This window comes from Heterocephalus glaber, unplaced genomic scaffold, assembly GCF_053883595.1.
Source record: "Heterocephalus glaber isolate CG9 unplaced genomic scaffold, H.glaber_assembly_v1.0 deba00001531, whole genome shotgun sequence".
NCBI classification, from domain to species: Eukaryota; Metazoa; Chordata; class Mammalia; order Rodentia; family Bathyergidae; genus Heterocephalus; species Heterocephalus glaber.
In genome coordinates, this window is record NW_028258329.1 from 17077646 (window position 1) to 17654361 (window position 576716).

At 44.3% G+C, this 576716-nt stretch overlaps 1 protein-coding gene and 2 long non-coding RNA genes across 13 annotated transcripts; 1 reads left to right on the plus strand and 2 right to left on the minus strand.

The window, feature by feature from the left end:
• Positions 1–496: 496 nt before the first annotated feature.
• LOC110350700 (uncharacterized) lies at positions 497–69288 on the minus strand. Its single transcript, XR_002397430.2, has 3 exons — positions 68723–69288; positions 19338–19449; positions 497–755 (listed from the first exon to the last, which is right to left on the minus strand). It is a non-coding gene; the product is annotated as an uncharacterized LOC110350700 (long non-coding RNA).
• A 1197-nt stretch (positions 69289–70485) lies between these two features.
• Positions 70486–451546, minus strand: Ntrk3 (neurotrophic receptor tyrosine kinase 3). Of its 10 annotated transcripts, none has more exons than XR_015441744.1 (19): positions 450529–451546; positions 385835–385909; positions 385121–385192; positions 349951–350019; positions 340339–340496; positions 339155–339297; positions 338594–338735; positions 337896–338192; positions 331671–331694; positions 330181–330245; positions 329274–329376; positions 241474–241662; positions 152420–152550; positions 144591–144763; positions 140520–140763; positions 115081–115155; positions 90441–90599; positions 86478–86856; positions 70486–85998 (listed from the first exon to the last, which is right to left on the minus strand). XR_015441744.1 is itself a non-coding variant. In XM_087188362.1 (19 exons), the coding sequence occupies exons 2-19, from the start codon at positions 450774–450776 to the stop codon at positions 86671–86673; spliced, it is 2553 nt and encodes an 850-aa protein (XP_087044488.1). In that variant the 5' UTR covers positions 450777–450791; positions 451031–451546; the 3' UTR covers positions 70486–86670. The 10 variants fall into 10 exon arrangements, 7 of the variants coding, with proteins under 7 accessions (XP_087044488.1, XP_087044489.1, XP_087044491.1 ...); XR_015441746.1 differs by having other exon boundaries at positions 70486–77077; positions 84855–86856; XR_015441745.1 differs by having other exon boundaries at positions 70486–77077; positions 84839–86856.
• LOC110350743 (uncharacterized) lies at positions 447598–450119 on the plus strand. Of its 2 annotated transcripts, none has more exons than XR_002397540.2 (3): positions 447598–448059; positions 449120–449398; positions 449632–450119. It is a non-coding gene; the product is annotated as an uncharacterized LOC110350743 (long non-coding RNA). The 2 variants fall into 2 exon arrangements; XR_002397539.2 differs by having other exon boundaries at positions 449120–449358.
• Positions 451547–576716: the final 125170 nt, after the last annotated feature.

The window sequence follows — 576716 nt, forward strand, 5'->3', positions numbered from 1 at the left end:
GTTCAGCTCACAGTCCAATACACAGTCACTCATCTGGAGACTGGTGGGTCAGGTCTGCAGTCTGATCCATGCAATAAAGCACTGAAATAACAGGGACACGTGACCTCACAGGAAGGATGACCCAAAGAAAACAAGCTCCTATTATTGTTTCTGTACTTGAGGGATCATTTGGTTCATTGCCTTTACATGGAGGTCCAGGGAGGCCTAAGGACCGGGACCCATTAGAGACATGCCAGAAGAAGATTCCAGATGCACCAGTGGTTTAGGGTGTGTAAGACAGCACAAGAAACCTCTTTTATGTCTTCTCTTCCCTGTGCCCTCTTAAGAGAATATATTACAATGCAGAGCCTAAAAGCTGCCAGTCTCTTTTAGCACAGCCTGTAATCCTATTATAAAGGATTATTCCATTGTCCTTAGCTATCAGATCTTGGTAAGAACTCATTTAGGTCAACCTTTTAGGAAATTTATACACACATAAAAATGTAAAATAAGCCATTAGCTTTATTTCTTAAAGAAAGCTGAGCTGGGTGGGCTGAACTGTGTACAGCCCTGTGTCTCTTTTATTTTCCCCTAAAAGCTCATGCAGATGCTGCCTCTGTGGCCCCTTCAGTTCCTCCACTGCAGCAGCAGATGCACAACACCATAACAGGAGTCGGAGCCTGGTAATTTCCACCAAAGGGCCTGAAATGTTAAATCCACTTCCATCACCTCGGCTGCCTGTGAGCCTCGTTCTGAAGTCCGTTAGTTGGTGCAAGCTGTAAGGCAGAGAGAGAAGAGAGGACAGATAGATTTGGTTGCTCAGTTAGGAGTCAAGAGTCCCCTCTTACTGAGTTTTCGAGCAGTCAGAGGCCCAGCCTATCCCATGCCTGGGTTGTCATTTGATGTCTTAAGCTTTACCTCACTCTCCCTGGTTCCTCATTCTGCTGTGCCCAATTCAGATAATGACATCACCAACCATCCTTATCCAAAACGAAAGCTTTAGAAGCAACATGTATTCCTTCATTCCAATTAGCCACAGATTATTAGTCTTTCTCATGTCCATTCAGGTTTTTCAACTTCTTCCAAATCCTCCTGCAGCTCCTGAAGTGGTTCCTGACGCTTCCTACCTCCTGGGGCTCACTGCCTTAAGTAGTCCCTTTACATAAGCCCTTAAGCATGAGCTGGACCATGTGATTTCTAACCGAAAGAATGGGAACCATTATCGGATATCTCTTTCATGATTAATTACAGAATACAGAGACTTCCATCTTACTCCCATTCCCTCTCTGGTTCTCTTCCGAAGAAAGGAGCTACAGGACAAAGCACTGAGAGTAGCCTCTAGTCAATAGCCAGCAGGGAACTGAGACCTCTATCTCACCATCCCACATCTCACAATGAGCCCAGTCCTGCCAATAGCTGCCAAAGCCCAATGAAGAGGGCTTACCACAGCTGAACCTCCAGGCCAGATGAAGTATTGCTGGTCACCACCTTCCCTGCCATTTGGGGGAAACTGAAGCAGAAGACCCAATGGAGTCTGCCTAGATTACTGACCATCACAAACTGGGATACTAGACATGATAGTTTAAACCACTAACTTGAGAGTAATTTTTATGCATCTATAAATAAGTAATGCACCTTCCATCCCATCCTCTGGTCCAGCCGTCATTGACCCTTTTGCAAAATTTCTAAGTAGCCACTTAACTGTTCCCATCGCCCCTCTGTCCCCAGCTCTACCTGTCATCTCCAATGTTGTCAAACGATCTTCCTAAAAGAGAGCAATGATTGTATTGTGATCAAAAGATGAACTTCTAAGTGACCAGCTCCTTTTACAAATGTATCAGTTTCAATTCTACCTTTTTTATATTGTATTTTTCTCAATTATATTTTGTTTCCAAGGGGAGAAAATGATTCTTCCTCTGTAAAATTAAAATTTTTTTAAAAATTGAACCTATGGAATCATTTACAAATATTATAATTTTTCAGCATTTGGAAACATAAAAAGATTGCCCTTCTTTGACTCTTTGAAGTTAGGTGTGGCCATTTGACTGGTTTGGGCCAATGAGACAGCAGTGGCACACATCATTTTTAGGTGGAAGTATTTGGTTGCTAGTGCACAATTCTCACTTTCTTACTCCTGACATAGCAATCACAGAAACATGTGCCACATAATGGAGCCTCAGACCTGGAAAAACTACCGAGACAAAGCCTATCCATGTTCCATGAGAGAAATAGAGCCTTGTATAAGTCACTTAAACTTGGGAGCTCTTTGTTACCATGGCACAACCTACCCTACAATAACTAACAAGTAGAGCCGGTGAATTAGCCCGACTTTTAATTTCATAGATGAAGAAGCTGAGAAGGGAAGTGCTTTGTCAGGAATACCCAGAAGGATACCCAGCCCCCAGCACTCTCCAGGACACTTGCCTGTACTCCTTTCACATCTAGAAGGTCCAAAGTTCCCTTTGATATCAGGGCCAGAAGAAAATATTCTTCCCACCAGGAAACACATCTGTCTAGCCCTATAGGCAGTCCAGTGCATATGGTCACCTGCTATGATCTAATCAGCAAGACAGGCCATCTCTTCCTCAGTTTTCTCACTGTGACTTTGCAGCTCCTTTGCCATGGAAACCGTAGGCATCTTCAAGGTAAAACAAAGGTGGGAAATAAGAAGCTAAAAACCTCTTGGGAGTTTACACAATGAGACAAGTAATTCCCAATAAGTTCCTAGAATTTGAGGTCTTTCTTCTTCTGTGTTCTCAAGACATAAAGTTGGTGAAAGAGAAGGATAGACATTTAGCCCAACTTCCTCCAAGCAAGACATGCTTACCGAGACTGGTTCCTAATATGCTTTGAAATTAGAAATTTCAGTGGTTTCAGTGGCCACTGGCAGGATTTCATGGGCTTCCAGCAGGGTGATTATATAGCCCAGATTACCCAGAACAGTACCAGTTACACCTGTTGCCCTGGAAGCACTATTAATAGCCTTCCCTTTCACTCTCAGATGTGTCCCAGTTTGGAAGATATATTATACAGTTACCCCAGCTTTGAGACTGCAGTCATGCCAAGTATCACTGCCCAATAAACTCTCCAAAGGCTCCTGGCTATTGGCTGGTAGAAAAAGGAGAATTTCCACCAACTCAGAACTATCAGAGAGAGTTAACTTCAAGCAGCCTCAAGACCATAGAGATACGGAGTTCTAGCCTCACCTCTGATACCGTCTGGCTGTGTGATTTTGAAAAAGTTGTTTTCCCTTCCTTGACTTGTGTGTCACACAAAAGAATGGAATTGTATTGAACAGTCTTTTGATTTCCTTCTAGTCTTTGATTCCATAAAACTATCTACTGGAGAAGCTTCCAACAATGGAAGAATCCACTCGGGCACTTATTTTTGAATGTAGATGGAATCCATCATGTAGCCTGTACACATATTAGTAATGTTTCTTTTCAAATCTATGTAGATGATGTTATGGTCAACAAAATGTAAAATAATTTTAAAACACTGCACAATTAATGTAGCTCTGTGTCATTAGGAATTTTCTCAATCAACAGAGTCAGAAGTACCACTACTATCAGGTTGGAAGATGGGAGCAGAAGGTAAAACAGAGAAAGGGATACTCATACTGGAACAGGTTTGGACTAAGGAGCTCTGGTAAGGAATCAGTAAAAATATACAAATTTTGGATCATCTTCGTATTTCCTTTTTTTTCCAGGGAAAAGTACCTGTCAGCCACACAAATGAGTCTGTGACCCAGACAAGATCCAAAACCATTGTTCTGGAAACATGAGAAAGTCAAAGATTTCAGAAGTTCTAGTAAGCTCCATCTCACCCCTGAAATAAAGGTGACTTTAGCTTTATTTCTTATACTACTACTATGTGACCAAGATTATGCTAAATGCTTTGCATATTTATCATAGTCCTCAAATGAGAAAATGTAGATACAAAGGAATTTGCTGACTTAGCCCACACCTGTTGCGTCACAGAGCAGGGCTAAACTCCAGTGCACATAACCGGTGCCTGTATTTTTTTTCTCCCTACACCAAGTTACCTCCTATCCCACCACCAGCTGAGAGCTGAAACCAAGTGGCTGCTCCAAACAATGTGACCTCCTGGAAAGACAGCAGCAGATTTGAGGAGACAGCATGGAGCAGAGGGGAAAGAACCAGTGCCATGTAAGATCTGAGCCCCAAAGAAGAAAGAATCCTCCTCCTCAGCCGTAGATAATGACCAGCAGGACATAACTCAATTGCTTTTTAGAGTTTATTAAAAAAAAAAACCAAATTAGAGAGATTCTTCATTTGAGTTCTAAAAACCACCCTTAATATTTTCAGCAACAAAATTAGCTGCTAAGCTAAATCCTTCTCCCATTTTTCACTTAAACTAGAATTAAAAAGATGTTTTTTATTACTTTTCTGTCTTAGCATCTTCTGCAGCAAGAACCACAAAATAAGCCACATATAAAATAAAGCTTTTGGGAAGGAAACAGGCCTCGCCTCTGTGTTTCCAAGGTGCAGGGCAGTGGGGATCAGAGATGAGTCTTTGGTCTCCTAGAGGAGTCTTGCACACATCAGCTATGTTTAGGGGTGAGGGGCCACTGGAAAGGGAATGGGCTGCAGGAGCTAAAAAATCCAATTATGATTCTCTACACTTCTACCAGTTTCTTTGCTTTCTCAGTTACCAGCTGAGAATGCTTTCCTACTGCTCTCACTTATTCCTGGGCCGCTGGAGAGCCATAGCAGACCTTGTGGCAGGGAGCTCCCCATCCATCCACCATCTAGTGTCCCAGCCTCCCCTCTCCAAGGAATTTCTCTGCCCACATTGTGCTCCTGCTCTCTCTCTCACTTGAAGTTTTGACCTGGTGACTTCAGACTCATCCTCCTGGGCCTATGGAAGCAGATAAGAAATTTCACTTAGAAAAAATAGCCTTCAAATTGCCTACCACCCCAATCTCGGCTCCATGGATTTGGGGACTGTGAGGGGCTGAATTTTACCCATCTTTTGAGCACCCATGGTTACCTTTGCTCTGGCATGTATTTGAATTCAAACAAGATAATGCCTTTCATCTTGTATCTTGCTTCATACTAAAAGATTCTGTTGGCCTTAAAATATTTATGTCAAGAGCCACTCTCGACACATGAAAATTTCGGCATCTTAGAGAACAGTTCCTTTTTCCTCATCTTTTGACAAATGATGCATGGCAGAGAGAGGAAGTGCTCACCAAATAGCCAAATGTTCCTCTGTGATTCCCGGGGAACTTGTGACCAGTGTGACAAGTGAAACAGGAACTAAAATGACATGGGACCCATCCGTGGGACCCTTCTGAGCCACTGCTATGAACAGCTGATATCTTTGTTCTCTCCTTTTTCTGCTAAAAAAATGACTGCATATTGCAGACACCCTAACCACCCATGGAAGCCATGAAAATATGAGTCACTAATTCAAGGATAGCTCTACACAGACATCCAAGCGTCATGCACTGGATAAGCAAGAAATAAACTTTTATTGTGCAAGTCTCTGGGGCTGTGGCTGCAGCACAGTCCATGCTAAGACACTAACAAATGCTGAGTGTAGCAAGGAGGGAATGCTTTTCTATATGCCAGCCCCAGCTGGCAGGCACAGGAGCGCACAGCTGCAGCAGCCCCTACAATAGCAGGAGTTTATTATGAACCTGCTCTCTCCAGCACTGTCATCAGAGTAGCTCTGCTCTGCCATCTCATTCTCTGCTCCAACATGCATGGTCCCAAGGCAGAGACAAGCTGATTAGCCCTATCAGAGCAATCAACTGTGGCATGACACAGGGTCATGGGCTATGGACACAGCCATGAGGGATCAATCCCTAAGTACCAGGGCTTTCCAAGAGGAAGGCAGACAAGCATGGGAGATGGGTAGCTGCCTCAAGCACTGTGGAAGTCAGGCCGCACAAATGGCTCCCTTGATGCATCCTGAAAGCCAATTGTGATTAAATATGAAAACAAAGTAAACCAGTGTTGATATTCCTGAGGGTGAGGGGAAGGAGGGTATGTGGGAGAGCGAGGAGAAAGAATGTGGGGTGAAGAAAGGATGCTCCAAAGAAAGGAAAAGGGACAAGAAGAAAGGCATAGTGGCTGGAGATAGAAGAGAAACCACTTGAAAGCCAAGAGGCGTATGCAGAATATCAGAGATCAAAACTAGAACACTGCAAAGAAGTGTTTTTCTGGGGTAGCTTTTAATATACCCCATCTTAGGTTCACTATACATAAGAACAAATAAGTGATTCTACATCTCTCTCTCACACACACACACACACACACACACAGATTGTAGCAACCTCATTCAGGAAGAGTTGGACACAACAAAGTCCCCAGCTCTGCGCCATCCTGGGTTGCTCCTAGAAGCTGCCTGTGCAATCTATAGCACCCAGATGACCTGCAGCTATGGTCTCCACAGACTGGCCTTCCTGCTATTCCCCTTCTCTACCTCCCGCTTGTCAATTGCTGGTATCTGAGAAACACATGAAACTCATGATCTTTCTGCCAAGGAGAATCCCCAATGTCCTATTCTCCCCAGATTTACAGTCATCAGGGAGTCAGGGTAGCCCTTGCTTCCTAGTTCCTGCAGGAAAATCACAGCCTCTCCTCAACATGGCCACTCCAAGTTCTCTCAGCTCTAAAGCACTCTGCTGGGACTCAGAGTCTCACATGGTGCCTCCATGCCAATTCCATCCACTCTTGACTTATACACATTTAACACAGGGTCCTAATCCAAGCCACTGGTTTCATGGGTGGCATGGGGAATATTTGTCTACATGGTTGCCTCCAATCCCCAGCTCAGCCAAACTAAACTTTCTTAATTGAAATTCTGAGGAGCCCAGCATGCATATGGAGGTGGAAGTGACCACAGAAGACTAAGGTCTCTGCAAAGCTCAGTATCACCAATCAGAAATGTCATTTGACCTGGTACATGACAAGTTGCATATCCTCCCCACAAAAGAAGGACTTGTTTCCTAGGATAAAGAAGAAAAGTGGAGTAGTACAATCAGAGGGACTCCAAGAGTCTCAGTAAATTCTAATTTTTTTCCATGCCCTACCCACATGGCTGCTCTCCCCTTTCCTATGAGCCACTATCTCTGTGAAATGAGACAAACAGACCATGTATAGTTCTGGTGGCAGGTAAAGATCTCTCTCTCTCAATCCATTCCAGTTGGTACAAGAGAACAAATAAGAGACAGAAGAGCTTACTTACTAGAAGTACTTAACAACCCCACTCCAAAAAAAAATAAATTTTCTTCTTGAAGCTTGGGGCGGGGGTAAAGATAAAGAAGGAAAGAGTCATATTCTTCAGGTAAGAGAAAAACTCTCCTGATTCATAATGACCTTTCAGTCTCTCTCTCTCTCTCTCTCTCTCTCTCTCTCTCTCTCTCACACACACACACACACACACACACACACTCATATACACATGTAGTGTACAATCAGGTGAATAATCAGGAAAAAAGACAAGCTGAATGCACTATAAAAATGTGAAGAGGCACTAAAGCCTTCCCTTTATTATAGTGAACAACTCTTTTAGTCCTTCAGAAAAGAGTAGCCCACACTGACCATTTTCCATATTAGTTGGCCTTCCCATTCCTGAAACAAAACACCTGACTTCTACGACTTAAGGAGGAGAGGTTTATTTGGCTCACAGTTTTAGAGGGATCAGTCCACTGTCGGTCAGCTGACTCCAAGGATGAAATGGCCTGGCCAAAGATATTGACAGAGGAAAGCTTCTCAACCCATGGCAGCCAGGAAGCAGAAAGCAAGAGCTATATCCTGTAAAGACATGGCCCAGTAACCCAACAAGGGCCTACTTGCTAATAGAACATTCAAGTATGAACTCATTGGTGGATTAATGAAGATATTTTAGATCTAAACCATAATACTCACCCTAACCTTCAAGTCCTGCAGAAGAAAGAGAGGTGAGGGGATCCACCAAGTCTGTTTCTTGGTGTCTAGCTTTTCTGGAAAGGAATCTGGACAAAAAAGTGGCTCTTGGATCTGATTCAGCCCTTACCTCCAGGGTGAACAGAAGGTCATCCCTCCACCCAAGGGTGAGATAGCATCTGCCATTAGCTGGAGCAGGACAGTCCCCAGGTAACAAGAAGAAGCTCAGAGCAGAGCCCTGCTCACATGTCCTCCACGTTCTGGATCTAGTCATAATGCTCTGAGATCTGTCACACCTAGTAAACCAATTTCAGTCACTTCTATATTGTTCTAATTTCACAGCATGACTTCTTTCTGAGCTTCTGAATAGTGCTCATGCTTATTTTTTTCCATACTGAAAAAGAAAAAGTTAAAAAGAAAGAGATATGCTAATGGCCTCAACGTGAGTAAAATCAATGGCTGAGAAAAGAAGTAGACACTGTTGTCGGGGTGTTTGCACCCAGAAGGACATGAAAGCAAATATTCTGGTCCTCCTAGAGCACATAGTCCTTCTTCATAACAACCTGTAACCTTTTGAGTTTTCCCTCAAGCTGATGTTAACTAAGTTCCCTGTCTAGCCTCTGAATGGTCTCTTTTTCACGGAGTAACAAGAGCATCTTTGCCATGGGTTAACACTTTATTTCCAAACAGCTTTGCTGGATTTTTTCGCCAAAATGTAAATGATGGGTGTCCAAAGCATTCGCTAAAATAATAAGCCATTTCCACTTAGCTCAACAGGTCTACAACAGGCTGAATAAGGACAGCTGGACTACGATCAGGATCAGCTTTAAGCCATGGGTCCTTGGATGTGATGGGAGACCCAAAACCAATTCAGGGGGTCAAGATGGGGATCTGGAATCCAGCTAGTTAGTGGTCCCCCATGTGCACCCCCTTTGGTTCCAGGCCCAACTGAGTGGTTCCCCCAGGTGTGGCTGAGCCTAGTAACTTCTGGAAGACACCGAACAGGTCTCCTGGTTCCTTGGCTAAGGGGAAGCCTGTCTACAAAACACATAATTCATTTGTGGTTAGATTCAAAGCCAGGGGTGGAGCCAGGATGCCTAGCCAGGGGATGTGGATGGCACTGGAAAGTGAGATGAGTCCTTACATAGCATGAGGCCAGGCCCCAGAGTAATCCTCAGGGTCCTGCCTCCTCCCTCCAGAGGTGAGTGCCGAAAGCTCCCTCCCACATGGCCCAGCAAGGGTCTGTTCCAAAAGCAATTTAATAGGCCAAAGTAATTGACTTTCTATTCTCTTCCTTGAGGGACTGTTTTAGTTTCATTCCATCGACCTTGAGTCATATGTCAGTATAACATTTAATTCAGTGAGGCAGGAACAATTAGCGGGGGCCCAAATTATGTTTCCCCACTGCCGTCCATCATACTGACCCAACTTTGAGGCCAGGAAAACTGCATCACAGGAGCTGTTAACAAGGGCCACACTCCATAGACTTAAATTACCTAAGGGAGACAGGCTCTGCAGCCACAGTTTTGGGTACTAACAGCTTTAATTGAGAACAGGCTACCTTTGTAAATGGACTGTTGGGGAGGAGATCATCTGAAAACAGGATCAGAAGTTCTAAGTAATTCTTGACCACTCTTCAGACACTGTTCTGAGTGCAGAGGTGGAATGAGAATCAATGACAAGAGATGCTAAACGTATTGTATACCTAAAATGTACCAGTAAAAGAATTTAAGCAAAAAAAAAAAAAATAGAGATGCTCTATCCATACTGGAGTGGAGAAAAGAAGACAGGAGGCAAGTGGTCATACTATGTGGCTGATTATAGTAGGCATCATTAGAGTCAAAAATAGATTATGGTGTCATGGTTAATGTGGTTTTGCAGGGAGGCCACCCGGGTTAGGGTTCAGATGGGTAGAGGTAGAATAGATCAGAGAGAAATACAAGTTGAAAGCAAGTTCCCAGGTGAACTGATAATCATAGTCTGGGAATCACACTTTGAGAACCACTATCTTTAAATGTACTTTGATTGCAAGTGACAGAAACTCACCACAAACTGACTTTATGAAGATAAGTTTGAGCAAGCCATTGGTTCACTGTGAGTGAGAATTTCAGAAGCAAGGAGTTAGCTCCACACAGCTAGTTCCAGGAACTTAACTCATGCCATCGGCACTTAGCCACTTTCTCTGGCTATTTCTTAGCTCACTTTTCCTCTTTTTGTTTCATCCCCAGTTGAGCTTTCTGTAACCAATGTCCCTAGCATTTTAAACAGTTAGTGGCACTATAACCACGAATTTCAACCCCAAAAGTGGGTTTTTTATGATCTGAGATAGTTCAAATGCCCATGTCTGGCCCAGTTGAAAAGACTGAATGTTCTAATCAGCCATGTGTAGATTGTGTACATCCTCTTGGATTCCCTGCACTAAAACTGGCTTCTGAGTGAGCATTTCCACAAAAAGTTATACATATACATATATATGTATATGTATATATATATATATATATATATATATATGTATGTATGTATGTATAAATTTGTGCAAGTGAAAAAAAACCAAGACACTACAGACAGATCCAATTTGGTCACAAAAGTGTCAAGCAAAGAAATTTGTCACTAACATGATCAACAAAACTTTCTAAAACCCCTATCTTCTACAAGGTACAATTGCAAGACAAGAGGCATTCAAAAAGATGACTCATTTAATGAATGATGGCAGAGGAGCTATACTGTGCCAGGGACTTTTTAAAGAGGGGCTATTTTAATGAATAAAGTAGATACAGATCTCTGTCACTAAGAAAGTTAAATACTAATGGTTATAAGAACAGTGATCACCACTACCACCTTCTATTGAGAACTTGCTAAGGATTTTGAGTTATTACTTTATACATACTTACAGAAACTGTTCAAAGAATATTTTCATGCTCTTTTTTCAAATGGAAAAACTGAGGATTAGCAGAGGTAAGAGTCATACTGTAATCTGAGATGAAACTCAAAGCATTATAATCCAAAGATCAGGTACATAAACCTGCTCTCTACTGCCTCCCTTGAGAGAATGAAGACCTGGGTGGGACAATGGAAGATACTGTGAAAAAAAGACAGAAGAGAACATTAAACCTAGAAAATATGTTATAAGATGAAGAAACGATGCAATCTTCAAAGACTGGGCCAATCAGGGAATTTCTCACATAGGAGGAAGAATGTACGCTGCCTAAGAAAAAAGAGCATTATTCAAAACAAGGGATAAGTGAGTAGAACACAGTCCCTGTAGGGAGTACTACAGGCACAAATACTGTGTAATGGTCCAGGGTAGGGAGGAACAGGAAGAGAGGCAGACTGGGGGTTTGCATGCATGATCAGGTCCTGGCATCAAGTTCAGCGTTTCTCTTATATGTTGAAGTTTCTAAATCAATTGCCCATCAGAATCACCTTGGAAAATTTTCTAAATGTGTAACTATTTAGGCCTTAATCACTTAGTCTCAGGCAGTGACAGTCAGATATGAGGCTGGGGTAAAGATACTTTAAATAAAGCTCTTCTGGGAATTCTGACCTCTGTCCAACTTTGGGAGCCACTACTGCAAAGAATGGGACTCAGTAAAGGTCTCAGCAGAAGGTTGACGTGATTGTGATATTGTTTCTCAAACTGCATTCCTGAGAACACTAAAGCCACAAAGTTCTAAGGTATTCCCATAAGAAAGATGGAATGTATCGCAAGGTATAACCTTGATACTGCAGGATACCAAATGACTTCTGCATCCTCAGGAGTCTTTTCCGTAAGGACTATTGTGAATCTCTAAGACGGAATATTTGCAGTGGTTTCCAACAGAAGTTCCCATCCCTTTTCTTTTTCCCAAGAATTTACTCTTGGGATTCATGTGCTGCAGAACATGCTTTGGAAAACATACTTTTAGGTTGATACATCTGATGATACAGAGGAGCTTGGGTCGAAGGTAGGAACTATAAAAGAAAGGACTCTGCATCCTGATTTTCCTTAGTCTGTTCCTATTGCCCTTACACCACAGGTTCAGTGTGTTCCCCCATAAGTCCTGCTCCCCTCTCCTTCACACACACAGAGGCACACAAACACATGCATGTTTTCTGAAGAAACAAAGATAAAGGGAACACTGTCAGCAACTTAATGATTCCCATGTTTTCTTGAAAACAATAGGTTGGTCCAGAATTCCCCTGGAGGTACTGCTCCTTTTGCTCTGCCAGCAATCCCAATTCCCTAAAGCTATGTTCTGCTGCCCACACAGTCTGATTCCTGGGGTCTTGTGTCTGGGTGGACTACCACCAGTCCCACCCAAAGGGACTGAGTTCTGCTAGCATTTCTACCCATGGATAAGAGGGCCAACATTTTTTATAATCCTGGAATATCTGTTAGAGAGGAGAAAGTGAGTCAGAGTGAGCACAGACACAAAGCCTGGCAATGCACAGAGATATGACACCAATGAGCAGAGGAAATAGCGTGAGATTTGAAACAGGCCGACATGGTGTTCCTGAGTCTCTCTTTACTGATTTGGAATAATATGTTCTTAGTGGAAATTTGATATACTAGTCATCATCTGGGAAATCATTTTTCTTTTTCTGAAAACAGTTTTCTGGATCTCATGTGAAATTTCCTGAATCAGTACCCCAGGAGAAGGATGTGTGTCAGGAGATTGAGCATATGCTGAAGGAGACCTCCAAGAACAGATACTGTCCCCAGGTTTCCCAGACTTACCTGATGCTAGGAGCCACCTAAGCACTTGATAAAAATTCTAGTATTCTGGCATCTCCCCACCAGAGATCTTGACTCTTTGGATCTGGGATAGGGCCTCAAATTCTGTATTTTTAACAGTCTCTCATGATTTTTATAATCACATGGAGTTTAGGAAACACATCTGTAAACTATTTTAAGGATGCTTAAATCTGGCTGCACGTTAAAATTACCTGGGGACTTAAAAAAATTTCCAGCACCCAGCCTCAGCAGAATAATCCCTGGAAATAAGATCCAGGCATTAGTACTTTTTTAAAGTTCCCCAGGTGATTCGAATGAGCTACTGGTCTACCCCATAAAATTAGACAGAGGCTTGCATGAGATCACAGAGATAAAATACTGAGGTTAGTGCCAGACACATTCTAAACTCACAACATGCATATGACTACTATTTCATGTAAAGTGACTAGTGTGAAAATGCATTTAATGGGTCTTACTTTTTGTAAGTCAAAAGCTTTGGGGTCTTCTTAATAATTTTTATATACAATAAGGTAGGGAGAAGATTATAACAAGCATCTATATATTCACCACTTAGGATGCTTAGTATAAAAGCTTTGTCATATTTGCTTTATAATGTTTAAATTAAAGAAATATTATTAATAAAATTAAGGTTTCTTGTGGCTTTTTCTCATCCCAGAGATAACTACCCTACTGAAATTTGCTTCTATCTTTTTAGTCCATTCTACAAATATTTCTATACACACATGCTTACCCATAAACCACATAAAGTATTGCTTTGTATGTTTTGTAAATGTACATGAGTCATATCATTTTTCAGATATCATATTAAACTTTCTTTTAAGCCAATAATGGGTGGAATTGATACATATTAAGGTGTATTTTAATGTATTATCATTACTGTTAAATCCAGCTTATGAATATACTTGGATGTATCCATTTTCCTCATTGTTGGAAATCATTTCCAATTGTAAACTATTGAAAACATTACTACAATAGAAGTCCTTTTACACATCTACCTGCTCATAAGAGTGAGAATTTCTATCCAGTATGTTTCAGAAGTAAATATTTAGGGTCGTAGGATATGTACACCTTTGTCTTCGCAAGTGCTGACAGATTGCTTTTAAAAGTATCTATAAAAAATGCTCTACTTCCCCTCAATAGTGTATGACAGATGCCATTTTCCCATTTCCTCATAACATTTTGTAGTATTAGATGCTTAGTAGAGAAAAACTCTGGATGACTCAAGTGAGAAGAGATTTACATAAACAAAATTGGGTGGCTTAAAGAGCCATCCACTTTTGAGAGACCAGTCTGATCATCACTCAGTCAGGTACAGTATCCAAAATCCAGTCTGGTGAGGACACCATTACTACAAGCTCTGCTCATTGCAGCAATATTAATACTTCTTAACCCCGAGGCCCCTAGCATGAACTTGCCACAGGGGACCTAGTGCTGTGGTCCTACCACTATCACTACCCCTTGGAAGAGTTACAGTCAGGAGCATCTGATTGGTGGGAGCCAAGTCACATGTGCATCTCTAGCTGCAAGGGAAGCTAGAAAGCCTAGAATCTAGAATTCGAGGGTCCCTAAAGGAAGCCTGGCTCCAAAATGAGGACATTGCCTACTCATAGGTTGCAGATTTAGGTAATGGATGGACAAGCCAGACAAGTATTCAGATGTATATGAAAAGCTTACTGCTGTTGGTTTAGTTCACATTACCTTATTATTATGAAGGTTAAAAATCTTTCTCATGTTTCTAATTGCCTATTTGGATCTTTTCTTTTAGAAATCATTTTTCATATACTTTGTCCATATTTCTCACTGAGTTATTTGTTATTCTGTGTTGATTTGTAGTTGTTTTCTGTATTTTGGATAATTATTTTTTGTCATATATATATATATATATACATATATATATAATATATTCTCCCATTATGTTGCTTGTATTTTTAATGTTTTTATGCCATATTTTCACATATAGAAGTTTTTAACTTTAATATTGTTAAATGTATTAATTAATGCCTTTAAGACTTGTATTTTGGGGTCCTGCTTAAGAATTTTTTTGTAAGGCAAGATTCAGGAGATATTCTCCCAAATTATCTCTAAAAGTTTTACTAAAGTTAATTTTCAGATTTAGGTCTTAACTCATCTGGAATTTATTTGTACTGTTGGGTATGGTAGAGATTTAAACTTATCTGCATATACATTTTTCCTCTACATGCAGCCATTTTATTTTTCTCCACTAATGTATAATGTTACCTCAGTCTGATACTATGGTACCATATTTGTTTTGTCAGCTTGTAAGACTTCAGTCATAGAAATGTGCTTCCAAATATGGTAGCCATGAGTCAAAAATGACTATTTAAATTTTAATTGATTAAAGTTAAATACTATCAAGAATTTTATATTTAAGCAATACAAGCCATATTCCCAAGTCCTCAGTGTCAGCAGTACTTACTGTATCAAACAGCTTAAAAATAGAACATTTCTGTCAGTATAGAAAATTCTACTGGTCCAATCTAGAATATTGATCACTTCGTTCAACTCTGGTTCTACTATAACTTACAATAATTACTACTAGATAGGGAAATCCTTCTTACAAACCCTCTATCTTTTTTCTTTCAAAATTGTCTTAACTAATCATAGGTGAAACGAAGGGGGAGAGGGAGGGGGAGGAAAGGGGTGATGGGAGAGTGAGTAAAATACATTATGAACATGTAAAAATCTACCAAAATGAAACTCACTAATCTGTATGACCAATATGCACTTAAAAAGTGAGAAAAAAAGAAAAAAAGTCAATTTGTACAATTCCATGATCCATCCTAGATGAATTTTGTTTAGCATCTTTCTGAATTCATATATTATTACCTGAGTTCACATCTTAATGATATTGTGCCTTCCCATTCATGACTATGGTGTATTTCTGGATTAACTCAGAATTTTATATCCTTTAATAAAGTTTTATCATTTTCTTCTATTTTCCCTGCCTGTCTGTTTCTCACTACCTTACAGTTCTAGTGGTTGTTGCGAAGTACATTATGTAATTGGTATAGAATCCTATTACTGTCTGTTGATCTAATAGTCATCACTTTTATTCCTATTCTAATTTTCCAGTCTATCCTCTTAAATATTTATATAATCACTCATATGTATGAAATTAATAAAAATGTTCTTTCTTTCTAACCTTTGTATCTCATTTCTGTTTTATGTCTTTTAGCATTGGCCAGATCCTTCAGGACGTATGAGACAGTAATAATAAGAAAAGAATACCCTGGAATTGTTTCTGAGGTTAATGAACTTACTTCTCAGTACCACTAGGAAATATATTTGAGGTACATATTTTCTGTCATGCTAAAGAGGATTGTTTTCTTTCTTAGTTTGCTATATGTTCATCACCAAAAGATTTTTAAATTTCTTAAAAGTTTTTAAAGCATCTTTTAAGTGATCAATAATATTTGAGATTAAGTATGATAACATTATGAGTTAAATAAATGGTTTCTATAGCCAAGCCAACTTTGGACTCTTGGAGAGCCTAAGCTTGGTTTTTTTTGTTGAATTTTTCTTTTCAAATTTATTAATGATTGTCTATCTTTTATTTTCCCTAGTATTGGGATTGATCCCAGAGCCTTCACACTGTGCTACAACCATCCCCAGACCTTTTTTCATTTTTATTTTTTTATTTTGAGACAAGGTCATGCTAAGACTAAGTTGTTCAGTCTGAGTTCAAACTACTGCTTGCCAGAGTGCTGTGATTAGAGACATACATACATCACCATGCCTGGCTATGTCTTTAGGACTTTTTCCATTCAGGTTCTTAAATGAGACTAGAGAATAATTTTCTTATACTATCTCTACTGGATTTTCATCATCTAAAAATTATTTGGGAAATTTCCTTCTGTTTTTCCCCCCAAAGAAATGCGTAGAAGATAAGGCGATCTATTCCTTGGTGATCTTTAGGCTGTGTCTAGTTCAGATTTTTCCTTGCAGGTAAAATTTTAAAAAATCAGATAGATTTCTTTAACAATTTTGGGGCTAATGAGTTAACCTCTTTGAACCTATTTTTTTCATTAATCGAGTGGGGATGATAATCATACAAACCATTTCATCACACTGTTGGGAGAACTAGGTATGCTAACATATGCAAGGTGTCCAGCTATCTGACACAAGATAAGCATGGAATAAGTGGTAGCAAGAATTAATGTGGCTCAGGGCTCCAGTCACCTGCATTTTCCCTCTGAGCCTTGTTTGTACATGAAACAGATGTCCTGGTAAAGCTTATGTGGAAGTGTGAGTAACTCAGTACTCTTGCAGTTTTCCCAGTTGACTAGATCCTGGAAAGGTTTTAATCTTCAAGAATTCATCAAGAGACATGCATGGTCTCTTCATTGTTTGAAGGGCTGTCATGGGAAAGAAGGAGAACAATGTTCCTGGATGGCTTCAGGGAGGCAGATTTCGCTCCACACGTCCTTCTGTGAAGTGAGCCAGTTCCCAAGGTTCTCTTTCCTTCCTTTCCAGGGTCCTTGGGGCCTTTTATTCTCCTCTTTCTTCTCCATAATCTCAATTATCTCCCTTCTCTGGGACTTTTCACCCTGACCCTGAAGCTGGCCACAGAGCACCACATAAGACCCTTGACTCTTCACTTTTTCCTTGCTGTAAAAGACAAAGCCGTGGATCCTTTCTGTTTTAGGAGTTTTACAGATGTCTTGCTTTAGAAACTCAACAAGAGAAGGAGGTATGGTCCTAAAATCTTCCAAAGTTTGTAAAGGTCTTGCCCTCTGCAGTGCATCTTAACTTTCTATGAAAGATGGTAACTAGTGGTCCTGTTCATTTACTGATAGCAACTTTTATCCTTAGGAATAAGTTTCATGAGACTTTTGCTCCTTTTTCCATGAAAAGCCTACCTCATAAGTCTGTCCACTGGGGCAGAGCAATAGGCTGTTCAGGGGAGTCATTTCTTCTCGAACCCTACAAGCTGGATCACCACTTGTCTCTGGCCCTCTGCACATTCTGTTCATTTTTTTCATGCTTCCCTGGCATGCTAAAGGGTCCTTCTTGCCAGTTCTCTTGAGACATGGCAGAGCAGCCAGCCAGCCATATGGAATGAGACTGGAAACTTTCCCAGGGTTAAAATAAAGGAAGATTGACTTGACTGCTCTTGTCCGTAAGCCTTATGACTCCACCCCAGTGCTCCAGACATCAGGGTGTATTAGAGTGGGAGAAAGTCTTTCCTGGAAACACACGGCAGCCATATACTGTCCATATAGCCTTGCATAGCCATATCTGCAAATAATTAAACATGAAATTTCTGCACTAAAGTTTATTCTTGACAGGAAAATGTTTGAGCCTGTGGGTGCTGAAGACTCAGCTCTGAATCTCTGTCAACATGTGCCTGTGACTGTCCTTGCTGGAATGTAGGATCCCAACAAAACTTCTTCCTAGAGAAGTGCAAATTGGACCCAGCCTTGGGTTTTAGGCTCTTTGCATTTCCAAAGATGGTTTGAGTTTGTCCTTGGACTCAGAATGGCTTTTTGGTTTCAGACTAAACTTGCTTTCAATTGTCAATCTCCATTCCTCACTGTCTAGGAATACTGTTTTCTAGATTATGTGAGTTTAACCCCAAAGGTCAGAAATGTCTGTCTTTTGACAAATCTACTTGGCCAACTCCCTCATGGGCATAGGGTCTATTTGCACAGGCAAATTAAGTCTTTCTCACAGAAGAGATGGGAAACATGTCTACAAAACTGCAGGTGGAAAAGATAGTCTTGTTCCCTCCAGGGTTAATTCTGAAGGAAGCATAAATCACCCAGCTCTGTGGTAAATGTGCTAAAGTTCTGGAAATCCCTAGATGGTCCTCTTATTTTAACTACATAGAACAATCTCAGTCATCCCTTGGGAGATGTAAGAACTCCATTAAATGACAATGAATGAAGCAGCTCTTAACATATGGTGTCTGGTGAATTTATCTGGAAAGATATGCACCCTCATTTGGAAAACACCTATCCACAATGGAAAGAAATAAAAATAAAGGGCCTCTTATAAAATTATTACCTTGTCATTTAAGTCAACAGCATCGATGCCATGATAGAAACCAGCAGTTGTGTCACATTGTTTTATCACTCTAATTACATCAAGAACACAGTAACTGTCTGGCAGAGATAAGATTAAGGGAAGCAGAGCCCTTCTGAAATTTCCAAATAGACAGCACCTGGATTTATGGACTAGTTTGTGCTTGGACATTAAGTTCAATTATTCTGCTTTAGCTCTGAACAGAAATATCAGCTGGTTGATCCCTTATCACCTTGGCCCCACCCCAACCTGCCCACAGGCTCTGATCTGCCCACAGGAGACAGGGTCTCCCTGTGGGGACAGAGGCTGACTGTTTTCCTTCCCTCCACTGCCTCTCCCTTCTCCTTCTCCATCTCCTTAGGCTGAACAGGAGAGAGCCCCAGGCTTCTTGCTGACTGAGAAGCTTGGGATCAACAGCTAACACCATCATAGAATGGCAGCAGTACAAGGACCTTTGGGATCATCTAATCCTGTCGCTTCACTCTACGGTGGGTGAAGGTGAATGAGGTTCAGAGTCTAAGTAGCTGCCCAGGGGCCCATAGCTGTAGCTGTAACCAGAAGCTAGATTTCCAGTCTCCTGGGAAAATGCAGAGTTCAGTTTTGCTTCTTATAATAAGCTTCCACTTCTCCTTGGGCTCATCTTTGGCCTTCATTCAGCCATCTTTGCCTTAGAATCTTACCTGATTTTAAAATCTTAGAACAACAAGTATGTAGGAAAGTACAGGTCTCAGGCTTCCATTTCCTCCTCCTCCTGGCTGTCTCCGCTCCTCTCTTCCTTTCCTTTTACTGTCTCTGAAATGGAGAATGGAAGGGTAGAGATAAGGGCTAATATGGCTCATTTTTTTTCATTATGAACTTGGAGAGACCAAAAAGAACTTAGGAACACTCCAGATTCCCACTATAGTTTTCTTCATTCTGTCTCCACAACTGAATCACTTGACTGGCTTTTAAAAGTTCAGATTTGTGGTCCCCCTGAGCCCACTATAATTAGAATAATGAGGATTGAGTTTATACATTTAGCCTGTTTCCAATGGGCCTCTTATGTGGCCAGCTCAGCACCAATTAATAGACCAAACTTTAGAAACTGTGGGTCTTGAAGTGAATAAAACAGTAGTTTGAAAGAAATACCAGATCTAGCTCAGGTACATCATTGTTTCCATGGAAAAATTATCAAATTCCTTGTGACTCAGTTAGCCAGTATGAAAAATGAGTCTTTTGTATCGATAAAACATAATATATATGTACATAATTACTGCATAATTCGTATACAATGCGCATTCCTGTGTAATTCCCATATATAATACATGTTCAACAGTTGGCAGCAATGGGCATCCAGAACACTCCAGGTCTTTAGGTTAATACCCACTGATGCCCAGTGCCCCAGGATTCCTCCTCCTGAAGAAGGCCCTCCCCTTTCTGATCCTATTTGTGTGGGTATTGGGCAGTAAGGGCCCACCTCCTTACTATGTCTGCTGTCAGTGAAAATCTGGAATCAATAGGATATTGATGCTTCTGACCTTGAAATCAGAATCTTTGTGAACTGTCAGTGAGGTACTTACAATTTCTCATTCTGTTTTATAAGCCCTTAAACTACTGCACACAAATACAACCCTGAATATCATTGCTAGATTCCATGCTGGTCTGGCCCTGGACCAGAGGTCGCCCAGCTGGGGTTTTGTTTATTTGGAAGACTGGGAAAATGGAAAAGAAAACTAGAAAGGATGAGAAAGCCTTGGTCCCAGCAGGAAAAGCACTACAGGAGCCTCTGTGTCCTCCAGGCAGCTTGGATCTCCTGCCCTCCATTTCCTTTCCCCACCAGCCATTCAGTGTATAATATGTACAAGGAGCCTCCATGGCTCATGATTCACTCCTTCTTAACTCACTGAAACTTGCCTCCCACATGTCACCAGTGACACTTTAGTCACAAATTCAACGGCTTTCCTATGAGTTCATGGATATAAATTTCTTTCCTAATCCTTGCAAGAAATGGCACAATTCCTTTTCTAAATTAGTTTAGCAAACCTTTATATAAAGCTTACAATGTGTCGGGTATATCTGAAGTACTTTTCAAATGTTAACTTACTCCACATCATGACCCTATAAGGTAGAGCAACTTTATGAAGACACCAAGGTTCAGAGAAATTAAGTAACTTACCTCTGGTTATATAGCTAGAAAAGTGGAAGAGGTGGAATTCAACCCTGGATATTAAATGTTATATTGACTATAAGAGTATAGCGAACTCTGAACTCTCATTTGACAAAATCAGGTAGACTAGCTAAGTAACAATTAAATTATTGGGCTCTCTTCCCTCCTTCTTTGGATCATAAAAGAATTCCTGGCCTTAGAAATGTCCAAGAAATTAAATCAGGCCCTAGTTTTTGTTCCTTCATAGTCACTGCCATCGTTCCCAGCGCTACATAAAGCCATTGTAAACAACACTCCTTTCCCACAGACCAGGAAGAGGGGCACTCCTGTTTTGAGCAGGCTTCAAAGAGGCCCTTTAGGACTCCTTGACTGACCACAGTGGAAGCCTTCTGTAGGCTTCAAGGCTACAATTGGCACGGAATCTGCACAGACATTTCAGAAGCACAGCCCATTCCTGGTGCTATCCATGAGCTGGATTCTGCCACTCACAAAATACTCTTCGTGTCCCTTCAGTCACAAAGAATAAAAGCCTCTCAAGGAGGATGATCACTTTTTCCCAGCTGGCCCAGTACTTTCCTGGTGTTAAGCCTAAAAGCCCTACATGTTAGTTTGGGGAAAATCAGGATAATTGATCACCTAAATGTCAAAAGTAGTTTTCAGTATTGTTCTCCTTTAATGTCCTTCAAATTATATAAGTAAAGATCAGGATTACTTAGTTACTTTTAGGTGGATAAGGCATGTTTCTTCAGATGTAACATCTTACAAAGACTGAGCTGTATGTGATCCAGAACTTTATTGGGGTCACAGCCCACACTGTCACTATCCATCATATGCTGCCCCATTTCAAATCTTGTCCACTCACCTCTCACCTCACACATGAATCCTTTCGAACATTCTGGTCTGAAATTATTGTCTCCCTTCTGAATTCTTCTGGAAAGTAGCACCCTTGCATTTTATTTGTCACTGAATCATGTACAGCCTTGTGAAATAACTTCTACAGATAAAATAAGCTAACATTTAGATCTCTTATTATTTTACCTTCTACTCTGTTCATATCTTACCTTGGGGGAAAACATTTCTTGATAGGAAGGTATTGTCATATTTGTATCTACCCCCAAGCCAGAAGGAATCTCACACATAGTAATTTCTGGGTCACATTGCATTGGTTGTTTTGTTTAGATTTGGCATCATTACCTGTGATTCTCAATAGGGAAGCAGTTTGAGGACAGTTGGTGTTGGACCACAGAATCATTTGGAGTACTTATTAAAATACAAATTCAGAGCCCTACCCTAGACCTCCCAAACATAAAGTCTGAGAGCTACTATGGTTGGAGTAGAATGATCCTGAGGTTTCAGCCTGACCTACCTGGATTTAATCTAAACTAACACTAATCAGCTGTGTGACTATCAATTCTTTAAGTGTTAGTCTTATCTGAGTGAAGATAAAAAAGTTCATAATATTGCTGTGAGGATGAATATTATAATATGGGTACAAAGATGAACACATGATTTGGAATATTCTAAGGAATTAATAAGTTTTTCTCCTATTCATATAACCCATGGCAAATTTCTCCTCAATACAAGGCAGCACTAAGTTCCCATATTGTTATATAATAAATGAGATCTAAGTAGTTTTCTTCTAGGATCACTATAGCCCACATAGGTTCCATGGCTGTTACTGACACGTCTTGCCAAAGAGAAATTTATAGTACAGCAGATATGTGTTTCTTTTGTTGGCCTTTCTCAACATCTGCCCTAAGGTATCATGGATACTTTAAAGAAAAATAAGTGGATTTGAAACTCATGGCTTACAGGAATCACCAAAATAGAAGGAATATATATTTCAAACACTGACCAATGGTATAGAGGAGACTATTCAGCTACTAGTATTTTGATTGTGGAAGAGGAAATTAAAAAAGAAGAATCTGATGCAGACTAGCATAATAGATCAATCAGTGAGCAATAAATAAAGGACTGACTGATGGAGAGGAGGAGAAAGAGGAAAAGCCAGAAGACAAAGATGGAAAAAGAGGTTGATCCAAGAATCAGAAAATAGACAAGTTTCACCAGAGGCCCACCATTCCATTGGTAATTGCGTGCAGATCCCAGGGAGCCAGATCTGTGAGGCCCAGATCAGTGCAGCTGCAGGTGGATCCCAGCCAGGGCCCCACCTCGACCACAGAGGCTCCTGCATACCTGCCCCAGCCAAAGTCCTGCCCAGAAAAGAGCTCCACAGGCACACAAGCTTCAGCCAGAGGCTCTCCATACCATTGGCTGCAGCCAAGGACCCACTCAGAAAAGGGCTACACAGTCGCACAAGAATACCCAGTGGCTCACCCCAATACCATTGATAAGTGCATGGAGACCCTAGCCAAAGCCTTTGCAGACAACAGGAACTGGGGTCCACAGCCCCCAGGCAAAGGGCCTCCCAGAAAACAGCTACATAGGGGCCTCTGTGAGAGGCACTCCTAGATACCATCCCAAGTGTGCACAGACACCAGCCAGAAACCCACCCAGACAACAGGTCAGGTCAGGGATCCTGAAGGCCACCACTCTGAACCCAGGAATTGGTGTGCTGGTGAGCAGCTGAGTAAAGACTGCACGGTGGCTTGCTGAGAATTCAAGACCACTGGGTGAGCAAAAAGTTGCCTCAACAAAGGTACAGTAGGCTGCATCTGTTGAAATGAGAAGACACATAAATAAGTCTCAAAACCAGACTTCCAGATCACCCAAGGAAACCCCAAAGGGCAACAACATGGAATAATCTGATATTCAACCACCTGGACTCCCTGAACTGGCAATGAAAGAGGAACTGGAAAAAATGAAATCAGAAATAATTTCTCAGATAACAGCAGAGATTGTGCCCATAGTATAAGATATGATTAATAAATCTAGAGAGGACACAGATAAAAAAATAGAGGAGCTGAGGAACATGATGGAATCCCAACAAAGGAAACAAATGGAATCCATAAAACAGATGCCAACAGATTTCCATGAGATTAAAAATTCCATTGAAAGTTTACACAGCAAAATGAGCCAATGCAAGGATAGAATTTCAGATATAGAAGATAAAATGGCAATTAGTGACCAGGAAAAGAAAAATTTCTTAAAAATAGTAAGGGGCCAGGAGAAATCAATCCAGCGGCTGCTAGACAATGCAAAGAAGAATAACATCAGACTAACTGGAGTCAATGAAGAAACAGGAGAGAGTGCAGATGACATAAAAAAAGCTGTTCGCAGAAGTAATGGTGGAAAACTTCCCAAACAGGGGAAAAGAACTTGACAGAGATAAGTGAGGCATATAGGACTCAAACTAGCCATGATTAAAAAAAAAACCTACACATAGGCATATAATAAAGATTCCAGAAACCCAACAGAAGAACAAAATTCTACAAGCAGTTAAACAAAAGAAACAAATCACATACAAAGGAAACTCCATCAGAATCACAGCAGACTTCTCAACACAAACCCACAAGACAAGAGGAGGATGGAGTGATGTATTTCAAGCCGTAAAGGAAAACACCCTCCAACCCAAATTGATGTACCCTGCAAAACTATCTTTCAAAATTGATGGAGAAATAAGATACTTTCATGACAAAGAGCACCTTAAGAACTTCATGAACAACAAACCAGCACTCCAAGAAATTTTAAACAATGTCCTGGGAAAAGACAATGAGGATCACAACCCCAGGAAGCCCTGAAGAATGAATCCATCAGGCATGACAAGAAATTAAATGCAAAGGGAGAGAATCCAACAAAAAGAAAAAGTCATGACAAGGATAAGCCAATACATATCAGTTATAACCATCAATGTTAATGGTCTGAATTCACCAATTAAAAGAAACAGACTGGCAGAATGGGTCAAGAAGCAAGATCCAACAATATGCTGCATACAAGCACCACACTTAATTCAAAAAGAAACTCATAGACTGAAAGTTAAAAGCTGGAAAACAATATTCCATGTGACAGGAATCTGAAAAAAAGCAGGAGTAGCTATCCTCTTTGCAGATCAAGTGCATTTCAAACCAACACTAATTAAGAGAGACAAAGAAGGACACTACATCCTTGTAAAGGGAACAATCCAAGAAGAAGAGATGACAATCATTTATAAATGTGCACCAAACACTGGCACACCCAACTATATAAAACAAATACAAATGGACATAAAAATCATATAAGCACTAATACAATAGTAATGGGGGACCTCAATATCCCACTGTCACAAACAGATAGATCAACTAGACAAAATATAAACAACAAAATACTAGAACTCAAACTCTTGAACACATGAATTTAACAGATGTTTACAGAGTGTTCCACCCCACAAAATCAGAATACACATTCTTTTCAACTACATATGGGTTATTCTCAAAATAGACCACATACTTGCTCATAGGACATGTTTAAGTAAGTGCAAAGGAATTGAAGTTATCCCCTGTATATTTTCAGAATATAGTAAGATGAAATTGGAGACAAATAGCAAAAGAAACTGGAAAAATTTCATAAACACCTGGAAATTGAACAACACACTTCTGAATAACCAATGGGTCACAGAGGAAATTAAAGAAGAAATCAGACAGTTCCTTCAATTAAATGACAATGACAATACAACATATTGGAATCTATGGGACACAATGAAAGCAGTCTTACAAGGGAAATTCATAGCAGTGAATATGCATATTAGGAAAACAGAGTTAGCTCTATTACATAACCTGATGCTGAACCTCAAGCTTCTAGAAGAAGAAGAGCAGGACAAACCCAAAGCTCATACAAGCGAGGAAATTATAAAGATCCAAGCAGAAATCAATTCAATGGAGACTAAGAGAATAATACAAAAGTCAATGAAGCCAAGATTTGGTTCTCCAAAGAATAAAGAAAGTTGACAAACCCTTAGCCAACCTCATCAAAGAAAAAGAAAGAAAAGGCCCAAATCCATGCAATTAGGAATGAAAAGGGTGAAATTACAATGGATCCAGTAGAAATCCAGAGGATCATCAATAGCTACTTTGAGAACCTATATGCAAATAAGATGGAAAATACAGAAGAAATACACAGATTCCTAGATACATGTGAATTACCAAAGTTGAATGAAGAAGACCTAAAAATTCTAAACGACCCAATATCAATCAATGAAATTGAAAATGTAATTTAAAAATTGCCAACTAAGAAATGTCTGGGTCCTGATGGCTTCACTGCTGAATTGTACAAGATATTTAGGGAGGAACTACTGCCACTACTGCTTAAACTCTTCAATGAAATTGAAAGGGAAACAATACTCCCATATTCATTCCTGAAAACATGCATCACCTCGATCCCCAAAGCAGAGAAAGACCCAACTGAAAAAGAGAATGATAGGCTAATCTCACTAATGAACATAGATGCAAAAATCCTTACTAAGATACTGGCAAATAGAATGCAGAAGATTATCAAAATCATACACCTTGACCAAGAGGGATTTATCCCAGGGATGCAGGGATGGTTCAACATATGGAAATCAATCAGTGTAATACACTGTATCAATAGAGCCAAGGACAAAAACCATATGATCATCTCAATAAATGCAGAAAAAACATTTGACAAAATCCAACACCCATTTATGATAAAAACCCTACAAAAAAATTGGAATAGACAGTCTCTACCTCAATCTGATAAAAGCCATCTATGAAAAACCAACAGCCAATATCATACTAAATGGTCAAAAACTGAAATCCTTCACACTGAAATCAGGAACGAGACAAGGATCTCCACTATCACCTCTCCTCTTCAATGTAGTTTTGGAAACATTAGCCACAGCAATTAGGCAAGAGAAAGAAATAAAAGGCATAAAGATAGGAAAGGAAGAAGTCAAATTGTCATTATTTGCAGATGACATGATACTCTATATAGAAGACCCTAAGAACTCCACCAAAAGTCTTCTAGGCTTAATAACCAAATTCAGTAAAGTAGCTGGATACAAGGTCAACACACAAAAATCAATAGCTTTTCTGTACACGAAAAACAGACTCACTGAGAGGGAAATGGGGCAATCAATTCTTTTCACAATAGCATCCAAAAACCTGAAATACCTAGGAATCAACCTAACAAAAGAAATCAAAGACCTCTACTCTGGAAACTATAGCGCTCTGCAAAAAGAGATTGAAGATGATATCATAAAATGGAAAGACATCCCTTGCTCCTGGGTAGGAAGAATCAACATAGTGAAAATGGTCATATTTCCAAAAATGCTATATAGATTCAATGCAATCCCAATTGAAATCCCAGCAGCATACTTCACAGACCTTGAGAAAACAATCCAAAAATTCATTTGGAACAAGAAGAGATGTAGAATAGCAAAAACAATAGTAGGCAATAAAGACAAGGTAGGGGGTATCACAATCCCCAAGTTGAAACTATAGTACAAAGCTACTATGATAAAAACAGCATGGCACTGGCAAAGAAACAGACCTGTGGACCAGTGGAACAGATTAGAATATGCAGAAACAACTCCAGACACACTCAGCCACCTTATCTTCAACAAAGGAGCCAAACACCCACATTGGAGGAAAGACAGCCTCTTTAATGAATGGTGCTGGAAAAATTGGGTTTCAACTTGACAAAGATTAAAACTAGACCTATGTCTCTCACCATGCACTAAACTAAAATAAAAATGGATGAAAGATCTAAGTATTAAAACAGAAACACTGAACTGGCTAAAACAGAGGTTAGGTAGACCTCTTGAAGACATCGGCATAGGAAATGATTTTGTGAACAAATCTTCAGTTCCCCATAAACTAGCACAAACAATCAACAAGTGGGATCTCTTCTTATTAAAAAGCTTCTGCACAGCAAGAGAAACCACCAACAGTGTGAAGAGACATCCCACAATGTGGGAAAAAATTTTCACCAACTGTCCCTAAGACAGAGGTCTACTATCTAGAGTATATAAACAACTTAAAAATATCAGACCTCCCAAATTTAAAGACCCAATTCAAAAATGGGCATCTGAAATGAATAGACATTTCTCAAAGAAGTAGAAATAGCAAATAAACATGAAAAAATGTTCAACATCACTGGTCATTTGAGAGATGCAAATGAAAACAACACTGAGATTCCACCTCAACCCTAGAAAGAATGGCTGCTCTCATGAAATCAACCAATAACAAATGCTGGGGGGGCTGTGGGGAAAGAGGAACCCTGCTCCACTGCTGGTGGGAGTGTAGACTGGTGCAACCACTGTGGAAATCAGTATGGAGATACCTCAAAGAACTAGTATTGGAAGGCACATTTGACCCCGCTATTCCCCTGCTGGATATCTTCCCCAAAGAATTAAAAAAAATCATACCACAGTGATATATGGGCACCCATGTTCATAGCAGCACAATTCATGATAGCTAAAACTTGGAAGCAACCCAATTGCCCATCAACTGGAAACTGGATAAAGAAAATGTGGTTTCTTTATAAAATGGAGTATTTTACTCAGCCATAAAGAACGAGAAACTAGACAGTAAATGGATGCACATTGAGGTGAAACTCTTAAGTGAAATAAATAGGACACACGTGTGAATACTGAATAGTTTCTCTAGTCTGAGAAACAAAGTGTAAATAAGGACTAAAAGGTATAATAGATAATGTGAAATAGGAAGAAAAGGGGCAAAAGTGAAGGGGAAGTGGGAGGCGTAGGAAAAAAGAAAGAAGGGAATGGAATTAATATGAGAAAAAGGAAAAATGGAAACAAGGTCTTTATAGATAGGGAGGGGTGGAGGGGTTGAAGGGAGGGCAGGGGAAGGGGAAAAAATATGAATCAAGATGGATTATGTAAAGGTGCAAATTTCCCATGATAAATTTCATTATATTGTATTCCTTAAACGTACCAATAAAATTAATTTTAAAAGTAAAAAAATTAAAAACCAAAAAAAAAGCATCAGAAAACAAAATCCTGGGTAAGGTTTTCCCTCTTGATGTGTTAAGCATGCCATCTGTCATTAACATCAAGTTACATTTTAAATGTATTTTACACTCTACATTATTTGCTCTATGTTAGCTATTAATGCATTTCCTAATCTATCCCATAGCATAGATATTTCTTAATCTTTTTACTGTATTATAAAACCTTTATTTAAAATCATTTCTTTCCATAACATACTTTGCTGTGCCCCTATTATTAACTCTTCTCATACTTTTATTAACACAGAAATCTAACTCCTCTGCTTAACAGGGAAATTTGGAAGGCATAGTTTCCTTCACGTTTGTGTCCCCAGCATCTATCACAGATTTTGGCGCATAGTAAATACTTGATATTATTATTATTTTATTGGATTTACTTGAGTAGAAAAAAAAAAGTCTGAACATTACAATGATTCCTTTAATGATCTCATTTGCTTTTGAGGATCTGATCAGTCACTACCTTCCGGAAGATGCCAGGTAAAGACCAAACAGAGACCAACAAAGCTCCCTAACTCTGTAAGTTCTTGGTGCCATTTTAGCTATGTGATGCAGGTACTCTATCTAGTACTTATGCTCTCAGGTTGAAAAGAAAATGGGATGATCTTTAGTGGCTGTAAGTTTCTAGGTCATCTCCCCAGTGGTTAATTTCCTGGACACTCTCAGGCATTATTTTAAATGTCACAGAAGTGAAATTGCTGTAGGTCCCAGAGAAAACCTTGGCCTCTTACTAATTTTGCAACATGGAAAAGTTTGGTAATATTTTTGACTCTCACTCATGTCCTGTGCCAAAAGAGGATCATACTCATACCTACTTAAGATGCCATGAGACTCAATCAGTGTAACGAATGTGAAGATTTCAGCAAAAAGCCCAGATCATAGTGTGTTTTCAATGACTTGAAGAAATCAAAAACTAGAGGACAGGAGAAGAGGAGGCCATGCTGGTTAGAAAGTTTGCCTGCAGCAGCTAACTGCACATCACCCTGCAGAGCTCTGGTGCATAACAAGTCTCAGTAAATGGTGCTACCCATTTCCTTGCTGTGGGAACTTGGTGGAGAGTTGCTGAATTGCTAAACATTGCTCTCCCAGTCAGTCAATGGCTGAATTGATGTGTGTTTGACTTGGAATTAAGTAGTTCTATTTCGGGCAGTTTTCTGAGTAAGCAAGTCTAGGCTCCGTTTGGTCTCACACAGCCTCTCAGTTCTTGGTTGATCTTTTGACCTTATTACATGAAACCTCCAGACCGAAGATTTCCACTGTGCTCTCTTTAAACCCCACTGAAAGCTTTTCTCTTTGACACTTTGGGTTATAAATTCAATAAAGGATGATGACATCATTCATTGCCAGGTGACCAGAAGATTCTCTGAACAGAAGTTACCGGCCCCTCCCTGGCTTCAAGAGGACTCTGGTGTCACAGAGTAGGGGGGCCATAATCAGGTAAAGGATTAGACGCTTGAAAAAGGTTCAGGGGAGACAATGCTGAAAGGAATGGACAACTTCTGAGGCTGGACACAGTCCATGCACATAATGCTTGGAATAGAGCCTAGAGATGAGAGTGACTGCGTTCTGCTCATGTGCCTGCTAAAGGAGAAGGTCCTGCCCACTCCCTGCCTGTCCACTTTCTTCTCTGCATTCAGCAAAAGTCATGGATTGAGCCTCAGGATACCCCAGTGATAAGACAGAATCCCCAAGCTCATGCAGATCTCTGTTCTGGCTGCCTATACACCACCATGCCACATTTCTCTCACTTCCTGTGGCCTCAGTCCTCTGCCCCGAGTAGAGACTTTTCAACTCATCCCCATCCCTTTCAAAACATCTTGCACGTTTGAAAGGATTTTCAACTAAGAAATAATACAAATAATTAATATATACTCCTTACATAAATTCCACAAATTCTCATTAACATATTGGTTTTATAATCCTCTCAATATCTGTTTTATATCTCTCTCTATATATATATATATATATATATTCTGAAACATTTGTGAGTAATTCGTACACTTGCAGCCCCACAGTGTCTATATTCTTCTGTATGTATTCCATAAAAACAGGAGAATTCTCTTATGTAACCACAGTACAATTCTCAAAACCAGCATGAAATTTAATGGAATATTATTACCTAATTCACAGATTTTGGTCAAATTTTGCCCATGGTTCCACTAGTGTTCTTTGCAACAAAAGAAAGAAATCCGATTCAGAATCCAACCTAGGGCTCCATATTGCTTTTATTGGTTATGCCTTTTCAGGCTGCTTTCATCTGAAGTAGTCTCTCAGCCTTTGTCCTGAATGACCTTCATATCCCTGAAGAGTACAAGCCAATTCTTATAAGAATAGCCTCCTCAAATTATGTGCATCTAATTACTCCTTATGACTTGGTTCAAGTTGTACATGTTTGGTAGAATCAGCCAGGAGCAACACTGTGTCCTCAGTATATCATAGCAGGAGAGATGTGATAACTATTTGTCTCAGCCGTGGTGACACTAACTTTGATCACTTGGTTGAAGTGGTGACTGCTTACTTTATCCATTGCAAACGTACTATTTTTCTTTTCTAATTTGTAATTGCTTTATGAAGAGGTACTCTGAGGCTATGCAGATGCCCTGTTTCTCATCAACATTTCCTTCATTAAATTTAGCATCCATTTATGAAAATTATTACTGTAGTTGTTGCCAAATGATAATTTTCTAATTTCATCATTCTCTTTTCATTTATTAGGTCCAATTCTACTGCAGGGAAGCGATTTCTCTTCTCTATCAATTATGTATATCTGTGTGTATTTACATATGTCCTTGTGTGCTTCCTACTGCTACCTTAACAAATTACCACAAACTTAGTGCTTTAACATAAATGGGTTATCTTATAATTCTGGAGGACAAAAATACAAGTGGATCATGCAGGGCTAAAATCCATCTGTCAGCAGGCTTTCATCCCTTCTGAAGACTCCAGGGGACAATCTATTCCTTCCCTTTTCTGACTCTTAGAGGCAGTTGGAGAATAATATTTAGAAATTTAAATCTGGGCAGTTTATGGGATCATTGCTGCCAGGTTCTATCTCAGACATAGCTAAAAAACATAAATGATAGATAAATCGATGATTGATAGAGACCCCTGTACTGATCTACTATCTATATCTTGATTGTCTAGCTCTATCTTATAGTGTATCTATATATTAGAAGCCATGATTTCATGTTAATTCTTCCAATTCTAACCTACCATAAGGTTTATTCTACCCTTCTCCATTTCTATATTTTTAACTCCTCTCTCTGACGTTGAGACATTGAGGACTCTAGCTCTCATTAGCCACAATATATTTTACATATTTCCTCAACTACAAGTACATTTAAAATAGTTTTGGGGATTGCTAGGCAGTCCCCTATGTAAACAGATCTACTAACTGCAGTTCAGTTTTTGTTTACAGTTCTTTATCTCTTTAGCCTGAGGGTATATAGTCAAATGACAATATTCAAAAGTTACTTGGGTTAATCCCCTGTTTCTGCATTGCGTGTCATTGTTGCCATGTTTTTTTCCCCTTGATATCATTTCTCCCAATAGGAATGGGGAGACACTTTGCATCTGTCAAGAGATGTTGATCAAAAGCTGCAAAACAGTCAGGAATCTTTCCTGTTGGAGTTAGTCTGTGTGATAGCTCCCTTGTAACAATTTCTACTTTGTTTTAAGTTGTTTTCTTTTCTCTGGGTCCCTTCAATCAAAATGAAAGTAATGTAAGAGCGGGAGGGTGACCTCTCAACATTCAAATCTTCACTAGAGCCTTCCAGATAAAACATAAATCTTTGTGGAATCAATGAAAACAGCCCTGTGGTTACAGAAAAGTGGCAAAGATGATTAAAGTGATGAGAAAAAGAAAACAGAAGCAAAATAGTCATGTTCCTTACAATTCTACCATTTTTTGGTTCCCAATAACAGCAATATTTTATTTATGTGTCTATAATCTTTAGGATCTTTATTTGAGCATAGAAAGGTGAGCATTCATGTTCCCATCTTATAAAACAGAAAACTGAAGTTCAAATAGATTTAAAGACCTGAGTGAAGTTTTGTGCTTAATATATGATAGGAACCAGAAAAGAAATTTCTTATGGTAAAAATGTCCTTTTAATTTAAAACATTTTATTCCAAAGGCACATATTTATAACAAATCAAAGGATTCCAAGAAGCATGGACAAAAGTTAATAGCCTTCCTTGACCTTCTCACAGGCCAACAATATTTTTTTTTTTTTGGTAACGGGGATCGAACTCAGGTCCTTGGGCTTGCGCAGCAGGTGGCGAAACCACTGAGCCAAATCCCCAGCAAATGCCAACAATATTAAATATGCAGTTTGTGTCCCGCTGTGCAAGTCTTGAGATTGGGAAACTGAGTCACAGACTCACTTCATGAAGTCAGTCTAAACCCTGCATGCACTGACTGTCTTCCAGACCTGAGGGAGTCAGACTATCAGGTTAGAGGAGGCTCTAGTACCTGGAGTCCTCAGTGCCCTTGGGCACTTGGGATGGCTTATGTGTCATTTTGAGTGGGCCAGGTGGCTGCCTCGATTAAATATTGTTTCTGTGGGTGTCTATGAGGGTGTTTTAGTAGGATTAGCATGTGAGTTGGTGGATTTACTAAAGCAGATTGCTCTCTCTGACATGGGTGGACAGCATCCAATCTTTTGAGGGTCTGAATAGAACAAAAAGGAAAGCGTAAGAGGGAGGAATTTGTCTTTCTTTTTTCTGTTTCTCAGCTTGAGCAGGGACATTCCGTTTAATCTTCTCCTTGTCTCTCTTCACATGCTTTGACGTGAGCTCAGATATTTGCCCCCTGTCTCTTACTAACATTAGAACCAGCCAGGACCCTGACCACCTTCCTTTATCCATGGGACAGATATCCGACAACCTATTCCCCCCTCTACTTAGAATGGGGGAAGTTTCATTAAGTCAGCATCACAGAAGAGCCTGGTGAATACATTCTCATGCAGTGTGGGCTTTATTAGATTATACAGGAAAAATCCACTACCGGTTTTTCAGCCAGCCTAACTATCTCCCAGAAGGCATATAAGTTCTAAAATTAATCATATCCTTTTCTTTCTCCCTTATTCCTATTTTACATTGTTACTCACCCTGGCAAGATGGTCAAAGGTTTAGTTCAGAGGTTTGCAACCTGGGGTCTCTAGACTTGTCAGGATCCATGAGGAGAATAGGGGAGGTCTTTGAGCTCTTTTCAGTATTTCCAAAGCTTGACAGAAATTGTATATTATCTGAGATAAGGCTGCATAGGCTAACTAAAATGTCAAGCACTCGGCTTCTGGGCTATATCCTATGAGTTCATTGTGTAGCTTTGGCTATCAGATGTTAATCTGAAATTGGAATTGGAGGGCATGTGTGTCTTTGATGAATAAAACAGAGAAACACTATTAGTTATACATGCTTGGTTGCTCATTAGACAAAATGTTTTAAGGCATGGGTTTATGTGGGGAAAAAATAAAAGGGGCCCTTGATAGCAAAGAACTCAGAATCCAGTTCCAGCAGCCATGAACTTAACCCACAAAGTACCCTTGCATTACTATTTCAGCCCTGCTTAGAGAGAGGTCTAAATGAAGTTGTCAACTGCAATAATTCCTTTCCTTGACATATATGTTGTAGAGGAAAGCTAGACATCTGCTTAGACAAACACTTTGCAAATTGAAGACCCTTTAGAAAAATTCTGAGGGAGCTATGGAAATAAGTTACCGCAAGAATGTGTGTGTGTGTGTGTGTGTGTGTGTGTGTGTAAGGGGAGTGCAGGTTAGTTGGAGAGAATCTAGATGCATGCATGTGTGGCTGTTAAATGCCAGTGGTTGTGGAGTGCATATGAGTGAGAATCTATCAGTGAGTGAGCTTATAGTTCTATATGTGTGACTAGGAAAAAAGTAGCCATGCAGTGTGTGTGGGGGGGGGGGGGTGTATGTGTTGATGGCTGAGGACTTGGGTGCGGATTTGGCAAGTGGCTGAGTGAGCATGTGAGGGAATATACGAGTGTACATTCTCATGTGAGGATAAGCAGGGAGTGAACTGGACCCTGGAGTATAAACTCTGCCCTAGGCATGTGCCAAGCGCAAATGCAATAGATCCAGTTTATGATTCCATAGATTCCAAACAAACAAAGAACTAAGTCAAGTTCACCTGAAAGCAAATCGCTTGCCTAAAAAGCCGGGTGCATCAGAGTCTGGGGGCTACTGGTCTTGCAGTCCTGCTCAGCTGCAAAGTTGGTTGCTTTCCACTGCCAACTTGGCAGTACTATATCAGGGAACAAGGGTCCCCGTGTGGGCCTTGGTGGCAAGAGAAAATTAATCCACTGGGACATTGGCCCAGCAGCTAGCAAGAACAGACACAAGGGGGTTTGGGTGCCCTTTTCATCACTGTGGGAAATAAAGTCAAAGGATGTCAGAACTCACTTTTGTATAGCACCCAGAAAGCACAGCTGAGTCTAACCTGCACAGGTCCCCTGGTGTTTCACAAGATACTTATTGGCTGGAATCTTGAGAGCCTGTGGTTCGGTTGGTGTGCATGTGTAAAGAGAAGAACACTGCATTTTCTTTTTTATGATGGATATCTAAATGGCCCTTGGCCTCTTCCGTGGTAGATGGCCCTGATCTCCTATCTGTACTCAGCCTTCCCTGTCTGCCTGACCCAGAGTTCAAAGACTTTCTCAAGAACATGGGGGTCCTTGTCCCAGGAGCTATGGAGTCACAACACAGCTCCCCTTCTCAGCCCAAGGAGGTTTGAAGTCTTCTGGCTATTGTTTTGTATTGCTCTTCCTTCCTCCCCTACTTAGATCCATCCCACATTTAGGGGATTTCTTTTGCCAGTGTTTCTTCATCCAATCAGTAGCTTCTCAGTACATAATCACAGAGCCCAGAATGCCAAGCAAAACATAGACAGAATATCCAAAGCCAGTGACTATGAGGGAGATGGGGGTGTTGATATGAAGCCATCAAGTCCTTGGAGAGTGGGACAAGAGAGGGTCACACCCCTTGAGATTGGTGCCTCAAACATTTCTCCCTTCCCTGTCTCCAGCCCACCTTCTGAGCCATTGGCACATCAACAGGGACTGCCTGCTCCCACACCCTGCTCGTTCTAATCCCTCCCCTACAGCCCCAGATAAGTCTACTCTCAAAAGCCCAGATCTGATCATCTCTCTGACCCAAAATCTTTTGTATGCAATAAAAACTCTAAAATGCTTTACTGACCTTTTAACTCTTGATCTTGCCTTTAAACTCTGTTATTGTTGTTGCTGTCACTGTTTCTAATTGCATTTACAATGTCCCTTTATGGACTGTCAAAACAAGTTCCTGCCTAAGGCTGCTGAGGATCAGCAAAGGAAAGAGGAAAGAGGAAATCGCCCAGAAGAGGGATGAATCCGTTGTCTCATTTTCTTCTAATATTTTAAAAATTGTGTTGCTAAATTTTTCATCGGTCTGAAATTTACCTTTATGTAAGATTTTTATTTCAAAACAGTCCATTGTCACCAGCTTACTGAAGCATGTATCCTTTTCCCATTGATTTAAAGATGTTAAATGTATCATACAAGAAATCTATACCATCTTCCAGGGCCTTTACTGTCTTACTCTGCTGATACACTTATTCATTCTAGTGGTTGGCACATTATAACCCACTAGTTGAATCTGACCCAACAGCTGGCCTGTGAGCTAAGAATGGTTTGCATTTTAAATTTTTTCTTTAAAAATGAAAAGAATATTTCATGATACATAAAAAAATCTGAAATTAAAGTGCTAGTATGTATAAATAAAATTTTACTAGAATACAGCCACTTTGCCTGGTTACATATTACGTGGGAACATTTCCTCTGTAGAATCAGAGACTTGCTACAGAAACCATGGGGCACACCAAGATGAAAATATTTATTATCTTTGCAGAAAAATAGTTTGCTCTTGCCTGATTTCATCCAAAACCAACACAGCACTGTTTAAATAAGTCTAGTTTTATAAATATTTTGAGACCTAAACCTGACGTAATTTGGAGGGCCCTCTTTAAAAAAAGGAACAACAAATTATATTAATTACAGTTAGAAAAGTTAAAATGTGAATACTTATTAAGACTGAGAAAATAATCAAAACTAACTACACATTTTAAAGAGTTTACAAATGCTACGCATATCCCCGAATCAATAAAAATAATATAACTCTATATTAATTAACTGATGCACCTCAGTAATGCTTTTTTCCCAGTTTTGGTCTTATAATTACTTTATCACCTTCTTCACATGGCAACAATTTTGTAGCATTTTCTTCAGTGAGAATAAAAAAATTATTGTTTTCTGTAGCACGGTTAGTTCAAATTTAGATTTTTATTATGAATAGCTTTAAAAAGGTCCAAAGGGGTAGGGGAAGTGGGGGGTAGGAGGGGAAAGGAAAGAAGGGAAAGGAAAAATTATGAGAAAATAAAAAAATGAAAACAAAGTCTTTGTAAATAGGGAAGGGTGGAGGGCACACAGGTAATGGGGAAAAAATAAGAACCAAGATACATCATGTACAGGTACAAGCACCCAATGATAAATGTAAATGTACTGTATACCTAAAATGTACCAATAAAAGAATTTAAGTGAAAAAAAAAGTTTCTTTCAGCACCACATCTAATTATTGGGAATGCCTGGCAAAGTTTCAAGATTTTGGCCAAATTTGGAAAAACTTCTAGCTAATTTCATTCATCTTTGAGTCTCTAAGATTTGAGAAAATTTCAAGTTTTCTTGTGCTGTGATGAAGCTGAAAGATTCTTTGGACTGACAACATTTGTAAAAGAGTTTCTCGTCAACATCATTGTTCTAGTGGCAAGTCATAGGTTTAAGTTATGTTTATTCATCACAATGTATTGTTTCAAATCAGTTATAAATGAGAATATTTTCCAGTGTGTTCCTATGCTTTACTTTTCTTCACTACTTCAATTGTCAAACAATGTATGAACTTATTTATTACTTCTATCTAAAACATAACTTTCTCTTGATAATTGTGATTTTTCATTTTAAAAATTTAATAAATTTTATAATTAACATTTTGTATTCATTTTCTTCTTAAAGTTTAATTTCTGTTATTTTTACAGTTCATCTTTATTGCTTTGATTTCCTGTTGTTTTGTAGATTTCTCTTCCTATTGTTTAATAGGTAAATTTAAAGATGATGAAAGAAGTTATCTTTGATATTTATGAAAATCAGGAGTCCGTAAATTTTAACTTTTATTGAATTGTTCCAAAACTTCTTGCAAATTGCAGTTTTAAAAGGCATCTTCAAGCTTTATCAATTTTACAAATAAAGTTTCCATCTTACTTAGTTGTTGGCTTCTTTCTTCAAAATGAACTTTAGAATCCTGCAAAATATCATTATAACTATGTTGCCAAGCTTTAGCAGTATATATTCGAGTTCTAGCAGAGGGAAAAGTGGAATAGATGTCGGGTGGTCACAATCACTTCCAGTGGTGAACATGGTTATTGCTAAGCCACCCCCTTGTAGCAAAAGCCTCCAGGAATGGCCACTGTATTCCTCCCCGCATTCTGAGACTGTCCCATTGCCTCTCCATCACCACCATTCAAAAGCTGAAGTGTGAGAGAAATCAGAATAGAAGGAGAAAGGTGACAGGGATTCTTATTTTGGCCATTTTTATGAAACTCACATGACCATGTCGGCAACAGGTGCCCCCCAGGGTCTTGGATGGGGACAGGACTGAGGAATCCTGAGGTTCCAGTTTCATCAGTTTCACAAGAAATCTAGCTTGACTAGAAGGACATATTTACATTTTCAAAGTTGCATTGGCTCTACATTTTCCCTTTTCTATTTATTTCCATAAAAGACCTTGTCGAATTCCATGGAAAACCTTGTTTGGGTTTTATTGAGATGGCATTGACATTATAGACAAATTTGGGGGGATTTTTTCATCCCTCCAACATCGTATCTTCCCATCAAGACTGAGTTCCATCTGCCAATCTTTCAGTCCTCTTTTAGTACTTTCAGTGAAGTTTTGCTTTTCTCATGATACACGTTTGACACTTATTCTCTAAGTTACCTATGTTTGTCTATTGATGTTGAATTATATTAACTAAATGCTCTTGCTGATACAGACATTTGCTGGTAGTCTAGGTAGAAGACTATATTATCTGAAGTAAAAAGGGTTTTTGTTTCTGCTTTTCCCATATTTAAAACCCTTTTGTATTTTTCTTGTCATACTTTGTTAAAATAGGGCCTTGAGTACACTGCTGATGTTTCCATCAGATACCTTGACCTCTTAAAAGAAATTGTTCTATATCCCTGGTTTTCTAATAGGCTTCTTCAGATTAATGGATTTTCTATTTGTTTGGGACAGGTATTGAATTAGAATAAATAGTTGATTTCACATGATTTAGGATAAGCAAATATTTTCTCTTTGTTCATTGTGATTTGCATAAATAATTTTTCCTAATATTTTTATCTTTTTATTCCTTTCTTAGAAAAGGTAGATTATTCTTTTAATACATGTTTGAAATAAATTTGATAATATATTATTGAATATGTTTGTGTCTATTTTTACAAACGAGACTGAGCCAGTTTTGTTTTGTTTTGTTTTCATGTATTATCCTTATTATATTTTGGCACTAGAATGAAATAGCATCTTTAATATACTGTCTGGCTTTTCTCATTTTTCTCAACTCTAGGAAAGTTAATGTAATACATGAATTATTTTTCATTCAAATGTTTGAAGAACAAATCTGCAAAGCTGTCTATGACATACATCATTTTTATAAATAAATCTCTATCTTTAATCTTCCTTCCATATTTACAGGTCTACTTGGGTTTCCTATTTCATAAGCCAATTGTGGTAACATATTTTCTTAAAAAATCATGAATTGCATTTGTATTTACCACACAATTAATACTCACTTGTAATTTTCAGTTCTTCAATAGCTTTTTTCCTTTCTCAATTCAAATATTTATTTGTATCATATCTCACCTTTTGTTAAGTAAACTGACCATGGATTTGTTATTTTATTGGTCATTTTAAAACAAGGATTTTGGTTTCATTAATCAAATTTACTTTTTCTGTTGCTTATCTTTTTGCTTATTAATGTACTGCTCCATAGGGGAAGGGCAGTCTTCAGCGACTTGATCCTTCTTTTCCTAACTTCTTGAATAAGAAACTTTGTTTATTAACAGTTGACCTTTCTTATTGACTAACAAATGCACTTGAAGCTATACCTTCTCCTCTGACATTTATTTGGCCACCATTTGCTGATTTTCTACATAATACATTTGTTATGGTTCATTTCTAGCCTTAACAAAACAAAGCAAAACTTTTTAAGCAATATGTAAGCCATGCAAGCCATAAGAAGAGACCTTGATAAATTTGACTACCTCAATATTAAAATAGTCTAAAGTTTAAGATCAAAAGGGAAAAACAGACATGAAAAAACAGTTCCTCCCCATACAAGAACAATTTAATATTCTTAATGTATTAATTAATCCATTGATAATTCCTACAAAGTAATCCAATATAATAGTAGGCAAATAATATGAAAGAAATTTCATAAAATATGTGCAGTAAACATAGAAGAAATATATTTCATGTCACAAATAATCAGTTACATGAAAATAAAACCATGGGATGAATCCCTTTCTTGCCAATAGACTACCAAAGGGGGGATCCTAAAAGAGTGTGTAAGAGTTACAGTCTCAAAGTCTGTACAAAGAAAATTCAACAGCCATTCATATACAATCTCTCAACAAACTAGAACTAGAAGGGAATTTCTTTGATCTGATGAAAGGTTATCTACAAAATAACCAATTGCTAGCATCAGTTAATGATGAAATAGTGACTACTTCTACCCTAAGATTAAGAATAAAGAAAAAAGGTATATTATGTCTAGTCAACATTGTATAGGATCCATTAGGCATTACTTTTAGGAAAATAAATAAAAATCATAAAAAGAAAAAATACGTTAAAGTGACTTTATTTGTACATAACATAATTGTTTACATTCAAAATTTCAAGGAATGTAGCACCACCTAGTAAAATTAAATGAATTTATTAGGATCACAGAATAAAAGGTAATATATAAAAATCAATTCCATTTTAACATTTTAATTGCAAAAATTAGAATGTTGCCATTAAAATTACAATTACAAATATAGTAAAGTATATCAAATAATTAGTAATAAATTTTATAGCTATAATCCATATGGACAACAAACCAGATCTTAACCTTTGCCTCATATCATACACAAATATTCAAGATTGGTCATAGGCACAAATACATAAGACAAAAATCAGTAAATTTTTGGAGAAAACTATAAGAGGCTTGAAGGTAAGCAGAAGTTTCTTATTTCACACATAAAAATAAACTGCCTAAGAATAACAAATTGGACTTCATATAAAAATTAAAACTTTGTTATCATAAGACACCATTTGAGAAATGCTTATGCAAGCTACATATTAGAAGGAAATATTCCCAAATGATATATTTGACTAAGGAGTCTTGTCTTGAACATAGAGAATTTCTTCAATAAATAATAATCAAAAGACAAACAACTCATTAAAACTAGTCAAAGGACTTGAATTGATCCTTTATAAAATAAGATATATATATATATATGACCAAAAAGCCAGATAAAAAAGTTATTAGATGTCAAAAAAACTATAAATAAAAACTATAATTAGATATCTGTACATATTTACCAGAACAGTTACAATTAAAAATGACCAACAACACCAAACACCAGCAGGATGGCAGAATAAATGGAACTCTCACACAATGTTATAGGGAACATAAAATGGCACATCTTTGGGAAAGGTCTGTTACAGTGTCCTATAAACATATATGTAGTTTATGAGCCAGGAATTCCAGTACTAGGTATTTATGTGAGAAATATGGAAATATAAGAATACAGCATACTTGAATACTTGTACAATAATAGTCACAGACCTTTATTTACACTGAACCCAAACTGGAACTAGCCAAAGTGTCCAACAATAGGAGAATGACTAAGCACAGGGAGACACATCCATGCACTGGAGTAACATTGGGCAAGAATCTCAAAAACATTGTTCTGAGTGACAGAAATCTTACACAGAAAGTCCATATTGTGAGATTTCATTGATATAAAATGAAGATGAAGGACAGGCAAAATGGTGTAAAAAGTAACAAATGTTGTTGCCACAGTAAGGACAACCAAGTCAGTACCTCTGGAAGGTAAGTGCAGTGCCTGGCCGGCAAGGGAGATTTCTGAGGTGCTGGCTATGTTCAGCATCTTTATAGGAATTCGAGTTATACAAAAGCACGAATTTGTCAAAACTCATGTACTCTCAAGATAAGAGCGTTCTGTTGCAGGTAAATTTGATTTTGAAGCAAAAATTACCATTAACAAATTTTGAAGGGGAGATCATGACACAAATGCTGCAATATTTATGGAAGTGAATACAAATAATGCACTTGATGTTGAAATGCACCAAAAATAAAACAGATCTATAGATGGATAAAAGGATGGAGAAGACAAAAACATGATAAAATAAATATAAAAACATTAATGGTAGAGGGATGAAGGATGTGTACTATGGGTGTTCTTCCAAAGTTGAAAGTCTTTCAACTTTTCTGTATGTTTGAAATTTTCATAAAATACTAGGGAGAAGAGGAAGTGCCCAACTCCTTTAACTTCCTAATCTTGAATCTCGGAGAAGCCCTAGTTCTATACCAACCTCCCCCAACAAATGAAGATTTAGAGCCATCTCCCCTCCAAAGCTGTTATAAATTCAGATATACCTTTTTCCTTCATAAAATTAGTAAGAATACAATGGGTTCTTCTAATATGTAAGCATTTGTTTACGCCTTCAAATTCATAAGAAGGATGGTAAGGAAAGCTGTTTTTTATTTAAAAAAAACATATTTGGAATTTGACAAATGCCTTTCTGTCAAGAATAAAGAAGAAGTTAGAGCCTGAAACATTATGTACTTTGACAGAACCAGTCAATTATAGTTTTCAGAAGTAATAACTTGTAGTCACTTTTTAAAGATCAGATGTATATGGAGAATTGGAGTTTACCTCTAATCCATCTATTAGTGCTCCCTACATGAGCAATCCACTTCGGGGAGATAAAAGTCTTTGTAAAATGATTCTCTGTGGTATGGGATCTGGAGATTCAGACAGGAGGGCTGCTGGTGGAAATCAGAATTAGTAGGGAAACACAGTGCTGAAAGAGGACCTGAGAGCCCATGTGGTTTATTTAGTTCAACAAAAAGTTGACTTCAGAGCTTCTCTAACTCAATCTTTAGTTGACATTGCTTTGGAGTCCATGTCCCCCGGATTCTCCTGTTCAGTTTCAGAGTTGAACATGTGACTCAGGTGGTTAAAGGAAACCCAGAAAATGTACAATTAGACAATGCTCCTCTACATGTGTTTGCTAAAATGTTTCATATTAAGAACTTACCAAATCAGAAAAAAAAAATTTGAGCAAGTTTTGTGCCAATTTTCTTGTTTCAAATACAATCGTGGGAGTCACAATTATGGTATGAGGGATTTCTATTTGTTAAATCTCTACTGTATGGGACATGCTATGTCACATGCTGTGCCTGCACTACCTATAAACCTCAAAACAAACTGTAAGTGCCAGTGTCCTGCACTGGGAAACTTGGGTTTAGTCTAGATTACCACCTCACATCATCTGGCTGGTAAAAAAGTTGGGGGGAAAGTATTTGAATCACATCTTCCTGTATCCCAAATCCAAGTTCTTCTCATTTCGTTCTCTCCATAGATTCTGTATTATTCCCAGCTGTCTGTTCACCCATCTGAAGACTAAGGATTAAAGTAGTATTTTAAAGTAGTACTTTAAAGTTTAAAGTAGTACTTCCAGCCAAGTAACTCACAGTTACAATACTGATAGACAAAACAGGCCAACCTCATGCCCAGGAAGCCAACCAATGACAGGCTCTCCTGGGGATTCTGGACAGAACTAAAGCCTCTTAACCTGGAAAACACACCTTTGCCCTTGAGGGCTAGGAAAATTGCTGATGAAAGTCCTTCCTGGATATAATACTATGCCCTTAAAGCAAACTTTTTCTTGTTGCCAAGACTCCTGCCAAGTTATGTGAACATTCTAAGCAACAGAGACCAGACTGGATGCTCCAGGGTTGGCTGAAGGACTCTAGGAACTGGGTAAACTAGTGTTATCTATAGACGTTCTCTGCCTGCCAGTTCATTTAAGTCAGCCATTCCTTGGAATGCAAGTCATACAATAGAACAAAGGAAAAAGTGATGTCACTGCTATATAGCTTAATGTATAGCATTCCCTTCCTACAGCAACTTAGGGAGCTCCTGAGAAATCCATCTAACCTACTTCCACTGAACCTGCTGGGTGACACTGTTGGCTAGTGTCATGGATTTGGCCCAGTAGTGCTGTTGACCTATAACGCCTCTCATGGAATTTAGCCAGGTGGAGCTGTTAACCTTCTATGCGCCCATGGGATATTTTTGCCAGGAAGTGCTTTTGGACCCATAAGTACTTCTTATGAATCCTCCCTCATTGGTAAGCTGCATTTAACCCTGTTAGCACCTGTTAGTTAACTTAATAAAACATATCTCTCACAAAAGCCATCTCCTAGTATTTTCTTCAACCTCTTGAAAACCTAATTCACTGCTCCAGCACACTTGGGCTCTTGACTGGACACTGAATATGATGGGCACATGCCAGGAGGTTCACACCAGTGAAGTGAATCACTCCACGAGGCAGCCCATCTCACTCAGCCTGCAGTTCTGTGGCTTAAATATGCATTGAGATGCAGGTCAGTCACACAGTCATCTACCAGGGGTGGGTATTACCCCATGTCAGTCAGTCATTGATTTGAGGATTTCCCAAGTCCTGCAATCTAACTTGTCCAAACTAACTACATTTTCTGAGTTCTCTTTCATCATTAAAACTCTACAGCATTAGAAGTTTTTTATTTTACTTTGAAATAAGGATCTTTAGAAATGGACTACTATAATTATTTTAACTAATATCTAAAATTTTTTTAAAAATCATATACTCAGAAATTGGAGAAGAAAGATGGTGGCAGCCAACTCATTCAATGGGGCAAATCCAGTTCCAAACTCAGTGCTCATTGGGTACATACTCCATGCCAGTCACTGGGATAGATGGTTCATCTGTCTAATTTTATTTAAACTTCAGAACAGCTCAGCAAGGCCAATATTATTATTTGCATTTCAGAGGATGGGTAATTAAAATTCAAAGAATTTAACTTGCCTCATTATTCTATGGAAGAATCCAGATTTCAAACATCTTTTACTTTGCTCTTTCCAATGTATTACAGAGCTGTGTTTAAATCTGCAACTGCTGGAAACTGGAAAGTCCTATTTGAAGGGTTCAGTTTACATGACTTACATAAGACAGGCGATTATAGAAGAAAAAACTGCTATGGCAGGGTTCATTAACCAAGGAAAATTTTGTGTCTCAAGGGACATTGGGGAACAACCAGAAATACTTTTTGTTGGCCTCATTGCACAGGTGCTACTGGCACCTAGTGAGTACAGACCAGGAATTAGGAATTCTCCTCAAAGTTCTATAATAACAATGTCTCTCCCAAAAGATAGGGAAGCATATGATCCCAAATGTTAAGAATGCCTAGGCTGAGAAACCCTAGAATTTAGTACAGAATGGTAAGAGATAAAAGGAAGGGCAGGGTAGAAAAACATATGAATTAATACAAAATTTTACTATAGCATGAGAAATGTTCTCTTTCCTTTTGATGCTATTTCTTATCAAGACCCCAAAAAACCAAGACTTAAAGTTTGAGAACAATCATATATCATTAGTGTTATGAAGCATCAGTGAACTAAAGCAGAAGCCATTTTGAATTTCAGGTCCTACAATCCAGGCTCTGTCTGGGGAAGAGAAGAGAGGCAGGATGTCAAAGCCAAAGTCTACCAGGGTTTTCTCAATCTGCAGGCTTTGTGGCCTGAGAGTAAACAAGGAGAGGTGACCATCATGGTGAAGATTGACTACCAGAGTTGCAGGTAGACATAAGCAGTAGTCTTCCAAATGTTTGAAGTTGGTGTTGTGATTGATAAAACATAAATTTGTTTGAAAATATTTCTGAGTATATTGTCAGTACTTGTCTTTTTAATCAACAAATTAAAGGACTAAATTGCTATAACGGGGAATGGCAGGGGAGATCACTGGCCATTGGCCTAAAATCCTTTCATAGACTTGTATAATTAAGGCAGAGCTTAAGATTTCGCTGGACCTGAAATGGAAACCACCAGTAGCCTTGTCAAAGCATTAGTTGTGTCAATTCTGTGGGAGAATGTGCAGTGCATTTTAGCTGGTGGAAAAATTTCCTGATTAATTGTGGTAATAAATTAGACTTTGGCATGATAACCAAAATCTGGACATTCTCAATGGGTGGCCTTCCATATCCCAAGAGGAATCCCATCCTCATTCACTAGGCTCAGTCCCTGACCTCAGTGAACATCTTTTCCCATAGAGAAGTGACCCTTCTGCCTATTTCCTGGCAGAAGCCTTCATTTTCTTGGAATAAATGCCCCTGCCTCTCACCTGTATGAAGCTGAGAATGTAACTTACAGGTAGAAGAAAAGAAAGCAAGTAGACTTGAGAATAATACCCTTCAGAGTAAATCTAATCTCCTTATTTTATAAAAAAACTGTAACTTAATAACCCCATGTAAAATGTTTTTGTAAATCATGACAATTATTGCTAACACGTAAGTGGTTTGGGAACTCACCGCCCACCCTGTGTGCTCTGACACTCAGACACTGATCAGAGTGAGTGTCTGCCTGGCACCTGTGTGGACACACCTGTGTGTCCCCTAGCACCTTGGGGACCTTGTGGAATAGTGCACAGCTCCAATCTGAAGTCAGCTGGACCTGGATCAAGTCCTCTGAGTCAGATGTGCCGGATGGTCTTCAACCTTAGAGCTTAACTGCTCTAAGCCTCAATTTCTCTCCTTTCTAAAATGGGGCCAATGGACATACTTATAGGTTTTTGTGGTGGTAGAAAGAAGCAGTGTGTATTTAAATCAGTGTCCTCCAGTCCTGTAGCATTCAAAAATCACCTTTTCCAGTAATACACAGAAAAGCTGTCCAGAGTTCACCTGCCAATCAGGCAGGGAAAGTCCGGGGCCATGGTCATTAGGTCCTGGGTTCCTGGCACCAAGGGAGCCACTGAGGAGTCACTGCAACTTCTTACACCATATTCATATTTCTCCTCCTATGGTGGCCTCCTGCTGGGTGACTTCACAGTCACCCTGGCCCAGGGCTCAAGCCTGTGCTACTTTCCTCCCACTGCCCTACTCTGCTGCAGTCTGCAGCAACCCCTTCTCCTTCATCCCTAAAGCTCAGCTGGCCCACGGCTCTGGGTACCCAGCAGAGTTTACCAAAGGTGGAAGCAGGGCTTTTCAGTCTTTGCACTGTTGACATTGGGGACTGAAGAATTGCTTGTCACAGAGCTCTCATGTACAATGTAGGATATTTAGCAGCACCTGGGCCTCTACCCTAGATCCAGTAGTACCTACAGCCCTCATCATGACAACCACAGAAGTCTCCAGCACTGCCATGGAAATAAGTCTATGGCATAAAGGAGAAATACAAGTGAACAGCACAGGGCTTCCTCTCTTCCCTCCCGTCAGCCTCTGAGTGTGTCTACTGATCTCATTTCTATTGTTCCTCTTTGTGACCCCCATGACCCATCACATGGCCCTCTAGCCTGTTGCTTTATTCTGCACAGTTATTTAACTCTTTCTAATCTCAGTGCACTCTTTCCTCAAGCTCATATTTCATGACAACCAACACAAAACAAAGGGCTTTCCTAAGAGGCTTTCTTTCTCCTTAATGAATCTTTGCACAATTGAGAGCAGCACATTGAGTCTTCTCCAGTTTAAAAATAGTACTCACTACCACCACCTACAATGTGGGCCACCAAGGACCGTGGTCAGCATGGAGAAGATACTCCATAGATGCTGGCTGTCATCATTGTGACTACTGTGACTGTCCCTAATAGCAATAATGCACATCCACTACCTTTCTCAGTACCCTACTGGATGCCCTTAGAGGAGGAACTTAGTTCTTCTTGGCTCTGGAATTGGTCTGTGACAGTTAGTTAGAAACAGACCTTCTCCTTCCACCTCTGTATCATGGAGAATCACAGGGAAGAATAGCTTTCAATAATTAAAAAAAAATGTCTTCTGCTTAATACAGAAAGTCACATGCTCAATAATTCCTGTCAAAGATGGGGGGGGTATAAAAGAAGAACGGGGGGTAGGGAGCCAGGCATTGGGAGGTTGGAATACAGGGAGGTTACGTGAGGGAGGCACACATTGGCAGTTACAGAAGGAAAAGGGATTAGAGCCCATTGTACCTTAAAGCAAGGCCTTTTCCCTCTTTTGCCCAAGCTCAGTGAAGGCAGCCAAGCACAGACGGCTGATGTTATGGTTTTGTTTTAAGGCCTCATTGTTCTTTCATTATAGTTTCCAGTTTCACGGGTTTAAGTGTCTCCCTTTGCCAATAACATTTCCCCTGACGCTTATGTCCTTTTCCATCTGACTTCTATTGATCGTTTCCTCCCTGTCCTTAAGTTGAAAAAGCCCCAGTAGCTGTGGACCCCATCCTGGACCGCAGCCTCAATTTCAGTCGTGTCTAAGCATGGCCCAGATGGACCGGACCAAGGTTCAGCCCCAGAACTGGCTCTTTGACATAAGGACCTTTGACGTCGCACCTGCCTAGGCACAGATCATCAAATGCCAGAGCTGAGGTGGGGCAAAGTAAGCATCTAATTCTACTTCCTCATTTACCAGGTGAGGGATAAGGATCAAGAGAGACAGTGAGAGAGAGGACTTTAACTCTCTGCTCTTTATTCCAGAACTGTTCTTGAGAGATGATTTGGCTGGATGCTCCAAGGGCCCCAGATAGTTTTTGGGATATTTAGGACCTTGTCCAGGCTGGAAGTTACTCCACTATGTCACCAATTCCAGCCAAGGCCTCTGGCCAACACAACTGCTAGCACCAAGGCACTTCAGGAAGATGTCAGAGTAGCTAGCTGTTTGCTAAGTGCCAGGATGCTACCTCACCTTACACCAAAGTTGTGTTTCTGGATAATTGTACATATTTCATTATTGCATATTGTATGTGCGCTGAATCCAAATTTCCTTCTAGTAAGTTTGCACTGAGGAGTACCATGGTGATAGCTCTTGTAGAGGAGAAATCCACAGCCAGCTCAGACAAGGGTTTGTCTTCTTCTTTTTAAATGAAATCTCATTTTCTCATTTACTTCTGTATAATTCCCAGGAAGCATTAATGTCTCTTCATTTCTGATTGGTCTTTAATTGATACTGGCTTTTAACACTTTGGCTTTATGGTTTTCTACTCTCTTTCCCTAAAAATAAGCAGTTTGTGATCTATTAGGACACATTTAAATACCCGAGAAGGGAGGCCAGTGAAGCTGGCTGTTATTAGGTGGCTGCCATTTAAACATAACACCAAGCAAATCCCTAGGTAAGCTGAAGACTCATTATGTTATAAAAATAATTGCCTTTTAATTGGCCTGTTATGGTAACTGGATTCTTTTCCTTTCTGTATCAGAGTTCCGGCGGGGGGGGGGGGGCGCTGTAGAATAAAAAGAACTGTCTTTAATTCAGTAATGCAGATTTGACACGCTAACATTTACTTGCTTTGTCATTTACAGTGATCACTTAGCCCCCCTCTATCTCAATATCTCCATCTGTAAGCAGAATTTCCCAGGCAGTCACAGGATCATCCAGCCATCCTCCCTGCTCTCCTCTTGTCTTTTCTTTCTCAGGAACATGTGACCAGGCTAGTGGAATCAAAGGCAGCCAAACTAAAGACAAAATGCTTCTAGTCCAACTTCTGCCCATTGCCAGTTAAAGTTTATTGACACTACTGTGTGACTCTTCACTGGCCTTCGGGGTCAGTCCCTGTGTCCCCTAGCGTGACTCTTTCTCCCTCTGAGTGGGTCGTGGCCATCAAGGCCAAAGCATCTGCTAACCCCACACAAGAGAGACAGCTTTAAGGTCCTAGCTCTTGCACATGCTGCAGCCATCACCTAGAGCATCTTCCCCTATTGCCACCCTCCAACCCTTTTGATGATTTTAAAACAGGGCTCAACACCAACACCACCTCTGCCATGTGAAACTTCCTCTAACCAATGCTCATTTATGGCAGAATCAGCCCCTTCCCCTTAGGCCTATGAACAGGGTCTGATCATTTGGCTCTAGAAAACTCTACCAAGCTTATCTATGGACACATCTGCCTTTTCAGGTTGTTGGTGAGATCTTTCTGGAGAAGGACCTTGACCTACTCAATATGCACCCCCACCCCAGCAGAGGGTAAATGCTCAGTGAAATTTGGCTGAGTAAAAAAATGAATAAATGAATGAATGATAAATGGATGTTAACCTGAGGTAGATGGCTAGCCAGGTGCACTGGGATGACTAGCAATCCCCCCAAATCCATGTCTACCCAAGACCTACGAATGTGATCGTTTTTAGAACTAAGGTCTTTATAGAACTAAGTTAAAATGAAATCATGTGGATTGGGGTGGGCCTTAATTAAGTGGAAGCATCTTTACAAGAAGAGGGAAATTTGAACACAGACACTACAGAAGGAAAATGGGCCATGAGAACACAGAGGTGGGGTTCATAGTTATGCTGTCATAAGCCAAGAAATGGCAAGGATTGCTGACAACCACTGGAGCCTAAAACATGCCAGGAAGGATTCTTTGGAGAAAGCACAACCCTCCTGACACCTTGACTTCAGACATTATCTTCAAAAGCTGGGAGACTAAAAGTCTGGTGTTTTAAGCCACTCAACTTCTTACAATTTGTTAGATGATCCTTACAAAACTATATAAGGGGTAAGGACATGTTGCTGCACTGTTGAGTAGAAGGTAATCTACAAAAGTTTCTCTTGATGTAGTAGATTTTTTATCACATCTTCTCTTTAGCATCCTTTCTCACTCGCTCTCTCACATTGCTTTGTCAATTTTTCATCAGTATAAATAACTCACAAAACCTTGCCACATCCGGCACACCATTCATCCCTTCCTACTCTCTCCTTAATCCCCAGTCTCTCAACAAATATTTGCAGAGCACAGATATATGTTGGCTTCTTTGAAAGGACATGTGGATATTGTAATGGTTAACCATGACTGTCAACTTGATTGACACCTAGGATATTAATAAAGCACACTTCTGGGTTTGTCTGTGCTGGCCATGGAGGCATGAAGTTGAGAACTATATCTGGTCCTTGGACCCTTTCTCTAGGGCCTCTGCACCTATTGCCTGCTTTCTGGATACCGGGATGTGAGCAGCTTTCCTCCACCACACACTTCTGCCATGATGTTTCTGCCCGGGAGCCAGATGACTATGGAGCAACCCCTCTGAAACTGTGAACCAAAATAGAGGTATCAGATACTTTCTCCCAGCAATGGGAAAGGTGACTGGTAGAGACATAAATAAGTTGACTTCCTCTGGAGAGTTTCTAGTTTAGAGAAAACACAATTTCATGAAATTCTCAAGACATTCTCTTGAGGTGTTTCAAATTGCCCCCCTTTAAAATTGAGAAACCTAATAGGAAGAAAAGGGGCAAAGGGGAAGGAAGTGGGAGGGGTAGGGGAAAGGATAGAAGGGAATGGGATTAATATGAGAAAATGGAAAAATAGGAACAAAATCTTTGTAAATAGGGAGGAATGGAGGGGTTGAAGGGAGGGCTGGGCAAGGGTGAAAAATAAGAACCAAGAGAGATTATGTAAAGGTGCAAATTTCCAATGGTGAACGTCATTATATTGTATACCTAAAATGTACCAATGATTAGAATGAATAATCGATAAGGCGAAATAGGAAGAAAAGGTCCAAAGGGGGAGGGGCAGGGGAAAGGAAAGAAGGGAAAGGAAAAAAGAAAAGAAATGGAAAAAATGGAAATAAAGTCTTTGTAAATAGGGAAGGGTGGAGGGGGTGAAGGGAGGGCTAGGAATGGGGAAAAAATAAGAACCAAGATGCATTATGTAAAGGTACAATTCCCAATGAGAAAAGTAAATGTGTTGTATACCTACAATGTACCAATAAAAGAATTTAAGAAAAAAATTGAGAACCCTAAAACTCCTGTGGGTCAGTTAACTTACTTAGGTCACACAGATAGTAAAAAGCACTGCTGCAACTGCCTAACAGCATCCTCCCCAGACTTTGCTCCCACCCCAGATGAGACAGAGCCAATGAGATGGGCCAAGGTTTACAAACAAGGCTCCTATTCCAAATTCCTCCATTCCTTCGACTCTGTCAAAGATTAGGAGACAACACATGAAATAACTCCCTGAGTCAAATTCTGACTTCCTCGCAGGTAATTTTGGGTATGTTTCTTAGTTTCCTTGTACCTTAAGTTTCCCATTTGGGAAATAACTATGTCATGGGGATGTCATGAAAATTATATGAGTTGTTGCACAGAAAGGTCTTCTCATGGAACATAGTCAGGATTCAATAACTGGCAGCTGTATCACTATGGCACTAGTCCTGTTCCATCATCCATACTAATTTTTGCCAACTCTGCCAATTCCTGTTCCCATGATTCTTATAGCCATATGCTCCATCCTGAGACCAACCAACATTTTTAGTTCTTACCTAACACCAAGCTTCAGAGATAATAGTTTGAACTGTGTGACATTGCCTATATAAAATTGTTTCTGAACTGCAAAACTGAGATTTTCATATAATATGCTCTCATAGATGGCATAGATGTCCTTAAGATGAAGAGACAAAGGTATCATGCTAGCCTTTTAGAAGGGATTTTAAAATAATCTAAATAGAGGTGGAAGTGTATTTTTTTGCAGCTTCCCTGAGAAGGAAGAATTGGGAGCCCCACAAACGTCCCTTCAGGAGGAAGTGGGCCCAGAGTCCACCTCTGTGACTGAGGTGTCATGACCAGGGATGATGACTGAGCCCTCTCCGCACCTCTGTGAGTGGCAGATTTCAGAGGAGATTCAGTCTAGAACATGGCAGTTGGTACTTTGGTCTCTAAGGGATGAGGAGGATTATTTCAAACTGTAAGAGAGAGACCCTCTTCTCAGAGCACCCAAGCTGCCCTTCAGCTTGGCTTTTGGGGGGGGTGGGGGGAAGCAGAGATCGGACTCAGGACCTTGCACTGACGAGGCAGGCACTGTGCCACGGAGCTAAATCCCCAGCCCCTGGACTTTTTAAAAGGGACCTTTAGAGTGACTTAGGGCAGGTGGGCAGGGCCGCCTTCTCAGGCTCCTAACTTGCTCCTTTAAAGCCCTACTCAGATCTATTCCTTCTGGAGAAAGCCCTGCCCGCCTCCCTTCCCTGTGTTCACACCTCATTAGCACCCTGCCAGCAAGAAAATCTATTTGAACAGCTCTTGCTGACACAGCAAGCCTCTTCCCTTCCAGCGAGGATTCTCTTTCAGTCCCTTTCTGATGGCTCAGCTGCATGGGGACCTGCCCAACTCACGTCATGAAGTCTGTCCTCTGACCTTGCTCTCCCCAAGGCCTGCCTGCTCCACTGTCTCCCCTGTCTGCCAGCCCCTGGGGAAGTAGGCAGCAGGCTCTCTCAGGATCAGGTGCATGTGGACCTAGCAATTGCACTTTCTTGGCTTTGGCCTTACACACAGATATAGAAGCACACCTCTTCCTCTGTGTGCTGCTGAAGGGCTCCAATGATGTCCATCCCATCAGCAAAAATACTCCCATTACTTTAACTGACTGGATTGTTAAGAGCTGCAGGAACATAATAAATATGGTCACAGAGGCATCATTGTCCACTGACTTTTTGACTTTCTTTCATGTGTTCTTCCAAATGTCTTCAACAATTCTAGCTGTGTTCTGATCTGGAAAGAAGTAGGACAGTAAAACTGGATGGGAATGACAAGTGTTCATCCAGATGGGAAATATCAACAATGATGACTCTTTCAAGTACTGGCTCTAACCAAAAAATGAAGCTCCACTGTAATCTTAGGAAAGCTAGAAGTTTGGGCATATTTGTACATCTGCTGGAGTTTCACCAAAAGGAAAGGATACAACTAGGGATACAAGTGCTTACTAAAGCATTCGCAGTTTTTGCTCCTATTTGGCCTCTCTTGGCAATGTTGAGCTGTGGTGGACTTCTGAATCTTCCCCAACCATAAGTTTTCCCTGAGTGAAATGCCAGTGTCTGCTCAAGGTTCAGGCATAGTATGACATGATTCTTCCCCTCACACAGCTGAGAATACCAGGCAGAGCACCTAACAGGTGGATCATGCATGGACATGGCATGAAAAAACAAGCCAAAACAATTAGGACTTTGTCCAATTATACCACACAGAAAGATGAAGTATATGGCAAAAGCAATCATGATGAAATGAAGTAAGGGGATACAATTGGATACAAATGAGCCAAATTCATGAGCAGCCAGAAGGATGAGTAAGCAGAGGAGACTGGAAGAAGAAAGGAGCAGATGCCTAGAGAGGCAGAGTGGTGCAGCAAGAAAGGGAGAAGAGAAAATGAAAGTAAAGAGTGGCAAGGTAAGGGAAGAGAAGAGGTACCAGGCAGCAGTGCTATGGGAAAGGAAATGGAAGATGAAGGAGTGAGAGAGAGCTACACATCCACAAAGAGAAGGAGAACTTAAAGCTGCCCCATCTATACTGATTCCTCAGCTCTTCATTCAGTTCCTATTACCATGCACTCTGACAAGTCCTCCTTTTGGAAGTCACTTGAACAGCCTCTAGACCTTGCAACCAGAAGGCACCCACTAAAGCAGGCTGCTATCAGAAGAACACATGCTGATGTGCAAATGGGGAATTAAGGAAGTCATCAGTCCTCTGGCAGGGTCATCTGAAATCCTCCGGGTCACCTGTGCTTCAGGATGCAGGCCTTTCCAGACTCTAGGAAGGGAATGTGCATGCTTAGACTAGATTTCCCACAACACCCTTGGCAGGGTCTGGGCCAGCACCTGTAATCAAACACATAAATAATCCAGCAATGAAGCACATGAATATTCACACTAAATGGATAACCTCATGTCACACAAGGTCAAGTTCTGAAGCCAAATGATTTCAGATCAGGTCAGGTTTTGCTGGCAATTAAGTTATGAAAAGTTTTCATTTTCTGGGCTCTTTGAATTTTGAAATTGCATATAAGGCACTATGGGCCTGTTCTATTTGCCAGGAAACTATCAAAAACTATCAAAATTACTGTCTGTGACTTTCTTTAAAACAAAAACAAGGAAGCCTCATTGACACTTGCTTGGGCCACGGAGGCGATGTCCACACAGGCAGCAGCCAGAGGGCCTTGGAGGTGGCCAGCACCCCTGACCCAGAGAGCACTGGGCCATGACCGGCACTGCTCACCCATGAGCACTCACCCACCTCACTCTCCTGCAGAGCACGGGTGCCCCGCACAAGACTCAACAAGTCCAGCCCCTGGAAAGCTGGCCAAGTCAGCCCTGTGCCAAAGGCCCTCATCAGTTCTGCCTCCTGGAGAACCTAGGCCCTCCTCCAGCTCCCTCACCCTCCCTGACTTCCAAGCCTTTTGTTTCTTCAGGTCTACTCACCTCACCGGTGTGCGGTATGCATTTCCTAAGAGGTTAGGGCCTCGCTGGGTGTGTAGCCCTTCCTTACCTGGCCCTGTCCTGAACTTCAGGAGAGAAAACAGAGGCCTTTCTGTTCTGTCCTGATAGGGGAGTGATGTTTGAGCTAGTGAGGTCTGCAAATTCACCTCAATTGTCCATCCTTATTGAGCACTTCTGCCCATGCAGCCCTGGCCCAGACAGTTTGGTGAGGACCAAATGCGACAGTTGCTGTCCCAAAGAAGGGGAGGGAAAGCCGCATAACGTCTTATGGTTTGCTGATGGCTGGATAATAAACATCCATTAACACATAGGACTCTGCAGACCCTCAGAGCAGCTGCATGGGATCATCTGATGTCACTGAGGCGGTGCATGGGGACTTGGCCAATGGAAGGGTTCTCCTTTCAGATCAGACGATGGAGGTAGAGGCACAACATCAAAACCAAAACCCAGAAATATCGCAGTATTTTCTCCTACTTCAAAAGTTCTCACAATTAAAACCTGAACCCGTAAGACTCCTACAAGAAAACATGCAACAAAGTTCCTTGACATTGGTCTCAGCAATGATTTTTTTGGATGGGACAGCAAAAGCATGGAGCACAAAGACAAAGATAAACAAGACTATATAAAATGGAAAAGCTTCTGCACAGCAAAGGAAACAATTAACAAAATGAAAAGGCAGCCTATGGATTGGGAGAAAATGTTTGTGAACCATGTATCTATCTGATAAGGGGTTAATATAAGAAATTCACACAACCCAATTTAACAAAAATCCTTATTTAAAAATTGGACTGAGGATTTGGCTCAGCAGTAGAACACTTGCCTAGAAAGTGTAAGGCATTGGATTTAATCCCAGGAATGAAAATAAATAAACAAAAAGGAGCAAAGGGCCTAAATAGATATTTCTTCAAAGAAGACATTTAAATGGCCAAATAGGTACATGAAAAGTAATCAACATCACTAATTATCGTGGAAATACAAATTAAAATCACAATGAGATATCACCTCACACCTGTTAATATGGATGTTATAAAAAAAAAGCAAGAGATAACAAGTGTTGGGGTGGAGACAAAGGAGCCCTTGCACACTGCTGGCAGGGATGGGTACGACCATTAAGGACAGTGACTATGAGGGAATGGCACCAGAAGGGCACTAGAGGCAGCACAGTGGCCCAGAGCCCAGTTTGCCAAAGGCAGCTCAACAGGTCAGAGCATGGAAGTCCAGAAGCAGCATGGACTTAGGCAGTGGAGGGAGTGGAAGAAACTCAGAGCAGCACAGCAGAGCCAGCGCATTCATCATCCAGCCTGGAACCCTGGCCAAGCTGAAGCCTGGAAGTGTCACTTTTCTTGGGCTCTCCACACAGCTTTGGCTGGAGGAATGCTGTAGACTGTGGGGGAATGGACAGAGTCCACAGTATTCCGGGTTGCACAGGGCAGGTGCAGCTCCCTCCTGGATGGCTCACAGCACTTGGGCCTAGAAACATTTACTGTGGGCAGCAGCAGGCAGGCCTCTGTCCCAGAGCAGGAAGCCAGGCTTTATCCAGAGAAAGAGGCAGGCCTCTGACCCTGAGCTGCTGCCCAATCTGCCAGAACCTGGGGCTCGAGCTCCACCCTTTAACCCTGTCATCCCACAGGCATTGCTACCTTCTGAGAGCTTTAGGGAGCTGCACCAAGAGGCACAGACACAGGAGCACAGCAGCTGGACCCACACAGAAGAGAGCAGATTGCAGAGACTGTGCAAGGTGCCAGCATTGCCCGCAAAGCAGCGCTTGGGTATCACCCTCCTATGCCTTCCCCAGGGGCTTTGATCCATGGCATTTACTTTATAAAGAATGTCTATGAAGTTAAGGCATTTGGAGAAAAACAAAGGTGGATTATAACACCTCCTGTGTGCCTGGTACATTTATACTCTGTGCATTTCATTTAATTGCCCCATTAACCCTGACAATAATCATTATCTTCACTTCACAAGTAAAACACTTGTAGCCAAAAGAGGCTATGAGGCTGCCCCATGTTCAGAAGACAGGGTTGCTTGAGTCACTCTCACTGAATGGAGCCTCCTTGGCTCAACGTCATGTATCTTACATGTACTGATGGAATTAAAAAGCAAATACAGGATACATTAAAGGAGGTCTACCCATATGGGAGAATATCATCAGCCATTAGAAGGAATGAAGTACTCACACTTGCTACACAAAGGGATGAACCTTGGAAGCATTAAGTGAATGAAGTCAGTCACACAGCAACACATTTCATAGGATTCTGTTTGGACAAAGGGAGGGAACTCTACAGACAGGTAAGTCAGGGGTAGCCAGGGACTGAAGCATGGAAATGGAGAATGATTTCCAATAGGCAGAGTCTCTGTTTCACACAGTGGTGAGCTTTAATGCTCTGAAATTGCATACTTTAAAATGTCTAAAATGACAAATGTGTATTTTACCACAAAAAAAAGCAAATATAAAATTATAACCCATGTTTGCCTCACTTGCTAGTTGGTGAGACTTGTCCCCATTGCAGAGGGGAGAAGTAATTCCAGGCAGCCAATGACTGTTCTTGATTCTGAGACCCCTGGTCTTGCTCAGATTTCTCCTCGAGGCCTAGAAAACCCTAACCTCAGGGAATGGACGGTGGTAAAAAGTACCTGTCTTTCTAAAACCCATCTACCCTTCATATGTACATTCAGATGTAGAGTATCCATGCATCCTATTTGAATTCATAAAAGTAAATACGTATTAGTGAAAATATAGGTGCACACAAAGCGAAATTTCATCCAGTCACACTAATTAGTATAATAAGAGCAGCTACATTTTTGAGTGGCCACTGTGTGCTAGACTTGATAAGAGATGCTTTTAATTATAAATATATTACAGTGATCCAGCAAGAGTGATATTATCATCCCCAATTTGCTGATGGGGAAAACAAGACTCTCAGGGGTTAAACAGTTGGTCTGAAGCTGCAGTTAGTAAGTAGTAAAGCCAGGATCCAAACTCTTTTTTCAATTCCCAAGTCCACGAATAACTGGTAGAAGAACTCTTTGAAATACAAAAGGTTCTAGATTATAGAATATCAATAAATCACAACTTTTTTGTTTTTTCCACATACATTAATTAAAGGGGGAATGAATAGATTGTTTCCTGATAGGGGCTCATACATATTAAGCATTATACTGCGTGTGTGTGTGTGTGTGTATGCATATATATATATATGCCTTTCCATTGAATGGCACTTGACAGCATTCATCATATCTTTTTTATCACACCTTGTAAAGCCACAAAAGAGGACTTCCAGAACTGCTTCAGAAAATGGCAAGGATTGTAGAATACATGTGTTTGAAGTGGGGGTGGGTGTATTTTAAGGGGAATTGATGGAAATGTGTCTTTTGCTGTAATACTTTTTTTTAAATTTAAACATTCACCATATGTTTGAGCTGATTGATAGCATAAATATTCACAACTGGAAATTATTTACACAGAGAAATGATTTTAATATCATTACAGTATGGAAAATCAACAATGCAAAATCAGTGGATTAGATTAGTGAGCTTTGATGACATGTAATCCAGGTAGTTTCATCTCTGTGCAGTTTCATTAAAGAATAGGGCTGGACTTTTCTTTGCACACACCCCTATCATCCTGTGAGCACCAGAGATCCCACTGCACTCATTTCCACTTTGGCTGTGTGTTGGAGGGTGATTTCACAGATCCTGGCACTCCCAGGTGGCCTTGTGCAGATGAGGTAATTTGAATGGACACAGCAGTCTTGCAGGCAGGGCCGGTCTTCACCTCTGGACCACACAGAGGCGATCAGCAGTCACTATTGATGAACAGCTCTCAAGGGACAGTGACCTGATGAACAGCTCCCCAGTCCAGGTGCCACAGTGCCCATCCAATTGGAGACTGGAGGAGACATTGACTAAGGCCAGGACTCCTCATGGCCTGACCGACCACGTCCTCTGGGAGGTCGGAGGATATCTGAGATAGAGCTGCCTGTAACTGCCCCCCCCATCTATTTTTGCTTCAGCCTATTGCTATATTGTGCCAAATCACCTCATAATCTTCCAGTTTGATCCTCAGGATCTTATGTTGAAAGCTGAAGTAAATTTTCTCTGTGGCTACCATTTGTGCCGATTCTTTTCAAAGTAAGAACAAAGCCTCCAATTCAATGGTTGCCAAAGTAGTGTGCGAAACGATTCATTTAGTGGGCTCAAACTTGGGATCCTCCTGCCTCAGAGCTTCCCAGACTGCTAGGATTACGGGTATGTGCTACCTTGTTTGGCTGCTTGTATAGTAGAGGAATTTCTGTTCTTGGTGATTGCAAAGGGTCAAAATAGGCAAAATATGGAAAATAAATGAAAAATAAAAGCTACGTGTTTCAAGGCACTATGTGCTGTCATTTATTTTTATACATATTGCATATACATATTATCTCTCTTACAGCAGAAATGAAGTACCATACTTCCTCCTAACATAGACTGAGTAATTATTTAGCAACATAAAAAGTGTTCCTTCTCCTCTGGCACTAATGGACTACATTGGTCCCATGATCTCTAACAGGAGAGTGCTAGGGCAACACAGAAATTTTTGCAAAATACCTGTTTTGCCGGTTTCACTTTGTTATTTTTTAAGCACAGTCTCCCCACTCCCCATTCAGTCCATGTCTCGGTGAAGGATATCACTTGAGTATAAATCCAATCTCAGGGTTTGTGGCTGTGGACGTACACAAACCTGTGTACAGCATTAGTGAATGTGAACCCTACGTGATAGGAAGACATGCCTAAGGTTCATGGGGTAACGTGTACAACACTTCATAGCTGGAGCTGCTGGCGGAAAATGCTCTGGCAATGCAGACCAGGGCTGAGAGCTCTGTGTGAACTGGGTGTGAACCCTGACCTCCAGTGTGAGCCTGAGAGGCTCGCTGGCTGACTTCCTCTCCCAGCCCCATCTTCACCTACATCACAGTAAGAGCTGGAAGCCTCTCATCTAGGAGAGAAGAATACAATTCTCTTAGTGTACAATCCATTTCATTCCCAGCTGTGGGATTAAATTTATTCTTTTCTGAAGTGTTGTCTGTGAATATAAATCATTTAAGTTTATATGTTTTTGTTGCTGTGGCAACTGTGTGGTTAATTTAATTCCAGTGTGTGTGTGTGTGTGTGTATGTATGTGTGTGTTTTAATTTCAAAGCCATGATAAAGAGCCAGAGCACTTAACTGGTGGGAGTCAGAACAGAGGCAGAAGAGGCAGGAGGAGGCAAAATTAACACAGCATTCTTCCACTGGCTAAGATCTCTGAACAATTCTGTCATTCTGACAGGCTAACCAACAACAGAGGGACGAGTTAGAATTTTTCTCTAAAATGAAGAGTTAATGAAAGACTGGCTGGGTTTCTTTGCAGAGCATCTAAATCTTGTGATCCACAGCTCTGCTACCTCTCCCAACCTACCTGGGTTATTCTCTCTGCCAAGGGGGCAGGAGCTTCATCTTTTCACATTAAAGGGTCACTAGAAGCTAGAAAACACCTGTCCAATAAAAGTTTCTTAGATGGATGGGTGGACGGGTGGATGAGAGGGTGAAAAAAGATGGCCATAAGCAATGAAAAAGAGAATTTTCTTTTGTTAAGAGACCGTCAAATGCTATACACTGTGCCAGGCATAACATTATAAACTCAAAGCAATCCTGATAAGCAGGTGTGATTGTTTCCTTTCTGTAGATGAGGAAGCTTCAAACTGAGATTTAGAGAGCTTATCTAGTGAATCTTAACTGTTCAAACTATAAAACTCCAAACCCCATACATATTCTACCTGCTCAAGTCAAAATAAATAGATGGTTGGGTGATGAGTGGGTGGCTGGATGGATGTGTAGATGGACTGACAGATGCTTTCTCATTTCTGGCTGCCTCAAAATTCTTTATGTATGCAATTTAATAACTTAGGGAGAAAATATCTATCTTTGTGTTGCCCTAAAAACAGAGTTTAATCTTTCAACATAAAACTCATCTCTTCCTAAACAAGAGGATAATTTTCTTTTACTACATCTTCTAATGGTATTTCCATCCCATTTGTTGTATTCTGTTCTTAAAATACATCCATTGGCCTGAATTAACTTTGATTTTCATATTTATTCTCTTATCTCTATTGCATTAAATTTCTTTTTCTTGTACACAGTGATTTCCTCAATTCCTCCTCTGTGTCAGTAATTTCATTTTCAACTATGCTGCTTATCATTTTCACTATTATTTATTTTCCCAAAAAGATACTCTTTCTCGTCCTCAATTTACTTGCTGAATTCCTGGGGTTCATTTTTTTCTCTCTTTTAATCTGCTGTTTAGAAAGCTCATTTGACTAAACTTTTATTATTTAAAATGATAAGTCCTATAGCAGCAATGACAAACATTTTAGAGACAAGTGCCCATAACCCAAAACCCACTTATTTATCACCAAGTGCCAATACTGCAATTAAACCTGAATACTGAGATTTTAGTTTAGAGAAAACATTTCATACATTAATATCTTTCATCTTAAAATACAAACAAATAACACACATGCCATAGGTTCACCACCTTTGTCCTATACCTTCTAAAAGCCCAAGCCCTCTCAGAAAAATTTCTTCTCCTTTCTTTTCTCTTCTAGACTTGGCTCTCTTATTTTGAAGTCCTGTTCATTTTGCCTATATACATATCAATTATTCATCCATTTCTTTTTATTTTATAATATTGGTTATATTATATCATATTATTTTGTATTTTATTATAGGGCCCCATGATTGCATCAGTGGCTTTATATGAAGAGGAAGAGAGATCCACATCAGCAAGCTTGCTTTTGTCTCAATATGTGATGTCTTCCACCTCTTTGGGACTCTGCAGAGTCTCTACCAACAAGAAGGTCCTCACCAGGTGCAGCTGCCTTATCTTCAACTTGCCAACCTCCAAAATTGTGAGTTGAATAAACACTTTATTCATAAATTATTCAGTCTGTGATATTTTGTTATAGCAACAGAAAACAAGGTAAAACAAATATATTCGTAATTACATCATTTTGCTAGCTCTTTCTTATCATGGACTACTAGGTCCAGATCCTCTATTGATTCTCACCCAGAAAGGGTAAAATCTCTTTGACATTTTGACCAGTTTAACTGAAACTTTAATTTCTCTGCAGGGGTTTGTGGGTTGAATGTATGTGCCACCAAGTTTTCTGAAGTCTGAGAAATCTGAGGAGGAGAAGCACTGCCCAGTGGGGACTGGGGTTATGGACTTGCTGGGTGCAAATGTTCCTTCACGGACTTTATGGCTGACATCCCAGCCATGAGCTGGACTTGCTCAAAATGTTCTTGGATCTGTCCCCAGACAGACTGGCGCCATGGGACCAAGAGAAAGCTAAGGAACTTTCTTGCCTTTCATGAGAGCTTCGCAAAGCAAGCAGGTCTTTTTTACTCCAGGATTTGCCCTTGGCTTTCTTGTGCTTCCTTGGGGCATTCTTCTGCACCTCTCTGCATTTGTTTAATTGACATTAATTCTCTAGGATCACTTCAAGGAGCAGAAGGGAAGAATGAAAACCATATCTAGTTCATCAGAGTGTTTAATGTTATAGCTACCACTTTTCGAAGATTATAGCATGAGGTTAAACTGTTTTGATTTTAGATTCTCTTTTTAGAGGGAGATGTTATACCTGTGTTTAATCCCACCATTTTTATACAGAAATCATCTCTTGGTCTATGACTCTTGGTTTAAGCCAAATCTTGGTTATGACTTGGTGTATGAGGAACCTAATGGTCTCAGGTTTGGAAGGTCTGCAGACCTAGTTGTGAACCCAGCTCCATCCCTGTGACAGCAGTTCTAGAGTGGGGCCAAAATCGACACTATCCAAAGACACTTTTTTATCCTGGGGAGTGGAGGGTGCTACTGGTATCTCATAGGTTGAAGCTAAGATTTCTGTAACATCTTTCTGTGGAAAAATGACAATGTGGTCCCAAATCACATGCTTACAGGATAGTTCCCCACAACAAATAATGATCCAGTTGAAGATGTCAAAACTGGCAATGTTGAGAAATCTTGCCTTCATAGCTAATGGACTTGGGCAATTCTTTTACTGTTTCTGAGCTTTAGTGACTTTGTATTTAAAAATCAGCATGATAACCCTTGTCCACAACAGATATTAGATGGCCAGGCCTTAATGTTAATAATAAGCAAAAATAATAATTTTCTGTATTATCATCAGCATTCTTGTGAGTAGTACAGCTGCAATTTCTTGAACAGATGTATAAGTGTAAGCAATTAATGCACCTATTCTAATCCCAAATTATTGCAGACAAAGTTAAATTCACTTTGGGAGCAGCATTGTCTTTCACTGACTCCTACTGTTTCATCTGCTTTGGTTTGTTGTTTGTTATTGCATTATTCCGTACTGTACTTTTTCTTCTTCTTTTCTAAATGAATCTTTGGGCCTTTATAGGAACAGCAGCAATCTTTTGCCTTTTTTCTTAATTGCAAGCATGGATTTTGCTTGCTCCTTTTTACATAACTGTCTCATGTTACCACATCCTCCAAACTCGGGGTGTCAGGTTCCAGCACCATGGGCAGAGAATTTGACCAGGGCTGTGTATCAGAGGAGCCCCGAATAATGATCCTGACCTTGATGTTACAAAATGAAAGCCTAAATTCTTTGCCTTGTCTTATTGGAGAGTAGCTACAATTCAAACATGCCCAGGGTTGGATGCACGCTCTCCATTCAGACAAAAGGACAGAAGACTAAAGTGTCATGCTTCTGTTTTAAGGCCAGTAAACTAGATGGTGTCCTATACAGTGATATGTACAACACAGGGCTTTTGACAGAGCTTCTATCCCTGACCCTTAAATGTATCACAAAAGGGGAATGGTAGCTCTGACCTTGGAGTGCCTTTCATTTCAAGTTCATCCAACCAGCCCAGACTCGCTCCCCAGAGCAGCCTTTCAAGAAAAGATCATATACACAATACACAAGTGTATATGCATCTATAAGTCCTTATGAGTTTCTAAAAGCTGAAAACCATTATGAAAATATCATGGACCTACATTCATATTTCACCTCTGCCATTTACTAGCTGGATGGCATTAGGCAAATTAATTAATCTCAATCAGACTCAATATTCTCATTTGTAAAGGGAGAGTAATAGAGTTCATCTAAGCAACCAGCAGATGAACCTAAAATGGTATCTTCCATCTTTCTCTGTCTCTTTATAACACTCAGATTAAGTTTTACTTTTATAAAATATATTCTGGTTTTGAAGCTCTGGGAGCTGTTATTATTCCTGGGTCTATTAGTGACTGCCAGTGACCTTCTTCTTGTGCGACAGTCAGCAACAAACATCTGTGACCACACTGGGAAAAACGGGGGAGAGATGGATTAAATTTGGTCAATGCTTGGGATCATATGGAAACGGGATTTTCTTTTATTGTTTGATTTAATGAATCTCAAAAGGGCTTGGCCTTGTGAGTCACAAATGAGTAAAACAATGGCAGTGCTGTCTATGGCCCGCTAGCCCACCTCCTCACAGAGAAAGCCTCCCACAGGGTATCCAAGCCTAACCAGGAGGCGTTGTATTGTTAGTAAGAGGAGTGGGCCATGGAAACTACTCTCAAGGAGTTGAGGAAGATGACAATGATAAAAAGATGATGACGAAGGAGGAGGAGGAGAACAATATTGTCAGTGATGATGATAGTGGTGGTGATGGTAAATTATTCCTACCATTTATCCAGGCTTATGAATTGCAAGACCCTGCACAAAACACTTCAGCAATGCATTCACATGACCCCATGCAGTATCAATAATGGATATAACTGTGTGCCTTTTGCATGTGGGAAAAATGAGATTCAGAGAAATCAAATCACTTGTCCAATGTCCCAAGGAAGACAATGAAAGAATAACAGCTATTTTCTTTCCTAGTTGTTTGGGGAACAAAGTGGTGCTGAAGAAATGTTTGCCTTTAATCACTCCTCAGAGGGTTTGCTAAGGAGAAACAAAATTTGCTTTGGAGTTAGACTGACATGGGCTTGAATTCTCTGTCCTTGTCTCATACTTGTTTTTGTCCTTTGGAAAGGAAAGTAATGAGACCTCCTCTCCAAGTCTAAACTTTCTCATGTAGAAAAGGAAAGAGCCATAACTCACAGGATGGTGGCTACCATGACTCCATGAGGGTTTATTGGGGTGCCTGCCTGGTGCACAGAATGTGCTTAGTAAATGTTGGTTTCCTTTTCAGTAACCCAGATGAGGGTTGAGAGCATGGAAAGTTCAGAGTCTGACCTTATCGGCTTTGCAGTACCTGTACTGCAGGAGGTTGGACAGAGCAAGTTGACCGAGATTGAAACTGAGAGGAGTCTTAACAGTTGTTAACAGTACTGGGAAAAAGAAAACACAAACACCATCATGGAAAGTGAAATTACCTCTGGAAAAATGTAAAATTTCTGTGAGAAATACTCAGCTATGAACCCAAACACAATCGCCATTGCTCTCAGAAAGATCTTCTGACATATCATTTTTGGATGCAAGATTCTATATTTGTAGAGCAAGAATAAACATTATCATAACTCTCTTGATATCTTTTGGCCAACCCTTGGCTTCTCCTGGTGTAGCATAAAGCACTTTTGGGCGTTTTAGAATAACATTCTCACTCTTACTCCTCTTATTATTCTCCCATGATGGAAATTTACACATGGTGATAGCATCACCTAAAGCTTAGTGATTCCAACTCTCCTCTCTCTGCATGAGCCTAAGGCCAACTCAGTGGTTGAATACAAGTGGTCATTTGGTTCACGTGTGGACTAGAAAAGGAAGAAGGATAATGACACAGTAGTCATCATCCAGGAAGGATGGGCATGCCATTCCCTGCCCTTCCAGACCCCTTTTACATGGCCAAATACCATTTTGGCTCTGAGTTAGACTTTACCTCTTATTTCCAATAGTTTAGAGTCATAAACAATATCTATCATAGGTGACTGCATTTCTGACATGTAAATATGAAGCCCAAAATAAATCATTAAAGTCTTCTGAATATGGGGATATCAGGGCCCTCTCTTTACCCTCACAGGTACAACCAAGGCCTCAGACCTCAGCTCATCCCAAATAGGACAGAGTCCCTGATGAGCATGCCATCAATAAATACCAGACCAGATGCCATGAAATTCCAATCAGAAGAATTTATAATGTGAAGTCAGGTATTATATAGTGAGAAATAAATAAACAGAAATTGTCAAACTCCTGGCAGCTGGGTCCAGCACCAGAGGCAGTAAATGAACTAACTCCATAAATCATATTTATGAACAGCCCCATTGTGCATAACTCTGCCATTGGAACTTTCCATTATATCTCTGAAGACAGGGGCTCCTTGTATCTCATGGAGATGCTGAATGAGCAGGGTCAGCAGTGACCTACAGGTGTCAGGCCAGCACTGAGACATCACCTTTGTCTCTCTAGGTCAATGTGTGCAGAAGGGCTTAGGGGGAGTGTTCTGGCCTCCCATTTGGAGAAATTCAGGAAAGAGCCAAGGTTCCAAGGGAATTCTGATAAGGTGAATCTCAATACCTTAGCACTTATTATAAGTAGCCCAAGGCCCAGTAAATGAGAACTTGGCTCTGTTTAGGGGAAGCCAAACAACTGTTCTCCTCTTCTCTATTATGAACAGAAATTCTCTCTTGCTTTTTCTCCTTCAACATAATCTTTTGTTCACCAAGAGACCCAAAACATGGTACAGGGAAGGGATGGGATGGAGAGGAGCACTCTTAAAACACTTTACGTCTCCAAGCTCTAGCACATTGTTTTACATCCATCCTAACAGTGCTCCTTAATTGATTACATGAGTGAATGAATGAATACCCTAAAATACAGACATCTTCTGAATTGCCTTAAGGAATGCAGTTTAAGATGAATGAAAATACTTTTTAAGGCTAAAACTTCCATTGTGGTCTATAGTAGGAGGTAGAAAGTAATGATTAAGACCACATATATTAAATTCAACTGTTGGGTTCAAATCATTGCTCTATCTCAATTAACCAAGCAGGCAACTAAACCTCTGAGTCATGATTAATTAGCACATTCATACAATGGCAGTATTATTAGTAACTGACTACATTAAAAGAATTTAACTCATACACATACAGTAGGTAGCAGAAAGCTTGGCAAACAACAATCTTGGACTTAAGTAGGGATACTGATTATCGTGTGCTGACACCTTCCCCCTTCTGTAGCCTCTTCCTTTATAACTTAGTGTTTATCAGGTAAGACTACTTGAGCTTGAATGAAAGGGGAGTGTGAAAGTTCTCAAAATTCTGAGGAGCAAAGGGCTATGGCTAAGACCATCATAGAGACTAACTGAGCTAGTCTAAGGGCTATGCTTTCTCCTGAGACCTGTGACATGGCAAGAACATGCAGTCAAAAGATGGCCCTATGTTACCAACTCTCCATGGCTATTCAGCCTTCCCTAGTAAGACTGAGACTTCTGTATAGCTTCGTAAAGATGCTGCCTCTCCCCCACTTAACTCCTTTAAAGTCATTCCCTGGCTCTTGCAGCTCAACAGTAAGTAGCAAGCAGGGCAATAATTAGACCCTCTGCTGTGCGTTCCACTGGTGATTTGAATAATTCAGAACACTAGGGGTGAGGGAAGTTAAAATAGAACTTCTCCCTGTGAAATAACCTAGTAACCTTGAGTATATCAACAAGAACAAAAAACAGAACATGGCCTAGGGAAAAGGGCTCCCCTAGGCTTTTTTATACTAAAGGAACATGTCCTAAGAGGACTAAGGGGTATTTCTGGGAACTCACTCCTGTACCTGTTCAAGATCCATGCCAAGAATGACTCCCATGCTGGACATCAACTTTCAGATTGACTTGGGACTCCATTCTGTGTCTCATGATTTTATGAGTGCCTTCCTGGCACTCTCATAGCCCCCATGTTTAGTCTTAGGAATGGGCAATTGTTATTTCTAAATTATCTCCATTATCACTGTTTCTTTGTGGTACCAGAGGAATCTGACGTTTTGAGACCATGTTGTCATAATAAGATAATTTTATCAACCATAGCTTCCAGCATTGGAATTCACTTCCATTTGAAAGGTTACCTCTGTTTTTATTTACTTGGGAAACATGACTACAGGCAAGCATTAAATAAAATTATCAATCAAGGACCTCCCAGACTTAGTTCTTAGTCCTTGGATTGTGATTTCAAACTAAATGATAAATAGTGAGTCCTGAGGGCATGATGGCATCCAAAAGTGACCATGCAAGCCCTCATATTGTCCTCGGCCTTTGTGTGGAGCAGGAAGGATTCCTGAGGGAAGACTGAGTCGAGAGTACCAGGTATTTGGCTTCTCATGGCACTTTTGTCATGTGCCATCACTATACTAATTATGGAAAGGTCAAGTCTTTTCATGCCTGCAGAGGGCATTCAAATTCCTACCTTGAGAAACACCTGCTTTTCGCCTTCAAGTAGCCCAGTTCTGTTCTAGGTGCTGTCACAAGAAGCCACTCTTGCAAAAGTAGCCACATGCTGGAGAGAAGAGATGTTCTTCTTTGGAGCTGAGTGTTTCTAGGTGTGGGGATCAAGGGACAACTAAATGGCAGCACTTTGGTGTATGAATAACCCAAGCATTGGAGAATGAGTAATCTGGTGGGCAACTCCACAAGTGTCCACTAAATGTGCCCTGTGGACTTATCACTATTCAGAGAAATATCTTTTGCCTGGACAATCTTGCCCAAGTTCTTCTTGCCCATCAAAAGGAGTTGTGTCCTGATGACTTATGTCCTAGGCTAATAAGGGTTCTATTTGTGCCTTGTGATTTATATGAATATGTGACAAGAACTAGTTGAAAAGCATGATGGGACAACTGAAATACAAAAATTTCTATTCCTCAGGTATGCCAGTATCTTTCACAGGTACATAACATTTGAAAATGGTATTTGGGTTTTTCCCACTCAGATCAGAAGGAATTAACCTATACTAATACACAGCTTATGTATATTATGATTAGTATGATTAGTATACAAATATTATGTATATATGTTTAGTACATTATGATATGTATAGTAATCATACAGCTTTCAAAAGTGGTGCAGACAGATGTCTAGGGATGAAGACAATTTGATATATGGAGATGAGGAAGGTATTTCTGTTGCTATCAGAAAGTGAAATGTGGTGCTTCAACTTGATTTTCAGGAGTGATCTTTGAAGGGAGATGTGCTTAAAGAAAAGTAGCAAATTTACCATGAAGTACAACCAAGAAGCTGGTCTAAAAAAGAGGTAGAGAATGACAGGGTTCTTATAGTTCTTTGATCTCTTTTAATACTGTGTGATACTATGTAGTAAGCCATGAAAACGGCTCCCCAGAAACCCAGTGAGGATTTGGCAATGTTTAGAGATATGTTTGATCATAACAATCTGGGAAAGGGGAAAACTGCTGATGCAGGTAAGAAAAATACATTTATTAAAATATTGTATGATGTAGAGGACAATTGCACCCCAAAATGAATTATCTCATCCAAAATGTGCACAGCGCCATTATGGAGAAACCCCATCTGCCAACTTTCTGCTTCTCTGTTAAACTCTTGGGAGTGGAATTATTTTCTTGCCTTCCCTGCCTCTCCCCTTCACTCTTCCCCCAATCCTATCAATATTTTTTAAAAGAAATTAAGGAAAATAAGCCTTTAATATTATTAAAGGAAGCACATTGTTTGAAGTAAAGAAGAAAGAATAACATAGAGAAAGGGAGGGAAATTCAAAAGAAGAGAGGGAATGAGCTTTAAAGTAAGTATGCTAAGGAGTCGTAAAATCTTTGGAGTAAAAGGATATCTGGAACATATCTTGTCCTATCCTGTGAACTGTCTTAAATGATTGTTAACTGGGAGGCTGAATACAATATATATGTGAAAACAGGGCATCTTCATGACCTAGAGCTGGAGGAATTCCATTCATTTCCTGGACCCTGCCCCAAATAATATATGTAAGTATTTTTTGAAACACTCATCACAGCCCAGTATTCAACTTATGGACTATCTTTAAAAATCACACAAGCTTCTTTTACCCTCAGTAAAGCAGAGTCCCAGTGCTCAAGATGACATTAGATCCCATGATCTTTCCACACTTTTGGAACTGCCCAATTTCAATCCACCTTTAAATGTGACACATTTCCCTATCATGCAATAAATCCAAATAAACCAAGGACATTGTTGTTTTATACTTTATTTGAGAACAGACCCTACATAAACTATGTCAGGAGGATACAGATCTACACACAATTTCATCAATCAATAAATGGAGTAGTTAACATAACAGTAACAATATGATACTATGAGAAAGACAGACACATGACCAAGGCATATTTATAATTCTCACATATGATTATATTTATATTGGAGATGAATATATACATATATACATGTACATGTGCATATACATACATATGTCCATACATACACACACATATATACATATATATGTATAAAATGTCTCTAAACAAAAACCAAGAAAAGAGTTTGCCTTCTTGCAGTAATTAACCATTTGAAAGTGAAGAATGGTTGGTTTTCATTAGTGTCATGGTGTTAAATCTCGGCCCCCACATTGAACTTCAACACCCATAGATTCTGATGGAGACACATGTTTGCCCTGGGATGGAAGTGTGAGGGTGAAGAATGGCCAGATGGTGTGGGGTCGAGAGTGGAGGGCATGCACAATGAGAAAAATGACCTTTGGTGACACCATTAAATCATCCTTTTGTATTAAACATAAATTATTAATACAGTTTAAAAAAATAATTTTCTGTTTTCTTTTGAGGTTGAGGAGGAAGGGTGGGATGGGGAGTAGAGAAAGGATAGCACTTGCCTTTTCAATGCATCCTAATATCAACTGGGAACACACCCCCTCCACCCTGGAGCCTTACTAAGTTACAATTTTTTTCTTTTTATCTCTTTCTTTCCTTTTCTTTTTTTTTCTTGCATAAGGACACCTTTTCTTAAAAGTTTTACTTATGCCCTCTCACTAGACTGATTCTCTAAGACTTGTCATGATGCAAATGAAGTTAGCATAGCCAATGGATTAATTTTTCTTAAAATAACAGAAAGAATGAAAAGATACATCAAGGAAAAGAAACTATTAGTTAAACCAAGTTTTACTAAAACCAGTCACCTATATTAACAACTTTAGGATCCAAATCATGGGCAAAAAATCACGATAAACACTTTGCAGTGACCTGGGGGAAAATCAAACAAGTATCATGAAGAAATATTTTTGTATAGACTAGAACACAGAAATAATCATTTGAGCTTAAATAAATGACATAAGATCTACTTAAACATGTTTCAACTCTGCTTCTGTCAAAGTCTTCACTAATTAATGATGACTTGGCAATGCAATATCCATTGTTCAGTTTTAACAATATCCATTTTTAATGCCACACTGTGTTATTTTTCTTAAACTCTGCAAGGAGATTAGATTGGCCCTAGAACAAGTGTACACATAGAGCATGTGGCCCATATGCCAAATGCACCATTGTTCAGCAGTTGCCATAATCCAGCTAACCTGTCAGATAGCCAATATATTTATACAGACACTGGGAAATACGTAAACACATGGTATCAGACAAGACAGAATCACTTTACAGATATTTAGTAGAGAAAGCTTAGGGATAGGGGATGAAAATCAGTTACAACAGCACCCAAACTTCATTTGCAAAATTCCTATCTGAGAACATAATATCCTACTAATGCACTGAAGTAGGTACCAGCTGATTTTCCAGATATTGAAAGTTTGCTGCACAACATCAGCCTAAAGATAAAGGGACATGTAATGTCCAGTAGGAAACAAATAAGTGTATATCATTTACACGGCAATAAATCCTTCATTTCCCTTGAAATAAGATATGTAAAGTAGCACTTAGTTTAATACAAGTTTTGTTCTGCTTTAGACCTAGCTGTAAAAAGCCATTCATGCAAAAAATTACCTCCAGTTTTAGCTGAATATTTAAAGGACACTTCTCCTGAAAACAAGTCCCTTACACTTAGGAAAGGGAAAAAAATCCCACTTAAGACAGCCAGTGCTGGCTGAGAGTGGAAAATACAAGACTTTGGTGTTTGTTGGGCATTTGCCTTAAGAACCCAGAAGTAGCACTGAGCTTACCTCTGAAAAGAGGGCTAGAAATACCCTTGAAGATTTTAGGAATTTTCCAGAAAAAGTACTGACAACCTTTATAGGGTTTGATCCTCTGGCATATTCCCTCCTGAGGCTTCTATTGGCATCACCTGTACATCTAAAAATGCTTGCTCAGCTTTTCCTGCCTCATACTACCTTCCCAGTGGCCAGTAGATCATTTGTTCCAGTAACAGTGATTTTCAACTCCTTCTTCTCTGTTCTACAGAAAATAAAATCTTCTTATTTCTGCTGGTCTTTTCTGTCTATGTCCTTTCTAAATTAGGATTGTTCCATGATTTAAATATAAATCAAAGCTTTCATATTCTAAAGGATCCAGCAGAGAAACTTTAACCTTATTCACCCCAGTGAGACTCATGCCATGGCCCTTCCTGCATGGCAAGTGGAAGTATTGGAATGGGTTCATTTCCCTTAATCTATCCTTAAAAGAAATCCTTATGTTCCTCCTCTACTATCTGTTAAAAATTATGATAATTAGCAGTGAAGGGGAAGAGGAAGTGAGAGAAAGGATATTGTGGAGCATTGAGTCTTGGGTAGCCTAGAGGCAGAGAAAGTGGAACCTATCTAATATCTGTGAAGTAGGAGACAGTATTTAAGATGAAATCTGCAGTGGCTGTCTCGCCTTCTCACCATAGGACCCATCCTGACATGAATTGAAAGGATGCTTGCTGCCAACTAGTCAAGAAAAGACAGTGCTGCCATAGGATGTCTATGTATTATTCTGCTATATGAAAACTGGCCAATCACAAAGCAAAGTTGACAGCATGTACTTCTGCTACTCTCCTTGTCTCAGTGTACTCCATTACTCTGGCCTGGAGACTTATTTTCTGAGGAACTATTTTTATTCTGTAATTGTTGAAGGCAAAAACAGCTGCTGACCAACAGAAAAAATGGTGGATGTTGAGAGGCAAAGCAAGGTCCCTCCTTGAGTCTACAAAATGCCTAATAACAACATAGCTGGGACCTTATGTATCTTCCAAGTTCATTGATTCAACCACTGTGAATATTGGCTCACTCCATATGCCCACTACATCAGAGACTTGTACATTGTGGGGAATATGCAGAAATTTTAAAACAGAAAGTGATCTCCTATAAGGAATTTACAAGCCAAGTGTGTCTTATATAGATTTTTTCAGGGAGTACCTGTTCCAAAGTGTGCCTATTATCTGAGCATCTTTCCAGCTCTCTGAGCCAGGAGACCTGAGTAGGTCCAAACCCTACTATTTGTTAGTGGTCAAGAAAATAACAGAAACAGCTAACTCGGGCTGGGGGAGCAAAAAGCTGTTGTAGGTTTGGTAATGAATAAAAGATGCAAGCACCTAATCTTAAAACTTCTTACAAGTTGAGGCTCAGTGGATAGGAAGTAAAGGAAAAACCTGTTCTTCCCTGTCTAGAAATGCAATCAGGATAGCAGGTCCTAGGGGAAGGGTGCTGTCCCTGGTTCTGAAAAACAGACACCCAGAAGTCATTGCAGAATTTGCACTCTGGGATAGGCACAGCTAGAAGCTCCGCCTATCAAACTGAAAAGTCTTTTAGCGGAGGCTGGCCTTAGGAGACAGTCCTTAAATCTTTTTCAAAAACTCTCTTTTTTCATACCATTTCAAACAAAAATAGCCCCAAAACTACACTAGTTTTTCTGTGGGACAGAATGCATTGCCAAAATACTGGCAGGGTAGTGCACTTCAACCTACTCCCCATTCAGGCCCTACAGGGTTATCCCCTAATATGAACCAATGACCCTGTGCCATTAGAATAGAAGCCTATAATACATGCAGAGGGGGTCTGCAGATGCTGCCTACTGACTTTTTTTGTGTGTGATACTAATTGCAGGTGGCAGATTAATTTGGCTTGCTATGACTGAATGTTTCTAAAGGAAATATTTGGATAAAACTTTACTTTGTACAGAAACATAGGACTCTGGGTTCCTCTGGTGCTCTAATTTTACTGCCACATTTCTAGAAACTGAGCAGAGTTTGTACTGTTATCAAGAGACAATCTAAACTCATAAACAAGTGTTTCCTATCTGCTTCCACACCCTCAGCCACACACATACACACACTCACACACACACACACACAATCTCAACAACTAAAACAATCTTGAAGGACGTGATTCCTCCCAGAACAGTACACCTCTTTGCTCAACAGAACAGCACTACTGTTTTCTCTCACATTCAATGTGAGAGTTTTCTTGCCCCAACTTGCTTTTCTTTCATTTTAACTTGACAATTCCCTCAAGCTAACCCGCTGTGGTCTATACACATAATCAAAAAAGGTCCTTGATGCTGTGGGGTATCAGAAAAATAACAGAAGTCATATAGAGTTGTCTTCAATTTTGATGGGTTAGGGGAGCCCTTGCTTTTAGACCTGAACTGTAAATAATCTTTTCTAGCCATGGAATGAAAATATCCCAGTGGCCTCACAAAAGGCTAAACTTTCAGACAGGGGAAAGAAATCAAACACTAAGATAGATTCTAGCTGTTCCTGCAACATAGAATTTCAATTTTTCCATATTTAGTGAGTTACTTCTCAAATGATTGTTCTGCGATATTCAACTACTAAGTTGTGTCTCTAGGAAGTTCTACAGTGAGACAACTTGGTGGAGGCACACTTTTCCAGTGCTATGAAGGGGCTCATCTCCTCAAAATTATCCAAATAAATTACAAAACATCACCCTGAACCAGCTTGCCTTCTCCAGTTTTACACCATAACTTGAAAAAAAATAACCCAATTTGGATTCTCATTTCAAAGAAAACGGATGCTTTCTGCCTGCTGGACAACTGTAAGAGAAAACTTACCCAGACCGAGGTCTAAAACAGAGGTGTTACTTTCCCATATAAGAACAAGATTGAGCACAAGGTAAAAAGAGAAAAGAGAAGCTGAGATATTCTGAATTTTAGTTAAGCATTTTTTAATTTCCCAGCATTTTCGATACTCACCTTTATTCTGATTTGCAGTGGTCAAAATCCTTTTAATAAATGCACAGCATCTCATCAAATATATCACACCTGATGATTACTTGGGAATTGAAAGGAAATAACATTTGAAAGATTTATCTTGCCAAGTAGTCACCACTGCAAGCTATTTAAAATAGTGGCTGGCATCATAAACTCCTGAGATTTTTTTTAGGGCTTAAATGACATCACTGCTGTCGCCTTGGTTATCTGGTCTCAGGATTTATTGTCAAGGGCTTCATTTTCAGCAAAACCAGTTCCTCAGTGGGATTTCCACTCACACCTTTTTAGTTGTCCTTGGGGCTATTAAAAGTGTTGTCTAGTGTTTGGTCTTTGCTAGATCACTTCTTTCTACCTTACAGTTATTTCCCCATGTTGAGATCATTGGCCCTAGAATGCTTCTAGATTGTTATTACTTCAGTTCTCCCTGCAAAATTAGCTCCACCACCCAATTTATTGAGGAAGCTTTGAACATTCTTATTTCACACCTACAAAAACTCATAAAAGCAATAGTGAGTGGTAAGAAATGACATGCAGCAAGATATGCCAATTCCCTAAAAAAATTTCAGGGTTCTAAGCCTGAAAGTAAAATCTACTAGCAGTTCCTTTTCAATGACAGTGCCAAATGGGTAAAACAGCCCTGTTTGCTTGTGTTTTCTAAGGCATTTTCCATTACTACATGCTCGATGGTAAGTCGAAGGAGAAAACACTAATGACAAAACATTTAGGAACCAGACTTCAGGATGAATTAAAAGAAAGTGCTCCTCCAAACATAGTGCAATTTAAAAGCAGCAGCTCTGAGCTCCCCACCCAACAAGACTGTGTGCAACATCCCTCCCAAAGAGTGGGTTCTACATACTTGGGGGACTGAACAGCCCACAAACACTTCAACCACTGTGGGCTCATCCAACAGGATGACATAACAACCCTCTGTGGCAGGCAGAGAGTTGTTAGCAGTGGACTTTGTTTTTGTTGGTTTGTTGGTTTGTTTTGTAGATTAAGAAAGAGAGGCAAAAAGATCATAATGCTTTTTCCAAGGTCGCTCAGCAAGACTCTGTCTCCTAGCCCTATTATCTCCACTCACCATTTTCAATCCATCTTGCTATTTCATCAAGGATAGTATTTAAAATAGATCCCTAAGTCTTTTCTAAAGCAATAAAAGTGAAAAAAAATTAAAATCTCATTGAAAATATTAGTAGGGATCAGGAAAAGAACCAATATTAAACTATCCCTAGAGGGTTGTTTTTTTAATGACTTTTTAAAATCAGGGTTTGGGTCAGACATGAGTAATTTGTTTTGAATAGCAAATGTGGATATTAGTATTTTTCAGAGGGACTGAAGGGAAAGGGCTGAAGCATCTATTGATACAAAATGATTTTGAGAACGGAAAGCCTAATCTCCTACCTCTTGGGTGAGTTCTTCTACCTCAGGCTTTCCTAGCATGTTAGGGTCAATTCTGTTCTTATAGTATAAACCTTTCTGATGCTATCACAATAAAGATTTAATTCAATAGAAAACAATCTCGGGTTGTATCCCACAACCAAGATATGAACACTCCTTCAAATATGCATGCCAGTATGATAGTCACTCCATGAAATAGAAAAATACTTGACTGAAGCTCTTAGTCGATAATGATGTAGTACGCCCACGATCGTAGGGATCTAGATAGAAATGAAAACCATGTTTAATATTTACCAATATATTTAACAGTCAGAAAACAAGAAAGAGCAATTAGATGAAAAACATATTTGTAGAAAAGCCTCCCCTTTCCTAACCAGAAGGATGAGATGACTTCAAATAGACAGAATGAGGCATTGTAATAGTCTTGTGGGTCCAGAGTCTCTTGTGCAAAAAAAAAGCCTCTGATGAAGTGCTAATGAGGAGCTAATCACTTGGTCCACAGAGCTGGAAAGAGACTGATGGGTGGGAGAACATACTTGTTTCCTTCAGCTGAAATCTAAGGCTAAATCCCAAGCATGGCTGATGTTCAGACTAGGGTAGAGGAAGATGAACAACTAGAGCTTTCTCTGGCTTCTCAGAGATAGGACTTGGCCTTTCAGGGGTGAGACAGACAGAAAGTATTCAGTTTGGAAAGCCTTCAAAAGAGAGCTAAAAGAGATATATTGAAGATGAAAATGACCAGAGTGTGGATGTTTGCAGACTTGCTTTAATGGAAACCTTGGTACTTCATTGGTAACTGATCTGAGCAGTGAACAAGAAATATATTTGGCTTTCCCCATCGCTGCAATCACAGAAGGGGAGCAAGCCTGTGACCAGCTGCCAGCTGCCCACTTCAAACAAAATCAGTCCTACATTGGCTCAGAGAATTGAGGTGACTTATGCAGTTACCCAGCCAAGGAACACCCCATGCAGCCTGCTGGCTTCTAGCTCAGCTCTCTTCCTTCACCCTGTGCTAGCCCTTTCACTTCACGGTGCAATCCTTTTGGAATGTTTGAGTTTTACACCTGACTATTTCAGCCCAAAGATAGAATCAATAACTTGCTTACATTAGTTCACATTTATATTTATACACACTTAATATTTATTACACAAGCACTATGTCTTTTTTTTAATGTCTTTTGCCCCACAAAATTAAATAAAAATTGAATCAAACGCTAGTTTAGTTTTTGTTTCTACAAAGCAAAGTAATCCTGCCTTTAAATATGAAGATTTTGAGAAAATCAGAATTTTCCTGCTCAAAAAAACCCCACCTACTTTGCAAACAATCCAAAGTGTAAAAGCCAAGGGCTGTGTGTTGATGATAAAAGTAGAGATATATCAAAGTTTCAGAAAGCAAATATGTGATTCACACTTATTTGCACACACAATATGCACACAGTGGTCAATGGAAGCAACCCAACTGGAACATCATGGTTTGTACACAGACAAAATTACTGAGGCATTTGTGTGCACATGAGTGTGCATATAACCAAGCATCGTGACATAAATAATAAAATGATGAGTGGAGTTTGAACTACATGAGCTCAAGCATCTAGAATAAAACACAGTTCTGATAATTGCTTTTAAACAAAGTCAACAGAGTGCCTTTGTATGACTGCAACATTACTCAGCCCAGAAATCTATTTCCCCTATCAATAAGCCAAACACAATGTCCTTGGCTGGAAACTTTCAATTCTCCTAAAGAAATATCTAAGAACATACAAGGAGATTCTTACTACTCATATTAAAGACAAGAGACAAAGTAGACAAAAACAGTTTTAAAGAGATCAAAATCCCAGCACTCTGGGAGGCTGAGGCAGGGGGATGGCAAGTTTAAACCCAGACTAGGTAATTTAGGAAATTAGTGAAATCCTGTCTCAAAATATACAAAAGGGATGGGATGTAGCTCAGTGGAAGGCTCTGGGCTCAAAGTCCAGTAGCACACACACACATAGACACACACAGTCAAAAACAGAGATTCAGAATCATAAAAATTGTAGGGTTGGGGTACAGTATTCTAACATCTTGAGGGAAGTTTCTACAAAGGCCTGTGATCATCTTGAACATTTCCACAGAGCCAGAGCCTGAAAGGAGGTGAAGCTAAGCTGAAAGCCTTTTCTCAAAACTTTCAATGTCAGTAATGGCCCAAGTTTGTAGAGAAGTTGTGATCTTAGCTTTAAGGTTCATGGGGCTGCTGCATCTCACTGTGGCATCACGCAGTGAGTGAGACAGGGCTCAGTCTGTTCCAGAGCTCACTGCGCCTTAAAGAGAGTTGACAAACTAGTGCTCTGAGGACAGCTCCATCGCAGGGCCTAGGGAAACACCTGTGCAGAGCACACACTTTCATCCATCAGAATTCACCCACCACACCTGGCTGCAGTCGTGACCTTGTTGCATCTGGACTTTGAAGCTCGGAAAGAGTAGGGGCTCCTGAGCAGGACTAACTGATTCAGGACACTAATTTTCCACAAACCATTTCATCCCTTTGTGTGGCATCATGATATGCTACAAAACTCCTTGTCATCAGCCTCATGGCTTCCATACCTTGATTTGCAGCCCCCTTAGGGAAACTCAGTAGGATGACAACCACTGTCACTCTGCCTGGCTCAACACTGTGGGCAGAGAAAGGCCAAAGCTCCCTTTCTTAGGGTGATACCCCAGCCATGGCTCCTCTACTCCTGGAGGCTAAACGTTCATGGACTATGAGAAGAGCAGGTGGGGAAGAGAGGCAGGTTGTGGAGAGCGGGCCATCAAGGGTTCCAGACGGAATTTACAGAGACACGCCACATGCATCTCAATGAGCTTTGCAGTAAAATTCACTGCACAGAGGTTAATCTAGATGTCAACATTGTCTGACAGCACTGAAATTACTCCTGGGCAGGGCTCCTTCAGAAGTCTTAATATAACAGTCAATTCCATCCTGCCTGCAGGAAATGAAAGTTTTCTGCTTTGTGTGTCGAATCATTCAGCGCCAATTTTCTCACTGTTTGAAGTCCAAACTGTTTGTGGTCATGGGATTCACCTCCTATTAAGACTAGCATGGAGTTTGAGAATCTGGATTGTCTGTCCTATGGAAGCAGGAAGATAAGAACCAAAAGAAAAAGGGAAATGAAAAAGAAATAAAAACTTCTCTGCTATAGACAGCAGAAATCAAATCACCTGGACCAGGTTTGTTTATCTACCCCAGAGGCAGGTTCAGAGGCATGAGGTAAATGTCAGGTAGTTTTTAAACAGAGACAGAACATAGACAGATCTTGGGGTGAGGAGTGGATACTGAGTAACTGAATGTGCCCTATCATTTAATATATTACGAAGTTCGGAGTTTTTAAAATGTAACCCCCACAAACTCTTTTGAAGTAAAAAAAAAAAAGACTGACTGGAAAGTTTATATTTCTCAGTGAGTTTGGGGAATGTTACATTGAAAAGGATGTCAGAGTATACACTAGACATCTGGGTTCCGTGTCTAGCTGTAGCCTTGCAAAAAAGATGTCTAAATTTCTGATCTGCTAAGGTGTGAAGAAACCAAATCTCATAATATACTAAAATCAAAAAGCAAAACTTTAGAGCCTGAGTGCTTCTTAGAAATAAATATTGAAGAGGATTTTCCTTGCCTATGTTGTCTTGCTATATCTATAAGGAACTTATCACTTTGTCTGCTAAAAGTACCTCTTGAAAGCTTGGACCATGGCACTGCACACAAAGCAATATATTCCTGTGTGATTAGGGACAATTCACAGAACTTACTATTTTCTTTTGAGAGACAGAGCTCACTTTGTTGATTTAAGACATTGTTCCCCACTGCAAATATCAAACCAGGCCTTACTTTAAACTTGGAACTTAGTAGTTTGCTAAAAAGGAAGAGAAATATGAACTTCATTACTTTGGTCTAGAATTCCTGTTAATTCCACTCAAGGAACTTCACCCTCCACAGATCTCACTAAGAGTATCTATGATGGCACATTGAAACTTGGGCCAGAGGCATTTCTTGTTTCAAAGTATAAATATTTTATAGGCAGCCAAAAAAAACTGTTTGGAGAGAATGCACCAGGCAAACAGAAACCCTGTAAGAAGCCAAGATTTAGACCCCTTCGGGTAGAGCAGCCCACGCCAAGAGCAAAAGTCCTAACACCCAATGCAGTGACAAATATTCAGCACATAGAATCAAGTCAGTAATGCCTTTCAGAAAGAGTGATCAAGCATCAACATAGCACATTCCATCTCTTCCATCCCTCCTGGGGATGGATACGTCTGCAGTGAGTGACTTCTATATCACCCCAATGGAAGGTGCAGTGGAAACAGTTCCTGTGTGGTGATGTATTAAACAAACAGGAGTAGTGATCTTCTGGTGCTCAGAATGTTATTGTCAAGACAATTTAATCCAGGGAGCACCAAATGATCAAACTTCACAAGATGACAGATTTCCCATCAGAACCATTCCAAACCTCTCTGAAGTCAGTCTCATCCACGGGAAACGTAAGGTGCAAAGGGAACCCCAAATTGGAATCAATTTGCTGACTCCAAGAAGGCCTTCTCTGAAGCCATTCCAACCAAATATGCTTATGCGTATACACGTACAATTTACATATGCCCGTATTTTCCTAGTAAGATACTTGCAATGACATTCAAGGCATCCCAAAACATTTTCCAGAGCCTGTATTAATATTTTACTAATTGTGTAGAAACTTAGAATTTGCCTTTAGAACCTATTGAGTATTGGCTGAAATGATTTATTTGGTATGAAAGAAGGTGGAGCTCAAAGACACAAAGACATAATGAGTGGCTACAGTACTTAAGGCCTAGGCTTCAGGTGCCAGTTTTTGCTCTAAGGCAAATACCACTGGGCATTCTAGAGGCTGGCTTCCAACTGAAGTGGACAGGAGACATGTCAGGAGCACTGGAAGGCAGCAATCTGGATTGCTGGCATATGGGCTCACTCAATAAGCATCTGTCCATGTGTCCATGCTCTAGATTCTGAGTAATGCATTGGGAAGACCCCAAATCTCATGACTGCTCATTGTAATAACTACACCTGGAAGTCAAAATCATACTACTACTTTTTTGGTTCAGAAAGGAGAGCAAAAAACCCATAGTCCATTCCTAAGTGCAGAGTGAGAGAGTGGGTAAAGACTCTGCAACTTTAAACAACCCTCCTTTCCAACATGTTAGTTCCTTACAATTAGCATTTTTTAAAACTCTGTTGGTTATTAACCCTGAGTTCTAGATGCCAGTGAGGGGTGGGCAACCCTGTTCCATATTTCAGAATAATTTCTGCCGACTTTGGGCATGTCAGAGCTGACTGGGAAATGATGACTAGTTCAAGAGGGTATGCTGGTGCAGGTAATCTCTCTTGAACAGTACAGATTTTGGGGCCCTGGCCTCTCTGCCTAGCTGCCTCCACCCATTGGTGGATTGGTATATCCCACAGACAGACAAGCCGCTGAACTTTCTTTTCTTGCCTTCAATAATCAATTACTTGCCATTGGTAACTTTTTTTATCCTATCCCTCCTTTCCTTTCAATTTATTTCTAACAAGTAAGCCTGGGGGGGAGGGGGGCGGAGAGCAGAAGGGGACAGAACATATCTTTTTGGAAAAAAAAAAAAGCTGAAATGGCCCCAAGGATATCCAGTTTAACCTCTTAAATGTCTCAGAAAGAAAATTGGATAATTTGAGAGATTAATTGATTTAGCCAAAGTTACCTGGGTAACTAAGAGAAAAGCTAGGAATTGTGATCTTTCTGATGTTTCCTGTACTCTCCTAATATAGCTGACTCTTTCACTTCTGAGATGAGTCTCATGCAGCCCCAGAAACTGGCAGACAGCTCCTCTGTTTCTGTTGGTTTCTATAGTATTTAGCACCAGAAATACTTGTGCTAGTGTATTCCACAAAGTAAGCATTGCCAGAGAAGAATGTCAATGTTCAACCTGAACCCAGAAAATCAAAGGACATTTTATCTGTCATAGGAAGCCTCTGTCCAAGCATAATTTGAGCATACCTGCTGAGTGGAGGAAGCATCAAGTCCTGTTGACTAAGGGAGGCTTAGTGTCCTCCAAGGTCCAATCAAAGTTCAGGGATAAAATTAGAGGGCAGCACTTGGGTCATGTTCAAAGCCAGAAAGTACAAGGAGGACCCTTGGCCATGGTACCTTGCTCCAAGGTGGACATCTGACAGCAGGTCACTTATGTTCAGTCTAGAATGGGACCAAGTGAGGACAGCATGGCCAGGGCATCACCCTCAGTTCCCTGGAATGTTCACACTTTGTCACATTGAGGTTGCTTCAAACAAAGCTGTCAGATTCCAAATTTGCCATCCATGCTCTTTTAGATTGTAAAACATTTTCGGCAAGGGGAGTGGGTAGAATACGCTGGAGCGGCCACATTGGCTGACCAGATATGATTTCAAGACTCATTTAAACACATTAGGCTCTTTAAAAATAAATACATAAATAAATAAATAAATCTTAGTGCTTTTCTTGTACGTAGAAAGACTAGGATGGAGAACGAAAACAAATGCTTTCTGTGGGTCTAGAGTAGTCTTGAACATTTCAGACTGTGACTTGTGAAGACATGGGTATAAAAGAGAAGAAGACTTTCCTATCAGAACTGATCCCAGCACAAACCTAGTGCACCCTCAGAGGCAACTGTCCTCACTCACGCAAGGCCTGAGGAAGGCTAGCCAGACATTGCAGAGTGATGCTGAGAAAACATCACACAGTATCTTGATGCTGTTAGAATGTAAGAATTCAAGCCAGGCGTGGTGGCACATGCCTGTAATCTCAGCACTCAGGAGGCTGAGGCAAGAGGATCCCCTCAAGTTCGAGGCCAGCCTGAGCTACATAGTGAGTTCAAGGCCAGCCTGAACTACATAGTAAGACCCTGTCTCAAACAAAAAAGAGTGAGAATTCAGAGTCAGAACAGGGCCAAAGATTAGCAAGGACATCCCTTATATCATAGATGGGAACCCAAGACAGTGAAGCAAGTCTTACTGGTCCTGTCTCAGTACAGGAGGAATAATATGCTCCACACACCCCAGGCCATCAAATAACTATTTAATTTCCATTGCCCTATTCTCTGCCTCCTTTATGCTCTAAATTTTTTTTCATTTTTTTATACCTGCCTTGGTTAACATGTATACACTACAGAGAGCAGCAAGAAAGTAGTTAGAAATAGGTCCTGTCTCTCTACCTTTCAACTCTACCACTCTCTCAAGGGCACTCTTCCATAGGTGGCTGTATATCTAGCACATAGCCAAGACATGACCCCAGTGGCAATGCACAGGGCTGTGGGACTAAGACAAGGGCAATCTGACAAGCTCAGTCTCCTTCAATGCTTCTTGTTTCCCAAGGAATTATGTTCTCTTATTTGTCTGTAAGGACTCAGTGCACTGACTTGTAACCCTCACACATTCTTCACTCCCAGTTGTCTGCTAGACTCCAATCCATTTCTTCTCCCCATTTTTCTCAGCCCATCAGTGACTATGAGGTTCTCCAAACACATAGTCAAGATCAAAGCCACATGGTGCATGTTGAAAGAGGATATGTGAGAAGGACAGCAAGACAGCACTGAAGGACCTCAGGCCCCCTCCAATCATTCCCTCCCTGAACATCTTTCCAGATCAAAACCAGACTGTGCCCTTCCATCCAGCAGTCACAACCCCAACACAGACCAAGGGCCTCAGGTGAAGCAAAGAGTAGAATAATAAGAGAAGTAATTGCTGTGGGATAACAAAGGGTTCTCTTGGGGTGGTCAATTCTTAAGCTTTCCCCCAAAGTCCTCAAAGGCTAAGTGTACAGCACAGTGAGAAGATCCACCCCCACCTCGCATTCACCCAGTTGTCTTCCCTGTCCAGCTGAGTAGCCTTGCTCACCCCTGAATCCCAACTGTGGCTAAAATCTGAGCGTAGCTCTTCTCTATCAGAATAAAAACATTCTGGGGTCTAAGTACAAAAAGCAAAATCACAAACACATAATTCAGTCCTAACTCACACAGGAATTCCCATACTTTAGCTGCTTTCAGCTGAACGGGATACCCAGGCTGCAGACAGTTCTCTAGCTGGCAGGAAAGGGAGCAAATCAGAGGCTTCCAGGAGGAATCAGTTAGGAAAAGGTCAGTTCACTAGTAGCTGTGTGCTTGGGTTGAAGTGGATGGGCCTGGTGCCCTGAGAGGGGTACATCTTCTCCTCTCCAGCAGGGGGGCTCTGTGCATTTCCTTGTCTTGTGTCAGAGTGGCCAGAGATCTGCTCTGTTGCTGTCCTTGGCAGCAGCAGGAAGGCAGACATTCCCCGGTGCTGCGGCACAGGGCGCTGGCCCTAGCCCAGATGTTTCATTCTCATTCCCTGGTCAGCGCTCAGTCCTCATTAAGATGCCAAGCCTTCGGCACTGGCCACTCATTGGACATCTCCCAGAGAAGCCTCAGCCCCTCCCCCAGCCCAGCCCACAAAGGCGATTTCTCAGTCCCTGCCTTTTCACAAGCTCATAGGCAGATGCATCAATCCTTCCAGGGGCTGGAAACGTGAGGAGAATGCCAAGGGGCCTGGTGAAGGGAGCAAGTACGTCGCTTCTTCCCCGCTGGCTCTCACCTAGGCCACTGCCTGCCTCCCAGAGGCCCACACTGCCTCATCCTCTCACCAATCCTGGATTCCTTCCCTGGCAGTGGGGTTCACTTAGGACTTAGTAGTAGCCTAGGAGGTAGGGCAAGGATATAGGGAAAGAAGGTAAGAAACAGGACCAGAGAGCATACCTAATAATGACCAATGACCAATTAAATCTTTTGCTATCCGGCTCCCAAAACCTGCTTTGTCTACTTTAGCAGACAACAGGAGGGAACCTATTTCCCACCCACCCCAAAGCTCCGGAAGGGCCTAAAAATGGAACATGGGGCCAAGGAGTCTTTCCAGTGAAGGAAAGACATGTGGCAGTGCCTTGTCAGGGTTCGGGTTTCAGCTATTTATTCTTCTGTGGTTCTTTAGTCCAGAAAGCAGTTCTTCAAGCTCAGAGGATAGACTAACAATGAATCTAGCAAGGATCGTGGGTGTGGTTTCCACTCAGGATGGATGCAGTCTGCTCTTGTCTGGGTTTTGTGGTGTTGCTTGTTCAGTGTCTACTGGTAGGCGCCATCAATGCTTCTCAAAAGCATCAAGCTATACCTGTAGAACAGACAAATCAGAAAATTGTCCGGAAGTGGAGACAAAGGAGAAGGGTGCAGAGGCAAAGGTCAGGGTAGCCTGGTGGTATTCTCAAGGACCCTGGTCTTCTGATGCCACTTCCAGGCCAAGCAAGGCCTAGCAAGCCTGCCAAGGCGCCTGGTAGCAGCACTCATGCGCAGCAGTGATTTTGCGCCACCCTAGCTCCTCCCATCCCAAAGCAAAGATTGTCTCTCTTCAAGGTCAAGATCTGCTAGGAAAATCCTAGAGCTGAAGTAGCACAGTCCACAGCTTAAGTCAAGGGAATTGTTCATATGCGTTAATAATATTCAAGATTTTCTGAATCTTTAAAGTCTTACGGTTTTCTAAATCAGCAGCTTCTCTCTGTATTAGAGAAGGTATTCTCTGTAGATATAGATAGATAGATGATAGATAGATAGATATATAAATATATATATATGTATATAGCCAAACTGCCTTACAAGGTTTTTGTCTTTCCTTTTTTTTTTTCTTTTTTCATTTTGTCAGTGTTGTATGTGTAGCAGGCACTTGAGTTTATATGAAGATGTTCGCTTCAGTCAAGGAAGGAAGAAAGGAGTTGTGAGGTGGTGAAGGGAGGTGTGAGGCAGGGAGAGAGGAGGCAACAGAGTATGAATTTTTGACCACCAGCCGCCACTAGCCAAGAATGTCCAGGTAGATTGGGGTGGCCTTCCCCAAAGCATGGAGGATTTTGTAGATCTCCTTGATGTTCAGCCGCTGCTGTGGTTCCCTCTGCCAGCAGCCCAGCATGACATCGTACACCTCTTTGGGGCAGACTCGGGGCCTCTCCAAGACACGACCTTGGGTAATGCACTCAATGACCTGAAACAGAGAGGAGAACAAGGAAGTTATAGTCAAAGGCCCGCGCTGGCCCCGTGGCTCCTGCCCAGCAGAAGGCAGCAAGTTCATCGACAGTGTCAGTGCGGAACGGAGTATCCCCAAGCACAGGTTGCAGGCAGTACCTATTTTCATGTGGGTCTGTGTAGTGGTTCTGGGGACAGGGATGGGCACAGGCTGGTAGAGTCCACAGCTGCTCTTTGAATACTACCTCTTGGGCCAAGCCTACATTGACAGTGCCTCCCAACATACCCTTTTCCCTTGTACTAAGTCGTTCATAGTCCTGAACTTCATCTGGGTTGACTGAGTTGCACTCCTTTTCCAGTTGCTTGTGGTGACTGACTTCTGACCTCTCCTTCCCATTTTTATGAGTCCGTGTGATTTTAAAACCCCCTTAAAGTAGCTCTGCCTGCTTTGGCCCAGGCCTACATATTTCCTGTTAGCTCCCACTCCTCAGCACGTTCCCCTCTCAGCCACAGCCTCTGTGTACACCACCAGGCTTGCTTCTGAGTGCAGGACCTTTCTCAGCAAGGCCCCTTTTTCCCTCTTCTTTGCACTGAACTATATATCTTGTTTCTTTAAAAGTCTTTTTTGGTTTTTTGTTTGTTTGCTTGCTTGTTTTATTTTGAGCTTTTATTTTGTATTGAGTTTTATAGTGTTTTGTGCTCAGTTCATTCCTGCTTTAGGCATTGGGAATTCTGTTCACTGGGAGGCTCCTGGGGATTGATATAATTTCATAATTTTGTTCTACATTCCTTTTTGATACTTCAGTATTATCTTGGTTCTTGTATTTACTTTGCCAGTCCTAGTACTGGCCATTTCTTCAGAAAGCTTTGTTTACTTTTATTAGGGGATGGTACTGGAAACATATCTGGCCCCTAATTGTGCTCATTGGATCTTGACTCTCACAACTGACAAGGCAAAGAAATATGTGTGTATTCTAACCACACACATACACCTAACTGTAAGTATTTTACGCGGAACAATCTGTGTATATATTAAACTAAACACAAATTTATACTGATGTCTCCTGTCAATGTGTTCTGATCAACAGTCTTTAATGCTAGGACTCACCTCTTGGCTTATCACTTTCTGCTAAGTTGCCTGTGCAAGTCAGTTAACCTCACAGGATCTCATCATCCTTATCGGTAAGATGGGAATCAAATATCTCACTTGGCCACCTCCTGGGAGTATCATAAGGACCACATGAAACCAAGAAAAGGAACTTTATGGTTCAATATACTAAAAGGCCGGTCAAAAGCAGGAGTAGAAACAAAACAAGTTAATGCATGGCAGACCACTTGAGGACCAATACTGTAATTTGCAATTTATTTCTATCTTGGGGGGTAGGGGTGGAAGGGAACACTGTGGATCAAACCCAGAACCTTATGTATGTTAGGCCAGTTCTTTGCCACTGAACTACACCTGCAGCCCAAGGCTGAAACCGATTATGTGAATTTTCAAGGTTTCATCTGTCATTTTTAGGTTTGTTTTAATCTCTGTCTCTATTGCTGTGTAACTTCAGGCAAATTACTTACCCAGAATTTCAGTTTCCCCACTGAAAATTGTTTGTGAAGATAAAAATAAACAGAATCAGCTCTAGTTCAGTAGCTGAACAAATGTCCCTCTTCCTTGTCCCCATTAGTCTCTATTTACTTGAGCAACGGAATTGCTTTTCTTTTCTCCTTTTGCCTGCGTGTGCTGCCCAACCCTGCCTTGTCCTGGGTATTGTTTCTTGTCACTCTGACCTGGAATGACCTATCAATCCACTGAGTGTCGGCACCCTCCTGGAGTCTGTGATGGCCCACTAGGCCCGTTTCTCTGCAGGGCTGCTAGGTCTCCAGCTACTTTTATTCCCCACTGGTATGACAGCCCAATTTTCACTCCTATTACTTTCACCTCCACAAAAAAGGGTCCAATTCAAGCTTCAGTAGTAGCTGCTGATGCTAAGATCAAAAGCATTCAGTAGCGTCTCTTCTAATGTGATACTATCCATGTTGTCAACTTCTACAGAGAAACCCACTATTAGTGACTGCCAGTACCTGGCTGCTGTGATGGGTGGAGTAGGGGAAATGGCTGGGGCCAGAAAGCCTGCCTTCAAGCCAGTGCCTCACCAGGCAGCCTTAGAAGAAACCCCAAACCTCCCGTTAGCTACTGTGAGGCAGCTCAGGTATCCAGGACAAGTTTTCTGCTAAGACCAATAATACCCTGACTCCAGAGCCTCTCTTTAGACTACCAAACTATACAGATGCTGTGCTCAGGCATATGTATGTGCATGTCTGTGTGCACATGTAGTAGCCATGTGGATACCTGTGCAGGCATGTTTCCCACCCTCCAGGAATGATAGTATTTTTAAAAACACCATCATGAATAGATTCTGAAACACTCTTTCTTTATCTTAAAAGGTTGTCAAAGTATTTTGTCTTACTTTAGGAAATGTGGTTAGACCCCATTGAGCTTGTGAATGATAAGAGATCACAGATTTAAAGAACAGCCTTCTTTTCAATGTTTGAAATTCACTAAATCGAGTGGTCAGGATATAGGAGAGCAGGGATAGACACAGCTTCTAAGGAGGACACTCTGCTGAATATTACAATAAGAGTGAAATACTGAAGAGCCTTTGTGTTTGTGTTTTACCAGAAAATAGAAAACCATAAAAAAATTGGAACTTTCTATAGGTCAGCTGAGGTGGGAGATTGACCCCCTTCCTGTCTGTGAACTATACTAATCCCCTGGGCAACATAGCCCTGATCCACCCATAATGGAGAAGCATCTGGATGAATTTGGAGGCAGGAAAGCCCTGGGACTAGACCCCAGGCTTTCTCTCTGCCCCAGAGATCTCACCTCTGATGCCCTGGCTCATCTACTCCAGGATCCCAAGCAACCTCCTTTCCTTTGTCCTGAATCTCAGTGGGTGTTTTTGTGAAAATTACTGACTTCCTATAGCTAAAGCACTCAGAAAAGTTCCTGGTGTTAAATGTTAACTACTATTAAAACTCATTTACTAGTATTTTATAGTTATTTTAAGTTAAAAATATAAAATATACTGTTTGTTATCATTAAGCTTACCATTTTGATTTATTTTATTCCTGGAAACTCATACATAACTCAATCAGTTATGTGAAATGGGCTTTCTCAATTCACCATCCTCTACATCCCCGGGCCTGCATGTCTAAAACCACTGGGAACCCAGATTATTTGGGCATACTAAAAAGTAGGTGTTTCCACAAGATGGCACAATTGAAAAACTCATAGTTGTTCTTTGTTTTCATTTTCTGTCTTAGTGAAACATTTGTGATTTTTAAATGTAGCAGAACAAGCAGAACCATGACTTGTGTCTCAATTTAGACATCTGATTTCATGGTCTTTTGACAATTATTTCACATTCCTTACAATCACAATTTTTTCCCCTGCAGAGAAACTTTCTCCTCCTGCTTATACCTATATTCACTCTGCTGGCTCCAAATCCCACCTCATATTTTTTACACTATGTCCAATTCCAGGACTGAGATCTCTCTTATCAACCTGCCTCCAAATCAGGATTCCTAGGCTCCCCCCACCTCGTTTACCTCTGTGTTTGAGAGCTGGAACCAGGGTTGCTTCCCATAGGTGAAGATTTCCCAAAGGATCACCCCGAAGCTCCACACGTCGCTCTCCGTGGTGAACTTTCGGTACATGATGCTTTCAGGGGGCATCCAGCGGATGGGGAGCATGGTGTGTCCTCCTACCTAAAGAGGGTCAAGAAAGAGGTGCACAGCATGACCAGATAGCCAGAATCAGTCCTGCCACTCTGCACTCTTCACACGTAGACACACTCTCTGTGCAGCAAATTCTGATAGCCACAACTTTATGCAACTTATAACTGAGAGTGAACAGAGACACAGACACCTGCATCTACTATACTAAGACAGCTAGAATAGCAATTACACGTAGCACCTGAGGGAAGACAGACTCCTCAACCTTGGGTGTAAAGAAAGATCACCAAGTGATCTGAAGTGAGAGAGAAGGCTGCAGAATCTGGTACTACCGTAGAATCTTAAAATATTCCTTGTGAGGGAGTCCAAAAGGAAATCGGGAGAATCACTGAATGACTCACCAAGTATCACACACACCAAGCCAGACTCATTGGCCAAGGTGAGGAAGACACAGTATACCTGGCAATCCTGATGTCTTAGAATGTAGGATGTCAAAAGAAGTAGATAGAGAAGCTCTAGGAGCATGGATAACCATGTGCTAATATCAGGTAGATAGGATAAGAACTCATGACAGTTTTTACTAAGAGCTCACAGGTCAATAGGGAGGCAGTCTTCAAAAATAACCCAAGAAAGACATCAGCCACTTTGGGTTTATCCATCTGAAAGCCAAGGGCAAGAGATAGTGACTGACAAGGGCAAACCACAGGGTATCCTTTCCTGAGGAAAACGTTAGGGAGAGCCTCATTGCCCAGCAGGCTAGAGGTATTAGCGTAAGTGGAAGAAAATTCACAGCATGTTTTAAAACTCAGGAACTAACTGCATCATTGCTAAATACAGCTTTGGAAATTGGATTTTTTTTGGCTGATACATGGAATTTGTTGGTACAAAAGTGCTTATCACTAATTAAAAAAGAGTTCTCTATAGGTGTTCTTATGAACTATTAATATGAATTTTTCATTTGCATGGTAGACAAGTTGGAGGAAAAATAATAATGAGCATTTTAGGAAGAATGAATTGGGAAGACTTGTTTCTAAAAAGGGAAATCATGTTTTCCTCATCTACTTGAAGTATTTTAGAAGATAACTGATAATAATGGGTTTGTAAAAAGTTATTTTGAACCTGAGATTTTTATAATCAGGTAAGTCTGTATCAAGAATAAAGACAACGAAGGTGTTTCTTTTGAACAAAGCAGAGACTCAGACATTTTACTACACACAGCCTTTCATAAAATAAGCAGAAATTAAGTGAGGAGGCATTCTAGAAAAACAGAGGAAAGGATCTAAAATATACTATGACTTGGAAGATTATAGACAATATAAAGCAAAATGTCACAAAATACCAGTTAAATGTAAATAATAATTGCAATTATTAATACGATACTAATAAGGGTTTCCTGTAAAATGGAGATGGCAAGTAAATAACAATAGTACCAATAATGCTAATAGCACTACAACTTCTATTGCTAACATTTATCTGAAATGAAGCTCCCAGATAATTTCAACAATTTCAAGAGCAGATATAGAAATAATTAAAAGCCTGATAAAGGCTTTATCACTAGAAAGTAGAGAAAGGAGCTTACAGATACTGATCAATTGTTGATTATAGCAATTTAAGTTTAAATATGCTTGCTAAAAGTTTAAAGCAGCTTGTAGAAGAACAAAAATAGTGAATTTATTCCTAACCAGTTTTAGGAAAATATAACTAAAAATCCTTAACCAGTACCAAGAAGACTGTAAAAAGAGAAAATAAGAATAGTTATAATAAGAAAATACAAAATGAAAAAGAAGTTTAAAGATATCATTGTAGACAGTAAATATAAATGGGTTATATTACCTGTTAAGAAAATTTTAGGAAAAAAAATAAGATTCACATTATTTTGAAAAGCCAAATCTAAGCAAAATTTCAAAAAAATATTGAAAATAAAAGGATATAATAATGAGGATATAAGGATAATAATAATAATTATATAAGGATATATAATGCAAGCAATGAAATAAAATATTATTGCCCTTGTATATGCATATACATGTATACGTTAGCATACAAGTACATATATGCATTTATGTGTACTTATGAATATACAGGTATCCATGGCCAGTTCTTTCATTGATTCCTATGCATTTTCTATTGTTTCACATGTGTATTTGAAAAAGAAATTCAGAAAGTCAAGAATGAAATAAAGTGGTTTGTGTCATTTTTATACTACATTTAATATATTTAAAGATGGAAAGTTCACCATTATGATAATCATGACATTTTACACTCAATTAGCATAGCAATACTATATAAAATAAATATAAAGAATATATAAACTTGGCATAGTAGCACATGCCTCTACTTCCAGTGCTCTGCGGGGCTGAGTGAGACTGAAAGGTCAAAAATTCACACTCAGGGCCAGGGATTTAGTTCAGTAGTTCTGCCGCCTCCCTCGAAAGCACAAGGTCCCTAGTTCTATCCTGGTGGACCAAAAAAAAAAGGAAAAAAAATTCACACCCAGCCTGGCAATTTAATGACTTAGGGAGACCTTGCCTCAAGATACAAAAATACAGAGGGCTGGGGATGTAGCTCACAGTGAAGGTCCTGGGTTTCATCCTCAGTACCCCAAAAAATTACACATATTAAATTATATATATAAATATAATCTTTGTATATATTCAAAGAAAAATAGAGGACTATACTATATGAAAAGTAAAAGACAAGTTACAAACAATATTAGATATATAAAATTATATATACATAATTATATATAATCTTTGTATATATTAAAAAATAGAGGACTATACTATACAGAAACTAAAAGACAAATTATGAATAAAAGGGAACTGGCAAAGCTATTACTATAATGGAAATCTAAACCACTTTTCACAAATTAAAGGGTCAAGATGATAATATAAATGAAAATACATTTTAAAAACAAAAATAATGAGTTTCAATAAATAAAAATATGTTGTGACTGTGTATGTCTATCAGACTGCTTAAAAAATTTTCAGGTAATAATTTTAAATTACATTTAAAAATTTATAAGGGCCAATCACATATTAAACCTCAAAGGAAATCTGAAATTTTAAGACAAAAATACATATAAAATAAAAATAAATATTTTTATATCAAAAAAATTAAAATAGAAATTAACAAGGAAAGGATAACATTTTTTTTTTTTTTTTTTTGGTACCGGGGATCAAACTCGGGTCCTCACGCTTGAGCAGCAGGTGGTGAAATCACTGAGCTAAATCCCTGGCCCAGGATAACATTTTAATAAGTTCACTTTTGGCAATTGAAAAACTATTTAGTAAAGAAAACAAAAATAAATTTTAAATTATTTATTATAATGCTAATCAAAATCCTATTCATTGTATAATAGGAATTTAGCTAAAATAATTCTTGGAAAAACTATATGAGCACTTAAGTAATTATATTCAAAATAGTTAAAATATAACTAAGCTCAATAAAGTTTCAAAAATAAGTTAGTAGAGACCTAAAAATAAATTCAAAGAAAGGAAGAAGAAAAACAAAATAAAATAAATAGATAGTTTGGAATGGAACAAAATAAAGCAAAACAAACAACCAAAAGAGACAAAAAGCAAACATAATCTGTACAATCAATTGCTAGTTCTTTCAAAAGTTTTATGACAAGTACCCATGACAAGGTTAATGAGGGATGTAGAGGAGAGAAATATAAAATGCTAAGAATAATTAAACAATAGTTTGAAAATTTAGAGGCAATGATTGATTTACTAGAAAATAGTAATGAAAAGTAGAAAAACAATATAAAAACAATTAAAATTCCAGCACAAATAATCCATACATTAGAAATACAAGGTCCAGATGGTTTTAAGGATGAGTTCTACCAAAATTTCCTATCCTTTTTATATTTTTGCAAAACAAAAACAATATGGAAACTTTCTCAAACCACTCTCTTTGGCTTGAGTATCTCTGACAACAAATCAGTCACTTTAACATATAGCCTTAATATATAAATACAGAGAGTAAGAACAAGTCAACAATGTATCGCAAGAATCCCATGTTATAATTCAATAAGATTTATAATATAAATTCAAGAAGGCCTCACCCTTAGGAAATCTGTGTTTACATTTACTAAATTAAGATGAAAGAAGAAAAAAATCCTTTCAAAAATGCCTAAACTTTCCAATACTCTTTTCTGATTAAAAGCCCTAATCCATTAGTAATAGAAGGTAACATTTTTCACTCGATATGCTACATATCATAATAACTGGTAAAACATTAGAAATATAGAGGGCTTCTTCTGCCACTGATTTTATGAAACACTATCTAAAAGATCCTAGCCTCAGTGGTTCCACCACATGCCTCACAAGGGCAAGGTCCCGAGTTCGATCCCCTGTACAAAAAAAAAAAAAAAAAAGATCCTAGACAGTGCAATAAAATAAGAACTTAAAAATGAGATAGAAAATATTGAAAAGGAAACAATTAACTAAAAAGCAAGTAAATTTGTTATCTTAGGAAGTTACCCAGCTGTAAGAGGGACACATAATAGCCAAAATATTCTCATACCAGTGGCAATGACTTCAGAATACAATGAGAAATAACATTGTTTGTACAATAGTAATAAAAACATTTAAAATACCTAGATATAAACCTTAACAGAAAACTGTCTAAATAAAAGTGCTGAAAAACATAAAATCAAAATAAATGGAAAGTTTTATTATTTCTGTGAATAAGAAAAATATCATAAACCTCTCACTCCTCCCTCAAATTAATCTAAAAGTTCAGTAAATGCAACCCCCAATGGAATGGTATATGAAAATTGACAAGATGAATCCAAAATTCATCTAAGGTAGTAAATATTCAATAAAAAATCTTGTTGAAATAGAACAATGATGGAGATTTACTCTATCAGCCAAACATTTTATCAAACTACATAATGAACACACTGTGTTTTGGTATAGGGATAGACAAATTTATTAATGAAACAAACTGGAGAGTCTAAAGGTTGACCCAGGTATAATTATTGAAGTTTAATAATATGAAATGATGGGTTAGTAATTAAAGTGTTGGGACAATGAACTATTCATTAAAAAATACACTTAGATACCTACCTCACACCATATACAAAAATCATTTCCAGATGGATTAAAGAGCTAAACATAAAAAACAAAACAATAATAATATTAGAAGAAAACTTACAAAAATATATGTATAACCTTAGGAGTGGAAAGCCTTCCTACAAAGACATACATGTTCAAGAAGCCATAAAAGGGTAAGATTTAGAGATACTGCTTATAAAATTAAATACTTTTGTATGGCCAAAGAAAAAATAATCATAGTTAAAAGACAAATGACAGAAAATATCTGCAATATATGTAACAGGCAAAGAATTAAAATCTATATAATAAAAGTAGTTGTTCAAACTAATTAGAGAAAACAACTTAACAGAAAGACAAGTGAAGAAAGGTTAAGAGCAGATGACCCACAAAACAGATACCAATGGCCACAAACATGTGAAGAAATACCAAATAAAACAACAGAGACACATATTTGAATGTCATTTGAGAAAAACTGAAAAGGACACATGTTATCTGGTGCTTGAGAGGGTGATGAGGACTTATTCGCCCATGACACTGGTGAGATTGAGAGGTTTTTCTGAGGGTAGATTCTTTGTAAAATCTGTCTACACTAAAGATGCAAGTGGCTTCAAACCCAACAATTGCACGTGAAGGAGTCTGAGATAAATATTTGCTTATATATGCAAAAATATTTGGTTGAAGTCAGTTATTTCATTGTTTCTAAGGGCAAAGATGTGTTTGTTCATCATTAAAAGTGTATGCAAGAAATAAAGTAAAGCTGTGTGCACAGATATGTAAACATGTCTAGGGTATACTAAAGTGTAAGTCATTGAAAACATATTTTATTGTTCTCATTCATTTAAAAAGGGGTATGTGGATACATCAGCATCTCCTTTAAGCTGTGTCACAGCCTACATGAAAGCCTAAAAGATTTACTACGTGGTCCTTTGTGGAGAAAGTTTGATACACTCTGAATCAGACTCAAAGGAATACAAAGATTGGAAGACATATTTTTTGGTTTTTTTGGGTTTGGGGGGGTTTTTTTGGTACCGGGGATCGAACTCGGGTCCTTGTGCTTGCAAGGCAGGCGGCGAAACCACTGAGCTAAATCCCCGGCCCTGGAAGACATATTTTGTTTAATTAACAGAGATATTTTGTTTTAGCATTATCAAAATACCAATAATTCTTCAATTCCAATTATCATTCAATGTTAACATTTCTCCTACGTTCTTAAGTGCTTTAAGAAAGTTTGATCCAAAATAAATCTACGTATTGCAGTTAGAAATGTTTCTTAGGTCTCAATCTATAGGATTCCCCCTGCCCCACGTTCTTTTTGAGCCATTTGTTTCACAGAAACGTGAATGTTCTAGTTCAATTCATTATATCCCCATGGGTCATTTCACATGGACTTCAGTCTACTGCATTTTCTATAATCAATAATATTTGATTATACTGGTCAGTTCCTAATCAGCTCCAAGTTCTGCAACACAGCAAGGGCAAAGTAGATCTTTCTTTCTGTTTGGGGATTTTGAGACTAAGCAGTGGATTCAGTCTGATCACTCATCATGAAACTTCCTTTCATCTAACAATTTTAGCTGTCGCTGATGATCATTACCCAGGTCCATCCATTATTTCTTTAGTGGTTGCAAAAGGGTGACATTCTAATAATAGCAGTCCCTCTGCATATATTAGCTGGAAATCTTTTATAGATAAAAATGTTCCTTCATCAGTTACTGATAACAGCTTATATAGACAGGCAAAATGAATGCTTGATTCTTTCCCTTTATTTACTAGTTCTTAGAGTAATGAATTCATTCCCTACCATTCACCATAGGTGACCAATGAGAACACCAAAGCTTTTGTTTCTGAAAAACATCATCAACACTTGCTCCTTTTTAACACATATAAGTGTTTTGTTCTACTGTAGCTCTTATTTTTGATGCCTGGTGCCCCATCTTTGGTTAATGATAAACTCTTGAAAGATAGTACCTATATCTTCTCACATAACCTCAATAGTCTTCAGTAGCATCCTTGCTTTCTGATGTGAAAGAATATTCTAGGATCATCTTGTACATTTCCTGCCCCAGTCTTGGATCCAAAGATCTCTGGATCCTTTTGATGGACAGCAGAATTCAGAGATCACCATATGGAACCTAGACGTGCTTATTGCTACTGGAGTAAGCATGATTTCTAGATCTTCATAGCAGGAAATTTATAGCTAGGAAAAACTTCTTCTTAAGATAAAATACATGAATTCGTGTAGGTTTTTCTAAATTCAAAGTTAGGATTACAGAGCTTTCACTTAACTTTTTTGACTTTTATATTTCTACTTTTGTCTCATGCTGAAAATATTGATTCCTATGATGCTACCTAGCTTTTTCCCCCTGCAGTGCTGGGGATTGAAGGGAGGATCTCATTCATACTAGGCAATGCTCTACCACTGACCCACACCTCCAGCTCTCAGCTTTATTTCAGTCATTTGAAATTTTCTTTCTGTATAAGGAAGCACCAACTTAATTAGTCGGTTTTTTTCTTAAATTCTTTTATAGGTACATTTTAGTTATACAATACGTTTACATTTTATCATTGGGTGCTTGTACCTGTACATAATATATCCTGGTTCTTATTTTTTCCCCATTATCTGTGCGCCCTTCACCCCCTCCACTCTTCCCTATTCACATAGACTTTGTTCCCATTTTTTTCTTTTCTCATAATTTTTCCTTTCCCTTCTTTCCTTTCCCCTTCCCCTCCCAGTTCCCCTACCCCTTTGGAACCTTTCTTCCTATTACAAATTATCAATTATTCATTTTAATTGTTTTAATCCTTATTTACACTTTCAGTTTCTCACACCAGGGAAACTATTCGGCATACATGTGTAGTCTTTTTTTCCACTTTCCTTTTTATTTTTAGGAATTGTTTTGTTTTTTACTTTCTGTTTGATTTGATGATGCTTGTAAATCATGTAAGAATTGATATGATTTCAACGTGGAAAGAACAAAACAAGGTACTTTCAAGAAAAATATGATCTCATCCCTTCTCTCTCCATCCTATTCTCATCCTCCACCTACAGGAAACAATTTTGGTTTTTTTCTATTATTTTTCCACTGCTTTACAATTTTTATTTTATTTCATTTTGTTCCATTTTTTGTGGTAATCAGAACTAAAATCAGGACTTTTACATTGAGCTACATTTTGAGCCCTTCATTTTTTTATTTTGAGACAAGATTTCACTAAGTCACCAAACTTCACAGGCCTGGGATGGAACTTGTAATCTTTCTGCCTCAGCTTCCCAGAGTGCTGGACTTGTAGGTGTGTGCCATGAGGCCCAGGTTCTTCCACTACTTTTTATACAAGCAAGCAGAGATGCAGATTCACTTACCTGTTCTATGCTTTGCTTCCTCCACTGGTGTTTACTCATTCCTGGTAAAGGATATGATTGTGGATATAACAGTGCCATAGTTTACCCAATGAACCCCCATTAGTGGGCTCTTGGGTTGTTTCCAGTGCTTTGTTACTGTTGATAGGAAAGGGCACTTATTACATGTACCTCATGTTATTCTTATACTCCCTGACAAAGAAGACCCTGCTGTTTCATGGATGAGGCCTAGAATTCCCAACCCTTGAAACAGACAGGGATAGAACACAGAGCCCACTGAAGTGGTTTCCAACCCAGGTCTTCAGAACTTTGGGGATATCTGAGGTCTTCCAAGTATGTACTCAGGTGAGGATAGTCATGAGGGATATTGTGAATCACCAATTCTAGCATGGATTTGTTTTAGACGTGAACTTCAAAAGCCCTGTGGCCTAGCGATACTCTTACCCAATGTGATTGCTAATTGTGATGTGTCAACTTGACTTGAGTAGGAACTGCCTAGATTAGTAAATTCTGATGTGTCTGTGGATGTTTGGCCTGTAGGCCATAAACTGAAGGGAGATGACCCACCCAGGGTGTGAGTGGCACAAACCAATAAACTTGTAGACTGGTCAGACTAAAAAGAGAAAAAAAAAAGGAAAATTTCTCCTTTCTTCAGAGGAGCTCCAGTTTTCACCATTCTCTTTGGACTTTGGTCTTTAATTCCTTTGGTTTCTAATTCAGATTTCCAATGTAGACTCTTCACCCTTCTGTCACAGACTCACCATGGTAACCCTCCAGTGAGATTCCAGGCTTTCAACCTTCAACCTTCAACTGCTGCTGGACCCTCTAGCTCTCCAGCACACAGGCAGCCATTTTGGTTTCTTCCATCTCTGATCTAGCAGAAGGCCACCTCAACTCTTCTATTCTGACCTATAAGCCTACCTCATAGATCCCTTGTATAATCATACATGCATTTTATATTGAATCTATACCTCTAGAGAATCCTAATCAATACACCCAATTACTCCCTGAACCCACAACATACCACTCTCAGGAAGAAATAGAAATTTCTCACTTATACTAAACCTCAGGAATGAAAACTTACCGAGTACAAAGGAAAAACTATGAAATATTGTTATAGGCATTGAAAATGAATATCTCTAGTGACTGAGAAACAAATCCATTTGCAAGCTGAGTAGTCTCTAATGTTTTCAAACAAATGAAATTTGGGCAAAGAATTATCAGTTAAAATATTAAAAATGATTGTTAATAAGAGACCAATATGTGAATTTAGGCAAATAACCAGAGAGTTCAAAGAATTGCATCACATTTTAATAACAAGAGTCCCTTCTTTTCCTATCTATTTCTTTAATGTATACAACATTTCTTGTTTTTTGCATCTATGAAAATGAAAACAAGGACAGAGTTGTTCCTGAATCTTTCTAATCTTAAAGATAAATAACACTGCATCTATTAATGAATATGTAGAGTAACAGAAAATCATGGGATGTTTTTCCATCAAAATTTAACTTTTTATCTTTCATATTCATCAAAACTTTTGATATATAGAGATATTTTGATCAACTGCTTGCTTTTACGTACTAATATTGGTAATGATACTCAATTCTAAAACCCTTAACATTTACAAACTTACGGTCATTGGACATTAAAAATTAAATTTAAATCTTCGTGCATATTTTGGTCACAGTAGATTATGATAGAGTGGCCAGTAAAAGGCTTTCAAGCATAAAACTAAATTAAATAAGGATAAAATTCAATGGGGTAACTGGAATGAAAATATAAAATCATGACGAAAAAGGAGCCATGTAAAACTGACTGTTTAAGAACTTGTTCATGTGTTTAATAGATGCTGTACCAAATTGCTTTGGTATTTAAAGTTCATTAGATGCATTAAAGGAATGATGTATTTTCTTAATGCCAGTGTTTACAATATTCTGGAAATGGCATCACTTGCAACTATTTAAAATTGTGTTGAAGATTCTAGATGGCAACTTAAAATATGCAAGGGTCATATATGGTTTTTCAAAATGTTTTAGGGGCACAAAAGTTTGAAGGCCACTGGTGTGGAGACTCAGTGTACGAAAGAGAAAAGTTTCAAGTCACGTCTCTTGTCTTTCCCTAAGCCTGCATCCTACCCATCTTCAGGCCATCAGATGATAATGGGAATGAATGGGAAAATATGGAGCCAAGAGCAACATCTTCATTTCCACCCTCAAGTGCCTGCCTAAAACCCCAAATCCCACTTCTGTCTTTCCAATCCTTGGTATTTGCTCTCAGCCTTGCCCTTGAGGGCCAGAAGAAAGTGACACAGCAGGGTGGAGACAGTGGAATGGCCATGGCTCTCAGGCTCCAGTTCCCACTGGGACAAAATGCTCTGCCACCACCACCCTGCAGACCTCTCACTTCTCCACCCTCAACTGTCCTTTCTCTTCTAAGCTATCCTTTTCTGAGCAGGGAATTATCATCTTGCATGTTCCCACTGAGTGACTCTGACTTTGCTGCTAGAAGGAACCCACTGCCCTAGGTTAAAGAGAGATTCAGCTCAACTCTAGAAAATTCTCAGCCTCTCTATCTAATGACAGAGATATTGAGGCAGCTAGTGGAATCCAAAGAACACACAAAAGACTGTTTCCCTGCCAGAGATTTCAAGTATGTATCCTCACACAACTCTGATGACATATAAAAGAGACACAATAACCCCTATTCCACATAGAGATCCAGTAAAGGTGAGCAAACATGCATTCGGAAGTTGTACTAATTCTGAACCAGTGGAAGGAGTCAAGGGTCCTCTGTATTTACCAATCTTTATGGGTTGAGTCAGAACCTATGGAAGTAAATGAGAGGACAATGCACATCTCTGAGAAAGCAAATGTAAAAAGTTGTAAAAACTTTGCAACATGCGTTAATGCCAAGATGGTCTAATGGGGAAACTGTCATTTATGTACTATTATTTTTTTATTTATTCTATCTTAATGTTACATTAACATTGATTGCATGCTTAGCACAAAAAAGAAACTTCAAATGCATCAAGAGAGAAAATGAAAAGCTTAGTATATGCCCTCTTCATCCCTTGAAAGCTATTTCATACATGCCCCAGCAGGCTTTGCTTCTTGTCACCCTGCTCAGTCATGTCTGAGGGGAGCATCAGTCAGGGGTGGCAATCACCTAATATAATATTGTACTAGCTGCAGTCCCAGCAGCCACCACTACAGTCTTTCACCAAATAACAGTTTACCCTAAGGGTCACTCAGGCAGTGCATGTGTTTACATACTATCCCGAGGGTCACTCAGGCAGGTGTCATTTCAACCAGTCGATTCTTGTATCAAATAAACGTGATAAAATTGTCATTTTTATATTTTCTATTATATTATCTTATAAAAATTAATGAAAAAATATGCAATGTGTGGTCATCCTGTATTTAAATAATTGGACTGGTAAGTGGTTAAAATGGTTGCCATGCTTGCTTCAGAGAGTTTGAAGATTTCACATCCAGAGGATGCACATCAGTATTTGCTATTTATAGAGCACTATATGTACACACACCTATGTATCAGGAGAGAGGATGTTTGCATGAACACAGGTGTATGTCAACACATGTGCTTTGTGTGAATAGTTGCAGATACAGATACAGAACACAGGCCTGTCATGTCTTGATCACATGGGGTTGGTGAAACCTCCTTCGGACATTTCTAGAAATAAATGGCCTGTAGTAGGAAGAAGCATACTAGGTCCTCTTCCAAAGTGTTCTGTCTCATGAGATCCAACAAAAATAAATAATTGCACTCTGAACCCATTGATTAGCTTTGCTGACGGCCTACAAACTTTCCTTCCAAAATGAAGGAAATTAATCCTTTCCTGGAATTAGTCCTTCTAACTGCCTACCCTCTCCAATTGCTGGACTCTCTTAATAGTTCCCTCCACACCCACACATATATGGGAACCCTCCAGAGCCTTAGAAATAGTCCTTCAGAAACTTTCCCAAGTTCCTACCAACCCCTCTTTCCCTTCCTCTGCTCCTCTCCCTCCCATCTCTGTTTCACTACTCTGAGTTTTGCATGCTGTACTGTGAAACAGTTCTTCAACTTACTCTCTGGGCCCTATTTGTTCATTAAGTAGGCATTCTCTTTGCTGGCTGAACCTACATTCTCTTTAGATGCCACCCAGATTCCTGGCATGTCTTTGGGATACCAATTTGCCTGTAACCACACCCTGACCAACTCCCCAAATTCAAAAGGAGAGATGCACCATTACAGCCCCAGTTCCTAAGCACATAGGACTGGAAAGGACCTTGGAAATGACCTCATCCACCTCCAGACCCAGAAACCTTGACCAGAAGAGAGGTAGTATCTTGCCTAAGGTCACCAGGATAGTAAATAAAATGAAATTAAGTCCTAGGGTTTCATTCTTTTTTAATGTAAACTTACTGCTGGGGTATAGCATGTATACACAAAAATATGCAAATAAAAATACATAGATTGAGTGTTATGAAGATTAAAGTTTAGTTCTGTAGTTTCCTTTCTCCCACCTTTATGTACATGGACTTTGGGTCACCTTGTTTTCTCCAGGTTTTGTGGATGGATTCCTTGGGGATGCAAATATATGTCCATCTGTGGCTTTACCCAGCTATGGAAATTACCTGGTTTCCGTTGCAGGGAAACTCGGTGGGAAAGATTCAGATTCTTCTTACAGTGACATTGGACCTCTGATTTATCAAGTCAGAACTATTTGTCTTCCTCGTGCCTCTCCTCTTCCCAAGAGAGTGGAACAGACTATTACCTAGCTTCTTGTTGATATGAATTGAACATTTCAGCCCCAAGTCTAGTAGGTGCTTGGATTCTTTGGAGGGAAGGTGCAGAGAGAACCCAGAAAGACATCATTATAGCATTGCTCCCTCAGAGCAGGCTTTGTGACAGCTTACCCAAATGGCATCCGTTTAGCAGAATCTCAGAGAAATGACTGTCTCAGTCTGAGCCTCTAGCCTCAGAATTAGAAAACCCTTGGAGTCATCCAAAACTACAAGGAGTTAAGAGCCAAGCTGTTTAGCAGCATGAGCCTAGAAGGTAAATAAGCCCATTGTGATTCTTCCCAATTCTCTTACCTAGAGCTGCATCTGCCAAGAGCAAAGTTCTCAGACAGGAGCTCCAGGAACACACACCTTTTACAACTTTTCCTTTTGTTTTCCCCTTTCTAAATTCTGACTATCTATACGCTGGCATTCATTCAAAAACCTCATTGTCCTTTACTCCCCCTAAGCAATATAATTTTTATGGAGCAAATACTGCAAGTCCAAAAATGTACATTGAAGAATAAGTTGGATCTTACTTTCTTTTCTGAGTGCCTCAACTGGAGCCTCCTGGATGCACTAAAATCTTCTAGGGGAAACAAACTTTAGAGATGTTAAAAGAATTCAATTCACTGAACTAAGCTGGAGGCCTCAAGTTTGCTCTGATCCACAGATCACACTAAATTCATACTGATCTGCCCACATCTCAAGTGCTCATTATTATACACATGTATAAATTAAGGCAAGATAAATACTCCTAATGATGTTAGATTTTTAAAAGATTACCTAATATAGCCCAGGCACTAACAATTAGATTCCAGTTTAGATTCAAACTTATTTAGCCAAAATAAAGTAATCTCTTTAAAACAATATGAATTTTGCTCAACACTTAGTTGCCACACAAAATCTAAAAATTATGAGAACCCACATTGAAAATGTATAGATGAGGAACAAAGGAAATACCCTATAACTCAGCTAAAGCTATTCACCTGCCAAGCAACCTTCGAGAATCTATTTAACATCTAGAAGACTCAGCTTCCTTGTATATAAAATGGGGATAATAACACACTTACTAGAACACATATAGGAATAAAGTGAGATAGTAAATGAGACAGAGGCAATTTACAGGCATATAGCTATTGTTTTGAATCTGAATGGCCCTTGGATGATGCTGCTACTTTCTCAATGGTAAGGTTTACATTATTATAGAGCATTTCTCAGGTTTTTCCATGGACTTGGACATTCTGTCCAAAGACCTCTTACAATGATGAGGCATCTCTGATTCATGGATGAAAAACCAGTTTAAGGATGAAAGGTCAGACCGTCAATCTATGCAGAGCTCAAGCTAGAAGCAATCCATTGCCACATTCCAAGTATTTCTCTTTATGAGTTTTGTAAGTTGAGGATAATTCTACCTAAAATGACTGGGAGCAATTTTAAGGAACTGCCAGGATCTGTGTAGCTACCAGTCTGGATCCTTGGATCCAGGCTAATTAGAAAAGCTTGGCTAAAATGAATTGCAGAGAAGAGTGGCTGGTTAGAACATGCGATGCTTCTTTTGGCCTATGCTCAGTGACTATGTATCTTGTGAGTGAAGCCTCGTGGGCAGGAGAAAAAAGGAAGAAGATGATTTGACTTTAACAAAGTAAGCAATGAGGTGGAGTCTTTTTCTTCAAAAGGCAAACTTAGCCAGGAATTGACTCCACTAGTTCTTCTCAATGACAATAATAGTAATAATAATAATACCTCCCATGAACTGAACATCCTACCAGTCTGAAAACGATGGCGCTCCATCCTACTGTTATAGAATATTAGGAGCTTAAACAGACAGGAGATATACACCATAGGTGCTATGAGGGCAAGGGCTTTTCTAACAATTGGTAGAATACTTTCGCTCATAAGCCAGTGAGACCGCATCTCCAGGTAAGCCCAGGCTGAATGCCAACCCTCAAGCTTTGGTTGAGACACTAGGTGATCAGGCCTGATTCACTGAAGACTTTTTTCTAGCTCCAAGGTTCCAAAAGCCTAACACACTGTGCCCTCAAGGCATGGATCCTGGGACAAGTTTGCACAACCATTGCCGGGGCCTCAAATTACTGCCCTAAAAGCAGAAAGCACAGAAACCTCTGTTTGGTGTTCCTGGCCACATTTATCTCAGACAGAGTTTGTGAGGACTAATTGAGGAATGTGTACAAAGCATAGCCAACAACATGAAACCACCCTCAAAAGTGCTAAGATGTAGCATTACTTCCTACAATGTCAGGGACTCCTTGTATCCCTGGCTTGACACCCGTTGTCATTAGTAACTGCTTCTGGGGTTTTCCCCCTGTGATCATGTTGTCACATCTCTGGGAGTGTGATGTGAGTCCCATGTCTCTCATTCCTTACAAGCAGAAGTTTCTGGAGTTCATCTGGATTGAGAGGAAGCAGGCTGCTGCATTTTGGGGGCCAGTAGGGAGGAAAACTGAGGCAAGGCAAATTCAGCACTTTGCCCATACCACTTAGCACCACTGGGCAGGGGTAAGATCACCCATTAGAAGAATTAGTGGTTAGAGAAGCAGGACCCCAGGATGGCAAAAGAAGGTGGCCCACTCACAAACAGACTTTATAGTAGAGGTTGCATGCACTGTGATCCCAACTCTTAGCTGCATGACCTCAGGAAACATTTCATCTCTCTGAACCTCCATCTTCCCATCTAATAAACAGTAATTCGAATGTGTCTCCTAAAATGGCCATGGGAACTAAACAAATAATCCACAGGAAACCTGCCCAGTTCCTGGCTCTTGGTAAGCCTCAATATTCATTAGCAAGTAACTATTACTGTAATAATTGTAATATAGTTGGATTGGGAAGTAAATAGCCAGTGTCTGTGACTGTCACTCTTTCCGTGTAGGGCTGCCCTGTGGAAAGGTGAGCAGTCTTCTCTGGTTTTGTGCTGCTGCAATAAATGAACCAGACCCCACCCCTTTCTCTTCTCTCCATCATTGATTTTCCTCCTCCAGTTAGGGCTCGTCCTGCAGGTGGCACAGATCGGCCACAAAGACATGGTTGTCGCCAAAGGTGACATCTAGTCCTTCCAAATCACTCCAAATTAATCTTTCTATTTGGAAGGAGATTTAAGCCCTTGGGCCCCTCTTTTGTTTTATTAACTGCCAACTGAAAATGCCAGAAGTAGCTTGGAAAGAGGCACAAAGGGTGGGGGCACAGGAAACTCTTTGCATATTTTAATTACTTCAGTAAACAATACATACCACAACATAAACTACCATCTACGACTACATCCCCAGGCAAAGAAAGTTGGAGGCTCATCTAAGGAGATGACCTAGAGAATATGTAAGGCCTCTGTAGACTACAAGCTGCCTGATCCAGCTGTTCTGAGCTGGAGCTGAATTTCCAGGCCATCCACTGACTTGGCTGCCAGAGCAGCTCCGATGAGGACAAGAACAAGTGAACAAAATGGTACTTCCATAGACCCATAGCTTGCCTGGGAACTGAATGCACCTTCCCACTCAGTGGAAAGTGTGATGTTCATTGAGTCATGAAACAAGCCCTTTCCATTCTAAAGGAAGGATGCTTGGAGTGTGAGGGAGAGTTACAGATCACTTGCAGACCCATACCTGTGAAGCCGTGGATAAAGTTCTTCAGCTCCATCGAAAGATAAGGATTTGACTTAGAAAAAATAACAGGGTTAAATAACAGGGAGGCCTGAGGATGGGTGATAACAGCAGGTGAAGCACTCTGTGAACTACAAAGGGATTAAGAAACACAAGCATCCCAAGTTCTTAGTTAAGCTCTCCCCTGAGAATTTCCAGGGAAGTGGTACTGATAGAGACAGGGGACATCTCCAGCATCCTGGAAGGGAGGGAGCCAGAGAGAAGATCTACCATGGAGGGAAGCCATGGAATCGAGTCCAAACAGCACTGGATTAAGAGTCAGGTCGTCTGAGTTTCCATCTCAGTTGCATCAATGTATCACGCTGTGGTCCTGGCAGTCTGTACTTTTTGCTCTCAATGCTCACGTTTTCACTAATGATATAGTTGGGCCAAAGGACTGTTAAGATTTCACTCTGCTAAAAAAAGACACAAATTTGTCCAAAGCATAATTTTCTCATCTGACTCTATATGCCAAGAGCCCTGAACAAAAGCTCATCATGAGGGCCTTCTTAATACCTGCAGTGCCAGCAGCCTGAATTTCCAGAGGAGCATGTGTATGTGTGCACGTGCCTGTGTGTGTGTTCATTGTGGGCAGGCCAAAGAGAGCAAGGGCCAGGGCTCGGCACTCTGGGGTCTGAGGGTTACATCACACCACCTGCCTCCTCCCTAGGCACCAGCGTCCTCATCTATGAAATTGGTGATTGCAGGAAAAGGCTGAACTAGTTGACCTTTAAGTATCATCTGGTTCCAAAACATGAAGAGTCGATGAAGCAGAGCCGGGATAACCTCTGGATGCCCCTCCCAGCTCTGGGAGAAGGTTAGAGCTTTGGGCCCCACTGACTTCCTCACAGCCCCCTACTCTGCACCTGGGCCCAGGGTGCCTCTCTGCAGAGACGCGTGGGCTGAGGGCAGTGGCAGATGAAAAGCATGGTGCAGCCACACCTCCACACAGCATGTGGCTTCCCAGGCCTCCATCTGAGGCCTGCAGCTGTGGGCTGCACCTTCTCCCTTCATAAACAAGCCCTACCTCTTGGCTTCTCCTTTAAGGTCAAAAGTCTTTGCTCTGAAGATGCTCGGAGGATGAACACAGGAGAAAGTCTTACATGCTAAGCCAGCAAACAGTTGGATAGACTTTAGTTTGTTTTTTTTTTTTCAAAGACATTCCTACTCTTGCTATACACATTCATGTGTCCAAAAGCATATAAGTGGACTTCTTGTTTCCAGGCAACTGAGGTTAGGATGAAGTAACTTTCTCAGGGTCAACTAGTGGGCCCCCAAAAGGTGGAGCTAGTTAAGTATTGAGGTAGGTAATCCTCAAGAGTAAAGGCCCTCATCTTAATTTATCTACACCTCTAGCCTGCATTATAACAGAGGTAGGAAGAATTTAGCATTTCCAGAATGGAGCCAGAGGTGGAAGTCTTGCGTCAGTGAACAGGAATATAGAACAACAACTTACTGAGTGTTTATTATGCCAGGGTGTATGCTAAAGAGTTAAAATGCACTGCTTCATTCAATCTTCCCCAAATGCACTGACTCTGGAAGTTACTGTCATCATCAGCATTGCATTGAGGAAGAAAGAGAGGGAGGAATAAAAGAGGAAAGGAAAAAGATTAAGTAGCTTATTCCAAAAGGCTGAAGAGTAAAAGATCCAAATCTTATACCTAAATTATTCAGTTTCAAAAATCAATATTCTTATGCACCAACAAGTTGAAACTGCTATACATTTCCAAGTTAAAGAAGACTTACTAGGAAAAAAAATGTTTCAGGGTATATAAACTGATTGTTAGGGTGGCAAATTTTAGAAAATGGTATAGAAATTCTAGAACCTGATTTCTATAAAAACAGCCATAAAAGCTGAAAGGGGATTTTCATTCTGAAATATCTAAATCAGCACATGCAATTAAGTAAGATGGGAGCCCACATCAGACCAGAAAGCATTAAAAAAGATGACACCAGAATATGTCCTATATTCCTTGTAGACAGACTAGAAAAAGCAGCCAGCCATGGGCTTTGCTTCCTTGGTCATTTCCCTGCAGCTTTTCTCTGCATAATACGAAGCTCAGCTGTGGAGTGGTTCTGATGATCTTTCACTGGGTCAGCTGAGCTTGCAATGGCTGGTGCTCCCTGCTGAAAACAACTCTTCATTACTAACCACCTAGGTCCTGCGTAATGTGTTCAACTTTGAGAGCATTTATCATCATAACTTTCAAAATTTATTACCCTTGATTGTTTGGATATCCATTTTCCATTAATGTCTCTTTCTCTAATGTCATTGTCTTGGGAAGGAAAAGAAGGAGGCAGAAGGAGATGGAAGAATTATAGGAAAAAATGGAGATGAGAAGAAAGGAAGGAGAGGGGACGCAACATGTACAGAGCCTAGTGGCAGTCAGTATTTGGGTCTTAAAATGAATCAAACATCACAAATAAGTCTAAACCTGGACATTTTTATTATTATGACACCACAGTGCTTTTTTGCTTAAAGTAGCTTAGGTTATGTTTTCTGTCACAGATAAAAGAATTCTGATAAAACACTGGAAAATTAATCATTTAAATTGGTCTTTATTTTAGGGAATAAAGTGTCTACTAGAAATGAACATAAGAAGAGAGATATAGAGCTTCTAGAGGCCCAGAAAGAAATCGATCTGCCCAGGGAGGTCAGAATCGCAATGGACATTTTTCCCTCCCCTCCTGCATGGCAACACCCACATGCCAAGACTTCACCTGTCACAAAGCATCACGGGACACAGTTCACAGCATGTGGCTCTGATGCCAGCATCTGCATTGACAGTTCTCCTTGTATGGCTGCATCAGCCCTAGTGATATGCTTTTTCGCCCAGACACATTGGGCTGGAGACCACAGCAGACATTTACCTTCCATTAGGGCTAGCCACAGTGGCGGGAAGGGAGGGAGCAATAAAAACCTGAGGGATGAACTAATGCTCAAGAAAGGTAAACACCAGCCTGGAGACAGTGAAATTCGTATCATCCCTACCAGCATTTTCAGACAGGAGGTTGGCACACAATTCTTCCAAACATATGGATTTACCAGGAATCTTTGTCCCAAAACAAATGCTGAAGCAAATGGATTTGACCAACTTTGAAGATTAAAATGCAGATAAAGGAGTGTAGAATTCAATCCTAAGGCCAAGGCAACTTTCCTTGGGGCAGTCTTGACTGAAATAGGCAGAAGATTGCCTCCCCTCCTCTGTCATCTTCCCTATGGTTCCCTCTGCTCCTTCGTGTAAAGACCTGAATGCCAACCCAATCAAGGCAACCCTTATTGTTGTGATGAAAGGGCCTGCTCTGCTCCAAAACACTGTTCAGATCAGCAGAGAACAAAATACTAAGTGAGCTAGGAGCTCAAAGGTTAAATACCTTGTAATGAACAGAGTTCTTATCTTGGATAAATCTCTAGGTTAAACCCAAAGGAGTGGTCCTGGCCATACACAACTAATCTTGAATTTACAAAGACTTGAGATACCACATAAATTAAGAGGCATCTCATCCAGAAGAATGTATTAGTTTTCTCCAAAAGACCAATCTTAACTATCTCAAATCACAAGATTTGAGATAGCAATTTTGAAAAGCCGAACAACCCTATCCCATAATTTCAGAGCTGTGAACAATGTTGGTGTTTCACTCCATCAAAGTTTTAGAATGCTCTCTAGCTTAGAGACAACTTCATGGCACTCAGTCCAACCTCACAATATCAATGATAGCCAAAAACAACATTCACGTGGAGAAGGGCAAACAAAGCTTATTCCAAACATTCCTCATGTCTTTGCCATGCAGAGACAGGTATGTGTTTTCAGTTTCCTTTGAAAAACTGGATTTGCTTGGGTGGGGAGACACCATGCCCCACCATGCTCCCAGCTTACTGATATAAAGGAAGAGCCTATGATAAGATCTGGACTGAAGGACTGAAGGCTGCTGGACTGAAGCATACCTGTGACAATGTCCTATTAGACTTGTGTCTAAAGCTTGAGCATGGTCTTTCTAGCTGGAACTAAATCCTTCCTAGAATTAATCATCCCCTGTATGTGCTAGTGGCAGAGTTGGCCATAGGTAACCAGAAAAAGAAGGAACATTCTTGTCAGCTAGAAATATACCCAGACATTTCTAATTTTTACCCCTCTTCCCAACTGGGGCTCTACAGAGCATACAGATGCAGAATAGAGAAGCCAGCTGATGATAGGATGGCTTAGGATTTGAGGAGAAAAGAAAATTACTTCACTTGTTAGCTTTTATCAGGGAGAAGATTCAGAAAGAAAAGTCAGAGAGGCATGTCCCATGGAGGAAGACAATGAAAATTTGCTCCTTAGCCCTTGAGTATTACAGTGAAGGGAGAAACTAGGCAATAGTCCATAAACTAAAGAACAGTCTTTGATAAGGTACTCATAATCCAATAGTAAGAAGACCACAGTGAGGAGTATTCAAGTGCCACCAGGATCTTCCTGTGATGTTGGCATTGTGATGGTAAACAAAATCCTTGACAAATAACAGGGGTAATAACTTTTCTCTATCTATATGGCACTTATTGTGAAACTGAACAAGACACTGCCTTGATCTTCACTGAGACCTGGAATAAACATATGCTAGAAGCCCAAGGAAATAATAGCAATGCATGTGGGAAGATCCCCCTTTAGAAAAATGGGAAAATATTTACATCCCAAAATAATTTTTTACTTTGTTGTAGCAGGTCTGTCTTGTGCATCTAACTGGTGATTTCCTTGCTACTAACCTTCTTAGGACCCTGCCTTATGTATAAAACAAAATGTTACCTACTTTTTTCTGGGAAATATATGAAAGTGCACCACAAATAAATATAAAGTTACACAGTAATATTGATGTTAAATATAACCCTGATATCTGAGATGTGATCCAGAGACATCCTGCTTGCTTCTTGCTAATAGCATCCCAAGAATGGATGAGGTCAGTCAGTGGATTCCATTCATAAAGGTAGACAAGAATTTGGAATTATCTTCAAATTCACCTCTTCACTCAAAACCCTGTCAAAAATCCTTTGTCCAATCTCAGAACTTTGCATGCATTCACCCCACCCCCGTTATTGGGACACACATACCATGCAGTGGCCCTCCTTCCAGCTCTGCTTTAGACAGACACTACCACAGAAGACTTATTCTCATGCCCAAAAGATTTGCCATGCCCATCCCCATTCCCAGTGGCAATGACACTTTGAAGCGGCAGAAATCACTGTCTTCATGCACAGTCAGCAAAGACATGGACAATCACCCCAACATACCTTCTGCCCTTGATCCAGCCATGCAGATGAGCCCATACACAGGACCTCGGGGTAATGCTGGAAGTCCTACCTCTATTTTCCTTCCCCATGTCCTGCGAATCGCTGCTTAGGAACAGATGCTGAGACTAGCTCATAAAGGCAGGATTACCAACTTGAGTCAAACTGGATTTAAATCTTGCCTCCACTACCTTCTAGTTTTGTGTTTAAACATCAGTGCTCTCATCCTTAAAGTGGAAGTAGGATAACTTCTCCATGGTAACAGTGTAGATTAAATTAATTACACTACTCAAAGCCTCTAGCAAAGTGATAGGAGTGGTTGCTCGGGAAATATAAGAGGTCATCTCCACCCCCAAGGACACACCATCCTCAAGGATGAAAGAAGGAAGGACCTGAAGATATCCTGAATGGCCAGTGTGGGCCACAGATGGAGACACTTTGTACAAATGACTGAATCCAGCTTTGTTCACCTTCTGATGCCCACTCGGCATTACCAGTGGGACAGGAAACCATGCTAAACACCAAGCAGACAAAGTAAGCTCCCAATGCCTCAGGCCCCTAACTTTGCTTCTTGTTATGCTGAAGTTTATATTTCTTCATTTGGACTTGGACTTTTCAGATCTGATTTGCTTCAGAAAGTTTTAGCTGAGCCGCAAAACTCCTTGGAGAAATTAAGTGAACTAAATTATATCATCTTTTTGAAGCAACTCAGTTGCTTTGAACCCCTATCAAAAATGGCACACACACGTGACTGTGCACGCACACTCACACACACACCACCACCACCACAATCACCACTATCACTACTACTACCATCATCAGCCACCTATTTTTATTCCCTCGGCTTTATGTTTCTTCTAAAGACCTGTCACTTTCTAACTGACTATGTTTCTTAGTTTATCTTTATCTTCTATTTCCCTTATTAGAGGCACAGATTTTTACCTGTTTTACTCACAGTTGTATTCTTGGCATCTAGAATAGCTCGATACATAGAGAAGTGTCTGTATGTCCCAGTTTACCAGGGAAGGTCTAAATTTATGCCCTTAGTCCCCATTTAATTATTAATACCTTGCTTTTCTACTCTCAGAAATATCTAAGTTTAGACAATCACATGCACAAACAAATCATAAATTATTTGTTTAATTGAATTCACAAATTTGACCAATCTGATACATTAAATAAAACTTGTAAACTCTTGAAATTGAGAATTGGATTCTAATGTGGGTGAAATACACATACTTATTTTACAAACGTGAGAGGAGGTTAAGCTCTCATATGACCCTGCTTGCAAAATTCTCCCAAGGCTGGCAAACATGCCTGTTCTGATAGGGTCTAGCTATACAAAGCCCCCAGAACTCCTAAAGGGAAGCCATTATTAGGATCAGTGTCAAGATGAGAAGCCTGTGTAACTGCTGCCCTGAGAGAATCTGGGAGGCTATGCTTAATTTACCTCCCTAACTAAATCAGGAGAGAAATGAATGCAATTGTAAGAGCATCCCCAGGCACCTGCAGGATCAGGATAATATCTCATATTAAGAAGCTGAAGCTTCTCACTTCTAAATCAACTCAACAACAACCTCAGTGTTTGGAAACAGCCTCTGGCTGGTGGGAAAGCACCTTAAGATGACAAGTAGGACTTGGGCTGGAGTTTAAGGCCAGGAAGCTAAATTTTGTGGCTGTATTTTTCCAAGTGGATCATTCACAAAACACAAGGAGAAGAACCATAGGCAAAGCATGAAAGGAAACCATTCAATTCAGCTTTCAGAGCAAGGCAAGACAGATGGAACTTCAACTAATGCTGCAGTGTATCCACCACCTTGCCAGAAATTACCATAGAAATCAAAGTAGGGAGGGTAAAAATTTCCCCTCAAATGCTAGCAGATATGACTCAGTCCTATAGGCTAGTAAAAATTGTCCTCAGTTATTCAGAGGGAGACTTCCTGTCTTCAGACCTTCTGACCTATGTGTTAAGGATGATCTTAGCTCCTCAAAGGGAGGCACCCGAAGTACAGGCACAACTCAAGGACACACCTCTTGCAAGGCATGAAAGCAGCCAAACCACCATCCATGCAGTACCTCCAGCCTCCACAGACTCACAGGCCTGCCCACAAGCCCTGCAGCCCTTTGAGTTCTGGCGGCCATCCCCACTGTGCATTGGATTTTAGCAGGTCATGGCCCGCCACCCGACCATGCTACCTCCCCATGAGACATCCCAAGCACACCTATGACTTTGGCAGGAAACTTCCATTGAAATGAAATGATGTCCCCATCTTGGGAGGCAGAAAGTGGTTGGAGCAGCCCTCAGCCCATGGAAGTTCCTCTCCAAAGCCTGCAAGCTGTCAGTCAGTATGGGAACAGCTCTGCCCAGCCTTGGCCCCAGAAATGAAATCCAGACTCACTGTGGAAGTTGTCGGTGCTGCTAGCCTCTGCCGCTGCCATGACACGTTGACTGGGCCCTTCTGGCATAGCCCTTCCTGACAGTGAATGGGGCAGAGAGCAGGGAGAGGAGAGAGAAGAAAAGGGGTGAAGGGAGAGGAAGGATGTGACTGAGGATGGATGAAGGGAAGAAAAGGGAGTGGCATTTCTTTAACTGAAGGGGGTATCCCTCCTGAGCAGACCTCCAAACAGCTCTCCCACACTCTAGGCAAGAAAGTTGACAATGGCCTTCCACCCGCAAGTTCCTCACACAGGAGTCCACCCAAAAAGCCACTCACAGCCCAGCCAACACACAATTCTAGGCCACGACACCCAGCTCTCTTCTTGTGAGGGCCACCAAGAGTCAATGGGTTTCTCTCCAAGGGCTCAGCTCTCCTCCTGACAGGTAAGCTTCTCACTCTGGAAGGGAATGAGTTTTATATAGAATTTTCAACCTCTTACATCAAAGAAATGGTACTTTCTCTCAAACTCCTAACGGTGTTAGCAGAAAATCCTTGAGTTCACAGCTATTTTTAGAGCTTCCCAGATCCTATTATTATTTCTCCAATTTGGAGAGGAGGTGAGCTAGCTGAATATCACTGGCGTGGACTCTGAACCCTCCTCCTCCTCTACATCAACAGAGTTAAAGGCTGGTCTTCTGCATCCCACCCAGGAAAGCCTTCCCAAGAGGGCAATGGAGGGGCTGAACTAGACTGCCTTAGAGGGATGTCTCAAGGTAACTTAACAAGTGCCTCTCCTGTCAAGAGTTGTGTGTAAAGGACAAGTGACAGCCTCTGCTCTCAGTGGAGCCAGAGCAAGAGAAGCCATCCAGAAGGACTCAAGGAGGAGGCAGGCATCCAGGTACATAAACCCAAAAGTTGGGGCCAAGGAGAACTTCCATGAAGACAATGAAGTGGGGAATCCACGATGTCTCATGGTGGCGAGGGACAGACAGAGAGAAGGAGTAAAGAGGGAGAGGAAGAAAGGACATATGGCCATTTGTGAAAAGGTCTTATGGGTGAAATCACCCCCCAACTAAAAAACCTATTGTGTTGAAGTCCAACCCCTCTGGGACCTCAGCATGTGACTGTAAGTGGAGATAAGGCTTCGAGGGGTAACTAAGGTAACATGAAGTCATTATGAAAAGTCCTAATCTAATACCCCTGATGGCATTATGAGAAAAGAAAATTTGGACACATATTTACAGACGAAGGCCCACTTGAGGATACAGGGAGAAGTCAGGAATTTGCAGGTCAAAGAGACAGATCTCAGAAGGAAACAAATGTGCCTACACCTTGATTTTGGATTTGTGGCCTCCAAACTGTGAGCAAATAAGTTTCTAATGTTAAAGCACCCACTGTGCAGCACTTTGCTATGGCAGCCCCAGGAATGGACACAAGACCTCGGCAATGGGAAAAGTGAGAGTGGTATTGTAGAGCAAGAGGCAGACAGGCTAGGGTGGCCCTCAGGGGTTTCTTGTGGGAGAGGTGAGGAAGGAGTCTGGCAGAATGCGGAGAGCCCAGTGGGCCAGGTGAGAAATTTAGACTTTGAAGAGATGAGGATTCACTCAGGTCCCTTAAACAAGTAGTGGGTGGGATGTAGATGGAGGAGGAGGAGATGTGTAGCATGGCCCTGAGCTTGAAGATGCATGTGCTGATCCAGGTGTCGGAGCCACCAAGTTGTGTACTAGGGTAGTTCCTGCCAAAGTGCAAAGATCAAGTGACATGCAGGTGCTATGTCATAGCAGGTAGGTGAAGAAGAGATGGATTCAAAGAAGACTCCCTTTTGGGGGACTTTCCAAGAGAGTTTTCAACCGGCTGTTGAGAAGGGGAAAGCAAGAGGCAGCCATGGTGAGTTTATTTCGACCACTCCATGTTTCAGTCGCCAATAAACTCTCCAGGGGAGACTTACAGAGGGAGCAATCAAAGAGAGAAGAAGTAGAGACTGAAAATGTAAATTCAAGCAGCTTCTGCATCGAACCAAGAAGGGGTTATAACCATGGGAGTGTGTAAGGTTTGCAAAGTAGATGTCAGAAATAGCTGCACCAGAACATTAAATGAGAGGAAGGAGAGAAGCCAATGAAAGAGGTAAAGAGTGCCCAGGAAAGAGAATGCATTGCAAAGCAGGACAGCAGGACGTGACTGAGGTATTGAATAAAAATATTATGCAGTGTTGGCAGGGAGGCAGGTTGAGGGGGAGAAAGAAGTGGGTGCTACTAATGTCATTCAGCAGATAGTTCAGAAAGGATGAGCCTTGAGAACAGACATTTGAATTTGGGCATGGTGAGATAATTACTGACCCCCAAACTTCAGATTCAATGAAGTGGAAAGAGCAGAAGGTCAAAAATGAAGACAGAAGATAAAGCTACCTATTGTAATACTTGAAGAGACAAATGGAAATTGGAAAGGGCAGAAAGGTCAAAGGAAGATTTGTCTTTAATGTAAAAGAGATTGCATTTTTTTTTTTTGGTCAAAAAGAGGGAGCAAGCCTTTAAGAAAGACTTCAGAACAAGATAAACATAGTCATAGTGAGAGGTGGGCTGGATAGAGACGGACAGGTAACAGATGGCAAGGCACGAAGGAAGTGGGAAAGAATGCGGAAGTGTGAATGTGAAGATATGGAGAGAGTGGATTTGGCCTAATATTTCATAGTGTCATGGAAATATACACTTGACAGTTCTTCACACATGCATAATGAGTCCTTAAATTACTATACTGTATCTAAGCAATCTCTATTATACAGTCATCTCTTCAGATCAGAGTTGGAAGAAACTAAAACTATGAGGTAATCTACTACACCCTCATATCCAATGCATATGTCTCTATAGCATCTCTAATGTGTGGATTTTCTGGAAATGTGGGGATGGACAGTGGAGATGGGGGATCCACTATCATGCAGGGTGGTCTGCCACTTACACATAATAATGGTAATTGCCTATGACACTGTGCCTCACCATCATTGAGTCTGAAGTGTTCCCACACTTTTCTAATCATCCCACACCATGGGTAAGGGAACATATTGTAGAGTCCATCATCAAACCAAATTAATGGAGGACCAGCCCTCAGCATCTCTGTGCTAAAGCCTGGTTTGTGATTTCCGAGTGTCTTAAACTACAGTGCCCCTGTGCATCAACTCAGATCATGTTTGTCTCCTTGCTTGTTGCATTGAATGGACATTTATGGAATGCCCAGTATGTGCTAGCACAGTTTTAGATACAAAAAAATGTGTAATTGCTAAAGTTACACCTTTCAGAAATCACAAGCTACTGTGAACAAATATGCATTGGCAGATGTCCTTGAGAATATATTTGACAACATACACACATACACACACACCACACCACACACCAACCTGCTGCAACACATTTAGAGGCACTGTGGCAACACTCTTTGTCTCTGACCACCTCTTTCCTTGCTTCTAACATTCTTTCTTTGCCCTTACATTCAGTGAGTCTGTGTTGTATTCTCGGGAGTACACTTGGCTCACAACACTTACTGCTGCTTGCTCAGCTGTTACACTGGAGATGCCAAATTCCCTCAATTAAGGTCTCCTTGCCTGCTATGGTGGCCGCCCCTGACTCACCCCAACTGGTTCCCCCATTTTCCTTCAGTAGCCTTTTTACAAAGCCTTGTTGGAAAAAAAATAAATAAAAACCAAAAAATACCAAGATTGTATCATTATAGGTTCACTCTAAACTCTACCTAACCTCATGAAGAGCATACTATCCTGGTATGCTCTAAATTTTTATTCAAAAAGTTTTTGTTCACATCTCTCAAGAAAAACTTATCTATTACTAAAAATACCTAACCCAACTCTGCCTCTCATTTATTGTGGAATCTGAGGAAGACCAACCATCTCTCTGAGCCTCAGTTTACATGTCTGAGCCTAAGTTTACGTGCTTGTAAATAGGAATAATCATACCAGGCAGCTTTACAGAATTTTGATGGTCATCAGGGATGAGCACCATATCTGTAATATTCTTGTGTTGACTCTACCACTAACTAAGATGCATGAACTTGACAGTCATCTGCTTGCCTTCCCTCTCTCCCTCTTGCCCAAGCCCCTTCTTTCTTTCTCTTTTTAAGTGGATTTGACAAGATGAATTCCAAGCTCATTTCTAGCTATGATTTCACAAGTTTGCTATTGTAATTTATCCAAATTTTATAAGGCATCTATCAATGGCTTTCATAAAATACTTATGGGGAAAAAAGAGGTTAATCTACATAGGAAAACAATTCAGTTGGGTAGAGTCATAATAATGAAATAACTATTTCTTAAGAATTGGATCAACATCTGCCTGGGAGCAGAACTCTAGCCAAAAACTTAAGCTCTTGGAATGCTCAACTTTTCAAAAAATAAAAATATGCTTAAAGATAGTGTGGGTACATTGATAAAAGTTGGCACAGAGCTGCTGGCACTGAACTGCCGGGGAGATCTGTATCCAGACCACCAAAAACCTTAGTAAAGTAGAATAGGGAACAGAATCTACCCAGAAACAAGGCACTTTTACTGTACACAAGCTCTAAAAAGTTAGCAACTTCTTAAAACTGCTTATCTGAAGATAATTTATGCTACTAGGACACTCATGCCATCTGTGATCATGGGCAAATAAACCTAAATGAGCTCCAGTAATGCAAACGCATCCTCCCTGATGAAGTTCCATAAACACAGAACCATTTGATAAACTCCCACCCATGCTGTCCTAGAATCCCTCCATTTGAAAATATGCCTACAAGAGTCCAGTAGAATCCCTGGACAGACAGCACTAAGCAGGAAGGTATATGCCAGGACTGCAGCTAATTGGACTGGACGCCACCAGTCCCTTTTCCAAAATTCATGGCAGATACCACCAGTTGATCACATGCTTTTTCGTTACTCCCAGATGCAACCCGTCACTGGACTCAGGGCAACCACCACCAGTCTCTCAGAACTTCTTCCTGAGATGGACTTGCCTTCCAAGGGGCACATGATACTTGGTATCGGGGCAATTAGGTTTACAAGAGACAAAATGACTCATCTTTTAGGTGTGGGGCAATTCTGTGACATGGAAAGCATAGTGGACTATAATAATAAAGTGACTCCTGAGTATGGAAAAATAAATAAAATACAATTGATCTCTTGAATATCAGAATAAAATGAATGAAAATGTGGATGTATAGCCAAGGATGTCCAAAAGAGCTTCTAAGTTCTCAAGCTGAGAGGACCAAGCCAAATTGATATACATAAATAAAAAAAAAATACTGTATATCTTTCAGAAGGGGCACTGGCTGGTCATGGTGAACTGAAAAAGGATACTCCTGGAACTGGCTGATGGCAATGTTCATTGCCTCCTGCCTTTGGGCAGGGGAGAGAAGATTTCTGCAAAAAAACATGAAGCACTTCTGAATCTACTGGGAAGCTAAGAACTCTGTTGTCAGTCTTTCTTAAATAGATGCCATTGATTATTTGCATCTTCTAACTCCCTTATTCTGACTTCTTCTCACTATGATCACACTTTTCACATAGATTAGCACTAAAGTGAATGTTTTGGTCATGTAGTCTTTAAATAACTGTTCCTCTATGTGGATTACTAAATTCCTCTTTTGGTGCTAACTCCAGTCTAATGGGTGTTTAAATTGTTGTGAGACAGTCACTTGGTCCTCATCACTAATAACCAGATGTTTGGGTCATTTGTGGGAAATTAGATCCAGCTGCCTTTCCCTTAGATGACACCATTGCACTTTCCAGATGTGCCTACCCAGAGTCCCCACATTGTGACCACTGGTGCCTGCCTACTAGGGACCCTTGAGGATACATTTAAACATGCTTAGGCCAGGGGAGATGTTATTTCCTATCCATTACAAACATCTCAGTTAAGCACTTTCACAAAGCACTGAGTATGCAAAAAGCACTGTGCTAAAACTAGATTGGGTTCCTTTGCCTTCAAGATAACTTATGCTTTGGGGAGGTATTAGAGTTTCGATCTGGAATACAACCCAAAGTCTTATGTGTGAAAGGCTTGGTTCCTGGTTGATGGTACTACTGGGAAGTGGTGGAACCTGACAGGTCTCCCAAGTCAGACCCCTGCCCAAGCAGATCTGCTACCTGCATCCATAGGAGGACAGAAAAAACAAGAAGCCAGCAGCTGCCCTGCTGCTCTCAACACAGCCCTGCTTATCAGCCAGCCCCAGGCTCACCACCCATGGGACTTTAAAATTTTCCACCCTCTTGACCAGTATCCCCTTCCCTACCTAAAATGCCCCATATCAACCACGAGCACCTTCCTCTCAGTGCCAGCAGCCTTCTCACCCTTGGACCATCTGCACCCAGATGACAATAAACTCATCGCATGTTGCTTAGACTTTGCCTGCCTCTCTGGGCTCAATTGTGTCTCAGTCTGACCTTACAGAATATTTAGGAGATGAGGCCTAGTTAGAGGAAATAGGTTACTACTGATGTCCCATTGAAGGGTATATTTTGTGTTAGACCTCCCTTCTCTCTGCTTCCTCACTGTCATGGGGTGAGTAGCTTTCACCCACCACATACTTTCCGCCATTATGCTCAGCCTCATCACAGGCCCAGAAGTAATGGAGCCAAGTAACAATGGACTGAACCCTCTGAAACCATGAACAAAAATAAATTTTTCTTCCTTTAACTTGTTCTTCTCAAGTATTTTGTCACAGCAATGAAAAGTTGACTAACATAAGTATGGGACAGGCACATATTCCAATGACTCAAGGGCATGGAAAAATAAAGACCACAGAGTTGGAGATTGACCTGTTGGCTAAGGAAATGACCTATAAGAATGAAATGGGTCAGAAATCAAAGATTCAACCTGGCTGGAGAACATGACTCAATGGAAGAAAGAGATGGAGTACTGATAACCTTCACCACCATCATCAAGCAACTTGGGAATGCTGATGAACTCATTTTTTCCAGGGCGCTCATGGTGATTTTTTTTTTTATTGTCTGTCAGAGAAAAAGGAGGTTTATTTGCATATAGGAGATTTTTCAGAGCATTTATTTATTTAGAAGCACAGAATACAATCTGGGGTATTTCTCATGTTTCTTCTGTGCAAGTGAAGTTGATCTTCTGAAACAGAGATAAGATTTCTTAAATATGGTATTCTTAAAAATCAATTAAAGCCTATTGTTTTTGCTTTTGGCTAGATAATCAAAATTGACTGGTGTAAATATTTCAAACAACTAAGTTCAATAAGTATATTCAAGTTGGCTGCCTTTAAAGGTATTTAAAAAGACTGAATTAATTGGCTTAATTTTTAAGTACATGTTTGAATGACTACTTGGTTGCTAACATTTACACTTCATGCAGATTTAACTAAATTTTGCTAAAGCCCTTCTTTAGTTCTAGAAGTCTTTTTGTTATCTCATTGGGAGAGTGATACTGTTAACCCTATTTAGCAAATATGAGAACTGAGACGAAGGAGTTCCAGGGGCAAAGCTAGGAGATGGCAGAGCTGGTGTTTAAACCCTGATCTTGTGACCCTCCAATTTTATCCTAATTTCACTGCAATACTCTATTACTTCTCCAACTGTAGTAATCTTTTTTTAAAATTTTATTTTACTGGTACAGTTTACGTATACAGTATAATGACATTCATCATTGGAGATTTGCATCTTTGCATAATCTGTCTTGGTTCTTATTTTTCCCCCTTCCCCTGCCCTCCCTTCAACCCCTCCATCCCTCCCTATTTAAAAGATTTTGTTTCCATTTTTTCATTTTCTCATAATAATTCCATTCTCTTCTTTGCTTTCTTCTACCCCTCCCACTTCCCCTTCTCCTTTGCCCCTTTTCTTCACATTATCTATTGTACCATTTAATCCTTATTTACACTTTCAGTTTCTCACACTAGAGAAACTATCTGATATTTATGCATGTGTGTCCTGTTTATTTCACTTCAGAGTATCGGCTCAATGTGCATCCATTTAGCTTAATTTCTCATTTTTTATGGCTGAGTAGTACTCCATTTTATTTTTTTAAAAACACATTTTCTTTATTCAGTCTCCAGTTGATGGACATTTGGGCTGCTTCCAAGTTTTACCTATTACAAATTGTGCTGCTATGAACATGAGTACACATATACACATATATCACTGTGGTATGATTCTTTTAATTCTTTGGGGAAGATACCAAGCAGGGGAAAAGCTGAGTCAAATGGGACTTCCAGTCCTAGTTCTTTGAGGTATCTCCATACTGATTTCCACAGTGGTTGCATCAGTCTACACTCCCACCAGCAGTAGAGCAGGGTTCCTCTTTCCCCACAGCCCGGCCAGCATTTGTTATTGGTTGATTTCATGATAGCAGCCATTCTTTCTGGAGTGAGAAGGAATCTCAGTGTTGTTTTCATTTGCATCTCTCGAATGACCAGTGATGTTGAACATGTTTTCATGTTTGTTTGCTATTTCTATTTCTTTTTGTGAGAAATGTCTGTTCATTTCAGATGCCCATTTTCAGATTGGGTCTTTAAATTTGGGAGGTCTGATTTTTTTAAGTTCTTTATAGATTTGAGATAGTAGACCTTTGTCTGAGGAACAGCAGGTGAAGATTTTTTCCCACATTATGGGTTGTCTCTTCACACTGTTGGTGGTTTCTCTTGCTGTTCAGAAGCTTTTTAATGAGAAGAGATCCCACTTGTTTATTGTGCTAGTTCATGAGCAACTGAGGTTTTGTTGATAAAATCTTTTCCTACACCAATGTCTTCAAGAGTTCTACCTAACCTCTGTTCCAGGCGATTCAATGTTTCTATTTTAATATTTAGATCTTTAATCCATTTCAATTTTAGTTTAGTGCATGGTGAGAGATATAGGTCTGGTTTTAATCTTCAGCAAAGTGAAACCCAATTTTTCCAGCACCATTTATTAAAGAGGTTATCTTTCCTCCAGTGAGGGTGTTTGGCTCCTTTATCAAAGATGAGATGACTGAGTGTGTCTGGAGTGGTTTGGGCATTTTCTAACCTATTCCACTAGTCCTCAGGTCTGTTTATTTGCCAGTACCATGCTATTTTTATCACAGTAGCTTTGTAGTATAGTTTCAAGTTGGAGAATGTGATACCTCCTGCCATGTCTCTTTTACCTAGAATTGCTTTTGCAATTCTGGGTCTCTTCTTGTTCCAAATGCAATTCTGGGTCTCTTCTTGTTGGATTGTTTTCTCAAGGTCTGTGAAGTATGCTGCTGGGATTTCAATTGAGATTGCTTTGAATCTCTATAGCAGTTTTGGAAATATTGGCCATCTTCACTCTGTTGATCCTTCCTACCCCAGAGCAAGGGATGTCTTCTCATTTTCTGATATCATCTTCAATCTCTCTTTTCAGAGAAGTTTTCAGCTATAGTTTTCAGAGAAGAGGTCTTTGATTTCTTTTGTTAGGTTGATTCCTAGGTATTTCAGGTTTTTTGGATGCTATTGTGAAAGGAATTGTTTGCCCTATTTCTGTCTCAGTGAGTCTATTGTTCTTGCACAGGAAAGCTATTGATTTTTGTGTGCTGACCTTGTATCCAGCTGCTCTACAGAATTTGGTTATTAAGTCTAGAAGACTTTTGGTGGAGTTCTTGGGGCCTTCTATATAGAGGATCATGTCATCTGCAAATAATGACAATTTGACTTCATTTCCTATCTTTATTCATTTTATTTCTTTCTCTTATCTACTTGCCCTGGCTAATGTTTCCAAAACTATATTGAACAGGAGTGGTGATAGTGAACATCTTTGTCTTGTTCCTGATTTTAGTGTGAAGGATTTCAGCTTTTGACCATTTAGTATGATATTGGCTGTTGGTTTTTCATAGATGGCTTTTATCAGATTGAGACAGAGACCAACTATTCCAATTTTTGTGGGGTTTTATCATAAATGCGTGTTGGACTTTGTCAAATGCTTTTTCTGCCATCTATGGAGATGATTGTATAGTTTTTGTCCTTGGCTCTATTGATATAGTGTATTACATTGATTGATTTGCATATGTTGAACTATCCCTGCATCCCTGGGATGAATCCCACTTGGTCAGGGTAAATGACCTTCTTGATGATCTTCTGCACTCTGTTTTCCAGCATTTTATTAAGGATTTTTGCATCTATGATCATTAGTGAGATTGGCCTATAGTTCACTTTTTCAGTTGGGTCTTTCTCTGCTTTGGGGATCAAGATGATGCTTGTTTCCAGGAATGAATTTGGGAGTATTGCTTCCCTTTCAATTTCATTGAAGAGTTTAAACAGTAGTGGCAGTACTTCCTCCCTAAATGTCTTGTACAATTCAGCAGTGAAGCCATCAGGACCTGGGCTTTTCTTAGTTGGTAAGTTTTTAAATATGTTTTCAATTTCCTTGATTGATATTGGGTTGCATAGAATTTTTAGGTCTTCTTCATTCAACTTTGTTAATTCATATGTATCTAGGAATCTGTCCATTTCTTCTGTGTTTTCCATCTTATTGGTGTTTAGGTTCTGGAAGTAGGTATTGATGATCCTCTGGATTTCTGCTGGGTCTGTTGTAATTTCACACTTTTCATTCCTAATTGCATGGATTTGGGCCTTTTCTTTCCTTTTTCTGATAAGGCTGGCTAAGGGTTTGTCAGTTTTGTTGATTCTTTCGAAGAACCAACTCTTGGCTTCATTAATTTTTTTGTATCATTCTCTTAGTCTCCATTGAATTGATTTCTGCCCTGATCTTTATAATTTCCTCACTTGTATGAGCTTTGGGTTTGTCCTGCTCTTCTTTTTCTAGAAGCTTGAGGTTCAGCATCAGGTTGTTTAATTGGGCTCACTCTGTTTTCTTAATGTGTGTATTCGCTGCTATGAATTTCCCTCGTAAGACTGCTTTCATTGTGTCCCATAGATTCCGATATGTTGTATTGCCTTTGTCATTTAATTGTAGGAACTGTCTGATTTCTTTAATTTCCCCTGTGACCTATTGGCTATTCAGAAGTGTGTTGTTCAATTTCCATATGTTTATGTAATTTTTGCAGTTTCTTTTGCTACTGATCTCCAATTTCATCTCATATATTATGGTCTGATAATATACAGAGGATAACTTTAATTCCTTTGCACTTACTTAAACATGTTCTATGAGGGGGTATGTGGTCTATTTTGGAGATCAACCCATGTGCAGCTGAAAAGAATGTGTATTCTGATTTTGTGGGGTGGAACACTATGTAAATATCTGTTAACTTCATTTGTTCAAGAGTTCGATTGAGTTCTAGTATTTCATTACTTATTTTTTGTCTAGTTGATCTATTTGTGACAGTAAGGTATTGAGGTCCCCCACTACTATTGTATTAGTGCATATATGACTTTTCATGTCCGTTAGTATTTGTTTTATATAGTTGGGTGCACTAGTGTTTGGTGCATAGATATTTATGATTGTCATCTCTTCCTGTTGTTTGTTCCCTTTACAAGGATGTAGTTTCCTTCTTTGTCTCTCTTAATCAGTGTTGGTTTGAAATCCACTTGATCTGCAAAGAGGATAGCTACTCCTGCTTTTATTTGAGTTCCCATTGCATGGAGTATTGTTTTCCACCCTTTAACTTTCAATCTATGAGTTTCTTTTTGAATTAAGTGTGTTTCTTGGATGCAACATATTGTTGGATTTTGCTTCATGACGCATTCTGCCAGTCTATTTCTTTTGATTGGTGAATTGAGACCATTAACATTGATGGTTATAACTGATACATATTAACTTTTCATTGTCATGACTTTTTCTTTTTGTTGGATTCTCCACCTTTACATTTAATTTCTTGTTGCACCTGATGGATTCATTCTGCTGTGCTTCCTGGAGTTGTAATCCTCATTGTCTGTCCCTAGGGTATTATGTAAAATTTTTTGAAGTGCTAGTTTGGTATTCATGATGTTCCTAAGGTGCTCTTTGTCATGAAAATATCTTATTTCTCCATCAATTTTGAAAGATAGTTTTGCAGGGTACATAATCTGGGTTGAAGGCTGTTTTCCTTTAGGGCTTGAAATACATCACTCCAAGCTCTTCTTGCCTTGAGGATCTGCATTGAGAAGTCTGCTATGATTCTGATGGGCTTTCCTTTGTATGTGATTTGTTTCTTTTCTCTAACTGCTTGTAGAATTTTGTTCTTCTGTTGGGTTTCTGGAATCTTAACAATTATATGCCTGTGTGTAGATTTTTTTTTTTTGATCAAGGCTATTTGGAGTCCTACATGCCTCACTTATCTGTATGTCAAGTTCTTTTCCCCTGCTTGGGAAGTTTTCTGCCATTACTTCTGTGAACAGTTCTTTTATGTCATCTGCAGTCTCTCCTGTTTCTTCATTGGCTCCAATCAGTCTTATGTTATTCTTCTTTGCATCATCTAGCAGCTGCTGGATTGATTTCTTGTGGTCCCTTACAATTTTGAAGCAATTTTTCTTTTCCTGGTCACTAATTGCAATCTTATTTTCTATATCTGAAATTCTGTCCTCACATTGGCTCATTCCGCTGTGTAGACTTTCAGTGGAGTTTTTAATCTCCTGGGAATCTGTTTGTATCTTTTTTATGGATTCCATTTTTTCCTATGTTGGGTTTGCATTGTGTTTCTCAGCTCCTCTATTTTTTTTTTATCTGTGTCCTCTCTAGATTTATTAATCATGTCTTGCACTATGGACACAATCTCTGCTGTGATCCGAGAAATTATTCCTCATTTCATTTTTTCCAGATCCTCTTTTGTTGCTAGTTCTGGGAGTCCAGGTGGTTCAGTATTGGAGTGTTCCATCTCCTTTCCCTTTGGGGTTGCTTTACTTGATCTGGAAGTCTGGTTTTGAGACTTGTTTACGTGCCTTCTCATTTCAATAGGCAGGGGTGCTGTTGGCACCCATATGGCTCACCTCTCTGCACTGGGAGCAGTGGTATGGTTGGCCTGGAATCCCCTTCGTCTGTACTGGGAGCAGTGGAATGATGGCCTGGGGGCCCCTTCCTCTGGGCTCTCAAACTGTAGTAATCTGTTCCTCTCTTGTCTTGAGCTGCAGAAGCTAGATCTCAGGGTTGAAGGCAGAGCAGAAGCATGACACCATCATTCCTCATGAAAGAAGCCTTCATAGTGATTTTTTTGAGCATAGACTATGTTGGTATAATGGTGTGGCTGTTGGTGGTGCAGGCAGTAGTAAAACTAACTGCACCCAAGCCAGCAGCTTAAAAAGCTCTTGCATATCCTTTACCTCATATCATGCATAACAGTGTACAGTGTTGCAAGTGATAAGAGAAAGGAGGTAGGACTGGACTTAAACCAGGCTTGTCTCTATTCCCAAGGCTCTAGGGCACCTGATCCTCAAATCTTCCTCTGAGGTGACCAAAAGTAGCACACATTTAGGAGTTGTGGAGAGTGGGGCTGTAATTCTGAAGAGCTTTGTCTACTGTAGGATTCATGGTTCACAGTCATCAAAAGTTAGTTCCTACTGAAATCCACTAACCCACAATGGAAAAGCTCCTCCTTTGCTTTCTCTTTCTTCATGGGCTTCCAACAGACCAACTTGAATGTCTAAGCCAGTCCTGGAGGGAGAAGCAGATGGCTTTGTTTTGTATCTCCCTGAATTCTCTTAAATAAGCTCTTCTCCCCTTTAATTTTAGTATCCAGCACCAAAGACTCCTCATAGAAAATACTTTGGCATGTAACTCATTTAAAATTTCTTATACACAATTTCTACCTATTCACTTACATAGAATAATAATAACCATCCATTGAGTACCTAATAAGTACCAGGCAATTTGCATACATTATTTTATTTAATACACACAAAAGAAGAAATCATTCTCCCCACCCCTTTTTCAGATAAGGAATCTAAAGCTTAGGGAATTTAAGTAAATTTCCTAAGGTTGCATAGCTCTGAATTGAAACTCAGAGATTCAAGTGAATATCTGCCCAAGTTCAGAGTTGGTGGGTGCTCAGCCCCTCTTCTCTTAATCTACCCATCTTGACACTTCCAACTTTGTCCTGTGAGACTGGCTAAGTCTGGAAGAAAAACCAGGACTAAAAACTGTACTTAAAACTCTGAAATTCTGATGCTGTATTGACCTAGTCCTCTGCATTCTCCTCCTCCTCCTGTTTACTAACAGGCAAAACACAAATTCTTGGGCTGTGAGGATTATAAGAGAAATACAATTCCCTACTAGGAGGAAGTCAAGGGAACACAATGTTCTCTTTACATGCAAATGTCTTAATTACAGCTGATAAAGAAGATATTTGTATGGAAATTTATGTATTTTTATATGTTATATATTCAGTTTGTCTCAGAAAACAAAAGGCCTTTTGCACTTGAGAAAGGAAAATGGATGTTGTTAGGATCCATTCATCACTGCCCTCCACAGGAGTGGAGAGAGAAGCAGGACCACAACACCAGGCTCAGTGGCCTCCTGCAGTCTTCTCTCCTCTTCTCTCCTTAGAATGAACTCCAATAAAATGTGCCTCAAGTTCTGGAATTTTCTGGTGGGGCATCTGCTATGTCATTTCTTCCTGGTGTCAGTCCCCATGGAGATACTAGCATCCGTAATGACAGTGTCCATCCCACCCACATACCACCTTTACTGACAGAAGAAAGCAATCCAGTTTCAAAATTGCAGAAGATGAGATCCAGTTCATGAGACCATTGGAAACCACTCTCAGAAAGAGAATATTATTTTTTAGCAGTGCAAAGGAGAGACATGTTTTTCTTCCATTGATTCTCCAACAGTCAAGACAACCCATGAGTAAAATATCACCATTTGCCTCTGAAAAGCACAAGGCCATTTTGGTCATACCACTCTTTTATTTTTTTTTATTTTTCCTGAGTGTTATTGTGATAGCCAACCTGACTCCATTTCTGTAAAGTTGATTCTAGGTGGTCACCTCCCTCTTCCCACCTTGGGAGTCCCCTGAGTTAATGCATGACAGACCACTGCATCCTGCAGTCTGCAACTATATGTTATCTTTACACCTTCCCATTTGGTAGAGGAATCTGCAACTATATGCTATCTTCACAACCTTGTAGACAGGATACTCCTCACCTGTGTGATATTTTGTTTCAATTAAACTGTGTGAAACTTCCCCTGACCCACATTGACTTAGCAAAGTTCTGCTCCTGTGAAATTCTGCTTGCACTCCCCCTCTCCCTGAGCCCTCCCCAATTAGAAGAGTCACTTAAAAGAAGCCTGCAAGCTGCTTTCCCTCATTGAGAGTTTTTCCAGTGCAAGCTGCTCTCAAACACTCACAACAAAGGACTCGAATTTGGCTCAGAGTGATGGAGATTCTCTACAATCTCTCATGATTAAGTACAACATTATGATGTCTTTTTTTAAGTATAAATCATACTTATCTCCACTAAGGACATTGGATACAATAGAGTTACCTTATAGCAGGTAGGATTCTGATTAGACAAACCTCTTTCACACCTCTAAAGGAGTGTGAAAAATTAGGAAGCAAAAGATAAACCTCTCACTGACAATCATTTCCCTTTCCCACAGCTGGAAGGAAACCTGTGGAATCCCAGAAGCTCCAGAAAAAAGCAAGCAAAGCATCTGTCTAGGATGATTTTGATGCCATTCTGCCTGGGGCCATTTTGGTGAACTAGATAACATTTGAGACTCCTTCCTGCTGCATGTTTCTTAAAGTTGAATGATGTGGCATTTGCTCATCTGGTTCTAACACTTTGGAGACACAGAATAGACTGGGTGGCCTAAGAGGTGCATTTTTAAAAAATCCGTCCTGACCACAATTTCACTGTTACTCATTTTGAAGATTATGATCCAGAACTGCAAGAAACTCTGAGTCCCAGGCCTGCAGATCCCCTTTTTGACCTGCACTGATTCCAATGACTTCTTTTCCATCCTCTACCACTACCACTGTGGCACAGGATCTCACTGCCTCATGCCTTGGCCAGTGTAATCATCTGCTTTAACAGTATTTCCTTGGCTGTACATTGATTATGCAAAATGGGAGGATACTCCCTTCAGGGAGGCAAATGCCCCACATAAGTTCACCTCGTGGTTACAGCTCAGTTGCTCACACCTCAACTTCCTGGTCTTCACACTCTCTCTGTGTCTTCCTCACATCAGACTGCTGGAGTGTCCTGTGGCAGAAACCACCAGATCCTTCTCTGTATTCAGTTCTGCATTTAGAGAATGCTTGGGTTGTAAGTAGATGTCTGACTTCACCAGAGCATTGGAATAAAGCATAAAATGGTTGAGGAAGGATGGAAATAAAGGAGTGCAGAGATGGAAAAAAGAACTCAAATAATCCCCATCCCTGAAAAAGTAAAAAAAAAAAAATCCTGTCTATGTAATTCATTAGCCCGTCAGGCTAATTTTTGACCAGTTACCCTGAATATCTCAAAGCATAAGAAGGCACAGCAGAAAATTGAACTTCGGTCCATAAACTAGAACCAGACAATAATGAAAGAGCCTGATTCAAAACTGAACATTGTTTGCATTCTATGTACTTAATTAATTATATGTTTGCAGTACTGACAATTGAACTCATGCCTTTGCCCTGGCTATACCTCTAACCCCTTTACTTTTCATTTTTTAAATTTTGAGACAGGGTCTCACTGAGTTGCTAAGTTATCCAGGCTAGGCTCAAACTTGCAATCCTCCTGCCTTAGCCTCCCTGAGCACTGGAATTATAAGTGTCCACCATCACTTGTGGCTAGTTCTCTTATTTTATCAGAAGAAAAAAATGACCTGGGATATTGAATACCTATGGGCTGGGGTCAAAGAAATAGTTGAGACTTCTTGAGATAACTTTGGCTTTATTCTTGTATTTTGGTCATGTTTCTCTCCTGTCCTAAAGAAACTAAGCCTCCTATTTATCATTACACACAGAACTTAGTCCCATAGAAGAAAAACCTAAAAGAGACCACAGAACTGGAATCCAAACTCAAGATTCTATACATCAAAGTGATATTTCTAGTTCAAGCAATGTAGACACAGAGGAAGCATTGAGACCATGGTGTTCTAAGTCTTAGTCCTATCTCTGAACAGACTTTTACATTCCAAAATGTGTGATACTTTGTAGACAATTAGTATGCAAATCCACTGGATTTAATCAAGGAAACAAGGTTGTGATGCCTATAATTAGCATAAATCTATCCTACACATTTTCCTCTCTATTCCTCCCCTCTTGTGGCTTTGTGCAAAGTAATAGCTATTAACTTTTAAGTTGTTTTTCTAAATACACTCAAGATCTTCATGCCAAGGAATCCTGTCTGCCTGCAGGTCTACTCTGTACCCATGTCTCTTAAGTAGCACCATTCAACTTCTGTCAAAGCTGATGAAAAGGGCAAACAGGTTCTACAGGGACTGAGAATCTAAGGAGGCCCCATGCCTATCTCTACTCTCCTACTCTAAGTTTCACCAAGAAAAGTTAACTGCAGCTCAGTCTACATGTTGTCTAAACATAGCTATCCAAGACTGCGTGACTTTCAAGGATTCTTGTAAGAGTTTGGAGTTGCAAGTTCCTCACAAATCAGGGTTTCTCAGCAGCTCTGACCCTGGTGTTGTGGGAAGGCTTCTTTAGCCCACCTAACTCCATTCCAAAAATCTGAACTGGGAGCCCTGGGGCCACCTGCTTGTGCATGAAGGGTGTGATGGGATGGAGGGCATCAAAGGAGAGTGTGAAATGGGAAGCAGCAAGCCCTCATCCCTGCCTCATCCACACCTTAAATAAGAACTGGCTAAGTGTAATTCATTCCAGAGTAGTCCCTGGAACCATAAAAAGGACATTTGTGGAAAATTGACAAAATCCAAGCAGCCTGAGGTTTAATTAATAATGTCTTCCACTGTTAATTTTTTTAAATTTTTACAAACATTCCATGGTTGTATACAGCATCTACAGTAGGGAAAATTGAGTGAAGGGTGTGTAAAAATACTCTATATGCTTGCTTATCTTTACAACTTTGCTAAAAATCTAAAATTAATCCATAATAAGAATTTATTTTAAATAATGGAACAATCATGTTTTTAGGAATGGAATATAAATCTCTCCCCACTGTTCTCCTCCCTATAAATAAAAACAGTGTTAACAAATTCCTAGGGTATTTCCAAAATAGCAAAGGAACAATTGGGCCCAGTAACTGGGGCCTCGTCACTGGACAGCTATGAGAGACCTTCATTTTCTAATAGTCGGCACTACTTTTCCTTGCTTGGTACCTGGGTCTACTCTGGAGAACCTAATGATGGAATCTACAGGGACAAACCTGGCTAAGTCCCCTTCAAAGAGGGTCAGCATCCCTCAGAGCCTGCTATGTCCTGCTGCCTGGCTTTTCTCAACCAGTTCAGGCAGGTTGCAGGTCTTCTTGCTCCTGGCCTCTGGGAAAGGAACTGTGATTGTGAGGCTGGCTGGCTGGCTGGCTGGCAGCCATTTGTCCAGGTGGAGATGAACCTGAACAGAGTTGTGAGGGGCCCGTCCTTTTTGCATTAATTCGGGTTTCCAGCTAGAGGGACATGGACTGGAGTAACATCTAATTCAGGGAGCTCTCCAGCCTTCATCCCATCTTCTGGGAGGACTATGTCTGATTCACCCAAGCCACAGCTGAGAGCATAACTCCCTCCCCTTTCTGAGGAAAATCTGCTCTCTACAGAGGGCAGAAATGTGCAGCAGAAACTCCACCTCTCTCCACAGGGGAAAGTCTGCAATATTCCCAGGCTGTTGTGCTGGGCTGGAAAGCCAGTGTAAGGAAGGGCATGAGGCTGCATGGTAAGGCCACCATCAGCAATGGTCCTATTGTGATTCGAGCACACATTGTAATTATCACCTGAATGCCTTCTCTGCTTCAGTGGGCCCAGAACTCTCAGTCTATATGGGGAGGATGGCTGTCAGTTACTGGGTGAGCCTCCTGAAACCTCAACAAACAGCGTGATGACACCATGTGTTCCTGAAAGTCATAGCTTAAATTTCCATCACTAGCTTTTACACAAAAAAGCAAATAGCAAGTCATTTCATAGACCATGGATCTCTTCAACACGCTTCTGACCACGTGACCTCCAGCCTAGGACAAAGAGTAACTAGTCAAGACTGGGAGGAGAACCAGTTTTTCAGCTTCAGTGGCTCAGTAATCAGCCAACATTCCTGCTGGTCATGAAACTGGAAGTCACCTTAGTAACTCTCTGGTTAACTCTTAATTCTGCTCCAACCCCGGGTCCTTATGAATCAAAGAGAGGCCTTTCACCCTCCCCAGCCCAGCTGGTACAGTTTTTGGGCCTCTGCCTTGATCTCTCAGGGAAACTGGTTTCTGGTAAGTCTATGGGCCATAAACATGTTTGGAGTCTCAGTCTTTTCAACAAGTGAAAGTTGAATAAATTACCCTACCCAATATTACTCATATAATTTTAAGAAGGAGGAGAGTTTCTGAATCCTATGTTCTGACCCTACCAGGGGAGAACTCCAGATTTTTGTCATTGATCTAACCCTGCTCTACACAGTACTGAGAGACTTTAATTAGAATATGCAGCACGTTCTGATTCCTCCTTAAATATCATGGATCTAGAGTACAAGCTGCTCTGACTTGTATTTCTTCTCTGTTTTCTCCTAGGTATATTTTCTTACCTATTAACTTAGACTCTTTTCAATGTAGAATACTCCTCCTTTCCCCACGTAGTCACTAGGTTGTCTCCTTGCCTGTTCTACTTTCAAAGAGGACAGATCTAAGTGCCTTGGTGGCTGGTGGGGCCAAGCTCCCCCAGAGCTTACAAATGCCATGTGACACCAAGAGGTTGCAAGCGGAAGAGCAAAGGGACCTCTCAGGATGGCCATCCCTACATTTAGGAGCAGCTACAGAAAGTACAGGGGTCTTATCTTCTCTTTCCTAATAAATCCAATGAGATGTGCTCTTGGACTGGGATGTTGGAAGAGAAAGTGATGTTTCTTCACCTTTACAGTGGTAGAGACTGTCAGCTGCCCAGTATGATCTATGCTCTTCTATGTGGGACACAGGGACACTCCATTTCTCAGCCTCCTTTATAAATAGTGGGGCCATATGACTGGGGTCTTGCTATGAGGAAAAGTGACGAATGTCACCTCCAAGCCGGGCCTATTAACAATATCCCACATACATTCCTCATGCTCCTTTCCCCTTCCAGCTGGCTAGAATGGACCTGATGCCTAGGACGATGGAGGATACCACATAAATAAAAGAGTAGATGCCATTAGAGTTCACCTGCTCATACTGCTATGTGACCTAGAAAGGAGTATTTGTGTTGGACCCATTATGTATTTTTGCATCTTTTTGTTATAGCAGTTGGCCTACCTTAACTAAAACCCTCAGGGAAGCCTTGTTCAGGATGCCCATCTTGGCTCTGAAAAAGACATTTGTATATCAGCTCCAATAGTAGTAACAGTGATTAGTATTTATGGAGCATTTATCATATTAAGAGCTTTAAATGTATTAACTTATAATCTTTATAGCAAAAGCATGTGACAGGAGCTGTTAACCCCATTTTATAGTGGGAGGCACAGACACGGTAAGTTACTTGCCCAAAGTCATTCAATAGGAATTATAGGAGCAGAAATTCAAATCCAGGCAATGTGGATCCAAGTTGCCTGCCATCTTGACCACTGTTGAGCATGATGATACCTACAAAATCAAGTATTCTACCAGCCAGATAGGCCTGTTCTAAATTATTCCCACACCTGAAGGATTACTATTACCATCCTTTCCAGAACCTGCTAGATTCTCCAGCTTAGAACCTAGAGCTATGACACCGACTTCCAGGTCTGCCTTATGGCCCTACACATGTGTTTCCCTGGATTTGGACATGCCTTCCCTCTTTACCTCCTGGATACTTGGCTCCATCTCCTTTAGACCTTCTGTGGACATCCCTGACTCATACCACACTCTCTGTCTCCTCTGGACACTCCCCTCAGGTACTCCCTCTGCTTCCTTAGACAAGACTCGCACCTGCAGCCGGCTACTGAATCCCCTCATCTTCTCCCAAGGCTCAGGTCTCTTTTGTGGTATCTGATCACCTCCCCTCTCTCCTCTTGGTCTGGCCTGCTGACTTCCTGTGTTACTCCAAATTCATATCCTGACTTCAGTCACTGATATTTTTCTTGGATGTCTACCCAAGTGCCAAGCACTGTGCTAAGCACACAGGACAGAAGGGCTAACAGAAAAATTAACTGCTGGCACTGTGGATCTGTACGGTCACAGTGCCCATCCCCTCTAATCTCATTCCTCCAAGATCTCAGTATATCGCCTCCCCCTCCATTAGAACATCTGAAGACATTTTTTTATTCTGAATTCCAACATCCTTCCCCTCAGGAAAGATGACTTTTCTTTATTCTAGATCTGATCACCAAGTCTCTTGGTGTTCGTTGATGTTCTGAAGAAGGTTTAACAGTACCCAGAACTCACCCTCATAGAGCCCAATTTAAAAGGAAATCTTAGAAGCACAGAGTTAGAGATCCACAGGAAGAAGAGGTGTCTGCCATTGGGGACCTTCTTAAGAAGAGAGGATAAATTGCTCTGGGGCTTTGATTTAGTGATGTTTGTTTTCTCTATCTAAATGTGTAACAGGAAATTTGGCAGTTCACCTTTGTAAATCATTTGCATGCCACTTATGCATGAGCCAGATGGTGCCTCTTTCTTTCAAGAAATGAAAAATAAAAAAGGAAGACTAAAAGGAGCGATTTATCTCTATCTTTATTCCTGCCCTCCATGTGCATACACACACACACACACACACACACACACACCCCTATCTGAATTTTCTGTATTAGGCATGAGAAGGCAAATCCTTAGGCCTAGGAATCAACAGTAGCAGAGAGGTGCAAAGTGTTCCCTGGGTATCAGCCTGCAGAGAGAATCCTTCACAGTGTTTTCTCCATCTGATAAAAACCACTGGGTTTCTCAGGGCCTCAGCCAGTGTATACTAAGCAAAGTCTTGCATAAATCAATCAAATAGGAGCTTAGATCTAAGACTCAAGAGTGAGACCATATAAACACTGACCAGAAAAAGAAGCAAGTACTGATGACCTAGTATTTCTATGTAAGTCAAAACCTGGGAAAGAAAATTATCCTGAGTTGCTCAACTTAAAGACTTACTCCTTTGGGCCAGCTGTGTGTTCTAGTGTATTTTCACAGTGATCAGGAGGTCCCTTTTTCTGACCCAGGAATTGGGTCTGGAAATAAGATGAATCCCTTAGTGCTGTTTGTCTTGGGTTGGTAAAAAGCAGAGAGGAAGATAATAAAACCCATAGCTTATCCTGTAAGTAGTTATTACCAACTTTTTATGCAAATTAATTTGCTTAACATCAATAAAACTCTGTTGAGTAAATATTTTTGTCCTCATTTTTAAAATAATAATATTGAATAGAGGTTAGGGAAATGGCATAGAGGTCACAGGTCAGCTAATAATGATCAAGCATCAGGAAGTGAATGCAGGTGAAATTATGCCCACATCCAAGAATTCCCTTGTCTTCCCAATGTCTTCCAATATGGACAAGAATACTTCAGGGTACATAATTGTGAGCACAAGAAATTTACAGAAGAGTGGGAAAGGGGGAGTTGCATCCACATTAGGACATTATGAGGAATTGAACATAGAGATATGATATAAGCTGCTCTTTTCAGTTTATATTTATATGTGAAGGAGAATATGTTATACATCAGCAGCAGAATACTCAAAATGCTGAGATTTTACTGCAATTGTTATCCTTTCTTTCCTCATCCTTGGAGTCCGAGGCATACATTTTGAAGCCAGTTGGCCTCACCTAACAACCTGGCTTATAACTCACGATGAAAGAATTGAAGGTACCTGGAGTGTAGAAATCCTCCATTTTCTTTACCTTCCTTCAGTCAGCTCTGGTAGCTACACAATTTAGATGGGTTTACTCCTTGATTCTCTCCCAGAAATAAAGAGCAGCGGCTTACAGCTACTAAAGGCAGGGTAAAAATGTATCATTTGGACTTCTCTTTCCCTTCACTTGGCTTTTCTCTTTAAACCAGGACTAAGGACCATTAAATGCAAGTCAAGAAATCAGTTTCAAGGCTCAGTTTGCACATTCAGGTCAGACATGGTTTCCCAAGGCCCTGGTGAAGCTGGTAGAGATCACTTTGGCATAATTAAATATCTCCCTAGCACAGACAAAAAGAAAGCAAAACCAAAAAACAGTGAGCCGATCTTTACTTTCATCAATGCCACCCTAAATATGAGCTCAGTCAGGCAAACCAGCAAACCCCATTACACAGAGTGGAGAGGCAATCAAATGGTGCTGGCTCCAGCTCGCCTCTAGGAAATCTATGACCCATGGACCCCCTTAGTAACCACACCAATGCCTCTCTTGGAAATAACTGGAAATATGCTCTAGATGCTAAAGAAAGACTCCACTTTGATTAATTCCTGGAAGGTCTGCACTGGACATCAGTCTGTGGCTCCTGCCACACTGTGCTCCCTGTTCTTGGCTAGAGAAGCTGCCCACTCTGCTGTGGACATCCCACTCTCTTCACCTTTGCTCTGCTTTGCCTCATGTATACTCATGACAGTGTATCATTTGCCATCTTTTCACTGTACCATAAACAAACCACTCTGTAGCTGTAAAAGGCATTTCTCAAACATTCTCTTTTTCCCTGGCCCACTGATAAAATGAAATTCCTTGAATGATCAGTTTTAATGCCTGAATGAACTTGTTTAGGCAGAGCCATCAGGATCGTGCAGATAACCTGCTCTGCCTACCTATGCCAATCCCCAGTTCCTAGCCTCCTGTCCCCCAAGCTCAGCTGAATAAGACAAATACATCTGGACTCTTTGGATCACATATAATCATTAATTCCCTATGAATAAAATCGGACAATTGGCTGCCATTTCCCTTACTACAGACTGAATATCTGTGTTTCCCCCCAAATTCAAACGTTAAACCTGACTGCCATACTGAGGGTAGAGGGTAGGGCATGGAGGGTGACTTGATCATGAAGGTGGAGTTTTCATGAACAGCATTAGTGTCCTTTTAAAAGAAGCATCAGAGAGACCCTTTGTGCTTTCTTCTGTGAGGACACAGTGAGAAGAACACCGCATAAGAACTAGGAAGCAGGCCCTCACTAGACACAGAAGCTGTCAGAGTCTTGATCTTGGACTTTTAGGCTCCAGAACAGTGAGAAATAAAATTTAAAATTTTTGTTGTAAGCATCCCAGCTTAGGGAATTTTGTTATGGTAGCCCAAATAGACTACACTACCCCTCTACCTTTAAAATACTCCTTCCCCAGTTGATATCCCCAAAGTAAATCTTCCATCTTGTAAATGGAACCTTTTGGGCACTAGAGACAGGTTTCATGGGAGACAGTTTTTCTATAGACCCAAGGGTGAGGTGGAGGTGGAGTTGAGAAGACATCATTTCAGACTGATTTGAAGGAGCACATAGCCGATATCCCTCACATGTACAGTTCACAGTAGGGTTCATGCTCCTATGAGAATCTAATGCCCTGCTGATCTGACAGGAGGCGGAGCTCAGGCAGTGGTGTAAGCAAAGGGGAACAGCTGCAAATACAGATGAAGCTTTGCTTGCTCAACTGCTACTCTCTTCCTGCTATGTTGCCCCCTTCCTGACAGGCCACAGTCCAGTACTGGTCCATGGCCTGGGGCTTGGGGACCCCTGTTTTAGAAGCATCTGCCTCCACATCAGTTTGCAGACATTATCTCATCTCTGGGTCTCAAGTTGCACCCACATTTTCCCTTTCTGGGAAAAGTGGCATTTGTGACCACTCACTCTTTCCCTGGCAAGAACAACAGTCAAAGCCACTTAGTGATCCATGGGAAGTTTCCAGAGACTAAGGGAAAACTGATCCTGGGAGCAAAATAAGATCCTATTAATATGAAGCAGACAACCATCTGAAGGAAAACTGAATATGATAGTTCCCCTCACAATCAGAAATTTTTTTCTAAGATCTAACCTATACTGTCTCCAAAGCTAGAAACTTATAAAATGCTTTATTTACTCATCTTTCCAAAGACTTTAAGATTTTCTGTTCGGTAATGCATTCGCCATTTTTGCTAGTTTACTTTGGGCTCTACTTTTCATTAATATCTACCTTTACAAACAAGATTATCCTCACATTGTCACAAAATAATTCCAGAGAATAAAATGTGTTCTGGATGAGGTTGGATCAGGAACTAGGTAGGAAGATGTCAAAATACAGCACCATGTTGGACTTGTGTGGGTGTGTGTTGGGGCATATACATATAGATACACAAATCTGTTTGCATGAAAAATGAACACCAATGTAAGAACACAATGCATATGTTATTGCAATGTACAGATGCAGTCCAGTCAAATGTCCAAAGGAAAGGAGGGGTGGCTTGTTGAGACAATAATAAACAAGTGTGTCGAGATGCAGGTGCAGCCAAGGGATAACTGACGAGTCTGGGCAAGCATGAATATATGTATGCACCATAGTGACAGGGATAATGGACAAGGACAAATACATGTAAGCAAGCTGCTACCTCTGCCACTGAGTCCTGCAGCTGGGAAAGTCATCTTACCCGGTAGTAATCGGTGCTGTAGACATCTCTGGACATGCCAAAGTCTCCAATCTTCACCAGCAGGTTGGCTCCGACCAGGCAGTTCCTGGTGGCCAGGTCCCGGTGCACAAAGTGCTGGGAGGCCAGGTATACCATGCCCGAGGCGATCTGACTGGCAATGTGGAGCATTTGGGAGAGCCCTAGCTCGCCCTTGGCCTGGCGTGGCTGCCCATCCACAAGGATCATGGCATCTGGCCCATGGGCCCTGCGAGGAGATGGGGCAGAGAAAAGGAGCAGAGAGAATTCAGGAGATCAAGGAGAAAGGCTTTCTGGTTCCCAGTGCTCTTGGATGCCCCGTAGAAATGAATGAAATTCCTCTTTCCATGTTATGTATGGCCTATTTCTCTTTACCAAAAATTACATTGTGGGAGTGTGGGGAAAGGTGGAACTCTACAACCAGAATCCCAACTAAGATGACAGGAAACACACTCAAAAGGAACAGGGAATAAACTTATTCTTCTTTAATATTTTACTGCTACCTAGAGGTTTCCCAAGTTCTAGATATTTATTATAGAACAGTTAATAAAACAAAAACTAAGTCCCCCATAGCCCTTACTGTATGCCAAGCACTGTTTTGGTGTTTTTAAATATACCTATTTAATCTTTCCACCTCAATTTTGAAATAAAGAAGCTGAAGTACAAAATGACAAAACCACTTACCCAAAAATCCTCAAGGACCCAAAATGGCTACGGGGGTAATCAGGAGACAGAATTTAAAGTCACACCTGCAGTGTAAAGGTGAACTTCCAAAAGAAGCCTCAAGGAGGGTTTAAAGCTTATTCCCAGGCCCCACTCCCTAAGTTCTGATTGGGTAGGCAGAGCTCATCATTTGCTTTTTCCACCCCATCTCAGTGCTGATGCTGTGAAGGGGTGGTCCATATCCACAAAGTAAGCAGTAGGACACCCTGTGTCCATACTTCCAACCATCCCATCACATTTCTTAGGACTGGGTAACTTACAGCAGTAGCAGGAAAGGATGGAGGAGCCCCTTCTATCCAAAATCAAGGGCCAGATTTGTTATCCTAACACCCTGCCCTGTCATATCAGTCACTTTTAGTGTTCACTCTTTTCTCCAGAAAGCCCAATGAGCCATAACCACGCCCAGGGGCCTTATTTATGAAGTAGTGGGCTGAGGAGCCCTGGTACACACAGCCTGTTTTACTGCTTCTCCAATTTCCACTGAAAGGCACCATTAAATATGAGCACACTCATTTTATTATCTCCAGTGGGCTCTGCCTACTGCCCTATTGGAAGGAGAGCTGCTGCATCCACTAGCAAGGGAGGGGATCAGCAGACAAGACCCCTCCTGTCTACCAGGAGAGTTTGTTCAGCCTGCCCCCACACACTACCAGCTTGGAGAGCTAGGGGCAGGCAGGGCTGGCCTGGGGTCCCAGAGGCTGTGTTTAGAAAAGCAGCCAGGAAGCTAGGTCCCAGAAGGGCTAGTGTGACCTGTTGTTGAGAATTTCCTGCACTAGGGTGTTCTGGAGAAACTCTGCCTTGATTGGCAGAGCCTAGGAAGACAGATCAACAGCATCTACTAGAAATCTGGCCAGCAGATTATACAGCAAAAAAAGAAAAGTGTTCCAGGAAGACCACTGGGCCTTGATTTGGATAGACTTGTCCATGCTGTCTTTAGGAAAGGACTCCAAAGAGAGGTACAGAGGTCGTAAGAGTGTCAGGAAGTCCTTGCAGAACTGTGCTCATGCGCAAGCCTTTCTTGCGCTATCTGCCAGAGAATCAGGAGATACATTATCTGGTGCAGATATGGCTCTTCAACTTCTGTGTTCCTTTCTTGTTTGTTTTTTGTTTTGTTTTGTTTTTTGCTCCACTGTTTCTTTTTTCTTCTTTTCTACTTCTCCTACCTCTTGCATTTACTCTCACTTCTCATTCTTTCTCTCCTTTATATTCCTTTTCCTTTCTCTTCCTTTTATTGGGTGTGCCCATGGTATAGGGAAATACCAGGAGCTCTCTTCGCCCCTGCTGATAGTACTCTAGAATGCTGGCTCTATGGAGAGGGTGTGGTGGAAGTTGGGACATGTCCCTCTGACCTCAGGAATGGAATTATAGGGACAGGGAGATCCGAGTATTGAGAAAATATTTCCTGAATTAGAAGCTACTATGGTTCATAGTTCTCATAAAATAGCAATAATTGTATTATTAATACCTTTTGTGGTAGCTACCATTGTCTGAATACCTTCCTACATGCATTATACATGTATAGTCACTAAACATGGCAACAACTCTGTGAAGCAGTTACTAATAGCTGTTTTTCTTAAGAAAGAAAATGAAGGTTTTATAATGTGGCCTAGTTGTAACTAAGATGTAACAAATCCACTGGGATATGAACCCCAATCTGTTTTTTGTTAAGGTCTGAGCTCTCCAGGAAAGGAATCAATTTCCTTGTAAATGCAAGTTCCATGAGGTATAGAACATCTTACAGGTACTTTCAATTCCTCCAGGACCAAATTTTTCAAAATCCAGCTCATAAGCAGAGTTCCAAAGACTACTCTAGTCCATGACTTGGTATCAGTTCTTTCCATTCTCTCCTCAAAACCACAAATGGTCCACTTGAAAGGGATGGTCATTGGCTTTTAGCAACTAGTCTAGAGCCTTCCATAACTCATACTGGAAATCTCATTCTCAGTCATTGAATTCAATAGGATTCAATTAGTCTTGCAGCAGGGATCATACCCAAAGAGTCAAGGCTTGAGTGTTCAACCTGCTTCTTTGTTGTTTTTGTTGTTGTTGTTGATGATGATGATGATTTAATTAATTTTATTGGTACATTTTAGGTATACAATATAATGACATCCATCATTGGAAATTTGCACCTTTACATAATCTCTCTTGGTTCTTATTTTTTCCCCCTTCCCCTGCCTTCCCTTCAACACCTCCACCCCTCCCTATCTACAAAGACTTTGTTTCCATTTTTTTCTTTTTCTCATATTAATTCCATTCTCTTCTGTTTTTTCCCCTACCCCTCCCACTTCCCCCTCCTCTTTGCACCTCAACCTGCTTCTTGAAACCCTGGATTTCATAGTGCCTCAAGCACAACCACCCTGCATCTGGACACTCTTGGGGAGCAGCTGTAGCAGCTGTGGAAGGCTTCCACAAGGAAGTCCTAATTCTGCCCTAAGGATGAGAAGCTGTCTTCTCTGAAGAAAGTAGATCCACTCCTGAAACTCCATCCAGAACTTCTGACTGGGGTTCCAGTCTTTTAAAAGTTCTATCCTGAGCCTCTGAAAGTTCAGATAATCTTTCTCCAGGGTTGGAGACAACAAACCGATGCTCTCTAGAACACAGTTATCCATATAGAACATTTTAATAATGGAAATATCTAGACAACTCTTTGCTTAGTATGGGAGTCACTAGCCACATATGGCTACCCAGTCCTTGAAATATGGCTAGTGAGGCCAAGGAAACAAACTTCCAATTTTATTAAATTTTAATTAATGTAAATCTATGTTCAAATAACCATATGTGGCTACTGGATATATATACTGTGTTATACTGGATAACACAGTTGTAGAATTTACCCATGGAAGTCCTGCTCCTTTTTTTTCAACTATCTCTCCCTTCTGATAAGTTTGTAAGCTTGTACCTTACTGTTCATCACCAAAAAGTCTTTGGCAAGAAGATTACCAGGAAGGCTGCAAGCTACTAGCCTCACTTTGCAAGTGAGACATTTAAGGGACGAAGGGGACGCTATCTGCAACGCTGGAGAAGAATGGCCCTGGAATTTTGGAGTTGGAAGGCACAGGCTGGAGAGCTCTCAAGAGTCTCCCAGAACTCATTCCAGACCAAACTCTTCTCAGCCCACCTCAGAACCAGGAAGAAGGGTATAGGTTTCTTATTCTAAGGACAAAGGCCTGCATCCAGTTGCTACAGTGATGATAGATAAGAAAGGGTGCTTTGTGTATCTCATTCTCAAACTTGAGAGTACACAGGGAAATGTATGACTTCAGAGAAAACCCAGGGGCTAGGTGGACCTGGGGTTGAGGATGGAGGAGAAGGAAAGCATCCCTGGCTCACCTGAGGAACTTGTTCAGGTCTCCATGCTTCATGTACTCAAAGACCATGATGAGGGGGTCTCCATCACCACACACACCATAGAACTTGACAATGTGCTCATGTTGCAAGTTGGTAAGCAGCTCGGCCTCCCTCTGGAAATCCTTCCGGGCAGCCAGGGTGGGGTCCTTCAGGGCCTAAGAAAAACATGACATCAACTTTTAGCAACCAGAGGGCAGAAAGCTGTCTTCTCTCCTGGTGAAACCAGCCACCCATATGCTGCTGAGTTCCCAATAAATAAGATTTGGAACAAACTTAGAGACAGTGAAGCTAAAGCATATTGCAAGCCTCGCCCCTTCCTCCTTCACCATTTTGATTCTAGTAGAAAAAATTCACTTTCCGACACCCACATCACACACACACTGGCCAATAATTTCAAACTGTGCCCATCCCATTGCTCCAGAATCCTAACTCAAACTCTGTGCATCTCAGAGCCCCAGGTTTCCTCTGGAGTGAGTGTGAGTGAGAGGAGACAAAGGCAGGAATGGAAGGCCTGATAGAGCCTCTGCTCTAAGGTTTCCTTTAAAGAAATGGTCCCACTGCTAAACACCAGTAAACTCCAGTCTACACTGGTGTAAACACCAATGCTCCAATGGCTTTACCTTTGTAAATTAGCACACACCCATAGCCTACCAGAAATCAGGTAGGCAATGTAGCAAAGCCTCCTTGTCCTCTCAAGCCCTTGACTTTCAATGGTGAAGAAGTCAATACTTGCAGAGGAGAGTGAGGAACTTGGCTTCTAGAAGGCGTGGTGTTCTCCTACCGAAGGTTTAAGTGTACGAAGCACTGGGGTAAGTGGGGTACCGGTAGCTGTGATAATGGCAGTTAACAGATAGATGCACCAGGAATAGGTAGAGGACCACAAAGTTCCAGTGCAGGATGAGGCAGTGGGCATCTTGTGGCCACCAAGAGGTTACAACTCAGCCCTTTAGGAGTGGGAGACCCCATGTGAGGGAGAAGTGCAGACCAAGCTACTTCCTGGTCCAGGAAGAATAACACACCCAGGAAAAGTGTAAGCTCCCAATGTGGATTTTGAACAACCAGAGAGGGACATGGGACCGAAACTGAAGACTCTGAGTGCATCCGTAGGACTGTGGACAGGGCACCACCGTAGGGATGAGCAGTGCTGGCAAGAATGGACTATGATCTGTGCAGAGACTGGGGCTCTCTGCCCGGGAAGGAGCCTCTCACACAGCTTAGAGACCTCAGCAGGCACAAAACCAGACAATAAGCAAATGAGTGTAAAATTACACCAAAAAATTAACCACTGTCAGGTAGGGAAAAATCTAGACAATATGGAGATTGGTCTGCCTTTTCTCTGGTAGGCATGTGGCCTTTTCTGGTTATTGAGGCTGACTGACCTCCCTGTAGACCATGCAAGTGCTGGAAAGCCTCCCTAGCCCAAGAGGTTTCTCATCCTACTGCAGCTCCATGATCGAAATCTGCAGGCTCCTCTGGATTCCAGCCCTGCGATACTGTGAATCTAGGTGCATGAGACCTTAGTCACTGGCAAACACTACAGAGGGTGGACTTTTAGCACAGGAAGGGCTCTAGATGTTACCTACTCCTTCTTCTCTGTTCCTTTGTGGAGTTGGAGAAACTGAGGCCAGGCCTCTTTGGGAATCAGCCCACATTTACATACCTTAACTTACAGAAAGTCAGAGGAACTAAACGGGTGGTCCCCTGGTGAGCTTCACAGTGTGCCAAGGTCCTTCTGCTAGGGCCATCCAAGGGGCTATGCTCTCTTGGTCAGAGATCAAGCCCCACCCAAGTGTCAACCAGCAACGTCTTCCTTTGTTAAAATTTGGAAGGTTTCACCAAAAAGTGTTTAAATAAATGGTATGACCAGTGACAATAAAGTTGAATGTTATTCTAGCATAACTTTTCCATTTTATAGATAAGAAAACTAAGGCCCTTAAATGGGGAAGAGGCTTGCCAAAGACCACGCAACAATGCAACAGCTTGGGTAAGGAGCTGAGGATAATTTCCTGCCCAATATACCCACCTGAATTAATTTATCAGATGAACTAGTCACTAGACAGATCCCCCAGGGAATGATGGGGAGAGGAATGAAAAGATGTGGAAGTGTAGGGGAGAGGGTAGGGAAAAGGTGTCGATATGGGCTACCAGCAGAGCAACTGGGCCCAGCAAGGGGGCCAGGCCTGTAGGGTAGACAAAGGGGAGAATTAAAGTGGGAGCAAAATTTTACCAGCCCACTGGTGATTCCTATCAAACTGAATTCTACATACTCTCCACTTCAACTTGGGGAGGATACCTATGAATAAAGGAATAGCTGCTGTGTCCACCTACAATCAGCACAAAGACATGCAAGCCAGAGACTTGTGGTGAGAGACGGCCCTTCACAGTGACCCAGTTCCTAGCCACTCCCCTGAGCTACGTGGACTGGGGCATGGGTATAGGATGACTGAGAGTGATTTATTTATTTTCATGAAGAAGGAAGGAAAAAAAAAAAGCACCCAGCATGGGTGGGATGGGAAAATATAAAGATTTATGTGAACACTGGATTTATGAGAGGGAAAATTAGATCAAATTTGGGGCCAGCCAAATGGCCTCTCTCCATCTCTTTAAATCATTCTCTCCCACAGCCTGGGCAGCAGGGGCAGCCATGGGATATTTCCGTTCTCAGCTCTGGAGCAGCCTCAGCCAGTGTCCCCAGGCTGGCAACCTGCACTACAAGGCCAACTTGAGGTCCTTCTTTGAGAGATGGAGCACAAAGCAACTCTGTCTCTCTTGGTCTTCTGCACCCCTTCTCTGCCTGCACACCCAGTTTTCCACCTGGTGGGTTAGGCCTGAAGTTCTTATGTCACCGTCAAAATGCGGGGTGCAGCCAGTGGCGTTCCAAGCTGCAAGTGGCTGCCATCTCCAGGGATTGGCGCGATTAGGCCAGAGGTGACAGGAGAGTAATGAGAAGAATTGGGCCAAAGATTCTCTTGCCCCTCACAAGGGCAACCATCTGCAGCCAAAACTTTCTTCACTGCTGAGAAACTGCAAAGTGGGTCATCAGTCAGTGGCCTGGGACAGAATTGGTGTTCATCAGAGCCACCAACTGGTGGCGGAGGGACAGGGTCTTCCCAAGGAGTCTCTGAAGCCAGGGAAGCTCCTGAGCCGTATGTGTAAGCGAAGAGGAGAGCTGGAATTTGCCTTCCTTGTCTTCCTCTTTCCTGCAAAGCTTGAGGACATTTCCCTTCTGGTCTTTCCCTCCGGATGCCTCAGATCTCCGCACTTGCTCCAGGAAGCAGGCTGGACAGCAACAGCGCCACTGCTCAGCAGTCCAGCTGCTCCCAAGAAAGCTCAGCACTTCCTCCAGTCCAGCCCAAGGAGTCTGCTGCCTTCTGCTCTTTTCTCTTGTTGGGGGAAGATATCCCAAGAGCTGTTCAGCTTCAGATTTCATTACTGCCCTGAAACCCATTTCATTAAATACACAGACTGGTGCATGTTCCCAGGTGATCAAACTCCCAGAGATTCACACACACACAACCAGTCAAGCCCTTTCAATTATGAAAACCAATTTTCTTTTAGTTTCTCAAAAGCCACTGTCCCTTCCCCTCTGTGAGATCTGAAAACAAATCTACAGGAAGAAAGATGGATAGTTGTCACACAGAGAGGGCCCCTTTCTCATTTGTCCTCCTGGGTTTTAAAATTGGTCATTGACTTCCTATTTTTTTAAGGTAAAATCCAAACTCCTTAACACAGGCTAAATGTCTGGTCTCCATATCTCTTTTCATGCCTTTCCCCCTTATCCATTACATTTCAATCTCCCTAATGTTCCTGTCTTTTGCACACTCTAAGCTTTTATCTTTCTCAGGGCCTTTGCACTTGCTGTTCTTTTAGTCAGAAAAGCCCCCCTCAACTATACCTACAGGTGAGCAAGCACCATTCATTACCTCTGCAGAACATATGGACCAGCGGAAGAGACCCTGGCCACTGCCTGCTAGTTACATACCAGAGAGACACTTCTGCCCCAGACATGGGCTTACCAAGTGTTGGCTCTCATTGTCCCCAGATTCATTCATGACAGTTAAAGCTGTTAATGTAATCACTTGAAACGTTATAGAAACCAGTGGTATGTAAGTCAAGAGTGGGAAGTTTTTAGGGACCCTAGGATGAATGCTTTGGGAAGACCTGTTAAAGATCATTAAAACATTGCTAAGCACGGGAGAAAAAAACACATTAAAATTTGAGAAAATAGTAAAAATCTGAGATTCTGTCCTCAGATTGTTTTACAAATGTTTTAAGTTTCTGCTCCAATTTAAAGTAACCAACTAGCCCAGACATGGTGACGTATTCCTGTAATCCCAGCACTCTGGGGGTCTGAGGCAGGAAGATCACAAGTTTTAGCTTAGCCTAAGCAACTTAGGGACTTAATGAGACCCTATCTCAAAATGAAAAATAAAAAAAGGGCTGAAGATGTAGCTCAGTACAAAGACACTGGGTTCAATCCCCAGCAAACAAACAACAAAAATCTATAACTGGAAATCATAAGCACTACAAACAAAAACAAAACAACCCTCCAAAACCCAAAAGCTGAAATTCTAACTTATTGGAAGAAATGTAAGCTAAATCCAAGTGATTAAAATTGTCAATAACCAGAACGTGAATATCCTACAGATCAATACATTTGAGACAAATGAGCTCATAAAGATTTTTAAATAAGTAAACGCACCAAGGGAATGAAGAAATAATTACTTTTTAAAAATAAGAAAGTATGTAGTAAGAACAGGAAGAAATAAAATTAAGATAAAAATTATAGACCAATTAGATATCCTGGAAATAAACTATGCGGTCATCAAAGTCAAAACAAAAACCTCCATAGACAGAAAACACTCTAGGCCAAATAATACCACAAGAAGAACACTTGATAGAAAAGTGCTGAGGTTCACCCCAGACTGAACAAAGAAAGACAGAGAAGGAAAATACGAAAAGCAGCGAGGAAGGTCTCATTCCCTTACTTGGAAAGGAAGGGGTTCACCTGGGCTTGAGAATGTAAGGTATTGCTAGTTCAATGATTATTTAAAACTGACATCAGCAATTCAAAAAATTTCATTACAGGCAGTGCCCGACTTACAATGGTTCTACTTATAATTTTTCAACTTTACAATGGCTGGAAGGATGAGCATTGAGAAGATGCCTTACACTGAATTTTGATCTTGTCCTGGATTAGCAAATGCGACCAGGAACTCACTAGTGATCCAGAGGAGTAGCAGCAGAGAGCCACCATTCCCAGGCAGCCACACAATCACAGGCCAAACAGCAATGCTCTCAGTGCACCATGTGGCTAAGCTAGATGTTCAGTAGGTTAGGTGGATTCAGTGGATTTTTGACTTAAGAATCTTTCCAACAATAGATTTACCAGCACATAGCCCCATTGTAAGTCAAAGGGCATCTGTATTTTAATGTCATGCTCACACTACCCACATATACATAAATTATGCTCTGTTTTGTCCTGCTCCCCATTTCTTTCACAAGATATTCACTTTGGCTTCCCAGAAGGTCACAGTGCTTTAAAAAGAGAGCCTATGATTCTACTCCTTGGTTTCCACCATAGAGAGCATCTGCTGGGCAGAAATATTCCTGCAAATTGATTTAAAATCATAATTTTGAGAAAAATCTAATCTTGGATTATACTTTCAAGTGTTCTCCAGAAGTATCAAATATTGGGCAAGAAGAAGGGACCTGCAAAAAGAAGAAAGCTTTGAAAAGGACAGGGCGCAGAAAAGGTAACTTCTGCTGCTTTCTCTGGAGGTGGTAGGAACTTTCAGGGCTGCTCACTGGGCGGATTCAGTGTGTAGCAAATGGTATGAATTCCCAAAGTGCTCATCTCTTCAAAGTTCCCAAGCCCAAGGAGAGAAGGAAATCCTTTTCAAAGGATGCAAACAGAACAGATTTTTTGCATTACCCAGTCTGGGTAGCGCCACCAGTGCCAGACCACTGAGGGGAATGTTTACCGGGGTTTCGGCCATCATCTAATTTCCTGCTCAAATTGCAAAACTGGTTCACTTGCCAGTCCCCAGACGGATGCTGGAACACCCAGTAGATTCGTGTCATCCTACACATTAAAAGTGCAGGGATACAGCTGATTCTCAGTTTACAGACAAAATTAGAAACATTTCCACATCCCCAGTCCAAGCTGTTTAAAAACACCTTTGCTCCTCTGACTACCCCATGTCACTGGAGACACAAAGAACAAGCTCATTCATAGGATTGCATCAAGGGTAAGCACTGGCCCTTTATGGGGCAATACTCCAGCTTTTCTTTATTTTCTGAAGAAGAGTTCAGCAATCTACACTTGTTTCATAAAAAGTGCTATTGGAAAGCAGCTGATTTATTAGCTAATATTGTTTGTGCTTCTTCCCCACAATATGAACAAAATTGAGTAGTTGCAACAGACAGTGTATGATCCTCAAAACCTAGATATTTCTGGCCCTTTGGAGAAAAAGCTTGATGAGCCCTATGTTGCACAGTCAACTCAAGCTTAGCATGCTGTGTGTCATGGTCTAACCACTTTCAGTCCTATCACCATTAGTAATAATAATGATGATGATAACAACAAATAGCAGCTGCTCTTTCTTGAGCATTTTCTATGTCCCAGGCACTAAGAATTTTACAACCATTATGTAATTTAATCATCAGCATTCTAAGGAAGAGATATTATAATTCTTATTATACAGATTAGTAAACTGAAGCCCAAAGAGGGTAAATGCCCAAGGTCACACAGCTAACCATTGATGAAGCTGGGATTTGCACTCATGCTCTCTGATTCCCCTGCTAGGCCAGTGCCCTGCAAGTCTCTGCCTTCATCCACCGCATGACCCAAAAGCACAAAACTCTTTGTGACTACTCAACCCTGCCCATGTTGTGGGAAAGCAGCATAAGCAATACATTAACCAGCAAGGATGGTTGCTTTCCAACAAATATTTTACAAAAACAGATATAGATCGCTGACCTCTGTTCCAGAAAAGGAACAACTAAGTATTGCCTCATAAATGGGTAATAACTATCTTTGCTTCATGAAACTGCCTTCTCCATTCCTTCAGATGCCATGGTGCTAAGGATGAGACCCTTTTGAGGCCCAAGAGAGACTCCTCACAGGTGGCCCAGTGGCCAGCCCACATCCCAGAATAGCATGTAGATTCCAGGATGGGCTCAGAAGCCTTCCAGCTCCATCCAGGGACGTCACTTGTGTTCACAACTCCAGTAGAGACCTCTGGAGATGCACGGGGATCCCAGGAGGCCTCTTGTTTGTGTCAACCATGGTCAAAGAACTGTTTAGAACCAGTTTATAAGAGAAGCTCATCACTGCTAGACCAGAAGAGGAGGAGGCAATCAGCCGGAGCAAAGTCCTTTGCCTGGTGCCCTAGACAATTCAGCACTAAATTGATGCCCAGTGCCCTCAGGCAGCGGCTCCCAGGCCTCCCATCACCCAGCGCTGCCCCTGTGAACTGGTCAGATATTTTTCACAATGTGCAGAGATAAAACATCAGACAGAGCACTGTGGAGGGTGACCCAAGGCCTCCGGAGCAAAACCAGGGCTTTCACCAGCACTCTGCATTGCCCAGGCACAGATTTCCACAACCCCTGACCTCCAACACCAAAGGAAGTTGGTTTTGGTCCATTAGAAATTTCACTGACCTTGGAGCGAGTAAGGTGCCCTGCCTGAATCTGAGAAAGCTGATTTAGCACCATTTTCTTGGATGGAGAATGGGTGAGCTTCACCTCTGCATCCCAGACCTCAACCTTTCCTCTCCCTGGTGCCCACATGCTCCGGGATTTACCTTCACTGCCACGAGCATCTTGTCCTTGGTTGGGCTGAGGTTGTAACACTCAGCCAAGAAGACCTTTCCAAAGGCTCCTTCGCCCAGTTCTCGCTTCAGCACGATGTCCCTCCTCTTGATGTGCTGAACATCTGCAGGAGGAGCAGAAAGGAGGCAGAAGAGTCAGCCCTAGGTGCCTGCAAGGACAGTAGGGGACCTTGGGTGCTTGGAAGTCCATTGCAGAGAAAGCCAAGACAGCACGCAGTGAAAGCACGGAAACTGACTTCACTTTGTGGCTTCAGGGTCTGACCCAGAACCAAATCTCAGCTCTACCCGTGGCTAGCCCCTAACCTCACAAATCCACAGCTTCATCAGTGGGAAAACAATGTCGATAGTAGTTGATGCACATGACTCTGGTACAAATTAGCTAGAACTGTTAGTGATAGGCTACAGTAGTCCCCACACTTATGGTTGACGTGAATCCTAGGGATCTTGCTAATGTAATCTGCTAATTCACATTCTAATCCAGAGTGTCTAAAAGACTACCTTTCCAACAAATTTCCAGGCGATTTCAGTGTGCTCTTGGTAGCACTTCGAACAGCAAAGTTGCCAGGATGTAGCTGAGAAATGGATTTGAATCCCAACTCTATCCCCTTTCTAATTTCCTTTTAAATTTGGAAAGTTATACAACCTCAGAACCTCAATTTACTCATCTGTAAAATGGGAGAAGCAGCAGTCTCTCTCTCGCCCTCTCTCCCCCCCGCTTTCTCTCCCTCTCTTCTTGTCCTAATATAATGGCCATAGCAACCCCAACACAGCACTTGGTTTGTGATAGAAACTACTATTGGCAGCTAAACATTATTTCAGGGAAAACCTCTACTCAGCCAATACCTCCTCTTTCACTGAAAACGCAAATGGCAAGTTCAGAGACAGTCCCGGTGTGAGAGTCTGTGCAAAGAGAAGGGCTGCCGCTGCCTCCACTAATTTAGCAACCTAATTAAAGTCTATCTGGCAGGAGAAAGCAGAGCTGTGACCTCAGCCCCCCCACCCCTTTGGAAAGAATGCTACCAAGGAATCATACAAGCAGTGGGGACTGGTGATGAAAGGGGCAGCTAGAGATTACTCACTGACCTTTGCATTAATTGTTCAACAGGCAGAAACCCATTAAATACCTGTATGAATGTTATGAAGAGCTTTGCAGAGCCAGGAGAGAGGACTGTCTCAAATGACCTTGTTGGAGAACAAAAGCTGAAGGTGGAGGACCGTGATAGACTGACCCCATGGGTGGGCAGCCATATGACAGGGACCGAGGAGCATGGCTGGAAGGCTCTTGGTTAGTATCTTGGTGTATCTGGGGATTCTTTCCAAATAGACTGCAAAAAACGCTGCTTTTTCCTATCAGAGTTCTTGATACCCGCCCTCAGGTATCTGGATGATCTCCCCTACAAGGATTTGTGGGAGAACACATTGGCAGACCATTCTATTCTTCTCTTTCCTAGCAAGGAAGATCTGTAGACCAACAGCTGCTGGGGAAGCTCCTCACTGGCTCCAGGGCCCCAAAGAGGTTGCCACATACTGTGGAGCCATGCCCCGGTCTTTACAAGAAGGGGATTAAAAATAGGTTCCCTTCTTCACAGCCTCTGTCTCTGTTTCCCAGCCTCTAAAGCATGGGATTTGCTAGCCTTGAAGCAGAAAGCTAAAGAGTCTCCCACTGAGAGAAAATGGGAGGTCAGGACCTCTCCTGGGAGGCCATCTGCTCATCAGTGCTTGATCATTCCCAGGTGACTAGTGGTGACACACAGGTTCTTGCAAAGTGAGCATTCTGACAGAGCCTGGGAGTGGAGTTGGGGCTGCTGATTGCAGCTGTTTGGTCCCAAGCCCAACAGAGATCATGCTTCTCTGGCCTTCATAGGTGCTCTGGAGATGTCCCCACCAAAGCAAAGCAACATTATGCACTTTCCTTAGTCCCTAAGTCTAACTCTGGGCTGAGTGACCCCAGGAGTTTCCCTCAGAGCTTCTCACTCGCAGGCACCGTGAGTGTAAAGTGAGAAAGAAGGGAGCTCCATAAAAAGTGAGGCTGTTTTTCAACCACTATGCCTGAGTCAGAAGAACTGGAACCCTTCCTTCTCCTCTCCTTCCCCGGGCAGCAAGAATCATAGTCCCTGAATGATCCAGAGACAAGGGTGAGCACATCCAGGGAGAGATTTCCCAACCCTCCTTCCACATCTTGAGAGTTCTGAGCCTGGCAGCTGCTGCAGAGCCCTTGCAGCCGGTGGTGGAAGCTTGGGCAGCCATGGCTTTGAATGTAGCAGGGAACAGGTCACCACATTACAGGAAACAATGGGGAACTCTTGCTCTTCTTAAGTTCAGGAGAAAGGCTGGGCAGGAGCCTCCCATGGATCAAAGCATCCTCCCCAAATGTGCAAATGGATCTTTGTCAGAGACAAGGAATCTCCAGTGGCTCAGAATACAAACACCTTGGATCATACCAGCTGTCTGCAAGGGGAAGAGATTTTGAGATCAATCCCTGTGCTTGACCATGGGAGGGGTAGTGAGTTCTGAGAAAGGGCAGAAGAAAACAAGAGAAATATAAACAGACTCTATTCCACTCTGAGTTCTCAAGAAGAGAACTTATTCCTGGCCATGGAGACAAGAAGTGGCACAAGGTAACTAGGGACACTGTCAGAGAAAGGCTGACTTGGGGCCCAACACATACCGTACATCAACCATACATCACTTCCATGCAGACAACGCCCTATCGCCAGGAGACTCTAGACCCCAAGATACCATCTGAGCAGCTTCTTTCTCAACCTGCTTGGGAAGAGGTTGAACACAGGGGATTATTGATGTGTATCCACTCTTTTTGTTTGTCTGTTTTGGTACCAGGGATCTAACTCAGTACCTTGCGCTTGCGAGGCAGGCACAGCATCATTGAGCTGTATCCCAGCCACTACCACTCTTACAATGTATCCAAGATTGAGTCTCACAATGCCCTTCACTGCCAGTGTTTCTGTACGCCTTTCACACATGAGAAAATGAATGCAATGGGTAGCCTTCCAAATTAAAAAGGTTAAAAGTTAAAAGTGGCCAAGAAAGGACTCATTTTTTGTATGGCTCCAAAGCCTGTGTTCTTTCCTTCACTCCATCTTTCCTTGCTTTATGACCACCAAAATGGTCCTGTCCCCAGACGCTTAAGCCTCCACATTCTGCCTTCTCCACTCCTGGAAATTTTCTATTGTTCTGCTCATCCCAGAACCTTATTACAGCATCTTCCCAAGGGAAGGGCAGAGGCTCCCCACTGGAGGCCAAACTCTAGGGAGGAGGGTGTGGACCAGGCAGAGTGTGGGAGGAAGGGACTCTACTGGGCCCTGGGGAGTGGCTGGAGTAAACCATTTCATTTCTGACGTCCACATGTCTATTTGGGTCCCGGCTGTGTTTATTTTTAGCTTGCGCAAAGAAGCCTCTGGTGAAGCCATCTGACCTACATGCCAAAAAGTGATGGATTTTCCTAGGAGGAGAGGGCATCAATCTCCTTTTACTGCCTGGCTGGCTGGCCTGGCAGTCTGGGTCACAAGGCTCAGACATTGGGATGTTGGAAGGAGGGGAGGAGAGAGAAGAATCCATAGTCCAGGCCATGGGAAGACCCCTTAATCTCTAGCTAGGATGGGGAGAGGGCAGGGGGCTGGTGTGGAAAGGGGAGGGCCCTTTGGAAAATGAAAAGAGTTCCTGGAACTTTTTGCCTTAGCTCTTACAGAACTCCTTTTTGCACTAACTGGGTTCCACCAGAGGAAGCCACCTGTGTATCTTCCAGTTCCCACAGGACAACTGGTTCATCTGACTCAAATACAGAATGAAGATTTCTGCACTTCAGTTACTGCTCCAAGAATTCCTCCTCTGTAGTAGGACCGAGATAACTATTCCATATGTGTGGGATTCACTTCTGGGAGGTCTTCCAGGTCTGCAGCAAACTTGACCTGGAGCAGGATCGCTCATCCAGCACGGCCTCTGGGTATTCTGCACAAAAGACCTCCTCGCCCTACAGACCAGCAGGCAGGCTGAGGTTGTGCCTTCTCCTGCCTTGGTTTATCTGGGCTGCTACATTCTGGAGTGGACATGGAGGGCTGAAGAGATTTTCCTGCAGAAGCTTCTGTGGCCAGCATGGGAACTGGACACTTGACATAGCTGGATGCAGTGGCGGCCACTGTCAATTTCACCTCTCTGTTCTAGGAGAAAAGGAGGCAGGCAGGGCAAGCTTAAACTGCTCAGCCTTGTTGACTAAGGATGAACAGGGAACAAAAGCCCCACAAAACTTGTGGCATTGCTGAAAGTTTGAGGATTTGGGAGAAAATAGCTCTGTATTACATTCCTGACCCACCACTTTCTAATTGGGTCCTGTCATCTCCAAGTCCCCAGTTCCTCACCTGTAGAATGGGAGCAGAGATACTGGCTTGATAGAATTGCTAAAGGGACTGATTTAAAATTTCTAGTTTATAGAGAGGACAGGAAATATCCATAACACAGAAAACATTTAAGAGATGTGGTTCTTCCTTTTTCTGTTAGAATTTTCATTATATGAGTGCAACCTATTTGCAAAAAATAGTGGCTTGAAAAGAAACTTGAAGAAGGATGATGATTTTCTGCACAAATAAAATGGCCTGAGGTTGCTCAGGGGTGAGGAAGCCCTGACTCTGAGGTCACCAGCAGTCCGTCTGAAACTGCCACCACGAAGTCTAACCTCCACCTTCTTCAGAGTTCAAAATAGTTGCGGGAGGAGGTTGGTCAGACAGTAGAATGAAGACATCGCAAGGCAGAGACAGCCTCCTACTCAAGATTGATCAGTAGAGGAAAACCGGATTTTGCAGGATAAGAGGTTATGAATAATGGTGACCTGACTGCTGCATGGCAGGATGCAAACTCAGCCTCCCAGAGCTAGCTCCCTCAGTCAGAGCCAGAGGGCCTTAGCAGAGGTTCATTCACAGCCTTGGTGTCTTGGCTGGGTATTGTCCTGGGAGCCACTTGTGTGCAGCCCTGAGCTGGTCTATTCCAAAGGCACCAAGACAGACCCTTCTCCCTGCACAGCTCTAAGTCTGGGCCATACGTGGGTGCTCCCAGCCCATTTTAAAACCCAGTTCCAATTGATTCCCTGCCTCATCACAGAGACCTCTCAGATCTTTTCCTTATAGGTTCCACCCAACTCTGTGCTTGTCTCCTTCAGCTTGTCATTGTCCCTTGTGCCCTTATTAATAAGAAAAATAACTGCTATCGATTAAGCACTTACTCTGAACCAGCTGCCAGGGTGAGTACTGGACATGCACCAGCTCACTCATTCTTACAATGCTCAGGGACTCGTGTTGCCACCCCAGAGCAATAGATGGGGAAACTGAGGCTAAAGGTGATTATGCAATTTGTCCAAGACCCCCATCAGAGACTCTAAAGTCTAGTGCAGCTCAGTTCTGTTCAGAGGGGACACATTCCAAGACCTCAAATGGGTGCTTGTAGATACTACCAATCCCTATGTATCCTGTGATTTTTCCTGTGCATGTTGAACCTATGGTAAAGTTCAATTTATAAGTTAGGCACAGAAAGAGATTAACAGCAACAATAATAAAAAGGAAAAATTATAACCATGTATGAAAATAAAAGTTATGTGAATATGGTCTCTCTTGAGTCATAATGAATATTAATATTTTTGGACTGTGGTTGACTGTGGGGAACTGAAGCCATGCAAGAGAAAGCCATGAATAAAGGGGGATTAGCAAGTGAGCAGACTGTGTCACCTGGCCAACCTTCAGTCACTTGTTCCTCCTACTGAATGGAGAGCTTCTGCTCTCTGAACTGGCATCAGTATATATCGGAAACCAATGGCATCCATAAAGACGCAGTCACTTCACCATGGATCCTGTTCTTGCCACCTTCGTGGCTACCACCTGAGCTCCCTGGCAGCAGTCAGGATGCCATTTGGAGATGAAGATAGCAGCAAAAGGCAAAACTCTCAGACCCCAGTGCTCTACAGAAAAGCAGAGGGCAGCTGCATGCATGATGAAGGAGCGAGATTCTTGGCAGGAGGGGGGCAGAAGGAAGAGGGAGATGAAGGGAGGATCTCTGAGAAGCATGTGTTTTCTTTGCACTAACCAGACCCAAGGGTCTCAGGCTGCCAAAAAGGCTCAGAAGAAAACATTAATTCAATACCACACATTTAATTACACATGAAATGGAATGTCTTTAAATGGAAAAGAATAACATTCTCAGAGCTCCAACTGTGGGGTTTTGAAGTGGCAGGAGAGAGAAAGAGGGCCAGCTCCGAGTTTTGGAGGAGAAAGGACACCACAGAGAGGGCAGACCCCTGCCTTCACTAGTAGCAGCAGTTTCTGCCTTCTATCACACACTACTCTCAGCCTTTCTGCTCTGCTGCTGTAGCTCCCTCACTCCTGTGGGCAGCGAGGCAGTTTCCCCTACAGCTGTGGTAGGAGAGCATGGCCAGGTGGGCATGTCCCCTGGGTAGCTGCAGTTTCTCTGCTATGGTCTGCAACCAAGCCAGTCAGCTCTCCCCAAGGACAGAAGAGCATACTCTACAAAGTCATTCCTGGATGACTGGCACTCTCAGAACAAAAGAAGGTCTCTTGGGTTCCTGCCAAGGGCCTTTCTAGGAGAACACATTTCAAAGACTGGGGAGCCAACAACAGAGGGATCTATACAATTGTCCTTGAAAATCTAAAACTTTAGCTGACTAACCAAGGTGGGTGTATAACAATGGCATGGGAATGGATTTCAGGTCAAAGGAATGTAGTACTTTTGGTTCCTGTTGCTGCTCTGGGCTGAAGTTGGCTTATGATAGTTTGACTAAGAACCTGCTCTTCCTGCTGGTCAGCCCATGACCCATCCAAGGTCCCTTCTCATCTGGATGGGGGCTTCCTTCCCATATTCTTTCCAGACCTGAAAGTCTTTTCAAAGAGGCTCTGCAAGGTGCTGGAAGCTGCTCAAGTGAAAGAGCCAATGTCAAGTGATACTCAAGGTCATTGACTAGGGCTAGCATAGGGCCTAATACGTGCTCACTAAATATCTGATGAATGAATGAATAAATTAAAACTCCCTCTAAAGCACTGCTAGAGACTTTAACAAAGAGAACACTGCAGAAAAGGAGGAAGAAGGGAAGCTGGGGGGAGTAGTAAAAGAAAAGTAAAGATGAGTGAGAATGGGAAATGATCCAACAAGTCCCAAAGAGCACTCTTATTTATGTCCTGGCTTCAAGACTGGCCTAAACAATCAAGATCCTATTGAACCAGGACACTTGGAAGACCCACATCCTAACCCTCAGTCTCCGGCAGTTCAGACTTCTAAACGAAGTGTCTCTGTGGTCTGCGTCCAATGAAGTTGATCAACACCAGGTCCCACTCTGGGGCATGTGTGCACCCCAAGGCTCGAGGTAGTGGAGGAGGACACGGAGACATCATGTTCTCACCATGATGAATAAATAAATAAGACACCCTGCTGTTTCTGGAAGCAGTGAAGAAAGAGGATCAGAAGAGGACTGTCTGTTCTGGGGCAATTTCCAGCTCACGTTTCCTGACAGAAGAAGCTTAGCATATGAGGCTGAAGTTCAGATGTGTCCCTGCTCCCAGGTGCTAACCCCCTGGACTCCACTACCCTGAGCTCAGACATTGGCTGACACCACAGGTTCCTGCCATCGCCTCCTTCACCACACTGCACCTGCCCTTGCATACCCACTTCCTTAGTCACCATGTCACACTGGTCCTTCCCAAGGGAAAGGGACCTCTGGCTTTCATTAAGCAATGACTGCTGGAGCCAAGAGCAAAGAGCAAAGGAACTCCCCAAGGAAAGCCATCTGGAATTGAGAATTTAGGTGCTGAAAGATGGATCTCAGGCTCCAGCTGGGAATCTGTCCCTCCAACTTGCCCAGCTCCCTACTTCCTCCCCCTCTTCTGGCCTGGATGTTTTCTTTCCAACTTGATGGTGACAAACCCTCCCACAAATTGTGGAAGTCCATACACGGGCTTCATACCACACTGCAATCTGCCCAGGGGCTCTCTTGTTCTGGCAACTGTCCAGGAACCCTGCCTCAGCTGCTCACCCCAGCATCTAACACTGTCCCCCAAGTCCTTGTGGTGGTATCATGTTGTCACCAACAAACAGAACATTGGCAGTTCCAGGCTGCTCCTTCTAACTGTGGCACTTTGGGCCAAACATAAGTAGCTGGCCACCTGAAGCTGTGAGATGACACTCTACACAGGAAATTTGGAGTCAGGAAGCAAAAACACCTGTGAGAACCTCAAGGAGAACCACAGAAGGACAGACCAGAGGATGACAATCACCCATTTATGCACAGGACATGCCATCAGCCTTGACTTCTACTAACTAACTTAGATTCAATGGAATGGAGCCCCCTTCAGACAGGAAAGACAGAAAAGGATGTTGTGGGACTTGTGTAATCAGAGACAGCAATATATTTAAATACAAAACACCACATAAAAAATGAAAAAGAAAGGACAGAAGACCTATAAATAAATACCAGTATTAGAGCAAGGACAATGGGAAGAACATGACTTGGGCCAGAGACAAAACTGGGTTAAAATTTGCCTCTGATAACATATCCTAGGAAGTGGTCTTTGGTAATTTACTAAACCAATCTCAAACCCTGACATTTTCATGGGTGAAATTAAAAAAATATTCATCTTATCAAATCATCAAGAGGAACCAATGAGATTATCCATGTGCAGAGATGCATGTGAAGCATGTTGAATGAAATAACAGCTGTAAAGCTTCATGAAAGAAGATGCTGGTTCCTTCTTCCCACCTGCCCATGACTCAAACTTCCAATGATCCTCCTTGGTAACTTAACCTCACGGAGCCTCCATTTCCTCCCCAGGCAAGCAGAAATAACAACAATAATAACAAATGTGCCTAATGGATTCAGTTGAGGTACCTTTAAAGAACGGTAAGTGCTTAGAACAATGGTAGACACATGGTTGGTATCAACAGGCCTCACCCTATAGTATGAAAACCTTCAGGACAGTCACTAGTTGGATATTTGAGAACTCTGATAACACAGGCCAAATCTCCAGACTTCTTCTTCATAAATTCCCTGCATAAAGGCCTTAGGGTAGATATGACAGAGGAATAGGCTGAGCCCTCACTGTCTTCTTGGTGACTGGTGAGCTCATATCTGTGCCTCCGTACCCACTGATCTCCCCCATCCATGGAACCTTTCCCCTTCCACTGACAGACATCAACCCATTCCCCTAGGACAGCATGGCAAACCTTTTAGAGCTTTCAATGATACAAATAGCCCACCGTGGCACTTGTGCAGTAGGTTTGCCACCATTACTAGATCAGCTTTAATCCCATTTTCTACCTAAAATCTTCTGATCTTTTTTGTTCTTGAAAAGACCTTTTTCTCTCTTCATGTCTGTTCCTAATGTAAACTTTCATATCCAGGGATCATCTCTGTCCACTTTGCTGTCCCTTACATAAGCTCAACTCATGGGCTGCTCAGACAAACAAGCTCAGAATGTCCTTGCTGCTTAATTGAAGAGAGTTAATAACATCAGCAAAGACCAATATTCGATTTGTATATGATATAATTTGGTTATATTGGAGGCCTATGTTTCCAATTCATTTGTGGGCACAGGCCTAGTCCCTAAAGAGGCTACATTCACCCATTTTCAGAAAAATAGTTGGCCTAAAGAGGTCTGTTCACTCTTGTTCTTTCCCCCAGCAATAAAATTAATGATTGAGAAGTTTAGTTTAGCCATAAAGAATCCTAGCAAGTGAGTTAATCACCCAGTGAAGCCATCTTAGAGATTTTGGAAGGCTTTCTTTAGGAAGAACTGACTTTAGTTCTGCCTAAAACTGGAGAAGGTCAAACATCACAAGGAAAGTGACAGTGTTGCTCAGAAGGGAAAGGAGAGGAAGGGAAAGGAAGGGAAGGGAAGGGAAGTGAAAACAGGCACAGAGTCCATAGCAATTTAGAAACTAAGATGTCCATGTGGACACTTCAACCTCATCTTTCCTCCTCTTGGTGCAGTACTTAAAATCTAGATGCAGTTGTGACTTCCAAGGGCTTAAGTATGCCCTTTTGAAAGAGCTCTTTTCATCAGTCAGGGTGGGAGGTGTCCCCTCAGGCAGTTCTGGTCCCCTGAGGGAAGCGTCCATATTCCCACAGCTGTGCAGAGGGTTGTTGGTGATAGCCTCACCTACTAATCCCCACATCCTCTGCCCACCCCAGGGACAATAGCTCCTTCACTCTTCCCAGCTTGGCCCAGCTTCCACAGGCTTCCTTTTAGCCCCATCAGTACAAAGTGCTCTGTGCTGCCCCCACTGGCCCTGTCCATACCCTTTCATCTCCAGCTGAGTCTCCCTGCCCTTGCCCTTGGTGTTTGAATATCCCTTCTACCAGACTCCATGCGAAGGCTCTGAAGCCATCTCCATAAACACGGGGAACCTGGGGAGTCTATGGCTGGGTCCCTTCCAAAGGATGTGCTCCTACTCCCAGCTCCCACTCCAGAGCTAAGGCTTTTGCCAGCCCCCTTTACCTCCTCAGTCCCTCCTCCCTCCATGCCAAGCCTCCTGCACTGGTCTCCACTCTCCTCAGCCCAGCGTGTGATAGGAAACAAGGTCAGGGTTCAGAGCTTCTGGGCCCCTGCTGCAGGCCCTGGGCGTGGGCAGCCTGAGCTCAGAGCAGCCAGCAGATTCGTTCCGCACGGCCTCCACGATCCTGGATCTGCACTTCCCCCATCGAAGCCCACACACTCTGCCAGGTGTTTTCCCACCACATGCTCTGAGGAGATTTCCAAGAGTTCCCCCACACCAGATGTTAAACACACTGGCTGATGCTTTTCTCGGCTGGCTTCTGAGCCTCCCCTTACCCTACAATTCAATCAAAAAGACAAAGAAAAAGTCATAACTGGTAGAATACTGGATCTCCCACCTGCCTTCTGGAATCTCTCTGCCTGGCTTGGCATCTCAGATTAGGTCTAAGGAATTTCGCCAAATTTCAAGTTTGCTGCATCTCTGGCACTGGCTAAAGTTGCCAGCAAGCACTTACATGAATGGTGTTTTGGACCAGAAGGTAATTCCTTGTAGTTTTCTTGGCATTGGAAAAAAATGGAGTCACATAGAGAAGGTTGGGCTTTGAACAATGCCAACATCATGTTTTTCTTACCAGTCCTTTGGAAGATCCATAAATTGAAGGTCAAGAGGCCATCGAGACCAATGGTCAGTGGTAAATTGGAAGTAGGGAGAAGTTTTCATTGGACATCTCTAGACATTGGTTGTTGACAAATCGCCACCTCTTATCACTAGGCCTGGACACCCTTAAGTGGCTCAAGTACATTAAGGTGAGCTCTCCAAGGCATCAGACTGAGGAGTCTGTCTCAGACATGGGTCCTGAAAAGTCCAGTCTTTACTACTCTGTAAGTGAACCCCCTTCCTCCTCCTCACTAGCCTTGGGGGCATTTCCTCTGTCATTTTTCCAATGAGATTGCTGCTTAATGTGGTGACATCTACACAGCCTGTGTATTGTGGTCAACTTCACTATAGACTATTCCACTTTCTCTGCTCTTTCCAAGAAATTCTTCCTATGCCCCCTACCTACCTGCCTTCACCACTTCTCCATATGGGTTACTAGACTCCATGCTGGTCTCGTTGTTCTTGCTTTCTGCAAGTCCTCTGCTTCTACCTCTGCCTCTGCATGTGCATGTGTGTGCGTGTGCACATGCGTGTGTGTGTGAGTGTTTTCTTTTTCTGATATATCGTACATCTTTATTGCAGGCCCCCCAGGCAGAAACCAAAGCCCCCTTGAGTCTGCGCTATGCAAGGTCCAGGCAGCACCCATAGCTTGGGCTGCCAGTCCTCTCTACCAGCTCTCTAAAAGGCAGCCGTTGGCCACAGCTCCCTTTGCATGGTCCCCTTAGTCCCCCAGGTTCAACTAGAGACTATGTCAGATTCCCACACTGGCTCATTACCTTAAGAACTCACCCTTTCACACCATGTCTCTACTCTAGGATCTTACCCATTTCCCCATTCATTTTCAACACAAAAAAGACAGAAGCGGAAGTTATGACCTCCAGTTATGACCTCCTGCAAATGTGTCTTGTGTCACTTATGCATGGATCTCTTGTATACATTTTCTGTAGATTTTGGATCAACATATGTGAATCTCCAGTTACTCCAGGTCATGACTTAAGCAGGATGATTTAGGAAATATAAGTTATAAAATTAGGAAAGAATTAAATATTTGGATGGAAAATCAGTCATAGGAAGAAAAATGATACTGCAAAACAGCAAAATCACTTGATGGATGTGTGACTGAAATAAGGGGCTCCTATCTCATCACCCTCAAAAAGTAAAGTTGCTAGCAGGCTGGAGTTTGGGAAATGGAACTTAGTGCACAGTGCTCAAGGTTGCTGACTTCCAGACACGTAAAAGGTCATGTCATCACTTTACCTGGTGTGCTGTCTGCTCTGTTTTAGTTTAGTGAATGTTAGAAATAAACAGATTAATAAAACCACCTATAAGTTCATCCATCAGTTCCCTCACAGCTACAGTGATCTCGAAGGGTCTGGTTTTTTAATGTCTTTTCATTTATCATGTACATTCTTTGGCCATAAACTTCCCAGAGAGTAAAAGGGAGAAGTACGAACTGCTAAACAGTGTGGTTTTCTAGTCCTACTGGGGCAGAAAGAGCAGGGGCTGGAGAGGCACTTTTTACAGCATGGAGGTCAAAGGCCCCAACACTGGCTTTACACACTCCTAGCTCTGTCTAGCTGTGTGGCACTGGGCATTTTACTTAACCTCTCTGAGGTAACATTTTGTTTGGTAAGGGCAATCTACTGGTGACATTTGTCTGTGACCCTCTTAGGGCACTGCAGGCATTGAGTTTTAAGACTAAGATTTACTTTTATTCTCTCACACAGATTCTTCAATTTAGGCTGCCCTGGAAATGCCCACTTCCATTTGCACCCATGCATACAGAGGCAAGGCAGAGTCTAAGGTCCGCTCTCCTCTAGGAGCACATCTATGCCGCCTGCCAACCAGAATAGGGATTTGTCTTCAGAGCCTCTGTCTGTTGCTGCCATCAAATGAGAACCCTGATTGCCTTGGCTTGGGGAGGCTGTTGGTTACTGGCTGCACACCACAGAGGGTTGGGAGATCCAAGGATACAGCAAGGCTCAGGGAAGCTGGAGGGCAGCAGGCAACAGATGATAAGCTCCCAGCAGGGGAAAGCTGTGCCGAGTGACCTTGTCCAGCCCCTTTTACCTTGGCATATGAGCCCTTAGGAATGGCTGAATAGTATTTTGGCAAGTGTGTAGCCCTGTGTCTGGGACCCAGATAAGCAGGGCATGTAGCAAGCTGGAGAATGTCCACCCATACAAGGCCTCACCTTGCTCCAAACCTGCCTCACAGGCACAGCCATTAGCCCCAGCCCTGCCTCAGGAGTGGTGGTACCGAACACAAGAGGCCAATTCAATAAAACACATCAGTTTTGACAGTGATGAAAACTAGGGCACCATTTGGAGTTGCTGAAGGACCACATACTCAATTGATCCACAGTGTATTCGATAAAGGTGTGTGAGAGTTATAGTGTATGTCAGAGATGAGATACATGCAAGGGTCAGCAAGGGGAACAAACCCTCCTGGCCCTCCCACTGGTATAGAGGGGAGGACAGGCAGTCATGGAGCAATTCCAATGCATTGTGACAAGCTCATGATGGGTCAGGAGAGGACCCTGGGCATGTAGAAGACTTCTTGTCTACTCTCCCTGAGCCTCAGCTGCTTTGTGTGTAAATGTGAGAGTATATGTAACAACGATTTGCACACAACAGTCACATGGCAAGCATTCTAGTTTCATCATCCTCCAATAGCAGAAATAAAAACATACTGCACACCATCCCAGGTACATGTAAACTATGTTGCCATGTTTTCATGGAGGTGTGGGAGGTAGTTTAGAAGAGGGCTGTCCAGGAAAGCCCACCCTATTCTGCTCTCCACTCCCAGTTCTCCAGGAATGACTAGAAATTTCCCGTAGCAGGGGCACAGCAATGAGTTTTACTACCTCCTCAGTCAAGCAGCTTAGCTCCAGCCAACCCCATTGAACATGACCTATGGAAACAGACTGCGCAGGACCAAATTCAGCCTGCACTAATCATTCTGCTCTGAGATCTTGGGAAAAATGTTTCACTTTTCTAGTTTTCAATTTCCTTATCTCCAAATTGGTATAATAATGCTAGTGCCCATCTCATAGAACTGTTTTAAGGATAAATGTGTTAGCAGGTATAAATCACTTAGAAAAATACCAAGTAGGAAGCATTAAGTTTTGTTCATAATTATTGTTCCTGTTATCTTCATATCACTGTCAACAAGAAGCTCATCAATGTGATGGTCTCTGTCTCACAGAGCAGCAGCACTGGGGGCATTCTCCCTGGGTTGGGTTATACAATGTCATTAAAAGGCTGGGTTGACTCAAACCCAAGTCCCACTGCCACTGGCTGTGTTATCTCTGAGCTTCAATCCTCCCATCTGTAAGACAGACTAAGAAGAGTGCCTACACCAGGTATTGTAAGATGAAGTTATATCTGTAATGGAGGTAGCTGTACTAATAGATTAACCCAGAGGGATGCATGATGTTTACATCTAGTCTTAACTGCCTTCGTTTCTGTTCTTTAAGGAGGGGTGACATCCTTCAGATAAGTAGGAAATGAGTCTTATTACTGTTTCCTTTGTCTCTCAGAGACTAGGGAAGAGGATAGAACCTTCTCACTATTCTTCTACTAGGTCTTGGTGCTTCTGTTGAATTTGAACTGGAAGCAGATGGTCCAAGTTAGCAGAGAACATCAATGAATCTGCAAATGCAAGAGTCGCCTCACTGCTGAGTAAGAAAAGAATGAATTAAAAATTTTTTATGCAAAAAAGGTACAGTTTTCTTAGGAGATAAGTTGAAAGATAGATCAGCAACTGAAAATGTATTCTTTTAAGATCATGATACATAGTATATGTACATTGTTACTCTAATTATTTTATGAAATTTTATTTTTTCATAGAAGTGTTTTTATATTTTCCTTATTAATATCTACTTGTATTACATTAAAATAAAAAATAAAAGAATGAAATTGCTCTGGAAACTGAAGTGTGGTGACTGACTGGCTTTCCCTGGGGAGATAAGAGTGAAGAGAACTCAGAAGACTTGGAAGAGAGAAAAAAGAGCCCACATGGGATGATGTTTTGGTGAGGTGGCCAGAGGGCTTCTAAGAACAGAAACATCTAAGAGTCAACATTTGGTCCTTGGTGTGGTTGCAACATAAATTCCCTATGTAATATGAACACTAGAGCAAAAGCCATCCTGCACCCAAGCTATGCAGATGAGGGGTGTTTTGCACATAAAGCACTGCTCAAAAAGCATGTAGCTCTTACTAGAACAGAGATTCATGAAAGCAGTGATACATGGGGAATGCAGAGATACATGGGGAATGCAGAGTCAATTTGCACAAGAAGCCCCTCAATGAAAGCGGAGTCTCTGAAGGTTTCACAAGAAAAGCAAGACAACATCAGCCTATTCCAGCCCAGGGGATCCTTGGAGAGACAGGAGAAATGTGTGCAGAATGGAGCTCCAATACTTTCATCTGAAAGCTGCTCAGCTGTCATCTAGCTTGTAAAATCATCATTGCCCATGTCCCTACTTGGTATCTCTGCCTGGGTGTCTAATGATCCTTGATAAGTAACACAGACAAAAGAGAACTCATGCTTTTTTAGCCATGCACCTGACCTTGACATGGCTTCCCTGTGCAGTGAGTAGTGTTTCCATTCACTTAGTGTCTCAAGCACTAATCCAGGAGGTTTCCTTGAGGACTCCTTCTGAAAGTTTCCCCAAGCTCATCAATAAACCTTGTTGCCTCCACTGCCAATATTTCTCAGATCTGTCCACATCTGCAACAAATCAGCTGCTCCCATCCTTAGACCACCGTCCTATCCCAAGCCGTGAGGATGGACAATGGTCCCCTAGCACAGTTTCCATTCTTTTCCCTTCATCCCTGTCCCATTGCTTCCCCCATAACGAAACACAGTCATCCACCCAGGGTCCTGTTTTAAAAATAGTAAAGTAGGAATCTTAATGTCACTTTCTGTACTTCAAACCAGAGTTTAGAATAAAAGCCAAATTCATTTTATCATTGCATGCAGGATCCAATCCTTCTTGGTCCCCAACCTAATTTCCATCTTCTCCATGCTATCCCACCCCGATTGCCCTTTCTTCCTGTCTCAAATATTTCAAGCTCAGTACTGCTCTTGTCCCTGAACTCTTGCTCTCCAAACATTAAACCAAAAGGGGCACTTTAAGACACTGTGTTGATTCTTAAGCTCAGTGATACCATTATTGGATACTCCTGACTTATTTATCTGCGTGTCTGTCTGTCATCAGTCCTCCCAGTGGAACAGGACCTCCATGAGAGCCCTGGCTCTGAGACGTCTGACAGCGTTGTACCCCAGCAACTCCAACACTGCCTGGCTCACATGGTGCTCAACACATCTGAGTTGAATAGATGAATGATTGCCTTTGTGGGTTTCACCATTACTCCACAGGCTGGAAACATTGAGTGAGGGCTAGAGATCCAGCACCAGCCCAGATGGCTACAGCTTCAGCAGATCTGAATTCTGAGGCCAAGGCAGATGTGCTAGTTATTAAACCAGAGCAGTGCCCCGCAGGAGGGCAATCACAGCTCTGACTTAATATTGAGCTTAAGGCCACAGACGTTGAAACACAGATTCTACCAGCAAACACAAATGTTAAATGTACTGCAAGTCAAAACCTTAGGGTTTCCATCTCCCCTAAACATCACAATGGCTTCTCGTCCCAGGACCTGACACTCAAGCTGGACCTTGATCACATCATTAACTTATTATTAAAGTACTGGCACCAACAAAAAGGAACCATTTCATCAGCCAGAGACTTCTCAAACATATGGGCTCTGTGAACCTGTTCATGAGTAACAGCTGTGAGGGACCAGGCACAGGAACTCGGTCTCTGGGACACTTGGTGGACATCCTGGAATGGTCCCAGCATATTCTGCCAAGGCCATGGAGCTGAATTCTCAGCATGGTGAGAAAACAAGGATTTGGGAGACTACTTCCTGCATTTCCTCAAATGTTTACCAAAAAAAGCCAGAAGCAGACCCAAAATTAGGCTATGAAATCAGCAAAAATTAAGTGTACAGAGCAGGTGAATTCAGCCAAAACTCTCAGTAATGAAAATAGGTGTTTTGCCTCCCCTATGAAAGACTTTCTGTCCAACAATATTTTGTTTCGGTCCCCTGATCAAACAACTAATACAGGACTTTTTTCAGGAGGATCACAGCACAAGTCTCCGTGTAACCAACTCACTTCAGATGAGCTAAGGAAATAGAAAGCAATTCTCTCAATCCTCGCTCTCCTCAATTCTACCCCTGTCATTTTTATTTTCTGCTGTTGTCCCAGATGAGTTAACAGTTCTTCCTCCTCCCCATGGCTGAAAAGTGAATACCCAAACTTCTGTCTCCAGTTTTCTATCTACTTTTTGTATTCGCCCCCATCTAGTACTCATCCCTCTTCAATACTTTAAAACCATCTTTCCCACAATCTCACCTAAAAGATAAAGTTTAATGAAAGCATCCCTTGGCCTCATCTTCCCTGGATATTACTCTCCCTGATGCCCCTCATCACCAGACTCAAGCAGTCTGTGTGCTCCTGTTACCTGCCACTCTTCAGCTCCCCACTCATCCTTCAAGCAGTCACACTTGTTTTCACGGCTCTACTCCACAAACACATCTGTCACAAAATCACAGTGATCTCTTGATGCCCAAATCTGATTGCTTTTTCTTAGTCCTCATTCAGCACAAGTGAATCTCAAGTCCTTCCCAGTCTGGCCCAAGCTTATCTGATCTTTCCCATCACGAGCTACCTGACATATGACTGTGGGTGCTCACTTATCTTAGTACACATACGTATGGCCAGATTTCTGAAATTCCAGGTAGCCCAGAACATACAGGTACCTATCACAACATAGGATATGACTTCAGTGTGTGCAACTGTCTGTGAAGCAGGGATCATCTTTGTATCCTGTGTGTGACACTAATGCATAGCTATCTAGCACTTGGGATTAAGTGTAGATATTCATTAAATCATGTTATTAAAAGAAGAATTTGTACCCCTGATGCTTAAAGAACTTGTTGATGATATGGGTGAACTTATAGAGAATATAGATAGACTCTTTTCTGAGAGATCTTTAAAAGGAAAAAACATTTAATTAATGCCACAGTTAGTAACTTTAAAAATGAACAACTACTTATTGAGCACCCACTGTGCCAGGCATGGCAGCATTAGCACATTTGCAGATTGGCTCACCAGCTATAGCACTAGCTGGGGAGGGAGAAGGAAAAGTCAGGCAGGCAGGAAGCAAGCCAAGTCCGAAGTGGCTGCAGTGACAGAGCCGATTCCTTAGTGTGCGCTCTGCCCTGGGACAGGTCCTGCTTCCAGAGCCAAGGACAAGGCCAGATGGGCTAAGCAATGAATGGACACTGGTGTGTTGGTTGATAAGGGCAGCTAGACTCCCTTCAGCCTGGCCATTCAGTGGTGAATTCCTGCTCCAATCTGCTACAATTGCTTCTTTGCAACCCCACAGCAATGAAGGAGAAGGGTTTGCTCTCAGAGTTCTTTCCCATGCTGTATTTCCTTGATTCCCAGCTACTTTGACATCCAGAAAGATGCCAGAGAGCTTACATGGTGGGGCCTACGTGCCCAAGTAGGCTTTCAGAGCTGGCATCCATTGTGCCTTGGCCTGGCAGATAGAAAAGGCCAGCACCCGAGGATCTTGGAATACACATGACATCTTGGCAGCCACCTCTAACAGATGACCAACAAACAGCTTGCTGAGGCTGTAGGAAGTGACGCAAACCTAATAGCACCCTTGGTTTCAACTTTGATGCTCCTCCCAAATGCAGTCTTTCTCTCTTCCCTATTGCTACCAGGCTTTGATCCTTAATGTCACCTCCTTATCTTGTTTATCCCTCAACCTGCTTGGGCTTTCTACATCATCTTCTCTGCTGTCCAGGGAACTTTCCTTCTCCCAGGACCTCATCTCTAGCAAAAGCAAGTACAAGAACTCAGAGAGGGGAGGATGTATTTCTCCTGCATGGTCAGCTTCTGTCCCATCCATGCCCCTACCCCCTAGATAGACATAAAGATCCTGTTGGAAAAAGAGGAGGAGGTGTGTTGGAATTACAGCCTAGTGTTTCCTGTCATCGCTGAGAGCAACTAGTGAGAAAACATGGCTATCACTTGGCCTCAAATGCTGTAGACTTAGATAATCTCATGATTGATCTCACCGCCCCTTTATCTTTCCTGCTGCTATTTCCTTGAATTCACTCCAGCTTGGTCCTCCACCGCCCCAACCCCCCAATTCCAGCCCAAATCAATGGGCTGGCTGGAAAAGCACAGCTTGGAATCGTCTGTGGCCTTTCACAGAAGCTTCAGTCTCTACTGCCATGCTGCACCCAATACATTCCCAAGAGGTTGCCTGCTTAAAGGCCAGGGCAGGAGGTCCAGCACATGGGAATGACCTTGAGAAAGTCATAGCACCACTCTTGGTTAGCCATCTGTACAACATATAAGATTGGCGACTTCACTCAGAATCCCATTAAAATTTTTGGACCGTAGCTCAAAATTATCAGCATTAAAATGTGGTTGGACTCTACCCAGAGGGGCTTGTAAGGAATAGCACTTAGAAGTCACTTGAGAAAAGAAATGACCACTGCATTCACTAATGCTGCATCCTGGGTTCTGAAGCAATGTTTGTCAGAAGGAGATGGCTTTCCCTAAGTCAGCACTCTGTTATAAAGCAGTTAGGTGTCCACAGTAAGAATCTACTCGATACCTGGTTGAAGAATCCCTAAATATCCAGAGGTGACTGCAATGGGCTGCAAGGGAGCAGTGCAGTGACAGGCAGAACCTCTGGTGGGGCTGCTACTCAACCAATTCGCTCATTCAGCCTAGCTACCAAAAGTGTCCATATACCTGCACTGTGATTCATAAAAATTGAAAAATAAAATAAGTCAGTTTTGCAGACATAGGAGACTAGTGAAATAAAGATGGTATGTCCAAACAGTGCAAATCATACAGACATTAAAAATTATGCTATGAAGTTGGGTGTGGTGGCAAACACCTGTCATACCAGCATCCTGGGAGGCTGAGGAAGGAGGCCTGCAAGATCAAGCCAAGACTAGGCAACTTAACAAACTTAGAGAGACTTTGTCTCAAAAAGAAAAAAAAGGGATCTGGAGATATAGCTCAGTATCCAGTGCTGGAAAAAAATCAATCATGCTGGGACCCTCTGTTTATTGAGACTGTGGGGAACCTCATTCTCTATATTACTCTTGGGGTATACATTAATAAACCTTGTGTGGACTATATGTACAAAGCAGGTAAGTAGTTTATGGGAGTTATTTGGCTCTGTGCTGACATTACATTTATTTAAATTCAAACCGTTCAACGTCAATCTATCCTGGGCATTTATAAGAGCAAGAAATTAAATAAACTTGAATACCTAAATACAAGGAAGTAGTATGCATCCTGTGAAAGAAGAGAACATTCTCTAGGAGCTCCAAGAAACCAGAAAAGCAGCGTATTAAAAAACTCAAAATAGGGCCAGGGATTTAGCTCAGTGGTTTCACTGCCTGCTGTGCAAGCGCAAGGACCCGAGTTCGATGCCCGGTACCAAAAAAAACCAAAAAAACCCAAAAAACTCAAAATATTATGCAAGGTATAGCTTAATTTTTGCAAAACAGAGGGAAATATAATATATTAATATTTGTTTATCTTTAATTTGCTTAGATGTAATTCACAAGTGTACACAAGTATACTGGTTACCTGTATGGGAATGGTGGTGGCGGTAGGAAGTATCTGCAGGTGAGAGTCAGGTACAGGAAAGATCATGCTCATGCTTTATATATAATAATATTGGGACAAATAATATCAAGGAAAATGGTACTCCAATAAACTTTATATATATATATTGCATACATTATATATTTATATATACACATAAGCTTTATTCATTAAAGGGGCATAAAATTTATTTTGCATATATATTACATAAACATTATTGAGGTATTATTTACATTCCATAAAATTCACCCACTCTGCTGTTTAATTCAGAATTTTAACAAATCTACCGGGTGGTAAAATCATTAATGTAACCCAGCTTTAGAACATACTCATCACCCCAGTTAGAGCCATAGGTCCATTTCATCTCTGTCCCTATGCCCAGTCCTAGGCAACCCATAATCTAATTTCTAGCTGTACAGATTTGCCTCTTCCTGACATTCATATAAATAACATCAAAGTATAAATGAAGATCAAAATGTATAATAGACAATGTGAAATAGAAAGAAAAGGTCCAAAGGGGAAGGGGGAGGGAGAGAGGAAAGGAAAAAATATGAGAAAAGTAAAAAACAGAAATAAAGTATTTGTAAATATGGAGGGGTGGAGGGGTTGAAGGGAGGGCAGGGGAATGGGGAAAAAATAAGAACCAAGATACATCATGTAAAGGTGCAAGTCCCCAATGATGAATGTTATCATATTGTATACCTAAAATGTACCAATAAACTTAATGAATAAAAAAAAGAAGGACCTTTTGTGTCTGGTTTCTTATTGTATTTTTAAAGATTCATTCATGTTGCAGCACACTATTAGTAATTCATTCTCTTTCACTGTTGAGTAGTATTCTATCATATGTATATACCATATTTTTTTATTCACTAGCTTATAGTTATTGGGTTCTTCCATTCCTGTCTTTTATAAAAAAGCTGAACATTCATGTACAAGTCCTTGTGTGTTGTACTTTTTAAACCATGTGGTGAATATGTTACCTAGCAAAAATTTTTAATGTTGCAAAAGATCGGTTAAATGGCACATACAATCTTATGAAAAAAGAAATAGTACCATACTATTTGGGTGTGCACATGCACACAGGATTTTATTCTGTTAAATAATTAAATAAGTACATAAAAAAGATTAGAAAGCAGAAGACTAAAATGTTAACAGTGTTGTCTCTGAGTGATGGGATGATGGATAATTTATGTGTTTGTATGCTTTTCTGTATTTCACTGAAGTTTCTACTGTGAATATAAATTGCTTTTGTAATCAGAAAAAAGCACACCATTATTAGAAGAAAAAAAACATCTTTCCCATTCAATTTTTCCAGGGTCTTTACCTCTCTGTTACAGAAATATATCCTCACAATGGTCAAAAAATGGAAGGAGGGAAGGATGCAGCCCCCCTCACTTATGCATGGTGCTGGTTATGGCATCAAGAAAACTGCAGATCCCCAGTAAATACCAGTCAACTGTGGAGACCTTGAGATCAGTCTCCATAGCAACCTGACAAGGGCATGACACTGTATGTGCATGGAGATGGCCCAGCAGGCAGAACATGGGGCTCAGACTGCCACAGGTTGCCAGAGGACCATGGTATTTTGCTACATGGCAATGAGGTCAGGCTTCCCAAGGCTCAGAGACTGATAGCTCACCCCAAAATGGAACACGTAAAATCTTAACTGATCATATTGATCATGGGATTCCCCAATCTTCCATTTGTATTTATACATCTGCAAACAGATTTGGTATTTTAACAACATCATTTAGAAGCTAGTTATTTTTCTTCTATGCTTATAATTTCATCATATTGCCCCCTAATTATTCACCTATCTATACCGGACCCATCCCTTACATTTGAAGAACCTAGAACAAGTGGATAATTAGAAATCCATCTCTCACATATCTAAAGATTTGCAAGTTAAAAATCAATCTAACACACTACTAAATAAGATATACCCTATCCTCCTACCCCGGTCAAATATAACTTCAGAATAATCTACAGTAATACTTGAAGAGCTCAGGCTCCTTGGAGTTCTGAATCTTGTCATGTGGTACTAGCATTTTGGTCCCTAGTCTGCTACCCTTCTCTTTGATCCCACCTCCATCCCACAGCAAAAGGGGCCTCACATGCATATGTGTGCACATTCAGCTTGCAGCCCCATCTTCCCTTAACCACCCCCTCTCACACTCCACTACCACAAACAGTAGTCTCTTGGTGATCTCTAGGGCTTAGCAGTGTACCCTTCTGTATAGCAGCCCTCCCTTAGGAGGATGGACAACAAAGAGGTCTGTGTATGCACTGTGGGTACCTCAAGAGCTGTCTTGGTGAGATATTCTGGTTTAGGCAACTAAAACACTGGCCACAAGGGGAGTGGGGCACAGGCTCTTTCCATAACTCTTGGCTTCCTGGCAGCTGAAAGAGAATCCTGAAAGGTGGGCAGCTCCTCTTGCCCAGGACTAAGGGACACTGGTCTATATTCTCACTAAAATAGTTTTTCAACCTTAGTACTGTTCAGATTTTGGGATGGACAATTCCCACCACGGTGACAACCAAAAATGTCTCCACATATGTCTGCTAGGGGATGACTACCAGTTGTAAACCACGGCTCAGACTTTGAGGCTCTGGAAAGCAGCATGTGTAACTGCCTCACTTAATAGTAAAGAGCATAATACAGAGCAGATGCCCAGAAGGTGTTTGAAGGATGAATTAATGAACCAATATGCACTCATGACCTTGAAGGCATTCTTGAAAGACCCTATTCTCCTGCTGAAGATTGTGAAATGTTCATAACAAAGAGCTCATCAGAAAAAGCTCAGAGCAGTTCTTGCCATGGGGGTATAAATGATGTACAATAGGGGCTATGAGCACTGTCATGCACCCAGAACCCCATGATGAGACAGATCACTCTGCCTGGTAGTGCAATGCAGAGGTAAACTGAGAAGGCTTCTTAAGATACTGCACATGTCATAAGCCAATCTCTTTCTGCCAAATCTCCCTGGATTAGGCGCTCCTACATCCCTGGCTGGAACACTGTGAAGCCTCACATGTTCCTTAAACAAATCTAAATATGAGACACAATGAGGACTGCAAAATACATGGTGGGAGACCTCTCATAATACTCCTTCCTGCCATTCATTCTTCTGCTTTTATCAATGGGATTTTGCAAACTCCGTTCATGCTGAGTCTTCACAGTCAGGCAGTAATGCTGACCACATAAAGCCCATGTTCCTTCCCCAGGGCAAGCCAATAGCTATGGCTAAATTTCTTAACACTAGATGAAGTATTACACATTCCTAGCAACTAAGCACACATGGTTGCACCCAGTTTGATTTAAGCCAGCAATCCTGGGGCAGTCAGTGATACTTGCATGAAGAAATGGGCTTCTAACAGGCTCCTGCACTTGGATCATAGTACTCAACTGGAAGACTCTTGGGCACCAAAGGGATCCAGGTTTGATTTCAGATTCCACTTGTGCCTTGATTTCCTCTAGAGCATCAGGTGCGGAAATGTGATCCTGGGACCCCTGGTGGCCCCAAAAATTCAAAAGATGCACTTGTAGGACCGGAGATTTAGCTCAGTGGTGCCTACAGGTCTTGAGTTTGATCTCCAGTACAAAAAAAAAAAGATCCACTTGTAAAAGGGGACATATGTACTGTAGCATTCTTGTCCCTCACAGGCGTCATGCGTGGAGTTGTCCAAGGACTTCCTAGCATGGGATGCATCATCGCTCTGAGAGCTAAATGGACTCTGTGTGTACTTGGGTTTTTACATTTTTCTCAGTTTTAATTTCAAGACCAATAAACATAAATGGATAGAGCCCACAGAAACATAAGTTCTTTAGCACTTAATTACTTTTTTAAGAATGTAAAGGGATGTCAAGACTGAGAAGTTTGAGAATCCTTGCCCTAGATCAATGATGCTTGTCAAACTTCTACCTCATAGAAAGTAAGGAGTAGAGGAAAAACATTTGGAAGACCTTTCTGTGAGGTAGAGTAAGTTACTGACTGTAAAAATAAGTACATTTTCAGAGTTTTATAACAGGAGTGTCACGGTGACATTTTAACTGCAAAATGTTCACTAGGTTCTTCAAGGTGGGAAAAAACAGGGCTAAGAAAAAAGTGAAAGTATTGATATTTTCAGTGAAAGCAATATATCCTGATATAGCGTTGTTTGTATAGAGGTTTATCAATTATCTGATTTATACTTTGACTAGCCTCACCTCCCCACACTCAAACAGTCCAAAAGTTGGCTTCATTTGTTGGTGTGTCTGAGCATGTGAAAAATATGCAAAAATATTTTTAAGAGTGACCAAAAAAACATTCATATCACTTGTAAAGAGGAAAGAGAGAGCATCTGAACCTTGTACTTTTACTTTTTGCTGTAATTGGGGAGTTACCAGTGGATTTCAATTACCCATGCTATTAAATCGAGGTATGATTTTCAACAGCAAGCATTTTCTTTTTACATGTAAGCATCACTGACCAAAATAAATAGATGAAAGACCCCGTTCTCTCCAACTTCACCACCAGCTTTTCAATCACTCTTGATTTATCCTTTAAAATGTCTTCACCCTTCACATACTTATTGTCCCCACACCAGTACCAAGATGTTCTGAACACATATTATCCTTCATACCCTCAGCACACCCAGAAGAGTCACAGGACAGTTCTCTCCACTTTTCAGATAGAACAATGGGGAGATGAAGTTTATCTTCCCAAATCTACAGGGCCAATTGGTGTCCAAACCAAAACCAAGCTGCTTCCCACCCATACTGGAGCAGGGATCCTCTTCTTGCTGGAAGAAGCACGGGCTGAAAGCTGGAGGGGTAGGGTTGACAGAAGAACTGAGGATGTGCTAGAGACCCCTTAAGGAAAAGAGACTCCTGTGTTTTGCAACAATCACTTTCTAGAAATTGTCTTCCCCAGCCCATGTATCATATGATGTGGACTTTCTTAATTAAAATACTAGTGATAACAATAACAGACAATAACAATCAGATAACTCTTGGAGATGTCCATAGCATGTCAACAGGAGAAGTTTTACCAGTTCAAGCCTGAGGCAGCTAAATAATAGAACATAAGCCACTATCGTAAGCTTAGCCCCTTCTCTACAGACTGTTTCCATCTTCTATGCTATAAATAATTCAGAGCTCTCTTTCTTCTTAAATATCACCAAACCAAGTCAGAATCTTTATGTGAAGGGTTCTGCTGTGTCCCTCTCTCCCTCCTCCTCTCCCTCCCCTCCCAGCCTAGGCAACTCCCTAGAGAACGACCCCTCAAGCTTTAACATTTATTCTTTGACATTTCAGACTATTTGTTAGGCAGAGCTGCCTTCTTGAAATCAAAGTTGGAAAATCTCGCCAAGAACTCCCAGTTGGCCCTGTCCAACTGTGACAGAGAGGGTCTATTAACCCCCAAGCATCTGCCTCCTTTGTCATCCAGAGAAATCCACCGAACCCAATCCCAAAGGGTGGCCATCCCTTTCACTTTTTCTACCTGATATGACAACATATTCAGCAGAGAGAGAAGGACCCAGTAACCAAAAGATGTCCTCCACCAGGAGACAGTAGTGACCCATGGGGACATGGCATTTAGGGTATCTCTCCAAGTAGGGTATTTTACATGGGGATCAGCAAGCCTTTCACCAGCTATTCAACAAATGTGTAACAAGGAAAGGTAACTTACCCCAAGACATTTTGCTAGTGGTAGTGCTGAGACTGGGATCCAGGTCTTCATTTCTGTGTGCTACCAGTGGACGATATCACCTCCACCAGCTTACGGGGTGGCTGGGTTTAGTGCTGGAGTTGCAAGCTCTTATGTGAGGACTTACCATTTTCTTCTGAGATCTCACAGTGAAAATTTCTGCTCTTCACAGGAGCCACTACCCACCGGCACCCAGAATCTTTTTGACTCTTTGGGGAGGGCAGGAGCAAGGGACTAAGCCTACAACTAAGTAGAGATTCTGGGTGTGATTGTTGCTTGAGATATAAAAGTGAGTGCTGAGGGACACATCCTGCTTAGCTCTTCTTTGAAAGCTTCTGACCATGAAATAACCAGTGTTTCTTAAACTGTGTGTGCTGAGTCTATTAATAGGTGTTAAGTGAAGAGTGTTCCCTGTTCAATTAGATTGAGGAAGTAGTAGAATGAAAAAGAAATTTATTTATGGCAGGGCTTCACAGAGCCTTTCATATCTAATGCAAATTGTGAATCTGTAAGAGCCAGCTACCCAAAGCAACATTCTCAAAAGTTATGTGATGGATCCTTAGCATCTCATATACCAAAGGGAAAGAGGGCTGGAGTCAACAAAGAAGGAAACACTTGACCTTCATATCATTCATCTAATAACTGCTGTAAGAGAGAAAGATCTTTCTGCAACTTGGGGATTTCAAATTAAGAGAGAACCATATTGCCATAACTGAAGCTTTGGCCAGAAAACTGATCCATTTGTGAGTGATAACAGTTGGTCAAGTGACTGACTCAATAAAATTATTAAGATGGCAAAGTCACCATCCTGAAAAGGCACAGTGGGGTTATTCTGGTCTTTCAGGTTGCCCATGAGGCATCAGAGGCCCTGTGCACCAACTGCTTGTTGTGGTAGCAAAAAATGCCAAAATAATGGCCGTAAAGATGGAACAATTGTGTGAGTCATTTAAATATGGACTCAGAATTTAAATTCTCCCAGGAAGGACATTCTGAAAATATGCTCTGTATTGGTGGGGCCTCCCCTCTGCCCACTGATGGTGGGAAAGAACAAACTCAAGTTCTCATTGGCCAGTTCCATATCTGGCTCCCTTGGAAGCAAAAGCCCCAGATGCAGAGCTGTGGCCCTCACGTGGGAGCATCCTGGGTTCTAGCTAGGCCCTCTTGGCAAGGTTGAGTTTTCAGAGAAAGTATCCATGACAAAATTTGCTTTGCAACTTAATCTCATGTTCTCTCATTCTCTCTTAACTGCAAGAGAACACTGATGCTTTGATGTATTCATAGGCTGGACTTAGTAAGCATTGAGCCTATATTTTGGAATTTTCTTTCTCCCTAAGATTGTAGGACAACCCCAGGAGAGGCACTTATGTTGGTTGACCCAAGGAACACATGCACGAGGGCACAGAGCTTGGTCTTATTTGGATGTGGGAGAGCAGATCTTGGAGATGACCTGTCTGACCAATGCTGAGAAAGACTAGATGTGTGAGAGCTTCTTTTGTAGGTTCAGCCTGTCACCCAGGCTAAACCCTTTCAGCTTCAATCTCAAGGACACACCGTGTCATGTGCTGCTGCACCTTCAAGAACCTGGCTGTGAAGTAAGTGTTTCCTTAGGCCTGTGCAGCATGTAAGGACCATGTCACATCCCTCTAAGAGCACATGTGGCCCCTTTTCCTAGCCCCACTCCCTCTATTTCCCCAGGGGTCAGGATTCTGTGATTTTTGGCCAAAAGCCACTTCAAGCTTTTCAGAGTACAGAACATTATAACACAACACAAGGGCCCAAGCAGAAAGAAGCTAGTGTGAGCTTCAGAGTAAGAAAGCAGGTGGTACTTCAGAACTCTGCAAAAGAAGTATCACTGGGTCTTATCTAATAGCAGTGAAGTCACTTTACCATTTACCAGGCTAGGTCCTTGTCCTTCTCACTGTAGAATAAACTTGTGGACAAGGGCGAGGAGAGAATCTGTCTTTTTAAGAGAAATAGGCCACTTGCTCCAGCGAGGTCTCCAAAGGCAGAAACAGGCTCCATTGTGCTGCCATGGTAACAGCAGGCAAGAGCAGAAAGGGAGGGAAGAGAGTGGCAAAGACAGGCTGGTTGTGTGTCATTGTTGGCCACTGAGGCATCCAACATTACTTACCACAGTCAGACTTGGTGGTATTTTCCAAACTGATATGATGCTGGGTCCTTCAAACTGTGATGAAGCCACAAGTCAGGGATAGCAGTCCTGACTCCTTGCCCTTCAAACCCTCTTCATGCCTAAGAAGAGAGCTCTGACAACTCCTCCTCTAAACTCGTGACTTGACTTTTCTTTTGGCGGGGGGAACTGAGATGCCCAGTGCCCCCAGAAAAGCCAAACTCTGTTATTCTTATCTATGCTACATAAATCTCTCTGTACCCTTAGCCAAATCAAAGTAAAGCTCACCTACATTGGAGAGACCTCAAGGGGCTCCTTTTGGCAGAGAGTCTTAAGAAACATGGATCCTGAGAAGCCCAGAAGGAAGTACAACCACCCCGTTTTGTAGGCATGAAAATCCCACAAAAGCCCTCAGCCACATCTCCCTACAGCTCAGGCTATTCTTTTGAGAACTGGTGCCTGCTTTGCTACGTCAAAGAGTTCCAAGTTCCTTTAAAAATAAGACCCATCCAGACCTGGACTAGAGTCCTCCAACACAGAATCTGAGTTATCAGCTTCCTGGATGGCTCCGCAGAATCTGTGCTCCACAGAGATCCTCCTGCTTGTCTTGCTTCCTTTTCTTTCAAGAGCTAAGCAAAGGCTTCACCCCAAATATCTCCCTCATCCTCTCCATTCTCACTGTTCCTCACCCCAGAGCATTCAGAATATTGGGAGGTTGAGGGCAGTGGGAAAGGAAGATTGAACCTTCTCAAGAACCCACACAGGTGTTTTGTGATAGGAAAATGTCATACAGAGAGTCAAAAATGCAGAGATGTCTTTGACCTTGTCACCCATGCAGATACCTCCTCTCTGGATAATCCAAGCTCTAGGTGAAAGGGAAGTCAAGTCACCCCAACAACATTTCATCCACTGAGTTGGAAGAACTGAGACTAACATCCTACCCAAATGGACTTCAGAAAGCTGATGTAATTTCAGTACCTCCTCAAAGGGCAGATAAATGACCTCATCTTCTGCTACCACTTCTTCTACAACTTACTTGTGAGTTCAAGTGTGTTGAAGGAGGAGTATTATTTATCTCGGAAAATATATTGTCAGACCTGGGCTGAAGTTCTTCTGGGAGGTGAGAGGTGCAGATAGTAGTGAGAGTAGGTTTTCTAGGGCGAAATACAAAACCAAAGCTGTTTGAGGAAACTCTGGGCTGCAAGCACCTGTACCCACATTGACCAGTGTTAAATGAGTGGGGAAGGGGTGGATGGACAGAGCCAGGACAGGAAGGAGTAAAGCTCTAGACTTTTGCTGGACAATCCAGAATCTAGTCAGGCTCCCCACATACCCTCCTCAGCCCTCTGCTCTCATGCTGGAATTCTCCCTTAGTCTTTCCCAGAGAAGCTGCAGAGTGGCCAGTATCACCCGACTCTAGCCTCTCCCTCCCACACCCTCCCTGTCTCTCTCATTTCACTCTTGCTTTCAGAGTCATGCTGGTAACAATGTGCACATTTATCCTTGACCGCTGGACTCAGCAAACACTGAAGCACGAAGGCTCCAGCTCTTTGCCTAATCCCTGCCTGGCTTAGCTCAGAAAGCTACACAACAGTGAGCTCATCCTGCATTGATCAGCCTGCCCCTGTGCCTTCTCTGCAGCATCAAACCCTCCCTGGTTGCCTCACTATTGTGTCTGAGCTGCTAGGTACTTCGCTTAAGCCAGCCTTGACCTGGGGGAGCTGAGCTGTGTGGGCGAGGTGTCACAGCCCTCTTTGTGCTGCTGTGCTCACACTCATGGCTGAGGAGGTGGGGGTGAGCACGCGGCTGCTGAGAACTTGGCTGCAGAAAAGAATTCCCACATGAGAGGGGAGGGATGAGGAGGCCAGAGACCAGCTTGTTGCCTTCCAAATCGAACCTGCTTACCATCCATCTTTGCTTGGGTGAGAATCACATGGCTCAACTCTGGCATAACAGGAGGTCTCTGAGGTGTTGTGAAGAAAGGTTAAATGGGGGTGGGAGGTCAGGTGAGGATCATTTTCCTCCACCTTCCTGTCTGATATTGCTTATACTTGCCCAGACTGGGGAAGCCTAACCTATCATCCTCACTATCAGACTGTCTCAACCAACAAGTTCCCCACAAGGCCAAAGATGCCATCACTGTTAGAAAATCTCTCCTACTGCGAGCCAAGTGATCGGTTTTAGATCTAAGACCAACCACACCTCCAGGAATCCAGGATCACCAAGTGCTAGAATGAATGAGAAGAGAATACTATGGATGTTCTTTTCTAGAAAGTCTTTAAAACCATCCACTTCAGTGGTTCCAGAAGAAAGTATAACCTTGCCCAGAAGTCCCTGAAAGACTTCTCTTTTTGTCTGGGGGTGGAGGGTAGGGCTATGACTATGTAGTTCTGCAGGAGAAAGAGGGGCTGCTGTATGAAGCAGCAGAGTGACAAAGGCAGGGAGAGCCCAGGGTCCATCCTGGTGCTGCCAATCACAACTAGAAAAGCCCAACCTCATTACTGAATCTCTCGGGCCTCAGCTCTCTCATGGGTAGGATATGCCTTGCTCTGAGTAGATGTTTCCTATGTTAGGCATAGTACATTTCTAATGCTGATGTAGCAGGCCGATGTGGCTGAGCTGGCATCCTTCCTGGACTGAGTGACCTCACTTTCTTACCTGGAAACCTTTCAAAGACCCCATGCACCCATCTTTTCCTCTTGCTGGTGCTACATCAGAAAAATACTTCTTCCTCCACCTAGCTAATGCTGACCCTTTCTCCTGAGCTGGGGATGCTTTTCCCTCCCGTCTTCTCAGGGGCTATTTATTCTACCCAATAGCTATTCTTCCTTGCATCAGAAGACTCTATGCATTGGAACAAAATGAAGCTTAAAAACTCTCATATTAAAAATGAAAGTTTCCCCCCTTGAACCATGCATTTCCCCACCATTATCTCAAGGATAGTACCAACTCTCAGGCATCCATGTTCCAAACTTGACTACCTGGAGCCACTGAGAACAGAAAAATGCAGAGCTGGGACACATCCTACCCCCAGCCACTTTGGAGGCCAAAGGCAGCCATTTCCAAACTAGAAAGAGTATGAAGGTAAATTAAAAGGCACCAACCTAGCCTGATCAGTTCCCAGTTGGACTTCCCAGTGAGCTCACTCTTGTCTCATTTCTTCTTCACTTCCTGAGTGATCAAACCCACCTAGCATCCCCCCCACCAAGCCCTCCTGTTCCATATCTCCTGCATGAAGTATCCCTAAAGGAAGAGTGTAAGTTGCAGAGGTATTTCAACTTTTTGGCTGTGTCAGGGCTCAGGGCCCACGGTGGACAGAGGTGCCAGCTTTTCTAAGCCTTAGACTCTCAGTAGGATACCCCAGAGTATCTTCCCCCACTCTTGCAGCCCATGAAAGACCTATCATGACAACCGGAAACATGTGTGTGTGTGTGTGTGTGTATGTGTGTGTGTGAAATGTCTCTGAATGATGATGAGGTAGATCTGTAATCTCAGAGCCCCATCTTTCTCTAGGCAAGGTCACATTCCTAAGACCCACAGAAAAGATACAAAACATCCATCCCAGGTAGAACCCCACTGGCTTACTGATCCAGCATCCCAACTCCCAGATCCCTTTGCACATCAGCTCTAAAGAGAAGATGTCCACATGTCTTAGTGGTTCATATCACAGAAAAGTCCTCCAGGCACCAAGAGAGTGTAAATCTCACTGGCTGGCCCTAATCATGTCTCCAGGAGTCAGGAGTTGGGTTTGACTTTTTCTTCAGCCTCTCATGTTCTGTGACCCTGGGTGAACTCATTCAAATAAAGGAGCCTTTATTTCCTTCTCAATAAGATGAGGATGTACTTCACTGTATGAGCCTGACCTATCTGGAGGAGTCTCAATGAAAGCAACCAACGAATGGACTGTAAACACCTTTGTAGACAGAACTGTACTAAGAACTTCTTTAAAGGAATAATAATGAAGCAGGAAAGAAATATGGGGAGCCTGGAATTTCTTTATCTTTAATATTCTTTGAAAAAATTCCAAATAAGAGGTCTGATCCAGTCATTTCATTAGAAAATAAAGTGTTTATTAAGAAACTATACACTGAACACTCCTATAAGTCTCTGTGGAAACACAACGCCCCATTGTCATAGCACAAGGTGAGGAAAATGGCAGAATAAAAGATGCTGGGATGAATGGAGCCTGGGAGGCTGGAAATGAGGTAATGATTTACAATTATTAAAAAACATCATCCTCAAGCTTACTCCTTAAAGCCACACTCAGGAGGAGGCCTTCGACCAAGGGGCACTGGGCTGTGATAGGGAAGGGCCTGGTATGGGGCTATGGGGAGTAGGATGGGGAGCTGGGCAGAGCTAACACATACCTGGAGGCCCTGGAGAAAACCGGAACTCCCAGGTGATACTCTAAAAGCTCAGAGGCTTGGGAGGCCAACCCAGATATGAGTGAGAACTTGGAAAGCTTCCTGTTTTCAAATCCCATGGAGGCATCTGCAGAATCAGGCTGGGAACCTGACATGTAGAACCGCCATCCATAGGAGCCAGGGAGGAAACCCCTCAAATAGGATTCTTTTTTCCCGGGGAAATTTGCTAAAGTCTGGGATCTACTCTCAATTGCTGGGCAACACTGGCTATAACAACTGCAATTTTGTCCCAAGAACTGCCCGTGGGGTGCTACCTGTTATTCACCATTAAGTGATAGCTGAGGCTGCCTTTTCCCAACAGGAACTTCTGTGGGAATGCACAGAGCTGGGCTAAGCCAGAATCCTGTCTGGCCACAAATGTGCCCTTCCTATCAAGCAAGGGACAGCATCTCCCCTTTCTCTCCCCGATAGGTCCAGTTGAAAGTGGGGGAAACAGAGCCCCTCTTTGGGAGAGGGTGGCTGTGGAGTAAGGCATGAGTCAAAGCAAGCAAAGTAAACACGCAGATTGACCAGAGAACAGGATGACACTTCCACTGGTGCCATGAGAGGGGCTGGAGGAGACCAATTTTTACTTTTCTTCCCCTTCAGTTCATCTTGACCTTGAAATGGTGATTCCATTGGGTTCCAAAAGTTCTCAGAGTCAAGAATAAGTGGAAGTGGGAGAAGAGAGCCAATCCCAGGATCATGGACTAGCAGGAAGGGCCTTGTTCCCTGATTCCCTTGGTCCCTTGAGGTCCTAGTAGGATGGCCAATTCACGGGCAAGACCTCCTGCAGCCAAAGCTTGTCGGAACTGCAGCTCTAGGGGCCAAGCCGGAGCCTGGAGAAATGCTCTTTCCAAGGAACCGACTTGGGACCTCTAACATCGTACCACTGTGAGCCATTCCAGAGAGAAGAGGAAGGCGGGGCAAGTGTGTCCAAAAAAAAGGTAAATTTTCTCCACCAAAAAAACAAAAATGAAAACAAAGTGGTTTCCATTCTTTCCTCTGAGACCTATGCTGGTGCCAACGCTTGGGCCTGGCTCCCCCTCCTCTTACCACGCGGTCTCCACCTCTGCTTAGCTGCTTGCTCTCTGACTCTTCCCCACTGTAGCTTGCAGGGCGACGAGGTCACTAAGAGGACAGCACGGGATCCTAGGGAGAGCCAGGGAGACCCCACACTTCTGAGCACGGCTGGACTTCATCAGGCTTTCTTGTGGTGGTTGGGTTGTTTTGCAAAGCAAGAGAATGGCTAGTGTTTTTAAAAGATGGCTCCTGGTGCACAGGTTTGTAATTCTCTTTATTGGCTCTAAAGATGGTGGCAGGAGCTGCCTCGTAGGCTGGACATAAAAGGACCACAGTGATGATTGGAGGGAAGGGGCAACCCTGCCAGTGGTGGGTGGGGGGAATGCCCATCTTGGTGGTGTTAGATGGTGCAGGGGCACCAGTGGCTCATGCAGTTTCTACTTAGCATCCCCGGATCCAAAGAGAACAACGCCTAGAGCTTCCAACCTCTCAGAGGGCCCAGCCTACCAAGGTGACATCAAAACAAGGAGGCTTAAAAGGAGTTTTTAAAAGCCATGACGTCCTTTGCTGAAATAAACATTGACATCCTCAACATAGATGCCATGGTTAAGAGGCTTGGAATGTCCAGGAAGGCTTATTGGATTCAACATAATTTCTCTGAAACCTATAAAAAACAAAAAGAAAAAAAACAGAAAAACAGAAAAAAGCAAAATAAAGTAAAAACCAAAACCCCCAAAGAAGATCAAAACTAGGAGGGGAAACAGAGAGGGAGCTCAAAAGGGGAAAAGCTAGAAATATGAGTATAGATACAGATATTGGAAATAGCCAAATAAATTGCCAGCACAAGGGAGGGATCAGGGTGGCAGGTTTGGGGGTAACTTAAAATCAAGCATGGTCAGAGAGACTGGAAAGACCAGGTTTTGCCACAGCCTCCACTGAACTGATGAAAGGAAATAAGCGTAACATTTGGAGGCCTGGCCTTGGACTGCCATGGAGAAGGAGGAGTAGACCAGCGAAGGGGGTCTTGGTCTATCACCGTCTTTCTGGAGGAAGGAACCCCGATGAGTGGGTGGAGAAGGAGTGTGCACACTGGGTCACTAGAGGCTAGGGAGGAGAAACTATGCCCTCCCAGAACTCCTGGTCTCTAGGAACCCTAGCACAACATTTCCAAGAGCTGACATTTCATAGACCAGCTTAGGCCACACCAGGAGGTGGGTGCTGTACTTCCAAGCCTACAGGCTCTTTCGCATTGACCCCTTCACTTCCTGTCACTAGATCTGTGCAAGGTTTCAGAAATGGTGGCTGAGATCTCAGCCTTCCCACAGCTCCAAATCTTACAGGGGATGGAAATACCCTGGAGGAGTAGTGTTGGTGGTCACTGGGCCATGGGTTGCAGCAATCAAGCTTTCCATCACAGCTCGGTTTCTTTCTGGCCACACAGTCAGGTGTGGGTATTCTTAATCCAATCTCCAGAAAGAAATTGCTCAACTGACTCCTGATTTTAAAAAATGTCTCTAAAGAACGTGCATATCTGCATATGTGTGTCTAAGCATGTAGACATGTGACACACGGACATGTGAACACAGCAAGCCTGTCTTTTCATGAAGCTATGTGCAGGCTTGTTGGCCACAGGGCACTGGGAGACATATGAAAGGGAGACAGAAACAATTCATTTGCATTCAGACTTTTCCCTCCTCCTGCCCAGGACATAGTATGATAAAAGTGAGGTTCTAGTTTTGGGTGTTAGGATCCCTCCCTCTCCAGGGCCTGAGGTCAGCCTTGTAAAGATAGAAGGAACCTTCTTTGTCTATGACATCATATTTAGAGGAAAGCTGGGCTGACCCCAGACAGAGGCTCCCTGGGACCTGAATGGGGAGGGAAGGAAGGTCATGGGTCTGTGACAGCACTGTCTCTCTCCAGGCCACAGTCCCTCTCTGACTTCTCCTGTATCCTTTGCCTAGGCCCTATGAAGTTTCCTCCTTTGGAAGTAACTTAAGGGACTGGAGTCTTATTCCTACACTGGACACCTAGTCATATCCTGGTCTTCTGAGACATACGGAGATTTTGTGAATCTTGGGGTCTTAAGAATCAAAATTTGGTAGAGGGAGGGGTCCTTACTGCACATGAAGATGTCAAAGGAGATAACTCACCATGTGACCTTGGGTAAGACACATCCCCACTCTGGACCTCAGGCTCCTCATATATATAGTGAGTTGATGGGACTAGATGATCTCTATTGTCCTTCAAGTTTAATATCCCATGATTGTCTATATTTGAAAAGACCCCTGGCAGAAGAGGCAGACATGGGGGAATTAATGATCAGTATTGAGCCCCAAGTGCAAAATCATGGGGGAAATACTCTTCTTAAATGCACAATGCCAGAAACAGAAATCCAAGTCTTCCCAGCTCCTGTACCCACAATGCTTTGCCTACAGGGGCACCTGGTTTATTTTATATATGAAATTTAGATTCATCATCCTCTGAGTATCCTACAGTGGCATTGTAGAATGAGTACAACTTAGAGTCAGGGAAGAAAGATTTGCCATCACCACAAACTCTACACAATTTGGTAACATGCTTGTAATCATCCCTTTCTTGGGTCAGAACATCCCCAAATTGTGTCCATTATTGTCACTCTGGGTGCCATTCCTGGGGATGGAAGGAAGATTTTTATGACTTGGGAGATGATCTTGCTGGACTCTAGAACCTCCTTCTGGCTTCCTATCTCCCACAGAAGGAATTCAGCTGATTTCCAAAAGGGAAGTAATTATCACAAAGGATAATGATATCTTGAAATAGTTTTTGCTTTTGTGAGGGCATAAAACTTTGAACAACCAAACCTGTTGTTTCACTGCAGACATGGGGGCCACAACTCCAATGGAAGAGAGTCTAGCTTCTGAGAGGGAACTCTCCTTTGGAGACCCTGCAGCATCCAAGGGCCCGGGGAGGCTCCGTGTCAGATCTATTGAGGGCCAGGGCCAAGCTGGTCTAAATCTCTGCCAAGGTCCCTGAAGCTGCCTTCATGAACATGAGTCATTTCCCAGATGAGCCAGGATCTAAAGTTTGTTTTCTCTGGAACTCTTTCCCAGGTGGAGCCTTTCCAAGATTCTAAAAGCTGAAGCTTGATAGCAGGAGAGGCATCGCTCCAAAATGCTCCACCACCCCACCACCCCCTTCCTCAGAACAATCCCAGAGCAGGAAAGGAAAGGCATTTGTGGGCCAGGGGGAGACAGGAGTGACTAGGACCATGGTGAGCACTAGTGAAAGGGCAGATGTGTGGAGGGGAGGCCAAAGAGAGCCAAAAACACCTCCAGAGACGGCCTTGTCCGCTAGATGGCTCCTGGACTCCCACATGTAAACTTTTCCTCTGTCAAAACCTCTCCCCACAGTGGTCCAGCACAAAGGGACTTGTAGGACCTTTGTAATTCAAAACAGAGCCTAGTCTTCAGGGACTGTCCAAGTATATCCTTGCTGAGAGTAAGCCAGAGATTCTAGGATCATCTCGAGAAAAGGAGGGAAGTTATAAGAAAGAGACCAGGGGAGATAGGGCACTGTGCAACCATGAGATTGGATGAGAGGTTTTGCAGCCAATCGCATTGAGCCAATGGCAGCCTACATAATTAGGGGCAAGTCTTCTTTGTTCATTGCAGCAGGAAAGACCAGGTTCTAAGGCTGTGTTATGCAGAAAAGTCCCAGGATTTCAAACCTCTCTGATGCTGACAGTTATTCAGCACTCACCTCCTCTCTCTCACTGAGGCTTCCACCCTGCACTCCGATTTGGGGTTTCTAGAGCTCCCAGCTCTCTAGCACATGCCAGTGAGAAGAGTTTCCCTGCATCTTCTGATGACCTCCTCTCTCTGGCTAGATTCTCAAAGGCCTTTGCTTCTGACTTTCTTCTTTTTGTTCTTGGACATAACGGTTTTATTACCTAACTCCATTGAGTGATGTATGCTATTGCTTTGATAAAAGACCCAGTACCCATTTGTGCCGCCACCTGCCTAGCAAGTGCAAGGTCCCGAGGTCGATCCCCGGGACCAAAAAAAAGAAAAAAAAAAAAAAAGACCCAGTACCACATGGAACTCTCCTGCACTATTTTCAAACATCCCCTCTTTCAATGTATTTGTCATCTTAAAGTTGTTACGTCACAGTAATGCTTAGCACTTACATAGCACTGTATGTAAGAAAAGCACTTTAAACTCCAGAGTGAGCTGAAAAACACAGGCGTCCTGGCACTGAGGTCATGGGTGACTTATTAATAGGAAACCAGAGGCATGGAGCAATTCAGGCAAACGAGCACCTCTCCCTAGTCGTAGTATTATACCACAGCCTCTCCACATTTCCACAAGTGCTCAGAAGAGGTAAAATGTTAGTAAACCATTCTACAGACACAAAATTAAGAAGGAAGCCTCAACTAATCCCCACTATAACAATCCTACAATGAGACATATCACTGATTGCCCTGGCAGCCAAAGATCTGCATAAGTGAATGACACTGCCAAGCACTACCTACAGTTAATTCACTGTCCTCTAATATTGACAAATAATTGATCATATTAATTCCACTTTAACCAGTGAGAAAACTGATACAAAGAAATCCCCAGGGTATGTTATGGCAGGATCTGAATCTGAATCCAGCTCTTTATAACTCCAAAGTCCTTGTAATGAACTACTCTGCAGTATGACCCTATTTAATGAAAATCAATATCCAGAAAGAGGCGATGGCAGGGAGGTCAAGGCAGTGGTGGTGGGGACATTCTCCAGGGGAAAAGGAGCTAGGAGTCTGGTTCTTTCAGTAAGCCCCACACAGAGGGCTAGACTTTTCTTTCCTCGTGAACAGTTTCCCTAACTTGGGAGTCAAGTACTGCCACACCTTGTCACTCCTCTCATCCAGCACAGCCTGGCCCAGCTCTTTTCTTGAATCCCTCGCTTTTGGTACTCTCTGGCCTGTGACACCCATCACCCCTATGCAAAGTGTTTGCATAGTTTGGGAATGTCCGAGGAAGGAATCCCAAAGTATTCAGACATTAACTCTATTTTGACACTACTTTTGAGAGTTCAGCCTAGGAAGAACAAAACACAACCTCACAAACAAGAGATAGCAATGAGTCTGGAGAGAAGAGCCATTTTCACAAAATAGCTACCCCCATACAAAGGATGTATGATATCTAAAAACAACCCTGGGACGCCAAGCATGGTACCTTGAAGAGCTTTCTCCCCAGTACCCTTTCCTAGGCCACTACGTGAGCAGGGTGAACAGAAAAAAGTTCATGGTGATGAAGAAAAGCTCCTGCACATACAGATATATGGTTTCATTTCCTACATATGTGATGACCCCTTCAAAGATACGCAAAGGTGGTCACTAAGCATTCCCAAGGGTATCGAGAATGTGGCTATGATTTGTTTCATACTTTTGCCTCCTGGTGTGGCTATTGCTCCTCTGAATCTTTCTTTTCTTGCCATCAGATTCAATCAAAGCCTCATGGCACTAGCTCAAGTGGGTGAGACCCAAATTCTACAGCTACAAACCTAACCCATAGGCCATATATAGCCCTTGGATCTCAATCTCTATTTCTCTCTCTCTCTCTCCTCTCCCTCTCTTTCAGAACAATTTTTTTTCTTTTTTACTTAGTTGCCAACATTTAAAACATGGAAGATTCTACATTTAAAAATCTTCCCATATTTAGCTTTCCTTGAAAAACCAGGCATTCTGACAAGCTGAGCCAACATTTCTGCACAGTAATAATTGGTTGGAACAGAGGGTGACCACTCAACTTACACAAGGTGTGTTCCTCCAGTTTTCCATATTCCCCAATTCTCCCTATTATCCTCTGCTCTTACTTATCATATTTGCATGGTTTATCTTTGCCTTTGAATCTGAAACTTTATAATATGTATTAGGGTCTGGCTATACATTAAAGACCAAGGAATGCCATTCAGCAAGCCTCAACTACTTCTCCTGTAATATCAAAGTAATGCTCCTTCTGGTCATGATTAACAATTGTAATGAAGGGGCTAGAAATCTATCTCAGAAAGGAGAAGAGATAGTTCAAGAACTAAATCATGTTGGTTTTTTTGTTTTTTGTTTTTTGTTTTTTTTGGTACCGGGCATTGAACTCGGGACCTTGCACTTTCGAGGTAGGCGGAAGAACTACTGAGCTAAATCCCCAGCCCTAAATCACATTGTTAAGAAGGGTGTTGTTTATAGATATCAGGTTCCCAACAAGAAAACATACTGGAGACCACAGAGAATGCTGCCACTAGGAAAGAAAGTGGTACTTATATCACTTATATCATCAGCTGGCTGTGCCTTTCACATTGCCTAACATATGTAGGCTTTGACAAAAGGACAATGAATGTCAACCAGCAAGATTTTCTAATGCAACTATTATATTTCACGGAGTATAATTTGACAGCAAGTATTCCTGTATCCTTATAATAATGAACATATAACAGAAGGTTCTTTTGGATATTGGAATGTACATGGAACTGAGATGTTCCTGTTGTATACTTCAGGGATAAGAGTGTTGAGTGAGATTATGAACTTCAATGCAGGGCATCTCTTCCCCTAGAGTCACCTCAATACTGCTGGGAAAATGAGTGCTGAGATTGCCTGGGCTGAGTCTGGATCCAGCTGTGTAGAGAGGTTCAGATGGAGGGGGCTGAAGCCAAATGAACCCTGAATGAGAATAGGCCCATGGAATCAGGCCCACAGGAAGAGTGGGAGGGCATCCATGCATGGGTGAGATAAAAGGGCATCAAACACCAAGATCTCAGACTAAAGCCAACTGTTAACCCCTTGAGGAATCCAAAAGGCTCTCACAGCTTGTCCCTGAGGAATATTCCATGGACTGCACTCAAATGGGGACAGAAGTGCCAGGGGACTTCACCCTTGGCCTCACTAAGACTATCCCAACAGTAAGCGGATCGCCACTTAAAGGAGTGAATGTTAGTCCCAGAGAAAGTGAAACTACTTCTTAACACGGATGAAGTGACCTGACTCAACATGCTCCACCAGCCATAGAAAATACTAGTCATATGGTGAACCTCTTTACCATTCTCAAAATTCACTGTATAAAGGAAAATCTGCAATAGCTGAGCATCTCTGTTTTGCTCAGTCAAAAGGAGAGAGAACTTCAGGTATTATTAATCCACTTCATTCCTTTCCTCACACTTCAAGAAATCTTTGATGCTTACTATGGTTTTTTTTTCTCCTCTAGATTCTTTGTTTTTGGTACCAGGGTTCGAACTCAGGTCCTTGCACTTGAGCAGCAGGCGGTGAAACCACTGAGCTAAATCCCTGGCCATCCTCTATATTCTTTTCAGTCTTCTCAAATGTTTAAAATGTGAGAAAATTATAGAGACTATCAAAACTCTGTGCCCACCATCCAGCATTAACAATTTATAACATACTGATACCTTCATTTCAATATCTGAAGAAATAGTCCATTACAACAGACAAGAGTCCAGGAGAGTTTCCCACCAGGAATTTCCCCCTTTTTCCACCTCACCAGAGGCAACATCACTGCTCTGAAGAAGACAATTATCATTTCCAGGCATCTTGCAATAATTTTGCTACCTGTATTAATAAATATCCAGAACCAAAGTATAGTTATTAGTGTAAATCTAAACTTTTTTTTTAAAAAAAGGATTTATTCTAAATTTACCTCTTTTAATATATGTAATTTTTATTCAGTGATTTTAATTGATGGAGTCTATTGTGTGAATATACACTACTACAAATTATATTCCTGTCCTACCAACTGATTCTTGTCTATTTTTCACTATTCCAAAAAGGAAGTGGCAATAAATATTATACAAGTCTCTTTATGCACATGTGGGAGAGTTTCTCTAGAGCACTAGTTGGCAAACTTTTCCCATAAAGGGCTAGAAAGAAAATATTTTAAGCTTTGCAAACTACACAGGCTCTGTTGCAATTACTAAATTCTGCCAATATAGTTGGAGAGAAGTCATAGGCAACAAGTAAATAAATGATCATATTCCAGTAAAACTTCACTTATAAAAATTGGCCAGAGTCAGAGTGGCCCTTGGCTGGTAGGCCATAGTTTGCTGGCCTTTACTGTAGTGTCTGGTCACTCATACTGCAGGTGTGAGGGCCAGCAGCATCAGCAACTCCTGGGAGTCTGGTAGGAGCAAAGACCCTCAGATGTCACTGAATCAACATGTGCATTTTAACAAATTCTTTAGGTGATTCAAATGTACAGAACATTTGAGAAGTACAGCTTTAGAGGATATTTCTCTAATTTAGAATATATACACCCTATCTCTATTGCTAAATGTTTCCCCAAAGGGATGATATCAACTCATATTTCTATAATTACTAAATGGATGAACTTCTTATCCTGTATTGCCATATCTGGCATTATTAAACATTTTTCTTTCCAAACTGATGAGTGTTAGATGTTATTTCCTTGTAATTTTAACATGCATTTCCCTGATTATTACTGAGGTTGCACATCAACTTAACTGGGGTTTCCTATTCTGTGAGCTGCCTATTTATATCCTTTCCTCATTTTTGAAGAGAGAGAGAGAGAGAGAGTGTGTGTGTGGCGGGGGGGGGGTATCACTCTTTTCTTTATTATTTTGAGAGTGTGTTGCTTATTTTGTATGCAAAATTTCCATTGGCTACATGCATTATAATTTGTTCTGTAGTTCATTGTTTGTCTCTTAATTTTGTATATCATATGTATATAGATTTAAGTTAATATAATCAAATGCATTAATTTTTCTCTTTATTTTTAATCTGTTTAAAGAAATATTTGCCTTCTCAAAATCAAATATAGTTTCTTTTCTTTTAAAAATACATTTTGTAGGGCCAGGGATTTAGCTCAATGGTTCCGCCGCCTGCCCCGCAAATGCAAAGACCTAAGTTCCATCCCCAGTACCAAAAAAAACCTACATTTTGTAAAATCTCCTTTACAGAAGAATTCCAAATAATTTATGTAGAGATTCCTCATTAAAAGAGATGGAGCTTAACTCCCTCCTCTTGAGTGTGTATTGATATTGGATGACTTATGATATGTATCTCAAGGGGGAGGGTGTGTCCAGTAGAGAAACCTGGTAAACACTGTGTCAGCCAGGTGATCAGGGCTAACATCACAGTGATGTCACGTGATAAGTAGACATTATTGACATGATGTGGTAAGAATGGCACTTCGCCTCAACTCCCCAAAATCTATGATCCTAAGTAGCAAGTCTAAAGTGATAGATATTCTATGTGAAACCTAATGAGTGTTCCTCAACATTGCCAAGGACATTAAGAACAAGGAAAGTCTGAGCAACCATCACAGACCAAAGGAGGCTAAGGAGACATGATCATTATATGCAATGTGATATCCTGGAATACAGACAGGACATTTGGGGTGAAATTCATGAAATCAGAATATGTGTTGTATCTAGTTAACAGTAATGCAGCAGCACTGACTTCAAGTTAAATTTTCTAATGGTGTTTAGGAAATAAACTTGTTTTTTAGTAATTTTCCTGAGCTTCTTAACTAATTCTCATGGTTACTTTATAAATACCATTTGATGTTCTACATAGGGTGATCATATCCTTCACAATAAGGACCATGATCTCCATCTTTCCAATTCTTTTATTCCTCTTCTTGTCTTATTGCATTGGTGAGAATCGCTAGAATATTGTTGAATAAAAGTCATAATAACAAGCATCTTTATTAGATTATTTTTCATTCATATCATAATTTTGACTTATAATTTATTTTGAGTGGGAAAGGTTTTTTCCTTTTCTGCTCATTCATATAGTTTAACTTCCTGTTGTTGTTGTTGTTATTGCTGTTGTTGAAAATGATGATTGTTATTGTTGCCTCCAACCAGCCTCTTGGAACTTCAATTCTGAACTAAATCCTACACAGTTGGTTTGAACCCTCTGCAAACCAATACTGGGAATATAGGACAATAGTTTCCAGCTACTTGAGTGGCTTAACTAGGTTCACAGTTTTAAAGGCTGAATTTTATCCTCTCTTCCCAACTTCCTTAGGGTCACAGATTCCCATTAGCTATACTTCCAGAAAGGGGTTAGCAATATTATTGTTCAGAATCTTTTCTTCAGTGTATAAGCCCCTCCTCAGCCCGTGGCTTCAAACAGTGTCTCTAATTCTGATCCTCTGACAATGTGAAACACATAGTTTTGCAGATCCTTCCAGAGCTAAAGTCCCTGCCCTGACTTTTTGCCTCTTAGAGTTGGAGGCCCAGAATGAGAAAGGATATATATATATATATATATGCTCAGAATGAGCAACAATCTTTACCATTTCTCATCCATAAGATTATTTATCTTGCCTGGTGTGGTGGTATACCCCTGTAATCCCAGCACTCAGGAAGCTGAGGCAGGAGGATAGCTACAAATTTGAGAGCAGCATTGGCTACACGGTGAGTTCAAGGCCAGCCTACACTACAAAGCAAGATTCTGTCTCAAAAAAACAAAATAAGTTACTTATCTTGTTTTAAGGGCCAGATTTTTTTTTATATTTTATTTTTGCTATATAGTTGGAACAGAGGAGGTACACTAAAATGAGTTTAGTGTATCGTCTTAACTGAAACTTTCTTTCCATATTAGAGAAAAACTGCATTTTCTTTTCTTTTTTTTTTTTTTTTTTTTTGGTACCAGGAATCGAACTCAGGTCCTTGCACTTGCAAAGAACTGTGCATTTTCTTTGCTTGCAAAGCTAACCTTTTAAGCATGGTACTGAGGCTCAAACCCAGGGACACTCTATCACTGAGGTACACCCCAACATCTTCCTCCCTTTCTCTCTCTCTCTCTCCCCTTTCTTTCTTTCTCCTCCCTCTTTCACTTTCTTTCTTTTCATAAGATCTCACTAAGTTTCCTAGGTAGGACTTAAACCTGTGATTCTCCTGCCTCAGACTCTCTAAGTGTTAGGATTACAGGCATATACCACTATGTATCACTAAAGCTACATTTTCAACTGATGTTTTCAATCCTATCTCCAACTTCCTCCTTCAATTATTTCCTTAATTATTTCAGATGTTTTTCCAACATTTTCCAAAATGTTGTAATCTCCTTTGTACAGAAATCTATATGTGGTCACCTTTATTTTTTGTTATGCCCACACTACCAGTCTCTTACCTAATAAATGAAAAAAAATTTCCTCCATTTACCATACCATTCAATTTCACCTAATTTCCTTTAGGTACCAATATTTTTCAGGATTCAGTTACAACCCTAACTTCCACTGTCACATGCTTACCTCCCCATGATCCAAATTCTATTCTTGCCAAAGAAACAAATCTATTCAAGGTCACCAGTTATTACCCCATGACCAGATTTTTTCCATTCTTCAACTTGATCATCCCATAGAATGTGCCAACTTGACTACCCCATGTCCTCCATGACACTTAAAAATGTACCACTCCGGTCAGCTTCCTGTACTTCTGCTGCCCTTCTTTCTACTGGCTTCTCTTCTTCCACCAGCCTTTATGGTGGTTTCTCAAGAATCACTCTTTTGCCTCTCAATTCTGTTTGATTCTGAGACCAACAACAGTAGTAACAGTGAAAGCTTGCAAGAAATGCAGAATCTCAAGCTTCACTCCAAACCTAGTGAATAGGGAACTGCACTGAAGAGAATCCTCAGGTGAATCCTACATCCATTAAAGCATTAAAGTGTGGCAAGTGCTTCTCTAGCCATCTGCTCCTCTCTCTCTCCATCTCTCTGCACATGCAATCATTAATACCCATCCCCAGCAGGGTGGCTTCTAATCCCTTTATCGCCAGCCAAAAAATTTCCTCCAAATTTTATCCTCACAATTCCCGCTGGCTTCTTTCCATTTCCATTATTTGGCATCATAATCACAGAAACAACACTTCTAGAATCCCCTTCCCAAACAATCTCCCTTTCTGAAAGGCCAGTTCTTTAAAGTTGCTACCATGCTTATAATTACCGAGGCATGACCTCTTGAAGTCATCTTCATTTCTTGCCAATGTCTTCCTAATTCCCTACATCTAATCAAACAGCAGATTTCAAATATTCATTTTGTAATATCTAATGTACTCATCCTTTTATTTAGATCCCCACTTTGGCAAAGTGCGGCAGAAAGATCTGGAGTCAGATTGGCCTGGCTTTTCAATCCCTGTTCTATTGCCTACAAGTTGTGTGTGTGACCAGAAAACCTTAAGTAAATTACTTCTCTGTGCCTCCATTTCCCCTTCTGTGAAATGAGAATATAATCATCTCACAGATGCTTTTATGATTTAAAAAAAGCACACTCAGATCAACATATGAAAAGTGGTACATTATAACAAGTGTTGCTTATGCTGTCTCACTACTCACTCCTACCTTGGGGCCCATCTTCTCGATTCTACTCCTTAAGTTAATCCATCTGGCACATCACTATCAAGTCATATCATGAAAATATTGCCTTTATCAATTCACCATTCTGACCAGAAACCACCAGTGACTTTGAAGTGCCCTTGCATAATGGCTAAAAGGCTTAGGCTGCCTTCCCAGATTTTACGCCCTACTTCCACCCAACCACCCAGGATTAGTATCCTCTCCTCCCCTACTCACACTCTCTGGGTCAGCTAAACCCTAACCGGACCACACTTTACACTTCTCAGTGGCTGTCCTCATTCCCATGGGATTCCATTGTCCTAGTTGCTTATCTTCTAACTCCTCATTCTCATCTAGTTCTCAATCTTTAAATCACTCGCTCAAGTCCACTTTCTTTAAAAGTCACTTGTATGTGATATTTCTTCTTTGATTATCTGGAACCATTTTAAATACATACACTCCAATGAAATCTGTCATACATATATTTCTCATTTTCCAGTAAAATTATATCTAAAAGTAAACAAACTCTAAACACCAGTATCTATAAGCATTTATACCTGTCCAGACAATGGACTTCCTCATCTAACTTGGTCAACATCCCCACAAGGTGAGAAATGCTATGATCTCTAGTTGTGATGAGGCAACTGATGGGCAGAGATGCTTAGTAATTCATGGTAAGTCCCTCTGTTAATACGATACAGTGCTGGGATTTCAATCTAGACTTTTTCATTCCAGCTTTTATGCTCTTAACTCCTACATATATTGATGTCCAGGGCAAGAAGCAAATCCAAGAACTCCATTTCTCCTGTGATAGACCAGGAATTTAGAGAATAGACTTGTTTTTCAGAACCAACTGATCTGATTTGTATGTGTAGAAATTGTGTAACAATATGCCACGTTATTTTCAAATGCTACTATAGTGTCTTGGCATTTGCAAAGCATTTCTACTTACAAAGAATTGTAAATACTGATTTATGTTAACCTCAAAATAACTCTGTGAGGTATAGAAAGAAAAAAAGTCATTATCTTGATCTCAGTATCTCCTATTCCCAATTTGATCTCGTGACCCCCAGAGCCAAAGTCCTCCAGCCCCCTCTCATACTCCAGGATGCCTGACTTTTCTTGAGGTCACAGTCATACTGTTCAGGCTATGATAAGCAAAAGGCTAAGGCAAATAAAGTCCAAATCTCTAGCTGGTATTAATTTTAAGCAGATTATCTTAGGGTAGAGTATGGTTTAACAGAATTAGATCACTGGTACATTCTAAATTTATAGTCCTAAAATTAGATAAAACTAAAAGTTGCTTTTCTGGCTCTGCATTCCTATGACTAGCCACAGTGCTAAAGTTTTTGAAGACAATGAAGAAGGGAAAGATGGAGGAAAAGATAGTCCACAATATGTACATCTATCAAGAGGAACACCTACATAAAGCCATTCTTAGGGCCCTTTGCAATTTTGTGAAAACATACTTATGCACACAGACACAGTACTGAGTTTGCATGCTGCAGGTGTCCCCAAAGACCAGCATTAAGAGTGTCAGCTTATATTATCTATCTCCAAAGAGCTGATGTGACCTATGCTGTGCAGGTGGCAAAGCAGGAGCACTTCGCAGCAAGCAGCACAGCTGTAGGACAGAAAGTGCAGCCTCACGACCTTGCTTTCACTGTGCCTAAACCTCCAAATGACTGACACATGTTGAAGGCCTCCTCCACTCACTGCCACTGTGCATAGATCTGGAGAGAGGGAGAAGAATACTAAGATGAATGAGAAATACCTAGTGGCAAGAGGAGGCTAAAGGTGCCAAGAATGTGAAAGTTTCACCTTTCTAAGCTTACCTAATGGAAATTGTACAAATACCTGAATATCAACTTTCCAGAAGAAAAGAACAGGAAATTTATTGTCAATGATGGCCTGAAAACAAACAGTTACAACATGGGAGATACACAAGTGAATGTCAGGAGAGAGGTTCCTACCCAGAGCTGACAGAATTTAAATGGAGAGTTATCACATGACCACAGGTGGGAGGGAAAGAGGAGGTGGGAAAGTGGTCCCCAGGCAGACATGCATGACGGGAGGATTCTGATGGTGGGAGCAGCATGAACAAAGCCAAGTACTTCAGAATGTGACCTTATTTAGAAACAGGATCTATACCATTGATACAGTTAAAATGCAATCATAAGAGTAAACCCTAATCTAATGGCTGTGTCCTTATAAAAAAGAGGAAATCTGGGTACACACACACACATACACACATATGCACACACACACACATGCACACACAAGTACCGTCATGAAGGCAGAGATCTGAATACTGCATCCTCAAGCCAAGGGATGTCCAAGATTTCCAGAAAACAATAAGAACTTAAGAGGGAAACTTGGAATGGACTATTTTCTGGAGCCTCAAAGGGAGACAGCATGCATGGCCCTTCCAACACCTGGAGCTTGGATAGCTAGCTGCTGAGAACTATGGGATACTAACTTTCTTTTGTTCCAACCGATCCAGTTTGTGGTACTTAGTAGTTTATGGTACCTTAGAAAACTAAAACAGGGATTTATTTTTTTCCCTGAAAAGCAATATATAAGCTGCGATCAAGACATACAATGAATGTTTAATTTAAAAAAAAAATACAGTGAAAAGCACATTGTCATTATAATATCTCCCTAAAAATACTCTTCCTTGCTTCTCCAATTGTTCTTATATCACTTTTTGAAGCAGTTCTGGAAATCCTCTTTTGTGAGTGTCTTATGAGTTGTGATTAAAAAAAACCAAAAAAGCCCACAACGGTTAATGCTGGTACTGAGTGCCACTCAATGGAAAGGCAGGCTTGTTATAAACATTATGGCAGATTCTCATTCACCTTCTCACTGGATTTGCCACTGTGTGACTTATGGCTCTGCCCCAAAGTCAAAGTCAAAATGACCATGAAAGGTAAACATTTTGAGTTGATTCAGGACATCAAGGCAACCATGATAGCCCAACTAAAGCCACTCAGGTAAGAGCACTTCCAGAACTACCTCAGAAAGTGACAAAAAGGATATGTGATTCTGAAGAAAAGGAGATGGTTTTGAGGGGGATTCATGACAGTATGTTTTTACTGTAATAATTTTTAAAACTTTAAATATTCACCTTTTTTTCTATCTCACCTTGTATATAACTTGGTTGGAAAAAAGAGCAGGATAATGGATAAGTAGAAATCAGTCCATCAGAGAGATTAGGAACACAGTGTTGGGGAGTGCATATGGTCAATCTCATAAAACTAGGGCATCACTAGTCAAGTGGCAATGTTGGAACTGCACAGTGAAGAGAATTTAGAATCAGGGAAAGTAGATAGATGAAGACTGACAGACAAGTGGATAGGTGGATAAATGAAGATAGATAGGTGATGCATTAACAAGTATAGACCTGGATAGATTATCTAGATAACAGATTTAGATTAAATAATGTATCTGAAACTGATGCCAATGGATTTTCTCCTTCATGTTAAAAATCAATTTCCAAATGTTGAATGAAGTGTATTACCCACTTTCAAAATAAAGTTGCCTAAGTGTGGGAAAACAAAAGTCCTACAAATCCACAGGAATTACACAGTGTTTCCAGGGAACACTGAGAGCACTTACTCCCACAGATATACCAGCTGGCCCTCACCTACTCTATGCCTCAGGCAACAGGAACCTCAGTCTTAGTGAGGACCCCACAACCAAGGAAGGAAAAGCCAGAGTGTAATAAAAGGGAACTGATGTCGTCAAAGCAGTCTAGGGAGAGTGGTAGGGTATTCCCAGGAGTTAACTACAGTAGAATGAACAATGTCCCTAGAGGAGGATGTCATTGCCATGGGACTATAAGAAGAGACAAGATATTCCTCTAAAAAGAAAGTAAGGTATGGTAGTCAATTTGACAGGCTTTGAATATGCCCCAGAAATTGGTGAAGCACATTTCTGGGTGTGTCACAGAACAGTGGCCTTGGGGATCTTTGTCTCGCTCCACACCCCTTCCCCTCTGGCACTGTTCCCCTGCTCTGCTTTCTGGCTGCCATGAACTAAGCAGCTTTGCTGTGCCATGCCCTTCCACCATGAGGTTTCTGCCTTGGAGTCAATTGACCATGGACTGAGTCTCCTAAAACCATAAGCAAGTTAAACCTTTCCTCCTTTAAACTGTGGCTGTTGGGTATGGTGTCTCAGGGATGGGAAAACTGACTAATACAGAAGAAAAGTTTTTTTCATTGGAAAGAACCATGTGATGATCAAAAGATACACCCAGAGAAGTGAAAAGAGTTCCCACTAATAAATGAAGACTGTGAACTTGGGGAACATCATTAAGAACTTCAGGAGTTTGGGCAATAGGTGAGTCTTGAAGGTTCTGTAAGACAGTACAACCTGAGAGCAGATAAAAGCCAACAGAAGAAGACAACATGAAAGTAAAGCAGTGGCTGGACTGGTTAGGGTGGGGGCCAACAAGCTCTTGCTGTCAGCAGCCAGATCGTAACTATTTTAGGCTTTGTGGGCCATATGGTCTCTGTTGCAACTACTCCACTCTGCCATTGCAGCATGAGAGCAGCCATAGACAATGTGTAATGAATGAGCATGGCTGTGTTCCAGTAAACTTTATTTATGGACACTGAAATTTGAATTTCATATAATTTTCACATATTGTAAAAGATGATTCTTCTTTTGAATTCTTCCAACCATTTAAAAATGTAAACACCATTCTTAGCTCAAGAGCTGTACAAAAACAGGCAGCAAGCTGAATTGGACTTGCAGGCTATAGCTGGGGACATCTAGGTTGAATGGGGACCATACCAGGCTGGGTAAGAGATAAAATAGAGGTGGGATCACAGGTGAGACTAGATGATGGAAGCCAGATAAATACAAAGGTGGTGCTTATGCAAATTAGAAAGTCGATATATGATTAAATGTGAGAGGTAGAAAAGGGCAGAGGAAGTGAAGTCTGGGCCTCTCCATGACTCTCAATGTGACCAGTAAAAGGTCACAACAGTGGGGGCCCCCTAAAAAGAAGCAGGTAGTATGTTCACCTCAAATCCAGGAGAGCATTCCTGCCGTGCTTAAAGAAGTGTGCCAATACTTAAAACAGGAATCAGGAACCATACACCCTTGACTTTATTTCATCAGACCCAGGGCAAGACACTGGCTATTAAATGATGCTCTCTAAATGAGGCATGGCAGCACAGAGTGACTCCCAGCTCTGAGTATTGCAGTCTACTCTTCTCAGAGCAGAGCCACTATATATTTGATAAGATCCATGGAAGAACTGAGATTAATGTTAGGTCAATTTATTTTTATGTGGGGATGGATTCTTTAGGGACTTCTTCACCTCTATTATTTCCCTGCCCCCACCAAGTGCACTTGCTGCTTTGGGAGGCAGAAGATAAGACAGCACATTCAACGCATTAGTGGCCCTGTTTCCTCTTCTGTAAATGAGGATGACAGTACCTTTTTCATTAAGAAGCAAAGAGTGGAGTATAAGCTCTGTGATTCATATGGCCACACGGTTAAGGAGAATGAGCAAATTCTAAGTTTCACTTCCAGCTCTACCATCACCCAGATGTGGGTCACACAAGGAACATCCTCCTGAACTAGGTGTTCTGGCTATATAATGGGAATACTTATAGTTCCCTTGGAGTTCCCATACATGGACTACAGATATGTATATGCAGTGCACAGTGCCACACCTGACCACAATCAGTATGAATTACACTCCAACAGCAGATGTAGGCAGTGTGCAGCCATATATGACCTAAGAAGGACAAGGCAGTGAAATGACAATGAGGCATTGAACTATATGTTGTAGAATATCCTAAGTCCATAGAGTCTTTCAAATTCCCAGGCAATGATGGTGTGACTATAACTTAGGACTCCCTGTGACCCTTCTCTGATTGGTATTCCACTAAATTGACAGGCCCTGGGAGGTATCCACCTGTAAATATATGCATAAAAAGGACATACAGATATTTGAAGTTTACATTTTATGCGAATGCTTTTTGGTAGTCATATGTTGTCATTTCCAAAACCCACTCCTACTTATTGTCACAACAGACCACGTCACACATTGTATAGCCACCAAGATGTCAAGGAATCTGAATGTGTAAACTGATACTAGATTTTGCAAATAATCATGCTTTTATTGACTATAAAGGCTTACTCTTCCACAACTATCAAGTATGATATAGTTTTACCATTATACAGCACTTTCGATGGGTACATATTCTTTGATTGACAGAGGAAAGACAGGAAATTATAGTATAGCTCCTACATAAGAAGGCCAAGATGCATCATAGGAATTTAGATAAAAGTTGTACATTTTCTGGACACTAGTAGAGACCCCAAAACTCAGATCATACCAAGCACCAATGTTTGCAAGACATAGTAGAATGAAAACCAAATGATCGATTAGATGTCCCTGTAGAAGAGAGAAATCATTACCTCTCTAAACTTCAGTTTTTCAATCTGCAAAGTGGAAATAAAACTTTTGTATTTTCTCCCTTACAAAGACATTATGAGTTTTAAATAAGATAATGTAGGTATCATCTTCAAAAGTCAGTGCAGGATTTCTCTATTTTAGTGCTATTGACATTTTGGACTAAACAATTCTTAGCCAACACAGCCAAGGCTGTGCTACACACTGTAGGATATTTAGCAGTATCCCTGACTTCTACTCACTGCATGCCAATAGCACCTTCCACTTCACTGTGACAATCAAAAATGTCTACAGACACTGTCCCCTGGGGGGGCAGAACTGCCCTGGTCGAAAACTATTGATACAGTATGTTCTATAGCAATAGGGGATTTACACTTCAGGAATTGGGAGACTGAGACCCACTAATGCTAATTACAGTTCTGTCTTCAACTATAACATACCCTGATGTTGCACAAAGCCCATGGACTTTTAACAACATTTGAGAAAGTCACAGCTCCCTGCTATGGCTGGATGAACCACTGCTGTAGGTAATGTGACCAAGCTTGCGTTGGCTGCATGTGCTATGGGACAGTAGCCATGCAGATGCCTGCACAGTGGCTGTGTGTGCTGTGGCTTTAAGTGCCATAGCCATGGGACCTATGGTGACAAACAAACTGTACTAGACTTTTAGTGAGTTTTTTAGAACTATGTGAATTCATATTCTAAGGCATTTTTTAAAATCCATGTAAGCTCACTACCAATGACCCTTTATTATAACATATTAAGGGATTTAATTACTTTTAATCAGAGTTTTTCCTAGATGACCAGAAACAGTAACTAGAGAAACTTCAATAGCCATTATGCCACCAAGGGCAATGCAGATTCCATCGGAGCACTCGCCTGCACTGTAATCATGCTAATTAACAGCCCCAAAAGAGTCAAGATAAAAGTGTCAAATGAGATTTGTTCTGGATGTCAATGATTTACTGCCTCACATAATCAGGTTCCAATAAGTCTGGGAAGGAAAGCCCTGCTGGGGAAGGAGGGAGAGCATTGCTGCCTGCAAAGCTGGCCATCAGGGCCTCAGATGTGCTGTGCTGCAATGGAGGAAGGCAATTCCATCAGTCCTCAGCTTGCCACTTCCAGGCGATACATGGGTCTCCACAGAGTATGACACACATCTCATGCATATTGGTCAAAGCTTCTCTCCTCTACCTCTGAGCCACCCACTTTACAAAGTGAGTTTGGGCAGGAAGTTGCTGCCTTGTATCAAAAGGTATTTCAATGAACTTTCCTAGAAGTGCACTGTTGGATCGACTGCTCAGATGCTGCTGAGTTTAACACTGAGTCCTCTGTGAGATGCAGTGGGAGAAGGCTCTTTTGGGCCACAGCATTAGGAAAGGATATTCTTTCTCTAACCAGTGACCTGTAGCCTATGATGCTTATTGCTGTGCCTTGGCCGCTGGCATGCCCACCACTGTTCAATCTATAGACCCCCCATTAGCACCAGGCACTTAAAAGTCTAATCTTAACATAAATTTTATTTTATTTTTTTATATCTATTTTCCATATTTCTAAATAGTCTCATCCCCTTCATTCATCTTGTTGCATTGTCTGTGTAAACTTTTGCAAAGCACCTCAAACACTATGTGCATTGAGATAGTGTAACGTCCCTTCCTTCCCTTGTGTAAATTCCATTTCATGTGCACTGAGCACCACAAGTGCTGGGCCCTTCTGTGAAAAGGGGTGCCTCTAGGAACTCAGGATATTATGGAGTGGGAGAGTTCATTCCAAAGACTACATCTCTGAAGACTGGGCTAAGCTCCTGAAATTCTGAAATTACATGAGGAAGGAGACATGGGAACAGATAACAGAGGCTTGCTGGAGAATATAAATGACTCATCACAAAAGGAGGGAGAGAAAAAAGTTTGTACTGCATTATAATATGATTCCATAGAACTACACACTTTTATATCATGTTCTGTGAGATTTTACCCAAAAATATTGATTGGAATGTTGATTTAATCAGCTCCTGAACCCACTGACTTGGGTCATCTTTTCTACTGGGTTATTTTTCTGTTTAATTGAGTTGTAAGTGCTCTTTAAATATTCAGAAAGTGCAGAGCTCAGACTTCTCAGTGTACAGTGGTGATGTGTGGGGTACATATGCTTTCAGCTGCTCCCAGTGGAATAATTCAGGAGTACTGGGTGGAAGTCACAGGATTCAGATACAAGTAAGGGTTAACAGTCAGTGGAAGTGGACTGATATGTTATTCTAATTGTCAAAATACTAACCTGTGTCCATACTGGCTTGAATATCCAGACTCTCATCATTATCAAGCAAGTCCCTGGCTCCTCCTCTGAGGATTCCCACACCTAACAACAAGGAACTTATATAAGGGAAGGCCTAGGCATCTCTTCAAATGAGGCAGTGCCTATGCGGGGGTTTTTGTCTTACATTTTTAAGAGTTTTGAGATTAATCACATATGATAAAATTCATCCTTGTAAACTATAAACTGTTTTCGTTGTGTAATTATAATATATTTATAATATATTCACAAAGGTGTACAAGTATGGTATAACCTCTATGTAAATTTTGAACATTTTCAATTGTCATCATTCTCTCTCTCTCTCATAAACATAGCCCTCATTCTCACCTGCCTTACTCCTTTAACCCCTGGTAATAACCACTCTTCTTTTTGGGTTGGAGGCACGGTACCAGGGTCGAACTCTTATACTTATAAGGCATGCACGGGTGTCACTGAGCTAAATCACTGGCCCACACCACTCTTCTTCTTTCCAGTGTAATGCACAGGCCTATTCTGGACAAATGATATTAATAGGAACCTGAAATATATGGCTTTTTCATCTGGCTTCTTTCTCTTAGAATGTCTTCCAGGCTTATCCATGTTTCAATATCTATGCATGAATTATTCCTTTTTGTGGTTCAGTAATATTCCATCTATGGATATACCACAACTTTTGTCAATTTTTCAGTTGATAGATATTTGCGGTTTCCATTTTTAAGCTACTATGAATAATTCTGCTATGAATATTCATGTATGAAGCTTTGCATAAACATGCTTTCAATTCTCTTGACTATTATCTAGAAATAGAATTGGCAGATCATGTGAAAATTCTATGTTCAATCTTTTGAAGAAATGCCAACCTGACTGGGGATTTAGCTCAGTGGTTCCACTGCCTGCTTCGCAAGTGCAAGGTCCCGAGTTCAATCCCCGGTACCAAAAAAAATGAAATGCCAACCTGTTTTCAAAAGCAGCTGTACCACTATACATTCTTACCACAATATATGAAGATTTCAATTTTTTTTACATCCTTGCCAACATTCTACTGTCCAAATTTTTTTATGATACCCATTCTAGTGGGCAAAATGATAGCTCAATGTGTACCTCCATTCCCCTAATGATTACTTATGTTGAGCTTCTCTTCATGTGCCTATTGGCCATTTGTATATCTTGTTTGGAGAAACAGCTATTCAAATCATTTGCCCATTTTTTTCTATTGGATTATTTGACTTTTATTGAGTTGTAAATATTCTTTATATATCCTGGATGCTATTATCTATTAGACATAGGACTTGCAAGTATTTTCTCTCCTTCTATATGTTTTTTTTTTCACCTTCTTCACAGTATGCTTTTTTTTTTTTTTTTTTTGAGAAAGGGTCTCATATGCAGTTCAGGCTGGCCTTGAACTGTGTAGTCTAGGTTGGCCTCAAACTCACAGTGATCCTCCTGCCTGAGCCTCTTGAGTGTTGTCATTATAGGCATTCACCACCATGCCCAGCTCTTGAGGGTGTCTTTTGAAGCACAAAAGCTTTCCACTGAAGTCCAGTTTTTTGTCTCTTGTTGCTCATATTTTTATACCTGAGAAACCACTACCTAGTCCGAGTCTACAGAGATTTGCACCTAAACTTGCTTCCATGCATTTTATAGTTTTAATTTTTAAATTTAGATTGTGAATGAATTCTGAGTTAATTTTTGTGCACAGTGTGTGACAGGGATACAACTTCCTTCCTTTGTAGTGGGTATCTGGATGTCTGAGCACAATTTGTTGAAAAGACAATTCTATTGCTATTGAATTATCCTGGCAACCTTATTGAAAATCAATTGGCCATAAATGTATGTTTTATTTCTGGGCTTTCAATTCTATTCCATTAATCTATATGTTCATCCTATGGCAGCATTACATTGTCTTGATTATCGTAGCTTTGCAATGTTTTGAAATTGAAGATTTAAGTTCTCCAACTTTTTTCTCTTTTTACAAGATTGTAAGGCTATTTTGAATCCTATACTTTTCCATATAAATTTTAAGATTGGCCTGTCAATTTTTGCAAAAAAAAAAAAGGCACACTGGATTTTCAAAGAGATTGTGCTGGATCTATAGATCTATTTGAGGAGTATTTCCATCTGAACAATATAAAATCTGCCAATCCATATATATTTGCACCCACTGTTGAATGAAAATAGCATATTCATTCAATAACATTGATTCAGAAATAAAGAACAAAAGTATAAATATTTACACATTCATATAACAATGGTCCATGGAAGTTTATGAACTCCTTATCACTCAAAATATTCATGGACAAGGTTGATAATTTTGGCCAAGCATAGTGTAAAGGGATTTCCTCTCTATGAAGGATAGTGTTCCTTTCAAAGTGAAAATCTAGGAGTGAAGACTATTTTGAGTCTTCTCCATTGCTCAGGTGATAAAGCATTCTGGATCACATGGGAGAACTACACCACCATAAAATCTCAAAGGACAGACATAAGTTCAGTCAAGGATGGATAATGGAAGACCTTGTTCACAACACTTCCACCAGCAAACTCCCTCAAGGAAACGGTGAGCCTGAGATATCATCTGTGCACCTCAACTCTCATTCCTCATGATTGAGGCTGCTGAGAATTACAAAGAAAACAGGAGAGCCTTATTCCAATCAATATCCCCATCTAACATCAAACTAGAAATGGCCATTGAGGGGGTATTTATTTGGGAACTTGCTTTCATCCTCAGTATAGATTTTTGATCTTGGAGTAGAAAAGCAAAGCAATAAACAAATAGGTACACAATTTCACTGTTAACCTCACCTTGAAATGCAATGAAACCGTTTTTAAAAACAGAGTCAACAGAAAATCTGAGGAGCTGCGAAACAGTAGTCAAAATACCCCCTTGGAACATATGATTCTTCTGAATCAAAATGTTTAGGTCCTTAAAAACCAATAGAAAATGAAAACAAGCATGATTAACCAGGTGACTCCTGGCCTATCCCAACAACTAAGATATATTAAAAACAAAAAACAAAAGCAGAGTCACTCAGGCCAGGAGAAGGGGAAGGAAGTCTGGGGAGCTTGGCAAGCAAGCTCAAATCAGACATTCAGTGAGCTCTAAACACTCAAGTGGCATTTTGCAAAACCTACCAAGGCCAGAGAGAGAAAGACTTTAAATCTATCAAAGGCAGCATGCCAGCACATAAATCCTTGGTTCCACCCAATAATCACAGAGCAAAAGGTGTGCTTAGGGTTGAGAAGGAGGAGAGGGGGATAAAAATCATTGAATTATTTGACTTACTCTTCACTAAAGCAATCAAATGCTTACCACTCTGGTATCCTTTGAAACAAAGATATGTGCAGCACACATAGAATATTCTGGATCTAATTGACAACTAGGTAGGTGGAGATACACTGGGGGTTATAAAAGCAGTCACCATTTGGCTTTGAAGCAATGCTATGAACTTGTAGATCTGTTGACTAAAATATCCACATGCCTTTATGCAGAGCCAAGGCCCCAAAAGTGAACTGTAAAACTGGGCTTTGGAGCACCATAGAGAAAAACCTTAGCTGTTATGAGTTAAGGGATTATTACATACTAGTCAGTGTTCTGAGTACTTGACATGTTTGTTTCCTTTAAATCATACAATCCCATGAAGTCAGGAACATATTAGCCCAATTTTTAACTACTGAGAAACTATGGTACAGAGAGAGGTTAAGAAATTCACTTAGTATTGCACAGCTACTAAGAGACAGAGCTGACATTTGAACCCAAGAAGGATGCCTCCATAGCCATGCAATTAACTATTACAGTACTCCGCTCCTTGAGAAGCAAAAGAACTGTGGAATGAATTTTCAACCAGGGAATCACTCATTGCTAAGCCAATATAGTATATGGACGAATCAACACTTTCTCCATAAGGATAAGTCAAGCCTGATGAATATCCCTGAGGATGTAAATAGATGCAGAGATGTGAGGAATCAACTGCTGTGAATATATGAATGAATATATATATATATTTCCACTAGGATTCCACCCAATGACTAGGATTCCACCCAATGGCTATTTTTAAAGTGGAAGTTTCTCTGTCAATTGAGAACATGAGTGGCCATGGATGGGAAATTCATTGATCAGAGTCTCCTGAAAATCCTTTCCCAAGAAAGGTCAGTATCTCTTGCTTCAGGGCACACGCCCATATGAAAAGACAAATAGGACAAAGAGTATCTTTCCTAGCCTATGTGGCTTTTTTGGAGTAATTTTGCCTGTTGTGCCCCTGACTTAACTCCAAGCTCTCCCTCACCTGTCCTATCTCCCAGGACCTGTGTCATGTTCCACCTTGCCTGTCTGAACCCTCACTCTTCACCATCACAAGCTCCTTCCCTATTCACTGATACATCCATTTCCATGTACCTCCCAGCATCCTTAATCTCTAAGAGAGACTACATCAGAGTACCTAGACTTCAGATGATCCTATGCTCCTCCGGTACTATAAGATGAAAACAAAAGGGTCAGAGTACAGAAAGGTCCAAGGAGACATGTGCTTTGGGCAAACAAGAGAAGAATGGCCAGAAAAATGGGCAAATAAATGCTTATGTAGGTAAGAAAAGGAGTGTCTTAGTTACTTTTCTCATTGCTGAGACAAAATACCCAACACCCACAAGTTAAAGGAGCAAAGGTTTATTTCAGTTCATAGTTTGTAGAGGTTTCAGTCTATAGTCAGCTGTCTCCAAGGCAGGGTGGCATGGCAGAGGGACACTGCAGAGGAGAAACAGTCCACAGCAGGGCAGACAGAAAAGCAGCAAGCTGTGAAATAAGCTCCTTTTCCCTTTTATCCTATCCAGGCTACAAAACTATTGGTTGGTGATACCCACACCCAGATTAGGGTTTCTGTTTTCAATAAATCCATTTAGCCATACCCAGAACTATGCTAAACCAATTAGTGGACTAATCCACTACCATACACCTTTAATCCCAGCATCACACCCAAGATTCAGCCAGCTCTGAAAAGCCCCACCTATGAGTACATGAGGCTTTAGGGGGACATCTAGATACAAGCCATAACAAGGAGGACTTTTTTTTTATCAATAGAAAACCTAAACTATATACCTAGAAAAGAGACTTAGGTCAGATTGAAAAGTATTCATTAAGGCTATGGTTTCAATATATACCACTTTAACTGAAAATACCAACACACTGCCATCATTTTCAAAATTCACTGCCAAGCTACTAGCAAAAGAAGACATAGTTCAACACTAGTGAAAATTCGAGGCACATCTGAACCAAGAAGAGTGTATGCAATATAGCCTTCTACAGGGCAAGACAGATGTGAAAGGTCAAAGGAAAAAGCTGAGGGAAGAAAAAACATTTAGAAGAATTTAGCAAGTGAGTGGAGAGCAGCGTAAGAAGCCAGGCTTTAAAGGGCTGTTAGACTCAGCCTTGAAACCAGGGGTGAATGTGAATAGGATCAGAGTGTAGTGATAGGGGGAGGGTTGGCCCAAGGGCATACTGGTCTTACCACTGTGCCAGCAGAAGGGATAGACAGAGTTGCACAGCATTGGAGTATTCCATAGGTGAAATCATTTAATCTTCCCAATGCCTAGCAAAGTGGAATTATTCTTATCTTACAGATGAAAAAAATGAAACGCAGAGAGCTTAAGTAATTTGTGCAAAAATGCAGTGGTAGGACTGAGATTTAAACCTACACTTGCGTAACTTCAAAGGTTTCCACGAGTCCTTTTCTCTCTGATCTGTGCTCCTTGCTCACTGCCACCCATCCTCAGAGATACTCACAGTGCTCTTCCTGGATTGGTGTTTTCTGGATACACAGTGGTGCTGCCAGAGAAGGCTAAGTACAAGCTTCTATGCTTCCCTGAGGAAGAACCATGCACAAGCATGGCCCCAAGGCATTCAAGGCTTTTGATGACCCCAGAGAGAGACCCATGAAGTAACAACCTCACCACTTAGGAGGTCTGTGCCAAAGTCAAAGTTTTATGGGCACAAGATTTTCTTGGCAATTGCCTCAAATAGCCATCAGTGACTCCATCCATGGGTCTGGCAATGGGAATGCCCCTAAACTCTCAGGCTCATCTGCCCTTTTTTCATGCATTCCTTCACAAAATCATCTTGTTTTTCCTGTGTGATAACCAGCTTTGTCTGTAAAGTTCCATGAATTGATGGGTAACTTTAAACAATGGGCTGTCGCTAATGTTTCAACCTCAGAACCAACCTCTCTGGCATTTTCCAAATCCTGGGATAACTGACATCTAAGTATCCCACAACCTAGTGGCCTGACAACACTATAAAAAGATGCTGGGTGTGATTTTTTTCCTCTTATTGACATTAAGACTGGGACCCCTACCTTTTGTAACCTAACCACAAGGTGTGATCAAAATATATGGTGAATGTTTAGATTTTTTTTTTTTTTAAACTCGTTACAGTAAAAGACACATCAAATTACTCCCCTTAATCTCAAACACACTTATCTCATCATTCTTGCTAATTTCTGAAGCAGTTCTGGAAGTCTTTCCTGAGTGTCTTTACAGAGTGTAACCAAAAATATGGTAAATGCTATTACTGAGCACCATCCAAAGCTAAGACTCATAAAAATATGACGGTGTGTCTTCATCCACCTTATTCACCCAAACTAGCATCTTGAGACTTCTGTATCCTCCCCAATGTCAAAATGACCACAAAAGCTAAAGATCTTTAATTGATTCAGAACATTGAGGCAGCCAGGACAATGAAACTAAAGACTCTCACAGAAAAGACTTCCAGAACTCTTTCAGAAAGTGGCAAGAATAATGGGATAGGTGTGTTTGAAGCAGGGGGAGTATTTTGAGGGGGATTAATGGCAATGTGTCGTCTACTGCAATAATATTTTTAAATGTAAACATTTACCATATTTTTCAGTCATACTTCATACATGCTGATCTCCACAGCACTACATTCCTTTCAACTCAGATTTTTGGCCATGGATTTTTTTTTTTTTTTTTTGCTACCGGGGATCGAACTCGGGACGCTTGCAAAGCTGGTGGTGGAACCACTGAATTAAATCCCCAGCCCAATCATGAATATTTTTATCAAACTACCAGAGATAGGGTGATAAATTTGAAGAGCTATGTCTTCAAATAAATATGGTTAAATCCAAGGTTAATCAGAACATAGTATCCTTCTGCAGTAAGGGCCTCCATCCCTTCATTTGCTGATGTGCACTGAGGCTCCCTCAGATGCAGATAAGATACACAGCACTTCCCAAATTTTCTTACAAGAGACCCTTTTTTCAAGAGCTTTTCACAGGACTGGTGATCTTCAGAATACACCTAATTTGCACTATCTGAGGCTATCAAAATAGCCTCTGACCTTAACAAAGAAAGTAAAAATGTTCATTACCAAATCTGGCATTCCTGGGGTGGGTGGTAAAACAAGCATATTTCAGATATCCAAATTTCTTTTTCCATGACCTTTCATAACTATTGTAGGATTTTCTGTCCTTCCCTCTGACCCCTTCCAAAAATCACAAGTCAGGAAAGGGATTTAAATTACACAAGGAGGAACCTCTGCAGCTATTAATATCTTACACGTCTCAGGTGTCTTTCCAGGCCAAGTGCTTTTCAGATTAACCATGGCGTCAGCTTTGTTCCTGAAGCACCTGCTGCAATACTATGCCCCACCAGGAACCCATGGAAAGAGGATTGATAGAGATCATCACACACAACTGCGGGGCACATGAAAAGGGATTGCTGGTGGCAGTCTCAGCAGAGGCAGCTCTATCAGAGGCAGATGTCTTGCACAGGCACAAAGCACATGGGGCCTCAGGTGGCAATAAGGGATGAACCAAGAAGCTCTGCCCCACAGGATGGCCTCATTCTGGGACTTGGAAGGACCAGAAAGCATCTCCTTGCTGTGAAAAATAAGGCAGTATATCTGTAGTTTAAACAATGAGATATAGGGGAAAGCACAACATAAACATAAACACATACACACCCATGGAGAGAGACAAACAGCTGGACTGCTGCACACATACACAGGCTAAAACATATGTAGTCCATGGCAATCTCAAAACTGGATTCAGCATGCAGCACCACCTCAGCGACATAAAGTAGCACCACAGGTAATTTTCACATGGTTTTCTTCATACATGGACACTAGCTGAGGCCCATCTCAAGCCAGTCTGCTCAATGAGGAGAGAACATGTATGCTCATGTATGCCAATCAGCACCAAATGGGAGCAAATGAAGGACATGGAAGTCTCAGTATTGAAAAGGAAAGACTGGACATGAGGAGAAACGTGACCACCACCGGCCTCCAAAATGTGTACAGCATAACCCTATGGCCTGCCTCACACTGGCACATGCTTGAGGCACAATGCACATAAGAGCTTGGGTAATATTTATCATAAGTCTCCAACATAGAAATCTTGTCCCCACCATAAAGACAAGAAAACAGGACTAAAAACCCTAAAAAAACTAATCTAAACTGCCCAATTGGTAATTATCAGAGGGAACTAAACCTGATGCCAAAGGCTGTCCTGGTCACAACATTGCACTGTTGGCTGAGGGGCTCCAGGCACAAGAGTTAGAACCAAGGTGTGGGCCCCCAGTGGGGCTGATTCCTGTGTCAAGACAGGATGTCCTTCCCACGCCAAGACATGGAGCCAGCCTAACTGCCCCTCAGTAGATGAACAGGTAAATAAAATGTGGTATATATACACAATGGAGTATATCCAGCCATTAAGAAGAACAAAATGTTGTCATTTGTAGGAAAATGGATGGATCTGGAGATCATCCATTGTTGATCCAATTGTTGTTGTTGAATGAAATAAACTAGACTTAGAAAGACAAATATTGCACATTTTGCCTAATACGTGGAATCTTAAAAAGATGACAGAAAAATAAAAGAGAGACTATAATCAGACGGGTGAAAGAAATAAGAGGCTATAAGGGCTGGTCATAAGAGGATGGGTATGATCAAAATATATTATACACAGTGAATGAAACCCTCCAAAAATATTTGAAACTGGGAGAGAGAGTGGGACAAGAGGAGTGATGGAAGGGTGAAAATAATCAAAGTATGTTATACGCATGTATGAAACTGCCAAAAGGAAACCTATTCATTATAATATCCACTAAGAACCAATATGTACTAATAAAAAGATATGGAACAGAATAAATAAATAATAATTTTTAAAATAAAGAATAGACTGGCATTGCATGAACACCTACAAAGGATGTAAAGGAGACATATCCACAAGAACCTCTGGTATCTTCTTCAATCTCAAGCTTTTCTAACTTGGACTTGTTGAGACACAAGAGGCAGCTCGCCCTTGGCCAACCTGTTTTATCTTCTGCTTTCATTATATTTCCAGATATTGGAAATCCTACCATTGGAGATGTGCTTATTAGAATCAAGGCAAAGATCAGACGGAGGAATCTGAAGCCTGAGTGCTAATTCCTAGTCTTTCCCCCCACAAACCAGCTGTGTTTCTTAGGCGATCTACTTGATCTCTTTATGCCTCACTGACTTCATCTGTAAAATGGGTGGAATGAGTGAGATAGTTAAACTTACTTCTGCCCTATGATTTTGCATTTCTAGTGGTCCTTTGTTACCAGCCAAAGGTTCCTTTATGACTGCAGTGTCTCAGAATCAAGAGCAGAGATAACTTACCAAGATACGATCTAGGGGGGTGATTTGACCATATCACCCTTGAGATACAGAGCTCCAAGGGAATCAGAACATTTTCATACAGTAGAAAGAGGCTCCTATTCAGAAGGGGAAAGTCCCCTGAAAGAATAAAACTGAAATTAATTTAGGTTGGGCCTATCCAGAAAAAGAAAAGTGTTGCCCTGTGAGTAACAGAGAGGGGATAGATTTCCAGATCTGAGAGGAACTGAAGTGGTTTGGGAATAAATTCCATGTGTGCAGAGTTAGAAGCTAAACAAATGAGAAGGAAGTTAGAGTGCCTGGTTTTAACTCTATCGGTGCCACCAAGTCACTGATCTCTTGGAGCAAATGTCTTAACCACTCAGTTGAGGGCTTCTGACTCCTCATCTGTAAAGCAACAAGACTGGACACAGTGGAAGCTGCTGAACTCACTTTATACTGTAGGAACCATATAAGCTGTCAGGCCTCACATGCTAACCTGAAACAGGACCTCTGGGGTGGGCACTAAGGGACAATGATTTCTTAAAGATCTCAGGTGATCCCAAGGTGAATATCTGAGGACACATATTTGGCACCCATAGAACTAGGTGACTTTCAAGTGCTTCACATTTTAAATTCCGTGACTCCAGCAAGAGTCTGTTTCCCATGCTCAATCCAGTCTCCCAGCACTCAAGGAACTTGGTGGGGGCAAAGTGACAGTGAGGAATAGCCACCTGCAGTGAGTCTTCATATTAAGATGCTATAATCCCTTTGACCCATGCTCCATTAGTCATAAGGCCATATCAATTACTGAAATATTATCTTGACCACGGCCAGGAAATGGAATAGCAAGACCCACCTCCATGGGCATCACCTCCCATCATGAACCCCACTGGAAGGGTCCCTTTCCATTAGCAGCAGCTCAGGTGTCCTGGACATCACAGATAGGCCCTCTCCTGGGCCCAGTGAAGAAAGAAAGAAAGGATGGAGGAGAGGGATGTGGATTCTCACTGAAAACAGACACACTCCTGGTTTTGCTTTCTGTCTGCCTCTCGAGGCACTTTAGTTGAAAGAGGTTAGTTGCGTGGGAAGAGTGGTCATTGTCCACCAACTATTGAGCTTTTTCACTGAAAAAGCCTGGGAGAAACCCCACATTCAAGGATTTTAATTCTCCACATCGTTAAGAATATGACAATAACTTTGATGATGATAGTGATGATGACGGTATTAGCTAATTTTCAATTTATGGAGCTATTACTACATATGGAGCAGTTTGAATGCATTTCTTTAATTTCTTAATTTAAATGACAGAGAAAAAGAGAGGGAGAGAACCACAAACTGAAATGGCCACAAGACTGGGTAAGGTAAGCAGTGTAAATGAGTGGTAGGAGTCAGATGAAAGACTTTAAGAAATGAGAGGACTTTAGCAAAAGGGAGAGAGCATGCTCTGTCTAAGGAGGGCTGCAGCCTCTAGGTTGTAGCTGACAGTTGCCGCTCAAGAATACAAACCAGTGCTGCCAGCTCCCTCTGTTTAAAGAGGAACTGAAAATGCGGAGCTTTTATGTAAACTTTCCCAAGTTTTCCTTGTTAGCCACCAATTTTAAAAAGGAACCCTTGTACATTGCTGGTGGAAATATAAATTAGTATAGCCACTATGAAAATCTGTATGGAGGTTCCTCAAAATACTAAAAGCAGAGCTACCATTTGATCCAACTATACCTTGGTATATACCCAAAGGAATTAAAGTCAGTATACTATGGGGATGCCTGCATGGTCGTGTTTATTGTGGCTCAACTCACAATAGTCAAGGCATGGAACCAGCCCAGGGCGGGGGGATGTGGTATATATACACAATAGAGTATTATTTAGTCATAGGAAGAACAAAATTCTTTCCTTTTCAGGAAAATGGATGGATCTGGAAACCATCATGTTGAACGAAATGAGCCAGACTCAGATAAATATTGCATGTTCTTCCTAATACATGGATTCTCAAAAAGATGAGAAGAGTGTAAAAGGAAGATTATCATTAGAGGAAGGGAATAAGAGGGTAGAAGGGCAGTTAATGAGGGGATGAATATGAGCAAAACATATGCACTAAACCTCCCCACAAAGATGTGAAACTAGAGGGAACGGCAGGGCATGGGGAATGAGGCAGAGGGTGACAATGGCCTAAGTATTTTATGTGCATGTACAAATCTGACAAAATGACATCCATTAATCTGCATAACCAATTTTAAAAAGAAAAATTTAAAAAAATATATAGCAAGCTTTGCATAAGTCAAACAACACTCCACTGGGAGGGGCACGTGGCCCTGGGGCTCCTGAACTCAACTGAGAGCAACCTGCAAGATGCTGCTCTGCAGGGGAGAGGTTAACTGACTCACTTAAGGATTCACAGATCCTGGATTTGGGGCTGGAACTCAAATCCAGAATTTCCTACTAGGCCTTATGATATCGACCCCGCTCCTCCCCGCTTCCCAGTGTTGATACCAGCCACCTCTGCTCCTATCCTCAGAGCCTCCTCCAATCCAGCCAGGAAAGAACACACCATGGAATGACTCTCTTCCCAAACAATATTGTCGACTCCTTTGTTCTGAGATTCACCAAACCTATCCAAGAGAAAATACATGACGCCTAAAGTTGAAGAAACCTTTCCAGGTGTGGTCATGTACACCAATAATTTCAGCTACACGAGAGACTGAGTCAGGAGTATCACAAGTTCCAGAGCAGTCTGAACAACTTAGTAAGACCCCATCTCAGAAAATGAAAGGGTTGCCTAAGGCGTGTGAGGGCCTACATAGAATCTCTGGTACTGAAAGAAAAACAAAACAAAGAAATGAGTAACAACAGCAAAAAGTACAAGAAATCTTCCAAACGATAAGGCATAGGACTTAGCCCAAAATTTCCTTCAAAACTAGAAGGCAAAGGCTATGTGGCCCTCTTGTCCATTTCTTCTAATCTCAAGCCTGTTTCTTGTTACCAGTCCCCTCCTGTTCCTGACAATCTGGGAACTATCCTCACTCCTCTGATCCTGGGGCCAGCTCCTCACCTTTTCTCTTTGCAAATGCTCGGCCTTTGGCTGTCTTGCTCCTCTTCCATCTACTCTCCCTTTATCTCCCTAATGCAGGGACCAGCACAGGGCTTTGGATCAAACCTTTTGTTGGTCTCCATACTTTCTCATTCTGTGTTGATTCTTTCTCAAAGTTCTAACCTCAACAATGATTTAAGCTATGAAAAAGAAGCTATAGGAAAAGAAGAAAATAAATTGGTGTTCTTTCTCTAAAGCTTTTTAGTATTTTTTCCTAGAAAAAAGGACAAGAATGAGAATAAAACTATACTCGTTTTTGTAAATGATGAATAATATGTTGAAAATATTCATTTAGTATTAGCAGATTTTATTCATACAAGTAACAAACCTTTCGATGAGAATTTTATTTTAAAAGATACATATATTTTTGTCCACCTAAGGTCTAATAACAGAACTCACAAATGTAAAAATAAAATGTATTTTTGCCTCCAGTGCTATGGAATTTATGCACACCCTTACTCCTCACACATACAAATTATTAAAGAATTGTCACACTAAAATAACCTGGAAGCCAGCAGGTCTAACTGTGCTCAAGCAGGCACATCTGTGTGGGTCTGAATTACATACCTGACCCACACTGGCTTAATGGCAGGAACCTGAACCTAGCTGGCAGACCTCCAGCTCAAAGTTCTCATCATCACATGACAAGTTCACCCTTCCACTGTTCGGGAAGGGAGTAAAATCCACCCTGTTTTGGCAAATGTTCCTCTTTTGTTCTTTTCTAATCTGTAGCTTGCTGAAGGATGTTCCTAGTCTCCAGTACTGGCTTCAAATGGTTTGGAATGAGCAACTATGACACGCAGACCATTCTAACTGGCTCCTGCCCAGGGACCTTGTACTGCAGTACCCTACTCATCCACAACCACTGACTCTCCCCAGAACGCACCTCCATACCTTCCCTTACGCTGTCTCCTCTGCCTGGTCTGCATCTTATCTCATGCTGCCTGTCATCCCTGCCCATCAGTAAGTATTCATCAACAGAAAGAAGAGCCTCCGGTTTGCTTTTTAAAAAATCAAAATAGAGGGCTGGGGATTAGATCAGTGATAGAGCACTTACCTAGCATAAACAAGACCCCAGGTTTAATGTCAAGCACCAAAAAATAAACAAGAAAATCAAAATAGAATTTGAAACTGTTTAGCTGGGAGTATAATAAAGTGTGGACTTATTAATAATAAATCTATGAAGGACTTACAAAATATACATAGTTCATACCGAAAAGGAAGAGGTTAGGTACATCTAAATTCAATATATTAAGGGACATTTGCTGAATTCATTTATTTTCACATTTAGAAATCATAATGGAATTCTCACTAATCTGATATTTTCTGGTAAAATCATCCCTTTGACCTTGGCAGTGAGGTGAAGTTTGGGGATTGGGTCATAGTAGGTGGTTAACCCCGAGGAGAAGCCATGATTAAAGACACATATGCCCAGCAGCATGCACCATATCTGGCCACAAAGCCATATTAATTAGCATCCCATGACACTGGCCTCCACACAAGGAGACTTTTCCCACTACACAGTACTCCATGAGGAAGAAAGTGTGATTTACAGGTGAGGCCAAAGCAAACCTGCATGGCCAGGTACCCCAGGATGATCTGGTGGACCAAAGTGTTCTCTGACACTTGTGAATCCTTCTTTAGTATAACAAGGCAAACTGCAGGAATAGAACTAATAGCTACAAGTTGGTGATTGCTTCCTCAATGCATCCAGCTGTTCCAAGCCCCTCTAATACTCCTCCTGACACAATGAGGCTGGTCCTCCTATTCATCCCAGGGAGACTTGGACAGAAGATTCAGTAGCAAATCTTGGCTCCAGTGTTCAAGCCCACAGAGACAGCTCCATCTTTCCACCTCTACACCACCCACTGCCCACCCTCCCTCCAATATAGCAGGCTCCTGGGTGAACTATTCCAGCACTGCTAGGGGACTGTGGTTTTCACAAGGCTGCTAGCAGACTGTGGTTTTGATAAAAAAGGAAGCATATTAACACAACCTAAAATTCAAACCTTTACACTTCCATCCTTATTGTTCTAAAATAACATGGAGTGCTGGCATCTTTACTCTGTTCCTGACTCCTCCCTATACATTGCTTACAACCAGTTTCTCTCACTCACTGCTCTCAGGTCTCATACTTTGGCCAAATTCCCCATTCAGAGGGGCTCAGGAACAACACAGAAGTGACAGGTAGGGAAAGGATGAGAGGTGAGAGTGAAGGTTAGGGTCCCTCATTTATATTACTGTCATTAAATAATCACTTTTTACATATTCATATTTTAAAAAAACACAAGAAGATGACAAGTTTTCTTGGATCCCAACACACACTACAACATCTAGCGCTTAATAGGCGCTTCGTAAATGTTTACTGATTAGTAATTCTTAAAAATACTATCAATAATTGTACCAAAAAAACCTCTTGATCCATCAAATATTTTAGATCAAGGGGATTAATAAGCAGCCCTGATATCTTACATAGTGCTTTTCATACTCTGATTTCGATTAGAATCACCAGGAAGTCTTGCTAAAACAAAGACTTCTGAGCCCCACACCTAGTTTCAGATTCAGGGGTCCAGAGTGAATTCTCAGAATTAGTACTGTATTTCTAAGGAATACTTAGGGTGAAGTCGATCCTGTTGGTCTGGGGATCATACTTTCAGAACCATCTTAGAAGAACAATGTTCTTCTGAAATTCCACTGGTGAAAGATTGGAAGTCACTAACACCATTTTCTTTGGGCCAGAGCATAACCCCCCAAAAAAGGTATGCAATGAAAAAAGAAGTAAAAGAGGTATGCAATGAAAATGTGGTGACTTCCCTAGCATAGGGCTCTGCACACAGTGGGCACAAGCCAAGGCTGGTTGATGATCTGCCTGAGGCTAACAAGCCATAAGCTTAGTGATTCTGTATCAATCTATTTTCCAAGAAACAATGAAACAAGAAGAGTCCCATATTGCTGTTTGTCAACTGTAGATCATGTGAAGTCATTTGGAAGTTGAGGAGCAGAAAGGAATCCCCTCTGCGATCTGACTGCAGTACATAACCCCAAAACTTCATGGGAATCAAATAAATGCTTAGCCACAAGTTTGCTTCCTTTTTAATATCATTAAGAACTCAGACACTCTACTAAATGACCAAGTGAAAACAACATTTCAGATCTGCTCAAAGACTCCCTGTAGCAGCACCTGGCTTCAGAAAACCAGAGGAAATATTAAGGTACAGATGAGCACTGTTTCTCCCCAGGAAGTGAGAGGATTTCAGGGGTTGGAAGAGTGGCAGGCCCCTTGAAAGGTTACTAAAATAACAAAGAATCATTCCAAAGAGAAACAGTAATATTTGAGGTTCTTAATATTTGTAGAAGTGTTGGAACAAACCGTACTTGATAAGGATGCCTTCTAGGTTCAACTGCAGAACTCCCCAAAGACACTAAAACCAATTTCTGTAGCAATTACTGCACCTGAATTTGACAGTTCACATTTTGTCAGATGTTCCCAGACAAAACCAACTTCTCTCTGAGAAAGGAAAAGATTGCATTTCCACTTACAGATTCAGAAAAAGTGAGAAATATGAGACAACAGCCATCAGTCCTAGTCCCATTCCTTCCTCTAAATGCTTATGAGGGTTCATGTCATTAAACTATGTGTCTGGTCCTCAGTTTCCTCAACTATAGAACAAAGAGACAAGTCTCAATGGATCCCTTAGGTCTTTTTCAATTTAATTTTTTCTATGTTCCATAAAGAAGTTAAGTAAAACAGAATTAAAGAGCAGGAAAGGAAAATGTTGCTTTCAGCCAAGTCCTATTGCTGGGATAATTCTGGGTCCAAGATTTGAAGGTAAAAATATAAGTGAGGATCATATTGCAACTGCAACTGACTGGTGATAAAACCAAGCTCAGCTAGGACTTGATCTTGGGTTGCCACTTTTCCACATGGCAAAAATACAGACTGCTCAAGTGCTCAAGGGAGAAATGTTGCCAGATCCTGCCTTGCATATCTCTCCTGTAACACCCAGCGGGTCCTTTGCTGGAATGTGGTCTCAGATCATTCTTATCAGCTCACAGACTTTCACTTTTTCCCCTCAAAAGCAAAAGGCATTGGTCTATCTATGTTTAGAAATACGTACAACAAATCAAGAAATAAATTCCCATGTGGAGAGATAGAAATGCTAGTCTCAAAATCCAGGCAAAGTTCCATTTTTATAAGCCTATGAAGACAACATAAATAAATCAGAAGGAGTGGAACCTGCTGGCTGCAATTGCTGATTCTCTCTCATGTTCTAAATACTGTTCCTTGTGCTGAAAGGTATAGTCAGTGAGTGTTTCATCTTTCTCCTTGTTCAAAACTGTCTCTAAATTCAGACAGAAAAACTACTTCTTTTGACTTTTTTTATTACTATGTTGATAGCTTTTTACTTCTTAAGTCATTACCTCCTTCTGACACACCAATAAGAGTCACAAGTGTGGTAAACAGACTTAAAGTATTTAAGTGAAAAATCCTATGAATAAATTCATAATTCTTGTTCAACAAGCTATGCTATTTCACACATCGACAGGACCTCTTTCTCTGTCCCAGGGGTTCTCTGCCCCTCCAAGCCCTGCCCCATCTCTATCTTCAGCTACTTGCTATGGTGGCCTGGAAGGTCCCTCCTTTCCAACTCTGCCTGTCCAAATCCTCCACAGCTTTCTAACTCTGTGGAGCCTTCACTGAAGCCTCTGTTCTAATTTAAATAAGCCAGTGCTCTCTAAGCACACTCAGCTTTTTGGCTCCAGGTCTCTGTGACACACATCACATTATGCTGGTCTCACCAGGAACCATTTACAGGCCTGTCTCCCCAGCTGGAGAGTTTACTCCGTCATGCAGGAGGAGCTACTCTGTTTATCTCTCAGCCTCCCTGTGTTGATGCTGAAGCAATAGGAGCTGCTCCATAATTAGGAGCTCTGTGCAAAGTCACCCCTTGTGTTTACTTTGGTGTTAGCATCATGATAGACAACCAAAGAGTGTATCTTATCTGTTCACCATCTCTGCAGTGGCACCAACATGAATAGTGCCTGACCACACCATTACAAACAGCTGTGTTATTTTTAATGACATGAAGAAAAGACCTATGATATGTTGTTAAATGATGAATTCTGATTATAAAACCATACACAGAATATGATCTTATTTTGTACACACATGGCCACTTCCACATGTATCTAGGAACACAAAGGAAAAAGACTGGAAGATAACATGCCAAAATGTTCACAGCATAAATCACTGGGTGTGGTATGAAGGGTAATCCTTATTTTCTTCTCTGTACTTTTCTGAAATTCCTTAACTATTCATAATGAACATATATTGCTTCAAAAGCAGAGACAAATTTAGATGTCCTTTGTTTGTTTTCTTAAGTGCCATAGAAAGGCAAAGCAGAGTTGTGAGTTATAGATCACCATCCATAAAGGACGAACTACTAACCAGGGAATCCTAGTAGCATTAGGAATCTTAGGCGAAGCCCTTGTGATTCTAGTCGGGTTATATGGGGACAAGCCACGCATAGTTCTGCCTCAGGAACAGGAATTGAAACTTACACTATGTGCTATTCCTGAGTGGGTCATCCCCCTTTCCTACAAACTCTCTCCTGGACCGCATGAGTCGGAACTACTTGAGCGAATTTGCTGAGTCCAAAAGGGAGGAATGAGCTTAAGGGCAGATCCTGAAGGAGGCCAAGCTGCATAGCAACCTCTTCTCCCGCTGGGCCCAGCAGGGCACGCCCCCTCCCAAGGGCCTCTCACTCAATGCTGCTCACCACTCACATTCCAACAGTGTAAAATGACAGATACTTTTAATACAAGAGACCTGTCATTTATTTATTAGCTAGGGACAGGCTAGGCAGCCGGGAAGGATGCATTATAAATCAACTCTTTTCTCGGCCATTAAAAATTAATATGGCTTATAATGTAGAACGTCAGTAATTTCTTTATTAGAGTAGAGTGTAACTTTTTTTCTTTTCTTCTAGGTTTTGTTTTTACTTCCTCCCTTCCTGGAGAATGCTGTGTTTTCTAATGATCACTGGGTATAAATTGCCTCCAGGAAGGGGGATATAGCCTTTCAGACAGAGGTCAAAATGGAAGGGTGGAAGTTTGGGGAAGAAAATGATAACTGAACAATTTCCCTTTAGAAATACGGTATCACTGTATCCTCCCTTTGCTTCATGGAGACTCATTCTTTTGTTTCTGATCCACTCTGCATCAAAAGTGGAAGGCATTTTAAGTCTCCACTATACCAAAAGGAAAGAAACAGCAAGCAATCTAGGCATGTTGAGAGATCTCTCTGTATCATCTGCTGATGGCTACTCCTCCACAGAGGGGCTCTGATTGATTAGCTTTCCATTGTCTCAAAATTTCCCTGGATTTCAATAAAAGAAACACAGGGGCTGGAAAACAGGTGCTGAAGCCCAGCAGAGACCAGGTGCCCTTCAGATAGCCCCTCTAAACCTTGGATCCAAAGATGCAACAGACAAGAGGCTGCCAGAGCAGGCCAACAAGCTAAGTTTCCATGAAGGCTTCCCTTTCTTTCTTCTCCTGAGTGGCAGCTCCAGGAAAAGCGAAAGCTTGGCCTTAGGAAATGAGCAACTTCAGCCCTCCTCAATTTCAGAGGAAACAATAGGGAAAATCCAGAATTTCAATGTCTCCATCTCAGCTTAAAAATATTAAGGGAATTGCAGTAGTTGGTTCAGCCAAGTTGACCTTGTCAAGACCCCAGCCAAGAGCTGTGTGTGAAGGGAAGGAGACTATCCCAAACCTGGCCACACAGTCCCGCTCTGACACATTGTCCTGACTTTGGGAGGATCTCACGGAGAAGAACATCAAGGCTCCCGCACAAGTGACTGGTATTGATGTCTCTGTCAAATCAGCCACGATTGAGTTAGAGCTCCTAAGTAACAAATCCCCACAAATCCCCAAGCACATATTTAAAATCTATTTTCAGAATTACTCTGAGCATAATTCAGCCAATCAATGAGCCATTAGGAGTTTAGTCCCAACACTTCTTCATTACCAGTGGCATGAGGGCTGCCCGACTCAGCAGAATCCTGTGCAAAGAATTGTCACATCACCAGCAATTCTAGGCCAGGGGATAGGGGCTAATATCGTGCCTGGGGATAGATCCAGCCACAATCTGGGCAACAAATTAAGCTATATACAACAGGAACAGGATAAAAGGATGCTTGGCCAGGAAAGAGGACATCTTGGCTCCAAGGACTTTTGTTCTTCTCTTTCTGGGGTAGCTCCTGCATCACCTCTTCCTGTGCTCATCATGAGCTGGACCCTGCATCCTGGGCCTCTGAAGCTCCAGATGACCTGGGCTGGGAGTGAGGAGGGAACTGGCCCTGCAAGAGCCACAGAAGTGGTAGAGTGGGACTGCCTTCCCCTGCCTTGCTGTTGGACACCTTGGGTCACCTGAGCTAGCATCTCTCTGAAGAGCTTCAGTCTCCCAGAAGAGGTACAGGAGGAGGCAACTTGGGCAAGAGGCATGGGCAAGCTTGTGAACCCCTGAGTTTGACCCCTGGCTCTGCCTCTGACCAGGAGGTGCCTTTACGCAAGTTCCTTAGCTCTCGCAAGTCCCCACATAGAGAATTCCTACTCTGCAAAGTGGGGTCAGAAGACTTACACTAATCAGGAGGAGGGTGGTGAGATCTGCCATATCACTGTTTTGTCATTTCCCAGCTGTGAAACTACAGCAAGTCTTTTTTTTTTTTTTGGTACCAGGGATCAAACTCTGGTCCTTGAGCTTGCACAGCAGGCAGCAAAACCACTGAGCTAAATCCCCGGCCCTAAAGCAAGTCTTAATCATCGACCTACCTTAGTTTTCTCATCTCTAAAATGAGGAAAGCAGGAGTACCTGCCTCACAGGGTTTTTATGAAGATTAAATAATTTACTAATTTACTATATTTAAACTATCTTCAGTACCCAACACATGGCAAGCATGGTAAAGCATAAGGCTTTATTGCTATATTAATGTCTGGTCTTAAAGTCTAGACCCTAGCCCTAGACTTTTAGGTATTTAATAAGTGTGAATTTACTTCTCGTCACTATTCTCACTCTGATCCTCTCTTCGACATCCCCTTGCTCCCACTTACTCTCCAGAAACTACACGCAAAGGATAACACAGCTGCTGTCAGGAATACATACAACTTGCTCAACCAAGGTAACTGGGTCCAAGGAAAATCAAATGCAGAGATTTCTCTTTGCTTGGGCATACAAGCCCCGCCCTGAGAATTAGCACAATTTGCCAGACCAGAACACCAGTGACAACAACCACAAATTACCAGCTTGTTCCCCAAAAGGAGAGCTATGAGCAGTAAAATTTACACTGGATCAATGTTCTCATCTTTCTTCTACCTCCTGTACCTCAAGGCAGCTCCTGCTGACTCCAGAAAGTAAGGCTGAAAGATAGTGAGCATGTGGTTTGCTCGTGGAGAAGAACTGGGAGGGCACCCAGTACCCTTTCTAACAGTCATTTCTCCTTTTTTGCTAACAGAACCCTCATTCTGTGAAAGTGTTCACTTCCCTGCCCCTGGTCTATGTGTTTGGTTGCAAAACCTGGAGTTTTTGCAACAATATGGTGAGTTAGCCTGGTGGTAAACCAAAACAAAGTAGAGGCAAGACAATCACAAGAAAGCTGAGCTAGAGTCCTAACATACCTTACCAGGAGCCTTCTCTATTTGACCAGTTGAGTCTTGTGATTATCAATTTCCTTCTTGTTTAAGCCAAATGAGTCAGAATTGTCTAGTATATTCAGACAAAAAGACTTCAATTGACAAAATCTATGTCCAAAACAAGAGACACATACACAGATAGGAACAAGAGTCAAGCACACACACATTTGTATCTGAACACAACAGCAGATGGGTACTGAGCTCCACTATAGAGGGTACCACAGAGGTCAAGTATACGCGTGCTCAGCATGCTACACAAGGGTGTATGTGTCTGTATGTCTGTGTGTGTGTGTGTGTGTGTGTGTGTGTGCACGTGCACGCTGGGGGATCAGAGGAGATTTATTTCAATAAAATTAGCTGACAAAGGGGCAATAAAATAAAGACTCAAACAACACAAGTATCCCTCTGTGAACCACCCTGTACCCTCTAGTTGAGCCCACAGTGTTTCAGTTTCATTAGCCCACAAGGAAATTGGCATGGGCCCTCTGTTCATCTGTATCCATCATTTCCTGACAACCAACATATTGCAGTCATGACTCCTAGAAACTTCTCTGTGGCTGTGGATCTGGGTGATAAAATGCTATTTCTTAGAGTGGTGGAGAAGAAGTCACTAGAGGGAGAATTCTTATCTTAGAAAGAACTTTGAAAGCATACCTATTTGCTATCATCCAAACATAGCTTTTTGGTATCATCATTGGTTTCTCCCAGTGCCATATTTATATCAGAAACTACAATGATGAATGTAAAAATATTATTATCAAGGTGAGGACGACCACGTATGTGTCACTTAACTCAAGTTTAACAGAGTATTTTCAAGTCATTGTACCAGTTCTTCTCAAAAATACTGGCCAAGGTGATCACCTTTTCCCATCTCCAATGTAGTGAAGGCAGATGCCTTGCCCACAGCCATGCAGCAGTTGGTTTGGAGGCTGGGACCAATAGATCACTTTCTGTTCTAATGAGAAGACACCTGCTACAACTAAGGGTTCAGTTCACTCTCTTAGCTGCTGAACCTGCTCTAGCCCAATCCAAGTCAAGAGCTTTACATTCCCTCCTTGAAATAAAGCCAAGCTTTGACCTTCCATACAATGGTTTGGAAAATAGAAGCTTTGAGAAGCCAGGTGCATCTTAGATTACAAACTTTCCTTGGGAGCAGCTCCCTGAGATTCTAATCAAAAGTATCAGATGGTCCCAGAAATGAGGAATGCAGTGCAAATGTAGCTGTGACCAGCATCTCTGCATCTGGGGCTTTAGGGAGTGTTAGAAGCAACTGCAAGAGCTTCCAGGCAAGGAACAGCAGGCAACAATCTCTGATGTGCTGAATGAAGGGCATTTGGTGCTCTTCCAGAAATCCTAAAGAATGCCACACCCAATCCTGGGTGTTCCTCTGGAATGCAGCTACTTCCTGTACTTCTCAGGGCCAGGCCCATCTGGGCACCATCAAAGTAAGCTACTACATCTGCTGGGGAGGCAACAACAGAATCCTGAATACCAAGACATGCCAAAATGCCATGGACATTCCACTGAACATCTATGTCAGAGATGCTCACAGGTGAATCTCAAAATTGGGATCAGTGGCACAGTATGTTTGGGAAATAGTACAGAAACAAGGTCCTTCTTGGGAAATTACAATGGCTTTAGAACTCCAGGCTTGCAAAATCATGAAGTAAGAAATTTAATTAATTCAGGTTTTCTCAAAATTATTTGACCATGGAATATTTTCTTGGGGGAAAAATGCCTATTAGCATCCCTCAGTGCACAGTTCGGGAAAAATTAAGTTAAAGACAGCTCAGGAGAAGATGGAAGGTCAGCTGGACTCTTGGCTTCTTGGCCAAGAGGCGAGTGGAACATAGGTCTGTAGTTATCAAGCATCAGGAATGGAGGAGGAGGAAAATACCCTACCTGTCTGCCATAGGTCCCATCCTCCCACTGGGAGAATGACTTGCGCTCATTCATAGGACAGGGAGACATTGACCATTTTTCTTGGACAAGGACCCTGGAAAGGGGATAATAACAACCAGCCCTAACAGCACAACTAATGACAGGAGCCTCCTGCTGTCCTTAAGTTGTTCCCTTTTGCAGCTTTTTAACCTCTACCGCTAAAACAGGACTTCCTCTGTCTCATTCCATGGGAGACACAGGAAGTAACCTCCAGTGTCCTTCCCTCAGCCTGTATGCCTGACTCCTCCCTGTGTGAAGGGAGTGATTTATCTGAGGGGTGAGATGAGCAGAGGCCATCATCTGCCATCACCTTTTGGCTTTGTTATGGCTTAAATCCTCCACAGGTCTCATGTATGGAGAGGTGGGATTTTTTGGAAAGTGATTTTATCATGGGATGCTACATTCATCAGTGCATTTGATCTATTGATGAGTTCAGCAGCTGAATATGCTGCTAGGTTATGAGGCAAGGTCACTGAGGGTATGACCTGGAAGGGTATATTCTTGTCCCCTGCTCCTCCCTTCTCTCTCTGCTTCTTGGCTGCTGTGGGTTGAACACCTTTTCCTCCACCATGCCCTTCTACCATGGTGTTTCTGTCTTGGAGTCACCTGACCATGAACTAAAATTGTGAACCAAAATAAACCTCTCCTTTAAATTGTAGATGTCAGGTATTTCGTCCCAGCAACAGGAAAGCTAAGACAGGCTTAAAGTCTGAGCAGCCTCCTTCAGCCCAGCAATAAAGTCCATGTTTTGATTCCTACTTGAACCTAATGTGTGTCTCGGCTGGCTCAGAACTATCACCTTTTAAGGCCCTGGTACAGACTGGATGCCTGAAACCAAGAAGAAAAGACTGAACTTATCTCTGGGAAACCATGAGCTGGAGAGGATCTCTGGAGGAAAGTTAATCTTCCCACTCCTTGAAGACAAGACTGAAGCCAAAACGGGCCAGGAAGACAAGGAGTTTCTTTTGCTCTAGGGCTTGGGCAGGAAACAAAGAACCCACTTCATAAGCTACTCACCCTTCCTGCTGGATACCCACCTCAGCTCACACTCCACCCTGAAATGGCGTTACACCAGGCTGGCTGCGGGTCTTTTCATCCTTCACCTTTGACCACAAAGCATATCCTTATCCCCCCAAGTACGTTTTTTAGCCAATTACTGTGTATTTACAGTGAGTATAATTATACCTAATTACCTAATTAGCATGACTGCATGCAGCTTCTCACTCTGAGTATATGATTATGACAGTGAAGTACAGAACAGATGAGGTCCTGATAATCAACAAGAAAGCAGGTTGTCTTATCCTAGGGAGATGGGTGTGAGTCTGTCCCTTTGGACTAGTTGGTTACAGATCTAAAGTGTGTGCTTGGGAATGTCTAGAGTTTTGGATAACTTAGGAGAGAAATGACATTATTTGATTTTTTTTCTGGGATATGAAAATATGCGAAAATGTCAAGCTTGGACTGTGTCAACATCTGGGTCAGTGTCCAGCAGAGGTTAATCTCTAGGGACTGAGACCCTCAGGATAAGCTTGTGAGAATATCTGAGCTCAAACTTGTGGGACCAGGACTTGTTCCCTTAGCTCCTGAGACATTCCACTCTGGGATCACCCAGCCCTTCCTCAAAAGAAAAGAAACTGGGAATATATTAAGAGCAATCCTGTCCTCCAGAGACCTTGGACTTCCCAAACCTAGCATCACCGAATCCTTGGGGATCTGCTATTTATTCTAATTGGATCTGAAAATGTGATTGAAGAAAAATCAGAAGAGGCCCATCTCAACAATGTTCTATGAAATCCTGCCTGGAAAGCGGGATCTGGAGATACCAGTGCAAAAGTCTACAGCTAAATATCATCATTACCCACACAAGATTCAGCTTATGATTCCCCTAAAGGAGACTATCAAAATCCAACCACTGAATACAGGAGAAGACCCACCAGAATCCCCTATGCTCACACTGGTCCCCTTTCTCGCCTATGTCACATCTAGCCAAAGCAACCACCTCCAACAGCCACGGGGAGCAAACAGCAGCCTCAGCATGCCTGTCTTCCTTTCTCAGCTGTATGCCCTACTGAACTCCCAGACCAGCAGGGCAACCAGATCCCCTTTTTGCCATCAGGCCAGCCCACCCATCTGGGGATGGTGCTGGATAAAAACCTACAAGAGCTTACTCCGCAGGAGCAGTAGATGCTGCTGTTGCTGCTGCTACTGGTTCAAGGAGGGGCCTGTGCCGCCTAGACAAAAGAGCCCATTTTCCATATTTCATCTGCAAGTCCATTATGCTGAGCTAAGTGGCTGAGAATAAACACCCATCATTACCCTGCACTAAATGATGTTTGTTAGTATAGAAGGTGACAGAAATCTATATCATGCCGATGCACTATTAATACTGCATTACGCACACAGGCTCTGTGCTCCCCATCACAGCTGGGAAACTGGCCTCAGCGGCTCTTCTTCCAGCAAAGGCAAGCTCTATGACTAATTGGCCCAGAAGAGAAGCAGACGAGCCCCTCACTCATCCCTGATGAAGGGCCATTGGTACCAGCTCCAGGAGATAGCCCCCAAATCTAGCATTTCCAGCTCTCATTCTTCGTACAGAAATTCTTGCTTGCAAGATGATACCCTGGGGTGGGAGGGAATGGTTGCTGTAATGGAAGAGAGCGAGGCCAGGCTGAGAGTGATACAAACAGTTGCAATTTATTGAAGAAATACAGGAAAGGGTGGGCTCTACCCTCTAGCCCCAGAGGCTGGCATTTAATAAGTAATTAGTGCTTGTTGGCCCACTAAAGGAAAAACAGAGAGAAGACAGTTGGAGGGAAACAAGAAAGATAGGATTTGGCAAATGTCATGAGAGTGGGGAGCTAAGAAGACCCTGGGACAGAACTGAAGGTCAGCAGGGTAGGATTTTTGAGGGATCTAGGGAAGGAAACACAAAGGGGTGGCTACTCACGAGGCGCTGAAGGTTGGATGTACACCTGTCTTTGAAGATGTCAGCACTCACATGGGAAAACAGAGTCAGTGTGAGGGCCAGATGACTGTGACACATGGGTAAGAGGAGGCAGTAAAACCTCAGGGACAGCAAAGGGGAAAAGGATTTGGATGCCTGGCAAAAGAAGAGACAATGATGGACTGAGGTTGGCACCACAGAGAATCAAAGCAATGAGCTTCATCTGAACTGCTGTGAAGACACAAATACATGGGTCAGTAAATCAAAGGACCATGTGACCAATGACAAGCAGAAGTGGAGGATGCTCACTGCTGGTCTGTGTAAACACTAAGTAGGAATTACACAATCATCAGTTGCTGGCATAGGTCGGAGCAGAAAGGAGAAAGGCTTATATGGTTGCACACATGTGAACACACAAACATACACAGACCGTACAATTCAGAAAGTGTTCAAGAAGTGGGTGTGCACCCAGAAGAGCCAGGAGCCGACTGGGAGCAGCCACTCTAACATGACATGAAATGAACCTGGCTCGGTACAGATACGCTGGGAGGGGGCTCTGGCATTTTCTTTTACAAAGCTAACCATACTCTTAACATACGATCAAGCAATCACACACCTAGATAACTACACAAATGAATTGAAAACAAGTCCACACAAAAATCTGCACAAGAATGTTTATGCAACTTTATTCATAATTGCCAAAACCAGGAAGCAACCCAGCTGTCTATTACGGGTTGTATTTCCTTCAAAAAAGTAGGTATGTTAAAGCCTTATTCCCAGCACTTAGAATGCAAATTTACTAGGAAAAAGGGACACTGCAGAGGCCATTAACAAAGTCAAGAGAAGAACACAGTGGAGTAGGCTGGGCCCCTGATCCACTGTTCCTGGTGCTCTAAGAAGACAGCTGTGTGAGACAGAGGATGCGAGTGAGGCAGAAGTAAGCCAGGGCCATGCAAATATTGCTGCCACATCACTGGAGACCCAGAAGAAGCAAGCAGAGTTACCTGAAAGGTTTCAGAGGACCCTACCAACACGTTGGTTGCAGACTTACAGCCTCCAAGACTTTTCCTGTTGTTTGAACCTACCCTGTTTGTGACATATGGTTATGGAAGCCCCCAGAAAATGAGCGCAATGTTCTTCAACAGGTGAATGGATAAGAAATTGTGGCACATCCATATAATGCAGAATTATTCAGTAATAAAAGGGATAATCTACCAAGCCACAAAAAAACATGAAAGAATCAGTAAATATGTATTGTCACTGAAAGAACCCAATCCGAGAAGGCAATCTACTGCATAATGCCAACTATATGACCTGTGGAAAAGATAACACAAATTATGGAGACAAAAAATGTCAGTAGTTTCCAGGAGCTGAGAAGAGTAGGGTAATAGATAGGCGATCACAGAGTATTATTCCCCTAACTTCCCCTGAAGTTAGTCTGTGTGTTGCTGTATAACTTCCACCTGTCGCACACCAAAAGCAAACCCTACTGTAAACTCTGCACTTGAGTGCAGTAGTAACTTCTCAACAGCAGTCTGTCAGTTATAACATCTGTACCACACTAATGCAAGATTTAATAATAGGAAAAACTGCTGAGGGTGAGGAGTGAAAGGGAGTAGATGGGAACACTAATCCCTGCTCAGTTTTTCTGCAAACCTAAAACTGTTACAAGAAAGGGAAACAATGATGACACTGTAAACAGGTATTCCCTTGTCTGGACAACTATGTCCCTTAGGGCTTTGCTTCTGGGGACAGTGCAGAGAGAATGTAAGCCAGACCAAGGCTGACCCAGCCTGGTGACAATAGTGACCTTCAGGAAACATTAAGTGTGCTATATAGAAATCGCTCTTATCTCAGAAATGGGGAGAATAAGACTCCCACAACCCTAAAAGGCTATCCTTCTTCCTCCAAGGCCACCTCCCTGAGTTTGAAAGGTGAGGGTGAATGTGCAGGATCACTGGAATTCTAGACAGTATGATCTGCTGGGAAAGATGGGTTCTGGGTCAGCAGGTCTGGGTGTATAGCTCAGGCTCCATCTTAATAGCTATGATCTGGAACACCTCACTGAAGCTCACTGAGCCTCAGTTTCTTCATCAATCAAATGGGAGAAGAAGTTCCTCCCTCAGAGAGTCAGTTAAAGATCACATGAGAGGAAAAACAATACACACCAGCCCTGGGCTTAGGCCAGAGGGGCTATGGATGCAAATCAGACAGCTTTCCTTCTCTGTAAATCTCTAGAGAGCCTGGGCCTGGGACCATCCATGTTAATTAGCTTTCCATTACTATAACAAATATCTGAGATGATCAATTTATAAAGATAAAAGGTTTGTGTAAGCTCACAGTTTTGAAAAGTCCTAGGCCCATGATCAGGTGTGCATCTGTCGGGGCTGCTGGATGGCAGTGAGGAGAGGATATGGCAGAGTAAAATTGCTCACCCCATGGCCAGGGAAAAAAAGAGAGTGAGGAAGGGACCTAGGTCCCTCAGTACCCTTCAAGGACACAACCTCAATAACCTAAAGACCTTCCATTAGGTTCCACCTCCTAAACGCTCTACCACCTCCCCGTAGCACCACCCTGGGCCCAGGCATCTAAAACATGGGCCTTTGGGAACATTCAACAACCAACCAATAGTACCTCTTGACATGTGTTAGTTATCATCTTCTTTGATCCCCAGTCCCATGTTGTGCTTTCTGTAGAAAATAAATAATTATGACATATAAAGGCTACATCTAAGGAAAAGTGGAAAATCAAGTTTGGGAAACAGGACACATATTTGAGAAGTGGCAAGACGACCCAGGACTTGGCCCAAAGTCATTCAAGACAGCTACATGGCATTGACTTTGAGCCATGGATTATAAAGGAAGAAAAGGTCACCTTGGAATAGTGTGAGCCTAGGAGCAATTCACAAGAGGCTGGAAATGAGCCAGGGGTTAAAGGATGGAAAGGTATAGAAGGAATAAAATGGAGTCCAGTGTGGCCAGGAGGAGAAAGTGAAAAGGTATCAGATCAACACAGGAATTACACTAAAGTAGCAGCTGGAGGTTTGGGATTGGTGATCTGGAGAGAAGAGATAATGGCCAGTAAGTCATTAGCAGACAGGTGTGAGTTGAACACATAAGGCCCTGAGAGGTGACACAAGGGGCCAGGGAGCACCACTCCGGGCTCAAGGATCAGCTCTGGTTGATTGCAAGTCTGAGAGGGTAGTGACCACACGTGTCCCAGGTACTCATTGTTTCCCGAATCCAGGAGGCTTGACACAAACCCTCACAGTGAATATATAGAACAGATGGTGGCGGAAAGTCAGCCCAGCACAAGGGGCTTGGATGTTAAAGAAAAAAAGACTCAAAGGCACATAGTCCAGCTCTGCAGAGAGACCAAGGATGGTGTGGTCCTGGGAAGATGGAACCCGACAGAGGTGAAGCTATGGGTCAAGGAACTGCATGAGGTTAGTGTTGAGCAGAGGGGCACACAGGCAATGGACAGGCAGGAGGAGTAGCAGGATGACCGTGATGGGGAGAAGCAGGCAGGGAGAGGCTGAGCCTGGGAAGGTGGAGACACTCCTGGGGGACAAAAGCAGATACCAGTCTCTGAGGACAGAAGGAAGGAGGGCTGGAGGGGGGGAAACATTCAGCTCCCCAAGATGCCCTCTGCCTTCTCAATCAAGAGAACGGGTTTTTAGGAAGAAGTTTTGTTAAAGAGAGTCAAGGAGTCTTCTAAATGGCCTGAAGGGAAAGAGCCAATGCATGACTTTCAAGATAGGAGCAAGTAGTCCAGCCCAACCCATGAACCACATTTTTGCAGCCCAGAGCTGTCACAAATGTAACCAAAGGGCCCAGTGTTGTTACATACATCTTCTACTTGCTCCTGAGTAACCCACTGTGGTCCCTTGGGGGCTCATTCTCTAGGACCTAACCCAGTGTCCAGAACCCGCAGTTGTATAACAAGGAGAGCCGTTGCCACCTCCTGATGCCTTTTCTGGAATCAAAGGCATCACATAAATAATGAGGGAGAGGGCCTTACTAGGCTTAGGTTTGGGTGCATGTGACCAAGTAGTTACATCTTAATTTAGCTCCTTCAGAATCCCTGGAAAGGCTGAATAAATGCAAAACAAAGACAATGTCAAATGCAGAGTGTGTGTTGGAACACAGGTGTGGGGATGCAAGCATCTGATAAGGATTGTACCAGGTGAACTCTAAATACCCTTGCAGACTGGCAGGTGAAGGAAAATGCTATGAACCAGACTGAAGACAGAAAGTGAGAAGCAAAGAGAGAACCAGCATCCTAATCATGCTAGTCACCATTCATGATAAACAAACACACAAGTAAAGAAAGAGAAATGCTTTGTGCTTAATCTCCAGCTGAGGGGTCTCGGGAATTGATGTCTAAAGTCAGGTAGCTCCATATTCCTGAGATTCCTTTCCATGTGGCACATTTTAAAATGAGACAAGGAAGAGAATGAGATGGAAGAGCCTTGGAGCCTGCAAGGTGAGTATTTTTCCTCTCTGAATCCCGATTCTTGCCATTCTTCCAAAGGAGTGACCCCAGCCTTTGCGTGCAGTGCCTGCTCATCTATGTGCCAAGGCATGTGTGGCTTTAATTATACACGACAGTGTCTCATCACATATCCTCGAGTGGGTGAGTTCCCTGGAATGACGAAGCACTGACAAGTAGAGGCAAGGCCTGCTGCCATCTCCTCTCAGCTGGTAAATCCATGGAGGGCGCCTGAGTGCTCCATCCGCCCCGTCTATGTGAGTTCCCATGGCTAGCAAAGGGAGGACTGGCTGGATCCAGTCACAGTGCTCTTGTGCAGTGTGGCCATACCTCACACACTTTCTAAAAACAACCAGAGCAGCTGCTTTTTGCTAACAGGGCAAATGTTCTACTTCCCTAAAAAGGATACTTTGCCTAATATTAGAGGGTTGTGACAGCCAGAGTTGCTTCATGCTTCTTTTTTGATAGACAATGTTTTCTTGCCTCCTCCTTCAAGACTTGGTCAATCACCTGCTTCCCGTCCATCATCACTGGCCTCCTCCTGCTTACACAGGTATATCTGGATCCCTACACACTTCTAACCAGAGGATGCTAGAAGGGGGGCTCTGCCTGTGCCTGGTATCCTGGTGTGGTGACTTCTTAGCTCCGAACTGCATCCTGGCACCCAAGGACCCTTGCGGGGTCTCATGGTTCTCTGCACACCTCCCAAGTTACCATGGAAACACTGATTCTGGTGGCCCAAAGGAAACTAGAATGTGTCCAATTCATCCCATCCAGCAGCTGTGCTGAATCCTGGGATCAGGAGCTCCATGGGACACAAATATGGGCCATATTCTGTGACAGGAGCCAAGTATGACCACTAAAGGGAATACAGGTGATGCTCATTATGCACAGAATCCGACCCTGAGCATTTTTCTGCTCATTGAGGTGCATTTGCAATTCCAAAACCAATACTGAGGTGCTTTGGGGGTCACATGGGGAGCTGCATAGAACGCCAAGAAGCATGAGTAGCCCTGTGAGCACATTCCCAGTCCAGATGGACAAGGCAACACTCTATCATCTTTAAAAATATTTATTTTAATTGGCAAAGAAAAATTCTATATATTTATACTGCTTTGAAATTCTTGTTCCAGTTTACATGCTCTACACAAATACCCTTCTCAAGGTCTACTTAAGACCATGTTTTTCACATTGTTTCAGTGCTTTTTGTTAGTGATGTGGCTCTTTAAAATGGCTTCCAAGCACTGTCTATGCAATTCCATCTGGTGTCCCTAGCACCGGATGGCTGTGATGTGTCTCACAGAGGAGCAGGTGTTTGGGCAGTGCTGTCAGCCACTGAATTCAATGCTTATAAGTCCATGATACATACTCAATAAGTGTCTTGAAAGAGAAATTCACATACAATGTAAAACAAGATTATGTACTGATTGGTTGATAAAATTTGATCAGAGGCTCATAGGGATCTAACACTATTTCCCCTAGGAACAATGGTCCAGCATTCTTGAATTCATTGTTTGTAGTGACTTTAGAAAAGGACTATGCCAAACAATCAGACTCAACTCTGTATTTAATTCAGTAATGGTGAGATCTCTGTTCAAATACCAATGGCATCCTACAAAACTCTGCATTGACCTTAGACCAGGCTTGGACCCAGGCTACCACCATGGAAGGGATCTCCTCCCAGTCACACAAAGGCTAAGGCAGACAGGAGCCTGATCTGAGACAGTTCTCTCGCCAGAGTATAGCACCCTTTGCTGTTTCCCACTACTTATCTTTCTTCCTTACCCAGCCTTGGCCCAGTTCCCAGGTGTCCTTCCTCTGACACCAACAGGGAGCATCTGAGGGACACTAAGGCAGACTTGGGAGGACACCCAAAGTGGGAGGTAAATGATGACCTGATGCTGACTCAGGCCCAGCCCCTCCACTGTGACAACCTTCTCCCTTAAAAATTAGAGCCAAAGCAATGGAAGCAGAGGCTGACAGTGTAGTAAGGGCCCACTCTGCTACAGGATGAGCCAACAAGATTAGTGAGACAGAATGTGACCCATGTGCAGAGAGCTGAGCCTCTAGGATTAGCAAGAGCACTGCTCCCTAGTCCTATGCTAAAACTAAGATGGGAAGGGAACCTGTTTCTAGGCAGCCTGGGGCAGGAATGGGGACTCTCAGCCTCTCAGGACCCTGGCATTCCTGTCTGTAAGGCAAAGCCTTCACACCTAGCTGGTCACCAGGCCCCCTTCCAGCTCTCAAGCAGGCAGCAGCACTGCTGTTCTCCAAGGCCAAAATGAACTCTCTCTCTCTCTCTCTGAAGCAGTGAGTTGTTCCCTGGGGCAGGAGCAGTGGGAAGGGAAGGGCTGTGCATTGGAGAGTTGCTGGGCCCTGGGGACATGGCAAGGAGGAACCCTGCGGGATGCAGGGATGAGCCATGAGGCTACGGGATCTAAGAGGGAACCTAGCAGGGCTCAGCAGAAACACAGAGAGGGGCTGGAACCAAGAGGAGGTGAGAGATGAGGGGGTGAGAGATGAGGAGGAGACAGGTACCCTGTGCCTCTGGTCTGCCATGGGGAAGTGAGGGTTCCTTGCACTTGGCGTGAGATCCAGTTCTCACAGAGTGGGGCACTGGAGGGGCAGCTGGAGAGATGCTTCCATTCAAAAGGACCTAGCCCTTCATTCCCTCCCCTTCTCATGAAAGCCTGGGTAGAGGTGCTGGTGGTTCCAGGGGCTACTGTCTGGACAGACTCTCGTGTCCTAATTACCCAGGCCAGGTCTGCAGAGTAGACCAGCCTCCTCCATGTCTCCTACCTCACTGGGAGCACCTGTCCCTACCCAGGGTCCTGCTGATCACAGGTGAAGAAAGAGGGAACCAGACCAGACCCATGATCCTCCCTGCCACAGGGACTCTGCTCAAGGGCCCCTCCTTGCCCAGGCTGTCCTGAAAATTCTGAGATAAACAGGGAGAGTCTCTTAGAGAGTGGGAGGTTGGCAGGTGGCAGGTCACCCCAGAAGATTCCAGAACCCCAGCTACATGGTCTGTTGCCACACCACCCTTCCCTCCCTAAAAGGGACAAATTCTATCCTGCTACTTACATGTGTCTGGCTTGTGACAGTTGTGTCCCTGACGGAAGTACTGAGGGTTCTCGATGACTGGGATCCGCGTCATACCAATGACCACTGTGTCAGGCCCAGCATCAAGAGAGGAGGGCGTGGTAATGCCATGGTTGATGTGGTGCAGGGGGCTGGCTGAGTCCTCTTCACCGCTGATGACAGCCACAGGACCTGCAGACACCACCAGAAAACATGTCATCCTGGGGAGGTCCTGCCCCACACCCAGTCAACTCCCAGCCCTGCCCACAGACCCTGTTTTCCCCACCATGTTTGCCATAAGAGCAAAGACCAATATAAGCACAATCCCCTGCTGGTTTAAATCCTAAATTCAGTGAACTCTTCCCATCAAATTTTCTTTCTTCAAATTACCTACCCCTTAACCATGGAAATACCCCCAAAGCAAAAGTGACTCAAAATGACCATGTTATAAATTATTTTCACTTCCTCTGATATCCAAAGTCATTCAAAATAATAAGAATTTTAGAGCAGGGTATGGTGGCCCACACTGGTAATTCCAGCATTTGGGAGGCTGAGGCAGAAGGACCATAAGTTTGAGGCCAGCCTGAGCTATACAGCGTGATCCTATCTCAAAAAAACAAAATAAGAATTTTAAATAAGTTCATTTATGTAGCAATAACAGGATTTTAAAGCATGATCTAGTAGAGCTTTGCATCCTGACCCTCCTCTACTTGGGAGTTTCAATAGCTTCTGATGCTGGGTTCTATCCCCACTGGTTCTGATCCACATGGTCCATGGAGCTACCTGGATGTGAGGATTGTCAAAGCTCTCCAGATGAGTCTTATTACAGCTGGAACCAACACCACTGATTGGGAGCCTGGAGTTGCAGAGCCTCTCAGTGTGGCCATCAGATCTCAGAGGACTCTGATGTGGCTCTCACCAGACTCCCCCATCAGGCCTCCCTCTTCCACAAGGAGATCAGCCTGGTGTAGACCTACATGCAACCTGAGTCAAGTTTCACAAATAAAAATAATTAGGCCATGTAACGACTGGACTTCAGGCAGCTGGGCCAGCTGTCCCTGTCTTGGAAGATCCATATCGCACCCAATAGCTTCAGAGAATACCTTTCCCATCTTCCCCAACCTCAGCTTCACCACTTTCTAACCCAGAAACAGCCCCGCGAATAAGGTTACTCCAAAGCACAAGGTGACAAAGATAATGAACTCTGCAGTCTTGACAGAACAATGACTCCGTTTGGTGGTGTGATTCTCTCATACATACACATAAAACCCCTGTAAAGGGAATTAGCTGTGACTGTTTGTGGCTTTGTACAACTGGCATTTTAAATGGCTGTTTGCTAGACACAGGGTCCCCAGAAAAAGTGCCTGCTGTGAGTTGGTTTTGTGGCTTGAACAATATTTCCACTGCAGAAATCCATTACATCTTACTGAAGTTTATGGAGAGAATATTTCCTATCAAAGATCGAGGTGAAGTGCCAATAAGGCAGAACTAAATGGGAGACTGGTAAATGCAAACTGAGGACCCTCATTTCCACTCCATCAGCACAGACAGGCTTATTACAATCCATGAGAAATGACTGACCGTATTTAGAGGCCTTTGAAAAAGCAGCAATAAGTGGTTGCCCAAATACTCAAAATAATCACCTGCCTTGCAAAAGGAAGCCAAGTCCTGAAAAATGCTTTATAAACTTTCTGGAAAACTTCACACAGTGATTTCCAGTTAAACAGGAAAAACTAAGGATGGATCTTTATCCTCTTGCCCTTGCTATTCAAATGCAAAGAAATTAAAGAAATATCAATATCACCAAAAGGAAGAAGAAGAGAGGAGACGAGAGGAAATAAGATATATCAACAACATTGTGGAAGATGAAAAGTCAAAGGAGGTCAGTGACTCAGAGAGTGTAGGAAGGGACCAACAGAGGGACTGCAGGGGCCTACAGATAGGAAGTCACTTCTCCTGGGAGGTCCAGCACCTAAAAAGACGAGAGAGCCAGGAAGAAAGAAGGAAGGAGGCTCTGAGCTGGAGCAAGGGTCTCAGGCCATGACTCCATTCCCACCCCACAAGAGTAGCAATTTATTCCTAAAGAAATAAAGTGCAAAGGCTCAGAGGAGAGCTGAGATGAAGCATGAACCTGAGATGCTTTTCTGTTCCTAGAATAAGAGAAATTGCACACAACCCGCCTATCACACCCCAATCTCAACTCACAAGACCAGGAGATCAGAGAGTGCTTCTCTGGAGAAACTCCAAGAAGACCCTAGACACTGACATTTGGGATCTCTCCATAAAAATCCAAGTTCCCTCCATGGTCATGTCATTGGATGTGCTCCATCCCACGCACCAAGGTGCATCTTACTAGCTGTAGAGAACTCAATTCCTAAAGATAAAGAAGCCGTGCAGGATCACCAGAAATTTCAGCAAAGCTTCAGCATGAGAGAGCAATTAAGGCAGGCAACAGTCAGGGAACTGCAGGAAACAGAAACAAACCAGAAAGCAGAAGATGACTTTCAAAAAAACTATTATCCTTAGAGAAGTAAATGAAGATGTCACATTTATAAAACAAGGTGATGCTTAAACATGAAATATTAGAGGGATGAGAGTTAGAAATTATGATCGTTGAAATTTCAAAGTCAAAGAAAACTGGAATATAAAGTCAGGGAAATCTTCCAGAAAAATCAAACAAACAAATGAACAAAAAAAGAGGTATATATAAAAAGGAAAAGAAATGAACATTAAAGGTTCCATACAGAGATAAAACTTCTGATTAAAAAAAATTCCGAGTGGGGAAGAAATAATGAATTGAAAAGATAAGAAGGAGAATAAAAAACGTTATGGAGATTTCTCCAAATTACCTACTTAGTTCCCAGCACAATTAATACATGGGCATGAGTACATACACACACACACACACTACACATGACACAAAATTACAGAATACCATAATGTTGGGGATAGGAAATAATGAGAAGATGCTCAGAGATTCCAGGAAGGAGGGACAGGTCCCATCGACAGGACTAGAAGTCAGATCGCTATTGATATGCCAGCTCAGAAAGGCAATAGAATTCTTCACAACAACAAACACTAAGAGCCAGGGATTTAGGATTTAGCTCAGTGGTTCCGCCCCCTGCCTGGTAAGCACAAGGTCCTGAGTTCAATCCCCGGGACCAAAAAAAAAAAACTAACACTATTATTGTTTCAGCATTGAGCAATTCCTTCCAAATGTGATGAACAACTTTTTACCTTAGAATTCTGTGCTTACATTTTTATGTACATCCACTATAAGGGCAAAAGAAAGGTACTTGAAAATGTGCAGAAATGTGCCTCACTGGTCCCTTTTTTTAGGAAGTATCAGCAGACTCCAGCAAAATAAGGGAGCAAACAAGCAAAAGAAGTAGTGTGGCCATCTTGGGCTGTAGGGTTATGGCAAGGAGGTATCCAAGGGTGACTCAGAGCCGTCACTGGAACTATAGGTCACTTGCTTTATCAGAATTGTAGACCACAGACTGCAAGAAGAAAGAAAGAACAAACAACAGGAGGATCCTTCTCCCCACCCCTTTGTGTACTGTGGGTCACCACTAAGTGACACAGAGGTAGGACATAGAATAAACAGACATTTGGGAAAGATATAACTTTGGGACTTCAATATTTGTGAAAAGCATCTCTTTGAACCTGCTCCCATTAAGTCTATGGATAATGAGAGGGCCACAAAATTTTCTAAGAGTTTGTGATCAAAAATAGTCACCACTTTCTTTGCATAAGTTAGGATTTGAAATGGCTGGACCAATAGCAATGGTGAAAAGGGTCCTGCCAAGGCTCCCCAGCCATGGGTAGGAAAGGAACCATGCAGGAAGGCTTCACAAAAATAACACAGTAAAACCAGACATCAGAGCCCCAGGGAGCCCAAAGCTTTGAGTGTGAGGATTGGGAAAGGGGTAAGGAAAAGGAAGAGAGGAAATGGCCAGAAAAGTAGAAAAGAATTAGTAGAGGGCATTGTTCTAGAAGTTAAAAGAAGAGAATTTCTACAAGCTCAAGAGAATCAAAACTTGAGGACAAGTAGGATGAAGAATGAAAATAGGCCACTGAGTTTGAGAAATAGAAAATGATCTTAATGACAGTTTCCACAGAATGGCAGAGAAAAAGTCAAATGATGGTGAGTTGGGTTAGTTGGACAAATTGCAATCATCATCACAATTTTTATCATCCAGTGCTTCCTAAGTATTAGTCTCTGTAAATATTATTCCTTTAAGGTTATAATGCCTCTGTGAGGTTGTTGTCATTATTGTCCTATTTTAAAGATGGGAGTGTTGAGGCACAGAGCACTGTGCCCCAGGACAAAGGCCCTTCAAGGACATGGCGACTGAGAATTGGAACTCACAGCCTGGCTCAGAACCACCACCCAACACCACCTCCCTGCAAGTGCAGGCTGTGGGGACAGTAAGTGTTTGAAGGGACACCAGATCGATCCCAGTACATTGTTCTCCTTTATGAGCCGCTGCCTTCAATGGCAAGTTCCTGGGATTCTTTTAAAGATGTTCCTCTTGATCTTTGAGAATTGAGACAGGAGTCAACTCACTAGTTTCATCCAGATAGATTACAGATAATGCATCATCTCTCCCTCTGCTATTTTTTTTTTTTTTTTTTTTAGGCACCAGGGATCAAACTCAAGACCTTGAGCTGGTACCACTGAGCTGAATCCCAGGCCCACTTCCCAGTCTGCTGAACGCTCTTATTAAACCACATCCACACAGAAAAGAGCACTGTACCATCAGAGCCTCATCCAGTCTCCAAGGCCCTATTACCCCTGCTTTTTTATGAACTGCATTCCTTAAAATGAAAGCCAATAAAGGGCACAAAGACCTATAGATTCCAAGGATATGGAAGGAGACCCTGGTGGCTTGCCTCTGTCTGCCTGTGTCTGAGACCAGCACAGTTCTTCAATGGAGCCATCACTGGAACTGGCGCAAATAAGACCTCCTTGGACAATACTACTAGACATTTAGTGTCCATGGACCTGGGCAAAAAAGCCAGTCTCAGGCTGGGGGTGGTGGTGCACACTTTTACCCAGCTACTTGGGAGGCTGAGGTGGATAGATTGCAAGTTCAAGGCCAGCCTGGGTAACTTGCCAAAACTTTATAACTAAATAAAAAATAAAAAGGGCTGGGGATGTAGCACAGTGATACAGCATTTGCCTAGCATGCATGAGGTCCTGGGTTCCATTCCCAAAACCACTACCTAAACAGAGCCAGTCCCAGCCTCCATCAATCATTTTAAAAAATGGCTCCTCTCTGAAAGGCATAAGTAATAGGGTAGGCTAGGCATGTGTGTGGGTATTCTATGTGGGAAATCTCTGACCTTCCATTGAATTTTTTGGAACCTAAAATTGCTGTAATAATGAAGTCCATAAAACAAAAATGAGTTTTAAAAGTCTGTCTGGGCTGGGGTTGTATCTCAATGATAGAGCACTTGTCTAGCACTCACAAGGCCCTGAGTTCAATCCCCAGCACTGCAACAAAACACAACAAAAAGTCTCCCTGCATAGTACACACATTTCCAAACACCCTTGGGGTGACAGAGGTACCCCAGGATGAGAACAATTCATAGAGGTGGCAGTATTTCACTCTAGGGACAGATTCCCTTCTCAATTCTGGCCAGTTCTCATATCGGTCACTGTGGGGAAGACCCACAGCCCTTCGAGGATGAAGCATTTCTTCTCACTTTAATAACTATAGCAAAGAATGTATAAAAATACACAAAAATGGGGAGAAAATCTCAGCTGCCTGCGCAGCTCTCCTCCACTTTCCTAAAGCTGCCAAGGTCTAAGGAAAGTCAGGAACAGGAGCCAGGATTGCTGCCTTCTGGGCGCTCAACCCCACACATATGCAGCCCACCTAGGACCTGCTAATGGCCATGCTGCTGTCACTAATTCATTCCCGTTACACAATGACTTCGTTATGCACACTAACACACAAAAAGAAAGACAGCCTTTCTGGCAAGTTCAAGCTTTTGAGCACAATCCTCAAGGGAATATAGATCCACTAAGACACTCACATCACATTTTTTCTCCCCAATTGCTGCCTTTTTCCTTCAGATCTTTGGTGGGTTTTGTTCTCCCACTGCAGCGTAACGGAACAGTTGGAGCCCTAGGGGGACCGGCAATCCCCAAAGGGACTTGCCCAGCAGGCTGGTCCATACTGTCTTGACAGAGGCTTCTTGGTCCCCTTCTATCCATAGGGGAAAAGCAAGGAACAGCACTGGGAATGACTCGGATTGTCATAAGTGGTTGATTCCAAGGTGGGACTTGGGTCCCCAGAGAAAGCACTGGCCTCCGGTGATACCAGTGAGGGAACCTTACTGCAGGGAGGTGAGCACCGAAATCACAGGGAGAGAGCTGGGGCCCGAGTCACCAGGCGCATCTGCAGGTACAGGAGTACTCGGCAGGAGTCTCTGGTGACTCCAGTGCCATTTTTTCTCAAAGTCCCTAGTACAAAATGAGAGAAGGGGACAGGGTGATCATAGCACATGAAGACAGGAAAGCGGCAGCCTTGAAGGCAAGGTAAGGCACTGCCTCATCAATCTTCTCCTCTTCTTTCAGAACAGGGAGAGCACTTCCTTGAGATCATCATTCGATGGCCTGGCCTTGTCTCTAAAATTCCCTTCTAAACCTGGCTTGGTGGTGCACTCCAGGAGGCTGACACAGGAGGAACACAAGTTTGAGCTCAGCCTAAGCAAGTGGGCAACTTAGTGAGACCCTGTCTCAAAAGAAAAAATAAGAAAAAGGAGAATTGCAGACATAGCACAATACAAAGACCCTGGATTCAATTCCCAGTAGTACAGGAAACTAAAAATAAAAAAACAAAATCCCCTTCCATTACAACAACTCTCTGACTTACAGAGCACTAACAATTCTTAGAAATTTGAGAAATTTGAGAAAATTCAGTCACTGGCTCTCAACTCTGAAATTTTCTCAGCCTATGTATTAAAATGGTTCTTCAAACACCCAAGGAACAATTTGTAGCTCCGAAGATTCTGGAATCCCTGGAGCTTTAATAAAAGAGAGAGGGAGAAAAAAACTTAACATTTATTAAAACCTACTATATGCCAGATATGTTGCTGGGCATTTTATTCTTATTCTGTTGATCCTTGAAAATTACTGTTACTCTCCCTTAACTAGAAAACTCATCTTCAAACTAGTTTACTTTTCCAGAAATCACCTAGCCAGAAGGTGATGGAACCTGTACTTGAAGACATGAGTATTTGCCTCTAAGTTCTTCCCATCACACTGCCCATTTTCTCAACAGTATGGCTGACACCAAGTATTTGTGACAAACAAAGACAGCTGGGTGTGAGTAGGTGAACCTATATGAAGGTGAGACATCAGACCAATGCTCTAAGTACAAATATTTTCAAGGCTGGACCAGCCCATGTAATATATGTGGCACGTTAGGTTCAACAAGCACTACTGCATTGTAAAATCGCTAGGCCAGAATCCATCTATCTCTACACCCCTTCTTTTATCCTTGTATCTCCTTCCGAAGAAGGTCGAGGAGGGAATCTCACCTCCTAAGCCAGAAAGGCCTTTCAGGAGCACTGATCATCATGACAGCTATTCACCAAGAGCTTCCAGCACCTGAGAGGACTGCAGCTTCCTGCACCCCCAAAGTAGGCAGCATCTCATCTCCTTCTTGGAATGAAAAGTGAGTACGAGTGAGGATACAACCCTTGCATATGAAGTTTAATAATCCAGAGTGTCACATTTTCTTTTTCTTGTGTTGGCATTTGTGGGGGAATCTGGCAGAGCCACAGTCAACTCCTCTAAGTCCTCGAGGGAGGCTAACATGTACAGGGGACTAACCAACACATGGTGCCATGGGTGGCATAGGTGAGATTTATAGCTTTGCTGTTTAACGCATGGAGCTTGGTGTGATGCTATCTACCATGCCTCCACTTCCAACAATGTTAACTTTAATTTTTTCATTTAGAGTGTTTGCATGTTTCACATCTCTTTAACAAATCTCTACCAAAGTACATCATGCAAAAGATGGGCAAGTTGTCCGAAATGATGCTATTCACCCTAAAATGCCTTCTCCCTACTCTCTGTCCCCAAGCTGAGCTCTACGTTTCTGTTCTACACAGATCCAGATTTCAACCACCTAGCTATGATGTGGGAAGTAAAAGAAAACAAGCCTGGATGGGTCTCATGCTTTTTAATGTGTCAGAATGAGGCAAACAAGCCAACCTTTGGATTAAGAAAATGAGCTTTTAAAAACCTCAACCTTTTCCTACTGATAAAAAACAAACATTGGCATGTCCCTGGTGGGAGAGAGCTTTGCATCAACAAATCAGGGAGCAGGAACTCATAAAACGGAGTAAGTGAAAGCACAACAAACACAATTAAAAATCCAGCTATGCTCAGAGAGGGATTCCATTTACTGTCTCATAAAAAGAGCCTGGTCCTCAGAGGCAAACAAAAGAAAATCAATTTCTTAATTTTTATTGGCAGATGTGGGACAGAGGCCAAGTGAACATGGGCTGTGCCCAAGAGCATGCCCAGGGACAAGTCATCACCTTCAGTTCCTGGACAGGCTTCTCAGGGCCCTACCCCCTGCTTCCTCCAGAGACCAGACAGTCACTACCCACTGTGACCTTTAGGACACACAGAGTCCTGCAGGCTACCCAACCAGGCAGGCCCTCCCTCCTCACTTCTCTGCTCCTCTCCCTGAATCATTTCCCAGAAGATAAGCTTCATTCTCCAGCTCGAATTCACTCCCAGCCTCTTACAGGAACGAAAGGCTTTGTTCATGCCTCATAGCATTCATCGCTTGGAGTTATCGCCTTGTGATTGAAAATGCTGTTGCTGATCAACCAGCCTGAGAACACTCACTTAAGGGAAGGGAAGGCAGGACAGGTGTTCAGAATACTTGGCTTCCCTCATCGCACTTAATCATCTTGCAACCCTGGGAGTATATCCTATCATCTTCTGTGACGCAGTTAAGGAAACCGGAGCTCAAGGTTTTATAATTCACCCAAGGTCACACAGTTAATAAACAGTAGAAACAGCCACATCCATCCGACTTTAAAATCCTGACTTATCTTTCGCTGCATTGTACCACCCAATCCCCCAGCACCATGTTTCTGAAAGTAGAGCAAGTCACAACGGGTCCCCAGTCTTCTTCCTGCCCCCAATCTTTATATTCTTGAGCCTCATTTGTAAGGGAACAAGCCTCTTTCAGGAAAGAGACTCATGACATTTCCAGGGAACTTTAGACCCACAAACTATATGTCCCCACAGTGTAACTGTCATGGGGCACAGGAAGTTGACAGGCAGAATGGCCAGAAGGAGGGGTCCCCAGAGGGTAAGAAATTGCACCCAATTTTCAAGGAAAGACAAACACTGCCAGCGTTCTTCAAGGACAGGAAATAAGTAATTACTTTCCAATTACATCCATCAGATGTTTGGAGTACAAAATGTTGATGTTTGCCCATAGCCCCCACAAAGATATCATAGCTCAACTTCAACATTTATAAATTCAGCTCTAGCCACTGTACTATACTAGCCAACGCTATCCCAAAAGAGAGGTATTTATTTCCCCTAAATATTTATCCATTGCTTCTAACCTTCCAGCTTCTTCATACATAAAAGAGCACCACTACAGTAGGTGCTGCCATGTCGAATCACTGGGTGTCCTCAAGCCCTTTGTCCACCAATTTCTGCCACTTTTTGGATTAATTAAACTATACCGCATATCAAGACCAAGAGAATGAGAGCAAATTCTTCTGAGCTAAGCCCAAATGCTTCTGATTCTACCTCATCCACAAGTGAGAAATCTAATATCTAAAACCCCACTGTTGACTCTGCATGGTTTGAAGTTCTTTTAAAGTGAGATATGATGAATTAGAAGAACTAGAGGCAACTGGGAATGAGGAAAAGAAAACCCTTCTTAAGAGCAAGCTGGAGTCGAACAGGGAAGGCTGATACATAGTGCATCAGGATTAGAAAGTCACCGCCATGGCATGAGCCTGACACGTTGCTATGGTGTATCTATGCTATGTCTGGGGGGAAACTTTTCACATTTCTAACCACAGGTAGAGTGATGCCATGACATATGACCACTGAATTTCTCCAAAGTGATGGCCTTAAAAACTCTTGCAACAAATCACATAATAATAACAAATGTTACTGAGCACAATGACCACTGGTCCCATAGCAAGCTTTGTGCACATATGATCTCATCCAGTGTTCGAAATGGTTCAGTGAGGTGAATCCTGTAAATGGAATCATAGATGTTAAGTAATTTCCCAGGGTCACACATCTAGTAAATGGCAGTGTCATCACTAACTAGAGTTGTAGTATTCTAGAGTCTATCTATATGCTTAATCTTTCCCTACCTGCTCAAGATAAATGATCACATGGGCACAATGAAAACACTGGGTCCCAGAATGTTTTCATTTTCATTTTCATTTCATTTCATTTTCATTTCCTTTTGAATCACAATGCCCTAAATCTAAAATGCTGAAATTAAGCCTGAGAGTCACAGAGGATACATGAAAGTCCAGCAGCTTCTTCCAGGCAATTCTGAAATTGTGAATGCACTCCTGATCCTGAGGCATTCACATTCCTCTCACCCTCCGGCACAAACTATATCACCTCAGGTCAAACAAAAAGGTATCATTCCCTTTATAGAAAGTCAGCTTTCACTAGGCAAGTGTGCAGCCCCCTGGGAAATTTAAGTGGTGGTGGGGGGGGAGGTTGACAATGAGAGTTAAAGATCAAGTAGCCATTTAAAATGGAAGATCCTATGACTTGACACATTAAAATCTATGATCTAATAACACTGGAAACTCTCAGAGATGTAGACTTTCACATCTGCTTTCTATCTCAGGACTTAATTGACACCACATCCGTAAGAGATACTTGAGATAGGAACTACCCCATTTCACAGATAAAGAAAGTATGCTCTGTTGTTAAAGTGAGCTACCACACAGCCAGGGGCAAGTAGCTCTTCTGACTCCCAATTCAATGTTCTTTTGAGCCTACATAAAATTTCCTCTAGAAAAATAAAGAGTGGTCACGCATCTCAATACCGCCCCAGGGCAATAACACCCAAAGTAGCATTTCTGGGAGCTACTAGGACTCCCACCAAATGGGTCTTTGTGAAAGCTATATGGAGACATCATAACTATGAATCCCTTTCCTAAGATCAAAAACTTAGGAGTAACTTATAAACACGACAAAATAGCATAATAAACCTAGACATAGGAAAAAATGTGCCTCATAAAAGGCTGTTCAAGGAAGTCAGCCCTTTGAATGTAACAAAACTATCCTACAACACAGAGATTCTCTGCAGCCCCTGGACTAGGAACTAAAGTTCTCTGTTGGTGTTTCAGAGTTCAAGGCTCTGGAAGTAGTTCTGCTGAGGGTTGTTTGTGCACGCCTGGAGCTGAGGCGATGAAGTAGTACAGGTACTTCCTGGTTCTCTGTGTCCTCTTGGCTACAACTCACTGGACCAGTTTCTGGACTTGTCCACAGTGGTCAGCACATCTCCCAGACCCAGCTACGTGTCCAGCTTCCAGTCGAGACAATTTATGCAGGTCTCAGGACCTGTAACAGGAACTGTCCTCCCTATGTCCACAGCACAGACGTCTCTCTAGACAATCTCAGAGCAGTCCTGTGAAGCTTTACTTTTGAGATTTATGCCATTAGCCAATATAATAATTTTCATCAGGAGCTGCATTTTAAGGAAATTGGAGAAATCACATCTACATGTGAATGTGTCCTGTTGTTAGATTGTCCTGGGATCAACACAGGTCCCTCTTCTTGCTCATCCCAATTTGGGCTCCTCAGCTGGCCATGGAAATCTCTAGATCATAAATACCTAAAAGGTAAGGACTCTATCCTGCATGACTTTGGATTACTTTGAGCCCCTATTTAAATGCCTTTACCAGAGCAAGAAACAAGAAAACACACATAGTCCACGCAGTACCCCAGATGTCTGCAAATGTTGCTGCCAGGAATGTATTTGTTTCCTAGGGCTGCTGTTAACAAATACCACAAACAGGGTGGCTTAAAACAACAATGTGTTTTTTCACAGCTCTGGGGGCCAGGATTCTGAAATCCAGGTGTCAGCAGGGCCACACTCCCACTGGGGCTCTGGAGAGAATCCTCCTTTGCCTCCTCCTGACTTCCGTTGGTGGCCAGCAACCCTTGGCATTCCTGGGCTTGCAGATGCTTCATTCCAACTTCTGCCATCACATGGCTTCTCCTCTGCTTGTGTGTCCATCCCTATTCTCTTTCTGTAAGGCTAACAGTCAAATCAGATGAAGGGCCCAAGCCTGCACCAGGCTCACCTTATCTTCAGTTATATCTTAATTCCATCTGCAAAGACTATGTCCAAAGAATTTCACATGCACAGGTACCAGAGGTTAAGACTTCACCTTATCTTTTTGCAGGACACTATTCAACCTGCAACATGACATCTCCTATCTGTCTAACTCTCAGCACCCAAGTCTGAGCAGCAGTGGCAGGAGTAGGATGTGAAACAGCTTTGTAAGGATGGAGATAGAAGGGAGGAAACTCAGGCTTTGGGGTAAGTTGGAAATTTACTCTATGGGCATTTAACACCCAGGGGCAAGTTCTCAAGGACTGTAGCATTATCCTCACTTTAGAATCCTCAACCATGGCCTCAAGGCAGTGGTCCATGATGCCTTCCACCTTTGGTGACACCTTCCAGATTGGCCTTCCAGCCCTGTGCTCACTAAATACTGTGATGTGTGCTGGCCCCTGAGCTAGGGGCTACAGAGAAAGAAGAACCAAGCCCAGCCCTGAGGGTCCTCCCTAAGAACTACAGGCAGAACACACAAATAAAGAGCAGACTTGACCCCCCCTTGTTGAGGGGAAAACAAGGCAGCTCCTCAGTGACATTCTGCCAGGGCAGGAGAAAGAGGAAAAGGATTCCAGCCCAGCAAACACTTCAGCCTTGAGCCCTAGCTGCCCACACCTTCATCTCTGCAAAACAGGGATCATCCCAAAAGCTTTTCCTTGCCTTCTGCTCCCAGATTATATCCCACTTCCTCTTAGTTTTCACTTTCTAGGCACCCTGAACCCTTGCTGCTGCATCTTCTCCCCAACACACCTGGACAGCAGTTGGGCCAGAGCCTCAGCAGCCCCTATTAATCTCTTGGCTCACTCATCCCTTTCCCAGACATGCTGTAAAAATGATATAAGCATTTCATTCGAGCAGTGCTGCAGCAGGAATGGAGAGGGAACAGAGGGTCAATTGATTTCCAGCATGTAAAGGTATAAATATAACACCAAAATCAATCAAAACAGCACCATATCAGTTCGGTGATCTCTTCTCTCATATGCTACACTTTATACACTGAAGCACCTGCTCCTGTTTACACAGCTACCCTGGCCCCTGTGAAGCTCCAGTGGCTGGATCAACACACTCAATGCCACATTAACTAGGAAGCCTCTTTAGTCACACAGAGCAAGACAATGTTGCCACATCTGTGTCCACCACCAGACCTCCCTTAACACACAAGGAACCCCATCTGTGTGCTCACACATATATGCTTCTGAGCAACAATGTATATGGACTCACACATGAGCTAATGCCTGAAAGTACACAGTAGTGAACTCTATATACAGGTACTACAATGCCGCAACAGTCAATCTGATAACTAAGGAGGCTATTAAGCGATAATGGGTAGGTCCAGTATACTGCATGGATACTCTGGACAATGAAATGACTCATGTCTTGGGCAAGATAGAATGGGTGTGTTGGAGGGGTTCATCATGCTACTCAGAGCAACATGAAATTCAAAAAAACCTATGAATTGTTTATTTTAGAAATTTCCCATTTAGTATTTTCACACCACAGTTGAAACCACAGACAGGGGGGCTACTGTACCTCAAAAAGGAGTAGTGAGGTAGATAGGGATGGAGGGAAATTCTGTTAGAATGAGTTAGCCAAAGGAAAACATCCAAACATCTAATCATCTAATCTGAAAATGCATATTCTTCAATTTTGTGACTTCCTCCAATCACTTTTATGGTTACATTCTCACATTGACTTCCTGATCAGTTAACATTATTAAACCAGTCAATCCATAAAAACCTCTCATCCTGATTTGGATCTAGAATGCATTTGACCCTGCATCCTAATTTTCCCAGGATGGTCCTTATTTATACTTGTTGTTCCAGCCTGATTATCAATAGTGTTTGGAATGATATTAATTTGTTTGGAATGTTAAGTGATATAATCACTCTAATAAAAAGTATCTTATGCTCCCTTTGTATGGGAGCTGAGAGGGTAGAGAAAAGGTTAAGTCATGGGTAGAGACTCAACTGCAACTCTGGACTTCAAACACTAGAGCGTGCTATCACAAGTAAATTAGTAAGCAAGCCACTTTGGCCAACACACACCCATCCAAATCTAAAGCTCCTTTGAAGAAGTCTATGGAAAGGCTGGGCAAGTCTCTTCAGAATACCCATAGAGGACACTGTCCTTTTTGGGCAATCAATAAATATCACTTGACGATGATGATGCAGTCATTGATTTTCCATTTCTTCTCCTGTTCCCTTCTCCCTCCTCCTCCCTCAGGGTACAGGTCAATCAATCTTAGGCCATCCTGATCTACTTGGAAAGCTTAACTGCCACAAAGCTAAACCACTTGTCCTCTGGCTCCAATCTCTTAGAGAAATTAGTGCCAATGGAAGTGTCAGTATCAATTTCATAATGTTATTGGATGAAGGCAAGGCTGATCCAAGTCCCATATTCCTGATGGGCTATCAAAGTGATGAGGATTATGGGTAAGGAGACAGGCACCTCTGACAGGAGAGGCAATGACTAAGATCAATTAGACTGACAAGACTATCTTCAAGCTACATCACTCAATGTTGACATAGTACGTTCCCCACAGAGATTTGGGATACTGGATGTAGGGTTTTCCTGGTATCTTCAGGAGTAACTGGAGAGCCTGGAGGCTCAAAGAGCAGCCCCTGGCCTACACCTGTCCCGAGATGATCTGAACAAAGAGTTCTATAAAACTTAAGGCTTTTTACTCTTGTGATGAGAAGACTGAATATCTGGCCCTCCCTTTTCCTTTACCTTCTTCAGGCCTTCTAAAGAAAATGTCAAGATAAAATGTAGACTACATATTTAAATCTAATTCCTTTGCAGAGTCAAGGGAAAGGTTCGGATTATTAAAATGGAAATCAAGATCTTGTAAAAGTCAAATCATTGTAGCAGGAAAAGAGATTTATCATGGCAAGTAAGAGCAACAGATGGATGCCACAAGGGTCCTGAGTTCTTACCCCAGCGCTGCTGTGCATACAAGTGTGTGCAGTCAGGAACCAGTTATGTTACCTCTCTGGGGCTTCAAGTGCCCTGTCTAAGTTCAGCTATAACCTCCTGCTACCCTAGAACACTATGAGGAAAAAAAATGTCATCAGCATCAAGGGCAAAAGAAGGATCAGAGGGGAATGCTTTTTAAGACCTGGCAAAGTATGCAGAAACTGCTTCTTTTTTTTTCTTTGCCTGATAGAAGATACACAGAAGCATCCATTTAGCTGAGGACACAGTTTGTGGTGTGGCTAAAGGGAAAGAAAAGCAAATCTTGTCTTCTGCTCAAATGTACTGCATGCAAGAGTCATGGCAGCTATGCTTAAATGACTTAGCATTCCTGCTTTTGTGGGTTTGGAAGAGAGTTGTTTGTTTTTGTTTTCTTTGGCAACACTTGGTGTTGAACCCAGGCCCTTCACACTGAGCTATATGCCAAACCATTTTTTATTTTTTATTTTGAGACAGGGTCTTGCTCAGTCACTAATTTTCCCAGGCTGGGCTTGAACTTGCAATCCTCCTACCTCAACCTCCCAAAGTCCTGGGATTACAGGCACAGGCCTGGCTGCCTGGTTTATTTTAAATCCTGTAGTTTAAGAGCTTATTTCCCCTAGTTCTCACGAGTTTGTGTTCCTAGGGCAGCACGTATAAATTTGAACCTCTGAGGTTACAGCCATTTAAGCAGGTTTGCTTTACTATTTTTTAATTGCTTAACAATATTGTTTGTTGGTGTTCCATTAAAAACCTCATCGTGTTTCATAATGGAAATTAAAACTCATGCTATGTTAAAGTGTCTACTTCAGAATACGTGAGTGCGTTTATGGGGTTAGCTAACTCTAATCTTAATTAGTTGATCTTGACATTGACCTAAGTAGTTAAACTAAGCAAAATGATATATGGTAAAGATCAGTATGTAGTGAGCCTTAGCTGGATAATGTCAACCCTGGCCAAGAGGCTGTTGTCAATATTATCTGGAACTGCTGACTTCCCAAACACACTCAGAACACTGGCTAATATGCAAATGTGTAAATTAGGGGATTCCTCCCACAGTGCCTTTAAATAACACCGTAGTGCTGCTGAGGGTATTTTAAGATTATTAACCAATTGAAAGAGACATTGGAGGCAGAGAAAAAGTATTAGAAGTTCTCATTAATCAAAGCTGGTTCAGAATTAATGATTAAGCATCTCAGGAAAAGGTTATTGGAAAGCATTAGACAGTAAACAAGTCTCGTTAGGCACATACAAGGTATTGTTCTGGTGCTCATAGATGCAAATATGATGTATTTCACTCTTGACAATTTGGAAACATCTACTGAGAAACTTTGAACAGGTTATCAATTATTTTCACATAATAGTATCTTTGTTGACATCAGGAGGCTTTCATTTGATCAACAATTTCACACCAGAATTTAAAAACTCCAGCTAATCACTATGAATATAACCTGGAGAACTTCTAAAGAGAAGTAAAGAAGGAATGAAAGTAATGTCAGGGATTTTGTTCCTTGACTTCCCTATTCTTGGGATAAATTCAAAGACATGTGTGTCCCAGGTTATACTAGAAAAAACGACTTTCAGAAGTGAGAGGAACTTGTGAGTTGCCAGCAATATGTCTCAACGTCACCACTCCACAATCCTTAAGCTAAGAAGCGGCATTTAGTTTAAAAGTGGCTGACTTTTAATGGGTCTAGGTATTATCTTTGTCTTTGCCAAGTTCGCAGACTCTACATGTGGAAAGTTTGCCACTTCAGATATTAGACATGCATCTTTTCAGAGTTTAGCTGGGTAAACTGAGTGATAATTGATACAGTACATACCTATACACACACATATGAAATTATTTATGGAAAATCCTTGATACTCCAGGCATTTGGTTATGCTTTCTTGTATTTTCTCACTTTACACAACTATTTGTTAAGTAGGTACGATAGCCCAAAACTGCCTCAAGTAATTTATAAACATTTCTCCTTTAACCCTCACGACCTTGCAGTAGTCATTTCCATTTTATACATGGAAAAATGGAAGCTCAGGATGATTTCATTAACCTTCCCACAATCCCTCAGCTAATAAATGGTGAAGCTGGCATTTCAATCAGGACTATTTCGTCTCAAGGCCTGTACTCATCCTGTAATATGCTGTCTGCTGCAAACCATAATTGTAAGAAAAATAATTTTAAGAAAAATGAAGAGAGAGTATATTTGATATTTTCCTTGGGTCTGTTGCAGGATTTCCATCAAATTCACTCTGATTTCATTAGATAACTCTTGCTTCATAAACATGTACAGTTTTGGTTTGATGCCAATGATCATAAAATTATCTCACCAATCACATCTCCTGCTACTAATTGAGGGAAAGTATGTGCTTGCTATTCCCCCAATACATGGTCCACCCATCGATCCCAGGCCCTGCTAGGTCCCAGGCCCTGCTAGGCCCCAGGCCAAGATATTCACCCTAATGCCGACCTGTCACACCATACAATTCCCATGGACCAGCTCGGTTCCCACCACCCACTCAGAACAGTTCTTCAACCTACCTCTCCTTCTTCCTCCTACCCCACCCACCTACCCAGTCACTTCCTTCTTTAATTTTCCCAGCATTTCTGGAGACGAAAGTGTCCTTGTCACTGCTCCTGTCTCTATTGATTCTCATTCTTTTCTGCCCAAGAATAGGGCTCAAAAGGGAAGGAGTTTGTCTTGACTCTGTCTTTTTATTCTTCTTGACTGAGGAAAGATAGCAGTGCTTATCAGGATGAAGGGAATGAGTCACAGGTATATTTCCACTGTTCTGCTAATGATGACCATCCCGGTCAAAGCACTTAACCTCTTTGGGTACTCCTTTCTTCATCTATCAATAAGGTTAATAATAGTAACTGGTTGGGCCGGGGATTTAGCTCAGTGATTCTGGTGCTTGCCTCGAAAGTGCAAGGTCCCGCGTTCAATCTCCAGTACCAAAAAAAAAAATAACAGTAACTGCTTTATCTCGCTTTTGTTAGGATTAAATAAAATATTTATGGAAAGCATTTGGCACACTATAAGTGCTCAGTATATGTTAACTAATAATAATTTAATAAAATCAACAAGATAGCAGTTAGCTAACTGAAGTTTTGCTGTTGATGCTTTTAACCCCTACATGACACAGCTTCTTATTTCCATATGGCCACTGATAATAGCATTTGTATTTCCTAAAATCTTCCACTCCATGCTAAGGGATCAGAGTTAACAGTGCTTCCCATCTCCAATAAAGGAAAGAGAACTTAGAGACTCAAATACGAAATGAACCCTTCTTGGCTTCCATGGACTTTAGACATATTCTTCACCTATCCAGGCATTTAGTATGAACTCAATAAATGTTAAAGGACAGAAGTTTACTATGCTGGATGGACACAGTTTCTCATTTCCGTGACATAAATATCTTATCTGAAATGGCTCCAGGAACAGGACAGGAAGTACATAGGCTCAGGGCCCCTCATTCCTATTAGGTGCAAAAGAGAGGCTGGGAAGGCACTGGTGAAGATACACCTCCTAATCTTTTAGTAACACAGTCAAAACAGGAGGCTTGGTTTGGAGGGTGAGCTAGCTTGCCTGAAGCTCCACAGGTAGAAAGCAGAAGAATTAGTTTGAACCCATATCTTAAAGATCAATTCTCTATTCTTCAGACAAGCACACAACAGTTGTAACTTCAGGAGATTAAAGCATAAGGGCATCTCTGAAGAGGTACCCAGACTTCTGCTGTCAGAGCTGTCAGGGGGCTGCCATACCCTAAATGAGTCTTCCCTGTAAGTCATGCATTGTGTGATCCTCTAAGGTTAAATGTGATTAATGCTGATTGTAATCACTAGAATTAATAGATTTATTATAATAGTGAGCTAAAAATGGTTTATGCTAATAAATCAATGAGGAATAAGATGAGATAGTCAAAAATCTTTAGGTAATATGTGCAGAAATTTGCCAGGAGACATGACAAGCCAAGAAGTCAGGGCAACAAAAGCACTCATCGAATAGGCCATCAGACTCCAACAATTTTAGGAACAAGGAGCTGAAAATTAAAAGAGACTTTGGGCCCAAGAGATATGTATCAGGTGATAGCAGAAACCCTACTAGCTCTGTAGCTTTAAATATATTGCTTAACTTTTCTAAGGCTTCGATTCTTTATCTGAAAAACAAGGATAATAAGCCTACATTCTATAATTATCCAGTCATCAAGTTCTACAGACAGTTATTAAGCACCTGCCATGTGTGTGCACTGTTTGAGGAACTAGGAATATAACAGGAACAAAATAGAGCCCCTTCTTGTGGAGTTAACATCTTGGTTGGGGTAACAGATTACAGGTAAGTAAATCAAGTAGCCTGTGTCAGGTAACAACAACATACAGGGATGTATAACAGCATGAGGGGGACAGAAGTGATGGGGTGCTAATTTTATATGGGATGCTTATAGGATCATAGAAAGTAATAGTTCACAGGGCCTGGCCTATGGTCCACAGGTGGATACTCCAATTAATAGACCAGGCAAGAGTCCCCTTTTATTTCACTAAATAAAAGTGTTGAGCAGCTGAGGGTTTAACCAGATCCCTAGGATTGAGAGCTACATCTTGGAAAGGGTACTCATGACAGGTAAGCTGGAAGGTCAACTTGATTGGCTTGGGAGCAACCCAGGGGACTTGTAAAACATACTTCTGGGTACATCTGGGTGAGTCATGGAGGCAGGTGTGACCTGAGGGTCAATATCTAGTCCTTTACCCCATTCTCTCTGGTCTGTTCCCTCATTTGCTTCCCAGCCTCCATGAACTGAGCATTTTGCTCCTGCATGCCCTTCTGCCATTATGTTTCTGCCTTGGAACTAGCTGACCATGGATTAAAACTGTGAGCCAAAATAAACCATTTCTTCCTTTAAGTCATGGAAATTGGGTATTGGTCCCAGGAACAGAAAAGCTGACTATTACAGTATTTCTCAGGTGCAGTCCTTGAAATCTGCAACCTAAGGTGCCTACAATTCACCTTGAATTGATAAGAACAAGTTCATCATGGATCTGATTTCCAATATGTAATAAGGCCATCAGGTACATTGGTTAGGGTTAAGGGATATGGTGGTAGGCTCTGTGCGTTCAAACCCAAGCTTTTGTGACTTCAGATAGGCTAGTTATTGGTTCCCTCTGTGCCTCATTTACCTGTCTGAATAATGGGGAAATCAGACCTGATAAGATTCTAAGATGTTTAAATGAAGAAATGTCTGTAAAGCACTTAGGACTGTGCCTGGTACACAGTAGGGGCTAAATAGGTATTAGCTATTAATAGTTATTAATTCTGGATATGTGTACTAATACCTTATCAAGATGAAACATTGTGATTAAAAGAACTGGGGAGAATTGAAATTTCATGTCCTTTGGCAGTTTGCCTCAGTTCTCTTCCCAAGACCAGGCTCTGCAGAAAGGCATTGATGGCTTAATTTGACACTACAGGAAGCTGATGGGAGAAACGTTTGCTCCCTTCTGTGCCAAGGTAGACAGAACGTGCCGTGCTGCAAGTCAGGGGGGAAAGAGGGCTGATAATTCACAAATGAGGTCCTGTGGCTGGCCCCAACTCCATAAGCCTGAGGCCCTTCCGGGCAAAAAGAAATGGGAATAATAAAACCTGCCTCATTTGTTTGTACTGCCAGTTAGGCAGTCAGTCAATCCAAAAAAAATATCCTGAATGCCCATTGTGAGCAACACATTAAATAATAACATTAATAGCTACCATTTGTTGAGAACTTAATATAAACTAGACATGGTGTTCTATTAATCTCCTGACCCAGATCGCAGCCACTTCCTCTATGAATTCTGCTCTGAGTTCTCGAGGCTTTTCCCTACCCACTGTGGCAGATAGAAAAGACTCCTACTCCCTTGGCATTCAAGCACATGCCTCAGTATCCCCATGGCCCACTGTGTCCTGCAGCTGGTGGGGCATCTTATATGCCCTCCCATTGTTGGCTCCTTGAGAGCAGGGGCATGTTAGAGTCATGTTATGAAAAATAAGAGATGCACTGAAGTCACTCGGTACTGTTAAAATGAATGGAAGAAAACAATAAAATTGCACGGCACCTCATATTTCAGTTTTGGAGTTTCTGGAAATCACTCCATAATTGACATTATGGTGGCAACCCCGGGAATACTGGCCAAAATGCTCCAGTAGCTCAATTTGCTCCAGTGTCAATAGGATACATCGAACTCCTAACTTCTGAAAATATCAGTAATAGTAATAGCAAAAACATCAGAAGGCTGAGGCAGGAGGATCACTGCAAGTTCAAGGCCAACCTGCCCTACATAGTGTGTTCAAGGCCAGCCTGAACTACATACATAGCAAGACCCTGACTCAAAAAATATATAAATAAATAAATAAACAAATAAACAAACAAACAAATAAATAAAATAGAAAAAACATTTATTAGGCATTTACTACATTTCAGGCATTGTACTCTTTGCATGTATTTTTTCCACCTGATTCTCACAATTCTACGAAGTGGGTTCTATTAGTATCACAATTTTCCAAGTGAGAAAACTGAAGCTTAGAGAAATGTAGTCCCTTGCCCAACTTAAAGCAGGTAAAAATGAACAGAGATGTGACTTCAATCCCTCTGTGTATCACTTCAGAGCCCAAACACTTCCCTATGCTTTACAAAGCCACAAGTTGACAGAGGGTCCTGGGGAGGTGGTTTGCCTGAGAACACTAGGGAGCTGAAATTTTGGCTATAAATGCAAATTCCAAGCTCCAAGGAGGAAACCCAGGGACTTGGCCTTCTGCAGAGGAATCAATGCTCTTTGCCAGCAATCCCTTTTCAGCCCTCCCTGCCTCTCTATAGGAAAGAGATTAAAGGAGATCTGTGCCACTTAAAAAATTAAAGGGGGAGGAGTAGACAGATGGGGACATGTGGCATCTTAGTGACCATATCCAACCAATGTCACTGGCAAATTAGTGGCAGCTCTAGAAGAAAAAGCATTCATAATTTTTGAGCTGGGCTCATGCTGAAGTTATAATAATTTAATTTTATAAGAACAATCAAATAACCAGCTTCCTGGAGATATGAAGTATATTAATCCCATTACCCTTAAAAACATCATATTCTCCTCCTTCTTCTTCTTCTTCCTCTTCCTCTCCTCCTCCTCCTCCTCCTCCTCCTTGTTCTTCTTCTTCACAGTACCTCATTCCATTTGTATGGTGCTTTATTATACCAAGTACTTTCACATTTTCACACTGTCTTGTTCATTTGCCTCCCTCTCCCAGTTACCTTCTGACACAGCTAAAGCAGGCACCATGCTGCCCTTCTGACCAGTGATCAAGCTAAGTCTCAGTGAACTGTTTGAGTCACTCAACCAACCAGTCAATATGAGAACCCAAGATTTCTGATTTAACAGTTCAGTGCTGAGGTACCACCCTATTCTGATTCCTTACTGTAAATTACCCAAGAGGGAACTGAGCCAGTTATACAGATAGTCCCCAGGTTCATTAAATCCAGTGTCAACATTTTCCCCTCTTTGCAGCTGGAACAGACTTTAGAATTCAGGTTGCCATGATAAGAAAAGGTGCATCAGACTGAAAGAGACTCACATCCTGTCTCTCCCATTGTCACTAAAATGAGCCAACTAAAGTGCAAGAAGCCTGCAATTGACAAAGAAAAGTGCCCTGGTGGCAAAACGATAGGGACGGCACTGAATGTAGGTTAAGGCATGACTGGTAGGCAAGCTGGAGAAAAGGCAAGCAGTACAGAGAAAGACTAAGTGTGGTGTTCATGGGTTCCATTGGCAAACATTTTCTAGAGCTTAGAACTGAACCAATCCATTAAGACAACACATTATATGTATTGTTAATGTGAAACCTCAATCACATAGTAGAGAGTTAAAGAAATATGTGTGTAAAATAGAAATAGAGCAAAATTTGTCTTTTTATACCCAATGATTCACACAGAGTGATGGGTTTTAAATATTAATAATAAGTAAATTTTTAGGACATAAGGTTTGGGATGAAGGGAGATGATAAAATTTCTCTATTTCTGTTCACGGTCCAAATTTTAAAAATTAAATACAGTAAATATCCTACCTATGGCAGTACTTATATAATTTATTATCTGCCACAAGCCCTTCGTTCCATTTGGGAACCAATATAATATACTACTTCAACTTGACATTAGGATCATAATTTGGAAATGGGAAGAAACTTGTTTCAAGAACTGAAATAATCTATGAATTTTAAAGACGACAAAGGGATGGCATGTTCACAGAAATGAGCTGCTCACTCCATTCCTCCTTCCACAAAGCCTTGTTCTGTTTCCACGTGGTGTGAAAATTTCTGAAGTGCAGGAGTCGGTAGGAAAACCCTTCTGCGCCTCCTAGAATCTTCCCATTGTGGTGACCTCCCAGAGGACAGAGCTTTCCCTTGCTGGCTGGCTTCATGGAGTGCTAAGTCTCTGCTGATGATCACCTTCACTGGACCTGTGATCTCTCTACATGTGGCTTCAGGACCAGAAAGAAACACATCCTGATCAAGGGCACTATGATTGGAGTGACTGAGCCAGTCCTCGATGTGAAGGGACAGGAAGCTCTTTATGACCTTCAGAGACAAATGACAGCATTCCTGCATTGCTGTGAAGTAGGACTTCAAGAGAATATCTGAGAAGGCAGGTTGTTCCCTCTGGGTGATGTACCCTGCCCCAGGGGGCTGGGAGCTGCTGACTCCCTGCCTCCCACTCCCAGTTGGCTGGGGCTGGGCCCACACAGGCCACAGCATCTCGGCTGCTCTGCAGCCCTTCCCCAAGCCCACCCAAGGGACTCCCTCTACCTCTCTGGGCAGGAGCATGGGGCTTGCCTGCCTTGGTCACCCTCTGCTGCTGGTGCTTTGTCAGCCTACTGCTGACACAGGCTGGCATGCCAGGGACACAGGGAAAGAAAGGGCCAGAGACTGCAGCTGAGCAGATGCTCAGACCCCAAAAGCCACAGGGCAGCAAAGTCACTCTCCCTAGGTGCGATGTCACAGGCCTTCTAAGCCCATAAGGCCTGCCAAGTGGAAGGGAGAGCAGATGGCAGGAAGTGCGGCCAGTGGCCTTGGACTTTGACAGGATCTGGAGTCAGCTTGCAGACACTCAGGTTACTCTGACCAGAGAGGATAGTTGGTGTAAGCATGAGGACTCTGGTAGCAGACAGTCCTTGGGTTCAAGTCTCAGTTGCCCCCTGTATTTTGTGGACTTGAGGAAGTTACTTAGCTTTTCTGTTTCTTCACCTATCAAATGGCAATAATATAGCAGCAAATTTGTATGACTGTTGTGCAGGTTAAATTAATTAATATGTGAAAAGTGGTTGTATATATTAGACTATTATCATTAGTCAGACTATACATCTTTCTCCCAGGATCAATGGTTAGTGAAAGTCTCAGGTCAGACAGTGGAAGTCTCAGGTCTGCCTCTGGGAAGACCCCCTAGCATTTGCCACTGTCCTACTTCTTGTCTCAAGATGCTGGCCCAGGGCCTGGGATTTAGCTCAGTGGTTTCACTGCCTGCTGCACAAGCACAAGGACCCGAGTTTGATCCCCAATACCAAAAAAAGAGAGAGAGAGAGAGAGATGCTGGCCCAAAGCCACACTAGCACCATGATCTTCCCTCAGGCCCCAGTGCCTGTTCCTGAGAACAGAGCTCTCTGGCTCACCCACCAGGGAATGGCACATGCACACAGCTATTCTCACCTCTGGAATTCTCCACCTGGCCTAACCCAAAGCCACATGCCTGGAAAGGTCTGAGGCAAGACAAGACAAGGTTCAAGAGATAAAGTCAAGAGCCTTGTGTCAGATTCCAGACACCCCATGACACTGCACATAGGATGAGGAGGAGGGTGGCAGTGTGGGAGGGTCCAGTTGCCAGGGAAGAAGCATCCCCTCCATTCTCTTCTGAGCCAACACAGAGAAGTGTGGGATTCTGGCTCCCTCCCAATGACTGAGACATTCATCATGAGGAGTGAGCTAATTACTAAGCTACAAGAGATTCTGCAGCCACACAAGGGGTGCAGCCCCTTGATTTCACACACAAGTTCAGACCTCCATGTGGACCTTTTCATAGCTCTCCTGGTAAAGAGAAAATATTCCAGCAGCAATAGGTCACGGGTAGCAGAAGGGCTCATGCCACTCCAGAAATTTGATGAGCACCCAATACCAACAGCATAAATAAGACCTTTAATAAATTAAAGAGTTGTTCACTTAAATAGATTCTGCTGTCTTTTCGGTGCCAATCACTCTAATTCCCATGGCTCTGCTGGGAGACAAGAGTCCAGAATATACAATGATTGTGTCCCCTGGGAAGTGAATTTCACTTAGCAAGCAGCACACACATCCTATGTGTTCATTTCATTTTTGTGTTTCTCTCTCAATCACCTACAAACCCCCAATTACAAGCACAAACCCAGACAAAATGTGCATACCATCCATCCTTGCACATCCCACATTTGCACATGCCTCACACATATTCCACTCAATAGTGTATGAGGTATGATCATAAAACAGCTCAATCCAATTCAAAAGATTAACAAAAATATCTGTCAAACAAAAGCTTTACAGCGTGTCCTCATCCACTTCATTCACTGTATCTGGCTTCTGGCTCTTCCCCAAGGTCAAAATGACCACAAGAGGTAAGTGTTTTGAATTGATTCTGAACATCAAGGCAGCCAAAATAGCACAACTAAAGACACTCACAAAAGAGGATGTCTGGAACGGCTTCAGAAAATAGCAAGAACAGTGGGATGTATACTCAAAGTGAGGAAGAGTATTTCAAGGGGGATTAATGGCAATGTGTCTTTTACTGTAATAATTGTTTTACGTTTTAACATTTACTCTATTTTGTGATCATACTTTGTATATCTCCTCCTTAGCAGGCACTCCAAGGCAACCTAATCAACATGGGAAAAGGAACGTGCCAGCAGGTGCACATCCATTTTCCAGAGTACAGGCCACAATGGATGCTCAAAAGATTTGCCAGCTCACTTGAATTATCAAAGGTTTCCCACCATTGCTGCTGTTGTTGCTTCTCAGCTACCATAGCATTTGAGAGCCCAGCTCAGCACTAAGGGGGAGTATTGCCAGAGTGCACAAAGACCATGAAGGAATGAGGATAATCACATCAATAGAATGGCTACCACTTCGGAAACATTAAATGAACCAGGTCTGTGCTGAGCACTTTCAATTATTAACCCGCCTCACACATCCAACAATACTATATGCATATGGTAAGTACATCTAGTATCTTTACTTTGGAGTCCCGGAAATGAAAGGGTGAGAGATTTAGGAGAATTGTGTAAGTGACGAGCTGGAGCACAAGCCCCTCGCTCAGTCCATAAAGGAGTATAAGAGTTGAAGCTTCTGTTTGTTTGCATCAACAGGAACTGCACTTCCTTCCTTCCACAGCCCCATGCTGGAGGTGCAGGGAAAGGTCAGGTGCTTCCTCACACCCTGGCTGAGCTCTCCCTCAACCTGCTGCAGCAGACACCAGAGAAAGTTCAGGTCTCTCCTCTGACTTCTCAAGCAGGAAGTGAAGAACAAGGTCTGACCTGAGAGAGACCCTGGGTCTAGTCCCATGGCTGCCCAACTGGTGACCATAATGTTCTCAGCCTGTCTCTTCATCTGAAAAGTGGGGACAACCTGGTCTACTCCCAGGGTTACTGTGAGTTCTGACTGAGGCAATAAAACGAAGGTGAGTGCAGGATGGATCACTTACAGATGCCCACCTAACACTGGCCAGTGCCAGACACTGTTCCCAGCACTGGGAACATGGCAGTGAGGCCAGAGACCCCGATCCCTGCTCCTCCCTGAGATCAAACACAGTGGGATCCAAGGTACAAATCAGGCTAGATCTGGGACAGGGGAAGAAAGGATACAGGCATAACACCAGTGTAAGAAGTTACTTATGCTCAAGAATATTTACCTTTATCTAGGGGCATCATCTTCAGATTTATCATCAATATAATCCAAATTTTCAAAGTGTGTGATTTTTGCACCTTTGAGACAAAAGGTTACAACACTTCTCTCCTTGTTCCTTTCTATTATGTATTTTTAATTAAAAAAATAATCATCATCTGTAATCCCAGCACTCAGGAGGCTGAGGCAGGAGGACTACCAAGTGTTTGAGGGCAGCCTGGGCTACATAGTGTGTTCAGGACCAGCCTAAACTACACAGCGAGACCCAGTCTCAAACAAACAAACAAACAAACAAAAAGAAAAAATAATCATTGTTAAAAGAAAAAAGTTGTTTTTAATTTGTATTGATTTTTACATTGAAATGTTTCTTTTAATATTTCAGAAACAGACCCTCTGGTTGAGTAGATTTCAACCCAGGCATCAGGTAATAAGTTGCTTGCCAAGAAAGTACACTTTTTTCCTTTCCTCCACTAATAAAAAAGTCAAGAAGTCATTAGAGATGCCTTTAATAAAGATTAAATAAATGAATAAATTTAACTTTTACCTGACCATGAAATTTGTACTTGACATAGGGAAAAGAGTACAATCAAGCTTGAACGCTTAACAATTGAATCCATCGCCTGCCAGGCTTCACTTCCACCACCACAAGCCTTCAACTTGACCCCTTAGTGGTCAAAGGACACAAAGAATGCTCGAGCCTCTGTGGTCCCCAAGGCCTAGAGAGGGTCAGTCAGCCTGTGGCTCTTAAGAGCATCTTGCATGCAGGCCCCCAGCAGGCTGGAGTTGGAGTGACCCTCCAAATCCACTATGCACAGGCTGGCTGGAGAGGATGGGGGCATGGACTCTTGCTCCCCCATGGGCCAGGGCCTCACTAAGCCCGTCCTTCTCACTTCCTGTTTCATCTGCTGCTTGGCAGGGAGGTGAACCCCAGCCAGGGCAGACATCAGAAAGGCTAGGCTGGTTCCAGGACACCATGGCCCCTTTCTGGAACTCGTTCTTGGCAAGGGCCATGTGTGAGCATAGGGCTCACTGAAGATGCCTGCAGTCTTTAGAGACACTCAGAGCTGGGCTAGAGGCTCTGCTCTGCCTCATGGGGTGATCTCTGTTTCTTTTCTGGGCTTTAGATCCCTTGTCAACCAAATGGGGATGATAATAATACAGCTGCCCCTTGTTATCCGGAAGGAGCTGGTTCCAAGACTCCTGCAGATATCAAAATCTGTAGATGCTCAAGGCCCTTATATAAGATAGCACAGTGTGTGCACAGAATCTATGCACATCCTCCTGCACACTTCAGGTCATCCCTGGGTGACTTACAACATCTAATACAAATGGACATGCTATGTAAATAATTATTATACTGCAATATTTAGGGGATAATGACAAGAAAAACTTGTTTATGTTCGGTACAGACATAATATTTTCCTGATATTTCTGATCTATGATTTGTTGAATCCACAGATGTAAAACTTGCAGATACAGAAGGGCAATCTTATTGTATACCTATCTCCCATACAGGTGTGTTGTAAGGATGAAAGTGACTTTTCACAGCAAGTTCTACGTAAATAATACAGTGGACCCTCAAGTTACAACTGGCCTGACATTTGAAAAACTTGGGTTACAACAGGAATTTTAACTTACAACTGAAGTCTTGAGTTATGACTCGAATGCCATACAGTTGTGCAGTTGTAAACAAAGACTCTCAATGCCAGAAAATCATATGTAAGCATACATAAGTGTCAGTCTGAGTCCAGGTGCACGTATTTGTGGACGTGATTTCAGCCAGTGCTTTATATAATCCCTATGATCATTGCTATCAAAATGGACACTTGAGAGTGGACTCAGTATCCTGGGGGAGTTGAGGACCAGGGAAGGAGTCTCTATCCTGGGAGACCGAATGCACCACAGGAGACCACAGGATCAACACAACTGAACAGCCTGGAGACAGAGCCTGGGCTCAAAAACAAAATAGGCATGACTTACAATCAACTTGAGTTACAACCAGCCCTCATGAATGAATTAAATTCATAAATCAAGGGTTCACCATAGTTTCTGGCGCTGATTGATAGTTACCTACCCTTATCCCATTTTCACCTGGGCATATGTCTTCCTGACATGAAGACTACATTTCCCAGCTCCCTTTGTAGCTAGGTATGCCCATATGACTGCATTTTGATCAATGGAATATAAAGACAAGTGCTGGGTTACATCTTCTAGGAAGTTTTGTTACAAAAGATAAAGTAGTTCTCTCTCCCTCCCTCCCCCCCCGCGCCCCCGCCTGTGAAGTACTGTTGTGATGACTGGAGCCCTAGCCACCACCTTAGCCCATGGGTAAGAGGGTTAACATAGTGAAGCCCCAAGACAGAAAGACCCTGATGTTCAAAGAACCAAAATAAAAACCTTGGGCTGCCTATCTTCAAACTTCTTTTCACCAAGAAAAAGTAAAGATTAATTTTTACATCATTGTTATCTGAGGGTTTTCTGCTACTTACAGCCAAACTAACTCCATCAATTGTTATCCTTATACTCTTTGTTCTCACTACTATGTTTTCACAGCAGGGAGAAACGGCCTTTGTGCCCACTTTGTCATCCTCTCCTGTGTCAGCAGCCAAAGGCTCCTATTCTCCAACTTCAGAATGTCAGGTATTTAGAATTTCTTGTTTTGTCACATAACGAGGTTTAGGGAAGGAAGTACCTTCCCATTCCCTCCACATACACACTTTCAATGGTTTGGAAGGAGACCTTAGACTGGGGTGCAACATGGAGTTCCATCCCTTGGGCAAATTACCAAACTCAGCTCCTCTATAAACCTGGGCTGCACCTGCCTTATTCACTTGCTGTGAAGATTAATTCCAGTGGGGTGTTCAGAGAGTGCCTGGTTCTCCACAGGTGTACACAGGAGGTGTTTCGTAGGCTAGCGGCAGTGATAATGATGGCAAGGATGAAGATGAGGCCACCTGCTCAGCCTCACTCCTTGCTCCCTTGCCACCCACTCATGCATACACCACTGTTAGTGCTGTCGGTGGCTCTCTGAGCTATCCTGCTCCCTCAGGTCCTCTGCTTTAACAGATTTCCAAATGTTTGTAAAGAACTCCCCCAGCTATGATTCTATGTGTCCCTGAAGACTCAGCCCAGATACCAACTCTCTCAGGAAGCCTTTGGGACAACCTGGTCCCTCAGTGACTCCCTCTGCTGTGCTCCAGTCTAGATGGAAGTTAGAGGCACTGCTAGTTGTCCTCATCTCATGCCCACCCACCTTCTTCTGCAGACTGTGTCCTTTGTGTCTGTACCTAGGATTGAGCCCTTGGCCTAACCCCTGCTGGATCCACTGCCTGCCACAGTATCCTTCTCATATGTGGCAATGTTCAGTGAACACTGGACAGATGGATGAATGAACTACTCCCTACCATCCAAATAACTTGAAGCCCATAAGAAACAGATGAGTTAGATGAAAAGAGGAAGGAATGACTTTTCTTGCTTCTGTCTTATTCACATTGTAGGCTGACCTGTGTCCACCACCCCAAAAGAGAGAGGTCCATCAATAACTTCAAAATATGACCTTATTTGGAGATAGCATCTTTGTAGACATAACTAAAATAAGGATCAAGATCACACTGGGTTAAGTTGAGTCCTGACTCCAGTGGCAGATGTCTTTATATGAGGCAGAACAGGACAAAGTAGAAGGTCATAAGAAAACAGGCAGAGCTTAGAGTACTTCAGCCAAGGCACAGAGCACCTGAAACCAGAGCAGGTAGAAGAGACAAGGGAGGCTACCCAAGAACCTTTGGAGGGATTGTGGCTCTCCTGGCACATTATTTTGGAATTTTGGCTTCCAGAACTGTGAGAGAACAAGTTTTCTTAGTTTTAAACCACCCAGCCTGTGGTGATTTGTTATAGCAACTCCTCAAAATGAATGTAATCAGGGCTGGGGATTTAGCTCAGTGGTTCTGCTGCCTGCCTCACAAGTGCAAGGTCCTGAGTTCGATCGCCGGTACAAAAAAAAAAATGTAATCACCTTGAGATGGATCCAGTCATGTCAGAGATGACCCATCAAAGCCACACACTTCCTGATGCCAGCTCTGAATTTGAAGCCTACATCCTCTATATCATCTGTTTCTTATCCTTTCTTGTATTTTCTCTTCACTTGCCAGGAAAAGTTATATGCATCATTCCATTTTACACCTGCAGCTCCATGGAGAAGGTTTTATTATTGTCTCCATTTTACAGGTAAGGACACTAAGTCTCCTGGAGGCTGATGCACACTTGGGACTCCCATCCGGGTCTGTCTAGCTCTGTGCTCAGTGCTCCTGTACTGTCAAACCTCTCAGTGTACCCTCTAATGCAGTGGGGCTCAGGATCCAAGTCAAGAGAAGCTGCAGAGGATGTAACTTAGTTGCCTTAGAGAACAATTTAAATTTGGTTCAAACCAGATTCTGGGATGCTCTATTGCAGAGACCCGTGTCCCAGTCTTGATTCTTTGTGGCTTCCTCACTTTGGGACTCAATGGTCCCTCACCCTCCACACATGCAATGGGCTACACCGAATGGCACCACATAATCTCCTGAGGTTGAGAAGAAGGAAACATAAATGAAGATAATACTTTGGATCAAGAGCTCCATAAGCCTAGAAAACTCATCCTGTTTTTCTTCATCTCCAAAGCTTGGTGGTACAGTCCCAGGCAACAACTATAGGCTTGATAATGGATTTTCATATTGAACCAAAAAGTTATGAAAACCAAGTGACTATAACTATTCCTGCTATGCATCAGCTGTATCCTTGAATTTTATAATGATTCAAGCTCCATGATTGTATTTTCTCTGCCCATTACACAGGGAAGGGAAAAATCATCCCAGCTTTTTGCTATGGATAAATAGCCAACTTTGCACTTATGCCTGGTTTTTCCAGTTTGAGTTCTATCCTCTGTTCACCAGATTAGTGTCCTGCCCACCAGTGTGACCATCCATCACCAAGGGAAATAATAAATCCAGGGTAATCATAGCTTTGGGCTCTGTAGCTGAAAACTTCCTTTTTAGTCCTGTTTCCAGTTCAGGGAACTTTAAAATTGAAGTCAAAAGTAAGCAAGGTGGAACCTTGGGAACCCCATATGGTCTCTGTCCCCAAATCAGGTAATTTGAGGCTCTGCCTGGTGACCAGATGGCTGCTTCAGACTGCCCATTCTCTGAGACACTCTCTGGGACACTCTCCCTCCTGCCTGGCATGGAGGAGGGGTGTTCAGGCTGCCAGGATTGGGCAGACACCCCAGAATATCACTGCAGAGGAACCTACACCCCTACCAGATACCATCTGGATGCTTGTCCCCTTGATTTTTATTCCCATGAATCCTCCGGGGACAAGTCCAGCTAGAGGTTTGATTAGCCAAATTCCCTACTGGAAAAGTTCTGCTTGGAACTGTTTCCTGTCTTTTTTAATGGAAACTTCTCTTGTCTACAGTCAAGTCAGGAATTGTAACTCTGTATAGAGGATCTGTGCCCCCAGTTTTCTGTAGAACTCCATCCAAAACTCTCTATAGGGTAGCTTTAGGACGTAGTCAATTTCTCCAGCACACCCCTTCCTGATCCTCTTCATGCCTCATGAATCACATCATCATAATATTTGTCAAACAGAGGGAGCGGGACCCTGATTTAGAGAGGGAAGTCGACTTTGCCAAAATATCCTCCTGACAGGGCTAAGCCCTGGAAATCACATCTGGGCCTTATGGCATTTTAGATAATGCCTAGGCAACTAAATCATGTGTAGAAGACAAAGCCCCTGACACAAAAGCAGCAGCTACCTGGGCTTTTTCTCCCCTGTGGAGAGGGAACGGCAGCTTGGCTTTTTGGCAGAAACTGTTCTAATGTCAGAGTCCTTGAAGGTAAAGTCCACACTGTCCCTCTGCTCCACAGCCCTCAGCCCAACCCCAAAGCACCCCAGAAGCAGGCAGGATATTCACTGGGTACCCCAAGCACACACTGGGAAATGATGAACATCTGGCCATCAATATCATCCCCCTCCCCTGTGATGGTGGCATCTCCCCCTTTCATCTGGGAAAGGAGAGCTGGATATAGAGATGGGGTCAGCATCCAGAACAAAAGGCCACACCTAAGGATTGCAGAGCTCCTTCCAAATCAGTCATTTCAAAAATCAACCAAAGGCCTGTTGAGGTGGATATACAGCCTTGTCTTCCTTACAGGTCCTCCCTACCTGTATGTCTTTGGATGGTAAATTCTACAGCCAAAGAGCACAATCAGGAACTTGTCCAACAGAACCACAGAGTCCTCCCAGCATCTTCCTGGGTGGACAAAGAAGAGAGAGCCAGAGACCAAGAAGGGGAGATGGGGTGGGTTCGAATGGTTGCCTGTTCCAAGTTCTCCCCAGCTGTAGACAGAGCCTTGGCCAGTCCACATCTAATAATGATAGAATCATGATCATCAAAGATAGAACAGTGTCACCATGGGGTGGATTTTTCTCTATGCTTGTGGCATGTGCCCCACTCATGTGCAGACTGCCTGCCTTACCAGTTTATCTCCTGGGTGAGGGGACATGGTCTTCCTCTCCACACACCCTCAGGAACTGGAGCCCTGAACCTCACCCCAAGGATAGGCTACAAGGGCCTGATCCTCACTCACCACCCCAGTGAAATCCCTTTCTCCCAGGCTTTCTATCACCTTCCACATCCCTGTCTCAGCTTAAACACTCTCCACTATGACTTCCTCCAAGATTTGCCTTTATCATCCCTGCCCAATCCCAGCAGCACTCAGACAGCCCTGGATCCATCCTGCTTACTCCTTCTTCCCATTAAACTTGAAAGGAAGTCTGCAGCCTACAGATTTCAGCCCTGCACTTGGATCGACTCCATTGAATGTGGGATGCTGAAGGGCTGGTCCCATTCAGTACAGCCCTTCAGGGCTGCACAGACACCTACGCGCAGCACTCACTCCACTTCCTCCATATTATTCTGCTCTCCACAAGGCCTACATATTTATCCATAGAGCCTCCCATTGAGCACAACTCTCGACGATAATTATCTATGGTTTCCACGTACTCATCTCTCGTATCTATTCAGACAGAATATCTACCATACCTCCCGGATCTATTTTCATGTCTCTTTCTGTCTATAGTATTTATCTCTATTTTAACGTGACTGCCTTTTTTTTTAAACCCTCAAACTGGGACAGTTCCCAGGGGGCTGGGTTTTTGCCTGCAGTTAAAAGCATGATGTGATTCTACACATGCTCAGCAGTTCAATTCATGGAGGGTCAGAGAAGCCCTGCTTGTTCAGCAGAAAGGCCCAAACTTGGGAAAGCTAGGAGGGCAGGGAGGATGCAGGAGAGGACAGAGGCTCTCTAGAGACCCTTTCTGGGTAAGTCCACCCACCAGAAGGGCAGTGGGAAAGAAGGGGACAAGGTTGGAGGAATTTGAAAACTTTCTAGATTCAAATCCCAACTCTTATTTGTGTTCTCAGCCTCATTTTGCTCTTCTGTGAGAGAGAATCTTGTAAGTCCCTACCTTGTAGAATTGGGGTCAAGATTGAGTGAAAAGTTCTTGACACAGGGCTGGACATAGAGGAAGTGCTCACCAGTGAAAAGCAGTGCACCTGTCATTATTGTTATTATCCTTGGTATGTTATACCACGTACAGCGCTTTTTACAGAGTCAACATCTTACAGGCTGTGACAAGGATCAATTCACTGACACACAAATTCCTTGCTCAGTAATAGAGTAGATATGGACAAGTATGTAACCAATGTGCACATCTAGCTGGGCTCTTCCTTTAAGTGACATGAGAGAGGACAGGTGAGGTTACAGAACACTGCTGAAGTTTAGAAGAAGGAATACTGCAAGTACCAGGACTGAACAGATTCAAGCGCAATTATATGGACAGAGAAGAGATAGCTTTTAAACCTTAGGGTTTAAAACTATAGAGTTTAAATGCTATAGTGCTAAAAAGCTGAGCTATGAGGCTTGAGAAGCATAGATGAGGCCTGGAACAGTGACTGTGAGGTCAAACAGGAGCTGAAACAACGGTGTCCCCAAACATAGTAAGGATCCAGAGGGTCTAAAGGCTGGATCTGCAGTGGCTCCAAAGCTGTCCGACCAGCGGCTCAGGGCTCAGAACACTGGGGCGGGTTCCAGCAGGCAGAGCAAGAAGAATGAAGAGGTAGGGAGTCCAGGGCTCTAGGAGACACTACTGAATGGCAAACTATGGGGTTGGTCTGGATAAGGAAACAGATGAAGCCAAGAGGATTAGAGGCCAAATAGGAACAAGAAACTAAAGATCAGGTAGGGTATGAAGAGAACATACAGCAGGAAAAAAGAAGGGAGAAAGGCAGAAAAGTCTGTTTTATAGAGAATTTCCAAGGCATAGAGCAAACCAGGGAGTACTGTCGTGTGGCTGAAACACAGTGGAAGTGAAGGCCATTGGTGAGGAAGGGCCAGTGACCAAGGCACAGGACAGTCAGGGTCATCAGCATAACCTCAGATCTCAGAACTTCAGTCCCACTTTCAAGTTCTGCAGCAGAAGCGAGGCTTTAGGACAAGTTTGCCAAATGAAATCCATCACAATAACCCTTTGGCAAGTTCCACCTGCCTGCTCAACTCAAGACGCCATCAGGATGGAGGAAGTTGTTAGGAAGTTTGAGCTACAGCAGAGCACTCTGAAGACCTGTGATTCTTCTTCAAGCCCTGCTGTTGCTTCGACCTTTCAAAAGTTGAGTCACTTTCAACCTTGCACAATTTTCTCCAGAGGGAAAAAACTTAAAAAGCACTAACCAAGCTTACCACCTGTCGGTAGAGACTGAGGTAGCCTACCAACCTCTGACATTTCAGACATATTGCTGCGGTGTCAGAGGGAACAAGGTAAATGTGCAGCCTGGGTGTAGGCAAAACCATCCTGGCACCTCAACAAAAAGCAAGCTGCTTGGAGAAAAATGGCAGTGGCAGATGAGAAGTGGCAAGGAGGACGGCTCCACCACTCAGGATCCAGAGATGCCCAGGGCCAGAGACAGATGGGGCCATGACATGGAGGAAGTTCACAGAGAACAGGGAGAATTTTGCTTCCAAACTTCCAGATGCCAGCTATAGCTTTCCATCTGCCTCTCCTCATCTTCCCCTTTAGTACTTCACTGTTTACATGGTATACATCCAAAAACATTTGCTGACCTCACAGAAGGAGGCTGGCATGGTGAAAAGCCAAGGACCTCAGCACACAGGCAGATCAGAAAGGCAAGGTGCCTCTTCTTGACGCATTCCATACCCAGGAAGCCAGGATTCACAGATCACTCTTTAAAGTCTAGAGCGATCTCAAAAAAATCCAGGAGGTCATAGCAAGGGCCATATTTGCTGCTGCAGGTCATGCTACAGCCTCAGCTGCCAGCAACCCAGTGTGCAGCTTTTACTGTCTGCTTCCTTATTCCTTCTTTATTGCTGCTCTGTGATACAGGGTCATCATTAGAAAAAATGAGTCCCTATTTGTGAATTCAACAAAAAACGCTCCAGTGGGCATCCCTCTTCCAAAAAGAGTCAAAAGGATTGGGGAAAGAAAAGATAGTACTAGAAGGAGATCTGGAAAGATATCAAAGGATTTGGTGTCTAACAGCCTTGGGCAGCTTCCTTGGAATCTTCTGGGTCTGTTCTCCCATACACAGCAAGAGTTCTGCCCTTTCCGTTCTGTACCCTGCCTTGATCACCCCTTGGCTTGAGCCAAAAGGAGGACACTGGTAGCTGTGAGCACTTGCTCTGACCATCAGTGTCATATATGGCATCACTGCAAGGCCAGATGTGGTGACAGCAGCAGAGAATGACAGGGATATAGAGGCAGAACATCAGCTTTACTCCCTTCAAGTACAGAGACTCATGTCTAGACAATTCCTTAAATTCAGATGGCCAAAAACCATCCCTTATCCCATCATTCTCCGCTCCTTCTGTCCTAACTCCTATTCCCATTTTCACAGACCACTCTTCCTCTTCCTGCATCCGCACCACTCCCCCAGCCCAGTGAAACACAAGCCCAGCCTCTTGTCCACTCAACATCCACTTGAGGTCTGCAGGGCTGACTGGGGCCAAGAGTTCATGAGGAGCCACAGGAAAATGTCTCTTCTTGTCCTAAATTGGATGTAAATGAAAGAGGCTCTGCACAACCAGGGGCCTAAGGACCACTTTCAACCAGCACCCAAGAAGAAAATCCATACTAAAAGCCCAGGAAAAAGAAAAGGATGACAAGGAGGAGGAAGATTCCTAACCCTCTTGCAGGAAAAGAGATGAATAAAGACTACTGGAAAATAAAGTAAAGAAATAGAAAGAGACATCAGCCTGGTGTCAGTAATGATCTGATTAGGGTTCAATCCTATTGCATTCTTCATGTCCTAACTCATCATCACTGAGTCGCATCTTCCTCCAGAAGATGGATGGCAGTCTTGCAAAGGGTGGCTCTGATTAAGGTGCAAGCCCAATGAGCTGGAGATTGCACACATTTCTGCACATCTGTGGCGCCCAGGCCTCCCGACATCCTGGAGGTGAGGGCAGGGTGGGGTGAGGGTGTTTCCTCCTAACTGATTCTGCAGAGAGCAGCCTGCCTGGGAAGGCCCCTCCACCTTGTTTGCTGCCTGCCTGAGCCCAGAACACTGATGGAGTCCAGGAGCCAGAGTGGCCAGTACTTAGAAAATTGCAGCCTGTCCGTCTGCTTGGATCTCTGTTGTCGTGCATCTATGCAGGATGGTCAAGGCCCAAGTGCCAGGAAAATAGCTATATGGGTTGCTACGAGCCATTGCACCCATGAGCACCACCTTTATCTCTGAACATCTACATCAGTGTTCCAGAAGCAGCAGACATGGAAAAAGCTTGCACACTTACGCCATGCACCTATCTAGACAGGCACCATGCGGCCCAATCTTACAAAGGTAATCTCAACTGGAACTGTATCCCTATGAGGTAAGCTGTCCTATTCCCACTGTATAAATGGGAAAACTAGAACTAGAGGAGAATAAACATACTCCAAGTCACACAGCTAGAAAGGGCTGATGCTCCTCAGAAAGCAGACTGACCAGCTATTCTAGAGCATCTGCATGGTGCTGGGAGCAGGAATTAACAGGCATAGAATTCCTGCTTTTGCATTTGCTCTGCTACAAGTCCTGCCTCCTATGTCTCAGGTCTTCACAGCCCCACCCCTGGCTGAGTAGCTGCAACTGTGAAGAATCTTTGGGAGACTTTCCTTGCTTCTCACAGACTTGGGTCAACAAGCATCCTCCTCACACCCTTCGGAGTTCTGAAGGAAAGAAACCCAGACCAACTCAGCTAGGGCTGGACTTGGTTTTCTCTGGATTGATTACAGGATATGTTGCTGAAAGACAGAAGCACCCCACTGTCTTACACTGGCCTGAACACTCTCTGTCTCTCTGTCTCTCTCTCTCTCTCTCTCTCTCTCTCTCTTCCTGGCTATCTCTCTCCAAGTATCTCTAAAAGAGTTAATGTACAATTTGATAAGATGTACAATTTGCTTAGAAAATGTGGGGAAGTGGTAGCAAGAGGGTAGAATGGATGGGGTAGGCATTTGAAGGATGACAGCTTTGTTGGCCTGGCTTTGGGGGAGGGCTGGGGAGGATTGCTGGGGTGGGAGGAGAGAGTGGGAATGAGGAGTGACAGCTGGGAGAGAGCACAGAACTCCTAGAGGGGCAAATCCAGAGCTATGCATGTTCTGGTTCCTGCAGCCTTGCTGTAGCCCCGTCAGAGGAGATTATGAGAAGGTACAAGAAATCAAACATTCATTAAGTACCGACTATTAGTTTATTCAATTCTTACAAAAATCTTTGAAGCCTTCTTTCCATCTGATGGATGGAAAAATGGAAGCTCAGGGAGCTTCAAGTCACACAAAGATAAAACAGGCTTTGATCTCATGCACCAGTGGTTCCCAAAGTGTGGCTCCCAGAGCACAGCAGCATTACCAGCAACTGGTTTACAAACGCAAATTCTCAGATTCCCTCTTCCTCTTCCTGCTAAACAGTCATTCTGGGGTAGGGGGCTCAGCATTCTGAATCTAACAACCTCTCCTTGCCCAGATGTGGATAATTTTCCAGGACATTCAGCTAACAGGCAAGAAAGCACAGCCTAAAACTGTGATTCCCAAAATGTGTCCCCCACAGCACCCAAACTAACCTCATCTGGCACTTTGTTAGAAATTAAGTCTTGGGCCCCACCCAGAGCTGCTGAATGCAAACCTCAGGGACTGGGGACAGTGTCACAGCAAAACCTCAGGGCATTCATGCACAAGAAATTTGGACGGTCGCTCATTGCTTTATTTCCTGGTCCAGGAGGGAAGGATGGCCTAAGCAAAGGAAACTGTGAGTACTTTCCAGTGGGTCACTATGCAACACTCCTGGCTTGCCCAAGTATAAAAAGGGTAGGATTCTATTTCAATGTGTTATCTATTCATGAAGGCTAAGTGAGAAGAAAGGTGAGAGAAAGAAATGTGAAGATGAAAAGACCCAGGGGAGGATCCAGAGTGCTGCAAGGGGAAATGGAGAGGCTCTTTGTAGTGGTATTTGTGTGAGAAGATAGGGAAAAACAGGGGCTACCATGTTTTTCTATCAGGTTTGACTTATTCCAAAAACAACACAGATTAAGTAACAGGCAGACAAGTGGGCTCAGGTAGTCACCAAATTGAAATCCATTGGAAGAAGAAACATAAGAGAGCAGGGAGCTCGTCTTTGCCTCTTGTGGATGGGAAGATGCGGCTGCCTCTGATGAACACTATCATATGTGAAGCACCAATTCAGCACCTAGCACTTAGTATGTGCTCAATCAATAGTAGTTTCCTCTGCCTTGCTCTTCTACTGTTTTACTTTGTTTCAAATATAGATTGATAGTAGTAGGTACATGAAGATTTATAAATAAATTGGATCACACTATTCTATTTTCTTATTTTCTCTATGCATTTTTTGCATGGTACTGGTGCTTAAACCCAGGGCTTTTGCACTGAGCTACATTTCCTTTTTAAAAATGTAAACATTTTAAAAGTCCTTTTTAAAAAAAAAATTTTTTTTAAACTTTGAGACAGAGTCTTGCTAAGTCACTGATTTGCCCAAGCTGGGCTCAAACTTGTGATCCTCTCAGAGGGCTGGGTTTAGAGATGTGTGCTGCCATGCCTGGCTCAGATGCAATTTTTAAAAATATTTTCCATCCATTGTTGAAACCATGGGTATGCAGGGCCAAGTGCACTTCCCCCTGCCAGCACACAATCCTCAGTAGCCTAAGCCACCCGGGTCCCCAGTACAGACTTGGCCTTGCTGGCTCCTTCGTGCATGGCCTAACAGAGCCCATCGGAGAACCCTCGCTGCCACTCACAGGATCAACAGCTCTATTCGCATAACCTTGGCTCCTGTCCAGCAGACTCCACAGCTAGGATGTCTAAAATCAAATTAATTTTGCCTTCACCAGTATGATTGTCAATAAAAAGTTATTATTCAGCCAGTAGATGTTTTAATTATCCAAATGTCAAGCCCTGTCACTTCCATTAGCACTCTAATGGTCCTAATGGAAAGTGTCCTGCGAGAACCTCAGGAGAATCCTGAGCCCTGCTCTGTCCCCAAAGAGAGCCCCTCCCACCACCTACACTAACTACTCCACATTCCCTTCTTCAGGTCCCCAGAAGAGAGAAGTCTCATTCACTCTTGAAGAGCATTCTATGTACCCTGAGATTCCTCTGTCCAGCTGGAATTTCTCTTGCTGATTTGCAAGAACAGTAGACACTTGTGTGCAGACCATAATGTAGAGGGACTCTAAACATCATCTTGTGGGGCCCTGTGACAATCCCAATTCTGCTACTTGCTCACCAAAACATTCAGCTCCTTTGGGTTTGCCTACAGTGTAACAATGGTCATACATGTGTGTATGTGGTGCTAAGGACTGAACCCAGAGCCTACCCAAGGAGCTACATCTATAGCCTTTTCTTTGAAATTTTGAAACGAGGTCTCCCTAAATCACATAGCTTCCCAGACTGGGCTTGAACATGCAGTCCTCCTGCCTCAGCCTTCCAACATGCTGAGATGCATGTGTGCACCACCACCTCCAGCTGAGGATGGTCATACTTTTATGCAAGATGATATACTTGAGGCATTTACCTCAAAGACTGGCACATACTCAGCTTTTGATGTATTGGTAGACTTCAGTTTTGCTGATGGTCATGCTACTGTTATTATTTTAAAGCATCACAGAGCAGATTCAGTGAGATTTCCCCTATCTGACTCCCTTTCCTGACTCCTCACTCTGTTACTCCTCTAATGTACCACACATAGTTTATTTTACTTCCTTCATTCACAGTTTGTTGATTCAATCAACATTCATTTGTTGAATGCCTATCACATTCCAAAACCTGCCTTCAGGCTGGGGATGCATGAAGAAAATAGACAAGGTCCTTGTCCTCATAAAGCTTAAAGAAGGAGAGTGGAATATTTATCAAATAATCATGCCCATACTGAAACAAGCATTTGAAATTATGATGGATGCAATAAAGTAGATTACAAAGCACGATGAGAGGAATCACAGAGGGGACCCAACACGACTGCTCAGTCAGAGAAACACAGGTTTTAAAGCAGTTTTGAGGGTGAAATTGCATTTCTCCAAGTGGACACAGAGTCCCCAGAGGAAAGGCATGGAACTGTTTCCCAAGAGCTAGCCATTTCCAACCAAGACAAGATACTTACTGGTGAGTAAGGTTTGTGAAGGAACAGATGGCTGGATGGGTATGAAGATATCTACCCTCAGTTAGTAAACCTGCCCCTGGCCTCTGGCCCCTTTCTCCCTCCCATTCCTGTTTCCTGCATTAGGTTTTCACCTTCCTTTGCTCTGCTTCTCAGCAGCCTCTTGGACCCACCCCAAGATTATATCTGGAGTCATGAACTACACACCTCAGAGAGGCCTCCCAGGGTGCCATTTCTTCTCAAAAACCCTTTGTAGCCAACATCTTACTCTCTTCCTTCCCACCACTGCCTCTCCACCCAAGCCCTCATTCCTACATTGACACCACTCCAACCAAGGGAGTTTAGAAATGGAAAGCCACATTAAGTCAAAGCCTTGGGAAACCTGGCACTGTGCAGAGGTGAGTACCTTATCCCAGGAAGGAGGCTTATGGCTGAGTCATCTTTATGGATACATCAAATGGCAAGGCCTTGGGCAGGCAGGGAGGACTAGATGCCTTCTGGTGTGCTGGGCACAGGAGGGACACTCAACAAATGATAAACAACATGAGATGAGGCAGCAACTTGGAAGCCTGAGCAAAGCACTCAGTAAAAACTTCCTCCTGCACTGGGGCTGCTGCCTGGCTGGGACATCGGACATCTGCGGCCTACGCCTCCAGATACCCTGGAACAGAGCCCTTGCTGGACTGTCACAGTGAGCCAAGGAACTTTATCCTGTTGGCACAAAGCAGGTGGGTCTCCTTCAGCTTTGTCCTCTTAGCTTGGGGCTCTGGGATAATTGTGAGAATTTGCACTCCATTGTGGGTTCTAAGGGTAGAGGCATGGCAATACAGAAAGTCCTTCCACTCAGGGAACTTTATCTCAGTTGGGGAAAAAAGAAACAAATCAGTTCCTCATCCAGCAGGTCCCAATAGGTGCTGCAATGACAGATAAAACAAGGTTGGGCAAATCAAGGTTAGGGAAGGCCTCTGCCATCTTCCAAGCATGAGCAGTTCCTCGGTGTATGCTAAAGTCTTTCCCTCCCCTCCTCTCCACCTGCCAGCAGCCACAGGTGCTAAAGAAGGAGTCAGAGACCAGGATGCCCACCTCTTCTGGAAGCTCGGGAGACAAACAGAACAGAGATAACTCCGAGGAAACTGTCAGAGCCCATGTCACCAACAAATCCTGTCGGCAAGCCACTGGCTTCACATGCTCTCAGCTTATAAACTAGAAGAGCTGACATGATTGGGTTAAGAGCAAGAAAGTTTTAGTGCAAAATCCTTTAAGGACTTAAGTTTGTCTTTAACTCTAGGAGTAAGATGCACTTGGGGGACATGCATTTGACTCTAAAGTCCCATTTACATGAGTCAACAAGTCTGTGCAAAACTCTTAAAGATGCTCATCAATGAATTACCAACAATAAAAACCTGAAAGCATTTTAAGTTTCAAACAATTAAAACTGCATTAGATTTCTAACTTACAAGTGGTGAAGGAAAAGCACAAACAAGAAAATAAAGACTACGTCCTAACCTAGATAACTAGGAATAGTCATAATTAAATAGTTGGCTCCTTTTTTTCTATGTATTCCCATGAATTTTTTGGTGTCAATATAAAACAGAGATTATATTGAATATATTGACCTTTTTCTAGGTAGCCAATATTCTAAATATTTCTCATGCCAATAAATATTGTTTTACAACATATTTTAATGGTTTCATAATGTTTCATTATTTGAATAAACTGTGGTTTATATAACGGATTCTTTATTGTTGGGTATTTCAGTCATTTCTAATTTTCCATTTTTAGAAATAGTGCTTCAATACACAACTTTGTACATGAACTTTTCTGAACATCTTTGATTATTTCCTTAAGGTAAGAGAAATGCCAAAATGTGGAATTGTTGAGTCAAAAAAACTATCCGTTTTTGAAAAATACTGTCAAATAGCCCTCCAGAAAAGTTATACCAGTTTATTTCCCTACCATAGGAGAAAAAGAACTCCCTTTTATCTAAAACACCATGGATTGTGTGTTTTGTCAGTTTAATAAGGGAAAACAGAATCTCGTACCTGATTTAATTAGTGTTTCTTTGATCCCTACTTAAGCTGAGCAAATTTCCATGTTTATTAGCCATTTTACTTTTCTTTTTAATTCTGGGAATTGCCTGTTCCTGCCTTTTGTTTACTATTTTTCCAATGAATTTTTAAGACTTTATCAGATCCCAAAGGCAATTTGTAAAAGAGTTACTCCAAAAGCTGCCATGGGCCTGAGGACCAAACATCACTTATCAAAGTCCCATAATGATTTGGTACTTCCAATCTCAGGGACAAAAGGACCCCAGATTGGTGGAGGGAGGAACTGAGACCCAGAGCAAAAACATAGGAGCCAGTCCCTGGCCTGGGTTTTATCCGTGCCGAACACCAGTAGATCAGAAAAACAAGCATGGTACCAATTGACTCAATGTGGCAGAAATTTGGCACCTTCATTGGAAAAGGAAGGAAAGTGAGCACACACAGGTGCAATGGCAGGACCATTCTAGCCAGGTAAGTCCAAAACAAAGACTTAACTCTCAATAATAGAAGTGTCAATATGTGGCAGCTTAAGTCTCTGAGAGTTACTGTGCATGGTTCCCCTTGCCCTAACACTAAGCCAGACAGACTGGGTTGAATTAGCCAGAATGGGAGCTCTAAAGCACAGCTGTGCATAGTTCACCTCTAGCACTGACTGGCAAAGGGCAGCTATGTAGGTTGGAAGGAAAATTACTTTCCAAAGGATTGTTGAAATCTCCCTCCCACACAAGTGCGCCTGGCCTTGCTGCTCCAGGCCTCCACATATGGAACCTGGAAATGAAGTGGAAAGCCTCATGGTCTGGATCCAATGACATGCCCAGGCTCAGCAAGGAACACAGGGGTAGGATAAGGTGGGGTGCTGAGAGGTGTCCCACACCTGCTACACAACCAGGGAGCAGCCCAACATGCACCTCTGCCTCTCAGAGCCTTGGAACTGTGCAAACTACTGTCAAACATTGCCCAGTCCACATTCCACGATCTCACTGGTTGATGGTGTTTCCCACTCAGAGCCCAGACACGCTAGCCTGACAAGGCTGACTCCATCTCTTCCAGCAACTTTCAGCTGCCTGAGACATGCTCAGCCCTTTTCTGGAAGCCTGGAGGCTGGTCATAGACACTCTGTCTCCATGCATGTTTCCAAAGTGTCAAGCCCTCTGAATGAGAAAGGATGAGAAAGAGTGTGGGTCATGCCTCTCTTTCCAAATAGCCCTCCAATCCCATTGTGTTCCCACAGTGGTGAAGACAGGGGCTTAAGCAGTTGTTCTACATAAGGTGGCGAGAAGTACCTGAGGCAGGCCAGGCTCGCTTGTTCCTCCATGTTTAAGAGCCCCCCAACTCCAGCACCACCTTATTCTGCATTCAACCTCTCTGATGACTTTAAAGGCATTCAATCAGAACTCACTGGAGTACCTCCACTCTGCTGTGACCCTCTGTGCCACCAAAGCCCTGCTAAGGAGAAGAGACACTGCTTTTCCTTTCTGAAGTTGGCTTTCCCCACACCTCACTGCATCTGGCTCTGTTTTATCCCCACATCAATAGTCTCTGCCCTCAAACTCACAATCACTGTGCTAAAGGGGCTGCCTGACAGGGGTACTCCTTGACATTGGGGAAGGAGGAAAAGATGATGATTTTGTTACTTTTTAATGAACAAATTATATGCACACAATTAAAAGCATCAAGAACTCTGATCTTACGTGCATAATTCAAGATATGTATATATCCTTACGGTACACACCTATGTCAACACTGCCAGATGAGAAGGCAACACACTTCTAGCATGCAGGAAAGTTCTCTCCTGCCTCCTCCCAATAGTTACCATAGGAACAACTATTTGACATCCATCAACACCGATTAATTTTGCTTATTTCTGAACTTCATTGTAAATGGAATGACATCACATGTTCTCTCTTGTGTCTGGCTTCACTCAATGAACTAATGACCATGAAATACTTACTAACTCTGCAGGTGGCACCAAGACCCAAGGGATTTAGTGAGTCCCACGTTAGAACCCTGCTTGTACTTTCAGACCGTGTGCCAAGGAGCCCTACAGGTGCCACTAGCAAAAGGAGGGGAGGGCAAGGGGATCTGATTGTGGCAGCAGGTGTCTAAAGCTGATGAAGCTCTTTCTGTTTTATACAGGGGACTTCCATTAAAATTTCTCTTTTCCAAAGTCTTCTAAATGAAAACCACAATAATTCTGTTTCAGAAGGTTTTCAGAATCCGTTCAAACATGTATTTTTCTGCTCCTTGGTAAAAAGTTGAGAAGGAAGAATAGAAACACCAATGATGTCTGAAGGATTTCAGGTGAGAAAAGCAGATCCCCTTTCCAATATTTTTATTCCTATCCTGAGACCAGAAGCCTTCTCTTGACAGCAAGCATAGTATCTTAGAAATTCAACACCGTAGACACTAGCCCTCTGCCCCACCCAGCATAGCCCTTTCCCTCCCAGACACCAGGGGGTGGTGTTTCTAACAGCTCTGTCTGAAGTAGATATTTTTGTTGCCTGGAAGGTTAAAACAGGATGAGCCAAGATAAGATGGTTCACAGTCAAGAAGGAGTGGGCAGCAATATCCCACATGTCCATGTGGTACATGTCAATTTTTCTTTCCCCAGCAGGTTCCAGGTCTTTACAGGACTTAGATATTGGCCTATTCCCCTTTCTAAAGTCACAAGGAGATCTGCATGGAACAATTCAATGAAGAGCAAAAGGACTGCAGGCTCCAGGAGTAAAGAAACCAACCTAGGATTTGCACTGTGGTCCTTGGCTCTTAGCCCTATCACTGGGGGAGGGTAAAGGAGGGGGGACGGGGGGACAGGCTTCCCCAGTCATCTATAGCCTCTGATTCTGTCCCAGATCCTAGCAGAGACAAACACACATTTTGACAAACACTCCTCCCTTAATTTGGAAGCCCCTGTGGACGGCAAGGGAAATTTAATCCATATGTCTCTGATTCGTTTGTACTTAACTCATCAACATGTTGTTTCGTAAGACCTGTTTCGTGTCCAAGCGCCTTTTTTTGAAGCTCTTAAAACTGAGTTTTTTCTTCGAAACAGGAAATCATGCTGTGCCAAGAGAAAAGGAACTTGAACCCTCAGAGGTTCAAATTGGGTTCAAAGCTCCTGCTTCCCAGAAGACCCCAACAACTGGAAGGGAGACCCGTGCCCCCTTCCTCCCCTACACCATACCAGGGGACAGAGGTCCTAACAGCAGCCAAAGCTGATGGGGGTAACCTGGAGAAAGAGCAGAATTAGGCCATTGTAGGGTAAAACTGTTATGTTCACAGCCAGGGCAGAGACCTCAGAGGCCTGCAGGCTGCAGGAGGAAGGGAAACCAGGCCAGGAGTCCGTTCTGCCCCAGTAGAAGCTGCATTTTGAATCCAACAGAATCACTGCAAGCAGGTTCCTCTGGAAATGACCCAGGGCACTGGTCTGAGTTCATCTGCGGGCTTGGGCAAGGTCTCCAGCATAATGGTGAACATAGCTGGTCCAAGCCAGATGGGTGGGAGGATGACCCCATTCCAGCCTCACCTTACCTCTCCCTCACTGTCCTCACCTTGTGGAGTCTCCTAGATGGCTGCACATGTACAGTGACATCCCTCTGCCCTCTGGTCCAGAAGGCTATCAAGGAGACAGTAACTGAGCAGTTCCCTGCACATCCTGGAGCCACCATAATCTCTGGCTGGCATGTGGACAGCCATACCCTCTCCTGAGCACAAGGACCATGGGGTCACAGCATGTGCACACTCTGATGCCAGTGAGTACACACTTTGCTCACACTGAACAGTTCAGATAATCTACTTGGGGACTGAAAATCTTTGACAACTGCCCTAGAGAGGAAACAGAGAATTAAGTGGAAATTCTCATGTTAACCAATACACAGGGTCAAAAGGGCAGAAAACAAGCTCACCAATGTTAGATATGGCAAAAGCAACTTCAGTGCAGCAAAGTAGCTATAGTGAAGAAAACCCCAGAGCCATCTCTCCTCCTACAAGAAGCAGGTTTGATGCCCAGCACATGGCTGTGAACTTAGGAGGATAGGGATGGGCTTTCAGAGGGAAGGACACCATCACCTACAACCAGGAAAGCAAATTCCAGTGTAAGATACTGAACAGACTTTCAACAATGTTCATTTCCTGCTTCCTCCCTGCCCCATTTTGGGCTTGGCTGGGTGACTTGTTTGGGGTAATAAAATGCAAGGAAAGTGACAGTAAGAACCCCGAGCCAAGCAGTAAGAGGTGTAACATGTTTCTGCACACCCTTTTACAATGTGCCACACACCACAAGAGAACGTGACCCAGTCAGGCGTGGTGGTACACACCTATAATCCCAGTACGCACACAGGAGGCAGAGGCAGGAGCATCATGAGTTTGAGGCCAGCCTGGACTACATAGTGAGATCCTGTCTTTAAAAAGCAAAAACTGAAAGAGAATGTGTCCCGGTAGGCAGGATCCCAGACTGAGAACTGTGGGACCCAACAGAACATAATACAAAACCTGGAGCCAAACTTAGGCAAACCCAGCTGGAATTTGCTAAACCCAGCCCACAGACCAGGAGGGAACTAGAAATAAATGCTTGTCAGAAGCACAGTTTTGGGGTAGGGTTGTTACCAAGCACTCTACAGTAATAGCTGACTAACACACATGGTCTCAATCTCAAAAGCAGACCACAGAACAGCAGTGGTGTCAGATCTGCCATCCATCCACGATCCGCCCAGCCAGTCTTGTCCCATAAAACCAGTCTGTAGCAGCTGAATCTTCTCACTTTGCTATTGTTAGTTTACTCCTTTCTTGCATAACCATCTAGTGAATAAAAACTGCTGGTCTGTAGGGATATAGTGGTGAATGGAAACATGACTACAGTCTTAACACATGTATAAGTTACTGGGGAGAGAATGATAGTACAACATGATGTAGATGGAGACAATGGCAGAATACGCCTAGGGCATCAAGTCTGAAAGGTGCAGTTAACAAAAGCACAGAGTGGAGAGCAAGAGTGGCCAGGACTGACTGGGAGGGCTTCTTGGATGGGACTGATCTCTGATGCCTGAGTCGTAATCAATAAGCAAGAGTGCAGAGAGCCCTACCAATGAACCACCGCACTCTAAACCTCTGGAGCCACTGCCCAACTTCCCTACTCCATGTAGCACACACAACTGCTTCCACTGTTTAAGAAACTTTTATTGAACACCTACTATATGACAGACCTGCTGATTCGGTAGCCACCAATGACCTGGGACTATTGAGCACTGGACAGGCAGCTGGGTTAATGTGAGATGTGCTGTAGTTGTAAAAGCACACAGGATTTCATAAACAGGATGGGTGGAAAGAGATTTAAAATATCTCACTTTATACTGGATAGCATGTTGGAGTGATGATATTTTGGACATACTGAGTTAAATAAAATGCATAATCGGAAATAATGTCATCTGTTTCTTTTATCTTTTTAAATACAGCTACTAGAAAACTTGAAATTGCACGAGTGGCTCTTGTTATATTCCAGTGAAACAACATTGCACTGGACTTTCAATCCAAATTTGGCTACATATTAGAATACCCCCTGGGGATCGCATAAAAATTTTAAGGCCCAGGCAGTATGTGCCTGAGATCAGTAATGGGAGAATCTCGGGGCTGGGACGCACATATCAGTAACTGAGGCACCCCGAGATGGCACCCATGTGAGAGAAAGGCTGGACACTACTCAGTCCTTGTGGTTGACTTTGGGAAGCACAAGAGCACTGAGTCCCAGGGGCAGAGACCCAGCTCCGCACAGATCCACCCACCCCAGAGGGGCTGCTGGGAAGGTCAGAGGAACACCGCTCTTGTTGCCTGGGGCAGTTGCAAGCTATCACCTCAGTCCTCAGTCTTTGTCCTCATCTGAGGGTCCTTGCACAGCTCGCTTGCTGCAGCTACCAGGAAGTCAGCTGTCCAGTGAGCCAAGGCCGATCCAGAAAGCCATGGCTGCCTTCCAGGCTCAGTCCTTCCCAGCGCTGAAATTGGATGTTTTAGCTACTTAATCTCCTGCGCACACTTAGCAGGAAAATGGTTGCACTCCTGTATTAGATCACAGAGAGGTTTCTAGCAAGAGAATACACACACACACACGCACACACATGCACACACACGCAGTTTATCTGAATATTAACTGAGTGTGATGTGAGGATAATGTACCAATTAGCAGCTCAAAGTCAGCCTCCCAGAGGCAAAGTGGGCACCCCAGGGAGTCACGAATGCATGTGTGTGTGAAGTGAGATCTGGTGCAGTGGAGTAAATAAAGTTCCAAAGCTGAAAACAGGGAGGCACTCAGGGCCTCTCAGAACAATGCAGCCAGGTCTTCCTCCTCCCAGGGCTTCTGCAGTTGGTGCTGGGGAGTAGCTGGTGAGTCCCTGAGGGGCTGCTGCCTTGGCCTCCTCTTCCATGCCTTTGCTCCCACTCAGGCCCTCTTCCTAGAGGCACAGTCCCTGTTGTCACTTGGCCCCACAAATTCTGGGGCTTCTGGGCCACGGAACACAGAACACCCCATGAATGCAGGGCAGGAAGAAGACGTAGGAGTAGAAACCAATGGGTAAAACACCAGGTGACTCCCAGACTTCTCACAGAGCAAGGGGTGGGGAGGGAGAGCGAAAGAGGCACCAACCCAAATCACAGCATTCCTTAGAAGGGGACAGAAGCACCAGTGCCTGGTGGCCAGGGCACATCATACAGCCACAGGAGATGGTCACCTTGTCATTGTGGTGGTGGCTTCATGGGCACACGCAATGTCAAAATTTCAAATCAAATGCTTTAAATATTTCCAGATGATTGTGTGTCAACTGGGCTTCCACGGGTCTACTAAAAACAATCCATGCCAAGCTAGGAGACCTTGGATAAGGCATGGGACTTTCTGGGCCTTGGTTTCCCCAATGTAAAGTGGATACAATAAAAGTACTTCATCAGGGGGCTGTTGTGAAGAGAACCAGCAGAATGCTAAGCCAAATGGCCATCTTGGGAATATCTGCTCCTGTGTGTCATACAGTAATAATAATAGTTATTAGTATAGTGACAATACAAGGCAGCAATATGTTTCTATTAATCCACATGCCTCTGCAATCTCCCACAAGGAAGACAGACTCCTGTCCCCTTAGCCTGGGAAGGAGAAATAAGGAGATGGAAATATTAAGAATAGTTTAATACGGGCCAGGGATTTAGCTCAGGGGCACTGTGCCTGCCTGGCAAGCACAAGGTCCTGAGTTCGATCCCTGTTACCAAAAAAAAAAAAAATAGTTTAATAGTAATGACATAGTACAAGTACTAATAGCAATAGCACGTAGAAACAGTAACATATATAATGTCAATGTATGTAATATAGCTATATCAGCATATATAATATATATTACCAAAATAATATATAGTGATAAAATAGAGGTCATATAGTGGCAATAACAGTAATAATCATTGTTGAATCTGGGCATGTGGAAGTGGTCAGGACAAGCATGGGTTGAGAAATGAACTGGCAACCAGAGTTGAGAATTCATGAATGTGGCTTCTATCTTAGAAGATCCACAGCAGGCAGAGAAGGGTTAATTAAGCAGGCAGGTATTACAAAGCACTCAATCCTGGCCTCTCTGTTTTCCACCTGTGGGGTCCTGGGCAGGTTGCTTAACTTCTCTGACCTTCAGTGTCCCGATGTATACAATGGGGCTAACTAGACTACTGCCTCTGAGGCTCACAGTTGGTGTCCAGTGGGAAAATTCATGCTCTGTGCTTAGCACAGTTCCTGGCCCAGAAAGCTGGTTCTTTTCATCCTCCATTTTCATCATCAAAGCCACCAGAGCCAGTGGTGCCCTGGCTTGGGGCTCAGTGACATCTAGGCTGCCCTTTCTGGTGTGATGGAGGGAAGATGGCTCTGGATACCAATGTCCCTGCATCCAAATCCAACCACCACTTCCTGGCTGGAGGCTTGGAGCCCATGACTCAACCTCCCGAGCCTCAGCTCTGTTGTCTGTAAAATAACATAATAACCAAGAGCCTTACAAATCCATGCTATTTTACCTATCCACCCCTTTTCTAGAAATCTAGTCCAGGGAAACAATCTGAGACGTACACAGAGATTTATGCACAATGACATCCATAGACACATTTCTAAAATAGGGAATACCCAGGGAAAATTGAAATGTCTAAGCCCAGAGATTTATTACATTGTGGCACATCAAGTGATTTAACACTGCTCACCCATTAAAAAGCATGTTGCCAAAGACAATTTAAAGGTATGGGGGAAATGTTTGTGACATATTCTTAAGATGAGAAATGGTTCACCATTTGCCTTAAGCCATCTACGATGAGTTGGGAAAGATGGCCCCTCTAACGGACACTGCCTCTGGACTCCTCCTCCAGCCTGGCTTGACTGCTTTTGACCGGGGTGCAACCTGCACAACTGTACCCAGAGGACCTTTCTGTTTCACCTTGGACCCTGCAAGGGTCCCATGCAGCAGGCAGAGTGGCCCCTTCTAGAACAGTCCAGCTCCTGTCCCTCCCTGTGTTGGACACATCACAGGCTCCTAGTCCTACAGAATGGCTGCCAGAGTCTTCACCATGGCCTCAAAAGCCCTATGTGGCCTTGCCCTATAAAAGCTCATGGATTTCCTACAGCCTCCCCGTTCCTCCATTCCAGCCACATTATCCTCCTCACTGTTACTTGATTGTGCCAGATACAGTCTCACCCCAGGGCCTTTGCACTGGCAACTTTCTCTGACAGAAATGTTCTTTTCCAGATAACTACATGACTCACATCTGACAGATTTACTCAGATAACACTTTTTCCATTAGGACTTTTTCAATAGCCCTCCTATCAAAAATTATAGTTTCCCTCCAACACAGGGTCCTCTGTCCCAGTTCTATTTTTTTCTAAAGAAAATGTTAAAGCGTTTATCACCATCTGACATTTCATGCACTTCACTTATTTGATAAATTATTTATTTCTCCTAATGTGAGCTCCCCGAGGCCAGGTTATTTTTTTTTTTTTTGGCTTTTTTGTTTTTGTTTTTATCTATATTATTCACTGCTATACCCTGCTCCCATATAGGAAACAGTTCCTGGTACCAGAGAAATGCTTAATAAATTTCTGTTGCATGAATAAGATAGACTCAGTATAATCCTATGTTACTTTTATATAAAGTGAAGCATGGATAGGAATTATCTCTGAGTGGTAGAAAAGCAGATAATTATTACTTTCTGCCTGTGCCTTTCTGTATTTTCTGAAACTTCTACAAGATTACACTATCTGGTATCTTCAAAGGAAAAATGCTGGGAGGATTAGTTTTTCGTGGGTGGTGCCTAGTGAGTAAAGACTCTCCTTCCCACGTTAGACATGGCACTTTAAGGAAGATAAAGTCACTGTCTAGGTAATCTTGGGGGTCACAAAAGAGAATAAAGCAACGTCCACTTTTATCAGTAAAAACTCAAAGGATATCCCTGCCCAAACCCCTACCTCCTCTGCCCAGGCAGTAGGTTCCTGGCCTCCAGACCAAGACTTGCCTTGTCCAGCCAGCCCTCCTGGGGGCTGAGGCCTGTCCTTGTGCCCCTTAAGGACCCAGACCTCCCTGTCCCTATCATGACTGCTCACCTGATCACCACCTCTCATTCTGTCAAGCTGGATGATCCCCCACCCCGACCCCGACCAGGTCTCTGTTCTTGGTGTCTTTCCTGTCAGGAATGCTGTTCCCCATCTGCAAGGTACATCACCTCGCTGCTCAGCAGGCCTTTCTTGGAGGGCTTTCCCATCCAGAGGAGCTCCCTGGCCCGGCCAAAGTCCTGCACCCTGGGAGAACCACCTGACCTGGAACATGGTCCTGTGTTTACTATCTCTCCTGTGCCTCCTCCACTAGGATGTAAGTTTCATGAGAGCAAGAACAGTTTATTTATTGCTAAATCCCAGTATGTAAACTACTCAGTACCTAGTGAATGCTCAAAAATGTTAAATGAATGAATTGAAGAAGAGAAGGAAGGAAGGAAGGAAGGAAGGAAGGAAGGAAGGAAGGAAGGAAGGAAGGAAGGAAGGGAGATAAGCAGGGAGGGAGGCCAGCCCTAGGCCACAGAGATAGAGATTCTTCTGTAAAGATCTACAGACAGAGTGAAATCTGCTTATATCTGCTCACTTGCCATCCCCCATAGAAAATCCTTAATGCAAATCCTCTACAAATGGTCATGACTGCCAATCTATCCAGCCACCCCTAGGGGTACAATACCAAAGAAATAAAGGAGTTCACAATACCAGCCCACTGGTAACTTCCGGGACAATTTTCCATTTGCTGTCCTCCTCCATTTTCTTCTCCTTTGAGCCTCCTCCCTAAGCACCAAATGCTGACTGCTCTTCTCTATCTCCTCCACCCAGGACACAGGCATCTGGCTTCCAGCCCTGATTAGCATAGAAAGTATGGCTTCTAGGACAGCATGGATGTGGTCCTCTGTCCTCCCCATCTGTGAGTCTGGTGCATGGCGGTATATGCTTGGAGCATCTGACCAAGATTCTCACCTTTTAAAATATCAGCTACACCCATCTGAGGAGAGATGCTGATTTCCTTAGTCCTAAACTTTGTCCCAAGTATCTGTGACCCAGAGAAACACCAGAGTCTAGAGGAGTGGATACTTTAACCTCTTCTCAGATGTTGGTCACAGCTCTTACAGCCAAATTACGAATGGAACTATATGCAGCTTAATTTTAATTTTCCTGATAAAAGAAAGGGCAAGAATGGTCAAGCCTCTTGTTAAATTTATGCTTAAAAGGAGACTTTGGAAGGACCAGAATACAAGCGGAGAATAAGGACAGATTCATACTATCTTAAAGCTGGAAAAAGAATTAGCAGAAATGGCAACTCTATGTCAACCATGACCAACTGGTAGGAGATAAATAAACCACTGTGATGAGAATTATTCTGTGCCTGAATCCAAGCCTAGGCATCCTGTGATCCATTAGTGATTTCTGCCATGGGCACAACAGAGAGATCCCACATCTGACCCACATCAGTGGACTGGAGGGAAGGGTAAATATTCCTCACTCATGGCTCTTGAATTCTTTATATTTTCATGACTCATCTGTCAGATGAGTGCCTCCAGTATTAGGAGCAATTCTCAGTGTGCCAAAACTCCACCCTTTTCTGTCATACTCAAAAAAATATAACAGAATGTAAGTAAGTGAAAGCACTGTGAATCTGCCCCCAATTTATTAAGAGGTACATCTTCTGCAAAAGCCAGCATTTTAATATCGGTAACAAATTACTTGCATCCTATCTCACAGTGGATCGTACATCACATCACAACGAGGCAAATCAGAACCATGTCACTCAGGTTCCCTCCAGCCTCACAGAGGTATAGCAACACCCAAGAGCAGCCTGCCAGGCAGCACGTTTCTACTCTGCCTGTGGCTTGGACCCAGCTTCAGGCTCCTTCTCTAAACAAGGCCACATCCCCCTGAGTAATTGGAGCTGACCAGGCAAAGGAAAAACAATTGCTGACTCTGCCACACAGTGTCCTCCTTGAAGGGCCAGGTCGGACTTCAATAGCTGCAGCTTTGTAACTAGTGTCACCTGCAAGACTTTCACTGCCTGGCCACAAAGGTCAGGACCTCAGGGTCCTCTGCCCTGGACATATTCATGTACTTGCTGCACCTGGAGTCCTCTCGGGACAGAGCCTGGTTGAGCGTCCAGTAGGAAAAGGTGGACTTTCCCATTCACGGCCCATGTGCAGCCAGGGTATTGTCTCTCTTGAGAAAATGAGGACATGGGTTTGCCCAGACAGGAAGAAAGTGTCTTACTTTACTACAGCTGCCATAACAAATTTCCACAAACTCAGTGACTTAAAACAACAGAAATTTATTCTTTCATAGTCCTGGAGGCTGGAAGTCAGAAATCAGCTTTACTGAGCTGACACCAGTGTATGCAGGCTCTAGGGGAGAATCTGTGCTTTGCTTGTTCAGCTTCTTTCCAGTGGCTGTTGGTCTTCCTTAGCTAGTGACTATATCACCCAATCTTCAAAGCCAACACTCAAATCTCTCCCCCAGCTCCATGTGGCATCCCTCCTGTGTATGATCAAATTGTCCTCCACCTCTCTCTTACAAGGAAATGTGTGATTCTGTTTAGGATCCATTCAGATAATCCAAGATAATCACCCATTGCAAGTCCCTTAATTTAATCACTTCTACAAGGACTCTTTTGTCATTAACAGGTAGTAATTACAGGTTCCAGGAATAAGGTTCTGACTGGGTTTTTTTGGAGGGGAGCATTATTCCACCAAAGACATACTTTTAATTTTATGTGAACATGAATGGTGTTTGTCCCCTTAATAAGGAATCTCAAACAGATGGAGAGGCATTTGGAGCCAAAGAGAAATCTCAATTGGATTGCAAAGTCAAATATCTATTTTCTTCCTGCAAAAAGCCAATTTTACAAGACAAAATCAATAATTATGGTGATATTTAAATTTTTAAAAATTAATTACAGTAAAAGACACGTTGACTTTAATCTCCCTCAAAATTCTCCCTCTCAATTCCAATACACTTAACCCATCATTCTTGCCACTTTCCGAAGAAGCTCTGGAAGTCCTCTTTCATGAGTGTTTTTAGTTGCACTCCAATGGCTGCCTCAATGTTCTGAATCCATTTAAAATGTTTACTTTCATGGTGATTTTGGCATTAAAGAGCCAGAAGTCACAAAGTGCCAGATCTACTAAGGTGGATGAGGACACACTGAAATGTTTTTAGAACCCTGCCTTTCCATTAGATGGCACATGGAAGCAGTATTCACCACATCTTTGGTCACATCTCATAAAGACACTCACAAAAGAGGACTTCCAGATCTGCTTCAGAAAGTGGTAAGAATAATGGATAAGTGAGGCGGAGTATTCTGAGGGGGATTAATGACAATACGTCTTTTACAGTAATATATTTTTTAATTTAAACATTCATTGTATTTTTTATAACCCTTTGTAAGTACAGAAGTGGAGAAAAACAAACACGAAGAGGAAAGCAGGGGAAAAATATTTTCCCATCACCATGGATGCCAACTACAGGTGGCTGAGTCTCAGGACAACATGACTGGGATCAAGAAAGGGAGAGGTCAGCCAGGCTTACTTGCCCAACATGCCTCATCTTTATGGACGGCTGTCAGTTTCTCTGTCTCACAGACAAGGAAACCCAGCCCCCTGCAAGGGCAAGGGGGTCTTCCAGGTCACACAGCCCATAACCAGCAGAATCAAGATGTAAACAGCTTCTCTCTGATCTAAAAGTCATACTGAGCGCCCCACAGTACAACTGCCTCAGTGGATGCACCTGGTCACAGTAATGGCAAATATGAGGTCTAGGCCTGGAGCTAGCATCACAACCACAACAGAATTGGAATAACTGACCCCCAGGGGACCCCTGGACTAGACAGTGGGTTCTCACTCCTGACTCTCTAAGGACTCCTTTAACACACTCCGTGGGCCTTCATGGCTTCTGTCTGCAGTTCATACAGTACTGGCCCTCTACTCATCTTTTGCAGATAAGTTGTTGTTTACTGAATGTCATTGTTTACTGAATGTCTCTAAGCCCATGGTGGGATTAGCTTCTCCAATCCTACAGAAAACGGAGGCTCAAGCCACCCATGTAGGGGAGCCAGATTTGATAGGAGCCCTGTCTGACTCCACGTTCCACCATGCAAGGAGAGTATGTATCCTCAGTTCTGCCCAGGGACACGGGGCTTCTTAGAATGGAAAGCCTTTGGAAAAGGCCATTGAAGGAGATGTTTGTTGCTGCAGGCTTTGGAAGAAAGTGGGCTGTCAAAGGGGTCCTGAGGAAAAAAGGACTCTTCTTCCAGCAGCATCCTCAAAGGAGGTCCCTGCCCATCTCTGGAGAGTGCTGGAAGAATGAGATCATACCCATAAAATACTCTGCCTTCCTGGGAAGGAGGATGATGCGTAGTCTCGGCCTTGGCTGTGCACAGCTTCACAAGCTGTGACCTGGGAGCCATCAGATGCCCACAGTTCTAGCTGACTGAGCAAGGCCCAGTGCCCTGCAGATGTGAATCCACCTCCCTAGACACAAATTACTCTCAGGGAATAGCTTAGACATGGAAAGAATATTGCTTAGTGTTTTCTATCATTGTGAATTAGTGTGGCTCAGATTATGCCCATCTAAATGCATCATAATAGAATGAGTCTGATTGGCCAAATGCTTATTACAGCATGATTAGTAGGAATTTAATGGCCAAATGAGGGTGCAGATCTTGTTTAGACAGGCAGTGGCTCTCTAATACCCTCAGTGGTTGGTACTCAGCTACCACCAGAAGCAGTAATAAAAGTGTCTCATATTCTCTAAGGGGTTCATCATCTTCCTATCGTGGTCACATTCTAGAACTTAATGAGCCCCTCAGAATATGACCTTGTTGGGAAGCCACACAAAGAAATAGGCTTCCTAGAGGGAAAGTCTTAATACAAGTAGTTTCACTCCACCCCATCTTACCAGCAGCTACATCTGACCCAGTAAATGGCAGGAGTCAAAGGGCTGAGCCCAAACTTGCTGCCCCAGATGCTGCCAACCTTCCTTAAGTATGTGGAGTCCTTTCCTCCAGCTCTGAGCTGTTCCCATCAGGCCACAGCCTACCCTCAGGTACCAACACTATCTTGCCATTTTGGGGAAATCTGCCTGGAATTAGTAGGCCAGTCCTTTCACACTCATGTGTTCTCCTACTCAAGTGATGGCAGACCAACAGAAAATCTTCAAATATAAACTGATAAATGATAAAATGATAAAATAAGTGAGCTAGGGCAAGAAACCCATTGAAATTTTAATAAATGGTGCTTTACCCTCTCTCTGGGCTTGGAAGTTTCAGGAATAAGTTTGGGTCTAAAGATTTAGCCCTGGTCATTTTGGTGTCCATGAGACTCATCCTCATGATGCGAATAAAGGTGAAGTTTATTCCACTTTCCCCAAATTCTACTTCAAAGAAACTCACATCTCCAAGTTCAATTCTCTTTCATTTTTTAACTTTTTATTTTTAAGTGATTATTGACCCACAAGAAATTTCAAAAACAACACAAAGAAGTTCCATGCCCCATCACTGCTTCCTCCAATGGTGACATCTTACATAATTATAATGAATGCATTATCAAACTAGGACACTGTCACAATCCTGCTCAAATCTCACTAGAAAGCCTTGTCTCTTGCTGCAGTGGTCACTGTCCATTTATAGCTGTCCAGTATTCATTTTCCAATAGAAACCTGGATTCCTACCAGGAATCATCTTTCCTCCATTGTGTGTAGTATAGAAGCGAGGCTAATTTTAGGAAGCAACCCTCTAAAAGAAAGCCACAATGACCCTGCCTCTCATCCCCCACTTGAAAACCAACAGGGCAACCCTATCTCATCTTAGCCATGCTGTTTTACATGTTGTTAACTGCTCTTCCAGCTTACCACATCATGAAGGAAAATCTTATTTCTTCCCATGTACAAACCTGGCCAGCACTCTCTTCCTGGCCTCATTATATTTTGAAAGCCCCCAACACCTCTCCATCAACTTCCAGTTGTGTGGGTGGCCAGTATCAGCTCCTTTTGCATACACAATGAATGCAGAGTGGATCACCCTTGATTACTATTAACTGAAAATGAACTGGGCTGGGACAGTGTCCATTCAGGAAGAACCGAGAGGCACAGACCTCTACATTACACAGATCCAGAGGCAGCCACGTCTGGATGCTGCTGAGACTGCACCACCCTCCCTTGCCTTGCTTGGTTTGCTAGGAATTTCGGCAGACAGTTCTCAGCAGCCACTCTCCTCCTCTGAACTAGGGACCTCACATCTTTTCTTCTTTGCCTAGGGGCTTTCTCCAGCACCTCCAGAGAGTTCTTGATCCCAAGAAAGTACAACCCAAAAGGTTTGGGGAGTTCACATCACTGTGACAACCCACACTAAAGAACGACAGGGGGTCAGCAAACATATGTCCCAGCCCCTCCACCTTCAGTGGGGATCAATCTGGGTCATGTTCCACTCAGTGTCTCAGATGGTCCCCAGCAGAGTTGAGCTCCAGCTGCCTACATTAATAATCTGTGCCTTGTCACATACTCTTTGCTTTTCCACCTTCCCTTCCTTCCCCTACTGGGTCCCTATGCTTCTGGGAATCACTTCCCAAATCAGACACCTGCACCTCAAGTAATAATCTCAGAGCTGACTCAATCTCAGAGCTGACTCATGGGTGAACCAACACAAAGACAGGAAAATGGAAAAAAATTTAACAGCTTGCCTAATAGGAAAAAAAGTCTGGTAGAGAAGGCTACTAACAATCAGGTACAGAAGTCACTAACCAGGTTTGGCTGGTTAGTGCCACACAGCTAGTGCCATGGGCTCAAATTATAATATTTGGACAATCTGGGTTAAATAAAATATAATATTAAAATTAATTTTGCTTGTTTCTTTTTACATGTATTAATACCTCTATGAGAAAATTTAATATTATATACATGACTGGAATACACGCCTATAAAACAGTGCTGGTTGAAGGAATGTGTGAGATAATAGAATGTTACTGCTGCTCTCGTGGATGCTGTTAATGTGATAAAATGAACATGCCAGAGGACTGTGGAAAGTGCCACAGTCATTTATGTGTCTATCTGGGTAACTCCCAATGTATAAGAATTATTTTAACCCAGTGCAAGAAGAGGAGTAGGAAGAGGTACTTCCATATGCTGACAGTGACTTTTTCAACTGGTCAAACTCTTCTCTAAAGAATTGTTTGTTTGGTTCATTTTGTTTGTTTGTTTTGAGGAGGCACTAGGGATGGAACTCAGAGCCTCACACATGCTAAGTAATCACTCTGTTGCTACACCTCCAGCCTAAAGCATTTAAAAAATATCCTCAAGGGCCGGGGAAGCTCAGTGGTTCCACTGCCTCCCCCCCAAGCACAAGAACCCCGAGTTCGATCCCCGGTACCAAAAAAAAAAAAATGTAAAAAAAAAAACAAAACAATATTCTCACCCACCACCAGAATCTAAGCTGTTTTCCTTGGTAAGCTATCCTAACCAAAGAAAACAATATGTAGAAAGATGTTCACGTCATTGTTATTTATAACAGTATTTACAGATTAAATAACCAATAAAATTTAAATTTTAAATTAAAAGATGGATTTACTTGGAACAAATTGCATGCGATCCTTTAAAATGATAATTACTATAATCGTTATATAATGGTACAAAGACTGTTTATGACACAATGCTATGGGAAAGCAGAGTCATAAAACTGCATCTACAGCATGATAGATATGTAAAAAGGACCAATGTGCCAAGATGTAAACAGTGGTTATTTGGGGTGTCAGGATAAGGGTGATTTACTGTTTTTTTCAACTTCTCAAGTTAGCTTTATAGGCAGTTACTACCTTGATAACAGAGAACAAAGGAAATGACAACTGTCTTTCAAACATAAACTGCAAAAAAGTGTGTGTTTGTTTGCAAAAGCTGCATCCATCTAGAGTGTCCTTCCATTTTGCCAAATCTATGTTATAAAAATGATCTTTTCCTCTGACAAAAAGAAACAAAGGTAAATCTAGTTCAAGCTGCTTGTGAAATGAGGAGGCCACTGTGAGAAGTACTGTTTATATTTGGAAAGTGTACTGTAAGCATGAAAGAGCAAGTGGGGCTTCTAAGGAGCAAATCACACCTGACCACCATAGTGATATCTTGTCCTGATTGACAAATACGAGCAAGTGGCAAGGAGCCCAGGGGCAAGATGAGAGAGTGAGACTTCAGAGCAGTGAGTGACAGGGCATCTACCAAAATCTTCCTTGAAAAATTAATCCAAATTGGCCAGACTATGCATGCTGTCAGCTCCTAAGGCTAACAAGATCATAAGCTTTATTTCCAGGGGCTTATCTTTCAAGACATTCATGAAGCTTCTTCAAGCCTCACACACAAGTCTTGAAGGCACTTGGATGAGGGTAACAGAAACTAAGATGAGATAGAAATACTCACCAGGGGGCAGGAAGCAACAGATCTTAAGATAAATGTGGTTTCTTTCTCGAGCAGAGAGCCCCATGAGCGGGCAGGCTATGGCGAGGTTGGAGTAAGCCTGGAGAAACGTGTTAATGTCTTTATTAACAATCTGGAAGAAGATGTAAACAGAACATTAACTCAGAAGAATAAATCTGCAAGGGCCAGAAATCTAGATGAATAACAGAAAAAGCCAGAAAGGAACAAAGCCAGGAGAAAAGAATCATGGGAGAGATGGAGTGGGAAAGACAGGAACTCATCTCAGGCACAAAATCTATGGAACTGTTAAAAATCTCAGGGATCAGGAGAATAATTCTGTCATGTAATACTTCTTTTAAAATCACAATTAAGACGAAACACCCACTGACTTTCACTTTTTAAATATTGATTGCTGAAAGCTTCATTTCTGGCATCCACTTCAGTTTTGTGCCCAAGGTGAATGCCTTGGGAACAGCCCCTAAATCTTAAAGGGGAAAAACTGAATACAAGGTGGAAGAGTAAGGGCCACCAGAAAGCACCAAGTTGGGAGAGCATTGTACCATGTGGTGTGGGCCCTGCTTAGTCCAGATTAGGGGCTGGAGACCATTATAGAGGTCCATAGAAGGTCGGGGTTGGTAACCAATGGACAAGCATGGGGCAGTCTGTTAGCTGGAAGATGAAGCAACTTAGAAAGAATTCACAGAACCAGAGAAAGCAGTCAAAATGTGAAGCATGGCTGACTTGGAAAGAGGAAGGGAAAATACGGCCTAGGCTGAAAAAAAAAATAGGATGACATGGAGGGGGAACACAGAAAGAAGGTGTTATGGCCACAGTACCTTCTAAAAGGTGACAGAAGCTCATTGCAAGAAGCTAGATGAGACAAAAAGGCTACAATGGTAAATAGTCCCAGTTGGGGCAGGGTTGCAAACTTTGGAATAATTGTACTAACTAAAATTGTTGCTTAGATGCCCAAGTATTCCCTGAAATTCTTAAGAGTTTATAAAATGGGAAGACCAGAATTCACACCAATAAAAGTGCAAAATATTACAATGGAAGGAACATAACATCAGGAGTCAAGAGACTTCATTCTAGCCTTGCTCTGCCCCTAAAAACAGTGTCCTCAGAGAACCCATTTGAGTCTCAAATGCAAAAGCCTCTTGCAGTCTCAAATTTTACACCAAAAATAGAAGACTTAAAAATGCTTTATCTCTTACTCTCGGACCATGTTGACCTAGTCATTACTAAAAGTTCATATAAGCAAAGAATGAACACAGAAAGTGGAAGTGGTGGAGTGAGTTACACACTTTGGGACAACCCATAGCACAGAATCTAGTCCTCAGGCACATGCTGAAAGGCTTCAGGTGGTGGGGAGGGGACTATGGATCTAAGATGACTTGGAGCTTCTCTGGGCCTTTGATCCCAGGGCAGCAATGGGCAGACAAGACCTAGGCTTTGGAAGGTGTGGATTCTTCTGTGAGAATGAAGTGCTCACACTGAATTCCTTAGGTTCTCTTCTGTTTCCCCAAACCCATACTCCCAGCATGATATTAACCAGCATTTAGATATACTCTTTCCTCAGAATCTACTTGGAAAGGTGGAGATACATGGCAAAGAAGTGAAAAGAGGAATCAAGCTCTGCTCCAAAGAATGATTCAAAGGGCTGGGGTGCTGTTGTCTGTGTATTATAATCAATGATCCAGAAAAGACTGATTCTGCCATTGTCCCAGCTCACCACAGGGTTCCCATCTGGAGAGCTACACGCAGGAACTAGTGGCCGGAGGGGAACCAACCATTCCATGGTTAACTGCTGAGCCAGCAGCCTGTGACTTCCCATGGAGAACGCCCATAAACCTCAGGTGGCCCAAACAGAGCTTTCGACCATCTTCTGTGAATTTGAACAAGCCTCAGCTAATTTACCCACCTGACAGCAGCCACAAATTTGTAGGACAGAAAGAGACACTCAGCCAGGAAATGTCAAAGAAGGACATAAGCAAGAGCACATGGCATGAGTACTGACCTTTCGGGCACAGGAAAGTCGCAACTAGCAAAACATAAGCCTACGAAGGAAGATATGGGGCTGGTCCAATCAAATCAAAAACTCCTCTACCCTAAAGGCAGGCTGGAAGGGGAAAAAGGAGATGAGGATCCCCATCCATCAGAACTACAAGGCCTCCCGTCCTGCTGGAGGCCAGCATCTGCCCTGCTCTTAGGCAACAGAATTACTGATGGTACAAGAAGATGCTGCTGACCAAAGAAGCAAAAAATGATGCCCTTGGTGATCCCCCAACATCACAGGCATTTTGGAAGATGCTTCTAATTCCTCACAACCTGCTAAACCTGAATTAAGCATCATTACTTAGACCCCCCCTCCATCTTGGTGGAGTTTTTTGTTTTTGTTGTTGTTGTTATTGTTGTTTTGTTGTGACAGAGTCTCACTATGTAGTTCGGGCTGGTCTTGAACTCACTATGTAGCCCAGGCTGGCCTCAAACACTTGCCAATCCTCTTGCCTCAGCCTCCGAAGTGCTGGGACTACAGGCATGCACCACCATGCTGACCTACCCCCCAAGTTTTCTACAAATTGACTACCTAGAAAGAACAAAAGAAAAAGAAACCTGAAGAACAAAAAATTGTCTTCCAGGTTCTGATAAGAATGTTCCATCCTCCAATAGCCTGCCCAAAAGATCTCCCATAGCTACATTTCCATCAGCATCCTCAATCAGCTGAGGGATACCCTAACTCTAAGCAGAGCATCACCTTTTGAAATCCCACAGCCTCCTATAGCCAGTCTATACTTGCTCAGTAGGTCCTCTGCACAAAGACATAGCACCCTCCAATTATGGCTGATGCAGTGTCTTCATGGTCTCAATTTACTTCTCATGGCCTTTGCTGGTTATACTAAAACCAACAGTTACCTAATCATAAGTACATAGTGCACACAGACTAGAAACTATATGGAATCAATATGCTTAATCCTCACAACAACCTTATGTTATAGGTGTTATAACTCCATTTTACAGATGAAAAACACTGAGGCCCAAGGAGATTAGAAAATATGATGGTTAATTTTATGTATTCATTTGATTATAGAATACACTCATTTAATCAAACCCTAATCTAAGTTTTGTGGTGAAGGTATTTTCTAGATATGATTACTATATCTACAATTAGTTGACTTTTAATAAAGGATATTACACCTTAATAATGAGAATAAGCCTCATGCAACTGATTGAAGTCCTCAGAGGAAGATCTGAGATTTCCCAATCAAGAAGAAACTCTGCCTCAAGACTATATCAGCTCCTGCCTGAGTTTCCAAGTTATTGACCTATCTACCCATGCATTTCAGTCTTGCTAGCCTTCATTATTCCGTGAGCCATTCCCTTACCTCATTCCCACACAGGTAGGTAGGTAGATAGGTAGGTAGGTAGGTAGTAGGTAGCTGACTGGATGGATGGATGAACAGATCTGTTTCCTTCTAGTGTGAGGAAACAGAGTAGAACACAATGATACAACAGAGTGATGAAAAGATGAGGTGACTTAACTTCAATACTGTTCATAGGTTGAAGAGGCAGAAAAGGCTTAAATTGCACAAAGACAGAAACCTCTTTCTTAGCATCAAAACCCCATCTACCCATGCCAGTCTTCCATGATCAATAAAGCCCCAGAGAGGGAAACCACAGGGGACAATGACAGTCAAGGGCAGAAGTCTTTAGTGGCCAGGCCACAAATCTTCCCTGCAAAACAGGTGAGGGATGAGGCATAAAAATCCTTCCATTGCCACCTTTTCCTCACAGAGCCCTCCCTTTCAGTAAAAACAACATCTTCCATCCCCTCTGAGAGCCAAAATGCAAAAGGAGACTCTAGATACATCTAAGAGGCCCTGGCTGGAGCAGTGCACCTGGAATCCACCCCTCAGGACATCAATGGACAGTTTTACACTACAGATATTCCTCTGCGGATCCTTGGCCATTCACTTAGGTTTGCTGTGCTTCTGAATTTCCTCTCGAGTCTCATATTCTTCCTATAATATATCCCCACCTCCCCCAACTGGCATGACATCTGGAGGAGCACACCTGCTCTGCCTCCAACAGCACAGCGGATCCTGGTGCAGGCAGAAAGCACCACTTTACAGAATACCTTAGCTACAAACAACACTCTGGAAGTGTGCAATATCTGGCTTCGATGTGACAGGATTTGATGAGATGTGTAAAGCACATTATCGAACCTTAACTTGGAAGATAGTAACTTTTTTGTTACATGCAGGAATTTCCAGAAGAACTACATGAGATTCCCTCCAGCTCGGACATGGGCAGGTTATTGTTTAAAGAAAAAAGTAATTCTCACCCTGAATGCTTTTGAAATGCATTCTACTGTTTCTAGTGAAGATGTGCATTTCCTAGAACAATTTTTGTCTTCCCAATTGGAGTCTGAGATGTGTCTTCATAATGTTTGGCCACTTGGTTCTTGCTGTGTGGGCTTCATTTGCCATCTTTTCCAAGGATGAAGATTACAGTTGTTGGCTTCACTCTTTGCGCTCAGCATAATGTTCGACTCTCAGTGAGTTGTCCTTTGATGGCCTCTTGCTGGTACCACTTCCTAGCTATCAACACTGAGTTCTGTAACTTCAAACTGTGCTTGTGCGTGTGTGCATGCATGTGTGTGTGTGGGTGTGCGCGCACACGCCTGTTCCCTGGCTGTCTACCCTCCCCTAGTCCTTTCTGCAGCCTGAGCATCAGTATACCAGTATTTCCATGTCATCTTGTCTCTTCCCCCGCCAACCCAAGAGAACTGTAACTGCAGGAGCAATGAGAAGACATATCCCGGGAGGTAGGAAGGAGGACACAGGGACAAGTTATCTGCCTGGAAAGGCTAAGAAGCCAGGACCAAGAATGATTCCCTACTTACCTGTGCTCTGTGTTCAGAAGACAGACTACCCTTCTTCTGCTTCTCCAAGCCACTCCCACCCAGCCTGCTGGAACTCTGCTGGCTTCTCCCTTGACTTGGTTGCAAGCCCTGAAATTCACAAGTCCTGGCACTCTCAATGAATTGAGGTCTTGATAGACTTTAAGCCAAGAGGAAGCTGAAGAAGGGCTGCAATTACTAATTGCATTCATTTTCCCAAATAACGAAAAAGGATCATTATAAATAATTCAAACTACACTATGCTGAGAGAAAGAAAATATATTCCAGGCAGGCTGTAGACACGACTGTTATCACAGCTCCTCCAGGCTATTCTTGATGTGGCCAAGTCCAGGGAACTGCCCTGTCTCTCCTGGATGCTGTGAGCACTGGCCCTGACCGTCAACATTTAACACCCCAAGAATGGTCACTCAGGATGAGAGGAACACTCAGGAGGGGCCCCTGACTTAGCCACTGCTGTCCTGGAGTCCTTCATAAAGTGTCAGGCTGGAAGAGACTTTGGTGATAAGATGGCTCAACAGTAAGCTCATTTTCAGTCATGAGAATCAGAGAAGACAGGTGACTGGCCAGGTCACAGAGACAGTTAGGTCCAGAGGCAGGAGAGAACATCACTTCCTTATTGCCGGTCTGATAGTCTCCCTAAATGTGCTGACACACCGCTTCTTCTTGGAGCCTGAATCTATGTGCAGGGCTATGCCTTTTCTGGTTCCTCTCACAAACATTGAACAACATAACTCCATAAAGTATTTTCAGTTCATCAAAAAAAAAGAAATCTCATGAGTAGAAACACACACACACATAGATATACACACACACACGAAGTACTGCCTTTCTCCCCTATAACATCACTACAAATATGGAAGTGGTGGGGTCATATTTTGTGTGTGGATGCCATGGGAGTCACTGTGTTGAGTGCTTCCATGTGTAAACCCAGTTAGTCTTCTTGACACCCTACCAAACAAACTCTATGCACACTTCCAGATGAGGAAAACTGAGGCTCAGAGCATCTAAGTGACTCTTACTACAATTTGGAACTAAAGTGTGAAAGGCCTGGTGCCCAGCTTGGTAGTATTGAGAGGTGGCAGCACCTTTAAGAGATGGAGCCTAATGGGAGGTCATTAGGTCAGTAGGGGTGTGTCCTTGAAGGGAATTTTGAGATCCTTGTTTCTCCTTCTTTCACTTTTTCACTTTGCAGCCATGAGCTAAGTTTTGCTTTCCCACGCACTCCTACAAGGATGTATCACCACAGGCCTAAAGCAACAGAGCCAATCTATGACAGACTGGAATCTCTAAAACTGTAGGCCCAAACAAACCTTTTCAGTTATAAGGTGATTCCCTCAGGTATTTGTTACAGTATCAGAAAGCTGAATAACACATTCATCCACGTCACAAGTAAAATCTAGGATTCAAATTCCATTCTGACACTAGATCTTGTACCCACAACCACCACCTTCTGCAGCCTCTATCCTGTTCAACTAGCATTTATTGGTGTGTACATGCACACAAGCCGTGATTGAAAAATATGGCAAATGTATACAATTTTAAAAATTTATTATAATAAAGGACATATTGCCATTAAAACCCCCCAAAATATGCCCCCTCACCTCAAACACATTTACTCCATCATTCTTGCTACTTTCTGGAGCAGTTCTGGAAGTCATTTTGTGAGTGTCTATACGAGGTATTAAAAAAACTTCAGCAAACGCTGCTGCTGCGTGCCATCCAACAGAAAGGCCGGCTCCTAAAAACATGACAGTGTGTCCTCATCCACCTTATTCACTGGATCTGGTACTGTGTGATTTCTGGCTCTTCCCCAAAGTCAAAATGATCATGAAAGTAAACATTTTGAATCAATTCATAACATCAAGGCAGCTACAACCACACAACTAAAGACATTCTTGAAAAAAGACTTCCAGTACTGCTTCAGAAAGTGGCAGTAATGATAGGATAAGTGTGTTCAAAGTGAGGAGGGAGTCTTTTCAGGACTCATGACAATGTCTTTTACTGTAACACATTTTTTTAATTTAAACACAGACTGTATTTTTTTTACAACATTGTGTATGTTTAAGGGTTCTGTTATCAAGATTACATGTTTCATCTGGGTCTGTCCCAGCTTCCCCAAGGGTTTCTGTTCACCAAGAAGCTATGTCCCCTCCAGGCCTCTGAATATCCCACAGTGGGTGCCCTATAATTGCTGACTGCCACAGCAGCTGCTACTGCTGCTGATAGGACAATGGTAACTTGGTTTCTGCCAAGACTTTTATACCTGATGCTTCCCAAACAAAGCCAGGCTGAAAACATGCACACAGGTGTGCTCACTTCAGCAGCACATACACTAAACTCCCACACAGAGGGTGCTGGGTAGGCATGGCCTGCACTTTCCTGGCACCTGTTCCCACTTCACAAATGTACACTCTGCCCTCTACCATGGAGCCTCTGAGCAAATGGATTAAAACCTGAATCAACCAAATGAAGTGGTATGGCATACAGGCAAGAGGAAAGAAGAAAGAAAGCAAGAAAGAAAACTCAGATACTGCAGAGTAATGAAAAACCTAAAGAGATAGGCCTATTGAATAACATAGAAAGCTGTTTATGGGAAGAAAAAAAAGTAGGTCAAAAAACTGTGTAGATTGCTCAAGACCATTTCATTTAAATATTTGTGTAAAATATGTATGTGAATATGGATACTTAACTAAAAACCCATAGTTACAAAGAAGTGTGTGTATATAAATAGACACATTCGCCTACACACATTCACATTATGCTATCAATGGTAATCTCTGAATAATAGTGTTAGCACTGAATTTTTTCAATATTCTGTAGATATTTCTATAATGCAGTTTATAGAAAATAGATCTATAAAACACAAAATAAAAGCATAAGCTTTCCTGAGGAGACCACAAGTTGGATGCATGGTTTTGGTCTTCTTTTGGGCTTCTTGTGGTCTAGAAGGACCACAGAGGTAAGGGCAGCCTCCCATTCCACCCATCCACAAGAGAATTTTTATCTCCAAATTTCACAGGTTCCCTGGGGTAAGCCAGGCAGTGGCAATACCAGCTCTGAAAGCCATTCCCAGCCTTGCTTGTCCACCCACAGGCCATTTCTAGCCTGCCAAGAGCCGTCACAGAGACAGGAGGCAAAGACCTACCCACTTGCAGACAAACATGTCTAACTACAAAGAATGGATAAAGCTTTTCTGTATGCAGCATCTTCTGCAGGAATGGTGAGACAAAAATATATACAATCTTAGACCTGAACTCACCAAATAAAATTTGGTATCATCACTAAATTCCACTTAGCAGTGGGAAAGGACAAACTAGAAGTGGTCAGAACCTGGGAATCTAAGAGACCAAGAAGGTGGAGAGGGACAAGCAACTTGGGAACATCCCAAAGGCAGTGAAGTGGAAGACCCCAAGGCAGACAGCAAGTGCCATCCTTGAGATGTGGAGGTGGGCAAGTAGGGGCAGGCCCAAGCACTAACCACCCCAGCATGAGGAGACCCCAGCTGCAAGCCACAGGCAGAGATCCCAGGTGCTAGACACACAGGATCAAGGCTCCCAAGAACATACACTATTCTCTTTAAAACTCTGTGCTTATTAAGGCCAAAAATATGTGACTTGTTCATGTCTATGTCCCCCAGACCCCATCCCTGTGTTGGCACAAAGAAGACTGTATGAAGCCACAGAAAGGTGGAAACTCCCAAATGCATCCTGCCATTCAGAGCAGCCAAGTGAGTGAGGCTAGAAGAGCTGCCACCCTTAGCTGCCAGGCGCCTACAGTCCACTCACAGCGCAGAAGGACATTCACTGCTCATCTCTCACAACCTCAAGCTCCCAGGATTCAGACCTGGTGGCCGTGGAAGGAAGAGCCAATTCATACAACAGGTGTCTCTGACACTGGTTTCATCTTCCTCACTCCCTGCTCTAATATGTCCTCTCCAACGCATGGAAGCATTGCATATTACAACTAGAAGGAACCTTAGAAGCCACTTCATTCAAATTCTACCAATTATAGAAGAGAAAAAGGAAGCTCATAAGATATCCAAAAATAAATTAGAGTGTAGCCAAGGCTTGAACTTGGACTTCTGTACCATTCTATGACACTTCCCAAAATAAAACTGCTAGGCCCAGAAAACACATTAGAGTCTTCCTCCCTGGAAGCTACAGCCTTGCTGGGCCAAGAATGGCTGGCAGACCAATAAAATCAGCCTCACCAGGAAGCTTGTGAGAAATGCAGACCCTCAGGCCCCACTCCAACCTATCAAGTCAGGATTTGCAATTTAACAAGATTCCCCAAACACTGCTGCACATGCACAGGAAGGTTGGAAATGCTTGGAACTAAAGAATGGACCCTCTAACCTCCCCAAATAATCAGACAAGAATCTCTCCCTCTCTGTGCCCATCTCACCCTTCATTTCCCCCGCCCCAGTAGAATTCCTGGAAATTGATGGCAATAAAACAACACAACAACAACAACAAAGCTCCCATTTCTAGTCATTGGGTGCATCTCCCCTCCTCCATAGGGAGCCTTTGATAGGCACTTAAAGCTTGCTGTTAAGCAAACAGCACGACTGCCAGTGGAAGAACAGGTGGCAGACTGCTGGCAAGGGCCCCATGAGCAGCAAGAGGGCTGGGGCATTAAACACTGCAGGTGGACAGGTGTGGCAGCCAGCCCTCTCCCAAAAGGCAGGGATAACTGGGGTGCTCAGTCACCTTGCTGAAGGGGTTTGCTCCAGAAGAGGCAGAGAGGAATGCAGAAGAAGAGAACGCCTTGGCCCCAATTTCATCTCGTGGTTCTTCATCCTGATCTCTGATGTTAAGCAAGTAACTTATGTAAGAAACCAGGACAATAATTCTTGGATCAATTTCATGGTGAAAATCAAATGCTTATATATATGTAGCTAAAGTGCCAGATACAGTGCAAGACACACAGTAGAGGCCCAATAAATGAGAGCTTTCCCCGCCATGTGTTCTTCCCTCCAATCTTCCTATCTTTTTAAATTCCAAAGGATTTGTGCTCCCCTGGAGATAGGTGCGGTGATTATAAATGTAAGCTGGCAACTTCTGCTACCCATTGAAATCACCTGAGCCATTACAGCAGCATTAGACGCCTGGACTCCACACACTGAGGTTCTGACCTAACTGGCTGCGGAAGTAGCCCAGCCTCTGGAATTTTTTAAATATCCCCAGATGGTCCTAAAGCAGGGCCAAGGCTTTGAACCACAGCCATAATGGCACCTGTAGTTGCACATAGCTTTCTTGAATAGAGCAAAAATCATATTATTTCTTTCCCACAGCATTAAATGAGTTATTACTACCAGGAGGTAAATTAATTGCTTTATATACACAATTTTGCTTAAATTTCATAAAAATCTTATTTGTCAGGGAGGAAAATGGGGACTGCAAAGGTAGACTTGTCACCTGAAACCCCATAGGCCCCAAGCAGCAAGACTGGAATTTAACCCCAGGACTGTCTGGCTCTGATTTTAATGAGCCTCAGTAGCACACTGGGGAAGAAACCTCAGCAGAGTGGCAGGGAAAAGGAAGCCTCAGAATTAGGCAGATTCTGCACAGTGTGAGGAGTAAAGAAAGAGTCACTGAAGGAGACAGAAGACCAGATCAACATGGCAGGTCAACGTGACATCCTGCCCATGGGTCACCATGGCAATGGGAGGAAGTAAGAAATGTGTGTATAGAACTATGAGCTTCAAGAGAGTATTCCTATATCCATCTTATGGGCAATCAACAGGGACCAAATCAATCAATCAATCAATCAATCAATTAATACCCAAGGTGCCCAAAGGACATTGTTAGCACCTTCACCTTAGGCATTCTGTTGACAGTTTACTGGAGAGGGTAGTTCTAACCGAATTCCCTAGCAATAACTGTTCAAGATGTTTGGAAGAAAGATGCAGGAGGTTGCCTCAGTCTCAGAAGCACAGAGACCATGGTTGGCAGGAATGGAGATCCTGTGGCATAGTGAGGTTGTAGACACAGCAGAGGACAGGCCACCCAGGGCCTGTCAGGGAGCCATGTAAGGATTTTAACACTTCTCCTAAGAGCAGATGAAAGGCTGGAGTGGTGGAACAGGGGAGGGACACACCTATCCTATTTGAAAGCTATGATCAGTCTATGGTTGCAGAATAGAGAACACAGAAAAGGTGCCAGGCCCTGAGGGATGCAGGAGCCTTCAGAAGAATGGAGGGGCATGGTGCACACAAGGAGAGGGGGACACCCTCAAGAGAAACAAAGTATCTCAGTCATTTCTCTCACTGCTAGGATGACTTAAAGAGAAGAGATTTATTTTGGGTCATAGTGCATAGAGGTTTCAGTCAATGGTCAGCTGGCTCCAAGGCAGAACCACGTGGCAGAGGAATATGGGAGAGGAGAAATTGCTCCTGGGATGGCAATGGGGAAGCAGAGAGAGTCAAGGGAGGAGCTGGGAAGGGAGACAAACTTCCAGGCCAGGCTCACAGTGACTTGCCTCTTTTGACCAGGCCCCATCTCCCAACAGTAAGTCAGCTATAATGCCCTATAATCCAGTCACCTTCCAGATATCCTGCTTATGACTGTATGAAACTTTAGGGGGACACTGAGGTATAAAACATAGAATAAAGCATGACTGACACTACAGTGAATATTTGAATTAAAAATAAAAATATTTATTAGAGTAAAAAATACCCTGCCATTAATCCTCCTCAAAATATGCCCCCTTGCTTTGAACGCACTTATCCCATCATATTTGCCACTTTCTGAAGTGGTTCTGGAAGCCTTCTTTCACGAGGTTCTTTTCATGGCTGCCTCAATGTTCTCAATCAATTCAAAAATTTATGGCAATTTCTGTCAAATGAAAACATTATGGCACATGCTCAGCCACCTTACTCACCAGATCTAGCACCATGCAGCTTCTGGCTTTTCCCTGAAGTCAAAATAACCATGAAAGATAACTTGAAATAATTCAGGACATCGAGGAAGCCACAATACCACAAGTAAAGACATTCATGAAAGAATACTTCCAGAAGTGCTTGAGAAAGTGCCAAGAGTAATAGTCTAAGTATATATGAAGTGAGGGAGAGTATTTTTAGGGGGATTAATGGCAATGTGTCTTACTATAATACATTATTTAAGTTAAATATACACTGCAGTTTTAGATCACGCCTCATCATATTTAAGTCACCTCAACCCCCTGGAGCTGTACAAGAACAAGGAGAGATGGAGAGGTGGGGAGTGGCAAAGGAAGAAGGTGTTGACAAGGACTCCTAAGTCTCTGGCTTACAGGACCTGCACTGAGATACAGATGATGGGTGGGTTAACCCATGAAAGCTTTGGGCACTTACATCAGAGCATCTCTCATCAGAGCATCTCTCCATGCTCCTGCTTTACATCTGCTTCAGATGCCTGTTTGGACTTAGATCAAGGCCTCCCAAGGCAGGTGGCTAGAGGCACAACCTCAAGTGGAATGCAGAAACGGGGTCTCTGCCAGGACCTGCTGTGTTGTTTCGGGCAGCACTTGTGTACGGAGGAGACAGGAGAGCAGGAAGGGTTGGGATTAAAGGGGCCAGGACCAGGGCCACAAAAGGCCCCATTAACCTGTAGTCAAATGTTTTCCTAAAGCCAGATAAGCAGCTTATTAAGTGATAAGAGAGAAGTATGCAGCCAATTTGCCACTGGTTTGTGAGTGCACAGGAAGCTCTCGGATGATAGAGGGAAATGGAGAACCATCTGTCCAGGGCTTTCTGTAGGTCCCTGGGATGGGGACCCTCTGAGGCTTCTAGTAGCCCTGGATCTCCTTATATCCTGGCTTTGAAGTGCACAATACATGAAGCTGGCTAAGAGCACATGGCTTGAAAGCCAGATAGATCTGCTGACACAGAATCTGAGAGTTCTATGAGCTCAGAGCTCTCATCTGTGAAAACCAGGAGGATAACACTGATCTCAGAGGATTGCTGTGGGGTTGTCTGATTGTCATGATAATGATGATCATTACATAATTAGCTACAATTTGGTTGAGTAGTCACAGTGTTCTGGGTACTGGATTCCAGATTCTATTTCATGTCCATTATCTCAGTTAATACAATGAGCAGCCCAAGCCTTGAAGATTTTATGTAATGCACCACTGCTCAAGGAAAACCAGGCTCTCTGTTAATGTTAGCCACTGATATTTTTATGATAACCTCAGAGGAAATCAACATCATCCACACTGCTACCTGGCAAAGTCACTTAGCTGGACCACTAGGGTCAGAGGCTAAATCCAGCCAAGGAGATCGTGCCTTCCCCTTGACTCAGGAAATAGCTCAGGCTCAGAAAGACTGGGATAGAGAGAAGGGAAAAGGGGAGCAATAGTTCCATCAGCAAAAGGCCACCTTCTGTCTGCCACCACAACTGTCCCTCTTGTTCAACCCTGTCTGCAAAGAGGGAGGAAACTAGCCATGTCTATGGGCTCTAAGCAGGGTGAATGTTTAACGTCAGCCATCTGGAAACTTCATGGTCATTTGAGGAGGGCCATAATAAAGTCTCCTGTCACCACTAGGTCTAAGGACTCTTGAACACAGTAGTGGATAACTCAGGACTCAGCAGCAGCAGGACTCAGAACTGTCCAGCAGGTGGCCAAAGCTGTTTCTATAGCAACAGCATTCAACCCTGTCTTTCAAAACAGTGAATTCAGCCATCTCAGCCTGAGTGAGTATTGCCCATAATGCCAGGTAGACCATGAGACTGCTTGGGACTCCAATCAGTTGGGGCATCTGTGAGGTGCCAAGCCAACCAGCACTTGTACCACCGCCAAGTCCACAGCTCTGGCTATGCTTCCATAACTTGGGGACACAGAAAGACTTGTAGGCGCCCAATGCCCTGTGCACAGATTTTGAAATTATTCTTTCCAAAAGCCAGAGAGAACAAGGACTGCAGCATTAGAGCTTCCCTCTCTGAGTGTGCATACAAGCCAGCCATCATCCACGATCACACAAACTTGGGCTAATCACTTGCTTCCTTCAAGCACCTTCTTGGTACAACACAGATTATAACTGCTATGCATGATGTTTTCAGTTTACATTGTGTCTAAAAAGTGTCAGGCATATAATACACACACAGTTAATGGTAGCTATTTATACTGTGGCCTACCCCACCCCCATGACCACATCTTCCAGTCAGGCCCACTTTTAACAGCAAGTCAGCTGCAGCATCCCATGATTCAGTTACCTTCCAAAAGCCCCACCTATGAGTGCATGAGGCTTTTAGGGGACATTCTCAATCAAAACCATAACAGCACACTCTGAGGAGGCCTAGTCTGTGCAGTGAGCTATCCTGGGTGACATCAGGGCCCCAGTTCTTCACATGAAGAGTCAGACAGACTCCAGTGGGTGGTGTCAGCATGCTGGGCCCATGAAGGAAGAGCCCCAGGAGCTCCACTGCCCTTGTGGAGCTCAGCTCTTTGTTTTTAAGGCTCAATTCATATAGTTGGAAGACAATAATAATAATGATTATAAATTATGAAATAATGAAAGCATCTACAATCCAATCACCAAAATATAACAACTGTTTACATCCTCGCCTGTAATTCAATACAGTCCCAGTATTTTTCTCTGGTGGGGGGGTGTATTCTCTTTATTTTACAACACCAATAAAATGCGATTGGAGAAACTGCTTGCAGTCTTTTCTCACTTGAAAATATGCTGTAAACATTTTTCACATGTCAATAAATATTGCTCTAACACATCAGTCTTGGTAAGCAGCTGTAAAAACAGAATGCAGAAGATCTCTATAAACTGATATGGAATCATCTCAAAGATAGATTTTTTTAGCAAAAATAATGTGGCACAGAACAATGTAAATACAAACTTGCATTTGAGTAGAAGCACCAAGGAAACTATGTCCTTGTATAAGCACTGACTGTTTCTAAAGGATATGCAAGGGTCTCAAAATAGTGGTTATCCCAGAGGCAGGAAATTAGACAGAAACTGAGACTTACTTTTTACTATATTACCTTTTACACTATTATGCTTTCTTATTTGCCTGTGGATCCTTTAAGAAACATGAAAATTTACCTTTAACACAGTCCTTTTTTTACATTATATGGATGGGAGCATAATATACCAAACCAGCTTTGTACTGTTAGATATCTGAGTAATTCTTAAGTTACCATGCTAATTCTTTTTGTTTGTTTGTTTGTTTTCTTTTTGGTACCGGAAATCGAACTCAGGTCCTTGCACTTGCGGGGCAGGCAGCAGATACCAGGCTAATTATCACTCACAATGAGCCAAATGTCCATAAACGTAAATAGGGATGACCATTTGTGATTATTACCTTAGGTTAAGTTTTCAGAAGTGAAGTCACTGGGCCATGGGCTTTCATGATTTTTAGTATCTCAATAAAAATTGTCAAGCCCCTTTCCAGAAAGGTCCTCCTCCTAGTCCACACTTGGCAATGGCAAAAGTGAGTGTCCCTTTGCCCCAGCTTGTAGATGCCCCTAACTCCTGACAATGCTTCTCCTCCAAGGCAGCAACCTCCACACAGCCCAGGCAGACAGAGATGCCCCTCAAAGCAAGCATGGGGCCACTGCCACACATAATAGCTAATAATAGTGCTCAAACCCTGCCTGGGTCTCCCAGGGGCCTGGCCCACAACAGGGTGCCCCTCCACATCCCCTCTATGGGTCCAAGGCCAGCCTGCTAAACTCAATTGCTTTGAAAGGATTCCCTTTGAAAGGCAGTTCCTGGAGCCACCCAGGACCCTGCCCAGGGCTTCATGTCAAGGCCTCCTGGCTGACAGCATTCTTTTTGCCCTGCCTGGGAACAGGTTTGCAGGACAAATGGCTGCAATGTACAGAGGTCCCTTTGAACTCAAAATGCCTGTCAGATAGAGAGCCTCAGCATTTCTGGGTTTGAGAAAAAAGCTGCTCAGCTCTTTGGCCAAATATGCAACTCACACATAGTAAAATGGAGGGCAGGGCAGGCTTCCAGAACTAATACCTTTTGTAGGAGTAGCAGGACAGAGATTCCAGCCACTACCAAGGACAGTGTCCCTGAGGCTGCCCAGCAGCCTGGCAGCCTACCAGCCCAGCCCATAGGGCGTCCTCTGCCTGTGACAGACCTATCCTATCCTGACCCACTCCACAGCCTCCAGCCCAAGCTTTTTCAGGCTGAGGAGTCTCAACATTACTTTCAAGATCAGTCGTAGGAGACAGACCAAACAACACAGAAGTTTCTGCAACGTAAATGGCCAACCCGATAGCATGAGGAGCTATAGGCAGGGTGCTGGCCCATCCACTGGGTGCTGGCCCCTCTGGGGTTCTCTGTCCTAGCTCTGTCTCTTCACTGGGATGTTGGTGTTGACTGATCTCACAGCTGTCACTGAGGTCAACAGAGGCAGCAGGCATTACCACGCCTATTCATGGAAGGAGGTGGCAGTTTGGTTTTGAGGCTAGGCAGTCACTGTAAAAACTACTTAAGAAAATAAGATAGACTTATTTTCTCAAAGATGCTAGAACTGAAATACCATAGTAGTGTTTTGCAAAATCCCAGCCAGTAAACTTATGAAGCGGGTTCATTTTGCCACTGATGTATAGGCAAAAATAAAAGCAGAGGGTTGACCTAAGTCCCCAGTTCATGGGACTAAGGTTTTCACTAGCGGTTTAGCCCCTGTTTCTCAAAGTATGGTCCACAGAATCCTGTGCATGAGGTACCAACCTGTGCTTTTGGAGCCACTGCCACAAATAATAGCTAATAATAGTGTTTGCCTGTGTTGTGGGCCTGGCCCACAACAGGGTGCCCCTCCACACCCCTCAGTGGGTCCAAAGCCAACTCTAGGGTACTATAGAAAGATGTAAAAAAGACTGACTTTAACCCCTTCCCTAGACTTGTTAAAATCAGAATCTGCAACTTTAACAAGATGATCAGAATCCCTTAAGATTGATATACATTACAGTTTGAGAAGTACTGGCCATGTTATTATCCATTGTTTCCATGTAGGTAGAAGAAGGTGGTTCCTAAACCCTGGGGAGCATCAGAATTCCCTAGAGAGATGGCTGATCCCCCACTTTACCCCAGGTCTGACTCAGTGGGTGTGGGGTAGACCCCAGGCATCTGCATATTTTAAAAATCCCAAGGTATTCAGATCAACTGGTCTTCGAACTGCATAACTGACCCAGAGACCTCATAAAATATGCACTTGCATCTTGGATTTAGACCGTTGGTCCTCAATCTTGGCTGCACATTGAAATCATCTGAGAAGTTAAAAAGAAGAATGCCCAAGCCTGATTTAAATATCCCATATGGCCATATCCCAATATGGCCCAGGTTTGGGGCTTTACACAATTTTACCAAGAATTTGAAACATGCTGAGTAAGAGCCACTGATATAGAGTGAATTCATTTAAATCCTGGTTTTGATATTTACCAAGTACATAATATTAAGCAAATTAACCATTCTGAACATTTCTAAACCATTTCTGAACATCTCTGAACCATTCTCATCTCCAAAATGTGGATAATAATCACCTATAAAGACTTAGGTATCTGGCACACAGTAGGTCCTCAATAAATGTCCATCCAGTGGCTCCTGTTATTACCCCCTACTATAATTAGAAGTAAAAATCAGCTGATACATTCACCCCAAATTTCAGCTTCTCTTTGAAAAAAGAAGTATGGGGATATTTATTTCCTTTACCACCTTCAGGAAAAGATAAAGAAGCTAGGACCTGAGATCATGCTGGATATTTTATTCAGGGAACAGAGCTGGCCTCTCAGTTGGTGATGTGGCTCCAGGCTCAGGAGAACCCTGTACTTGGGGCTTAATGCTCTGTTATAGCTGTCTTGAAATTCTAATACTTTTTTAAACATTTTGCACTGGGCCCCACAAGTTATCCAATCACTATCTGGATTGTGGCAGGAGAATTAGTACAAGAGAAAAGAAGAAACAGGCAGACACCAGAATAACTTGGTTGGTCCCTTTCTAAATGTACTGGGGTAGAGACGAAGGGACAGAGTGTGTCATTAAGCCTTCTGAGTCAAGAACCAGTGGCAGGTCAATCTGAGGTTCCTCCTCCTTTCCCCTAGCAGCTCCAGGCCTGGAGCAGGTGACAGACATACATAGTTGCTGAAACACAGTTGGGTGAAGGATGCTACCCTGTCACCTGCAGTGAGCCCTTCACCACCACTATACCCAGTGTGGGCCCACAAAGGCCAGCAGGCACTTGCAGCACTTGGTTTGATGACGGCTGTTTTTACCATGCAGTTTCTTCCCCTAATCCAAAACTGTGCTTCCCAATTAACAGCTGCATAATCTCTCCACTTTGTTGCCTGTGATTTCCAGGACTCCCCTTCAGACAAACTGGAGCCCTCAGCAGAGTTCACAGTAGAGTCGGCTGCATAAACACAAGACTGGGACACTGCAATTCAACAGCATCTCATTAGCCAAAGCCCATAGCCACGTCTCCCCTGAGCCCGTGGAAGGGCCCAAGGCCCATAGGGGGAGACATGTAGAGAGAAAGAATCTGCCAGGAGAAGACAGGCTGGGATCTATTGGAGCAGTTTCTGCAACCTGACTTTGCAGAGAAAACCATCTTGGGCAAGAATGACATGAGAAAGTCAAGCCTGCCAGCCCCTGCTCTCTTGGCTTTCCATCCTGGTACTACCACCATACATTAAGACGTTTGGATCTGTTAGGAGGTGAGTCACCATGATCTCCAGTGGATAATAAAACACAAAAGTTTGTGAATTTTTAAGACCAAAAATTAATATGAATCTGTTTTCATTCCTAGTTTTTAAAAATCTCATTTGCTAACTCATCTTTTAATGTATTTTTCTTAGGTATAAAATTACTTTGAGGGCCAGGACTTTTGGAAAAGCCAGGTTACACCCACAGTTAAGTGTAAGGCATGTGGCTATCATCTGTTACATGGGTAGCAGGAGAAAAAAGGTTGAGAACTTCTAAACTGAAGTGTCAAAGGGCTGTTAACCGTGCGGGAGCCAGTTACAGTGACACGGATTAGTAATAACTATGTTCTGCTGCCAAAATTAAATGAATCAGAGAGGCAATCACTTTGGCTGCAAAGCCAAGTGTACTGGCCATCCTTGGCCCTGCTGAACAGGATACAGAGGCCTGCCAAGAACAGCCAGTCAGCAGGTAGCCACAGAGGAAAAACATTTTGTATCACTCTCAAGGCCAGGGATTTCCCTTCAAAGAAAAGAGTCAGTGCTGGACAACAGTTGGCTTCCTGGAACCCTAACAACGAGGAATGAAGAAGGAAGGAATGGAGAAATCTGCTTCAATATAACCAATAGTGACTGCGTGGGGACTTCTGCAATGACTCGCAGCACACCTGCAAAGCCCCCAACAAAAGACAGGGCAGCAAAGGCACACCAGAAAAACACACACTGCCTTACAGCCTTCTTCACAGAGCTCCAGGGCACCACGTTCTACAGCTCAGTCAGTAAGCAGGGTGGGGTTCTATCTGTAGCCAGAGTCTCTCCCTCCATGAAGACCAAAGCACAGGAAGTGAAGCAGAAGGCTCCTGACTTTATTTATGTGTTGCCTGTAGATCTGCCACAAACCTACCCCATGTAATTTAGACTTGACCAAATGCTAGGAGTGTTTAGGGGCCATGAAGGTTGGAGGATCTACTGAAAGTGTCAAGAAAGAAAAAAAAAAGAGGGAAAGGCATATGAACACTTGTTAGGAGAATACAAAGATGTTAAGATAACAACATAGGAAATGGAGCCAGAAATTACTCACAAAATTATGTTTAAAGAGTCGTCTTACATCAGGAGTCCTAAGCCAAGAATTCCAGTACAAAATCACTGCAGAGACCAAAGGTAACTTCCTCCCTTGCACACATCAATTTGGACGTGGAAGCAAAAAAGGAACTCAAGAAAGAAAACAATAATAATGGAAGAAAGGATGTATTTCAGACAATCAACAAACCCAGTTCTTTCACCCAGTTCCATTTCTGCCCTGCACTGCTCCTGCTTTCTAATCCCTTGTCAGATACAAATCAAATAAGTATATTTCTCAGGGTAAAAGAAGATATTGGAATAAATAACACCAATACTGCCCTTGTCCCAGGCCTCAGATGTTCCTATCCCCACACCATGTGCCTTGTACCAATTCCTCTGCTCTGGACACACAGCTAAAAACACATGGACACACAGTCCCAGCTGGGAAATAATGCCAATATGGAGTATCAAACCTTAGGAGTCTGAGATCCCTCCCATTCCTACCACAACCCACCTGGAAAAACCCCTCCTCCACTCAATGGCCCAAGGTTAAGAGAGAATGGCAGAAATGACTCTTCCCAAGACTAACTATTCCCTCAACCAAGTGGTCAAATCAAAGGGATAACAAGATTACTTGTGATAGCGGCCGCTGAAATCTTCTGGCAAGAGCCAGTCCCTCCCAATCAAGACTCTGGCATGAGTCGACAATCCACTCAGAGGACAGCCACCATCTGTTTATAGGGAAAATGTTAATAAGTCCTAATCATGATCAAATAGGCAACCACTTTGCTTTAAGTACCTATTAACTAAGGCTAATTTACAATGGAATAGTCCGTGAGTGTTCACACACAGGCCCATCAGAGACACCAGCAAGCATCCAACAGCCAGGATAAGAAGCAAGTGGCACTTAACCTTACTGGAAGCCTGAGCCTACTACTCCTGACTCCCCTCCCCTCAGGCTGCAGGCCTCATCCTGTCATTCTCCTTCCAGGCTGCCTCTCATGTGTCCAGAAGGAAACAAATGAAGTTCTCTCAGCCTGGGAAACAAAAGTGAAACTTCTCCATCAGCTCCTACCTTTCCCCAAGGCCACGTGTGTTCCAGGTCAACAAAAGTGGATTAATAAGAGGCCATTCTGAAATCCTCATTCGAGGGCGACAGCATTCAAAGATAATTACACTAGGTCTTGAAAGAACTCAGTTGATCTGTTCATAGTCCAGCTGTCTTTCCCAGTCCTTGGCAAACTCTCCATGCTCATCGAGTAGACAGAAAAGCAGAGCCAGTGTGCTCTAGTGAGTTCTGCTCTGGCTTGTCACTGCATGTGATATGAGTCTCGGATTCCTTATCTGTGATACCATGATGTCATCAGCCTCATAAGCTGGGTGACTTTACTACTATTCACACATGCTAGCACCGATTACCTGGCTATTCGGACAAGCACATGAAATGAAGACAATTGGTACACCGTGCATGTTCCCTGATGTGTGTGTGGTGGGGGGAGACAAGGGAGTTAGATCTTTGTGTTGCCATGCAGAATGAGTGAGACAGCAAGGTAGGAAGTTTTAGAGCCAAGGTGGTCTAACCCAGACAACTGGAGTGAGTCAGTTTCATGTCTCAGCCTCGGTTTCTTCTGAGGCAGGATAGCCCAGATAGATCATTGTCATGGTCTTTTGACACCTAATCTAAAAATACTTAGTGATGATGAAATTAGTAGAAACTCTGAACCATCTCACTTCCAGGCCTAGGACGCACTGGCACAATAAAATTGTTAGAACACTGAAATATTTTTATATATTTCTGTGCCTCCAATAAATAGCCCCTGCCCTGAGTCTCACCAGTACCCAGCTCCCAACCCCCTGGCCACCCTTGGATTTCGGCAATCAGAGAGACCTGACACAGCTGGCACTGGGCTCCTGCAGGGCCCTGCTCCAGCAAGAGAGCTGGTTGATTGGTCCTGGCCTAGGCCACTACCCATGCTTCACGGATCATGCTAAGGCCCATTCTAATGCACCGGGCTTCATCAGCAGCAAAGAGAACCCCCACTGTATGCCCAGCACCACTTAAAAACCTCTGTGATTACAAGATGAGTTCACATCCTAATGTGACTGCCCTGTGCCGAAATTTTGATCAATAAGATAACAACTGAAAAAAAGCACAAAGGAGTTTGAGACAATGCACTTTTGATTCATTTCTATAAGATCTGGTGAACATATTTATCTATCTCCCATAAAATAGGTGTCAAGTGGAATTCTTATACTATTGTGGGGAGATGTCTAACATATGACAAGCAAAATGCAGATGTGTGTATAAATTAAAACATACACAAAGTAATGCATTTTGTAAATGTATATATATGTAGTCTATATGTATGTGTACATATCCATATAGGTAGAATTATAAAAATAAACTGATTACTGGCCACTGGTACAGTATTGGCATGTAGTGGAGATGGCTGCTAATTTGGCAGTCTGTACAGTATAAGTCTGTTGGAGAGAGACCTATGGGGAAAGGGCAGGGTTGCAGACAGAAAGACACAGAGAGGTAGTGATACAGAGGGAAAAACTACAGCAACCAGGCATAGCAGTGCACTACTGTAATTCCAGCTACTAAGGAGGCTGAGGCAGGAGGATCACAAGTTTGAGGCCAGTCTAGGCAATTCTGCAAGACCCTGTCTCAAAAATTTGAAAGGGCTGAAGTTGTAGCTCAGTAGTAGAGAGCATATCTTAGCAAGCATAAGAACGTGGATTCAAATTTCAGTACCATAGATACATATGTACATCCTTCCATACATACATACACACATCCTAAAACAAGTGAAGAGGTGGATGCATGCTGAACTCAGGCTAATGGCTTCTGTGGAGACCAGGATGGGAATAGGACCAGAGGTGATGGTTAAATTGGTTTTAATTGTATTAGTCATGTTTTATCTCTTCTAAGAATAAAACACTAGATGTAAATTTAAAATAACAGTAGCAGTTGCTTATTCTAAATGGCAAGAGTATGAGTGTGCATATTTCTACATTTTTCATTTCTTGAAAGGAAGCGAGGTTCACAGTAGCAGGTTCCCCATATCTACAGTGTCTCTGGCCCTCAGAGATGGAGGTAGGAATTATTTATGTGCTTTCTCCCATCCTCCCTACCCAACTTCCCACTTCTCAGACATCTTGGATTTCCAAATTAGCCCTAACCATCCCATTGCTAGTGCATAATCTGTGCTTCTGATAATTAAAACTAAAGCTCCTTCATTTCTAAGTTCAACAATCATTTGTCAAACACAATACAAAGTTTCAGGCATCCTGGGATGAGTGATCCCTGGTTTCTGCCATACAATGCTCCTGGTCTAAGAGGACAGAGAGATGATATGGGAGCAAAAAAATTGAAAATTCATGGGAATTTCTGTCCTACAAAGGCATTTTTACTACACACTGTGTAGGACAAAAGGGAGTTTGGGGAAGTCGTGGGAAGGCAATCCCTCATAAAGGAAAATATAAGGCACCTATAAACATTTATATGTAAAGAAAAGAACAAGGCAATGGCACCCAAGGAGCCCTCTTACATGCCAATGTTATGGTTTGGATCTGAAATGTTTCCCAAAGGCTCATATGCTGAAGACTTGGTTGCCAGCCTATGAGATAGTGGAACCTTTAAGAGGTGGAGCCTAGTGGAAGGAAGTGAGGTCACTAGGGGCATGCCCTTGAAGGAGATATAGGAACTCTGACCACTTCCTGTCTCTCTCTTAGCTTCCTAGCCTCCATGAGGTGAGCAGACCTCCTCTGCCACATGCTTCCATCACTTATTGTACTGCCACAAGCCCAAAGGCAAGGGACCAAACAACCATGGACAGAAACCTCTGGAGCCATGAGCCAAAAGAAACTTTTCCTTATAAGTTGACTTTCTCAGGTATTTTGTCACCGTAACAAGAAGCTAACATAAAAAGCCAATTACCCTACATATCAATGCTCACAGCCACCAAATTAGGTAAGCAGTATGATCCCAATTTTAAAGTTGAGGAATCAGAGGCTCCAAGAAGGAAAGTAATCCAGCTGAACCCAAAGAGCAATTACAGACTCCCACCCAAATATGAAAAATCGAAGCTGAGAAGGGGGTGGTTGTGAAGAGATAGGGTTTGCCTAAGGCAGACTGGGGAGACTTCTGGTACCCATGTCATCATCCTTTTTCCTGGACTGTGGTGCTCACTAGCAATGAAAGACCAAGAGTATATACAGCCTGAGGCATTTGCTTATATATTCTAATGAGATTTAAATACAGTCTAGTTTAATAAAGATCAGTGAGCTGCAGGCTTAATTCTAAATAGTCAGGCTTACACTTGTTCCATCTCATCTTACCTCCAACTCTAGCGTAACTTCTATAAGTCGCCTGATTTTGAACAGGGGAAATTTCACTTCCACCTACATGAACATGCTCTCCTGGCCCAATCAGAGCCAAGAAAAGCAGCTCAGCCTGGGAAAGGGGAGCAGAGGCTGGGAGAGACTCTGAGGACAGCTGAGGAGAGGCACTGCTCAGGGTGCCGCCTAATCCATCCGACATGGGGACACACTGTTCCAGAAACAAGATGACAATTAATAGGAAAAATCTGCTCTCACAGCACTGCCAAGCATGTTGCAGGGTCTTAGCTGGTGCTGCATCTCCTCAGGAGAAGAGCAATAATGCCCTATTCTTCTCTTTGGTCAACCTCTTGACATTTCTCCTATATGAGTAGGAAGAGCTAGGAAGGTCCTTGCCATGGTAGGAAAACACTGCAAACATAATAATCCCCACCCTCAAAGCCATGAGCCCAAGGAATACCCTAAGATTGAAGGCTTGGAGCTCATTAAGTGGTCATTTCATCCAAACCTACAGTTTGACACATGGCAGATAAAACATCTCTAGTCAAGGTGCCTAACAGTGGTGTGATTCTACTTGCCATCAAACTTCTATTTCTTCTTTATAATTTGCCTGTACATGCATTTCTCTTGATCAGAATATTTCTGATGATCCAAGAAAGCCTGGCTGGCCTCATTATGACTTATCCAGGTTCATCAAAAGCAGAAAGTTCAGAAACTTCCTGGCAAATCGTCCAGTCTGGCCTCATAGTTTCTGTCCTTCTTTTCTTCTCCACGTATCTTCCTAGGTATTAGTGTTCTTAACATTGTAGGAAGGCACAAAATCTTTTGAGAATATAATAAAAGTTAGGCGCTAGTTCCATTCTACATATGAACACTCAACCCTTGCCATGTACAAACACTCAAGCATTTGCATAGAAGTTCAGGAGATACTATCCCTGTGAATGCTATTCATTCCTCTCCTGCAGTCCCAGAACCCTAAGGTCAGGACTACTATCACCTCCTGTGTAGACGGCAGCTCCTGAGTAGAAACCATAGAAGTTCATCTTTCCAGATCTCACAGTCTTGCTAGCAAACACCAGCCTGAATCTCATCTAATTAATCTTTCACTTTCCCTCCATACACAATGCTACCCAATATCAGACATACATGGAAACCTCAGCTGGGAGCATAACTTGAGATTCAAATTTCCCTTCTGGAACTGATACCCAGGCTCCCTAGAGCCATTTGGTCACATCCATCTCTGGGACCAAGTAGATGGATGCTAATTCACCATGTTAACCCCTTTTATGCCAGCCTTTTTACCCCGCCTTGGCCTTGTGCCACATCCTACCACCACACCCTCTGCCATAATGAGGTTGAATATTCTGTGTTGTGGAAGCTAGCCAGCAGATTTAGAAATCATGTTGCTCTTGGCGTCCATTCTGGGACTTTGTGTAGAGCTACGTGCTGAGGTACCATGGCACAGGCAGTTTTTCAATACCAAAGCTCCCAACCCCATATCCAGCTGTGTTAACTCCTTCCCTGACTCCAAAGACGTGCGCAGACGAGAGAAAAATCAAGTCATTCAAACCAGGACTTCTTTTACCAACCAGTAAAGAAATCCAAGTCCTCACATGGCCTCAAATCCAACTTCCTTTCCAAATCATCCTGATCACACAACCCCATCTGAGCAGTGGTTATCAGCAGCTACAGTAAAACCATGAGGTCCACAGTTGGTTCCCACTGATCCAACATGGGCTTCCATCCATAATGACCAAGAACAAGGCTACAGACAGGAATCTCCATCAGGACTACTTGGGCCCCACGACCAGAGGCTCTCCCAGAGAGCACAGAAGGTAGAAATAACACCCTTGGCACCCTTGGGACTGAATATCCCACCTTACCCTTCATTCCAAATTTGGACCGTCGGCCATACTTGTTGATCATGATAAAGAGAACCACCAGCAGAACGCAGGCAAAAGCAGCAAGTCCAACTGCTATGGATACCTGTTAGGAATCAAATCCAGATGGTCAGGGACAGTCATGGAAACCCTAATGCTCTGCAATAACTTATGAGCCCAGAGAAGAACAGTCTTCCCCCAGTAGCAAGTACAGCCCCTCAGAATTTTGCTATGGAGTTAGTGAGGTCTTTGGAAGAAACAATTTATGAGGCCCTAAGAAAAATTTTAAACTGTTTTGCATTTAAAAACATAAACTGCCCAACTTGATTAGAGAAAGTTCCATAATGTAATGTTCTGAGCCGTTCTCACCTGGAGGCCGTTCTACAGACACAAAATCAAACCTTCTATTGTTTTAATTAGCAAGCAAATTCTGCATCTTTACCTTGAAATTTTTTGCATAAAATTCCTATCCTGGACGCTCTAAAAGATCTGGACTCTGAAGACTTCTTTCTTCTCCTCCCCAGGGATATCTCAGGTTATGCATGAGTAGGGTTTGAAAAAGCCACCCTAGGAGATGCCCTGAGCAACTTGGACTTTTACAGATGGCTTGTACCATAAGCAGACCCTGTGAATCAGCCCCAGCCTAACAGACTGAGGATTTCAGACTGTTTTCTTCCAAACCCCAGGGCTTGGAAATGATCCTCCAAGGCTTTCCCAAACAAAGAGCTATTCCCATCAAACAAGGAAGGTTTGAACTGCCTAAAAGGGGGTCATCCATCATTCTTTTTTTTTTCCTGCCTTAGGTACTTAGGCTCCAAGTAAGACAATATTTGGAAAAGTCAGCAACTCTAATGAAGTCTGAAAATGACTATACCAGTAAACGTGCTCCTTTGACCAAGAAGTGACTTACCCCAAAAGTGTCTTCCTCAGGTTTGTGAGTCACAGTGATAGGAGGTGTAGGGCTCACATCAGATTCTGGAAAACAAACACAAAAGAGAAGGGAAGTTAGCTTTCTAGCCATGAGAGGCCCAGCCAGAGTCCCTGCTTAGCCTCCAGGTCCCCTGACACTTCCCGATGGGGAAGGTACTCTGGGAGGTTCCCACAGCCTGCCCTCCCAGGGCTACAGGGGTCCCCAGAGGCCAGGTGGCTGGTGCTGCAGCTCAAGGTCAGACACCATAAAGTATAAAGGGCCTTCACTGCCCTCTTCCTACCCCCACCCCATAACCTGGACAATGTACACCATGAGCAATGGGACAGTAAAGAGGAAAATGGCTTGGGACCCCGGCCAGGGTCTGGATTAGGCACATTTTACCAGTGATAGCAGCTGTTGCTGGAATTCTGTTACTACTAGCCAGGGGCATTCCTTTTCCTCTCTGCCATGCCCACACCCTTCCTTTTGCCCTCTTTACTTCACAGTGTGGTACAATCCTGTGGACTCAAGAACAACCCAGTATCCATTTCTCTAACACTGATTTCAGAATACAGCAGTAGCTCCAAAGGAATGAGAGAACCGCCTTACCAGGATCACCACCCATACCCAGTAAGGTCTAGGTGAGAAGCCAAGTCTCGGCTTATCCTCCATCCAGATCACCTTGGGGAGAAATGGCCCTAAATTCAGAATTCTCTGAAAGGACATCTGTGAGATTACAAGTTCCCTAAGACCAAGAACAACTAAAAGAGCCACTGAAGATATTTGCATCAATCCTAAACATCTGGGGGTGTCCCTAAACAGGACTGGTTTGCTATCTTGACCCAGACATTAAGCAGAATGATATCAATTGCTGCTGTTATTACCATTTTCCCACGGAGAAGAGAAGGGAATAAATACAGGTTTCCCACAACCCACTAGCAAAATCCCAAATCCTTTTGGGACTGTCTAGATGTAGCCCCAAGTCACTTATAGTTTGAGCCTCAAGATTCCATTTCAGGATACATAAGCCTATCAGAAGATCTTGCAAATCACAACTTTACACAACATGGGTTATAGCCAAACTCTTGGTTTCCTAAAGCAGGTAAGAAAGACGAGCAGATATATAGGCTCCAGATTTTCTCTGCAAGAGCAACTGAGATGATTCAATAAGGGTCTACAGAGGCACATGAAGCCTTTTTCCTGTCTCTGCCCCTTTTCATCAGGTGGAGAGACCCAAACCATGGTCACACCATAGAAAACTCCCTAGGGGAAACTAAGGTACAGCATGATTGCCAAATAAAAACAGTCTTGGAACTGTCCAACTAGAACCACGTGTATACTCTCTAGCGCCTTTCCACAGTTTACTCAGACACCCCCAGCTGCCATGGAGCTGGGAATAATATGGTATAGGAAAGGGGCTGATTGAATTCAATAGTGACCTAAAGTATCAGAATAAATCAGTTTCAAACCGAAAGGTAAAGCAGACTTACCAAAGACAACGATATCTGTGCTCTCTGCAAAAATAAGGACAAAAATGTAATTAACAAATGCAGTAAATGGCAAAACAGACACACTACATTATCCTAATGGGTATAGCCTCTCCCACTTAGCATGATCCCCTGTCCTCGAAGCAAGTGACACACTCAAGTTCTTGTCATATCATCCGTTCCCCCATGCTCCACTAGCTCTTTAGGGGGTGGTCCTCCAAATGGAGAAGGAAGGAGAGACAAAGCTTCTGGTTTCAAAGGAGGTGGCCCACCTGGGAACTGGAAACCAAACTAGTTTCATGATGAGATGGGGAATTAAATCCTGATCTACAGTCTGGTTCACAACTCTCTCTCCTTCAGGACCCAGAGTGCTAAGGATGGTGGTGTAGGTTGCGGCAAGCTATGATCTCAAAGATGGGAATCCACAAATCAGTATTTACAGTTGATTCTAGTAGGTCACTGAGAAGTCCTTGGGAATCCCTCTAGAATCTGCCCATTCTCCAGGTGGAAATGTGTTATATGAACTCTGGCCTCTAGAAATGACTCGGCAAATTATAAAAGCTAATTCTTAACTAGACATTGATTATGACCTAAACCCAGCTGTGTAACATCATTCCATCCTTATAGCCATGCTAAGAGCTTGGTAGCATCATCCCCATTTAAAACAACTGAGGAAACAAGATTACAGAATTAAGTAACTAATTGAATGCCCTTCACCTAAGAAGATATTAGAGCTATATTCAAATTCAAGACCAGGCTTTAAAACTCTACAAAAGATGCTCAAATGTAAGCATTCAATGGAATCATCTTGACGGTAATCACTACCATTCTCCAATAATAGGAAAGAGATTTCTTGAAGACATTGATAATTTCAGGGCTGGCACAAGGAAAATACAAGATGTTCCCAGAATACCTTATGGCACCAGAAAGTAATGATTAAAGATTGTTGGAGACCTAAAGAGAAGAAATAGGAGCCAACGTAAAGGGCTCCCAATGACACATCATCCCTTCCCCTGCACTGCCTCTTTAGGGCTGGTCCCTAAAGTGGGATAATTTGAGCAACAACATAATATGATTAAGATTGTTATAAACTGAATCATGGCTCCAAAAATCCATAGATTGAAGTTTTAACCTCCAGTACCTCAGATTGTAACTGTTATTTGGAGACAGGGCCTTCAATTAGGTACTTAAGTTAAAATTGGGTTATTAGAGTGGCCCTGATCCAATATGACTAGTGTCCTGATAAGATTAGGGCACAGACAAACACACAGGAAGACCATGGAGGACACAAGGAGAAGACAACATCTTCTCCGATGAAATCAACCCTGCCAACACTTGGTCCCAGATTTCTGTTGTTTAAGCCACCAGGTCTATAGTATTTTACATGGCAATCCTAGAAATGAATCACATGAATTATTAAATAAAATCCATGACTCCATGCTGATACAGATATATAAATGAATACACAAGTGGAGGAAGAAAGAAAAGTTCTTCCTTACGTAAATTTCAAACTAATAAATGTAGAAGGAATGGTAGAAATAGAAAAATTACCATTTGGCAAGTACAACAGTCGTAATTGTTTCAGGCAGAAATCCTCAATGAATGTTAAAATTAGTGCATGAAAGAATCATGAGAAACAAGCTATTTACATAACTTCAAATTATTATTCTGATTAATTGCACAGGGAAAAAGTCATTTTGTAAAGGAGAAACCTGGCAGACACAGTCTTGACCAAGTGACAAAGTCACCGTCACCAGTGGTAGACATATGGACATCAAGCACTCCCCCATAGGACAGACCCAATGGGTAGAGCATCCCTACTGTGACGTTGCCAAAATCCATAAGCAGAATTTAATTGTGAAAAATAAATCAGACAAATCTATACCGAGGGAGTCTACAAAATAACTAGTGCGAATTCTTCAAAAGTGTCAAGATCATGAAAGACAAAGACTGATGAATTATCCCAGATTTAAAGAGACTAAGTGATGTGGCAGCTAAATACAATGTGTAATCCTGATTCAGATCCGAGACAACAAAAGGATGTCAATGGGACAGGTGATGACGCGAGCCAAGACTGTTGTGAGATAATAGTGGTGTGCCAATGTTCACATCCTCCTTTGGATCACTGTGCTGTGTCTTGGTAGGATGCTGACATCTGGGGAAGCTGGGAAAGGGTGGAAGGAAGTTCTTTGTACTACTTTATAACTTTGCTTTTGTAACACCCAAACTATTTCAAAATGAAAGGTTAAACGTCCTTCAAAATTAAAGAGAGGCTGGGGATGTAGCTCAGTAGAGCACTTGTCTCAAATACACCTGAGAAAAAGAAAAGACTAGTGGGCCTCACCTCAGAGTTTTTGAGTCTGGGTGGGTCACAAGAATCTGTATTTCTTTTTTCTTTTTAGTTATGTTATGTTATTTATTATTTTGTGTGGTGCTGGAGATCAAACCCACAACCTCACACAAGCATTCTACCACAGAACTGTACCCCAGCCCTGATAATTCACATTTCTCATGGGTTCTCTGTTGATGCAGCTGCTACCACTGGTCCCTTTGGAGACATTACACTATACCACCTCCTCCTGCCACAAGCCTACCACACCCACTGGAGTCTTCCCCTTTCCAGGTGTTTGTTAAGAACTCACAGCCACTATGATTGTAGCTCTGCTAAGTGTGAACCAGCAGATTTTCTTCTCTAACTACCTGTGGGGACAAGGATGCTTTCTGGAAAGGAGCCTTTCAGAAAAGATCCTGTTCACAGTAAATGCATAGTAAATATCGCTTGGGCTCTTGTTTGTTGCCTGTTCTGTGTTGCTGTGGGAAAAGCAAGAGGGTTTTCTCCAAATTCCTGAGCACACCTGTCATGTCATCCCCTCTCCTCACCTGCAGGTACCCAATGTCTGATGTAGGGGGAAGGAGGAGCTGAGGATGCTCTAGGCTTGGCCTCAGAGCCAGAACCCAGCCCGGAGCCAGTTCCCATTCGCAGAATCCACTAATTTGCATATGTGCCCGAAGGCTCCCATTTATTAGAGAACAGTCTTACATCAGCCAAATGTTTTGGCCCAGTCTCAGACTGTGAACCCTGTAATCCCCAAATCAGCCCGTAAATGTTAAAACCCTTTGCTGGAGCTTGGAAACATTTACATCCAAGAAGCACATGAGCTTTGGAAGTGAAGTGATCTTGGCTGCTCTCTATCTTGGGGCAGGTACTTGGGTGTCCACATAGGAAGAGGACAGTACTGGGAGTGCTCCTCCCCATGGACCCCACAGCAGGCTGAACTAGCAGTGGACCAGCATGTCAAGCACCACCTAAGTATAAACCAGGCTGTGCCCTGAACAGAAGGTTCATGTCTGCTACAATCTCAGACCACAGCTCCTCCAGAAAGGCCTGTCAGGAGGATTCATCTTCGCCACAGTCTTCAAGATAGAAGTAGGGAGATTAAATAATTTGCATGAGGTCACACAGCTGACAAGTGATGGAATAAGAATTTGAACCCTGGCAAAGGGGCTCTATAACCACTAGCCTAGAAACTATGTTAGAGCTTACTACCTTGACCTGAAAATGACTACTGGTTCTAAAACTCCCAGATTCATCTCAACTCAGCATCCACAAATTCCTCACAACCAACAGCCATTAAGCCTTCCCTCTATCCACACACACTGCTAAGCACCTGCTATATCTTACTTCATTTCATTTCCATAGCAACTTGGGCAGGAGCTGTTGGGATCACCCTCATTTCTCAGGTGAAGAAATGAAGATATAGTGTAGTGACTGTCCTTCCCTGAGCCTTGACCATGCACCAAGCCTCATGCTAGGAGCCCAGACCACCTATCTGTCAGGGAGGACCACATGTGGGATTTGCACCTATGTCTTCCTGACTTCAGAATCCTTTCCCTAAACCTGGCTTTGTAGCCAATGAGAGCTTTAGCTTAGAAGGTTATGCTGTATCCCTACCTGCTCTCCCAGATGAACTGCTCTTCTGAACACTTAGACATCTTGGCACTTGACATGATAGGCCCATCTCTTTCCTGTCACTGCCTTTCCATCATCCACTGATTCCTTTAACACCAAAGTACATAAAGCCAACACAGTTTCGCCCAACGTGACCCTGGCAGGGCATGGACAGGTCTGAGAAAAAGTGAACTACTCTCTCTCTTCATGCCTCTCTGTGACTATCCTCCCTCCTTCCTTCCAAGGCCAGATTCCTGCCAAATGCCATGGAAACAGGTTGCAAAAGGAGGGAATATCAGAGTCACCTGGAGGCCTGATGAAGCAGAGCTACAAGACCGGCCCCAGTGTCTCTGACTCCTCAGAATCAAGGAGAGTTTCAGAATAGGAGTTCTAACTCATTCCCAGGCGACACTGATACTCGTGGTATAAGAACCACTTCTTGAGAACCACTGGCCCAAGCAGCTTGATAGTTAACCATGATGTAGAGGCATCCAGAACTGTGAAAGGAGCTGTTGCACCTCATGGGGACCAAGGATACATTCACATGGCTCGGAAGATGCAGAGAACTGCTTTCTCCCAGAAAGGGAGGGAGAGACAAAAAATCTGAGTCCATCATCCCATCCAACTGCTTCTAGTACCCTGAGCTCTCAGGACACTCTCTGGGGGAAGGAGCCCAGAGTGGATCACCGCCCTTCCTTTTGGGCATTCTGGGGCTCCCTGCTCTCTCCAAGCCCCAGTAGTTTCCCTTTAGAAACAGAAGTACTGTTGCATGGGATTTCACTCTTCATCCATCAGGGTGTTTAGACTCTCCTCCTTACAAACAGAATTCAGGAGCTACGGGTATGGTACAGTGCTTGCCTCGCATGTGCAAGGACCTAGGTCCAATCCCCAGCACCACAAAAAATGTAAAATAAAAAAATAAGAACAGAATTAATACTCTAGTCGATAGGTGGGCAGAGAGGCGCAAGGGGCCATGCTAGCCTTTTATGTCAATAAGACCTTGCCCAATTTTGTGGCCTATTACAGCAAATTCTCCACACACCTGGAAGCCACTGCTTCCTCACTACAGGCCAGGACTCTTCTCCTGGCCAACAGAGAGCCCAGCCCAGTGTGGAAGTGTCCTGAGGTCTCTTAATGGGCATACTGGGCATGGTGTTGGAAACCTCAGAGCATAGGAGATTGACAGGGTCTCAAACATCAGCACGTTCTCAACACTCTCCTGAGACAAAACTCCATCATTCCCTGGACCTCAGGAGCAAAAATCTGGATTCACGTGCAGCCTCTAAGGTGCATGGTTATTTGCAAGCTGTGTAGTCACCTTTGTCCAGACAGATGCTGCAAAGTGCTCGCTTTCGCTGCCTCCCCAATGAGTGTGTGCATATGCATGTGTGTGATACACGTCATACTTCTCTTCATCCCATTAGAAGCCCTGTTTCTGGGGATTGGAGGTCAAAAGTCACCCAGACTGTTCCCAGCACAAATCACCACCTTATAAGCTGAAGAACCCATCAAGAGATGCTATAAATGACCATTTTCACTACTAAGCTCAAGTGGTGTTTACTTCTCCTTCAGCTTCAGGAAGGTACTTAGAATGTCCTAGTGGAGACTCAGAGAAAGATGGAGTCACCTATCCAAATTCCTAAGCTCTATTACTTAGGTGATTCTCTCTGTCACCAGAGGTTGGCAGCATCAGGCACCACCCCATTAGCCCACCACAGAACAAGAGAGGAAAGAGCCACCACCCTTGTCTGTGACCGATCAGAGGAATGAGGTCCAGGTCACTCATTTGTTAAATGTGGGGTTGAACTGGATGGACTCTGAAGTCTCTTACAATGGAAGGTCATGGAACTATCACCATGTACCAACCCTGTGACTCAAGCTTTATATGGCTTAACTCATTTAAAAGCCATAAGACTCTTAGGGCAGCTGTATAATGAAGCCCATTTCATAGATGAGGAAATAAAGGTTTAGAAAAACTATCAGGCTGGAGGTCTTCCACTAAGTAAAAGCTAGGCCAAAACTCCACTATGTTTTTGGTCTCTGATGGCCCTGCTCTCTCTGCTGGAACACAGTATGCACTCAAATGCATGACTGTATTTCTAGGGGTCATGGGATTTGCAGTGACATCTATTGGAAAATGGAAACTTTATCCTAGTTTACACAAAATGAAGATGGTGGCTGCATGTCTCCATGTGGATGTAGCTACTGTGATCACACTGAGTGTGAGCCCCACTTCTCTCCAGCCACCACACCCCACCCCAGTTCCCAGATGCCCTCACCTGGGAACGGCTCCTTCAGGAAGTGGCCCCTGATGGTCTGGTTGGCTGTGCCCAGAGGGTTCTTGGCAATGAGGGTGTAGTTGCCATTGTTGTAGTGTGTGGGCTTGTTGAAGAGCAGGCAGCCCTCGGCCAGCTCACCCTCCTGATAGTACTCCACGTGGATGATCTTGGACTCCCGCAGTGGCTGCCCATTATGCAGCCAGTGCAGCGTGGGTGGCGGGTTGCCCCGCACCACGAACTCGATGCAGTGCTCCAGGCGCAGCTCGGGCTCCTCCAGGCTAACCACACGCGGAGGGTCTGTGGGGACAGGCCAGCTGGAGTCTGGGACGCTGTGGTAGGAAGCCCAAGTCTTCCCTGCCCAGCTCAGAAAAGCCCCAGGGAAGCAGAGGTCCCACCCAGCACCCTGCCAGAGGAACAGAGACGCCTGTCTTCACCCAAACTTCCTGGATCTGCCTTTACTCAACAGTTCCCTCTGGGGAGACCATCTTAGAAGATGCAATTGCAAGAGAAGCTTACAGCCTTGGAGGGGAAAGGACCCCCTTTCTTGGGGTTGCTCTCCAAGAACTGACTTCTCAGTCCAGCCCTATGGGATCCTCTGTGCCCCTGCTGGTAGAACGGGATCAGTGCCCCAGCCCCAGTCCTCTCAGTCCCCTGCACCAGCCTGGCACCCAGCAACCCCCGTGGTGGCACACACTTACAGTAGACAGTGAGGGCAACGCTGGCATTGCTCATGCCCACCACGTTCTCTGCAATACACGTCAGGGTGAAGCCATTGTCCTCACTTGTCACGTTCACCAGTGTCAAGTTGATGGCGTGGACGTTGGTCCAGTTCAGATTTGTCTGAAAACCCCAACAAAAAGACAACAATGAAACTGTTTCTGTGAGAGAAGCTCCCCTGCATGACCCCCAAACACCTTTAGGAATCAAGAGGGAAGCAGACCAGAAGGAGGAAATCTCTCTAGAGAAAGCACACAGACCAAATGGCGGTCTCTTCATAGTCCACAGTTCAGGTAATTTTCACATCAACACCATGATGGGAATGGTAACATTATACCCATTTTACAGATGGGGAAATGAAGGCAAAGAGAGACTGAGTAGCATACATAAGGTCGAAATGGCTTGAAAATATTAGAGCTGTGTGAAATCCAACTCTCTGTGCTTCTTCCTATTGGAACAGGATCACAAATGCTCCCTCATGTTTACGACTCAAGTGATCACTCCTCAGCCTCCTGAGGGGACCCTGGCCCTAGGATGCCCACCTGGTGGGTGTTGATAGACTGCAGCCCAGTGACTATCCAATCCACATCAGGCAGGGGTGATCCAGACCCATTGCAAGTGATAACAGCATTGTCGCCCTCTCGTACAGTCAGGTTGACGTGGCTCACACTGATCTCAGGAAGGTCTGGGAGAAGGGGTAAGAGGACAAGAAGGGTAAAATGACAGACAAAAGCTCCCCAAAAGAAGATCTGTCGTTGGCTGATGGTGGCACTTCATTTATTATTCATTCATTCACTTCAATACTGGGGACTGAACCCAGAGCCTTCACACTGAGTTACATCTCAGACTTTTTAATTTTATTTTAAGACAGGGTATTAGTAAGTTGCCCAGGCTGCGTTCAAACTTGCAATCCTGCTTCAGCCTCCTCAGTAGCTTGGATTATAGGTGTGGCCCACCACACCTGGCTTGCCGTCTAACAATGCCAACACAACTTGCTTGAGCTCTTCTTCGAAGACCTATAAACCCCAGATGCTTCCCACACCCCCCTCAGAAGACATGAGGCCTGAGGATGGAACCCCAAACTTGGAAGCTCCTTCAGGGCAGAGTGTGAGTGGGGCAGCTGCTCAGGAATGCAGCAAACAAACATCTACCAACGAAGCCCAGTGGTTCCATCCCACTTTGGTTCTCACAAAATCAATATGTTTCAGGCTTCCACAAGTTGCTTGCTAGAAATTCAGATTTCCAGGACCCATCCTAGACATCTGAATCCAAAGATCTGTGGCTGGGGCCAGAAATTTGCTTTTCTAAAAGCTCCTTAGAAGCTCCCGATGCAGGAGTCCAGAAATCACTTTCTGAGACAATCCGGGTGTGGGTAACAGGCGACTCACAGAGAGAAAGGGAATCTGATCTGCTAAGAAAGGTATGGGCTGGGGATTTAGCTCAGTGGTTCTGCCGCCTGTCTCGCAAGAACAAGGTCCCAAGTTTGATCCCCGGTACCACAAAAAAAAAAAAAAAAAAAAGAAGGGTATGCAGTACTTCCGGCTATGTTCCTGAACTGGCCTTGCTGTGGCAGGCTCAGGAATAGGCATGACCAAGAAGCCTAAGGTGAGTCAGATGTGCACCCGACTGAGGAGGTCAAGGCTAGGGCAGTTGGGGGGAAGCAGCTCCACTTCTGTGGGCAGCGTCTCCCTGGAGCCAGAGGGGTAGGGGCAGGCCGAACACTCACCACATTGACTGATGTTCATGCGGAAGAGGGGGAGCTGGGAGCCATCTGCATTGATGCAATAGAGGCTCTGGCTGTTCAGCCTGGCCTCCCCCTGCTCCTGCCACAGCTGCATCCAGCGGATGTCACAGCTGCAGTTGAAGAAGTTCTGCTCCAGTCTCCTGTGGGCAAAAAGAGAGGGGAAGGAACCCCTGAACGGAAGATGGCCCAGCTCCCTCCCAGGGCTGTGAGGTCAACAAACCCCCACCTGCTCCACAGGGATGAAGGTGAGAGGGGTTAAGAAAGGTCATGGAGGAAGGAAAATTATACAACAGTGAATTTGTTTACTTTTAAAAAGAATAAACTCATTTTAAAACCAAAATCCATCTCACTTAATGCACCTGGCATATGGACCAGATTGGAAAGCTCCTCCTCCCCAAACCCTCAGGTGGCTTCCCATTTCATCAAAAGTCAACGCTAAAGTACTGCATAACCTGTACCATCCTCTATCTTCCCTCTGACCTTCTCTCCTTCACTCTGCTGACCCTCTTCAGCTATCTGACCTTCTATCTCCAAGTTCACTAACATGACAGGCTCATGCCTGCCTCAGGACCTTTATACTCCCAGTCCCTTTGGATTTTCAAGCTCTTACCCAACATATCTGCAAGACCTACTCCCCTTCTTTCACTAAGGAATCATAGGGTCTCCTCTGATCACCCTCTATACAAAAGCCACTACGTTCCCTTGTCCTGGTAAGACCCAGCCCCTCACCCTGCTATATTTCTTCTTTCTAGAATTTGTCATCACTCAGCATTTAGTTTGTTCATCTGACTCCCCAAATAAAAGTTAAGCTGCACTGAGGTCATAGACATACCCTATTTGCTTCATTGCTATAGTCCCAGTACTAAAACTGAGACTGGCTCATAAATTTTTGTTGAATGCAAGAGGGAGAACAAGCAAGAGTAAGAGAAGGAGCTTCTCCCCAGGGGAGCAGGTGGTTAGCTATTTCCAAGACTTATTCACAGCCCATTTGGGACCACCCTTATTCCTTTGGGAATTCAATGGATCCTCAGTAAGCACCTGTTCCCTCTCTGGCAATGGGTTGAGTGCTGTTAATCTAGAGATGAATAAGACAGCCCCTGTCCTCCAGGAGCATTCAGCCTTGTGAAGAGGAATGTCTGAAGGGGGAAGAATCAAGTTCAAAGCCCTTCTCCTCCACGCATTTTCCTTATAACTTAAAGGAAGTCATGTTCCTCCTTGATGGGGTTATTAGGAAAAGGGTGAACAGCATTAATCAATCCAAAATCTCTTAAAGTAAAGAGTACCTGGTAAATCTGAATGCCTGGATCATTAAGGGAAACATGATTCTCTCTCCGGACTGTTAAGGGGATCGATTGGTTGGTACCAAGAGGGAGGGCACTTGGATCATTGCACTAAGACCCTGGATATTTTTGACAACTGGCAAATTCCAAAATAGTTAAGCCTGCATCAGCACTAATCTGATTTCAAGAAAATGTGAGGGCCCTGGGGACAGGAATCAGCGAGTTTTAGGCACAAGGACATCTTAGGTAGAAAGTACAAATGCCCCTACATAATAATATCATCTTCTTGGTCCAAAAGTTCCCAAGACTTCTCTCTGCATGTGGTGCTTTCAGAAAAGGTGAAGGAAGAGAACTAGCCTTTACTGAGCATCTGCTTCCCATGCCAGTCCCAAGAGACATACAGTCCCATGCAGATGAGGGAATCACATTCAAGGCCCCCTGGCTGGCGTTTATCAGTGCAGTTTTAAACTCTGGTCTCTTGGACTCCAACGCCCATATGCTGTCCACCCATTTGACCTGGGCAACGTGTTGCAGGTTGCAATGGAGATGCAAAGAGAACTGAGACAGGACCCCGGACTTTGGGGGCTCATGGAGGCAGAGACTGGAGGGAAGAGCTGGAGGAAAGTGGCAAAAACTGAAGTGTGGAACAGGGAAGCAAGGTTCAGCCTACATAGAGAGTCTATATCAAGGGGAAAAAGCTGGAAGGGTGAGTGGGATCCAGATGGTAAAGAACTTTCACTGCCACATCAGGAAGTCTGCAATTGGTCTAGGAGGCAGTGGGAAACCAGTGAGGTCCTTAGAATAAGCTGGGGAACACTGTGAATTTAGTAGCTCCGTAAGAAAAGCAAATCAACAATGGTGTACAGGATAAACCAGTGAGATGGAGAGCTAGAGACAAGGAGGCCAATTAGGATGCCTCATAAACACATAGGGCCACCATGTACAGCTGTGTAGTTTGGGCATTTCTCAAAGAGCTCAGCCAAAGCAAATAGGGACATCTTTTCTAACACAGAGAGTAATTATAGAGGCTGGTAGGGTCTAGGCCACCGTTCTCAAACTTTTAGGGTCAGGACTCATTCATCTTTACAAATTTCTTGAGGACCTCACAAAGCTCTTCTTTATGTGATTTATATTTTTCACTATTTACCATATTAGAAATTAAAAATGAGAAAAATTTAAAACACTACACTACATTAGCATAAATTTCATGAGTCACCAGGACCATGATGTCATCACATGCCATGTGTCTCTAGAAAACTCCACTGTACCCTCATAAGTGTAGAAAAGGAAAATGATATCTGAGTGTTGTCACAAAAACAGATTCTGCTTATGTTCTCCCTGAGAGGGTATTGGGAACCCTCAAGTGACCCTGGACCACCATTTGAGAACTGCTACCCACTAAATAAGGTCATAGAGTAGGCTAGTAGGAACTGGGGAGAAGGAGGGGGAAGATCTAAGAAACATCACAAAGAAACACAAGATATGACTGCATTTTGTTGGAGGCAGAAGAAACAGTGGACGATGGAAAAGGAAGAGAAAGGGGAAAAGTAGAAAATAAAACATGAAAGATGAGGAAAGCAATGGCAGCGAGAACTGTCTTTGAAAGAAAGCAGAAAGAAAGAAACAAAGGAGGAAGTGAAACATTCTAGGAATGTGGATGATTGTTATGATTGTGTCTAGGTGTCCCCCCAAAGCCTCATGCAGTCATAGGTGGGGTTTTTTCAGAAGTGGTTGAATATAGAGTGTGTGATTGATTCATGGTGCAGTGCTAGGATGAAGGGTGCTAGGATTAAGGGTGAGTGGTTACCAAATCAGTCCACTGATTGGTTTTACCCTGCCCTAATCTTAGTAGCTTGGATACAATATAAGGGACAGAAAAAGGCTTGTCTTGTCCCTTGCTGGCTTGCTTGCTTTGCTACCTTCTGCCTTCCATGAACTGTTTCTCCTCTGCAATGTCTGTCTGCCATGGCACCCTGCCTTGGAGCCAGCCAATTACAGACCAAAGCCTCTACAAACTGTGAACTAAATGAACCTTTTCTCTTTTAACTTCAAGTGTCAGGTATTTTGTCCCAGCAATGAGAGCAAAAATAATTAAGACAATGGAGCAGGGTTGGGAGGGAGGGATCAAGGTCCCACAGGAGGAAAGGGAAAGATGGCCACAAAGCCACGGAGGTATTTGACTCCAGGTTAAGCAAGATGCCTGTGTGGCTAAGAACTGGGACAGAAAGAAAGGGAAAAGAAGAAGTCATAGGAAATGACAGGGTAATAATATCTGCATCACCTTGCCATAGTGCCAACCTGTGCCAAATGTCTTCCATACATTGCTTCACTGACCCTCACAAGGAGAAAACACAGGAAGGAAGGAGACCTCTGAGGGCTTTCTTAGGACAACAGAAAGTCAAGTTCACCATTCAATGTGTGGAAAAAGGAGGCCTGTGGAAAAAGGTTGGAGGGTTTGGATCCTGCTGTAGCGGCTGCAAGGACAGGCCTGGCAGCCTTCTTGGATGACACCAAGGGGCCCGATGCTTGAATATGTGCAAACTGAACCAGGTCAGCCTGGTTTTTCCCAGCTGCTCACTTGATAAGATGTGGCTATTCATTATTAAGTAAGTGTAAAATTACAGATTATCAAAAAAAAATACAGATTATCCACCTGGGTTAGAAATATTAGACAAGTGAGGGGCTTGGCAGAGCTGCCACACAATACATGACACAATCCTGCCTCATGATGGAGCCTTGGAGCCAAGCACTGCAGTTTGTCCCAGCAAGTTAGTGGACTCCCCCAAAGGCAGCCATCATCAAAGTGTCCTGAGGCTGGGAGGAAAATTAGGTGAGATGTTTGTGATGTGCCAAAGATGCTGCCAGGCACGGGTTCAATCACAGCCCATTTCCTTCCATCCTTTCCCTTGGGCCACGACCCAGCAAAGGAATACACTTTGAGATCTGGTGCTTTGGTGCAACCCAGAGTCTCCTGGAAACTCCCAAAGAATCTGGAGAACTTCCCCACTCTTGTGCACTGTCTCCTTACAAGACAAATCACAAACCTAGTGGCATTTTGAGCCTTAAAACAGTGGCACCCTGGGCATTGTACTGAGCCAATTCACAATCCAGACAAGAGAGATAGACAAGACTGTCCATCTGCACAGTGACATGGACAAGAAGCAGAGACAGACAACTCCTAGGTCTAAATGATGTTGTCCATTCTGGTGCCTGTTTAGGGCTCAGGCAGAGGAGTCTTCAGCCAAGAGCTTCAGGGGCTGACTTGCAAGACCTAAAGCCTGGCTCTCTGTGCTCCTTTAATAATACAGGAAGCCCCATGAATAATAGAGCAGCAACTGCTTCAGGGCAAAGCTAACCAACACCCAGCCCTTGCCCCAAGCTGGCCCAGGGCCTAATCGCAGGACCCTGGAGCTTCCCACAGATTAACTCAGCCCAAGCCAGTGGGGCCTGGGCACGCAAGCTCTTTGCAGAACAGCCAAGCCATGGCTGGGTGTTTAGAAAACGTTGATTCCCCTGCAGTCACCACTTGCATGGTTTTCTTCTTCCCTCCACAGCAACAGCACTGCCAGTGGCAATCCTGGGGCCCAGTGGTGGAAAGTGGGAAGAGGACCTAAATCAGCAAGGGCAGTACTGCTATCACAGAGTAAAGGATGCAGACCAGGCCCCCTTGAGATAATAGTCAGGTGGAGGAAAAGTACATAAACTAAAGATCTGAGTTGAGCTGACTGTGTCACCGTAAGCAAATATAATGGGTGAAACTGTGCCCTCCAAAAGGACATATGTCTGAATCCTTACCCCGGTTCCTATGAATGTGACCTTCCTTGGAAGGAATCAAGGTAAGGATAAAAGGATGAGATCATTCTGCATTCTGAGAGACCCCTAAGCTCAAGGACTTGGGTTCTCATAAGAGAGTGGAGAGGGGGATAAAAGACAAGGAGAATGAGATGTGAGATTGAGGCAGAGACAAGAGCAAATCTCTCCCAAACCAAAGAACACTGCCAGCCACCAGAAGCTGGGAGAGGCAAGGAAAGATGCTTTCCTAGGACCTTTAAGGCGGCCATGCTGACATCCTGATCTCAGACTTCTGGCCTCCAGAACAGGGGAAGATCATTTTCTGTTGTGTTTAGCCACCAAATTTGTGATAATTTGTTAAGGGAGCCCTAGGAAACTGCAAGCAACTTAATTCTCCAGGGTTCCATAAAATGGGGATGACTGCATTTGACATTCCTTCTTCATCAAGTGATTGAGAGAATTAGCAATAATCCACATTGAATGATTTGTGAGTTAAAAGGGGGCCTTAAAGAAGCCAGAAATTATTATTATTATAGTAATACTGCTATTAACATGATTGTTTAGTGACTTCTCTGAGAGCTTTCAAAGGGGTCACAGCCAAGACAGAGAAGGAAAGTGCCAGGGTCAGCCCAAACCCATCTGAGACTGAGTTAATATTTTACCAAGTTGATTAAATTTGAAAATTATATCAGAAGTAATTATCATTTTGCTTTAAGAAAATGAAATATTCCAATCTATTTTAATCATGTCTGTTCTGTGCGTGCAGAGTATTAAGGGAACCCTGGTTGAGATGCATTAATGGTCCTTAGGGTATTTCCAGAGGGTTTCTATGCTGTGGGCTAAAGTCCTCTGGTGCCTCTTGCATTGCAAAATGGTGTCATGGGATTCAGAATCCAAGGTTCCTTTCTTCCTGATTTGTTCTTTACCTCTCCAATTCTTGCTCTGATTTTTAGACAGACAGTTCCAGTCTTCTTGTCGAGGAAAAAAAGAAAATCTTGCCATGACCAGAAACTTTTGAGATTACTTTTCAATGCCAAGCCAGATTCCTTCAAATATGTGCTGTGGAAACAGTACTGGCTACTCCAGAGCAAGTCTTGAAAGGTGCTCCTAGTTTGTTCAGTGAGAGGAATACCACCTGGACTGACAGGAGGCTGTGAACCAGGTACTTGCTGAGACATCCCCTCTCTCACAAAAGTAAATGACAGAAAGTAAAGGATGGGTGTTGGCATATGGCAAGGCTCTGAGATGGCTACCTTATTTTTTTAAACCTATGATTCCATTCAGGAGAGCTGTCATCTTGTCTTCTAGAAGGAGAGGCAGACTATTATAGGGTGCATTGGTGGGTTGGGTAAGGGAAAGAGCATGTTCATTGGAAACAGTAGACCTGTATGATGATAATGCCAAATATCATAATGCTAATCCTCAGACTTGCCATTTACCAGCCATGTGAATATGGTCTAGGTGTTTAACTTAGACATGCCTCAAATCCTTCATTTGTAAAACTGGTTATAATGATGCCTCCCTATGGAACTATTCCAAGAATGAGAGAGGTCCTTGTACACATTAGGTACTCAATATGTACCTCTTCCTTTTCGTATCCTACTGGAAATGCAATAGACACTGAGACCTTCTAATGGGGAGTCTCAACAGCATCAATTCTGATATCAAGAATACAGTATCTAGTGGAGAAGAGCTGTTTGAAGGTATAGCAGAGATCCTCGATGATGGAAGGAAATGTGCTAAGAAAGTAACAAATACCCTATTTACCCTTCTGTTCCTGGAGATAGTCACTAGAAACCTCATACTTCTGGCTTATGATTTTCCTGGCTGCTACTGCATGCTGAACTCTCTCTTCTCCCAGGTCCAAATTCTTTCTTTCTGAAAATACCCATTCCATTCCCATACACTCCAGCCAACAGGCAGACCCTGGCAATCTAGATGGCTCATGGAAGAGGGCACCATGTGGACTAATTAAGAGTCAGACAAGAAAATACTACCCCCTTTTCCATTTGCCAGGAACTGAGATTGTTTGGATTTTCATCATAGCCATAGCTAAAAGCCAATGCATGGCCTCTCCAGCCAGAAGATAAATTTTCCACTCTCAACATTCAACGCTTTCAACATTAAAAAAAAAACTTCTATAGGGCAACTGCTCCTTAGAGGGGGGCTTCCTTATTCTCCAATATAATCTTTTCTTATTTAACAATATGACAGAAATAAAATACTCTATGGACATGATGGCACTCATGTGCTGACTCACACTGGAAGGAATGTCTTCATTCTTCTATAAGTTACATCTAGCTCATCGGTGTATTGATCCCAGGCAAAGATGAATGCAGAATCCCATGATCCTCTGGGAGAAATCTGACATTTTCTTTAAATATACATCCACAGAACAACTGTTTCTAAATCTCTACGAAACAGGTCACCAGGGCAGCACATCACTGATTTCACATCCAATGATTTCTTAGAAGAAACACTGAAGATTTTCTCAATAATTCAGCTAACGGCAGACCCCAGATATTCCCTGAAGGGACACTGTCCCTGGCCTCCCTAGATGAAGTGGCAGCATCCCAGGAGAAGGAGATACTAGCCTGCCAAGAAAGAGAAGTCCCTGGGGCCACCGATTGGTTCAAGAATAACTTAGGAAAGAACCAGCTACGCAATTTTGGAATGTTATTGTAGAATAGACCCTTGCATTGAGGAAAGATTAAAAATAGTTGTGAGACAGTTGAATGTAGTGGTCAAGGTTTTCAATCTATGTACTACCATTTAAAGGGTGTCCTTAAAGAAGATACTTAACCTTGCTAAACATTTCAGTGTCCTTGAGGGTGAATTGATAGTAATAATTCCTACCTTACAGAATTGTCATAAGGATTAAATTAAATAACACACATAATTTAATAGATTACCTGTAACACTGCTTGGCACAGAGGAAGAGCTCAGAAATCAGTGTAATAATTATAGCGGTCATATTAATTTACCTCTAACATCTTTTCCACTTACAAAGATGTGGATGAATACAACACAAAAATTGTAACAGTCTGACATTTAGATTCCTGTACTATAGTCTATTTTTGGTGTTTTATAAACAAATATATATACATCTTTTTTACAATATATAAACAAATACACACACACACACACACACACACACATTTACCTTTTTCCCAGCTTGGGTAGGAGTTTTTATAGGTGTCTACCTGGATCTCAGCCATAAGTGACTAAGAACTCTGATGGCAATGCCTGTGGTACCCATACCAGAGTAGTACCCTCGTGGGAGGGCCACAATCTTAAGAATGGAAATCAACCCACAGCAGTATTGTCCTAAAATCCCAACACTTTGGAAGAGACATCCTTTGTCCATCCTATCCCTGGAGTGGCCTTTTGATACATTCTATGGGCACTTAGGTCCATGTGGATAAGGACAGTATACAAAGTTGTCACGGGGTGATAAGCTATTGGGACACTGGATGTAAATACTCCTCTTCCTACCAGCTGGTCCAAACACAAAAGATCATGACTAAGGTCTTTCTAGGTGAAAGGCCAAAAGCCTAGGCAGAGGTCCAAGGTTGTTATTTCTTGGTAAAAAGATGACAATACAGTAATCTGCATTCGGTGAATCTGATTCTGAGCCACCAAGTAAAAAGGAACACATGTGTAGCATCTCTGAAAGTCTGACTTCTTCACTTCATCTATGCCTCAATTTCTTTTCAACTTATTCCTTGATTTATTTCCTCAACATAATATGCTGTCCTTCATGCACAGAGATGGCCGAATGACTCATACATCAACATGAGTTATTTTTTCCAGCAGTGGTCATGAATTCTATTCATCCAGACAATATTTGTTTGCATAAAATGGCTGGCCAGGGTAGGGGTGCATTCATTAGCCTTGGAATACAGCAAGGCTAAGCAGTTCCCATGCAGATTAAATCAGTGTACCTCGCCTCCCACCAGCTACCAGGAAGCCTAAACTCAAGCCAAAATAGCTGACTGGAGGTCACGAGTGGTGAAAAAGACAATCTGAAACCATAGGCCTGGTTTCAAGTCCTGGCTCCACTAGTCCCTAACAATACAATCGTGGCTGAGTTTTGAATGCCTTTCTGGGACTCATAGTTCTCACCCATAAAACCCAGAGATTCTCCCATTACTCTCATGGTGATAAATCTAATGAGAACATAGCTCATAATCTATAGTTACATAACATGGATATCACTTATTATAAATTGATCCATAGTCTTTACTATAAATATTAATACTGTTATTTCTAATTACCTGCAAATCACAAAACTAAGCCCTGACAAGAGATGAGATTCTGTCTTCTGACATACAGTGTGCACAGAAAGAGCATCAGAAATCAAACAAAGTATCCCCTCACTGAACATGGTATGCTTGAGGTCATTCAACCCAAGCTTCTCAGTGTACATCCAACCTTCAGGCAGCTCCAAAGATGGCCATTTTTCCCCACCCAACCATTACCACCACTTTACCACCTGCACAGTTGTCAAATCCAAACTTACAATTCCCGAAGACTCAGCGTCTGGAAGAGCTGCCAGGAGAGCGTTGTGAGTCGGTTACTTGATAGGTTTCTGCGAGATTGACAAAGAAAGGGGAGTTAAAGGACAGATCAACCATCAATATTGTTCTCCATAGTGAACCTGGTCATTTCACTGAAGCCTGGCTTTATCTTTCTTCTTCTTTTTTTTTTTCATTTACTCTGCTAACAATGAATCTGTTGATAGTTGAGGCTACAGATCAGGTTTGGAGAGGAGTCAAGTCTTTTTAGGGCACAGTCTTAAAAATCAAGGAAGCAATAAAATCCTCTTGGTTATTCCCCCATGATCTCTCCTCAGGACAGAAGTTCAAGGAGCCTTCTGAAGCTATCCTTCTCTAGGAGGACAGAGATATCTGAGGGTACCTTAACATCCAAACACCCTTAACACTGCATTGGGGAAAACTACAGGTCAGCTACAACTCCTTCTAGCCACCCCTCCCTAGCAAACATGCCCATCCATGAGATCAAGACATCAGCCTTTTATTCACATGTCTGTTCTTCTCCTAATGGCTATTTAATTGTTTTCATTAGGATATACAGGGGAAAGGAGCAGCCATCAGTCTCCCGAATACAAGAAGAAACACACCCACGGTTATTACTTTCCCAGCCTCAACAAACAACTTTTGATGGGATGACAGCTCTTAAAGGCAGCAGTTAGTCACTGGCAGAAGTGGCACCTCAGGAACAATGTTCTCATCTGCTAATGGGAATGGGCATGGGTGGTAGGCTGACACCATTTAGGTAAAAGTCTGACAACACACATCAGCGTGTGTGTGCTCATATCTATTAAACAGGTAGGTAATAAATGCAAACACAAACTTTTGTTTATGCTCACACATATGCTTACACATGCACCTATATTTAGATGGCTTCTAGAGAAGATATGAATTGAAAGTGGAATTGAAGGCTACACTGAGAAGTGATGGGGCAGACCAGGGAGGGGGAAGATAAGGTCCCTCTAGAGCCTTATATTCAAGTTACAAGTGAATAAGCAGGAAGAAGAGTACCAGTTGTGTGCTACATAAGTAACTGATGTGGGAGGAGAAGAAGGTAACTTCAAACAGGTGCTGAGAAAATTGCCTTCTGAGAAGGTAATGTGAGACCAGAGAGAAACTGGAGAACAAGCTGAACAAGTGTCAGGGGGAAGTTTGGGCAGTGGAGGAAGTGAATGCAAAGCCCCAGGTGGAATCCAAGCCAAGAAGGGGACCAGCCAGGAAGGAGCACAGGGCAGAGCTTTGGGATAAGTGGGAGAGGGATTTGTGCTGCACTCAGGGATTTGTGCTGCTGAAAGAAGACTGGATTTTATTTTAAAGAGTGATGGGAAGGCACTGGGTGGTTTTCAATGGGGAAGTGGCATGATCTAATTACCATATTTTTAAATGGAAGAATAGCACCAGAAGGTGGCAGGCCAATTAGGTGGCTGCAACAGTGTTCCAAAGGGAAGGGTGGGTGAATCGAATATAAGTGTTAGAAATGAAGCTGCCAGAACTGAATGAGATCTGAGAGAGAAGGGTGAGGAAATCAAGGGACCAGGTGAGTGGTAAAGCCACCTAATGAGAAAAGGAAGACTCCCAAAAGACCACACTGAGGCCATGAAGGAAACCAAACATCTTGTTGAGTAGATGGGACTGAAGTTCACCTAGGGAGAGAGTATACTCAGCTCATAGCAAGAACAGATAATCAAATACAAGAGCAATCTATGGGGCAGAATATCCCCTTCACACACTTAACTTGCCTAGTCTGTCCATGGCAAGATGGTTGGCCCCTACATTAGCTTGAACTGGATAGGCTCTGGCTAGCCTGTGATGGCTCCAAGAACTAACCCGCTTCTCTGCAGGGCCAAACACCCTGGTGTGACATATGTGCTCACTAAAGCTATAAACTTAAACCAGCCATCATGCTCTGCTTCCCAGAACCCCTGGTGACCACATTCCTGTAAACTTCCTGCAAACTTGTCATTCCTGCAAACTTCTACTATCACCACTGATCAGAGGGAAAGGGTTATAGAAGCACTATACTGATGACCCATGAAGGACATCACTGGACAAGCTACCTGCAGCAGTCCCTCTTCTACTTTGAGGGGTTGTACAGAGGGCTCAGCACATGCCTCTCAGTCACTGCCCCTCCCTAGCTACTAGACTGGCAGCCCAGAACTTGGGGTCAAGGACAACAGATTTCAATATCACTCTCTGAGCCTCTGTTGCTATCAGCCTTTAAGATGTGTTAATCAATCTGAGATTTGAATCATCCAGGTGGCAATTATTTTCTCTGTTATTTCTGATTTGCTGTTTATGTATAGCTGCATTATTGGACAAGCCCCAGATCTACAAAGGAATCCTGTCAGAACTTTGGAAAGACAGCTTACCTCTGCCTTTAACTCCCTTGAACAAAACCCCTGGTCTAAAGCTGAACAGTAGCATCCTACAGGTACTCCACAGCCCAAAACCCCAGGTGCAAAGGATCCTGGGGCACAGCCCCTGGTAAGACACAAAAGCAATGGGAGGGGGTTGACAGAAGCTGTCCCAGTGACACAAAGGAGGGAGGAGCAGCAGGGAGCCCCAGGCAGAGAGCAGGCTGCCAGCAATGTCCTCTCCCAAAGGTCATGCTTTGCTACATTAGGCAGAAATGTCAAGAGAAAATTGGATTCTGAAAGAAAGAAAATAACAAGCATTCTGGGCAAATAAAGAATAAGAAATAGCATCATCTCCTCCTTATTACAAGTTAAAGGAGATGGAGGTAGTATACCTGGTAAAAGGGAGAGGCTTTCCCCAGGGTGGCTTCATCTCCCACTCATTTCATCCTCCTTCCTCCCACCAAGCTCTAGCTGAAGGAGAAAGGTCCCTCAGTTCCTTCAGCTCTTGGAGTCCAAATGAAGTGGTCACTACTGCACTCTGTCCTCTGTACACACACACACACACACATACACACACACACTCAGGGACATTACTGCACAAATTCAGAGGGGAATACAGTGTGTGCAACCTGTGCAGCTGTACACAGTGCCTTGCCAGAGATACACAACAGAAACACCCAGCCCCAGGAACAAACATGTACGGAAAAGACAAGGAGTAAGGCAAATATGCACCCCCACAAAACCACCAGGGTACACCTCTGGCCATCCTGCCCTTTGACACATTTACATATTTTCATGATGCAGGATAAATGGGGAAGCTGAGTCACAGGGCTTTAATAAACCCATTTGGAATTCACTGCCCCAATTTCCCTTCCAGCTGGTGCCTCACCTGCCTTCAGCTGTCATTGGTTATTGATGAACTGGTTACCCTGCTCATCAGACAAGCATTTAATTAAGAGCCATCCTGCCTCTGCACCCCATGGAAGCCTCCTGACCATTATCACCCATCTCTGATTTTTGCTTGGGTCATTGGCCAGTGTCCAGGCCACCTGACCACTGAATTAATTTGATGAGCAAGATTTTATGAGACGATACATCAACCTCTCTCCCAAAATCAAGCTCCATGACATTGCCCCTTCCATCTCTCTTCTGAGACTCCCAAACAAAGCCATTAATTTTGTCCTGCACAAAATGGCTCTCTCACAGCCAGACTCAGGGGTCCAGAGGTAATAAACAATGATGATGTGGCTACAGGGTGCTCTGGGAACAAGGAGCCAGACTCACATATGGCCAAACTCCAGGCCTTGAGGAGTGATGAGGTTGAGACAGCACATCCTGCATTAATCCTGCTGTGAAAAGGGATCCTCAGGCAACCTACTTCAGACTGGGAGAAAGCTCTGTAGGGAGAGCAGCCCCATGACATTCCTAAGGGAGGCACTGACTACAGCAGGAACACAGAGCACTATGATTGGGAAGATGTCACTCTTTATCCCAGGAGCCGTATTGCCCTAAAGCAGGGTCAGTGAAATGTGCTCTGTTACCAAGAGAAACCAAACAAATGAGCTCTTCTCTTGCCCTAAACATATTACACCTTCTGGGAGGTGAGAGTTGAGGAGAGACATTAAGCCCCATCCACACAGTGATCCTGAAGAGGCAAGGCTTTGTGGAGTTCCCAGGTTAAGAGTGGATCCAAATGTGGAAGCGCCTCCTCTATTGGCAGAGGCAGGCCCTGTGGGCAGGAATATCTGACGATCTGAGTACATAAGGAGTTGTTTGGGGCAGGTGCCCAGCACAGCTGTCTAGTAGGCCAGACTGACCAACCCATCCATGTACTGTTCAGCCAGCACCCTACCTGTTCACATCAGCACTACTGACTCTTTTAGCTATCTCCACCCCCGCTCCTGGATGCTCACACCACCTTTGCCTCTCCTTGGCCCTTATGCTTGGGTTTTGTCTTGTGTTTTCATGGGCTACATTGTGTCCTCCTCCAAGATTGATAGGTTGAAATCCTAACCTCGGGTACCTCAGAATGTTACTGTACTTGGAGATACGGCCTTTAAAGAGGTGATTAACATTAAATGAGGTCATGAGGGTGGGCCATAATCTAATCTGACCAGTGTCCTTTTCAGAAGAGGAGCTTTGGGCACAGAGGGAAACACAGGAAGAAACAGCCATGCACAGGGCAAGGAGAGAAGCCTCAAAAGAACCAAACCTGCTGACACCTTAACCTTGGACTTCTAATTTCCAGAACTGGGAAGAAATGAATACCTATTATTGAAGCCACTCAGTCTGTGGCAGTTACGGCAGCCCGAGCAAACAAACACACCCATTCTCAGGCCTTCCTTTGCCCCAAGCCCTGGCAGCCAAGTAGACTGTCCCACTGTGACCCCCAAAAGACTCCAGGCCATGGCTTCCTGTCAGTCATCCCCTCACTCTGTCTATGCATGGTCACTCTAGAGAACAAGGTTTCCACTCAAGTTCCAGCTGCTATGATCCAACCTGAACCTGTCCACTGTACAGCCCCTGGGTATGCTCCAGCCTCCTCCTGCAAAGAACTATCGAAAGAGAAAGCAGAGAACTAGGAGTGTTCTTGGCTTCACCCAAAGATGAATGTCACTGCACTGGCTTCTCCTGGAGGGTTATCTCTGCAGCTGCTGAAGGCCACTGTTCCTCCTTCTCCTGTGACTATCAGCTGTGCGCCCTGTGCTTCCAGCACTGCTAACTGGAAACCCTGCTCCCTTTCCCCTAGGCTCCCAAGCTGGCTGGAACCATCGCAGTGCAAATCTCACTTCTTTTCTCCACAAAGGCAGCATTTTATAAGGTGCACATCTCCCTTCCTTACAATCTAACGCTTCGGCAATCTGTCTGCATGCTTCTTTTTTCCCCTCCATAAGAGTTGCCTTGTTGGTCTTTGTCTTGTTGGAAACAAGCCCCCGGACTCCAATTGTCAGTGCTGGAAAGAACACACAAAGACCCTGGGCAAAAGATCTTGACAATGCAAGTTTTTACTCCTGCAGGAGGGCACACATACACACTCCAGCAATGAGATAGCAGGCATGCAGAACAAAGGAGGGTCGCCTCCTTTATCCCTAAGGCAGTAAAAGCAGCTGACCTTTTTTCCATTGGCCGGGTTGAAGGTTCACAATCTTCTCCGACTGGCTAATTTAAATGGTGGGAAAGAGTGGGGGTAGGATCTGAAGGGTTGCAGAGGGGAAGGAAGAGCAGGAGGGGGTTCAGGGAACAGAAAGTCCTTGGCTGTCCATAAGCTATCTTTGGTTTGTAGCTGTGTTCCCAGCATTTCTCCTAACTTAGTGTGTTCAGGAGGGGATGCCAAGAGTGGACTAGAGTCCAAGATGGAGACACTCTCTTGTTTACATTTTTTATCGAAAGACCTTTTTTCTTATAGTCTTAACCCATGCTGGCTGCTACACCAAAATATCATAGACTAACTGACTTACAAACAAGAGAAATTTATTTCTCACACTTCTGTGGGTTCTTGAAAAGTCCAAAATTCAGGGGCTGCAGATTCAGTGTCTGATGAAGGCTGCTTCCTTGAAGACAGGCATCTTCTTGCCTAACCTCCCATGGTACAAGGATGAAGGGTGTCTCTTGGGCTTCTTTTGTAAGGGCTTCTTTTGTGATGGCCCCACCCTCATGACCTAATCCCTTCCCAAAAGTCCCATCTCCTCATATCACCATCTTGAGTGTGAGGATTTCAAGATGTGAATTTTGGGGGACACAATCATTCAGACCATAGGAATCTTGGAGCCAGCCAGCCCTCTCTCCTGCCTTGCTATACTGTGGTGCTCATGAAATTTCTAAAAAAGCAGGAGGAAAGGTCCCTGCTATAGCACAAACCTTGCAGTTTGTTGCAAAGGAGTGAAGCACAGGGGAAGACCATGCCATCTTATCACTAGAACCTGCTGCCAACCCCCTAAAATCTAGTGCTGAGACAAGGAACCGGCTGCTGCCTCCCAAATTCCCCCTCTTGAAAGCCAAGAAATATTTTTCTACATCATTGATATATTTGCTTTTCCCTCAATTAAATTGCTGTAAAAGGGGGTGGGGGTTAAAGTCATTTGAACCACTTTTATTCAGCTAAATTACACTGGATGGCTCATTTAATGAACTTTAATGAAGCCAAAATGCTTTCTCTAATCAAATCTCAAGCGATGTGACTGGTGTCGTGACCTTAGATGAGGAGACTGGAGGCAGCCTTCTCTGAAAGGCCCTGTGCTGGGCCATGGGAGGCTTTCCCAGAGTGTATTCCTGGGAATCGGAGCCTGCAGATTGCTCACAGGTGAAAAAAAAAATCATAGGGCTTGAAAAATGTTGTGCTAAGAAAAATTAACCAGACTTATCCCCTGCAGAACTTCTCAGAGCCTTAACTAAGAGAAAGAGCTGACTTATTGCATTTCTCGAACTTAATGGATCACAGAGCCTTCTCTATGGAGCACCTAACTAAAACATCACCTTCCCTAACATACTCAAGGAAAGAGTAGCCCACCCCAGGGGTCAGCAAGCTCAAGGTCGGCAGTTTATTTTTGCAGTTTTATTAGAACATAGCCAGGCCCACTTGTCTATGTGATGTCTATGGCCACGTTCCAAGTCAATTAATACTCCTCCCAAAGATACACACATCCTAATCTCCAGAATCTGTGCATATATTAATTTTCGAAAAGGTACTATGCAGAGCCCACAAAGGGTATGAGCTCCAACAAGGGAAAATTATCCTAAATTATCTGGTGGTCCCAGTAGCCACAAGCCCTTAACAGTGGAAAAGGAAGCTGGAGAGAGAAGTGACTAGGGAAGACAGGACAAAGGGATGCAAAGTTGCTGGCCTGGAAGATGGAGAAGGGGGCTGCAAGCCAAGGAACAAATGCAGACTCCAGAAGCAGGAAGAAGCAGGGAAATGGGCTCCCACAAGAGCATCCAGAAGGGAACACGGCCCTGCTGACACCCTGATCTTAGCCCATGAGACTATGTTGGGCTTCTAAACCTCAGAGGTAAAATTAATTTTCGTTGTTTTAACGTCACAAACCATGTGCTAATCCATTACACAGCCATGGGAAACTAAACACAGATCCCCTACACACCACAAGAGCAAAGCTGAATTACCATGACAGAAGTCAAATGACCACAAAGCCCACTGTACTCATTTACTAAGTGACCCTTTTCAGAAAAAAATGAGGTAGCAACCTCCTGTCTAGACTAGCACTTTTCAAGAGAAGTAGAATGTAAGCCATGTATACTATTTGAAATTTTCTATTATTTTCATTTTCATTTTTTTTTTTTTTGGTACCGGGGATTGGGATTGAACTCGGGTCCTTGCGCTTGTGCAACAGGTGGCGAAACCACTGAGCTAAATCCCCAGCCCCTTATTTTCATTTTTTACAGTGCAAAGAAATGAAATTAATTATAGTGATACATTTTTACTTAATATGTCTAAACTATCATTAATTCAACACATAATCAATATAAAAAATAACATCAAGACATTTCACATTCTTTTTTTGTTTCTGTAGCAAGTCTTTGAAATCCATGTATATTTTACACTCACAGCACATCTCAATGTGGACTGGCCATATTTCCAGTGCCCAGTATTTAGGAGTGGCCAAAAGCTACCATCTTGAAAAGTATGGCTCTGAACCATCTGTAAAATCCAGGCATTGACTAAGGTCCTCAGGAGAAAGGGGAAATATTAACACAGGTGCTCCAAAATCAAGACAGGCTTCCTTTCTTCAGATTCCAGTCTGTCCCAGAATCTAGCAGGCAGGCATAGAGCTTCTTTTACAGAAAGGAAATCATGCATCTCCAAGTACAACATCACATCATTCAGTGGCTGCCGACATCCTCTAGGACTAGAGAGCTCAGAACAGGAAGAAAGAGAAGGGCAGGGCTTGCCACATGCTGAGTAGTGTGGGGAAGACCACAGTTGGACATATGGGAGATCAGATGTGGGCCTGGAGAACTGACTTCCCTGAATGCTGGACCACATAATGAAGTCCAACCTCCACCATAAAATTCAAGTCCCTGCATGATGACCTCAAAATCCTGTCTCTCTACAGTCACTACCATTCTCCCTCCCCTCCTGCACGCCACCCCATACCTAATCCTAAGGATCTGCCATGAACAGGATGGTCCTGCTCTGCCGGCCACACCCTGGCACTGTCTGCCAGTGCACCTGCTGCTCTCTCCATGTTCCATGCCTTGCCCCCCACCTTGCAGGCACATGTCACTGCCCGTCTCCCAGAATGGCTCATGCCTCCCACAACGAAATCTTCTCTCCCTCCTCTTTCTTCCTCTTTCTTTCTCTTGTTCCTTGGCCACAGCCCATATCTTAGACTGCTGGCTCTGAAAGTCAGTTCTGTATGTACCAGCCTTCTCTACCAAACTGGTTTTCCTGAAGGCAAGGAACCACCTCTCTTCAAGGTATAGCAGTTATAGCTCCTGGAATCCAGAAGGTGCTCAATAAATCCTCAGCGAGGTAAAGTAAAGTCCCACAAAACTCAGTAAAATTAGCCTGAGGTTCTGAGAACAATGGAAGGAAATGCTTCTTCCTACTCAGCAACCATAGCACAAGAATGAAAGTCAGTGGAGATGCAGCAGAGAGGAAAGGCTAAGCAACAGTGGCAACCCCAGACCCTGCAGGGTGCGGCATCTGCCTGGCCCACCACCCTCACCTCCATGGCCTGAACTCCCTGGGCAGCAGGCAGACTCTCCCAGAGGTGCTGTGAGGGCAAGTGCACCCCCGCCCCTACACACACACACCACACACTGTTCTATGCACACACATTCTCGCACAGATTTGTACTCTCTTACAGACCCATGTGCCCCCACCAGTTCTCACAGTCCAGCTCCGCCAGAATGGCTGGAGAATTCTTGCCCTGTCTCCTCCTCAATCCTGCCTCTAGCACCCACTTGGTCCCTTCAGTTAGCAGGGTGCATGACAGTCCCTAGCCCACTGGGATTCACTCCCACTGCAGCCTGCAGCCTGGTGCTGCCTCCATAGGGCCTGTATGTCCTTGGGCATCCTGACCAAAGTACAAAGGACTGGTGGGGCAGGCCTGAGGCTATGCGACCTGCACAGACTGCTTCACCATGCTGGACCTCAGTGTGCTCATCTGTCAGCTGGGGATAAGAAAAGGGCACATCCCTCTGAGTCATGAGGATTTGGTTGGACAGGACAAATGGGATGTGAGTAGTGGGTCCGGCACCTAACTTGAAGGAGCACTGGATGAATGCATCCTACCACTGTCACTCTGTGTCCTCTGCTTTTATCAACCCATCTATAGTGACCACTAAAGCCACATGGGCCCAAGCCCAAGGAATAAGTGCTGGGGCCAAGGGCCAACCTTCTGAGTCCACACTTCACTCAATTCAACAAAGCATCAGCTCACAAAACCTATGGAAACCCATGATTTGAGACAACAGGAAGCACATACTCCCAAGGTGTGTGAGGCAGGGTCCTTGACTGCCACAGCCCACCCCTCAGTCCTTGAGCAGGGCCCAAAGGCCCTGAACCCCTCTCCCTGCACTTGGCATCCACCCCAGATCCAGGCCCCAAAAGAATCCTTCAAGTCCTCCTGGTTTCTTTGCACTGTCTGCTTAACATCAAACCCTGAATGTTATTGAGTTTATTCGCTGGGATTTTGCTTCTTGACAGTTTCTTTTCAGACAAATTAATCAATAGCTGACTGCCTTCAAAGCATGTGGGGCCTCTGGAGCCTAGGGAAGCGCTGGTGGGCAGGTGCTCCCAGCTTTGCCACCCACATGAAGCACAGACCGGGTGGGTGAGAAGCCGACTCTGCCAGAGAGTCCCACGTGTAAGCGATGACATGTGGATGTGGCCGAGGCAAAGTGCTCATTTTTTACTCAATAGCTGTCTTGACAAGAGAAAAACAAACGCAGCAAGCAGGGAATCGGTGGGGGGGAATCAAGAACTCCCACAGTTAGTGGCTGAAAGCAAAGCTCAGGCTATGGAGGGGAGGAGGGACTTGGCTGGTGAGGCTGCCCAGGAGGGGACTGTCAGCACCAGGGATCCTAGGATCACACTGAGCAGGTGCAAACAGCGTGTTCCTGTTAATTACCTTTCCACACAGTCATGCACCTGTCTACTCTCTATTATCTACCCTTCCCATTAAAGGAAAACCTATGACTGCCTTTAAAACTATGAAACCAGGAGCAGAAAGCAGCTTAGAGCCTCTTCCTAAGGAAACCTGAGTGGGCCACTGTGCATCCAATTCCTCCTTCAAAACAGAGGTTGCAGGGAGCCTGGGTCAGCATGGGCTTCGGGTGTATCTGGAGAAAGGTCCTCCAACCCTGCATCAGGGCCACCTGGAGGCTGGTGACAACTGGATCACCCTGCTCTATCCACCTCCTGGAGATTCTGATTCAGTATGTCCGGAGAAGAATTTGCATTTCTAAGCACCTCCCAGGGTGATGTGAAAGTTGCTGGTTTGGGAACTACACTTAAGAGAGCCACTGATCTAGTGAAATTTTATTTTCCAGATGAGTTGACTTTGGCTCCAATCAAATCCCTCAGTCCTGAAAAGTTGGACAATATAGCATAGGAGAAAATGAAAGGGTTGTGTATCCAGATGGAAAGACACACCTGTAAGCTGAACAGTGTCGCTGCACAGGTTCCTGGGGACAGATGGCATTATGAATAACTAAAAAGGGGACTTAGCAACCCCCTCCAAAACTTGGTGGAGGACTCCCAATTGGGAGGGGCTCCTAGGCAGTCTGAGGAAGAGTGGTCACTGTCATCACACCGGAAAGTGACTACCAAGGAGCTAACAAAGATCTTGCTGCGCAAAGTGACTTCTGCGTTTTCAGGATGAATCTGTGTTCCCCTGCCACCTACCCCCATGCAAGTCAGTGCTCCCTCCAGCAGACAGGCTTTTGGGAACACCAGGCCTGGTGAGATTAGAGGAGGAAGGGGAGCTATAAGCCAGAAAGTGAGAGGGACCTGGAGGTAAGCTCCAGAGAAGGAAAGGGAAGGACCAAAGTCCAAGCATCTGAACTCATGAATGGAACCCAAGATTGAGGCCAGAAGCCAGGCAGGGGAGACACTACCTCAGCCATGAAGGGTAGACAGGGTGCTGTCAGGTAAGCAAGGGAAGAGACAGGCCACAGCAGCAAGTGGGCAGAGCCTGGACCACTGAGGGTGCCACCCTTTTGGCTGCCTCGGGGAAGGGTCCCCTGAAGGCCAGAGGAAAAGCCAAGAAGCAGAGACCCTAGCTCAGTAGCTGAGGTCTTGTCCTAGGAGCTTGGAGGAGGACCAGTGCCAGGGCAAAAGGTACAGTGACACTGGGCAGAGAGAAATGGATTTGCTGACAGCTGCCTGAAGGCATCTGGTGCCTTTGACCCAGAGCACTGCTCTGGCCTCCTGCCTTCTCACCTGCAGGCCAGACCCTGGGATTTGAAGTCATGGTTGGGCCCTGTCTGCTTCTCTCCTGAAAGCCAGGAGGCCAGGGGACCACCATTGGTGACTGGGGCCTTCTCTTCCACTTAGGTCAATCCGGAGATTCAGGCATGGGACCATGTGAGGAATGCAGCAACTGATTCATTTTCAGGACCCAGAAAATGGACAGCTGTCATGGCAGGGGAAGCCCTGTCAAACTGTGTAAGAAGAGTTCATTATGTCCTTGGCACACTACTCGTGCCAGGCAGATAGTGGTTTTTAAACTGCAGTCCCCAGACCGTCAGTGTCAGAATCTGCTGGTGATTCTCAGAGTCCCAACCCAGTCCAGCTGATTCAGAAGTTCTGGGCACACCGTCCTGTCTCAAACCCCCTCCCCTCCCCAGATGAGGCTGGTATGCACTCAAGTTGAGAACCACCATGCAGTGATGTGGCATGGACTTGGAAGCTCTGACCTCCACAGAGGGACACAACCTGAGAAAGTTTTCTAAACTCTCTGGCCTGAGCCCTTCCTCCTGACCAGGGAAGTCATGATGCCATTTGCTTTGAGGGGCAGCACAAACCTGTAACGCCAGCCTACTCAGGAGGTTGAGGCATGAGGAGCATGAGTTTGAGCTCAGCCTAGGCAACTTAGCAAGAACCTGTCTCAAAGTAAAATTTTAAAAGGGCTGGGCTCAATGATAGAGAACACATGGGTTCAATCCCCAGTACCACACACACACACAAAAGATTCAGGTAAATGAATACATGTCAATGCCCCTCGCCACTATGCCTGGCACAGAGCAGGTACTCAGCGCAAAGCTGCTGTTGTCACGGGCCATCGGATATGATCGTAATAACAACAGTAGGTAACATGCATGGCGATTACACCAGGCAGCTCTCTTTAACAGTTTTGCATTTAAGGCTTACGTAACATGGTAAAAACACTACTAGGAACACACTACACTTGTGTTCAACATATCGTCATCTCCACTTAACAGAGGGGAGATCAGGGACTGAGGAAGTTTGACAACTACCTCTGGGCCTGCAGCTGCTGCATGGGGGAATGGAGAGACACACCCGAGCAGCCTGGCTGCAGAGTCTGTGCTCTGCCCCTTGTTAGCAGCAGGAAGAGTGGAAGAGCAGCTCCCCAGGAACCCCACCTGCCTCCACCACCAAGGCAGGACCCTTAAAAAGGGCTTGGAAACCTTTCTCTACCTTCAGGTATGAGAGCAATTGAAGTCCTGGGGTCTGCAAGGGGAAATTGAGTCTAATTTCTCTATATATTCCCGGCACTCCTCAGGACCCTGTGGGGGGGTGTAAAGGACAGAGACCTGTCCTCCACAAGCATGGCAGGACCCAACAGAAAGGCATAGAGACTAATCAACCAGAGACCCAGAGACAGCCTCCAGCTGCAGCGAAGACCCCAGGTGAGGAGGGGTCTGCTAGTGCCACCACATGACTCTCCAGGGCTGGAACATCATCTTGCGGGGAGGGGGTCTCAGCCTGAACAGGCAGCTAGCAAAGCTCATCTTTTATTTGATGCATCATGTTGGGGAGCCTGGGGGAATTCTTCCCCAAGCATCCTTCCTGCTTCTGCTCTGCCCTTGGGATGCTAAGGGATTCCCTCTGTCTGCATCAGGTTTCAGACACAGGAAGCAAAATAGAAATATAACAAAATGGGGTTGGGGGACAGTTTCATCAAATGCTCCAGCAGTGCTGGGGACTGAGAATTCTAAATAAGACCTGACCACAGCAACCCAAGTCCCCTCTCCCAGATACTCCAAATCACCAGTGCTCTAACATACAAGGACATAAGGCTGCAAGGAGGCTCCGTCCTGGCTCAGCCACTTTCTAACTATAGAATTCTTGGACAGGTCATTTTGCCACTCATTTACCTCCTCCAAAATGGGTGCAAAGCCTCTACCACAGTAGATGGTGAGAATCAAGTAAAAGAATACACAGGATGCCCCACACAGTGCCAGTCATAGAACAGGCATTCAGTGGGAATGCACTATTACTAGTAAGGATTCACAAAGAAAAGGCAATTAGATAACACCTCCAAAGCTAACTGTGAATGAAGGGAGATTAGCCAGCAGAGGGGGAGGGATGCAGGGGGAGTCCACGCTCAAGTTCCCAAATCCTTGGAAGAAATGGGCGTGTGGGGGGAACCATCACCACAGGAACAACAAAACAAGAAAACTCACACCAGACAACGTACTCGGCAGATGCTGCTAAATGGTTTCCAATTAATTAACTGATTACATGATAGAACAGAAGGGGATTCGAAAGAGCGCTATTGACCTTTAAGAATAATTAATATCATCAGGATAGCAAACTCATCCAAGGAAAATAATGAGGAACATTTTAATATTACATTCAAAAGCTCTGGATGGGGAGGCAGATGGGCCTTATCGAAGCAAAGCCCCAGCTTCCTCCTCCATCTCTGGCTTCCTGTCTCCTTTTTCCCAGCACCCACCACCTCCCACCCAGCTGCTCTCTCCTCATTTTGAGACTTCCGGGGAGACCAGGGAGACCTGAGGACCTCCCACTCTGCACACCACAGCTGCTGCCTTGGCCAGCACCATAGTCACTCCACAGCCCCCATATCCAGGCATGGCAGCCGGCCCAGACCAGGGACCAAGGGCCTTGCTCTTTTTCAAAAAGAAAAGAAAAATCACCAAAAGAGTGAGAGATATCCCACATCACTCAATGGGGTAAGCAGCCCTGTAAGAGCCACACCAAGCCCCCATCTAGGCGGGGATCTGGAAGCCTCCCTTCCTACCTAGTGCCCCTGCCAGGGTCAACACCTGAAGAAGACACTGCCCATGTCTAGGGTAGGTGCCTCACCACAGACTCATTCCACAGCCCTGATGGACTGTATTATATTGTATCTGATGGCGAGTAGTCCATAGGATCTCCATGGTCAAGGACTCATCCTTCGTAGTCTTCATTCTATTCCTAGCATTCTAGAATCATGGTGGTATTGAACTGGACTGAAATGAGACTTGTATCCTAGATAGCCTTGCTTGGCATGCTGGCTTTTCCCAGGAATTCTCAATCCTCTTCCGTCTCTCTCTCCTTGGCACTTCCTCCACACAGCTGGTTCCCCATCACACACACCCAACCCTTTGTTAGCACTTGTCACACTGTCAAACAACTCATCTCTCAACTGTGTACCTGCCTATCAGATAAAGGGCATCCTAAAAGTAAAAATGTGGCTCTTTCCTCTTTGGATCCTTGCTATCTCATAACATACATGGTATGCAGTAGGTGCTCAGAAAGTATTGGTTGAATAAGCTCAAGCATAAACGTAAGTAATGTAGCAAAAATGAGGTAAAGCCTTTACTCTTCTCCAGAGGACTCCAGTAATACAAGATTAATTCATGCAATTAAGTACTAGTGACAGGTAACCAAATATCTTGCTTTGCCCAGTTCACATCTATTGTTCTGGAATCCCATCAAGTTAGTTTTCCTTTCACTTTCAAAGTGTTTTATATGATCACTCCATTTGTTGAGTGTTATTGTGTGCCAATCCTCCCTGTTATTGGATTACAGCAGGGAACAAAGGAGAAAAGCAAATTCTACAAAGAAAATGAAGTTCAGTATCATCCTGGCAGTCTCCACTCATGCACTCATTCAGCACATCCTAATGTGGTACCTACTCCATGCTGGAAATGCCACACACTGGGTGTACCAGTGAACAGGACATGATTCTCCACAGAAATATGTTCTTCCACAAGAATTCAGGAAAGGTGTGTTCTCCCAAGTGGAATTACTTTTGGTTCAAAATTTGAATCTTCCCATGATGGCCCCACATGGTACTGCATGCTACCTGCAGCCCTCATGGCAGCTGGCCCAGGACAGGTACCCTTGCCTTCAAATGCCTGTAGTTACCTTTGATCCTTAGAGTAGCCAGGTCACAGGGTATTTGCAAAAAAGGGCAGCTGGAGACACAAGAGATCCTAGAAGACAATCCTCAGAACCCAGTGACTCCAAGGAAACCCAGCCCCATCCTACTTTCATCATTATTCCCCAGGATCCTGTCTGTCTGCACCAGAACTCTCTCATCCTAGCTTATTCTCCACTGCTGCACAGCTCAAGATCTGACAGCTACTACCCTTCTAAAGCCCCCATAGCTTTGTGTCCACAACATTCTCCCAGTGAGCACTCCTCTGCTCCTTGGTTTCAGAAATGTCAGTCTCCCTTCTTGCCTTCCCTGACTGCCAGGAGCAGTCATGCTCTCTTTCCTTCAGAGCTGCAGCCTGGGAAGGAGCCTGCTGGCCTCTCCACCCATCCTGCCCCATCTCTGTCTCACTTCCAGTGTCAGCTGAAAATATCTCTTTTCTCCTTTTAATTTCACTTTTCCGTTAGTGCCCTCATGACTCAGGGCTTTAATTTATTCACCAAACAATGTCATTACACCACTGTTTTCTATAATTTATACCATGCATAGGCAGTTGGCCTCTGTTGTCCAATTCTACAAAATATTTGGGAAATGCACAGTTCATTCCTATTCCCCATGGCCTCTGTCCTGCAGAGACCTGGCAGTGTCCATGACTACTTTTGTAAGGAGGGGACAGGATAAAAACTCTCATCTTACATGGAATATTTGGAATACAGAGATAACTGCTAACTCTTTCAGTTCCCTTCCCCCAGCTGTTTCATCATCTTCCCCCAGGCTGAGAAATGAATGTAAAGTGAGTTTGGGAGGGTATTTTTCTACAGAGACAAAGCACTTTGAATTGAAACTTAGAGAAATGAGAGGAAGAAACCCAGAAGAAGGAGCATATCAGTACAAAGTCTGGCCCTTCTAGGGATGACCACCAGCCTCAGAATTTGCAAACTGTATAATTTTGCTTATATATAGTTCTTTGCACAAAGCACAGAAGTTTGCACCTTGATCACAACTACTACTAAATTAAAGCAGGAAGATAAATTTCCCAGAATGGTTTGATTTTTCACAAGTCTTACAATGAGGGCACTAAACTCAACTAATTCTTTCTTACACCAACACTACTAGGGATGACCTCAACTTAATTTAAAACCTTGAGCTTTGTACATAAGTGCAAACAATTAATTAACTCGCTAATCATTTTCTCTGCTATGGGGACTTTTCCATAGTTATTAACAATAATCATGTGAGTAAACTGAAGAAAATTGCTATACAGAAATAATTTTCTGAGAAATTGAAATAATGAGCAAGGTTTACTGAGTGCTTGTTAGGAGCTAATTACAATATGCTTTAAAGATATTAGTCCATTGACTCTTCTCAACATTTTATGGTCCTTGTTATTATGATGATTTGTTCTCATGTAACAAATGAAGAATCCATGCCTTAGAGGTTAGATAGCTAGTTCAAGGTCAAGAAGCTGGTAATGTTAAAGTAGGGCCTGAGTCCATTGCATCTAATTGTACAAACCACACCCCAAGCATTCCACTGTAGTGTACATGTTCATCAGTCATAACTTGTCTTGATCTCTACTTGGGAGCTCTGTTTTGTACCATGCAAGTAAAAACCTTCCATGAATGAGGAAAGCACATTGTCATGAAGGACAAACCCACCAGTGCCATAACTTAGCCAGCTCTGCTATGCTACTCCAAGTTTGGCCCTCTCTGCCTACTCCTTTGAGGAAGCACAAGACAAATCCATTTGTTCTAGGTCCCATGAAATAGAATAGCCATGACTGTAGAAGGGCTGTTCCACAAGAAAGAACCCATCCCAGCTCGCAGCCCTTCAGAATCCCATGACCCTGGACAATTCCCCAGTTCAGGGCAACCAGAATCATGCATCACAACCCTGCTGTGCTCTGGATTAAGCCTGGGGATTGGAAGAATATGCATTCCCGTGTTTCCATCTAGGTCTGCATATCACCAGGTGGATGGCAAGCAGCAGCAGGCCACCTGGTTTGTTTACCACATATGCTCAGCTCATTGCACATGCCATAGTTGTGGCATTTACTTAAGGACATAGGTCAGCCTTCAGCAGGGAGGCTAGAAGGGAGACTGGGGGAGGCCAGTGCCTGCAGACCTCTCTCAGGGAAGCTGTTAACAGCTCACCACAACCAGGAGGGAAGGGAGGGAAGCCCTGAGCTCTGACCATGGTGCTGAATCCCAGGTTGAGTTGGGCGGTGGGTCATGAAGGCTTGAGAATTGAGTAAGCAAAAGTAGTGATGGTGAACAATCAGCTCCCCTGCCAAAAAGAAACATTTTTTCAATATTCCTTTGAGAATGTTGGGCTCTTGATCATGCTTAGAGAGGTGAACTGGCTTTGCATCAATACAACAGAAAGTAGATGAGTTCTGGAGCAGACATTGATGGGTATAAATCTATATCTTTACTAGCTGTGTGACCTTGGGCAAGTAACCTTTCTGAGCCCCAGAGTCCTTATTTGTAAAACAAGAAGAATCCCAGTTATTCAAACAGGATTACTTTGGAAGAGTGCCTAGTACAGAGCTTAATGTGATAAATATTTCTCTCTTTTTTTTCTTGGCTTTGTTCGCTGCTTACGTGTGTGTGTGTGTGTGTGTGTGTGTGTGTGTGTGTGTGTGTGTGTGTACATTCATTTTCTTCCTCTTCCTATATACCACTGAAAACCATGGGAAATATTCCTTCAAGGACAAATTTGAGACCCATGTCCTTCCTGAATCCTTTCTCAGCCTCCCCAGAATACAAGAATCTCTCTGCCTGGTACAATCAGCACCAACCAGCAGATGACAACATAATGTCATCACTAACCTAAGAAATCTAATTTTATCTTCTCTACTAGACTAAATATCCCAGCTTCACCTGGGCCAAGACTGCCTTAGTACTTCCATTCTTTCCCCACCCCAAGTCACAGAGCTGCCACTAGGGGACATTTCCAAAGCAACTGTCACCTGAATTTAACGAGGCCCATCACTGTACCATCCTTATAATCACCTCATGTAGATTTTGAACCACACAATCATTTCATGTTTTCAAACTGCTTTCCACTTGGTTTCTGGCAATGATCCAACTACCATAATACCACCAGTAAACTCAAGGTTGTTATGTGCTTTCTATGCCACAGGAAAGGACACTAAAAAGAAAGAGTAAGGTGGCAAATGACCTATGATTAAATTTTGAGGCAGCATCAAAACTCTGAAGTCCAAAAACCAAGTAAGTGCCCCTGACGGTGCTGGAAATCACTTGACAAACGGCCCAGTGTAGCAGAAAACACATACAACTGAAGAATCTGAGACTCGGGTCCCAGTTTGCATCCTACTCCTCCTAGTGATGTGGCCTTGGGAAATTCACTCCCTCCAACTCTTCTCCAATAAAATAGGGATGATAGTAATTACCACTTCATCTTTATATGGCATATAAAATGAGATGGTACTTTTGAGAAGTGGTTTGTGAAGCACTATAACCTTGCTGATTACAACAGCATACTACTCAGGGAACTGGTCATTAATCACAAGAGGAAGTATGTTAGAGACCCTCAGATAAGCACACCACAGTGTCAATCCCCCCATTCCCAATCTCTGTTCCCAGACAGGGCCCGAAACAGATGCATGTGTTCACTGCATGGTTGCTTAGGGAGACTGAAGAGGTGCCTGATGCGTTTGAGGCACATCAATCAAAGTACGAGTCCAGAAAATTGGAAATAAAAAATTCCATAAAATTGTGGTACAGGGTATGATCTAGAGCTATAGAAAAGAAAGGCACTTGCTATGTGCCAGGACTTCAAATGCATTATCACTTCCAAGTTGCTAAACAAGCCTATGAGGAAGATGAATTTATTTTAGCTTAGAGACTGAAATGACTTCACCAAGGTCTCACAGTTCCTTAGCAGTCTGGCTGAGAATAGAGTCCAGTTCTGATCAACTCGAATATAAGTGTTCTCAAACATAGCATCATTCCATTTCTCACTAGTTTACCAAGATAAACGAGATGGGAACAGCACAAGAATATCCTATCACAGCTCCCTGCTCATGGGACATTTGCTAATGAAATAATCACTTGATAGGTGCTGTTAATGGTCTCCAAAAAGTCCAGTGAGGGCTTTCCAGGCTAACTGATCACAACAAGCCAGGTTTTCCCCAGATTGCTAAGGAACAATCAAAGGTCAGGACCAGTGAGGGAGACAAGGGGGAAGAGTAACATAGACAATGGGAGAAGACGGGAAGAGTAGGAAAATAGAAAGCTGCTGGGACTCAGGACACAGAAATGCAATTATTAATATTCTAAATGGAGTTCTGACTGCTTAAGCTTTATTTAAGAACATGTCTGACTGTATAATTACAAGGGCTTAATTTGTTTCCTTTTCTCCACAATAAACAAGGAGCACAAGTTTGCTCTTAGCAAACACCACCCTTCTTGGTGTCAACAGAGGCTCCTGAGGCTGCAGAAGGATGGTGAAAATATACAGGGCAGCGCCACTGCCACCTGGAGGGATGGGCTGCCTGCCCTGGCACAGCTGGGCTCACCAGATGCAAGAGAGAACAAGAGGATAGCGGTGCATATTCACTCTGGGAGGATGACCCTGGCGTGGGTGGGGGTGAGACCATCCCCTGTGCCATCTCATGGGACAGGTACTGCTGGTCTGCAAGCTGCTGGCACAGTGCGCAACAGGTTCGGTGAGCACTGAGGAGGCTGTTCCATCTCTGAAAGATAGACACCTACTTCCCATGGCCCTGTAGCTTTGTCCAACTCCCTGGATGCCTCTGGCCCTTGGACCTATCCAACTGACCTTGAGCTGGATCCTGAAGAAAGAATGGGCATTAACTAAGCCATCTCAGGGCTGGAGGAAATCTTCCAAGCAAAAGGAATAGCATAGGCAAAGCCCTGAGGGAAGGGTGGCTTGTCATGTGGGGTTCTGGGGACATAGTGTAGTCAAAGCAGAGAGCAAGCACCGCAGGAGGTGTATGGGGGACACTGGGATTGCTCCCAAGGCTGGTCCCACACCCATACTGAGCTGTCCCAGCTAGGACTCTGCATGGGCCACACACTCACCTGGAAGACTGAGGCAGGGGCTTGGCTCATATCCTAAAACCATCAGAGCCACATTCAAGAGGATGAGGCTAAAAGGCTTAAATAGCCTCCTTGCAGGTTCCATGGGAAACTGATGCAGGATGGGGTGGAGCAAGGGAGCTCAAAGGAGATCCCTGAGGAGTCTGTGACCCTTACCACACTTGTATGTGAGACAGGCTGGGTCTCAAGTGCAGAAGCACCAAGAGCTTTCTGGAGGAGGCACAGAGGCACCAGGCAGATGTGTGTGGCAGCAAATGAGGAATGGGTGGGGGTGTCCTGCAGCCCAGAATCCCCTTCTGCTGCAATGCAAACAGCCCAGCTGTCTCAGCTCAGTGGGAAGGGGTCTCAGGTCACAGGACCCACAGGGGAGGCAGGGTTCTTAGAAGGAAAGGATGGAGCCCTTTTGTACTATTGATATTGGAGCCAGAGGGCAGAATGTGGAGAGTCATACTGTCAGCCTGATTCCAGGATCAGTGTGTCCCACTGGCCTGTGGCCTCATAACTCTGGACATAATGCACACAGTCCTTCTACAACAAATAGTCCTCATCAATCACCCAACAAGCCTCTTTCAGCTGCTGGTACCCTCCGACACTGTCAGATTTTAGGGTGTTTGTCTTCCCCTAGAAAGCCATTGCTGTTGTAACCCTCCCCTTCTCCAAAGATGTGTCACCTGCCTATGTTCATTTTTCCCAGGAAGCCGAGTCTTCGCCACACTGTGCAGTCTACTGTCTACTCCATCCTGCTCTCCCATACCAAACTCTCCTGTTCAAAACCAAACACCTAAACTTAAGTCACCCTTGCATTTTTGCCTGGGGCAAAGCAGGACCTCAACAGAAGTCCCTAGAGGGAACTAATGCATTCGGTCTCAGAAAACCTCCCATGACCGCAAGGGCCATCCTGAGTGACTTTGTAGGACTCTAAAGCATAAAAACATCAATATTTAAATGTCAGGCTTAAGAGACAGGGAAACTTGTCCCAGGGGAAGAGACTGGCATCATTTGCGTCGGCAACATTCTTTACAAAATCTTTATAACTTGATCTTCAAGCTGAGAAACATTGCATTTTGTTTGTTTGTTTGTTTGTTTCCATCTTTAGCCAAACCCAAGAGAATATGATGTTTTCCAGAGTGCAGTGTTTGGGTGAAATCCCTTCAAGTACCTGACAGCAGCCTCTGCCCTTCAGCACCAAGATCCCAGGAGGTGGTGGGAGAATCCACAGCCCGATATTACCTGGTCCTGTGCTGTGACCATGGGACAAAACATGCCTGGAATGTGCTACCTGGTGCTTGTCAAAGTTCTTTCCCACCACTGTTCACTCAATCCTCACAATAACACTATGGGCCAAAGTGCTAGCAACAGGATTAGACCCATCTTATGGGTGAAGATACAAGTATAAGGAGGACCAGGTCACCTGTCACTCTCTGAGGAAATAAGTCTGCACTGCCTCTGCAATTGCATAATAATTAGTTGACCATGCTTAGGGTGTGAGGGGCAGCAAAAGGACCAGATGGTCACACTCTCAGGGCACAGGCTCTGGGTTCAGCTTCCCAACAGGCCCATCACAGAGTCCCTGAGAAAGTCAGGTGAACCAAGATGAATCCTTCACCCCAACCCAGACAGCTGGGAGTGTCAGCAAAGGGCCCAGGGCAGGACAGACACAGCCCCTTCCAACCACAGAGAGAGCCAGGTGGTCCCAACAGGAGCCCTCCCCCCAGATCCTCTAGAGAATTCAACCCATATCCCTGTACAAAGCAACAAATAGGACAGGCAGTATCCTGGGTGGCAATTTCAAAATCATGGAAAAAGCCAAGGACTTAGTGCCAGTAAGAGGGATAGATACACATGAACTCAGAAGAAGCGAGTGTGGGAGAAGAGGAGGGGGTCTCGGGGCTGAGGTGGGCAGCAGCAGATGCTCAGGAGTCCCTGAACCCTACACACAAAATCCTGTTCTGACATCTTCCCATGCAGCTGGCTCCTGCTCACTACTTCCCCTCCCTCTCCTCTGTTCCCTCATGAGGATTATAGTAATATGCTCACAAAACTCTCCCAGATAACCCCAGTACACTGCTACCTTCATGGATCTGGCAGGGTGCTTGTGCCTTGAGACCCCCCTGGCAGTGCTATGGGGGTTCCGAGGGGCTCCAGTCTCCCAGCACAGCCCTCTGCCTCCCAGCCCCTGCACACAGGGTGAGAATCCCAGAGAAGCTGCAGATCTGGTGCTTAAAGCATGGACTTCCAAATGCCTTTCACAAAACTGAACTTCTGAGATGGCTTTGAGTGTGCAGGACGTGCTGTTTACTGAGCACCTACTGTGTGAAGCTACTAAACTGGTGTTTTATGACCCTGCTCCTTTGGAGAGGGGGGCAGTTCGTATTGAATATTGACTCCAGGACCTACTCATGGAGCTACATACCTACTCCTTTGTTTTATTTCATTTTATTTTTGTGATAAGGTGGAACTATCTTGCCAGATTACCCAAGCTGGGCTCAAACTTGTCATCTTCCTGCCTCAGTCTCCCACAGGCTGGGATGATAGGCATGCAGCACCACTCCCAGCTTATAACCACATTTTCAATCTCCACAAAAAGTCCTGTGAGATGGGAATTATCTCCCAGTGTTTAAGGAAAGATCCAGGGACTGGATTCTTTTGCCAAGAATACAAAATGAAAGAGATGGCATAGCTAAAATAAGGTTCATGGCCTGCTTCCAAAATGCATGTCATTTTCACTCTTCCATTCACTCCCTCCCTCGCTCATTCACTCTTCAAACACACTTTTAACATTGAAGAAACCTGACTTAAGAAGAGCTAGTCTTTGCCCTTGGGGATCCTTTACATTACTAGGAGAGATGGACCTTTTCACAGGTGCGTTTGAGGTCAGCGTGGAACTGGGATCCTCAGATGAGTCCCCAGGTGCATCTGGGAGAACCTGATCTACAAAGCAGGGGTGAGCTCAGCCAGGTCAGGGCTGGTTCACCACTCATGGACACTCAGTGCCCTTCAAACCCAGGACATGACAATGGCTGGATCACCTAGAAGGCCACCCAGACAGGACAGGAGCTCCTTAGGCCCCAAAGACAAAGGGGTTAACCCGGGAAGAAATGAAACTTTTAGCCAATCCATCATGAAGAAACAAAGGAGAAGGAGACATTTGATTGCTGGCTTGCCACAGAATGAAAAGGAACAGAAATTAATGATGACTTCAAAATAGCCAAGAGACTAAGCTCATTTTCTAAATCTGTCCTTAACAAGAAAAATGGACAAAAGAGATGTGGACAAATGGAAAGTAATGAAGCCTTAGAGGAGGGGGAAAAGAAAGAAAATAAAATCTACAGAGAATAATCAGGGCTGAAAAATATGAACACATCATCTAATCTTCAAGGCAAGGAGACACACAGACCAGAGGCTGGAATGTGTACTCAGCATTAGATTGAGGTTTAAAAGGTTAAAAGCGGTCAAGGTAATAAGGAAACTCTTCAAGTTCAGTCCAGAGGATCCTAGAGAACTGAGATACCTGAAACCAGAAAGAACACAGCCCCAAAGATGAGTCCAGGGATTTTCCCTAAGAGAATTGTGAAATAAATATCACAGATGCTCAGGGAGCCAGCTAGGGAAGCGTGTGGCCACATTACCCAGGTCACGTTGGTTCTGCCCTGATTGGATCAGAATGTTGTACATGAAACAAGTAAACAGAAGAAATTACCAGGGAGGACTTGAGCAACTCAGGACTGCAGGGGTCTGGAGGAGAGACATAAATGGACAAGAAAAGAGAAAATCAATTTAGGAAGACACCTCCTGTCTCCATGGGGAACGAGGAACAATTCCTGTCTGGGTTCCCAAGAGAGGCCACTGCCCAGGAGACTAATGGTGTCAGTGGACTGGGAATTGACTTTCTTTGGAGGCAGCAGAGAAAATTGTGAAGGCTTAGATATTCCAGCCAAAAATGTGCAGCTTGGTAAATTCTGCTATATAAAACCCATTTTGGGTTCAACTAAGAGCAAGAAGGATCTGCTTAGAAGGGGAACAAGAAAGACTCTGTTCCATGTCATCAGATGCCACTGGGGCTGGACTGCGGGAGGATGCAGGGACTCGTCTTCCGAAACAGCCTGGTTTGCCTGTACTGGGAAGGGTCCCCTGTGAAAGCTGCATACCTAAGCAAATCTCAGGATGTCAAAGCTCAGCTTTCCAGTTCACCTAGTCTGGCCCATATCCCCACCCTCCCACCTCTCAGTCCCAGATTTTGTAATGGGTCATGGTCCTGCCCAAGACTGGGGCCAGAGATAGCCAGGGCTGCTACAGAGAAAGCACCTGCATGCTCCCTGGAGATGGTGGGGTAGGAATCTACTGCTCCTGCAATCATTCACATATCATAGCATGACTTGTGTTCACTTCCTTGGTCACCAGGCTCCATTCTGCTGGCTGAGCACCCAGTCTGTGTGACTATAAGCTAATGACCCTCCTGAGTGTCAGCCAGGAAGCTAAGGGGCATGACTCATTCACCCAGACTCTGCTAGCAACCAGGCCCAAAGCTGGGATTGGTTTTGAGTATTCCCTTAGCAATATTTTCCCCTAAAGCTCCCAAATCTAAGGAGGGTTGCCCTGAAGCTCATTACCTCCCTCTCCTCAGAAGCTGGTTCCTGAAGCTGACAACAGCCTGGGTTGCCCTGAGTTGGCCATGGTCAACAGAGAACAGAGTAGAGTTAAGAGGACAGGCTCTAGAGGTCTAGAAGTAGGCTACCTGGGCTTGGATTCTGGCTCTGCCACTTAGTGGCTGTGTAAACTTTTAGGCAAGTCGCTTAAACTCTCTGGACCTCAAATTTCCCATTTGTAAAATGGGGACAAAAGCTATGACCATTTTGAGCATTAAAGGACATATTAAGTGCGTGACATATAAAGTGACATCCTTGGAACTCACTGTATAAGAGTGCTTGCCCCTCCAGAAAGGCTGGAGGTGGGTAGAAGGAAGTAGGGAGGGCCAAAATCAATTGACAACAGCTTTCCTCTGGCCCTGCCCCCTTGTGGTCCCAGCTGGGTCCCAGCTTCAATCTTTCTTCCAGGAAGAATTTCCCAGAATACTATGAGGTCAAGGCTGAACCATGTATAGCACTGCCTCATTTTAGAGATGAGGACACAGACTGAATGAGTTAAGCAGCTTATCCAAGGTCATAGCACAATGAGAGAAAGAGCCAAAGGGATGTTCAAGGTGTGGTCTCCCAGCACTGTTGGAGCCAAATAATCCTGCTCACAACTGACAGACATCCACACGAGCACTGCCCACTCATGTGGACCCAGAGGCCAGCATTCCTTTCTCCCCTGGCCACTACCCAGCCACAGGACTACGGATCATCCTGACCCAAGTTTCCCAAATCATTACATCTCTGAAAACCCTATTCCACTGACAAATGGCTCCATTTCCAAAAGCTGTTCCTATGGCAGTTCTTTCAGAGCTTGCCTGATGGCCAGATTCGATGGCCTGGAACCATGAACATGAGTCTCAACAGCTCCAGGAGGAAGTCCAAGTGGAAAATGGCTGCACACCCCCATGGGGCAGCAGCTACTGTGCCCTGGGCAGACTGTGCACCAACCCAAGCTCATGCCTCCTCCCGGGTCCAGCCCAGTGCTCACTTCCAGCTCTCAGCCACCAGCCATGCCAGCCCACCTCCAAACACAGCCCAACAGGGCCTTCCAGCTACAGGCCAGAGGCTCCTTCATGCCTCACACTGGAAGACCCTGGAGATTGTCAACCACTGTAAAGCACACCAGAGGAGACAGCTGGGTCCCAAATAGCCCAAGACCACTAATAAAGAGCCACCACTTCTTGCCATGAACTGTTTAGGCATTTCCATTAGAAGAGGCGCATAGCTCTCCCTGTCACAGTGCCCTCCTACGAGGGTCAGAGACCCTTTGTGGGCAGTGACAATGAAGGCACTCTCTGGGGACCCTCTAGGCACTGGTTATAGATACTGTTATTCCTGTCTTATCTTTTTCCTCTTTTTTTTTCTAACTGCAACAAAAGTTTATTCCTCTTTCACACCACATGTTCACAAGAGGTCAGCTGTGGCTTCACCTCCATCATCTTCCCAGCAAGACTCAGGTTAATGGAGCAGCCTCCACCTGGAACATTAATATCCTCTGCTCATGGCAAAGGGAAGAGATGTAGTTGGCCCCACACAGGCTCTGGAAGCTTCAGCTAAGCAAGAACCCAAGATACCTATGTGCAATCCACCTATTTAATGCATATAGTTCAAACTTCAAACAGTGGCGCAGCTTATAACCCCAACACTCTGGGAGGCTGAGGCAGGAGGATTACAAGTTCAAAACCAGCCTAAGCAAGTTAGTGAGACCCTGTCTCAAAATAAAAAATATGAAGGATTGGGGATTTAGCTCAGTGAGATGGCCCAGGGTTCAATCTTCAGTACTAAAGAACAAACAAATAGTGTACAGTTCAAAGGCTTTTGATATATTCATATAATTATGCGACTGTCACCATGATCAACTGTAGAATCTTTTTATCACTCCCCCTCAAATACCCAGTATATTCTTTTATTCTCATGAAAATAAGCCATAAAATAAATGTTGTCACATCCAGAATAGTATTTTATAACAGCTAAACCATGTGTCCCAGCCACCACACCTCTCTCTAGAAAAGAGTGCTTAATCTAGGGTTGGAAGGAAGTCTATAAACCCCTGTCAATTTGTGAAAAATGCTGTGTATATATGTGGGACATGCTTCTCATAAGGATAAAATCTATGCTTCTAATCACGTTCTCAAAAGATTTTTTAAAAATTAGGAGTCATTGTCCTGATTCTGTCAAAGACCAAAGAACAGTAAACTTTGAGGACAGGAACCCCATCTTACCCATCACCAAATCCTCTGCATCATTAGCATTTTGCGGAAGGCATGGGGGGCTCCTACATATTTATTTAGCTGCATACCAAGAAGATGACTGCCATACTGTTACCAAAAGAGTAACAATAACCATAGCCATTACATTATATCAGGCTCTCTTCCTGGGCCAGACATTCTTCAGTCCTTCATATGCCTTAATTCATTAACTCTTGCTAGCAACTCTATTATTCCCATTTTCCAAATGAAAAGATTAAGGCACAAATATGCACTAGTTAAGTCACTTGCACAGGATACACATATTTATATGATAAAGCCAGAATTTAAACTCAGTCAGTATGGCTCAAGAGCACATAACATAAATTACTCATCAAAACAACCAAATCAGTGATGAGGCTCACTTAGAGCCAATAGCCCAAGCAACCAAGCTTTGTTTGCCCTTTGTGTTTTATTTTGTTTTATTTGGAAACAGGGTTCTGCTAAATTGCTCAGGCTGGCCTCCAACCCTCAACCCTCCTGCCTCAGCCTCCTGAGGAGCTGAGATTACAGGTGTGTGCCACCATGCCTGGCTCACACACTATGTCCACTGGCAGCTGTGAACAGGCAGAGCTGTCTGAGAATAAAGCTCAGAGGTGACTTGTCTTTGTTGTACACTTTTGCATTATACTTCAGGAGGGTGCTCTTGGGCTATGATTCTGTATTATTGATATTTGCATATTCTTATAATAGCTGTGCTTGCCTATATATCCTTTCTTTTAAACAGTATTGCAGAGATTTCTGCTATACATACAAGCCCAAGGAGCTCTGACTAAATAAGACCCAAGGAGAGTAAACTGGATGCTATAGTGGCAGAATGCTGCACCAGGAGTACCAAAAACTAGGTCTCAGCCCCGGGTCTGCTTTTACTCATGGGGATCACAGTTAGAATTATGCACTTAAGACTCCTCATCCACAGAATGATCAAGTCACTGGTACATCAACAAATAGCTACTGATACCATTGTTCTAGGTGTTGGGTATCCAGCAGTCAATGGGACACATCCTGAGTCCATAGGAGTTTACATTCTAACAGGGGAGACACAGTATAAACCACTAAACAAATAATTGAATGAAACAATTTGAGAGATGAGCAAACAATCAAGTCACATGATGTAATAGAGTAATAGATCTGTGGGGCTAGAGAAAGGCCACTAAGTTTGGATGTTCAGACAGCACCTTGATACGAAAGTAACATGAGAGTGAATAGTAACCAAGGGGCAGCTATTCAGAGATCTGAGACAGGAGACTTGTCCAGGTCAGATGGATCAACAGGTACAAAACTTCCAAAGGAAGAAGGAGCTTAGCACATTTGAGGAAGTGAAAGAAAGCTCAAGGCTGTAGCAGAGAGAGCCAGGGGAATAGTAGTAGGAAATTAAAGAAGAAGCTAGAACCATATCAGTCTGGATCCTGCAGCCATGGCGAGGGGCTTAGCTTTTATTGTAAGTAAAACAGGAAGTAATTGGAAAGCCTTAAGCAGCAGAGTGGCACAATCAGATTTACATGTTTAAAATACCACTCTGGCAACCGTGCTGAAAATGAAATATGGCAGACAAAAGTGGAGCCAAGAAAAGCAGTCAGGAGGCTGCTGTCATAGTGCCAGAAGATGGGGTGGTGACTTGAGCCAAGATGCCAGATACAGAGGGCAAGAGAAGTAGATGGACATAAAATATTTTATAAAGTTGAAGAGTGGAAGGATGGGAAGGGGAAGTAAAGGCAAGAAACGACAGTCAAGAATGACTCCCAAGGCTTCAGCCAAAGCAATCTGGTGGATGGTATCACTTATAGGAACAGAAACACTGAGGGTGAACAGATTTGGAGTGAAGAGGTGGTCCAGAACCCAAAATCCCATTTGGGTCAAGTTACACTTGACCTGTGACTTAACCATCCAAGTAGAGATGCCAAGTTGGCATCCAAAGGGCAGGGATGACAACAGGGATAGCAGTATAAACTTGGGAGTCTGAGTCTAGGACCCCTTCCATCTTTAACTCTCTATGACTCTATGAAATTGAAGACCAATGAGCAGGGAGAAAGTCTTAAGTCTTTCATTACAGCCTTAAGCTCTTTCTAAGTGTGGTCTTACTAAAGGCTCAAAAGTACAATCCTAGGAAGTAGGAGGAATTTATACATTCACCTCAAAGCTCATGCAAATTCAGTAGATTTCCCAAGGTCAATAGCAGGATGCACAAGTCTAGGATTTGTACCTCAGTCTTTCTATCTGCAAAGCCCATGCTCCTAGCCATCTGTTAAGGGTATTCAATGGACACATTCTCCGTGTAGAACAGAGAAGGAAGGATATTTGTAGAGCAACAGTAGTGGAACAAGTATGCCAGCCACCAGTCTCTTTGGAACTTGGAGAAAAGCAACATTGCAGAGACAAGGGTAAAAGGCAGAGAAGTAAAGGTTTACTAATATAATAGCTATATATCATCTTGGAATTCAGAAACAGGGTTTATACCTAGTGACTTGCAAAACATAATATATCATCATGTTTTTATCCCAATAACCTCATATTGTTTCCATAGCTAGTCTCTCCTGAAAAGGTAGGGACTCTAGCCACTTCCTCTTTTCCTATTCACCTTAACATTGCTGCCTTTCTCTCCTTGAGAACATAGCATAGTTGATACAATTGTGCCCAAATCAGGATATTCCCCACCTTCCCACCCCTTCCCTAGCTGAAGATCAAGTGCATGTTTGCTGATAACAGAGTGAGAAATAGTTTAGTCTGACATCTAGAGCTTTTTGGAAAAGAGCAAGAAATTGAACACAAGAGAGATCCCACCACAACCAACTCTAAGGGATTAAATAACTTATTTTGGCTTGCCAAAACCTTATATTAAATATTCTTGTAAATAAGTAGGCCATAGGCCAATGCTAAGAAATCTTTCATAATAAAGACACTCAGTTTGTAATGTAACTGTTGTTATAGGATTTGACCTGAATAGAAAAAGAAACTAAACAGAGCTTTCTCATCAGAACTCTTTGAGGATAGATGGTGCTAAATCCCCATGAGGAAATAGCAGCTCTCTAATAAAACTTTAACAACCCAGCTCCCCCTATAAGAAGTTCTTGCTGTGAAAACCAGAGAGACAAAACACTCCTGGGATATAAAAAATAAAAAAAACCATAGACTTTAGTGTCAAAGGGATTGGAGTCCACACCCAGACTGTTTCTTGACCTTACTGAGCTTAGAAGAACTCAGCTATGACTTCTGAATCTCAATATTTTCATCAACAAGTAGGAACAGAGAAGTCCTCTCTTAGCATTACTGTAAGGAGTAGGTGAGCTTGTATTCACAAAAACATTGGACAAAATCCTTCCCATTACTATGTTCTCAGCCTTTGCCTATTCTCTTTGAAGACTAGCTTTCTTAATGCAATTTTCTAAATATCATAGGCTTTTTTAAGTGCTTCTGTTAAAAACATTTCCCCTTCTGGCCCACAGGTAGAGTGGAAAGATTCCTAGAAAGAGAATCAGAGGACCTAGGTACAATTCCATTCCTATGCACCAGTGAGAGCCTCACAGGGCCTGTCTGCTGGGCTGTACCATCAGGTTGCCTGCCACACCCCTGGGCCAGGATGGGTATGAGAATTCAATGAGATAATAAATAAGAAACCACTTTGAAGAGCATGAAGTCCTGTCAGATGAAGGGAAGGGCCATCACTGGAGTGCAGTTCATAGATGGGTATCTACTTATAGAGACCCCAGATGGTGGAGATCTGGCTGTATGTGAGCCACACCAGGGAAAACAAACCCCACAAAAGGAGACTGGAACCAGCTGCAGCAGAGAGGCTCAGGAGATTCAGCACACAGTCCAAGTTCAATGGTCTTGGTAGATGTGGTCTCTAATGAGACAGAGATAAAGAACGTTGTAAGCGTATTACTAGCAATTGCTTAGATCCTGTCTGAAACTAACAGTGCCTTCAGAAGGGTCTGCATGGAATCTAGATGTCAGCAAGGGTGCAAATCCATATTCAAGGCAGAAAGACACCAGAGTTGAAGACGTGACCATACCAGTTTTTAGAGAGAGGGACTGTACTGCGGGATGGAAACCCAGAATCTCCAGAATTTTTTTTCAAAAAATGGGGTCACCTTAGCCTTCCTGTTCTGTTCTATTATCACCACCACCAATAATGACTATCATTATTAGCCATTATCATTTCTAAGTTCTGTTTTCTAGGCACAGGGCTCAGTGCTGTATGGGGTACCTATCACTAAATCAGTACCACATTCTGTGCCTACAATAAACACTATTGTTATGCCCACTTTAAAGATTAGCAAATAGCTACTGCAGTTATCAATTGAAGAAGCTGTTACTGCTGCAGATCCTCAATCCATATATAAGGGTCAAGAATCTTCCCATCTCTCAAAAAGGATGTCCCTGTATGTATATTACTCAAAATTTCATTTTTCAACTCCAACAAAAGATAGAGAAAGCTGCAGCAGCAGACAAGAGGAGAAAGTAGACCTTGAAGTGCTTAGGGTTCAAGAGTTCTGATCTCCAGTCTTCTTTGTAGCAAACAACTTGGCCTTAACGTGGCTCATTTTCTGACATGGGGAAGAATTACACCCACTGATGTTAGGGGTCAAGTAAGGGTGAGGGACAGGACGGCTGGACCAATTGGAATGACTTGAGATAACTTGACATTGGTACAGAGGCAATGACATCACTTCCTGCTTCTTATTCTGTACAGAAGGGAGACAGAAAGACTTCTCGGCCATCACCCTAAAAAAAAGAAAAAGCCGCCAAGCCAGGGCTTGGCAATTAGTGTTGGAGTAAGTGATCATCTTGTGATTGCTCAGCTGGGGCCTGAAGACTTGTAAATGCATTTAGAAGACAGAAATAGAAGATGTTGTGAGAGAGCAATGAAACCTGGCCCATTTGCCAGGAGAAAATGTCCCAAAGCTGCCGGGAAATTCATTCAGTCAGGATTTGGGGTGTGTCTTCAAAAATGGGGAAGGTTAATAAATAAAACCCATGGATGAATCCTATCGACTCTGCTTTCTTTGATCCTCAGCTTCTCTGGAGTCCCACAGTATCTGTAAGAGTGCTTCCAGTGGGTGCTGACTCCCAGGCACAGCCAGACCCAAATTAGGGTGGACTCTGATGACCTGCACTTCTCAGTGACCCCTAGAGCCACAGCAAGTGCTTGGGCAAGAGCAGGCCACATGTCCAGGGAAAACAGGGCCTGAAGTCCATGCTATCATCAGGCCCTACTCCAACCAAAGCCTACCCCAGTGCTTTGCAGATCTTGCAAGTTCTACCAGCCTTTGTCACAGCCTCTTCCAGGGATATCAAGAGCAAGCCAAAGACATGTTCTGGCAAGCCACTTCTGAGACAACTGTAGCCCAAGATGCATCCCCACTCCCACTTTGCTGGCCCATACAAATAGAGGGGCACTGAAGTTTTTTCCATTTCCCGAGAGCTGCAGGTGGCATGATGCTCTATGAGGCCTCGAGGCATGAGCATCTGACCCCGTCCTCAAAGGGGACACAGCTTCTCCCATATTAACAGCTTCCCTCCCCCAAACTGACCCTACACCAGAAATTAGCACTCTGCCCATGGAGCAGTTTTGTTTGGTCCATGAAGGGTTTTGTTTTCAGTTACTAGCATTTAAAACTTGGGTGGTTTTACAGGCTCTCCTGCTTATCTTAGAAAAAGCAGTGAGTCTGGCAATACTGTCCCCACTGCCACATGGCAGCAGTCAGCTGGAGCTTTGATAGCTGCACCTTCAGAGGGGACACGTAGTCCCCATCCTCCACTGTCCCCACCTGGTCTTCCCTGGACATGTGACTTGTGACCTTTGTATGAGTTACTATGAAAAGGGATCCTTCTCAGATGTCCAAAGCTCTCTCTCTCTCTCTCGAGACATTTTGCAATGAAACTCAAATCTCAAATAAAATAAACACTTGGAACATCTGGTGCAAGGCTCTCCTAGGAGCCCAGCTATGCCTATGGCCACATAGAACACACATCAGGAAAATCTCACCACATAGACTACAGCAGGGCAAGAGGCAAAAGGTAATCAGAGAGTTGAAAGGGAGGTCTCAGTCCCACATAGCTAATACATCTGGCCCTGAGCAGTGGCCATGGAGCTTGCTGTTTCCAGAGAAAGGAAAGAAAGTTCAGCACAAAGCAGAGGTGGCCGTAACTGATGAGTATTTACCAAGCACTCACTATGTGTTTGGGAAAACACAGAGGCCCGAGAATAAGGCCAGGAGCACCCAGAATAGAAACCACTCCCCAGCTACTCAACTGCAATTTTCTAGCATCTTCCCTTTCCCCTCTTACACTACCCTCTATTTCCTAAGAGCTTCCCCCTGGAAGCTGTACTACATTTTGTTTTTCAGCACTGGGGATTGAACCCAGGACCTCTGCATTGAGCTACATCTCCCCTACCCCCATCCCAATCCCCCTCAACTCTGCTTTTTGGTTTTGTTTTGTTTTATTTTGTTTTTTGACACAGGGTCTCGCTAAGTCCCTAAATTGCCCAGGCTGGGCTCGAACTTTCCATTCTCCTGCCACAGCCTCCTAAAGTACTGCGATTACAGAAGTGCACCCCCTACTCCTGGCCTCTACTTCTTCTTAAGGGGTTTCTAACCACCCAAGCTGCCCTCCCACTATAAAATGCAAGCAATCAGTAAAGCTCTCCAGTGGCCAAAGGAAAGACATGCTCTTCTTCTATTTCCTCCCAAAATATAATGGGCCTCAACCAATTCCTACAGCATCTTTGCTCTTTGGGGACATGCCCATTGGACATCAAAGATGGGCAACTGTCTGTGAGCTCCTGGAGAGCTGGCCAAGACAACAGGCACCATCCTGGGGTGTGGGACGTTGGCATTTCCCGTGATCACTCAAACATGGCCTCATTTCATACCTGCCAGACCTTCTACCCAGGAAATGGTATCTATCCACTGAATGCCAGCATCTGTCAGCCCAGAGCCAGACTTAAACAGGAAGCATCAAATCTGGTGATTCTCCTCCACTGGGTCTAGCACCAATCCTTAAAGAAGCCATTCCACCCATCAGACAGGGCATGGGGAAGAGACAGGGTGAGGGAGGTACAGACAGACAGGAAGCCCACCCACTGCCACATAATCTCCAGCTTGTCCCAAACAGAACTGTGTGACCTTATACAAGTGTCTCCTCTTCTCCAAGCTCTACACACACACACACACACACACACACACACACACACACGGTCTCAGAAGTGTACAATTCACTTTATAGAATACCCTGTCATTTCTATTCCCATAGAACTGCAAATGTCATCAGGAAACTCCCCCTTTCAGCCCTGGTCCTAGACTTATCCTTCTGATGGGAACTTCAGAGGCCACCAGCTCCAAAATCTTCATTTTAAGAGGCAAAACTCGAGGCCCAAGAAAATCACCACACCCATCCATGGGCAGCAGTGGTGGAGCCAACTCTCAGCCTCAAGTCTCCAGCTTCACACGGTTGAGGAAGTCTCTGTGTGTGCCCCACCACCCCTGGCCTGCTCTACTCACATGTAGCGCAAATGCGGGTTCTTGGCAAAGGCTCTGGGCTGGATGCTCCGGAGTCCTGAGTTCTTGATGGTCCTGGGCAGAGAGGAAAAGAAAGTCAGTGGTCCTCTGGGTGCTGAAACCAGCAGTAGGTCAGGCTCCAGCCTGGCCTGTACCTCACTATCCCCAGTCATCCCTGGGTGGCCCAGCAGGGGCTCAGCAATTGGTGACTAGGCTCACAATCCTCGGGCCAGGTGAGGGATTGGGCTGTAGCCAGTGTGTAGGCAGTTGCTCTCTACTTATTGGGTCAGTGGGTGAGGACGTGGATTCCTGCTCAGCCAGTGACCACAGGCCAGAGCCTCTTTGGCACCTTCTTACCCACCCATACCAGGTTCCTCATCACCACCAATACTGAAGTCCACCCAAGGAAGAGGCTGGAAATCTAGTGTTGGATGGGAACCTTCCCTCAAGTCCAGGCCCAAGGAAGGACTAGCAGGTCTGGGTATGGCTCCAGCCTTGAAATCCTGACTTTAGGGTGCAGCCATGCAACACTAGGCCCATCCAGGCTTGGGTGGGAGGTGAGGACAGGGCCCTGACATCCCCTAAATGGGTAGCACAACCCTCCCAAAAGAGGACCTCCAAGAGGTAAAGGACAAACAGCAAGCTTGCTGTGAATGTCACCAGTGGAAAAGCAGACAGGGGACATCCCACCCCTTCCCCAAAGGGTGGTGCGCTCACAGTTTCTGGAGTCCAGTGTAGAGCTCCATGTCCACGGCGTTGAGCGTGTGCAGACTGCGCCAGTTCTCTATGTGTCTGTGGGAGGAGAGGACACATGGGTCAGAGGCAGAGTCAAAGGCCAGGGTCAAGTCAGCAGGGAGCGACATCAAGGGCATGGGCTTACAGCTGAAGAGCACCGGCTTTAAGGAACAATTTGAGTGTGAATCTGGAGTTGGTCAAATGCCAGCCAAGCCTCCCACCAAGTCACCAAGGGTCCCTGAGCTTCAGTTCCTTCTTCTGTGTGGTGAGACTCGCTGTGAGAATTAAGTGGATTCACAGGTCCTGAGTGCCTCGCCCTGAGCTCCAGAAACACTGGAAACCCAATCTTCCTGCTTGTCTTCCTGACTCAGTTCCCCTCTGTTCCCTTTCCTTTGGGAAAGCTCTTTTTTTTTTTTCTTAGATTCTGCCCACAAAGACAATACAAAGGACAAGGTTTTTAAAAGGTAGGTGTGGCTTCCCCAAAGGCATGGCCTCTGGGTAGAAAAGCCCAGGAGGACACACACCAGGCTTGGACACACACCAGGCTTGGGCACCCACTAGGGTCCAGACACTGGCAGCGGCCTATGGGTAACCACAGCCAGTCCACCAGCAGCTCATTCAGAAAACCAAGAACTTGATTTAGAGTGCTTACTTTGGAGAGGAGGAGGCTCCCCAAGGACCAAGAGGCACTGTGGAGTTGGGAAAAGAGAGTATGGCGGGAGGTGTAGGAGCCAGAGTAGCTTTGTCTCCAAGGCTGGATATGCAGTGGCTTTGAGCAAGTGCTCTGCACTCCCTGGGACTCTCATTTCCTCATTTGTAAAGGACAGGGTTGCCCTAGATCAGCAGTTTCTCTCCCTTTTCATCAGGAAGATCTCTTTTTAGACCTTTCTCCTAAGAGATCTCATCTCTAAGGAGGTTTGTGTCTAGCAGGTACACTACACTTATTAAGTAATAATTAATTCATCTTCTCAGATTTATTAGCCAATGATATAAATCACTGTTAACCAGAGCTTCTTATCAACAGACACAAACCAGTGCAAGCTAGCCCAGTGCATAAATTCCAGCCCAAAGCAAAGAAACCCAAAACTTCTGTTAGCACAAGAAGTCTTGTCTGGGTATGGGTTCAACTTCTGTTAGTTCCTCAATATTGAGAAAATGCCAGGAACAAACATCTCTCATTTCAGCTTTTGTGGTCCCCAGGTTGAAAACCATTACTTTATTGATTACCACATCCCTTTCCTGCTGTAATGCTGTGCAAAAGCTGACCATTTTCATATCCCTGCTGTCCCACAGGCACCAAAGGACCTCAGCAAAGGCTTCCACAGCCCACCTCTGCCCTCCAGGGATCTGACTCTCTGATCAGTGCCCATGGGGTCTAAGGACCATCTCAGTGAAGGGTGCAGAAAGGTGATAGCTCACCCTGGGTTAGAGCTACTCAAGGTATACTGTGGCCAGAATAGCGACAGCCACCTTCCCCAGACATCTCCTCCTAACTCCACTGCACCCATGGCCCTGCCATCTGCTACCAAGTCCAGCCAGAGCCAAGAAGGCTGCAGGGCTGTTGCTGCCAGGGCCTCTGGAAGCACTTCGGTGCTGCACAGTGATGAGGTATGCCGAGAGCCTGTTTTGTTCCACATTCTGCCAGGGCCCCTGCTGACCAGGCAGAGACATTGGCATCTGCTGGGGACATGGACCAGGTGGTCAGGTTGGCGCGGCATTCCAAATCCAAAGCCTTCTCCCTGAAAGCCTCATGGCTCCAAGGTAGTCTGCCTGGTCTGATCCCACCAAGGCAGGAGACCCTGGCAACATTTCAGATAAAAAGGACAGTCAGGAGGGGTAGGACCACCTGAGCCGCTAAGTGCCCCCAGCACCTTCTGCGGGACATAGGCTGTGCCAGTTACAAAGCAGTTTGCAGTATTTGTACAGCGTGCTGCTCACTTCCAGAGTCCCGCTTCCTACAAGGAGCTGCTCCCAACAAGAGGTTGTCGATCAAATTGTTTAAATAAATGAAATCATTTTTCTCAGCCCATATTAGCATTCCATTGATGTGTCTTTATGATGGCCTGGCTGTTAACCATTACTGCACTCTAAAACTTTGCTCACCTCAGCCCTCCTGCCCTCAGGCCCACAAACCAACCCTCCCCGACTTGCACACACACTGAGCTGAGCAAGAAAAGGGACCAGTGGATGAACCGGATGCAGATAAAAGAACAGCTCCCACTTTCTCTTTTGCTTCTCTGAGTTTTCCTAAATGAGGGGATAGCATTTTAACAGCTAGAAGTTGGAGCTCAGCAGCTACACTGATGAATGCCAGTAATCTCAGCACTCTGGGAGGTTGAAGAAGGAGGATTAGAAGTTCAAGCCCAGCCTGGACAACTTAGTGAGACCCTGTCTCAAAACAAAACATAACAAAAGGGCTGGGAATGTAGCTCAGTGTGAGGACCCCAGGTTAAATCCTCAGTACTGAAAAAGAAAAGAAAGAAAGAAAAGATAAGACTGGGGCTCTAGGACAGTGAGTGGTTGAAGAGCTACAGTTTAGGGGCCAAATCCAAGCCACTGACCACTTTTGTACAGTCCCAGAGCTAAGATTAATTTTCACATCTTTTTTAAAAAATCAAAAGATCTTTGAAAATCACATGAAATGCAAATTTCCATGTTCCTAACCATGCATCTATTATCATCTGTGCTACTTTCAAGTTACAGGGTCAGAGGTGGACAGTTGCTACAGGGACCATATGGGCCACAAGGCTGAACCTATTTGCTCTCTGGCTCTTCATAGGAAATGGTGGCCGACCCTTGCCTAGGGCCCAGCTACCAGGATGTGCATCCCCACCCCATGACTACGTCTCCCTGTGCCCTCTCCAGGTTACTTCACCTGTCCGTGCCTCATTCTTCTCACTTGTCAAATGGGGATGTGAAATACCTGCCTCTGAGAGTGGCAGAAAGGAGGAAAGAGTATGTCTGTCTAGGAGCCCTTGTGAGGCACAGAGGAGGCACAAGTCTTGGTGACTGTTTTTCCCCCATCTTTCAAATGGCTGAGCTATCTTTTCTCAGTTTTCAGGCTAAACAATGGCATCGGGCTTCTCCTAGAAGTTGTCATTGCTCATCCATCACTAATAAAAACCCCATGTGGTAGAAGGATGCAAGGGTAGGAAACCTGTCATTTGTGACCTCCAGGAATATGGTCCAAGCAGCAATGTATAAACAGGTTCAAGGAGGGCAGTGAGGCCATGTCTGTGCAGGTTCCTAAGAGGAGCAGGTCGCTGAAGGCGGGGACTTGACATTTGCTGATGACATCGGCAGGCGCCTGCCAAGTTTTCCTGTGACTCATCGCTTGGTACCGGACCAGAGAGGTCAGTTATGGTAATTCTGCTGGCTGATGCGAGATATTAGGGAGGGCATGCATTTAAGTGGGAAAGGCCAGCTCTACAAGATACAGTAAATAAATAAGATGAAGTATGAGAGTAGGTTTGGTTTGTTTTTGTTAAGAATAAACAGCAGATACTCTGCCTAGTGCAATCACACGTGGCTCCTCCTTTTCTGTGCTTTTCTAGGCTGTCCGGGTTGTTTTTATAGAGCATTCGTTCTGTCATTTGAAAAACAATCAATAACTATATATTTTTTAAGGAAGGTCAGCCACTTGAACCCTTTCCAGGACAGCAACTCATAGCTCTGTTCCAGGACCCCAGGCTGGGCTGGCTCATGGTTGCAAAGGCTGCTCACAAACCACTCCTGCCGTGGGACGAGGAGGGAGAAAGAGCACAGAGAGAGGCCCAGAATGTGGCAGGGGGCATGGTGTGGTGGCCCCCACGGGGATCTGCAGCCCTGGTCTCTATCTGGACGCCCCAGCTTTAGTCAGTATCAGGGGAGGGGAGAGGAGAGGAACGGCAGAGAAGTGGCACCCTGAGCTCCCTACCCCACTTTAAATCAACCGCCTCCACTTTAGGCTTCTCAAGAAGAAGCGATTCTGCCCCCCAGGAGACATTTGGCTGTCAGCAGACACTGTTGATTGTCAGAACAGGGAAAAGAGAGTAATACTCTCATCTAGCTGGTAAAGCCCAGGGATGCTGCTAAATACTCTACCAGCTACCAGACAGCCCAAGACAAAGTATCAGCCAAAGACGTCCCCAGCACCGACATGGAGAGACCCTGCATAACGCTTCTGCCCAAGTCACCACCGAAGTAAGAGGTAAGAGTCCCGGGGCTTAAAACAACATCAATTTTGAAAGTGGCTGCTTTACCGGCAACCACTACAAGGTCTTGGGCCAAAACAAAAACAAAAAAAAAGCCTGCCTCTAGGTCATGGAGTCTAGGTGAGAGGAGAAATTCTAAAGCCATGGCTCCCAGGAGCTTCTCAAGTCAAGGGTATTATTTGGGGGGAAGGGAAGGGGCTCTTTGGCCCTCTGGCCCATGGCCCCAGCCAGGCTACACATTCCAGAGGCAATAATGATCTCTCCCGCTGAGCTCTGGGTGGGATCCACTAGCCAAGAGCCTTCTCCCTCCCCTGAAAGTTGCTCTCCTGGATTTCTCAGGCCTCTGTTCCATAGAAATATGGAATGCTCTGTCCTGCGAGCCAGCTCAATGCCATGTCCCCACCCTCTCACTGCTGTCTTTGCAGGACACCACAGAATCACTGCTCTGCTGCCAAGCGCACACATGCACCCCTTTCCCAGAGAGGAAGCAAGGAGGGCAAAGCCCACAACAACATCGACCCCTAGAGCCAGAGCCAGGCTTAGGGCTGCAGCTCACAAGCCCCAGTGAAGTGAGAGTAATCACAGAACAGGAGGCTTCCAGGTGGGATTGGGTGGGGCAAAGCCAGCCAATGGCTATGCAGAGTGTCTTTGGAGATATGAGAAAAACTATCAGAAATGCAGCCAACAATCAAAGATTTAGAATAGCAACACTGAGCCCAGGAGACGCAGTACCCTAGGTTCCTGCTTCATACCCATTCTTGGAATGAGACATGGTATAAATTAAGTATTAATTGATCCATCTGCGGAGAATACAAAAACCCTTTGTGCTAGAATAAATCAGGTTGTACTTTTGTACCACAGCTTTCTCTTCTCTCTGTTTTGCTTAGGCCAATATGGAAATGAATTGGCAATCTCTAAGCATCTAAAAATTAGATGGTACAGACTGTGTGGTCCATATTTTAATTAAAAACATGTCATGTGGATAGGTTTAAGAGTTGTTTATACTCTCAATATTTAATATTTAATGTTTATACTTCCTCTATACAGAAAATTCTAGAATACTGAAATGTTCACTGCCATCTAACCCCAGGAAACTAAGATGTTAGGAACCAAGGACAAGGCACCCTTCACCCTGAAGAACTTCCTTGGTCATGCAGACAGTTGGAAAAATGGAAGCTGGATTGGTGGGACTTAGGAACATACCTCCTTCCCTCCTTCCTTTAGACATGCAGTCCCAGTATTGCCTCCCTTTCCTCCCTTGCTGTCAGACTGCTGTTCTTCTCACTGTGACTTCTCACAGCTATTAATGAGCTGTTCTTCATAACCAAATTTTCCAGACAACTAACCTTTGCATATTCAACTTACTTGCTGGATGTTTCTCCCCTCAGCCCCCACCAAAAATGCAGTCTACACCTCCATGCCTTCTTAGGCACAGTAGACAGAACATGATTTACATTTTCTTGGTAACTCTACATCATCATCAACCTAACTAGTCTTGAACTCCAATGCTGAAATTTTCAGAGCCCTTGAAGATGTAGCACTTATATCCCTCTCTCCTCAAAGGCCCTAGCTTCCTGGGATTTTGACTGTAATGGTTACTAAATCCATTTTTAGCAATTTTCTGGCTCTTCCTTTGATATCAGGCTGTGGGCCAGCACCTCTTGAGCCACTATGACCAGTCTCCACTGCAGCCTCTTGGAGCACAACGGCTAGGAGCTGGCACCTGGAGGCCAGAATACGCAGAAGTGACACGCTGTAGTGCTGGTAGCTGGATGTCCTTAGGCCAGTTCCTCCAACCTCTCCATTCCTCAGCACCCTCCGAGGAAATCTGTGGCGGTAAGAGGTAGAGGAGGCAATGCCTCAGTCCTCACTTCTGCATGGATCCATTATGCTAATGCAGTAAGGAGCTGACTCCATTATGATTGTTGGACTTGTGTGTTGAGTAAACAAAATAAGGACCTAAAAGATTTTGAAAGAATTCACACACCTGCACACACACACACACACATACACACATATACACACACACACACACACACACACAAATAGGTATGTACCCTTGTTTTCTTACTACTTTTTGGCAACTCCTTTCTGGATAATTGACATTGTCACGTAAGTGAAGTTTTCCTGGAGGTGAAGTCAGAACTCACATTTAGCTGGTGGTACCTAAGCATACACCACTAACATCCATCGCGCTCCATTCTTGGAGCTGCATCAATGCAGGGGCAAGTGAAACTGGTCTTTGCTCATTGTTTTCATATATGAGTATGTTACCCAACAGAACTCAAGAAGGACATTGCATACAGGTGTCCCTTCTCTCCAGACTGTCCCCCCAGGGCCTGGGGTCCTGTCACCTTCTAACCCGACTCCTGCTCTAAGAGGGAGGCTTGAACTGAAGTAAACAGAGGATGCTGGGGAAACTAGCTGGAATTCCATTTCCTAATATGTGGGCATTAGAACACACACATGAGCATGAGTGTTACACACGGGCGCGCGCATTTCACTTCGAAGGCTTGTAGAGCAATGGAGAAATTGATTTGTTATCCAGGCATATTATGTCTAGTGATCCAGACAGCAGCATTAGCTTTCAATTATCTGATATGTTTAGCATTATAAACAAGCTGTCTGAAGCAGTAGCTCCATGGTGCTCAAGATCCACAGAGGTGGGACAGAGCCGCCTTATATCACACCAGTCAACTCACAGGCTCACTCTGTCTTGACAGCTGTTGCAGGGGGGACTCTATGCCTGGGAAGTCAGACCTGATAGCTTGAGTGTTTAGGGGTGGCTTGGGCTGGCAACCCCAGCATGCCAGCACATTAGCACACCAGCCTACAAGCAGCTGTGCACCAAGGATCACAGTGAACCAGCCCAGCATCTGGGCTCCCCACCCCCAGGACCACAGAAAGGAACATTCAGATCATGTGGTGAACAGATGGGAGACGGCAGCATCTGTGCTGGCTTCCTGATCAATTCCAAAGCTTGTGTCAGGAACAAGGAACGCTTGCACACACACCTGTGCTCTTCAGGTGCTGCAATGCTGTGTCCTAACAAGAAAGATCAAGGGCACACTCCTCTGCTACCTCACTAGGAAAAGACCTGAGTCCCAGGAGCAAGTTTTCACCTGTGAATCAACTGGTTCCCCAGGGGGAGCCCAGGCTGTTCTGCCTGAACCCCAGCCTGCAACCAGCCTACCCTTCCCAGTCTTTCTGCTTTTCTCCATTTTCACTGCTACGGCTGTCACTAGTGCGGGATGGTGACTGCAGCCCACCTCCCTACACATCAGCACACCAGGTAACCCCCACCTCCCATCTGGAGGACCCCCAGCACCTCTTAAATGGCCACCTTGCTTTCAGTCTCTCTGTTAACAATCTTTATGTTGAAGCCATGAACCTCCCAGGCCTTCTCTTTGTGCTTATAATAAATTCCTAATATCACACCATGGCTCATAAGGTCCTGAATGTACTGGCCACCAGGTCTTTTCTCTGGACACGTTCCCTTTGTCCATGGGCTCCACCCACATGGGCCTGGCTTTGGTTCCTTTCACATACCAGGCTTATTCCCAACTGGCCCTTCTACACGAAACATTCTTCCACAGCTCCTTCTAATGCCTCAGGTCTCCACCAAAAGTGGCCTTCTCAGAGAAGCCTGGCCTGAATCTCCCTATGTTAGCACAACCCCCCTTCCTCTCCAGCTGCTCTCTGGCACAAACTCTTGTGTATGTCCTTCACAGCCCTAATAACCATCAGTAATTGTCTTATTTGATTACTTGATTATGCATTTGTTCTCAAGGTCTCTACACTGGAACTATAATGCATGAGAACAGGGATCATATCTGTCTTATTCACTACTTGCAAGCCCCCAGAGTCTCAAATAGGGGCTGCTACCCGAGGTGAGCACAAACCAGGGCAGCCGGCCAACTTCCCTCCCTCCCAAAGGATCTCTATGCTTGGTACCTTCATGGCCCTCACCCTGGCCCTTCTGAATCTGATGCTTTCGATGATCTCCAAGGAGGGAGGTGGCTTGGAGCACACCACTGAGCCAGGGAGATCACTCTGGGGTCCAGCAACAGGGGTGAGGTGACTCACAGATCTCAGGAACCCTGTATAACTGCAAGGCTTCTTCCCGGACTCAGTGTTGGAAACAGGGAAGTAGAAAGGGCCCCCTTGCACCAACAAGGAGACAGGAATGCCTGGGTACCTCAGCACAATTTTCATCTTTCCCTCACCTGTGTGACTATAGGCTTCACCGGAGCATGAGTTTTCTAAGGACACAACTGGGAGTTGGTGCTTCCAGTGTTCAGGGTCGCCTGAGTGAATGAATGAACAAACAAACCCAAAAGGGTCACTGGCAGAAGTTAAATGTCTCCCATTCCCTCAACCTCTCTCACTTTCTCATGAACTCATTCATTTTTCTCCCTTCTCTGTACCCCCTACTACATGTTTCCTTCCACATACAAACTCATTTCAGTAGAGCCATCTAAAAGTGAAATATCGGGCTGGGGATTTAGCTCAGTGGTTCAGCTGCCTACTTCACAAGCACAGGGTCCTGAGTTCAATCCCTGGTACTTAAAAAAATAATGAAAATTTTAAAAAGTAATAAAAGTGAAATATCCTTGCTTCCATGTCTTCCTCCAGCTACCAACATATACCCCTAGTGCTCTTTGTGGCAGATGTTTTCATGAAAATTGTCTACACTTGCTGCCCCTACTTCCTCATCTCCCTTCGATTCTTCTCCAATTTATCTTCTGCCCACTCTCTTGGACCAACATTACCAAAACCACCAGTGATCTCCTGGTTGATAAATCCGATAGACTGTTGTCCAGGTACCCAATCTCCTGGCAGCATTTTACCTGGTTAACCACCCTCCTTCCCTTGAGCCATTCTCTTCCTGGAATCCTTGGCTGGGCTCCTTTTTCCTGGGCCTATTTCTCTCCAGCTATTCTTTCTCAGTCTCCTTTGCTTATCCTATTCTTTGTCTGATCCCTAAATGTGGAGTCTCATTCCAAGGGCTCTTCTCTTCACCTCTCTGCTCCCTGCCCAAAGTGATTTCACCCATGTGCTTGGCTCTAAACACCATAATGTGCTGCTGGTACTACTGTGTGTCTCTGGCCAGAGCTCTCTCCTAATAGCAAGACTCTTAATAACATCTCTGCAGATCCAACACCAGCCTTTGCTTTCCTTCCACTCAGCCTTCTCCATCTCAATAAGTGGCACCAATGCCAGCCCATCATCCATGGCAAATTCTATCACTGATTCTCTCTTTCCTCTCCCTCCCAATACCAGCCAAAGTCCATGTCCATAACAGATACCACCACCTCATGAGATTTTGAAACTTGTGGTTCATTTTAAAATGCTTCCCTCACCAAAATAAATAAATCAGCCAACAAACAAACCTCTAGCTCCTTCACTTGAACTTGCGATAAAATCTAGATTCTGCCATGACCAGTGAGGCCCTACATTATGTGACTCATACCCTTCCCTCCTTAGTTCAAACAAACCTCCCTCTCACTCACTTGGTTTCCACCTCTGTGGTGCTCTTTCTCGTCTATAAAATACAGAGCTTCCTCCCTTCTCTCCGGACCTTTGCAGTGTTGCCAGTGTTGGCATCTCTGCCATGAAAGGATGGCTTCCCTAAGCAACCTAGCTAGAGCCATTCTCTATAAACTTCTTCTCAAGCCAAGGGTGGACTGTGTCCCCAGAAGATACCTGGCAATGTCTTAAGATTTTGTGTGTATGTGTTACTGGGAATTAAACCCAGTGTCTTCTGACTGAGCTACATCCCCAACCCATTTTTACTTTTCATTTTGAGACAGGGTCTTGCTAAGTGGCCCAGGCTGGGTTTGAATTTGCAATCCTCCTGCCTTAGCCTAGAAACTTTTTTGATTGGCATCACTAGGGAGGTTCCACTGGCATCCTGTAAAAGCCATAGATGCTATTTATCATCACATGATGCACAAACAGACTCCAAACAAAGAATTATCCACTCCAAAATGTCAGTAGCTCCAAGGAAGAGAAATTCTACTTTAGATATTCTTTTGTATCACTCATAATTTCTATCCCACTTATGTGTTGCATTTCTCTCATGATGGAATCAACCTCCACTAGTAGGTAACCTGCCTACTTACTATTAGGCCACAACACCGAGCCCAGTTTCTGGTCCATAGCCAAAAATTTAAATGAAAAAATAAAATCAATGAATAACTGCCCCTTCTGAGATGACAACCATGCAGCAAGTCATAAAAAAGCTATGGCTACCAAGTTCTTGATGGGGATCAATATTTTCTCCAACTACTTGAGAAGACTAAGGTGCAAAGAAGCAAATAGTGCCCAAAGCACTAGGGTCAAGAAGATGGGAATTTTTGTGGTCCTGGGAGAAAGTCTCCTGTCTGCAGATGAGAGACAAACCATGTTGAATGTAAAACTTCTAGATATCTTAGCTGTGAAACCAGAAAGAAAAGGGGTCTTTGATCAAGAGGACAGAGAACCTGAGGCATGAAAGGAGACATTGACCTTGACCCTCCCCAATGGGGCTTAGAGGAGAAAGTTTGAGCAAGAAGTAGAGTTTGGTCCGGGCCAGAGCAGCTGGCTTGAAAGCCATCCAAAAATGTAAGGTCTATGCCTAAGATCAGCTGGCCCCAGGGGTTCTGAGCGCACTGCCATTCAGGTGGCCAATTTCCTCAGGAAAATATGAAATGGCCAGGCCACCCTTCACTGAATTATAAAGCACTTATCACTTCTTTAATAACTACCTGCATGGAAGACTTAATTCACTCAATATGGAAGTTATAAAAGCGAATTGGTAAGTGAGCATTAAGCTCAAGTACACTGCATAAAGACTTACAAGGGCAATATTTTCCTCTATTAAAAGGGTAGATTTTCTCACTGCAATTATGCCTCAGAGTTAATGTGGAAAGTCGCTCCAAAGCTTGGGGCATTTTCATTTTTAGAGGGTAATTCCAGGTCACTGGGAGGAAAGGGAGTCCTTGACTTTGCAAGAATAATTATCCCAGAACCCAAGAATGTCAGAGTGATTAGTCAAGGTAACCATCAGAAAGACGAGATCATATTTATGGGGTCTGCTTCCTTTCTCTGTACACAGAAATCCAAGAAGTGACCAGGAATGTGGACTGGCCAGGGGTCCAACAGAGATGTGGTGTGGGGGTTGCAGGAGGGAGGCAGGCCCTGGGGCAGAACCTTTAACAAAACGCTGACACCATCTGGGACTCAAAAGGTAGGAAATAACAATCTTAGCCCCTATAATCTGTAAGGAAATAAGTCCTGGAATTCCTGATGACTCCAGAAGATTCTATTAAGGGGACCAGCAAGATGGTCTTCCTCACCCAAGTGAAGGCAAAGCAAGTTTCTCTCTTGTTAACTTTTCTCTCCCTTGGTTCAGCATCATGACCACTTTCATTTCCTCCAGCAATAAACCATCTGTTCTTTCCCCCATATATTCACTCCCTTGGAAAGCATCTCTCTATTCACATGACTTTAATTGCTGCCTAATTAGAGCTTAATTCCAGTTCTAAAGTTCTACCCTTGGTACCCAGGCTCTCCCCTATCCTGTCATTACTCTCCTCAAAATATGCATTCTCCTTGACTCTTAAGAACAAATATGGACAGAAAAACTCACTCTTAATCTCCTGACCCCTCCCAAACTACTTCCACTTAGTCCTGCTGTCTTAAAACAGTAGAACAGAGGTGGCAAGTAGATTTCAATATTTGTACAATACCAATGGGTTAGCAAGGGCTAACACAGATGGCTGTGTTTCAGCAGGAAAAAAAAAAAAAAGAGCTGTGATCAATTAGTGATGCCTACCATGAGCACAGTATCTGGAGGAACAACCAAAGTATCATCTACTGACCATATCTAGCCAAGAGGTTTTCTGACATCTTCCTGTCCCTTATATTAAAGTCCTATTGGTCCTTCCTGATATTTCTGCTAACTTCTCTCGTCTTTTTATGTCTGTATCTCCTGAGAAAATCCCAAGAAGGGGTACCCCAGAAGAATATAATGACCTCTTTGCAGACCATCTGGATTCCAGCCTTTGTTCTTAACCTGTTCAAGCCTCTGCTTTCTCGGGGATGACATTGAACATGCCCTTCATGGGCTCAAGACCACCCAGTGACTAACAAGTGCATCTTACACCAAATCAAAACCTCCATCGGGAAGCCTAAAGCCTGCAGGGAGATCTGTGGGGTGGGGGGTGCATAAAGAGCCCTGGACCCTTTAAGGGCAGAAGCAATACTTTCTGTTCCCCATGTAACACCCATTGCACTCTTGAGCTGCTTCTCTGAGGCTGAAATACAGACTGGAGCTGAGAGGAAAGGGGGAGACTTCTTAATGAGACCTGGGAAAATGCTCTCTCTCTCTCTCTCTCTCTCTCTCTCTCTCTCTCTCTCTCTCTCTCTCTCTCTCTCTCTCTCTCTCTTTCTCCTCTGCTTATCTCTATATCCTCTTCTCTTTCTATCAGAGAAAATTTAAAAATTAAGCTTCTTAGGGAGGTGTGCTCACATCACCAGACATCAGGACATCAGCCAGCCAGGAATCATCATGCCTGATTTTCCCCAGACCTTTATAAGTAATCTGGTGTAGTGAAAAAGTCATGGGCTTGCAGGGTCAGCACTGGTTTGATTCTCTAGCCTGTCACTGTTGAGCTGGGTAATCTCCCTTGGCCTCAGTTTCCCGATCTACACAATAGGGACAGTGATTCCAGCCTTGTGGAGGTATCATATGGATGAACAGAAATAGTGTTGGTAAAAGACTTAGCCCGTTGCCTGGAATACACCAGTGCTCAAAGAATGTTTACTTTCCCCTCCAAAAAGAAAAGCAGTCACTGGATTGTGCAGGAATTGAAGTCAGGAACAGAGACCACTATGGCAGTGAGAGTGATCCTGTTTGCAAATGCAGTGGCTGAGACTGTGACACACATGCCATGAGACCCTCCCCACCCACCAATTGCCCACCACTGTCCCCTACTTGCTCCCCCTGTTGTAACCCAGCCTGCACTTTCCCAGTCAGCCAAACAAACCCTTGCCACCCAATGCTGGTTCCTTTCTGCTTCCTCTGAGCCGTGTTTCTGTCCTTGCCAGCCCCTGGGTACCCAGTGAATTTCTGTGGAGCTGAATGCTTCCTTCTGGGGTTCTGATCTGCTGCATCTTCCTCTCTGCAGTAAGCTTTTATCAAACCACCCATTGCCACCCAACTGCAGTCACTCAGTGACCCCAGCCTCACCCTCCAATTACTGGGAAATTATTTCTGTGTGGCTGCTGATGTTTGTATGTGCTCCTGTCACCTGTGAGTCTCAGCATTATTTGCCTGGCTTCCCTCATGAGAGAATAAATTCCTTGACAACAAAGACTGATGCATTCTATTTATTTTGTTTGCCCTCCTTGGGCCCACACTGGCTTCTGCATGCAGTGAGTATTCAGATCCACAGGGTTTCCTGTGGCTTCTCTTAAAATATACTAGGGGGGCTCCATCCTGCACTAGAGAAGAGCTGTGTAAGGCCTGGAACAGGGCTGAGATTCAAGGTCAAGGAACAGAGAAGCACAAAATAGAGAGGCAAAGAGAGATGCTGGCTGACACATGCTCCTCAAGTACCCATCCTTCACAGATCAACCCAGATGTCCTTGCTTTCAAGAGTTTCTTTGGGGGCTGGGGATTTAGCTCCGTGGTGCTGCATCTGCCTGGCAAGTGCAAAGTCCTGAGTTCAATCCCCAGTTCCGCAAAAACAAGAGTTCCTTTGGGACCCTCTTTCTAGGTCACAAACCCCTCTGCTGGGCAGCCTGTCACAGAACCAGGGCCAATATTCAAAACAGGTGATACCCAGTAGAGCTCAACAAAAATGAGACTCTGGCCAAAGGGCTGGATCAGGTTCCTGGGAGGTCCCCCTAAGCCAAGCACTGCCTGTTGTTCTTGCTCTGAGCAGGTAGCTGGAGTACTGAGTGCAGCCACTCAGGGGCTCAGGCCACAGCTGTGGAAGGTAGTTCTCCCCTAAACAACTTCCCAGCCTCCAAGTATCAGCTCCAAACAGACCCTTTGCTTTCTAGAAAACACTCATGATGCTGTACCCTTTCACAGGCCTGTCTACCCCGTAAGACTCAGGTTCTTGGAGCAGGGACAATATCTTTTATCTTAGTATCCCCACAGCCAAGAGGGGCACTGGGCTTCTAAAAAGCCCTCCATAAATGCAGCACAGAATCAGCACCTTCACCTGGCCAAGAGCACTTACTACCACAGGAGGATGCACTCACACCTGCAAAGGGAGGTGCGTCCACATGGGACAGGAAAGGGGCATGCAGCAAAGACTAACCAGCCCTCTCGACCCCTGGAGACTGACCCTCCACATGGGGGGAGCAGAAACTACAAGGTGAAGGCAGGACCTCTGTCTCCAGCTCCAACATCTGGGGAAACTCAGTGTCGGCCCCCAGTTCTACAGTATGTCCCCTCTCCAGGACAGTAACAGTGGGGTTCACATAAAGATGCAGAGGGCATGGCATTGTGGACTCCATGGCCCACTTCTCATGCAGCAGGCAGGAGAGCCCAACTACCACTTCTAGGACAGGAAGTGTGATGTGACCATGAATACAGAGAAAGGAAAACCTATAGGCTGGAGAGGGGAGTTTGAGCCAGATCACCTGGGAATAGGAATTTCAGGTTGCACTCCAATCAGCCCTCATCTCCCATTATTGGGAGAAGGAAGCATCACAGGGGCAGGGGGGTCCTGGACTTCTACTCATTCGCTTATAAAGAAACCACTGTGTGCTGGTTGCCTCAGCTTGGAGTCTGCTCTTCCTGGAGTTTCCTCCTCTTGCATCTCCAAGTCCCAAACCCTCCCTCAGTGCCCATAGTCAGCACCTTATCAATATAATGAAGTGTCTACCCTATGTCCTAACAGACACTTCCATGAGAGGCTAAGATGCTGGGACAGGAGTCCTGCTCACACCCTAGCTGCTCAGCTGACAACTTCACAACACAGCCACCACAGCATCAGCCTTCTTTTCCTGTCAAATGAACCCTGGTTCTACTCATTGCCAACTTGCTAATGGCTACTGGAACAGTTTCAACCACATAGAACCTGTCTGACTGCCCCTTGGAGTCACAACATTATTAATTTATGGTTACAATAGCATCACTGATCAAGGCCTCCTATATCTGGATCTTGTGGTCCGCTGGATCCACTCTGATCAGACTCAAGCCTGAATGCCCTAGCCCCCAACAGGATACATTGGAATGGAAAACTGGCTGCACTCTGGCATCAAGTCCAACAGCTGAGCCTACCTGTTCATAGCTTTCCTCCTTTCCCAAACAGCAACCACTGGGAATTCAGAATGCCTAATGCCTGCCCTTACGGGTGTGAAGACCCTACTACCCATGGAACCATGGTCACACACCATCCACAGGGTGTGTGAGGGTGTGGTGGGGCTGCTCAAACCACACCACCCCTACTGGGTGCAATTCAAGAATGTAAGCCTAAGCCAGCACAGCACAAGACTTGCTTGTGAATTCCCTGGGGGTGAAAAACTGCCCGGGAAAAACCAACATAAAACTGTGGGGAAGCTGTGTGGGCCCAAACCTGAACTTTTCGGCACTCAGACAGTGCTGTAGCATAGAGGTCACTGTGAAGAGAAGTCACGGTCCCAATGACCCCTGAGGAACACCCTCTTGATCCATGCCATCTGGACTCAAGGGTGCCATCGGCCATACAGCCCAGAGAGAGAGGCTGCTGAATCTCTGTGACTCTCTATTCCTTCCTTCTTTTCTTTGTAAAAAGTCTGAAGATTAGCATCCTTTCAAGAGCTTGCACTCCTGAAAAGGGGAGAAACCAAGACTTAAGTATGCATGTCTGTCTGCACGGGAAAAGGGTCGGGGTGCAGGGATCAGCACCCCAAAACACTCCTAAGTGGGTTTTCCCCAGCTGACTCCTACAACCCAGGTCATGTCTTCCTGCTGCTCCAGGTCGTCACCTAATGAACCTCACCCTGGGCAGTAGGCACAACACCTTTCTCCCTCCACCAGCCAGCACCTCAGTCCAACCTCACTCCATTCCACACCTCCACACTCCACAGACTGTCCTTCCTGCCTCTCCCTGCAGTCATCATCTCAGTGTCGGGGGAGAAGCAGCTCCCTCCTGTCCCAGACAGGGGAACTTGCACGGTCAGAAGTCGTAGTTGGAGGCCACTGACAGAATGCCCCATTCTCTAAAGCAGAAGCCTCAGGCAAAGTCTGAGGCAGTGTTTCCAAAAGCAGCCCATGCTTGGCTGCCTCCTCTGGACACTTGTCAGGTAAAGTTAGGAGGCTGAGGGTGCCATTTTGGCTAAGAGCTGCATCTATGCTTATGTTTAAGCTGCAACCAGCTGAGCCCGAAACTGCAGCTCTTGCTCAGAATCCCCTGGGAGCCACCTCCACTCTCCAGTCCACCCCTCTCCTCACCATGATCTTTGCTGCTGTGGACAGTGCTTTTCCTAGAGCACGGATACTGCCGAGGACAGCATCCATACTTGTGTCTCCAGGGGTCTGGCTTTGGCATAAAAGTGAAGCCCAGACCACAAAGGGAAACCAGCAATGCCTAGAAATAACACACAAAGAGCTAACAGGAATGTGTGATTAGGCAGGGGCCGGGGAAACACTGAGAACTTTTTGGTGCAGAAACTCCACGGGCCACTCTACTGTCCCTGGCACCTTCCAACTTCACAACAGCAGCTGGCTCCCAGTGGGCAGGACCTGAATCCTTTTGCCTGAAAGTTTTCTGGTCCTTCACCAGGTCAGACAACCCCAGGCCCTTAGTCTAGACCACTCCCCAGAGTTTCCTCCTGGGACTACTTGGCACATACCTCCTATCTCGGTGGCCACTCCCCACTTAGGTTCCCTGGGATTACCCCCAAGATAAAGGACTTGTCCTTGAAGATTGTTCTCAGGTCTCTTCTGGGGAGTCCTAACCTAAGACATCTTTTCACCGACCAGCTGCTAGACACAGGAACCCATGGAAGCCTTTCCACCTGTGGCTCCTGTCCCATAACTCCGACTCTAAGAATCCATTTAAAAGAATGGAGAATTACACTGTTTAAGTCAGACTCTGTGCTTACCTCTATAATCTCATTTCAATCCCATAACCACCCTAACAAGTAGGTGTCATCATTATTTACAAACGAAGCCTCAGAGAAGTTGCTTCATCTTTTCAAATGACACACAGCTACAAACTCTCCTCCCGATTCTGATGCTGCAGTTGCTCTGAAAATCCCAACAATTCACTGCCTTTCAGCAACCTGGTCCTCTCACCATTCCTTGCACTGTCCATTCTCTCCAAGAGGCCCCCATCTCTCCTGATTTCTTCTTACTAAAACAAAAATGCCCTGCCTGATTCAGAGTTCTTGAGATGATCAAACCAGCCACTAAGGAAAACTACCCTAAACCCTAACACACAGAGTGCAGGGGAGGCCTGGCATTTGATCATTTCCATGTGTCCTTCCAGCAGCCTGTTGCTGGTGGTGCTCTCAGCTCCACAGCCACTCCCTGACAGCCTGGGCTTTGGCAGAACTTGGGGTTGGAGTTCTCTGTGGGTATACCTTACCTCCCTTCAGGAAGGCCCTTTTCTCTGCACCCTGTTTGCACCATAGGAAGTGCTAAAAGTTCTTTCTGAATGAACTAATCAATAGCAGTCAGGTGTGAAGATGGGAGCCTGCACAGCCTGGTCCTGTCACTCCATGCATCCAAAACTGCAGGGAAGAGAAGCCAGGCATCCGTTACTGAACAAACAGCCACCTGTTACCTGCTGGGCACAGACCCTGCTGCAGCACATTTGTCACGTGTCACCTCTCAGCAGGGCATGGCAGGCTGGGTACCACTTTGATGGAACATGAAGACAAAGGAAGGGAATACAATGGAGAAGATTCTGCAACACTGAGAGTCATCATTAAAGTCTGGGTCACATCCCCAGTCACCCCATCATTCCAACTGCGGAAATAAGCATTCTCAGCAGTACAAAGGAAATCACCCAGAGCCCATACTTGGTATCCATGAAAAGCCATTCCTGTCCCTCTGCTGAGCTTAGCATGTGGTTCCACGCATGCTGGGAAGACAGCAGGTCTCAATTCAGTTTCCAAGATGCATTTCAGCTCCACCTTGGTGCCTCCATTTCCCCAGTGGGGTGAGAAATAGGGGCAGACCTCACTAGCACAATGGGGCCACAAGAGCAATGGCAAGACATGCCCACTCTCAGACCCTCTCATGTGCCACTGGGCCTCTAGGACCTTCCAGCAAGCATCTGCCCCAACTCCTATGGGGGTGGGTGGGGAGAGGAGGGGTCCAAAAACCTAGTATGGCAATGATGCTTCTGTGGAATCACTAATTATCTGATCTGCCACCAATTCCTTCCCAGGATGATTGCCGCAGACATGAGCTTTGCTCTAGTCATACTGGGGATACCCAAAGCCAGCCAGCCAGAGCCCTCTATTTTCTGAGTATGGGAAGCTGACTGAGCCACCTACAGCCTTTTGAACAAGGGCTATCCTAAGTCACTGAGCCAGTGGCTGCAGGGTCAGCCCTCTTGCCTGATTTCCCCAGGCCTTAAATAAATAAGGTGGCAGACCTGACCAGCTGTGATGTGTCCAGGAGAGTTGGACACAGGAAGGGACGCAGGCTGAACAGAGGATTTCCACAGCCTTGACCTCCAGAGCTGAGCCTGCCAGAGCCCTGCCCCCAGGTGTGCCCGGGGCACCCACCTGCAGATCTGGAAGACACTCTGTGAGCACATAGCTGTAAGAAGAAGTGCACTGCTGCCTGCCCTATCCTCCAAAGTCTGCTTGACCCCCTTTGTAACCCTTTCTACATGGCTGATAGAGATCATCTTGGACGACACTTGTGAAAACTCTCCATTGGTGACCTCTGGGGCTGGGCCTTACACATCTGCATTCTCTCCCACCTTCTCCCTCACCCACCACACAACAGCAGCAGCAGCAGCAGCAATCCGTCCCTATATCAGCTGCCCTTCTGCCCCTGCCCAAGACCTCTACTCGCCTCTGCTGGGGCCTCTTTTCAGAACACTCTCCCTCCACACACACCTCTCCCCCTGGCCAGCTACATCAAGCCTCAGGCCAGTGTGCTTTGCAGAGACATCTTTTTCAGGCTGCTAGGACTAGGCTAGACCCCCTGGTCCATGTTGTCACTGGACTCCATGTTCCTTTTTCAGAGCCAATGCAATTGTATCTGAAGTTATGACCCATCTCCACTGGGTCAACCAGTGCTGCTTCCTCAGCACTCAGGACACAAGCTCAAGAGTCTTTGTCAAGTTGCTTAACCGTGCAGAATGGGCTTATGGGAAGGTAACTACAGGGCTATGGCATCAGGTCCCTCCAGGGAACTCCCACACACCTGCACTGCATGGCAATTTGTCTGTCCCATGAGGGGGTTGGTGGAGCTGTCCTTTGCTGCTAACCCAAGCAGTATGATGGTGCCACCATGCCCTCTTGCCCCAACCTTCTGACTTTCTGCCCACAGGCAACTGCACCCCTTACTGTATCATTTCTTATCTAAATTCCTAGTTTCTCCCCAAATGTCTGAAGAGCTCAAGATGAAAGACACACAATTGTCTTGTGAAGTTGTCCTGTGTTAGCCCTATGGCCTACTCCAGCTACAAAATTCAGGGGACAAAGTGTGTTAGGGGGCAAGGACTTTCTGCTCCAGAGAAGGATACCTGCCGGTCCTTTGTCTCTCATACATCCGGCACCGGCTATGGGAAAGCACATGACAGAAGCCACTATCAGAGGCAAAAGATGACCCCTCCCCCCAGCAAGACTTTGCCGAGAAAGCCATTGCCCCTCTGAATTCCTGGCACAGCCAGCAGCATTGCCCTCAAACATAGCCGGAACACCCAGGGCCAGTGCACCCAGTTCTGGGAAATGGAAGAGATGAAATTGCCTTTGAAATAACCACTCCTTTAGACACAGGTCATCATATTCCATTTTAACTTGAACAGCAGCTAACCTCATGATAACCTCAGAAACTGCCTACTGTGCTTGGATCCCAAAAGCATAAGGTGGATATGTTAGATTTCGTGTTGCTGGGACACAACACTCAACACCCACAACTTAAAGGAGGGGAGGTTTAATTTGGCTCACAATTTCAGGAGATTCAGTCCATGGTCAGGTGGATCCAAGTCAGAAACATCATGGCAGAAGGAAGGTCATGGCAGATCAGAGCTGCTTAGTTCATGGCAGCTAGGAAGTAGAGCAGGGGAACAGCACCAGAGAGGAAAGGATGTGGGATCAGATATAGGCCCAAGGTCATGCCTCAGACACACTCAGAAGTGTTCACCACCAATCCCCTGGGTGGTTCCCAAGCTAATCCAGTTGACACAATCAAGCTTATCCACCACAGTGGGCAAGGCTGCTTTGTTTGTACCAATGCCAACCTGTGCCCTGGCAGTGGGATCTGCTGCAGCCCTCCATCTGCCATGGCCACAGCAGCTCTCCAGCAGGCCTGAATCAATCCTAGGGAAACAGCCATGTCAGAAATGGAAGCCATGTCTTCCAAAATCCCCATCTCCAAGCCTCCCAAACACTGGTACTCATGTGGGCCAAGAAAGGTTTCCATCCCTCAAAGACCGTTCATCACCTCCCACATCTGGCTCCTACCTGGTCTCTACCGCCTTTGTGTGTTCCATTTTAGCTGTAAAAGGAAGGTAAAATGACACCCCACTAAAGGAAAGTAAAACAGAGTGGATGGGAAAGGAAGAGCATTCACAATAAGCACACAAGCTGACATTTGGGTGATATCCGCATTGTGTCTCAGACTGCAAAATGTGTACAGCCCACCTGGCTTCTGGTGCAAACACAGATTCTGACCCTGTAGGTCTGGGGCAGGGCCTGAGATTCTGCATTTCTGAGTAGTCCAGGTGATGTTGAGGCTACCAGTCCACGGAACATATTCTGAGTAGCAAGAACAGCTACAGGATGGCTGGCACAGAGTAGGCACTATCACATATTTGAAGGAAACTGCAGGAGGAGCTGGGTTTGATAACAAAGCTCATTAATAACCAGCAAGTAATAAGGAGAAACAGTTGATTAAGCCAATGGTTCCCAATGCTAACTGCATATTAAAGTCATCTAGGGACACTATCTAAAATGCCAGTAACAGAGGTCCATCTTCAAAGACTACAATTCCATTTCCCAGGGCTGAGGTAGAGCCTGGACGTTTGTGTTTTTATAAAAGCTTCTCAGGGGATCCTAACGCACAGCCAGCCTGGAGAGTCCTGTACTGCAAAACCTAGCATCACTGCTACTGTGTGCCAGGCAGGGCCCTGAGTGAGATCAAGTCTCAGTGAACTTGAAGGCCAACATGGGAAATAAATCCACATGTGAATACAATGGGAAAAGCACTGCAAGGAATGGATCTGTAACATATTTCTATACTTTTTCAGGAGGACAGATGAACAACTGAGCCAACCCAGGGGAAACGGAAGAAAGAAGTCAGTGACTAAGAGATCATGGTATGTGGCCCTTAAGGGAATTGTAGGGGCTTTCTAGGCAGACAAGGAAAGCAGCTATCCCAAACATCTCTACTTCCCCATTACAGTGGTCCCTCCCTTACCACGGCTTTGATTTCTGCACTTTCTGTTACTTATAGTGAACTGTGGTCCCAAAACATTAAGTGGAAAATTTCAGAAATAAACAGTTTAAGTTTTAAATTACAACATCCTGTGCTATTATTCTGTTCTACCCCACTTGGGATGTGAATCATCTATCTGTCCGGTGCATCACAGTGTAGATGCTACATACCCGTTGGGCACTTCATAGCTATCCAGCTTATCAGATTCACTGCTTCAGTATCTCAGAAGTCACCCTTATGAAGCAGCCTAACACTATATCATGATGCCACCTCACTTCACTCCTCACTTCACCGTCACAGAAGCACTGTCTCACCTCACAGCATCACCAGAGGGGCAATGACAGTACAATAAGATATTTTAAGAGAGAAAGAGACTACATTCATATAACTTTTATTATAGTAAATTGTTATACTTGCTCTATTTTATTATTAGTTATGTTAGCCTCTTATTGTGCCTACTTTATAAATTAAACTTTACTGTAGGTATGCATGTACAGGAAAAAAAACAGTATATATGAGGTTTGGTACTATGGATGGTTTCAGATATCCACGGGGGAGGGGGGTTGCATCCACTATGGATAAGAGGGGACTCCTGGATTGATCATGGGGATATGATGTTGGGCCACTGATCCTGCATTCCAGACAGTCATCTCCTGCTAGCAAAGGTTGGTGACCAAGGTGTACACATGCAGAACAAGCTGACTCTAATCTCCAGTACACATGCTCTGTGACTGGCTGGTGCCAGTGGGAACACTGCCCGGAAGCAGCCAGCAGCTGTTTTCAGTCAGAGCCCAGTCGGGAAATGGAGCCCTATACTTGGTGGGGGAAATTTGATGGAAAAACTAGTGACATGTTGGAGATGCTGAAAGCCAAAGGGAACCACAGCACAACAGAGATTAGCAACAGCAGGAAGCCCACAGGCTGAGGGACAAAAGCAGGAGGTAGGATCAGAGCTGTCTGGCAGGAGCTACAAACAGCGGGGGCCACCTAGCAGAAGCTGCAACTACTAAGAGATACAGCCATTGCTAAAGATATAAAGATGATGCTTACAGCTAGGCAGGGATCTGGCCTCTCCTTTCCTCCTGCCCAGGCCAGCCTCAATGGCCAGCCTCCCATTGGCCAAACCCAGCCAGAAGCCAGTTGCCAAAGGAGTCTGGGAGATGCAGTTCAAGGGATCAGGCTCCAAGGGCAGGGAATACCTATAGGCCATTCACAGATTCACTCCAAGTTTCTGCCAAAAGCCATCTGAGCAGTCCTCTCATCCTTTCTCCTGCATGTAAGACTCCGTCTTGGCCTAGAGCCAAACTTATCAGCCAAGGTAGTGCAGATACTGTCCACAAGGGATCTGGGAGCCCAGCAGGAAGGTCCCCTCCAGCTGCAAATACCCATTCCTTTTCTCCCCATGATGCTACACATGTCAATTTCTCTGTGTACAGTGAGGCACAAATGTTTGGGATGCACTGCTCTAAGAAAAAGCTAAGAAAGAGGGGTTGAAGGGAGCCCCATCTGTGGAGGTGAAGTTTCTCCTTCTGAAACAGAGAGGAGCTGTCAGAGTGTGGCAGCCCCAGAACAGCTACCTTGCAGGCTACCTGGGAGCAAAGGAGGGAGGCCACTCAGAGAGGAAGTAGAGGGTCTGAGGCAGGGAACTGTGACCTCATCTGTCTTCCTCATGGAATCCTGAACACATTAGAAATTTTCAAAATAAAACCCAAATTCACACTGGCCTTGGGTTTTGAAATAAACAAAGGCCTACCTTGGGTGTCTCATTTCTAAGCAGGGTCCTCTCTGCAGCTCCCATTGTTCCTTCCTGCCTGGACACTGGGGTGGTTTGGAACTGATCGAATCAGCCAGAGAGAAATCTCATCTAGGTGGTGCTGCTGAACATAATGCTACCGGGTCCTCCCTAGGCCCCACTGGAGCTAAGACTCAGCCCTAGCTTTATTTAGAAATTCCTCAGAGATCATCTCTAGGAAGCCCGAGTCGATGGAGGAAGCTCGTCCTACCCTCAACCAGCCAGCACCCCGAAGTTCTCTGATTTGCTCATTTGCAAACAGATCGATTGAGAAGGCTTGTCCTGTGACTATAGCCAAATACAATGACTACCACATCTATGACCAAAAAGTGAGGACCTGGGACACCTGCTATCCTCAGCCTTGGCAGCTTCAGGACAGCATGCCAGTAGGGGAGAGGAAGGATGCCCTTCCCACGACCCCGAGCAGTCTGGGATCCCATCTAGAGCCCCTCAACTCGGTATTTTTGATCAAATTGATTTTTAGACTATGCTCATTTGTTAAAAATGTTTTAGTAGGAGTTTTTGGTTGTTTTTTTTTTTTCTAAGTCAAGCACAGTGGCACACACCTATAATTCCAACACTCTAGGAGGCTGAGCCAGGAGAATTGCAAGTTTGAGCCTAGCATGACAACTTAGTGACTTAACACAACCCTGTCTCAAAATTAAAAAGGGCAGGGGTGTAGCTCAATGTGAAGGCCCTGGATTCAATCCCCAGAATCACAAAAAGAATTATTGGGGCAAGATTCACCTAACATAAATTAACTACTTTAACCTGTGTAATTTAGTGACATTTGGTCATTCAAAATGTCATGCAAACACAAACTCTGTCTAGTTCCTAAAAATGTTCATCATCCCAAAAAGAAGACCTGTGTCCACTAAGCATCTCTTCTCAGTCCTCCCTCTACCCATCCCCTGGACATTATGGATTTGCCTATGGTAGATAGTTCATATAAATGGAATCATACAATATATGACATTTGTGTCTAGCTTATGTCACTGGTAGTATTTCTGAGGTTCATCCACCTTGTATGGTGTATCAGAATTTCATTCCTTTCATGGCTTAATATTCCACTGGGAAAATACTGTATACCATATGTTGATCTATTCATCAGACAATGAAGATGTAGATTGGCTCCACCTTTGGACTCTTATTTAAAATAGTGCTGCTCAGTTTGTAACAGCTGAAACTTGGAAACAGCCCAAGTCCCCATCAACTGGAGACTGGATAAAGAAGATGTGTTTTTTTAATAAAATGGAGTACTACTTGGCTATAAAGAACGAGAAACTAGAGGCATTTATAGCTAAATAGATGCACATTGAGGCCACACTCTTAGGTGAAATAAATAGGACACACGTGTAAATACCGAATCATTTCTCTGGTGTGAAAAACTAAAAGTGTAAATAAGAATTGAAATGTATAATTGATAATTGAAATAGGAATAAAAGGTCTAAAGGAGTAGGGGGAGTAGAAGGGGTAGGGGAAAGGAAAAAAGGGAAAAGAGAAAAATATGAGAAAAGGAAAAAAATGGAAACAAAGTCTTTGTAAATAGGGAGGGATGGAGCTGGTGAAGGGAGGGCAGGGGAATGGGGAAAAAAATAAGAACCAAGATGCATCATGTAAAGGTACAAGATCCCAAAAATGAATGTAACTGTATTTCATACCTAAAATGTACCAATAAACTTACTGAAAAAAATAGTGCTGCTACAAGCATTCATGTTTGTGTTTGTTTGAATGTATATTTTTAATTTGAGCTACATATCCAGGAGTTCTGCTCATTTTTAAAGGATTTGAGGGAACATAAATTATAGGCATAATAGAAAATTGGGGATATAAGTAAAATAGAGCACTAAAGGGGAACAAAGGAGTGTATGCCAATAGAAGTAAAGATGAAATAATCCCCACCATCAGACACTGAACACACTCATGGGTTTCCTGGCAGCTAAAGTGAAAAGGGAAACAGATTGAGTTACTCCAAGTCATGGGTAGAGATAAACATTTTTCCCTGCCATTAAATCCAGAAGAGCATCTGTAACATGGATCCTTGTATCAAAGATTACATGTGACAGTGTGGGAAATGTACTCTTTACATTCTGCAAGAGACAGAAATGTTCTTCAAATCAGTGATGTCTTTTTTTCTTTTTAATCAACTCTATATGGACTGTGAACACATTTAAGCTGTAATTCAATAAAAGTCAATTTTGTAGGATAAAGCTAAGAAAATACAGTCCAGATACATTGCTTTCTAAATACTCGATTTAATACATGACTCAAACTTGAAAAATCCCAAAGAAACAGCTGTTAAAAGTCTCCAGCAGTTCACATTTTCGGCAAGCCTCTGAATTCTTTAACACAAGCCTGATGAATATGAGCAGATGTTTTATGTGCCAGTAAAAAGGACAGCCCTTAATTTAGACATGAAATGTGCAAGAGGGCTGAGGCAGGAAGATCGCAAGTTTGAGCCCAGCCTGGGCAACTTAGTGACTTAATAAGGGCCTGTCTCAAAATAAGAAATAAAAAGGGCTGGGGATGTAGCTGAGTATGAAGGCCCTGGATTCAATCCCCAATACTGAAAACAAACAGAAAGAAAGAAAAGGTGTTGTTCCGCTGTGGAAGTTTACAAGTCACCTCCATGGTGGTGACCCTTGTTTGTACCCAACAACACTGTCACTGGGACCTGCCTGGCTGTGGGTCCTTATGTCCTCCACTCTCCTGGGTCCTTCACTTGCCACCTGGCTCCACACGAGCTGTGGGTGTTGCTGTATCACAGACCCCCAGGACCCCAGAGCCAGCATTGTGTCTCATGTCCACAGTTGTCGTGGGTTAAGGAAGAATTCTCAGACCAGCTGAGAACTGCGTACAGGGACACTCAGGGCTCCAGTGCCCAGTGGGACCAACTCTACCCTCACCCTGTACCGAGCAGAAGCGGCTCTGAAAAGCCAGTCACACCCAGGTGCCCTGGACCTGCTTTCTGCATCTGTCCACCACCCCCCCAAAGGCCTCCCCATAAGGCACATCCCTTGTTGCAGCCTAGGTCAGTGACGGCACTTTGCTTAGGAGACTGCTGTTACCCCTCTTAGAGGAGCCCAGAGTCATCTCAAATTCACAACCTCCTTCCCCTGCAGGAACTGCAAACCAAGATCTTCCCCTCTCATCAGGCCCTCCTCTCACTCTGCTTCGATGGACTGACTCTAGAACAGCCTGGGCCCAATTAATCTTAATCTAAAAATCACTTCAGGATAAGAACTATATTTAGTGGTGACCCCAAATTACAAGGGAGTGAGGTGACCTCAGCAATGTAAGATTTGAGGTTAACAAGTCTTCAAAAGTAACTCTTACGACCTGTAAGTACATGAGAACCTGCTCCACACCACTAATCAGGGAAAGGCAGAGCAAAACCTCAGTAAGTTATCCCTCCACACATGTTTAGCACAGCTACTCTCAAGGAGGAGAAATCGACACATGTTGGTGAGGATGTAGAGCCACTGGAAGCTTTGCGCACAGTTGCTGGGAAGGTAAAATAGTGCAAATGCTATGGAAAACAGAATGGCAGTTCTTCCAAAAATTAAAAATAGAATTAGTGTATGATCCACCAAAGCCTCTTCTGGGTACATATCCAAAAGAACTGAAAGCAGGGTCTCAAAGAGATACTTGCGCACCCACCTTCATAGCAGCATTATTCACAATAGTCAAAAGGTGGGAGCAACCTGCATGTCCATCAGAGCACAATGCAGCCAATCCATTCATGGAATGGAATATTATTCAGCCTTAAAAAGGAATGGAATTCTGACACAGACCACAGCATGGATGAACCTTGAGACACTGTGCTAAGGAAATAAGTCAGTCATGAAAAGGCAAATACTGTATGATTCCACGCAAATGAGGCACCTAGAGTGGTCACATTCATGGAGACAGAAAGGAGAAAAGTGGCTGCCAGGGATGAGGGGTTATTACATAATGTGTACATTTTTATATTTCATTGTTCATTTTTGCAGGACAAAAAGAGTTCTGGAGACAACAATTAAAATAAATGTTACTGAAATATAAGTTAAAATTGGGTAGGATGGTAAACTCTATGTGTATCTTACCATAATTTTTAAAGACTCGTGTTCATGCTCCAGGCTGCCACAGGGCCACCATCATGGAAGATGGGGATGTCAGCTCTTTCTCAAGGTCTCCAGGGGCCCCAGAACACCTTTGACCCCCAAGCTGAACCCAGATGTGCTGCAAGGAGCCAGGGATGTCACACAGCATCCTTGCATGTCACACAGGAAAGTCTGCCTTCAGTGGCAACCTGGGCACCATGAACATCTCTGTGCAGCCTCTGCAGAAAATGCAGTGAGAGGAAGCTCAATGGCCAGGACGTTGGCAAGAAGACTGGGGCTATGGGGCCGACAGACCTGGATTTCAGCCCTGTCTTGGCCACTCCCTAGTTTTGCGACCCAGTACAACTTACTAGACCTCTGAGCTCAGTGTCCCTCCTCTGTTCACTGGAAGACAGTGCTCTCCAACCAAGTCGTTCTGGGAGGAGAGAGCACTCTTGCAAGGAGCAGGCACAGAAAGGGCCTCAGCAAGTGGGGTGAGGGGGGAGAGGAGGAGGAGGAGTTTTACCCACCATGGTCCACTGGGGTTCATGATGCAGCTGACCGCAGGGCCTGGGGTCCTGTGAGGCGTCATGCCCAGGCACAGGTGACTGTGCTGCCTCTGTCCCCTGCATCTGCTCCAGAGATTCCCCAATGCTCAGTGATGTCACCAGCCTCAGCACCTGGGCCTGCTTTCCGGGTGCCATGTCAACCCTGTGGGAGGCGGGGCTGTGGGGTGTTCAGGGCTCCCCTGGCCTGACAGCTCTTCACCCACATCCAAACCCACCTCTCTGCATACCCAGCCTGTGCCCACCAAGGCCTCACTCCACTCCAGCAGTGAAGACCATCTGCATCAAGAGGACATGAGATCACCCACCTGGTCTCCCTCACAACACAGCCAGGACAGATGCCATAGCAACAACCAGAGCAACAATGACAGCAGACAACCTCTTGGCCATAGAGCCATGGGAGCTTTGTCAACAACGACCAACCCCATTTGGAGGAAGATCTACAGGGGCCAGGGCACCCACATACACAGGATGGTATCTGCCCATACACAGAGGGACCCCATTAGCCAAGTCCAGTACTCCACTTCAACATCAAAGCAAAACAACCAATGGAAAAGGACAGGAGAGCTTTGAAATCCCTTTGATACTGCAGCCAATTAAGTTTAACACCCTGCAGCCAGCCATGTGGCAGTCCAGGTACAACTGTGCTGTCTGCTTGGTGAATGACAGTCGCCAACCCCCAGTTGCAGAGGCCAAGAGAAGCCAGAGCCAGCAGCTGGACTGCTGCTACTGTGGAAGTCCCAGAGCCCTTGCCACCCACTGAGGCAGGGCTTTCAGGGCAGAAGCCTGGCCTCCTGGCTGTGTAGAGCATCAGCAAGGGAGCCAGGCAGGAGCCTAGAAGACAAGGCCATTCCTGCATCCCTCAAACTACTCCAAACTCCAGAATCTGTCATTCTCTCAAACAAGGTAGATCCTGAGCCCAGGCCTCTACAAGTCTAGCTCTGGGGGTCTCCACCACCCCAGCTGTGGGGAACACTTTCAACGCAGTGCATTCTGGTGGGAAACTGAAGCTCCTGGAGTGGGTGACTTCTCCAGGTGTTCAAGGTGGTTAAGGTCAAAGTCAAGACCAAGAGAACAACAGAGGTGGTGCCCCCCCACACACTGAGCCTTTCTGAGAGCCAGGCCCTGGGCTGAGCACATCATGTCACCTCAGACTCTGTTCTCCACACCCTGTTAACGGGTAGGGTTTTCCTCGAATCTCCCACACCCTCCAGAATGACCTGCCCAAGGTCATACAACTGCCAGTGGAGTGGGAAGAGTGCACCAAGCCCAGGAATGCTCTCACCTCCCCCACCTTGCTCTGTCCAGCCCAGCTGAAAATGTAGTCTGTCAGCTACCCAGAGAGAGGAGCTCCAAATGCCTGCAGAAAATTCCCAAGTAAATCAGACTACAGTTTAATAATCTTGGGTTTAGAAGAAGATATAATCACAGGAGCAAAATACAATAAGATCAAATAAATGAAAAGAAAGGAAAGAAAGGGAAAAGAACACCAGCTGCAGGAATGATAGTCAGCACTGTGGCTCTCGGCCACATCTAGGACACTGCAAAAGCTCCCTATGGAAATGAACAGCATAAGCATTTAGGGCGTGAAGTCAGGGGATCCCTGTGGCAGGGGGTCCTACTCGAAGCACAGAAGAGACAGCCCACAAGAAAAATCACAGCAGTGGTGCACGCCTGTGATCCCAGCTCCTCAGGAGGCTGAGGCAAGAAGACCCATAGTTCCTGGCCACCCTAAACAACTTAGTGAGACCCTATCTCAGAGTAAAATATAAAAAGGGCTGGGGATGTAGCTCAGTGATAGTGTGCTTGCCTAGCATGTGGCAGGCCTAGGGTTTAATCCCCAGAACTACATAGAAGAAACAAAAATCATACATAAAAATCCTGGGTTCTCCTACCCAGGGACCTCAAAGACTACCAAGCCAGAGACTCAGTGGTTTCTGCTGCAGAAAAATGCCACAGGAGGGCAGGTACAGATGCAGGTTCAAATCCAGGCTCTGCTACTTAGTAGCTGTGTGACACTGGGCAAGCCACCTAGCTTTGCTGGACTTTGGATCTGAGTAACCAGAAGAGCAAGCAGACCATGAGTTGTTGAGGATGAACAGTGACCAGGGTGAGAAGGGCCCCAACTCTGGCATGGAACACTTTCAACAAACTCTCTTGGTGGTTCCAGAGCACAGCCAGGGTTGGAACCTAGTCCACAGCTTTTGTTTTACACATGTAGAGATTCCACTGCTGGTGGGCTTCATGTGGATTCACTGTGATTACTCTTTCCCTGGATAGAAAGTCATACAAACTCATAGTGGAAAACTTGGTGGGGGGGGGGTGAAAATATACAAAGAAAATTAAGTCACTAACAGTCACATTTCCCAGATAAAACCACCCTCAGTGCTGGAGGTACTTCCTCCCATCTTCATTCTTGGGAAGTGAGGTATGGATGGGTGGACAACTTGAATCTCAACTTGTCTTTGCTGAATTTTTTATCTTAAGTGTTTTCTGATGTCATTCCAAATTGATAAGAAAAATCAATAAAAATGGAAAAACCTGAGAGATTTTAAGCAGGTTACCAAGGTAAATATTGAATGAATACCAAGGGCAAGCCAGGTAGCCTGGTTTGGGTACAGTGCTCTCTTCAACAGAGTCCACCACCCTCAAATACTCACACCTTAGTGGGGAGTCAGGACCAGGATGAGAAGCACTGCATCTGGCCCCTCCTCCCAACCCCAGCAATGAGAGAGGGTCTTACTCAACGGCTCACAAGGGCCTGGCTAGATTACAACAAACTAATGACATGGCTGTGCAGACCGATTAAGCTGCACAATAGAAAAATTACAGGGCTATTTGATCCAACAATATGAGATTAATTTATCAATACAGCTTATGTGGCACTGGAGAGATAACAGCCCAACAAGCATTTCTTACGCACCTTTCTTGCAACTGAGATCTCTTGGCCACAGAAGCCTCCAAAGCAGGAGCCAGAAAGCAAACTTTCCAAGAGATGCAGGGCAGAGAGGTACAGTAGATCTGTCTGCTAAGCAACTGAAACTCATGTCTAAGCTCAGGTTCTCTGTAACACACGAACAGGCAGGGACACTAGCACCCAACTCAAACACCTGCACAAACCCACACACACATCCCTCCAGTCCTTGCTCAGTGCTAAACCTTGCTCACAATCCATGCTCAAATGTCACAGCAAGCCTACAAGGCAGGTACTATTACTGTCTCCATTTTTCTGATCAGGAAACTGAGGCACAGAGAGGTGCTGCTGACAAGTAGCAGCCTAGGAGTTTTATGCTCTTAATGCTGAAACTGCCTTTCAGTACTGCAACTATGTTATTCAGCACCCGCATTTCCTAGAGCACATGCTCATGCTGTTTGCCACGGGACTCTAAGCAGCCCTTGGGTGAAATATTCCACACCTTCCCTGTGGTAGGTGGGAAAGCAAGGCACAGGGAGCTCCAAGACCTGCCTGGGATGTTCAGGTTGAATTGCACAGAACTGCCATCATCACAGACCAAAGCAGCAGGATACTGGCACTTTGGCATGACTGACAGCTGTAACCTATCATCAGAGCACCCACTCCTAGACTACAGAGTGCCAGGCACTGTGCTAAGGACTTGGAGTTCTCACAACCACCCTAGGAGGTAAGTGCCACTATTAATAGCTGTCCTAGTCTGTTTCATGTTGCTATAACAGAATATCATGGACTGGGTGATTTGTATTTTATTTCTTATGGTTCTAGAGGTCAGGAAGTCCAATATCAAGGTCCCGGTATCAGACATTACCTTCTTTCTGTATCACCCCACGGCAGAAGACAGAAAGGCAAGAGTGTATAATCACATGCAAGACAGAGAGAGAGATGGGAAGGGGAGCTCGGAGGGAGTCAAACTCAGGCTTCCATAAGGAACCCACTTAGAGATAACAAACCTACTCAGAGATAACAAACCCAGTGCCTCAATGATAACATCCATGCACTCGTGAAGGTAGAGCAAACCCCTTGTTGCACTGAGGATTAAGTTTCCAACCCAAGAACTCTGGGGCACATAACCAAATCACACTGAGCTACTGCACATAAAGAAACTGAGGCCAGAGAGGTTTAATAACTCAGTAAACACCCTACAGTCAGACAGTGGCCACTGAGATTCAAGGTTCCTTGGGGGCAGATAGAATCCTTAGGGGATGCTGGGCTGCCTCACTGAGCAGCTACCAAGCTAAACCCATCATCAGGGTGATGAAGGATGATACAGGGTTGATGAGAGAGCAGGGGGAGAGGAGAGGGAGGCTGGCCAGAGGGTGGTGGCTGCAGCAAGAAGTTGCTTATCTCCCACACCCTCCAGCTAGGGCTGCAGATAGGAAGGAGTGGGGGCTCGGCAGAAGGCAGATGTCACTTGCAGCTGGGTCACCCTCAGCACAAGGCCCCAAGGCAGACAGTGACTTTCCCCAGAATCAGCCAAGTGGAACGTCCTTGACCAGCTTGCCAGAGCAAACCATCCCACCCAGGCCTCCGGGAGGACTCAGTGGCCTGAGTCACCAAGGATGAGTGCTGGTCACAGCTGTGGCCCCTGCTGCCTCATTGCTCCCATCATCCCCAGAGCGCCTCTCTGCCCATGTGTTAGGAAGACAGGAGCAGCTGGCAGATGCAAGACCACACCAGGGATGAGAGGACAAAGACCAGGGTCACAAGGGTGGGTGGGGGCTGAGTTTCTCCCAGGCGGCCAACATCCCAGAGCAGGGCTTGGGCATTCCTGATGTGCCCAGGAGCAGGACTGGGGTGGCCCAGCATACGGAGGCAGCAATGAGGGAAGATAAGAGCAACTCTGCTACGATGTCCCTGTTCTGTGGTCTTGGACAGGGTGGGTAACCTCTCCAGGTCTCCATTTGCTTCTTCGAATATAAAATGGACATAAAAATATTATCTCCCTCCTTAGGCCATGGGAGGGTTAAATGAGATGTTGCACACTGAAATGAGATACTAGCACAAAGTAAGTTCTGGATAGGGGGGTGGCTGTTGCTGTTATTAACAGGGCAGGACAGCAGACAGGAAGTTATGGCACAAATTAGGGAGTGGAGACAAAGTCAATGCCCCAAAGGCAAAAGACAGTGAGGCAAGGGAGCTGGAACAAGGGGCAAGGTGGGAGTAGCCAGATGGCATCCATCCATCCACTCTTTTGAACTGCAGAGTTCACAGGACACACAGGTGGCCCCAGGCAATACCCACATGACTGGGCAGTCCCACTGTGCCCTGAGGCAGGAGATTCCTGTGGTCTGGCCCAGTGTGCTTTAGCATGCTCCTTGAAGAGCTGGTACTGACACTGGAAGACCACAGCCAGGCCCACTCATCCCAAGGTGGGACTGAGTTGGAAGGCCCATTGAGGACAAGCCTGGGAAGGATGAGGTCCAAGCTGAGATCAGGATTCTCCCTGCACCAGGCACCAGAGCTCAGAACCCTGAAGTGACAGGGGGACCCCAGGGCATGGTGGGAAGTCAGCCTGCCGATTCTGAGCCCCCAACAGCAAGTAGTCAGGGTCTGGCACAGGATAGCAAGCCCAACACCTATAGACGAGACCCCCCAAATCTGCTCTCTGCGCCCTGAACAAGCTGGGTCTGAACTCATCACTTCCCAGCTGAGCAACTTCAACACATTATCTGCAAATATCAGAGCCTCAGTTTCCTCCTCAGCCCAGTATTAATTCTGACTTCAGGGAAACACTGTAACTACTCCTGAGATTATCTCTGTAAAGTCCACAGCAGGTCCTGGAACATATGAAGACTTCGATCATCAGGAGTTATCACAACCTTCATCTGTATTCTGGTCCTGTCATTTGGCCTGTGATGCAGCTTCTTCAACAAGAATGCACTGCCTGGGGGCCCACTGGGTGGCCGTGACACCGAGGAGCCAAGTCTGATAAGTCTGGCGTAAGTCTGATAAGTCTGGCCTGCCACTGACCTTGAGGCATCCCTGTCTCGTTAGGGAGGCAGCTACATAAATTATCCTGGCACCATGGAGGCAGGCAGGGCGACAGAGGTGTACACGAGTCCCCCACACCAGGAGCCAGGGAGGCGGCTGGGCTCTGTGGGGTGAGCTGGAGAATAAACAAGTCCCTGGGAAGCGGGATATGGCCTGCAGCAGTGCTTTGCAAAGCAGACTATATGGATCGTGTTTGCTTTTTTATTTGCCTATAATTATCTCCGCTTTATTCTCCCTTAGTAGTTAGTGAAGTTCTTTTCTTTTAAATGCCAGCCAATCCCAAGAAGACTTAGGAAAGCTGGTATTTGCTGCAGAGTTATGGGTAGGGGACATATGCACAGGGCTGAGGGTGATGCCAGAAATAATCAAAAGGAAAGTCTCACCCCTAGGATGAAACAAAAGGGACTAGCAAGGCACCCAGTGGGTCTCTGCCTCTGTACCCCAAGCTTCACTTTTCTACCTGAGTCAGAGTTGTACATGAGAGATGCCATTTCTGCACAAGGGGCGGGGGGGAGAAAGAAAGAAACAAGAAAGAGAGAGAGAGAGAGAGAGAGAACATTAAACATTGGGCTGAAGCAGATCTGGGTTGTCTGCTGAGCTAGGAAAACAAAGGGCTTCACCTTCTGCCCTGATCCTGGAATACCAGCCAGTGTGAGCCGCAGAAGTACCCCCATCCCACATCCTCTCTCTCTGAACACCCCAGAAATGCTTCTGTGGGCGGGATCCCTAGCTGCCAAGAAGGCCCCAGCACCAAACTGCAGACAAATGGAAGAAGATCTCGAGTCCAGGGTTGAGGGTGGGACTAGCAGGGCTAAGGCAGAGCTGTAGAGGGCAGGGAGGCCCTCCTCACAATCACCAGGACCAGCTGGGTGTAGCCCCTTACACTGTGACAGTGCTAAGGCTGCCCACCCAGATCTTCAGAGACCAGATCCAAAGCCCCCTCCAGAAACACAGGGATCTGGTGACCCCACCTCCACCAGTCCATGGAGGGCAAGGAGGGAAAGGGACTGAAGGAGCAAAACTCAGATTCTTTCCTGGGGTCCAATTAACCATGGTCAATGTCACTCGCTGGCCTGCATGGGACTCCTGCAGCTGCCTCTGGCCCTGAGCCACTCACACGCAGGCCCCAGACAGACGGTCCTTCCAAAGACCCAACACCACAAGCCAAGGGTGACCTGGGGAAGCAGCCTGGGATCTGAGAGATCACTGGTCTCAGAGTTGAAGGCCTGTTGTGAGTTCTCCCTCTGTCACATCCATGCTGTGTGGACAAATCCTCCTCGCCTCCAGGTCTCAGTTTCCTCAACTGCAGAATGACACAAGTGGACCAGGCCATCTCCAAGACCCCAGCTCTGAGCCCAAGATCCTGAGACCCAGGCAGCACGCAGCATCAGCCCTGCCCATGGTCTCCCCCCAACTTGTCCCCAACTCCATCTACACCCTAAGAATATAGCTCTTCCCACTGTGGAGCCTGCAGCCACCGGAGGATCCCACAGGACAGGCCCCAAGAAGTACAGTAGTGTGGTATGAATGGAGAAGAAACAGCAGGCCACAGGCAAACCTCAGAGGCCCAGGAAAACCTGGGAACTGGGGTGCAGGAGGGGACCACAAGTGGGGCCCATCTCTGTTCACTGACACCCCCTTCCTAGGGAGCTGTGTGGTTCCTGCAGTTTCAGACACAAACTGCTCCGGGGAGGTCTACCTCAGTCCCTCTCTGGGTCTCAGGCCATCTGGACCTTACTCAGCCCCCAGGGGACCCCTGAGCCACCCCTGAGCTGCACAGTCACTGTGGCTATTGCAGACTCCAGCAGAGTTCCAGCCCTGCCCCCCGACAAAGCTCATGCCAGCGGAGTGTCTCATGCCCCAGACCCCTGCCGAGGCTGTGGGAAGAATTCGCCAGCTCAAGTGCTTCACAGGAGTTACCTTGCCTAATCTTCCCAGTCACCCCATGAAGGAGGTACAGCATCTCATTTTACAGATGAAAAAACTCAGGCTTGAGGGGTTAAGTGTCTCACTGAGAAGATCTAGGACCTAAGATTCGAGCTGTCTTGACTTCTTTCCACTTCACTAACACATCTGAGCACTTGGCTTTGCCACACTGCCACCTTGAAGAGACAGTGGGTGCCTTTACTCTAATTTGTTCAAAACCCAGTGTTAAACTGGGTGTGGTGGCACAAGTCTGCAATCCCAGCATTCTGGGAGGCTGAGCAGAAGGACTGCAAAGTTTGAGCCCAGCCTGGGCAACTTAGCAACTTAGTGAGACCCTGTCTCAAAATAAAAAATAAAACAGGACTGAGGATGTAGCTCAGTGTGAAGGCCCTGGATTCAATCCCCAGTACTGATGAAAAAGGAAGGAACAAACAAACTGTGTTAAGCATGGCACTATGGCTTCAACTCTGTGCCACAGTTCTGGCCTTTCCAGAAATCTGTTTCAGTCAGTGTCCCTCATTCTCTCTTCTAGCTCCTCCACACCTGTTTCCTCCCTGGCTGGTCCCTCCTTCTCCTCAGGCTCCCCCTCCCCAGCTTCTTCCTTCTCCTACAAACACATTCTCAGCCTCCCTCATCCTTTGATTTATTTATGTTTTAAATTCCCCCATCCTTCAAAAGGCTGCATTTCCTGCCAACTTGTCACTGGCCTTCCCTTGGTGTCACAGGCTGAATCACGACTCCCCAAAATCATTCCTATGTGGAAGCCCTAACCCAGTACCTGTTAGGACACCATTATGAGGTCATTAAGTAAAGATGAGTCTGTCAGGGTGAGCCTTCAGCCCACAGGATAGGTGACCTTATAAAAATAAGAAATGCTGACAGCCAGGAGCCCAGAGCACACAGAAGGGGGCCCAGGCCGAGGCGGCAAGAAGGAGGCCGTCCGCAGCTGGCCCAGAGGAGGCCAGCCCACCATCACCAGATCTTGGGCTTTGGTCTCTCAGTGATGAGAAATGCATCTCTGCTTTGAGCCCCTTGGTGTGTCTTGTTATGCAGCAGGGCAAGCCTACCATGGGTACCATGCACATGGTAACCAGCCCCTTACTTAGGAGTTCATGCTCAGGGCCACCACACTCCTTTCTTTCCCTCTGCTTCAGCCCACCCTCACTTCCCAGCCACTGACACTTCTTTTCTCCTAGAAGATGTGTCCCTCTGGCCACACCCCAGGGTGGCCTCCTCACCTGGCCCTCCTCCCCACTCCCACCTCCAAATGGAGCTGGGCTCTGCGGGCAGTTTTGTTCTCCACCTTCCTTCCTTCTTTCCTCAGTTTCACTCAACATCTTGGCTTCAGCCCTCATCTCCAGGCAAGATCTGCAAGCCTTCTGGCCTGATTGTGTCTTTGGGGGACAGAAGGGGGGCTGTTCCGGGGGCTGAGTCCAGGTTCTTCACATGGAGTTACATCCCCAGCCCTCTTTTAATTTTTATTTTGAGACAGTGCCTTGCTAAGCTGCTAAATTGTCCAGGCTGGGCTTGAACTTGCAATCCTCTTGCTTCACGTTCACAGAACGATGGTATTACAGACAAGGGCCACCACGCCCAGCTCAGGCCAGGCTTTTATGCCTAAGGCCAGCTCAGGAATTCCAACTGCTGGCCAGACGTCTGCCAGCGGATTTCCAAACTAAACCTAAATCCAACGTGTGAAAGTAGACTCCCCCTTTCCTTCCCATGTCCACTTGGGGCCTGACCTCCCTCTGCGTGTACCTCACCCCTCTCTCTCCCAGGCACCCCACTGTATACCCAGCATTTAACCTCCTTGCACACTACCAGGCCAAATGTGACCTCTACCATGTCACTTCTCTCTCCACCCTCCTCCTATTTTCAGTGTCCATCCCTCCATCTGGAGATGATTCTGCAACACCCAAAAGGTCCTCCCTCCCCAGCATCCAAGCTGCCAATCCATCCTGGCTGCTGTCCACCCCACTGCCCTGAACCATGGATCTCATCATGCAAGCTGTTGCCTCCATGTCTTCTGCAAGCTTCAGCAGTTGCTCCTCTCTCCGCCTCTTGCCAGCTGGGACACCCCACTTGTGTCTTACTACAGCCCTGCTCCTCCCTGGGGACCCACCGCAGACAACCCCAGCTCCCATCCTCTCCTGTCTTCTTTACGGCCGTCTGCGGGGCCATAGCTGTGGTCCTCAAGGTGACTTCTGAAAAGCTGCACATGCCCAAGAGGAGACAACTGCAGACTAACAAGCCCTCCAGGCCGGGTGGCTCCTCTAGAGGCCCATCCTGCTTCCTCCTCTTGCCTGACTGTAGACAGGAGGCCACTCGCCTGCAGCCCAGGCAGCCAAGTCAGCACCTGAGACACATGCAGAAGTATGGGGATGTCAGGTGCCTCTGGGTGCTTCCTGCCTTCCTGCTCTCCTCAGACTTGCTCCTACCTTCCCCTACTTCTTGTCTGCTGGTTATGGGCCATGATGGTGCAGCCAGCCTGTGCCCATGAGAGAAAATCCATGGCACCAAAAGATATCACTCTGAAGCCCCCATAATCTCATTGTCATCGAAAACTCTTACGTATTAAACCCTGGAGTCACTTTTCAATTACATGCAGCCAAGCACAAGCCTGTTTGTTTACACATGCGATCACAACAGGTGTTTAAAGGCTATTTTTCACCCAAGAAACCGAAGTGAGAAGAAGTCATGTGACTGCCCCAACATCCCACGAGTGGGAGAGCCAAGATGGAATCTGACTAACTCTCTGGCCCAGCCTCTTCTCCATCTGCTTCCCCATTCTACATTCCGATGTTTGTTGAGTGACTAAGTCATCTTCTGTACGACTCTTTTAGAGGAGGGGAAGGTCTGTATCCTTCTCAGGTGGGGTCCCTAATCACTCTCCATCCAAAGGAAGATGCTCTGGCTAGCAGCTAACGCAGTTCTCCCAGGATCCCCCCCAACCCTGTGGCTCATCAGGCTCAGACCTAGGTGCAGCAGGCAGATCCTCAGGAGACACCAGCGGCCCTTCCCTCCCACACCTGCTCACAGTGGTGGTTCACTGGCACCTCCCATCCACACAAAATAAGGCAATCAATGGCACAAATATTTTATCTAGTTTGCTGTACGCTTATTTTCTTCGAGGTGAATGGATCAATGTAGCCCAGAGAGCATGGAGCAGAATTTCTCATTGAACTGACATCAGGAACATTCGCTCCAGCCTGAAAATCTAACAGAGCTACACTGTGGCTGATGCACAGAGCTGGGTGGTGCAGATCGGTCCCACCACTCCCAGGTGCAGTGGACAGGTGTGCAGACAGAGCGAGGCTGGCATCCGTGACTCGGAAGCAATGCTGGCTGGGTGACCTTGGTCATGTAAGTCTAAAAAGTGGAAATAATAATACCCACTTCATTTCAATGTTAATAAATTAAATGAACAAAGCCACTGGGTGGAGAGTACACAGCACAGAGCCTGGCAAATGGCACCAAAGGTGAAGTGATGCTGTTATTACTATTGTCATTATTACTACCATCATCATCGTCTTCATATCGTCATCGTCGCTCTCTATGTACTTCTCCACTGGGGGAGGATGATAGGATGCCTGAATTCTCCAGGATGACTCAAAGTTTGAGTATGGGAACCCGATACTTCATAAGTACACCCTCTCCAGAGCACAAGTTCTCATCTGGCGTTCAGAAAATGTGACCACAGAAGACTGAGGCCTATAGAAAAGATGCTGATCACCCACACACAGGCAAGCAGGTCTTGCCTTCTCTGTGAAATGGAACAATAAGATCCTACCAGGCTTCCACACAGAGAACCAAAAAGCTGTTTTGAAAAGCCATTTGCATGTAGGTTAATAATTATCATTTTAATTTTGCCAATCATATTAATAACCATATGCCAACCAATCTTCTTGCTGCTCTAGCACAGTGTCAATACCTTAGGCCTCTCCTCTTCTCTGGCAGGTCACATGTCCTTCAAGAAGCCCGGAGCAGAGAGGCACATCCTGCCAACAGGGCTGGCAAGGAGAGGGGCCAAGGAGAGGCAGCAGAGAAGCAAGGACCTTATGCAAAAAGACCAAGGTAAACTGTCTTGGGGGCTAATGTCAACGCGTCTCTCACAGAGCAGGCCCATCACATGAGAACCCACCATTGTGAACACCCTGGAGAAGACCGGGCTGGCGGTCATGGCAGAATGAGCCCCCAGAGCACAGCCCCGCCTTGATCTCCTTCCTTAACAAGCCACTCTTACCGGTTCCTCATTTTGGCAGACTCAACCCAGCAGGGACCCTGATCAGACACAAGATGTCTTGCTCCAGGCCATGACCAGCCTGATGGTCTCTCAAGCACCACCAACTCACTGTGTCCCCAACAGAAGTCACCAACTCTCCCTCTAACCTACACCTGCTCAAGACGACACTATACGCCCTCACCCGAGTCCTGGAAATGTCAATCCCCTTAACACCTTGGTCTCTTGCACTCAGCAATGTAATCCTCACTTGAAAGTTTTGGAATATTTTTCCTCTCTGCTCCCCTTATCTTCTGTCTTAGTCACTTTCTCATCACTGGAACAGAATACCCATCACCCACCACCCAAAGGAAGAGAGATTTACTTTTGCTCGTCGTTTCAGTCCATAGTCTGGTGGCTTCTAGGCAGAAACAGCACAGTGGAAGGGTCTGGCAGAGGAAGCTGCTCAATCCATGGCAGCCAGGAAGCAGGGAGAGAAGGGAGGAGCTGAGGACAAGAATGTACTCTTCCAAGTCACGCCCCTAGTGACCCACCTCCCACCAGACTCCACCTCCTAACAGCATTTTCAGTTCCTAAACTCATCAATGGATGAATCCACAGATAAGTATAGCACCCCATGATCCAATCACCTTCCAAGCCTATGAGACTTTGGGGACAATTTAGAACTATAGCACCTCTCAACTGTAACACCCATTCCTGAATTTCTGCAAAGGCCTCCTGCCTTCTTCCCCTTGTATCTCCTCTTCCTCAATCCATGTTACACTAGATTATCTTTCTTAAAATTCAAACTAAAAACAGCTTTTCAGGTACATGTAAACACACACACATACATACACACATACACACAAACACACATACACAAAATGGTCTCATTTCACCTGCACATTGAGTTTAAGCAATTTAGCTCCCTGCACCCAGAAGGAGCAGAAAGGAACAATAACTATTGTTAAGATGCTGGTGCCTCTGCCCTCCCTTCACTGTGCTGTGACCCCCACTCTCTCAGAGCAGCAACTCTTGTGGTGCCCAGGGAGTGTTTGAAGAGTTTCCAGAGGTCTCCTTTTGCTTTATGCACTGACTCTAAAATCAACTTTACCATACAATTTAAAGAAAATCCATCAAAGTGTAGGATTTTTTTCCCAGGATGCTGGGACAATGAGTGATTTCCTTTCCTATTTTCTACTTTTTGCTATTCTGTTTTTCCATTCACAAACATACTCATATTTTCTGAAAACCATTTGAACTTTCTTTCTTAAAAATTGTCCTCCTAAGCCTTCTATACTCCAATCACTCACCCAGAAAAGTACAGAGCATTCAGGGCCCTCCCAGGCCTCACTGGTCCCTTTCTCTACAGTTCAGGAGAACAGGGACCTTGCTCTTCCTTGATCCCAGGGCACTTCCAATGTGTGCTGCCCACTCCCACCTAGAACAGCCTCCCTTCGTCCCCCTGCCTATCTAGTTCCCACCTGTGCATCAACATACGTGGCAACATCACCTCCTTCTTGGGGTTCCCAAACCACCCCCTGACCCCCACTGTGTCCCAGAATGTATCAGCCTCACTTGTCACTTGTCACGCCTACCTTCTCCTGAACAGGTGCAGTTGCCTGATCTGCCCCAGACCCCATTTATTCCTCTGATGTATCCCCTGCAATATCTGGCTTTGTACCGCAGATGCACAAATAATGGAGGAAGTGAAGTATGTTGAATCAGATTGAACCAAATTGGACAGCCTTGGTTTAGGCTGGCTTGGCTTGATTCAATAATTATATTTCTTAAATCAAACTTTTGTTGAATTTGGCAGTCTTAGCGTTCAGCTCACAGGCTCTTGGTCTGTTTCTTGTTGTTTTGTTCAGTTGTCCATTTGGTTTTCTGGCCAGTTGCTCAAGGTCATTTGGGCAACTAGCCCTCTAGCCATTTGGCTTGAAGGAAACTGGCTTCTGACAATTTGGTCTCTCTGTGAAGTGACTTCAGAGGAGTTGCTTTTCTGTAAATCAACCCACAGCAGATGGTGAGCAGTGACCAAAGACACCTGCTGAGGACCAGGGGAAGTTCAATCCCAAGCCCTTCAGGGACACCATGGCTGTCCTGCTCGGTGACAGCTGGGATAGGCCAGAGTCCTTTGCCCCTAAAGAACTGCTTTAGGGGTAGTGTCACTAACCTCAAAGAAATGAGGAGACTCTTGGCCCCACCTACAGCTTCTGTCCTGAACTTGTGGACCCACTCAGGGTCCACACCCACAGCAGCTAGGCAGAAAGGGATGTCCGATGCCCTGGCCCCTGCTCACCCCCAACCCAGAATGAAAGTTTGACTAAAGCTCAGTGTCTTTCCTTTTATAAATCTCTGTCTTTTAATGATGGCTTCAAGGCTGAGGGGAAAAAGGACCATTAAACTCACTGAATAAGTTAATGGGGCAGAGAGAATCTATTTCGGAGCCACCCCAGGCTATTTTCCTCTGGAGCTAAAGCCTGAATAAGCAAAAATAAAAAATTAAAACCAGAGAGCCTATTGCCAATAAATAACCCCCAGTGTAATCTCTCAGCATCCAGGACTTCGTTTGCAGGGATATTGTAATGCAGACTGGTTGCAAAACACCCCCCCACACACACACACACAGAGTTCTACCTGCAGTGGTACCTGGGGGTCTCATTCATCCTCCAGGAGACCCTTCCCTTCCCTGGCTGCTGCTGCTGCTGCTGCTGGACACAACTCAGCAGACTGCTGCGATCCAGTTACTATCCAGCCTGCAGGTCTCTAGACATCGGGGCAGAAGCTGCTCCCACAGAAGTTACCACACAGAAGCTAAGGTGAACAAGCTCATAAGAGCACACTCCAAGGCTCTCCGGTCCCCAAGCTGTAGAGATGCCCGCAAGGTCTTCTCAGTTGTCACCAGCCCTCTTAATTCACCCTTGGTCCTACTATTCTGAAACTGCAAAACTCTCCCCTGTTTGCACTCAGCGAACATAGCCGCTTGGTTTCTTTTGCCTGGACAGCTCCACCTCCTTAGAAGTGGCTCCCTGCCTACCCCTCCCCCTGCTTCTCCTCCCTGCTTAGTCCTGGAAGAACCAAACTCCACAGCTTCCCCAGAATAAAGCCAGAAACCTGACTCTCTCGGGCAGGGAAAACACAAATAATTAAATAAGCCCGAACTCCTGACGGTAAATGTTGAGTCCCACTAGACACACGTTGTTTACTCTTTAATATTTAAACATGTTAATTAAATCTCTGAATAAACAAATATATTTTAGCAAGTAGCATTCCTGAGCTGGAGCTCTGTCACCTGGACCCTAGGAGGCTTCCAGAGGGGCCAAGCCTCCTTCGCTGGCCGCAGATGTGTTAGCAAACCAGGTGGAAAATCATGGCTCAGCTGGTCACCACCTGAGCCCAGCCACACCTGCCCTTCTTGGGACCCCAGGCCACCTGAACAACCTTGACTTCTAAAAATTTCCCACAGCTTACTAGCCCCAGCAGGGACTCCATTCATTCATTCATTCATTCATCCTGTCAGCCAGCAGTTACTCAGCCAAGCATATGCTAAACACTGGAGAGGCAAAGATAAATAGCACAATAATCTCACTACTCAGATTGCTCACAACTACTTTTACAAGGGAGGGGGATTTAGCTCAGTGGTTTCACCACCTGCTGCGCAAGCACAAGGACCCGAGTTCGATCCCGGTACCAAAAAAAAAAGTTCCAAGCAACCACTTTTACAAATCCAAATTCCTTGGACTTTGTATGATCTGTCCACTTCCCACTTCTCCAGCCAGAATATGAACTTCCCCTAAAGGTGTCTCTCTCCTCTCTCTCCCTCCCTCCCACCCCCATCCCTTTCTCCCTCTGGCTTTCTCTTTCTCTTTCTCTTTCTCTTTTTTTTGGCAGTGCTGGGGATCCAACTCAGGGCCCAGCACAAGGTAGGCAAGTTCTCTGCCACTAAGCTACATTCCTAATCCATTTTTTTAGACAGGTTCTCTCTAAATTGTTCAGCCAGGAGTTGCACTTGTGATCTTCTGCCTCAGCTTCCTGAGTAGATGGGAAACCTGAAAGGTTCTGTCATTTCTGGAGCTCTCTTCATGCTCTTTCCTCTACCTAAAATACCCTACGTAATGTCTGAACTCTTCCCCTGGCTAATGCCTACTCATCCTTCAGGTTTCCCGTCGGTCATCACTTCCCCTGGGAACTGCTCCCAGGCCCCAGTTGAAAGAGGGGTTGAAAGACTCTCCCAAGGAATCTCAAACACCCTTGCCCTTTTTTTTCTCTATCACTTATGTTGAACCCATCATTTAGATATAAGTCAAACCATCTCTTGCTTAAAAGGAAAAAGCCCAACTGGATGTGGTAGTACACATTTGTAATCCTGGTATTCTGGGAGGCTGAGGCAGAAGGATTACAAGTTCAAGAGCAGCCTGGACAATTTAGTGAGACCCTGTCAAGAAAGAAAGAAAGAAAGAAAGAAAGAAAGAAAGAAAGAAAGAAAGAAAGAAAGAAAGACAAAAAGAAAGAAAGAAAAAAAGAAAGAAGAAAGAGAGGGGGGAGGAAAGGAAAGGAAAGGAGAAAGATGTAGCTCAGTGCAAAGCCTGTGGGTTTAATTCCCAGTATAGTAAACTAAATATGAAATAAATAAATAAATAAATAAAGGAAAAAACCCTCTAGGGACTTCCAATTTCACTAGGATTAAAATCCAAACCCTTTCCCTCAGGATACCCAGCTAAATCATTTCAGAAAGGAAACAGGAAGGAGACTTAGCCCAAGGGAGTTATCTGCCATTCCTCTGTCTAACCCACTAGGGACACCCAGGTCCCCAGGAAGAGGCAGCACAGCTGGGATGGATGGAGAACTCTAAGAAAACAGTCCTGCCCAGGAACCCAGCCCTGCCAAATAGCACCCGCCTGGCCCTGGCTTCCACAGTGTCAGTGAGAAACCAGGGCTCTGAGAACTCCTGGATTGTCTTGGGCTGGGAACATAGACGGTGCCCCTTCCATGCCTGGGAATTGAGTCAGACAGGATCCCAGCCCTGCCACCTGCAAGCTGGGGGACCTGGAGCAAGGGATGCCCCCTCTCTGCTCCTCGATGATTTGCTCATCTGCAAGACAAAGACTCAGTAGGCCCTGGGTTCAGGAGTCCTGAATGTCCTCTCCTATGTCAGATAAACTGCAAGCAGTCCTAGTGTGTCACCAGGTCCAGCCACTTTGGAACAGGTCCAGCACTGTCTCAGAAAGTTACACATAAATTCATCATACATCCCAGAAATTCCACTTCTGGGAATGACCCAAGAGAAACAAAAGCATACGTTCACAGAAAGACTTGTACAAGAATGCTCATAGCAGATTTATCCGTAATAGTCCCAAACTGGAATCAGCCCATGGTTCCAAAAACAGGAGAGAGAAACCCAGGTTAGCCAGCCAAGGAAATACTCCTTAGCAGTAAAACGGAACCAAATACTAGTGTGTGCAACAACATGGGTGAATGTCAAAGCCATTTTTGCTAAAGACATATAATGTTCCATCTACATGAAGCTGTAGGACAGGTAAAATGAACCTGTTGTTGAAAAAATCAAAACAGTGATTACGTCTAGGGAGCCGGCAGCAGAGATAGCATTAGGAGGGACCTAGAGGAGCTTTCCCAAGGACGGTGATGTTCTGGACCTACCTGCATGGGTTTGAGTTCCACAGATGTGGGCAGTTGTCAAAGCTCAGTGAATGGGGGCACTTAAGATCTATGTATTGCACTGAGTATAAATATTATCTCAAATGAAAACAAAAATTGAATTCTAGTTCAATGACATCCATACTGAGGTGTTTAGGGAAAATGTGTAAACTATCTACTGTGAAACAGCACATCAGAAAAACAGGATGAGCTACTGACCGGATAAGGGATGATGGATGGATGGACTATGTAGTAAAGAAGTCTAGTAAAACAGTAATTATAGAATCTGTGCAGTGGTTATACGGGTGTTCACTGCAAAATGTTCAACTCTTCTGTATGTTTTTTAAATTTTGTAATAAAATAATGGGATGGGGAAATCCTAATTCATAACCCTTTGTTTGTAGCCCATTATTTTGGGTCAGTCTTCCTCACTGTTAGCCTAAATCCCACAGCCTGCAAATCCAGCCTGTGGTCACAGTGAGAGGTAGAGATGCCCCCATGTGGTGGCTGACACAGGCAAGGTACTCATGCCAGCTTTGAAATAACTGAGCAAGAGAGACGGAAAACAGTGCATTGATTTACATATTGTCACCTGTGACCTTCATGGAAGTCACTCAGAAAGCTGTCCCCAGCCCTTCCCAGACACTGCGCTTACTTCTGTGTGTCCTTCCCTCCGTTTATCCATCGTTACTCCTACAGATGTGTAGCCTCTTCCACAGACCCCTTGCTCACACGGCCACACAAGAAGACACTTGGGGCACTAGCAGCAAGAAGCACCCCCCACCCACCCAAAATGAAGCAGACTTGGCTTGGATGAATACCTGCAGCATTCTGCCCTCAGAAAACCTAAGAGATACTCCTAATGTCAGCAGACATGCAGATTTTTTAAAATGTATGATCATTATGGGCTGAATTGTGCCCCCTTCAAATTCATGCACTGAAGTCCTGACCTCCTATAATACCTCCACAGGTGACTCTATTTGGAGAGAGGGTCTTTGAAGAGGTAATTAAATTAAAATGAGGTCATTAGGGTGGGCTCCACTCCAACATGACTGATGTTTTTATGAGAAGAGGAAATTAGGACACAGACACACACAGAGGAGACAGTGTAAAAGCGTGGTAGGAAGATGGCCATTGTCACAACCCTAGAAAGAGGTCTCAGAAGAAACCAATCCTGCTGACACTTTGGTCTGGACTTCCAGCCTCCGGTACTGAAAAAAAACACACTTCTCTTGTCTAAGCCATCCACACTGTGGAGCTTTGTTATGGCAGCCCCAACCAACAAACACAATGATTTTAATATTGTTTTTATTTTAAATTATAAATCTCATGGGTATAATAATATTTTTATTACTGAGGGCTTCTAAAGTTTTAATAAAGAAAAAAAATAAAGGATTACAGGTTGAGTCCTTTATTTACTCATCACTTGGAATTAATATATATTACTGTTTTGTCCCAAGCTGGGATCTTTAAAAAAGAGAAGGAAAACATTACAGATAAAATGACAACCTTGTATGTGCCCCTTTATCTCCTCTTCTTTTCTCCCTAGAGACCAGGGCTATCCTGAAATTGGTTTGTATGCCGTTCAGGACTTTATCTTCTTACTACATAACCATGTCCATAGACATTAACACCACATTGGTTATTGTGTTTTTTAACTTACATACGTGGCATGGCATTCCGCAAATGGTTTTAGTTGTGGTCAGGATTACATTTTCAAAACACAGCCATGTTACTACAAGACAGTTTTTATTGTAGCTGCTATACAGGATTCTATCATTTCAATATGCCACAACTCCTCTCTTGCTTCAAATGTCTCCTGATGACATTTAAGATTGTTTCTAATTGTTTTGCTTTTGCACAACAGACACAGGATCACAAGTTCTACACTCAGCCCGAATCCATCTGAATCCTAATTGCTGCATACATCTGTGGCCTGAGACAGGCTCTTGCATCGTTCAGCCTCTATTTTGGCAGCTGTAAAATGACAGCAGTTCTCTATTCCGGGGCCTGTTGGGTAGATTAAGTGAGCTCCTATATAAACTGCTAGGATCACTGAAGCACTCAACAAACAGCAGTTGCTTTTCCTATGTGCTCCAGGGACTGCAGAGGGAGAAAACAATCCACAAACAGGGTCTGAACTACAAAGTGTCTCAAAGGTAGGACTGGAGTGACAGGTGGAGTGCAAGTGAGAAGAATGAAGGCCACTGTCATTGGTGCAGTGACAGGAGAAGCAGTGTGGCCAAAAGAAATGCTCTGGGCTATTGTGTTTCATTTTTGCGGTACTGGGGATTTAACCCAGGGCTTTCGTTTTGGGCTACCTCTCCAGCCCTTTATTTTAATTTTTTATTTCGATGCAGGGTCTCATGAAGTTGGTCAGTTGCTCAGGCTGGGCTTGAACTTAAGATCTTCCTGCCTCAGCCTGCCAGAGAGCTGGGATAACAGGTTTCCACCACCATGCCCAGCTCCTTGGGAACATTTAGGGAATGAACAGAAGAGTGGGTTGTTTGGGGCAGAGGATTCCCACGGGTGGATAATGGGAGGCCAGACTCCAGAGAGATGTAGCCCGATTGTGAAAGGCTCTGAATGCAGAGAGAAGTCTGACTTTACCATGGGGCACTCCGGAGCCAACTAAGCTCCTGAGCAGCAATTACAGAATCACTTTCACCACCTTCCAATTCATTTTTAAAGATCAACTTGAGTCTAGAAGGGCATTCTGTAAAGCATAATGGTGTTTTCATTGCTCAACTACTCAACTATATCAGACTATGTAGGTCCAACCAGGTTCACAATAAGTCCAGCCCTGGGTGGAAAGATGAGTATGCAGCCAAAGTCAAGGCGGACCCAGGCACCACATCTGGGGTGCGAGAAGAAAGGGGAGAGGGATCAGAAAAAGAACCCAGGACCAGGACAAGCCCTCTCTGCATGTGCTGTAGTGTGTGTTTGTGTTCTTTGAGAATGGGAGCATTCTGATTTTATGAATTTTGTCCATAAAAATCTTGGGCAGAATATCACACTGCCTCTGATCTCACTTCAGGGGCTACAGCTTGTAAGCCATGCATGCACCTGTGTGTGTACATCAGCTTCTGCAACACCAAAATGCAAATGCTCAGGACTGCAGCTAATGGTTGGAATCAGAGGTGCTCGGGGAAGGGAGCACCAGCAGTCTGTGCTTTAGCAAGCCCTCAGAGCATGTATTCAGAGGTGGGGCCTTTGGAAGGTGATTGGATCACAGGGGTGCTATACTATCCGTGGATTAATCCACTGGTAAGTTCATGGTTGAATGTGCTCAAAAGAAGGAGAGATAGTTGGAGGTGGATCACTGGGGGCATGACCTGGAAGGGTGTGTTCTTGTCCCTGACTCCTCTCTTCTCTCTCTGCTTTCTGGCTGCCATGAGGTGAACAGATTTCCTCTAGCAGGCCTTCTGTCATGATGTGCCAGCCTTGGACCCAGCCCACTGGGGAATGAATCCCCTGAAACATGAACTCTTCCTTTAAGTTGTAGGTGGCAGGTACTGTGTCCCAGCTATGGGAACACTGACTAAAATACTTCTACACACCCCTGAAACAGGACCCCTCTTACAGGTGCACAGAGCAGAGCCACGTCTCTACCCCTGCAGACTATGTGCCTGTAGATACTCCTCCTCAGCCCATCACCAACCACCGTAATAGAACCGTAATCTCAAAGATCACCAAGTTCAGCCTCCTGACTTCACATATAAGGGAACTGAGGCCAAGAGAGAGTGAAGGCATTGCCTGGACTGACCCAGTGCATTGGTGGCAGCAGCAGAGAAGCCAGCCCCAAAATGCGCTCACTCAGCAGACACCCAATGGGAATGGGGTTGAATATACCTGTTCCCAGGAAATTCAGGAATCCTGAACTCTGCTGAGTCCCAAGGGTTCCTTCTCCCCGATGCACCTTGCTAGTACTCAAGTTGAAAACCAGAGCAGCAGGCATTGTGTCCTGCTGGCTGAGGGTGCCTGTGTGCCATGGCAGGAAGGCTGGGCCCAGAACAGAAGGCAAATGGGGGCTGGCAAGAAACGAGAGATCTCTGCAATCCAGGGCATGACCTGTTGAGTTCAAACTGCATCTCTGCCACTTACCAGCCGAATGACCTATGACAAGACACTTAGACACTCTGTGCCTCAATTTCCAGTTTCATACAGTGAGGATGATCAGATTGAGCATCTCTAATCTAAAAACTCAAAGTGTAAAATACACCAAAATCTGGAAACTTTTTGAGCCACGAGTGGAAAATCTCATGTCATGAAATCTTTGTTTATTAAATTATTTATTTATAATTGTTATATTGTAATTGTTTATTATTATTTAAAATATTGTATAAACTTATCTTCAGGCTCTGTGTATTAAGTGTATATGAAACATAAATAAATTTCATAGTTAGACACGGGTCCCATCCCCAAGATATCTCATTATGTATATGCAAATGTTCCAAAACCCAAAATCAATGCAAAATCCAAAACACTTCTGGTCTCAACCACTTCAGACAAGGGAGTCTCGATTTGTAATAGAATCTGTCTCATCAGGCTGTGCTGAGATTAAGACAGACATGCCCTAGAACAACACCTGGAACATGGCCACCACAGAGCCTTCCCTCTCCCTGGGACGAGTTCAAGTTTCTCTAGAAAATCCCTCCCAGAGGCTGCTCTACGGAGAACAGAGCCCAAAGCCCAGAGAAGTATGGAGAGCACTGGGAACAATGTCCCCAACACCTGGGCAGGGCTGTGTGCACCTTCACCAGGCCAGGAGGGTGCTGTGCAGCTGTGGGATAAGGCAAGGAGTCTCTTCTGGTCTACAGGTCCATACTCACCTTACCCTCTGCTAAAGGCTGGGACAGAGTGGAAGCAGACCCAGTGCCTGCCTCTAGGGGCACACAGCAAGTCAGAAAATAAAACATGTGCAAGCCCAGGACCACCCAGGGCACAGAGGCAAGGCCTCAGGGAGCTTTGGATGGACTCAGATGCTGACCATGCCACCATCTCTGTCCAGGGATCCCACCTGGCCAGGTAAGGACAGGCACAGTAGACAGTGATGGGGTGAAGACTATAGGCAAGAGCTTCCCTGAATCCACAACAGACAAGGGATGGCAGGAGAGTCAGCAGTTACCTGGTGGGAGTCACCCACTGGTCACCAGGGCTGGGGGAGGAGAACCAGGGAAGAGGGACCAGTCAGTTCCATGGAGAGAGGGGCTGTGCCAGGAAAAGGAATCCAGGGTGAGTAAGGGAAGTGTAAGGTCACTCTTCCTGTCACTCTTGCTCCCCCAAACCCAAGGCCCTTTTGTGAGCTGAAAAGGGGGGGTGGGGACTGGTCAGGGCTGTCTAGGGGTGGGGTCACAGGGCAGGCTGGGCAGAGAGTCAGCTGGGTGCTGAAGAGGGAGCTGGAGGCTTAATCTTCAATACCATGGATAACCATTCTCTTCCTCCAACCTCTGCCTCACCCACCCAGGATCACCTCCACCTAGCACATGGGGGAAAAGTCTGGCTCCTCCCAAAAACCCCCTTGATGGAATCTTCTCCCAGAATCTGGCCCTGTCCCCAGGGGCATGGTTCAGATGCAAAAGTGATGGACCCAGAGGATCATTGCTTGGCCTCACATATCCTGGGACAGCAGGGACAATGCACACCTCATCTGTCCTGTGCACTGCTGTTTTCCTCAAACCTGGCTGACCCATCTGAGCCCACTCTGAATAAACAATCAATGAGCAAAGAGGTGCCCAGCAGAGCCCCTGCCATGAACATGCTCTTCCCTGGCTCCCTTCCCTCCATGTTTCATTTTCCCTCCTTCCAGGCCAACTTCCCAGCACCCACTTGCCCCCAAATCTTTGTCTCACACAGGCAGAGTGACAGGAGAAGAAATGGAACAGGTCTCCCTTGCCTTCTGGTATGTTGCATCCCTTAAAATTCTCCAGGGCCTCTATGAGCAAGGGCAAGACCAGTGCACCAACTCAGCAACCTTGGGGCACAGCCGGGACATCTCATCCCACTACCACCAAAATACGAAGGACCTGACAGCAGGTACATCTGGGATGTTTAAATCTCCATTTAGGAAAATTTCACCCTTTCACCTTAGGGAAGCCACATTTCATACAGACACATATTTCTTCAAACTGTACATTAGATCCATTTTCTAAAACTCTGCCCTTGCCTCTCTGGAGATTGTTCTGTGAGCTGTAGATCATTTTCCTCTAATATCTGGCTCCACTCAGTCAACTCTAAACTCCAAGGGTGCAGGATTTTGGTCTTTTACTTCCTCGATATTGTATGCCAGGGCTTAATACTAGGCTGGGTACATGGCTGGTACCAGCTGCTCGAGTGGAAGGGGGTGGACGCCGTCCCCTCTGGGCCCTGCAGAAGAAGAAGCCAGGCTGGCCTCCTAGCAATCTTCCCACCCTTCCCAACAGTCCACAGGCGAGGATGGCCTTGGCAGGCAGCAAGGCCTGTGGCCAGACACCTGGTCACCCCACAGCCTTGGTACAGCTGCGGCTTGGTGTTCACAGTGGGCCAAGTGAGCTGCCAGCTCCAGGCCCCATCAGATCTCTGTTATGCACTTTGAAGACAGGCCATGAAAAAAATGGCATAAGAGGCCTCCCCTCCAACATCTGTCTCAGGGACAGGAGCCAGAAGCTCCCATAGGACACCGCACCTGCCATGGAGGGGGGCTGCAGCCATGAGCCATAGGCTCCTGAAATCAGGCACTTCTTCCCATCTTTTCTTCACTGCCAGGGGCTTCAAGGGGCCCAGTTCCTCTTCCAGGGCTGTCCTTCCTGGTGCCTCCAAAACAAGGTTTCTGCCAGGGGAATAACTCCGCACCCCTCCTCCATATCCAGTCCCCGCCCCTTCCTCATGTTACTTCCCACTCCGTGTCTTATCACCACATTTGTTAAAATGACTGCCACTTACGAGGTGGCAGGGAGTCAGAAACACAATCTGGAGCAAAGCTGATATTAAGTAACTTCCTGAGCCTGGCACATCTGCCAATCCTCCCTCTTGAGTCTCAGGTGCATAAATGAGGAGATGTCACAGGATGAGGAGACAGAAACACCCCACTTTCAGCCTCAGTGCTACCCCTCTCCTGGGAGAAGGCCCCTCCCTCCTTCAGGCTGGACATTCCTCACCAGCAAAGGCTGAAACTTAGCAGTCATCACCACCCTGCTTCTCACTTGACCCTATACACATATGCGCCCACCAAACAAAGGGTGTACAGTGATGTCTGGAAGACACCCAAGTTCAATCAGCCCAGCCCCGTGTTTTCCAGATAAATATCCTGAGACCTGGAGATCTCAAGTCTCCTGGCCAAGGCCAACAAGATCTATTTTATTAATGCATCTCAAAAAGAGAAATTCTCTAGGAAACACTGGGAAGGGGTCTGAGTTTTAGATGCCAGGGTTGCTTGGCTGCAATAAAGTAAAGTCAGTCATTTGCATGTGTGTTTTTTTATCTGTGACCTCATCCTATGGGTCCAGGCAAGAGATATCCCAACAGCTATCGCCACACTAACATAATGACCTTAGAGAATCACTGATAGATAGCAACTAGCAATTAAAGAGGAAGAATGCTGCTGATGGATCCTCGGATTCAGCCTCATCCCACCCCATCAATACCCAACAGTTCTCCAACCATCTCCAACACCAGCATCTTACAAGGTCAGAAGACACCTGCTGTTCTCCATTCCAGCCACTGAGTGTCACTGCTGCCCCCTGGTTAATTGTAACCCTACAGCATTCCAGGGGGCAGAGAGCAGGCTCTTAAAAGACCCCATCCAGCCAACAGGATCCCATACACATCTCCTGAGGGGCAGCCTAAGTTCATCCTTTTTTTTTTCCCCAGAAAGAGGCAAATGACCAATCGCTGAGAATCTACCATGTTCCAAACACTTTCTGCACATCACAGTATTCAATTCCTGTGGTCACATCTCCCAGCAACTCCCAATAACCCCTTACTTTGCAGGTGAAGAAAATGAGATCCAGAGAAATTAACATATTCATCATTTGAAAAAACAAGCAAGGAAAGAGGGCAAGGACTGGAATCTGAATCTGGCACCAAATTCCATGACCTTTTCATTACCTCCCTTGAGATCTCAGTCTTAGTGCTATGAGCTGCAGTTAAATCAAATTAGTTGGCCATAACTTCAGAGTTGCCAGCATCTGGAAGGAAACCATGCACAGTACAGACTTTCATCCACCACATATTCACAGGAAGCAACTGGCCATGGCTGTCCCTGCAGAAATCATGGTCTAGTGCCCTCTTGTGGCTTAAAATGGAACTGGAATGATTGTGCAGTTGAGGCTCTTCAGGGTAGATTGGAGGCATTTTTAGGTCACCCAGATTTCACTGGATTCCCAAATTCTCTCTGTCTGGCCTGCTCCTGGAGCTCCATCTGTGGCTGACAAGTTTACTCAATTGCAATAGCCAAACGGGGATCAGCTAGGGAATGGGAGGTGATGGAAGGGAAGAATAGTAGTGAGACCATGTGGGATTGCATCAACAGGAGGGTATTTCACATGATCCTAGACAGAGACTCCTCTGGCTCGGTATTAGGGAAGGAAGGCAGCAAAAAGGCTTTTCCCAGGACACTCTGACACTTGATATCCCAAATGGGCCCCTTGTCAGTGGGAAGCGTAACAATCTCCCTACCCTTGTGCCTTAGACGCTGTCCCCTTTTTTCCAAACATGCACCATCATGGCTCTCTTGTTTCCTCCCTCAGTGCCATCCAAGTGCTAGTTCCCCTTGTCGCTTTATCTAGTTCCACTCTCCAAGGGCCACGACATGTCAACACCCCCTCCCTGATTGTTTCCCACTGTGCCATTAGCTATGTGGCCTGTGTGTACCCACCCCATGCCAGGCACTTACTGTCATCTCATTAAACCCTCACCACTTCTCTGTGAAGATGGATGTAACAGCCTGATTTTCCAGATGAGGAAATAAGGCTCAGAGACATTAAGTAACTTGCTGAAGGCCACAGAGGGCCAAGGCCAGGAAAGTATCTGCTAAAGAGGTCTCTACTCTTCCTGCAGTGGCGCAGAGCTGCCTCCTGGGCAAGGAACCACCGAAAAGGGGAACTGACCTAACTGAACACCTAGGTTCAGAAGATGAATCTGTTAGTGTAGGAAAAGTGGGCTGGAAGAAGAATCTGGGAACAGGAAGAACAGATGAAGTCCAAGAAAAGTATCTGTGCTCAAGGGGCTGAGGCTCTGGAATGTTCGATGGGAATCGGGCAGAACCAACATTTAGAGTTTAACCCACACTACACTCATTCCCACTGGAATTTCACAACAACCCTGTGTTATTGTTATTATCACTGTTTTTCAGATGAAGAAACTGAGGGCCAAAAAAGTTAAGCAGCCAGCCCAGGGCACAGCTGGTAAGAGGTCGGCTCACGATCAGAGCTTCATTTAGTAGTTGCCATAAACAATTGCGGCTGGGTATTCAGACAGCTCCAGCATTGAGTGCCAGAAACATCCACTTCTTAGGAGCTCTTCAGTGCCCCAACCTCAAAAAATTACCAGAAATAGGCTGGTGGGCAAAGCCTGACCATGAGAAAAAGGACCCTGTCCACAGCCCTGGGGTACAGTGCACACCCCACCCCTGCCAGCTCCGACCCACCACAGAAGCAGGGGACCCAGTCTCAAAAGTAGGTCACAAGGTGCTTCCATGGACCAACTAGGGCGCACAGCCAAGCCATTCCTGCTCTAATATAAGCGATGTCTGAAACAGAAATCCAACAGGTGTCACAGAGGGAAGTAGTTGGCCCAAGATCCTGCTTAGTCAGGCACTTTCACAGCCGCCCACTTCAGTAGAAGGCCACCTCTGAAAGCAGACTCAGGAACTAGAGGCTAAGAGAGGGCACAAGCACTCACCTCTGGCAAATGCCAGGGCTCGAAACTGACCAAGCACCTGCTTGGTAATCAGGGATTCCCAAGCTGGGGTCGGGGGTCAGGGAGAGGTGAGAGCCCCTCACACTTGGGTCAGCATATCACACAGCCTGATACAAAGGGGACATAAAGCACACTTCTTCTGTGACCCTAACTCCACAGTGTAACCGGCTGCCAACTTTCCTGTGTCCCTATGAAGCCTGTGATTGTCCTAGGCAGGAACTGTATCCATTGGCTCATCTCTGTTACACCTGTGCAGAATGCACTGCTTCCTCCTGCTGCTCTGAGACTGAGAGGAGAGGGAAAGGGCACCCCCTCCATGGGACACTGTGCCAGCCACCTCCTGGGGCGCCTGGAGCTCGGAGCCAGGAGGCCCAAGTCCGAGTCTAGCGAATGCAATGGAGGCAGGACCGTCCCCAGGGGCCGGCTGGCCTCCCTCCTCAGTCCTGGCTCAGGGAGGGCTCCAAAGGTGCGCCTGCCGTGCGCTTCCCACCCTTCTGGGGCCACATCCCAGCTCCAGCTCCTTCCCGGTGCAGCCACCAGCCAAGGACAGTCTCGAGCACCGCACCGCCCTCTGGTGGCCACCACGAGCTAGACGCGGCGATCTCTGCAAGCAGGAAAGAGAAGCTTTTAAAATTTGTTTACAAAGACCGAAGACGTGATGTGCAGGGAACACAGCAGAGGCACTGTGCGAGCAGAGACACCCCGAGACGCGCGCGCACAGGCCAGCGCACCGTGACAGGTAGCTGGCATTGGCGCTTCAGCCCTAACATTGCACTCTTCCTTTTCTCCCTCTCTGAGGGAAGCTCTGGGCTCTTTTCCTGCCTTTGCCTCAGAGCAGACACCAGAGGATGGGGGGAAGGTCGGGGACCCAGCCAGCCAGAGAGGCTGGACATAGTCCCTGGGTGAGTGGGCCACATCAGTTCATCTCTCTTAAGCCTGAAGTTCTTCCTCTAATACTCGACCTGGCCCAGATGATTTCCAAGCCCCTTTCCAAATCTAATGGTTTATGGTTCATCTTCCTAGCTCAAAATCTTCCTGGTCATTTAGAAATGGGAGTAACCAACATGGCACCCACTTGTTCACACAGCTCATCAAGTATACCATCACACTGATTCGACAGTGACCAGGGACTGTGTGAGGGAGGCACGCTGGACAGTGACATGATGCCAACTCTCAGAAGTGAAAACTGAGGCCAAGAGAGGTTGTATGACATGGCCAACTCACATGGCCAGGAAGCAGCAACCATGGGGCCTGCACACAAAAGACACTCCGGCTCTCCATGGGGACAGCTGTAGTCACCTGCCATGCTCAGAGCCCTCCCTATGGAGATACAGATGGAGCTTCCATGAGCAAGCAGGCAGAGAGCTGGGGCGAGAGGGAAGGGTGGGAAGTAAGGGCTGCTTATTCTGCAAGTGGCATGGACAATCTGGAAACTGCCCTTAGGTTAGATGCTCTGAACACCAGCTTCCAACTCTAGCCGCACAGCACTTTGGATGCCCCCCTTCTGCTCACATCCAAGGATAGCCCTAGCTGGGAGAAGCCACAAGCAGTGAGGGGCATTGTCCTGCTGACGGCGCCTCTGCCCAGAATGCAGCTGGCTAGGACCCAGCCACCAGCTTCCTGAATCCCTGCCAGCCTCAGCTGGCACCTGGGTTTCTATGCGGCTGACCCGACCTCAAAGGCCAGGACAGCCCAGGCTGGGCAAGGAGGTCTGGGAGAGGGCTTGGCTAAGACACAGCGACAGGGAGGGCTGCATGTTGGGAACAGGTCAGGAGGAGAGACCAAAGCCTCCTCCACTATCAGGCCAGCCTGGGATGTGCTGGCCAGCACTGCTTGGCCAACACCAGACCCATAATTATCCCATTTGCAGCTCCCCCAGCTCCAGCCAGGACACTTCTCACCCCAGGAACCACAATGACACAAAATACAAGATTCTCCTACCTCCGTATCAATCCTTTTTATTCTTAATTTATCATAATAACACTATATTCATATATATGTATACATGTGTATGTGTGAATATATATGTATATGTTAGTATGCATAGGAATACACCAAGAAAGAATAGAATACACAATATAGCTTAATATTTAAGTGCCAAACTGCTTTAGCACTTACTGGCTGTGTGAAAGCAAGCAAACCAAGTTCTTTCTCTGGACTCAGTTTCGCCATTGTTGAAATAATGCTAATGAAAGTATTTAACTCACAGACTGGTGTGCGCCCACAATGAGATATTACCCTTAAAGTGCTTGGAACAGTGTCTGGAATGTCATAAGTGTTCAATAAGTGCTAGCTGTTATCAGCTATCATATACTCAATAAGTCCTATAGTTATCACATGTTTAATAAATACTAGTTATTAGTTATTATGTACTCAATAAATGCTAGCTATTATGAGTTATCATGCATCGACAGCCTTCTCTATGCCAGGAATGACACTGGATGCTGAATTTCAAAAGACTGATATATAAAGTAGTTGTTATGTTACCCTTATCTTAAAGAGAAGGAAATGGAGGCCCGTGGCCAGGAGAAGCAGCTGGAAAATGGGGTGTAGAAAGAGAGAAGCTGCCAGAGTCTCCAGACTTGACAATGTCTGTCTGGGAAAGGAATCAAGAATCTTCCACCACCCAGAACCCTTTTGATGGGATAAGTTAGGCAGGGGGAGCAAGGACAGAGGAGAGGAAGGGGAGGCTCCCCAGACTTGCAGGCCTGTTGCACCCACAGATCTGCCAGCCCCATATGTAAATAGCTCAGCAGAAACCTTTACTGTGTTCCTTTCTAGTTGGTGTGGGCTGCAAGCTGTGAGGCGCCCAGGGCCTGCCAACCTTACAGAGTTGCTGCCTCTGGGGACCCCGAATTTGGAAATATCTCCCCAGAGGGAGACACAGAGGTGAGAGAGGCTCTGGCTCTGACAAAGTGCCCCAACAGGAACCAGGGTGGACCTGGAGGCCACCCCAGCACTGTGAGTGTGCCTGGTAAGAGTAGTCTCTGGGGATCCCACTGAGTCCCTGCGCTTTCAAGCCTTAGGACCCTCAAGGGGAACAAAGGAGGACATGCTTGCTGCTGTGTCCTCCAGCTCTGAATCTCTGTGAGCCCTGCACCTAGGTATAGCAGAAGCTTGGGATTGTCCTTGGGGGTTCTAAGGACTCCCTTGGACACTGAGCTCTGCATTGGGCTTCACTGGAATCCTTACTGCTGATGCCCAACCCATGAGAAAGGACCTGCAATGGGCCTGGACACTGGAAGCATTTCCATTTCCCAAAGTAGAGACAAGCAGGGCTTAGGAATGCAAATCACTTGAGCTGATGGCTCAGTTGGTCACCAACAGATCGAGGTGACTGAGTCCAACCTCCATCTGGGCTACTCTTCAACCAGTTGCCAAGACACTTAACCACCTCCACAAGCCCCTCTTAGATGGGTTATTCCTGGAATGCTGCCCTTTGGAAGAAAAAGAACTTTCTGGATTAAAATGCTCATACTTCCCTTCCCAATAAGCCACTGGATGTCTGTCCAAAAGGCCACAGCCCGAGGGAGTATGGTGCCAATGGAGGAGGAGCTGCAGACTCCCCCAGAGCCTCTGGACTTTTCCACTGGGGAACCGTTGCAACTTGACCCCTGGGACTCTAGTCTGGTTCTTGATTTTGTTTAGTGAATCTGTAAAATGGGCCTAATAAGCTCTGCTTATGTACTTCAAGTAGCTTTTGCAAAAACAAACTCAACAACCATAAACTGGGAATCTGATAGAAATTGAATGATGGAGGCATCCATGGAGATGAAAAATTTACAACACAAGGAGAAAAGGCAGGGTACTAGAAGGCTATCTTTTGAGAGCTGATAGGGAGGGTTTGCAGACCTTGGGAATCCTGATGGGGAGCTGGGATCCCCTACCTGATTCAGTCTAGCCTGATCCCTCCTACTCACCACCTAATTCACCAAATCCTCCTTGGGGCAGGGCCTTGAGGCTCACCTCTCCTGTCCCACCCATCTCCCTCTCAAGCACAGAGCTTTCCAAACACAAGAACAGAGGCACCATGCTGCTTTGATTATGCATGATTTAGTAATAAAAAATTTATCTTGCAACCCCAAAACACTCATATTTATTAAATTATATGCTTAGATATCTTCAATCCATACATTAAATATTAAATATTCCCTTTTCTAGGTAAGAATACTTAGAAATAGAAGTTCTCATGTTTTATTCTCACACTCAGCAGCAACCCTTGCTCCAACAAGGGTTAAAACCTGTGCAGGGGACATCTCCTCCAGGGGACAGAATGCAGGGTCATGTAGGTCTGTGTCAAGTCTATGAGGAGAAGCTGCAGGCCTGGAATGTTCCTAAGTGTGGCACTTTGTCTGAGAAGTTGACTCCAAATTGTGTCATGTGTCACAAATTCTGGGTGGCCTTAGTTCTCTAGAGGAGGGAAGGAAAAGAAGAGGGAAATGGCTAGTGGCCCCTGGCCAGGGGGAGTACCTTGTTACCTCCTTCCAGTAGCATATTAAGGGTCACCACAATCCCAAAGAAGGGACCTTTAGAAGTGGCCTGGCTGAGCCTCCAGAAGGAGGTTTCTTGGGCCCTGGATGGCAGATGTCCAGGTTGAAAGAGACATTCTGCACCATGGCCTCAATTCATGGTTGAATTTACAAGCTTGGAAAGGCTACAGCCCTTTCATACAGCTCAAGGGGGACAGGGACACAGCCAGGATGTACCTCATATGTCCCAACCCTTTTCCTATTTCTGGTCTACCACTAGCCACCTGGAGGCCCCAAGAAGAGCCTGGACATGGAGTCTATGAACACCATTAAGAGCTGCTCAATGGGCCGCTGGAGCAGGGAATTCAAGCCATTCTGGCAAGGGTCATCCAAGGGAGGCCCACTGGCCACCTACACACCCCACCTGCCCTTTCCTATCACACCACATTCCACCTCAGCCAGGTCAGAGGGCAGCCAGGGCCTTGCAAGATCCCAAGGCTCCAACACAGCCCTCTTAAGGCCAGAATCCACCTACTCTCAAAGCCATGGCCAGTCTCGGCTGGTCTTGTCCCAAGCTGCTCTGTTTTCAAGTCCCAGGAGCTCCAAGGCTGATGCCTTTGGTCCCAGAGGGTATTGCAGAGACTGGACCTGCTGGGTTTGCCAGGGCTGGGGACTGTGGATCAACAGCCCTGCCTCAGGGTAAAACCACAAGACCAGTGGGGTAAAGTGTCCCCAGCTTTCATCCCGGAAGCATCTCTTTTCCTGAGGCTGTAACCACTTTCTCTTCCAAATCTCATCCCAAAGACCCCTCGTGTCTATGCCTACCTCACTGGCCTACCCCTGATCCTGGGTCTCTGAGCACCTACCTAAGCCCCCTGATTGAGCCTCTGACCCCTTGGGATTGGTTCACACTTTGCTGGACCCCAGTTCTCATTGGTAATTGTCCAGGCTGGGTCTCCCCTTGATCCTTAGAAAGGCAGAGAATCAAGGCTGCATATAGCAGCCAAAGCCCCAAGTGACCCTTCCGCCAGCCAGAGATAGTATTCAGGAATAGCAGGGGAAATAAAGGTACTAGACAGTTGCCAAACACCAGGGACTCTGTGGCAGCTCAGAGTGACATCCAGCTTTCAGCTTGGCATCTCAGGCAAGAACCCAGGATCCCTACAAGCCCAGACAGCCAGGCCCAAGAACACCTGGCTGAGACGTCATCCTCTCCTGCTCCGTTTTCTCTCTAACAGCCATTACTCTAACAAACCATTCCAACCCAGCCCCACAGGCCTGGACTGGAGAGGTCACCCAGACAGCCCACCATCCTAGCCACCACCCTCCTGCCTTTGTGACGTCAGAGCCTGGCTGGGTGTGGCCATGCATGGCCTTTCCTAGGCAAGGCTACCTTGTATCAAGAGCTCCAATGGCAAAAGGATTGACCTTCTAGGCAAAGAGGCCAAGGGAGTGGGAGGACTTTGGATTAGCTTGGCTCCAACAGGGGTGGAGATGAGACCCACACTTCTGCTGTCATGCCCTACAGCTGATGTCCTTCTGATCCCTCAGCCAGGCTCCACGCACTACCCCGAGAAGCTGAACCACAACGACATAGCCTTGTCCCTCTGAAAACTCAGGCTTAATCAGTTTAGCACCTGAGGCAGGGACCCTAGATCCTCCTGAGGAACAGGAGTTGGACCGTGGGGCCCCCAGCATCTTCCTCCCCAAAATCTACCCAAACAGCACCCCAGGGCAGACATAGAGCTTCAGGCTGATAGGCACAGGGCTCCCTATACCTCTTATCTCTGGAAACCATGAATCTGAAGAAGACCTTTCCAGGCCAGGATAAGGTGAGGTCCTCCTTCCTGCAGGCAGACCCAGGGGTGTGTGCCAGACACACCAGAGTCCTAAGCCAGGCTCCACTCCTGGGGCTATGTGCCTAGGGAGAGTTGCCTCACCCCTGGTGCCTCCATTTCCTTGGGATAACACAGGCTCAGAACATGGCTCTCCACAAAGTCAACGTGATGCCCCTCCTTGCTGGGCTCTCTAAGTCTAGAGTAGAAGGCTGGGTCCTTCCCTGAGTTCAGTCAATACGAGCCACAGATATAACAGGGCACTGGGGAGAAGATGGGTCAGGAAGGGTCATCTGGCCCATGACCTTTGGCTCTTCACCACCTGCCATTCCCACAGCTCTTGTGGGAATCCAGTTCCCTTGCTCTTTCATGCTGGGGTTTAGGTGGATTTAGGGAAGAGTCCTGATGGCCTGCCAGGGCCCAAGTCCTGAACCAAGAATGGGAACACACACAGAAGGGTTTCCAACCCACTCCCTCCTTTCTCTCTCCCCACATTCCCTCCTGGGATCCTTTAATGCATAGAAGACAAGAGGCCACCCAATCCCCTCCACTCCCCAACAGCCTGGAAAGACAGGCCCAACTGTCCCCATCAAACTGCTTCCCCAAGCCTGGTTTTCAAAGAAGCAACACCTCTGCATGGCAGTAAAGAGCCTATCTGGTGATTGTGACCCTCCCTGCCTCCCACTGGCTTCCGACAGATACACAAGTCCCTGAACCAGACAACAAGCTGGATGCAGCTCCTGGGCTTCCAGGGACTCTCAGTGGGCACGTAGGGCATCTTCACTCCAACCCCCAGCCTACTCCACCCCCTGGACATCCCTAGGTCCAGCTCAGGAGGACCGAGACTGGCCACTAAGCCACTAAGCTCCCTCCACACACAGCCCCCCAGAGGGTGCACTTCCAAGCCAGAGTTTCCCTGATAATCTCCTCCCTACATCCTTGGGGAAGCTGGATGCTGTGGCCTGCAGGGACGGGTACCACTGCTGGGTTCATCCTGCTTTTCCTGGCCCTGCCCTCCCCTTCTACACCAGCTGTTTGTCTTGTCATCCCCGGCCAGGCTGAATGTGGTGAGGGGTGGACAGCACAGCTGAGAGATGGGTCAAGCTTTTCTCCTGAACCAGGAGTCGGGGACATCTCCTGGGCTGTCCATTTCCCTCAAACTGTCAGCGACAAGAACAGAAGCAGTCTCCATTAAGCCAAGAGGGCCGGCGGACTTTCCAGAGAGCACAGCGGCAATTCCTCCAGGCTTCACAGCCCCATCGCACCTGGCTCAAGCAAAGGGAGGGCTGAGGCTGGGTGAGCTGTGCAATGGCACCTTCCGCCTCCTGCCTATGAGGTGCTTCCCTCAGACCCTGGCCTGCCTGCCAGAGCAAACCTTCCTCAGCAGCCTTCCCACTCCTGGAGGTTCCCGAAGGACAGGGGCCTTTCGGGAAACAGGGAGAGTGATCCTCTGAACACGCATGCCATCTACCCCTTCACCACGGGGCAGGGTGGAGGGGGTCACCGAAAGAAAGGATGGGCAGGTGCCCTGAGCTCTTGCCCTCTTCCCCCTCACCACCAATCCTACAGAAGAAAAACATCATGAAGAAAAGACCAAGCCATCACAGGTCCCACTCAGAAGGGACAGAACCAGGCAAAAGGCAGCCAGAATTCAATTTGCCAAATACATAGATGGATCTGCATGATCTTGGAAGCCCCTTCCCCAAATGCACGCCCTCTCCTCTCCCTTCACTATTGGGACTCTGAGTTATCCGAAGCAGTTAAGGGATCTGTAGGCGCCCAGATGCGACGAGGGTGGGAAAGGCGAGAGGTCTGGGAAATGCCCAAAACGGGGCTGGAGAGGGCGGGCGGCGGGCGAGAGGGAAAGGGAAGAGGCAGGCGTCCATGACGGCCTGGACACGTCCAAAGTCTCCCCGCGAGCAGCCAGCTCCCAACTTGTTTACTTGACAGCGTGTTTTGCTGTCTCCAAAAGGAAACAGTTAAAGCATCTCGGGTGGATCCAGAGCAGTCCCTATCTGCTACCTTCCCTCCCAGCTAAGCGCTGCCTCCTCCGCCTCAGCTAGGGAATCCAGTCTGGTCTACTTTATTCCACTTGAGCGTGGCCAAACTGTTGCTATTTCGTGGGGGGCAAAGAACCTCATTTGTACCCTCGAAACGAGGCGGTAGTTGGTGGGGGGCGGAGGCAGGAGCTAGGCCCCTGGTGTCCTGGGCCGCCCAGGGTCCTCTCCCGGGAGAGTCACCCGCCAGCATCCTCGGATCACGCCTGGAAGGGCCGGCGTCACCTGGGCTCCGCAGCCCAGAGCGTCCCGAGCTCGAGCGAGCCTGGCGCGCGCCCGGCGGGCAGCGGTGGGCAGCGGCGAGCCGGGGCGAGCTGGGGCGGACTAGGGCCGGCTCCGGGCCGCGGGAGGAGAGCGGAACACGGAGCAGCGAGGGGGAGGCGGACTGAGGAGCGGCCGCTTGACTTACATGGAAGTGATATTCCTTGAGATGTCCGTGATGTTGACGCTGGCGTTCCCATTGCTGTTCCCTGAATCCTGCCCTTCCAGGAGGGGGAAGAGGTTCCCATCGTCCGGCCGCCGGCAATTGATCTCAGTCTTGCTGCAGACGCAATTTGCCGGGCAAGCCAGCACGGAGCCCACATAGTCCAGCCAGACGCTTCCCAACAAGAAAATCCGCCAGAAACTACACTTGGCTGGGCAAAGAGAGACATCCATCTCCGATCACTGCTTCTAAAAAAGAGGAGGAGGAGAGGAGAGGGGGGTGGGGTGGGGGAGTGGGGAGAGCAGGGGGGAGGAAACAAAGACAGTGAGGGAGGGGGAGGGGGAGGGGGCCTCTGCCTTTGAAACGCCGAGCGATCAGATGCAAAATCCTTCAGCGTCTGAAACCATCGCGGCCGCCGCCGGGTGGGAGCCGCCGGGAGCGCCTAGTCGCGCGGTCTGCCGGGCATGGTGGCCCGCTCGGCGCTCACCGGCTGGCGGGGTCCAGGGGCTCCGGAAGCTAGGCACGCTCTCCGACTCCGAGACTTTGCAGCAGCGTTGCAACAGACGTTGGGGAGGCAAAATAATAATAATAATAATAATAATAACAATAAATAATAATAATAATAATAAATGTGAAGGGAGAAGAAAAGGAAAAATGGTGCTAAAGTCACCAAGTCCCACCTACTGGGCAGAATTAAAACGGACACACCTTGCAAAACACACTCACACAGGCACACACCCGGAGCAGGAAGAGGAGGAGGAGGAGGAGGAGGAGGAGGAGGAGGACTAGGACGAGGACGAGGAGGACGAGGAGGACGAGGAGGACGAGGAGGAGGAGGAGGACGAGGAGGAGGAGGAAGAAGAAGAGGAGGAGGACGCAGTCCAAGCTGCAGCAGCCGCCGCGAAGGGCTCGCCGCGCGCCTGCAGAAATGTGCAAGTGCTCCGAGCCTTACGAAACGCACGGCTTAGCGGAGCGTCTTCCTCGTCTCCCTCCCTCCCTCCCTCCCTCCTCCTCCTCCTCCTCCTCCTCTTCCCTCCTCCCGTCCCTCCGCGCGGCCTCCTCCCCTGCCCCCTGCTCGGGCTGGGAGCCGCAGGAGAGCGGAATCTCCCCCCCTCCCCTCCCTACACCCCTCCCCTCCCCGCCTGGCCTCTCCCTCCTCCTTCCCCACCCACCCATCCCCTCGCCGGCTAGCAGCTCTCTCGCCGGCGCGCCACCCGCAGCCGCCCGCCCGCTCCACGCCTCACGGCCCGGCGCCCCGCACGCCGCAGGCCGGGGAAACCGAGGCAGAAGGGGAAAAGTTGCAGTTGGGATTGCGAGGGTCGGCGCTGGGGAGGGAGAGTTGGCCAAGCTGGCTACGAGACCCGAAAGGAGCTCTCCTTTCCACTTTTTTTTTTTTTTGGCCCTCGCGCTGCCGGGTTTTGCTGCAGTCTCGACCTCGGGAGGAAGTGAAATGAACGCGGCCGAGGTGACTGAGGAGCGCTCCCGTGGCTGGGTGGGGGGCGCAGGATCGCGGACGGCGCCGAGCGGCACAGAGAGCGCACGGGAATCCCGGAGAGGCGTGCGGAGCCGGGGACGCGCAGACCTGGATCAGAATGACACGCGTTTCGGCCATCGAGGAGTCAGGGAGCTGGACTCGGCCGGGCGGGGACTGCAGGGCACGGCGCGCTGGTGCCCCGGCGCCCACTGCGCCTTCTGGGCGGCGGGTTTTGTGCTCAGCCTTGGGCACACAGGGAACGGAGAAGGCAGGGACGAGCGCCGAACAGGCTACGCTGCAGAGCCGAGGTGGCCCGGGGCGAGGGGTGCATGCCAACGGAGAGGCGGGGACATTGAGATGCAAGGGGCATTTTTTTGGCAATCGCCAGGCCAGCACCGTCAGAGGCCGGCTTCTCAGGCTCAGCTCTAGGGTGCGCTGCGCTGGCTGCCGGGTGAGGGGGCGGGCGGGCTGCTTGCTCCGGATTCGGGGGCGCAGAGCCTCCCTTCTTCCCTCCCACACAAGCACCCCTTCCTGGTAGAGGCGCAAAGCAGGTGCAGCCTTCCACACGAGCTCAGATCCTGTCTGAGGAGAGGGGGGCGTCCCGGCTTTTTGCCTTGATAGGGATTTTAAAAATAATAATAATAACACATGAAATAAAATGTAAAAGATGCCAAGTGTGAGCGGCTTGCAGAGAAAAGCTGGGCGTTCGCTGTGGGAGAGGAGAAGGAAGGGTTAGGGGAGCTCCAGCCGGCAGACACTACAGCATTCACGCGAAGAAGAAAGCAGGACTCTCCTCCCCGGGCTTGGACGAGGGCAGGCGAAGAAGCAAAATGCATTGAATTCAGCCGCATCTAGGATCTGAAAGGATTCTCCCCCGCCCCCCTGTGGATTCCGATGCAGGTCATGCAACTTGCAGGCCAGATGGGGGAAGGGGTCTACGGGTGCACCCCTCTACGCTAGAGGCAACCTCAGACGGGGCTGATGTCTTCAAGGGGGCACTGTCGCCGGGAGTAAACTTGGGGGGGGGGGGGAAATGAATGAAAAGAACATGCCTATAAAAGGGAGTTTTCCCGACTTCCCGGCGCATTCCGCCTTCCCTTGGCCTCAGTGAGACTTTTACCCCCTGTTGCCATTATGGCTGTGTCCCCAGAATGGCATTTTGCCCTCCTGCCAGCAGGAGGGGACAGAGTGGAGACAGCCTTGGACTCTCCAACCAGTTCCTCCTGGCCTCAGGCCAGTCCATGGTGTCCTTGTCCCCTGGGAATCTCCCTGCCACTTCAAGTGCTGTTCTGTGATTGGCTTCTGAATATCTGTTCCAGAGGCCGGGAAACTGAGGTGTAGTCCACCTTGGCTCACCACCTTGGCCTCTCTTGGGAGGTGGCAGGTGGCAGCAGAGGAACATGGAACCTTTCTCAGACCACTCCAGGAGGGATCCAATAAGCAAAGAACGGGAAGTGGATTTAACACAGCATTAGTTCTCCAACCTGGAGCAAAAACTTTTGTTTAAAAGATACTCAGCCCATTTTTTAAAAAGAGAGATGACTTTTAATATCTCAGGCAGAAAAGAGTTGGCACCCATAAGCCAGGATGAATTTTTTAAAAAAGAAAAGACCAGAAACCCCTTTGGAGGTGATAAAAATGCAGGCTGTGAAGCAAGGGGCCCTGAAGAAACAAGAAGTCTTTCATCCCCGACAGTGAAATGGGATTAAGGTGGGATGCTAAGGTTATGCTAATGCTCAGGGCCTGTGCAGGAAGTGGCCACTTTAAAGGAAGCAGGTCCTTTTTAAAGCCAATAATGGGTTGCACATGGGAAAAACAGAGATCTGCTTCTGATCACTGGTGGATCAGGAAGCTTTCTGGCCTCAGCTTTCACATCTGTAAAATGACCACAACATCCATCCCCCCAGTAAGCTTGTTAATGCATGCAACCCCTTTCAGTCCCACCCAAGACCTCTGAAAACAGTATGTCCAATTTAACAAGCTTCCCAGGTGACATAATATGCAGTTACAGCTCCCCAAGTTCCATCTGGCTTGAAGATTCTCTGACACTGCGTGGACCTGGGCTGAAGGGACCATTGGGAAAGCAGAGGGCTTGGAGATTGCGTTCTCAGGATATTAGTCCAGGTGAGATAAAATAAGTATTTCAGATGCAAGGAACTTGTCCAACACAGATCTTTAACATTTCACCAAAAGCCCAGGAAGGTGGGGAGAATGGCCTGCTCACACTGCCTGGGGAGAAGCGATCATGCTCTACAGGGCTGTGAACCTTGGTGGTAGGCCAGATGTGGATGAAGAGGAGGACATGGTCTGCAGCATACACACCCTTCTCTCAGTCAACAGGAGCCCAAAGCATTTGGGTGTCTTATCTTCTTCCTAAGAATGTCCTGGTTGACAAGGAAGAATGTCTGTCACATCATCCCCATTCCCAGTGTGCAGCCATCATCAGATCATAGAGAGATCATGACCCAGCTCAGTGTTCTGCCAATCTGGGGACAATTCCCCCCACCCTTTGCCACCAGCTGGTGTCTTATAAATGAGGAAACTCACCAGGGTACCCCTTGCTGATCGAGAAGAGGCGAGAATGGGCAAAGTTTTGTGGTTTTGCTTTTTAGTTTTTAACAAAAAGTAAAGCTTAGAACCCTTTCCAGCTAAGCAGATGCCTTCTGGAATCAAGGATTTGGAGAAGATGGGAATGTTACCAAGACTCCAATGTGGTCTGCACCAGAGAGCCCAGACCAGAGGCTCCCTGGCAGAGCACAGTGGTCCAACTTTCCTGACACCAAAAGAAATCAATCCCATGACTCTGTAAGCACTGGAGTGTGAGCACTTGTTTATAAGGGATTCCCAGCAGCCACAATTCCCTGACACCTGGGAAAGAAGAAAGAGAGGTAACAACTGGCTGACCAGGGATCACCAGCGCCCAGGACCTGTGCCCCCTGAAGACCCCTGCTGATCTGCTGGTCACCTCTCTGCCAGTCTAACTTGGCCACATCCCCTTTTCCAAAGGACTCACACCTCCAGGTCAGTGACTACATGGGGGGTGGGGGGCCTGGACCCTAGGCACTATGGATTCATCCATCATGCCCTCAGCAGTATCTGCCTCAATCTGGGAGCTGCAGCACTGTCTAGCTGAGCAGAAATAGGAGCCGCTGCTTATGTCTGAGCAGGAAAAGGAGCTGGTACTGGATGGTGATGGAGGAGCACCAGGGAAGGCTGGGCTCAGAAGAACTTGGTGTTCCAGAGAGCTGGCAGGCCTGGGCTTGAGCTAGAGGAAGAGGACTGTTTCCTGGGTGGCCTGTGCTCAAGACAGGAAAGAGACCTGGTTGGAGGCCAAGTGTAATGCTATTCAGGAAGCTGTGGGCTAAGGAGAGAATTCTGGCCACATGTAGAAGGTGAAAAGTCACCAGTGAATGCAAGGGGCATTAAGGGTGGGGGTGGGCAGGGTCAAGCACCAAAGCAGTCTCAGAGGACAGGAAAATCCAGTGACATAAGGACCCAGTTCAGGACCCCGATTCAAGTCCATAGCTCTTGAAAAACTCTCTGAGTTGGAACGGACTCCCCCAAGTCATCCAATGCAAACCCTACTTAATGCAGAAATCTCCTCAGCAGCATCCCAAGTGCCCTGTCTGTCCCTGTTTGAACACCTTCAGAGGCAGGAAGCTCACTACTCCATTCTGTTCTCAGATGGCTTTACCTCTCAGAGAGCTTCATTGTGAAATAACAAAACTGGCCTCCCTACAACTTTCACCTGTGCTACTAGTGCTGCGATCTAGACCCCGAAGAAAAGGCTGGTTCTCTTCTCTACAAGACAACCAGGAGGCTGGCTGCCCACCTCCCATCCCCTCTCTGATCAAGTTCCTTCCCTATACTTCAAAAGCACCGCTTTGTGATCCTTCCCGCTCTGCATTCCGTTTTGTCAATGGCCTATTTAAAGTGTCCTCCAGGCTTCCAGTCCTCTGACCTCAGCGGCCCAGGTAGTAGGTCAATGGCCTATTTAAAGTGTCCTCCAGGCTTCCAGTCCTCTGACCTCAGCGGCCCAGGTAGTAGGCAGCTGTAATGGGACTAACATGGGTCCATATAGCTGACCTGCTGAGTTGAATTTACTATGCATGCCTAAATGCAGACAAGACAAGGAACTCTGTGCCTCAGTTTTTCCTTCTGCAAAATAGAGGTTCAATAGTAACTCACAAGGCAGTTATGAGATAATATAGTGAAGTGATTTGAACAGGGCCTGCAGCACAGTCACCAGACTGTGTTAATTCTTTATGCTCCTTCTGAGATTTCCAGAGGGCTTCACTGCCCCATCAGGGAAGGCACTAACAGCCAGCCATTCTACCAGCACGAAGCTCATCCTGCATATGGGCAGTACAGTGCCCACTGGCAAGTTCTAGCATCTCACTGCTGTGCTGTGGAATGTGGCAGACAACCACCAATGCTCTCAGACTGACACCTGGATCCCTGAGTCGCAGGCCACTAGGGAGCATCTACCAAATCCTGAGTGCCTGGGGACTCTCCCCTGAGACTCAATTCCTCGGTGGTCCTTTGCCTTCTCACTGGTTCTCTTACTTGCAGGTTGGGGAAGAAGTCGCTGGCTTTTATTCTGTGGTTCCCACCAAGGTAGTGGCCCCTGGTAAATCCAATAGGCTGTGAGCACTTGGGTTGGGCTGAGAATTCAATGTAGCAAGGTCCTGGTACCATGGGGGTGACAGCACAGGAGGCTTATTGCCACCAGACCATCCTGGTGGAGCCTTGCCCAGGTCTAGATTCCCAGATCCCTTCTTCAGAGAGCAGAGTCCAGGGCATAGCACCACTGGGTTGGGGTGGGGGAGCCAGGAGGAAGCCGCTCCCACTCTGTCAGTCCACTTCCCAGGGAATGAAACCCAGAGGAATCATGCTCTGGAAGTCCAGAGGAATGAGCAGCTCCCTCAGGCTGTCAAAAGAGGCCAGAGCAGGATGAGTGTTAGGAACTGCAGGTAATGGTAGAAAGGCACCCCCACCCCTGGATGCACCACACCCAGCCTCCATTGTGGTCACAGTCCCCACCTGCTTCCCAGATCAGCTGTCCTGGGTGACTCCCCTTCCTCAGCACTCAGTCATCTACCTACTTGCAGAGGAGAGGGCATCCAGGGAGTATGTGAGAAGGCACCTCGGAATAATGGCCCTCACTTGGCAGATGAGGGAACGGAGCCTGACAAAGTGGAACAGAGAAGTCTGAGTGCCCAAAGGCAGGTTCCTCCAGCTACCAGGCTCTAAAGTGCATGTTTCCTGAGGATGAGACCCTGGCCTGGTTCATCCACTAATCTGCCAACCCCTTAAACAGTGCTGAGGACATGCTAAAGACAGACTTGTGGCATAGGCAAGTGAATGACAGCCCCAGCACGGCTGAGCTTCTGTTCCCTCCACATGCAGCACCTGTATCACCTGAACTGCAAGCTCCAAGAGGGCCAGGACTTGCTGTTGTATATCCTTATGTTCCCCCTGGCCAACCTTGGTGCCAGTGCAAGGATGGACCCTGTATGTTTGGGTGGAGGGAGGGGTGATGTAATGAACACTTTTGCTTTCTAAAGCCTCACTTGCATCCACATGAGAAGTCTGAGACTGAAAAAAACTAGGTGATTTGAGCTCACTGCTTCTTGTGCACCCCCAGAATTATACTTGATGCTATAGACTTGTCTTCATCTGGGCAAATATCAGGGGCTTCTAAAAGCAGAAAGGCTGGTAACTCTGTTTTCAGCTAGGGGTGGGGGATGGGTGAGGATAGCAGCTTCCAGAACACTGCCTATCTGGCCCTGACAGGCCTGGCCCAGCAGCCTCACTACTGTGGCCTCTGCCTTGCAGAAAGCCAAGGCCTGCTTCTCAGCCACATGGTTCCCCCAGGCCTCCCCATCTCCCAGGACCCCAGCATACTCTATTGTCTTTCCCAGCCAATCCTGCCCTCTGCTGCCCAGCTCCCAGGCTCCTGCCTCTACCTTCCCACCTCCCACAGCTGCCCTTCTCTCCACCTGCTCCTCACCTAAACAGCCTGTGTCACACCTTCCCCCTGCCCTGGCCCTGAGCCTCTGGCTCAGACTATAGAATGTTGCCTTTCAAACCCAGCTCTGCACTAATTCACTCATTCAGAATCAAAAGCATCTTGGGCTATGTCACCTTGGACAAACTACTTCACTTCTCTGACTCTCCTTTTCCCACTCTGTAAAATGGGGGACAAAAATTACAAGAATACAATCAGATAATATACATGAAAACACCCTGTGGACAATCAACATCACACAAATGATAGCCACTGGTTCCTGCTAACCAGGCAGTAGACATCAGGACCTTTGCACACTCCATTAGCATTTCACCCCTGAGCCACCTGCATTTATCAACCACCAGATGATCTCAGTCAGGGAAAGCCAAGGAAATAACTTTCATCTACACCACACAGTGCCCTCTGTCCAGCAAGGGGCAGCTAAAAGATGAGCTTTGGCTCCAGCAGCTACTAACAGTGACCTGGAAACCACTGTGCACCTTGCTGATCCTCCTCCTCCTCACCCCTTGGGTATTGCGTACAGATACTGCCTTTGCAAGGTAGTTTGGGGAATGCAATAATCAGATGTACCTAATGTCCCTCACCCAGGATTTGACACACACTAGGTCTCCCTTCCCTTCTGTTGCTTTCTATTATTCTTCCTTAGGGGCCCTAGTCTTTCCTCCTCATGTTAGGGAGCTCACCCTTCCCCCTTGCTAGAAACCATCCTGGCTTGTAGTTCCTTGAATAGAGCAGAACTCCAGCAGGTCCAAGGGCTTGAAGCAATGATTCTCTCGGGTCCTCAGGCTTAGACAGGAAGAGACCAGATACTTGTCAACATACTTGGTACTCAAAGCAAGAAATTATCAAATCTGCTCCGATTTCCTCTGACTCTGACAATTACTAGGAACAGTGCATACACATTTAAGTAAGTATCATGAGCAAATGGAAAACCAAAAAAAATTTCTTCTTATTTGCAGACACCAGTGGGGAAAGCATCATGTTGGGGGGAGGGGGCACGGGAAGCCACACTCCCCTTTGGAACTAAGAGACAGCTCCCTCCCACAGACTTTCTGCTTTGTCCTCCACCCCCTCCCCAGCCCACAGCACCAGCTGCACTGCCTGGGAACTGAGGGAACAAAAAACCCAGCCCAGGGAGTTCCAGGACAGGGAATGGAGGTGGCAGTGGGGGAAGGTACCAACCAGCCCTGACCGGAGAGTTAAGGGGTAAATGTCATATACAGAGTGGGCTCAGAGGCCTGGCTGGGAGCAGACCTGGAAGGTATCGCAGGTCCATACAACTGATAGAAGTCAGATCACCATCAAATATCAGGGACACTTGGTGCTCCCCTTGGGTGCCTTCTTCCCATTGTCAAATTCAAAAACACCCTCAGGACTCCAAAAAAGAGCCTGGGAGCCTAACTCGTGGACAGCTGTGCATATTCCAGTGTGCCAGTACCCGGTGACAGACACTTCTCCCGTGTCTCCCAGTGACCAAGGCCACACTCCCTTTGCCCAGCTCCTGCCAGAGAGAACAGGAGCCCATGTCCAGGAGTACTGGTCTGAGGCATGGTGCCTCTTCCACACAGAGTTCATGCCTCTCCCTGGGCTCAGGGCCCACTGTTTTAGGTGGAGCTGGACCATCCAGGGCTGTGTCCTACACCAGAGCACCTATTCTTATGACCCTCGGGGCCCAGGGATAAAGAAGGGCAGGATGGTGGTGACAATGACCATGATGAAAACTATAACCACAAAGCAATGATTCCCATGTGTGACACTTTTCTGTACTCTTTACATGCAAGCATGTCATTGAAACCTCACAAATGCAGTTTTACAGGTGAAAAAAACTGAACCAGAGAGGTTAAATCATTTCCCCAGGGTCACCCAGCTGGGGCACCAGATAAGCCAGTTTAAAACCCAGGTCTTCTTCCTAAACACAGCACAAAGCCACTTCTTACATTAAGCTGCCCCCTAGTGAGGCAACAAGGAAATGGGAGCCCACCTCATTTCTGCAGGGGACTTGTCCCTTTACATTGCATACCAAGGGTGTTCCTAGCTGTAACAGGGAGGAGAAGGAAAGAGAGGAGACCCCGTGGTGATCTCTGGGCCTAGCCAGGCCCAGCCCCGGTCAGCAAGGAGCACGGGGCAGTGGGTCCCAAGCCTGTCTGGAGGTGCATTTTATCTAATGCCCTACGAAGTCTTCTCCCTGCAAAAGGTATGGATTGTGGAGGCCACCCTGGCACAGTGGCCACACTGAATGTCCTCCCCGAGCATCTGTGATTAACAAATCAATAATGAAGAGAGGGTGCACATTAGCCTTTGAAAATGTTCCAGAAAATTTATTTTTGATCTTACTTGAGGTGAACAAGTGTGTGCTTGAAGCGTGGGGGAGGCTGCAAGCAGGGACTGGGAGATGGGGAGGAGAGAGGTGGGCAGTCCCCAGTAGCACATGCTGGGGTGTCAGGAACCTCCAGCTGTGGGGAGTCTGCAGGTGCCGGGTAATGCAGGTGAGCAGGAGGAGCAGGTGGCAGTGGACTGGACCTGGCTCAGGGCCACCCACTGGGCTGAGTGTGCATTTCGGGTGCAGGCCTAGAAAGAAGGTAGAGGTCCAGAGGTGCTCACAGGCACACGTGTGCAGGGAAAGCAACTATCAGAGCTGGGTTTTTTTTTTTCTTTTTCTTTTTTTGTACCAGGGATTGAACTTGGGACCTTGCGCTTGTGAGGCAGGCGGCAGAACCACTGAGCTAAATCCCCAGCCCTAAGAACTACTTAACAAAGGCTGTCCGGGTAGGGATCTTCATTTCCAGTGCCAGACTGAATTAAAAGTTATGCTTTTAATCATTAACTCTCTCATACAAGGATGCAGAACAGAACATTTTAAATACCAGCTCGCTTCCTGACTCCCACCTTTCCCTGCCTCCCTTTCTCCCTCCCATCATGGGCTGACCCAGGAAACGAGTTTTATTTCTTTCAAATTCCAAGTCCACTGAAAGTCTCCAGTCCCAGGACTCATGAAAGAAGAAAGAAAGCATTAAACCTTCCTCTGAGGTCAGTTTATTATGAATTCCACCTCCCCAAGCAAATGCCAAAAAGAATAGCAATAATACTGTTACGGATTCCATAATAACAACATCTGAAAAGACCTCAAAGATTAACTGACCTAGTGTTTCTCACATTTTTCAGAGCAGAAGAGAATGCATGGAGGAGACACTCAACTTCTTTGAAGCCTCAGAATTTATTTTCTAAACTTTTGCCAAGTGTTTTGTTCTACCGCATAAATGTCCGCCTATATTTCCACATAAATTAATGTTCTAAAATCTCTCCATGAAGTAAATAGGTGTGCCTGAAGATGTGTGCCACAGTGACGATCCCTGTGCCTTGGAAGAACCCCAGGGCATTATCAAAACCCTCTGTGGAAACTCACTGATTTCACACACATTTAATCCAAACCCTTTCTTCCACATCCCTACCATTGTATAGGTAGGAAAATTAGACCCAAGAAGATTAAGTTATGTCCCCAAGGTCACAAGGCTAATTAGGACCAGAGTCAAAGACTCTACTCCAAGGTATCAATTCTGTCCATTCAAAACAAAAGAAAAAGAAAAAAAAGCAAGGAACACACTTCCTAGAGCTCATAGAACCTCAGGCTCCTAACACTGCTGATCCATCCTGGGCCACACACCTCTCCTTTCACATGCAAAGCTACTTTTTTAGCATAGCAGCATTGCATGACAGGTTCTTAGGACATCATCTCTCTCCAAGGAACACAAAATTCTCCAACACAATCTCACCCAGGCCTTACAAGACTTCCCCAGATTTAGCAATGTACGGCATGTTTTGGTGTTCACTGAATTCCTATTTACCCTGCTTCTTTTCCACAATGGCTTTGCAGGTATGCATATGCTCACCTATCCTCATACAGATGGGAATAATGTAGGAAGGGGACTTTCTCAAGGTCACATGATGAACTTTGGGCAGTGAAACAGATATGATCTCAGGTCACAATATCCTGCCTAAGAAAGGGGAGATCCTCCCCTGACCTCACTGAATGATTCTCCAGCTTCTACGAGATAGCCACCTTCACTAACCTGCTTCTGTGAGTGTCTGGGCCAAACAGGGCAGGGTATGGGCTGGGCTGGACTGGACTGGGGCTAAACTGGGGCCGAGGCTGCAAAGAAAAGGCTCTGAGTACCTCCTGCTGACCTCAAGAACACAAGTTTAAAAAGCTGCTAAAAATACTAAGCACGTTTCTTGCAGGGGGGCTGATTCAGCTGACCTTTCCTGAAGATGGCCAATTTGCTGACATCATGCTGAGGACCGGTGGGTAGAAAAACCTCCCATTTCTCTCCAGCTGACTCTTGGGCTGAACTGAGGCAGGATGGGAATATCCTCTCTGCCCCAGTATCCCTCACCTCAGATGGACCAGGGAGGATTGAAAGGAAGCCTACAGCTGCCTAGAGGATCTACTCAGGGCTTTGTCATGGGCTGAGCCAGACCTGTCAAAGCATCAGGTGTTCTTGGGCCCTGTTGTCAAGTAGATCATGTCTGAGGCTACCTCAGCCAAAGGCCATCACCTGTGACAAGGGCAGGAGCTTGGAGAAAGCTGAGGGAGCCGTAGCCCTCTTCATTCATTCATCTTCAGTTGTTCATTCACTCATTCATTTACTGGGCACCTGTTCTGTGAGTCAGATCCTATGCCAGCTGCCTCAGGATCAGCCCCTGTCAACTAAGTCTGGTCCCACCTGGGCCTAATTTCTTCATTTGCAAAATTCCCAGGTTTAAACTGGGGGAATTCAAAACTTCCTCCCTGCGGGAGCATCCAAGTCAACTAGGTGCTGGCTTCAGTCAAGGGTTCTCCAGCCCAAGTCCTGAGGTTTGGTGGTACCACTTATTGTCACTGTTGGCTCTTCTTGAGCTGGCTCTGCTAGAAAGTTCCTATTCCCTGGAAGGAGAAGGACAACCAGCAACCACCTTCGCTGGGGTCTCTTCAACTCAGCTCCTGGGGAAGATCCTCCCTCTTCCATTGCTAGTGTAAACATCCCCTGGCACCTGGCATTCCAAGGGGAAGATTCTGGACCCCATGAATTCTGACCCAGGGCTGTGTGGGCCAGGAAGGACAAAGACAGACATGTGTGGGAGCCACAGCACTGGCTGCCTCTTTCTCACACAGCTCTGTGCCTCCCCTCACCCCGGGACCTGAAGAGACCCAATCAGCCCCAGCCAGCATCCTCCCTGGCTTTGAGGCACTGGCCTTCTATAGACAGGCCTAGAGCTTGGCTGGAGCAGAAGATATATCTGAAAAGGATGGAAATGAACGCTGACAGTTCCTGATTCATGCCCTTGTTATCCTGAAAGGGAGACAGGGAGGCAATTTTCAAGGCCAGCAGTATCCTGGTAATCCAATAAAGACCCCAGCACCACCTGGAGCTGTCCACGACCTCCCCAGCCAAAGCCACTTGCTTGCTTGAAAGCCCAAGAGACCCTCATCACCTCATCTTTTGCAGGTGAAGAACCTGATGGTGTCTACAGAGATCACAGTACTTGTGTGAGGTCACCCAGCATGGAAGCCAAGAACAAACCAAGGTCTATGTGACCCCAAAACCCCACCTCTAAAGCAGCCAGGGAGCAGTGGGATCCAGTGAAAGACAAGAAGGAACACAGCCTCTGCTGTCAGGATAAAAGGTGGGTGGAAGGAGAGGAGGGGCCAGGGAAGAAGAGAAAAGATAGATGATGAGAAGCAAAGGCAAAAACAAGGAAGATGAGGGTGTGAAGGGCACAGGAGACACATCTTCTGGGCTGGAAGATGCCAGCGGGGCTTTCTGCTCGGTAGCTCTGGAGAAATGGACTCCAGGAGAGAACATGCCAACTCCAGCCCTGGCCTCCACTTTGTGCTCAGTTGCTTTGGGTCTGAGAGCAGAGGGGAGCCAAGGGCCAGAGCCTCTAAGAGCCAGGCCAGGAGAGAAAGGACAAGGCCACTCAGGTAGGGAGAAGGCTGGTCTCCTCCTTGTTAATGAAAGAAAGGAAAAGACATCAAGAGATGGAAGTCCTGGGAGACTGACATTTTGTCAAAAGATGGTGAGTTTCTGGCTCTTCCAACCCAACAGAATCTTTCTTTGGGTTTTAAGGGACACAGCATGCAAACTGAGCAGGGGTGCCTGTAGCCAGAGTCTTTGGCCATAGGCGAGTGTGGCTGAGGCCACTGGCTGCCTCGGCTGGAAGGTGGAGTCTTGAAGAAGATCACTTAGATCTTCTTAAAGGTCACCCTTTAAGTGGGCCAGAAGCAGCCACCATGCTGTGGGAGCCCATCTGTGGTCACTGGAAATCTGGCCTCACGTTCCTGTGGGGCCTTTGGGCAACTTGAAAGGAAGTCAAACTTTCTGAGAACTAAATCAGTAACCACAATGATTTCCTTTTCCCATGGAGTATCACTTGACTTTGAGGATGGGAATGTGCTTAGACTAGTGTCAACTTTGTCCATCCTCAAAGGTTGTTTGCCAGAACAAGGTCCAGGTAGCTAGAGACCACACAAGAGCCAGTGTTTACAGGAGCTGCTGGAGCCAAACCCTTGTGCCTCCCTGGAGACTCAGCCTGAACACACAGCTCCCCTTTGTCCAACAGTGGACAACCCAGGGCCACAGTTCCCAATGTGTGATGAAGAGAGGGAAAACACCAGGTTAATTTCAAGATTCATTAGATATTCCAGAAGGAAATGAACAGTCATCAAGGAGAAAGGGAAGAGCAAAGCCATCCCAAGTGAGATGAGAACCACCTAAGCTGCTGATCTCTGGAAGGGGTGGGGACTGCAAACACTGCTTGCTGAGGTGAAGGGCAGGGCACACATCCTCAGCCTCAAGCTGTCCTTTTTCGAACCTTCAGCTTAGGGGTGACTACAAGTTAGGCCAGATGGCAAGGAAAGAGGGAGATAGATGGGGACACCAGCCAAGGTAACCAACTTGTCCTAGTTTGCTTGGGGACTTTGCAGATTTTAGTATTGCACAATTTAGCAATCCCACATCCCGGGAACCTCCTCCATCCTCAGGAGAAGGTAGTCACCCTAACTTCAGCCAGCAGATGACCCAGCAGCCTCTCGTTGTAGGAGCTCCAAGCTGCAGGATGAGAGGTGAGGAGGGCAATACCTCAGGATGGCTCATGCAAACAACACCTACCAATGCCCTGCAAGTGCCCATGCTGAGGCTCTGACCTGCCCAAGATCACACTCCTAGGATTTGAAGCTGATTCCTTGCTGGGAGATGGGCAGGAAGGAAGCAGTAAAGGCCTGTATGTCTAATTTATCCTCTCTACCTCAGGAGCCATGAGCACAGGAGCTTGCTGCTGGCCCTTGTCCTCACCCACAGACCCAAGGGAATTCAGCTCAATTAGCAGGGCCATACTCAGCAAAGAGCTTGGGCATAGCACCAGGGGCCAGCAGGAGAGGCGGGGCTGTGAGGCCACTGACCCTTGCAGCTGCTTGAATTTATGGCTAAGTGGCCCCAAGGAAGCCCCGGGGTACAGAGGGATGGATGCACACTTGCTCTTAGTCTCTGAGGCCCAGAAGGAAACATAGGGGCTTCAAACTCAACCAGAATCTTAGGCTTCCAAACTCCTGGGGAACTCACCCCTCCAGACACACTGTGTCTGCTCAATGGTCATCTTAACCCAAGGAGAATCGCTCCACACCTCATTTTCTCCAGGATAAGAAGCTAGGCTCTTTCAGCAGCTTCTCAAGTGAGCTGGTGTTGAGTCCCCTCTTGTCCTCCTTGCTCCCCTGGGTGTTCATCTCAGCACATAATGTCAGTTAAAAGACAGCTCTGGTTCTGGGAGATGGGAGTCAAGATGGGAAGAAGACAAAGGGAGAAGGAACAGTGGTGAAGGTTTCAACATGAGCTGCTATTAAACAAGTCCCATAAATGTTTCCTAGAACAGAGTGAAACATTCTGAGCGTGGCTGACCAGAGCTGTCACTCTGAACTCTCTCTTAAATATTAATTTATTTTTGTGACTCTCTTACCCTATGGCTGACTTGAATTACCAAGAAGCATAAAACTCTTCACATGGGTAGCTCTGAAGCCAAGCCTCCCCCATCCAGTCGGCTTTTGGCAGAACTTAACTTTTATTCCTGTTACACCATGCCTCAAAGATTCATCCTTCCATTCTGTTGGTCCAGGTCTTGGGGGATCCTACAATTTACCCACCCCCTTCCCACTTCATGTCAGCTGCAAGTCTGACTGCCCTGCCTCATCCAAGTCCTCAATAAAATTGCCCACTCTGCAGAGTTTGAGTCTTAGTCAAAGATTAACGTCCACCCAAGTCACTTCAAGGCTTGTTCCCCTCCCTGCCCAGATAATATTCCCTCCCTCTGAGCACCGGCTAGGAACACTGAGCCTACCAGCCCAGGACTTTCCCAACAGAGCTCCCTTTCTATTTTCTGGTTGGCTAGCCCCCAAAGTCCAACCATTTCCCAAGCTCTGGACAACTGAGAGCTAAGCCCCAAGTCCCAGAGCTCCAGGTCCAGGCTTCATGCCATTCTTCTTCTCTGTGGGTGTGGGAGGTTTGTTTGTAGACAAGAGATTTCTTGGTGTAGAAAGATGTACCTGATACAATGGGCACACAGTAGATGGTCATCAATGAAGGAAAAGCAGCAGGTTCAACATACATGTGTAAAGGTCAGCGCTAGGAGTTGGCTTAAGGGCCATCTTTCCCAGTAGCCATTCCTGAAATCCCCAAGCAGGGGGACTACAGGGGTCATTAATGATCTCCAGAGGAAAGGATGCACATTCTCTTTTCAGTGAGGAGGAAAGACTGAGGTTGTCAGCCCTTTGACTCCCTCCCTCCACTTCTCACTCACTTGCTGAGCATATGCCATGTGCCAGACCTTGGGCAAACACTGAGGGTACTGAGTGGTTACAAACTGACCTCCAAGAGCAGACTCCATCTACTAAAGAGGGAGCCACAGGAACAATTCCCTCTGCCATGTGTAACGTGTCCCAGCGGAGTAAATGAAGCTTGTGTGGTATGCCCAGGGAAGAGAGACTCTATCTCTACTTGGAGGAGGTGGTATTTTAGCAAAGGTGAGGGCAAGTTCCTATAACCCAGCCGTTTCAATCTCCTGGGGGAGAAAATGAGGCAGGATCTCTTTTCAACCTTCCCAATTCCTAGAGAGGAATCAATCTACAAGGGCCACAAGGCTTAGTGACCGGAAATAACTGAGCTTCCCTTTGCCCCTCCAGTGTCCCGAGTCAGCCCTCACTGTATTGTGTCCCATTCAACACAGCCTGTGGCAGATAGATCCCATCCTTTAAGTCAGGGCTGCATTCTCTCTGCCAAGTCCCCAGCTGGGCCTTGGCTGGCATCTAGCACCACCTACCGACCATGTGGGGAAAAGCAGAGGTGGAGCTGGCACCTCTTCCCTGGGGCTGCTGACATCCTAATCTGGCTTGGCTGTCACACACACACATCACCCCCTGGACTCTTATCTCCACCCAAGAGCATAAGGCAAACTTTGAAAGTGACACAGACACTGAAGGAAACAAAAGCCCACAGAGCCCACTGCAGCAGTCAGAGCCAGAGACCAAGTCTGTGCCCAGGTGTGTGAGGGGACAAGACAGAGGACAGAGCAGGATGGGTGCTGGGGAGGGGAACAAACGGAGGACAGGCAAAGTGAGTGAGGCCCAGACCCATGCTGTGGCAACACAGGAAATGCAGGAGGGTTATATGGAGTCTTGCTGGGGAAGGACTCAGGGTCCCAGGCAGGGGTCACATTTGGCACTGCAGACTGGGCACTGATACTACATGATGCCCTACATTCTAGATGATGCCCCCCTCTTGTATCAGGTGTTTCTGAGCAGCTCCTCCCAGCCCTCAGGCCCCAGCACCCGCACTGGCCTTCCACTGCGTCTGGGCTGTAGCTGGAGCCAGAAAGCACCCTTCTTGGTGCCCAGTTGGATTCTGGCTCCTCCTAGCTGGGACATGGCAAGGAAGAGTAGAAAGAGACAGAGAGATGGAACAGGAGCAAGGGTTTCAACATGAGCTGGTGCTAAATGAATCCCACATGAAGTTGGCTGTGGAAGATTAAATTGCAGTTCAGCATCCTTCAGAAATCCCTGCTTAGGAGATAGCTTCTGGCACCACCAGCTCACACTCCTGATGGCCCATGCTTCTTCCTCTTCCCAGGCCTCCAAAGACGAATCATGTCTGACCTGCTCCTGTGGAGGAGCATGTGAGTCTCTGTGTAGAAGAGAGGGCTTTGGCATCAGACAGACCAGCTGGTGACTTTGGGCAAGTCACTTAACCTCTCTGAGCACCAGACTTCTCCTCTAAACAAGAGGGATAACATTAACAATATCACCTCCTAGGAGTGGTAAAGAGCAAGCACACAAGCCACTTAGCGTGGTACCTGGAATATAAGCTCAATAAATATTGGTCCAGAAAGCAAGGAAATGAATGAGACCTTAGCCATTTTGTTGCTGAGCCCTTACTTCTCCTTGCTTGGATTGAAAGACAGGGCTCTGCAGCCTCCGCACCAGCTCGCAGGCTCCGGTGGGCGAGGGAGGAAAGGCGGGGGCGGGGCCTGTTCTCACAGAGAAGATTGCTCTCAGTGGGTGATGACTGTGCACCTCACCCATTGGGGAAGGCGCTGAGCGAGTGAGCGGAAAACGCCAGCTCCCCTTTCTGTGGTATTCATTATTCAGCACTTCCCACAGCCCAGCGCTTGTGCTGGGGAGAAGGGGGGCCCAGCCAAGCACCAGGATTTTAGTCCTGGCCTGAGATACAGACAGCCAAGCCAGTGCACAGACCCAGAGCAGGGCTGGGCCACCTCCCAGAACTCTTGTTTCCCAAAGGTCCAGGTGATGGGGATGGCCAGCATTCAAAGAGGAGCTAGGGCTTCCTGAGAAGTTGGCTCCCAATCAGTACTTCTCAGACTTCGAAGTGCAAGGAAACTACCGTCATGAGGGCTTGTTCAGGCCTGACTTGCTGGGCCCTGACCTTCTAGGTCTGGAGGGAGGCCCCAGACCCTGCTTTTCTAACCAGTCTCCAGGTGCCGAAGGAGCTGCTGCTGCTCTGAGGCTATGCAAGTTGTTTAAGTCTATTGAAATGAAGTTCAACTTCAATTTAAATGCAGTTCCTTGGTTGCACTTTGCCAGGACTCAGTAGCCACGTGGCTGCCATACTGGACTGTGCAGATGGGGAACATTTCTTCACTGGGAAGCTGTCTCAAACACCACTGCTCTAGAAAGTCTGTCCAGAGTGTCAGGCATCTGGAGGGAGACAAGGGCTGGTAGTAAAAGGGGGAGAGAGCTAAGGTCCTGGGAGGCTGAGGCTATATAGCACCTTAAAGACCACATGAGGAAAAGACTGGGCCCTGAAGGCTAGAAGGACCAAGGAGTGGTGTGAAATACCAAGAGGCAGCCTCGCCTCCTAGCTGGCGATGGCAGGGAACCATGAAGCGCCACAAAACACAGAGAGTATTTTTAAAACTCAGCCTGGGGGAGTCTCGAGAGTCAAGGCATAAACTGGAACCCGCCGGAGGCTGGGTGTAGAAGCAGACCTCCAGTATTTTTTGCTCGGCCATGATCCATTCGCCCACAGGCCTGCAAGTCTCTGTGTCACCCAGGATGTGGGCAAGTAGTTGGGTTTTGTAGTGTGGGGCAGGAGCAGGGGAGAAGGATTGCGTATGTGCCAGGGAAGGAGCCTGAATAATGTGATGTCTCCTCCCTCCAAGGAGAAGCGTACATCAGAGTGGCGAACAGATGGCCCAGCAAAAGGGGTTAAGTAAAGAGATCGCTGCAAGGAGTCTTGTCACTTGCATTGAGCGAGTGGAGATCCAGGAGGAACAGACTTTTGGTGGGTCCGAAATAGCAAGTGCCAGGCAGGAGCTAAAGCTGCCTTCCCTGCCCCCTCCCACCCCACACAACCCTCCCCTGCCAGTCTTCTCCGAGGGACAGACAGGGGCCTCTGCCAACAGCTTTCCATGGGAGGTGAGGGCAGTACTTGTGGGCTCTGTGTGTGATTCTGTCACACAGAAAAACGGCTCCATCCTTGAACACAAAGGAATTTGCGTGGAAGGCATGGGAGCCCAGCCAGCAGCCCTAATGACCAGATTTTCAGGGGCTCAGAGCTACCCTCCAATGCTCCAATCCTAACTGTGTGCCTCCACTCTTTCCTCTTGCTTCCTTTCATGTCCCTTCTAGGGGCCCTGCCAAGCACCCACCCATGCCAGCCAGTTTGGGGTGCAAAACTCCTCGGCTAGACATGTGGAGGCCTGGAACAGGATGACACGAGATGCTCATCATCAACTGCTCAGCCATTCTACCCCCTTCTTCCTCTCCATTTCCAGACACTCGTTCCTATCCCCTCTCTTTCTCCTCTCACATCCAGCCCTTACCTGCTTTGTCTTTTTCTACTTTTGTTTCTTTTCCCCAGATCCTCTGGTTCCCAGAGAAACCAAGCCCATTCCCAAGTTCTAGATCTAAATGGAGCTCTATAAAGGCCCTCCTCATCCATGTCTGACCCCTTGGCTCCCAGCAGATTTGGAGACCAGTCTGTCTCCCTTCTCTCCCTCAAACCCCACCCAAGCAGAGCCTGCTCATGTCTCCCAGCTGACCAGCTCCTCACCTGCAGCCTCTATCTACCTGAACACTTCATCTCTCACCTCTTCTGGTGTTTCCTTTTGGGTCATTCCTGCAGCCAGAATCAACAACTCATTCTGGATGTTTCTTTTCAGTTTCTACAAAGTCACTATCCCTGATTCCAAGGCAAATAACCTAGACCCTCGGCTGATCACCCTTTTGTCTGCCAAGACACCATATCTTTCCTATTTATAAAGCTCATTTTTAATATTGGGAAATTTTGGTCTAAAACACACATATTTTATAATGCCTTAAAAATTTTTTAAAAATTATATTTAATGTATGCAGGATTGTAAAAGACAAAAAGATATCACCCGCCTACTCAAATGCCGTGTTTCCAGGGAATTTTGCCTGACTGGACTTTCTTCTACAAGACAGTGACAAAACTGTCACCACCTTCGGGTGAGGCCAGAGATGCTATTCTGATAGAGTAAAGGGGACCCAGGGGGTTCCAAAATTGCCTTTGAAGATCTATTTCCCCACTAACCAGGGTTTCTCAACCTTGCCACTGTTGACATTTTGGTCTGGATAGTTCTTTGTGGTGGGGCTGTCCTGTGCACTGCAGGTTGTTCATCAGTGCCCCCGGCCCCTACCTTCTACATGCCAGTAGCATCTCCTCTCCCCTTTTTGTGACAATGAAAAATGTCACCAGACTTTGACAAATCTCCTCTAGTGGACAAATTGTCTCTCATTGAGAACCACCGACTTGAGCACAAGTTGTTTCCATGAAACAAAGAGACTAGTGATTTTATGGAAACTTGTGGGCTCTGAGGGAAGGACTATGACTCCCTTATACATAAGTGGGGCCACTTCCCAGCTTGAGACCCAAGCTATGGCCCTTGGCCTCAAGAAGAGTCATGATGGAACATGGTTGTTGAGTTCCGCCATGTTCCAGGCATGGAGCTGTCGCCTGCATCTATTTATATAATGTCACCATGCAAGGGAAAGAAGCTGATGGGGGAAGCTGAAAGGCTGCTTGATCCCCTCATGGTACTTCTAATTTGGGTGTCATCTCTTATGACCTTGGTTGCCTCTTTGTAGACATGAAGTACAAAGCTCACACTATAACTCCAAGTAGGCAGGACATTGCAAATATTAATTCTAAAACTCTACATAGTTTCAAACCTTGGACTTCCTTCTGCCTGGATGGCAGAAATGTAATTTTAGTCCTTCTTGGGGCTTTCTTGGCCCTCACACTCCCTGAATCCTTAGGGCTTAAACTGGATCAAGACATGATTGGAGGACAGTGTGAGAGACACTGTTGGTCACCTATCCACTCAGATTATACTGAAACAGTCATTGTTAAGCTCATTATGGCTCATTTGGATCTGATGGCTCACAACTTCTACACAGTGCTTAAGATAAGGGACCCTTACACAAAGGTACCCACACTCCCTGTATTTCCAAACAGGGCTACAACATTATCATCTACAGCACTTTTTCTTCTTATAATAAGACTTTAAAATTCCTCCCATTAAGAAGTAAAGTCTTGTGGCCATGGCAGAAGTGACATGTGGTTCTAAAAGGAGATAAAGCTCTTCCTGGTTCTCTTGGGATGCTTATTCTTGAATGCTAAGCCACCATGCTATGAGGAAGCCCAAGCAACCACATAAAGGTGATACATGCAGGTGTTCTGGCTGACAGTCTCAGCTGAGAACCCAGCCAGCAGCCCCTGGTGCCTGCCAGACATATGGGTAACTAGCTTTTGGACAATTCCCAGCTAGCCAGCAGGTCATCCCTAGCCTTCAGCTCTTCCCAACATCATAGAACAGAGACAAGCCATTCCTAACATGCTTTTTCCATATTCCTGGCCCACAAATCTGTGAACATAATGAGATGATGGTTTCACAAAGTGTGGTGCTATCTGTGATTCATCAATAGCAGGTGCAGCGTATTTTGTCAGCCCATGTGCACTGATGTTCAGACACACCTGTCAAGAGTCCTGCCTCCTTGCTGGGAGTGTTGCCAGAGGACAGGAGATGCATCCATGCTGAGCGGGAATTGCACACCTCTCTCTTTCTCTCTCCTGTCCAGGAATCTCTTTTCAGAATAGTGTGAAATGTTTGGCTTTTCTTTTTTTCCTATGACACTCTGTTTATACCCAAGCATCTCATCCTTCCTTCTTTCTTTCACCTTCTCTATAATTCCTTTAATTTTGCCTAATGGTTAAGTTGTGTGGGCTTTTCACATCTCCCATTAGCTCTCCTCTAAGGCAAGGAGCAGAGTCAGGTACATATTTCACTGGGAAAACGGAAAAGGAAAAACACCCACTAGGGGGAGAAAACAAGATGTGTAGATTATTTTTGACAGCTTTATTGAGATATAATTCATGGACCATACAAGTCACCCTTTTAGTGTATAATTCAGTGAGTTTTAGTATAATTACAGAGTTGGACCACCACTGCTAGTCAATTTAGCAGATTTTCATCACTCCTGCCCCCCCCCCAAAAATACTCTCACTCTTTAGCCTTCATCTTTCAGGACCCTACCTCTTGCCCCTGTGCTCAACACACTTCAGTCTCCATGGATGTCTCTTCTGGGCATCTTGTATAAATAGAACCATACAATACATGCTCTTTTGTGACTGGAGTCTTTTTCTGAGCATAATGTTCAAGTTTCATTCATGTTGGAGTAGATGCACAGATGAACATCGTCGAAACAGAGATATTCTCTTCAACTTCCTCTACCTCTATTCTAAATTATGGAGGAAATGTTCTTTTTGCCTCAAAGGGAGGTTATGTCCTTGGACTTACAGTCATTCCACATCTAAGCTTTGCAATGGGATCAGCAACTGGAGCTACAAGTTCAAAGTGAAGTGATAACAGAGCCTCAAAAACCCTTCTCTCTGTCCCCCTCCTCTGCATGATTAAGCTTCTGATAAGTGTCTTTGATAACTATTTATTCCTTTGAATCATATAAGGCCCCCTGTGGACTTGCCCTGCCCTGTTACCATGAGCTCCCACAGAAGGCAAGGAGCAGAGGGGAAAGCCAGCAAGATCCCTACCCTTTCTGAGGTTCTCTTAAACACTATGTCTAGGACACAGGCTCCAATTCTCAAGATTGCTGGAAATGGAGGGCTGTGAGCAGACAGAGCTTAGGACCCAGCTCCAAGTGAGGGCAGCAGTGGGGGCTGCCAGCCGAGAGTTTGTGGCTCGCCTAAGAAGTGGATGAAGAATGGGCTGGAGAGGAGCAGGACCATCAATGAACCACAAAGCCTTTTAGCATCCATTTGCGACTGCTGCTGAACAAACAATTGCAAACACACCAGTCACTAACTGGGGATATGCCTCCTGGGACACCCTTGAACTCCAGCCCAGAGCCCCATCCGCAAACAAAGGAGAAAGGAGGTACCCACAGCAACCCCACCTCAGCCTCTGCAGCTGAATCCAGATCTGACATTTGGCAGCCCTCCACCTCCCCTATCTCTCTCCATTTGTGTCCTGGTCCTCGGCAAGGAGGAGACCCCAGTGTCTTTAGCTCATGAGCTATGGCCCAGTTCAGGTAGCTGGGTGATGAATGGAGATGGGCTCTGCTGTGTTTGTAACAGTGGTCTGGATATCAGCTTTCTGAAGCAGAGCCAGTTTATCTCATCCATCCATCCCTGTTGGAGGAAGACACTGTTCCACTGCGAAAAGAAATATGCAACAGGTTCCTTTCCCATGAAACAAAAGACAGGAGGGTCGGTGAGCCCTAAATGTGCATGAGCAGGAGCAGAGCTGTCCCTCCAACATCCTCCCACTGCCCCCCCCATTCATATTTCAAGGTGCTGGGGCCAAAGTTCTGCTCAACAAGGTTTGGTTTGATCAAGAGTGGTGTTTAGAGCATGCGAAGTCCTATGAGTTTCAGGAAGGAGAGGTGAATTCTTCAGAAGAAACGAGGATTGGTCCACCACTCACCCCTGCCCCTCTGACCCGTGGCTTTGCCTGACCCTCTGGCTTGCCCTCCAAACACAGGGGCTGGGGCAAGGTGAGGAAGTCTCTCGCTGTGGGACAGATAGGAAAGCCACAGCTCTGAGGGTTCTAGGCATCAGGGCAGCCTTCCCCCTCTCCCAGCTGCTCCTTCATCATATCAGCTGCAGAAAGCTGAAATGGAAAGGTCCTAGTTAGAAACCAAATGCTAGTAGATGTTCAATAATATCTTTACTCAGAATTTGTCAGCTCTCCAGTACTTTGAGGGCAAAAAGGACAAGGCAAGAAGTCAAGATACCTGGAAGAAGGGCTTAACATAAAGTTCCCTCCCTCAACTCCAGACTCAGGTCCCAATGCCATCAGCCTGGTACGGGGAACTGCTGGCATGCTCACAATGCCACAAAGCGCTGGCCACCCCCATTCTCCTCCCCCACCCCATCCTACCAGCCCTCCCCTCCCCTCCCCCATCCCAGTGGAGTCTGCCTGTTTATTTGCTGAGCCCTGGTTTAACAATGCACTGTTTTTATGAGTTGTGCTGTAGTTCTTGGTAAAGCACTTTAATCCACTTTAATGCCCCCTCTCTGCTCCTCGGTGACAGGCTGGTGGTTACTCTAATGCATGCCTCTCACCTCAGGGTTACTAATGAGGTCAGAGGGAACGCAATATCCTAACTGAATAATTCACTAATCAGATGCTACAGACTCCAGTGGTAAAATTTATTTCTGACACCTAAACAGCAAATGGGTTTGTGGACACACTCACTCCCTCTCTCTGCTCCTGAGCTATTTCTGCTAAATGGAGGGCTGCTGTGTTTGCTTAACAAAAGCGCTCTGGTCTGGCCACAAACACATCTCCTCATCTGGGGCCAGGCACGTCTTCAGGGGAGCAGGTGGGGTGGAGGGCAACAGAGCCTGGAGAGCTGTGTAGATGGCTCACATTGGGTCCCATCAGGCTGCCTTGGTGCCTCCTTTCCCGCTGACAGGAGGTGATCCTGCTCCTATCCCTCCCCACCTTGTGAGTTTCTTTTTTCAGTGCTGGGGATTAAACCCAGGGTCTTGGCACCAAGCTACACTCCCACCCCTTTTTTGTTTGCTTTGTTTTGCTTTTATATTTGGAGACAAGGTCTTGCTAAGTCACTAAATTGCCAAGGATGGGCTGGAACTTGCAATTTTCCTATCTCAGCCTCTCAGAGTGCCAGGATTACAGGTTTGTGCCACCATGCCTGGCTTGCACCCCATTCGTGGGTGCAAAGACCCTTCCAAAGACCTTGACCCCAACAAGACTCTTGACTGCATCCACCTTGGCTGGATTATCACACTTATTTTCCATACTAGGCACCTATGTCCCCAGCTTACAAAATGAAGATGATGAGCCAGGTGTGCCCAGGCTCTCCTCCCCCTTGGGGACTCTGAACCTCCAACAAAGCCCCCAAGGCCCAGTCTTCATCCATTAGCCCAGCCAGGAGGAGAGCCAAGACCCTTGGGTGATGGACAGCTGCCCCCAAGGGAGGCACCGGCCCCTCAGCCTCTCACCCCACTCCCCCAACCTGCAGGACTGAAAGGACACATATCCATCTTCAGCTTCCAGCCTAAGGGAGTGCAGGAGCCAGAGCCACCCCTGTCTAAGAACACTTCATGCTTACTTTTACTCCATTCATGTGACCAGTGCCGGCACATGCAAAGTCAACCATAGTCCCCTTGTTTTGGGCTCAAGGTGAGGGAGCCTTGCTTAGCTCTGCCTGGCTTCCAGAATCCAGCCTGTCATGCATGGCAGCAGCCCACCAAGCAGGAGGCTCCATTAATATCCTTTCCATTCGAGTGCCTAAAAAATAATATATGTATAGGTGTACAAGAGAAATGAACCTGAATGTCACCCCAAAATACAAGCTATAAGTCAAAATTATCTTCAAATTCTGAAGCAAACACTACCGTGAGACATCTTTGGCCACAGAACTAAAACTAGAAATTCAAGGCTCTCCTGCCCTTCTTAGCTGCTCCCCAGGACTTCAGGCACTGCCCAAAGGGCTGGGAAGAGAAGGGACTTTGGCAAGTGACTAAAGTCCAGCCACAGCCCATTCTTCTGGGGGCAGGCCAGAGCACAGAGAAGGCACTGGCAGAGCAGGGCTGTCTGAAAAGGTGAATGACTGGGAGCAGACACAGCCCTCAGCCCGGTTTTTTGGGGGGTTTTTTTTGTTTGTTTTTTAGTTCTTTTATTGGTACATTTTAGGTATACAATTCATTTACATTTATCACTGGGTGTTTGTACCTGCACATGATATATCTTGGTTCTTATTTTTTTCCCTCATTACCTGTGCACCCTTCACCCCCTCCACCCTTCCCTGTTTACATAGATTTCATTTCCTTTTTTTTTTCTTTTCTCATAGTTTTTCCTTTCCCTCTTTTCCTTCCCCTTCCCCTCCCTTCACTTCTTCATCTTTGGATCTTTTTTCCTATTTCAAATTATCAATTATTCATTTTAATCATTTTAACCCTTGTTTATATTATCAGTTTCTCACACTAGAGAAACTATTCAGTATTTACACATGTGTGTCCTATTTATTTCACTTAAGAGTATGGCCTCGGTATGCATCCATTTAGCTATAAATGCCTGTAGTTTTTCATTCTTTATGGCTGAGTAGTACTCCATTTTATTAAAAAACCACATTTTCTTTATGCAGTTTCCAGTTGATGGGCAGTTGGGTTGCTTCCAAGCTTTAGCTATTACAAACTGTGCCGCTATGAACATGGGTGCACGTATATCACTGTGGTATGATTCTTTTAATTCTTTTGGGAGGATCCCCAGCAGGGGAATAGCTGGGTCAAATGGAACCTCTAGTCCTAGTTCTTTGAGGTATCTCCATACTGATTTCCACAATGGTTGCACCAGTCTGCACTCCCATCAGCAATGGAGAAGGGTTCCTTTCTCTCCACACCCCTGCCAGCATTTGTTACTGGTTGATTTCTTGATAGCAGCCATTCTTTCCGGGGTGAGGTGGAATCTCAGTGTTTTTTTCATCTGCGTCTCTGGAATGACCAGTGATGCTGAACATTTTTTCATATGTTTATGTGCTGCTTTTACTTCTTTGTTTGAGAAATGTCTGTTCATTTCCAATGCCCATTTTTGAGTTGGGTCTTTGAATTTGGGAGGTCTGATTTTGTTCAGTTCTTTATATATTCTAGATAGTAGTCCTTTGTCTGAGGCACAACTGCTAAAAATTTTTTCCCACATTGTAAGTTGTCTCTTAGTTCTGTGGGTGGTTTCATTTGCAGTGCAGAAGCTTTTTAATAAGATGAGATCCTAGTTGTTGATTCTTTCTGTTAGTTCCCATGCTGCTGAGGTTTTGTTCATGAGTCTCGAGGAACACGCCGAATCAGCCCGCTGCAGACAGGCAGGTCTGCGGACGCCATACCAAGCCCAGTTTTTATTAAACAGCTCTGAGGCTGTGGCTGCCTCCCGCCTCTACAGGCTGCTCTGAGGTGCTGGAGATGCACCGGTAATGAATGAAGGGGCCTCTCACAGCAAGGACAGGATGAGCATCAGCTCATCAGCTGTGGCTCAGGCAGCCTAAGTGCCTGTCCCCTAGCCTTGTCCCTCCCACTGGTTCCCGGGCTTAGCTTCACCTGCCCCTCTCTCTGCCAGAAGCTAAGTGGGCCTCTGCTCCAGATCCCAGAGGTCCAGGGGTGTGAAGTCCCTGAGCTGAGTCAGAGTGCCCTGGAGGTCACAGGTCTCCAGTTTGCTTTCTGTAAACAGGGGTAAAGGTGGCAGCTCTCCAGCAGCTGTGAGAGCCCTGTGTACAACTGAAGCAGCTCCCTGCTTGACCTTGGTGCTGAGTGTGACCCAGGCTTCACACTCTGATTCTAATTTAGGCCTGCTTCTCCTCCTTGCCTGGCTCTGGGAGCCTTGAGCTTGGTGTAAGGATCCAAGCCCTGAATTGATGATTTCTTCAGATTGTCACCAGCAGCTCGAGCACCCAGGACCCAGTTGTGGTTCCCTGGTCACAGCTCTGGGTAGTGTTCTCTGTTGCTGACCTTTCTAAAATCCAAAATCCATCTTGTCACCCTTCCACCTCTTGGTGTGATCAGCCTTGAACCATGAAGCTTTTGTGCCCTCTAAATGCAGAACTAGACTGTCCTTGGCTCAGCACCTGTGGTTCTCAGGCCTCAGACTCTCAGAATAGCAAAAGAAATTGACATTTGCTGAGTCACTTCCATGTACCATGCACTGTGCAAGGGACTTCAATCCTCAATGTAACTCTAGAGAGCATTGCTGTCACCATTCTGCAAAAGGGGAAATCAAGACTCTGACACGTTTGTAGGCTCTCTGTGTCCCTGCCCACTTTGCTGCATCATTTAGCTCAGGAATAAAGAATAACTGATCCCTGAATGATTTGGGGAGACAAAAGCATATTCTGAAAATGAGCAAGATAGGACCTCTCCTAACATCCTCAAGGAAGCCCACGGGAAGGAAGAGTTCTGGCCCCTTAACCCTGGGGTGAAGCACTCATCTAAAGAGAAGTTCCTCCCAAGCAGGGTACTGAAGCTCAGGATCTCAAGAGGCAGAACAGAGCAGTGGGCAGAAACATGGGTTCCCAAGATGCCAACTTGTTTCTCACCACCTGCATGATGTTGGAGGGTCATTTCACCCTCTAACCACTGAGGTCTGCATTATGGGAAAGGCAGGACTAGGTGACTCCTCATATACCCCCAAGTTCTATCATTCTATATGGGGCACAGATTCTTTATACTTGAAGGGGGTGATGACCAATATGCTAATGATATTAATAACAGTAAGAGAAAAAAAGCCTAACACTTACTGAGATCTTGTTATGTGCACATGTATTTTATATGCATTACTTTATTTCATTGTGCATCAATCCTATAAGAATCAGCGTTGTTCCTGTTTTGCAGATGAAGAAGCTGAGACTCAGAGTGTCTGTATCTTTCCCAGGACCACACAACTGGATATTGGTGGAACTAAGAATCACAGCCAAGTTGTGTGGTACCAGAAATGGTGATTGTAGCCACTATGCAAGGCCTTTGTCTATGATGTCACATAGACTATGCATGACCGCACCTAGGCTGTCTTGAACCCAGTTTCAAAGGACAAGGCATGCTTTGTTCAGGAGAAGCAGACTAAGACTTACAAAGCTGATTCTATATCCAATGGTTTCGATCTGCTCTGTGATTCAAGTGGCATCTATAAAATGGGAACAAAAAGCAAAATAAAACAACAACAAAAATTTTAGCAGGGACAATGTGGTACACCTGTAATCCCAGCATCTGGGGAGGTAAAAGGATCACACATTTGAGCCCAGCCTGGGAACTTAACAACTTAGTGAAACCTTGTCTTAAAATACACAATAAAAAGGGCTATGAATGTAGCCCAGTACAAAGGCCCTGGCTTCGATGCTTTGTACCCACACACACACAAAGACACACACACACACACACACACACAATGCCTTTTAGAAGTTTGTCATAATCCAGTGTAAGAAAGATTTTCAAAGAGAGGGAACAAAAGAAGTTTCCTATGAAAAGATTGTCTATAAACTCAAGGTTGGAATTTTGGGTTTCCTCATAACTCCATACCCTCAGGACCCCCCCCCCCCCCACTTAATTTCTTCCTCCATGTTGTCCAAGTGAGGGGACAAGCAGAGGAGGAAGTCCCCTCTTCCCTGACTTCTTCATACAGTCTTCTACCCATCTTCATTCCATCCATTAATCCACCCATTCATACTTTCCTGTCATTCTTTTAGAATTTATTCAAATATCTACCCATTCACTCACCCACACATCTACCCACTTATGTATTTACCTACTCATCCATCTATTCACCCATTTGCTATCTATCCTCCCACCCATTCATCAAAACACAATTATCCATTCAGCCATTCACCAGGTAAGTCATAAATTTCATCCATCCTTCTATCCATTCACCCATCTATACATTCGTTTACCTACACACCCATCCACCCATCATCCACCCACTTATCCATCCATTTATCCACTCATCCATTTATTTATCCACTCCATCATTTCTACATTCACTAATTTATCTATCCTCCCATCTATTCATAAAACATAGGCCTATTTATTTCTACATACTAATTTATTCATAAAGTCAATCTATCCATTCCTCTCTACCTTCCCTTCCAGCTATTCTTCCATCAACCTCATATAAATTTATCTATCATCTCATCTCATCTTATGCATCCATCCCTCCCTCTATCCATCCATCCATCTAGCTTTCTAGTCATTCATTCTTACATTCATTCCCCAACAGGCTGTGACCACCTACTACACCTACTACATTCCAGGCCCTAGGTTATATGCTGAAAATAAAGAAGTGGATAAATAACAAGTTCTGTCTTTGAGGGGGTCAAATTATAATAACTAAATCAGTGTCACAAAAATGGGTGATTGTAATAAGTTATGATGCACAGAAAGCTGTGGCATTTGTAAGGAGGGCTTCTATGGTGATCAGAGTATGGGTGTCTAAGAAGGCTTCTCCTAGGAGCTGATATCTAGCCTGAGTTTCAACAGGTAGTAGGGAGTTAGCAAGATGAGCAGGTGAAATGAGTGCTAGGCAAAGGCAAATGCATATGCAAAACCATAAACAAATGAGGACAAACAAAACTTGGAACACTGGTTCTCACCTGGAGGTGATTTTGCTCTTCAGGTGGCATTTGGCAATATTTTTGATTGTCACATCTGGAGATGAGGGAGACAAGTACCACTGGGATCCAGTGGGTGGAGGCCAGAGATGCTGCTGAAAATCCTACAATGCATAGGGAAGCCCCCATTCCCAAAGACTTATCCTGTCCCAAATGCCAACAGTCCCAAGGCTGAAGAGCTGAAAAGCCAGGTCTAGAAGGACAGCAGATGGTTTAGGATGGCTGGAGTGGAGAAAAGAAAGAACAATGAGAAAAAAAAAATCCCACGGAGGTAGCAGGAGCTGAAAACCACCTTTACTGAATACTTCCTTGCAGCAAGATTTAGATTGGCACTGGAGACCACAGACAAAACTGGGCCCAGTCGCTGCCCTCTAGAGCATTGTAATCCCATTGGAGAAGTGGCACTGTGAGGGGAGAGGAACTCCTAGGAGTTGCAGTTTGCATACCAATTACTGTAGAAGGATCTTTATTTGTGTTATATTACGGATTTCTTACATCAGTTCCATCAGGTAAGTTCCATTTACTAGATAAAAAAGCTAAGGCAAGGAAGAGGGGTTTTTTAAATTATTTTGTTTTTTAATGGCTGCAAAGGTCATTGGACCAAATCTAATTGACTGTTTTTTTATAAATAAAATTTTATTGGACCAGGTTAAAAGAAAAACTAGATCTACATCACACAGTAAGTAAGCAATAATACACCAAATCCATACACCCAGCCTAGCAACTCAAAGGTGGCTGACTCAGGTCAGATTAATAATAGAGACCTTGATAGAGATAATGGTCCTCAGAGTTCACTGGGAGAGCAGAGTTTGGTCCTGAGCAAAGAAGAGAAGTTAGAGATGCAAGAAGGGCAGAGGAGAAAAGAGGATGGAATTAGGAAAGGCACAGGTGAACAAGAATGTGGCAGTTCTGAAAAGATCCCATTGGGAGCCATGGCAGCAAATGGCATTGAGACCTCGAGTCCAAGTAAGATGCATGTAGGCACAGAACAAGAAGGAACCACAGCACAGGCATCAGAGTACTCTGTCAGCAGTCTCTGAAAAATGAAAAGGAGGAGAAGCCAAGAAGAATTTCATGTTTTGGACCTGAGTTTGATCTCTGTTCCTGGCCTTCTGACTAGGGAAGCTGCCTCTCCCCACCCTTGTGGTTTCCAGGGAAAGGGGCAGCCCACACAGAAGCAAAGGAGAGCCTGCTCCCTAGGCTGCCCTGTCCAGGCCTGGAGGGACAGAGCTACTGTCTTTGGAGGCATCACATTCCCCTCTGCTGAGATGCCTCCCCTCCCCCAGCTCCTTCACACTGGCCACATACATCTCACACATGCAAGCATGCATGTCTCCCCTACACACACCAGATGGGAGGGTCTAAGAGACAATGCTCATCAGACAAGGTAGATAGTTTGCTGAAAAAAATGCTTGTTAGCCCTACTGCTGTGAGCTGCATCAGGGTGAGAAGCTCAAAGAGAATCAATTTTATCCAAGAAATCTGAAAAGAGACAGGAAGGGGAGGGCCCTGCTTCTGCAGAGACAAGGCAAAGGAGTCATAGCTTAGGCCAGGGAAATCTCTACAAACTGAATTTCTAGCCCTGGTGGAAACAAGCCAGGGTTGCTGTGGGAGAGGACTGAACTCTGTGGAAGATCCCTGTGCTCCCAGATCAGAGAGCTAGCTTTGGCCTCTAGGGAAACACAGGAAAATTTATTCCAGGAGGAAATATCTGTCCCAGGAGGGCAGTATTCCCTGCAGGCTGCCCTCTTGGCAGGAAGGAAGACACCCAGAGACTCTGCCTCTGGAGTGAGTCTTAGAAGTGGGACAGTCCAGGCGAGGAGAGAACCTGGAAGGGGGCAGCCTCACTTGGGAAGGCCCCAGGAGGCTCATCAGCCACCCCGCAGCAGCTGGATGTGGTGGGCCCGGCCCTGCAGTCCTCACTTGGAGAGCACCTGAATGAGTCATGCTTGGACTGTGAAGCCATGGAGCCATGCCCAATACAATGCCCACAAAGGAGCATGATGGAGACCGAGGACCAGGGTGAGAGGGAAAGGAGTGTGTGTTTTTGTGGGTGTGTGCATGCGTGTGTGTGTGTGTGTGCAGGCCAGTGGGTGTGCGATGTGTATGCACTTGTGTATGAGAGTGTGTGCACACATGTGTGTGGATATATGAGCGTATGCAGGAACCCAGAGCATGAAGCCGCAGGACTGGGCCCCTTCCTGCTGCCTAGCCAGCCTCTCTGATTCTGCACTGATGAATTACACACAGGTGCCTTTACCTGGCCTGGAACTGAAAAACAAAACCACAAAGGCTATGGGAAGAGGCCTAACAACAAGAGCTCAGGGAGTCCTATTAACCAGCCCCTACCCAAAGCAAAGCAAACACCCCTGCTAGTGGGCAGGACTGTGGGCCTGCCCCACTGTGAACACCCAGACTTGCCTAGTCAGTCCAGCCCCGGTGTGCATCAATCTGGATCTCCAACACACCCACAGCAGCAGTGACGTTCCAGGAGCCAGGGTCCACTGTGTGGGTGAGTAGGGTGCCCCATCTTTCCCCTGAGAAGAACGTTTCTGTGCAATTTGTGCCTGGCACCATCTAGAACCATTATGTGCAGTGCCACAGAGTGCCTGGAACAGCTCCTGGCACATACTTATTGAAGGAATGCACGTTTGCTTTATTTAATCCTCACACCAGCCCTAAAAGAAAGGCAGGCAGCTCTGTCATCAGAATTTGCCAAGAAAGAACCTAAGGGATATGGAAGTTAAGTATCTCCCAGCAGGTCACTTCACTTGTGAGAGGCAGGGCCAGGCGTCCATTTCACCCAGAGCTGGCTCCATCCTTGTCCCAACATGACAGCCTCTTGCATGGTAAGCAAAGGAGCATCACCTTAAACTTGGGAATTGTAACACGTTACATGAGAAATGACTGAATTATAAACAATGAATTACTGTGGCCAGAGCCAACCAAAAGAAAGACCCTCATGAGGAACTGGAAAAGGAGAGAAAGAATGGAGGGGGGCTTCAGGGAGCCCATGGCCTTCTCTCAGGGACAATAGGCACACGGCCCACCATGAAGAAAAGCCTTGGCCCAGCAGAAATACTTCATAAGGACTCAAGGACACAGACCCCACAGAGACAGGACTCTCCTTTCAGGAAGAACTGAATCTGGCAGAGTCGGTGCCACTAGCATGGCCAGAGGCCCTGAACGCTGGCATGGGCCCTGTGTCTTGATACTGGCAAGGCAGGGACTCCTGGTAGGCTTTCACGATTGGGGACCCCTCCCGGGCCCAGATCCTCTGCAGTAAATCAGCCACTGCCATCTGGGCCACCTGGAGAGTTGGATATCATGAACATGTTTCTTTGGCCCACATGCCCCTCAATGACCTTGAGCTTGTCTAAGTGAGATCCAGTGCTACCACCCAACCCAGCACCCCTGAGGCCTGGCCACCTATGCCACTGACCCTCCCACCTACCATCTCAGCCCCAAACAAAATTGTCTCTGCCCTGTGCCCACAGGCCAGAGCTGCTCAAACCCCTATGGAGAGGTCCAGCTTTCTTGGCCATGGAAAGTTCATTATTTTAGAATGTGCCCACACCTCTGGGAAGTGTCAGGGCACAGAGCAGAGTGAAAATAACAAACCAACACCACCCAACAACAAATGCCACACATCACACAGGGACTTGACAAATGAAGAAAATATCTGGGAGGGGTGGAAAAAAGGTTTAAGGCTCTGAATCTTGGCAGGGCGAGGGAGGTGAGATTGAAGTCTCCAAAGGACAAGTCCCCAAATTAGGGCAGCATCCCTGTGATTGTGTGCCTGCTGCTCTTCCTTGTGTCCCGGGCTGGTGGACGAGCGCTCAGCAGTGGCCAGAGGGCAGACACTGGCGGTCCCCTCTTCAGGGAGCACCAGTAACAGGCCACATTAAATGATCTGAAATGGGACCACTAACCCCAGGGTTGGAGAGAGAGAGTAGGCACCAGGGAGAAAAAAGTAGGCAGAGACACAGGGTAGAGGGGTACTGCTAATGGAAGGCCTGAGAAGGAGACAAGGCTAGACAGCTTAGAGGGCTTCTCCTGCTCTTCTCATGCCTGCCCTGAAGGGCCTCCTCACTGCCTGACTCACCCATGCATCCAGTTCTGAGGACAGTGCCTCCTCCCCAGCCTCAGGGTCAACTCCTCCCTCAAGCTGGGTATTCTAACCCCAGCCATGGAAATGGCTCATGGGTGGGCTGAGCACCAGAAACTTGGGACAGACTTCTAAGCAGAATCATGTTGTGAGGCTCTTGCTGCCAAGAGCCACCATGCATGTGGGGATTGGGGGTGAGGTCACTCAGAGAGAAAAGGTGACTGCAGAAGAAACAGTGGAGTGAGAGAGCATGATTTGAGCCCTTGGAGCTGGCTCTGCCTGACAATTCAGTTATACAGTTTGGTAAGTTTTATTTAGGGTTAAGTCCTTTGAGTTTAGTCCCTGTTGCTCACAACCAAAAAGATCTTAATTGATCCAGATGACCCGGGTCCATCAAGAGGCCAAACAGGATGTTATCTCAGGCTGATGCCAACCAGGTTCCTTATTTGGGAAGCAGAGGAGACAGTGGCTGGGTAGAAAATTTCCCAGAGTGTTGTCAAGCAGATGCTACAGGCATCCCGCAGGAAGTCCAAGTGGCCAGCAGGGCAGGCCAAGGGAGTTTCACTGCACCATAGCTTTGCCTTCTGACAGAAGCCCATACTGCACAGAGGGGTAGAGATGTGAAGCCCACTGAAGAGTCCACCAACATTTTTCAAATTTAAGAGCCAGTGGCCTAAAAGTCATTTTTGGGCCATGGTTAGCCTTGTCTAGGACAAAAGCCACCCTGTGCATCTGTCTACTGCATGTTTCAAGCCTACAAATACAGCTTCTTAAATTATGGTTCCCTGTTGGTGACATAGGTTTTTTTTTAAGTTATGGTAAAATACACATAACATATAAGTTACTGTCTTAACCAGGGCTATGTGTACAGGTCAGTGACATTGGGTACATTCACAGTGTGGAGCAATCCATCTCCACCGTCTGTGTTCAGAATACTTCCATCATGTGAAAATGAAACTCCATCCACATGGAATGACTCCCCATTCCTTCCTCCCACTGGCCCCTGGTGACCACCATTCTACTTTCTGTCTCTATGAATCAGACTGTGTCATAAGTGGAATCATAAATATCCTTTTGCAATTGTTTTCTTTCACTAGCATAAATGTCCTCAAGGTCCATCTATGCCACCAAGCTATTGTGACATATGTAGGCGCAGTTGCTTACTGTGGCACCGCTGTTCTTTCCTCAGAGGGCCAACTCCTCACACTCAGAAGGCGGAGTTCAGAGAATGGGGTCACTATGTTTAAGTATAGGCCCATTACCCCATCAGCAGACTTGAATTGGAGCTGAGCTATTTGTTCCTCATACAGCTGGTAAACCTTCTTGAAATTCTTTTCTGACAAGCAACTAGTAATCAGAAGATGGCTCCACCCAGGGGGAAAAAAATAAAAGATTGTCCCAGGATCTTAAGAATAATTTGGCTTTCTGTTGATTTGCTTCATTGGCCTCACATTTCCAATCAACCTCAAAAGTCTGGGAGTTGGTGATTTTAGAAGTATCATCAGTTTATGACACTTTGCCCCGGGCTCAGAAAATAAAACATTATATGAGTGAATTCAAGAGCCTTAAAAAGAATTCAGCTTCTCTCCCACTGATAAATATGAAGCAGGTATACTCACAGGCATGGTCACACATAAACTCCACCAGAGGATACCAGATCCCCTATTTCAGAAACTTTTGCAGGTCATCCACAGTGATCATTCCTTCTTCTCTGGTCATTCTCAGGCTCATACTGCAGTGTGGGTCTCATTCTTTCTCTCAGATCTTTTTGCAGATGTCTCTCCGGCCCTAACTCGAATCTGAGACTCACCCTTTTGGCCCCAGGCACTGCCTGCCTCCAGCTTTGCTCACAGGTGTTTCCGGTCTCAGCCTTGAAAACAAATGGGCCAGGGGAAGGGAGTGGATACAAGCCTGGAGAGTGAGGTCTCCTGCTGTGCTAGAGCTCAGCCCAGGGTGGGAGACAGAAGGGAACCCTGGCACAAACATTTGGACACAAATGAACCAAGACTTCCTACCCCTTTCTAATGGGATCTCTCCCCTTGCACAGGCCAGGGAATCCCCACACTGTCTATCCCCTCAGGAGCACCTCTTGCCTTAGCCAGGAATTTAGGACCACTTACAGAGTGCACTTATACTTATCTATTAGGTAATAATCCCAATACCTAACATTCCCTTTTAACATTGGTCACATCACTCAGGCCTCATGTAAAGGGCTGGGCTTGAACAACTCAAGATTTCATGAGATCCTAGATACTCTCCTTATTGAATGGACAAGTCAGTTTTGTCCCACTGATGTGAAGAACAAGAGTTTGGGTTAGAAGTGCATTTAAAACCTTGCAGTATTGTTATTCAACAAGCATATATGACCCCACCCCCGATGTGGACACCTGAAAATGGCAGAGAGAAAGAGGTCTGGATAGACCTGGGTCAGAGTGCTGATTTTTTTAAAGATCCTTTTATCTTAATTCCATTTCCATAAAATGAAGGTAACATGTTCTTCATCAAAAGATTGAAGAATTAAGTAAAAGAGTGGATGTAAGATTGGCTTGTAAAGATCCTGAATGTCACTTTTCTTCTCCCCTCCCTCCCTCCTTTTTTCCTTTTCCTCAAATAAGCAGTAATTTGGGGGGGATTAGACTCCCTCAGCATTTTCTTCCTGCTTCCCTCACAAATGCCCAGCCCACTCTAGCTCAGGAAGAGATACACAGCTGAGGGGTCCAGGCATGGAACATTAATTGAGCCATGCACACTGGGCCCCTGTGCATTTAAAGGTATGTTTCTGCCCTTGGCTCTCTTCCCTCCAGTCTCAACAGAGGGCTGGGACCTGGCTGTCCCTTTCTCAGTGTCTTCCTCTGTCCAGCTGGCCACAGGAATTAGAAAGTAAGATTGCACTTGGGCTTTAAGACATTCTCACCATAAAGTTCAGTAGCCACCTAGCTACTCATAAAATGGTCTTTATTCCATTTGGTTCTTTATTCCCATTCAACATCTTGAAGACCTGAAGAAGCACATTTTTCAGGTCAAAACATGAGCACGCCTGGGTCCCTGGCAGATGGACCATCAAATTGTACCCTTGTATATGCCCCTTGCCATCAACGGACAACTGGAACCAAAACTGGTAGAGTCCCTGGATACTCGGAGAAATTCCTTCAGCCAGGACCCTTGTCAAGCCCCAAGAGACCTGTCCACTTTCCTCCAATAAGCTCCGGAGGGAAATGAAGAAGCGGACATCACTGACACACAAGGAGAGAGCCGGCCCACAACACACAGTGCACAAGACAGCTCTTCACCCAGTGATACTGCTTAGGAGAAGATGTTAACTACCAGGCTGGAAGCTTAAAACAGAATAGAAAGGAAAAATAAAAAGAGAGAGAAAAGAAAAGAAAAGAAAAGCCTGTTGCTAAAGAAATGAGAGGCCCCACCTCCAGCCCCAGACCAGAAGTCCAGTTCTCTCACCATCTGTTTTAGGTAGGTCAGATTTTGTGGCTAAAAAAAATGGATGCTGTCCCCATAAATATAGTTCATATTGCATTGCACATATTTATAAATATAAGTGCTGTAGCACCACCACATTGCCTGTGAAGAACGCAGGCAGGTTGTGATTAGAGGTGAGCCAGTTCCTGATTGTGGGTTAATTAGCTCTGCTAATAAACTGCCTGTAGCTTTACTTAAGAAAAATAACATATTTCATCTTAGGTAGATTACAGTGCATGTAAAATAGATATTTTTGCCTCACTAGCATCTGAAATGCTTTTTGTGGGGGAAAACACACATACACCATTCTCTTCTTTTAAAAAAGAAAAAAAAAATTCACCATCCCTCCCCAACATTCCCCCTGCCTGGATTGTGGTAAGGATGAACTTAATGGAGCTGGAGTGATTTTCCAGTTCAAAAGCTGATCTCTGGTGGTCATTGGCAGCAGAGCAACTCAATGACATCAGCAGGATTCCAGCAGGAGTCTGGAGATGAAGGGCCATGGGAGTTGCTCAACAATAGGGCTAAAGAAATACCTTAATTAGCAGTGAGAGGGAAGCTTGGAATGGGAATCCCCAGGACTTGGGGAAGGTGCCAGCAAGAAAGGACAGTGCACGAAAGAAACAGCAATGGATGACAAGAGCGTGGGTGGTCCGCAACACCAGAAGAGAAGCCTGACCCTGACACAATAGCAGGGACATTCAGACTCTAGGTCTGCTGGACCCTCCCATCAGCAAGGGTCTTGGAAACTCAGAGGTAGAAGAGACCTTAAACCTTGTCTGATTCTGCCGTGCCAAATGCCTGACCTGAGTGCCCCTTCTCTCTCCCTCTGGAAACAAGGCTAATTGGTAGGTGCATTCTTTCCTACGAATCTCAGGCAACCACTATGAATTAATTGGAATTGGCAAACCTCCTTGGCATCCCTGATCTAATCTTACTTCTTTATTTCAAGATAAGAAAAGTGACATCCAGATAAAGGCATGTTGTTTTAAGTATTTTAATGACCCACACAAAGGTCTCCTGACTCTACAACAAACCTCATCCAGGGGGCTTCCTTCTAAGGTTTATCCGCAAATGAGTCACAACCTTCCAGAACCCAGAAAAATAATCCATGGGAATGCAGGCAAAATGTCACCTTTGGATGAAAGAAGACCCAAGAATGTGGATTGAAGAGGGGCAGGGGATCGTTGGAGCCATGAGGTTGCACGTCAGTAATAAACCTTCTCCATGGGCACTAAACCAGACAAGACGACTATGTCAACTAAGATGAACATGAGCCAGTCAGGACGTCTCTGTTGCTAGGCTACTATAACAAAGTACCCCAGCTGGGGTGGCTTAAACAACAGTAAATTCATTTTCTCACCATTCTAGAGGCTAGATATCTAAGACCAGGGTGTAAGCTTTCCCCTGAAGTGTCCCTCCTTGGCTTGCAGATAGCCATCTTCTCACTGTGTCCCCACATGGCCATCCATCTATACTGTTTGCGTCCTAATCTCTTCTTATACGGACATTAGTCATATGGAATTAGGGTCCACTCTAAGGATCCCTTTTAACCTTCCTTACCTCTTTAAGGCCCTGTCTCCAAACACAGTCACATTGGGGGTTAAGGCTTCAATATATGAGGAGAGCACAATTTAGTGCATAACACAAGGTAATCAAACGAGAGCCCTTAGAGCTGGAGGGGGTCTCACCAGTTCCCACCCAGGGGTCCCTCTCCAGGACATGTGGGTGCTCTTCCAGCTCCACACAACAGCAACAGGAGCTCTGTATCCACACAACCCAAGTGCATGCAGGAGGAGAAAACAACACTGCCAAATAGACATCTATCCCCACTGTGGAAGGCAGAACATGGATGTATGCCAGGGAAGACAGACACAGAGAGATGCAGCACTGTAGGCTATGAAGATGGAAGAGGGGCCCACAATCCAAGGACTACAAGTGGTATCTAAAAGCTAAAAAAAAAACAACAACAACAAGGAAACAGACTCTCCTAGATAGAGCCTCCAGGCAGGAATATAGGCTGCTGACACATTGATTTCTGCCCAAGGAGACCTATGGTGGACTCCTAGCCTATGGAACTCTAAATAATAAATTTATTCTGAGTGAAGTAGTTTGTTACAATGGCCATAGCAAACTAATACAACTACCTAGAAAGTGATGCTCTTCCAAATGCTGACAAACTGAAAAAGGACAAAAGCCCCAGGAGGAAAGTTGGCAGAGGTTTTGAGAAGAGAGAGATATGTGGGTCCCCACTGTCCTCTGTTGATAGAGCATTTCCTACATGTGTCCATTGTGTTGAATGTGGTTAATTCACAGGTCCAGCCCCTGCCATTCCCCACGGCCTCTGGGACTTGTATGGACCTGCGTGTGGGGCCTCTAACCTCTGGAACAATGTTGGATATCATGGCTTCTCTGAAACCACCTTGTCAGTTCCCCTGGCCCAAGCAATATGCTTTCAGTCAGGATGACAAAATCAATTTTGGAGTTGAACCTGGGTTTTCAACAACTACTTGAAAGGAAAGGTGACCCAGAATTCCATGTGTCCTTTAGAAATTAGCATCTATAAAAGTCCTTCTCTAGAGTATGCTCTTTCTGATGCAACACTCTTCTCTCTGGACTCATCCTTTTACCCCCAAAGCCCCTGGCAGACAAGTCAATGAGCCATGAAGCTCTAACCCTTGCACTTGTGGGTGCCCTGGGGAGGGAGAAAGCCAAGGAGGCTGAGTGGCCCTTAGAAGCCGTGGTTCTGCCAGGCCAGGGAGCCAAGCCAAAGGCCTGCTGTCCAATCCTGAAGACCTTGGCAGATGATAAGTGTAGCCAGTTTTCCCTTTTCTCCCGGAGCCGGAATCCAGGGACATGTGCAATGCACGTCTGGGCTTCAGTGTAAAAATAAACCCATGACTGTCAAGCCCCAGCATATTAATGACAATTAATGATTCGTTTTAATCCTCTCCAGCTCTCTGTGGGCATCTGTGACATGTTCTGGGCTGGACGCCCCTCCCCACACTCCTACTTCCTGCGGAGCCCATCCATATGCTGAGCTGCTGAGGAATGCAGACTGTGGGGGAAAGTAGTCCAGTAGCGATGCCCACCACACAAAACCTGCCTGACAGCCCATCAGTGGGTGGGGCTCCCTGACACCACTCTTCTCTGGGACCTGCAGGACATAGGCAGCCAAGGAGCCGCAGCCAAGGAAACTGAGGCCTCACACATGTGCTCTGGAGGACAGAGTTTGACACTTCAGGTGTTCCCACCCCTCCATTCAGACTCTGTTCAAAAGAGCAGCCAAGTGTCATCCCACAGGGGAACAGCAGCTGCTCCCAGCACCAAGAAAATGCCACCCTCCTTAGCTGCTCTTCTGGGCTAGCTGCTTCCAGAGATAGCAAGCCCCCTCCATGTGTCCCCCCTACTGAAGCATGAGCCATCCTCACGGTGTGTCTAGTCATCCTCTTTTGTCCTGCACACAGTAACTTTGGCAAGCAGAGATCGTATCTGTCCAGCTGGAGCTGGGGTCACAGGTCCAGAATAAATGTCAACAGTCTGCCTGGCCACCTGGCCCCAAAGGAAAGAAGCCAAACCCACCTCACATGTGCTGTGTGTTCTGTGAGCATCAGCTCTTGTCCTTGCCGATCAAGTGGCTCATTCCACCCTCCTCCCACCTGATTCCCTGAGTGCCACTGTTACCCGCATTATTTGCAGGAAGAAAATAAAGCTCCTATATCTGAAATAGCTCAATCCATCCCCCATAGCTGCTAAATGCTGAAATCCTTATTGTGTCTGCCCAGTTCCATTGCAGTCCTTGCCTCACCATGCTGCAGCCTGCAAAGTCATGTCCCCAAGGAGACACATTTGGTCCTCGAAGCAGATCCAGGAACTGGATTTTTGTTAGAGTTCCACTTTACAGGTGAAGAAACTGAGAACTAAGCACATTCTCAAAGCCACAGAGCAGAGGTGGGGCTCAAGTAAACTGTTAGAGGATGATGAAGATTTGCATGTTTCTGATTGGTCAGCCCTGGGAAAATGGAGCAGAGAACTGAAGGGGCCAAGAGGCACTCCAGGGAGCTTGGCAAGAACTGGGCCTGAGCTCAGGGGCAGGAAGGGTATTGCTAATGCAGGGTGAGGTGGTAAAATGATTTGGTTTCCTGATCATCACACCAGTATTTCTCTGCAAACCTAGGGACAGGTGCTTGGCTGTCCCCAGTCCAACCCCCACATCTGTAATCAACTCACATGGGAGAAGGCAGGGACCGCTGGAGGCTCTGCCAGCCTTCCCCTGCATGTGACACACAGCAGATAAACTCTGCCGAGATAACACACTGCCTTTTCTTCCCGGTTCCATTTGGGATTAAAACTATGATGAAAAAAAATTTTTTTTAAAAGCTCTGAAAACCTAAGTCCTTGAAGACTTTCTCCCCCAACCCTTTGCAATTTCTCTAATTGGGTACTTAGCTAGGGTGGGAATGAGAGCTCCTCATAGGCATTACAGGGACACACACAATGAGAAAATGTCACCTTCTTAGTCCTATATGTTATTCTGTGCTGAAATTATACTGGGTTTCCACAAGGCAAATCTTTGGTGGCAAAGAAAATCTCCCTCCAAACCCCCTAGCTGATCTCAATAAAAAGAATCAGGTTTCTGTCATAGACTCAATTGAACTACCAAATTCCCCCCTGAAAAGTACAACCTCAGCCCAGCCAGCCCTGCAATGTGGGCAAAACACCTATCTACAAGGCTGATGCTTCCATTTCAGGCACCATGGTGGCCAGGAGGCTCTGACCTGCTCCCCACTCCGCCTTCAGCTGGCTCAGTACTCCTGTTCTGTTTTCCACCCAGCTTCTCCATTCACCTGCCTTCTCATCTCCTCAGGCCTGGGGGTGACTCCCAAGGGAATCCAACCTGAGCTGCACCCTTTCATCCTTGCCCTTTTTTGACCCCCTAGTCACAAAATCATGGGACTTCCACCCTAGCTGCAGCCTCTCTCTCAGATTAAGGTTGCTGCTTTAGAAGAAATCATCAGTCTCCACCTCCTCACCCAAGGAAGCAGCACACGCCCTAATAGGAATGATGGTGATGTGTGACAAGCCTGTTCCCCAAGCAGTCCACATGACCAAGAGCCAGGCACATCTGAGCAGGCATAGGCCAGACATAGACATACTGTTGAGTTATTAGACAGAATCCTGCAGTAGGGTCTTTTATGCCTAATGCCTTTCCTGTTTCCCCTGCATGTGCATGAGCATGCATATGTGAATACACACACACACACATAGATGCACACACAAACTGCCCTTCCAGTGGCCTCTGCAGCACATTGGTCCCACTGTCCAGCCTCTCTCCTGATCATTGCACTCACCTCCCCCCTGCACCCCTGCATACTCAGCAGACCTTGGCTATGCCAGTGCCTCCTCACACCCTTCAGACACCTGCCACTACCCCAGAATGCAGATAATCCCTCACCTGGCATTCCAGATCTCCCAGCCTGGCCCTGCAAGCCTTTCCAGCTGCAGCTGTCCCTGTGCAGGAACAAATGAATGAGTGGCTCCCCCACAGCTCTTTGTAGTTTCTTAGCTCCTGGGCTCCCTCTGAGATAAGAAGCCTGACTGAGGATTGGTGTAGACTTCCTGCCCTTGAAGCCCCTCCCCACCTTGTAGCCAAAGCAAATGGAAGAGAAGTCAGTCAAAGGAGTCCAGCCACAGTGAGGGGGTCAGAGGTCATCTGGCTGGAGGGCTTACTTTCCCTGCCTCCATCTTGTTGACTTATGCCTTGATCCTGAGGCCAAGGCCTATCCTTTTCCTGGCTTCCAAAGTAACTACAGACACCCTTTGTTTAAGGACTTTAACAACAACAGAGTTCCCTTCCCATGACTATGTCATCAATGAATTGCTCTCTAAATGAGGAATTGTCTATAGTATTTACACTACAATATTCCAAACAAGAAATGGTCAAAGGAAACTCCAACTTGACAACCTTGCTTTTATTTGCATAACTCTTACATACAGTACTGTAATGTATAACAGAACATAAACCTAAAGTACTCTACTGTACAGTGCAATCAAAAATTACTGTACTTTCTGTAGAAGAAGTCATCATAAGGCTGCACTGCTCCTCACAGTCCTGCATCATAAATCCCAATGTGGGTCCTAAGTCCCAGTGGTGAGTAGTAAGTCCAAACACACCTAGACTCACTCTGGGGATGAAAGTGCACCCACACTGCCCTGATGCAGGAATGGAGGAATGTAGAGATGGAAGAATTGCTTTGCCTCCAGGTCCAACCATAATACTGCTTTACTGCCTGTTCAATGTACCTCTCTCTCTTCCCTTACCTACCACAACCTCTCTCCCCTCCCCCTCTCCCTTTTCTCTCTCTCTCTTTCTCTCTCTCTCTGATTGCAAATGAGGGTCTCCACAGCACTGTCTAATATGGAAGCCACTAGCCACAGCATTTATTTAAATTTAAATTACTTAAAATGAAAGAAAATTAAAAATTCCGTTCTTCACATTTCAAGGGGACCAGAGCAGAGATGTAGACCATGATCACAATCTAGACTGTGATCATACCCACAGAAAGCCCTGCAGGATGGCGCTGCTCCTGGGGCCCCTATGGAGTGAAAGCTGGCCCTTGAATAATGCCACCATGAAGCAGACTGGGGTCCCCTCCCTGCTGACCTTTGTAAGGGGCCAGGAAATGACCTTTGTTTGGGTTAAGCTGCTGGGACTGTGGACTGTTTGTGGCAGCAGTTAGTCCCAACACCAGCCACTTGAGTGCCCCAAACTGGCAATACAGGGGTCAGCCTCCTTGGCTGATCATCTATGTCCCCTCCCTGAGACCCAGAAGGGTAGGACGAGGGCCAGGATTCCAAACTCTCATCTTGACCTTCCTCCCTCCTGCACAGGTCTGCAGCTCTTTGGCATCCTTCTCCCAACCTCTGCATTTCTTGCTAAACCTGGATGTTAATTCTAACTAATATTTACTTAGTCTCTTTCTTGAAGTGGACTCTTTTTGTATTTGAATAAATATATTAAATAAATGCAAAACCAGTATTATTTCCTAGATTAGTCAGGGTCCTTCAGAAACACAGAACCAATGGGTTATGTAAAGAAATGTAGTGTAAGTGGTCAGCTCACATGATTTTGGAAAACTGAAAAGTCTGAAGATCTTTAGTGATGAAGGTGGAGACCCAGCAGTGCTGCTGGCATAGTTTCAAAGGCCTGAGGCCCAGGAGAGATGATGGTGCAGCGCCAGATTGAACGCTAGCAGGCTGGAGACCCAGGAAGAGCCGATGGTTCAGTCTGGAGGGAGGGCAAAACCACTGTCCTATACTGGGCATGGTAGCACACACCTCTAATCCCAGTACTCTGGAAGATGGAGGCAGGAGGACTCCAAATTCAAGCCCAGCCTGGGTAACTTAGCAACTCAGAAAGACCCAGTCTCGATATTTAAAAAGGGGCTAGGGATGTAGCTCTGTGGTAGAGTGCTTGCCTAATGTGTGCAAGACCCTCTGTTCTACCCTGACTACTGAAAAACAAAACCAAAAACACAGTGCTAGCTCAAGGTCTCAGGCAGGGGGAAATGTCCTCTCACTCCTCTCTCCTGGGAGGCTCACCCTCTTTTTGTTCTATTCCTCCCTTCACCCAGGTGGATGAGTTCTACCCACCCAATCTGCTTTATTCAGTCCATTAATTTAAATTTTAATTCTATTCAGACACCTCTACAGACACATTCAGAATAATATTTGACCACATGTCCCAGTACCCTATGGCTAGTCTAATGGATACATAAAATAAACTATAACACTTGCAACACATTGAAGATAAATACAATGAAAACCTAACACTATAATTAAATCCAGCTAAGATCTGTAGTCTATCTTAAGCACAGAGTCTGAGGTCTGATATTTGTTCTCTTTAGGGCAATTATTATCAGGGAGGTGCTAAAGGCAAATTGATACCATACTGGAACTTTTACCTTAAAGTACCCAAGGGGCACACTGTTCCCACCATGTGACTCGTGTCTCCAGTGCATCCCTGTCAGTCCTACCTCAGTTATCTCCAGTTCCCACGAGAAGGATCCAGCCCCATTCAGGGGCCACATTCTAGACTATGGGACTCTGGGGGCTGAGGCCTTCTCTTAATGACAGTCGTGTCTCTCTCAGTGTCTTCCTTACAAACAGGAGCCACTTAATAAATGGCAAATGAGTGAAGTGTGGCCCAGACCATTCTCTGACCTACTTGGTGGTTTCTGTCAGAAGCAGAACATCCTAACAAAGGAAACGGGACTAAAATGTTAAACCACACTAATGATTCCGTCTACCAAAAAGCTCTTGTGGCACTTAGGGGCAGGGCTGTGTCTAAAGGAATTAAAACAGTCAATAGCTCCGGGGCCAGATTAAGACATTTTGAGGCTCAAACTATGTTCCACGTCATCCAAACACCAGAATGTATTTTCAGAGAAAGAACAGTGGGCATTCATGTCTAAACAGAAATAAAGCCGCATATATACACAAATGTAGTGTATTAGACAAGAAAAAAAAAAAGGAGGGGAAAAGGAGGAGGGGTAGAGAAGGCAAAGAAATAGAAAATGAGGAAAGACAAAGAAGGGAGGAGAAAGGGAAAAGGGAAATGGCCTGCCTGAAATTTTATCATGACTCTCCACTGAGTGAAACTTATCAGTGGTTTCTCACCTCACAGTAGGGAAAATTCAACCTCCTTTTTAGATGCACAAAGATCTGGATCATTTATATCTAAAGAGAAACCCCTAAGAACACCCAGCACCTACAGGTCCCCACAGGAAAAGCCAAGCCCATGCATACACAGGAGCCCCCTGGGGACAGCTTCAGCTGATAAAGCCTTCAGGTCACCTGGGACTTCCTGGGCTGGGGGAATTCTCCAAGGAAAATGCAAGGCTGAAGGTACTATTTTCAAAATTCTTAAAAAAACAAAATCTAATGGCTGTCATATATTTCCATACAACAGAACCTACTAAATTCTCTGTAACATGGTCCTGCACTTACTTCTAATATTAAATTCTATTTTTTTCCTCCCCCAAAGGAATATGAGTTCCTTACATTTGGGAACTATGCATTTGCCTGATTTCACTTATTTTTTAAAATATCCTCAGTGCCTGGCCCAGACCCTTGAAAGATGTATGATGGATAAGTGGATAAATGAAATAAACAAATGCATAACTAATGTGAAGGCAAATTCATTAGTAGTAAGTGGAGATTATTTGGAAGGAAAAAATCACTCAAAACAAGTTAAAAAACAGTGAAAAGGGTGCTAGGCAACAAAGGAGCCTTTGACCAGGCACAGGCACATTTGTCCCCACACACAAGGTCTAAGAAACCTGAAACTCCCCAGGGGAAATGGTCCCAGAGTTGTCTGCTTCTAAACCACTAGCATCTAAAGCAGCATTTCTGGAACTGAGGTCTGGAGTCCCTAGCACAGATGGCTAGGAAATCTGCTAAAATGCAGGTTGCTAGGTCCTACCCCAGAACCGGAGGATCTGAACCTCGAAGACCTGGATGTGGGAGTCTAGATTTCTCGCAAGTTGTTTGGTCGTTCTTAAGCAAGTTCTGGTTTGAGAACCTTTGCCTTAAGGGCTTCTGGGCAAATCCCATTCAGGCCACCTGCTGCCTGGGGCTGGGAATGGGCTCAGAGCAGTCATCTCATCTGCACACTCCAGCTGTGAGCGCTCATCCCTCACCTGGGAGCCATAAACATTGTGTTAGAGAGAAGATGTAGCAAGAACCAGGCGTAAATCATGCTCTTCTGCCCTCCCCACCCAGCCTTTCCTTAAGGAAGGCCCTGGCCCCTGGGACTGCTCACCAGCTATTTCAATAAACTCCAACTGGCCCTTTATCAGATGGTCCAGTCAATTAGAAGTTCATCAGGAATCAATTTGTGAGGCCCAGCTGAGATGTAACTATAGATCAGTGCAATGGCAACTGATTATCCCACTAATGGAATATTCCATTGATTAATTGAGTATTTAAATCTTTCAGAACGTGGCTCTGCTTGCTCCCATTGTCACTGGAAGAAAGGGGTAGGACAGGGTCGCAGTCAAAGAGGAAGATGATGGTTCTTTCTTCACGTGGCAGCTCTCAGCAAAATAACAAGTGAGTCTCAGGTTCTCAGAAAGCAGGTATGATACAAGATTTTCAGCACAGGGCTTAAACTTCCCACCACGGGCTGCACCAAGCAGGAAGCATCCTGATAAGTGCTATGCCGGGAACCTCCAAGGAATATTCATACTGGGAGCCTCTAGAAAACACAGCTTCCTGGGCCTGCCCCCTAATCTGATTGAGCAAATTTGTGCTGGGGCCTGAGGCTGCATTCCTAGCAGGCTCCCGAATAAAGCTGGGACCACACTTCCACTAGCATTTTCCTACAATTTACAAACATACACTTTAGCAAGGCAGGGCGGCGGGGGGGGGGGGGGGGGGGGATGACACATGACAAAAATTATGTGATAACCTACTTGGGTTATGCTACAGTCTGAAATTTTAAAATGCACATTGTCATTGCCAAGGCAGTACTGACAACGAATGTAATGTACACATACATGCTATATCAAAGAAGAAGCGGATGTTTCCACTACACATTTTGCTAGGATCTTTGACTAAGAATGAGGTTTGAGCTAGGTGTAATGGTACATTCCTCTAATCACAGGGCAAATTAATGACTTAGTAAGACCTTGTCTCCAAAAAATTGTTTTTCCTTAAACGAGGGTTATGAATATAGCTCAGTGCAAAGACCCTGGGTGCAGTTCCCAGTACAGAGACAGAGACAGAGACAGGGAGGGGAGGGGAGAGGGGAGGGGAACAGAGGAGAGAAGAAGGGAGGGGAGGGAAAGGGAAAGGGAAGTTTGGTTTAGGGGCTTCATCCTGATTTCAGTTCTTAGCTGTGGGACTCTGCTTCAGTTCTTCTCCAGTTCTTCCTATAAAGAGGAGTCTCATTCCTGTATCACAGATAGACTTGTGGTAAGAATGCACATAAGGCACTTAACATGGCATTTGGCACATACTAAAAACGCAATAAATGGAAGCTATTACTACAATTATCCTGATACTCAGTACCTAAAAAGGTCTCAGAAGTCAGCTTCCCTTTGGGGAAAAGCACAATGGATCTCTGTTTGCTGGGATGCAGATGCATCTGCTTAAGGGCTGGGAAGATAGGAGAAAGCATCTTGCTCTGGGCATCTTCTCTAGGTTGCTGGGCTGGGTCTTCCCCACAGCCTCACTGTGGAGCTGAGTATGTGCAGGATGCCAGGGCCTTCAACCAAAATTTCCAGAACAGCTGGTGAATAATAAAGGAAAAGGAGAGAAGAAAGGGAATTGGCATTCACTGTGGGCCTATGCTATGCTATGCAAGTTTCAAAAGCGATCTCATTTAATCTTTACTGGAGCATCCATGGGTCAGTGTAATTATTCCTGTTTTCAGATTTGGAAAATGGGTATCAGAGAGGAAAAGAGTTTAGCTCCAGACAATCATCTGGTGGGCAGGAACGGGAGCCCAGATTTGCCTAACTCTATAGTCGGTGCCCTTTCTACCATGCCAAACCATGTCCCAGCTCTGGGCCTCTGTGCAGGTGTGGGTGTACACTTGTAGGTGACACTGCACTGTTTTCAGACACCAGGTGGAGGTAGGTGCATATCCATGCCACATGGGAAGATGCAGCATCTGCATTCAAAGCACACTGAAGTAAGTTATTCTAGTCACTCAGATTGCTGCCTATCCCTGAGGATCTTTAACACAAGGGTCCATACTGTGGGGTCCAATCTTTCCTGGACAAACACAGATTGCTTCACTAGGCCTTCAATTTTCCTGTGAATGACCTGCAAAGCACAAAGAAGGTCACTGGGTCTTGAATTATTTTAGCCTGCAAACCACAGCAACAAGGGAAAAGATTCCATAAGCTACCTATTATGCAGCTCTTGAAAACAAAAGTCATGCCTGGAATTAATAGCAAGTGATGCCTGATTTTCCGACACTGTCAGAGGTAATGTGTTGATCCATGCCACACCAACCTGGACCCACCATCATCTTATAAAAATTAGTCCTAGCTGGACATGGTGGCACATACCTGTAAGCCTAGTCCTCTGGGAGACAGAAGCAGGAGTGTCATGAGTGACTCAGGGAGACCCTGCCTTAGAATAGAAATAAATAAATAAAAAGGGTTGGGGATGTAGTTAGTGTAAAGGCCCTGAGTTCAATCTCCAGTACTGAAGAAAGAAAGGAAAGAAAGAAAGGAAGGAAGGAAGGAAGGAAGGAAGGAAGGAAGGAAGGAAGCAAGGAAGGAAAGAAAGACCCTAAAAAAGAAGAACTCATCAGAACCTATGAGAACTTCCAGCTTTGATATAATTTTTCTACTAGTGACTTGAGCCAAAGCCTTGGGAGGTAATAACAAATCTGAGAGAGTAAGACACTTGCATGGGTATGTCTGCCCTCAGCCCCAACTTTCATGAATATACTTTCTCACACCTGTATTTCAGCTGTTTTGGGTATCCGTGAAATGGATCGCTGTATTACTTATGGCCTTGCACTAACCAGCTAGTGACCTTAGAAAGTCACCTCCTTCTATCTAGCCTCCATGCCTTCAGTTCTAATATTGTGTGATTCAAAAAGATCTTCTCCATTTGACAGATAGGATTCTAAGGGTCCTTCCTGTCTTTGCAGAGAAGGTACCTGTCCTAGACAGAGATGTCTCCTCAAAGGTAATTTGGGCAGACAAAGCATGGCATAGGCAACTTTTCATAGCCATGTGGAGGGAAGACAGGGCTGGCACGAAAAATTCAAAAGGCAAAGATCACGATTTAGACGGTGGTGTCAGGCCACACCCCACCTAACCCTTTGCAGACTTCCACTGTGTCTTGTGTGGGTTCTGAACCCTGCCAACTGCAATCTCATCTTGGCTGGTTCCTGAGCCAAGAAGAGCCAATCATACTGCTTATTCCAACCACCCTCCACTGAATGAGGCAGAATTTAAGAGGTGACGTGGAACTTGAACATGAACTTCTAGGTGGATATGGGTCAAAGTGACCCCCTGGACACTTTTGAGACCCCAAGAATGACCTTGGGTCCTGACTCCTGGACCCTTGAACCCACTCTAGTTATCTCCAAGAGCTGACCTGGAGCCTGACCTTCCAGCATATTTCCACCAATCCCTTACTCATGCAAGAAAGTGGTAGAGGAACTAAACGGACCCCTTAGGACTTCTCTCCCACCACCATCCAGCGCCACATGCTTAAGGTGGTAGATGGAACAATGAACAGGTAAGTGAAGATACTTTCAGCTGCAGGTAACAGAACATATCTAATAAAATTAATCAAGAAGGGCATTTAATTACTGCTATGGTTTGCATGCCCCCATCAAAACTGATAACTCAATGTAATCCCTATTGGGAGGTATTGGGAGGGTGGAGATTTAATCTGACTATGGTATTTGGAGGGGGCATATGATGGAGGTAATTAAAGTTAACCAAGGCCATCAGGGTGGGCCCTAATTCAGTGGGACTGTGGCTTCATTAAAAGAGGAGGAGAAAGCTTATTAAAGACATTGTGTCTCACCTCTTGCCTTGTGGTGCCCTACAGTCTCCCCATGAGAAAGTCTCATAGATGAGCCCCTCCTTCTTTAAACTTTCCAGCCTCCATAACTGTCAAAAATAAATTTCCTTTCTTTAAAAGTTACCCAGTTTATAGTATTCAGTTATAGAAACAGAAAATGGACCAGAACATTTACTTAGTGTAGCAAGTTACAGAAGCAGGAAAGTTAAGGGCTATTTAGTAGCTCAACAAAGTCATCAAGTAACCAGGCTCTTATTGTCTTCCCTCGCCTTCAATTTCCCTCAGGCCTGTCTCACCCCCCACCCCCCACCCCCGTTTTGGAAGTGACTGCTGTAGTTCCAGGCATTATATCCTTAATCATATTCGTAATAAGGAAAAAAGGGGCATTTTCTCTTCATTGTCTCTCTTTTTTTTTTTTTTGGTACCAGAAATTGAACTCGGGACCTTGCACTTATAAGGCAGGCAGCAGAACCACTGAGCTAAATCTCAGGCCCTCGTGTGTCTCTTTTTAACAGAGAGAAAAACCTTCCTTAGTAACTTTCTTGCATATTTCCCCACTGGCAAAGATTCAATTCCATTGCCTATATTCTGAATCCATGAGGCCCTGGGAAAGGGAGTGATATTTTTAACACTTAGTGTAGAAGGCCAACTCTAAAAATAAGGAAGGACTTGGCCTACAGAGAGATAAACAGTGGTATTTCTCCCACCTGGTCGGATGGGCATTTATCTGGGTAAGGGAGAGCACAAATGTCTCTTAGACGTGAAATTTCTTCTTTAATGATTTCAGAGTTCAGGATGGTGTGAATTTTAGAGAGCGATTTTGAGGTGGGAGATGAAAGGCCATGTCAGGCACACAGCTTAGACATATGGCAGGCAAGAATGGCAGACCCACAGAGCCATGCCTAATGCAGCTAGAGCTGGTGCCATGATGAGTGTCAAAGCTCCATGCTCCATGACACGATGCTATGCACATAGGATATTGTGATGGTGCTACGAAAAGATGCAGTCCAGTACTCATGGGTGAAGAGTGTACAAAGAAGAACATGCTCCCTAGAACAAGCAAAGGACTCTGCAAGACTCCAGCCACTGCCCAGGTCTCTGAGCATTGCTGGTAGATCTTGCCCCATGTCTGCTTTTGCTCTCCCCTCCCTCATGCCAGGCAGGCAATGGAAAGGACTCTGAGTCCCATGGCCCAAACCTCATGAATAATTTCGGTGAGCAAGAAGAAACAACTATTTTTTGCATCCTTTCTCTCTCATTCCATCCTTCTACTTTTGGTCCCATTAGGACATATGTCACAATAAGATAGCTCTTGAGAGCAGCAGGAAACAGATAAATGTGGGTCACTGGGATGCAAGTGGCCTACTCCAGTGAGATCTGTTTGCTGTCATGAAGGCCCAGATTGGCAAGTAACCTCCCTACTCCTATCAAACTCTGTAGGGGCCAAAAAAGAAGTCATGGGCTCCACCAGGGAGAGCCTCTTAAAGGGCCTGCTCTTTCCTATACACAAACTAGGTGTCCTGTGGACAGTGTTGTAACTAGTGGAAATGAACACACCCTAATACAGACTATGCTCTGTAGGTTTCCCCTACATGATTTAGGTTCCCCTGATTTCTTCTACAAGTAGAAGTGGGCTTTGGAAAAGCTGTATGAGGTTTTGAGTGGCAAGATAGGGCTTGAAAGCATTTGGGTTGGGGTATGGTCTGTGTGTGTGTGTGTGTGTGTGTGTGTGTGTGTGTGTGTGGTGGTTGTGGTGGTCAATAGAACCAAACATGGACACCTTGAGTCAATGACTAGGCTTTCCATTGCTCTGAGTGCTGTCACCAGAATGCCACTGTTGCCCAGGGCAACTGCAGAACCAACTGGGGTATGAGCTGAGAGGACAGCCCCTCTTGCACCTGCTGAGTTTGACTTAGTTCTCCCAGGTTACCAGCTCCTCATCCCCAGCAATCCACAATGCCACAGGAAACCCTGGCCAGAAGCCTACATCCACAGGCCCCTACACAAGCCATCAGCTACATCAACTCAGTGAGTATGCTACTCCCATGGTCTCTGACTTCCAAGCAGTAGGTATCATCCCCTCTATTCTACAGAAGAGCCATCAGGTAACCTTCCTAAGGTCACACAGCTGGTAAATGACTTATTGTGGATTTGGTATCTGATCTTTCTGACTTAAAACTCTTCCACAGATGAAGTCTCCATTTTCCCTGGGGTGGGATGGAGGATCTCAGGATGCCAGAGGGTAATAGAAGACAGCTGCTGTGCCCACATATGACTGGTACATTTTTGCACCATGAGAAGCTCTCTTCTTCCATGGCAACCACTTGGGGTTTCAGCTGCTAACCCCGTCCTCCAGGACAATGGCTGCCTAGGCCAGACAGGGCTGTGTTCCCACCGCTGACTCCAAACTCTGACTGATAAGCCCTGAATCCCACTTCTTCTTCCCTAGTTTCTCATTTATTCTTCCAAGGAGCACAATAAGCACAATTGATTTTAAAATAAAAATCTCTGGCTTATTTACAAGGGCATTATTCATAAAGGTTAAAAGTGATGAGGATGCCTTATTTCCCATTACCCTCACTTTCTAACCCTGCACTTGAAACACCACAGGACCACGGTCACCTTGCTATGTGGCACCACGTGGGGGCGGCTGGTTCAGGTGGCCATGTGTATAGCAGTTCCTGCATGTCCTTGGTTCTGGGTGAATACAGACCACAAAGGACAAAGGCTTGTAAGTCTGCAGAGCTGGAAGAGGCCTTCGATGCTATCAAGTACAACTGGTTTCTCTGTTAGAGGAGGAACATGAGGGGAGTTCCATCCAGAGAGGGGAGGAAACCTTGGGAATTCATGAGTTAGTGTGAGCAGAAAGCTCATGGAAATCCAGAGGAAATTCAGTCAAAAAAGGAAACATGCCCTCCCCACCTTGTGACAAAGCATTTTTTTCTATGTCAAATGCTTCCCTGGGAATTAAGCTTGTATTTTCCTCTATCTAGTGAGTAAAGTAGTGGAAAGGCTTCCTAGAGAGACTTAGAAATTTAACCATGGAAATGGAAATGTGTTGAGTGACTTGTTGCTACCATAACAAACCACCTTAAAAAGAGAAAAGGTTCATTTTGGCTTCAGTGCATGAGCAATGGGCCCCACTGCTTTTGGGCCTGTGGTGAAGCAACACACCACAGTGAGAGGACATGAAGGAACAAAGTTCTGACTTTGTGGCTGGGCATGAAAGAAACAAGAAGAGGTCAATGTCCCACCATCTCCTTTAAGGACATACCCCCATGGCTGCAAACCTCCCAAAGGCCCCACCTCTTAAAGGCTTCTACCACCTCCTAGTAACACAAAGCTGAGGATCAAGCCTGTGTCACATCCACCTGTGGGGACATTTCAGACCCAACTATAGCAACAAATGACCCTATGTTCACCAACAGTGGCAGGGAGAAAGCTCCTTTGAGAGGGCAGGTGTAGGTGAACCTGTTGTTGCTTTGAGGGTGTGAAGAGAGTTGAGGAGAAAGGAATATGATTAGGTTCTGAGTTCTGGAAGCAGCATACAACTAAACCAGTCTCAACCCAGGGAAGTTTAGCAAGTAGAAAGACATGCCCAGAGATGCTGTTCCTTGGACATGGACTATGACTTAGGGTGCATGGAGTGACAGGGAGATGACACAGGTTTGGATAGGACACCAAATTACAATGCAAACAGAAGAACCTGCTCTGGGATCCTGACATCCTTTTGATGGTATATACTGCAGTCTGCCTTATGTTAGTGGAAGCTGGTTTGGCCTGTCTTGTCCTTCCGTCTACAACATTACCTCCTTGAGGGCAAGATTCATATCAATGCTCAATGACCTCACACTTAGCCTTCTCCAGGGCCAGGAGGAAGCACCTGTGGGTTGCCCTATAAATTGGGTGGTAGTCTTGATTGACCCAAATTAAGATCTTTAGAAGATTCAGCAGATCTCTAGCAGGCAGTTGGGATGATGCCAGAGAGGGTCAACCGAGGGCCAATGCATATCCCAAGATGGGTATGTATCAGTGAATTCATCAGTCCAAGACCTGGTTCTCAAACTGAGAAGCTCAGAAACTTGACATATCAACACACTAAGAATTGATCTGTCACTTGGGGACAACTTATGTCAACTGACTTCAGAGATATATAAATGAATTCTGATTGATTAGTTTATATTGAAAAACATTGTAAATGTTAAGTGTCATGTAGATAAAAGTGCCTAGGTGTATCTGACTAGAGTAAGTTCTCTTGATTAAGACCCTTCCATCAGCACTTAATGAACTGAAGCATCTCTTTCATCCAAAAATAAAATCATAACCTAATCTCATTGGGATTTCTGCCTTAGCTCTCTCTTCTCCCCTCTGGAAGGCTCTAGAAAGAATTATTCATTGTCTCCAGTTTTCCTGCTCAATCCACTTCAACATTACTTCTGTCCAGCAGTGACATTTGAAATATTAGTTACCAATATGGCTTGAAACTACAAAGTGCTAGAGGGCCCCAGAGCTTCCTAATGCCTAGGAGGCTCATTTTTGTTACTGGACCATGAACAAGTTCCTGGGAGAGCCAAGGAAAGAGCACAATGGGGTAGGGTGGTGGGAGGTCGTTCATGGGGGTTGGGGTACATTTTAGTCACTTTCCTCAAAGCCAAGACATAATGCCTGACACTCATAACTTAAAAGAGGAGAGATTTATTTTGGCTCACATTTTTAGTCCACAGTTGGCCAGCTCCAAAGCAGAAAGGTGTGGTGGAGGAAAGCTGCTTATGTCATGGTGGCCAGGAAGCAGAGGAAGAAGCAAGGAGCTAGAGAGGGAGATATACTCTTCCAGGTCATGCCCTCAGCAATCTGTCTTTCCTGACCAGGCTCCACCTCCTAACAACAAGTCAGCTATAGAATCTGCATGATTCAGTCTTCTTTCCAAAAGTCCTTCCTATAAATTCATGAGGCTTTTGGGGAACATCTAGACATAAACCATTAACAGGATGGTAGCTATTTATCAACCTGCACATAAGTATTTCAATATTTTAATACAAAGCTGTATCATTAGGTGTGGTATGAATACCAGCCTTGCTCCATCACTCCATGTAAATAAATAGTTCTTGCTAAGGCCATCAATGATTTCTGTGTTGCTCAATCTGGTAAGGATGTTTTTCAGTCCTTATCTTACTTGATCTTGCAACTACATCTGACTCTCCTGACAGTTCCCTTATTGAAACCCACCTTTCTCTTCGCTTCCATTGCCTCACACTTTTCTCGGTTTTCTTCTACAATCTTGGCACTTCTTTTTCAATCTCCCTTTCTAGAACATTCCATCATACCTGGCTATTAATTTTGCAATCCCCAAATGCTCCTTCTTCAGCCATCTCCTCTTCCAGTGTTATTCTCTCTCTCTCAACAACTGTACCCATGCCCATGTGTTCAATTTGAACTTAAACATTAATTAAGTAACATTTGAGTGTCTCTAAAGTACTTCAGGAGGAAATATATTTGTCCCTCAGTATCTAAGGGTATTGGTTCCAAGATCCCTTGAAGATACCAAAAACTGAAGACAGTCCAATTCTCTTAAATAGTGTAGTGTTTGCATTCAACATGCACATATCCTCCCAAGTACTGTTAAGTCACCTCTAAATTACATGCAAATGTTATGCAAATAGTTATTATACTGTATTGCTTAGGAAATAATGACAAGGAAAAAGTCTGCACATGTTCAGTACAGACACAATTTGTTCCCTAATATTTTCTATGTAAGCTTGGTTAAATATGCAGAACCTAAGGACCCAAATGTATTTATGAAGCACAAATCTGACTCAGAACTAGAATATATTTTTTAACTGTGAAAACTCAATAATAAGAAAACAAACTCAGTTCTTAAATGAGCAAAATATTTGAACAGATGCTTTATCTAAGACATACAGGTGACAAACAGGTGAAAAAAAATGCTCAACATCATTAGTCATTAGGGAAATGCAAAATAAAATCACAATAAGATACTGCTTCACATGCATTTAAAAGGCTAACATTAAAAATATTGACAACATTCAGTGCTGGCAGGGATGTGGGGCAACTGGGACTCTTGCACATTGCTAGTGGAAATGCAAATTGGCACATCCACTTCGGAAAGCAGTTTGGCAATATCTTGTTCTATTTATTATCACTTCTTGCCCCTGGGAGGCCCCTTGGGGCTAGGCAAATACACACTAGTGGATCCAGTCTGGGGAAGATAGAGCAGGGGCAGAGGACTAAACAGACTCTAAAAGTGGGCTTGGGGCATCTAGGCAGCATGGTCAAAAAGAGAGCATGGGTCCTAGTAGATGTGTCCCCTTGGCCCAATGGGGAGGAACAAAAGAGGGCCAGCATCGGTTCAGGATTGGGACAGTTTCTCATGTGCCAGGTGGAAAAGCAGTACTGCCCTGTGCCTCCACCGCGCACCTCCGACTGTGCCAGTTTGTGTGCTGGTATATTTACTTAGAAGTGAAGCAGAGATCTACTGCAGAAAGTGTATAAGATGCATGGTGCTGAAACACACATGCAGAATCAATAATGAATGCCAAGGCTTCTCTGAATTAGTGATGAGGTTGGGAATGCAAAGCATTTACAAAGAAAGACATAAAAGACTTTTAAAATACCACTTAAATTTTAAAACTCTCTTAAAGAAAAGTAAACTGAGCTTCAAAAGGCCAAGTACAGTGGTCCTCCATCATCTGCAAAGGACATGTTGCAAGACCCTCAGTGCACATCTGAAATTGAAGATAGTATTAAACTCAATATAGACTATATTTTTCCTACACATGCATACCTACGACAAAATTTGATTATGAATTAATTGATTGATGATATTAAAAATATAATACACTGTAATAAAATTATATGAATAGGGTGTCTCTCTCTCAAAATATCTTATTGTACTGCATTCACCTCTCCTCTTGTGATGACATGAGATGATACAACACCTATGTGATGTGATGAAGAGAGGTGAATGACACAAGCATTGTGAAATAGGTGATTACAATAGAGTCATCTGAACATAAGCACTGAGACACTACAGTAATCAAGCTGAGGACCATGATGGCTACTATGTGACTGACAGGTGGGTAGCATATAAAATGTGGATACACTGCACAAAAGGATAATTTATGTCCTGGGCATAATGGAGTAAGACAGCACAAGATTTTATCATGCTACTTGGAATGTATTCAATTAAAAACTCATGAATTGCTTATTTCTGGGATTTTTAATTTAATTTTTTTGGAGCATGGTTAAAAGCAAGTACCCAAAACCATGGAAACTGAAACTGCCATAAGGGGAACTACTGTAACTTCCCAAGTTGAGCCTCTAAGGCGCAGGGCTAAAACACCATGACAATGCTGGGCCCTGGATCATTGCTGTGTGGACACGCTAGTGCTCCACCTGCACTTTGATATTTCTAGACACAATGAGGCAGGGGATGGCATCATGCAGGGAGAGATGTCAGGCAGACTGGGTAGAACACACCAGCCCAGCAGCAGGCTGCCTCCACCTCTGGGAAGATGTGGGAGCTGGGAGCAAATTAATCTGTCATTCTAAATTTGATTTTCTCATCTTTATAATAGTGTCATAGGAAGCCTGGGTTCACCTGGCTTGATTTAGAGAAGATTAAAATAAAATCCATGCAAAAGATTTAGCACAGCTTCTGGCATGTAGAAAAAGAAGCTTGATAAATGTGAGTCACTAATAATAACAAAAAATAAATAAAAATTAACTTTTAGGATGCTGATCTCCTCAGGCTTGAAGGAATAGAGGATTAAGCATGGATTGGAGTTGCCAGATCCATTACTGGCATGAGAAGAACACTGAAGGCTCCTGAATCTCAAGTACTATGTTTATAATTTACTCTCAATGATCTTGCTGAGGCGATTAATTTATATCATCTCTGTATTCTCTTTCATTAATATCTCTCCCTCCCCTAATCAGGCACTCAAAACAGGTCCATCTATTTTACTAATCTTTTCAAAAAACAAGCTTTTGAGTTTATTTATCCCCTCTAATATACTTTGTTTTTATTATTAATCATTTCTTTTGTTTTAATATTATTTTCCACTTTTCTTTGGGTTTATTTCAATTTCTTAAGATGAGCTCTTAATAGCAGCCCCTTGGGGAGCCAGGGAGGTTTATCTTCAGTTGATAATAAAGACACTTAAAGCTATAAATTTTCCTCAAAAACAGTTTTCACTGTGTCTCATAGATTTGAAGACTTATACACTATCTGAAGAGATATTTCTAAACACAAGTAAACACAAATTTGAGATTTTAAGAACATGATCACAAATTCAAAATTAATGAGATGCACAGTTCATGTGTTAATATATGACTACCTGTCCTTAAAGTTTATCTTCTCTCTTTCACCTACATGCCAGTGTCCAGGCCTGTACTATCTCTCCCTGGACTCTGACATTAACAAATTCTCCAGCTCATTCTTCCTAGTGATTTCTGCAACCCTTCTAATTCACGAACATGATCTCATTGCTCTTCTACCTAAAACCCTTCAGAAGCTTTCTCAGTACAGGATGTTTATAGCATGGCAGATTCAACCCTGTGTCTGAACCTTTGCCCACCTCCAGCCTCAACCACACGTACTCCCCAGCTCCACCTGTCCTCATCCTTCATAACCCCCCACACAGAACCAAATATTGTGTTGCCTCTGCATTCCCTACTCATTTTATACCTCCAATCCCTTTGCCCCGCAGGCCACCCCTGCCTGCCATGCCCACACAATCTCCTCTGCTAACTCCTGCTCCATGATCATCTCATCCAACTTAGGAGACACTCACTTATGATGCTTTCCTGGCACTGTGCCCATCCTTTTGGAAATGCCCCTCAGCTCCCATAGCCAGCTGAACATTGCTCTTCCCTTTCCCTCACCACACGGCATTCATATAAGCTGCCTTCTGTCTCATTATCCCTCTACTGTGGACCAAACACAATGTTTCCTGTAACCAGGATTCCCAGCCCATCTCAGTGTTGAATCTGACCTCAACTGATTAGTACCTCTGAGCTGGTGGCCTTGAGAGTCTTCTAGCTCAGGCTCTGGAGAAAAGCCATGTGCCAGAAGAGACAGAATCCCCTTCTTGGCCTTAGGCGCCACCTCCACAGTGGTAAGGACAGCAGGGGCACTGTCGAGTCTCCAGAAAAAAATCAGGTTTAGGATAAAAAGCAACCCTTTTGCCCTCTCACTGGGGCAGAGGAAGCTGGCTAAGAGATCCAGTCTTTATCAGGCCCTTTGCATTTGGCCAGAACTGTCTGTGGGGTGCCAATTTACACCCTAATGCATTATTCTCTGGAAACTAAGGATTAGAGTGGTGCTTCTCAAACTTTAGTGAGCATATGCATTACCTGGATCTTGTAAAAATGCCAACCCTGACTCTGGCTACATTTCTAAGGGATACTGGTGGTGCAGTGTGTGGACCCCCTTTCCAGTGGCAAGGGCCTCAAGAACTGGATGGAGGCCACTTTCCTTCTTATTATCCATCCCCCAGGTAAGCACCAGCAGAGCTTTCTGCAGAGACAGAAATGTTCTACAAGTCTACATCATCCAAATAGTAGCCACATGTAGCTAGCATGACTGGGGAACTGAATTTTTATATTCTTTCATTTTCATCCACTGGAATTTCCATAGCCACACATGGCAATTGCTAGCTACCATAGTGGGAGGGGGAAGTAGGTACATCGAGGAGCTGCAGAGCTGAGCTCAGGCCCAGGCAGACTCAGCTTGGCTAGAGATCAACCCAAGTGCAGTAGCTACTCAATTTCTAGCCAGCAGCTAGGAGTCAAGCTGCCCATCTGGGCCCTAAGAAGTGTGTTACAACATATTGTACATACACAAAGCCATTCTCCTCACTGGAGGAGCACTTGGAGGACAGATGAGAGATAGAAGAGACAAAGATGCTCTGGAGGCTAGCAGCCATCACAGCAGGCTGAGATGGGGACAAGACCATCACTGAACACTTATGTGCCAGCACTTGTGTTGCAAGCACAGGACATACAGGTTCATTTTAGTTTCCATATCAGAAAGTTTACCCTTTGTACAGATAAGCACAGAGAGGTTAAGAAGCTTGCCTGAGGTCACAAAGCTTGTGAGTGTCAAAGGTGTGACTCAAAGTCTGGAAGTCTGGCTCCAGAGCCTTCACTTTTGATTCTGTGCCAAAATTGCCAACAGAGTGTTCTTTCTGGAATGAAAATGATTGCAAGAAGGAAGGTCTAGGCCCTCTGGCATCCAAAGGGGCCCCTTTGTCAGGATTCCCGGGCTCTTCTGGCATTTGCTCCAGTGAGCTGGCAGGTCCCAGCAGAGGCTCACCGCTAGGACATGGACCATCATCAAAGGAGCCTAGGCAAGCCCTCTGCCCCTTCCCCTCCACCACACTGGCCCTGCCTTGGTCTCTTGGATCCAAGTCCACCCCAGCCTCATCTGACAAACTCTAAATTGCAAAGAGAATCCCAGAGGAGAAAGGCAGAACACCACGTAAGGTGGTACCCATGGATAGAAGACTCCATTTCACTCCAACAGGGCACCATAGGTCAGAGAAAGCTTCCTTTCCCCAGCCTTTTTAGGAGCCTATGTCAAGAAGACTCGGGCAGCTGCTGGCCCTGGGCCTTTAAATGGAACCAGCTCCCACTGGACACTCTTAAAGCTCACTTCATTCATGAATTAAGTCCCTGACATCCCATATCTGGATGATCAATATGTTTGTTTATTAGCAGCAGCTGCCGTGTTTCAGAGCAGGCAGTAGGCCCGGTGAGAGGGCCGCTGGTAACCACAGAACAGGCCGGCCAGAGAAGGAGGCATCCTGCCGGCAGATGGGAACTGGGGCTGGCTAGAGTTTCATAGTAATGGTCTTCTAATTGAAATCACTGGTTCAGGGAGACTGTTCAGGAGGGAGCTCTGCTGAGCGCTCCTGGCTGGGTCCCTCCTCCAGGAGGGCCATTAGCTGGGGGTGTGCTCCCAGATGCTGGTCCTGGAGAACAGAGGTCGTGGGGAGAGCAGAGGCTGTGAGGGCAGAGTTCTCATCCTGCAGCTCATGCCTGTACACCTCGGAGCTGGATGGGGTCTGGCCACTCTCAGGATGCTAAGACCTGGCCAACTTGGCCTCCTGGCCCCATCCCAGTACAGAGCTCAGCCCCCTTGTCCTCACCCTGGGTTCATTCTGCCTCAGTGACTCAGGAACCTCATTCCTCAGCTGACTGGTTTTTCCAGAAGAGGAAAGGACTCATCATTTTCCAGTTCCATCATCCCCTGTGTTGCTGATTCAGGGTCCCCATCTTCTTGACCACTTGTGGTACAAGAGGTCCAGGGAACATCTCGAAGTCACTGCCACACTCAGACATGCATTCAAAGTGCCTTACCTCTTGCTAAGTCCCATGAACTCAAAGGCAGAAGAGGGTAATCTTGCCCTGGGCAGTTAACCATGCAAACATGGACACCATAAGAAAATAGTAGCTCTGTGGGAAATACGTGTGATGTGCAGTGGGAGCATGACAAGTGAGCCCCTGACTCAGGAAGACAGAATGCAGGCAGTGGGCACTGGATCTGAAGCCATGTGTTCTGAGCTGTTGCAGTGAATTTCCAGAGCCAGGTCTCTTCTGTTCCTTCCAGATCCTCCATCACAGCTCCTCTGTACCCCATAATGTACACCATGCACCACAGTATGGCAGGGTCTCAGCTGGGTGGATTTGTCTCCCTCTCTGATACCCCATATTTGGTAATATCTGGAGACTTTATTAGTTGTCACAATTCATGGGAAGGGGAAAAGTACCACTGACATGGGTAGAGCCCAGAGGTGCTGCTAAACATCCTACATTGCATAGGAGAGCCCTGCAAAGGGCTCTATTGACAAAGCATTATCAATAGCCAAAGGTTGAGAAATATCAGGCTATTGTCAGATCTTCAGAATTTATTCTGAATGAGATGTAAACACAAGTACCATCACCATGTCCTGCCCTACTTCAGAACTGTCCTCCATCCATCCATCATAGCCACCTTCAGTCAAGTGACAAATGTGCTAACAGCTAGACTTGCTGCCTGGTCTTCCATTTACATACACAGCCACATTGGCCTTTGGCATTTGATGTTGGGTACCATTTTCTATGACATACCTTGGCCATTTCCACTTTATGCCACAAATCTTCAAATCTAGGGGCTGCCCTCCTGGAAGATTTTCCAAATGGACTCACTCCATCTCTGCAAACACACACTCAGTAATTGATTCCTCCCTTGTTCTCCTGCCTCTACTCCATATACATCTTGCTGTGTGGGCATATGGCTAGGACCACCACTCTCACACTAGAATTCCATCCTCCCTCTCATCCTTCAGCTCTACCTGAAGCTTAGGCTGAAGACAGGTGGTCCTTGCACACAAAATTCACCTGAATTCATTGTCACTAGCTTACTGATTCACATTTTTTTCAAGAACCTGGCTTAGGTTATGCTTGTAGCCAAAGTTTTGACTCACTTCCAGTATCTACCTCATTATGATGCCATGATATCCAAGATGCTTGATAGACTCCATCTCCTTGAGTCTTTCTGAACAGAGTGCTAACTGGGGAATCTGAGGTTTTCATCTGCTTACTGTCCTCTGGTCAACTTCTGGGAAATTACAGAAAATGTCTGTTGTTGCCCTTGAACTTGCTAAACCAAAGATGACAAATGGCCATCCCCAGTAAAATGATGGTGGCTACCCAGAGCCATATATTGGAAAGGATGCTGGGGTGGTGAAATATTGGGAAGCCAACAGGGGTCCTTGAGGAATGAGACTGTGGGGATTCTCAATCATTTCCCCTCCATCTTTGGCCTACTTCACTGTGATCTCACACTCTCATTCCTATTCCAATCAGGCAGCTGATCCCAAACCCCACTATTATCAAAACTCTAGAACCTTAACTATTTGAGGCCAAGGTTCAGGAAGAATGACAGTCAAGATCAATTATAGTAATATTTTCAAATACATAGAGGCGAGAGGAGTGGATAGTGCTGGACCAGATGTTTGCCATTCTGGGTCTAAATGGAAAATGAATCTTCATATATTTCTCATGCCGAATGATTAGTAGGACAGTGACTGCAGCTGACAGTCAGTGTCCGGATCTTCATGAGAGACCCAGATGAGTCCTGAGATGGCTTGAAGCCACATTCTTGTTGGTTTTCACAAAAGCTGCTTGGTGGTATAATTAGAAAGTAAAACTGTCTTCAGTCTGCAAATTTCAATGGCCCACTCATTGGAGAGGTGCCAAAACTGTGACTTTATTTTTCTGAATGTCAATATACTTGTACCTTAGACTGTCCTGATAAACGGGGGCTCTGAAAGTCCCTGAGGACTAAATCAATCACTCACCCTCTACTTGAATACACTCATGCTCCTTCCAAGTTACCTTGGCTTTTGTCTAAACAAATCCGCAGATGAAAGCTCACATGCAGCCTTTGCCCAGGCAGCCCATTTTGACTGGGCTCAACTAGAAACTCAAGTTGCTTAAACACTTTTCTTAAAGGGAACAAAATGTATATACCTCCTATGTCCATCCTTTAGCCCCACTTCTTCCCCTAAGGACCTTCAGAGTAGTCCAGTCCTCTTTCAGATGTTCTTTCAGCTATCTCAAAAGAGGAGCCTTAAGAGCTGGAGATGTAGCTCAGGGGTATAGCACTTGCCTAGCACATATGAGGCCCTGGGTTCAATCCCCATTATGGCAAAAAGAAAAAAGAAGGAGAAAGAGAAGAAGAAAGGATCCTTGAACCAGGGATCTGCAACCCACAGACCTAGGGCCAAACATGGCCTGCCATTTGTGTTATAAATAAAGTTTTATTGAAACACAGCCACACCCATTTGCCTATGGAAGCCTTCACGTTTCAACAGCAGAGTTGAACAGTTGTAGCAGAGACTATATGGCCCTCAAAGCCTGAAATATTAACTACCTGACCCTGTGCCAAAAAATTTGCCAACCCTGCTGTGGTCCATGACTTCCTCAGGGCTATGCTGCCAACTCCGGCCAGTGATCACCATGAAGCCTCTCACCATCCCCATCACTCCCCTCCTGACAGCTGCCATGCATTTGTGTTCATTTTTTTAAAGAGCAATCCCAGAAATGGTTCCTGCAGGACTTGGACAATACTCTTCCTCTTGCTTTCTCTTAACACCAAGCCCTTTTTTCAGCAGAGAAAGATCATGTTCACTTCCTCATAGTCAACAGTCGCTGCTGATTTACAAGGTATTCCTTGTTGACAACAAAATCACACCAGCACTTCTAGCTCCACACTTACCAATCACTTGTTACAAACTAGGCTGGTGGTAAGTACTGTATGTCATCGCTTTGAATGTTTCCATCCCACTGTCCAAGAAGGTAGACACTATCAATAGTCTCAATTTATAAATAAAACAATTGGAGGCTCCAAAAAGTCAAGTAAACATACAGGGACATATGGTTCACATATGGCAAGGTGAAATTTTAAAATCAAGTCCTACTGATTCCCAAAACCTGCTTTTATCAACAGCTGTCCCCTTCTCAGGTGCTGGGATACTGTTGGTTATGCTTCCCAGAAAAGGGAACCTTGACTCCAACCTGACAATTTAGCTCATGTGCACTCATTTATTTAACAAATAGCTCACTGAGCAGCTATGGAAGCCAGGCTTTGTTCTCAGGGCAGAACAAAATAGATTTTTAAAATCTCTGCCCTCATGGCACATACCTTCTAGTGGCATGGGGAGAGGCATAAATAAATTTTTTTTTAAATCAGAAAGTAGCAAGCAATACGAAAAACATAATGAAGCAGGGAAGGCATCACTTACTGGAGTGGGGCAAAGCCGCAATTTCAAGCAGGGTGATCTGGGGAAGCTTGTAGGAGGTGGAGGATTGGGCCACATGGGCACCTGGAGGAAGAGGCATCTACACACAGGAAAAGCAGGAGCCAGGACCCTGGGGCAAGAGCATGGCTGGCATAGCCAAAGGGTGGCAGAGATGCCAGGTGGCTGGGGCAGAAGGCCTGGGGGAGGACAGGAGGAAAAGAGGCAAGGGCAGAGCTGCAGGCCTCGGAAGGCCACTGGACAAAGCTGAGCCAAGGCACAGCACCCTGAGAGTTATGCTTCATTCCACTCCCTCTGGCCACTAGATTTACCATGCAACTAAGAAACAAGCGTGAGCCAGGCAGAACTGTTAGAAAGCTACTGAAACACAGTCAGGCCCCATGTAATGCATTTTAGTCAGCACTGGACCATGTACACCATGGCAGTCCTACAGGATTTTAATGGAGCTGACAAATTCCTGCTACCTCCTGATGATGTCACCATCACCATGCTGTAGTGTGATGAACTACTTGCATGTCAGAAATAATGCTGGTACAGACATACCTGTTGCACTGGCACTCCTTTTAAGTATATGTCTTAGTTACTTTCCTTTCTTTGCTGAGACAAAATACTTGACACTCAAAGATAAAGGGGAAAAGGTTTATTTTGCTCACAGTTTGTACAGGTTTCAGTACATAATCAGCTGGCTCCAAGGCAGGGTGGCACATGGCAGAGGGGCAACACTTCATGGCAGCAGAAGACAGTGAAAACAACAAGGAATCTTAACAGTGTCTCCTTGCCCCTTTTATCTTATCCAGACTACTTAAAGCAGGTAGCACTCACACACTTAATCCTAGTGCCTTTGAACCTAGCATTGCACCATGAATCACTTCCAGAGTCACACACATTAGATCTAGCCACCTTTGAAAAAGCCCTACCAATGACCACATGAGGCTTTGGGGCAACATCTAAACACAAACCATAACAGTATAGCACATCTCAGCCCTCTGGGAGGCTGAGGCAGGAGGATCAAAAGTTCCAAACCAGCCTGAGCAACTTGGCGACTTAGAGAGAACTTGACTCAAACTAAAAAATTTTTAGAGGGCTGGGGATGTAGCTCAGTAGGAAGAATTCAATCCCCAGTACTGTCAAAAAAACTGAAAAAGGATAGCACATATAAATATGTGTAATACATGGTGCTGGACAATAAATGACTCTGTGATTAGTTTATGTATTTGCTATGCCATATCATATATTTTAGTGTACTCCTTCTACTTATAAAGTTTGCTGTGAATCCTGCATGCGATGCCCACCACAGCCTCAGCTGTCTCAAGTTTACCATGTTTCCTGACTTCACCGAGAGACTCTGTGGAGTGACTGGTCTACACTATCTGGGTTTTTGTAAGTGAGATGGGTGGTGCAAGGACATGCAAGACAAAATCAGCCAGTGACACAATTATCGGAATGTGTCCTTTACTGTACAGGAGAGATGATAGTGATCCCAACAAGAGTCCCTGCTGTAGAGGCAGGGAGGATCTGGCCAAGTTTCAGATATGTACAGGAAGTAGAGCCAACAAGGTTTCACGGGTAAAGGATGGAGCATGTGAGAGACAGAGGAGAGTTAATGACACCGTCAAGAGTTCTGGCCTGAGCTGGGCACCATGGCATACGTCTGTATACCAGGTACACAAGAGGCTGAGGCAGAAAGATCCCAAGCCTGAGCCCAGGCTGGGCAACTTAATGAGACCTTGTCTTTAAAATAAAAACAAAATAAGGGCTGGTGATGTGCTCAGTGGTAGAGGGTTTGCTTAGCATGCACAAAGCCTTGGGTTCCAGCCCCAGTAACACACACACACACACACACACACACACACGCCACAGGCTCTCCTGCCTGAACAAGCAGGATGGAGTTGCTTTGAAACACAATGGGAGGAGTCGACATGGGGGGCAGGTCATGAGCTGAGTTTGGGCATGGTGAGTCTAGGGTGCCTGTTAAACACCCAAGGGGAAATGCTGAGGAACTAGCTGGCTAACTGAGACAAAAGTTCAAGGAGGGTTTTCCTGGTCATTCAGCCCTTCGTTTATTCACAGCTTTTTATTGAGAGCCTATATCTGCTCAGCAAGTAACAGAGGCATTAAAAAGTTTTTGGAGAAAAAAATACACTTGTTATTGTATTTAGATCAATACTAAGTGGCACATTCTACTGTCATGGACTATTAACAACCATTGCTCCTCTGTTAGCAGTACCACACCACTTATACACATGCATGAGCACACTCACATACACTCATATGCACAAGCACATGCTCCAAAAGGAGGAAGTCTCCACTGACGAGACTGCAAAAAGAGGCAAGACAGCACCCTGGAATCATACTGAGAGAGCTCCCTCTCAGAGCTCATGGCTCTGCACCCACAGGACACTCAGCTTCCACAACCCTATAACACTCTGCACCCCCTAAACACCTGTCTCGTGGCTCATCCTGGCCAGGCACCCTCTCTAAAAGGAAAGTCCCAGCAGGCACCTTGCCCCAGGGAGGTGTCCAGCCTCCTTTCTGGACTGCAGCAAGGGAAGATCCCTGTGGTGGTAGATGACATCCTCCCCTACACCCCCAGCTTAATTGGGGTGTGGGCTCAGCTGGTTCAGAAATCTGCACTCTGAATTCACTGCCACAGAGGCTCCAACCAGACAGACCTGGGGAGACATTTCCCTTGGACTTGAGCTGGAAGATGGAGACTTTTTAATTAGAAGTTGTTATTAATGGGAAATGCTGCAAATTAAAACTAGGCCTCCTCCCTCTCCTGCCTTCCCCACTATATTTATCTCTGATCTCAATTAGAAAGTTCAGGGACTTGCTGCTGAATAGAATTTGTGGAGATGAAAGCTTCTGGAGGCACCAGGAGGAGGCTGAGGATGTGGGAGGGAGGGTGGGGCCAGCTGGGGAAGGGAGTGCAGCATCGTAGTAGGGACACACATGGGCAGGACATTCTCGCATCCACCTGGACCCAGGGCTGAGAAATGTGGCCTGGAACTGCCCCAGCAAAGGCCCCTCAGCCTTTTCTGACACTGATGACAGTGTCTCACTCTCTAAAGGAAATGGCCCCCACTGACACAAGGTGAGACCTCAGAGGTGCCCACACTCTGAAGGGGACTCCATTCAAGGAGAGTTAGTAAGACCCTCACTTTGCTTTGTTGTATGCATTTTCAAATAAAAACCCACCAGATTTTTCCCAATTCCAAAGATAATGCATGCTTGTTATTTTAAAAACTCACACATTACAGATAAGGTTAAGCAAAGTTCACACCCTCTAAAGAGCCACTGTTAATAGTTTTGGTGAACATCCTGCTTGCTATCCATCTGTGTCTCTCTCTTTCACAATTTTATATCTTTGGGATAATACTATATATATCAAATATCCTGAGGCATGGTTTTGCCTCAACAAAATATATGGTGAGATATCTTTCTATATCAATCAACATAAATCTGTCATAATTTTTAACGGCTACATGGCATTCTATTTTATAGGTGTATCATAATTTATTTAACCAGGCCCATCTGGGTGGTCATTTAGGTTTTTTCCAGGGTCCACCCTTAAAAACAGCGCTGTCACCCATTAAAAACCTGAGCCAGGATTGCCCACAAGGCTACCGCATCCTTCGCAACTCAGCCATGAGACTTTTCGGGGTCCAACAGCGCCACCTACGGGTGGGAAGACCCCAGAGTAATAGCATTTTCTCAGCTACCTCCTGGGTAACTGAAGAAACAGTGCCTATAGTCCCTCTGGCTCTAGATATTCAGTCTAGTGCCTAGAGCTGTAAAAAACTGCAGGATCAGAGCGTTTAGAACAATCAACAAACCTCTTTCTAAGAGCTAAGCCCTTAGGGGACCTTCAGATGGCCAGGAACCCAAGCTTAACACCCTCTACGTGGTTCACCGTTATCATTCTTCCAACCAGGAGATGGTATTTGAAAGCATAATCATGGCAATTCTATTCCACCAGAGAGAAATAGCGGGATGGGTCTGGCCAGGTACAAATCCTAATGTCTCCCCATCCCAGCTATAGGACAGGGGCAAATGAACTGGCCTCTCTGAATCTCACTGCCCTCAGTGGAAAATGGTAGAAATAGTATCTCCTTTGTAGGTTTGAGAATTAGAAATAATGTACTGAGATTCACAGCACATAGTGAAGTGATAGCTTTAATAATCATCATTATTGGCATTATTAGTAATAGCAAAGCACTGACAAGTTATTAATAACAAAGTTCTCTCTTTCCTGCGTTTTGCTGGTCTAGAGTATGTCCAAGACAGGCACAAATCTGTCTGCAGACAGCTCTCCCAAGAAGCAGAGCATTGGAAAGGCACGAGGTAGCTGAGGAAGTGAGTTGAGGGAGGGCTTCCTGAAAGAGGTGGCCCCACGGGTATAATGAAAGGCTCCTGCGGCAAAATGAGGGAAATTAAGAACTAGGGGTGAAAGAGACCTGAAGGTCATGAGGTCCAACCACCTGTCTCCATGCTTCAAATCAAAACACACTCACTGTACACAGGCCTGGTCCATTTGCCTGGCTGTGGGGTGAGCACAGCCACACAGAGGGAGAGATCTCCTGCTACCAGCGTCCCAGAGGGGTGAGGTGGTGCAAGGGCAGGACTTCTGGGCTGTGAAATGGAGACCTCTGAGAGAAAAGATTTCGGGGTGACCAGCAAGGACAGTAGCCATGGTCTTGGGAGGCTTTGGCTGCCCTCTGCAAAGGGAAGGGATGATCCAAACGATCTTGGCTCCCCCAGCTTTGTGGCCCACAGTTTAGGCACATAGAGTGCATGGCTTGTGTTTCCAAGCCAGGCTGAGGTGCAGCTCCTGTTGTGGGCCCAGGGCACACCCCAGAGAGCTGGCCTGGTGCTGGGGCACAGCGATGGAGGCGGAAGGGCGCCCTCCTCTCCACCTTCTGACTCCTCTGTGGGCTGCTGTCACAATCTCTAACTGCCTCCTCAGTCATCCCCTTCCCTCTCCCCTTTCCCCACTACTGCCAGGTTAATGATCTATAGCGCTGCTCTGTAGCTCAAAATCCATCCACAGCTCCCTCTGCCTGCATAATGGGATCCAAAGCCATCCACACAGCCTACAAAACCCTTGGTTAACAGGTCCCAACTCTCCCCTAGCTCCACCTTCTCTCCAAAGAACAGCTGACGTTTCCCAATACAGAACTCTTGCTTTTACACTTCCCTATCTTTGCTCTTACATTCTCTCCTCGAGACAGCCGCATGCCCAAACTCTAACCATCCTCAGAAGCAACCACTCTCTCCTCTGGCTTTTGTTTATACCTTTCATATGGAAGGTAGCAATTTTAAATCTTTTATAATTACTTATGATTGCCAAGCACAAGTATTGTAGACTCATCTTGGCAGACAGAGACATTGTCTCACATTTTTCTAAACAGTGTAACAAACAGATAACTACTAGGAGTGTTCGGGACACACCCTTGGATCTTAGGCCACCCTCTTTTATTCATTGACTGTGCCCTCACTTGAGTCCTGACTGGAAGCCTCAGCATTCTCATCTGTAAAATGGGGCGAATAATATCTTCAGAGGGTTACATGTGCATCAGAAAGGTCATGAACAGTGTCCTACTCCTCATGACAAAAGTGGAAATAAAAGGCATGAAATGGGACAGAAAGAACTGAAATGGGGGTTGTCCCTGCCCCCTCACTCGGAATCTGGGTGACCTTCATTACCTTCCCAAAGCTGGCAGTCTGTATTCTGGACAGTGGAGCTGGTTCCCAGACAAGGGCTAGATACTCTGCTTCATCTCCCTCTGAAGACCTGAATCCTTGCCCACCCTTGCCTCAGAACCAGGCTGGACCTGCCTCCTGCCTCTACCAGCACTTTCAGAGGCCTAGCCTTGGTCTCTCCCCACCCCAACTCTGCACCTCTCCACCCTTCCTGTGGGGTCCAGCCTTCATTTGCCCCCTACTGGGGGACAGGGGTTCCCTAGGCAGCTATACCAATTGCTTACTCTCCTGGCCAAGCAGTGCAGACCCCAGAATCACCCCTCCGTCTGCTAATTGCTCATGCTATCTCTCCCTCTTTGTAGGAATATCATTGCCAGCAATTAGATCCTTCCGCACTCCAGCACTCCAGCTAAGATCCCAAGCTGCAGTTAAATGCTCCCAGATCCCATTTAAATGATTTCAAATGCAATTCATTCTGGCTCATTACATAATTCTATGGACGGCTTTCTTTGCCTTCATCACCTTAGAAACCTCTTTTTTCCAGAAAAGAAAAAAAAAAAAAAACAAGACTGGGTTAGGAGCAAGGAGAACACCCTGGCCCGGGAGAAAGAAGACATCAGCCCTGGCCTCTCCAGCTCCTTGTTTTACATTTGGCTCCCTCCCTCTGGCTTCCACCCAGCTCCCTGCCCCTGTTCTCTCCCTCCATCCTTTTCTCTCTGAAATAACTTCACCTGACAGCTATGGATTTAGAGCTTTTTTGCCAATTATTTGTGCCCAGTAAGAAAACAGGTTTTTAATGTCTGTCCTTATTCCTCCCAGCCTGGTGGGCTCACCATGTAGCAGGCCCACAGCTCTGATAGCCAAGCACCCTATCCCATGACCCATGCTGCCCAGGCTTGGAGGACAGGTGAGGACAGCAGGAAGTGACAGGGAGGAACAGAGGCTCCATTCTCAAGGGCAGCACCCTGGCTATAAAGGGGGCGCCAGCTTGGGATTCATTCATTTCTCATTGACTACTAAGGCTTCGGGAGCCCACTCAGTGCTAGGCACTGCAGCTGGCAAGCATTTGCATGTATTAATATGCAAAGTCTTTGACACAATCCAGCAAGATAGATGTTATTATTGTTATTACCGTGTCATTTTTACAGACAGGGAAGTTAAGGCTCCAGAGAAGCTTAATCCATCACCCAAAATCACAAGGCTAGTACCTGTTTCATATGGCACAGAGGTTCCAGAACTTCTAGATGTTTGTGCTCACCCTGGTGTCCTGCCCTGTGTTGGGCCAGCACAGGTCTCTGCCACCCATGTGGATCCTCAGCATGCCAAGGTCCCTGCCATCTCCCTCACTAGGGAAACAAATACTCCCACTATGACATGGCACATGGCTGGGGAGGGCTGTGACATAGGTCTGTGCAAAGCGCTGAGGGAGCAGAGGCATGCATTCTGCTGGGGCTGCTGATGGGATGACACTGCAAGAAGAGACAGCATTGCACACAGGCTTGGAGGACTAAGGAGGAATAATGAGATGGAGGAGAGAGGAGAAAGGCACTCCTGGGAGAGAGAATAGAATGGACAAAGGCTCAGCGGCTTGAAAGACCTGGTGTGCTAAGGGAATATCTGCCCAAACAGATACAACCCCTGAGTGTGGCAGAGCTTTTGTTGCATAAATATTGCTTTAGACCAGTGGCTTTAACATAGGGCAATTGACTTTGGACAGTGACTATAGACGTTTCTGGCTGTCAGGACTAGGTGGGTTGAGTGCTACAGGCATTTAGTAGGTAGGATCCAAGAATGCCAATAAACACCATATATACAGACAGCCCCACAATGAGGAATTTCCCAATCCCCAAATATTGGTAGAGTTGAGAGAAAGAAATCCTTGTCCAGAGAAGAGACATCAGAGGAGAGTGGCGGTGACATGGCATTCAGGGTAAAGCGACAGTGCAATGGTGCTGGGTTGAGAAACTCAGGAAGGGGATCATGGAGAAGGGGCTTAGAGAAGCTCATCACAGTGGGCAGGGTGCAGCTATGTGCACAGATGGAGGGAAGATGCCCCAGCAAGGCAGAGAGAATGAGAACAGACTTCACAGGTGGAGAGTGAGAGACTGACCATCAGGGGACTATGCAGCTGGGTACAGGGCTTGTGAGGAGGGTATTATGATTTGGATCCCAAATATTCCTCAAAAGGCTCATGTGCTCAGAAAAAAAATGGTGATTGCTTCATGAGGACTCTAATTTCATCAGTGGATTAATCTACTCATAGATTCTTAATTCGATGGCATTTTGAGGAGAGAATGGAAACTTAGAAGTAGGACACAGTTGAAGGGAGTAGGTCACAGGGGCATGACCTTGCGGACTCTATCTTGTCCCCATCCCCTTCCTCTCAGGCTCTCTCTGCTCTCTCACAGCTCCCTGGCTCAGGAGGTGATCAGCTTTCCTTCACCACGCCCCTACCATCTTTTTGCCTTGCCTTGGCCTAAAAGCAATGGAGCCAATGACCATGGACTGAAACCTCTAAAACCATGAGCCAAACTAAATCTTCCCTTCTTTAAACTGACTTTCTCAAGTATTTTTTCACAGCAACAAGAAGCTGACAGATACAAGGGGAGAAGAGGAAAGGGGCTGAAAAAGTGGCTTCAGGTTAGATTTGGTAAGTCATTGGGGAGCCACAGAAGGTCCTAGAGAAGCAGGAAACAGGATGAGAGATGTACTTTATTAAATGGGCTTTAATCAGATAGCAGTGAGAAGAAGGTGGAGAGGGAAGTCCAGTTAGGAGACCATTTCAATGTTCCTTATAGGAGTTTCAGCAAACCTGAAGTGAAAAGAAATAGCCTCACTCCACTCACTGCATTGGGAACTTGCTCTGTGCTACACACAGTACTTAGCGTAGGATACAAAGCTGAGCCATAGCTGCACCTCATTTTACCTGACAGTTCCCTGGAGACACAAAAAGCAAACACTTGTAAATTAATTTAAAATTTAAATGTAATTTGAGGTTTTAATTTGTTAAACAAGCATGCATTGCTTTTTGTAATTAAAAATATAAGAATTTTTTTAAAAATGAAAACCAAGATTTATGCATAAAGATTTCATTATGGTATTTTCTAGAATAACAATGAGTTTACTGTCAGTGGATCAACTACATGTCAGGTACTGCACTGGGTGTTTTACATGGAAATAATTTTTTTTTCTTAAAAAAGATAAGAAGGAAAGTTTGATTTTAAAGCCTGGCATATAATATTAGTCTGTTTTCCATAACTATAATGAAATATGTGAGGCTGGGTTCTTTATAAAGAGAAGACGCTTACTTGGCTCACAGTTCTGGAAGTTCAAGGGCATGGCACTGGCATTGGCCTGGTTCTGGTGTGGTTCTCAGAGCAGATGGCAACACAATTGTAAGAGTGTGTAGTAAAGGGAGCCCTCAAATGGAGTAACAGGAAGCCAGAGAATGGAGTTCCCAAGAAGTCTTTTAATCCCTTCTGAGGTTGCCTCCAATGAGCCCCCATGGCTTAAAAGCCCCACCACTTCTTAACATTGCGACCCTGGGGGCCACATTTCCACCACAGAAACTCTAGGGAAACACACTTAAACCATATCCAAACATAACACTGCCCAATAAAGTATGTTAAACAAGTGATCTAATTTATGTGGAGTAAAAGGGCATCTGGTTGACACTGGGAACAAATACAAGGAAGAAACACCAGATTCAACTTGAGGAACATTGTGCTGGTCTGTGCTTTTGAGTGAGTAGATTTGGGAAACAGGAAGTGGGGCTGGAGCTGCTTCAACCCCTCCTGCTCAGATTAGGTCCTTGGAACTGGGGGAGCTGAATCTGTTCCAGAACAGTGCCCAGCCTGGGAGTCAGAAAGAAAATGCCAAGCTGGGATGAGGATACGTAGGATAGATGAAAGCTTTTGTGAAGCTACCACAGCTTTATTGAAACAAAACTATAAAGCCCAACCATGGCTCTGAAGCAAAGAACCTCAGCATCTCCATGGTATACAATAACATGCATGCCTTTTTCGCTATGAGGGATGTCTCTGCTTCACATGTCCCTCATCTCCCCAGGTACAGTGAGCCAGCCAGGAAGCTTTTCTCAGAAGAATGACATCATCTCAAAAGGCCAAGATCAACAGTATAGTTCCAAGCTCTTGCTTGAGTCACATCAACCAGCACCCCACCACCCAAAGCACGTCCTATGGCTTGGCCAAAAGGCAAAGAATGGGGAAATTACTTTCTTTTGCGGGGAAGGAATTACAAGGCTACCTAGTGAAAGGCCTACATATATGCAGGGGTAGAGAACTGTGGGCATCAACTGACAATGTAATTTTGCCCAGCAACTACATGCAATTTCTTACCCTCAGGTACAAAATTTGCTTACAGTGGGCCTTGCTGGAAACAAAGAGGTTCTCTTTGAGGTAGATTATTCCCTATCCTGAAAGTCTAGATGGAGAGAGTGACATACCACTTGGATTTTAAAAGAGTTCCTTGACTATCACAGTAGAGAGTAGCCTAGAGAGACCAGAAGGGAGCCATGGAAACCAGGTGGGACAGTATGCAAACAAGAAACACTGGGACCCACAATGAGGCAGAGTAGTTGGGCTGGAAGGGAAGGCATGGACTTAAGAAATAACTGGGAGGCAGGATAGAAAACAGACATGACATTATGAAGTCTGTGTGAGGAGTGGGACAACAATAACAACCGAATTTCAGAATCCATGAAGAGAGGGGACAATGAGCTCTGCCTTGGAGCTCTGTCATGTGTTTATTTTGCAGTGCCTGTGGAGCAAGCTGTCATCAGTTGGAAAGAGGTTTTTCGTAAAGAAAAAGGTTAGGTGCCATCGGGGTAGAGGTGATGTTCAAAGCATGAAAGAAGATGAGAATTAACCAGGAAATATACAGAATAGTTGTTATCATCTACCAGCAATCATATACTTCATGGATGTAATGAAACCCATGGACTGCAATTCAAAAACCTACAAGAGTTCAAATCATTTTCTTAGAGTTTATAGGTACCCTGAAGGTCATCTGTGGTATAGAGTATAAAATGAAATTTAAAGCAGAATTCTGAAGGATAGCAGTACTTCAGGGGCAGGGGCAAGAAAGGAAATCTTCAAAGGAAATGGAGAAGGAGCTGCTTTGGAGTGTGTATGATGAAAACAGTAAAAGGATGATGTTCTGAAATGAGGCAAAATGACTCCAGGAAGGAAAATGTGGTCAACTGTGTCAAGGGTTTAAGATCAAATTCGGGGTTAGGTCCTTCAAATGAAGGTGAAGCTCCATCATTTGGGCATCAAGAGCATTGAAAAAGCCCAAGGTTTCCAGTTTATAGGCCGGTGTACTTTTCCTATACCTGGCTTCTCATCTCTGACTCCGCCATCACCCACACAGGCTCCATACATTCTTGTCTGTTTTCTCTCTTGTCTCCCAATTATTTCTTAAGTCCGTGCCTTCCCTTCCAGCCCAACTACTCTGCCTCAATGTGGGCCCCAGCATTTCTTATCTGAATACTTCCCCAGCTGGTTTCAATGGCTCCACTCTCCCCAGTCTACTCTCCACTATGACAGTCAGGGGTTTCTTCTAAAATCCAGATAGGATTATGTCAATCTCTTATCTAAAATGCACTGAGGATCCTCCACTGCTTCTAGAGCAAAGTTCAAATTTCTTAGCAGGACATAGAAGCTAGTCATGAGCTAGTTCCTCCCTCCAGACCCAACCCCATCTCTGCCAGTAAGCAGTTCTCAAAGTTTATCATGCTTCCTCCTCTCTTCCCTGGGCATTTCCATGAACAGCTCCCTTCCCTCTCCTCTCAATCTTTCATTTCCTTGCCTGACTTTGCTGCTTCCTGAAAGACTGAGATTCAGCATTACCTTCTGCAAGAAAAATTCATAGACCCCAGACTGGATAGATGTCCCTTCTCTTTACTTTAAGTACCAAGGCACTGTCACAGCCCTGATAAGACTGTACTGCCACTGAAGTATAAATATCACATGAGCAGCAATAATGTCTCTTCCTCCCAAAGGCTTTATAGCATGACACAACAGCAGGTGCTCTATCAATGTTTGCTGAAGGAATGGATACCTGAATAATAAATGAATGGATGAACTGTTAGTTGTATTTCTTACCTGTCTTGTGATATTGGGTATTGTGTAAATCTTGTAACTTCTGTGGGTATCAGTATCCTCATCTGCAAAACAGAATAAGAGTCTAAATATTAAAAACTACTAAACAATGAGTGGTGCTTTATTCATCAAACAGAAAATTTCATAACCAAAAACCATTTATCTAAACTATGTAATAATAAAGTTAATGCATGACAATAAGGTGAAAACCGCAGGGCAGAATAACTTAGTGTGATTATAACTATAAAAAAAGACAACTACATACAAACACACTCACATACCTGGAAAGACATGTATCAACATTTGGCCCTGAGTTATATGACTACGGGTGACTTCTTCATTTTGTATTCCTATATCTGCCACATGTTCTTTAGAAAATGTGCATTACTTTTATGATGACAAATTAAACTTTATTACAAAAAAAAGAAAAGAAGAAGAAAGAGGTTTCTAAGAAAAGAAGCCTGCATCCTCCTCACTTGGCAATGTGTTGAATGCCTCCCAGCACTCTCAGGGAGCAAGCTTATCACATCCCTCTCAGCTCTTTTCATTCCTTTATAAAAGCAAGTCCACCCCACTCCAACCCTCCCACTGTGCTCACTGTGGGCAGCCAGGTGCCTGCAGGAGATGCCCATGAACACCTTAGGATGAATTCTGTCCCTGGTCTTGAGAACTAAGAAGGAAACACAGCATTGTCTCAGATAAGGCCTTGCAACAGGGAAGAAATTTTCATGGAACTTCGGTGTGTGATCACAGCTCACTGGGACTGCCCATCCTCAAGCCACAACCTCTACCCTTGCGTCTCAGGCCTCAAAGAGTTGAAGAACTGCTAAATCAGAAATACTGTTCTGCTGTGCATTGAGGGGGCTTCCAGGAAAGCCACATTCTCATCCACTGCTGGTGGGAGCCCAAAATGGTATAATCATTCTATTATAAGATGTGTTTGACCTTGATGTCCATACACCTCAGAAAGGAAGGTGTATGATGATAAATTTTATGTCAACTTGACTGATAGCTGGTGAAATGAGATTTCTGAATGGGTCTGTGTCTCCAGAAGAGATTAGCATTTGAACTGGTACAGAGTAAGGCAGATATACCCTCACCAGTGTAGGTGTTATCATCCAGTCCATTGAAGGCCCTGACAGAACAAAACAGAAGAGAAAGGGTGAATTCTCTTTCTTTTTTTGAGCTAGAACTTCCTTGGCTTTTGAACTTTAGAGCTCCTAGATCCTGTCCTCAGCCCTTCAGACTCTGGAATGAACACCAGAAGCTCCCACTTTCCCTGACTCTTCATTCTTAGGTCCTGGGACTCAGTCTGAACTACACCAATAGCTTTGCTGGTTCTCCAGCTTTCAAATGACATATCATGGAACTTCTCAGTCTCCATAATCATGTGAATCAATTCTCATAATAAATATTTTCTCATATATTTATACACATCCTACTGTTGATGTTTCTTTGGAGAATCCTAATACATAATACAAGATAAAACTCAAAGAATGTTTATCAAATACTATGTATAATATTTTAAAATAGAAACTCCAAAATAAGGATTAGTTACATGATAATGGCATTATCTAGTGGATTACATGCAACTGCTAAAATAACAAGGTAGATGAATAGCTAATTACCTGGCAAATTTTAACAGAATATTGTTATAATAAAATTAGAACATAAAGCAGTCTTACACATATGGTCCCTATTTGAAGGGTATATAAACGTATCCTACATGTATCTATAGGCATAGAAAAGACACTGATAGGATAAACACAAAACTGTTGGTGGTTATTTCTGAGTAGTAAAATTTCAAGTGACTTTTTTCTTCTTTTAGCTCATTTCTATTTTCTACATCTTTTGCAATTAGTTTAGATTGCTTTTGTAACAAGAAAAAGTATTTTAAGAGTTATATTTTTGACAATCTTCTAACTCTATTGAGCCATCTTGTTTTCTAACTTTCAGGCTATATATTGGACATCTTTTCTTCAGTTCTACTAAGATCCATCTTCTTAATATTTAGTAAAAATGTCTGCCTTAACTTTCAGGCTATATATTGGACATCTTTTCTTCAGTTCTACTAAGATCCAACTTCTTAATGTTTAGTTAAAATGTCTACCCTAAATGGCCAGCCTTATCCATTCTAGCATAGCATGGGAGCTTCCAAAAGACTAGTCATTTCTACTTCCCCAACCAATTTCTCTTTATCAGTGCAGGGCTAGAGTAACATGTCAGTATTTGCCTATTTGCTCTCCCCCAACAGGATATGAATTTAGCAGGAATGCAAGTCAGGAAAATGTTAGACATCCAGGTTCCAGTTGCATGGAATTTCTCATCATTTGGATTTCCTTACCCTAGACCAACATAATTCTTGTGTGGGTTGCTCACTGCACAAGGAACTAGCCAAGGTGCCAAGTAGAGGTAGAAATTCAGTCCTTGTTCTGCTCACTACACTGTGTACCTGGTTCAGGACTCTATACTTCAAGGCAGAAGGTGTTCTTAAAGTTCACAACAAGGGTACCCTTTTGCCAACCTAGGCATCCGAGTCTCCGTAGAAGGAATGTTTTTCTAATTTTCACTAAAGCTCTAGGAGCTAACAGTGATCCTGTCCCTTTCATAGTCTGCATTAAGAAGCCAATATCAATTCCCCCCCGTGGGCCCAGTGGTTTCTACAAAGATATCAGATTTTTCCCCTTCTCCTATAAATCTCCTTTAACCCTATACCTTCTCCAATAGTCCAACTTGCTTCAGCCCCAAGTTCCTCTACCCTCTCCTGAAGCATCCAACAGCCTTGCACTTCACCCAAGGCATAGCAATGGGTACAGTTCCTGGTTCTCAACACAAACGGTATCTGAACCACCTGAGGAGATTCTGAAAGCACAGCTCCTTCAGCTTCACTTCAGACCAATTAAGCTTCCAGTTCCATGGAATTTATAGTTGTTGGGATTTCTTTTCCCCAGATTGCCATAATCCTCCAAGATAGTTCCCAGTCAAGGCTGAGGAATACTGGGTTTACTACAAACAACTTGAAGCTAAAAAAATTAAATTAAAAACCTTGGTTTAAGGCTCAGTTCCTCTGCTTACCTCTATACAATCTTGGACAAATTACTTTAATTGCTTTTCTAACCTAGTTCTTCAAACATGAAACTACCAGATCAATGTTTCCTAGTGAAAATTATTCTGAAAACTGGTAAACTCTCTAAATGCTCTATCATTAACCCCAGCACGAGAGAGAAAAGAGACACAGTTCCTGGCACCAAGGAGGACTGGGTAGTATGGGAAGCAGGGTGTGAACTGCTAAGCATTTGGCTCTCTGAGCCATAAAACATGGATGAAACTTATAGGACCAGATGCTCCCTGAGGTTCCTCCATCTTGAAAAAAAACTCCTGTTCTATACACATGTGCAAAGGAGGAAGGTAGGTAAACCTCTGTGCCTACCTGTAACTCCCCAGAAGGGGACTGTGAATTGCCTAAATATAATGTCATTAACTTTTCCAGATTTAAGTCATTGGGCTCAGAGAATTTACTGTTGCCGTCATATCCTCTTCACACCATAGTGGTCCTTACTATCCACACCCGAGGAAAACCATGTAGTCATTTCCAGCCATCTCTAAATAGCTCTACTGGGAGACCAGCAAGAGAAGACAAGTCACTACCCAGAGAACTAAAAGCTCTTAGAGGATTTTTAAAAAATTAAATCTATTATCCTTTCTTGCTTTTTTAGCCCCTTACGCAAAGACAAGCCACTACCATTTTCCTCTACACTAAGTTAAGCACACACCATCAAATGATCTGATGCACAGAAATAATGCAGGGAGATGCCCAAGAGGATTTGAGGTCAAGAGTGTTCCACCACTGCCAAATTGCTTGAAGAAATGCATCCTACCTACTTAATTTTCTCATTTGTCAAGTAGGAATTTTAATATTTGTTCCACTTTCCTCACAGGTTTTAGAAGTATCAGTTAATACAGTGCAACTGAAAGTAATTAATAAACTATTAGTTTAGCTAAAGTTTCTAATTAGTCTCAGCAGTTTACATCCTCTGTGCTCAGACTTTGTGGTTCACTGAAACAAACTCCATCCTTCTGGCCATGCTCATTGGCTGAAGGATGGTCATATGACTAAAGCTGGCCACACTCTTTGGCAGAAGTATGGTCATATGACCAAAGGCTGATTCTACTGAGTTGGAAGCCAGCTCTTTTCTGCTGGAAGCCATCTTGGTTCTACAAGGGAAGAGGCAATCTTCCCTTGAAAGAAAGTTACACAGAGATGTATAAAGTGAGAGATGTATAAGGACAAATTTTTGCATCAATTCACTCATTTTTTCCCTCAACAATTAGTTTTTAAGTTCCTCTTACAGTCCATAACTATTTCTTGGCTCTTGACATTTGGTTATAATCAAAAGATCCTACCCTCATAGAGCATTCCAGTGGTTGGCCAAACCAATAAATAAACTCTAAATAGACACATAATATAATGCCAGGTAGTGATAAGCTCTCTGAAGAAAAATTATTGGAAGGCAAGGGGGCACTGAAGTCAATGTGTTATTTAGATGGAGTGGCAGAATTCAGTTCTGCCTCTGGACTTATAAACTTCATGAGTTAATAAAGTCTTCTTGAATAGGGTTGCTGTCAGTTGCCACCAAGACTACTGATGAACGCAACTCTACAAATGAAAAGATTGATAATGATACTGCTAACAATTATGATCACAGGATACACACAAAAACCTCTTGAGAAAGAGCTATATCAAGTCTAAGATATTTATAGCAATGAAACAACCCAAGGACAGGAAGTTATCAATAGATTTCCAAAAATAGTTTCCACAGAATTAGGTGCATTCAAGGGTCATTCCTCTGTATATTTGTTCACTGTATCAGAAATTTAACTTTTAAAGAATGTGTTTAGAAAGTTTGAAATGCTGATTATCAAGTCAAATATATGATTCAGTTGGTCATCTGTGGCCACCTGGCAGTGGAAATATTCTCAGGACTACCAAAACTTATCACTTCTGTAGATTTGAAGGACACTCTTAAAAACAGCAGGAATAATAAAAATAAAGATCACCCATGCCCAATGTCCACAGCCGGTTGACTTCCCACCATCATTACTGGATAGAGACTGGTGATTTTAAACCCTGATTTTCCTCAAGGTTATTGACAACTAATTATCCAGAGTGAGTATGCAAATGCCTGATCATATTATTCCCACAAAGATTTTCTGAGATTGGATACTTCATCCTTAAATTCAAAACACTAGGGAAATTTTCTACTCCTTTATCTCAACCACCCAACCACACCTTCATTCTTCTCCTCCAGATACATTATGGAATTCTAGTGTAGTGACTACTATTTAAGGGATACCCCATCCATAGGGGTCTTCTCAACTTGAACTCTCAAAAGAGACAATGGAACATCTTTTATCATTTTAATGCATGAGATGTACACCAAATAAAGAAAAAGAAAAATGTGAGGCCAGAATTTCCGTCATTGTCCTCCTCAGCTGCCACGCCCACACTGTGAATAATCATCTTACTCATATTAAGACATGCAGAAGCCAAGCTGAGCCTACTCAAAAAATATAACAAGTGTTTCAAGACTTCTTGTAGCTTTTGGAATTCTCTCATGTTGCTCTTCCACAAAAAAAAATGTAACCATTACTGAGACACTGTATTACCTGCTTAGAAAAGGTATTCAGTATCCCTGAACCAGAAAGCAAGGGAGCTCTTTCCAGAATGTCAAGCAGATGTTGTCTTCTGTGGTTGTGCTCATTTAAAGTGTTGTACAACAGGAGTGAAATGGGCTTTGCAAAGGCAATACTCTGTCAGAAGTGTTATGAGTATGGTTTGGGCCCCTTTTGCACCAATCTTGACTTCAAGAAGCACTGATGGTGTGCCATATAAATATGTGTCTCAGCATTTCCCTAAAAATAATGTAATATTAGATATTACATGAGACAAGCATTGTACGGTCAAGGAAGTTTGAGAAACACTAGGTTAAGAAAGATTTTTATGTGATAATAATGTACCTTGATTAAGCAGGACCTTTTAAATGATAATACATATTCTGAATATATGAGTGAGGTATGACATGGCTCCTGCATTTGTTTCATCCCATGACTGTTTTTAGATAGGACACCTCTTAACACTCCACAGAGCACAAGATAGCATACACTGAACTATATAGCAAGAGTCTGAACAATTTTTTCCCCAGAGCTTGGGGATTCAACACAAAAAAATAAATATGAATGTTTGAATCCATACTATGGGAAGAGACTGAAAAAGATAATATTCTGGATGTATATGTATAATTAAATACAAAATACTACATATTAAAAAAAAACCCTACTACTCATGAATTTCCAAGTTACAGACTTTCAAAGATACAAACAAAACAAAGTTTAAAAACAAGATAACATCAAGTTGGCCTCCCACCAACAGATGGCAGTAGTTGGAGTGCAAGGACCTTTTGGTCTGCACCACAGAGTCCTTTGTTAATAAGCAGAAATCTTGCTGGAGTGCTGTTTAGAGTCATTTCAAAAGCATTTCTAATTCCCTAATCCCATTGTGCCCAACGACTATAAAACAGTGCATGTTTTAATGTAGTGAAATAAAGTGCACAATAGTGATGGAATTGAAAGTAAAGATAATAAAAGCTTTAAAGTGATGGAAAAAATGACTGTTGCACTATGTGCTATAATTCATTCCAAATGGAGGTGTGCCTCAAAAGGACAAAATATTTAGCACTCAACTTGCTGTGCGCACACCATCCACGATAATCAGCAATACAGGAAGGGAAAGGACAAATACTACAGCTTTAGAGCAAGGGGCTTATATGATTAACACCCACCTGGGCTGCTCAGTAGCCAGATATTAATTTAGGAGAAAGCTGGGAATTTGCTGAAGGACCTTATCGCAGAATACAGTGAAAGTGCTGTTGCTGAAAAGTTCATTCATTCAGCACTTATTTTATTGAGTGCCTACTGTGAGGCAATCATTGTGCTGTCTACTAGGAGCACATTAGCAGCTAAGACAACAGTAGCTCCTGCCCATGAGGGACTTACAATCTATAGAGGGATGGGGAAACAGTCAATAAACAAACTACAATATAGAGGTGTAAATGTTGATAAGTGCCAAATAGAAAAACAAAAAGCCAATGGGGACAGAGATAGAAACAACTAAAGCAGTAAGGTAGGTGGTGCTGTAGAGAGGGTCCTTGGTTGATAACTAGAGGAGAATCCAGGCTCAACGTCCTTCAAATGTGTACAATGTTGGAGTGAATGGGGGCAGGAGGTGAGCGAAGCTGTCCTGGAGACTCAGGCTCTCCACTGGGTGAAGGTGGGGGCAGAAGGCAGTTATCGCTCTACTGATTTTCCTAATACATTGAACTGATTTCTTTTGGAAAAAAAGATGACCTGTAAAATATTTATCAATACAAAGAAGTGGCATCTGCTAGTTTTAAAGTTTCAAAGGACTCCGACGTTAAGTGGAAATACTCCTTGGTCCCTCTGGACTCACAAACAGACTGACAAGAACATAATCTGTTCTTAAGTAGAAGAACTTCTGTGCTACCCAGAGAGGTTCTGGTGTTAATTTTTTAATCTCTCATCACCAAACAACTGAGAAAACATTTAGCTCTTTTTATGTAAAAGGATTACCTGTCCAGGTCCAATGGTGACTTTTTTCCTCATGTACCCCTAAGAGTCACCTAAACTGCTTCTATTCTTCCTGCACTGATCTTGGCCCACACTACCTATACTTCCTGTGTCACACCCTTCTTTTCAAACAACCCTGTCTTTATTTAATAGGTCAAAATCTAGTTCAGTACTTATCCACTACAATGCTGTTTTCTAAGATTAGGTTTGGATATGAGTAATAGAAAAATCCAAAATTAACAATGGCTCTGAAAAAACAGAAGTTTATTTCTCTCTAAATTAACTATTGAGAGATGAGTAGCCCAGGAAAATATGGCAACAGCACTCTACAAATTCTCAAAAAAGCAAGGCACTTTCACCCTGGTAGCTCCATCAAACATGACCTCTGTTTATCTTATAAGCCAATGTGTTTGCTTGAGCTCCAGCCATCTGATCTGCATTCAAAGAGTGCTAAAAGCAAAGAAAGAAAAGTTGTTTTGAGGAACTTTCCTGGAAGCTGCACTGATCACTAATCCCACTTAAATGCCTTTGACAGGATAAGTCATATGTCCTCTTCTAACAGGAAAGGAGACTCACTGTGGGGGTTTTAAGCACAATCCTGACCAAACAAAAAAAAAGGCATGAGTTTCAGGAGTCATTTGCCTCTACAGATTCCAACCTGGGTTGGGCCTCCTCCCTTGAAGGCGTTCATCATGGCAATCCTCCCTGAAGCGCACCTCCTCAGGTGGGTTAGTAACACTGTGACTGTCCCTGGATCAGTGGCCAATAGGTCTGGGTGGGCTGCCAAAGGGTGTCTGCTGGGAACTGAAAGTTTGTGCCCACCCTACAAATTCAGATGTTAACACCAATGTGATGGGATTTGGAGATAGAGGCTTAGGGAGATAGGCCGTGAGGGTGGCACCCTCAAGATAGGATCAGTGCTCTTGTAAACAGAGACTTCCTTGTAAGGAGACAATGAAAAGATGGCCATTTGAAGACCAGGAAGACAGCCCTCACCAGACAACAGATCTGCCAGTACCTTGGTGCTAGACTTCCAAGCCTCCATACCTATGAGAAACAAATTTCTGTTACTTAAGCCATCCAGTTATGCTAACTATGATGGTGTCCCGAGAAAGTCTGTCTGAAAAATTCATGCCAACAGCACAGGCTATCTGTCTATGCTGACATCTGATATCAACAAGTCACCTGCATGGTTATTCCATGAGAATATCCCCTTCAAATGTTACTCTGCCACTTGAGACCCTTCAAAATCTCCCATTCCTATTAAATAAAGCAAACAGTTTCATTGTGTGTGTGGTTTTTTAATGCTTAAATTCAGCCTCACTGTCCAGCTTCACCACCATCCCCCACCATCATCTATGATGTCCATGCTTCTTCGTGGCCAACACTTTTTGCCATTTGCCAAACACACATGCTCCGACTCTGGTTGTTCTCACTACCTGAACTATCTCCCCAGCCTCTCCACCACACTCCATCCTTCAAGGTTCACTCAAACCCATACCATCAGCCAAGTTCTCTGACTCCCCAAGACAGACTGGGGCACTCTTTCCCCCTAATCAAGCAGCTCCTGACTCCTTGTGCTATAATTATTCCCACGTCATTGTCTCCACCACACATACTATCTAAATCAGAGGCCAGTCTTTATTTATCTTTGTCCTTCAATAAAATGTTAGCATTTTCTTGACCATAAAGACCTGGCATGTGTCTTGTTCAGATTATGCAGGTTTTATTGTCCTTGTCGATGGGGTTTTTTTCTCTATTATACTTTTCAGTTAATTATTGCTGATATATTGGAATTTTTTGTTTTTATTTTTATCAACCTATGCACATGATATAGAGTCATTCTGTTCAAAGACTTTTCCTAAGGTAAACATTAAGCTCTAGTTCTCCTCACTACCTCCTTATTCCACCCCTAAAAGCAACACGTTTTAACTCTTTCAGGTGATGCCTTTGGTATTTACCACAGTAGCTCTAAATACTATGGTTATACTGCTATTTCTAGATTCTGGATTTGTAGGGATTATCTTTTAACTTTCTGCTGAAGATGATAAAGAGCTTTCTCTGTCCCCTACCAGTACACATATACTGCCCATCTGCATTAGTTTTAAAGGATACTGTAACAAAGTACCACAAACTGGGTGGCTTAAACAACAGAAGTATGTTGTCTCACAGTTCAGGGGACTGGAGGTCTGAGACCAACGTGTAAGCAGGATTGGTTCCTCCCAAGGGCTTTGAGGAAGGATGGGTTCCAGGTCTTTTTCCCAGCTTCTGGTGACTTACTACCAATCTTTGGTGTTCCTTGACTCATGGCCACACAACTCCAAACTCCATCATGGTGTTCTCACAGTGTGTCTGTCTCTATATCCAGATGCCTCCTCTTTATAAAGACACCAGTCCTTTTGTATTAGAACCCACCTCAATAGCTTGATCATCTGCAAAGATCCTACTTCCCAAAGAGTCACATTCACAGACACTGAAGGGCAAGACTTCAACATCTTTTGGGGAACACAAGTCAACCTGTAACACCATCCTCTCAAAATGATATAATTGTTTTACCACTCCTGTTAGATTTGATTAGTATTTACATTGTAATGAACCTGTAGCTATTAAAAACAGAGCCATGAAGTAAACTATGGCTCCATTTCCCTTCCTGAATAATTTTTTGCTATCTTGGTGTTAATAATTATCTTTTATACCATTCAATTAATTTTTATGTTCATCCAAAAGCTTCCTACTAGTTGTCCAAATCTTCTCTCATCACCTTCACTCATGCCAGCTGTCCGTCAATTTCATCTTGATGGATTTTCTCCTCACCTAGCTTTCTGCCATCCTCCAGTCTGTCCAGGTTGTTCTTTGGATGATAACCTTTGACCACTGTGTGGAGGGTCTTCTTAATTTCTGTTTCTTGGATCTTACATCTTTCTTTCAGTTAGTTATTCATTTGATTTACATAGCATAATCGCCAGTAGCTTTCTGAGAAAGTGTGTGTGGAAGGTAAATATTTGAAAACTTTTATTTCCAAAGATCTCTATATTCATACTCAGTGGGTTGTTTGGCTGAGTATAAAACTAAAAGGTAGGAAATCCTTTCCCTTCAGAATTTCGATAACACCACTTCCTTGGCTTCTAGCTTTTAACTCTGCTATTGAGAAGTTTGAACCATTCCTCTCCCCAACCATTTGTAAGAACCTATTTATATCACTCAGAAAGACTTTATGAGCTTCTTTTTGTCCACACTTGTAATAAGCAGAATTCTAAGATGATCTCCAATTATTTATACCCTTGAGTAACCTGAGTACAAAAACTGGAAGCTGCTTCTAGCCATTAATCATGGAAGTGATTAGTCATTCATGTGACTACTTCACATTATTAAAATCCTATCTTAGACTGGACTGAGAAGTTTTCCTGCAGATTCTGAAGAAGTAAATCACCATATTGGAAGATGGTCTGTAAAAGGGCTGTATGATGAGAACTGAGGAGTTGAGTGGCACCCACAAAGGTAGTAGGGACCTCAGTCTTACAACTAAATGGAGTTTTACCAACAGCCATAGCAGCTTAGAAGAGGAGCTTAAGTTCTAAGTGGAAACACAGACTGGATTGCAGCTTCCCAGACCTTAAGAAGAGGACCTAGCTAAATTATATTCAGGTCCCTGGCTCATGGAGATTGCACTATATTAAATGTATGTTGATTTAGGATATTTAGACCTATGCCAATTTATCACACAACAGTAGGAAACTAATACAACTGCATTCTAAAACTTCACAATAAAAAGCATTAATTTTAGTTTATTTTCCTGAATTATTTCATTGATGTTTTTTGCCATGTTCATTCTCTTTATATTTCTCAAAATCTTATTTTATAAAAATCAGTTTTTGAAATCATTAAACTGATTAAAAATCAGTTTTTAAAAATCAGTTGTTGAAAGTCTTATATTGAAATTCCTCATAAAATTTTTCTATTGTACTTTTTATTTTTCTTGTATTTTTGGAACTTGCTGTTGAATTATATGCTGGCGAAAGGACACAATGTTTAAAAAGAAAAAAGGATCCTGAATGACTCCTAGGCTTTTGAATAGATGAAAGTGCCATTATGAGCTCAGGAAGAAGTTACCCTACAAAGTTTTATTTCATTCAAAATAAAGGGTTAAAATGATGTTTTGACCACCCAAATGTGGTCATCCTTGAAATGTTTATGCTTGAAATGTTTTTTTTTTTCAGTTCATTTCAAAACAACCCTGTAAAGCAGGTATTTTATCCTCATTTTTCAGGCATAGGCGCCAAGGTCCCCAGAGTAAGCCTCTTGCCTAAGTTTATACAGCTAAGTGGTAGAGCCAAGATTCAAAAAGACTATGCTCTTTCTACTCAACTACCCTGCCTCCAAAAGAACACTTGGAGTTCAGAAAGATTAATTTACCCAAGACCACACAGGAAATGACAGAACTAGACTTTAAAAGAAGTTCTGGTCCTAAAGCCCCTGCTCTGTCTAGTACAGGTGCTGACCGACAGTGACAGATCAGGAATATCACCAGGGTCCCCTCTGTTGGAATAATACAAGCCCTCCAGAGGAGGATGCCCAGCTCCCCTGAGCCTAATGTTGCTCACACATCCTGTAGATGGCATTCTGTGAATGGTAGGTGATTCTCATTTTTACAAAGAAAAAGTAAAATCCCCATCATTTACTCCTTAACAATCATATGCTGATCATCCCATCACCCTGGGCACAGTGCTGTGGATGTTCCTGAAGACAGAAACCTGTGGGAGTGTTTGCCCAAAGGGAACAGTGGTGCTATCCATTTCTGAAACACAGACAGAGGCTGTTTGTTTTGTTTAAAGCCTGAATCTTTGATCAACCACATCAGGCATCTTTGATGTTGGCAGCAATCTGTAATTGCTGAAAATTAACACCAAGTAGGAAACAGGTTAAAGGGAGCAGTAAGAAGTAAGGTGAGTGAAGGCTTTAGATCTGGTCTTATTTTCTCCCTTTTGTAATCAGAAGCTGGGACTTGACTCTCTCTCTTTTCCACAAGTTAAGTTTTCTGAAATCTTGGATTTATCTGCCTTATTCATTCAATCATGTTAGGGTCCATTTAGACCATAAAAAGTCTCTAGGATATAGTAATACTTGTTGAGTAAATGAATTAATAGCCTAGAGTATTGCAAGAGCAAAGAAAGTGAAGGCAATTGCTTCATCTCAGGGTGCCAAGTCTGCTGCACACTTCCCATCCTGGCCTCCCACCACCTGAACCATGACTTCGGCTTGGGAGCAGTGCAGGGCATCCTGGGGCCTGCATTCTTCCTGGTGGATGTCCCTCCGTCCAAGAGCTGCCTAGGTTCCTCCATGTGGCCAGAAGTCCCTAGGCCAGGGAGTGCCATAAGCACCAGCCAGTTCTGCAGCAGAGTCCAAGTGGGGCACACTCCAGCCAACCTATTCCCCTCCTGCTGCACCAAACAGCCAGCTCCTGCCTCCTACCCTCTGCCCACTAACAGCACCAGTCTCCCCACCCACCCAGAGAGGGGACTGCTTGTGCCACTGGATGCAATGGGAAGCTCAGCTCAGGATAATCAATAACTTTTAAACAGCCATAAAGTGAAAAAAGAAAGAAAGGAGAGGGTTGGGGGACATTATGATGAGATCAGGCACATTTAGGGTGGTATGGCCATAGACAGTTGGGGGACGTTAAATGAACATTAGCTTAGAAAGGGATAAGTTTCTGAGAAAGAAGAGATGAGAACAAAAGGAGAAATGCCCCTTTTATTATGGATTTTTCACATACATGTCAAATTCATCTCCAGAAACTTGACTACATTACAACCAAAAGTTTCTCATGAACTTTGGAGGCAGATAGACCTAGTTTGGACTCCTAGCTCTGGTATTTACTTGCTCTGTGACCTCCACAGCCTCTCTGAACTGTTTTCTCCCTCTGTGAAACAGTGAAATTGTTTGTACAGTAGCTGTGAGAACTCCATTTGAGATCCAGGGTGCACACTGCCTTTTGCACCTAAGAGACACTCAACAAGGTATTTTTCCCTCTCCCCTCTCCCATAAGCCTAGCCTCTTCCTTTGGTTGGGCTTTGTTGTTGTTATTGTTGCAGGTTTGACTGTTTCCACCACCTCTCAGAAGCATCTGACCTTGAATAGCAAACTCAGGAAAGAAATCTATTTATGAAAGAGATGTGTGATAAATAAGTTATTATGCCCCAAGCTAGCAGTCACCTGAAGATGTTCCAAGGAACATATCTGCCTTCTGTATTTCAGCTCACCCCAAGAGTTTTGTGGTGAGACAGACCAGGGGGATAGCACTGGGGTGTGGCTCATGGGGCCTAGGGAGGAGAGAGGCATTGCAGCTACAAAACACTCAGCTCCTAAGGGAGGAGGAAAGTGTGGATCCCTGCATCTAGTGTGCTCAGGACAATGCAGGGGAGGAAGAGAAGAAGGGGTGGGGAAGAAGATGGTGCACACACATGAGTGCAGGACTCAAGGATGCTCTAGAAAACAGTGCAGAGGTCCTGTCTCCAAAGCAGTGTCTGAGCCCATCCCAAATCCACTCTTCCAAGACTTTTTCCCCTCTGGGCTTGATCTCTTCATTAGTAAATTGAGGAAGTCAGAAAAAAAGTAGTTCTAACACCTCCTATGCTCTAAGAGTCTGTCATACAAAGATTTCTCTTGTCCAGTATCTCAAACCATGGTGTCCAAGTGACCTTGGTGCCATCCTGGGTCTGACTCAGGAAAGCTGAAGGGCCGCGGACGCCAGGGTGCCTATAACATAGGGCACCAGTTAGCAGTGAGCATGACTGACCCACTGCTGATGGCAGCAGGCCCAAGGTTGCCAGAGGCTCTCGGGTACTTGTACACCTTCTGTCAAATCTCCTGAACTCCTTCCTTCCTTGCTTCAGGGCCCTATTTTTACTGAAACACCGAAGTATTCAGAAAACTTGCTATGGTTTGCATATGGTTTAACTGTGTCCCTCAGTTTCACATGCTGAAAGTTTGGCCCCCCAATATAACAGTGCTAAGATAGTGGGGCTTTGAAGAGGTAATTAGATCATGGAGTCAGCAGCACTGTGGGAAGGAATTGATGCAGTTCTCACAGGACCTGGTCAGTTACGATAACAGCAGCTGTTACAAAAGTGAGCCTGGCTTCTCTCCCTGCCCCCTTGCTTTTGTGCTCACACAGGTGGATGCCTCTCTTCCCACATCTCTGCCATGCTGTGATGTGGCCACCACGCTGTCTGCACTTTCCAGCCACCAGAGTCATGAGTCATAGAAATCTCTTTTCTTTACACATTACCCAGCCTCAGATATTCTGTGACAATGACACAAAATAGACTAAGACAGAACTCAGGCTCAGGTCTTCTGTGCCTCACAGACAGGAAAAGACTGAGTTTATGGGGGAATTCTAAATTAGCAGCAGAGCAGGGAAAGGAAGTCAGCATTCCTAAGGTGAGCAGGATAACAAAGTTAGTAACAACAGCCTCCATCCACTTGGGGAGAGCATCAGAGAGAGGCTGTCATTTCACCCTCTCCACAGCCTTATGGGGAGGTGCTATTATTACCTTCATTGTACAGGTGAGAAAACTGAGGTCTAAGCAGGTTAAAAGGCTCATCCATCCTAACAACGCCAGGCCTGCTGGAACCAAATGTTGTCTTCAGGGCTGAAGGCCTCTGCCACTGTGTGATGTCCAAAGGAAGGACCCAAGAGGCCAGGTCAAGCATTATATTCTGTGCATGGACAGACTCCAGACATTTCCAGATGTGCTAGAGTTTCCATGGAGATGAAGAAGGAGAGGCATGCAGGCTATGCTCTGTACTACATCCCCAGAGGACTCTGGAAACTCTCTGTGAGGAATTTAGAGGTGACATTCTCAGAGTGTAAATATCCCCAGTGTTCTGTAGATGGGAGCTGTACCAACCAGGCTCTTTGATGCAACAATAGAAGCCAACTCTGGTCAGTACATCTTCTACAGGAAAGGATTTTTTTTTGGAAGGAGATCAAAGGAACTAATGGGAACCCTAGAGAAGTTGGCAGAAATCAGTGGAAGCCTCCCCGAGGTTCGCCCCAGAGGAAAAGGTTGATTGGGACCCTGCTGATGGGCTTTTCTGTCACCCTGGCATAGCTCCCTGTGAGGGATGCTACCAACTCTCCTTGGCTGTCCCAGAGGCAGTGATTCATCTCTCCTTCACACACAGCCTTGGAGGGGTCTAGATGAGGAGAGCTCTGTGCGTGCGTGTGTGCGTGTGTGTGTGTGTGTGTGTGTCTATTGAGGAGCGGGTAGTCCCAGTGCCAAGAGCAGTGCCTTGACTTCCATTCTGCAGGCTGACTTCCCCATAACAGGTGTAAACACTACCTTTAACTACAGTTCCCTCAGAACCATTCCCTGTGTTGGGCCGGGGATTTAGCTCAGTGGTTTCACTGCCTGCTATGCAAGCGCAAGGACCCAAGTTCGATTCCCAGTACCAAAAAGAAAAAAAAAGAAAGAATGTAGAACCACTCCCTATATATCTCAGGGTGCCTCCTGCGAAAGGTATGACTCAAACAGCCACCTGACAGCCAGACCAAACATAGTAGAGGTCAAAAAGACCTACTCCTGTCTCTTTCTTCTAACAAGCTTGGCCCATTTCCCTGAAATCCCCTTCTCTAGTCCCCCTAAACGCTAGGAAATGTCAACCAAGAAAGGACACCATTGAGGTCAGAAAGGGGAAGTCACTCACTACATGACTTTCTCAGCTTCCTCCACTGTGGTTCATGCTGGGATTCCATGCCAAACCGCCTGAGATCACATAACCACTCATCACTAGATGGGTGACCTTGGCATGTCATATAAGCCTCAGCCTCACTTACGTCCAATATGAAACAGTAAAACAATCAGGAATTCAATGAGGCAAGGACATACCACTGAGTAGGACTATGGCTATGGCATGTGCGACGGTTATTGGGCAAACCTACCCAGTTTACAAACACAAACACCTTCGCTTTTTGTTTTATTATTCTCAACACTGATCTCTTTTCTCTGCTCACAACATATTGAGAAAAATATATATATATTCTGTTTATTTGCAGATATTAACAGTTTCATATGTAGTAAAAATCTGGAAGCATGTGATAGAAAATCTTGAGTTTCTCACTGAGCCAAAGCTTCTCCTCCCATGGAGGGACGTAACCCCATGGTAAATGAAGAGTATCTGTACTCTTGAATCAACAGCAGCTACATATATTCCCTCATTTAATCTTCCCAACCACACTTTGAGGCAGTGTGGCAGGCAAAATAATGACTCTGAAGATGTTTACATCCTTATCCCACAACCTGTGAATATGTTACATTACATGGCAAGGGGAATTAGGTTGTAGATGGAATCAATGTTGCTCATTACCTGACTTTAGCAAAATGATCCTGGATTATGTGGGTGTGTCCAGTGCAATCACAAAGGCCCTTGAAAAAGGAAAGAGAAAGGAAGAAGAGTGTCAGAGTGATGCAGTATAAGAAAAGCTAGATCAGCCAGTGCTGGTGTTAAAGACGGAAGGGGCCATGAGCCAAGGAATGGGCAGAGCTGGAAAAGGCCAGGAAATGGATTATTCACTACAGCCTTCAGAACACAATGCAGCTCAGCTACCACTTTAGTCCAGTGAGACCCATATCAGACTTCTGACCTGAAGAACTATAAGATAATAACTTTGTGTTGATTTAAGCCTCTCTCTCTCTCTGTTGAAATACCTGTTCTCCTTTCATTTGGTGAGAAGAGCCAAATTGCAAGTTTATTTTGAGGTGGGTAGGAGGAGGTGCCAGGCTCTACCTTTATTTCCACAGTTTGAAAAACAGGTAAATGGCCACAAGCCTGCAAGGAATGAGCAGCTACTCAGTGAGGTAGTTCTCATGGCCTAGCTGGGATCAGGGAATACTCTTTCCTCCATCCAGGGCCTTGAGGGCCAAACTTCTAGAGGCAAGGGGCAAAGAGGGGTAGTCAAAACTGCCAAGAAAGGAAGGCAGCATCTAAGGATCAAAAGATCCAAAAGAAGAAAGAAAACAATTTGCAGAATGAAAAAAGGTTTTGGGGAGACAACAATGAAAGAAGACAAGCAAAGGAAAGGGAAATTGTTAAGGACTTTGCTTGAAGAAGTGAAACCGCATAAGCAGGAAGGGAAGCTGCTCAGGTTAAAAACATGCAGGTGTTGGGGGAGCAGAACACATTGTTTCAGCATGAAGGAGGACAGACACATCAGGCCATGGTTGCAGGAGCCCCTTGAGGAGTAGGTAAGAAGCCCAGCTGTTAATGTACTGGGATAAGGAAAATTATTATTTTGCCATATGGTAGAGAACCTCATAGGGAAGGAATCATCTTTGTGAAAATATCACCAGTTTCTTGGGGGTGGGGGGATGCAGTGTGGGATCCAGAGGACTGGATTGGAAGGAGACCACAAGGAGAGAGTTAAGCTTCTTGGCAAATTAAATGCATGGAAACAACATAAAGAGAAGAGAAAGGGGAGGAAAGAGAGAGAAGGCCTAGAAATATCACTGGGGACTCGAGTTGTCAGAACTGGCTTAGGGGAGAGAAAGGAATATTCCATTCTATGATCTGCTTGCAGTGCTGTGAGGCAGCTCCCTCATTGTTCTCTCGGATCATGAAGGAAAACCTATCATGCACAACTACCCAATAGAAGTTGCATTTGGGAGGTGTGAAAGTGCAAAATTAGGGGTTAAGAAGGACCTGTGCCCATTATCTGGGCTGTATCCTAGGTAAAAATAAAGGCCAAGAGCTTTAAATAGATAACAAGAATTATCAACCTCCCTCTCCTCCAATCAGAGCCATTAGTGCTCAGAAAGCCTCTGAAATTTACAAAACATCAAGGGAAGGGACTACACTGGCCTCAGACCTTCCCACAGGACCACAGTGGGGATCTGTGTGAGTCCATTTCACCTAGTTCTTAAGACAATGCATCTTAAACTTCCCTGCACAAGGAAATCATCTGGGATTCTTATCAAAAACAGATTCCTGAGCCCCGCTCCCTGAGAGTCTGATGCAGTGGGTCTGGGTGAAACCTATGAATCTGCATGTCTGACAAGTTCCCAGGATGCTGATGTTGCTTGTCTCAAGGCACAGGATGAACCTAGCTTCTATTACCAACTTCAGGCCCTTCTTGCCCACATCTACCTCTCTTGCCAGGAAGCCCATGCCTTTGCAATGTGGAAGTTCACACCCATACTTTCTCATCGTACCCAGGAAAGCAAGGCACCTGGTGAGCAGAGGTTGGTGGCGCACCACACGGACCCACGGAGCACAGCTGGGGGTTCTCTTAGATAGGAAGAAATGAGAAGCCACTCAGCACCCTACTTGCCTATTGACTTATTTATCCTCTTGACCGAAGCAGGAAGCTCCATGACAACCGGGTCTGACATATAGTAGGTGTTCACCAAGCCCTTGGTAGGTAAAGCAGTGAGTGAATTGCCCTCTCCAAGTCCTGAAGAGAACAGATATTCCTTTTTGGACCAAAGTGAGCAGGAAAGATGGAGGCAACAGGGTGGACCCAGGGTCAAGAGTTTTTCTCTTTAAACCTCATGTCCCCTTGGTGTCTCTGCCTCCTCCATCTCTCAGTCAGAGCCTCCACACACTCTGGGCTCTCTTCATCTGAGAACCTGCTCGTGTTGGAAAAGGTGGAAGGTGCCACCTCATGGGAGAGAAGGAGAAGAATCGAGGAGGGGCTCTGGCCAGCACAGAGGAGTGAAAGAAAAGAAATAGCTTCTCCCCAGGGCAACGGAGGCTCTTGGAGCAGATGATGCAGAGTTGCTGAGGCCCCCGGCTCCCCCCAGCCCTTCGCCACGCTCCTGTTCTGCCTCCCTCCCCCACCACCCGCCTCCTCCTCGGAACCAGTGACTAATTGCATCGCATTTCTCTCTGACTTGCGTCACCCAGCAGAGTGTGTGGTTGTTTTTATAGCTTATTCTTTCAGGGATTCTAAGTGACATTTTTTAAGTGCTCTTCCCCTGCCTTAGAGCAGTGCAGCCTCCTCTCTTTTCTCCCCCTCAATCTTCCTCACTCTCTCCCCCTTGCTCCTTTCCACTTCCGGGGTCTGCAGGCAAGAATAAGAACAGGAGACAGAGGACAGGCCCTACAAAGCAACCGGAAGGCTTTCCCGCTCCCTGCCCCTGGAGGGATCACAACAACGAGAACCTCTCAGAAAGAACTTTCTCTATGTTGCAAGAGAAAGTTCACACAAAAAGCCACAACAGGAAGCTCTTCTTTCTTCTTTTCTTCATTCCCTCTTGTTCTCTTCTCTTCCTCTCTACCACTTTTCTTCCCTCCCTTCCTTCCTTCCATCCATGAACATTTTCTGAGTGCCTGTAAGTACTGGCTCCAAGCACAGAGTAGCAAACAAAACAATCACAATTTCTGACCTTAAGGTGAGAGGTGGACAGAAAGGTCTATCTTTATTGATGAATAAGCTGGCTATTATAGCAGGTATATCCTATAATCTGGAAGGCTATAGGGGCCATTATGTTACACAAAGTAGGAACCAAACTATGCCTGGGGAAAAAAGATAATCAGGGAGGCTTCTAGGAGGCAATATTACAAAATGAGAGTGAGACATTATATAGAGGGAGCAGGAAGTGGACAGAAATAAAACAAAAAATAATCATGGTTCAAATTCAGTAGGAAAAAAACCACAGGATTGAGACTTCAGACAGCTTATGAGTCACAGGACCAATCACTCTCTCTGTGAACTTCACATCTCCTGCTCTGCGAAATGAGAGTTGGGCTGGATCCCCTCTAAAATCCTTTCTAACTCTACAACTCTGATGGTCAGGATCCTCTTCCATCAACAGGGAAAGGGAGACACAGTGCTAAGACAGAAGCTGAGAAGTAAAAGGAGCAATGAGCTTGGAATCCAAGGGCTTGGGCGAGCAGAACACTACTGAAGCCTCAGTCTCTTCATCTGTATAATGGAGATGACAGTGTTACTTATCACCAGATTATTAGTGAAATGATATGAGGTCATGAATTTGCAAGTGAATATTCAGCAGAGAGGGACTAAGTTCTGAGCTACTGTTACCAGGGGCATACCTCATGGCCCACACAGAATGTTAAAGACATGGAGTTCTCTTTTTAGTTTGAATTCAAACTCAATGTTCTTCCTATCAAAGGAAGGAGGATGCTTAAAACCCTAAATGCCAAAGGTCAGAAAGTATGGGAACACAGCCACCAAAAAATCATTGCTGATACCAAAGGATTGTTTTTTCTTCCAAAGATGCCCTGACAAGGGGAGGGAATTGGGACATCAGAAAACCCTCCTCAGATCCCAAAGATTTCCTGCTCCAGGGCCTCACAGCAAGAACCAGCATCTCTGGGCCACAGAGAAGGAGAATGCAGAGAAGCACACAGAACAAAATCCAAACCAGACCACAGCACCTCCAACCCACTATACTAAGAGGCTTCACTTGCTCCTCAGCAAGGATGATACATTGACCACCAAACATCCAGACCATCTACGTTGTTCCTGTTCATAGGATCACTGGTCAAGTGTCACCAGATTGAGCCCTTCCCCAGATATATTCTGGACAGCATCCAAAGTCTCAAACTGAAAAAGATCTCTCACTGCATGTACATTCCTGGGTGGTAGATCCTACCTGACAGGCCAGTCAAGGCTTCAGTGCTCAAGAGGTTGTGGAATAGGCGAGATAGACCCTGCCAGAATTCTGTTTAGGGTTGCATTGCTAGCATAGTGCTTGGGATTTGGTGATTTGGTGGCTGTCCCCAAATGTTACTTGAACAATATCTTATGCTTATTATTTGTAAAGTGAGCTTTCATCCATTATCTCCTTTAATACTTACAATAACCCCAAGAAGAAGTTGATACAAGAATACTCATTCTGGTAGCCCCAAGTGCTATTTACTAAGTATTTCCAGTTCTCTCTCTTTCTGGACACACTGTGGAATTGCTCTTCTCTGAATCATTGGGGTTTAAGGTGGTCATATGACCTGCTCTAACCAATGAATTATTGTGGAATGATGTGTGTTATTTCCACACAGAAGTAGTAAGAGCCAACATGTCTATTTTTTTTCTAGCCTCTTATCCACTACCACAAAAATAGAAAACTTCTCTGATGGTAACTATTTCATTCTGAGTTCTTGAATGAAGACAAAATGAAGCAGATCCCTCAAAGGATTCAGAATAGACTGAAAAAATGAATTAGAAATAAATCTTTGATGCTATGGGCAACTGAGATTTGGAGGTTATTTGTTACTGGAGCACAAGCCTATGCTGACTGATACACCCATGTCACAAATAAGAAAATGAAGGCTAAGGTGGGTTAAATTAACTAACTTGCCTTAAGTCACACAGCAAGATGGTGGTAAAACCATGTTATCAAGGGTGTCCTTTCTGACTCCAAGTTTGTTATTGCAAAACTCTATTGGATCTTGAATTCAGCTCATTTGAAACCAGAACTACAGAACTTCTTTTATCTATGTCATCAATTCCTAGTCATAGCTTCTGGAAGAAATAATACCCACACACATACACACACACACACACACACACACACACACACACACACACAATGAGTCAATTCATAAGTGTCCCGATAGACTTAAAGCTTTCAGAAGGCTTGGAGCTTCTCAATTATAGACAAAAAGTCCATGCCATCACCAATCAGATAAGTCCCTGTGCTCTGCCAACAGTTACCCTACTGATGGCAGAACACAGAAGATGGCACAGTTCCTTTTCTATTTGTGTATTTGGGGCTATAAGAGAAGCACAGGTAGACCAGAAGAACAAAAAAAAAATGACCTGAGCAGGGGAGGCCAAAAATACTATACACAAAGTGTCACAGGCACCTTAGCCCAGTCCAGGCTGCCAAGTAGGGCTGGAGAGGCTGGGAGTTGTGTGAGAATTCTGGGAGTAATGGTCCATGGAGCTGAGTCATCAGTGAGAAGGTGGATGAGGCCCTAGAAGGATAGCCATGTCCAACTAGACTGTTCTCTAAGAAGATGAATAAAAGCAGCTCTGTCATGTAGAGGTAAAAATAGCTCAGAGTCACTGCTCTTGGCTTCAGCTGCTGCTCTCAGCCTTTTACCAGGAGACTAGGGTGCACCACAGCCAACCTCACCCCAGCCCAGGCCTCCATAATGGCCCCCTGGGCAGACTATCAGGCCTGTGGTCACTGGACAATGTTCTTCACAGGCGCCTCTATGTTCACTCAGCCTTGCCCAGTGATTCCAGCGTGCAAGGGCCGAGGGATGGGTATGGCCTCCTGCCTCAGGGGATCTCAGCTCCTTCACAGTAGCTCAGGGACAGCCTGGAAAAGAAAGAGCTATGTAAACTGAGCACGTATCAAGTGCCACAATTGTTCTGGACATTTTACATACTTAAGTCATTTAGATCTCACAATCCCCCTGTTAGACAAGGCTGTAGTCATTGTTGTCTTCTTCCTCATCTACTTCTTCCTCTTCTTCTCCTTTTCCTTTTTCTCCTCCTCCTTCTTCTTCTTTATTCTCCTCTGCCTTCTTTTTGCCTTTCTCCATCTCCTCCTTTACCTTTTTGATTAATATTTATTAATTGTACATATTAACAAGTTTCAGTGTGATGCTTCAACATATGCATACAGGACACATTGATCAAATAGGGTAATTAGCCTTTCCCTCTCCTTACCATTTATATTTGGAGCCTTAAGCTCTTCTTTTCTAGATCTTCATAAAATGTATAACAAGTTAATATGAACTTTAGTCATCCCTTTGTGCTGCAGAACAACAGAATTTATTCCTCCTATCTAACTATGTTTTGGTACCATTATCCAACCTCCCTTTGTCAATGTTTTCTTCATTTTGCAGATGAGGAATCTGCTGCTCTGGAGTTAAGTAACTTAGCATAGTGCCTGCCAAGTATTAAGTACTTACATAAACAATAATTCTTATCATTGGCATTATCATCATCATCATCGCCACCACCATCATCATTTCATAGTGTCTCCAAAACTCTTCTTTAGACATAGATCAGCAAACTCTTTAGATCAAATTTCTTGAACTTTGATCCAAGTTAAAATCACTTCAGGGTTTTTTTAATCCAGATGCATAGATCTTACCCCAATTCAACTAAATAAGAAGGTACAGACTTTGGCATTTTATCATGCTTTCCAGAGAGTTCTACGACACCTTAGTTTCAGAACCACTATCCTAGGTGGCAGAAAACTCTGTAGTCAACCATCTACACCCTCAATATCTCACTCTCCTGTGCACTGAGTCCCTAAATTTCTTCTGCCATAAATCCTAGAAAACTAATCTCTGACCTCTTCTCCCTATGAGAAGTGGCATGTGTGACTCCTAGGCTAAGCAGCCCTTAAGATTGCTATCTTAGTCTGTTTTCTGTTGCCATTACAAAACACCTAAGATCAATTAATTTATAAAGAATAGAAGCTTATTTAGCTCATGGTTCCAGAAATCAGGAAGTTGAGGAGCGTCTAGTGAGGGCCTCCTTGCTGCATCCTGACATGATGGAAGGCATCATATGACAAGACAGACAAGTATGCTAGCTCAAGTCTCTCTGTTTTTATAAAGTCACTAATGCCATCATGGGATCCCCACCCTCAGGACCTCATCTAGTCCTAACTACCTCTCAAAGGCCCACCTCCAAATACCAAGGGAATTACATTTCCAACACATAAACTTTTAGAGGGCCCATTCAGACTACAGCAGTAGCCACAGATTTTATGCCTCTTTCCTGGTATTCACACCATGTGTAATACCCTCTCTTTGAACAAAGACTGGATTTAGTGACTCATTTCTAACAAGAAGAATGTGGCAGAAGAGATAGAATGGCACTTCCAATATTGAGTTATAAAAAGACTGTGGCTTCCACCTTGGGTACCCTGTATTGCTCTCATCCTGATTTCCTGATTCTAGCCCTACATTCTGCTCACAGAACAACTTTTCCCCTCTTTTAGCAAAAACAAAAACAAAACCCTCTGCGAGGATTTAGCTCAGTGGCACTGTGCCTACCTCACAAGCACAAGGTCCTGAGTTCGATCCCCAGTACAGGAAAAAAAAAAAAAAAAGAAAAACCTCAAAAATCTAATCACAAGGGCTATGAGACAGACTACTAAGTTCCTAGGTGGGCCCAGTCATGGAACTGCTGTCACTTCCCTGTGCTGCTATTTCTCCATCACTGAGAGAAATATCTAGTAGAAAAATATGAGACAGAGCTTGTGACAGTGTCAGGAAGCTAGCAAGGAATACAGAATATCCCAAAATTCAGGAGCCCCACTTAGGTTTTCAGAGCCAAAGCTGAAAACCAAAATCTCTAAAGTAATTTTTTACCCAAACTTTAAAACTGGAATGTGGGTGTGAGCATTACTTTAAGGGCTTATAAATTGACACGTGATCACCTGTCAGGGAGCCAAGATCAGAATGCTGGTTTTAATTACACTGAATATTTCACTTTCTTTTGCAGAGGCATAATCAATTATCTTATTTAAAGGCATTACGATAATGTGTGTGTAAAATGGAGCCATTCCCTGTATTGCATTAGATTCTGCTAATTATAGGAGAATGTTTGGAGCTAAAATGTCAGCTTGTCATCCGGATGGCTTGTAATTCAGGATTTGCATTCATAGACGGGAAGGGAACTCTGACAAAAATTGTATTCAGCTTCAGCTCGTCTGGCTTCCGCCTCACTGGCTCCAGCAGCAACGAGGGCACTGATCTTTGCTCTGCCCCTGCTCCTGTCTGCCACAGTGGATTCTCATCCTCAATCCTTCCCCAAGAGAACAAGACTGGAGGAAGAATGGGAGCAAGGGTGGGATCAGCTGCACTAGCTTCAAAAATGAAAACGATGGATCCCTCTTGAAAACCTACCCACCCTCCTCCTTCCTTCTCTTCCTAGCAACAGAGATTCCGAAGTGGTTTTTAAAGAGATTAAGTTCCTAAGATATTTCTTGGGAATGTCAACAGATTTAATTCGATCCAACAGATATTTTGTGAGTGCCCACTGTGTACAACATGCTGAGGCCTTGTGTAAAGGGCCCTTTTTCATGGTGTGGGATCTGGAGCAGACCTCCTACACTGGCCTCCGGAGCTTACGAGACACAAGCACTGTGCACCAAACTGATGGTACATGCCTCTTTCCTGGTCTATGAAATGGGAACAGTAGGATCATTATAAGGATAAAAAAAGATAATGTCTATGAAGTGCTTAGAAGAAGCCTTAAATCAATTAAGCAGTCAGAAAACCTTATCTGTCAGTATGGCCATGATCACAACATACTATGATCCAGCAGGGGAAAAAGGTACTCAGCAAGTAAGAAGGATCCCTATTCTCCCACGGGTAGTCATACTAATGCCTACATTTACACAGCCATTTGCTTTATAACAAGCTGTTTTATCTCCTGCGTATGTCCATTACTCTATTTTTCCAAAACTTCTATGATTATCCTCCCCCTAAAATAATAAGGGCCTTCATGACCGATGATGTGAATGGATTTTCCTCTTTCAAGATGACCTTCATCCCTCACAAGGGGAAGCAGGAACAGCCCCTTTGGACTGAAAAGGGTTTCTATGCAAGGTTCTCCCTGCCCTGGATGAATTCACCTCTCTTCAGCTATCTGCACAATCGTGGAGAACCTGGGCTGGGGTTCATCAGGAGCCCTTTCTCCAATAGCAAATCAAGGAAGAAAACAGGCTGCACAAGCTAGTGAGCACCAGGGGGCTGGGGCTGCAGGGCTGGGGGAGCTCTCCCTCTCCATTGCTTGGGCACCATTTCTAGGCCACTCCAGAGATGCTAACTCATTGCTGGGCCTCTTCATCTAGTCTTTGTTCCCTCGACAACCCTGTCCATGACCTAGGCCAGTTTGTTTGTATTTCAGAACTCCCTGAGCAAAGCATTGGACTTTCATCTGACTGTCCAGTGCTCCCAGAAGACCTCCTCCCAGATCAGCTTCCATGCCCACAAGCTTGACCTCAGGACCAATGACTCAGATAGATGGCACCATTTTTCCTGGCCCACCTGGACATGCTCTGGTTGCCCCCAGGAGTTCCCAGCATGGATAGCCCAACTGTGACCAACACAAAATGAAGTTCCTAAGATACTAGCCTTCCCCAAAGGCCTGTTGAGACCAGGTTACTCTACCTTCTCTCCCCAGCTGCCACTGCCATCTTTCTCTGGCTGCTCTTAGATTTCCAGAAGACCTGTGACAACAGATCACTCTCTGTAACTCCCAAGGAAAGCAACCACAAGCACCCCCTTCTGTCTTCCCTGGTATTTTGCTCTTTTGTGGGGGTCCTGGTGTCTGAGAGTAGAACCATATTGCAAGCAACCCTTTCCCTGGAACTTAAGCCCTTAATCTCTAGCTTCAAAGCTTCTGTTTGGATTTATTTTAATCACTTGTTTGTTTTTTTCTCCTTTTAAAAGTATTGTATGCCAAAAGAGGGGGGCAAAGTATAGAATGTTATTGAAGTACTGAAGTTATAGGAAACTTGGAATGTATAAAAGTAGAAGATAGAAGAAAAATCATTCATTAATCTTCAGCCAGGAGGACACTGTAATTAGCATCTTGTTAAGCACTGCAAATGGGCTTCTTAAATTAAATCAGATAATAGGCTGACATCTGAAATGGGCTGCAGCTAAGAGCACTGTGAGTCCCTCAATGGCCCACATTCCCTCCCCAAAGGACTTCCTGAAGGCCTAACCCCCTGCAGAGTGAGCCCCACAGGATGGCTACCAGGACTATTACACCAAGCTAGTCCCCAGAGAAATTTATTATGTCCATGGTCCTGTGTCCACAGCCACCAGGCCTCAATGGTCCCCTGTTCCAGTGAGCCCCAAAGCTCTAGTTTTGGGCTTTGGCCACTGTCCTGAGCTCAGTTCCACAAACCCAACTGTGTTCCAGGGTCCTCTCATGCTCAACTCTTGAAAATTGAACTTGCTCATCTTCACCCTTCAGACTGGCTCCTCCTCCCCCTTCTCTGACAGCATTGTTTACTCACTTACCCAAGCTGGCAACCTCCAAGTCATCTCTGACTCATCCTTCTTGCTTGTACCAGTCATTCATCAAGTCCCACTGTTTGGTCTCTGAAATGTCGTGCACATCACTCCTCTCTTCTCAGTCCTATCACTACCTCGGAATAATTTCACAACTTCCTAAGGACCTCATTCTCCTTTCCCAACTGCATGGGCAGCGGTCTTTCCCAGTGCAGACTTATTAGGTCCTGGGCACTATCACGGGCACTTTCCATGAGTATTCCTCTCAACAGCAAGCAATCATCACTGTCTTGTGCTACACTTGCGAATCCAAGGCTAAGCGCTTCAGTTATCTATTACTAAGTAACAAAGGACCCAAAAGTCCATACTTTGAAACAGTAATGATGTTTATTGCTCACAATTTGTGAGCTTATACTCTGGATGATTCCTCTACATGTCTTAGCTGAGATCACTCACATGGGGCTAGATGGTGGAGATGGCCTTGTTCACAGGTCTGGTAGCTGGTGTTGTCTCTGAGCAGAGGCACCTCCACATGAGTTCACACCTTTTAATAGGCTATACAGGCACCCAGGGGCAGTGTTCCAAGAGATGGAAAGCAGACACTGCAAGACCTCTTAAATTCTAAGCTCTAGAACTCACCTAATGACAATTTTGCCATATTCCATTGGTCAAAGAAGACACCAGTCAGCACAGTATAAAGGAGATGGACAAATGTTCTCTGCTTCTTAGTGAGAAGAGTGGCAACATCCTGTTGCAACAAGGTAAGGATATAGGGAGGCCTGATTCACTGGGAGTCATGATATTGAGTGGTAGCACTAAGGAGCTAGTCCACAGTTTTCTGCTCCACTTGAAACTCCCATGATTTGAAATAGGATCTTTTATTTCCAATGTTCTCCTATGTTCACTTTGTTGCCAGACCTATTTCCCACCAATAAGAAGCCAACAGTGGATGGGCCACCATAAGTAGTCACAGTGACAACACTGGCCACTTGAGGTGGGCTGCCCTTGGTGATGGGTGAAAGAGGGTATCAACTGGCCCTGCACCACTTCATCTTCCAGTAGCTCCGGCCGTGACAGCAACTGTCTGTTCCACCTTCCCACTCATGGCATCCAGCTTGGCTCCAGCATGCAGCATAATGCAAGGCTCAAGAATTCCTTCAGGTCCCCCGACTCCATTAAGAAGCTGATTAAAATTTGATGCTCCCATTTAACACCTATTAGCAAACACAATGCCCTCTTGCTAGGAAAGAGGACTTGGAAGACAGGGCCTCCCCAGCTCCCGGCAGCATCCTTTGTGCCAGGATGGCAACCATTATCTGAAAGAAGGATAGGCAGAGATGCATGAGTGGGGAGGAGGGAGATGTGGGGGCTGTGTGTCATTTACAATTACCAGCTCCTCCTGAGCCCTAAAGCAGGAAGGGGCATTGCCCTCAAGTGCAAGTGTCCCACAGTGGAGAAAGAGACCAGGTCACAGACAAGAAATTGGCATTCAAGAATCTGTAGCCCCAAGGAATTGTAAGAGTCTCATATCCTTCCCCCTTCCCTCCCACTAGGCAAAGTCTAAACTGTCCAAGACCACAAGAGGATGCACCATGGGAATGAAAGTAATCAGGATATAAATGCTCTAAATTAAATGAATTGGATCTCTGTTCCCAAGGTCAGCTATGGGAACTCTCCTCAAAAAACCCCAAAGGGAAGAAGATCTGTGAGAAACCTCGGCACTACTTCATCTCTACCTTCCTATGTGGAATAATGTAGGGACAGAGCATGTTAAATTTGGGGCAGAAGGGAAGAGATAAACAGGCAAATATTGACTGAGTGTTTAGTATGTTCCGGTCCTTAACAAGAAGGGAGCTTACACAGACCAGGAAATAGGATCTCTGCCCTCAAGAAGAGAATAATTTCACCAAAGTCACAGGTACATGTTCCTGCAGTTAAGGAACAATGTGACATGTTGCTGGAAGAAGCATAAAACTAGGCTCTGGTCCCAAGATTGTTTACTGTGTGAGAAGTTTCATAAGAAGCTCACCGAAATTGTACACTCCTGGTTAACATTTTAGTGAACACAGCGCCTTCCTGCCAGGAGAAGGAATTCAAAAGGGGGCTTCCTCAGTGACCATGGAGGCCAACATGGCAGCCATTAAGAGGAGCCTAGCAAGTCACATTTGATCTTGAGCCTGAGCATCTTCGTCTCCAAAATGAGGATTCCCATCAAGCAGGGTTGTTATGGAGATTGGGTGATATAACACATAAGAAAGCATATTGTGAAAGAAAGCACATCAGTAGCTATTCAGTCATGGCCTGTAATTACTATGACAAGGGTTAGGAGAAGAACCCACCCCCTGCAAGTTAGGGAGCTTGAAACAATGTAGAAATTAACATATTCTAAGATTTGTCTGCTTATCTTTATTCTACATGAGACCCTCTCCCTGGGGTATAAAGTCTTTCCTGCCCCACCCATGACTTTGATCCTTACCACATTCCATAACAGGTGTTTTCACAGCAGAGCCATGACAGTTCTCTACTAGAGGATCCCTGTGAGGACCTTGCCCATAATTTGGACGTTCCCCCAACATGCTCACCTCACCCTCTCAGAATCCTGTGTGAACTGATGACTCCAATTACTCCTGGCTCGTCTACTGGCTTTTCATCTACTCAGAAATCTTCTGCTTTAACTCAATGCCCTTGGCTTTCCTTAGAAGCACTATCTTTTCCCTTTTAGCTAGAACAAGTGCTTGGCTGACCCTCAGCACCCAGCTTCCATTGGGTCATGAGGTCTCCACTATCAAGAGGATCAGGGTAGATCCAGAGGGAAGTAGGACCCCAATGCCTTGAGAATTGTCTCCCTACGCTTCTTGGCAGAAGGGGCCCTGTGCTTCACTGGGGGCCAGGGTAGAGATGGCATGAAACGGACTTGAAGGAGAAGACTGGAGTCCATTGGAGGCCAGGTCTTCCATGTAGACTGGAGTAGGGAACTGCACGCTGGTCACTTTTGAGCAGTAGAGGGACAGATTGAAATTAATGGTTTGCACATTGCCATGACAGATGTTAGGAAAGTGCCTTTTCTGGGATGACAATCTTGGATGCAAGTGATGCCCCTCCCCACCTGGCCCCTGCAGCATCCTCCCACCAGGCAGGTCCCAGGCTTCAGACAGGAAGACCACACAAAAGGCAGTTCTTCTATTGCTTAAGGTCTAGGCCATGCTCTTAGTTCCTTGCTCTGGAGTCAAATCCAGACTCGAAGCAGATGACCTGCTCACTTGCCCTGTGCCTTGGCTCCCTCCTACCTCTCCATCTCTGTTGTGCTGTCCTCTACAGCCTCCAGTGTGATCAAGTGCCCATAGAAATACTATCTCTGACATTAACCTCTTCTCACTCACAAACTGCCCCCTACAAGGAGTCTGATAAAAATAAAATAAAGGATTAACTCACAATCAGAGCTTCTCTTAGTTACTTTTCTTGTTGCTGAGACAAAATACCTAACACCCAAAGTTAAAGGAGGAAAAGTTCATTTAGCTCACAGTTTGTAAAGGTTTCAGTCTGTAATCAGCTGGCTCCAAGGCATGGTGGCACCATGACAGAGGGACAACTGTTCATGGTGGTGGAAGACAGCAAAAGCAAACAAGAAAGGGAAAGGACAAGCCTCTTTCTGCCCCTTATATTGTATTCAGGATGCCAGGATTAGAGCAGTGCCAAACCAATCAGTGGACTGGTTCAGTAATTACCCATCCTTAATCTAGCACCCTTAATCCTAGCACTGTATGTACCTTGAATCAATCCCAGCATCACACACTCTAGATTCAGCCACCTCTGAAAAAGCCACCTATGACCACATGAGGGTTTGGGGGCACATCTGAACACAAGCCATAACATTCTGTCCCTGGCCCCCCAAGGACTCATGCACGTCTCTTTAGGCAAAAAAAAAAAAAAAAAAGCATTTAGTCCACCTCCAAGAACTGCCAAAGTCCTAACAATTTCAGCATTGCTAAAAAGTCCAAGTCCAAAGTTTCCTCTGAGAATTAAGGCAAATTCTTAGCTGCAAGCCCCTGTACAAATGAAAAAAAAGTTAAACACTTTCAACATTCAATGGCACAAGACAGACACTTCCATCCCAAAAGTTTCAAATGAGGGATACAAAGTAATGGGAACAAAGCAAGGCAAACATTAAATTCCACAATTCCACTTCCAGCATCCTCAGCAATTTGTGGCAAGTCATGAACTCCAAAAGGCTTGTGTGGCTCTTCCCCTACAGCACTGCCTGTGGTTGTAGCTCCCACAGTTTCTCTCTGGGGTCAGCAGTGCTCCCTCCTTGCAGTTTTCCTCAGACATTCTATGTTCCTGGCTTCTCCAAACTTCTGGGGTATCCAGTGCACCTTTGGCTTCACACTCACAGCTGTACACACTGCCCTCTCAGAGGCACACTGCCTGGTCTCCCAGGTCTTCTTCTGAAATCTGGGTGGAGGCCTTCCTTACCCCCACAACTCTTGCATTCTGCATGCACCTAAAACCAGTGCCACGTGGATGATGCCAAGGTCTGCCACCAGCTAGAGTAGTAGCCAGGCTTCCTTCTCTCTTAGCTGTAGGGGTTGAGTATGTATGAACCAAATCCCAAAGAACAACTTCCCTAGGCCGCCACTATTCTGGAACATGGTCCTCTGGGATTTTCTTCTCAAAGTGAAGTCTTTCACCTTTGCAACTCTGAGGCTGCAAAGGGTAGAGTCCTGCTGCATCTTGTGATGCACTCAGGCCATCTTTTCTATTCTTATGTTCCTTCTCAGCAATCAAGATCTCCCCTGCTCTATCTTTGCAGGCCACAACTTTACTGGAGCTTTCTTTCTGGCCAAACTCAAAATGTTTTAAATCATTCTGCTAGGCTCTTTGCTCTTGATTCTCAACATAAATCTGGCTAAAAGCCCTCAACAGTAGCTGTGCCACCACCTCAACATTAGACTGCCTTGAAATTTCTTCTGCCAGATTAACTAGTTGGCAGCCCTTAATCTCAGTCAGGCAAAATCTCCGGACATGAGTAAAATAGAAATAAACTTTCTGCCAAGGCATAACACACACCATCTAGAGTCCAACAGCCAATGCATTCTTTGTTCCCACCAGAAAATTTTTTTTCTTAAATTCTTTTATTGGTACATTTTAGGTATACAATACATTTACATTTATCTTTGGTTGCTTGTACCTGTACATGATGTATCTTGGTTCTCAATTTTTCCCCATTACCTGTATGCCCTTCACCCCTAAACCCTTCCCTATTTACATACTTCATTTCCATTTTTTTTCTTTTCTGATAATTTTTCCTTTCCATTCTTTCCTTTCCCCTTCCCCCCCCCCCCACCACCCCTATGCCTTTGGACCTTTTCCTATTTCAAGGTATCAATTATTAGTTATTAACCCTTTTAGTCCTTATTTACACTCTCAGTTTCTCACACTAGAGAAACTATTCGGTATTTACACATGTGTGTCCTATTTATTTCACTTAAGAGTATGGCCTCAATATCCATCCATTCAGCTATAAATGAGTCTAGTTTCTCTTTCTTTATGGCTGAGTAGTACTCCATTTTATAAAAAAAAACCACATCTTTTTTATCCAGTTTCCAGTCGATGAGCACTTGGGCTGTTTCCAAGCTTTCACTATTACAAACTGTGCCGCAATAAACACGGATACACATATATCTCTGTGGTATGATTCTTTTAATTCTTTTGGGAAGATATCCAGCAGAAGAATAGCTGGGTCAAATGGGACCTCCAGCCCCAGTTCTTTGAGGTATCTCCACACTGATTTCCATAGTGGTTGCACCAGTCTGCACTCCCACCAACAATGGAGAAGGGTTTCTTTCTCTCCACACCCCTGCCAGCATTTGTTATTGATTGATTTCTTGATAGCAGCCATTCTTTCTGGGGTGAGGTGGAATCTCAGTGTTGTTTTCATCTGCATCTCTCGAATGACCAGTGATGTTGAACATTTTTTCATATGTTTATTTGCTGCTTTTACTTCTTTGTCTGAGAAATGTCTGTTCATTTCAGATGCCCATTTTTGAATTGGGTCTTTGAATTTCAGGGGTCTGATTTTTTTCAGTTCTTTATATATTCTAGATAGTAGCCCTTTGTCTGAGTTACAGCTGCTAAAATTTTTTTCCCACATTGTAGGCTGTCTGTTAGCTCTGTTGGTGATTTCTCTTGCAGTGCAAAAGCTTTTCAATAAGATGAAATCCCAGTTGTTGATTCTTTCTTCTAGTTCCCATGCTACTGAGGTTTTGTTCATAAAGTCTTTTCCTATGCCAATATCTTCAAGAGTTCTACCTAACTTATCTTCCAGCAAGTTTAGTGTTTCTGTCTTAATATTTAGATCTTTAATCCACTTAGATCTCAGTTAGTGCTGGGTGATAGATATGGGTCTAGTTTTAATCTCTGACAGGTTGAAATCCAGTTTTTCCAACATTATTACATAGGCTATCTTTCCTCCAATGAGGGTGGTTGGCTCCTTTGTCAAAGATGAGGTGGCTGAGTATGTCTAAAGTTGTTTTTGCATCTTCTAATCTATTCCACTGATCCTCGGGTCTGTTTCTTTGCCAGTACCATGCTGTTTTTAATCACAGTAGCTTTGTAGTATAGCTTCAAGTTGGGTATTGTGATAGCCCCAGCCATGTCTCTGTTGTCCAGAATTGCTTTTGCTATTCTAGGTCTCTTTTGGTTCCAAATGAATTTTTGGATTGTTTTCTCTAGCTCTGTGAAGTATATTGTTGGAATTTCAATCGGCATTGCATTAAATCTATATAGCAGTTTTGGAAGTATGGCCATTTTCACTATATTGATTCTTCCTACCCAGGAACAAGGGATGTCTTTCTATTTTCTTATATCCTCCTCGATCTCCTTTTTCAGGGTGCTGTAGTTTTCAGCATAGAAGTCTTTTGCTTCCTTTGTTAGATTGATTCCTAGATATTTCATTTTTTTGGATGCTATTGCAAAAGGAATTGTTTCCCTAATTTCTCTCTCAATGAGTCTGCTATTTGTGTATAAGAAGGCTATTGTTTTTTGAGTGTTGACCTTATATCCAGCTACTCTACTGAATCTGTCAATTAAGTCCAGAAGTCTTTTGGTAGAGTTTTTTGGGTCTTCTATGTAAAGTATCATATCATCAGCAAATAATAAGAGTTTAACTTCTTCCTTTCCTATCTTTAGTCCTTTTATTTCTTTCTCTTTTCTAATTGCTGTGGCTAATGTTTCCAGAACTATATTGAACAGGAGTGGTGACAGTGGGCATCCTTGTCTCGTTCCTGACTTTAGTATGAAAGTTTTGAGTTTTTGACCATTTAGTATGATGTTGGCTGTTGGTTTTTCATAGATAGCCTTAATCAGGTTAAGATAAAGACCCTCTATTCCAATTTTCTGTAGGGTTTTTATCATGATTGGGTGTTGGATTTTGTCAAATGCCTTTTCTGCATCTATTGAGATGATCATATGGTTTTTGTCCTTGACTCTGTTAATATAGTGTATTACATTTATTGATTTATGTATGTTGAACCATCTTTGCATCCCTGGGATAAATCCGACTTGGTCAGGGTGTATGATCTTCTTGATGACCCTCTGTATTCCGTTTGCCAGTATCTTGTTGAGGATTTTTGCATCTATGTTCATTAGGGAGATTGGCCTGTAGTTCTCTTTTTGGGTTGGGTCTTTCCCTGGTTTTGGAATCAAAGTCACACTTGCTTCCAGGATTGAATTTGGAAGTATTGCTTCCCTTTCAATTTCCGTGATGAGTTTAAATAGTAATGGTGATAGTTCTTCTTTAAATGTCTTGTAGAGTTCAGCAGTGAAGCCATCAGGACCTGGGCTTTTCTTTGTTGGTAAATTTTTTGTTACATTTTCAATTTCACTCATTGTAATTGGGGTGTTTAGAATTTCTATATCTTCTTCATTTAACTTTGGTAATTCATATGTATCTAGGAATCTGCCCATTTCTTCTGTGTTTTCCATTTTATTAGAGTACAGGTTCTCAAAGTAGGTATTGATGATCCTCTGGATTTCCCCAGCAGAAAACTTCAGAGCCTGGTCTTTATCAGCTTTCTGGTCCTATGAGCTCTGACCAGAATCTCCCAATGCAGCTTAAGGTATCCCAGCTCTACTTTTTCAGCCAGCATCTCTGAGCCTTTCCTAATTCTCCCCCTTTCCACAAGCTAACTCCAAATGTTCCCAAGTCACATGGTCAGGTACAGTCATAGCAACAACCCCACTTCTCTGGTACCAAATTCTGTCTTACTTAGTTCTCTCACTGCTGAGACAAAATACTTGACACTCAAAGTTAATAGAGGAAAGGTTTATTTAGCTCACAGTTTGTCAAAGTTTCAGTCCATAATTGGCTGGCTCCACGGAGGGGTGGCACATGACAGAAAGACAACAGTTCATGGAGGACCAAAGATAGCAAAGCAACAAGGGAATTTAACAGCGTCTTTCTGCCCCTTTTATCTTATTCAGACTACTTAGGGTGGGTAGCACTCACACCCTTAATCCTAGTGCCCTTGAGCCTACCATTCCACCATGAATCAATCACACACTCTAAATTCAGCCACTTCTGAAAAAGCCCCACCTACAACTGCATAAGGCTTTAGGGGGGCATTTAAACACAAGTCATAACAGAGCTCCTCTTTGTCACCTACCAGCTGTGCAATCTGGGGCAAATCACTTATTCTTTTTAAGTCTGGGTTTTTTTCATCTATGAAATGAGAGCCATAAATTGCCTTTGTAGGACAAGGATAGGATTGAATGAGACAGTCTCTATAATACTCCTGGTTCAGTGTCTGGAACATAGTAGATACTCAATAAATGAGTGGCCCTCCCCACCCCTACTCTGTCACATCATTAGCTAGCTATTAGATGCCAGAGGAAGAGTAAACAATGGCCTACCGGGTCTATACATAGCACTCCACTGGGAATCTAAGCTCAGAGATGACCTCCTCTCCTTCATGCCCCCAGTATCTTGCTCCCCACTGTGACTTCTTCTGACTTCTCACACACACTATCCTTCCACTCTGTTCAATCTCTCCCTGGTCTTGTGGCAGGATCCTTCCCTAGAGGAGTATTGTCTGGCCCCTCTCCAAGAAATGTGGTGGAGAGGGGAGGAAGCCTTCTCAGAATTAAAAAGACAACATGGCTCAGTTAGTTCCTAGATATGCATGTGTAGTTTTAGTGCTGCTCTGTAACAAAGATTGTACCCAATCAGGCTGTAGTATGTTAGTGGTTACCATTTATAGGAAACAAAGACACAAAAATTGTATAAAAGGCAAACCCCTGGCATGTTTGGGGCTGACTAGGAGGCACATTTATTTCCCATTCTGTTTGTCCCAAAACCTGAGGTTCAATCTCTGGCTAATATATCTTGCCTTCACTTACTTTTGATTCCACCTGAAACATCTCAACTTCACCTGAAGTTGCTGTTCTCACAAAAGACCATTCTAGGATAAGGACAGAATAACCCAACCACCAAAGCAATACTCAGTCTCCCTCTTGACTGGATGCACTACATCCCCTGGATGCATTACAGCAGAGTAAAACCAGCATCTCAGAACTGGGGTTGTGAGTCAGTGCCTTGTAAGCCGATGATCCAGAAGAAGCCAACCTCAACCTCAGAGACACCATTAGAAAACAACAGTCCTGCTCTAGTCACTCTGGAGGCTGACTAGTCCATGCCCGACGAAAGCCTGAGACCACCACCAACTGGCTACATGAACAGGCTGCATCCCTTTTTGTGATTGGCCTGTTTTGCACTGCCATCCTTTGTCCCTAACTGTAATTGGGTCTTTAGCCCTGATTTTTGCTATATAGTCTTTGCCAAGACTGCCCTAGCCAACTGGAAATGTGACAAAAAGTTCCTATTATCCCTCACCTTTCTCTTGTAAGTAGGGTGCTTTGCTGGTATTGGCTGCTTTTACTGGGACCCCATTGGTAGACTTGAGCTCCCAACCATGTGATCCATGTATTCTCATACCCAGGCCAAGCCAGAGAATTATTTGGTCTTTACTCTACCACACGTGCTGCTCATGCCAAGGAAAGGTCCAAGGGACCTGCACACATAATCAAACCACTCCTCCAGGAGAAAACTACTACATCAGGTTGTCAATCAATGGCCTGTAACCCTGTAAATTTTACCATCATTAATACAGGAGATTCCAGATGGCAATGGGGCATCCAAGTTAGCATTCAGATTCATGGGTGGAGAAAAGATCCAAGGAATGTGCTATATTTCAAGAGATTCAATACTGCCCATTCAACAATGTCCCATCAGGTTTTCCATTCCTTCTAAGAGGAAATAAAAAGTAGCCCCCCTCCCATTACAGTCTCAACCAAACACTTGTTCGTAGCCTTAACAGAAACTATAGACTCTAAAGATCTCTCACTATGTATGTGGGGGAACCAAAATGAGGATCAATGGCCATGGGAACCTAGAGAATTAGATCCCTACAATCTTACAGTAGAACAGGGTACCCCAACCCTATCTCTAGGATTTAGCTTCTCAATCATTGGAAAAACCTGCCTTGCCCAGTGTGGGGAAAGGGTTCACTATCCCTGTCAGAATCTTAACATGCCTAGGTCAAAGATTTTATGACTTAACCACCTGGGAAGTGCAATGGTGGAAGTCCCCAGATTATTTTAAACCAGATCCCCACCCCTTGTCTAACTTCTTCCATCTTTAAGAAGCTTGGGACAATGTTGGCACAGCCATCGAATGATAGGCCCCACGTGGACTATTCTGTACATGTGGAAGAACAGCCTGGACTGTACTGCCCCTAAACTGGTCAGTGTTATGTGTATTAGGAGCAATATGTCCATCTTTCTTCTTACTCCCATTGGCCAGAGGACAACATGTGGTAGTCCAAGTGTATAGAGACAGAGAGACTCAAAGAAAATGACATGCCCTACAAATTAGCAATTAGAAATATGATAAGTGGCCTCCTGAGTGTATAATCCAATATTATGGCCCTGCCACCTGGGCAGAGGATGGGTCTTGAAGCTATACTGTACCCCCATTTACATTCTGAACTACATAATCAGACTACAAGCAGTTGTAGAAATTATAACTAATGAAACTGCTAAAGCCCTTAACAGCAACCCAAAATGTGCAATGTTATCTATCAAAACTGCTTAGTCTTAGACTACTTGCTGGCTTCAAGAGGGAGAAGTTTGTGTAAAGTTTAACTTGAGGAACTGCTGCCTACAGATAGATGATGAGGGAAAAGTCATAAAGGAGATCACAAATTGGATGAGAAAAATTGCTCATGTCTTGGTCCAGACTTGGAAAGGCTGAGATCCCAGAAAATTGTTTGGAGGATGGTTTTCAACCTTTGGGAGATTCAAAACCCTCATAGGTGTTGTGCTCCTAATTTTTGGAGCTTGTCTAATTCTACCCTGCCTAGCTCCCTGGTCATATGGTCTATCTCCAGCTTTATTGAGGTATTGGTCCAAAGAAAAAGGACCACACACATGATGATGCTATGGAAGTATAAACCTTTAGAACAAGATGATGCTCCCTCATTGGGGAATGTGGCAGGATCTTTCCCCAGAGGAGTGTGGCTGGGCCCCTCCTGAAGGAATGAGGTGGAGGAGGAGCCATCTCAGAATCAAAAAGACAACATGGCTCAGTTAGTTCCTAGATAGGCATGTGTAGTTCTAGCACTCCTCTGTAACATAGATTGTACCCAATCAGGCTATAGTATGGTTGCCAGCATAGTGTGTTGCCATTTATGGGAGGCAAAGACACAAAAATTGTATAGAAGGCAACAACCTGTCATGTTTGGAGCTCATGGACTTTTGGGCATTAACCCACTGAGCCCTATACAAGCACCAATAAAAAATTTTAAAAAATAAAAAATAAAAAATTTTTCCTGGAAAAAGCTTCGGTGTCTTGCCTCTACTGCCAAAATCCTGCTACAGTCCCCCTACATGACCAGGGGAAAGCTTTCAGCACAGTCAAGATACTGCCACAGGAACCCAGGGTCCTCAGGATATACCCAACTCCTTTCCCTGGCTTATTAAGGCTTCCCAATCCATGCAATCTCTCTCCAGCTCAGCCCCTCTTTCCATTCCTTTGCACTATAATCCAATCATTCCAAACTTCCCATTTCCTCCAGATACCCTATTCATGCTTCCACACTGGAGCAACTATAGATCCCTCTACTTAAAAGACCCACCCTTCCCTCCCCAGCACCTGATCCATGTGCAACCTTCACATACATACTCAGAGACCCAGATCTATGTCACCTCCTCAACAAAGCCTTCCCTGATCCTGGGGATGCCCTTGCTTCTTCCTCTATGCCAGAAATCTGCCATCTATGGCCCTCGGGCTAAATCCAGCCCACCCATTTTTCCATGGCCCATGACCTAAGAATAGTTAAGACATTTTTAAATGTTTGAAAATAATCATAAGAACAATATGTCATGACACATGAAAATTATGCAAGATTCAAATTACACAGTCCATGGTTTTATCAGAACACAGTCACACACATTTCCTTAGGTATCTTTTTAGGCTGCCTTTGCACAACAATGGTAGTGTTATGGCTTGTAACTAGATGTCCCCCCAAAACCTCATGCACTCATAAGTAGGGCTTTTCAGAGCTTGCTAGATCTAGAATAATGGGACTAAGGGTGAGCGATAACTATATTGGTTTAGCATAGATCTGGGTGTGGATAATGAAAGTCCCACCCTGGGTGTGGGGGCCACCACCCAAAGTGCTTATATCCTGGGTGGGATAAAAGATAAAGGAAGGCTTGCTGCTGCTGCTGCTGCTGCTGCTTCTGCCGCCCTCTGCCTATCTCTCCTCTTCAATACCCTTCTGCCTCACTGCCCTGCCTTGGAGTCATCCAACTATAGGTTGAAACTTCTATACATTGTGAGCTGAAATAAGCCTTTCCCCATTCAACTTATAGGTGTCAGGCATTTTGTCTCAGCAACAAGAAAAGTAACTAAGACACGAAGAGATGAGTGGTTGCAACAGAGGCTGCATGACTGGCAAGGTCTAAATATTTACTCTCTGGTCCTTGGCAATACAGAAAAACTCAGTGATCCTACCTGTAGGGTGCTGCAGTTTTTGTTTCAAATGGCTCTTGGACTAAGTCATCTGTCTTTTCTAGTTGATGAGTAACTCAAGAGAAGTGTTGTTCAACTCTGGTCCTTGTGCCTGGGCCAGTCACTGGCAATAGTGGATAAACAATTAATGTTCTGCTCTCTCTCTCTCAAAACATCTCTTCAATGGTCCTGGCTCCAAGAAGCAGGCAATATTTGGATCTATAATGCCCATTTTTTTTGTCCCTCAAATCCTATTGGTGGTAACATATGCTGGAGACATTTCCTAAAGCACAGAACAAACATTATTTCCACCTCACAGATAGAAACTGCAACCTAACAAAGTAAGCTGACTTCACTGAGATCGTGCAATTAGAAAGGAACAAAACAGAGATTAAGTCCAAGATTTCTTCCTCACAAACTTGACACGATCCCCTCATCTTGTCCATACATGATACAAAAGAGCCCCTTGACTCTGGAGAGCTGGAATTCCTTCAGTAGCAGCGTCCCGGGTCCAGAATCAACTCCCCGGGAATGTTTGTTGCGTGGGGTTTATAAGCAGCATTTGTCTAATAAAGTAATTTCTGAACATCTCACATCCCCTAATTACTTGTCACAATAATGTGAGGCATCTCCCCAAGTGATCGCTTTCCCATCGCTCGCGCCGTATGGGAGCTCCTGGGCCTGGGAGGCGGAGATAAATATAACCACTCATTTACTCACCAGTTGGGTTGCCTGAATGCACAATACAGTTGCCTCCCGACACATGCCAAGCCCGTGTACACATGCATGGAAAGCGATGCTGTGTGGACCATGTGGCATCATAGATAGTGCCCAGAGCAGCCTGACCTTGGAAAGAGGCACAGATCTGTCTGATATCATCCCAACTGGCCAGAGCTGGGACCATTTAGGGAAGTGCAGGGAGGCAGATTTTGGTGTTACATAAGAAGGCATTTTTTTCTAATGAGAAAACATCTACTAGTGCCTATAAAGAGTATTTTTTTCACTAGGTGAGGACAAAGTAGCTTCTGGGATTCCTATAGGTTTCAAGTCTAAGACAATCTGTACTTGAAAAATGTTCAATCTGTTTCCCTTCAGCCTTAGGAGCTTGGAAGGGAACCTCAGAAGAGCTGGTGAGGATAGAGGTACGTATGGAAGAAAAGCAAGCCTCTTACACATTTCTGTGGATGTGTGGAGATTCAACCATGGCTTCTTGAGGTCTGATGCTAAGTTCTGTCACCCTCTCTGCCTCTTGGAAGAATCAATAGCAGAACCATGAGGTGCCCACAGGCATGACCTCAATTGTTTCGTTTCTGGGTCCATACTCCCCTCTCACTCAGCCATCTCTCCAGTGCCCTGGGTCTCCCTCACCTCGCTATAAAGTGCTCCAAAACAAGCATTTCCAGGGTGTCTTTCTTCTTTTCATATGTGTACATGAACAGAACTATTCAAATTTTTCAGAAAATAACTTTACCCTACTATCTTTCAGACTCAAAGAAAACTACTCCCTGCAAGTAGTAGGTGTTCCTATATCTCATGGTCCTGTTCAAAAAGTCTCTTCTTGCAAGGTTCCAAGTGGATGCAGAACTGAAATATATGGTCAGGTGGTACTTGGCCAGCTTATCCCAATGTGGAGGGTTTGTCTCTGGGGTCAGAGGACTCCCCAGTTCTCTGAAGTCACTCTAGGAAACACTAGAGCTTATGTGTTCTCAGCACAGTCCTCTGAGCCCCATTGTCTTAGGTACAACATAGTAGCATTTTCCAGGCATGAAGACTGGCTGAAGAAAGCTCTGGACAAGCCAACAAAATGGCCAGTGGAAACAAATAAAGGAGAAAGGCCTTTCCATTGTAGGTGTCTTAGCAACTCCTTCATTCTCAAAACCTCTGCTCAGCCACGGGTTCCTCATGTCAGTGGCTTTTCTCTATTTATTCCAGAAAACATGTTTTTTCTTTTAACAGTCTCTCCTCTGTCCTCTCATAACCCTGACCAAGCTGGAGTCTCTGCATTGTGTTAGCAAACCTAGGGATCAAAGTGGGATACATAAGGCACCCCACATGGGTTGCAATTGCATCTCTACTGAGTGGTAGCTGTGTAACCTGATAAATACCAAATCTCTTTTAGGTATCATCTCTTCATCTGTAATGTGGGGATTATAACATATGCCACTAATGAACACTCATATCTTTTGCCAACCCGGCAACCATTCTCTGGTGTCAACAACATGAGTCTCCTTTGAGAGACCACATTATCCCCATTCCTCATACATATGTTTTTGATGGAGTTGATGCCTCCATTGCTATAAGTGGAGCCCTAAAATGGCCAAGGAAAGGACTGTAACTCTCTGATCACAGTGACTGATTCAAAAAAGGGTCTTATGAACCAGGCCAAACCAATGACAGTCAGCCCTGAGATCTTTACTGAACCTCTCTCTCCTTGGCAATTGCTACAAAGGTAGAATATAAGTCTAAAGCTACTGACAACCATTTTTGCCACAATATAATGTATGCCCGTCTAAGAAGAAATCCCACCTAGAAGAAAAGAGAACTGAAAAAACTGAGTGAGAAATTTCTTGGAACATTGTTTAAGAACCTGGATCTAGCTATGTCTGAGTCCCTCCTTGAACTTCCCAATGACATGAGGCAATAAATTTCCCCTTTAGTTTAAGCTAGTTTGAGTTGGATTTTTTTCACTGGCAACTAAAAGTCCTGACTAATACATTACCTTAGGGCTCTAGTCAGAATCAAATGAAACAGCATATACAATCACCTAGCAGACAGCTGGCATGTAATAGGAACTCATTAAATATTAGTCACCTTCCCAACAAGAGGAGGCAGGGGAAAATGCCAGTGGACACAAGACTGAGAATACAAGAAAGATATATCACCATCAGAGCAAGAGCCTGAGGAGCTGAGACGGGAGAAGATCAAAGTACAGGCAGAAGGCTTGGTCTGAGCTGCAGAAGGAACAGCTCTTCCTTGGAGGTAGTGAGAAGAAGCCCTGGGAGATAAAGGCCAAACTGGGGAGGGAATCTGGAGGACTTCACATCAGGTAGCTTCTTCTCCTCAAGGTTGGAGTTGAAGTCTTCTGTGGAGTGGGAGCTTTGGTAGCCTCAGAGGCTTAAGGACAGCGATGAGGGTTGGATCAGCAGCCATAACTGTTAACAGGAGAGAAATGGGAGGCAGCTGTGTAGCAAAGGGCCTGCTGCCCAGAGCTGCTTGAGATCTAATCACATAGACTCATGTCTTTTTTTCCCCTACAATGTTTCTTTGGCCCTAATTCTATTTACTTTTGGGGTCTTAAAGAAGTCACTGCATCTTGCTTCCGAAGAAACTAGCTCAGAAACCCAAATCCAGGAACTCCCAGCCCTGAAACACACAGCCCTTGCTGGGGGAGGATCCATGCTGAGCACATCCTCCCATATGTCCCGTTTCTTCTAGAGAAAGAGAATCTGGCTCACAATAGAGCCATTTGTGTTGGTCAGCTTACTTACTGCAGGGGCAAGATCCCTTCACCTGCAAATTAATCAAGGAGAGATTTATTTTGGTTCATGCTTTCAGAGGATTCAGTCCATGGTCAACTAACTCTAAGGCAGAAACATCATGGCAAAAGAGCATGGTGGAGGAAAGCTGCTCAACTCATGGGATCCAGGGAGCAGAAAAGCAGAAAAACACCAGAGAGGAAGCAAGCAGCAGGATCATGTCCCTATGACCCACCCAGACAAACACAGAAGTGTGCTTTACCAATCTCCTAGGTGTCCCTCAAGCCAATCAAGTTGACAATCCAGATTAACCATCACCATTTTTTCACTTAAATTCTGTTTGTGGGGTTCACTTTGCCAGCAATAATCTCCCCAATCCAACATATCTAAGACCTATATCCTCATAATTGCCAACCCTTCCAACCTGTAATGGTCCATAGTAATCCCAACTGGCAAGTGAGGCCAGACCTAAGGTAAATTGTTCTCAATTCCTGAGTCAATTGCTCCTCCCTTCCACTAAATCAGAGGCTGGCTAACTTTTCCTGTAAAGGTCCCCAGAGTAAATATTTTAGGCTTTCTGGGCCATATGGTTTCTATCATAGCTAAACAGTTTTGGAGCAAAAGCTGCTGTAGACAACAAACACATAAGCAAATGAACATGACTGTGTTCCAATAAAACTTTATCTATGGACACTGAAATTTTAATTTTGTACAGTTTTCTAGTATCATGAAATACAATTCATCGTTTGGGTTATTTTGACCATTTAACAATGTAAAAAGTAGTCTTAGCTCACAAAGTGTACAAAAGCAGACAGCAGAGTACAGTCGGCCTGAGTCCTAATTTGCCAGCCTCTGCCCTAAATAATTACAGTAATAGCTGACGTTCTTCACATTCCTTGACAACACAAGATCTTCTACTTCTGGCTCCTTATTTAATCATCACTGCACCCTTATTAGGTAAGCAAGATTACCCTTATTTTGTAATTTAGAAAATTTGAGTTGCTGAGACCTTCAGTGACTTTCCTTGGAATATCCATCCCATCTGTGGGAGGCTGGGCTCCAGGTCTGTGACATTCTTTCTGTCTTACCACACACCGTATAAAACTTCTCACACCTGTCTAAGTCTCCTCCCTGAACTGCCTTCTACTGTTCTAATTTGTAGTTATTTGTAATCTTGACTTAGCTCTTCTCCAAAGGTATAAACTGCCCATCCACCTATGGGCTGGAGTGTGTCTGTGAGCCTTGCTCCTCCTGACTACCCTGTGGCCAGCCTCACTTAGCCTCTCAACAGAGCAAGGCTTTCCTTTAGAGTGAACATCTCAAGCTACAAAGGGCCCTCCATGCTGCCCAGGAATCCTGGCTTATTTTTCCACAAATGTCTGTCTCTCTGAGATGACTACTGAATGTCTCCTCTTCTCTCCATATACCTCCTCCCTGCCCTGTTCCCCAAGTCCCCCTCAGTCTCAACCCCTGATCTTCCCCCATGTTTCAGTAAAAAGACAGAAGCCTTGCACAGGGCCTCCCTTAACTGCCATCCCAAATCCAGAAACACCCCTCCATCCCCACCCAGAGTCTCTTCTGCAAGGTCCTCAGGATCCAGCCACAGCTCCCCCACCCCCATTTCTATTTCTGACCCTCTCTCACACTCACCCTCCCACCCCAGCCTTACTAAGCCTCATGCTATTCCTGGAGCACATCCCCGTCTTGGGGCCTTGGTCCTTCCTTCCCTTCTTGGGCACATCCCTCCACCACTGCTTGCCCTGCAGCTTTGGGGCAAAGGTCACTTCCTAAGAACTCTTCCAGGGCCACCTTGTAGAACATGGCCCTCACCTATCTTTCTAACTTTCTTTACTCCTTCCTCCCAGTTCTCATTCCTTGACATACTCCACATTTGAATTTCACATGTGCTTTTTTAAATATCTCCTGCTAGGGTATTAAGCTGGGCAAGTTCTGTTTAGTGATGGATCCTCATCCTCCAGAACAGGGCACGTCTGGCAGGTGCTCAATAAACATTCTTGAATGTGGTAAAGAAGCACAGAATCACAGAAAAACACTGGCCAAATTTGCTTTCCCTAAATTTCCTGTGCCTAGAACTTTCTTTGAGGCCCCAGAGGCTAGCAGGGATTGAAAACTCCTAGGGATCCCTCAGAAAACAACTTTTCTCCTTCTCCTCTTTCCCCTCCTCCTTCCCACTCCTCCACCCACCTCTGCTTCCCCAGCCGGCATCTCCAGAGCTTGCTGGCACCTGAGCTATTTCCAGGGCCTTGTAAACTTTCTTCAACTTGGGAAGCCCAGAGCTGTGCTAGAAACCAGCAGTGCAATTACAGGGCTTTTAAACTGCCAGGCTCCTCTGTGCTCATTTCCCCTAGGACCTCCTCAGAGGCCAGACAGGGTCAGGCCAAGGAGGGAACAGGCTAGAGCTCATCTTCAACAGGGAGGAGTGAAGTTCCAGCTAACACAGCAGCTGCCTGCCAGAGGCAGCTGGGAGGGCTGGTCTAGGCCCCCATGATAACAGGTCCAGAGTTCTACACCCCAAGACAGAACCTGAGATGGGTTGGTGGAGATGGAGGTCTCTGCCAGGCCAGGGATGGCTGGATGTGGGCTGGGAAGCACTGAACTCAAAGTTAGGTCCATCTCAGGGGACCCTGTACATATGTCTGTCCATTAGACACCTACCTGTTATATGGGAGAGCTTTTCTTGGCTTGTGTGTCTGTCTTCTACACAGACACACACACACACACACACACACACACACACACACACACACACACACACCACCAGTAGCCTCCTGGGGCTGAAAGACAGTGAGTTTTATTTCCCTGGAATGGATCCCTAGCCAGTGCTCACTGAATGAAGAAATGGCTCAGGAGAAATAGGTGGGGCCCCATGGAAAAGGGGTTCTCAACAAGTCTGCCTCACATTTGACCTGGCATGCCTTCTTTAGGCCAAGTGCTCTGCAGCACACTACAGTTTTCAAGAGGAGGATATGTCGAGATATTAGGAATTTGCCAAGGAGATAGGTGGGCCCTTATTAGCCCAAGCCCACCAGGCACATCCTGGAACCATGAAGCTGGATATGGCCACAGGAACATAGGCTCTGCAGCTCTGCCCTGGCCTTAGAATTGGCATACCTGTGCCACCAAGAGCTTGCCATGCCCAAGCAGAGATGACCAGCATCTCCTCAGGTCTCTGGAGCTCCTCTCCTGAAAGCATAGCAAGTTAGAGATGGAGAAGACCTCAGGGTTCTGCTGAGCCAACCTCCTAAATTAAGTATGCAGGAAATAGGTACCTGGGGCCCTGGCAAGCAGCCTCCTGGCATCCCTGCAGGGCTACTCCAGGTAGAGTCAGAGATCTCCTAGGCACTGTGAGACTTAGCGAAGATGCTCGTCATCCCTCACAGCTTATCCTTCATCCTTGAAAGGACGCAAGAATTGCCTCCCCACAGAACTAAGGAGACTCCCAGCTGGGTGGGCTCTGCAGCTCTGCAGAGCCCTCGAAGCCCTAAGTGTGCAAGCATCCAGTCTTTCCCAGGCCTGTGCCTG

Excerpts from the sequence above, each read along its gene's own strand:
- Ntrk3 (XM_087188362.1), bottom strand. The coding sequence starts at position 450,776 with ATGGATGTCTCTCTTTGCCCAGCCAAGTGTAGTTTCTGGCGGATTTTC. Across the intron at positions 90,600-115,080 it reads CAGCACCGACAACTTCCACA|GTAGGAGGACACACCATGCT; the intron begins GTGAGTCTGGAT and ends GACCCTCTTTAG. Across the intron at positions 86,857-90,440 it reads TCCAGCTCTCAAACACAGAG|GTCATTGAGTGCATTACCCA; the intron begins GTAAACGAGGTG and ends TCTCTGTTTCAG.